Source organism: Falco biarmicus, chromosome 7, assembly GCF_023638135.1.
Source record: "Falco biarmicus isolate bFalBia1 chromosome 7, bFalBia1.pri, whole genome shotgun sequence".
Taxonomy (NCBI): Eukaryota; Metazoa; Chordata; class Aves; order Falconiformes; family Falconidae; genus Falco; species Falco biarmicus.
The window spans coordinates 51,768,696-52,345,411 of record NC_079294.1 but is presented as its reverse complement, the minus strand read 5'-3'; the positions used below and the strand labels follow the sequence as shown (position 1 = coordinate 52,345,411).

Genomic DNA, 576,716 nt, shown 5'->3' with positions numbered 1-576,716 from the left:
ACACTTCAGAAAGACTTTGAAAGCTTTTTATGCTGGACAGCCACCTATTATCCAGTGAGTGAGAATAATTCAATAGGAACTTAGGAACAGATCTACAGAGTGTTTTCAGAGATTTCCTGGTATGTCTGTATCAGTGACTATTCCATTATTTGTCTATTTACTTTTCTTTTCACAGGGAAGTTTCTTTTCAACCCTCAGTAAGAATAGCTGCCCAGAAAAGGCTCAGCCATTTCTTTTTACTTCCTTATTAACAGCTCATAGAGATGACAGCCAGAAATGGAGTCTAGCAGCCCTCAGTCTACTGCAGTCACTATTTCCAGTAGCTTACAGTCCATAAGCAAGCCGACAGAATTGGGAAGGAAAAACAGAATAGTAAAATTAAGCATGTGTTATATCATGGATGAACTAAATGTAATTTCCAACCAATTTTTTTTTGCCGCTTGTTTCGTAACACATGATAAATGAATCCTGACAGCACTATAGACTCAAGGAAGAGAGGGAACAGAGCAAACCTATGTTACAAGGCAGCTGAAAATCCTCATATAAAATCTTCAGCACTTTATAAACAGAGGATTCCAGCATGCTTGTTCTTTAGCTCTTGAACAGTGCGAGAGCAACATGCACTTCAGAAAACAAAGCAGGCTCCATACCCCACTTGAATTGCAAGATAGTCCTAAATTCTGTTTTGGCCTATGACTGGAACATAAATTAATCAATTTCTTTGGACATGTAACTATGAATATATACAAATAAATATAGATAATAATGTAGGCTAAAGAAATATAACATAAAATAAAACCCCCATGATTAGGAGATGATGCAGTTCAATTCCCTCTTGAAGGAATGACTTTGTGCTAAGCTACAGACAAGTGCATCTAAATATATTTAACAAACAACTTAATGTAGAACTGCAACTGCCCGGGGAAGCTCAGATCATGAGGGACAGTGATACAACACGTATGATATTCAAATGCTCAGAAGGGCAGGAGTCTCTGTGTCTGGTTTGGAACACTTGAATTCTTTAGTGAAGAAACCAGGAGTCAGATATTTTATTTTTTTTTAAGGTGGTAAAAAAGTGATCACACACCTAAATGGGGCTTTCAAAATGACTGTATAACTGGCAACTTTTGAAATCAAGACAGCATCCTTATTATTGTATGGCCAACTGGACTTCATATTACCCACCCACCCCCAGGGTTGCTCAAGAGTCTCCCCTGTGATAAATTGTAGGTGATGAGGTCTTCCTGTGGATGTTTGCTAACAGACCAGAGAGGGGTATGAGGCAGTTATGCTAAAATCCCATGGCATCATGACGATGCTTCTGGTATCCTCTCCTCCTCCACCAAAAGACCAGTATTTCTCAAGGAAATCAATCAGGGTTTTTTTTGCTAAAGAAACTTCAGTATGACATCCAAATATACACTGTAAACTATTTTAAGCATCCCTCTTTATTAAAAAAAAATAAATATGCCTGCTTTCCGCTCCAAATGCAAACTCACTTTTTGCTTGAGTCCAGTAAAGCAAAAGAGTAATAAGGATAGTCATTAGTTTTAAACATAGAACTCTTAATTGTGTAACGCCTTGCTACCTGGCTTAGCACTTTATTGAGGATCAAATCAGGCCTCTTCTCTCCCTAAAGCAGGTGATCTTCAGGATCTGACCCATTCATGCATAACTAAGATATGTATTCATTCATTCTGCTGCATCAGTTTGCTCTTTTCTCTCACATACTGGGCAGGCACAAAATAGGCATTTGGCAATTTCAAAATGCTTTTATTTTAAAGAAGAAACATTTGTTTAATTTGCTGCTGTTATTTCAAGCAAATGAAGATCCTCATTTCTTTGGCTTCTTGGCTTTGTATATTAACAATCACCTGGACTCAAGATTCATTTTAAGAGTGATGATGATTATTTACTATAGCTCTGTAGCTTGCTCTTCTTGCCAGAAGAGTTTACACAAACAATTTCAAAGCTTGACTGGAGAACCGGCCAGCATATCATTCTGGTCAATTGCTAGAAATGCATCAGGATAATGACACAGTAAGGGATTGTAAGGCAATATTGTTTCCCCAGAAGCCTTTGTCTAACAAGGTAATTTATGACCTGTTCTGGAATCCAGTCTTTACAAAACCATAAATTCACACTTGTAGTCAACTTCAAAGGGACCATTACCAGTAAAGGTGGCAGAAGGCATCAGACTGCTGCAAGCTAGATAAACGGATAAGTGAGACTTTCATGGTTTTCTCCTCTAGGACTGCTAACAGGACAAAGGCACCTAAAGGTGCAGCTGCTCCTCTGCATTTGGCCCTGTTATTTGCAAAGTTCACCACTGAATGTGCTACTTCCCTTTTACAAGGTGAGGAAAGCCTTACTCACTCAAGTGCAAAATCTCACAGCACTAGCAGAGCTTTGAAAGCTCTCTGAATAGCCTATTAACGCTTTCGTAGGGAGCCCATACTGTCCTATGAACACAATGACACGTAAAGCAAAACCCAAGGAGAAATAACAAAAAACCCAAAGAGTCAGTGCTTTGCATCCTGAAGAAAGATAAAATGAAAGCCCTGCAGAGAAGCCAGCTTGAACTGACATATGTGTCCACAACTGGAAAACTTCTCAGGGTTCTTGCAGCGCTGCCCTCTCCGTAGCACTGGATAAGCTGTGCATGTGTTTGCATCGGTGCTGCTAAGTTCAGCTGAAGCCCTTCCCTGAAGGTGGGAGATCAGGGGCCTCTGGGGGGAGTGCTGAATGAAAAAAAAAAAAAAAAAAAAAAAAGAACCCCCCCCCGCCAGATTTATACTCACTGCCTTTCAAACAAAAGCCTACCAATTTTGAGACAGTCATTCTTGTCACACTGGAAATTCACAGACCCATACATTTGAAAACAATACTCGAATAATCCCATTTTACTGGAGCAACAAAAGGGTGGTAGGGAAAGCAGGCAGCTGTCCCAGGTGATTAACTGTTCTGGATATCACCAATCTGCCCGATTAGCCACCCAGACAGCATGGGCTAGGTCAGTAGCTGTTGACAGAGAGCAGTGCCTTAGAAGTACTCCCATGCTGACAGTTCAAACTCCCACCTACCCTTCCATCTCTTCTGGAGAGATTAATTAATGTTTGCACAGTGTTACGAAGATCTAAAGAGCTGAGTGTGATCGTGGGTGCTGACCAGAATTGCTTCTGGTTACAGTATTGGAAGTGAACGTGGCATTGCTATGGGAAGGTGTGAGGGTACAGAACAAATGCCTTTTTTTCTGGCCCAACTATCTAGCAACAACAGTGCTCTAGTAGAGAAACAGAGATTCAGCACAGAGGCTGGACAGTGCAGGCTGCAGAGCAGCATAAAGGGAGAGATTCAGTTCAATAACGCCAAACCACAGAACATAAACTACTCTAACCCAGGCAGAGAACCACAGATTCTCTCCTGCTGAGGGCCATTAATCTACTGATATTTTTTTATTCCAGATTCACGCAGAACACTCCTTTCTGGGATGAGGCTGGAGGAGTTGTGCTTGCTTAAGTTCTCTGCACAGAGAAAAATTTAGGCCACTACGTTTGTATCCCTGGCAGACAAAAATGCCTAGCAAAAATATGATACGTGGTAAGATTATTGATGGATCCTGACTGAAGGGCTGGATGACAGGCTCAGTACAAGCAGCATCTGCTCAGCTCCATGGTCTGGAAACCAGCCCTTAACCCTATTATTGTCCATGCTATAACTTTGTCTTTTTAGTTGAAGTTATTAAGACATCAGTGGCAAAATTAGCTGGTGTCCTTTAGACATTTCTTTGGCCTGGGTAGTCAAAGAAGCTTGCGCTGTCTTCATTCATGGACAAGCTTTCTCCCTGGCACCAGAGGCACAGTAGAGACAATGTCCAAGTAACTTCGACGCCAATGAAAATTTTGCTGGGAACTTGACTTGCAGATTTAAATCTTTTGCTGATTGCCTTAATTTCTGCAGCTGCTTCTGACATGCTGAAGAAAAAGTACTATCACTTTTGCTTGAAACTCTAGTAAGGATTGCCTGTGTTTAACTGATAGTACTCTACCCTACCAGAAACGATGCTGGACTTCATGGAGAGGCACCTTGCCAGCTGCTGGGGAACTCCTGCTTGCCACAGCAACGTTGTTCCCCAAGATAAGATACTGCCTTTAAAGGGTCAGTTTTCTGCAAAAGCATGATGACTCTAATTTTTGATATTGAGGTTGAAAAAAAAAGCATTTGAAAAATGTGCACATGCTGCAAGTTGGCAGGACCTGGTATTTTAGTCACAACTCATCACCAGCCAGCTGTGTCTGCAACTACTCTCTCTCAGAACTCAGTCACAGATTTCCCACTTTGCAGTTTATTATTAAATAAAGAAAAAGTAGTTGTACTTTAAGTGAGCCCCAAAACCTCTGGCATTAGAAAAAATGCAAATGGTGGGCCGCTGCAAATGATGTCGAGTACAAGTATTCTGGTAACAATTACTAATTCTCTGCATCACAAATAACGACTAACTTCAGTTCCCCTCCATGACTTCTACCTGTCCTTAAACTACTCATCATTCAGGAGGTAATTGCTGCTGTTCTCAGCAGTATTCAAGAAGTTTTAATACTTGCTTGATAGCCAGTCTAAGCAAGACGTAGTGACTTGGCCCCTTAATCTTCAAATAGCAACAAGAACCCTCGATTCATTAATCAAGGAACTGTTACTTAACTGAGGGCAGGAAGAAAGGAAAAAAAAAAAAAGAAAAAAACCCACAAAACCAGACCTAGACCACGAACACAGCCACATCCTCAGGATAAGGAAAGTTTTCTGTCCCATCTCACTGTATGCCTCACAATGCTCTTTCTTGAAAGGCTGACTCCCCACGTGAGCCAACACTGATGCAGTAGGACACCCCTATGCTTGAAGCAGGGGAATGCTCACAGTAACTGTAACCGCTGCCCTCACTCTGCTTTGGCAACCCCACTGGAACCTTGCTCCTCCTTTTTTTCTCTGCTTTCTCTATCCCAAAACCCTAAGCAGCACAATAATCTTTATCACAGCCTGGGCAGGAGCAAACTACCTTGTTGTGTACTCTCAGTTCCTACTACAGCAACGCAGAACACAAACTGTAGCATCACAAAAATTAGGTTGTCAGACAAGTCTATTTCAAGCACAAACGGCTTAGTCCCAAGATAATATATATACATATGTATACATATATGTCTGCATGCTTCTGCTGGTTGTAGTGAATGCCCTTTAATTCATTCTATCCTGTCATCTTTACATTTTTTGTTTTACACCTTCCAAGTCTGAAAGTGTTCATTGCTATTTGCATTTACATTTTTCACACTGATATGAATACTGAATATTAAAGCTGGTCAAAAGAACAGAAGAATTGCATTTTTCTCCCAAAATTTTAAAATTAGGACATCATGCTATTTCATTGGGAAAAAACCCACACAAAAACCAAAAAACCCACCCACAAAAAAATCCCCAAACTTTACTATTTATCATTAATTTGCTAAAGTCTTACAGAATTAGTTTTTTCCCAGCTGGTACTGCAGTTTGGACTTCTTCACAATCTATTTTAGCCCTTAATTTAAGACAATAACTTGTCTCAGTTCAATACTAAACCGTGGAAGAGGTATTTCTGTATCTTATCCTATAGACTCATTTACAGCCACTATGTCCACTTTAGAAGAGGACACAAGCCTTCATTATCAGCCATCAAATGCTAAACCCAGTACTTTTATTGTTTCAACAATAAAAACTCCCACCTATCACATTGGGAATAAAATTGAAGCAAAATCTTGTACTGTAAGTTTCCTGTCCACCATAGTCTGCTACCATCCCTTGTCACAGATAATCAGATCATAACATTTTGTAGTTTAAAGATAGAATTTTTTTGAGTACATTGTTCCAAATGCCTTCCATAGTCCCCTCTTCTCCCCTGCTCACCCCACTCCCCAGAAGACTTGTAAACTACAAGTCTTGCTCCGCAGGTTCAGCCTGTTCCCCATGTTCTATTACATTACTTGTTTTTCCAGGGTTGTTTATTCCTTTTGTATGATAATAAAATCTGGCCTGGAATTTCATACATAAACTTAGGTCAGAATCACTGTGTCTTTAGCCTTCTAACTGAAAGGTATGGAATTTTTTTCCTGAAACAAGGGTAATATACCAAAAAATGTTGAAATAAAGGTTAAAAATATTAAAAGCAGCATATCCGTGAAAATGAAAAAGTAAACGACAGCTCACAAATCATTTCATGAAACACTGAATCAATATTTCTTTCTTTAAAACTGAAAGAGGGTAGACTTAGATTAGGAATAAATTCTTCACAATGAGGATGGCAAGGTCCTAGCGCAGGTTGCCCAAAGAAGTTGTGCATCCCCCATCCCTGGAAGCGTCCAGGACCAGGCTGGATGTGGCTTTGAGCAAACTGATCTATGGGAAGGTGCCCTGCCCATGGCAGAGGGGGGGGTGGAACTAGATGATCTTTAAGGTCCCTTCCAACCCCAACCATTCTGTGATTCTTAGAAACGTTATGTTTACAGACACTTCACAGACATTAGTTAAACCTCCCAACAGCCCAAAATAGTATGTACCAGCTGTTGTACCAGCTGGGGGACCAGAGGAACAGCAAGTGGCATGTCCTAAACTACAAAGCCAAACCATGTCAGAGGGAAAATGAAACCGCCAAAGAGCTTGACCTCTACAGCCCTGCACAAGCCACTGGAGCAGGTCCTGTCATACCTCCTAAAATTTTGTCCTGAGGAAATGGGAGCTGTACTGATTTTGTAATATTTCTGCCCAAGTTTTTTGAATATTGGATATATTGACAGATTTGTAAATGCTGACACTAGGAAGAACTTCTGTCAAGCTCCTCCCTGGCATCCTGCATAACAAAGGCCAGAGTACCCATCTTTTTTAAGATGTATAATTAGGAAAGGTTTCAACATAACCATATCTCCATCTCCAGCCACTGAATATCCATCAGTCTTACTCATCATCCCCAATTGTGATGGTATTGTGTCTTTCATAAAGCTACTACTCATGCTGAATTTTTCTGTGCAATGTCACTTTTTCACTCCATGGGTTAAAAAGAATGAAACTGAGACCTCCATCCTGTCTTCTCAATCTCCAAAGTCTTTAGGCAAAAAGAAACAGCAGTGTTAACACTAACAAAATGAATGAGCCCCGAAAATTGTGAAGTGACATAAACCTCATACATTCTGTTGATTTACTGTTTGTCATTTGCCAGTGGTGCAAGCTTATGATATTAATATAACTGATTTTTACTAGGCTTGCACTTCAAAATGAAACTCTTGAGGCAGGATATCCATTTTCAGTAGTGTTGCTGAGGAAAGGTGGGTAAGTACACTCACCCACAGACGAAAGACAGCCTGCTCCCAGCTTACTGCCTTCCGATGTTTTCTAGCAGGTTTATACACATGCTCCTTGCATGTCAAGTCTGACAATACAGCGGGAGAGGGAGTCCCTTTTAATTTATGATGTGATCTAGTGTAAAATCTTGGGTTTGTATATAGGTTCTATTGTAAAGATATGAGAATTTTCTATTTATGCAAGTAAACTAAAGACATTTCACATCAGCTGATACTTCCACTCTTAAACACACTTCTGTGCAATTCACTCTGAGCTGACGTACATATATACAGCACTGATATACAAATTGGGGACTCCAAATATTTTTTGGATTAAAAAGTATAAAAATCATATTAGTAGACATTAGCCCTTCCTAACTAGTATTTAGATATTAGGGTGACATCAAGTTGCTATATTTCTCAGTGAGGCAAAACTTCTTTCATAGCAGTCAGAACTTTGCTCGAGTAAAGCTCAAATGATTAAAAGTCTAAGAAGAAACAACACACACTGAAGGTTTGTAAGCAACATATCAGTCACTAATTGGCAGCTCGTAGGAACTTACAGTTGCCAGGGCAGGTTGGACTCTACTTGCCCACACAATAGGCCAACGTCAGCTGCTTTAAAGCAAGGAGCAAGAAAACTCACAATGAAGAGATAAGGAACAATCTACCCCTGCCTTTGAGGCCTCATCCCAACTCCTCTCAGACACCCATGCTGCTGTTGGAAAGCACTTTGGCTAAACCCTGCGTATTTAAGGTCATGCAAGTTGACACAAGTTGCCAGACCATCCAAGTGATCTAGTAGCGAAGGACAGGCTCCAGGCATGCACACAGTTTGCTTCCTTATGCTGTAACTCACTAATCTGAAAACTCTCCGTGAATGCCCAACCCCACAAACAGAAGACTCCAAAAAAGCCAGTACAGCCTCTCACCCTTATAACATGCTGCATTTAGAAAGAAATTCCATAAACTACGGTTTAGTCTACCCAGTGAGATCAGATGCCCTTGAATATCACTGGTCTCACAGCAAAAAATTATTTTATTAACCAGTGAAATGCTTTGCTTTTAGTAATACATCTGGTACAATCCTTTTCTAAGAGACTAAAACTTTAAACAAGCCAGCAAGTCCCAGAAAGTTCAATGGCAATTGAATTTGTGTGTCGTATCACAAGCTGTGTGGTCTTTGCTTTTCTTACAGAATCATTAGTTAACCTGTTTTCTTTTCCAGTTCAGTATACAGTTGTTTCTTTGAAATTGATATAGGTCCTCACCTTTACCTACACAAAACAAAATGCACCTAATACTATGCAGCAGTTTGCACTGCTTTACATCCAAAAGATTACCATTAAAAATTATTCTATTAAAAGACATTACCAGAGAAGTAAAAGGGGGAAAGCATGTCAAATAAAGCATGTAAAGCAAATAAAAAACCCAGGAAGCCTTACAAACTCCTAAACTGCAAGTTCTAAATGCAATCAGCCAGCATTCAAATGGCATTAGCAAGGAAAAAGAAAACAACCCTGAGCAGCACTGTTCTCCTGAAAGGAGTAGGGAAGTTAAGTCTGGTTTTCATGGTTAAAGGGAAAGAAGTTGGGCCTTCCCCTGGGAGCTGCTGGGATATGGTCACCACCAACAGATATAACACCAAGATCCACAGAAGTCCCGTTAACAAGCCAATGCGTCACTGCTTCCCACATCTTGTCTGTTAGCTTATCGAGCATAGGGGTTGCACTCTGTCTGAGTGCCACAAATCACTAGCTAAAATAGTTCTGCCTCTTCAAAGAGGAAGGAAGAAGATTGGGGAGTGGGGGGTGTGCAAGAGGGAGGAGACATGCTTAAAGTGATTTACGACCCCCCTTCGAGAACAAGCCAGAAGTGGGCAAGGTTTTTTTGCACCTGGACCATTATGAGGCAACAAGGATGATCTCTCAAGGAGCAGAAGACATTCAAATGTACAAGTCAAAGACTAGGATAATTCAATCTTCCCTAGGATCAGCTCAGCTTAAAGAAAAGAAAAATTCTGGGAAAAATATACATCTCCTCTCTCTTTCACAGAGTAAAAGGGAAAGGAGATTAGAAAACAAGAGGTCTTGTGTATTCAAAGTGCTAATTCAGAACTTCTTTCTCTAAGGCACTCATGAAACATTTTAATTGTCTGACTTTGCATTCAAAAACCTTGTTTGCAACTCTTAATTGCAGGCAGCTTTGAACAAATAATTGAAATGCATGGCTTGTGGGGCCTGCTTAAACAATTATAATGTGCTTTGCCAATAGGTGCTTTGTCCCATTCTTCTCCCTCCACCTTTTTCATAACGAAAACGAGCTAGCATGATATTTGGAGCAAAGTTAAAACCTTGCTAATTTGCAGCACTGAGATCTGGGACTGTGACAGTGGCCGTACCTGTACAACTGCTTGTATCAGCAAAAAATGCACTAATAGTTTAACTGAATGCAAAGAAGACCTTTTCATTTTCTGCTGAGAGCAACCCACTGGGATATTCTTTTCTAAATACAAATCCTTCATATGTCTGTTAGTTTTGCATTTCCTAAGATTTATGGAGCTATTTTCCTGAAAATTCCCTTTGTATCATTTAAGTAGAGGCTCTCACAAGTATATACAATCTTTCCAAGCAGAGTTTGAAAAATAATTTGAATAAAACTGTATCCTGTTCAGAAAACACAAATTATTTTGGCATGGTGTAGTCAAAACTGTTCTCGGCAACTTACTGTGCTCCTAAAGCTGTAATAATCTGCAAAAGAGTGTATTAATGATGAATTCACATTTATCCTTATCCAGAAAATACAAATCCGCTCATGCCCGTCTCTGAAGTTAAAAGTGCCTTTGTGAGAAAAGTGAAATTGGTTCAGGTCAGATTATTCAGTCATAACCTAAAATGGTCTCCTGTTATACTGCTCTGTTTTTACTCTATTGGAAAGCACCTTACCTGTTTATATCTGAATGTGGTATATGATTCTCATGTTGATGTCTAAACATGTGACATTTAATCCAGGTCTGGGAATGATTAAGCATAGTTAATACACCATTTTACCTCAGACACTTGTTGGTGCTGGGTGCAGACAGGACAGAGGCTCTGAATTGGTTCTTAGAATATTCTTTTCACTTAAATCTGTTGAATTGTTAATGTGCTGACATGCAGTGATGAGTAACATATTTAGCAACTGCGATTACTACATTTGCCAAAACCAGGACTGCATCATGTGTTTCAAAGAGAGAGGAGAGCAATTAATTAGGTGCTCACTCCCTTTTAATGCAGTTTCCCTACGACATTTAGACTCTTAGCTGGGCACAGGCAGCTTGGACACCTGATCACAGTCACTCAGCTTCCTTCACCTCCGAGCACAGGTCCTGGCCTTCAGCAAACAGAACTTAAATCCTTGAGTTTCCAGATAAAAACATCAAATCTAATTTAATGAAAAAAAACCCAAACTGTAACTGTAAATAAAATTTAATCAAAATCTAATCTAATCAAATCAGGCTACTAAGAGCTGTTCTAGCTGAACTCCAGAAGCTGGAAAAGCTGCAAGAATTTTAAACAGCACAGAGACATGTACCATTCAACCGTCTGCCAGTACAAGGTAAAGACCTTCTATTGCTATTGCTCCTAGCTAACATGCTAAAAAAACAGTAAAGAAGCTTTCTGTAGGCCCAGTTTTGTACTTCTTGCAGTAGAATCCACTGTGCAAAAAGCCCCTTATCTTGTTATCCCGCTGGTATTAAACAACATGAAAAGGATTCAGAACCTGACAGGATTAGACCATTAACATTTTCACAAGTAAACTTCACTGAGACTTTAGACATGTAAGCCAGTTTGGTTTTTATCTCCAGTGCCACCGTTTCAGTCTAAATAAATACCTTCTGAATATCTTGGCATAAAGAACCAACTCTATTTACAAGCATAGGTATAACTTCCTTCAGTTATAAGAAATTTGCACATATGCATTAACAAAATTTAAGCCTAAATTTATAAATCACCATGCAAGTTTATGGGGTCACATAACAGTTTTGTGATAATTATAATAAATGCAAGCTCTGGTAGGAGTTTAATAACTCATTCCGAAAATGCTTCCCATGTTCACTACCCATTTCATTGGTTACTCCCATTAATAACCCCACTAAGATAAAAACAAGGTCAGCCAAGCAACCAAAAGACTGAAAAAAGTGAAGATCAAATTCTTACAAGCACACCAGGGCCTGATAATTCAGTTTCAGAGTGCAGACAATAACAAAACCAGAAAATGGCCCAACTGGAACCCATTCTCCTAATAAAGTCAGCAACGGAACAAAACTAACCCACAGTTATTCACTCTGTGATTTTCATAGTGTGTCATGCAATATGGGTCTGTCAATGTGGCATTTCATTTGCAGTTTAATCAGCCAACCTGGGGCACACTATGAACAAAGTAGCAATCATCCCCCTCCCCCATAAGTACTGTAATGGCATCATTTCCATAACAAACTCATCCTTCACCAGCATGGGATCTGGATATTTGAATTCTCTCTCAAAACACAGCCAGTTCTCAGAGCCAACTATATGAACATGCAACTCTGCAGCAAGTCATGAGAAATACTTTCATAAAATTTTGCCATTAGTCACTAGGCAAAGGACTGTGACTATTAAATTCAGAGTTTCACTGTGATGCAGGTTGCATTGGTCAGTGAAAGCTATGACTCCGAAAAAGAAACTAAGATTTAACAAATGCTTTAGGAGAGAATCTGGGTGCGAGTTCCTGGGTGTTGTAAGTCTACTGAAATAAATACAGTTAATGCTAGCAGAGGTCTGGTCTCCACATGTTCATTAATGGCATCTTTCTGTATTTGCTATCTGTATTTTAATACATTGCATTTAGATTGTGTTTTCTCACAGACAAAATAAAATAGAAATTTCTCTGTCCCAAGACAGCAGGACAGCCACACATACTAATATATAGCTTAGAAAGTGCATTTCCACTGTAGGAGAAAACCTTGCCATAGTAAACTGGGCAAATAAGGGATTACGTTACAGAGCTGTGATAGAAAACTACTGTGTGGAGGTATTTTGTGAGAAGAAGCACGGCAATAACCTGTATTCTCAGATTCCCTTCCAAGGTCCATCCTTGATCCTGTGAATCAAGCCCACTGGAGGGAATTCCTGCTGAAACCTAGAGCTGTGCATTCAGAAAGCACAGGCTGTACAGTTGCGTGAACAGACAAGCATTTTTTTCACCTAATAAAAGCATTGTTTAAAAGTTAAGCTGGCTAAATATATTAGGTGAAAGCATAAAATATTTACCATATGAATTGCTTGGTACAGACCCAAATTTTGAAAATTGTTTAGTGGACAATTTCCCGTGAAATAACTGCAATTCCACACAGGTAATTTAGTCCCACAGTTACATCTGTGCATGCCATTTTGAGCATTTGGGCCTCCCATTTCCTTGTCAGTTCCTCCAAGCATTGAGAAAACACCTCACTGCCAAAGTTCAAGAGCATAACATGTGAAAGAGGGGACTACACCTGGCTAGACTTTGCTAGCTTCTTTTACGGAGGAAAAAAGGAGAAAACCTGAGGGGGGGTGGGGGTGGGTGGTGAGAAGAAGGAAAGGGACAGAATTCTATCCCTGCAGCTGCTTAGTGATGCAAAGTCCCTGGCTGAACTCAGGAGATGGGAGCAGCAGAGTTAAGCAAGCAGTTCTGGGAGCAGCAGAGCCAACAAACTCATCCAGAAATTCATCTGTCTTAAGAGTTGGGCATCCTCTGGATTCTTTGCTGATTTTTGGAGCTTACTCAAAGTTCTTGCAGTTTGGAGCTTACTGACTGGACCTTAGTGACACTGTTAATAGGGTTTGCTTCCTGTTTTCAAAAAGCTTACAGACCTTCAGTCTCTCAGCTCAGATTCGATGGGCATTGACCCACAGATCTGAATTTTACAAGGGAAGTACACTGATAGGCAAGGAGAGAATGACATATTCACAGCCGAAAAAAACACTTATTTCCTTAGAAAACCAGACTAAAAGAAGAAAGGATAGCAAATCAGAGGTTATGCTGAAAGACCTCTCTTCTCCAGTCAGCATGCCTCCTCTGCTCACATTCTGCAGCCTTGACTATTGGTGTAACTCAGTATCTCTGCACAAATCTCATTTGTGACAAATGCGACAACCCATCCGTTACTATCAGTAAAGCTTTTCTATCAGGTGATAGGTTGGGTCACCACTGCATGCAAAATATTTTTCTGTAGGATTAGCTTAGTTTAGGTTCAACATATGTAAATTAATTATTCCAATAGAATTTGTATTGCTAATAAAACAACCACTGCATTAGTTTCAGGACACCTGATCTCTAATTACAATATGACTCAAGACCCTTTCTTTTGATTTATAAGGTGCATATCAACTATACTTTTCTGTGCAAATATTTCACTCATCTTTTGTGCTTTATCTAGTATTCCAGCTACCTAGTAGCCAAAATAGTTCTGCTGAGAAATGTCTGAATCTTGCAAAAGCTTGTAATTACACATGAAAAAAATAAGTACTTTTATGGCACTGATGAAACATTTATCTAAAATAATTTGAAGCATTTGAAGATTTTTAGGCCACCTAATATCTTAGAACAGGAAATAATAAAAATATTTGCTTTATCAAAGAATTTAAACTAAGTTCTCTTCCAAGTGAAACTTTGCATGCCACACCGAAGAAATTTTAAAGCGTAGAAGGGAGGAAAAAAAAAAAAAAGGCATCTTTACATTAGAGCAAGATCACGTTTCAACTAGACATTTTCAGGAAGCAAAATGGGGTGAGCTCAGCCTGAGAATCATATTGCTGAAGAGTGAATTTCAGTAGAACCAACTGAATAAAATAAATCAATAATGTATCTCCAAACCACAAGAAAAATTAGTATCTTGATTTGGACTTGGGCATGTAGTGGGATACAATACATTCATGCCAAAGCAAATTTCTAAAACAATTTTATATATGCAGCTGATAAAAAGAAACCCACTGTACCTTGCAACATTACATTAACAGAGCAGAAAAGAAAAGCAGGGTGACAAGTGCAAGCAGAAAGCAAGCAATGGTCAGCTGACTGGCCTAATTGCCAGCTTTCAGTCCCATTCATGCATGCTGCAGTTGTTTCAAAATTGCATGAATTGACAGTGCTCTTTTAGATTTCTCAAAAAATAGGTTTGGAATGAAAATGCCAACAGTTATTACAGCTCAGGTGCCTGAAGCAACAGAATTATTGCTGAGGTGTTTAAGTGGCATGTGAGTTTCTGTTTTATTTTCATAGAGAAGTATGATTTTTGAAGTAACTGCTGCAATTGATGTGCAAATTTTGACACATTTTGTATGACAAGTGACTAGCCCAGTGGTACATCTGCAGATCAATAATAGTACATCTCAGTTACCTGACTAGTGGGTGTTTGGAAGGAGAAGGGAAAGGTTTGCAATCATGCCCAGCAGCTAAACGCTTCCCAGAGGCTTTTCCTCTCTACATTATTGAGCACCTGAACTGTTTTTATGGAACAAACTCAGATAGTATTGGCAATTCCCTGGTGTGAAAGGTTGAGGTGCATAAAAGCAGAAGTCAGAAATATATGGCTGCACTGATTTTAAAACATTCACAGATGACCTAATACTTTCCATATTCCAATGGGATATGATTTTCAATTCAATCTAATATGCAACCCCAAGTATTTCAGAAAAGTGGCTTTAGTTCCACCAAAATTCTCTGGAGATGTAAAGGCACCCACCTCAAACTGATTTTTCAGTTTTGGCTGCTTCAAAACAAAGGCATAGATACCCAAGCCCCCTTGTACTTATTAGGAAACAAAGTACTGAAAAAATATATCCTGAGCAAGAACAATAAGATACAGTCTTTGGACATGTAGTGCAAATGCCAAATTATTCCTCTTTCTAGAGAAGCCTTCTGGAATATTGGAAGCCCAAAGAATGCTTGATACTTTGCATTATAGAGTTTCTGCTTTCTTCCCCATGGGTATCTTCCCCTGAAAGGCCAGAAAGAATGTAGAAACTATCAAAAAACCTCTTTATCTCAAATATTATTATTTTTTTTCCCTGCAAAGGGAAGGAGGTAAAAATCTATGGAAATTGCAACAGGCTTCCTATGTAAAATGCTATGCAATTTTCTCTGCTAACATTTTTAAAACACAGAAATTTACTGAAATATCTTGGAACGCCTCTATGAAAAGCAGATATACACATGACCAATTCAAAGCAGTTAAAAAATAAGACCATACCTAGTCTGTTTTTCACAATGTTCCCAATTAAAAAAAAATTATAAAAATTGAAACATTTTAAATACATTCATCTCAACAATGTATTTTATGAAAGCAAATAATTATTATGTTACCAAAATGAGAAAGGTTATACCTGTCAAAATATCTTAGCAGAATAAAAGATTTATTTTTTTTACCTGATGATTTACTGCAATTTCATATCAGCCAGAAAAGGAAAAAAGGGGTTAATCAGGTCAGCTGGTGCAGAAGGTTTGAATACCAGTCTCTGATTTTATGGGAACTGCTGGCAAATGACTGGCTAAGTCATAAGAGACACAATTACCTGGTGCTATAGTCAGGGCTATGGCACAAGGGAAATAAAAGGATTCCACCTTCTTCTGACTTCAACAATGCAGTGTTCATTCACTTCAGAGGTTTATTCACTTCATTCAGATAATGAATACAAGCACAGCTGAATTAATCCTTTTTAATTTAGCACTATACCTGTGAAACAGCACAGGCAAGGACAGAGTTGAGCTGAAGGACAACAGTATGAACTTAAATGTAAAATGACACAATTTATTTGTCCCTAACTATAGTTCTAGTCTACCTAGAAGCAGCACAGTAAATTCTCTTACTTTCCACTCAATAAAGTGCTTTGTAGAAGGGTTTTATAACATCACCTTTGAAGCCTGTTCATCTTTGTTGCTTCTCACTCTTCAGCCTTTCTAGCCCAACCTTTCCATATAGTTTTATTAGGAAACAATTTATAGTATTATCATCAATAATTCTTTCTGTACCACTGGAAATATGCACAAAGATTTACAAAACTGATAAGGCAAGTTCCTGCTTCAAGGGCCTGTGTTAGTTGCTCAAGTCTTTATATGTATTACACTAATACACCTTATTGCAGGTTTTTAAAATGAATTATTAAGGAAGCTCAAAGTGAAACAGAGAAATTATCAAGAAACACCTACCTACAGATCCTAAATAAGAATAAAAGACCAGTTTGTTCTGACAATAGTGTCCAAAAATCCTTAGTTTTCAAGGAATATCTAAAACATTATTACCTTTAGCTCAGTTCTAATTTACTGATATCAAAGTTCGCAGCACCTGGAGCAAAATGTGCAGCGCAATACAACTAAAACAAAGAGTTTCAAACCATCCACACAAGAGAACTGGCATTCTGTCATCTCACAGTGAAAAGAAAGAAAAAGGGTTTCTCAAATTTACTGTTATGAATAAGCCCCTCTTTCCCCCCTGCAATTCTTCAGCTCCATGTGTACAGGCAGACCCTGGGCCAGCACATGAAAAACAGCAGGCTGGCACATCCTTCATGCTAGCCCCTTGTTCCTTTCAATTTACTATTTAATTTAAAAACAAAGTCATGACAGTTGATGTGACAGCCTTGAAAACTGAGCCAAGAGCAAAATACGGTAAGATCTGCCAGCATCTGGCAAAGCCTAACACAGGCTCTGAGAGGAGTGGCCTGTACAGACTTTTTCTAAGAGTGCTATCTATCAATGCCAACTTCATTAAATATTTTGTTGACCATGAAAACATAGAAGACAAAGAGGAAAATCCACATCAGAGAAAATTCCACAGGAGAGCTAAAGCAAATGCAATCATGCTGCGAACATGCAGTTAACCCACTCGACTGGTACATACATGAGTGGAGTTCATCTTGTGGGAGAAAAAAAAGAGGAGGAAGTCTTGGGATAGCATAGAGAGAACGAAACTGGGGTAAAAGGAGCTAAGGAGGTAGTGAAATGGGAGAGGAACAGACCAGGGAGGTCAGAAAGCAGGCAGTAATCCACAGGATGGGGACAAAAGAAACTACTGGAGTTCCCACCATTTCATAACCCTCACATGGAATCAAAGATTCCTCAAACATTACCACTTCTCTGCTTTAGGCTGCCTCTGGCAACAGTGCCTCTCACTCACCTGCTGCAGAGAGACAATTTACTACTGCCATCAGCTACGCAGCGTTAATGTAGTTAGCAGAGTCACATGCAATGGACATGACAAGCAGATTACAAATTAACCATGGGTGAAGTAGGCTTAAAGAATTTCTGTTCTCTCAGGATACCACTAGAGAAAAAGTAGAAAAATAAGAGATGACATGACATATCAGAAAGACACAACATACAAAAAACTGTGCTGGTGAAATCTTTCAGGCTTACAAAACCAGGCCTTCAGAGATTGTTTAGCACTGGGATAAAGCCTGCCCATAGAGAACCTATTTAATTTCTCCTATGCATATGCATTTGAATATGTTTTTTAACCATATGATCTGTATTTCTCTTCCTTAAAAATGTCTAGGTTGTGGTTTGAGAGTATTCTTGTCTACTAGATTATCTATAGAAGTTGCAACTTCATTTCTTGCTGAAGTTGGTAAACATTAAAAAAAAGGGTATTGGAAAAAAATTAAATGAGCAGTTATTAATGAATCTGAATTTGCTTTGGAAGACTGGATTCTATCCCCAACCACTACTTAGTTCCTCAGCAAAGTAAGATTAAATTAAACTTTTAAGAGATCCTTTTTCATAGCACATCATTCACATCTAGATTCATTATTTGAGATCTCAAAATCTCATTTGCTGATATCTTCACTTGTGCCCAAAATCAACGTGAGTTGTATCTGAATATAAACACGGTATTTAATGCTAAAGAGGATAAAAAATAAGGTCTTTGCTTCTTGAATTGTGCATGCAAATTTAGAGATTACTTTTTAACACACTATACCTCAACTAGTAATCTCTATAATGGGGCTAATCCTATTCATTCACTTCATAAAGGTGAGAGCAATTTCATTAATGTTTGAAAAAACTGCATAGCCCCCTGGGCAAATTAGTCATTCACTCTTCAAAGCAAAGTGTGAAAAGCATGTACTAAATAAATGTGTCATGTTTGAATAAGGAAAATAAGCTACTAAACCACAGACATCATATATTCTGGTCCCTGAAAATGGCCAGGACCTTATGGAAAAAATAAATACTATCATAATACTCACCCATATATAAAGCTAGCACTACCTGCCGTCAAGTTAAGGAAAGTCAGCATTCAGGGTTTGACTTGGCAAGCTTGGTCATGGGCTTTTGATGTAGCTTCCTCTGTGTAAGTAGATCCATATAGATTGAAAATCTACACCTTGCTAATCACAGTTCTGCCAGTTTTCCTTCTGCATTCTCAGAAGTAGTTTAGAAAAGAGAGCAATACCTTGTGAGACAGGAAAAGATCATCTGCTGTCACAAACCTCTTTCTTCTGTGTCTATTTAGTACAATTTCCTGTTTGGTCAGCATCCTTTAAACCCCCCCTCTGTTGTGTGTCCATAAAATGTTGTGGTACCTTAATGTCATTTAAACCAGCTACTTACTTGTCCTTGCCTCTTAGTTCCTAACCTAGCATTTGTTACTCTCTGTATTACACAGTTCTTCCTTTAATGCAATCCTTCACTTTAAACTTGAACTTCTATCCAAGATGAACACTACCTCACCCTTCCTCATACTTCATGGCTGTCAGCTCTAGCCAAAGCCCTGCCACTTAGCCAAAGGTTACTGGAAATCCTAATCCCCCCTCAAAAAAGAAAAAAACCCAAGCAACATGACAGGGTCAGTGCACACAAAGTAAGTTTTGCTTAGTTTTCTTTCTGAGATACAAGAGATACCTAAAGTAAACCAGAGAAAAATTTAAATTAGTAAGAGAATATTTCTGATTATTACCTCATCAAGCTTATGATATAGATGGCAGACTCCTTAACTTCAATTTGTCATACCAACAGGCACCGACATCAGCAACAGTCAGAGCACGCAAGCTGGGAATGCAGGAATGTAGGACCTGACCAATTTGGTAGGTCAGGAGGTAAGAACAATTTCCAAGTTATGTATTTGCATGACTACCACACAGAGACCTCCAAGCACACTAGTAGACAGACTCTCTCACTTCATCTCTTTGTAGTCTACAGGGAGGACAGAGAGAAGCCACAGTGCTACTGGTATACAAGGAGACCATGATGTTTTGTCCGTGCTAATGCCCAGAAGGGAACAGTGCAATGGCAGTAGGGCTCGTTGATGTCAAACATCTCCCCATTTACACCTGCACAGATAGGAAGAATGAGTTCCGTCTAGTGACTGTGGCAATGATGACCTAATGGACATCAGAGAAATACTAAATTCAGCTGCTAATGTTGAGATAAACATGAAAGGTCTTGTTGCAAGTGACTGTGAATCCTCCAGCAGATTTCAGCAAGCTTTGGATCAGGCCCTGTTAGAGCAACTCCAAGCTCTGATTTTGATGACCAGTTCCAAAGCTCGCTCCTGCCCTTCATTTTATCAGTTCATTTTTCTCCAGCTCATGACCTCACTAGCAAAAGCCAAGATGCCAATCCAAGACACTCTGCTTTCACAGGAACACAAGACATGACTAATTTAGTATGATAAGCAAGATACAAGACTCAAATTACAAGTCACACATACCACCATGTAAGCGATTTCATTTAAAAATGAGCATAAAACTAAGTGCAGACAAGAGTAACTTTCATATCAGAATACAAATATCACTGGTATAATAATAATGTAAAATTAAAATATTAGAATCAGCTAAACTTAGAAGATAGATAGTAAAATGAATAATATATGCAAGTACAATCCAGAGTTCTGTTTTATGCATACAAGGGGAATAATTAACTGATCTGGAAACATGTAAATGAGGGCTTAAAAGCATTTTCAAAACAGCACATCCAATTTCAGTTACACACGCAGAAGTTGCTACATTATAATAATTAGATTTTTTTTCACAAAAGATTTATTTATTTTGAATAGGAGTATTAAATATTATACTAATTACTAGTTATTTTACTTTGTACCCAGGGAAAAGGAATGAATATTCATTAATTCCTCAAGCTACCAAACCCCAACAGACCTGACAGATTCCAGCATAGCTACTGATAAGTATGGGAAATGTTTGGTACAAAGTCAGGCTCATTCCACAAATCATAGCTCTGTCTTTCTCACATGTTAAATGCACTACAAGAAGCAACAGAACAACAAATAAAATCAGAATACATCAGTGTTTTTCCTTTTCCTTTTAAGTGTTTTTTAGTATAATGCCCTTGAGAAAGCTTTTTATTAGTATTATTTTGGGAACGTTACATCCATTTTGCTGTGGTAGCAAAGGTAAAACTCAACATATTCTGGAGATAAATAATAATCATCAAAACATCTTCTGCTTATTCACCTCTTCATTATTATTTTATAATGGAAGAAGCTTTACTGGCTTCCTGTCATCATCATAGCAACTGCAGGAAAGACACTTGTTCATCAGATACAAACTAGCACAGAATAATCACCTACTTCTCAGTACCACGTAAGGATGACTGTCTAGCTTAAAGACAAGAAACCCATTCAGATTGCATAGTTTTTTTAATTTATTTGTTAAATTAAGACCAAAACTTTTCAGTGAGGAATGATCTGGGTATTCATAACTTTTGAAATGCTCAAGTGGAGATACCATATAGGTGCTTTATTTTTCAGAGACTGGAAACATTGCTATTTCCAAAACAGAGCCATTTCAGGGCATTTCCAAATGGCTGTCCAACTCAAACTCTGGAGGTTATTTTAAAGGTCACGGGTTACCAGCTTGGCAAATGGCTAAGACAAAGGGAATCAACCAGTCACCAGAATCAGAGGAACCATCAGGCTGAATCACTGCAGAGCTTGCTGCCTGCTGTCAGCCAGTGTTTGGACTCTCTCCACATGTGCGTGGATAACCCCTTCCAGGCTCCTCTGAAAACCAGCCACGCCTACCTAAACATCTTTAGAATGGTCAAAGACAGAGTGAAACCATCTGCCTGTAAGTTAATTTGATATTGATGTTGTAATTCCCATTTGTGTCATTTCATTCAAACCCAGAATAGTTGCAGACTGACTACATTTATTTCTCTAACTAGACCTAAAACTTACTGGAATTAGGTTGACTCTCTTGACAATGTCTCAACGGAAGGTATGAATTCTGCATGAGTTTGGATGCTTTCTGTTACTCTAACAGTAACTATTTCACTCTTCTTTTGAAATCGTCTTTATTGTACGGTTACATACAGTGCTAGATGAATTTTAACAAGCATAATTCAGAATGTATTAGGTCAGAATGACCTAATAGCAAATCCATTACTTTACATTATTGTAAAAACAAAACATTGCTGTTTATTGAAACAGTTTTTTTTAAAAAACCCTCAGAATTCACGAACTGCCTCCACATATCTCTAAAGAGGCCAAAATTTGAAAAGATGAAAAAATGCCTTAACAGAATTCTTACTTTAGCTGAAAGTTTTTCAACTTTGCACTTCACACTTTGAAATCAGTCTGCAATTTCACATTTAGATGCTCTCAAGAAAGCCTAAAATCTCTAATTTGGACACTCAAATTGATATAAACAGACATTAAAAAAGTCCCTCTGTTCCCTATACACAGGATCTACATCTGATCTAGTGATTTAGATGCAAGATTTACGTAGCTTTAAAGAGTGTTTAATAACATACCTAAATTTTGCAATAACCCAAATTGTGAACTCTCTTAAAGATACCTCACACTGCTCTCCCCTTGTAATTACAGAGTAAAATAGCTTTTCTTCTACTGACTGCACATTGCTTTCCTTGTGCACACACAAACCAATCTCTCCTGAGTTTAAAGAATGAACTCTGTATAATCTGTTGAGAAATTATTTCATGTAATTTTTTATATCTCCCTCAAAAAGTCCATTTAAAAAATTAATTATCATATTAGAAGAACATATGTGTGTACTAAAGCTAAAACTACATCAAGTCCCTTCAGAAACACCAACCTTCTCCGAACTGACTATACCTATTTTGAGTTCAGACCTGGACTAAGTCTTACCACAATGAGAAGAATGAGGGGGTATTTTTGTTGGTTTGTCTTGCCTGAACTAACAACTAGAAATAGAAACACATTAAAACCCTGGCATTAATTTCACATTTCAGATGCAGTTACCAATACATTTGAACCAACTCTATCTCAGAGCAAAGCACAGAAGCATACAATGTAGTGCCTAAAAATGTATTGGGGGCCGATTACAGGTAAGCACTGGAAGCGAACTGATGCCAAATTCTTTACATCTTGGCATTATGTCCCAAAGGCTAACACTCTAATTCAGGCCATATGCCCTATTCCTAAACATTTAAATGAATCCTAAAGTTCTTTCCTGAAAAAGAGGATACGTGAAGAATTTTATCATGGAGTTAGCCAATTATTTCAATTAGTTATTACTTTTTCTTTTTTAAATGTTGCTTGTTCTTTTATAGACATGAGGTCGATTTATGGCATGCCATGATTGGTAGGAAACAATACTATGACATAAAATGCATCATTAACATTTTGAAAACCCGTATGATAGATCTGTATAGATAAATAACATAAAAGAAACCAATTAAAAAAAGGACACTGAAGTATAAATAATATAAAAAATTATCATCCAGCAAGCTACTGAAATAAACTAGTAATTAAGGTACTTACCATCAGTCTAAAACAATGCAGTCAGGATTAGGTTAAGTGAGCTGTGTGCATACTGGGTGGGGATACATTGGTCAGAATTATCCTTTACTAATTTGAGATAGCACAATAAAACATGCACTGAAATAATTCAAAGAAAATGTTATTATATTAAATGTTACCTTTTCCTGCTACTTAAGTAATTAATTATTTAAACTGTTACGAGAGAGTCTAGATTCACACACTTGTAATGACTAGGAAGATATTTAAAATTCATTACAGTACATTAAACTTCCACTGATTAGTTAGCATCACTGCAAAATAAATAAATAGCCAGTTTGCTTTGATCAGCAGAAATTCTGATAAAATCAGCAAAACACCAATTAAGATGTGAAAAATGTCACCTACTGTCATTATTCTAATGGGACTAAGACATATAGAAGAAACTGATTCAATGTTTATTTTCATATCAGCTGTACCTTCAAACTGTAAATCACTACAGCTTTTACTTGCATCTCTTTCTTACAACCCCAGAATTAATTCTGTAGATGGATTTACTATGGACCACATTGTACTAGAACAGACCATCCTATCATAAACAGAATAATAAGGTCTTGCTGCACTTCTATGAACTCCTGTTGGGAGGGGCAGTGGGGAGTAGCAATTCACTTAGAAATATGTGAACAGAGATGGAACTTGACGTGTGGGATTTTTGCCTGAAACTTTGTTCTTTGGAAGCAGGTGGAAGGGAATGAAATGATTAAGTAGAGGTGCTATATTTACAGTTACACGCATTTCTTATTTATCAAGTTCCTCAGCTTTGAGGTCCCGAGCCTGCAAATAACCACATAGTTGCCTGTAAATTGGCTAGAACACTGAAGACATAGAAGGCAAAATCTCAGCAACTGGCTTGCAAATTTTAGCAACCCTAACTTTTATCAAATAAGGAGATTTCATACAAATGAACAATTCCTATACCTAAACAAGCTTCTGACATTGCCAGTGTTTCTAATTTTACATACATATTCTTCAGCTGGAGTGACTGCTTGGTATCCAATTAAGACAATCAGGGTAAAAAACTGAACATAAGCTGAACTTCTTGAGCATGGCTGTGCATTGGTTTGAACGACTGCATGTTTCCTATCACCTGAGAAGCCTTGACGGCTCTCAGAAAAGAGCGCCACACCATGTATCCTATGTACCAGCTGCCCATACTGGAGCATGGGTAACACCAAAGAAAAATCTGTGGCCTACTAGAGACAAAAGATGATTAGTATTTATTCCCTCTGAGGGAAATAACCTCTCTGGGAGGTTATTTTGGTCAGATGTCTTCTGGGTGAACCAGTCCCCACTGTGAGGTGTTTCTCTATGTACACACACCAGTTTCTTTGTTGTTTATTTGCCTTTTTTAACTTTGAATTGGGAAGTTTTCATAGTATCTGGAATGGAACCTGAGCAGAAGAGTTTAGTAGTCTATCCACTGTTACCGCTTGGCCCCTTACTGACACTGTCAGCAACAGCTGGCACTTGTTTAGAGATTAATCATAGACTTGCAACCACAGGAAGTTCTGGAATAAAATACCAGTTAACAGGCAATTAGAAAACTAAATTACAAACACATACTCCTCTTGGGCTGGAGCTCCTGTGAGAGGTTAATTATGAGTGCCCTTGCAAAACAGGATTCCTATACCAAATGGACTTCAACGAAAGGAAACCAATGAGCTGGCACACAAGAGAGAAAAAAACCCCACCAAACCCAAAACCCTAACAGGTATAAGGAAGTCAGCCCAAAGATAAGAGCAGCTGGTGTGGCAGCTGGAGAGACATGAAGAGAGAAAAGTCAGAGTTTATGGGCAAATGTGAAAGAAGGCAGAGTGCATTGCACCTTAAGGAAAAATATGAAAACTAACCTTGGAGTCCATGAAGGAATTCAACAGTAAAGACTTGTCAGTTATAGGATATAGCTCTTGAAACAACCTCACAAAGGAATTCCTCTTTTCCCAGCTCTCATTACCCTTCTTCCCATGTTGACAAAATTTGCTCAGATGGCACAGCAGCAAGGAAAAACCACCACATTGCTTCCTGAGGTGTGAACACAGACTTTGGCCCAAGACTTGCTTTCTCCCACCACCTGCAGCAATGTCAGGCAACAATGCGACCAAGCTAAACCGCTGGCTAAACAGAGTACAGATACATACTGCCCTGCCACAGTCAGTATCAGGTTGCCATGAGCCTCTTAAGTTTCTTAATTTTGGTCTTGTGGAAAACCAAAACCAGTTGGTTTAACAGCTGTAACAGTTCTTTAATTGGTATTTTGATTTTTACTGAATGATCATATTCTAAGAACAGATAGCCAGTATTCATGCTGTAGAACCCAGTTGCTAACCAGAATTATCAGGAATCAACTAGATACTTTTTGTTTCATTTTTTCTTTTTAAGTGGCAAGGGAAATAAGATTTATTTGCACAAACTACTATTATCCACCACATCGTAGTGTCTGAACTAGTTCTTCATGATGGCCCAGGTCTATCCGAACACAAAACAAGTGCACAAGAATGCAAAAAAACACCCAAGCAAACATTAATATATTCATCTGTTTCTCTAGCTGTCAGTCTTCATGCTCACTTTCAGGTCATCAGAAGGCAGGGAAAGTGCAGTCATGGGATACAGATCACGTACTCTAAAATGCACACCACATCATGGAGCCCTATCACCAGAATAAAAGGTAGCTTTGAGCCATACGCAGCTAATTATTAACAGGTTTTGGGAACAGCCAGGAAAAGGTGGGAAAGATTACATGTTTTCTGCTATGTGCTTTTTCTGTGTCCAGCATCTATAAGCCTCATGACATAAACAGGCATACAGTTTCTGTCACCAGCCCATGCCAGTATGAAATTTTGTAAATAATTATATTAAAAAACAAGGAAAGAACTCAGTGTTTAGTCTCAACAATGAGAAGAAATTCCTATTCTATGAGAAGACAAAATTTCGCACCAGATCCACAAAGCAGGTAACGAAAGTTTATGAAATATGAGGACCTGGCCTTACAGCTCTTATAATGCCTGCATATACGATGTGCGAAGGTGACATTAAAGCTAATGGTTCTGGGTAATCAAGAAATCCTCACAGTCTGTGGATCCCTGCTGCTCTGAGAAGGTGCCATTTTACGATAGTAGAAGAATGCAAGATGCAGCACAGATTCTCTGTTATCATACTTAATGTCCTTGGGTTTAAGTCAGCCCTTCAACACTATTTTCACACAAAACTTGTAATTTATTAATTCATGTTCTATGATGTTCATTGTTTATGAAACTCGCATCTTTCAAAACATTTTTCTCTACTATTGCAGTGTTTTCTAACAGGAAAAACAGGTACTCAAAATGTTACTCAAGTTCAGTAATTTGGATGGAAAGTTACAGATACACTGGTAATCGTAAATGGTCTGAGGTTTGAATGATTTTTCCACTCCAGTTAAATATATTGAGAAGTATATTCAAATAATTTAAAAGTGCTGGAAATAAGCAGTATTTGGAATTAATGGAAGCCATATATTCACCCTGTTGCATTCATTATTTTTAAATTATAGTTCTCACAGATTAAGAAATGCAGTGAAGTTAAAATGAAGCAATTTTGTTGCTAAATATTGTCATTTAGATTAAAATATATGCCTGTTGAATCCAAAAGCCAAACACTACTGCTGCTGCTGCTTTTATTATTTGTAATATCTAAAATAAACTGCCAACAAGCAATGAGCAACAACTGGGAAAACATTAAAAACTCCAGAAAATAAACCCCTCCTTATATACCTGCCTCCCTGGGCAACCATTTTCTTACACAGTATGGGTTGTCAATCATATGATATGTAATAAATAAAGTAATAAATAAGGGATCTGTACATTATAGATGCTGTAATATATGGTTGAGCATCCAAAAGGCTAAAAGGTTGCTCATAACCCTCTCTCATCCATCAGTTACAGGCTAACACTCCTTATTTCAAATGCGCAACCTTTACCATATTGGTAGCACAGTAAATAATTAAAACCCTTTTATAAGCCATTTTTAAAATGAACATCACTGATTGGAAGTAACAATTAAAGGAAGAATGGAAATTCTTGTCCTGCCAAGAATTTCACCGGAGGTGACTCATGCAAATGCACAGGTCTAGAAACCCAAATATTGTTCTTCCAAATCCTCAAATCCATCTGGATTTCTGATCATTTCAAACCAGACCCTTTTTCTGGGGAAAAGTTCATTTGGAGCAAACTACCAGGCAATTTTACAGGCATCCTTTAAGGGTGTTTGGCAAAATGTTGAATGCTAGCAACCTTTGCTGACCACGGAATAAAGGGTCTTCCACACCGGAGCGGGAAAAACCTCATTCTTGAATACAGTATCACCACCAATCAACATACAAATGAATGCTCATGACTGAATTTTTAATTACATTTAAAAATTGGTTTCCTATGAGGTGCATTTTCATCCCAAAAACTCAAGACAGATGGTAAAGTTTTATTGTGACCAATTATCCATTTCAAAAACTTCAGCATATTTTAAAGGCAAACATATGAAATGCATTTTAAATTTATTTTCCTTCACATTTGTATAGAATTTATATAAACCAACCAGGTCTTACCACATTTCTACGGTTCCATATAGACTTTATCAACTTCTTTTTTTCATTCCATTCAATGAGCTATTATATTTTATATCAAATTTAAGCAAATCATCCAAGGTAAATTCTTTCAAGGGGGTGAGGATGTATCTCCAAAACAATGTTGCCAAATAAGTCACCATTTTTAGCATTTTCCTATATTCTTTCCACGCTGTCTTACTTTGGCATAATCAGCAGCAGAAGGAACACAAAAATACTTTAAAATAAAACCTGTTTCTCCATTGCTTTGATGCAAAAAGTTAACATGAAATTCCAGGAAGTCCTTGAGAATGCCCATTCCAAGGACCTCAGCAGTGGCACAATATGAAATGACATCTGAAGACTTCATCTACGGGGAAACTGAGGTGCTTAACTGACTCAAGACTTCTGGGCTGAACAGTATCTGTGTATTTTCAATTATTTGCCATTCATTGTTCTCTTCACAGCAGCTTCAAAACCAATATGCTGTTAGTTAGCTAGAAAAGAAAAAAGAAAACAAAACTAAAATTAATTTAAAAGAAAGAGAATGAGAAAAATCATCTACGTTTCACAAGCGAGAAGAATTTGTTAACACATTTATAAAGAAGTCATTTTCAGTAAGTACATACTCAGAACACTATGAAATCTTTAAAGGGTGTATGACTAACAAGTCAAGGAAACAAGTTTTCTTTTTACGCTACTTGGTTATCCTGTTTATTTCCTAATAGTTCTACATCCATAAAAGGCCAAAGGACTCTGACCTTGGCAAGCTAACTAAGCAAGAAAAGGCAATCATGTGTGCAAGGTTGTCACCTACACTACAAATTATGATAAAATATATCTCAGTATTGGAAAAAACAGCTGTATGTCTTCAGTGACATCCACTGTAGTACACTTAAGGATTTGAATAGGACAGCAATTTATTTTGCACTAAAATGTTTTATGGTTATCATAAAGCATTATGTCTTCAGAGACTGAGAGGTGATGTTTTTATGGACTGTTGCTTCTTGTTGCATTATCTTCACAGATCAAAAATTATCTCTTTTTTTTTTTTCCTTTTTTTTTTTCCAGTGCCCCCCTATTGCCCCACTAATAAAAGATGTTGCACAATGGCTCAGCCTGATAAAAAGGAAACTGTGTTAAACAAATTGTACAAGGAACATATTTCTAACACATAAGAGTTTTACAATGAATGATTATCCAGCTAATTAGTGAAATAAATAATAATAATTGCCTGTCCCTCCTCATTAGACTCTTTAGAAAGAAAATGGAGCCCCAAAGCAGAGTTCTAGCTCTTGATTTGAAAAATTGGACCTGTTAATTTTGTTATCATTTTGCCAGAAAGCCAGTCCTCTTGCACAATGACAGCATGGAAAAAATGATAGGCAGACAGACTGACTGATGTGCAAGATGTCCCATTTTTAGCTTAATAGTTTTGAGGTAGTAATTGAGTAATCTGATGTGGTTAGTTTGCTCCTGATTTATCCCTTCTGAAGAGCCTGAACTACCAGTGAGGATTAGGTGGAACAAATATACCGTGTGTGCTTTTGACATGTTAATCTGATGGATTTCAGGCTTATCTAAGTCTATGTAAATTGTAGACAGTGTATAAATTGATTATGATTGAATATTATTAATATATCAAAGCCCCTTCCCCTTCATTACATGTTCTTCAGCCTCTGACCAATACCATGCTCCCACATGGCTGACACTGGTCCACGCTTCCATAACCTTTGGATTGTTTTCTTGTAGGCCACTTTTTTCCAGACGTTCCTTAAAATTCTACATTTTACACAGAAATAGAGTGCCTGCCAAAGCCAGCACATCTAAACACATTACTTGATGCTGAAAGAATTTCACTGGCTTCTAATGAGGCAGTGCATTAGCCTTAAGGGGTCTAGTTTCAATTTGATGCGTGCATTAAATGGAGCTACGCACGTCACGTAACTAATCAATTTATATAGGCATTAATATAGCTCTCATCACTGTGGTTTTCAAGCACTTCAAAACAAGCCCACAGAGGCCTTCAGAGGATTATCACAGAGAATGGGCCCACAAGAACCTTTTGTTTGCTGATATATTACACATTTTACCCTCTTACACCCCAAGTACTAGCAACACCTTGGAGGCTCTTGCACATTGTTGTTCAATACCAGTAAGACGGAAAAATCAAGATACCTTACCTAGGCCAGAAGAGATGAGACTAAAATATAGATAGGCTTTTAAGAACAAATATGGAATTTTGGTTTACTACCTTTAACACTCCCTGCCATAATCCCAGAGTGATTATACAAAATCTATAGAAAATATACAACCTGTCCAAAGATACATCCACAGAAGAAAACAGGAGTCTCCCAGTTTTCCACTGAACAGCACTTACATGGAGTCTCAAAATTCAAACCTCAGTGATTTAATCCATACATTCTTCTACCCACTTCACTGGCTCTTTCTGATACCTTCTCTTGTTTCCTTATCTTCATTCTGACTGCCAGCTCTAACTCCTCCCACTATGTTCCCCACTCCCTTGCAAGTCAGAGCTACAGCTTCTCTTTCCCTCTGCAAATCCCACATCAGCTTGGACGAACCTGGAGAGGCTTCATTTTTTACCAGCTGTCCTGAAAAGCCAGTTCATCGCTTTATATTTATTCCAACATATCCCTTTCAACAAAGTACAGTTACATTTAAGCTTTACACGAGGATTTTTTACCTGTTTGACATAAATAACTTCTTCAAATAATTTAATTAAAATAATGAGAACAGCTGGGTGGAATCCTAACAGTGGCTTCATTCAGCTCAGCATGCACCTGCTTTTCACTAGTGGGAGCAAAGCTGAAATACACTTGATATAAAACTCCACTCCCAATCCTTGACACTAATTTAGTTGCAGAATGTATTTTTAGTACAGTTTAAAGATCACTAATTTTCTACACTGCATATATGAAATCAAAGCCACAACCGCGACTTTCTCTTCACAGAAAGCAATGCACTGATATAATGGCTTTGTAACTTGTTTCAGACAGGGAAGGCAGTATCAGAACAACTGCTTTTTCACTTTACTTTTACCTACTGCCACAAAATTTGGGGCATCAGGACAAATAAATGCAATGGCCTGAATGTTAACACATTTACTTACCAAAAGTAAACTTAAGGTCAGTGTAGGGAAGTGGCCTTATGCCATGAACAAGACATGAACAAAACAAGAGTTTTTAAAGAGCCTCCTTCAGGCTGCCGCATTGTAACACTGAAGCACTTCCTAAACGACCCAACATTATTTCTTTGTATTGCTTTATAAATTTAGTCTTTCAGAAATTAAGCTTCAGTTTCCAATGTAAAAAGCAAAACCACCACCACCAAAACAGCAAAACCCCCAAGACAGTCTTCTAACTTTTCCATTCCTCACTAATTTTTAACTGAGATCATATAAAGCTGCATATTTTCACATGTACTAGACAAGGAAACTTGCTTGCTGAGTAAAATGGGTAAAAAATGGCTCTTTTTTACTAACATAGGGAAGCATCATTTTGGGTTATATTACCAGAGGAATATTTACACTTCTCTAACTCCTTTGTTTCTTTGGCTATGCTTCCCAGTAGAGTAAGCAGTCATCATTTTCTCATCTTTGTATTACACATAGCACAGGATTTCTTTTGTCATTATAAAACACTCCTGGAGCAGATTCCATTGACAAACACATAGAATGTCTAAATAACTTCCATTTCCCAATGTGTGATTCCCAAAAGCGTGATTCATAGCACATAAACAAGAGCTCCTCCCTAACTTCTACCTTATATATTCACATTAATAAATGCTTTTTCAAGTTTTTAACTACAGCATATTTTTCTAAGGTTTTTATTTAATTCCCGACTAACATATCCCACAGATGACATGTAATGTGCTAGACTGAACTGAGCAACAGCTAAGGTGGAAGTAAATACCCCTTCAACAAAACACAAACTCTGGAAGTTTTTCTCAAGGACTGTAGAATGAGTGGTGGAGAAAGGCGTGACCCAACTCTTGTTGCCTGTGTTCCGAGGAGGCAGGGCACAGCCATTCAGGCACTGCACGCTGCCCAGACAGGAGACCCTTTCTCCAGTGCTTGTGGTCAGGCTGCTGCTCCCCAACTGAAGTCGCTGCAGCTGGGAACATGGCTCTCCCAGAAGAGAGAGATGCATCCACACAGCCCAGGCTTGGGTCTGCTATAGCTGATGAGTTTGGGCTAACTTGTAGGATCAAAGGAAATTAACAACTGTTGCTGCAGAGTTTTTTTTGCCTTGATGTGTATGTTCAGAGATCAGTTCTCTTCTAATAAGTTCCAAACGTAGAGTTGTTAATGCGTCCACATAAAGAGCATGTCCTACATCTATTTTTATTCCATGTACTTCAAACAGTATCTGGATAAAACATCAATATCTCTCATTCTCATACCAGGAGAACTGGATTTGAATTGAGCAAATAACAGTTTTATATACCTAAAAGCTCAGATAAAACCCTGAAAGAAAACTCTAAGGTGTTCAGAAATGCATCTACATTCTCATTCCCAAGATGTTGAACTTGGGCTCATTTCTGATCCAAGCTTGTGGGTTCAAACTCAACTATACATTCCTATTTGTTATTTTAATAATCACGTTACTTTCATCTCCCTGTTCCAAGATAACTTAGTGCCAGCAGGATCAACCATATCATCACACCACAGTACCACAGAAAGCTAATATATGCTATTTCAATTTTTAGAAATTCTGATTCCTCTTTATGTAGAGCACACAATATGGCCCAGCACAGTTTATAAATCTCAAGTGAACCACTTTTCCAAATTATCTTGAGTCTGAGAGCTGTTCAGTTTTGCAGTCCTTCCTTTCCTTGATGCCATGTCATCTTCATTCAAAAGCTAATCCTTTGAAATATTCCTATCCTGACCGAAAGCGTATCTGGAGGGTCTTGGTGAATACGTAAGTATTTAATATGCTTTTATGTTTAATGAAGTTCTAAATCTTTCAAAGATCCCATCCCACGAAAGTTTTCTCCAAATTAATGCTTCTTACTGATCTAGCAGATTTAGGGACACTTAATTAAAAAAAACTAAACAACAAACCAAAAAAAAAAACCAAATAAAAAACCCCACACCCCATATTCCTCCCAGATATATAAACAAAACCCACAAGAGGGGCGGGGACAACGGACATGACACACACAAACCAGGACCCCCTCCCCCCAAAAAAGGGAAAAAAAAACCAAGCAAAGCCCCCTAAAAAGCTCCAACCCTGCAAAACCCCAGAATATAAAAGACTCAAACTGCTGCATTACATCCTACTGTGGAGAGGCATTTCAAGCTTAAGTCCTCAGTAAGTTCAGACACTTGTGAAGAACCAAGAGTGACAGTCAAGCTTCATGTGAGCAGTCCTGTGTGTCCCACGCAATTCACATGAGTAAGAGTGGGGAAAATATAAAACAAAATTAAAAAAGAAAATCAATACATTTCTCTATTCCTACCATCTTGCAACATCCACGTAAGTCTTCATTACCTTCAGTGGCAATATTATCGCTTTGTCATAATGGAAAAGAAGAGAAAGCTCCTCAAAAAGAGTGCAAAGGAGATGCTGGAAGAAACTGGAATTACAAAACAGAAAACAGAAGACTCTGAGGTTTAAGTGGCCAGTTTAGCCCAATCCAAGGGACACATCCCTGATTTAAACAGTTCAAAACCAGAGCTTGTTGCAGCCATCAGTGTGAGGTCCTTCCCATCCGCAAGAGCCTAGTTATGAAGGCAAGCCAGCTCAGTTGCTGAAGTCTTCAGATCACACTCTGTGAGTTACAAATGTGAATAACTGTCCTATGTTCCTCAGCTATCTGTTACAGAGTGATGGGTCTTTATTTATTGCACTGAGACACCACACTCTTTCTTTGACACCATTTACATATTGTTACTATGCCACATACTGCGAGATTGTGTCCACACATCTCTACACAAAGATAAAACTGTCAAAACAAAAACTTTTTGTAATGCTACTCATTAAAATCATTTTGTAAAGCTCATTAAAATCAATGGAAGTCTTTCCTCTTCACTGCAAGAGCAGAGAGACATATCCTTTCTAAATAATATATGAAAAACATACCACAAAAAGACAGGCAACTCAAGAAGAAAACACTCAAGGCAATCACAACCTATCCAAAAATGGACAAGCCAGGTTTGTCTTTAAGCATAGTTTTGAATGAAAGTCATATTGCACACAAGTGTCTATTATTAATCAATTGTAATCACAGCTCTAAAATGAAAAGTGAAAAAACCCTGCAACATGCATCATCCTGTTTAGTTTGGGAGAAGAGCAGCTATTTTGTCTCCGTCTTTAATGGAAGTGAAGCAGACCCCCCTCCCTGAAACATTAACCATTTCAAAAGATCTCATTAAAAGGTTTCTCTGTTTTCACTGGTTATTATGTAGCGACTACAAGAACACCTATAAATCTGATTGAATTAGGTTTTCAGGCCTTTATTCCAGATAATTTCTTCTCCCTGTGTGGACTTTCTCAGGAAATGAGATTTAATGAGTTATAGTCCTTACTGATAATCACAGGAGAGCTCATTAGCTTTCTGTCAGATTTGTACCCACTATCTGCCCTCAATATGCTTGTGACTTACTAGAGCTAAACATGATACTACAGAGAAAGCAGACATACTCAGGTGAAGCAATACAATAGATTTAAAATACTATAGAGATAAATATCTCTCCTTAATTTATTTTGAGAACTTAAAGGAGAAAAAAATCAACATGCCTTCTCTCCTTTTCTAACCTTCTTTCTCTATTATTATGGCATCATTGACAGCAAGACATACAGAATTAGAGAAAATTAAGAATGACATTTGAAGACTCCTTGCAGATACAGTAGCAGAGTAGTCTAAACAGTCCGTAATACAAGGCCCTGGGGACTGGAACACATGTCTGTTCTGGTGAACAAAATCGTGGCTTACCATGATCCTGAAAAGTATTTCAGATCAATGCATGAGGAAGTGCAGGTGAACCTGCTTTTTGACTGCCCCTCCCACATTTACAGTTCTCTACCTGTTTCAGGTATTTCTAATTGGGTTCTTTCCTCTCAGCCCATCATCTGCACAGCCTACTGCCTCCTGGTTCTGCCTGAAGGGCCTGGCTCTGAGCTGCTGTGCAAAGGAACTCTTAAGCCCCATGGCTGTAACGCTGGGAAAGATGCTTGTGCTCTCCTTACAATGCATTGTGGAACAGCAGTGATCATCTGATAGACTGAGATATGAATGGCCTTAGTCTTTTTGCACCTACAGTTCACATCTCCCGGAAGGGAAGGAAAAGTGAACATATGTTACAATGTTAACAAAGTTTATACAAATCATGGAAAAACTCTAAAGATGTGTTTTTTAAACATATTGAAAAGTCTGTTGAGGTAAGGAAATGACAGCAGCAAAGTAACACCATGTTGCTACATCTTTCTAGCGTGTTTATTTTAACACCATCAACAACACCCCAGATTAAGCCAAATTAAATTCCATCAGACAGAATGAAGATGAACCATAACAACCCATGACATTTTTTACTACATACTTCCCAAACTATTTTAACAACCTGCTTATTCTGTATAAAGAGGGCTGTTAAAAAGGCAGAAAGTTTCAGTGACTAACTGCATAAAGAAATACCAGAGGCCAGTGAGAAAAAGAGAAGAAATGTGATCAAATATTTGATCCCACTCCTTTTTAATTTAGAATTATCTGTTCGGATCTATCCTTTAATTTCACACTTGCACACTTCAGAACATATTTACTTTGTACCCCACAGCACTCACAAGAACACATCATCTTAATTTTCCATATGGGAAATAGGTGTGTGAGTGATTATTTTTGCTCTACCAGAAAGAAGATTCAAATACACATCACCAGCTACTGAGTCAGAAATTAGATCTTGTCTATGTTAGGCTTTCACACAGCTTCTATTCCAGTAATATATGAGCACTTCCATTACCATAATATTTGGTAGCTGTCTTCAAAACCTTCCCATAAGGTAGGAAATACGTTTATTTTCTTTCTTGCAGATGAAGAAGCAAGGCAGAGTAATCTTCCCCATGTTCACAAAGGAAGTTTGTAAACGAAAAGGAGACCCGAGTCTTTTGTGTCCAATGCTAGCGCACTTTATCATGAACCAACCCTTCAAAGCAATCAAATCATTTGAATGTAAATGCAACCAGCCAATTCTCCCATTAGGAACATGAGCGAAAGCTAAAAGCTGAAATAATCCAAATCTCGTGTGCCTTAGGATTCATACTGCTTTGCACTAAAACTCATTTCTGTCTAGCTTCAATAAACTTTTGATAAAAGTTTAAATGATAATGAGATATACATCCATCTTTGGCTTTTCAAAGGAAACTACCTTGGCCACAATGTAGATTGATGGTCAGAGCAACTGAGTGAGACCAGGAATTACAAATTCTGTCACTGCCTCAGGTCACAGCTCACAGCAAGCTAATTCACCTGTTTCATATTTTTCCTTACTATAAATGCAAAGGGAAAACAACTTGTAAGAGACTGAGATAATCCAGTGCAAACTTATGTTTAAACAAGTTGTAACAGCTCTACATTTAAGGGGGTAATTCAGCTATTTATTACCAGTTCACTAGGTTTCATGGAGAAGTAGTAGCTTTGCATGTCTCTCACCTAGTTTTGCACAGGATCTCTCATCTCCTCTGTGTTGAGATGACCTTTCTTCTCATAAAGAGCCTCTCCTGTGGGGGCCACTGAAGCTGCAAGTTCCCTACCACAGCACTTCCAGGTAACCACGGAGCAGAGGGTCAGCTGCACGTAGCAACAGGTTGTGTTGACATCAGATTTGCAGGAAGATCCTACATTATTTGTCTAACCAGACCAGCTGCACATTTATGTATTTTTTTAGCTGTCATTTTCATAGCAACAGAAATGAGCAGCTTTTTATGCCATTATATGAGCTCTTTTTCCCAGGAAGTTAATGGTTTTAAAGTTTGAGACATTGCAAATAAGGATTGCAGGTGTAATTCCATCTCAGGATGACTTCAGGGTTCTGGTGTCAGTCATTAATCACTTGAGCTGCACTTTCTGGGCTTGTGATTTTGACAAAATCCCTTCATTTGAATTATGGCCTTGTATTCAGCACTAGGGTATGTATTATTCTACATATAATTTTTAAACACAAAAGAAACAGCATGGAAAAATTAGAATCTATCACTTAAAAGTCTAGTCCTCTTATGGCATAGGCAAACAGAACGCTCTTGGCTTTAACCTATGGGTTCCACTTCATACGTGGTATATTTTTCATACGTCATGGGTTTTTATAAATTTGCAGTATAAAGCACCAGAGCTACGTTGCCAGCAAAATATGAGGAAAACAAATATGTCAGGGTAATGATGCCAGGACAATTCCTTATTGAAAAAAGCAGTTTATTAATACCTTACTGCTACAAGCTAGATCTTATTATCATCTTGGGTCATTTAGAATCTTATTAGGTATTCTGATGGTGGATGAATAATCCTGTGATAAATTCTTTGCCATGTCCTTCACAGTTGTCATAGCAGGATCATAAACAGCATTTATAACAATCTAGCCTGGAGGAAAAGGCTTACAATGGTCTGTTTAACATGCAGGAAATATTCAGATCGGCCGTGTCTGGTTAGATTTGAGACCCACAGGAGAGATACCAAAGTTAAATGTAGCATGGGTTTCTCTGAAGATTAGCTTTAGAAAAGGCTTTGGGTCAGGGACACGAGGACTAATGCCAATGATATGGCCACAAGCAGCCTTCTTTCAAGACAGCCGACTTGAATAAAAATGGTAGCTGCAAGTTGCTTTCTTACTGAAAAACCACGTAAGACTACTTGAGCTGCTACTTAAAGAAACATGGTTGAAATTATTTGCAATTGATTGGCTTGGAGTTCAGTCATCTACTTCAGTGATTATTATATGAAAAAATAGTATATGTACTCACATATTGAAAAATATGCAGATTTTTGCAGAGCTATAAGATAACTTGCCTACACTGTACAACTTCTTGAAATCTTGCAAGCTCAGAACTAAGTTCTTTAGAACTACTACAGAAGTACCATAGGTAAAGTAAATTCTAGGGGAAAAAATAAGTTTATATTGCTTTGAGTGGGTATTAAAAAAAAAAAAAATCACACAGTCTACAGATACAAACGCAAACACCTCCTTATCACTGAACAGAAATTACTTCTACCTGTTGTAATTCAGTGTCACTCGCTAAAGTAGGATACTAGTTACACAAGTCTAAATGCAGCAAGTGCATCTCAAACCACCAGAATAGAAGTTATTTTTAAAGGCTAATAGCAGTACAAATTAAAGCTCAGCTAAAACTAATTGTGCAGGACCCATTAGGCATATTTTCAGGAGAACGATAGTAGAAATGGGTGGCTTACTGAAAGGGACTGTGGTGACAGATTTGAGTACAGCCATGTGTATACACAAACACCGTCCATAGTAGGTGATGTTGCGCTCTTGGCACAAGCAACTGTGACTACAGAAAGTGAACAGGAAAATTTGCCTTTCTTAGAAAAAGATGAATTGCTTCTTCCACTTGAATTTTAATTACACTAAATGAACAAGTTCTACAGCTCTAGTCCTTAAAACAGAGCTTGACTGTTGGAAAGACAGCAAAAATGTCCACAGCTGAGAAGTGTAGAAATAGAGTTCTGGGACATTCACTGCTGCAATCATTTGGACACCTCCAATTAGAAAAACTCTGTCATATCCTGGAACTGGTTTGCAGCTTCAACTGCCACCTACAAGAACTGATCTTGCAGACATCTATGCGTGCACCCTATCTTACTACCAACATACAGCTACAGTCCTTCCAAGGATAGTATGTATGGCACTTAAGTTAAATGGGTGCAAGTCACAGTCACCACATGAAGAGCAAAGTACTGCCAATTGCTTAGAATTTGTTCCCAACTTTAAAAGGGAATTGTGAATATTTGTAAAGTTGAAAATGCATCTCAAAAAAAGAAACCTTAAGCTGATCAGGTGAACCCTGAGAGAGGAAAGGGGCAAAGCTCATCAAATATATTATTACTTAAAGCAAATAGTTCCCAAACAACTGCATTATTTTATCTCCTATATTATCCTGCTTTCCTCTAAGTTTTTGTTAGCTGACTGCAGATTCTCTGGGAGGTGCAGCTGTACCTTCATGGGTAGCTTTTATCACTTTGGACATGTACCAGCAGTAATAAATAGCAGCACTGTAATCACAGAGACAAAAGAAAGAGAGCTTTGAATTAAGCAGTTAAATGAACAGATAGGAGCCTGCAGGAAAATTTACAACGTAAGTTTAGCTAAAGTTGAGGCATGGTTTTTTTCCTTTTGTGACTAACATGAATTTTTCTGTTTTTTTCTGGTTTGTTCTGGTTTGTTTTTAGCGCAAATCTAATTGAGTGGAAGGAAAGCTCACTTGTAGCACTCAGGCTGCCAAAGTAGCACAACATACATATTTCAATCACACTATAATCACGATGATATCTCAGATTTTCACATCTAAACCAACAGCAGGTAGGATATGGAATTATACTTCTGACTAAACAGAACTTTCATGGCATTTTTTCAAAATAATAAAATTCAGCATTTACTCCTTCTTAAAAATTGTGCCTTCTATTGAGAAGTAAAGGTTTTAATATTACGTTATATTTTTTCTATGTGAGAATTCCATTGATAATCTTGCTTGCCGATCAAAAAGCATCTTAAGTACACTATCACTGTGCACAGAAATTTAAAAATTTACTTTCTTTGTAAAAAAACCCATCACCAAATCTTTCCATCTGTGTTTTGATAACTGTACAGCTGTAAAAAGAAGGGCCACATGTGAAGATGATTCGTATTTTGGATGTGCAGATCAACACTTAACCAGACGGAAAGAGCAGCCGTGTAAGATTAATACCTTTTAAGATTGCAAGTTAACTGAAAGCCTTTGGAGGTTTAAAATCGTATCATTCTATAAATGCACAAAATCCCTTCCAAGGCATCTCTTGATATAATCACCTAAGCATATTAATTTACAAAACTTACAAACAAAGCTCTGATATTAACACATTTCAAATTCTAGATCTTCATAGAAGTTAGTCTTGGACTAAAAACTGAACTGTGACAAGAGAAAATATCTGCTTCACAAGTTAAACTTCCCTTTTTCTTCAAACTTAAAAGAGGTTAAATATGCTTATTTTAAAATAAGATTGCCTCTCCACCTTCTGCGCATGTCTATACAGCTGTTTTGGATTGAAGCAAAATCTCCGAGGCATTATGCAGTCATTTTTCTTCCCCCTCACCTGCTCATGTACAATTTCTTTTTCTGCTGAAACCAAAGGGACTTCTGCCTCTGATCTGGCCTCATCTGAATCTTACCAACCAATTTCCTATGAACTCATATTGCTAGTGTTGCTAGTAAGAGCACGCGTGACCCAGCAAGAACATCTGTAGTTAATTTCATAGCATTTTTAGTGTGCTATGCGATATACGTTTCATATGCAATAGTTCAGTTTCTACATGTATTATCCCAAGTAGTGTTACTTGGCAAACCTTATAGGTAGGTCTTAAATTGACATAATCTAGCTCCACTGGGCTGCTTTTAACACTAGTCAGGTGAACTTATTTAAAAGAAAACGCACATTACTACACTCAAATTTTTTAGCCATTACTCAGCATTTTCATTCAGCTTGCCAAGCCCACCAATGGAACTGTTCAGAGAGCTTTCACAGTTTTCTACAAATCTGTCTGGGAAGATTAATTTCTGTTCAGCTGCTCACCCACAGCTTTTTACAAAAGTGCTAGTGGTAAAAGGTGCAGGTATAACCCATTGGCAAAGGCAAAATACAATTCAGTATGAGCCTACTCACACAGAACAGAGCTTGCTTTAGTTCACTGCCACAGATTCACAACTCTCTAAATCGAGTTACAGAAGCCTGTGCTCAGGTAAGGTGACAACTATGACACGAGCACCTTCCCTCTAGCTTGCTAATTCACCTTAAGCCTAGCTCACCAGAGCATCCAGCAATCTCCTATAAGGCTCATCACGAACCCCAAGAACTAATTTTTTTCATAATTAGGCACCACCAACTCCCAGCTCAGAGGTTAAATGCCCTATCATAATTTTGGAACTTTGGGAATTTATTTTTCAGTTGGCACCTGTGACAAAGCCTTTAACAGCAACACCACAAAAAGACATTAACATTCACCTTAATGCGAAGGATCCTCTTCTTTTGTATACAGAAGTAGCATGAATTCCTAATTACAAGCAAAGGAATCAAAATTTGCTTGCCAAGTGTGCTGGCTAAACTATGAACGCAGCAGCTAAGGGTTTCACTTCCTTCCCAGATGCTAATGAGAAGGAGGGTGGGTCAGTGGCTCAGGGAAGAGAAGCTGAGTCGGGCTGGCCCAGTTCTGGTGCAGACCACACCAGCCAAAAAGGGACTGGGCTCCCTACTGTGGCTGCAGGCCCGGTGCTACCTGCAGTTTGTGGAGTGAAGCTCAGTCAGCGGTGCCTGCCTTGCTGCAATCACAGCTTCAGATGCATTGAGGAGATGCAGCATTTTATGGATGTGAACCCAACACTGGCTCCTAAGCAACTGCAAGTCAGATTATACCTTCAGTGGCCAAAATGCCTTCGAATTGTCACTCAAATGTAAAAAACCTGTAGCACACCAGCAGGGGAAATGATGACTCAGTCAAATCAGCTCAGCTGTTCACCAATACAAGCACCAAGCAGCAAGAATACATGCAATGCATCTTTCTACAGTTGTACCTTGCTGCCAAGAGCCATTGTACTTCTGTTTGATTTTGTTATTGACCCAGAATGTATATGTGAAAGCAGCCTATAACAGTGCAGAATATTCTACACAGGCATTGTACTAGCCTCCCAGGTAACTGAAGTGACAGACTAACAGTGTGCAAGACCAGCTTCCAAATCACTTAGCGCAAAACACAGAAATACAGTAAAGACTACTGAAGGAAGAACAGGTTCCCTGTAATTCCAAAGAGAAGAGATTTGCAAAATTTCCCATCTTTTTCCTAAATACTTTGCATTTGGTTCTGTATCCTCTTCATAAGTCTCGATGATCCCCTCCCCACTCACTCTGCTGCAAACAGAAGTATTAGTTAACAGGTATCCTAGGACCTGGCTTGGCATTCTCAGTGAAACACCTCTTTAGCTTTCCTCACACACTGAGATTCATTTACAAAACTACTTCCATTGAGAACGTTCAATGTACACTATAAATCTAAATAAGTCCATATAAGATTTCGTACTGTAAACCAGCAAGATGCCCAAATGTTAGCCATGCTCTTTTGCACCTTACTGGCTATCTGTGAATGCCTAAACCAGTTGTCCTTTGGTATCAAAGCCACTCAGCTGTGAATAAGTAAATGCTTCTGGTGTACAAAGTGGATTAGATCAATCGCCTTTACAGTTCCTCATGAGTGAATGCTATATACATTCACAAACTGATTGTCTTAACTGTTGCCAATTAGAGCTTAAATGTCTAATTAACAAGAGATAGACAGAGTTCTCCACTGTTGACTTTGGACAACTGTGACCAATAGCTTTACCTGTACAACACAATGAGATGAAGAGAAGGAGAAAGTGGAAATGAGATGAGTTCAGAAATGTCTGGATAGCACTGATGTATATACATACATACGTGTATATGCATGTACATATATATAGCACAGGTTTACATTCTCCTGGCTTAGTTCTCAATACATAGTTTCTGCTAGAATATACCATCATTGTTTTCTATTGATTTCTCCTTGACTTCTATTGGCTTATCCTAGAAAATACAATCACTTTTGAGTATAAAGTAACTGTGAAATAAGAACCTACAACACTTCTATCCACAGTCATTTTTGCTACAATAACAATGGCACATATTCATGGTTCTGATATGCAAGTGTTTGGAAGCATCCTTGTAAGAAAATAATGTATGGACCATACTATATTTCTCCTTTAAAAATATTATATTAAGAATTATTGATTTTCCTCTTACAATAAATGAGATAGGGAAAAAGCAGAATAACAAACTCTACAATGCAAACTTGCTGGATTCGTTGCAAGTCTGAACAGTTCATCAATACAGATTATGAACTACTACCAAGATAGGCTTTAGAGCCAGTAGCTAAATATACTGGCAAATACCTTGATCATGAACAGCAACAGCATTATTCTTCACTGTTCAAAGCAATTTTCAAGAAGTGAAATTAGGATTAGAGTATACAACTGCCCAAAGCTATACAAATAAATGCAGTTTAGTGCTACGTAAAACAGAAATCTGTCGAGAAAACCATTTGAAACTGGCAATAGATGCAGGCACTGCAAATAATTTTTCTGCATAGATGGATGATGCACCAGAGACCAGCTTTTATCATAAAAACTACAGTAGCAGATGCCAGTGAAATAATATTTAGCAATGACATGGACATTCTACAAAAGTCAATGAGGAAAAAAAAAATCTTCTCAGGTACATGTGTATGCTGTTAATCATAATTAAGGCAAGTGTGACAGTTTCTTGGCAACAGACACTGAGTTCCCTTCCCTGATGAACAAATCCTGCAGGAATACAATCTCTTTCATTACACGAAGCCTGCAGTTCTTTACACTAATATCCTTCACTTGGAACATTCCAAGTCATAGGGAAACTTTTGTTTTGTCAATTGCTTTCTGCTGGATAACCACATGATGACCTCCACAAAAGAAAGGAGCAAGTTTCTCATTAGTAAAGTAAAAAGAGCTTTAAAAACTAGTAATATAAACAAGCACATATACTATTGTAGACAGCAGCAGGAGAGTAGGGACAAAAGAGATTCACAGCATCCAAGTTAGGGACTTAATGCTATCCGTACCCTCAAAGAAGATTCAGAGCACCAAGTGGAATAGCAAAGCATGATTACCATAAAAGCAGCAAGTGAATGATAGTCCTGAATATGTATTTTTACTTGCATAATACAGTATCTATAACACCTAACAATGAGCATCTGTATGTAAATATTTCCAAGAAAGTGATTTATAGATATACTTACTATTGACCTTTTAGTAATTAGGGGATTTCTGATTCTTCAACAACAAAAAAAAATATTGATGATTTGGAGGGAAGCAAGCATTTTCAGACAACATTTTTTTTTCCTTTAAAAAACCTTTTTGATTACAAGGTTTTGTCCAGCTGCAAGTTTTTCAATTCAAAACAAATCACATGATACCATGATTCATTAATTCTTTTCATAAAAGGAAAAAAAAGGTTGATTAAAAAATACTGAGCCATTTCAAGAATACACTATAAATGAATGTATTAGCTAAAAGGGTTGCAAAGAAACAGGGTTATGATTCTAAAAGAACGTGTAAATACCACAGAGAGAAAAGAAATCCCTTATAGTATGTATAATTACATTACTGATAATTATATCTCAGTAATGAGGAAATTACAGCAGAACACCAGCAAAGCCTCTCACAATAAATTGCACAAGTTTATGGAACAATCTCTTCAGGGAAGTGTGTGGAAACTCCCTACATCATGTGAAAGACATAAAACACAGGAGATGAAACATATTCACAATGTGCTGTGGGGACAATACTGAGCTGGAAGAGAGATGGACTGGTCTTTTCCATTTCTTAGCACTGTGCCATGAGCCTAGGAGTGTGGTTTAAAATCACCACGTCTGCTGTCTTCCAATTTTGTTGTCTGTTCCTGGCTGTATCTCACATTAGTGAGATCCCATAAGGTTTGGCAATTAGCATGAGGAAAGCAGTATGATAATCAGAAGAAATTAATGGTTTAAAAACATAATCTTACACCTCCCCTGAGACTTTTCCATGCAATTGGATTCTCAAAGAAAAGAGAGAAAAAAATAATAATAATAAAAAAACACAGGTAATTGATTCTTATTAAGAGAATGATCTGCCACAAAATGATATCTATCTGTGTGAAAAGGATGTTAATTTTAAAGTGCTCTCAGAGTCAGTGTGAACCTAGCCTCTGACTAGCTTTCTAAGGAAAAGAGGCTCAGATCCTCCAGTGCCACCCTTCTCTTCTGCACCTGCTTGGAACAGCCAAGCACAACATGGGTCTTCATGGGCTAACAACCAGAATCTGAAAAAGGAAGGAGGATGTGACAGTGAAATAGCAATTTCTAGATTTCTGGCAGTAATTTCAATAAGAAAAGTGGAGGAATGAGCACGCACTGGATGCTCCTCAGTCAGTCACACGGAGAAGCTAGGACAGCTCATGAGTCATGGATATTATCAAACTTCATAAGCTATATATTGTACTTAACTATGTCCAGTGCTGAATTTTTATATGCTGCTTGGAAAAGACTGAGTTACAGACTTTATTCCCATGGTTAACTACACTATTAAACATGTGTGTTATTTATTCTGGCTTAAGTTCCTCTTTCAATGAATTGATTACTAATGTAAAAAAGCAGTCACATATACCAGAACACCCTTCCCCTCCCCGCTTCCCCCCTTCCCCCCCCAGCAGGGGGTAGGAACTAAGTGGATCTCTTAAGGACTTTTCAAAAAAATGAAATAGATGGAAACACTCAACACTTCAGTCCAAAATGCTGCTTCATATACTCAGTAAGTGACCCAGCTCTTCATTAAAATAGAGGAAAAATTCAGGATCCCTGTTGTGCAAGGAAAAAAAATGTTTCATATATAGCATTTTGACAAGCTAGTACAGGTGCTTCAACTCCACATTTTCTTTATACAGTTTTATCTATACAATACAAGTGTATTTCTGCAGCAGTTTTCCTGTGAATTTGTTCATTAGTAGTGTTCGTTCACACAGAGTAGCCTTGCCTCAAACATTTGCTCAAGTCAAAGAATAAGGCTGCATGCAAAATTCTGTTGCTCAGTTTCAGAGACTTCGTAGCAAAAATTAACGATCTAGTGCATCTTCCCATAACTGGAAATCAGCTCGCACAGCAGTTCGGCGGTCTATGTCAAACAGCGCCACCTGGTGAGCTTTGTCCTAATGACAGCATGTCTTTGCATGGTGCTCAAGAAGTTCCATTTTTCTCTTTTCGTCCAACATTGTAAGACAAGAAGATGAAAAAAAGGTAGAGAACACCCCAAATCCTGAAAAGTTGAAGTTAAAAAATTAAGATTTATATAAAATGTAAAAAATTTACATTAATCTGGATCTCAAAATTCCAAAATATTGCATACAATCTTATAGAGGTAAGTAAATTAAATTCTGCATGTAACCGAGTTATTGTTAAGTCCTTAATTTTTCTGTTTTCCTCTTCGATTGAAGTTTTGAAGCAGTGAGGTTAGCCATCCAAGTGTACTAATTCTACAAAAAGAATGGATTGTTTCCATTCAGGTGTTTGAAAACATTCATTTATACCCCCTTTTGAACACAGCTGCATCCCTAGGAGTGGTGAAAAGCATGCCTTCCACCACTCTGAGAAGTTCTGCATCTGAACTCTACCCTCTGATTCTTTTCAGCCCCCTAGACATTTTGTCTTTCTCCAGACAAGATCTCTCCCTAACTTTACACATCTTCGTCTGTCAAAATACAACCTTCCACAATTTCTTCCATCAACCTAATCTTCCTTTCTACATCAAGTCATTGCCTCATGACCATTTTTCTCCAGGCAGCAAACCACATTCCTCTTGAACAACAATAGAAACAGAACATGTCACAAGCAAACAAATGTGGTCTTGTGGGTTTTGGTTTTGGAATTTTTTAGGGGGCGGTGGTGGTGGGTTTGGGTTTTTTGTGGGTTTGTGGATTTTTTTTTAAAGCACACCTTGTATTGTAGCATAGGCAAGACCTAGTCACTTGGAGAAGGCAGATCAGGAAGATAGGAGACTGACCTCAGGAAGAGACTCATCAAACCAAACTGAAATCAGCCATCATCAAGAGACCAGTTTATCACTAGTCACAAACCCACACTTTTCATAGCTGAGAGACAACACTGACCTCCCTGCAGGAGAGGTGGCTGTTGGTGCTTCCTCAGGAGGCTCACACTGCTGTTCCTTCTGCTGACTGGGACATGAGGCCATGAACACAACACTCGCATCAGACATGTATCCACTTTACCTGGGGAAGCTGAGCTGCAGAATATTATCTCAGACATCAGGAATCTCTACACTTCTAACAAACACAAATGATTTTTAAAACATATAGCTTATGTTCTTCACAGAACTGAAGCCCCCTTACAGTGACTGGCTTGCAGCATTATGCCCTTAACAGTTCCAAACAAAGCATCTTTTGTATCAGTCTGGCTGAAAAACAGCAAAAATACTGTATTCAGACAGATGTCAAAACAGTTCTTTTTCCCCAGGGAGAGCCTGCCTGACTGCCCTGCTGGTTTTGTCATTCTGAGAGCTCAACACAACTCTATTAGGATGAATTTTGTCATAAGATAAATTGCATGCTCAAAATGCCTCCTGAAGTTTCAAAATCCACAATTAACAATTTCATATTCATAATGGTAAACATCAATACATCTTCCTCATAGAGAAACTACCATCTGCATAAATTTAATGAGTACTTTAATACAGTAGTACTGTGGTAGCACACTCATGTCACTGTCTCTCTTGTGAAGTATGACAATATTTGCTAGAAAAATACTGATGGGATTGTGGTTTCTGAAATTATTTTTACAGGCTCCACAAAACAACTAGATATGTTCATGATTGCAGGAGAAACATACCTATCCCTCAGAGAGCAGTAATGTAGACATTGCTCTTTTAAATTTTATAAGGCTGGATATTCAAGGACCATGGAAGCTCACATCACTTTTCCCTCCAGAATCATGAATTGTGTTGATGTTTTTTTTTAATTTATACTCTGTTGTGGAGTATTAACCTGTAGAAAAGCTGCTAAAGGAGACAAAGATTTCCCTATAAAAATGTAATACCTTCTAAAATTAAATGTATTTGAAAGGAAAGCTGGATCCCAGGATGCAAATTTGTCAAATATCTTTCCCTGTTGCCTAGTGCCATCTTTTGCATTTTGGCAAAAAATATGAAATGGAAAAATATTTTCCTTGGTTTTGTTTAATTCTGCAGCACTGGATCCTTGTATTATCTGCTTGAACTGAGTTAAGTTACCAGAAAGTGAGCTTAGATTTCTTTCCCAAGCATTTGATGCCAAGTGTCACAATTAGCCCTTTGGCATTAGAAGTAGACTCCGTAACATATATAAAAGTATGTGGTTGATTATGTGCTTGGATGGAAATAAAGGAGAATGCTGTAGAGAACTCAGAGTTGGCAGAAGGTATGACTGATGCTCTCTTTGAGAAAATACAGTAACTCTTCATGAAAGATTGCAGTAAGCATTTTGAAAGAGGACGCACTGTGCAGGAAGAAAAAGAAAAATTCCACATGAGCTTTTTTGAAACTGGAGATAACCACTTAGACCACAGATGATACAGTGCAAATGGAGTAGCACAGCCAACAGTTTGATCCATTTTGTCCCAGACCATTATCATTATCTAATTACGCTCATAGCCCAAACTAAATACTCCTGATCTGTAGCACAGACACCTTTCCCCCTTATTTATAAAAACAATTTACAGCAGAGACATTCCAACAAGTCAAACTAACACTTATGTTATTAGAAACATTAATATTTGATATTTCCTTTTATAAGGAAGAAGTAACACAATATTAAAGAAGGAATGGCCATGAGCAGTTAAAATTAAAGTCTTTAATCGTCTGCCACATGACTTACCAGGCCTGACTCTGTAACACAATCTTTGATTCTATTAAACAATTCCATACTTTGCAGACTGAAAGGGTGTTCAGTACTTTTTGAAATACAAGTCACCTCAAAGTGTACAAAGCTGACCACAAACAAGAATCAGCAAAAACTGCTAGCCACATCAGAAAACATCAGAGAAAGCTTAATGTTTTTCTGAATTCCCAAGAAAAATGCTATGGCGAGAAGAGATTTGAGTATTTCAAAGCAGCTGATTCACTGGTAGAGGTAGGATTTTTGCACAGTGGAAAATGAAGTATAAAAGGAAATTTTCCCTAACTGTGTAAATGAACAGCATCCACCCTCTGAAAGGCAATATGCTGTTAGCTTCTGACACATTGATGCTGTATTATTACCAAGGGCTTCTCTAAATTCTGGCAACAGTAAGCAGCAGTTTTCAGAGTTCAAAATTACAGACAGGCTGTTAAACACCCACTGTTCTCCAGCATTCTTTTACTTACCATCTAGTTTGTATTTTTGTTATGAATACTGTGTTCAACTTGTAATTTTCTAATCAACTGAAACTACAAAATACTGATTAATCTAAATGATAAGATAATTATAATGAAATCAGATGCACCACTGATTGAAGACAGATGCCATTCTGAAGAGAGTCATTGGTGCTTTAAAAATGGCATTCTTGGAATAACAGCAGGAAACCTAAAAGGATTTTTAAGTCAAATGTTACATTTTATAAGTAAATGCTATGACATACAACTATTTAGAAAGATAGAGTGGAACAAGATTGAGGGGGAGTTTTTGGCACATAATCTCTTAATGCTTTGTCTAAGAAGTCTTGTGGATGAAGGAAAAAGAACTCAGTAAAGGATTTTCATTATTAAAATGTTTTGTCTACCTGACTTTCCAAATCACTCTAACCACATCTTCTATCAAGATCACTTGAAATTACTGGGTTGTTTTCTGACATGGTAAAGAAAAATCTAGTTTCTCCCAAAATACCCTTCGGTCCTACAGAAAAAGAAACACATGCATCTCAGGTAGCTTCAGACTGATCTGGAAATCATAAGGCTAAGTTAAAAACTGTGAAGAAGACTTTTTTATTTTTTTTTAATTAGTCCTGATTCAAGTTGGGCTTTCACAAGTCCCAGCATTTCTCCTCATTCCAGGTATCTAATGACTTTCTTCAATTATTTTTTAACAAATAGCGATGTACTGAAGTGATAATTTAAGAAGCGGTAGCATTCTTCAGGAAGAAGAAAAAAAAAAAGACAAAATAAACCAACCAAAAAACTAGGCTAGAATTATGTGGCAGTAAGTTCACTAAAACCAGCAACATTCTAGTGTAAACTTTCAAAGAAATCAACATTTTTGTAGTTCTGGGCCTTTGTAGGTCTAGATTCCATGTTTTATAAAATACCAGCAGCTACACTTTAAAACAAATATAACTAAAAATTTTAAGAGACCATGTTTAATCCAAACATAAGTCCTCTGTAAGCTAACATGGGCGAAAACCCACCAAACAACCTATCCATTAAATTGCTGTTTTGAATACCAGGGACTGAACACCCCAGCTACACAACACAAGCCTAAGATCACAAAGCACTGAGAAACGTGCATGTTGTGGCAGTTCCACCCCATGTCTTGCTGTCAAGCAACACTGATCATGTCACCCTCCCTTCATCATGCCCTAGGCTGTTTGATTCAGGCCATGGGCGTGCAAAACGAATCTCACTCTATGTTTGTTTACAGACATATTTTAATTGTACCAGAAAAATGTTTGTAATGCAGGTAGCGTATCGTAATGTCACAGAGTGAGCTCCCTGCCTCATTTATGTGTTTCCTCTTTCCTCAACTAATTCCAATGTAAGTAATTTAATTCCCACTGCCTAAATTCCCTTTTTGGTAGCTGAATACCATATTAGTGCCCACTACCTTACTCCGAAATGTAGAGTAAGTAACTATACTGTCACAGAGGTGAGAAAGGGACCCCAATTACAACTGTATGGGGACTTGGATGTTGCAACAGGCTTTTGATCCACCCTTTTATGTTGCTCGTTACTCAAATTCCATTAAGGCTTACCCCCTTTTTTTTGTTGTTGTTTTGGTTTTTACTTCAGCTTCCATGCAGGTTTTAAGTTTATGTAAGATCAGTTAGGTCTGATTCAAAGGTGTCTTATCTGAGAACATAAAAAAAAGACTGAAGCAATTTTACATCTAACTTCCCTTTAAGTCTCATTACAGAGGAGTCTATAAGAAGTACAGCTAGGTCATGTTTTCTAATATGATTGTTTCAAGTCAGCAAACTGAGCACAGTGATGATGCATTTTGAATTTGCTGCTCAAGCACATTTTATAGATACTTTCCAGTGCTGGAAGGACTTGAAAAAATTTGACTGATGAAGTAGAGCAAACCAACTATTGTTCACCTGCCAATATCATTCACCTCTATAACAAATAATTTTCAAGGTACAGATAACTTGGAAGCTATTGAATACTTATACCCAAACAGATTTCATTACAAGAAAGAAATACCTTGGGATTTCCTTTCTTCAGAATAATCACCGTAGCATTTGTTATCAGTAGCTGAAGTTCCACACCACACTTCCAGCCCACAGCCTTTTTCTTTTTAAAGACCCCGTTATCACTATTAAAGCAATCTGCAATCAAATACAAGCCGATCATTCTGACGCAAATGCATCATACTGAAGATTGCCTCCTGTGAAGCCCAAGTTTTCTGAACTTATCTTGTGTCTCCCATAACATGAAACAATTAAAGATGTGCTGCATTAAGTTTACTAATCTTTAATAGATAACTGGAATTAGGTCTCCAAAGGGAGGGTCTGAGTGTGTGTTTACCAAAAGAAGAATGCCCAGGACTGACCAGAAATAAACCCAGAATGTTTAGTCTGATTACTTTGTTGGTTATCTGAATATAACTCACATTTTATTTAAAATTGTTTGTCTAGAAAAACAAGATTGCCACTGGAAACAAGAAATCCCTTAGCTTTCTTCTTTCCACTGGCAATCTGCTAACAGCAGCAAATTACATTCAAATTGCACATCAACTAGTATTAGTATTAATTGTAAACTAACCTCAGTTCACTTAATTGTGGGCATAATGAAGTATTACAATTAGCCATAATATATTATTTGAATAAGAAATATCAATATTATTTAGAGCAGGTGCCAATTAAAGCAGGCAGTGAAATATGCCACCAAAAAGGATTTCAATTAGAAATTCAATTTCAGCAATGACAAAGGTCCCCGTCACTCTGGTAAAATGGCTAACAGTACTAAAGTGCATCACCTCCAGGTGGGGAGGGAGGATAACTTGGAGCTCACCTGCATTTTGCACCAAGGATTTGACAGGAATTCTGGAAAGGCATGTTACAGACACAGCTGCAGACTTCTGCAGTACAGGTTTATACAGCACTGTGCAGGAGAAAGAGATTACTACATAAAACCACTAGGTTCAAGATGCTGGTGCACTGTTATTTCATCTTAAGATTGCTTGGGTCAAAGTGCACATTTCATATCTGTATAGTCACTACTGTTTGAAATTATCTTTGCTTAAGAATATGATAAATACAAAACATAGTTTTTAATGGATTTGGATGCAAAAACTCTAGGGCAAATAATTACATGCCCCTTTTTCAGTATTTTAAAACTCAAGATTAATTTCTGTCTTCTCATCTCACTTCTCTGCAGTTCTGAGCAAAATACTAAAGGTTGAAGTTTAAATCCCCACCGACATAAATTTGGATTGAAGGTGCTTAACTCTCCTAAAAAAGAAAAAGTTACCTAGTTTAGTGTTTCTACCCCCAGTTCTCTATCAGGATAAGGACATTCACTCTAAATACTCATGTTAAACCTGCTGCCAGATAGCATAACCAATGTTTTTGCCAGAATACATTTGTCTTTCCAGTAAATACATTGCATCCAGAAGAACAGTATCTGCCAAAGTGGAAACAAGCTGCATCTATAAGCAACCTAGACTAATTTATACCAGTTAAACTAGTATAAGACAACTTATGCTAAAGCTGCCAAAATCTAAATTTCTTAGCTTTCATACATTCTCATTGCTTCATGTCTCAGTTTGCAAAATTATAAAGTAAATGTAGCAACTCGAGGTTAGCAAAACATGGAAAATCTCAGGAGAAAAAATCAAAATAACAAGTATGTTCTGTGCATTCTACGCTTACTAGAAATGCTCCTTGGTTACGTTGGACTGTAAAATTGGGGTTGTTGAATGTTGCCAACAAAACACAGCATCAGTGATTCTTTTAGTTTTCCAAGTATTCAAGAGCACTAGTCAGTTCCTGACATCATGTTGCAATAACAAAGTAAGGAAAAGATTTTGATTAGCTAGGAAAAGTTGAAGAGAAAAATTGCAAGCTGAAATATGCTGCAAGTATGCTCAAAGTTTCAGCCACAGGCCCATGGTGATAGAACTTTTCTTGCTGTACATTAAGATAATTTCAGTATACTACAATTATGTGCCTAATTAAAATTAAGAAATTAGAACACAGTTAAAAGGAATGATATTTTGCTCACAGCTAATTTCATTAAAGTATTAATGAACAGGACTCATTTTATGGCTAGAGGGCAACTACTTTCTGCAAAGTACTTCCATGCTAGCTAATTTATTCATGCATGAAAAACAATCCAATGAGAAATGAGTGAGCCGGGAACTGCTGGTCCTAATTAAAATATTTAAAACACCATGTCTATTCTGTTCCATCTAGCCAAAGACCTAAGCTAGGAGCCAGCACGATACCAATTAACATGGAACAAGCAAACACACAACACCCACAGATTCTGATTAAAGTGCATATTATTGCACCATACAATATATTGTTCTACGCATGTATGTAAATGTTTAATTAACCCATGTCTAAATTTCTGTAATGTTCAGAAATCGATACTTTAAATCCTAAACAAGAGACAATCAGACTGTATGATGTTCACATTTATCACAACACTTTCTTAGCAAACTCATTGGAGTCATCCTGCAATTCACACAGTGAAGTATTTCTTAAGGGAGGGAGGAGAGGCAGAAGCAGAGGAGGAAAAAGGAACAGGCAAAAGATTTTCTTCTCTGCATTTTAGACAGCAATGAGATTGCTGGTTGCCAAAGGCTTGGAAATGGAACGCAATGTTGGGTTAGCCTCAGGTAATACAGTATTTTTCATTAATAATTGAAGGAAGAGCCTGGGACTAAACCCATTTGTCAGTCTTGGATGGCAGCAACAAAAACAAAATAAAAATGCTTCCTTTATAAACCAAAGAGCTGTTTGTGGGGGAAGAACCCAAGGGATGGTTCCCACTAGAGAAGAACACTGCAAAGGCTCAGAGAGAAGTTGGAGACTTGCAAACTTAGTAGAAAGCAGGATCAGAAAAACAGAAAATGCTCTAAACTTCACACACAGATGAGAAAAATCTGAGTTCAAGGAGACTTGAAAAAACAGAAATTTGCCACAGTTTGCACCATCGTAGGTCTTCTTTTTTGGAAAGTTTCTAGGGTTCCCCCTCCCCCACAGTTAATCTTCAAGCATTTCATGAGATATCTGGCTCCCCACAGAGGGTTTTCTTCCCCTTTTCTATTCTGTTCCCCTACAACACTCATACACCAGTTATTTCACTAAATGCAGCAACTGAAAGAAACTAAGTAGCCTTCCTTGCTTTTTCTGGCTGACAGGGTAGCTAGTTCATCCCTAACAGATGAACAAGATTTGCAACCTGTTGATGGAAATGACAAACTAAAGAGAACACATGTTGCCAGAAATCCCACTACAGCAGCTCTCATGAAAAATTTCCTATTATCAAACCACGGAAATCTGTTAGCACAGCCAGTACTCATTCAAATTAATGTGTGCCCAGACTTCATGCACTGGCTGCAGAGTGGCGAGTTGGTAAGACAAGAGTGAGCTCACACACACTCTGACCCTTTTCATTGTCAGGTATTTTGTGCGCTGGACTTGGGTCCTCGCCCTTCTCTGATTCAAGGGAAGACACCGAAAGCTCTAATCCTCTGGACAGCACGAACACAGAGACAGCCAGCCAGAAGAGAAACAGTCATGAAGAGTCAGGGAGCTCCATAAGACTGAGGGTTTGGAAGGCAGATGAAGCTGAATGCAGAGGACAGTGAAACTGAAAGGCTGCAAGGAGCTTTTAAGGAAAATGTATAGGCCAAGAACAATAAAAGTTTCTGGCAGCAAAAGTGAAGAGAAGCATCTGTAGGGGAAAAGGCCAAACAGAAGATCTGAGAAACAGAGAAGAACAGAAAGACAGCAAAGAAGACACATGTGCAAATCCAGCAGAAGCAGACACCCTTATGCCCATGCTTAACAAGAGACATGAGCACATCTTCCCAGTCCAGGTGAACCAAGAGAATGGAAATACTAAAAAAAGAGCAGAATAATCACCCAGAGGGAAGTACTGAAACAAATTGTGCTTGCATTACAACAGTGGGATATAAGTCTGATAGTTCAAATGCAGCTTGTGGCTTTGCCATACAATGTTAGGTAGCACATATAAACTGCTCTATAAAAACACCACCTGTGCTTTGATAGTACTAGTTTGCAGTCAAGGAGTTACAATTGAAATCAGTAACAGCAGCCACCACTGCTGCTACCATTTACTGAAAGTGAGCCAGAGATGGTGGTGTCTAAGTTAGAGACTCTCTCACACAGTATTTTTCAAGTGCTTAGCTCAGTTACTCCTCATCAGTCAGCTTGAGTTGTCAAGGCTCTGCCGTAACACAAATAATATTGTGTGGAGTCATAATGGAACATCATGAATAAAACAGGTCATAATCTCTTGGAAATATTTCAATGCAGTTAAAAATCAGACTTTTCAGGACCAGCACAAAGTTCCTCTTCCCTTTGGAATATCCCACCAAGAGGAACCTAATGAACAAACTTTACAAAATGAGAGGTCTAGAGGATTTTTCTTTTCCTCCCAAGCAAGTTCATTCAGGTTTCAATCAGAATGGATTTTAAATTTAAATGCTAAGGCTTACAAGTATCAGAATATATCTTTTCCCTGAACACCAAAGGCAAGAGTTTGTGGAGAAAGAAGGAAGAAAGGAACAAAAGAAAAAGAGATGTTGAGGAACTCAAAAAAGGACAAGAAACTACAGAGCACTATTAAAATCTCTAGGTACTGCTACCTTTTGCAATCTTTCTTTAAAAATTACAGTTAAATTTAAAAAGGAATGATCCACATCATGCTTTCTATCTGTTTGTTTAGGACTTTGACAAAGAAGCATTAAAAAAAAAAAACAGTTTCTGTATAATGTTACAAAACTTTACAGCCATGTCAATTTCAGCTACAACTTTTTCATATGTGCTAGCACAAACAGGGTCAAACCCAGGCAGCGATAGAAGAGCAGATAATGTAGGATATGGTTTAGTAGTGATGGCAGTCCGGTGGCATTCCTCCCAGACTCAATACTGAACTATAAGCACACTTGCAGAGTGTGAAAAGGCAAGAATGTTACTTGAGAAAGAAAGAACGTGAGAAAGAGGAAAGAAAAGGGATGCCTGGTGATAAAGAACGTAAGGGGATGAAGGTGGAATCAGACACATAAAAAAAGGAGCAAAGAAAAGATGTTCATAAGGGAGAAATATGGGGATTTAGGAAAGAAAAAGGAGATGAGTTTTAGAAGACAAAAAGAACAGTCAACACAAATGAGAATAGTGGTTTAACAGCCATAGGGAGTGCATACGGAAGCCAGGACAGCAGGACCATCTTAAAAATGAAATAAAATAAATTTATTTTAACATCCCTAACCTTTGGATTTAAAGGCCAGTCTCTGTTCAATCTCATTTGCTATCAATACTACCTACAGTGCTGTTGATCAAATTAGACATTCCAGTTAAACAAGGGTAATTTTATTAGCTTTAGTGCACATTCCTTAAGACTGTTTAAGTGCTTTTCACTGTTTTGCAAACCTTTTTTTAGCCTGCAGTGTCTTCTGTGACAGAACAATACTATAGCCTCCTAAAACGTCTTCAGTCTCCACATATGTATTCTGGTCTATTCTACCAACTCCACCAGTGAGCTGCATTGCATGTCCCACTCCAGCCTCTACCCACTGCCATAACAGCACAAACAAGTCAGGTTCAGGGTCTGCTTGGCGTACCAGACAGAAAGATGACTTACGGCTACCTCAGTCCATCCTCACCTTCTGTTATTCTTGCGCTCAGCACAGTACCTAGCTGAGTTATTTGTCTCAGCACCAACGCATAATAATTTTCAGAATCATCGTTATTATAAATTTATCACCAGCTAATGTTCTTTCTTTTAGTAAGTTTTTAGTCCTGAACTGGTAAAACATATGAATAGGACCTGTAGTTCCATACTCTACAGCTTGGAAAAACACCTTTACAGCTGATAGAAGACTAAAAGTTGTTGTGGTTCCCCCCTCAGGACTCTCTGAAAACATTAGCTGCATATCACTATCACTGAGTGGTAATGCATCTGGGACCCTTGGAACTCTATACATTTAAGATAAAATCATATCTCATGCTAAATAATTCTGCTGCCTGTCCTGTTATGCTTCACAAGGGATCCACTTAAAAAGATCTTGTATCCCATGGTAACCACTGAGGGAATTTTGCACAAACTGCTCCACATGGAAACAAGACTGCTCGCTCAGCATGACTGGCAAGATCAGGACCAAAGAGAGCTCTAGCTTGTGGGTTTTTTTCTTATTTTCTGCTTCACCCCATATAAGCAGGAATACAATATGCAATTGGCTTCATCAGTGTCGAAGAGCCTCTCTGTTATTCAGGCATCCCATATACCAAGAGCCTTCACTGTGCCTCAAACTCTGGTTGAAGCAAAGAAAGTTCTTCTAAGAAGTCTGCAGACTTTTTATCAGTAAGGTATAGTTTCTTTGCAAAGATCTAATATTTTTCTTGAGATTTACAACAGAATTTGAATAGCCCCTGTATGCTGTATACAGGGATATCACCTCTCCAAATTACTGGTGACAGGCAAACCTCTAAAGAATATACCTCTACGGATTTCATTACATTATTAGGATTTTAAAGACATTGCAAAACCGGTGTTTATCCATGATGCCTGATTTTCTACATTCTCCATAAGGAGACTGTGCTTTTACTTGTGTTCTAAATTAAGCAACACAGGTTAATTCCAACATTCTCAAGCAGCAGGAGCAAAGAGCAAACTTCAAAGGAGACACCACATTTTTATGCATCTTTAGCCAGACAAACATTAGTCCTTTTCCCTAACTGAAGCAGCTATTCTAAAGAATGTTAACTTACTGTTTTCTAAATATGCAGATGTTCTGTTGTCATAGTTTCATAAAGTAATGAACAGCTTCTTAATATTTAATAAACCTTGCATGCTGTCCCCAGGCAGGGAGCATAGACTGTTGATAGCCAACTACTAAATGTCCATTAAAATACAGTATCTCCTTAAAATGTGCTTAACAAACAGGTTATATCACCTGCAATGAAATGTGAATTGTTTAGCCACAAAACTGAAATACTCTTGCCCTAAAAGAAACCTAGATAGGTAGCAGGGAAAGCTTGTACTTCCTGCACTCTGTTCTGACTCAGAGAAAAGCTTCACCCTGTGACAAATGCTGGTCACGAGTGCCATTTAACTCAGTCTTCTGTATGGAAAAATGACAGACCAAAGGACTGTATCTAGTCAAAGAAAGTTACAGAGAAGCTATTTATAAAGCTGCTTCTTGGGAATCTTGTTTATTGTCTCTTGTGTGCAATGCAAGTCATAATATATTGCAATAATGATCTTCACTAATTGGATACAGAAGTCATTAATACAGAACAATAATATTTGTACACTTTAGTACTCGCTTTTTATGTTCTGAAAGCAAAAAATAATGCTAATGAGATTTGATAGAAAAAAGGAAAAACATTAACACAGCTAGGACTAGATGTTGCCTGCCTTTCATGGTGTTGCCACACTAGGGGTCCACCGATGCATCAGATTCTGTGCTGGACTTTGCCAGATGGCCTTGCAAGACGGAAGACGTGTCAAAGTGCTATGTAAGAAAGTGCCGAGCAAAACACAGGGAATTCCTTACTACTCCTGCCTGATCAACATGAGAGTGCAAAGGTTGTATCAACAGAGCTGTTATGTATTTGCAGTTATTCAGTAAAATCATCTTTGTCACCTGACTCTGCTCACAAATACCAGTTTGAAATAAAAGAAAAAAAAAGATACATTAATACCTGTCCTGCTTTCAGCTGGTATAGAGTTAATTTTCTTCTCAGTAGCTGGTACAACACTGTGTTTTGGATTTAGTATGAAAATAATGTCGATAACACCCTATGGTTTCAGTCATTGCTAGGTAATGTTTATACTAAGTCAAGGACATTCCAGTTTCTCAGGCCCTGCCAGCAAGAGGGCTGGAGGGGCACAAGACACTGGGAGGGGGCACAGCCGGGGCAGCTGACCCGAACTGGCCAAAGGGCTGTTCCATACCATAGAACGTCACCTCAGTATATAAACTGGGGGGGTTGGCCGGGGGGCATCGGTCTGCACAGAGTGAGCAACTGCACTGTGTGTCACATGTTTGGGGTTTTCCCTTTTGGATTTTATTCCTCTCTCATTTTCATTACAGTTATTACTGTTATTATATTTTCTTTCAATTATTAAATTGTTCTTAACCCTGGAGTTTACATTTTCCCAATTCTCCTCCCCTTGCCCTGAAAGCAGGGGCAGGTGGAGTGGGGCAAGGGGCACAAGGGAAGCGAGTGAGTGGCTGCATGGTACTTCCTGTTGCCAGCTGGGGTTAAACCATGACAATATCAAAACACAAAAATGAAGTCCTCAGAAATAAATATGGAAGATAACTATCCCACCGAAGCCCAGTGTAGCCAGCAGAGAGTTTGGCTCTAGCTTTATAGGAAACATAGAAACAGGAAAAGGATAAACATGGTGCTTTTAATTGAAAAAATTAAAGAATATTTAAAATTGATCTCAGTTAGCTCTGTAAGAATTTTGTGGACTGAACTTTAGCTTTTTAGGCTGTGCTTCTTCATATCTAATTGGTTCAGTGCCTGAAGAGACGGAACAAACATGATTAGAGAAAAGCAAGCTGTCTTTTAAATTCAAGAACCTCTTTGAATCTTGAATATCCCTTAAAAGTGAATTGGATCCAGCCAGCTAGTCCAGTGCTTTTGAGTTACAGGATCCTAACTGGGCTATATTTACTAATTTAAAAAGGTTGCAATAATTATAGAGTCAATATTGCCTAGATAAATGCACCTGGAATAAAATAATAACACCCCCCCCCAACAACAACCAAAAAAACCACACCAAAAAAACACCTCACACATTCCCTGCAAGAATACAAACATAAAAAGAGAAAAGTTTGTACAAGACATTACAAATTTATTCTTCCACTGATCAATATTTATTGGTCCTTTCTGCAGCAGCATGCGATCATATGAACCTGGGGTCATACCAATATGCAAGCCCTACCTGATTCGGAAACAAATTGGAAGTAAAAATGTTTTAAAAGGCTTTTACTCTGACATACCCAAGAAACAAGAAGGCACCATGCATTGCAAATAAAGAACACCTGCTAAAGAAATCCAAAATAATAATAGAATTTTATATTTTGTATTTCTTATCAAAGTACCACCATCCCTTATTTTTCATTAAGATTTTAACACATCTATTTGTATAACAAAAAACCTAACTGTAACTGTTCATTCTGCAAACACTCCTACTCTAACAAACTATATTCAACCTGTGGAGCTTTAAGTTTCAAAAAGGTGTGCAACAGTAGCTTTCCTGTGATATTCTCAGCAGATATTCTGATTGAAATCAGGATGCCATCTTTGCTCCTGGTCTTTTTCTGATCAAGTGATTTAGAAATATAACAATTTGAGTTATTCATAGGCATTACATTGCATGAGTGAGAACAGCCATGGAGAGAGTTTGCACTTTCTTGGGAAAGAAGAAAAGCAAAGGTCTTTCATTCCCTTCCCATAAGGACACAGTTTTGCTGTATCTTTCAAGTGAGAGATCTACTTTCTGATTTTATAGAGTAGCTTGACTTGAATGAGCCAAAAGCCAGTGAACTTCAGATGCTGTGAGGAAATCATGGAATCAGGTTATGTTAATACTGAAAGCACAGAATTGCACTGTAGCCAGTAACTGTTTTCTCTAAATGCTTCAAAATTATTAAAAAGATGAAGAACTTTTTTAGGAACACTGAGATATATCTGCTGTGGTACTAGAGCCTTCAATGTCAGCAAGAAACTACAAAATATCAACACACTCAGATAACAATGTGATGCTAAAATGTCTATATAGAGACTGGCTTTTTCTTAACTTATTAAGGGAACCTTTGAGAATCAAACATCTCTTGAAGTAGATGAGACCTTGGTCCTTTCCTGCTACAAGACACAGTGACAGCAAATAACCATCACACTTGCTGAGTTCAGGCCTCACTTTCCCCCACCTGTGACCTTCTAGCAACCACTGGATGAAAATGACCAATCAGCCACATTTGTTAGGCTGAGGTGTGGTTCTCCGTGTGATGAACTGCTGGGATCAGTAGTTCTATCCTGTTATTGCCCGTGGGTAAGTCTGCTTATAAATAGATAGGCATGGATAGTACTGCCCCATGCTTAAAGCTGAGGTCTAAAACCAGAAGACATGGCTACAATCAGAAACAAGAATTAGAACACAAGCTAAAGTTCAGGAAAGGTATGCTCCTGCAAAAAAATAATAATAAAAAAAATATGCTGCAAGCAGTATTCAACCAAGCAGGAAGGATGGATGCTGCTGCTCTTGGCATCCCACTGCAGAGTGACTCCTCCAATGTTTACTACCATTTCATCAGGGAGAATGTAGATATAAACACAGTTACCAATTCTGAATAAATTAACTGGAGCCAGACTACAACATTGCTATACAGTAAAAAGGTTTTGTTTCTCAGACAATCCACTGGGCTCCTCAAAAGCTGCACCAAGCTCCTGACAAGAGATCACCTCCTGCGAGGCTGCTGTTGAACCGCTGACCAACAGCGGCACCCAGTTTCCAAAGGGAATTTCTACCATATAGTTAACTAGCCATACTTTTTATATACTAAGGTTGAGTGTGGTGTATTATGGAGGAAAGTAGTTTTAATCTTTTAACTTCAGAAAACAAATGCTTATCACACATCAAAATCCTTCCTTAGTAATACAGAGACCTTGACACCCCAAATCTTGAGCTTAAGACTCCCACTCTGAGTAGATACTGTGATTAAGATAAATAATTAAGAACTGGGTATTGAATAAAAGTTATAGTTTACAGTAGTAGGCAGATAAAACCCTGAAGACTAATATTAAAAGGTTGAGTGATGGACTAGCATCAAATTTCTGAATTTCTTCAGCTTAATAATGATCTGCAAGTTCTCCCAGACAAACTCATTTGAAAGTTCCTGGCACTAGGTACCTCTCTGTCCTATATTTAGAACTTTTTTCTAGCATAATACGGCTCAAAAAAACCCTGTTTACACAAAAAGGCTTGTACAGCAGGCTATGAAATTGCATGTCCTAATGTCTGATTTCCATGACACTACTTCCAGCTATCACAATATATATGGATACAGTTAGGCAACATCTGTGAAGAAGGGTCTTTAAAGCAAAGAAAATAAACCCTAAACAGCCTGAACTGAATAATGAATGAGAAGTTTTGAAGCTTCCAAGCAAATAGAATGGCTGACTGCCTGTGGAAAGCAGAATCTTGAACGAAGATGCTATTGGTGCATCAGTCAGAATCTATCATTTAAACACCTTACACAGCACTCATTACATACAAAAAGGTTATTGAAATTATATTGCTTAAGCCTACAGGAGTGTTCCTGGGTAAGGAATGCTAAATAGGGCCCTAGTGAGTCAGTGAGGTGTTATTAGTGAACATCAGCCCTACTGCTCCTCTAGTACAAAAACTCACCAAAAAAACCTATTCCTCTTGCCCTTGTAATGTGACTGAGTTTGATTTTAAGTAGTTTTACTGATACCTAAAAATTCACTCTTCTAGCTAGTAGTCAAAGACACTAGCCCATTAGATTTTACAAATCTTCACACAGACATCATTGGCATATTCATTATAGGTGGCTATGCTAACACTCTGCTACTTGTGCTGTGGCTGCAATCTTGAAAGATCAGTATTTGTATCCCACACAACTGCATGCAGCAACAGTTAAAGTAGGAGCACACATCTAAAAGAAAAGATCTAAATTTCTAAAAGCATTTTATCACCTGCCTGGTTGTGAATTTGTAGTTTTAAGAATTTTAGAAAAATATAAAACCTACTTTGTTTTATCCTTGAGCTTGAAGTTTCATGAGGATTAGGATCTGACCCTGCCAACACCCTTAAATGAAGAGCATCTTTCATTTTCATAAGAGTCCATATAGAGATAGTTTCATTCTCATTTCATTCTACCACAATGCTATACCTAATGAGCTCTTTCTTTTGAGAAATATTCTGGGGAATATCATCTTCCAAAGCAGAAAATGTCTCAAATTAAAGAATTGCAAGTGCTGATTGGTTGTTGATAATATTAGTTGTCAATTATTAATTTAACCAAGAAGGTATCTGATACTTTATTTAGAAAATAATTAATTATTCTTACAAACATTCATTAAAAAACATACACATGCTGCATAAACTGGAGATGCCCCGAGCAATGATCCAAACAGGAAGCCTATCAGAGGAACACATCAACAAGCCTGTCATCAAAATAGCTCACTCCAACAGCCACTGATGCTGCACTCTTATTATAACTTGGATTAACTTAAAAAAAATATATATAACCAGTACTAGAATTTTAAGTAGAAAATGGCCTTTTTTTAATTTTATTTTGATACCACAAAAACCATTACAGACAACCTTCTCCCTCTGAACAAAAGGACTTTACGTATGTACGGTAACTCTTTTCTCTGTGGGTTTGAAATTACACACAGTGGTGCCAAAGGTAAGTCATTTCTAGAGGTTTAATACATTTCTGAGGGTTTTTTTTCTTTTTCTCCCTCTTGTGAAATATATTTGTGGCCCACAGCAATCACTTTAGACTTTTTAGACACGTCCGGATAGAGATAGATGACACAAGTAATCTACTTATCTTCCTTTTCCATCACCAATAAAAGTGACAGCCTGCCTAATTAGGCCTAATAAAGCAGCAGCCAAGAGAGGGGCTCAGCAGCGATCTAAAGAGAAATGGCATTGACCCACAGATACAGGTGCCGCCTTGAGGCAGTACTGGTATTGCTTTATCTTCAACACATTACATCTAGCTCATACCATATTCAAATGCAAGTAGCATGTTTTTCTCCTCAATTCTTAGATCAAGAACAAAAAAAAAAATCTCATCTAATCAAAAAAGGCACTGACAATTTTTCTGCCTCACATTAAAAGCAAAGAGTCATTCAGAACAGTGCACTCCATATTCTATTTTATAATATCACTTTAAGCTATTTCTTTGAATCACAGACATTTCTTTGTTAAGAAGGAAAATCAAAAATTCATCAGAAGAAGTTCTCAGGTTTTTTTTTTTCTCTTTTTTTCCCCACCCCTTTTTTCCTCCCCCCTTTCCTTCCTTCAAACAGGCTATTGCACAGGGTTTTTAGCTGGAACCAACATTTATAGAAGTTAGGGATCCTTAAGCAATTATTAGCGATGAGAGTTTGACACGCCTGAGAGTTGTCAACAACTCACTTTAAATAAAGTAGAAGGAAAAGGAAATAAACGGTGCTCTCAGCAAAATTAATACATAGCCTTGCAAATTAAAGATGTAGTGTTTTTTAAACAAGGAAAAAAGTGAACTTTGCATGAAACAGCATTTTAAGTGTATCTTTGTAAAAATTATCAGATTGTCAAATGGCATGAAAGTAAATCAAGTCCGCAGCTACATGTGATATTTCTACATTTGCTCAAAACAATACCAAAAAGTGTCTTGGTTTTTTTGTCTAGAAGTATTCTTCACTCTTATTAGCTCAGATTGCCAAAGGCTGTTTTTGATCAACTAGTGCTAGAATACCACCACTTTCAGTACATTCCTTGCTAGTGAAGGGTTTGTACCAGGAAAGTTGAACACACAAAGGACTTTATTGCCAATTATTATTGAAGTTTCTCTCTTTTCTGAATGAAGCGTAAAGGCTACAGTTCTAAGGTCCAGAAAGGTTGTCAATGGTTTGCATAAGAACACCCTAAGTGCCCCTACCTCAAATGCCAGCTTGACTGTTATTAGTAAATAATGACAGTGATACCTGTTCCTGACAATATTTGGGTTTGATGTTCAAAATGGATGCATAGTATTGTGAGTGAAGCAATCTTATTTCATTAGAGAACTATTGCTTTGAAAATATGCAGTACTAGTCTCTGGAACAGACTGTCACAAGATAATCATCAAGACTCAGGCCACTGGAGGGGGAAGAGGGAAAAAAAAGAAAAAAGGAATTGAATGTAACAATAGCCAACTAACAAATTTTTATAAGGAAACAGACCTCCTAGTTCAGAGCATTAACTAGTCCTTGAGCACCAAGAATTATTGAAAAACACCCTTTTTGTGTGTATCTTAATAACAGACCATCTTATATGCATATTTGCATACTACAAACATTCTGGTTCAAATCCAAAAGACTTTAAATTTATCAGGAGATTTCAGCTTACCTTGATAGCCTTGATTCAGATCTTTAAAGATCACAGGAGAACAATGTTGCAGAAAATTAGAACACAGGAGAAGCTGACTGGTTGTGAATAAGAATAGAAAAATGCACAGTGATATTTTCTATCCTTTTTCCATCATATAAAAATGACCCTTCAGCATACAAGGCATTGGATAATGATACACACTAGTGGGTGCCAAAGAGCAGTTTTACTTTTAACTAATCAAGCTTAACTTGTTAAAACAGTCCTTCTAAGGAAAGGTTTAAATAATCCCTTACATTTAAATTCTAAACATAAAACTAGGCAAAATAATAAATGATGTCCATGCAATCAAAGCATGATGGAAACATGAAAGATATGAATAAGAAATCTATGAAAAGCTTCTTGGGAACATATGTAAAGCCATAGGTTCAGAGGCTGATATATCAACAGGCACAAATGGCAGAAGGACATACAGAAGAACTGGGATCCGTTATTCTGATTTGACCGATTCTGATGAAGCCCAGTGTTCTGCCTAAAGATACTAATATTCTACTTCTCATTCATCAGTATGATACCTTCTCAACAGCTGATATCTTCTTGTTATTGTTTGAAGCAGTTTTTTTTTTTTAAAAGGAAAAAGGCTTTGCTGGATCACTAAGACAAAGAATGACCAGAAATTCAGAACTTAGCCCTCACCAAAATGTTTACCTCAGGAGCTCCAGAAAAGGCAGAACCACCACTGCTATTTTTAACAGGTTTTTGTTCCCCCAATTCTGTTAGAAACAGAATGAATTTTTTAAAACATTTAGCCAGCTTTAATAAGCCAAACAACATGCAAGTTACGCTGAGCTGTAACATTTGTAATTGGAAACTAAACTTAAGTAAGGGACAACCATCTTTGCTGATGTGTTGTTTTTGTTGTTGTTGTTGTTTTTTGGTTTGTTTTTTTTACTAGCCAAGAACATACGCATATTAACAGAACCACTTACAAGTACTGGGAAAATAGCTCTGCCACCAAAAACATACTACCACCAACATGATGAACACAGAAAAAGCGTAAGGCCACGTGAATGACGAAACACATTTTACCTACTCATTAACAGTAAGAAATTGCTGCAAGTTAGTCAGTATGTTCAGCTTCAAAACCACTTGGGGTGGGAGGGTGGAATTGCTGTTACGATAGGCTTAGCCACCAGAATCACTCAAGCTAATGTTAATATCAGCTCTATTGCAATAAGTACTTGGAGGCCCCAGACTCCAGCCTCAAAATGTTCAGTAAAATTACCAAAAATGTGTACCTAGGCTGGGCAAAAGCCAAAGGATTTCCTTAAAGGCAGCAAAAACAAGAGCATCTTTTGTCTTCTTGTATATCCACCTTTTGTTTTTAGTGGCTGCCATCTTCTCTGTTTCCTATTTTAAAGCAGTCATTTCACACAGACACTCTGGAAGGTTATTTAAAGGGATCAAGTGGAGAGGTTGTAGTGGCTCAGCAGCATAAATTCAGATGACCTTAACAGACAGAAAAAATAATCCCTTACCTTTAGATTCAAACTACCTCAAGAGTCAACCTGTCACCCCGCAGCTAATCTCACTGGTTTAGGATTCTCAGCAAAAGAGGAGGATCAAGGAAAAAGAGGAGTTACCCCTAGATAATGTCTCTGCATAATCACAGGGAATAGGAATTAGCTTACTGTATTTATTGCTTCTGTCTTCTCCATGTTATGAAGGCAGAGAGTTATTCCTGCTCCTTTTACGCCGTACTGAATTTGTTACTAAAAGGAGCCAGGACTTCTCCATAAGGATGTGGAAACAGCCCAGAGCAGGCAAGCACAAACATCAACATCCGCAGTTCCATGGGGTCTGAAGAGCTGGGAAAGGTAAATGATCCAACAGCATTCAGAAGGCAAGGGTTTTGTATGAGGAGGGCATTATTTTGGGTCACTTACTCCAAGAATCATAAATTTGGGGCACAGAATCAGTTATGTTTCTTACTACCTGCATGCCAACTGTGCTTACTAATGGCGCTGGTTTACAACATAAACACCAAGCCCTTTCCCAAACCCTCATTTGAACAGATCCCCACAGCACTGAGGGCAATTGTGCTGAGAGCAGAGGAGAGATCCACCTCTGAACCAGCTCTTGATACTGTGGCATATGCTAGCTCAGCAGTGCTATCTCAGTCTGAACTGGTAATAGACTGACATAAACCCCTTAACCCTTAATGAAGTGAAATAATATAATTTGCTGAAAATGCTGGGCCTTCTTTTTATTATTTGAAAGGAAATAACAGATGTAGGTCAGCATATGAACATAACAGATGAACAGCATTTCACTGCCTCGCACTGGTCAAAGTTAAAATGCTCTGTTGGGACTCTTCTACCTGCAAGTTTGCAACATGCAACATCTTACTCATTTAAGACTATGGTTTCCACTTCAGTGCATTCATGATAGAAAGCTTGTCATTATATAAATTTATGGGCCAACCGGGCATTAAAAAGCGTGTACATTGTCTTAGCTGTTTTAAGACTGGGAAGTTTTAGATATCACTAACAAGCACAATTTAAATGAATCTGATATTATTAGCAGTTTCTTGCCGCAGTGATATCCTCTTGTGAATGAGGCCATAGCTCCAGAAGTACAGTGAAGATCACTGCCAGATCCTGCATTAAGGAATGGAATTTTTCTGCACTAGCTTTCCAAAGACACTACAAAGCTTCCTGACTTGACTGAAGCCTGATGAGGATCGCTCTCTTGAAGACTTAGCCCAAAAGACATCTCTTAGCAAATTTAAGACAAAGTTGCCATATTAAACTTACAGTTAAGAGTATTCATTTTTGCTGACACCTTCCAAAAAGACATAACTAATTTTAGTTGAAAATATCCAGGAAGCTGTTGCTTTCTCATTTTTTAGTCCAAGGTTATATTCACATTAAGAAAAATCTTGAAATTGAAGTTGTGATCTTTTCTAAGTAGGAAGGAAAAGAGAAAAGCTTTTCATCAACTCAGTCCATTGAATGAATCTTTTACCTGGGTCTCAGATTCACACTCCTTGATACCTAAGCAGCAAATTCTTTTGGCTCTGATTTCAGTAGGTCCTCCTACAAAATCCTGAAAGTACATGCTTATGCTTGTTACTAGTTCTGCTGCTAGCAAAGACTTGTCCAACTAAAGTTAAGCAAATGTACTTTGTTAGATTGGATTTCTTGTTCATGTATCATTATCAGGAGCAACTGATGAAGAAAGAGGTCTAGATGGAACTGATGAGTAAGTGTTTTTCTGCCAAGTGGTTTTCTGCATGTTCCTGTCTCACCTACATCTTCCCTAAGTCTGTATGTACATCACCTACCCTCAAGCTGAGGAAGTACATAGATTGCCAAAGATAAATTTTAAGATAAGCTATGGTAGAAAGTGTTCCAAAAAACTGTCCTGTATTTTGTATCAAACATATCAAAATCCCACTTCATGCCCACAGAAATATACATTCTTCAAATGCTCTGTATGCTTACTTGCACTTTATGACCCCACACCTCAGAGTTCAAGGGCATGAGCATAAGAAGATACAAAGTTATGTATTTATGAAATCATCATGTGTCAACTTTTTCTTTTCCCCCCTTCTCTCTTTTTGTGAGGGATTGGGCAGGTCTAGAGAGGCAGATATTTGTAACAATGCCCTAAGGGTTAAATAATGATGTTGAGGGGGGGAAAAGTTAGGTCAACCTACATAGTTTTATATGGCCTTACTGACCAGTATGGAGCTGATCACCACAGCTAATGATTACACAGCGAAAAAAATTCCCCCCAGTGCTCCGTAAGTAAATAGAAAATGCTAACCTTAGCATATTCAAAGGAGCATTTTAGCATGCAGTCATTAAGTTATCTCTTGGTTATTTATTTCTTCTGCTTGTTATTAGCTGTGTGAAGAATATTATTCTAATTATGTCAGCCCAATCAGCAGTATTGCATGTCCAGGCTCATTTCCATTAGTTTGAGCTTTGTCTTTCACACTGTGATACTAATTCAATGAGACATCAAACATTTAAATCGACCCAGGATTCCGAGGTCAGGCAGTTTTGCCCTTCCACTCTATTAGCACTCGAGTGTAATTGTGTTTGTCACTCCCCGCATGACTAATAGTATCAGGGTGACTATCAGAGCACAAATGAGCAATGCACTAATATATTATTTTGTTCTATAATATCAATATGTGTTTATTCAGTGGTTGTGTTAGCCAAGTTGAAATGTTCGCTTTAATATAGTAACCATAAACTGTTCACTTAAACAGGGGCACTCACTCATACAATTACTTTACAGCAATAGAATTTTTACTTTGCAGCAATAGAATTTTGCTTAAGTGAGAAAAATGAAAAAAACTCACTTTAAAAATAAGCTTTCAGAGATGCAGCTTTGCAACCTCCATTTGGCCTAAAAGCATCAGTAAAATTATGCATAGTTCATACGCAGAGCATATATAACAATTTGCAGTGTATAAATATAAATGTATTATGAGCTATATATAATCAGAGAGTGCATAAACCATTGAAGCAATTTAAAAGCAGTTCGCATCTTTAAGAACGATTGCTAAAAACTTTAAAGCACCAGCCCTTGAACTAGAATATTTAGATGCCCAAAGAAAGGGAAGCCAAGGGATTTCCTTTACATCACTGCTATGGCGCAACCCACTGTGGAATTTCAGCATGTGGCTGACGTGAAAGATGCAGGTAATCACCAGCTGATGCTGCTCATGTACTTAAAGCTACACATTTGCTTTAAATTCCTGAAAGGGAGACATGACTAATTACCTCAAAACTTACACAAACAGGGAAAAAGGAGGGGAAAGACCCGAAAACCATATAAAAGCCCCCTAATTATTAATTCAGCAGATAATTATAAAATCTGATAATTTCAGAAAAACCTAAATTCATTCTCCTCAGAACAATAAAGCCTCTGAGTATTTTAAATGCTGCATCATTTCTTTAACAGATGGTTTCAGAATATCTAAAACTATCAATGTGCTTATTCATTTCCTTTCCTTGCTTATGTTTCAAATCAAGGTAAAAATTATTCTTTATACTTTCTAGAGCAGAACTTATGCCACCTTCGGGGGAGGCTAGCTTTCACCTATAGCATCTGCACTTTTGCACTTTCATTCCCTAGTACTGAGACAAGAACGCCTTTTTGTGCCAGTTTTAAAAATGCCAGTCAGAAGTATTACCTCACACCAGCATTACAAAATTAGCTCATTCAAGATTTGAGGGGGGAGCTTTTTTTTAATTGAGCAAATACAACTTGCTTCTCAATAGTGTACAGTAGCTTTCAAGATTTTTAATGCACTACATAAAAGTTTGAATTATTTTCTATGAAGTTTATAATCTTAAATTCACATCCATTAAAAAAAAATCAAAACTACAAAACACACACAATTGGTCAATTCTAAGAGCCATCTGGCAAAATTTTGGGATGCTTTATTGGCTGTCATTATGTACGTGCACCCCTGCCTTTAGGCAGGGTTTCAACATAAGACTTGAATGTATGCTACAGTTTACACTTACATCTTGAAGTTTCACTGACTCCAAGCAAGTATGTGAAGATCTTGGTGACTCAAAATAATAATAATAATAAAAAAATGTTCTTTTGAAGATGCTAAAAGCTCCCAGATTTTAAGAGATTCTGAATATTAAGAGATGAATGACCTAATCATCAATGTCTGCCTCCTCCAGGAAAGCACACTGTGTTTACATGTACAGTTGCCTATTTCACACATACATCTTTAAGTGCAGATAAGGTTCTTCCCGTAGAAGTGCATTCCAGATCATATCGGGAATTGTTTTAGAAGGAATTGTTTGTCCTGTGATGTTAACTAGAACAAGTAACTTCTGAAATTTCAGACTGAATAAAACCCACTCAGCAATATTAACTTCAGCATGTTAAGTTAGTATAAACAAAGCAAACAAACCCAGCTGACCCAATCCTTTTCTTCCCAGCTGGTTTTGTACTTCTTACTTTTCTTCAGCAAGATTAACAAAAAAACTACACCACTGACTGGGGACCAGAGTACAGAGATTTAGAAATGGCTTCAAGTTACAGGAATGGTATCTCAGCTGAACTTCTAGATGTTTGCACATAACTGAGCATTAGCAATCTGTACCCTCTTCACAGTCTCAGCTTGTTGTGAATCTGCAGCAGACCAGATTTGGCATCATGCCCAATCTAACTTATATATCTTCTCCAAATCATAAACTTCCTAAACTAATGCTTCCCTGTGCAAAGATATCAGGAAGAGGATAAATCTTCAACTTTAGCAGGCTGTTTTAATTCATTGAACCTGTGTATTAATTGAAAAAACGGTCCTTATAAATACAGATCAGAGACAAGTACATTTTCAAAGTACTCAAGTACAAAGAGACAAGACCTTTCACTATCTCAGCATCCTCTCAAGAGAGCAAACACATCTAACTTCCTACCACATCACATTTTCTGTTTATTTCCATTTCCAAGGGAATTGGAAAGTGCATTTATTAACTCTCCTAATTTACACAGCACCCTTCCTGTTCATTTACATCTTAGACAAAAATGACATTTTTATTTAATCTCCATGAGTTGCTCAAACAAAAAACAATCCCAAACCAGACAACACCACCTTTTATGGGATACATAACAAACGGGACAACCACTTTCTAGCTTCCATAAGAGTAGAAGCCCAAAGCATTGTCCACCCTGACACTGATTCACAATAGTCTTGGATGAGTCACCAAAAAGTATCTTTGTATCTCACCGATTCCTGTGTGTTGATGATGTAGTATAAGCCGCCAAGTGAAATTCAAGAGATTTATTTGGCTAAAGTATGTTTATTTCTCTACCATACAGAGGCAGCAAATGTTTATGTTCTCTTCTATGCCCTTCCCAATTAGGGTATTATGTATTTCTAATGAGTAAAATTAGCTTTCATTGCTTTGAGTTTAACTTCAAAGATTTTTATCTTTCTCTGTGACAAGCAATTGCTATATATGGTAGAGCTGGTGCATGCTTTTCTATCAAAATATTTATTTTGATTAAAAAACAAGGAAAGTGTGGGTGGCAGGAAAAAATGCATTTTCTGCCCAACTCTAATTATATATGTATATATACACACATATGTGAAGAGTAAATGTACTGTTTTGCATACTTTGTTTTTGCCTACCCATTCATGGTAATTAAACCCATGTGTATTATATTTATTCCCAGCAGTTCAACCCTCCCTTTTGACAAATCAAATGTTTAAACATATTCTTTACTTCTAACAAGGCTCTATGCAATGCTAAACTGCTGCCACTTAGTTGCAGGAGCTTTGCTTTTTGTTATACACACATTGCTTTCTTAAAAACAACCAAATGTCCATCTCTTTTTTTTTTTTTTTTTTTTTTTTTTTTTTTTACTTTCCCCCTTTACTGATGCTCTGGTAAGCAGCAGCTCTAAACAGACAGCATTCTGCTTCCTACACAGAGCACATTACCCTTGTAACTTCTATGTGGCAACAAACGTCCAGCTGATGGCTTGTGAGGAAGTTGTACTAGCATTTTGAGGGTTACCCAGGCATCCCTAATTACACCCAGGGAAGGCTGAGAAGTAATTATCACATAGGTAGTAAAACCATAGCACAAAAGAAACCACTGCTTCCTAGAGAAGGCCTCTCCACAGATTGCATGCCACGGACAGCAGGCAGCATAGACAGCCTCAGAGGTTCCTGACTAAGTAGTACAAAGGAAGGTTAATGACAGAACTTCCTGTTCATGCCCAGTATGGTTTTGCTGATTTCAGTTCTATTTTCTATAAGATTTGATATGAATTCTTTAACTTTCTGACACAGGAATTATCTCCATCATCCATATGACTAGCTAGGTCAGATAGAATACTTGGATTCCAAGTCAGGCTGCTTTGTAAACAAACATATTCTGCAAATGAGTTACACAAGTACTGCATGTTTGGAAACAAAAGCTTTTCAAGAAAGCCTGCTATCACTCTAGACATAAACAAAAAAGTCTCAATAGCAATTTAAATGCCACTTCAAACTAAAACAATATGGCCCACTGGGATCAAGCTTATGAGCTGGTACTTGAGCTAACAATGCAGATACTGTGAACAAGGAATACAAATGCTAGGAGTGCTATGGTACAACGCTTTTGTCCACCAAACTAAATGAGGAAATGTTTGGTCCCATCACAGATAATCAAAGCTAACACTGAAAGAAAGCCTTGAGTTACTTTGAAATTTCTTTATAAAGACTACAGTGGTTACAACTTAAAGTAACAAAAAATCTGTATATTCTTCCCATTGATTTGTAAAACACTCTGTGTGTGTGTGTAGGAAGTTCACATACTTTAAACATTGTAAATTGGTGTGCTATTTTGCTAGCCAAAGAATGAAAACATAGCTTCAGGCATTCATCCTGGAAGACCTTTCTTTCCAAGAACAGAACAAATGAGGGGGGCAGGGGAATTTGGATAGAACAGACAATTTAAGCATTCAGGTTCACTGTACTCCCTACTTTTATTGGGAAGAAAAGTGTCCATGTTCTCTTTCTTATGCTTCTTCCCAGTTCCACACCATGTCAAGGCCTGCATATCTTTTATAACTTATTCATGACAAGTAAAAGATTGGCAGTTCAGTCGAACAAATAGTTCATAACGGTAGAGCAGCAGTACTAGCACTTGTCCAAGCCCAAGCAGAACTGTTGAGACTGCAACCCATCAGCATCCCATAATTCCACATGTTTTAGAGGAGGATTTTAGATTTGGTGAAGATTACAGTCCATGTGAAGGATAAACATAGGTAAATGTTAGAGGAAAGCCAATGCAATGCAGACAAATCATGGGTGTTTTTTAAAGTAGTAACATGGGAATTTAAAAGTCAGTAGTCTCAAATAATTTCCTTATTACAGTCTGTTGAAAATCTCCATATTTCAAATCCTTAACTAATAGTTGTCTCATTAGTTTCTAATGCAGATTAGATTGTATTACTATAAAATGCCACTTACTACAGCTTTGAAACTCAACATGCATAAATTTATATATATCTCTCTCTAAGAAAGCATTGATTTACCTCCTTGAAGTGAAACACACAGGTGTGACACTTCAAAAGGATTTGCCTTTATTTACCAGACAAAATTACAGACACATCACATTTGCAGTAGTGGCCCTGATTCCACTTTATGTGAGATATGTTGTCCCTTTGTTTGCTGCTGACAAGCGTAAAGAGCCACTTTCACTGCAGATAATAATGGTTAATTTATCACACAGAGCAGTGGCTGACCTCTGTGCGTCCCTGGCCCTCCATCACCTTCACACCTGCTCAAGCTAATTGTTAGAGCCAAGTGTAAATGAAAATCAACTGGGCTAATAATGAATGGAGGCCATTACTCGCAACAGCACGTTGCTTTACAGAGGTTTATCAAGCTACGATATAACTAGTCCCTTAGTCAAAGCTCCCTGTTTTTTAAATGAGGATAAGGCAAACTCTTCAAGCCAGGAAAGAAAACTAGACAGTAAGGCAAAACACCTACACTTGGCATTGTTTTTATAGATCCTTAGCACAGTAAATAATAGATTGACTTAGACAATGTGAGCCAGAAATCCCAGTTCGTAAAGCTAGAATAGTATTTTTAAAATTCTGGAGCGGTGGAAAGAATTTCCCCTTTACCCATTTAACATCATACTAGTCTCCCAAGATTCATGGGTACAAGTATACTAGTTAATGAACAGGCAAACATAGATGAAAACCTAATGCAGAAGTCCCTCATAAACCATACCAGAGACATTCCTTGTAAAAATCACAAGACAACCTAGCATTTAAACAACTAAAACTTAAGGAACATTACCTTGCGTGTACTCTTGCTCCAAATAGCTCAAAACTAAACCTAAAACTCCAAATAACTTGCTATCATTTAGCAAACCCAAGCTCCTACATTTATATCCATTTATCTTCAGATAATAAGAAAAGAAATTATGAAAGTATCCAACCACTTGCTCTCATAAAAAAAAAAAATTGTAAAATTTAGGGGGGAGGTTGTCCATAACTTCAAAACTGAGAATATAGAGTATATAAATAATCATGTAAGAGCTACTAAAACCTATTATAGGATCCCACGTCTGTAGTTGTTTTCTCATACAAAAAAAATCACCAGGCCATCAGTGGGTTTTATGTCTCTCCTCCAACCTCACCGAGAGAAAAAAAGACAATAGTTATATTCAGAATCACGCAACAGATAAACAGACAGCTTGATAAAGATTAAAAAAAACCCCAAACCAAAAAAAATTCCACTTCCAGTTTCTCATCCATGTTCAGACTTTTTCAAGCAAAAACTCGGGGCCTACAGAGTGTGAACACTGTGTAACAAGCTTTAAACACATCTAAGCCAGGTCCTGCTGCCTTCAGTGATTTACCAGAAGAAAAGCAAATATCTGTCTTTTTGTAAGACTCTCATTACTCCTCTGTACATAACACCACAATTTTGATTTTTACTCATCTAAAAGGAACAAAGAGTATGTATTAAAATTGTCCATAATCTGATAAAATAATTGTATTTACTTAACTGAATCATTTTTATTAAAAGCAAATGCATACTTGTTCCCAGTGTATCATAAAAGCAGAGCTACTGATCAATTCAAAAGCACTTTCCCCTAAGAAGTTAATAAAGAGAATGAAAACATGTATAATACTTTCCACCATGTACAGTGCATTAAGAATGTACTAGATGCTTTCAAATTAGTAAAATCAAGTGTTTTCTTGCATGAATCTGCAGGACAGAATCCAACATCAATACAAATAAATAGAGGAGCTGCAAAGAGTTACTGAACATCAGATTGCCTGTGGCAGGGCAAAGGCTAAAGAAAAATGGAAATAACTTGAAAGTGTGACATTTGGATTTTAGACAGTATTTTAAAAAAACCACCAAGGTCAGTAATACCGTTGAAATTGCATGCACACCATTCTGAGAGAAACCTCTCTGGATATATATGTATTTTACAGGTTCACACAAGCCATCCAGATTAATTTAGTAAATTTGCTTGACTTCCAGTTTTGCTACCTATTATATTTTCTCTTGGTTTTTTGTTCTCATCAACACAAAGCCAGCACAGAACTGTTATATGACTTTGGCTCCGTATTGCATTGCAAGACAAGGATAAAAGAGAAAATTCATCCAGGCTAACTTGTACACAGTCATAGCATATACAGTTTGAATAGAGTTCACAGGATCTCATCACACTTAACAACATCTCAATGACAAGCAAAACAAAAGCCCAAACTGATGTTCCATTTTCCTTAATGGGAAAATACTTTTCAATACGTGCCAAGAGTCTTGCGAAAGAAAATATAATTAATTTTGCACTCCACATGGTCAGACTTGTTTAATGACACTTACAACATTGTATACTCCACTAACTGGTGCTAGCTATTCCAGTGCTTAGGGTCCAAAAATCTTATTTGACATGAAGGTATGGCAGACAATAATTTAATGGAGCTGTACCCATTTACCCCAGAATGTGTGTGTTTATGAATAAGTAGTGAGCTATCTTCAGTTATTTCCAAAAGTAAAGTTAAAGACTAAAGAAATACAAGCACATGGAACTGTTGCTCATTTCCAGTGAAGGCTCTATGCCATTTCATGTTATTTTTAGATCACAGAGATTTGCAGAGCTGCTTATGTTTCCCATGTCACAGAAAAAGGTAACTACCTGTTAGAATAAGTGATAACAGATTGCTACCCAAGCTACTCTAACTATTCTTTAGCAACTGCTCTTTTCCAGACTACTTAGGTACCCCATTCCTTTCCCATATGCTGTCAGTTTGCACATGCTGTCACCGTAATAGCTAACATACTTTTTCTATAATTCAGTTTCAATTCAGTATTCTTTGTTCAGTTTTAGCTGCCAATTGAAAAAAAAAAGGCTATTAAAAATGTTGAACGAAGAAAAAAATTCTGCACAAAGTTGCCAAAGAACTTTACCCCAAGAAAGCTGTACGTTAATGCCCCATCATCGCTGTGACCAGGCTTGAGGATTCTCCCCATATGCAGAAAGCCCTGAATCAGGATGCAAAGGAAAGTCACTCATGTACAAGTAAAGGGCACACGTATTCTTTTCCAATATGTAGATCCCAAAACATTTTTTCAGAGTAAGAACAGATCCTTATAAAGAGGATACAAGCTTCCTCATGATAGACTTGATTCTCTTGGTTACCTTTTGAGCCTAACTAGAGGTAAAACCATAGACTCCAACAAGCCTATAAATCACATGCTGCAAAACAGGAACTTCAGTTCAACACCATTTTCTCTGTAACTGTTACGCTGACAACATATTTGTCTAGGAGATGGTGTACCTTCTTCCCATCCCCTCCTGCCCCACAAGATACATATACTGCTATCTGAAAGGGCATTGTGATTAAGAGTGCTTCGAGGCTATTTCAGCATCTACACCCCCTCTCACCTCCTCCCTAGCTCAGCTGAAAAACACTGTCTTTTCTCAGCATTCTCTACCTCCTCTGCTTATGCTCTGGCAGCAATGCTGAGCGTGGAGGAAAATTCTCAGTTCATCTATGGAAGCAATTTTTCAGACATTTTCCCAGGAAGACACCCAGGCCAGATGAGGATCTGTGAGTAGAACGGAAAACTGTCTTCTGCGCAGGTGCCCAGGGCTCTTCAAATACTACAGCAAGCATTCCAGCTGTCCATGATTTAAGTAAGGAAAATACATGTGCCAGGATGAAGAACTCTGATAAAGCAATTACTATGCTCATACTAGCACACATTTTGTATTATAGTCCAAAAGCAAGATCATTCTGAATATATAATCTAATTGTATTTTTAACTTTTATACCCATTAAAACTTCAAAGTATTTTATGAACAGAAAATCTATGCTACATGTCCCATGAATCTGTGCTAACCTTTTGGAGAACTAATGATCCTACTAAACAGAATTTTCCCTCTCAGTAATATTTAATACAGTAGAGGGCTTGATTGCGATAGCAAAAACAAGTTTTAGTTCCCTAGAAGAGGAAAAACACTCAAGAAGTCCAGGCTTGAACAACTGTTTTTATACACAGTTGAATTAAAAAGACAGGGAATAAAGCTTAAAGCAAAGTTCTATTTAGTGTTGCATACTTCCATATTAGTGAAAAAATGTATACTTGCAAGAGGGAAGCAAAACAGTCATTTAGATTATATAGCTTACAGAAGGAGTGCAATTCATTAATGGTAGGGGTATTCAGTACATCCAGTTAAGGGAAGCAGCCAAAAAGAGTTGATGTAATCAGAATATTCTATCCATCTATTAGGCATACAACATTTAAGAAAATTTACAAGCACCAACATTAACTAGTGTTCCCAGCCTTTACAATTTGTACAATGAACTCAGCCTTCAACAGACAGAATAATTATGCTAATAGAAGAAAAACTTTCCAAAAAAACCCCAGCCAAATCTAAGAGACCTGTCAATGCCAGTGTCATCAGTGGAGTGATAACTAGTAAAGAGCAGATATCAAAGGCTGTTTTTTTCTTCCCCTCCATGCTCTGTTCTGTTTGAGCCCATGGTGGTCACAGCTCCTTTAACAATATTTATAATGAAGGAACAACGTTGGAGATGTCAACCCTGATTATTCATAAAGGCTCCTCCTGCCCAGCTCTCCCCTTAGGCTAACTGTAAAAGTACCTGATTCCCAATTCTCAAACACAAAGGCGCACAAAGCTTGAAAGCTGAGCTGACTAATAAAGTTTGCATATCCCTAAGAACAAGAGCACACAATGAAGAAGAAAAGGAATGGCAAGATTAAACAAAAACAGTAAGCTTGGATGGGAAATAATAAAAATTTAAAGAGGCAAGAACTTAGATCCCCCCCCATACTCCTGTTCATTTACATTTCAGCATGTCCTAAGAAGCATCTGTTTTATCTCCTGACTGCTGCATCAAGGTATAATATACACCACAAAACTTAAATCACATTTTGGAGCTGGAATGATGAGAGGTTATGAGCCATATAACTTCTAGGTCATTGAACTTCAGCTCAAGAGGAATCTAGAACAAGGGGATAAGACTGACCTTGCAAACAGTTCTGGGTTACTGTTTCATTTTGGGCCTTTATTGGTACTGAAAATACATATAAATGTAGGACACACATTCAAACAGGGAACTGGGCTTACGATAGGACCTTGAGCTGGATTTGCCTGCAGTAGAGCTTCGATGCATCTGTGAGCACTTGACAAACAACAGGGGTTTGGAACTAGACTGTCTCAGATTTTTCTTAAACACACAGGGGACTAAAAGGAAACAAGGCTTTCTTTATCCCTCTGTTCTGCCTTGCTTACATTATGACTGACTGCTGGAAAGAGTAAGGGTCATCTGCCCAGGACAAGCAAGTGGGCAGGAAGGAAAATGAGATAAAGGGGTTCATGCTAGTCCAACCAGCCAGCTAGCTGCAGAAAGATAAGCCTCTTCGCTGGTTCCTTCTTGAGGCTGACTAACACTCAAGGCTTTGCCTCACACATTGAGAGGCCTGTCTAGTCAAAAGACATATAGGACTTTTATTACAAACTACTACTTCTTGAGAAGAGCCATGAAGCTGTTTGACTGCACACAGCAAGATGCTTAAGGTAGGAAGCAATAGTAACAAATACTGTATCTCACGAAAGCTACAGGGGCATTTTGAGGCAGGAATAATGAAGTACAGAATCATCCAATACAGAGTCTAAGCAAGACGCTGGGATGAACTTTCTAAATGGAGGAAATACACACGAGAGCCTCTCTCCAGAGTTCCCTTACAGGTATTTACTTCCATGACAGAATGGTTCCAGGGTTCAGAACTCATAAGCTGCCAACAGGCATGCATCAGAATGGCTGACAGACTCAGCTGGGTAGCAGAGCTACAAGTCATCAACACCTGAGATGACAGGTCCCTTGAAAGTGGGTCCAGTGGACTGCACTTGTTCAGTCTCTCTATCTGTAACCACTATGGGAAGCATACTTATAAGTAATGAACAGGAGCAAAATCTGTTTTATTCCATCTTGAATAAAAATGGACTTTCCATCACCTCACTTTCATAGACTGGAATAGTCATGGATACTGGGAACAAACTATTTTTATATTAGCAGGGTAACACTTTCAAGAGACCTCCAAAGCTGTATTTAAAGTGTGAACAAAATGGAAACAATGAAGCAGACGGAAAAATATATTAAGCAGTAACATTTTAAAAACAACTGTTACAGTGGCAAATCCACTACTCCACTAGCACGGTTTTTGGTTTGTTTCATTTTTACCACAAATGCACAAGACAACCACCTACAAAGCTGTGACAGACCTAGCATAGCTAGTTCAGCATACAAGGTAACCAAAATCTTACACAAAAGACAACAGGGACACAACTGATCCATGCAGTTCCCTCAGAGCATTGAAGACCTGTTGCTCCACTCAGTAAAGACAGGCTATACTTACAATCTAGAATAACTGATCTATGTCCAGACATGTCATCCCGGTGGGTGTGGCAGAAGATACAAGTCATCACCAATCAGTTTAATATACAGCTGAGAAAAGCACCTGAACTTTATAAATCTATAAACCAGGTAGCAGTGACAAATTTAGCAGAGTTAAAAATTGTAGCAATTATGTAGGCTCTCCATATAATTCTAGACAGACTGAAAAAACATTTTTCATTAATAAATTTACATTATCCATAACAACTTGTGTAGACTGGAACAGTCTCTCTGGAAAGGCTGAAATAGTCCTTAACAGTGACAACAAAGGACCCGCTTTCTTAGTGCAACTGCAGACACTTTCCTTTTTGTGCAAGACTCCTCTGCGCTATGAATGGAAATGGGCAAGGCCTATCTCAACTGATTTTACCAACACGTGTGTACCCTTGTGCGTCTTTTGCTGGAAGGAGAAAAGTTGCGTAAAATTTCAGAGTACCTCAGCCTAGATAGGTTTTCTGTCACCCTTTTAGCTCAAGCTATTCTGCCTCAGATGACAGGAAAGTCATAGTATTATCTCTGGGGCGCAGCAGTTTTGCCTTTACACCAGTGTTGCGCTGCTCTGATTTACCATACATTACACAAGGCAAAGGATGCTCCTGCGGGTAGTTTACCCACAGAGGGCATATTCTTTATTGGAGTATGTAAGCCAGCATTGCAGAAAGGTCAAACAGAACCTTCCTTTGAAATCTGCTTCACTTAATTCATAGTTTACAAGCGTGTCAGAAACAAACCAACTTTCCATCCAATATAGTCTTGAAAGATTTGTGCTTTTGAAATGTTACAGCTACCAAATTTCAGCCTTTCAAATTCTCCTTGTTGACTCCCCTACATACAGTGGGAGATAAAAACTAGCAATTCATTTTCAGTTAGATACTTTTTCTATCACAACCATACTAACCTGATCTAAACAAGAGATGACTGCAGGAACAATTTAAGCACTGAGAAGTCCATAGAGCTTAGAAACTGGTAAAGCATCTCAGTTATACATCTTTCAAGTGGAAATGTTTCTGTTCAAGGATCAAAATGACCCATTTCAAAATTACCCAGTTGTTGTATCTTTGCAACATTTTTTCTTGAATTACAAGGGTCTGACATACCTAGTTCCTGCAGGAGTTATGGACCTGTGTCTAGCTAGCTCAACAGCTATGTCATTACTCTGTGACGTGCATGTATTTACAATGTCACTGTCCTCCAGAAGAGTTACCTCTGCTCAACTTTATTTATGTATCTTTGTCATCTGGAAACATAATCGGACACATTCATCTCAATTGCCACCCTCATGACCTCAGTGTAATCCTACCAGGAACACGTTTAGCCCAGTACTTGTGATACATATCTCACATCTCTAGCAAAAGAGCAGTGCATGGAGTGATGAGGGAGATGAGGAACAATACCTGACTCAGCTCACTAGCCATGAGGGCATGGCCTTTTTACTAATTAGCATGATTTCAAAAATAATTGGCCTTCTTGACTATGCCACAGTGTATCAGATGAAGTTGAGCATGAGGAAAGAAGCACAGTAAACTCATTACTGTTTACTCATTCACTGCCAAATTGTTAAAAGAGGTCATTTAAAAGGTCAAGAATAATACTACACTACATGAGAGCTTTAATCTGAACATATAAGAATAGCAACCTAATTATGAAACCAGAATTAATAGGGAGATGGTACAGAAAAAGAAGATAAGCACAATACAGTCAGAGAAGAGTAATTAACCAAAATAGTCATATATCTTGGAACAAGCCAGCCTTACTTTTCTAGCCATTGTAGTACACTGCACATGAATTTTACAGTATACCTCACTAGTCCACTACCCATTCACCAGACTGCTGCCTGAACCTATTCACTATTTTAAGTCTCTGCAGCCCAGACAGAGATAAGAACACTAAAAAACCCTTCTTCTTATGTTCTGAGACACCCTACTGTGTGCAGTATGAGGTTGCAGGCCAGCTCTCCTGACCTGAGTCTTTAGGCTCCCCCCATAACTCACAATGGCCCTTCACAAAAACATCACTCATGAATTTTCAATAGACAAATGAGCTTTTCAGGAGATTCCTAGTAGATGCAAGCACCTCATCCTTTGCCAAGTTTTATACATAAGAAATAATAAGTCTTTAGAAAAAATAATTAGCCGGAAGTGACTCTTTACCCTAGGTTGCCTTTCCCTAGGAAGATCCACGAGCCCAACTTCCATTTATGAAATAAACTTACAAATCTCTTGCCCACTTACAGCTTTCCACTGATTTTACCAGAACGGCCCTTAATAAGGCACTATCCAGTGAAAGCAAGAACTGCCTTTGTTGAATAGGAGTCAGCTGCTTTTCCAGGTGGTTTGTATTTGAACAGATAGCCATTTCTATTTAATGGTTTTTCAGTGTTAAGAGTCACACCCATCCCAGCTGTTTAGTCTCTGTTCTATGTAAAGCTTGAAGACAGAAATGTCTATAACACTCAAAAGAGTTTGCGGCTCACTGAAGGCACGCATGGGAAGTTCATGCACCCTAGGAAGTTCTTCTGGGATCTTCAGTCTGTCTTTTCAGAGAAGTTCTAGAGCTTGTGAGCCAAGCTCATGTGCAATTTACAGCTTTATTTACATTTGATAACACATCTAGTAGGACAACAAATTTAAAGTAATACTATCACAATGACCTTGTACTGAAATATTTCCACAAACAAATCTTGTTCAGTCTCTCTCCTTGGTACACAGCTTTCCCTGTAAAAACACTATGCCTTAAAGAAACAGGGGATGGGGAAGGAAGGAAGAATCACGTAAGCAAATTTCCCCCACACCATCACCACAAAAAACATTTAACCTTTCTCCTCATGAGCTCCTTGCCTCAGCTGTCAGGAGTTATTACCTGCCTTTGATATTCCAGCAAAGCAGTCACATTTTTGCAAGAGTGCCCATGAATCATCACACTGGAATTTGCTATTTTACCAAGAAAGAAGCACTTATTTGCATCTGACTACCTAGAACCTTTAATCAAACTCTCACTAGAAGCTAAGGACAGCACAAGAAACTTACAGCAAGTTTCAGCAGGGAAATGAAGTAACTGTTTAAAAATAACTAATTTCCTGGCAAGTCACTGTTGGTAAACTTAGCTTTATAGCATCTGCAGAAAAACATGCAGACATATGTGACTGCAGGAGCCAGCTCTCCATTTACTAAACCACACATTTAATTTAGATTTAATAAGACAGTAATTGCACATTAAGTACTCATTGACTACCTAAAATATATTTATTAAGAAATAACAGCTATGTAACTCATCTCTGTTAGATACTCACATATCTATTAGAAAGCTGTTAAACAGCATCTAAAAAATTAGCATTCGGCTAACATAAAATACACATCCTATTTAATCGAAGTGAAATACATGTTGAAGACAATTAAAGTTCCTGCTGCTTGCCTCAATTTTTCTGAACCAAGCTGTTCTCCCTATGTTTGAGGTCTCAGCACCAAACCTTTGAATAGCCATCTTTTTCTTTAAAGATTCAAGAAATTTTAAAGGAATTTTCAAGAAGAAATCTCAAGCCTTTCAAGAAATCATTCTTAGGGCCTCATTTGCTTGGCAACAGCACATCACCCTTCACAGCTCTGCTGCTCCTGACTGGGCCACAGAGGAGGGCTCTTTCTACCATATACTCCATCCTTCAGCACAAACAGGCTCCCAGGCAATTGGTTTCCATAGGCAGCAGGACTGTGCTCCTGTTGCTGTTCTTGGGATTGCTTGATTTTATTATTTAATATAAGGATACTCTGAAACTCTAAGAAGGCGTCAGCAAGCAGAAAAGTGGCTGTGGAGTTGATAACAGCTGAACTGAGGTTCTCAAAACAGTAACTTTGGATATAAAAGGAATTTGTGTATTACATCCCTACTTATGCATCAGTGAGGAATGTACCTGCCTCTGCTGAACAGGTACACACCAAAGAGATGAGCAGAAAGGGAGGTGGCATTCAATGAAGTAAAGAAAATTGCAGTCCCTAGGGATAAATTTTATAGAACTAAAAATAACACTCCAGCCACATCTGGCCTGGATCAAAGACAACAGACTTCTGACAAAGAGTTGGCGGGAGTCTGGCAAAAGACACCAAAACAAGAGCCAAAAGGAAGAGGCTGTGAAAACAGGAGTGTACGGACCCTGGTGACAAGGTCTCTACACAAATAGGAAATACTGAACTAACACATATACGAAAAGGAAACTTCTCTCTGAACATTTTCTTTAAGCCCAGAGAATTGCTTTTTGGGTACAAAAGAGCTACTGGGATGAAATGAGGTACATTCTATCCGGTGGACACTCCCTGGAATCACATCTGAAGCACCTATGTAGGGCAGCATAATGAAACTTTATTTCTGCTGCTCACAATTCATCAATTTTCTGGGTAAGTCCAAAACTCCTACAGACTCACTGGCCTCCTGCTGCAGCAATTAATTCACTTTTCCTACTAAGCTATTAATTAATTTTAAAAAGCCCTTGTTGTTGAGCAATGCATATACGTCGTTAACATCAGAGAACTCTTTTATTGCATTATTGTTTATTAAAACACAAACTCAGAAAAAAGAAATTGGGAAGAGGGAAGGTTATAAAGCAAAAAATCAGAGATGGGTCTGGAACATAGGCATACTCAGTCATGGAAATTCTGTTTGAAGCTTCACTGTCTGTTTTATTATGGATTCCATAGGCAGCTTCTAATTTAGTGCAGCTGTTAACACTCCTGCTACATCAAAAATTCCCTCTGCTGAACTTTTGTAGAGGTTTTTGTGTTAGACAAGCACCAGTCCTTTCCAACTTCAGTTTCCTAATTATGGTATTGCAGTTCTTGTTTGTACTGTAAAACCTGATCAGATTTTTAAAAAAACAAACACACAACCACCGAGTAATTTACAACTGTTGATAGTACTGTTTTTACTAGGTATTGCATCTACCCAGTGATACATGAAAGGTGCGCAATAGCTGGTCAGTAACCAGATTAGCAAATTGTTCCTAGGTATATTGATGCGAAAAGTGTATTATAACACCTTCTGTGACAAAGCACCATGTAAAAGCTTTGATCTTGCTATTCAAAGCCTTAATACTAATTTATTTTAACTGCATATTTTCAGAAAATTAAGATAAACAAATACCTCAATTACCAACAAATGAAGGGTAAAAACCTACAAGAAAGATTAACCCACTAATTGAACATTTAAAGCTTTAAATAGCAAACGAACTCTAAATGACTAATAAAAGGCTGCCATTGATAAAACATCTCTGATAAACAAGATAGATTTGTTTTTCTTCTAAGATGTTTACTACAGCCACCTTTCCTTCCAACAACATCCACAGAAGTGTTTCCCTTTTCTTTAACCTATTGAGTTTATTGTAGACAACACAATTCATACCTTTTTCCAGTAACAGTTGTTCTGAAGCATTTGTTCTGCAAAGTGACATATTGTGACAAATCCAATGATAATGGGGAATGTGGGAAATCTGTCAGAAATACTTTACTCCTTGTTTCCACTAATGAGAATAAAACTGTAAGAGAGACACCTATCAAAAAATTGCAGTAAGCAATTTATTTGGTTGAAACACAAGCAGTGCTTTTTCTTTCCCTGCTCCCCTTTCTCTTACTTTGCTTAGAGCAGGCTTTTCATTTTTTTTCTTCATTTTGCTTTATATTGTCAACCAAGAACAGAGTTCCTGAGGAGACAAACAGGGGGTAAAGAAGACAAATCTGTCTCCTTTGTGTGAGAGCTGTAGGCCAGAGTTATCAACTCCTCTGCTATTCAAGACAGATTTGCATATCCAAGGCCACCCGAGGCAGAGAAGGCATTTGGAGTCTGATTTTTTTTTTCCACAAGAACACATCAGGGAGTGAAGCAAAATCAGGAAACTCTGAAAAAGATCCAAGTAACTACCCCTCAAAAAAAAAAAAAAAGAAAAAAAAAGAAAAAAAAAATCACCAAACTTTGTGGAGGGGAAAAAACTCCCATTCAAGAATTTCTTTCCTGAAAAAAAAAGGCATTTTATACATAATGAAATTTCCAAATATCCTTATTAAAGAAACTTCATGGACAGCAACTTGGCACAAGAACTTCAGATTGGCATCCATGCTGTTTCTGTATATGTCTTAATACAACACCACTACTCTGCACACAGGAATCAAGGATGATGGAGTAGCCAGCCTGCAAACCTGCAGGGTGAGTTACTTTCTCAGCTTTCTTGTACCTTAACTACAATTTGGTGATAGGAAAAATAAATAAATATCCTAAACCACAGATATAAAGCCACTGTGGTGGCTACGTACTACATTATGTATTGACTCTACCATTATTAATATACCTAATATTTGGAAATACCGGAGAAATGATACTGGTAGGGGGTAAGATTCCAATACAGTCAATCTCTAATCACAATGCATGCCTTTCTACAGATATAATACTGGAATTAATGGATCACATAATGTCAACACAGTGACACAGAAATTACTTTTAGAAATGCTCTCAGGAAAATCACAATTAATACAATTATATTTAAGTTAAAGTTAACCCTTTATTGAGAATATGTATGTGACATACGTGATGCTATGGAAACATTGTATACATTCAGTACTTCTATTGACTAACAAGAATTACCAGCTAATTAGCTGTTAATCTCTTCTCCTGCCATATAACCCATTTTTACACACACACTTGCCTTAATCTAATACAGAGCTACTTTTGGACTTGATTTTGCCATACTTCCTCACAAAAGCATTTTTTAATGCAAAAAGCTGTCACTGATAATGGTATAGGAGTACTCCGGTAAATCAAGGTGCTATTAAACCTGAATAAAGATAGCAGAATTTCATTCCATAATACACAGCTCAAAGACCCTAAGGTCCCAATTCTTGTCTAGTACCCATAATGAATAGCTCTTAGAAAAACAATCCTGACTGAATACTGAAGATAACGCGTACCATAATTGGTTCTTGACCTAATGAATAGTATCAACAACTACCTTAGCTAGACCTGAAACACTATTCAACTGCCCAGACAAAAAATCTCTCATAATGTACCATGAGACAGCATGCTACAGAACAGTACTTAGCAAAAAGTAATATACAAAGCCAAAATTTGTTTCAGCAATTAAAAATCAAAGTCCTGAGCCTAAAACTTTTAACCTGTCATTTGTTTGGTTTAAAAAGAGTGGTTGTGGATGTAACCAATTTTCCTGACGTGTCAGTAAGCATCCGAAATTAAACACTCCATAGAAACCACTAGACCTAACATAATCGTACCCATATTGTACGTTAGAGAGTTCATATTCCATGTATTTATTTATTTATTTATTTATTTATACATATTTTCCAAAGAAAGTGAGGAATTTAGATTTGCTGAAGTGGAATCTGAATTTATTATCTTTACCCATGCTGTCAACATTTCTCAAGGATTTAGAAATTCGGCAGTTCAAGTGCAGGTTTCATGAGTGTTGACCACTTCCTGACATCTAGAGCACATCTCCACTTGCACCATTTTGCTTTGTTCAGCTGCAAATACTGCATGCATAATGAAATCACAGTACTAGTCACACTGGCAACTGCTTCCTCATTTCAGCTAAATGGTACTAGACAGGTACAAAATCCATTTAAAAAAACTGTTTCAAATGGGTTGTTAATGCCTGTTGCTACACCGGAAGTAGAATACTGCAGTTTCAAAATACTTACACCGAGTTGGAAAAACAAGCTTCTAGAGGCCAAATACACTTTGTTTCCTAATATATACAAGACTTTTAAGTATAAAGAGTGTGCTAACATCTAGACAATAAGAACAGTTATGATTTTAGTTCTAGTCTATTGGTTCAACTCAATGAGCCAGTATGCCCTGATTTTTTCAGTTCTAGAGGGTATGCAAGCCGTTTTCCTTGGGCTTTCTCTGTACACAATTATTTTTCAGACGTAAATAGACATAAATAATGCACACAGAGAATCTGAAGCAATTATGCCCAGCTCTCGCCCCCTTCAGGAACTACCCCAAATTAAAAGTATCACACTAAACAGTCTGTGCATTTGATACACTAGATTTTACTTTAGTATGTAATTTACCATACATTGCTACCTCTCTGGAACATTCTAACAGAATATGAGCTTTATTTTAATATATAAACTTTGCACTCAGGTAGCGATCCCAAATTTTCAGCACTAGATTTTAACAACAACAAAATAAACAGATTCAAATTAAAGGCCATGGTATAACTGCAGCAAACTAGGATTAAATTATCAAATATGAAAACAGAGGTTACTGTGGTGAAAAAAAGATCTGTTGAAGAACAAGGCATGCACTAAAATTCAAAAGTTAGAGGAACAGAGTCATGCGACCCAACCCCCCAAACATTTTGATTTTTTTTTTAATTCACTTTTTAAAATACATTTGCTTCTTTTTCTCTGCATTTTGGATTTTGGGGTTTAATAATAGTATGAGGCCACATTTTTCAAGTATTTTTCTAAACAGGAGTTCTGAAGGAGTATATTAAAAATACCGCACACAGAGAACCAAACCAAACCCGTAAAAGCCTCTCAAAATCACTGATTCACACAGGACAGAAGTTGAAGAAAAGAAAGAAACCCACAACCAAATACTCAGAGATCCGTTGAAACAAAAGCCATAGGTATTCACGGTCTGGCACAACATTTTCATGCCTTCCTATATGCAGAGAAATCTTAGTACAGCCACAAATACTAATGACAACATAAAATGGGAATTTTGCTGTGTGATACATTGGCTGGTAGCAAGTAAAGCAGCAGAACTACCTTCTCTGACCTTTCCATCGCCTGCTGTCACAAAGAGTTAAAGGCTAGCAGATGCATATATGCGAGAGGATGAGAAACCCAGCAGAACAGTGTAGAAACTTTGACCAGCCCAAGCTTTTCTTATACACCAACAAATTTCTTCTCATAATGGCATTTCTCACATGGTACATTACCTATTAATACAGTACTGAAATTAATATGTTCTTTCTTAGAAGCTACACAGAATCCGTGTGGCTGAAGTGAGATTTCTCCCTGGGTGCCCAGACTGGATTCCCCTAATCTATTTCCTGTCTCCAGGTTAGCGGTTGCTAGAAATGTAGTACACAGCCTGTAGCTCCTATAACTAGTTGGAGGGCAAGGTAGAAATTCAAATCTAGCAAGGTCACTATTTTGCAATCCTACAATGCATTCAAGAGCAGCAAAACGAAAATTCATCTAATTATCATAACTGGTTTTTAAGCCTATGAAATTACTTCAAAGTATCTTCTAGGTCATCCAAGAAAGGTCTAAGATCTGTTCTTACTCCATCCATTTCAAAAGTATTATGACCCTCCAAGTATTAAAAGACTCATTTCAAATGGCAGACAAAAAAATTCAGCAGTGAATCTTAAACAAGAATACTCAAATCTCACATCAGGCTGTTCTGCAGGAAAAAGATAAGTAACATATAACATGTATATGTTGCTCCACAACTACTTAGCATTCCTTTAGGATAAAGAATAGATCATAGTGCCAAGATGGTAAAATTGCACAAGCGCCACAAGCTATACCCTTGAAAGTACACTGTCATGAAACAGATAATATTTACAGGCAATTCTGCTCAGTTGCAAGTAATACAAGCCAGAGTTTATAGGTGTAATAATGAGATTTCACTGGTTTTGTTTCCATTTGCTATGGTTAATTTTCAGAACAGCAGATTCTATAGCCCAGACTTTGAAGAGTGGACTGCTTCCTTTCCAAGAAACCTGGGACAGAGAAGAAGCTCCAGGAGAAGACAGGTCCTTAAAGACTGTGTACAGGCAATATCTGCCTTGGTTTTCTACAGGTGTCACTGTTTCAGCTTTTCCAGCCAGTCCTCCAAGGAAGAGAACAACAATTATTTCAGCCTTCTTGGCCAGGGGCAACCTGCAGTGATTAAGGCAATCAGTAGTTTAACAGCTACAGAAACTATGCAAAACAATTGCCATAAAATTTAACTCTTCTTTGAAAATGGGGCTGCTGAGAACCATTGTAGTCAGTTACGCTTCTTAGGGTATACCTTCAGAAATACTAATTCTTTTTTTCAAAGCCTTTATGAAAATGGAACTACAGCTTCTTAGACATTAAAGATCCTTTTGAAAAAGTTGATAGAAAGCTACACTTAACTACATTAGCTACAAAAGAGCATACACAATAGACAAGGTTAAGTCTTACAATAACTCTCTTTTCAGACTGATCTCAGTCAGTTCTTGCCCCTATGTTTGCAATACTGAATAGATTTCTTCCTGTACTGCTTGTAATTGCTAGGATTGGTCAATTCTCTTATACCTTTTAAATACCAGCTCCCAAACTAAATATCGGCCTCCTCAATGAAAGCAAGTCAAGTAATTGGTCACGCTGTTACACCATAAGGGACATTTTTTCAGCTAACATAAATCAATATGCTCTGTAGTCATATTTACAGATTTACACCCATCCTGGTTTAGTTATTATAATTTGTTTGCTATAATGCTCCTTTTTTTGTTAAGGGCTCTTAGCATTACCTCGCCTAGACCTGCAAGCAAGAAGATAGATAGAAAACTGACACGAGAACTGAAGGTTCTAAAATTCTGTCCAAAAATATCTTGTTAAAGAATTGGTAAAGTGACACCATTTCCACTTCCATATGCCCCTTTAGTATATAAAAATGCAAGAACTTTATCACTGTTTAATACAGTTTGAAAATATCATTTGAAGTATTATTTTTGAGTGAATGCAAATACACAGTCTCCCTGTTTATTACTGCCCCCAATATATTTTTACAAGGATTTGCTCAACAGCAGCTGAATGCAGGATTGGGAGAGCTTGAGGAGAATTTGAAGATACATGTAAAATCGAAGTAATTCAGTTGTAAAGTTACTTTAAATATTCAAACATTCAAAGACAGTAACAGCAGCAGAAAATTAACTTTTTAAAATTCATGTCTTTTCTAAGCTCAAATGGATTAGCAGCAGATTTGCGGTAATTAATTATAATTACAAGTTTCCTAGGGAAACATGGCATAATAGACTCATTAACTGTAATGGTACATTTGTTCTGTGTTTGATTCTCAGATTATTTTAACACAGTGCAACACTTGTTAAAAGTTTTTTGGGCCAGACACCTTTACCTACGCTGAATGTTTGCTGCCTCCATGAGTAGCCCCAACTGACTTCAAAGAAAACCTGCTTGGGCCCTTAATTAGACATTTTCAGCCTATGAAGGTAAAAGTCCTTCCTTCTTGGACAAATTCTGTGGTCTCTATTGAACATGCGTCAGTGGGACCATTTCTCTGGGAAGGACCATTGAATATGGCCTCACAGTTACTTCCTGGTATTCTCTTCACTCCTGAACAAAAGATACACCACCTAACCAAATATCTAACTAAATAGCACATGCTGTTTAAGAATGCACAGTTTAGAAGCACTCTTAATAAAGGTCTCAATTATATTTTTAATTTTCCAACTATCTTCTGTTTGATGCTATTGCTAAGCAAAGGAATATTTTACATCCTCATTTCATTATGGAGACATAAATGTCATTGAACTCCTTATGAACCAAATACACAGAAAACTCACTGCAGCCACTAATACACAGAGAACTCCACATAGCTATTAATAAAACTCCTCATACAAACCACGGCACTCACAATCTAGACAATGTCAGGAACACGAAAGCTGCCTCTTGGTGCATGCAGAAGATCCCCACTTTGATGCCCTTGTACTATTGTTCTCAGTTTGAAAATCAAGAGAAACCGATGATGCACTTGTCAAAGAAAGTAGCTGCAAAAATGAGGAACTGGTTAATTAAAAAATGAATGACTATTTATTTTATGGTCTTATGTGCACACAGGAAGTTCTGACGCAAAGAGAAATTAAACATCTTTTCATTTTGTCTCTATGCTTTGAGAACCATGCCCAGTAAGATTACAGATAGGAGAGTGATAGGTCCAGCAGGGATTTCTACCAATTAAGCTTCTACACTCTGGGGGGGGGTAGAGATGTTTTTTGAACCATGAGTTATTTTTGTACATATCATGGGTTGCAGTGTCTAGCCACAAAAGGGCTACATTAAGAGCAATGTTACAGGCTTCGCTCAGAGCTATCATGCTTTCCTGTAAGTCCAAACTCTAAGAAGATTTCAGTGAGAGAACTGAGAATGCTCAGTTCTGTAATACTATCAAAAGAATGATAGGAGTGCTTTTACCAACCTTTATATTTTCACAATCAAGGAGAAAAGAAAAAAAAAAAAATTACAAGTTTTAATTAACAACTGATACAGTTAGATGATGCCAGATTTTGTTCCACTGCCTACTTACATTATTTTCTCCTATGTGCCACCTAGCATCCCAAGAAGCTACAACTCAGTATGTTAATCTGTTAATGTCTATAGCTAAAACAGAGCTTTCAGATTACCACCTTTTTTTAAAATCAAAAGCACTGTTTATATCTGTTCTACATGCAAATAATGGTAGTATTCCTGGTACCTCTACCATACGGTGTCTTCAGAAAACATCAGTTCAGAAAACAATGGAGTAAACTACTTTTGAGTCTGTATCTCACAGTATTATGAATATCCCACTTTGTAGATGGACAATTCAAAGTCACACACATGCACACAGGATTCAACAAAGGTATTTTTCATTTGCTAGTTCTACAAGTCCATCAGACCACACCAAAGGTAACAATTTATGTATCCACAGACAGTATGATGTAAGTTATACAAGTGCGGCACCTATCTTGACTATTCCAGCTGATCTTTACAGGACTAGGATCAGGAGGCAATTAATGTATAACTTTACTTTTTTCCTTGTATAGAGTGAAGACCTGTATTTAGCATAGCAACATTTTGGCTTAAGTTTTAAGCATATTCTGAAGCTCAGGCTCTTTAGCAAAAAAGTAAACTTCATGATAATATAAAGGCATAGTATTATAAGCATGTGCTTACATGATTTTTTAGAATCTGGTGTTACAGGCAAGACTAACATACAGTGTCAGTTTTTCAGCTTGTCAAAATCGGAAAGACTAATAAAAGAAAAAAGCAAAGCTGCTTTGATGAAAAGCTATATAAGGTGAGAATATACTCTATTGAGAGACTAACTGAAGCAAAAATTTACTGAAGATCATGAGACAGATTCAGATAGTTGCCTTTATTTCAAATTTCTGTGAGTAAAGCAGGTATGGAATCAGACATTTGGAAAAAAAAAAAAAAAGAAAAAAGAAAAAAGAATGGATAAAGCCACCCTGCCTGAAAGTGTCACTTTTTTCTTTTTTAAAATCACAAAATACTGTTTCATAACACATGAAAGAATTTATGAATAAAACTTTGATTTTAACCATTCATGTACATTAGCCAGGTATAATCTCCACTTCTTGGAAATGCATCCAATTTAGAAATGGGGTGGGGAGAGAGACTTAAACTAGATGTGCCTTAGGTTCCATTTTTCACAAAATTTTCTACCTTTATTTTACTCTTTATTTAATGCTAACTGAAATCTTAAAAAAGTAATTTAATCTGTTGCTCAGCCTCAGAATAATTTTCCCAGGACCATTCATTTCCTATTTTCACTTATTTCGCCCAGGCTATCAAAATGTAGACACACCTTGTTTTGCTTTCCTTAAGGCCAGAAGTGGAACCTGCAAATCTGGGATTCATATTTGGCCTGTTGCCTGAAGAACACAAGCTACTTCATTCAGTCTCAGCACAGAGTTGTTTTACTAGGTTGATACATAAAACTAGGCTTTCCTCCAGTTAAACAACAATAATTTGTTTCAGTTTGATATGTCCTTCTAAATAATGGTGTCATCAGTAAACATCTGGCTTCTTCCTAGCAGATTAGGCCTCCAATGAGGAAAGTGTGTTTATAATTCTAATTTGAAACACAGCACATTAATATGCTGATTCTCATAATGTTTGCCTTAACCTGTTTGGAGAAATTATGACTACAAATATCTTGTACACAACACCTCTAAACTACCAGCTTGTACAAACAACACAAGAGCCGATGCAGTCTCATACAGATGATTAGAACCACTTCAGAGGCAATCATGATTAGCACTTTGGCTTGAAGCCATATTTTACACATAAACAAAGCATCTGTTTCTGAGTTCCTGTCCCAGGCTAATAGATCCACCTCCACTATTACTAATAAGCCCATTCAAGAGAGCCAGATGGCCTATCTGAAACAGCCCTGGCTTTTTCCTGAGCTAGGCAAACCAGAGCATGGAACCAGAGTTGGCTCCAAATCATATTTCCTTGGGCTCTAGGAGCCAGTAAAATGACACGTAAACTGGCTCCACAAAAGAAGAATACAAATGCTGGTACTATCCATTATTCAGAATTGGTGTGAAGCCAACATCTGCCCCACCAGATGATCCTTTCATGTAGGTACAATGAAGGAAGATGAAAAGTACAGTACACTTCTGCAGGAGTTGTGTATTGCAACGCAGACTCGCCATTCCTTGCGGGATTTTTTTGCAGACTTCGCAAAATCCGGCCTGTGGCCAAGCAGCACTGCTCAGCTGTCCTTGCAGTACATTGTATGTACTTGACAATTGGGTGGTTTTACATATTTAATAAAAGTGTCAGATTTAATTAGTAGAACTGGGCTCTAAAAAGGAGCTTGTGCTCCTTAGTAGCAACTGCAAGTGCTGAGAGCCAAACAGAGCAGCACTTGGCTGGCTCAGTTCTAAGATCGCTTTTCTTTCCTGTGACCCAAGTTCTCATTTAACCAGTTCAGTTTCTAAGTAGATTAGAATCAAAGATGCTCCACAAGCCAAGGAGTTAATGCTGCAGGTAAACCCATAATTGACCTGGCCTAGGAAGACTATTAGAGAGAAATGTCTTTATATTTTATTTAGAAGAAGATAGGTGGCAGTGACAGGGAGAGATGGCCATTTAGGTTGCTTGCCCCATCAGACCACGTGTATAAAGAGAACTTCATTTTCCCCCTTCCACTTTGATGCATAGGGTGCTTTGTTCTACTATGCTGACAACTGAATTTCAGCAGAGTGTATGTCTGCATGAACTATCAAAGACAATTCACTACACCAGGAGCAAATGAACTTCACTCTAAGAGCAGCAGCAGGTCACATCACCCCTGCAGAAGTAAGGAAGTTTTGCAGAGATAAAGTCCTTTCAGAACAGCACAGACACAGTGAGCATGCTTCTTGTGTGTTACTATCCTGAAGCTACAGACGAAAAATCCTTTACTTCTGTCTCACGGGGATACCAGCAGATTTGCAAAGATGTAAACGTCCCCAAACACAGCTATCTTCCCCCCACCTTGCCATCAGAGACAGAAAAATGAATCACTGTATGAGGGGAAAAAACCCTCATGGAAATGTGCTGAAACAATTGAGGCCTGTCACTCCTCTTCATTAAAGGCAGGTTCCACAGTAGTTACTGAAGCTCTCTGGGACCTCTTGGGATAAAAGCCAGAATAGAAATGTGTATTGTTCTTCATATATTTTCCCCATACTGCCAGTCTTGTGAGCTATGCACACAGGGCATTCTTTGATTTTAAAGGAAAGCCCAGAAGAACAGTCACGTTTTACAGCCCAGGTCAAATGTGATCCTGAATCTGTGTCACTGTCCACACTAGTAGCTGAGAGCTCAGCTAGACTTTCCTTCGGAGCATAAAGGATTTAGTGGAAGATGCATAACCAGTATCATCCTGCTACTGCAAGGATTTCAGCTGTTTTTCCATGAAGGGATTATCTCAGTGCAGGTAAGCAAAGTATAAGACCTGAATAAAAAAATCTCTTTCTACGTTCCTAGAAATGTAAGAATGCACTACCATATACATCTGGAAAGAATGACACGCATGTTCCAGGTTTTCTCACTTCATATTTTGAACTGCACAACACTAGGCATTTGGGGGGGAGGGGGAGAGGGAAGAGAGGAGGTTTTTGTTTTTCCCAATGAGGGACAGAAAGAAGGAGCCAAGTAGAAAAAGGAAGGGAGGAAATGTGATCAGAAGCAAAACTGAAGACCTTGCTTCCAGAGGAAAAGCAGGTTCATGGGTCTTGCAGACTTCATGTAATTAACAAAACAAAATGCATAGCACTGATACCAAGCAGTGCCCACACTAGGCATTACTGAGACCAGCATGTTCTTGCAGGCTTTACCAAATCAAGTTATTTGGAATAAATCTTCGGGATTAATTCTACCCTCTGAGAAAGTTGGTTTAATAGGACAATTGGGAATGAAGTCTTAATCCAACAAAACATTATGTGTCCTGAGCAGCCCCTTGGAAAAGACACTAATGGAATTACCAAATTTTTACAGTAACTCTCAGAAGCAAGCTGACTTCAATCTGCTGCTTACGAGGCAGGGGGAAGCCCTCTATCATCTCCTTAGAGTGTGAAGTTCTCTGTACCTCTGCTGGACAATTACACTGCAACAAGGGTGCTGCCCTCGTACTCCTCTGCCAGCGCATCCTACTTTACCAAAGAGAATTCCCTCATGGTGCCACTCAGTCTTCACTTTTCCTGAGACTGATCATGAGGTTTTATCAATTTCATCACAACATAGGGATTATCAATCTAATGAAAACCTCAATGCTTTGCCATTTTTCAGAGAAGCCTTCAAATGCTATTTCCACTATTAATCTATTTGAATAAGAGCACACTGGACATATTGTGAAACAGTGTGAAACATGCATTATCACTCCTTTTAAGCTGAGTTGAGATCTCTTTACTTATTACTGCCCACCAAATGTTAATGCACAATTTATTTAATGCCTAGGTTTTGTGTGCTGAATTAGCTCACAACACAGCTGAGTGTCCCTTGTGAGTGAGTGCTCCATTTGCACGTCAAGCATCCTAGTCTATTTAGTCCTATCCCAACTGCTTAATGTCTGAAACAGAAGCATCCACTACATTCTTCCTGATATAAACAGCTAATTTAATACCCTTGGACAAAAGGGGCCTGGTGTTTTGGTAAGCTCCCATGGGCCTAACTATTACAAAGAAGGGATTGTTGAATACACACATAAAAAAAGAGTAAGAGATAGGAGGCAGGCGATCTGATCTTTATGACCCACTGATTATTCTATCAGTAAGTAGAAGCATAAATCTAGCTCCTGACCTAACAAAATACTATTTTACTTCCCTTTACTCTATATTTTATCTTTTATAGCCAATAAAACATTAAACATTACAAAAGGTTATGTTCTCACCAATATTTTCACTAAATGACAATAAATTCCAAATTGAGCCAAGCAGAGGTTTCACAGCAGCTATCCTGACAGTTGTTTGACACTTTTCCTGCAATTCACTCTGAATACACTAGTGCCACTAATACCAAGAAAGCCCATCTGGAAAATCTGACACTGAATTTGAATCAGTCTAATGACCCTCTTAATGATTTAATGGCAAATCTATACACTAATACAAAGCTGAGCTCTTTTCCAGTGATTTGGTATAGTAGTATTTACTGTGGAAAGTAGAATTCCTTCCCTCTCCCTGCCTTTTTGAACATCCCCAAATACCAAAATCAGTATCAGCTTTCTTAGCTGATCTCCCTGAGCTTTAGATCAAGGCTCTAGATTTGTCCTGGGTTTGTATTCCACATGAGTTAACAGGGGAAAATTAAAAGAAGGGGGGTGGGGAGGGTGGGAAGAAGAGAGATGAAGGGACTTTAGAAGGATCAGGAAGGGAGCAGACTAAATCTTTAATCCCTCGCAAGGCTAAGTACTCCAGTTACTCAGACTACAGGTGAACGAAGGACAGGCAGAGTGGAAAATGGGTCTGAAAAACTATACACATTTTATGGGCCATCGATGTGGGAGACAATGGCAGAGCATGTAGTTGTTTTGAACTGGATACAGTAAAAAACCACTCAGAACCACTGATCAGCAGAGTCTCAAAAGACTGAAGACAGGACAAGAGCACTGGCAGGACAGACATTGCAGGACAGACAGAACAGTTCTCCTAACACAACACAAACTTTCCCTAAATGTTTCAGTCTAAAGGGTTCACTCAGTCAGCAGCTGTTCTGTTTATTCCATGAAGCATTTTATGTTGAACTGTGCATTCTCATCTCATATGCCTGGTCCCAAGTTTTCAGAGATTCACTATTGTCCCAGTACAATGTAAGACCAAGACCTGCACCTCAGACAACTGTGAAAGTACTTAACCACCTAAGAAAATAAGTTCAGATACATAGGCTATGAAAATTGGATCAAAGCTCGAAATCATATTTCCCAATCAGTGTTTGAGCTGTAACACAATCTTTAATGGTCATCAGTCCTGAAGAATGGAACTTGGGAACTGAAAATATGAATGAAAACAGCTCAATACCTGTTGTAGCAGGTTTGCTATTTCAGGAATTAAATAAGAATATATTTTTTTAATTTAAAAGAGGAAATTAATCTCTAATTTAAAAGGGAAACTGAGGCACAGATAAGCTAAATTACTTGGATGTCACACAATAAATGAAGAACAAGAAAGGAACTGCAATTGTATAGATAATTCTGTCCCACACAGTGCTTCTTTTTTTCCTTCTGTCAATGAGTCCAAACTGCTGTCAGCCCAATTAAGCAGAGAACAGTATACCTTAGTAAGACTGTTCTAAAACATGCAGTCATATGCAGTCATGATTGCACTGGGAAAACATAGAAAATATTAGCTAGTACCTTGTTTGGGGGAAGAAGAGGACAACTATACATATTAACTACTATATTAATTCTGAATCAAGAGCAGTTTCACAACACAATGTCTATTTATAATTGGTGATGACTCAAATGATCCTTTCAATTATGATTTTCTCTAAAACAATTAGATTTTCTAGTGGCATAAGAATACATGACGACAAAGATTAAGCTAAGAAACAAAGAAAATCTGGGATCAACCAGCCAGGACATTTGCAAACCCAATTATCTTCACTGTTTAAGAGAAACTGAACAAGGTCAATGGAGCACTGTCCTGGCTGAACTGGAACACTTCAAAATGTGGTAAATACCTGACATTAGGAGGCAGTCATACAAAATGAGACTCAGACACAGAAAGGTATGTAGACGCCTAATTCCCATTGCTAAAAATGACAGGTCTAGATCTTCAAAGACATTGCAGTGCCTAGTATTCTGCATTGAAGACTAGAAGAGACAGACCTGAATTTATAGATGACTCAAGACTCAGGCTGAGCATTTCACTTACTTGGACAGCTCAGGCAGGCTCTTACAGCTTAACAGACACATCACACCAGGGACCAAAGTATTACTTTCCTATCTCATGGGTTTTGTTTGATAAATTACGCACAACATTTTCTTCTTTTCTTTCTAATATTTAATCAGAGCAAATCAATCTGTATATGTGTATTATCTGACACTTACCCAAATTCATGTCCTTTTAAAATACATTTCTTACACACAACCAAGAGAGGCATCTCTGCAGCTTATCTAATGTCAAGCTGTTTTCAGAGCTATGACCTACACTAATCCAAAATATATGCAAAATAATTCATTACAACGAAAGAGACAAGTAGACTGCAGTTTCTCTTCCTAGGTCCTATGCTGCCAAGTCCGAGTTTGACTCATGCACACATGGTCAGCCTCTGAACATTCTGTCAGTTCATCAGTTACCTTACTAAAATCCATTATTTTGAGCCTTTTGGGGCCTACCTAGCTGCAATTACTTGTTTTAAAACACTGCATTAGCACCATCTCTGATTACAGATACAGCAGCTTATTTCTGAAGTAACTGCACTTCTGATTTCTCTCCACAATCCTGTCTTCTGTGTATGGCAATAAATGGTGGAGGGAGGAAAAAAATGAAAAAGTCAAATCCCACCTTGTAGGTTTTTTTTTTTTAATCTTCTTCTACATGACACACAAAACCTAATACAGCTCATATCCAGACAGGTTTTGAACTGACAGGCCAACCCCGTTATCTCCCAGTAAAATAAATCAGCTCAAGACAGAAGGGGAACAGAAAAAGGAGGAAAATTGTCCCATCTACCCACATCAAACATGTAGCGTGTGAGACCTGAATGTATTCACAAAATAAAAAGCAGTTGTTTTAGTAAGACTTTCTCCATTAAAAAAAGGAAAAACCCCAGTAGGCCACCGTCCCAGATGTCATTAAAACTTACATCAGGCTCTTCTCACCTTGATTTACTCCAAAGATTTACTAAATAAGATCCTTTATTATAAAAGTGTTTAAAAAAAACCGATTCAAACCTTGAAGTGTTCAATGCATTTGCAATACACACACATTTGTGAGACCAGAAAAAAAATCCTCCTGTCATCCATTATTTGCAAAAATAGCATTATGAGGTAGTCACAGTTCAGAACCACTACATAGTACAATGTTTTCTGCTTTCCTGCTTTACAGGGAAAAACCACCCTGCAATGACAAAGGGAATTCAGAACTAAGAGTTCACAGTAAAACGTAAAACACACCTAAAGAGCTCCTAACACAATTTTGTTTTTTTACTGGGGAGGAAAAAAACAGAAGTGGGAAAGAATCTCAATCCCTATTATTAACATATTTATTGTAAAATGCCAACTGTTGCTTTACTGATGTATTTAAGTACATAATTGTTAATACATTTGTAATAAGTTAATTGCTGTACCATCTCAGAAACAAAATTTAATCTACTATATAATCAGAGAAAGTCTACAAAGCAATACTCAATTTTTTTATTACAAAATCATTTAAAATATATTTTTCAAAAATACTCATCTTCCGTGCTTCATAAATCTAAAAGATTTCAGAAAGATTTTTTGTTGTTCTTGCATTTATTTTAAAATCAAATAGTACTAAAGCTACTTTAAATAAACCTTTCTCTTTCATGGAACATAAATTCAAAACATTTAATAAATTTAACATTTCATAAAACAGTTGTTTTGGATCAGATAATCCATCCCGACTTCTACACATAAATGATAAAATATATTTCATGAGTATTGTTTCAGTAATAACAATAAAAGCAGATTTTTTATGATTTCTACAAATAAGTGATAAAATAGTATTTAATGAGTATTCTTTCAATAACAACAATAAAAGCAGATTTTCAGCTAAGTTCTGTGTATGCCTAGAAATAGCCTCCACGAGTCTTAAAGCTTGTTTTCACCTTACAAGTAGTAAACCATTACCTGAAAATAAGCAGGTATAAACCAGCCGGATGATACTTAGCAGAGGAGAGAAGAATATTGGCCAAATTACTTAGCAGCTATTCAATCAGGAATTCACAAGCAATATATCTGTTCTACAGTTAACATACCTGCATAATTACCTTGCAATCAACCTCCTTAAAGAGCAAGGTGTGATTTTTTTTCTATTAAGCATTAAACAGGACCTTAAATAAGCCATACTAAAAAAGAAATTCAATTAATATCTTCTTTTTTTAAGACACTAAAAATGCATAACCTGAACAAAAACAAATTCACCTCACATAACTGAACAAATTCTTCCTGTATTAAAATTTTTAAAAAGATTCCCTATTAGGAACACATCGGTCAGAGTGAAAGGAAGAGAAGATTAAAATACATGAATAAATGGAAATGTCTCCTTTAGAAAAGCTGCCTTAATGGCATATGTATTTTATTATTAGTAAAGATAGTGAAAATGCAAGGAGTGTGCAATGGCTAGCAATTAAATCCTAAAGTGCTAATATGGATATAGCAAAAGATACAGTGATGTATTTAATTTTCTACAGAGAAAATAAGAATGAGTACCTGTTTTAAATCAGGAAGCAGAGGATAATTTCAAGAGCAAAACCACTTCCTGTTAAAGAAAGGGGAGAAAATTCCTTTACAGTTATTGTCATTATTAGTCCACTCTTTGAAAGGTTATTTATAGAAAACCTTTCCGTTTTGAAAATTCACAACATGATTATTATATAAGAAAACATTTGGGTTGCCTATGCCTAAAAGAGAGCAATTATAAAATTTGGTTAAGTATTCTAGAGAACATAGACAATTTCTAGATACAGGAAAAATCCTGGAAGATGAAAATGAATTTTTGACATGAGGGCTTAGAGTCAGGGAATGTAAATGTTTGGAGAGAGCAGAGTTCATAATATATAGGGAGATATACTAGGATTTTTTTTGTTTTGTGTTGTTTTGACTGGTGGAATATTTGACGCTTTCTCCGAGCTCCCTCTTGTGAGCAGTTGCTGACAGTGCACCAAAAGCATCACCAACAGGAGGACTCGAATATCCTAACGAGCTGCAATTTTGTATTGTTACTTGTTTGTTAACGCATCATGCCCTAACGGACCCTGCAAATAGAAACGTTTGGTTCCAGTTTTCCCTTCCTAGAAAGAGCAGAATATAAATAGAATAACACCGCACTCCCCAACCAAAACCCAAAATCTGCTTCTTGTCTGAATAGTCCTCCACCCCTTGCCACAGTGAGGAAAAAAATCACACTTGAACAATGTTTATGAACAGTCGTAGCGTTGTTCAGAGAGCAAACATTTCCCATTTCAGACACAAAATTATATATACCTTTTTAATATTAATTAAAAAGGTATTTTAAAAGCAAGCATTTAAAGAAAGTTTCTATCTTGCAAGGATCCTTTTATTTTACAAGGATGTAAACGTTAGCTTAAGTTTTGACTGAACTACAATTAATTTTAATTAAACCATTCTAAATCTGTTTCTCACTTGTAAAACATCTTGCATTACTCCTTACCAATGCACCTCTAATAATAAACTGCTTGTAATTATAAGATGTTCAGATGCTGTGCAAATAGAGTTATAAATTGCAGAAATAAGGATTTTTGCACCACTGAACTAGCACAGCCTGATACAGACCTGACAGCTGTTCCACACTTGCAAGCATTTAGTGACTTTATCTTACTCTGAATTAGACAGTTTAGACTCTCACTTAAATGGATTCCTCTGAAATCTGAGGAAGGAAATTCTGTATACAGAACAGTAAGTCACCCTTATCCATACGGCCGGAAACCACACTGAGGAAATCACCTACCGCCATAATAGAAACATATTACTTTCTTAGTAGGTGTTTAAGCTGATGCTTGCCCAAAGATACACTTTAACCCTATATTCCAATGTCTGCGTTACACAGCAGGTCTGATAAGCGACTAGTACAAATCCAATTAAATTCTGCTATTGCTATTTGTATAATTTGGGACAGACAAAGAATCTGTGGCGATGAAGTGTAAAATATCAAAGGAAAACTTTTTGTTGTTGCATGTATTACTGGAATGGGAACTCCACAGAGCAAACATGAAAAGCTAAATCAAGATCTGACCTGAAAAAGACTGAAACTGGAACCTTTCTTCACACATTCTTTGGACAGGAAAGATCTGGTGAGGCAAATTTTAAATATTTTTTTGCTTCTGAAGGTAAACAGTTCTTAAGATAGAGTAACAGTCTAAATTATATAATCAGCAACTAAAAGGTTGACTTTATTTTTTTTTTTAATTATGTGTTCAATTTGCCAGGTGGGGAATTTTTAGTGAAAGGTTGCAACACTGCCAAGCACCATTCTTCAAGGTATTCTTGACTTTCAAAGTCCCAGAGACTTGATTTTGCAGTACATCTGCATGGACAGGGGCCTACCTTGCATATTAGCAAGCCTGCAACCAAATGACAGGATCACCAGAGCTTGCACATTTGTTCCTACCTGAACATCAGCAAGCCAGTAATACAAAAAAAAGGAGAAAGTTTTTTTTAAAAAAATCAACACCACCAACAAAAAACTTCAGTTACGTTCTAGAAAGCTTCTAGATCTCACAGGAGACTAATTTGCTTTCTAGTCTGCAGTCAGCAAAAATGGTCCTGGCCATTGAAATCACGCTGGTTTGTTTAACATTGCCTTGCTCCAAAGAAAGACTGCCTGCAATTTTGAACATCCTGTAGCAGTGAGGCAGAGCATGCTAGCCATCAAATTCTAGTTGTTCATTCCACTGACTGGAAAAATGCCTGCCATTTGATTTCTTTTATAGGGCCACATTTGAGCAAGCAAAGTTTATAGAGATGACTTACCTAATTAGATTCAAAGACTGATTTGCTATCTCAGCGATAGTTTTTAAACGTTCAAATCTAGAGAGAGAAGCATTTTGTAAACAGGTGTGAATGACACTGCTCCATCAGGCATTAAATTGAAGCAGCTCCTGAAAAATAGTATCATTTATGCATTTAAGTTACCAATATTTCATCAACTGCTGTGTTTTTACACCAAATATCCCTTGTAGTGTACAGCCAATGATATTTCAGCAAGATTTCTCACCCTTTTAATAGCAGCATGGAACAGGCTACTGTGCTTCTCATGTCTTTTCTGACAGATTGATTTAAAAAGTCTCAAAATTACCTCTGAGAAGTGCATCAGCCTTTGAAACAGGGCTATAAACGAGGTAATGCCTGAGGGAAAACAGTTGATACTTGCAGGCAGTTCTGTATTTCCAAAGGAACAACAGCTGGGAAAGGAAAAAGCTATTTTCTCCTATGGTAATTATTTTATATTTATATTACAGTTGTACCCAAGGCCTCTGCACTAGGCAGCGTGTGGATACGCAAGCACCCAACGGACATGCAAACTTGGCCCTTGTGCCAAGATGGCTGCTCCCCTCAGCCTGCACATACAAGGGCCTCAATGTCACATGCCCAAGCTGGAGAGAAAGCATTGCCCTTAACTCATTTTTCCAGATGTCTGGATGTGACTTTCATACCATAGTAGGAGTTAACATTACCATAAGACAAGAAAAATGCGTTCTAGCAGGTAAGCTTACTTTGCCACGGCCACAACTGCAGACTGAAATACACGGAGGACACAGGAGTGCCGAGTGCCCTGCACCACTGCGGGGGCACAGTGAGCGCCTCAGCCCCTGTCAGCTTCGCTGTGTCGCCGACGGTGTCAAGTCGCCTCAGGGAGACACGAGCCCACCCAGTCTCCCCGAGGTGCGGAGGCGGCCAGGGCACCGCCGCCCCTGGGGACGGGCCGGGGAGGGGGGGGCAGCCCCCACCTCGCACCGAGCCCGCGCTGAGGCAGCCGGGAGGGCGGGAAGAAGAAAGGCGGGAAACTCCCCCCTCAGAGCCGCAGGCAACACGCGCTGCCTTCCCCTGCTTGTGCTTCCTGCGCTGCCCTCACGCAGCTCGGCACCCCAGCCCGGGCCTTGTGAAGGGAACACCTCTGTCACTGGCAGCTGTCTAAAATGCTTACGAGGGATTTAAAACTGTTTACCCCTTGCACACAGGCACAGGAAATGTTTAAATGTTTAAGAGGGAGTGAAAAGTGTTTGCCCCTCACACATGGGCGGAGAAAGTTGGGGCTCAGGGTTTAGTAGGAAAACCCCAAACCTAAGAGAATGGTTTTGCTTCTGCTGAGAAATTGAATCATTAAACACAGTAAGGGCTTTGAGTGAGGAAGCAGTGAACCCCAGGAGGAAAAAAAAACACCACAGAAAACAGACAGCAAAGGCTAAATACAGTTCATACAGTTTTCAAATTAAAGGTCTGAAAGAGACCCATTGTCTTAAAGTAAAACTTCAGTTTTATTTATGTTTTATTAGAAACATCGCACAGAGAGGCAGTCTTTCACAAGCATTTGTAACCTCGTTTATCTTTGGAAGGTTAGTTTCTCTGGCTATATGCTGTTAGGGCCTTTGGCAGAGCCAAGCAGAGCACTGCTGCCGAGAGAAGTGCACACAGCACCAGAAAGCATACTACATCAGTGGTCTCGCAGATACAAAGGCAAGTCAAGGTTAGCTAGGCAAGTCAATCTTTTCTAGGATTACAGTAAAATGAAGAGCAAGAGAGGCACATTTGGGTTTCTTCCATCACAGTGTTCAGTCCTCTCCACCACACAGGTTCAGCAGTGCCCTCTGGTAATCCCCTTTTGTGTCTTGCTGTAAAGCAAGGGAAGAAAAATACAAAATATGTATGAGGAAACAGTCACAAAATATGAAAGTATATGCATTCTAGTCTAAACCTGTGGGGCAGAATGTTTCACAGTTGAAGCCTTGTCAGTGTGGAGGAAACTAAACTAAGTTTTACTTATGTGTAAACTGAAATTATTTATCATTCTTGCAATACAAATGCAAGGCCAAGGAAGGAGAGGAATTTTGGTACAAAAGAGAGCAACACAACAAAGGAAAGCTGAAGGACTGACTTCTGTTCCTTCTCACTGATCACTGCAAAGAACATATATCAAGTTCACTATTTTGACAATTTGCTTATCTAAAATTGACATCTTTAGGAAAAGGCTCTGAACTTCATCTACACAAGGAAGAATGTATCATATGCTGTTGTGAGGGTGTGTAGAAGATCAGTTTTCAAATAGATGCACAAGCTCTTTACCTATGCCCCAAAAGTTAAATAAAACCTAGCACCTATAGCTCCTGTCTGATCACAGAAATGGACAAAAATCACTCTAGCTAAAATGCCTACTCCCTGGGCACTGAAATGAAAGGGAGCAACCATTTAGGTGCTCTATTTTCATTCAGCAATTACAGAGCAATTAGGTTTTTTCTTTTCTTTTGGTCTGAGGCTAGGGACAGGTGAACAGAATTGTCTTTCATAACACATCAGCTGATTGCACAAAGACAACATACAGCCAAGTGGCTGCCAGGAGTTGTACCAGCTGTAGACGCTAAAGTTAAAAGGTGGGTTTTTCAATAGGGCACAGACAATAACATAATGTTCTCACTGCAGCCTCTAAAACACCTCCCGTTAATTCTAATGGTACAATTAATCCAATGAAGACTGATGCAAAGGTCCATGCAACTGATATAAAAAGAAAGCTGAAAAACTTACCTGGATAAAATAATAGAGAGATTTCCCGTATTTCCGCTTGAACTCACTCTTAATTTTCAACATGTCAACTTCACAGCGGGAGACCATAATCCTGATCAGAACCTTGTCACGGGTTCCCTTGCCCTATAAGCAGATACACATTTAGAACTGTAATAGCTGAAATGCATAAAAGGCCACTGTACCTAATGGTAAAACTCCAGGCAACTGAGATGTAACAATAAAAGATTTCTGAGGTCATTATTATGATTCCGGAATTTGAGCACGAATGTACCTTTCTCATCATCAGTGTTTGACCAACTTCCAGTCACCAACCTAGCTGCTTTAGACTGTTAAGCAGCAGTTCTGGTTCACCAGGAAGTCTTCATGGAATTGTTTAGGTTGGAAAAGACCTTTAAGACCATCAAGTCCAACTATTAGTCTAGCACAACCAAGTCCACCACTAAACCATCTCCTTAAGTGCCACATCTAGACAGCTTTTAAATACTTTCAGGAATGGTCACTCAACCACTTCCCTGGGCAGCCTGTTCCAATGCTTGACAGCCCTTCCCATGAAGAAATTTCTCCTAATAGCCAACCTAAACCTTCCCTGGCACAACATGAGGCTGTTTCCTTTCGTCCTGTTGCTTGTTACTTGGGAGAAGACTGACACCCACCCCAACACAACAACTTTTCAGGTAGTTATTTGTGGAGAGCAATAAGGTCTCCCCTTAGCCTCCTTTTCTCCAGACTAAACAAACACCCCCAGTTCCCTCAGCCACTTCTCACAGGACTTGTTCTCTAGACCCTTCAGCAGCTTCACTGCTCTTCTTTGGACACACTTCAGCACCTCAACGTCTTTCTTGAAGTGAGGGGCCCAAAGCTGAACACAGTATTCACAGTTCCTGGTATTGCCTAATGCCTGTCACCAGGCATTTCTCTTTCATCCCTTTCCTTGAGAAAATGTTTTGACACAAATTTAGTATTTTATTTTGGCATGTCAATAAAAGCTTTTTCTGCTATCAGCTCTTTGTTACTTGCAAAAGATGTGTCTAAGTTTGCTAATTATAATCAGCTGGCCTAATACAGATCATTATTATATGATCCTTCCCTGTATTTCCTTATACCAGATGCAGCTGAAAAGATGGTCTAGGCTCATAACTATTGAAGAACGCATTTGAACAATGCAAAGTCATTGTGAATTTATTCACATGCTAGTCACACATCATATGAATAAAAGCACCTAAGCAATCAAAATTTGGTGAAAACAATGCCAAAAAAAAAAAAAAAGTAGAAGGAAAGAACAGTCTTCCTTACCTTCATGGAATCATACAGTCTGTCTGCAAAGTACAGCTGCTTGTTCTGAATGCACTGGACTGGAGAGAGAGATAAGAATATTTAAACATCCTGCCCATACATGGAACAGCAGAACACAGAACCTTGGAGCCATTTTTAAAGACATGATAAGTAGTCAAAAAAACGTTTTCAGCAAAATTTTCTCCAAAAGGGGACAGAGAAATTACTTTCACCCGAGTTGTTACTTAAAAGTTGTTTGGCTAAGCTTGTGGTTGAACCACAAATGCTTACAGTCTGAGGAAGTACTTCCCTCCCGTTGCTAGTATTGTTTCAGAATGCTAGCCCTCCTCCACAGAGACCAGAACTCATTCTTCTGCTTCTATAAGCAACCTCTTTTCTGAAAACACTCATTGTATGCTAATCCATGAGATGTCCCCCTTTCAAGGCTGGGCTCTGTTTATTCTCCATTTGCATTACAGAACTCTCAGTTCACCCTTAGCCTGAAATGGATTTTCCTCTTAAAGAATTCCCTCTTAAACTTGGCAACATCCTTATCCTTTTCCTGTCATGCCACAGTACCAGCCTCACACCCTGCCTCCCCATTTCAGAGATTCCAGTGCCAAATCGACTCTTTAATTACCCTCTGGCATCCTGCAGTGCTTGTCTTCTCTCACACACATGCTATTCTCTCTCCAGCCCATGTCTATATTGAATACTTACTCTGTTCAGCTACAGTTCCACTCTTTTGTTTTGTTTGGGGAAACAAACATTAAGACTCCTTACCAAACAGAAGTGGAACAAACAACAGATGAGAGAACACATCCATTTTTATTTTCAGCTGGAAATCAAGGTTTCTATTTTGAAGAGGGAAAAAATATGCTTCTTTTCAATACCTGTAATGTGCTAAAACATACTAGTGGATCCAATAATGCCAGCACGTCCAGTTTATTTCTCATCCAACAGCACAGAGGAAGATGGGCCCTATCCTTATCACGATTTACTGCAAAGAGCACTGAAAATATCCTATCTAATAGTCTTTACTTCAGAGTAACTCACCAAGATTAAGGAAGGCATTCTCCAAATCTCCCTTAACTTCCTTCTTGATGCTCTCCAACATATCATACGGGCTATAGCTCTTGTACCTGTCAAACACTATCACAAGAAAGAAAATAGGTGAAATCAAAACCAGATCAAGAACTGGTAAAAGTAACCACCTGAATCAAAACCACAGAGACAGCAATGCCGAAATACATGATTTAAAAATACCTGTCCAAGTCCTTCTGAGACTTTTATATTAAGTACAGCCTAAGTTCATCAGCTAATAGTGAAGTTCTATTGCTATTGCCTTTTAGTTTTCCTTGAGCATCTCCATAATCTGGTAAAATACCATCTTAACCCTGTACTAGTGTTTTTTGAAACAACAGTGATTTAGGCCCTGAAAGAAAAGCCTTCAAATGACTTTCCCATGTGCTTCTTACAGCAATATCAGAGCTGCTTTTGTGAGTCTTCACTGTCAGATTTAAACACATGATGTAGCTAAGCTACCCTAGAACAGAGGGAAGAACTAAATGGCTTCTCAAGGTCTCCTGCAACCATGTTTTCTAGATTTGTAACATTTTTGTTCTCAAGTGTACATGATGTATAATTGAGCATTGTTACACCTGTGTAAAAAAAGAGCTCTACACACACATTCACACTGTGAGATTAACACATCCACAGAAATAACTGTATTTTCTGAAAGAAATTAAAAGCTAGGACATGAATTAAGATTTATGAGACCTCCTATTTTTATGAGTGCTTTTCACACTCATTTCAATCATATCTGGGACAAAATAGTTACCACTTCAGTATCATTTTCTCTTCTAGGAAAAAAATAAATCTGTCTCTTGAATAATACCTTTCTGCAGGTGGGGGACACTTCTTTCAGTCATAATGTTGATCCACTTGGGGACATCCGTTCCCTTTCTCTTCACACCAGCATCATAGAGCTCCTGGGGTTAGAATGAAAAGCAAAATCATTAAAATCAGGAGTTACACAAGAAGCCATTGCAAATGTATACCATTTCCTTACTGTAAAACAAGCACTCCTGGAACTGTGTCAGTGGGAGAAACACAAACGGACACATGGTTAGGCAGACCACCAGGACAAGATCTATGGATCTAGTCCGAAACTAAGCCTCATTGTTTCATATTTGCCTCTGTCTATAAATTTACTCCATATTTAACTCTGTTTACCTCTAAGTGAAGAACTGCTCTTGACAGGTACAGATGTAATAAGACAGATATAGATGTAATAAACAAGCATCAGCAGCCACTAAGTTCAATGATACTTCTCTGAATCTTACACAATTACTTGGTTGCAACCAGTGTTCACAATGTATGCGTTTCCTTTTGTTACAGACTCTCTCTGTCAATATGCCTAAGGGAAATACCAGAGAGCTTCTGTGTAAGTACTAGTCGGTAGCAACCCATGAAAACTGATAAAACTGACAACTGAAGTTACCAGGATTGCAAGTGGCAAACACCTTGACAGCATGCAAACATTACTGTGCAAGAGAATCTGAAATATACTTTCACACCTACTTTCATAAATGCTTCTCACTCCCACAGTATTTGTACTTTCAATATCCCCAAAAGCTTGAGCAACTTAAGATATTTAATGGTATTACCAGCACTTACCCTAGCATCTTGGTCAATCAGCTCATAATCAATCACAGAGGTATCTTCACACCTTTTGCCCTTCGAACAAGGACAGCAGTATTTAGAAGATGTTTAATATACAGTTAGCAGTTTGCTATACACGTTCTTTTCTCTTTGATTTTTTTAACCTGAATTTGCTAAAGAGTAACAGTACGCTCCATCCCCATTTTGAAGATGCTGCTACAAATGCTGCATTTCCAAGACAGTGAAAATATAAGGAAATTGAAAAGTGAATCAGAAATCCAATTGTTTTACTGGCAGCCATCAGTCAGTTACCAAAGGGCGGTCACATTAGGAAAAGTGGAAAAATAAGAACAGACCTACCTTGGCCAGGGCAACCATTAGCTTGCGGAAGTCACCAGATGTGTCTGATATAATGTCCTTTTCCAGTTCTGTCTTGTACACTAGAAAAGAAGAAATTATTTGCAAGTGAATGGTATCCTACAAATACTCCTTTACTAGAAAAACAGCCGCTAATTACTGTGTTTTATGCACATAAACAGCTACAATCCAAGTCAGGTGTGGAAGACAATGTAAACAAAAGCATGCTTGCATACTGCAGCAACAACAGTGCTATCACCTAGTCAGGAGAGTTTCCATGCAATCAAAGTCTGTCATGGAAAGGTAACAGGAAAGCCTGAAACTACTAAAAGGATGGGAATACTGTTTTAAGCTCAGTATCTTGTTAGATCATTCTTAGCTACCAATTAATGTTTGTTTGGTTGATAAAAATAGTATTTAGGTCTTTTCTGTTCAGGGATTTGACCGGACAACTGCAAATACAAATTTAATGCAAAAGACAAAATTTGTTATGACGAATCAAAGGTATACTCTGTGCGATCCTGGTCTGATGTCTAAACTTTTCCATTGCTTTCCAAGTGACCACGCTCTATATTGCCAGAAAATCACATTCTTTCCTCTTTTCAACAGCAACCTAATCTACAGCAGCAACATACTCTTTGCTGATGTTTGTTTGGGTTTTTTTGTTTGTTTGTTTGGTTGGTTTTTTATATATATTGTCCATTAAGACTACATTAGTTTTGCTTGTCCTTTTTGACTTAGCTGGCACTTTACCACAATTGCTTGACAACTATCTAGCACTAGCACACAGCAGTTTTCTAATTTCAGTCTATTTGCAATGAAGCTGAACTCTGAAGCTCAGGCAAACCAACAGGCACTGGACAGCTGCACTGCTTAATTGCAATAAACATAACCAGAACGGCCAATATAAAAATAAAATTAGTAATTTTTGAGGATGGATCTTAGATCACTCATATATATATTTATAATTAATTAAGAATTATAGCTTCAATCAGATAACATGCTTTAGAGAAGCTGAAAAACAGAATATATGCTTTTATGAAGTTTTATTTCATGCCTTTTTTGGCCAGTCTACCAAATAAACTTACAAGCATGTTTCAGTAGATTTCACATTCACCTACTTATTACATAATTGATCCTAGAGTCCATAAATCTGACATCATCAATTCTGTTGCTATGTAAGCTACATGCGTTCTGTGAAAAAAACTCATCTAGACACAACTTCCATAAGTGGTAAATGTTCCCCAATTTGCTTGCTACCAAGCAACAAGATGAAACTATAAAACACAGACAAATATCCAGGACACCAGTACAAAATACTCTCTTATGTTCAACTGCCAGAAAATCAAAGCAGATGCTGTGTAACTAATAAAGTCACACCCAGGTGAACTTATCCAAGTAACTTAGTGTAAAAACACAGTGCATCGAAACTTTCAAAGTAAACTTACTTTCCTTGTAGACTCTGTTAATCTCACTAAGCTCCTGATTTGTTCGTGAGCAGATGATTTCAATGAGCGTGTCTTCATCAGTTCCCAGACCCTGTAACACATATATGATTCAATTAGGTGCTAGAAATGAACAGGCATACTTGAATGGTTTAAAAATATTTTACAGACATCTCCTTTCTCCCACTCTAACAATTTAACAACCATTCAGGGATATTTTTTGCTAACTGTGCCTCAGAAACCCCAGATGGAACATTTTTAGTGCCAAATACTACTCCGATACCTTTGAGATCCTATAGACATTATCTCTGGGCAACATGCCTTTGCTGTGAGCTTCTGTAACACTCAGTGGCCGCTCCACTAGCATAACTGGATGAGATCAACTTATCACGGCCCATGTATGATTGTTTTCTGTCCACTGAGAACACAGGAAGAAAATCTGATTTTTAGCATGCAAATGGGCAGCAATCAACTACTACTTCCCTGCTTTTCTTCCTTATCTCCCTCCATACACCTCCTCCACTGTAAATGCAAAGCCAAGGACGACACCAACATTAGCTTTGGCTCTGTCTCCAAGTCAGCAAAGATTTAAGCATGTTCTGAATTTCTAGCTTACAGACCCTCTTGAATTGTCCCTATCTTTCATGTACTTCACAATGCACAAATACAGATGAAACAACATTACTATTAGCTGTATTAAGAAATAAAAATTTATTTAGTACGACAAACTAAATATTCAGATTTTAATTTTTTTTGAAAAAGCTGAATGAATTGAGAGGTCTTATGTAATATTTCAAAGCCACTTTTGTGATCAAGGTCAATGAAAAATCAGTACTTTGAACTAAGCTGCATTACTACAGTTTAAAAAGTGATATGGGTATTAGCACTATTACAAAAATACAAACCACATCAACATGTATCAGCAATCAGTTAAACCTTCTAGTTGCTCCGATACTCCAAAATAATGTGGCTTGATCAATGTGCTCTAAACCTCGTTTAATTATTTTACACAGATAAACAGTCAAATTAAAAAAAAAAAATTAAAACTGCTTACACTGCAATATTCTTGCGCCTGGAGAAAGACAGGAAACCCTGAAGGACAGGCTCAGAACAGAAGACTAAGTTGGATGAGCTGAAGATGCTTCTCTCTCGCATGACCATTAAGGATGTCTGGGTTACTAGTTGGTACCGCTACCTAGCAGCCAGATGCCTCAATATTTTGAAATTTTTTACGAATAGGCTCCACTGGTGATTTTTAAATTGTTTTGTTTCTTACCTACCAGTGAACAATGCTCATGCTAATCTCATTACCCTCATCTTCCAGCATCACCAGGAGATGGAAAAAACACTCCTATGCCTCCTGTTAGGATGCTATTTGTTAAGCCCATCTGTAACAGAATGCTACTTTGTATGTGGCAAAAATGGGCATGGTTTCCACAGGACTCCATGAGGAGTCTGCTGGATAGCATCTTGGGAAAACTTCTCTGCAGTCTTTTGCATGTGGAAAATGGAGGTAATTACGTGGAAAAGTACCCTCCTGGAAAAAGTGTTGCTATTGAAGAAGGGGGAGGCGGGAGAGGAAGAGAGGACTAAACCCAAGCAGTTTTATAAAAATGGCTTACAGCTAAGAGAATTAGGAAAACTTTCCACAGAGTGGTTCTAATGGGTATTTGGGGAAGAAATGAAGGCTAACAAAATTAAAGACTTTCTAAAAATTTTTGAAGTATTTCATAAGAAAGTGTGCCAGAAAAAGAATTAACTCCTCAGAGATAACTTTGCTTTACTCAACTTTGATTCCCATGTCATAGTTTATGACGCTGTATGTATCAAGTCAAACTTAAGCTCAGGCATATTCAGAACATTAGACTAGGTGCCTGGGAGTGGGGAATAGCTGACCTACAGAGAGAATACAACATTCTACATTAGTGGCTACTCTGAGATAATGGCCTGGTCTGCGGGCTGTATATACAGCATAAAAGCTATGTAAGTATATGGTCATCCTAAATATATCACATGTAAGACGTTTAAAGAAACCCAAACGCAACAAACCGAACGATTTTGATTCACAGTAAATTACGGCTAGCCTCTACTTAAACCAGAAGAGGGCAGCATGTGGTTACTCAAATAATGGATTTGGCCCATAATTAGAGTTACCATCTTCATACTGGGTTGGTTTTTTGGGTTTGGGGGTTTGAGATGGGTTTTTTTTGGGGGGTGGTGGTGGGTGGTTTTGTTTGCTTGTTTGCTTTTTAACTGCTTTTATAGCGTGGAGAAATTAATTAATTGGGTTTTTGTCTTGTTCTGAATTTCAACAGACAATACTTGATTTTTAATTATTTAAAAAAATACAAACCTGATCAAGTCCATTCAAAATTTATGTGATGATGACAAATACAATCTCTCAAACCTTAGTTTGCTTAGAAAGATGGATACACCAGTATGAGCACCTCTCAAAAGTCTTGATTCAGTGGCCTGCAGCGTGGATATTTCTAAAGTAGCAATCTATTCCATGCTTGCCTGTGATTGTAGGGGACCGAACACGGTGACTCACTGCTGTGCTGTTTCTCCAACGACTGCTTTTGATGCCCCATCCTCCTTCTCACGTTCTACACAGAGGCAGGTTTGGTACAGGATGTTCTTTCAAGATCAGTGATATGAGCCAGTAACTGAAAACTACTGTTTAAGCCTATAAATGCTAACGGAGGATTTAATAGCTCCAGCTAACAGCTGCTCTCTTAGTGTCTTTTTGTACTATGAGCCTATATATTGTTTTTTAAGAGCAGTCAGCAAAGCAGCAACCAGCCAGGACAGCTTATCACTTATTCTTGACCTGATTAAAATTATTTCTTTCCTTAAAGAGAGGATTTAATTAAGAGTTTAAAAATCAGATGGTTCCAAAATTTCATTTTGGATGCCTTGCAACTGGATACTTAAACTGTAGTACTACAATAAAATAGTAATCAGTGGACAAGTTTGAAATCTGTGGCCTTGGACATGAAGTCCGTACTCATTCTTGAGACAGCGACATCAGACTAACATACCTGAATTTCAAAGCTCATTTACCTTCATGGCAGCTTTCAATTCAGAGGCATCATACTGTGCTGGTGTCTTCAGCAAGCCCAAGATCACTGCCTCCAAATGACCTGACAGAGCAGACTTGAGCGCTGCAGAAAGTTCCTGCGAAAAAGGAGGGATGATGGAAGAAAGAAATTAATGCTTACTTCTGATCTCCAGAGAATTTAGCCTGTAGTGCTTTAAGTCTCCAAGCCTACTGTTTCTTACACAACTGACAAGGAAACAGAACATAAAGAGCTTTTCTTTAGTGAAAGCATAAGAAAGAAATTAGGGCAAAGGAATTTTTTCTCATCCTTTGAAAATAAGAAGAAATCCACCAGTGGCTGACAAAGTGCTGGGAAGGATGGTGCAGACACATCTGAACAGCTCTGCTCCAGTCTTGAAGCGCTGACACTTTGCTGGAGCTAATAAGCACAGTGGATCTGCTTATTAGCGGATCCGAGTTTGACTCCCTGTGGTCAGTGCTTCACCAACATACTCCCATAGTTTTCCCAGTAGCACCGTTTTTCCTGTTTTCCCAGCCTTTTACTAGCTGAGACATCGGAAAATTGCCTGCACAGTTATTCCACTGTACAGGCCTAGTTCCTAACCAGCTAGTTGAAGAGAAAAAAATTGTCCCTAAGCACAGAAGAATTACCCCTGTCTTCAAGGAAACTATCAGAAGAGCACAGTCAAACTCTATTGTTAATTTTTAGTCAGTCCTAGAGAGAGAAACAGTCAGGTATGTTCACTTCACAGGATACATGCAAATGTGTAGAAAATAAAGTCAGAGGCATGCCCTCGTTCATGGGTTTCAGATGCAACTTGCATAATGCTAATTATCAGCTCCATTGTAGCGTACTTACAAAGCTGAAATCCATTCGATCAGCCTGGGCTTCACACAGATCAAAGTATTCCCTAAGCTAAAGTCTGCAGCATTGAGAAGGGAATTGCTGCATTTCAATTGCTGGTTTCTACACTAACAATCTGTGAGCTTGAGGAGCCAGGAAAAAGGGGGTAGAGAAAGTGACCTCAACAAAATTGCAGAGAAGTTTGTACCAGAGAGATAAAGAGCCAAGGCACCTAGTTCATTTCCAGAGTCATCTATTTAATCCAGGGTGCTAATATATGCTAATACTGTACGCGCTTACTGCATGAATTGGCCAAGACAGTGCATGGGGGTTTGGGGCATCTAGCTGCTTTAGTCTCAGAAACATTGTAGTAAAGTAACTCAATTTTGGATATAATGTTTCATCGTTTATTTGTGTGAAAACAGGTTCTTCAGCCATTGGCTGAAACAGCGAAGATACCACATCTCCCTATAATAAATTTTAGGGCAATGCCATGAATTCCAATCAGTTGAGTGAAGTTTTTGCCATTTTTGCACTTTGGTGTGAAGGCTGAAGGAAATAAATCACTGCAGTAGGATTTACCAAAGTAACTGCAACAAAACACCTCAAACTGAACCAAGCACCTGCCCTCACATTAGCAGGCTTCTGGAGAAGGTAAGGTCTTCTCCCCCCACCAGGACAGCAGGGTCTCCGCTCCACCATTCTCTGCCACAGCTAGCAGTGCTCTAAGAGAGAGGCGGGGAGCAGATAACAGACATGGTTATTTTATAAATAGCAAAGAGAAAAGGTTTTACTAAGTGTTCCAAATGAGCATCCAGATATTAGCAGTTCATTCCAAAGTTAGAGATTATTGGCTGCAGTTCGGACTGACCAGAAACACATGAAGACACCCATGCAAAATCCCAGTATTCACAGTTAGCTCCATTAACACTGGTGATGGGGAAAGATTGCATAGATCAAGCACCGTTCCTCAAGATTACCAATAGTTTCCATTAGACACAGCTCAACTCTAAGGAATGAAAACAGAGGTAGGTCTGACTTTTTAAAATTATAAAGATCTATTGAGAAATCCTGCAGCACACAAAACGAGCAGCCTAGTATAACACGACACATTGCCAGAGAAATATGAACAACCTGTTACCAAAGAAAACCATGAGGTACTGTCCCTAGAAGTTATACCTACATATCTTTTCATATCCCACTTCCTCCTCTCTTGCCATTCCCTTGTTTACTTCATTGAGTGGTTTTTACTGCAAATTTCCATTGTTTCTACAGACTGTTCTATTATATGGCACTTGCTAAACTTGATAAACTCAGTTTGCTCTTGGGTCACAGCAAGGAAAAAAGGTGAGAGAGAAACAGATGAAAAAAAGCTGCAGATTTTCTGGACTGTGCATTTTTGTGGTCATGCAGAACATTTACCAAAGCTTTAAGCAACACATTTCACCAAGGAGCCCCTTTACGCACGCTTCCCCTAGCGCACACAGGGCCTGACCGCCAGGGTGTAGATGTGTGCACACACGCATGCATCCAACTTGTGCCTGCTTCCGCATGTGGCTATAGCAGCCATGCATTAAAGTTAGTGAATTTCCAAAATTCAACTCTAGATTTACATTTGGTTTCAGATGAGCATTCTGGGCTGCTATGGGACGACTACCATTTGGGGTCTGGCAAACCTGAAAGAGATACATTCGTCATAATCCTAACTCTATACAAGTTTTCCTGGGTTTTGTGGGCATAACACTTCAATTACAGTAAGATTTTCTAAAGTTCACAGGTCAAGAGAACTGCTCTTGCCTTCCAGATAGCAAGACTCATCGAGCAGAATTCTCCACACATTTTACAGATTGCTCTCTGTGAGTAGATCAGTACCTAAGGTATTTCTGACAGAATAGTTTCTAGGGTAGTTCAACTCATTATATCACTTTGTTCCACATCTGCAGTGTTCATAGCACAACTGACTGTATTTTTTCTCACTTAAGCTAGAACTGTGAACAGAAACAGAATACTTGCCTTATGCTGAGTTGTTTAAACAACAGCAAGCATTTCCCTTTCATCTTTTCCTTCAAACTGAGGCATTTCAAGTCAATGGCTTTTCACTATTGTTTAGCATATTTCACCAAGGAATCCTGTGCCTGCCTGATGTGTCACCTGTTGAGATTTCTAGAGGTGCTAAGAAACCACCGTCTCCAACAGATGTCAGTTCCAGCTGTGCATACTCAACCAATTTGTAAGTCCCACCAGTTCTAAACTATGACAGTGTGGACAAAATGGATACATCTTTAATTTCAGTGAAAAGATAAAGCAAATAATACTTATTTCCAGTTTATACCCAGTTAACTGTGAAACTTGCAAGCCCTGAAAAAAAATCTAACTGTCCACAAGAAAAATATTCAATACTTGGTATTTCTTCATATTTTGCTACCTTTTTAGTTCTCCTCTGATAGGCAAAAGCAATATCCTGCCTCTGTTCATTGCTGCGGTTTGTCAGGATGTTGATGATGGTGACCTCATCCACACCTATAAAGACATAAGACAAAGAGTTAAAGAAGCTTTCTTGTTACTGTTCTCTTGGTATTTGTATGTCCTCTGACACTCAAAACATAGCATATGTGACATCTGGAGCAGAGCTCAACAGCTCTCATTAGTTAGTCTATGTCATGTCCTGGCCCTAGCAGAAAAGGCAACCAATTACAACCCAAATTTTTTATGTGATTCAGATCTTGGTGTACACAGGCATGTATACACCTCAAAAAAGTCTAGTTTGTGACCAGCTTTACTAATTCTGTTTCCTTTGTTTGTCTGTGCGCTTGTGTTTGGTCACTAAGTGTTCTGCACAAAGCTGTGCAAGAGCACAGGCTTTAAAATTGATGTGAACTTGTACTTACTAAAGCCTGCCCTGTCATTTTGATTGACTGTTTTCAAATAAGGCTTAAGAAAGCACCTGTATTTTCTATTTAACACATAGTCACTTAACTATGACTCTAAACATAAAAATGAGAAAAAACAGTGTATTTCATTATCTCAGCAGCTCAGAAGACAGATGGGGTTTTTGACACTGGAAGAACTACGTATGTGCTATTTTCTTTGAAATATTCACTCGAAGATCCATGCCGAGTTTTAACTAGCATGCCCAGAGGACTTGGATGCTCAAACTCCCAACCAATCTTTTAAGTGAACTATGTACCAGTAAAGGTTTAGTTTTAAGTGAAGTTTTCCGAATCCATGCACTTAAATGCAGCTACAGGCTGAATGCAAGGAGATCATTAAGATTTTTTGTAAGTTAAAAGCCAAAGCATCTAGGGTTCAATACTTTGGTTCTCAGTAGAACCTAATGCACACCACAGTTTTAGATCCTGTAGGGATCATCGATGCAGATCAATGCATATAGAGAAAAAGCTTTATGTTGTACAGGAAGCAGGATTTCCAGATGTTTTTTCCTAAATAGAGCTAATTGCTACTCTACGTTATTTCCAATGCAGGCAGCATCCTGTGACTTTTTCACTTGCTGCTGCTTACTGCTACTAACTTGCACTTCAGATTCCCCCTCGTTTTCCCCACTTCACTTGCTGCTTTCAAACTGGATTCTCCTGAACTTGCATTCCCTGGACTGGCACAGTTCTTCCTCTGATCACAATTCTCACCCGCAGCTTGGCCTTGGCAACTCAAAAGATATCCCAGAGCTTGGCTGTGCTGGAGGCTCTTGAGCTTCTTGAGATAAACGTGGAGCACCTGACTTAGCTCTGTAACATGTTACAGGGCTCTGACCCAAGGGACATACAATTACCACGGCCTGCAAACATCCATGTCTCTCAAAGCGCTCTCTGCAAGGACAGCTACCATTTGTTTGTTCACATCAACAGAAAAAAAGCCAAGCAAGCTGTATTTATATTCCCTTAACTAAGTATTAAAGTCATATTAAATAGTTTCCCTTACTATGAGAGCTTATAGAAACTACCCTTGCAAGAACTCAGTCTCTGTTACTCAAAGGAAAATGTTTAGAAATGCAAGTCCTCCTGCCACAAGGTAAAACAACAGAATTGTTAACAACAGACATGAAGCAGCTGGGGCAGGGGGTGAGGGAAAGAGCTGGACTAACAAATAAGAAGAAAAGGGTGGCACACTTTGACACTGGGTGTATCTCAACAGAACTGAAATGGTCAGTCCAGGTGTACTTAAATGGTAGGTGGCTGAGATTTCCAAAGGCCTGGATGAGGACACACTAGTTTGCTCAAACAGAATCTGATTTTGAACTGAATTTTCTTACTCAGTTTAAAATAGCAAACACCGCTACATTTTTGCAAGACAATTACAATCTTTTTCCTAGAATGCTTTGTAAAAAGGTACAAGTGAAAGAATTGGAGCCCCCTGCCCCAATTCTTCAATGCACATTTGTGTCTATATCGCTGAATTCAGCCCCTAGGTAAAATGTCCATTTGTATTTCATGTATATTATTGGTTAAACAAAGCTCTCTGGCCATGCCATGCAAACACAGGTGGTGAGTAACAGCATAGCTGGAAGTAATGTCCAGATAATAAAGTCTTCCAAACAGAAGAGTTAGCAGAGTTTATAAATGGATGGACAGAGGAGGCAGCTAGAATAGCTCTCGTCATTATGCTCAAATACCAAGCTAACCTATAGCTATGCTGCGTAACCATTTGTTTTGGGCTATTCTAGGCTAACTGGTGAAGCTTAGAAGAGGCAAAACTAATTCTCAGTATTATGCATCTAACACAGCGCATATTCTTCTGCAACAGGAAGATACTGTATATCTGGGGTTTTTAGTCTGATGAGTTGCGTGCCAGGTTTTGAAGCAAATAGATGAGTCTAATCTAGAGGTCAGAGCAAGCCCAGAGTTTCAACTCAAGTCTCTCCATTTACTACAAGTATTATGAATAGCTTCTTTCACATTTGCACACACATCAGTGTAAATGATGATTTTTTGATAAAACCCAGAAAGGACTGGATCAGCAGCTACTAGCAGGAGTCAAATCCCTGCCAGAATCCATCTACATTTATTTTCCTTATTACCCAAAGCAACCCCACAGCAACTGGAAGCAAAGGACTGCAACAGATATTATAAGATTAACCATACAAAGCACGAATGTTACAAAAGACCTTTTAGCCACTAGCTACAGAACCTAAAATGATGGGTCACATCCAAAATTCCCTTCTCCCTCTTCACCACATTTTTCACGATGAAATACTGTACTTGATAGCCTCACATCCTTAGCTCACGCTGAGGCAGACCTACATCAGTGCTCTTATCCACACAAGTTTGGCCTGCGAAAGCCAAAAGGCCCTGGAAAGCATCGTCTTAGTTGCAAATTTTCGTTTGAAAACATGCTGACTGCACATTTCAGCCATAATCTAATCCTGCACATTTTAAACTGCTCCCATTTTATGAAAGAAAACAAATTCTCCCAGCACAGAAACGGCCACACACAAACACACTGACACTGGGCCTTTCAGCTGTTGCAGGGCCAACAGCTAAGCCAATCTCTTGAGCTTTTTAATAAATCCTAAATTTAAACCATTCTTGGCATTCAAAAAAGGCAAATGACATTTTCAAGTTTTATCACAATTGTGATAGATTAGAAGCCCACAAACATTTGCATCCAAGTGTTTTATTCGTACACTTTGTGGATGGAAATATGAAGTTAAGTCATTGCTTTGGCATTTAATGGGAAATAAGTGCTTGTACTTCACGCTTGGGAATCGTACAGCACGGACAGGATGCTGACTCACATCTGCTGAGACGGGGTGGAGCAGGACAGCAGCTAAAATATTTTTCTTTGCTGTTCACTAAAATCTCTGGCAGTTTCAGGGTAATGAAACAGAGTTTTATTTCCAAATTTATTCTGGCTGGGCAGATTTTATCAGTGCATTTCTATCAATGGGCAACTGAAAATTAGATATTGTGGCTCATGATTTTTTTTTTTTAATAAGAAAATTCCTTGCAGATTGAAATGCAATTTGATAGGGGAGGAGGGGGCAGGAAGCAGATCTTAAAAAACCCCTCTCTGATCATTAACCACTTCTAAAAGAGGCAATCTATTGCTTTGGTCAGATTGCAATGTTATGGCTCAATCAGCAAAAGAAGAGGAAATTAACACAACCCAAATGATCAGTTAGAGTTTTAAATTTTTTTGTTTACAAGACATTGTACTTCAATTTCCATGGGCCAAAACAACAGCACCAGCATTGTTCTGAACCAAATGGATGGTACGGACTGCCACTTAACTTTCTAGGATGAGGTGAGAAGAGGCCTAACGAACTTTTATTTTTCAAGAACTAGCATGCATTCATCCAGTTTATTTACTAGAAGTCTGTCCTCTTAAATTTCTTTTTCAAGAACAGCATGGACAGAATACCAGAAGCTATTTCTGTCCTATCAATATCTAGGTACTACAGAGATAATCAATCTGCATGAATGAATTAAATGGGGTTGCAACTGGCCTCAAATTATTAGTGGGAGATTTACATCAGTAGCCCTTGTGAGACGCCAACACCATTTTGCATCTGGTACTAACACAGTCTTAGGACTATTTGACTGAGCTCGTGATCTGCAATGTCTTATTTTCCTTGGATAAAACCCTGGTCCCACTGGAGTCAAAGGGAAAAATTTAGATAAAATAAGACCACAATTGCAGCTCTGCTATTTTGCTTAGCAAGATTTCACCAAACCATGTTGCAACGAGATATTTCTTTACTGATACTATTAATACTCTGCATATGTGACTGATGCAGTTTGGCACATTTCAGGCACTGTCTTCCCCCACCAGCATGTCAGCATATTTCATTTAAACTTCTGCATTAAATATTCTCTTAAAAGGTATGGGCACGTTGGATGTATTATATAAACAATGAATTAATCTCACAGAAGACCCCTGTTGTGGTCTATGTTTAGGTCCCATGTTTACACCTCATCATTGTTTTACCAGTTTCTGAATACAATTAATTTATTATAGACGCATGTTCTAAGCACTTTCCTACAACAAATTTGTGTTTGAATTCTGCCAGTCATGGAACAAAAAAGTATACCCTGAGACCTCAATACAAGGTTGCAGTTTAGGTTGCAATTAATTAACTATTCACAACCCAGTCTGATAATAAAATTATTTAACAAACTATTTGAGAGACCCACAGACGGAAAAGGCACACTTCAGCAGTCGTCTTTCCTACAAAGAATTAAAAGGAAACCTAATATATGCTCTGTTAATACTGTTCTATTTAGCTGGTTTCTTCTATTTAGGCTCATATACTCGAGCTAATTAAACACAGGGCACAATGGAGCACTACAGAAATCAAATAGCCTCTTGTCCTATACAGCAAAAAGCCAACACTTATAAGCAACATGCTAAGGCACCAGATGAACTCACTACAGAAAAAACTAAGTAGCACAAAATGAAACTGGCACAGCAATGACATTTATTACAAGAGGAGCAAGCCAGAACTGTTAACAAGTTACTTGCATTACGCAAACTCTAGGATGAACTGTTGCTAGCTACAAACTGATTGTATATCGAATAGAGCTATTTTTCCACATCTCCCTTTCTAGGCTGTTGGATATGTATAACCCCCCTGCATTTAATCCAACTCCACTCAAAGCTCAGCAAAGGGCTGGGCAATATATTTGTGCAGGATTGTTTCTGCAGATAGATCTAAACCCTAATAAAAATATCACAGTACTTCCCACAGATCCCACAATAGATAAAGAGATGGCTAACCCCTGAGGAATTAATCTGAAGAGTGTGAATGAATGCTGGAATATGTAGATATTATACAGAGCAGTTCAGACACTACCCCAGCTCTTTGCCCTAAACCAAATACACTGTTCAGCCAGTAAAACAAGTTTTGTCCATTTTACGCACAATCACCAAAATGGAGATTCATGACGCTGACTCAGGGAGTCCACATTACTGCAAAACAGCTGGATAATTAATTAGATGGTAATTTTTCAAAACTGGCCCACTCTGACTGCAAATATTGTACTTGCATATTGTTTATATCAAAATGCAAGAGGTATAACCCAAATGGTTTTTCCCTTTCTCAGTGGCAGAAAAGTTGTAGAATTTGAAGTACTGATGAGTCAAGAGAAAAAAGTGAACACTTTCAGTGATAACCTCAGCAATTCTTGGCTACAAACTTCAAAAGTATATTCAAAGCATGCATTTAGAGAGTTCAAAATCTAACTTGGTCAAGATTTCATCAGTGAGGTCTGAGAAATCAAACACCTCCAAAAATAGGTATTGTAGAGTAAGGATATTAAAATGTTGGTCTTGAGACACAGGTGTGGTGGGGGTTTTTTTGGTGTTTTTTAATTTTGTCTTTCTTTCCTTTTTTGTTTTGTTTTTGTTTTGTTTTCTTTTCTTTTTCCACACCAGCATTCTAGCTTACAAGCAGAATCAAAACCACAGCGCATGTTCCTCACCTTTGGTCTTGATGGCCGTTTCCAGGGCAGCAGCATCCCGGTCAGCATCAAAATTTGAGTAGGCCTTAACGGTGGCATATGCACTTGGTGGGAGAGAATGCTAGAAGAAAAAGAAGAAAAACAACCTCAAAGTTAAACCATTTAATCCTGTCCTTGCTGCAGTTAGGAAAACGTGTGCCTCTTCGTCAACTAGTGTTTAGCCAAATTTTTAAATACAAGAACTGCCATAGGGTATCTGTGAAAATGGAATTCTGCTAAGAGCCACCAAACTCTGTTCTCCTGATATGTATTGTCCAGAAACCCACTCACAGCTATGCTTATTATAAAAAAAGAATATATACAAATAAATATCATATATTATTGCAGCAAAAACCTAACACATTCCAAGTTTACTCACTAAAACTCAGTCTTCTAAAATCTGGAGTTTTCTGGCTAGGTCTGAAGGAAACTGGCTACAGAAAGATAATTCACAGAAAGTTTAAGTCTGAAGTTTTTTAGATTTGAAGCCAATACCTTACTTTGGATTACAGGTTATAATTATATTTAAAAAAAGAAAAAAGAAAAAAAAAAGAGGAAGATGGAAGATTAACAGTAAGTCAGAACAAGTTTTATGCCCTATATCATGGAATTTAAAGGTAATAAACCCCCCCACTTTTTAAGCCTATAGTTGTAGAAAACAGAAGTTACTATCTCCTTTTGGAACTCTATGCCTGCTGATACTTGGTTTAAGCAGCACGAGGCTAAGAAAATCAAATGACATTTCAAACTACCTGTGCTGAGAATAAGAGGATTTGCGGGTAAGATCACTTAGTAAACAGTTGCAACATTTTATAAGTTACCAGATGTTATCAGCTGTTTATTATTGTCCTCTCCTGAGGATTACAGCTGGTAACAGGAGGTCACCAGAATAGAGACTCAGCTCTTCTCAGCTGTTAGCTTGTTTCACCCTCCACGGGCACGTTAAACTAAACCACAGATTTTCATATAAATAGCTGAGAAATATTTACAAACCCCACCCCACCCAGTTCAATTTAGAGACCTAACCCTCTAGCAGAAAGGTGTCGTGACTAACGGCTGAAATGGCCATAGCTGTTTCCTAAGTGGATCAACGACCAAGCTTTCTTGGTAAAGACCCCCAAACCCGTTCGTTTCAGCCCCTAACTCCAACAGAAGGCCAGGTTCATGAACAGGGCTAAGCTATCTTTGTATCCCTAGCAGATTTTCTTACATGCAAACTGTTACAAGGAGAACAAATATTAACTAAAATATTCCATGATTTTTTACTCTATCCTATAGAGGTCAACTGTCCTGAACAGATTCCTCTGGCAGCAGCCACTGCGCCTTCTTGAGACAATCTGTGTTATGCTGTGGAGACAGGAACTCAAAAAAGCACCAATAAACTGAACCATTCTTTTGTCTCTTACCATCAGCTCAGTTTAGCAAAGTGGCCCCCGTCTGGCCCGGAGCCACACCACAAAACACAGCCTTTCCTGTTAGCAGATCGAATTGCTAACAGAAACAGTACATGGAGATGTGCAGGGCAGCCTCAGGCAAATCTGTGTGCTGAAAGATTCCTAAACCAAACCAGTAACATACACAACCATGTGGCACCGCTATCTAATTAACCAGCACTCCAGATAATCTGAAGCAAGTCACTTGGCACTTAGCAGAGTTGGGCACCTCTCCTTCCACCCACCTCTAACACTGTCTGAGTCATTCGGGCAGAGTATTTTACTGTAAGGTGACATCATATATGAGAAAATACATCGCATATTTGCAATCTGGGAGCCATCTTTTCTGCTGCCCTTCCATCCAATGCATGCAAAAGTTGGATTCGGATCCCCTGACACTCGTCAAACGACCCAGGAAGTGCCATGTACGTATTTATACCCAGGAAAGACGGAAACCTTCTGTTGGCTGCTCTACCAGTCAATGGACCATCTTCAAATTCAGCACCCACCAAAATTATGCTTTAGCCTCTCAGGTGACTGCCTTGGCTACTTCAGTGGAGTAGACAAAGTCTTACCAGGGTGATTATTGTGCTTATGAAAAACAGCCATTTAAACTCCAGACTATATGGTCTCAAAGCACTCCGGTACACTACAGTATGGCAGTACTGGTACTTTATGTTTTCCAACTGACATTCCATTTAGTTCAATACAAAATTTTCCAGGATGGGGCAGTAAAAGTCCAGTTAGTACGTAACTGCACAAGCAGCCTGGACCAGACTAAAGCAGAGAAAGATTTTTATTTTCTCCCCGCATATCTAGTGTGCTTCAAAGGTCCTCCAACTGGTCTGCTTCCTGTGAGCTTGATGAATTCAGTCCTACTGGGAAGAGCAGAACGCGAGGGAGAAGCATATATCATTAACAGGAAAGTTGAGGAGGCTTAATTGCTTCTAAAAAAACCAGGACCTTTTCAAGATATCTTCATCTCAGTATTGCCTGTCCTCAAAAAGCTCATCAGTCGGGTTTGAAAATTGAGTAAGTTGACATCATCCAGCAAGTAACCTATAAATCGTTGACTAAAATATAGGCTTCCAATCCCGAGTGCAAACATGGAGCATATGATGAAGCATAACAATACGATCTTTGTTACAGAATCTTTCTATACTCTCTTGTGGAGGCTGCAAGCATAGGTTAACTGCAGCTCATCTCCCTGCCCTCCTTAAAGAAGAAGATAACACCACGCTGAAGCAAGCAGGCAGGTTTCTTCACCTTGAAACACATCAGTCACTATGTCGCTGATACCAAATGCACAGATGCACACGACAGGACTTGAGTTCAGCTGTTTCAATATTGAAATTATCAAAATATTGAAATATGAAATATGTCTCAATATTAAACATGTTTTATTGAGAAAAATGGCTGGCTGAATCAGTTAGTTGTAATATTGTAAATATTGTAAAATAATATTGTAAAATCAGTTAGTTTGCTGAATCATTACTTAGAGGAACTGGGCAAATCCTTTATGTAAATGAGCTACTCAGTAATTCCAGTTTCCAACTTAGGATCTACGGAACAAACCAGCTGCCTGGTATTTCATACACTCTATGGCAGGATTTCTGATGAAAATGCTGGCATGGAACAGTATTCAAATGTGACTTTTGCAACTACTCACAAGCATTACGGAAGAAACATTTCTGCCCTTGAGAACAGATTGCTCAAATATTATTCCAGAAGTAATCTTCTGCTGAAACAAACACAGCCAAGAAGTCTGAAGAGCCGACTGCTTTTGCAGTACAAAATCAGGTTTGCTACTTACCTATAGCGTGTTAGCCAGGTCTTTGCAACAGCCGTTTCACAAAGATCATATGGTATAATTTATTTTGCAAGAAGTAATAAAAATAGGCAATAAGTTTGTTTGCACTGATCTCAAATCTGGAGTTACTGACTATAGAATTTAAAAGTATAGCAAGTTTATAAGCAACATGATGAAATAATGCATGGATAGGATTCACTTCCTCTTCAGTGACAGTCACAGAACCACAAATTCCTGACACTACACTGGTAACCCTACCATCCAGTGTTGCAACATAAGAAATCACACAAAGAGGCTGTGGCTTTCTGGTGTTTCAATACAACTATCAAGCGAGTGCAGATGTGGTAGAAAATATGCAATCAAACCCAAGGTTCTTTACACTTTTCAAAACAGCAAATGAGAAAAGAAGTTTGAGAAAAATAATTTTTTGGAAGAGGTAGTTTGGTTTTGGTGACAACCAGTACAGGAATAAGATCCCCAATATTTTTATTCCAATTAAGTAATGTTCTCCATTTTTACTTGAGGGGGGGGGGAAGCGGGGAAAAGTAAAAGAAAAGAAAACTCAGGAGGTGTCAGCAAACCCAAACACACTTCCGTCTTCTCCTATCATGCTTAACTCACTTGTTCCTTGGGACCACAGATGCAAACCAGCCATGCTGTTTGTCCTGTGATCTCTTTCATGTGGCCCAGCATATGAATATTGCTCATGCTGCTGGCCAGTTGGAAGGACTGTCATTAAATCTGGTGACCTCATATAACTGTCCTATGGTTTACAACTGCTTTGTGGCTGAAAACTGATCGCTGCCGACTAGGTTCTTAGTCAGTGTAAGTTTGGGTAGAAGAGATGTGGGGAATCTTGTAAACTGTACAGGTCAGTACAATTGTTGGTAGAGAGCCCTGCGAAAGAAACAAGATGTGGCATTTAAGTAAAATAAACTTTTCTTGTTTAGATAGTAATACTTACATCTCCTTCAAGGCTGAGCTTGCTTAAAATTTCATGGACAGTAGACATCTTGAAAGAGTGCTGGAGGAAGAGGAAAAAACAAACCACAAGTAGACTTAAATATACTTACAATTACATCAGCAGATTTAAAGGGTTTTAAGCCACACCACCATTAGTAGTGCAACAGTGAGAGGTCTTCATTCTATTGTAAAATAAGAATTTATCTTATTATACCCATTTCTTCTGCATTTTAAATACTTAAACTAAGGAACTGGAGAATCTCTACCTTAGAAACAGAATCAATTAAGCCTGCAACTTGGTACCAGGAAAACTGTTAGCAACATTATAGTCCGGTCCAGCCCAAAGCCAAAAAGCAGCAACAAGCGGTAGCATTTAAATCAGACGCTGAATTCCTCAAGTACTCATGGAATACATTGAAACCATTTACATTCATGCAGTCATATTATAAAATCATAATGCTGTTCAATCTTTAATCCTGGACATAGGCCACAAATGCCTCTAGTATCATATGGTTTTGTAGTGGCTCCTCAGTAATAAGAATCACAGGACAAGCTACAAACACTAACATGCTTGTCAGATACTAGCTAACAAGGACTCTCCTAAAACGACAGCTCCAGAAGTAAGAGCCACTGAGGCAAGAAAATCAGTATCATTGCTCCATTGCCTGAACCTACATAACATCTTGCTAATGCGTTTAAAGAAAAACAGGGAAACCCCAGCCCTAAGACAGATGGCACACACTGCAGAAATGAACACGGATGTGATATGCCGGTGTTTCTATGCCCTGCCTTTCTTCAACTCTGGTTTGTGGCCAGGGAAGTTTGCTATTATTACTGCTTTACTGGAAGGGTCTCCCAACTAAGGAGGAAATTTTTTCCAAAGGTTAAAAACCAGAGGCACTATTGAAGAGGCTTGATGCATTCCCACAGCTCTACTCTCAAATTCCTCCACTTGAAGGGACAGACATTGCCACTCACATTACCTTCTCATCATCCAGGTTGGCACCTGCAGAAAACATTATTTTTCCTGTTGAAATTAAAGCTTGTTTCTCAGGAACTCTACAATCAAGCTGTAGAGAGCATTAGCAAATAAGGAAAAGAGTTGGCTTGATGAGAGGTAGGAGACAAAGGACGGGAACGCCTGAGTTAGTGACATTCCACTGACAGATAACTGATCCTGGAACCCAGGCTGAGCCTCGCAGGGTGCCACTCCCTTCACTCCCATACCGATCCCAGTTCCCCCAGCCCAGCTCCCAGGCACTGTGCCCTCCAAGCCAACTCCCAGCTATGGTGCAGCCAGGCCTGGGTATGTTCTTTCAAGTGGTTTTCAGATTCTTTTTTTATCCTCCATCAGTCACACCACTGATGGCATTGGGGCTTTCTCAGGCAAGCGGTACTAGCCACCCAGGCAAATCTCCCAGACAAACCACGCTCCACTCAATGATCAATCTGAAATCAAGAGCTCAGAAAACCAGCAAGGAGTTTGAAATAGTTTCTTAATATTGGAGATCTGAAACACATATTTGTATTTTGTTTTAGCTCCTGTAAATCTCCTGTGCACCAAGAGAAAAAGCAGAGAAATGCTGACTTTTAGCAGATATAGCAAGCATTATGAGACTGAAATGCAGAAACAGTTACACGGCTTTTGTGGCATAACTGCTGTAACCGGCCCTTTCCTCACCTAGAATACAGAAAGCAAGCCTTTCATCTTCTGAAGTAACCTAGGTGTAAGTAACAAAAGCAACTTTCCATCAAGGAAAAATTAAGATCCCAGGGGAGGAAAAATAAGAGAGAATGGAAATCACAGCCATGCATCAACTAATTTGAGAATAAATCCTTTTCAGAGCAAAAATTCAACCCAGCCCTTTAAGAACAGGCTGCAGAAGTGGTAATAAGCTGCTACCTGCTATTGGCACCATTAACCATGATGGTTAGAGGGACGATCTGTTACTGAGTTATGAAATTCTCAGTGTTTACTCTTAATAAAATGAAGTGCCTAGCAACGAGCCCTTTTGTACTCCACAAGCATTACAACCGATACCAAAGATGAGCAACTGAGGTCCTTCCGTCTTGCTTGACACAAAGAACTAAAAACCACCAGTGAAAGCTGAAGCAAAGCAACTGCAGTGTAATCTTTCACAAAACAATCACGGAACAGCTTTTTGCAAGACTGCCATTTCTAAATCAATTTAAAACCACACTGAATCAGGCTTGTTGGAACAAAAAACTTGAACAAAGTCCAGGAACAGAACTAACACACCCTCACGTAGAGCTGGAACTGGGAGGTTCCCATCATCAGCACACAATGCTATGGCAACTGACCGCCCAGCAGCAGCAAGCTGGCTAAAGAAAAAAATGGGAGTTTTTGCAAGAATTCTTCCAGAGAAATATCTTTACTCAGAGAACATACACATCTCTTGTCACACCCTGCTTTGAAAGACACTCATATTTGAGGACAGACTCACTGTTCTCTGATGGACTCATTTAATCTGATGTCGTTTTGACAAGTTCTGGTGAGTTTGAACATGTAAAGAGAAAATACTTGCACTAACTTGTTTTTACTTACACTGGAAAAGATTCAACTTCTACCTTCCAGCTGTAAACTAATACTTCAGTACCTTAAGGCGAGTTTCTACAACCGGTTTACCTCCTAAATCCACATTACCTAATCCTGAATCACAGTGTCTCAAAGAGATAGCATCTGTTTCCACCTGGACTCCCCCCCAGCAATCACTGGTTTGCCAGTCTGTTGCTGTACTGGGCCTAGTGTACACGCAGCTCCTTACTCCCAGAGCTGCCTGCTGGCAGGAGAGCCTGTTTAAAAGCAGCCCCGTATCTTGGTTCCCAGAGGCAGCTCACTTATATTACAGCAGGAAAGACCCGTGTGAGCCATGGAAAAAAAAAGTGTCAGGTATGCACAAACAACCACATTGCTCAATAAGCAGAGTTAGCATTTTAAGAAGCACTTATTATACTCTTGCAGACAGAGACTGAGCAAAGGGTGTTCCCAAAGATGGGAGCCCAGGAATCCCCAGAATGAGAGAATGGAAACTGTTTCACTTGGAGCACGTTTGGGTCAGGTCCAAAAACCTGCTCCGAAAACCAGGGCACCGCAACAGAGGAGATAAGGGAAAGCAAGGAAGATCCACAATATCTGCTGTAAATGAAATAAGGACAAAAAAATCATTAATTGATATACAATGCTAAGCACAGGTACAAATGAGCCAGGCTGCATCTCCCCAGATCACTCGATAAGGTTTAGCAGATCACTTAAAGCCACTACTTGGAGAAAAAAAAAACCTTTAAAGAAAAGGATTTCAACCCACTAAACTACACTACCACAAACATGCTTTAACCGTTGGCTTCCACAGACACTGCTAACAAGCCAGGAGATACTTTGTTCCAGGAAGGTACTGGGCACATCAAAAATTAAGGGCTTTTATTTCTAGAATTCAAGCTATTCTCACTTCTGAGACTTCACAGAAAAACACCTTTTTTTTTTTTTTTTAAATCAAGGCAAATAATTCCATACATTAGCTAATGGGAACTATACTCACTAGGGCTGCTCATGACAACTAGCTCCACCAACAGAAGCCACACGTCGGGAGGGATCGCTCAGGGCGTGGGGGTTCCAAAAGGTTTTTTCACCCTTGACCCGTGTGTCAGTGCCTACGCGCCCCTGAGCGGGTGCAGCGTGTGAACACGAGCGCAGAAACGGCTCACACCGAGCGGGGCCGGAGCTGTCGGTGCGAGAACACGGCTCACTGCTGCGTGGCCCTGCAATCATCACCCCTCTCCCAGGGAGGGGCATCCCCCTGCCCCGCCCGGCCCCTCGCTGCGGGGCCCAGCCGGCGCACAGTGCCGGTTGCGGGATCCTGACGGGCTGCGGGGTCCCGGCGGGGTGGCAGAGCCGTGCCCGTGGGGGGCCGCGCAGGGCCCGCTGCGCTCCCGGGGCCGGCCGGGCCGGGGGCTCCGGGCTGGGAGCGAACTTGCAGCGTTCCCGTTAGTCGGGCTGCGCCGCGGCGCACCTTAGCGAGGACGAGAGGAGCGCAACCGGGGCCGGCGGAGCTGGGGGCCGGTTCCCCTTCCTGCCGCCGCCGCCACACCCGCAGCGCCGGCGGGGAGCCCCGCCCGTGGGGCCGCCGCCCGGAGGGAGCCCGGCGGAGCAGCCGCGGGCGGGTACAGCCGCGGGCAGGGCAGGGGAGGCAGGCAGGGGAGGCAGGCAGGGGAGGCAGGCAGGGGAGGCAGGCAGGGGAGGCAGGCAGGGGAGGCAGGCAGGGGAGGCAGGCAGGGGAGGCAGGCAGGGGAGGCAGGCAGGGGAGGCAGGCAGGGGAGGCAGGCAGGGGAGGCAGGCAGGCAGTCGCGCCCAGCCACCGGCCCACTACTCCTCCCGCCCGGGGTGCGCCCCCCGCCCGCGCCCCCGGTGCTGCGCCTCCCGCTCCGGGCCGGGCCGCCCGGCGGGACTCACCTGGCCGGGGCGGGCTGGGCGGCTCCGGCGGCGGCTGCGGCGGCTGGGCCCCGCGGCGGCCCGGGCGGGGTTTTGTAGGGCCGGGCGGGCCCTCCCCTCCCCGGCGCCCCCCCGGCCCGGCGCTGACTCAGCCGGCCGCGCCCGCCTCCCGAGCAGGGAGGGGAGCGGGACGGGGTGGGCGAGGGCAGGGCCGCAGCAGATTCCCTCTCCGCATCCGCGTCCCGCAGGGCGCCGTCCCCGGGGGGCTCCGGGGCAGCGCCCGGGGGTGCGGGGCTCAGCCCTCGGCCCCAGCTCCGCCCGCCCGCCCCGCAGACGGGAGGCAGGCGACGGGGCCCCCGCACCCCTCGGGACCTTGCGCTGCCGCCGGGGCTCCCCGGAGCGGCCGGGCCGGCCCTGGGGCCAGGCACGCACCTCGCTCCCAGCCCCCCCCGGCCGGGCTGCCCCTCCCGCTCGGGCTCACCCCAGCCAGACCCTCCGCGGCGGCCGGCGCTCGGCAACGAGCTCCCCGCGGCAAGGAGCGGCGCCCGCCCCCGGCAGCGCCCGGCCCGGGAGCCCGGGACACCCCTGCGCCCCCGCCGCCAGCCCCGGAGCTGGGGGACCCCGCTGCTGCGCTCCCGGCCCCGGCGTCGAGCGAGCAAGACACGGTTAAAATGTACTTGCAAAGGAGCTGCAAGTGGATCGCTCCAGATGACTGTTTCACTGCAACAGTGTGGCTAAGTTACCGGGGGTCGGCCTCGACTAAAGCAAGCACTCCCCTTCCCGATCCGTGCCGTTATTCCTGTCATTTAACTGTGGGACTCTGTCCCCCGGAGGTGAACACATTGCAGTAGCCCTTTCAGCAGCATGTTGTCACCCAGTGGTTATTCTACAAAGAGGTATTTGCCTCTGCTATAACGGGTTTTGTAGGCACAGGCAGGGCTGTTGTGGCAGGCAAAGAGGGCAAAACACATTACCGGTTTGGCCAGGCACATAAAACCAGCGGTGGCAGGAGCAGGCAGCACAAGGGACACAGGAACGAGCCGAGACACAAAAGTAATTGCCAGGATGAAACAAGGTCAGAGATACAGAAAGGGAGAAATATTAAGAAATACTGCACTAGATTGGCACACAGAGGCAATGGAGCAGGCTGGTAAACCGATCATTGCAGAAGGTGAAAATAACATTAATAGGCCTTTTCTGAATAAATGATAGTGACACGAAGGGGACGGCCATAGGAAAAGGCCTATCACGGAACAGCCTTTCGTCAGAGAAGAAAACCGGTGCCAGTATTGCATTAGCTTGACATGTTACCTTTCTTTTTGGCAAGGCCACTGGGGTTATTTCTCTGGGTATTATAATGAACCTGTCTTTAAGAATTAATCCCTGGGTATCCCACCTCAACTAGTGTCTGTTGCAGATAATTTCCCCCTGCTTTTCAAGTTTCTTGGGAAAAAAAAATCACTAGTGACTTGGAACGGTGATTCACAGATCAAAAACACATTCCTAGAAGTCACAGCCATCCTGTACTGCAGTCTCGTTAAGGACTTTAGGGGTAAGCATGAGCAAAAGCCGGACACAGCCAATGTGCCTATCATGGATGCAGTTCCTCAGGGACAGTTCTTTTACCTCTCTCTCTTGTCAAACATTCTTAAAGCAAAAGCAGAAAAGCATAACCACAACAGCCTCAACTGAAAAAAAGAAGTATTTTCACATATGCAATGTATTGTTAACATGCAACATACATGTTGCATTCTTGTATAAGATCTGCTGAGCCACATATTAATTAATTCACAGATGAGCACATCACTCTCTTAACCGAAGGCCCATTTACCTTTCAGTCCTTCACTACAGCTTGTTTCAATGACGCTACTCTTCCCATTTTCTTAGAAAATTGTTCTCTTTTTAGTAACTCAATACTTAGAATTTGAAGTAGCTCATATATCGCCAACATTAATTTTGGTTACCTAGATCTTCATATAAACAGTCCACAAAAGCTCTGCTATCAAGCGGACTATTATCATTACAGCCACAGTAACTGCAGCATAAAAAGATTTCCCAGCAATTCCAACAGCTTCAGAAATGTTGTCTCCAATATCCAACTTAATAATCAATTATTCAACCTCAGAATCACACATTCACCTCGTTTAGAACAGACAGCAGCCTTTCTGAACTTACACAAGCTTCAGGGACTTTTGAAGAGATTTCAAAGGAAAAAAGACTGACAATAGGAAACAAAAGCAATCAGAGCCATGAAGACACAAACATCATATTCAAACATATTATGAATTCCCTCATTTGCTCTCCGCTTATGTAGGTCAACCGACATCAAAAGCACTTGCACCAGCTGGGGAATCCAAGTCGCATGAACCGCAGAAAACACATTAACACTTTTGGCAGAACAACCAACCATCCCCTCGTACCAAGGCCTGGTGACTCTGCCCATGGAAATATGATACATCCTTCATACCTTTAAGAAAAAACTGCAAAACCAGCCAGCTGAAGGCAGCAGTCAGACTGTACAAAAAGGAAAGACTTCACTTATCTGCCAAACAGGGAAAGGAAATTGATTCAGTGGAGGAACAGCAGCCAAATGCCTGAATCACTTTTTCAAATGAGATACAAGCTTGTAAGTCACATGGGTTATTCCTGAAGATCTACCCAAAGCTCGGAGGGTTGGTACAGCACCTATCACAAGGGGCTCCGGTCCATGACCACTGCTCCCGAGCACTACATTGAAGTAACTACTGTCAGCATTAGGCTGGATAAAAGGCTAGAACAAGGTCTGCACTTAGGGCAAGCCCAGTGCCTCACTGTGCCTGCCTCACACATGATGTACTGGAAGAAACACGCTACAACTAGCCTGCAAGTAAGGCCGTGCCAAGAAAGGTTCTCAGTTGTGTTCACACCGCTTACCACCCGCACCCCCTTAAAACATCTGCACAGAAGGTCATATTCCAAGTAACAGGCAACTCCTCCAGCTGCAGCTACGTGCTGGTGATCTCCGGTTCCCTGCATGCTGACCACAGCAATCAGAGTGCACTTTTGTTGACTGGAGCTCCCCAGAGTCCTGCTGATGGAAACCCAAACGTCACTGTGCTAACTGCTCATTCCTCCCTTCCGCCGGCTCACTGTGACTGTGGTTCATCCTATACCCTACGGACACGCTGTAGGTGCGTTTATTCCACCCTCTCAGACTCAGTGACATTACCACAGCTAACTCCCCCATTGTTTTGTTACTGTTTAATATAGTTTGATAATTTCCCCCCCCTCCCTCTTTCAATTCAATATACCATTGTCTGCCACCTCACCACCACCTTTAACTTTTCTTGTCATTATCTCCTTCTTATGTTACACTACTGGAGGTTTGACGTGCCTAACTTGAACATTCAATTTAAGTTCCCTCCTGACCCAGGCTTTACCTCTGGAATAACATTAGTGCATATGGGCTCACTCCGGCTCTCAATAGATTTTTCTCTCCCTTCTGTCTGATTGTTTGGCTCCTTCGTCTGCACAGATCTTACTCATACTCTTTCAGGATGCTGTCTATAAAGAATCAAAGAGTTACACAGGCCATAATTATATCAATATGTATTGCCTCTTTAAACTTTTTTCTTCAATATAAAAAAAAAAAAAAGAAAAAAGATCAGGACAAACGACTTTCTGGTTTAGGTGTGGCTGAGCCTCTACGTAATGTTGCCTCCCTGGAATGTGTTATGTTGCAAGAGGATAATATAAATTCCATTCTGATTAACATATTGATGGGGCAGACCTCTGGGTGTTATTTTTGCGCTTTGATTATCTGGTCTAATTTGGGAACCGCCATGATACAAATACATGCAATTTTTATTAAGAGTAATCACACATTATACAGAAAGCTAAGTCTAACTTTAAAGTTACGCAAGTTGGGTTCCCACGGTAACAACTTGGCAAGTTATGATGCCAATGGCTATACAAGAATGGAGGAAGGACTCCAGAGAGCACACCTAGGCTGCATTAGTAAAACTCTAAACACTGGAAGTGTTAAACTTGTTTTGGGTTTGGGTTTTTTTTGGAAGGGGGGTGGCAGGGGCAAATGCAACGCCTTTCATTAAAATCCATGATGATTTACTCTAAATCTTACAGAACTGTAATTCCAGTGTATGATTTTTTGAAAAATAGATTGAATACCAGAATACCAATGCCATCTTTCAACTAACACGGTACCAGAGGACCAGAATTCTTGTTAGGTAATACCTAACCACCAAAGCCCTCGGATCAATTCTGTTCTGCAAAATCTCTTTCCTACAATGCATGCACATTCCTGCACAAATGTTCCTCTCCACTCAGAATTTCATTTACTTGAAATAATCCCTTTTAAAGAGCTAGACTTATCTCTGGAATGATCTTGTGCGTTAGCCAGGTCTCTAATATTTTGTTACATGTGTATTTTACAAATGAAGCGTTATAATAGCTAAGGTAGGTGGCATGTGCTAGTTCAGTCTGGGTACAGAGAGGCAGTATGCTTCTGAATACGCAATCCAGGCTAGAAACTGGACACCTGGGCAGTATGGCTCCCAGCCCTGTGGTTTGCTGTGATGTTAGGTTGCTGCCTTCTCACTGATCAGGTCCTGGCTTTCGACTGTTAACTCTTCAGGGCAAAGACTAAGGATTGCATCCACTAAAGAAAATGTTAAACGACATAAATCACTCCATCAACATACAGGAATAAATCAGATTCGCCAAACTACTTCCAGTGTATTTTCCTCTGTTTCATCCAAAGTCTAAGTTACATGAAAGCTGATGTAACCTTGTTTAAGGGATCTATTTTAGCAATTGCTGCAACTGACGAAGACGTGACAGGCATTATGTTCTACAGTTACTTCCTATGCAGAATCTCTAAGCACTTGACACATTATGTTAGAACCTGACAGCAGATACTTTTCATGGCAAGTAAAACATCTACCTCCCTCTTCCACCAGATGGCTGCACCTTGCATGTCATTTACAAAAGTCTCCTCTTACATCCTGATACTGGCTTATCACTGGCTTTGTCTTCAGCTACTTCTTGACTCTATCTGCAAATCTCTGCTGTCAGTATCCCTCCTCTGCCACATTCATGCATGTCTGACCATAACCTTACTTTAAACTCTCTCTTTTCAAAGATATCCCTCATTACCAATGTAAATAACACCATCACCCTCTTCCTTTTATCTCACAATCTCAGTGGATCCTTTCACTCTAACCCCATGAGCACACAGAGCTTCCCTCCACAAAGAACCAGATGCCTGGGTGATTTGGGATCCAAATCAAGACAAGAGAGTAACGAAGCAAAATATTAGCTAAGACTAGTTACAGGACGCAGTCGGAAAGAAACTCGTTTAACTATGCACAAAAGCTAATAATAAGCAAGCTCTCTTAGGGCACATGTACAGCCTAATTAGTCACTACCAGTTGCCAAATCCCAAAAAGTTTGAGTCACCATGGTGGAAGTCCATTGCACTGGCTGTTGGCTGTTAACAGAGAACAACACGGAACCATCCAGGCTCTCTCCAGATACTCAGAAGGTAGCAAGATCCTTTGGTACACTCACCTAGCCAACACAGGTAACAACATGGGCCAGCAACTTCAAAGGTGCAGTAGGCTTGTTCCCCTCATGACTTAGCCCATGCTATTGCATCTTCTTTCCTCCTATGTGGCATACTAACTAGAGTAAGTCAGAGAGGTACACGCATTCAGGTGACACTGAGATTCAATGAGGTATATGCATCACGAACAAATGGTAAACCAGCAATTCAGACACGTGTACCAAAGAACAGAAAACTCCCTCCTCTGGCATACATTCACCATGAGCATTAGTAGCATCTGGGGTTCGATTTGATTTTTAAACTAAACTGTGAATCGCTAGCATTTTGGTTTTTCAGTGTGACCCACAAAAGTAATCATCCAGTGTGTGACTAAGAGACGTTGCCTGGATACACACATAAACAGAAATGAAACACACTTGCCAAATTCCTTGTACTGGTATTGGCGGCCTGAATACACTCTGCATCTTTACATTGAATGAAACAGTCACAGGATATACAAACAGTCAGTCACTATGTGTGTAACCATGTTTCAGTGAAATGCCTCAGTCCCTCAGGGGCTTCCCAATGCCCTGCTTGATAGCCAGCAGCTGCCTTTTTATCCTAGGATCATGCAATCTGAGGCAAAACAAGGCCTGTAAAGCATTGTCAGACATTAAAGGATGTGAATTTACTTTCTGTTTTCAGGTTATCATGAACACTTTCAAGCTCAGTTTAATCTACTCAGGATTGGAGAGTTTCAATTCCATCTGAATCTAGATACCATGCTGTCTTTGGTCCTATATACATGAACAGGTTAAAAAGACATTTCAAACCCATTATGATGATTTCAGCTTTCCAATAATATCAGCAAAGTGCTGCTAGCATAAACAGACTACCATTATATATTATAGCATTAAGAGAGATTTAGAACCCATTTAGATGGCACAGTGCTTAAAACGATCACAGCTGCCAGCTCTACAATAACGTTCCCCAGACTGCCACCACACAATGTAGGAAATATTAGCAATACATGTCAGAGCTCCTGACATCATCCAGAGCAGACCAGCATGAATAGTGACTAGTTTGGTTTGTCTTCCCAAAGGACAGAAACAGCTATAAAAGATGGAAGCTGGCAAAAGTCCTTAGGGAATTTTTCCGAGGAAGAGTGTTAAAAAGTTTCATGTAACGCAAAGTCTGTTCTGCTTCATTGTTTCCCATTATTATGTGCTTTTTCCACTTTAGTGACTCAGAACACAAACAGCCCCGTGGTTTGGATTAAGCTCCTGGCCTCTGCCAAAGCACAGGGGAGGCTGTCACACCTTAAATATATCCCCGAGAATCCTGGGGAATAACTCTGACAGTTTCAAGGAATCTAATTAAGCACCATCTAAACTTACTCTGAAAATTCTTAAACAGCAGGTTCCTACAGCAAATCTGCAGGCTGGTAACTGCATACTGCAAAAAGTATCCCCTTTTTACTTACCATCGTGCCACCTCCAAAATGGCCCATGAAAATGAGTTTAAAAATCACTTACAGAATACAGTTCGCTGACAGAAATCAGCATATTATTACTACAGCTGTAATATTTCAATTAAAATCAATGATTCTGTAAAATAGCAGGGAAGTTTATTTTAAAACATAGCAACCCATTTTAGTACAAAATAACACAAAAGACTTGTGATCTTGAGTTAAGTTCTTACATGACCTGAACTTCATTATCTAATCCAGCTCACCTGAGGTACTAGCTGGGGAACAAATGATGTCTTGCAACTCAAAGGAATGTCACAAATTCTTGATTAAATGTGACTGTCTATGCTGATGGTTTTTTGCTCTTTCATAGTAGTGGCATCTCATACCTTTAGACAAAAAATCAGGCAAAGTAACTTGACTTCAAAAAAGTTGTTGCTTGAGTGAAAAGCAAAGGCTGTTATGAAGAAATTGGTTTCTGCCAGGCAGGCTAAGACTCGCTTTTCCAGGTCTGAAGCACAGGTTTGAATTCTAAAACCAGAGATCGCTTCCTTGAACGACTCTGAGAAGTACATTAAAAGCCTATTGTTTTAGCATGAAGGCGCACATGTAATGCTTAATGTTTTCATAACGTTTGCTTTCAAATAAGCCTTCAGTAAACAGTTCTACTTGACCAAGATAACTTTCACTGCTGTGTCCTGCACGCTAGTAGCTATTGCTCACACAGGGAAGCAGTCTAACCTTTAAGCAGGTGAAACAGAAGACTGTAGTGTTAACACAACTACAGATAATTTTCAAACAGCTCCTCAACACTAAGGTTTATTTTCCTAACGCTACTATCACCCAGGAAGTCATTGATACAACAATGAGCAGCCACCACAGAGTGTATAGAATAACCCAGTTCAAAACAGCCGAGGGAAGGAGTGGAAGCCTAGCTGACTGATCAGCAAGAACAGACACGCAGAGACAGGTGGCTGTTGACCTTCCTGGGGAGACAGAAGCTGGACCAAAGAAAACCTTCAGGAGGGTTTTGCCAGTATAGAAAGCTAGAACCCAAAATTTAAGCCACAGCCCGACACAGATGTACACACACACCGAGTAGCATGAAACCATAGATACTTAAAACCAAAGAAATTTATACAATATTTTATCTTCTCAGTTTATCTCTTTGGTAGAAAACCTGTAAATGGAAAACAACACACACATTTGATAAATATGATGTTGTGTGCAGTATCTTCCCTGAAGAAGGCAGGAAACAAACTTATTTATGCATGCATCTGCATACAGATTTACTGCTTGTTGTTAAACAACAAAAAAAGCAGCAGCCTGTAGTGACAGGTCTGTTGACCCACAAGTTTATTTTTCTCCAGACAGAACGCCAGTGTCAGTACAATATTCTTTCCAGGTTTCTTAACACAATGTGCTTTTGGATTAAGTAAGATTAAATAAGTCTGTCTAATCAGTCTTACTGTGCATTCTGCTTAGGTTAGGCACAAAGAAGCCAAAGAATTTAACAAGTGCTCACATCAGAGTTTAACTTGGAAATGACTACAAAATCTGTTCAAAGCAGCACGTGCAGCTATGCAGTAATTATATTTCCTTTTTATTACTTTTGCTAATTAACAAAGAAGATCCAGTGAGTTGCACAAGACTGTCCTGTCAATCAAGGGAACAGTACTGCACAAACACAGCGCTGGAAGTGTTAAGTACAAGGTTCTGAAATAAACCGGGTTTGACTGTCGACGTCGCTTTTAACATGGCAATGCAACCTGCTCAGCAGAGGGGACAAGAAGCAATGGGGTTCTGACAGCTACCTCCTTCCCTTTTTTAACCTCAAATTTGACTAGACTATTAAAATATTTGTTGAAGTGCTCTGTCTGCCAGGCAGTAGAGCCCACACTAGACAGATTGACAAGTGACTTGTTTCAGTAGGAATTTTTCTGCATTCTTCCTGATTTTTTTAAATTTTATTTTGATTTGCTTGTGCAAAGATTTGGTAGGTGGAGCTTCTGAGCGTAGTGAAACAGAAGTTGCAGCAGGCCTGGCACAGGATGGCACTCATGCCGTTCACTCAAGTATGGGATAAACAATTTTAAAAGTCCACATTAAGGTAAGAGCCATGACAGACTTGAATTATTTTCAAAGTTGCATCATTACTCCAAATCTGATTTTCAGTGATGAAATGAAGTTCCAAATAAATATTCTCATTTTATTCATAAATGCTTTCTAAATAGTTTCTGAAAAATACACTACAACTCAAAGTTGTTTTCTGGCATTGAGAAGGAAATTGAATTTGTGATATATAATAGAGCAATGTATCTTTGAAAACATTTTAATGCAATAATTCTGGCATGGAGTAATGGAATTTGAATCTGCAAACAAAACTTAAAATTTTATTTTTCTGCAGAGATTCTTAACAGCACCGGAAAAAAAGCCAAGATACTTTTAGCAGAGAAATATATCAGTGGCAGTACTTCTGGGAAGGACTGTACCTGTGCTTGTAAGAAAAGCTGTATCTTCTTAAGAAAGGAGCTGCGACGTAACTTCTCAGAGAAGCATCTGAGAAAGTTATACGTTCCGTCAGACTTCGATGGGGGGGAGAGGCTGAAAATGCCCCAATTCCTTCTACTACTAGAGCTGAAAGCAGCTTAAATGGAGGTCAGCACCAAACATTCTGAAAGACCATGTCTGAACTGATTTTTAATGTTCTTTTGGTGACCAGCTGCTACTTAAAATACAGGGCAAGCAAATTAGAAGCAGAAGTAGTACCTCTTCAAATGGTTCAGTGTCTGCTACTGAACTTCACTGCATGGGGTTGGACAGGCACTTGCTGTTGGCAGCTCCCACCTGCCAGCACAGGAACGGATGTCTGGTCACTTGGTCCCAGCTCTCTGTGCTTCCAGCTGCTAGGCGACATCAGAAGACAGAGAAAAAGCCACAACAAATCTATTCCTAACATATTTTACAAGGGCAGTGTCTATTGTATCCCCAAGGGGTTCTGCAGTCAGAGGAGGTGAAGAGGTTTAGTCAGTCACATATGGGAACGAAAGCAGTTCGTCAGCGGTTCAACAGTGCAAATAAAATTTGAAAACACTTATTACTGCAGAAATAAAGAAAAATTAGATTTTACAACTAATAGCCCATTGCACTTATTCATGCTAATACAAAGAACTGAAAGTTCCATGGCTTTGCATATACGTCAACCAGTAACCTCCAATGCCAGGTAAGAATTCCCCCTCTAGTCCTCTAAAACTAACTTCCAACTGCCCGAACACGATGCAAAGCTATCTATACCTCCTAACACACACCAGGAAACAGGGAGAACTGGATTCAGTATCAGTGACCTTGTACAGCACGGAAAACCACATGTTCTCAGAGGGCTTCTTCCATTTTTAGTGGTTGGTGGCTCAAAGCTGAACTAGCAACAGAGTTGGTCATGAACAGAGCTGCTCAGGGGTTCGCAGTAGGTCCAGTACTCCTCAGTATCCTTATCAGTCACATGGATAATAAGATGGAATAATTTTTCACCAAGTTTGCAGATGACGCCAAATGGGGAGAAGAGGTAGGTAGAGTGGACAGATGAGCCAGTATTCAGAGAGACTTGGACAGCCTGCACAATGGGGCTGACGGGAACTGCGTGAGACTTTGCAAAGATAAAGTCCTGCACCCAGCATGAAATAATCCCAAGCAGCAGGACAGGCTGCTCCATCAGCGCTGGACTACAAACATCCGCACTGAAAAGCTGAGAGAACAGAGAGATCCCTGTGAAATCACTCTGACCAATTCTCCAGCACTTAAGAGCTCCCTGTTCTGAAAGACAGGACAGCACATGCTTCCCCCTTTACAGCCAGGTAAATCTGCATAAAGAAAATAAAAACTAACGAGGGAAAAATATAATCATAAGATTCTCAGACTGGGTAAGTTACGTCTGACCAGGCACTCCAAATACATGTGTAAAAGATATTCTTACAATACAGAGTGACAAAGTAGTAATTACATTTTAAAAAAGCCACATAAATTGCAATGTAAATGCACACAATCCATTCCAAACGCAGAGCTGAAGACTGAAATTACAGGACTGTGAAATCTGTGACATTTTCCCCCTAAACTCAGTGGATTAAGGCAATAAAAAAGACCAGCGTTCATTATCTGTAAAACAGCAGTTACCTGGAGAGCAAGATCCAGGCCCCTTCATTCTCCTCCAGCTGTAGTTTCCTGCTTTCACAGCTTTACAATCTGTGTTACATTTAGGAATTTACAATTTGGTGGCATCACAACAGTCGGGCTTCCCTGTATTCCTTCGTTCTCCACAGCTAACCCTCCCTTCAGGACCAGTCTATATAGAACCAGTCTATATAGAACCAGTGATCCAGCAACTAATATCAAGCTCATTTTTTGGCTTTACTGAAACCTTTTTTACCAAATTATTTTGTGTAGACATTATCTTTGTTTCAGATTTCAGACGTTACTGCCCAAAATAAACACGCTAACCTTTCTCCTTTATTCAAACTCCTTTAAATAGGATTTTATTTTAGATGCAAATATAAATGGTGTATACTTTGGTTCTCTCACCCCTACACAAGTGAACAAAACTGGAGTCTTTCAAACAACCAACTCATCTTAGAGCAAATTACTTCAGTGCCACTTAATGCAAAAGGGAACAGTCAAACAAAACGTAACAGTGAATTAAAAAGCCATCACAGATTCCCTACCTACTGAAACAGATAAGAAACTACAATTAGCATACTACTAGAATACTACTGTAGTGTAATAGTATACTATGAAGAGAAAGATGCAAGTCTTCTAGGCATAGAGAGATATGGGCAAATAGACCAAACATTTTTAACATATGAAACTGCATCAAGAAACTAAATTCCATACAAGTCTGGCAAAAGGTTTTGTGTATACAAACTGAAAGCTGCTTTGAATTCCCCCCACACGCTTAGTTATCTGGCAAAAAATGACTCATAGCTAAAATATGACTATTATGAGAGGTCACTAAGTGCATTTGGGATTTCGAATCAGAACTAGCTGTAATTCACAAACAGCTCTACAACAGTTCAACCTGTGATTAGTGTTATCACTGCAGCTATAAGGCAGTGGCCAAAAAAGGATTAAACCGAATAATACTATAAATAGCGCTAACAGTGTGTGTGAGAGGGAAATATCAGAAAATGCTTTGAATTTCACATAGAAAGGTTTTTAATATACCTCCATTGTTTAAGCCTGCTTTAAAAAAAACTGTCTTCAGGATTTTATAAACAGGTATGCTCCAGTTAACAATTTAAATAGTTTACTTATACTTTTATGACATTAGAATCTCTCATGTCAAGCCCATGAGCAGAAGAATGCTTGATCAGATGTGTGTACTTGGTATCTTTAGTCTGAACAAAAGACTTGGAAGAATATCTTTAAGGCCTTTGTTTTTTGTGTTAGCAGTTTAAGCACGCATACAAACAGCTCTCCAGAACATGTTCCAAACAAAAATTGGCTCAGATATTTTTAAATAGTTGTGTTGTTTGAAAGGAAAAAATGGGAAAGATTTTATTGGAGTAATTCTTGTAGCTTTCAAGAATTCATGCACTCTTCTAACAATATTCTTAATAAAGGAAAGTATAGGCAGAAATCCAGAAAATGCAAAACAAAAGCGATGATACAGAATGTAATTTTTGACTCTCAATTTCAAGGATTGTTTCTGCTGAAATTCTGTTTGATGAAACACTAAAAGCCTGTCCCATAAAACAGCTGTAATGCAAAGCAATCCTCCCTCACAAGCAGTCACGTTAGTTACCAAAACACCACAGAATACAATGCATTTACATACTAACATTCAAAACTGCCATTTTACCACACAACTGATATTCGCTAGGAAACTGCATGTCATCCCATTGCCTGGCCTTTTCATAGATGTAAGTATTCTCTTTTCCTAACTTCATCGTGTCAGTTGGGCTCTAAATCTCAAGCAAACTGCTGGTGTACAGCATAGTCTGGTTGGGTTTCTGGGATGATGACGAAGGCCCTGATCCTATCACTTGCTCCTCCAGGCAAACCTTAATACCTCAGGTAAGCACTAGTGCATATCAGTGTGCAATTTAATAGATTTAGGCTGTGGCCATTCAGTAATACAGTGAATAACTGCTACATTCATTTTTGAAGTAATGCCAGAATCCAAACAATTTCTGGAAATGGTTTTGGGGAAGCATAAAAATACATATTTTAACTATTTAGCTGTACTTGTAAATTTCCTAGTGCAAATTTATGGCTCTTACTATTCAAATAAACACACTTTTGTTCCCCAAACCTCATTCGTTACATCATCCTAAGAAGAAAATGTATTTTTGTAAGTAATTTAAGAACTGGCATATACTGTGCATTGAAACGATTCAGTAATTAAACCAAGTTGTTTCCCTTCCGCACATTACACAAAATAAAATACAATTTAAAAATATGTCAGAATAAAAATCTGTAGTGATTCTGGAAGAATTCAGAAAGCTGAAAAATTATTTTTCTTGTTGTTATGCGATACCAGATATTACCATCAACCACTGCTTCATTCTTCAAACTGTAGTTTTTCTACAAAAATGAGACCAACAGAAGATACTTCTGTCCCCTAACCTCAGCTGCAGGCACTCGCTTTTTCCCCCCTCTGATTGAATCTGAAATTTTCACTTGAAATATGCCCACTGAGGTAAGAAAGGGTTAAAGGTTTACGGAATGTTTCAGCTATGGAGCCATTTCCCCTGCCAGCTCGTTCCAGCTCCTTTGAAGCTGCAAGAAAGCCTCAGATTTTTTGTTAGTCTTGTCCTTCTCCAGGCCATACTTATCACAGCATGGTTCAGCTATTTCTACTTCAGCTGCATTTTGTTGTACTTCCTTTTCCAGTTTTTCTTCATCATTCTTTGTTTGCAGTAATTCTTCTTCAGCTTCTTTGTAGCCACACCTTCATTTCTAACAGGCTTAGCTGGATTGCCTTTTGTTTCCATAGCTACTGGATTCCCCTCGCTGGGTGTGTCAGACCGTCCCTTCGCCCCAGTCATCTACACACATATGGGGAGAGAATAAAAAAAAACAACAAACCCACAAGAAAACAAACAAACTAGAATTAACAATCTTAAATCTGCATTAAGCACAAACATAGACAATTACCTTCCAAGAACTGCCTTCTACTGCTTGCCATTCAGCCAGACTCAGAGGCCACATCTGGACTGGTGACAGGCACAGCTGCTCTTCCTGCCACCAGCAGGATCTGACCAGCCCTGCCTCTTTCTTGCCGATGTGCCTGAATTCCCTTCTGGCAGACACCAAAGTGCATGAGGTAATCTGGAACAGAACCACAACTATTTTGCCCTCATATGAAGTCAGGATGTGGCTAAAATATCTAACTAGGCCTGAAAAGCATCCCAGAGTTCACTCAGCCAGGCACAGTTCGCATGTGGCTTTTACAGAAGTAAATCAGGCTGAAGAAAAATTAAAAGTAAGAAAAATTTCTTACTTTTAAAGTGTTGTACGACCTGTTCAAAATGTTAGAGCTGAGACTGGATCTCTGAGAAATTTCTAAAGCACAATATGCATCACTTATTCACCAGCATAAATTACAAAGCAGGCTGGATTTCTAAGAAGCTTCCATAAAATTTCTATTAAAAGTTTCTTTAGATGAAGACAATTAGTTGTTCTTAAAATAAATTCTATTCTGTTTTAAAACCAGCAGCAACAAAACCCAAATGTTAGGCAGTATTAATTGCTACTTATCCTAATGATATCGGGAAGGAAGCTCACATTCAACATTTTATTTCTTTAGATTTAACTGCACTCTGAAAAAACTGCAGAGCAAATGCTGTGTAAGGTTGTTCACATTCAGTAAAAAGGAGTAAGCCATCCACACAAAATTTTGTATTTACGTCTGAGACACAGAAACTGTGTTTTCCTAAATTAAGGTACTTCATGCCTCTAGACAAAAAAGCATACTATTTTTATTTTTTAATTTTTTTTTTAGAAACAGTATTGCATATATATTGTCACAAATGTGTTGCTGTATAGAGAATGGCATACCAATGAGATTTAAGTTTCTGTATGCCTGGGAAGCCATCTGAATTGCGAGGGAAGTTTCCGCAAAGGTGAAGGAGTTCAGAGCAACCAGAGACAGAGATCAACAGCAATTTGTCGGCCAGAGCTAGCATACTTTAGAGGGCCAAAAGGAAACCTCATTTTTGCTGCAGAGAATCACTGTTATCCCTACATGAGCTTGTTTAAAGTTACAACCAACCAAGAATGGATCCAAGATGCTCCACCCTAGCTGCTGAAATTAATAAGTTAAGACACAAAAGATTTCAGAGTGGCATGAGGGGACTGAGGAGAGTATTTAAGCTTTCAGGAAAGGGTAACATCAGCTGGATTTCTGCACTGCCATATGATTATCCCACACCTAGTAACGTAGCTGATTTTGTGTGTGTGGCTGATTTGCATACAACCTCTCTTGTCTGCATGAGATTCGGGGTATCAAATATTAACAGTTGGGTGCTGACTGGCATCTCCACAGAGGAAGCATAATCTGGATCCCTCCCCAGCTACTTATTTTCAGTAGGCAGGTTAGAAGTTAATATCTTAGGCCTCCAAAAGATATCAGTTTCTGCTGAAATGGCCTGAAAAGTTCAAGATCTGTGGGAAAGACAGACAGACAAATTGAGACAAAGATGGGACTGAAAAACCAGGAAACCAGGTTAAAAAGTTCCTTCCTGAAATTGATTGAAGAAAAGAAGTACATCAACAAAAAGTGCCACCACAGAGGCAAAATCAGAAAATTCTTATAAATGCAAATATTTTATGTTTCAGCTGTAATGCAAGCCTCTAAATTACAAAGCATTTAATTAAGCCAAATGCTCCACACTTTTTGCTGTTGATAAGCATTAATAGCTCACATTAAAAATAAAAAAATTAATTTTGAAAGAATTTTGCCACAAACTGGGGGAGGAAGTGTATTATTATTATTATTTTTAATAAACCCAACACAATGTATCAGTGAATTGCAATAAACTGCAATAAAGGCTCAATGGAATAGACCTTGAAGGCAGAATTCACCTTACCTGATTTTACCTGTTTACAGTTGTGCTAATAATTTTTATTCCTGTAGTCATTTGAAAGAAAAACGACAACTCTATACCATGACTCCAACAATCTACTTAAGAGGCTCATCCTGTTGTGGAGATGCATCTTACAAAATATTCCATTTCTCTCTGTTAACAGCACAGTAAGCTTAAACATTGTTTTTCCATACTGTAATGTTTAAAGGGAGGTGAGATGAAGCTCATCCAAAATATTTTTCAGGGAAAAGGTATTCCCATTCTTGGTAGTGGATCCAGAACGCTAAAGGGTCTCTCTGACCCCCAAAGATGACAGATAAATATACTAGCTATATATCCAAGAGACTGAAACCCAAGATTATTTTAAAGCTGCTCATCTGCTTTTCTGTCAAGTGTAATACTGACCTTCTGTTTCCACATGGCTTCCTGAGGTGCAGGTGGAAAGGTGCATGGAACTCTTCCATGATTCATGTGATAGGGCAAAGGGAGGCTGGGATCTAGTGGCACCCATGGGACTGAAAGAGTGGCGGGTACAGTAGGCAGATCACAGTGAGCTTTATGTAAGTTATACGATGCTCTCGTTGTCTTGTCAAGAGAACTCTTGTAGATTGCGACTGATGAATCTCCTGCAGCATGAGTCAATAAATAAGAGCCCTCCTGCAAACTAAAGAAATAAAGTTCAAAATAAAACAAAGACATTAAAATAATATATTTTGTTTCCTTTGATCAGGATAGCTACTAAGTTTTGAACGCAAAAGCAAAACATCTTTAGATACTTACTTATCAGTCCCTGTTTTATAAAAAGACTAGAGACAAAGCATGAATTAAATTGTATTGATAAATACATACTAATTTATGCATTTATAATATATTCATAATGTACTAATTACCATCTGTGCACAGATTGTATGCATTCAACATAGCATTGAAGCATACACTGAAAACCATCCATATTTGGCAATTCTTTAACCAGCGCCTTACAAAGCATAATGCATATATGGACACAGACACAAAAAACAGACGAGCTTTAAATACATACAGGATTAAACAGTTTTTCAGGAAGATAAATATCAACTGAACTGCTCATATCAAAAATCTCAGCCACAAAACACAAAGCTATAGAAATTATGAAGGAAAAGTCTTCTGTAATTCAAATTAAGAGCCTTCACACACAGCGCAAGAAACTTGCTTCAGAAAAAAATTAAAAGATACTTGCAAACCAAAAGCCTTGAAGTAGCTAAAAAATACATGAAAGCAAGAGAAAGGTTGCGACATTGTACAGAAAAAGGCATATGCTCGTGTAAGTCAAGCTAAGCAGATCGGAACACAAACAGTATTAATTCTGCAAATTAAGCAAAAAGACTAACAAAACCCACATAAATTCTATATTACATACGTATAATATTACATAATGCTTTATATTACACATACATAAGATTACATAAAATAATACTACAACTCACTCCTGTGAACTGTTAATCATCTCAGATATGTTCAGCCTCCTCTCCTGAACAAGTGGTTCATAAAAATCAAGTCCTTATTCTTTTGCATAATTTATACAAAACCTGTAATCTCAAGCACATTTTTACACCGTACTGCATTATACTATGCTAGACCTAAAGGAACCTGTAAAATAGTTCATGTATCTAAAGTAATAAAGATCAAAGAGCAGACAAGCATACAGAAGAAATAGGATGAGCTGGGTCATGTTGCAAATACAATGAATCAGAACAGAACACTTACTCGGACACTTTCTTCAAAATGTGATGAAGTATATTTAATGAATTTGCAGGCCTACAAAAAAAGAAAAAAAAAATACAAAAGGAGTAACCTGCAAGGCTTGTTAGGGTTTCACATTCATTGCTAAAATACCCTACTAAAAATACTCACTTAATCATTCCAAGTTTTTCTCTTAAAATTTCTGGAGAAATCTTTTCTAGCATAATAAGTTTTGATGTAAAAGCATCAATACGTCCTGAAAAATATTAATTTGATTAATACACAAAAAATAAAACAAATGCAAAAGCCTAATTTGCAAACTTAGTGGATTTTAAAAGGAATAAGTTTTGCTCTTTTACAGTGTAGAACAGTGAAAAGTATTTATCAATTTTGCACAACGTAAAATATCTAGCTGCTTCAGTACAGACATCTGTATTTGGGCTGACTTTCTAAGTCAAGGAGATGCCCATGACTCCAGCAAATCTTACGTCTTGCACGATGTCTGAGATCTACAACCTCATTTTGCCATTATCTCATCAGTTAGTTTGTATCTTCTCAAGTTCTTTTGATCCTTACCACTACGCCTCCTTACTGGACCCATCACGAATGTTCATCTTTTACAACAAGTTTACTTTTGAGACCAATATATTTGATATTCTGATATGTTAGACAATTGTATTATTTGATTTTCTGGGAATTCTGTACCTTTGTCTCTTGAATTCCCCCCCCCCCCCCCCCCCCAAAAAAAAAACAACCCCAAAAAACAAAACCAAAAAAACCCCACCAACAAACCAACCCCAAACAAAACCCCAAACCCAAAACCATTTACGGTTCAGGCCTCGTTCATGGCAAATCATTAAAGACTACTTGTCTTTGACATATCTAGGAGCAACGGTTCAAAGCTCTCTCCATTACATTTTTAAAATAAAAGCTAACAAGAACAGTGTAGCCCACTTTTTCACTTGATAAGCAATAAAGATCATGAGCACATCTTGTACGCTGATGTTGTGACCACGTGTTACCTTCAGGTTCTCTCTCATGCTAAGGTTTTCTCAGAAATCTGTTCTACTCCAGCTCCCACAGGGAGGATGAAGAAAAGGCAGCATAATAAAATACGACCTACTCAGTGGAATTTACTGCCTTACTACAGTAAATGCCTCAATTGTACAGTTAAAACTGCTAAACCAAAGCACTTCACATTCCAAGCTAAACATTACTAGCAATTTGTTATGTGATGCGTAAGAACACCAAGTAAGAACTCTCATTTTAATAAATAAATAAAAAAAAAGCACCAGGACAACTCATTTCTTTTAAACACTGTACATTTGTTACTTTTCTTGTTACTGGTATTTTGTGCAAGACTAAGCATCTAGATTTAATATTCTGCATTGCTGACTAGAGGAAAAGGAACTCTGTCAAACCACCAACCCACAACACAAAATTGTTTGTGTTCTCTATTCCTTATAACCTGTCCTCAGATCAGAAATTTCTCCATTTCTAAACTCATTGACAGCATAGCTGGGGGGGGGGGGGGAGGAGATCTATGAACTACTTATACCTGGTTTATATTACTATATCTTGTATTTGAGAAGTGACTGAAACACTTGACATTCAGTAAGTCACCCATACAGTAAGTACTTCTTTCCAACCCATTTTTTCAAATAATTTTCAAATAATCGTAATTTAAAGGCCAATATTATCCTAGCCAAGTGAAGGTTAACTACTTTTTGCAGTAAGTTTTGCATAGGCGCTTAATGCAAATAAGTGAATAATGGTCAGGATAAAGTGTTCCCATTAACTAGCAAATCTTATCACTACTTTATTTACTGCTTAGATCAAATACAATATCTTATTTGGGAAACACGTCACAGAGATTGCTCCCTTTGCTGATGCAGGATTTCCTATCTGAGTAGCAAGGAGACTTTAAATCAACAACTGAGCAAGGCGCGCTCTACTAGCGAGAGGAGGACAGCACTCTTCTGTTTGATGATAATACCTCTGCTTTTGTGCAAGCCCTGCCTTCTTTGAGAACACACAGAATAACAAATTCAAGTAAATATCACTCCTTGCAACTTCCGCAGGAGGCTGTAGTTACACCTGCTTTTCTCCTCATTTCCTGAGTCGGCAGCACTGCTGAGTCACTGTGCTGAGCTGGGAGATTTCTCCCTCAGCCACAGAGGGATACAACACTGAAGAACAACGCCAGACAATTACCGGGCACAGACCAAGGTCCATCCATATGTATTTGGCAATACAAAAGATCGTTGAGACAGTGAATCAAGTTTTTTCAAGACCCAGGAACTCCTAAGCTAATTTAATACTGAGAGGTCTGCCACACGCTCAAAACTTTAGAGTCTTCACTTAAGATCTCTGTAGTCTCAAAACTGAGACTTGTAGGTACTGTGTTAGTAGTGGTAAGATCACAGTTTTCAAACAGTTACTCCATACTTTCATGTCATACTGTGGGGTAAATTTTAAAAAGCAGTAAGTCTGCGGCTCTACTATGGCTGATTTAAAAATTCCTTTATTACAGTACATGATCTTTCACGTAAATTATAGTATGATCTGAGAGCTCAATTCTGTCTTTCTGCTTACACCAAATACATGATAGCAGTAGTCTTACTTTCAGGTATCAGGCTAATGAAAAATGAGATATTCACCCTATTTTAAGTTGTCCACAATACAGGTTTATTATCAGGGGCCATTCTTTTAGGGTGGAGTTTCAGGACAAAGCTTTCCGTTGCCAAGAGCACTCTGCATCAGTTGTGACATTGTATTTTTCACAGCTCCTCATAAATACAAACTGAAAGGCAGAAATTCACAGCTACCTTGCAATGTTTCTCAAAGAATCCCCAAGCAGAACATTATAACAGTTCCCTATTAAAAGCTGGGGTAGATGCTCTCTCGTAGAACAGATCAGTTACTTCCATGTACATCTTTTTACCTACCTCTATTACCGAAAACCTGCAGTCTTCAATTTGCCTAGCTAAATAAATCACATATTCTGTCAGTATCAAAACTTGGTGACTGCTGAGTCCAATTCTGTATTTGCAGCAGAATATTTTTTTTAATTGTAAATTGTAGTGGGAAGGGGTCATGCTGGGAATTCTAATTTACTGTGCAGGACAGTGACAACCCACAGTAATCCTGTGTTCCTTCAGAGCACGCAAAAGGAAAACCCCTGTGGACGCCAGGGTTTGCTGTTGGAAGCAGCACATCCAAGAGCTGACAAAGAAACATCACTGGAATAAATGTGTTTCTTAATCCCAATGACTTTTTATCCCAAGCACACAAGAGTGTTTCGGAGGGCAGGCCACTGAATCCTTCCAGCCTAGGGCTCTGTGCCCCTTTCACGGCTAGCAGTTATCTACAAAGGATACACTGGAACCTCTGTATCAGAAAGGGATGGCCATTTATGCCAGAACAAATCCTGCAGCACGTAGCCTGCTTTCTTCTACTCTCCTCAGAGCCTCTGTAAAAAGGGGTGTTGGCTGTCTGCAAACTTCTGCACGTAAGCAGTATGTTAAGTATCCTGTAACTGATGGGAGATCAGATAAAACACAAATTCTTTCAGTTTGTGTACTTCCTAAACAGATTAGCCTTCTTCCTACAGTTTCATATTTCCTCATGCAGCTTGTGAATCTGGAAATAATAAATTTTGATAAAATTTTCTACAGTGGAATTACAGTGCAATTCAGTATACTGTTCTGCTTGTTAAAAAAAAAAAGCAAGAAATGCTTCAGTACTGTACATTAAGATATAATTAGAAATGGAGAACTACCTGTGTTATTTCTCTTTCTGTGAGGGATTTTTTTAGAGAAGGAAAACCCACAGCAAATAGCTTTTTCATATTTTATTCTAAAAATTTAATTTTAAAAACCATTATTTTCATTAAATATGGACAGCAGACAAAGATGCAGTTGGCAAAACTATTACTGCAAAATATATCAGATTCCACAGAAAACTTACAATTCTATAAGAGGATGCAAAGCTTCTATGCAAAAATCAGAAAAGAGAACTCAGGATTTCAAAAACAGTATTCTGATGTGAGCCACCAACAGCAAAAGTGTAATTCAGTGCACAAGTGGAAAGGGTAGACAACCACAGGCCACAACTGCTGCCTTAGCAACCATAAAAACCAGAATTTTTTCTACAACAGGAAAGCAAGGCAGTCCCCACTGACAGAACATTCATTCACTGTACAAATGGGATTGCCCGCACTCCGTAGCAAGTGCCAAACATATTCTAAAAAGCATTTTGACTAACCACCTCATGGCAGATTTTCCCTTTTAAAATCTTATTAATTACAGGAGAATTGCTATCAGAGAGCTTTCCATATGTTGAAAAAGTTGTTAAAATAATCTGGCCATATTCTTTATATGCATAATTTTAATTTCTTTACAGAACATATGTATCCTAATAGACATCAGAACTTTTCTGATGCTTAAAATGTCATTGTACAAACATGAATATAGCATTTTCTACAGGACATTTGTTAGTGAAACTTTCCTTATAACATTGCATTCCTAGCGTGCTTGGTTTATGGATTTTGGATAAGTGGCCTTTACAAGTAAGATACCTTTCTGCTAATATTTCCATGCTTTTTATCCCTGTTTTATTGTAAGTTTATTTTCTGTACTCTGTATTAAAGGTGTCGTCTTTTGTACACAAGATTTGTCATTTCCTGCTTCATTCTCACTGAATGTATGTTACTTCTCATTCACAGATTCTACATTATCTCCTGTTTCCATCTGCTGCATGATACAGCACAAGGAATAACATGACAGGGATGTTTCAAGTTATATCACATATTAGGAAATTAAATTTCATGGATCAGTTAGATGCGGATGACAGAAAACCTGGAAAATGTGTGTAAGCAAGATCATTCAGTGATCAAAAATCCTGTGGAATATCATAGCTATGGAAAGAGGCTTTCAATAAACTTAAACTATGCATTATTCTTCTTCCTGTTAGGATTTCGGTTCTGTAAAGCCAGAAAATTGTTTCCAGTGCCTTAGATACGAGGCACATGTATACTGTTTTCAAAGGACGTAATTTCTCTTATAGCTGAATGACAGAACTTGGTTTAGCCCTAATCTTGCTTGGTTTTCCTCACTCTTGTATCTTTTCTGTCTCCACACTATCAGTGTAGAAATACAAACATTATTGCCTGTTTTCAAAGAAAAATAAATAACATTTGACCTTTCCCCATACTACAAGGCCAAGGAATCTGTATCCTCTGAGCCATACATCTGATCCTCTGTTTGTCTTCTATTTTGGTATGTAATAACAAAAGTATTTAAATTGATAAGATATACCTATCTATCTATCTCACATTTAATCAAGAAATATTTTTACCACTCATGCAATAATTCATATTGTATATAATTCATTAAAATAACACCAAAAAATTCCGTCCCAAAACCAAAGATGCACTAAGTCATGAAGATTACTGACCTCACAGAACTAAATTCACACTTACATTTGTCTTTGAAAAGCAAATAAATGCTGTTCTTGAAAACGAAGATTACTGGACGCTATTCATCTAAAACCAAAACTGACATATCTTCATCTACCACCCAACAGAAATTTTTAAAAAAGAGCATAAGATAAATGTGAAAAACAGAATTAGAAACTTAAAATAAATAAGGAGATATGGAATATACCTTTAATATAAATATTTTTCTCTTCTGTTATTCTATGAATATTCAGACATACATGTTTCTTAAGCAAAAATCAACACATAAACTTACCAATATAAAATAAGCATTCAGAATGCAACATACTCTCTGTCCACAACTGACATACTTCACTTTCTGTAAGAGCTTCAACACCATAATAGGCTTGGTATTCTAGTTTTGGCAACAGGAACATTGGAGTAATCTATAAAGTGAAGATATATGAAAAATCAGCGCCCACCATCCACAAAACACCCACAATTGAACTACATTTTGTAGTTGATAATCATCATAGTCTTCCACTAAATCTGAAGCAACAAAGACATTTCACAGATTGTGTGTGATGGTTCACATTCCACGAAACCCACAGTACAAACTTCAAACTACAGAGAATTTATACAGAAGAAGGTGAAAAGAAAAAAGCAGCCTAGGCAATCTTTTACAAGCAATAAAATTTTGCCACTAAGTAACTTTTCCAGGCAACTTAATTAATCTGTTCACACTTCGGTGCTCTACTGCCCTCTGCAGGAATTTAAGAAAAAAATACGTTGTTACATTTCTTTGTTAGTGGAATCCTGCCACTTACTCCTCGTCTGTCTCACTTGAAATTAGAACCTAATACTTGGCCTCTCATTTGAAATCAGAGGCTAACCTTCGTGCAGTAACACTAACAGAAAATATAAGCTTCTTCTCACTCACAAATCACAATTTAAACTTCAGCAGGAATTTTAAAAAATAAAGTGTGCAGTTTCTCATAAAATAAGCAGCTATTCATAGGCATTTTAAGTAGTGGATCAATAGGAAAGAGATGGCATTTTTTCAAAATAGGATTCTGAGCATGGAATCTCAGCAAATAATCAGAGTAACAAAGATCTATTTCCATTTCAAGAAAGCATAAAGACCTCACAAAATGCTTGCCTACCATAATTATGGTATCCTATTCTGGAGAGGAAGATAACCGTATCATTTTTGTTGAATGATTCAGAGGACAAAATAATGTTACTGAGAGTTACAGAATAAGCTTTCCTTCTCCTGATGTTACAAGAATATTTGGATTACACTTGCATTTAAAACATTTTATTCCATAAGACAAATGATTTGCTAAGACATATACCATAGTCTTTTCAAGCAGAATGAATATGAGCCCCTTTTATATTAAAATTTGTGCTCTGTTGTTCATTCTATCTCCTATTTCTCTGCTTAACTAGGCATAAAAGCAAGGCTGAATCCTGTTAAAAGTATTTATGATCATGTACATCCTCAAAGCCTTGGGCCAAAAACCTGATTACTGCATTAACTTCTAAAGAATAGTTCAAACTGACATTAGTTTACATAATTACAGATGTATGTTACTGTAATGCAGTTATAGTCAAAAAATGCAGAATCATACTTGCTTATCTTCTAATCAAGTAGGTTTAAAGAAATCACAAGCTATTCTTCTCTCTCTTCCTACAGCAAATATTTACTTTAAAGGAGACACACACTGTAGAATTATATCTGAACGTACTAATTGTCTGAGTGAGAACACAAATGCTCTGAAGGACTGGGAATCCCAGAGATGCCAGTCAAGCACAACTGTTTTAAAAAAAACAAAACAAAAAGCTAACAGCAAAATCTGTACCTTCTGAGTTTTTTTCTTTTTATGGTACCGTGGCAATGACTTCACTTTTTGCACACTGCAACGCACAAGTAACGACAGATCATTCAAACTGAATAGCTTATACACAAGGTTGCCATCCTGAGGTGCTTTATACTCTGAGGGGTCTTCTTCAAGCATCTGAAGTTCATTTGGCAGCTTTCCTACAGAAAAATAAATAAACCAGAAAACAACAGGCTTATACATTCTTTACCATGAAGCTAATTAACTTTCTTCTCTTGCAGTAGGGTTTGTGGAGTTTTAAAATTATTTTGGTTTTTTTTAATAGGAGTTTCTGAAGTAAGATTATGGGGTGAAAACCATCTCATCAGGCACAAGAAGTCACCTACGTATTACAAAAAAAATAAAAAATTGGAAAACGTCCACTGTTACTTCTAAAGAGTGTATTTTCAAACATTCACACATATTTTATCCTAATCGTTAGATTTCTTATACAAACAGAGCTGAGAGACTCCATTCCTGTACAAATGGAGTTCAAAAGCTGATTTTATAGCCAGTGACTCAGCACGAAGGAGACAAAGCTGCTGTTTACAGCGAACGCCTCCTGAGAGCCGCCACCCCTTTAGCAGTTACTGAAGTCACTCAAGCCTCAGGTTTGGGTGGTAGCATAAGCCTCTGCTGCAAACTGAGTTCGCTTCAATTGCAATACTCGCATATTCAAAAGAAATGTTAGATCTCCAAGTGCAGCTCTGAGGTAGTTTCACAAAGATCCCTGTATCCCGTAGAGATATTTTAACAAAATGCTTAAACAAGGATAAATCCCAACTTAAGATTTATTGAAAATTTAGCCAGTTCTGGTTTTTGTCCTGCAGATATGTGGAAATACGTGTCAAAACTACAACTACAAATAGACATTGCTGTAGTGCTACGAATAAATACATTCAACATTAAATTTAGAGTTTATTGTGCATCTTTGAATTAACGTATACTGTGTGAGATATTATCATCCAACTGACCAGAAAGAATTTATTAAGAAAACATTTAACTTAGTTCTGGCTTTCTGCAAAAGAGACATGCATAGGTGTTTATCAGATTGCTATGGAACTTTTAATTTGTAGCAGTATGCTTTCTATTCTTTCATAGTCACATTGCAGCATCTTAGCAATACAAGTTTCACTACCTACCTTTCTTGAAAAAAAACCCCAACCTAACAAACTCTATTATCAAGCACCTGAATTTCATACTCTGGCTTTTTAAGAAAAGGAGAAATTGAAAGAATATCATGCTGCTCAATTCTTCAAACTGAGGGAGGAGAAGTGCTCTTGTAGTGACTAGTAAAATTCAGTGAAACTGATAAAAATGTAGGAAGTGATTACACAATTTCAGCTAAAACAGATTTAGTTGTGTTAACTGTTTCCATTACAGATAAAGTAATTAAGATTCATTCCTATGTGATCAAGTGTACAGCTAGTCAGAAAACAACAGTGAAACATGTTTTCCCACCAAAATGCATCCATGCACTGGAATTAAGTATTTTGAGAAAAATATTACCTGTCTTGATGCAACCTGCCTGCTTTCCTGTCAATTTACCTAACACAGCAGTGTTGCTAAATTCGGTTGTACAGTGCAGAAGCAACTCAGGCACGTGAGAAAAACCTCAAAGTTCATGGTCTCCATGATCCGCAAGATTTCTAGATCTTGGCTGAGGTCTGGGTGTAGAATAGGTTCAATTTCCAGCTAAACGCCTGAAAACTTGGAGGTGGCTTGTAGCGAGTCCTCATTAGTCTTCTGGAACAGATTGCTAGGAGCTAAGATAGAAAGCAACTGAACTAGGAGGCTCAGAACTTAGACACTGAAATTGCAAGTTTTCTTTCAAGTTTTAATTGCATAATTTGAATAAATTTTTCTTCTATAAGAAATGCAAAATAATTCCATTTTTGATTGGCAAGAAACTATCTTTGTAGACCAGACTACTCAAATATTTGAATTTCTGAAGAAACTCAGAAAGTAACTCTTCTCACTACTAAGTTATTTCTTTTCCTTGCCTAAAAATCTTGTGTATAACAACTATGTTTCTCTAAATAAAACAGTATTTCACATGCACTCCATGGACAAACAGCTTCTTTCTGTGGGTAAGACAGAGAAGCGTATTGTTAAATACCTCCCCCTGCCCCCAACCAAACCCAACTTTAAATCACATATCCAAATAAATGTAACAGAGGTACTATTGGGATGCTCTTCAGATGAAGGAGTTAGAATTTCGGTAAAATTTTACAGAAAAACATTTTAAAATTTTACTCCTTACACAATGCACTCAATTACTTACTCTTTGACATGCCCTGAAAAAGCGAAGTCCATGTATTTCTGGACGAGCTGCTGGGATTTGAGGCAGCGGCTGGCACAGTTTCTGTGCTGGAGGTCACCAATAGTTTTGGAGACTGATGCACATGGGCTGGCGTAGCACTAGAACCATCACAGCTCACCACTGGTTGCTCATGAGCTTTATGGGAAGGTGACTTGAGAAGTTCAGTTTGCATTTTCAAAATCTGTCCGACAGGATCAAATTCTTTGGACAACTTTCTGGTAGGCTTTCTGGAGGCATTGTTTCCCTGATCCACGGTATCTGTGCAATCTGTCATGCTTGCTAATGGAATGTGGGTGGGGGAAAGTGATCTGGCAGTCTCTGCTGAGGTATGAGAAACAGTATTTGGTACAGTTCTTTTGCAACAATCGGTGTTTTTACATTCTGTATCAATTATCAAACGCTCTTCATCCGTGTCACTACTGCATAAAGAAGCGTAAGTCTCATTTTTCTGAGTAGCATCAGACTCTCTCTTGTAACTAACAGCATTAGATAGCATACTTAGCTTTGTTTCATTGTCCAATACTTCTTTGGTCATGACATGCTGTGCTTCGTTCAGTCCTACCTCCTCCGAATTAAGGCTTTTATGAGATGAATTTTCTTCAGAGCTGAAGCACAGAATGCCATCTAATGATGGAAGCTGCATGCTGGCACATGCTGAATCACCAGAAATGGTGTTTTTTCCTTCTTCATCTCCACCACTTATGGTGGATGTATTTTTTTTCCCCATTTTTAGGTCTTGTGATAAAACTTTAGCAGTGTTACTAACTGTAGGAAAAGTACTTTCCATTTTAGAAGTTTTTGAGAGTTTGACAGTTGCTCCAAAAGTTTCCAGTTCTGTAACATCATCATCAAAGTCCATCCCTGTGTCATTTGGAGGAGGAATCTTCCTGCACTGGTAAGTATCAGAAGACATCTTAACACAGGGAGGAAAAAATAATAGTATTAAAAAAACAAAACTAAACCAAACCAAAAATTAGAATGTGTTAATCACAAATGAGACACTGTCACATTGAAAACATGAAAAATGTTCTGCTATCCATATTTTGGTATGTTGGCTGAGAAGGGTAGTATTTGAAAAAAAAGCAAAACGAACTCCTGTGTTGAACATAGAGTATCTTAACTCCTAGGAGTTGAAAGGGCTTTCAAAAGAGAAATAAAGGTCATAGAACTTTTCCCACTTAAATGAACTGATCAAAATGCATTTTAACTAAGTAAACTAAAGCTGAAATGCCAATGTATTAGAAGCATTTAAAGGAACTAGACAGACATTTTAAAACATAGGGTCTGTAATTCTGCAGTAGAAAAACTACCAACAGGAAACCTAAATTTTCCTTCATTATCACAGAACAAGTAACTCTGCAATTATAACATAGGCTTTTGGTTTTGTTTGTTTGTAAGAAGAGGTGAAGCTACATACATCCCACTGAAATAGACTGTCCTCAGCTGGTTTGTCCATCAACACATTCGAAATCAAAACATAAGATGCTTTGGTTGCTAGGAAGTCCATTGGAATGTCATGGAAGATTTGGTTCCTCTCTCTTACTGTCATTTCCTTTCTCAGCAGAGGTGAATCAACATAAACCACCTTAGCTGGTTTGCTACCTTTTCAAGAACAGGTAGAGATTGAATACAAATTAAATTAAAGAAAAAAAAAAGACTGTAGTATAATTTAAATAATAGATCTTTTGACTTCCAATTCCAGTCAAATCCATTCCATTTTCATACTAGGAAAAATGAAAAACTATCCTCTCATTCATTAACAACAGAAAATAGAAATATGTCCAGATACAGTGTGAATTATTAAGAACCCGCAGCAGCGATACACACCACATTAACAGTCGATCATATTTTAAATGCAGTTCTAAATAAAGAATTTGTAAAATAAGAATTTGGGATTCATCATTCCTTATACAGCATTATATCATCAAATGTGTTCTGTTTTCCAAAAAGATCTTTCGCCTTCCTTTGATGAACCTCCAAAAAAAAAAATAATATTTTTTTTAAAAGTCTCATTGGCCAAAAGTGATGGCTGCAGTTTATTTTTCTTCTAATCAATAGCTATGTCTGGGCTCTGCTGCCCCACTCTTTTGTTTACACCTTAAACCACATATGAATCATCTATAGATTCATTCAAAAGTAACAGCAGTACCAATATTATAAAGAAAGCAAAGGCACGTCGTGAACATAGTATCACTGTCTTAAAAAAAAAAATCTGTGGATGAAAACCCCCCATAATTAATGCAAGAGGGAAGGTGCAAAAGGAAGGAGAACCCCTTTCAAGAAACACTATATATATATCTAACATATTCTGAATGCCCTTTAGGTGTTATCTTTTAGCCTAAAAATTAAAGACTGTAAAATTGATACATAAAATGAGTCAGGCATATCTTTACAGATAAGTAGTTTAATTGCATGTAGAAAAGTGCAAAATTTCTAAGATTTACCGATATTTGACAGCTTATTTACTACTATCCAAAAGTCTGCTATACAGATTTGTGTGAAATGCACACAACGTGGACATTCTAAGACAACAATCATGATAAACACTCATCATGAAAAAAATACCTCGTGTACTTAAAATTAAAAAAAAGAACAAGAGAGGAAATCTGTATTTAGATTACTAGTGGAGTACTTGACAGCTCAAGTATAGCATTCAGATGAGTAAATCAGTTTACTCAAAACAATTTTTGTTGCAGTTGGGAAGAGCAATCTCCATGGACATTCATTATTTATTCATTATTCTATAATGTAAATAGGTCCATTTAATTCCAGAAAATGCTTGCTCTCTGTTTTTTCATAAAAGTTCAGGATTTCTCTTTTTTAGCTTACTGAAATCAGTTCATATGATAGTTTTAACAGCTTCAGTTTCCTTTCCAAGGAGCAGAGCTTACAGTTTTGAAAAGCAGAAGGGCATTTAACTGATTTTTTTTCCAAGTAGAAAATAGCTGTATGTCCGAATTCAATGTTAATGATGATACCTCTAGAGGTTGTTACTATTCTCAGTAACAAGGTGGAACAAGGTATAGAAAACTATGAAATGACCTTGCTGTCAGCTTCCCTCCTTGCAAAACAGAGGACAAACTATAGCAATGGATTTTTTTAAAGTTCATTTCTTACAATAACTTCAACTAAATTAAACATTTTTCTTTACAACACAGAGGTGTCTGACTCCTTACCAGATGACAGCTGAAAACCACAAACTTCAGATTTTTGCCCTTTAAGCTGTGTGAATTAAAGTCAGTCAAATTTTATTACTTACTTTGGTTTCTTAAATTAAAAACATGGAATTACTTCAGAGAAACTATTTTCTTACAGCTGCATTCTAGACTGCTGCTTCTCCAGAAAAGGTAAAAATCTGAGTTTACAGTTTTCATTAATCTTAGCTGCTTTCTTTTTTAAAACAAAACCCAAATTAAACTATTCTATTATTCTGTGAACTAAATCAGACTACCTTCCACTTTCCCACAGTTGGTTTTACTGGATTTTCTAATTTCCTGTCCTTCAGTCTGCTCAAAAAGGATTATGAGAATATATAAAGATCTTCATAGACAAAACCATAATTTTTGTAACAAAACCATACTATACCTGCAACAGGCATCATTTTAATGCAGACTGGAATTTCCCATTGTTCCTTGTAGTTTAGTCCATGATTATTCAGTAAAGTAAATAACGATTGGTTACTTAAAACAACTTGAGGACAGTATTTCAAAGCAAGTTTTTCTGCATTTGAATCTGAACTAATATCCTAAACAAAAAAAAAACACCGTCAAAAAATGAACTTTTTTTAAAGAAATACACACAAAAATTTCAACTAATAAGAAAACGCCCAAACAAACATGGATTAAACCCTGCCTCCCCCAAAAAATCACTGCAGTGCCAGGCTTCAGAGTCAAATGAAAAAGCAAAAGATTCCCTGAAAGTTTTTGGCTGAATCTTATGCATCCACCTTGCAGCATGACAAAATATACTTTAACTTGTACCTTTCAGTTCATTCCTATTAAATCAATTTACACGGTTGAATAGGAATTTGGGTGATCATGAACTATGGAATGTATTGCAGAACGGCCCCCCCCCCCCAACCAACCAACCTATTAACTCACATATATTAGAGATGGTCTTAGGAGTTAAGTAATAGCACAATAAACACATATAACATTAAAGTATGGTTAAAACTGCACAGTTGTTTGAATACAGATAAAGAATCTTAAAACAAATACAAAACCATGAAGAATACAAATTCAGAATTTAAATTATGTAATTGTTAAACATTATGACTACAGGTTTCCATGAAGAAAGGAAGCTAGGAATGCTCATGAGGTGGGAGGAGAGATAACAGAAACCCAGGAGAATGAGGACCATGAGAGAGAAATAAGAAAAATCTAGCTGTGTTCTTTTTTCTGCCACCTGAGACATGATCATAAATGTTCTCTGTTTATAGCTATAACATCTCTTGAGGCATATATTATTCTCCTGTGTCATCTCTGCTACTTTCTTAAGCAAAAGTGTCTTTGCAATCACAGTGCCTCTGTTGAAAGTGTGGGTTTTGGTATGTGAACAAAGTCCTTAAAATAGTGGCTAACAAATTATCTGGAATAAACAGTCACAAAACCCGAGTTCTACAGAATGAAAAACTCATTGATTTTCTCTGCAGAAGAACACAAAAAGAAACACTGGATATTTAATGGTAAGGTGGAATGGACTCTAAAAATTGTTGAACTCTGAAATGGAGCTTATGCTGTTTAGCAAAAGAAATTCCCAGGGTAAGCTAACCTGATCGACTTTTCAGAGAACTAGACAGTTTGAAGTATTTCTTCTTACCCTCAGGACTTCTTTCTTCAATCAGAAGCCGTTACACCTACATGCATTCATATGTGTGTTTACACATTCATACAGGCCAGCTTAGAAATTGCAAAGCAAAATTTAAAAGCAACAACACTGTGATAAAAAATTTGTCTAGATTTCACTCAGTGTGTGCCAATTTAAGGACCCCTCTACTGTTTCATTGAGGGAACAGAGGTTCCCTTCCTTCAAAAGGCACTAGGTCTAAAAGATAATAACCCAACATTTGAAGAGGGCAGTGTGATTGCTATAAATGAAATACTAGACAAATTAGTAATACAGTGTATGTTCCTATGGTACAAGATGTGCAAGATTGCGCGGGGGAGGGGGGAGCACGGAGAAGAAACTTAATGCTGCCACATAAAAAGAACCAAATTGCTCTTCTCTACAAAATATGCCTTAAAAATTACAATAAAAAATTACTTACATTGTGCATAATAGAAGCCTTTTCTTCTGGAGTTATAATAGATGTAACTGTTTTATAATCTGTGGGCAGCTGAACAGGCATAGTAGGGAAAGCTGTTTTACCACGTCTCGCTGTACCCTTGAAGAAATCAAGCCGTATCAGAAAATAGCTTTAACTGAAATCATGCTGACCCAATATTGCAATTCTTATACTGAAAAATACTAAGAATTTATGCAAGTACATTACGAAGTTAGCATTATATTAAAAAAACCTACTATTATTTTAACCTTTTTACTGCTAACATACAATAAAAGGGTGTTAACAGCCTTTACTACCAAAATAATTTACTTAAAATTTTCATTAACAATTATAAATTATAATTCCCAACCCAAGAATTGAGTAGTACTTGTAAAAACCCCTGAATCCTGGCATAACACAATCCAGACATAATTCTAGTTATTTGAAAGTAACACCAAAACAATACGTATGATATTACCATTACAAGAAGATTTTTTTCCAGCCTAAAGGTCAACTGTGTATGAAACTTTCCTCCCATGATACTTGTGATCTCCTGGAGAGTGTAGAACTCAGGATATTTTTGCACATGTCCAATACAAGCACGTAATAATTCCTAACATACAAAGAAAAAGTAGTTTATACATTTTATCTTTCATAAGGTTTTAATTTTCAAAAGCTTTTTTCTGCAGTTGCAAGTTGCATTTGCACACACCTTCTGAAGAGAATACAGATACATCTAGCAAATTACTGCCAACAGGCTTATTCAACTTTTCCAGTTAAAGACAGTATTTAAAAACTTAGAGATACCAGTACAACTCTATAGTAAACTTATAATCACTGGTATCAGAACTGAAACATCCTAAATGCTCCTCAACTCTTCATATGAGGAGCTAACAACCTATGTACCGTCTCAGACCAATCATAAAAAAAAAAGAGTTTAGTGTCGAACTGTGCTAAATCAGGTAATTCTTTTCAGTTAAACTTATTTACCTTGGCTTTTAGAGGGACCAGTATTTTTTTATGTTACTAACTAATTTACACCAGGCCTAGGTAAAAGTCACAAAGGGAAAGACACAGGAAGATTCTGTATGTGTTGAAACTTGCCTTCATGTCAAATGAGTTATTTCTGCAAGTATTTACATATTGGTCTCCACTTCATTTTTAACTCCAGATACCAACTTAACTATAAACAGGACTTGGAGACACATTTTGTGACCTGACGACAAGCCAACTCTAAAAAATAGGCAGAAATGTAAGATATAAAATTACTAAGCCAATCTCAATTTTTAGAAAAAAAAAGATAAATTTGTGTCCTCACATGTGCCCAAACCATGTGTTAATTGCAGAACAAATTTACCTTGTACATGAAAAAACACATAAGTTTATGGTGGAATAGAAACAATCCTTCTGAATTTAACTTAATGCTCTACTCTCTGGTAAACGCATTTATTATTATGTTTTATTCCGCAAAAAAAGTGATGCAGCACTTACTAGAAAAGACTAAAAATTTAACAAAAAGTATGAAGGTAGGGCACTTCAATTAAGACAAGACACTATGAGAAAAAACAAGCAAGAGCAAATCAACCCACTGATGGGAAAGTTTAATGAACCTGTATTCTGGAATTCTTTTCCTGAAATGTACTATTAAACCAAGAATGATATATAAAGTTGCATTCATGTTTAATTTTAGAATCAGAGTGAGTATTTAACACAGCATGAACTTGCAGATAATGATGATTAAAGCCTGAGTAACCTCTGATTAAAGTCACTTTGTAACACGCTACTATGGAGGAAAGCTTAACATTCTGTCCAACAGCGTATACTTAGGAGCAGCTTGTAAACGTAAATGCACACTTAAAATGCAATTTCTCCCTTCCAAATAAAAATATGTCATTTACTTAATTAACGACTAAAACTTTGTTGAGTGTTGCATTCAGTGAACACACATGATATCAAAAGATATCGTATCTTAACGGCTACAATAAACTGTGGGCCAGACCATGCTGCACAGACTAAGGGAAATGGCAACTTCTCACGTCTCATCCCAACATAGAATCAGCAGAAGTTCAGGAATTATCAGATTCCATGAGCAGCTCCTCTGTATCTTTAATCATGAATCTAATAAGATTATTTAAGAAAAGGAATTAAACACAGTATTGGTAATTACCTCAGTATAACGCAGTGCATCTTCAGAGATGGCATCATAATCTTGAGCACAGCTTTTTGCAGCGTTTTGGGCAAATTTCATAAATTCTGCAGTTTCGTTGTTTACTACTTCTTTCATTTGCTGGAGGGAAGGGGGAAAAAATAATCCAGTTTTTTAGGACAGAATGGAATCCTATAGGGTAGGTATGCAACCAGCAAAATTTCTAGAGAGGCTGTACAGGTGATGGTATGAAATAAGGCAGACTCTACCTGCTGCTCAATTTGGCAAGTCTTTGCATATGTTGAGTTTCACTGAAGTAAAAAAATTTTTTGCAAGGCCCATCTCCTTAAAATAGAGTAAATCCCAAACCAATGAAACACCATGCCCCAACAAACAGCAAGCTTCTCTTGATCATACACTGGTGGTTTATAAAAAGAAATGTTACAAGACATTGTTGGGGCAAGTTTACATGACAGAATCAAAAAGATACCTGAGCTCTGACTTCATAAGCAATTACATTATATAATAACAACATCGTAGGTACTAATTTGCCTGGGAATGACATTCCCATTGCTACAGCATAAAATAAAGGAATTAGCACTAACAAGGAAGCATGGGAAACCAAATGCAATGGCTCAAAAACTCTTCCCAATTAATTACACTATATAGGACTCAACTGAAATGGTAATTCCAACCAACATGAGACAGCCTTCTGCTATTTAAACAGCATTGCTGAGACTAAGCAGCAAGTGTGAACTTGTGACTTTCTACTCCCATAAGCACTGATGTGGCAAGCACAGAAGGTCAACGCACAGGCCCCCTCACACGCTAATGAAGAAAGTTCTCATTACAGGGTGCTGTCAAAGATCATATAAAAACGTATCCATCTCCTAACACTATACATGACTGCTACATGCCATTATGAAATGCTACAACCACAGTAAGGTAACTAAACTACCTTTTCATTAAAAAGTGGGGGTGTGTTTGACCAACTATCAAAGATCTACACTTAACACCAGTTGTTTAGACTACTACTAAAACACAGAATATCCACACAAAAAAATCCCACCCACCTTCAATGAAATAACCAAACACACTTTCAATTTACATTAAAAAAACGTTATCCTGAACACTTACACTTTAAACCTTTATTACCATTCATAATACTATGTTAAAAGGAAATCACAATGAATTGAATTTAAAAATGTTTTTGTTACCTTTTTCTTGACTCTTTTTAATAAAAAAGTTGTATGACTCTGATGTTCGTATGTACATATATGCAGACTTACCAGATATGTGAATAATTCTCTTTGACTTGCTGCGTTAACTTGAAAATGGTTTCTTTTTTTTGAGTACTTAGTCATCAGATATAAGTATGTTTTCTGCTCCTTCTCAGTCAGACAAGAGGTAAATGGATAGGGAACTCTAGGTTCTGGAAAAGGATCATCATCAGTTGTGCTTTTAGCCTCCACCTCAACTGGATCCACAGCCTGCATACTACAAGTCTGTTTGTTTTCTGAAGTGTCTGCCAATGCCTCCACATTTTTCTTTGCCTCTCTGAAAGAAAAGTAATAAATTAAACTTTTCACATAAATATTAATAATTGTCAGAATTAATAAAGGCAGTCATGCAAGCCTAAACTTCAAATCCAGCAAAATGCACTGTGAGATACTGTACAATGTGAATTCCTAGTCTATGTCTTAGGAATTTTCTTATTCTAAAACCTTACCTGGACAATCTAACTGACCCTTAGTACCAACTGCAGGTTTGCCACTGGTTAAAAAAAAAAAAAAAAAAGAAGTTTGTTTTAAACAAAATGGTGTATATATTAGTCTTTATACTCAATATTTAAGTGACAAGCTAAATAACAAATTTCTGGGAAAACACATTATTAATAAAAAGACAGAGTTGCCACATTTTGTCATTCACTGATGGCTGGTGTTCAGAAAGAGTTTGCACTCAGAAGGGTCTAACTTATGAGTCAAAATTGTGATAGTAATGCACAAAGACTTACCTAGAAAAAGCCTTTCTTTCATTGTAAAATAAGTAAATTAAAACTACTTAATTGTAACAATAGAAATTCCTCACAAAAAAAAGGTACACAATTCAAGAGTTTCCTTTTCTACTCTAAACTGGAAATCAGTTGCCAAAAATAATATTGGGCTAATAAGGGGCGTAGCTGCCCTAAAAACAACGAGGAAGTAACATTATATAGCTAGTTCTTAAAACAACTCCAGTATATGAAGGCCATCTTAGCCCTGCTCTATTTAAAATAACTGTTCTTAAGAGAGAAAATATTTAAGGTTAACAAAATGAACATTAACTGCTGATCTTGGAAATAGCATATTTTTAAGATACGATTTCAGCAGTAGAAAACATCTCAAGTGTCATTCAAACCCAGCAGTATCACGTCCACAGTTCTTAATAATACTTCACAGCTGTCTCTCTGAATATGAGAATGTGTCCATCCTCACGGCACAAACTGGCAAATTTAATTAAGCTGCAGCAGCGACAAGATGCTGACTCAGATATGCCAATGTAGGAACATAAAGAAATTCTAGCAGCTTAAATTGGCTATATTCAGCACGGAATGGAATGGCAGCACATCAAGATCATTTCAGTATGCAGTACTGTCATAGTCTTCATCAGGGTGCAAACCAAAATAATCTGACAGAGCTTTTCTGTCCATATTTACAGCATTATACTTTATTTGAGCTGATAGTTTAAAATTTTTCCTCTTCATTTTATCAGCAACCTGCCTTCACAGCTTCTACAGTAAGATATTTAGTGAAGTGTGTGTTCTCTATCAGAAACCCCAATATAAAAATCGACAATTTCCTCCAGTTTTTACTTTCACATTTGTCCCAACAGGTTCCTTTCTCTTGACTATGGCGACACAACCTGGTTCTACCAATTTACAAATTTTTCTGGTTGCAGCCTCTCTTCTTGCTATAAACCCATGTCTACCCTACACAACTGAACACAATCCCACTCTTGAGTGCAGTCACGTCTACTCCAGAAACACTTTTTCTACATCATCTAAAGGAATAATCCTACAGTAATACCCAGTGTACCCAGTAGCAAGCTGTGAGGGCTGTGCTCATCCAACAGATGAACAAGAAAAGCCTTCTTTAGCTGAAGACATGAGATAGAGAGACTCACGTGACATAGGCAGGTACTCCCTTCTAATGTGCATTCCCAGTGTCAGTTCATAAAAATATATCATCTCCTCCAGAACAAATTGTTTCTCCACATGCTGGACTCCTCACTTAGAGCACAGTAGCTACTTTGGTCTCCCATCCACATTCTTTGGGGTGTGAAGGTTCATCCACTTGTCACTTGTACCTCCCTACCAGCTTAACAACTTCTTAAAAAACCCCAATACCCTAAATACAGTCCTCCAACTTTTGAAACCCAGCAGCATGAGCCATGTTTTTCACTATGTGAAACAAATGTTGATTCTACTGCCTCAACTTAAGAAAATAAAGATGTCAAAACTGCACAAACAATGCTATCTGTACCACGGGTATTCACATAATTTCATTTCCCATTTTTCAGATAATACTCTACAGTTTCTTCATTACTCAAGGAATTAATTGCATCTCCACTGCACCCGAGATGCTGTTGGATCTGTGTAAACAGTGTTAGCTACTTCCAAAAGATACAAGTAAAAAGGCTTTCAGTGTACACTATTGTCAGCCTTCTACAAAGTGAGAAGACACAGACAGACAGCAAGACATCAGTTTCTAAAAAGAATTAGGTCTGGTTCATGGGTTACAGGATCCTTACCGTGACCAGTCAAAAAGTGTGGCTCAAACTTCATCCCTCATTGGTATGTAAATGGAAGCAAAAAACAACTAGCGCCACCCCCAAAAAATAACCCAAGCTCCATCCCACCCCCCAAAAGACACAAAAGACCAGTGGTCCCAACCTAACCTAAATTCTTCCTGCTTTCAGAGGTTTCCAATAGGTAAAGCACAGACCAACTGCTGGAGCAAGGCATCAGTAACAAATCCTTGCACGCTGGATAATAAGCAGCTTTCCCCCAAAACAGTAAGGATATTTATCAACAGGATGATGACAGACAGCAGAAAATTATAAAATAGCAGAATATACCTGTTTGATAAACGCCACAGTTCAGAGAGGCTTGGAGCCAATGAATATTTTTCATAAATTTCATGTGAGAAAAATACTTCAATGCCATTTTTTGGTGAAATATCCCTGATAATAAAAAATAAAAAACAAAACATGAACATTGCAATACACAGAAAATTAAAGGCCACATCTGCCCGAGAACCAGAGCACAGAATTATTTTTTTTAAAAAAAAAGGGCTATCTACAGTGTTCATTTTCCCTTTTTATGGAAGTTACATATATACTGTTTAATTCCTACTGTCTTTCAACAGTAAAATACATGTGTTCTTCACAGTCCAAAAAAGCGCAATTTCATTAATATAGAATATAAATTGTAGATACGGTGAAATTCTGATGGAGTTACATGCTTTCAGATGTTCATTAATCAAAACCAATCACTGAGTTGAACTTGCTGGAATTTTGAGAAAAATATAGAAATCTTGGTTTTAATTTTTCAGAAAAGAGATATTTTGTCTTCTACGCAGAACTTACCTTCTAACCTCTCTTGTTTATTCACTTATTTAATATAGCCCTTCCAGTGCACGGGGCTTACACAACGCCAATCTTCCCAAACTATTCTGAAAGGCATGAGGAGAAATATATTTCCGCCTTTCTCACGAATGAACTAATTCAAACCCAACTCACCTCTCTAGACTTAAAAAGCCGAATTACCTCATTGTAGGGCTTTTCGTATAAGAACAAGCACAACGCCCCGGCCCTAACCCCGCACCGTGGCCGTGCATTACTGAGCCGTCCCTCACGGTGAGGGCCCATGAACCCAGGCACGGCTCGGCCCTCCCCCGGGCGGACGCCCTCCCCCTCCCGCCTCTCGCTTCCCGCCGCGGCGGGGCGGGGCCGCAGGCCCGGCCCGCTGCCGCCGTGCGCCTCCTTCCCTTGGCGGAGCAGGCGGAACGCGGGGACATCTCCCGCCCCGCAGACTCGCCTGCTGGCTGAGGGGGAGCGGGGGAGCGCACTCACCAGGTCAGCAGCTGCCCTCTGCCCGCCATCTTGACAGGCCGCTCAGGGAAGCGTATTCGCCCGGTCCTCCTCTCTCCGCCGCGCGGGAGCCTGCCTCACGGCATTAGCCAATCAGCGTAGCAGGGCGCCCGGTGGGCGGGATCAAGTGTAAGCCAGCCAATGGCAGCGTGGGGTTGAGCAGCGGCTAGAGGGCTGCGGCGGCCATCTTGTGGCAGGCGGCACCGCTGCGGGGCGGGGTGAGGGTGCGGCCCGCCGCGCCTCGCCTCACCGGGAGATGGCGCGTGCCTCTGGCCTCCCCGCGCCGCGGGCTGTGCTCCGCCTCCACGTTCGTCGCTGAGGTTCATCCCTGATCAGGTGCGGTGCCTCGAGTGGCAGTGGCCGCCCGGGGTGCGCAGGGGTGGCAGGCCCGGGCGGGGCAGGGCTCCAGCGGGCGGCTCCTCCCTGAGAGGGCCGGGGCTGTGGTGCCCCGTGAAAGTTGCTGCATTTATGACCTTTCCTCCTCTCCCAGGCTTCCCATTTCCCTGGCTCACTTCCCACTTGTTAACATGCGGACAGAGCCACAAAACCTTTCTTTCTGGTGATCAGGCTTCCCAGTGTGGTAAAATGTGGAATTAAATAGTCAGTACCTGTAGGTCTAGGTGAGGGAAACTCATTTGCTTGTGGTGTTACAGGGAAAGGTGATCCCCTTCACAGTGCTACAGATAAGAGAAATGAAGAGGGAAGTGAGGATTGTGGCACGAAGCAAAATACCCACCTAGTCCTGTAACTAAAACTCTGGTCACTATATACAAATACATAAAAATACTGAGATAATTCAGAACGATGTCTAAACCCACCAACAAAGGAGTGTCTTTAGCTTGCTGGCAGATCAGTTTTAAGGACATTATTTGATTTTAATTCTGCCCTTTTTTGGCTTGTGTATCTCAGAGAAATGGAAAGCTTTCTGTCTCCCTACTGGATCCACCCAGAGCCCAGTCCTGGAGGTAGCTTTGCAAGGAGTAATCTTTAAAACCCAGGTATGACAACAGTTACATAGCTGAATGTTTAGTAGAACTATCTGAGATTGTAAATGTGGTGGGTTAAATCCTACTTCAGTCTGCATCTCTTGTAAAATCTGCAGTGCCCATTTTTGGGTTTTGTTTTAAACCATGCTACTTCCTATGCTCCTATGTGATCTTTTTACTTCTGTGGCACAAAGATGAACATTAGGAAGCTTTTTCACTGTGAGGGTCACTGTGCGCTGGCACAGGTCACCCAGGGAGGTTGTGTTGTCTTCATCCTTGGAGATACTCAAAAGCTGATTGAACAGGCTCTAGGTGGCCCTACTTGTGAGCTCTGGAGGTCCCTGTGAAACGAAACCGTTCTGTGAATTGGTCAGGGGTCAAAACCACTGCCTCCTAACCTACAGTTTAGCTTTCCTTATGGGTGGGCATGGCAGTCCTCTGTTCGCCTCTTGCTTCAGAAAAATTCCTGCGTTTTACGTTGAACTTACGTAGTTGTTTATATAGTTGCTGTCTAACTTGTCACCTTGGTGGTTAGGAACTCTCCTGTGAGTGGAAAGATGGGGCAGGAATCATGTCCTGAAGATGAGAAACTTAAATCTGGATTTTCAGTGTCTCAAAGACTGGTTTAATCATGGAGCTGCTGTAGAACAAATGGCACTACTCAGTGCTACAGTTCTAAAGCAAGTGATCACTTGCACTACTATTTTTTGTAGACATGATCTGTAGGTGGAGGCTGCTTCCAGATACAGTGCTTCAAAGATGAATGCTAATACCTATTTCTGGATTATGGTCAGACATATAAATACTGAGCTGTTAAAGCTCTGTCAAGATAGGAATTTCTGGGTAGGTGCAGAAGTAGAATTTTATGTGCCTGCAATCTAAAGACCAAGCATGCTGCTGACACTCAGGTGCTCCCAAAGTTAGCACAGCAGGGTGGAGTTACAACTTTGAATTTTGATGCCTAAATTGTATTAAAATGTCAGTTTTGATACCCAAACACTCATTTAGATCTAGCCCAAAGTGGTATTTCCAAAGCCACTGGGAAGGCCTTAAGCCAGGTTTCCTGTATCTCTCACTTGATCCAGTGAACTGTGATTTCAAGCAAGACCTTCAAGGAAAGGGAAGCTAGATTAATGCATATTCATTCTGAGGAGGTTTAAAGTTGGCCACAAAGGGGAGCTTAAAAGGTGCTCAGAGTTGTCTTGTTTCCCTACTCCCAAACATTACATGATGTATGTGCTAAACAGCTCTGACAAATGTGCTTGAAAGCACAGCCTAATTTTCCAATTGGGCAACAGTGCATTCTTAAGGAGCAAACCTAATAGAGCACAATACAGAAAAACAAATTAGATGCTACTGACAAAAAATTAAGACAGATTTTTCCATTAGAAGCTGAAGTTTTATTACAGGATAACAGTACATAAAGCACATCTAAAATCGATGTGTTCAATGCACTTAATAAAGGTAATGTAATATTAAAGGTACAGTTTCTAAGTACAATATAACAACATTCATATTAGAATGAAAATTGGAGTATTTAAAAGACAACATTAAATCTCTTATTTTTACAGTCATATTTACAAAATGAATCAAAATACTTTTTTTCGGGACTGAGTAAAATAACAAACTTGAATATAAGCAGGCTATCGTAAGAGTGAGTTGGAAAGGTCCATGAAAGTGAAAAGTGATTGGGTAAAGATCATTAGCAAAGGTTTAGTACAATACTACTTTAGTATTCCTCTTGATGGCTTACGTTTTATTGTGGCTAGAAAAGGAATTTATACATACTGTACACATAACAGACAGCATATATTTACATGTACAGTATAATTGCATTTAAACTTGTGTGTATTTACAGAAATTTGAGCGTATCACTCAACGAGGTTTTTTGAAGTCTTATGTGCTTAATCTTCAAACTGATGTTTATTTGTAATCAGCATTTATTCTGGTCTTGTTACGTTGAACATTTAGTAAACAGGGAGAATATACGTTAACCAAATGATTTTACATAAATATATCAAACTATTAAAACAACAGGGAGAACGTGTTCCTGGTATTATGTTGGTACATACAAATTTAAGAGCGAGTCCTTTTCTCTTTGAAAATATCAAAAGGTGACTTAAATCAACAAGGGAAAATAAAATTGTCATGGCTTATATTTAAATAAGATTGTAGCTTCAAGAGGTTTTTATAATTGTCCTGATAGTGTTTGCAGTTAAAACATTCCACTTATGAAAATATACCCACGGTGCAGTAAAGTTTGTATTTATTTTTAGGACAACAGTATGTTTGCTGTTTAAAAAAAATTATTTATATATATATATTCCTTGGATTGAGGGTATAAAAGCAGTGCATGGAAGCCAAGAACCATGGCTTTAAAATTCACTACCTTCTATTATCAAAAAGTGCAGTAAACAGAAACATTGTATTTAATAAATTGCTCAAAAATCTTTGCTAAAGATCTTATAAATTCAGTAATATTACAGAAAAATTCTAATAAATATTTAAAAGGTTAATTACCTCCTTAGTTAGATATTTGATATCCATCAGTTTTTAAGAATTAACATGAAAACAATTATCTAGAATGAAGGAACAGGGGATAGGAAAACTTTCAAGGGTACATGACTACGTAAATTAAGGTATACATGAAAAATAAAAACAAAACCCCCAGACCTGACAAAACATTGCAAATTCCACTTCTTAATTAACTTTAGTCGCTAATGGCTGTCCTTGGATATGTATGCATGATTTATAAAGCATATCCAAGGGCTGAATTTAGCCATCAATCAATCATGGAAAATTTACAGAAAATTCGTATTTACAGTAACTGGAGTTAAGTGTGTAGGCGTGGCCTAGTAACATCCGCAGTTTGAGTGTGTACAGATCCTATTTAAAGTGAAGAGGGAGGAAGGCACCCAGCAGAATAACATCTATAAATATCAGATGCAATGACAGGATAGAACTCTCCCAACAAGCCAAATAGCTACCTCCCTTTCAGACAGACAGCATATTGTAATTACTTTATACTGGCAGATTAGATGTTTTTCTTTTTTCTGATACAATACAGGCAGACTGTTTTAGTAACCAAAAGGATAACAAGCTGGACAGAACATTTTTAATAACGTTAATAATTAATAATGTTAATAATGTAGAAAAAAATTCTACATTTGATATCAAGTATCTGTACCGGTGAAGTAATTTTCTCCTTATTAAATATACTATAGAATAATTTATATAATGACACTATGCATTTAAAGAGAAAACCATGTCCCAAATCTTGTACTCTGATACAGGTACTTGTTGGGCATATGTTGGTGTATATATATATATACACAAATATATATATATTTATATATAGTTATACTCAGTGAAATTAACAAGACCCAAAGGTGGTATTGTCTAGGAATAAAAGGGGTTTGTTTGCTTTTGTTCACAAAAGTAACTTATCTAGCACCACACATCAGAAAAACACAAAAATAGCACACTCTAGTTCTAAACAGCTATGTCTAAAATAGATTATATAGTAAAACAGATATTATACAGCATAATGTGGTATTTGATAAACAGATAAATATTTGCACTGTGTAGGCTGTTTATAGTATAAGTTTATCTATACAGAATGAAAGCAAAAAGTTAACTGTATAGAGGTGAGCAGAACAACATTAAATATTATGACTCCAAAGCAGAGACAAAGTTAGAGTTGAAAGAATAGAGCAAGATAAAATGTTTACAGGCCATTACAAGTCCTTAAATTAGTAGTAAAATAAGGAATCAGTTGCTCAAGTTTAAGAAAGCGGTAAACAAGAGATTGCATTTACATGCAGATGTCTAAAACTTGTATTTCTTTTAAATCTATGCACAAAAAGTCATTTGTTTTTATTGCTTGACATTCAGTTATGGCTAGAGTATTTTTAACCTTTTTTTTTGTACTTTGGAAACAAGAATATTGTTAAAGGTGCCATAAAAATGGACAACATTGAAAACAGTTTGCAAATAAACCACCTAACACTGCAGTTCTTTATACATTTTAAAAAGCCTTGTCTGGGGTTTGTCGTATGTTAAATATATTTAATCTGGGAAAATACATTGTAGCTTGAAGCCTCCCATTGGCCCAAACATCCAATACAAAAACACATCTCCAGAAAAGGAGCAGGCAGACAGTACAGTTACATATATAGAAGCAGCCAGTTAATGTCCTAATAGTTCAATTATTCACCACTGTTCTGTAACTTGTTTCTAAATCAATGTAGAAATGAGGAACTTTTGGATTTAGAAAGGTGTACAGTACGTATGCCTTTTTGTGAAATAAAATTCACTGTATTGCTTATGAATTCTCTGCATTAGATATAGATAGCGTTACAGATTGCAAGTTCCTGTAAAGTTTGTGCATCTACATTAAGACTTTGTGGGGTAATTTAGGGTAGTGTTTCTCAAACTGAAAGTCACAAACATTTGAAAGATGCCAAAGTGTTTAGATTCCTATCAAAATGCTGTACCAAGCAAATGTAGCTTGGTTCTCTAGTACAGAGCGAGTGCTTGTGCAGGCTGTAGACGAGCACACCGGCCAGGAAACTCGTCCCACTTAGTGGTTGCAGCTCAGCCCCCACAGTGTGGAGGAGCTGGAAGAGCTGGCTGTTGGCTGCAAGCATTTGCGCTCGCCATGGAGTTCCCAAGTACCAGCAGCAGCCCAGTTCCTTCAGTTACCGAATGCCGCCAGTAATTACAGCTGGTTTGCACTCCCTGCCCCAGAAAAAGTAAGGTCATTCCAACACATGGAGCCCTACAAAGAAATATAGCCAAGAGAGATTGTGCTTTCAGAAACCTTGAGAAACACTGACTTACAGGAAAACAAGTATACAAAGGACATATGAACACCAAAAACATGCAGATGTTAAGAAAAAGGTGTGATGTCACACAAGCTGAACAACTTGATTGTGAAGTTCAGCTTGAAGAAATGATGAGATTATGAGGGAAGACGTACAAGTGAATATTGTGGCAGAAGAAATGAACCTGTGAGTATTGATCTGAAGCCTTTATCATGTTTTGCTTCTTATTTGGATAGCCTACTTATTGCTATAAAGTTATTGCTATATTCTACCAATGATAAAGGCAAAAAAAAAATATAAAAAAGCAACATTACATATGGAAAAGGTAGAATACAGCTTTATTTTGATGTTCAAATTCTATTTAGTACCTGAATAAAGTTCCAAAGATAGACTGTATATTGTCCTAAACATTACATATTTTCCCCTCAAGTCCAGTGACTTAGCATTATTTAGTGAGCTATTATCACAGTACTAGGATTAAAGCACATACTGCAATGATTTTTTAAATAAATACTCATTTAAATTTTAAAACTTTTCTTTTTGTTGTTTTATTTGGTATCTGTATGCATTTGCCCTCATTTCCACCAAATGATTTACTGGAAGGAATATTTAAGCATAAAGAAAATAGGACACTAATATTCAAATATATTCATGGATGAAACTTTTAAAGTAATAAATATTAGCATTAGTAATTAAAAAATAATTCTAATAGTTATATTTCTCCAGCTAAGGAAAATAAAGGTGTTCTGTGCAATCTGAAACAGCTAGCACATATAGAATTTCACATACTGAATACTCAAAGAGAAAATTCTTATTATTTTTGGATATTGGATAGTAAATGCTGTTTCTGACTTTTATATTAAGAAGTTTATCTACATTAGGGAGTTTAGGAATGTGTAGAGAAAAAGAATACACGTCGTTTACACAGCTTACACTGTGCAACCTCTTTTGTTCATCAAGTACAGACTGGGGAACGTATGCCAATCCAAAAAAAGATACTGTAATATTTGGATCACCACACTACATAGTTGAAACATCTTACAGATTGTACATATTAACAGTATGTTTAATTGTTAGGCAAGTGTGTAAAGAATATGTTCTATTGTGAATCAGCAATAGGAATTTTCTTCTACTGAAGATGCCAGAACATCAACTGATCAAGAGGTCGTACTTGCTAAGCAGTTGCCTGCCTTGGAAGGCCATTCCAAGCTAAACTGGACTGTCAGCTTGTAAAACTGTAAGAAAGCTTTCCCTATTTATTAAGCAACCTGAAGTAAACAACTGGAAGCCATGTACCCAGTGAAAAACCCCTCAATAACTTAAAATATTGGAGAATTGATGCTTTTTGCAAGCAGACATGTTTGGTGGAGAAATTCACTCTTTTCCCAGTCTACCCAAAGTCTCGAAATCTTGCTCATTTTGTTTGTACTTTTCTACCTGCTTTTTCAGGTAAAATATTGGATCAGGCTTCTAGAATTCTACAGTTTGGCACTTGGACACTTTCTAGACATTGCTGTGTTTTGGTGCTATTGTCATCACTTGGAATTGCTGTATTTGATGTACTAGATGTGACAATGTCTTCAACCTCAGTGTTTCTTTCCAGTCAGGTTTTTTTGCTTTACCATGAAGCAAACGCAACAATGACAGACAATGTCTGAAACGTTGTTCTTGTATTCCTGCGGATCTATGTTCTTTTCTATGTGACTTCATTGCCAAAACCTAATCATTACCTTTCCATGCTTACTGTACTACCATAACCTGATTTGTTCCCTTTGACAATAATTTAAATACTGTAAACCCATTTTCTATTGCAAAACACTGAAATTCAGCTGGAAAAATAGTCCTATCATTATAAAAGTGTCCAGAGGGTATTGAAAGTACTTTAAATAATTTATTTAATGAGTCAGCATGAATTTATTTTCTAAAACACAATTGCAAAACCTTTGCACTGTTCGGAGTACTTTTGTTTTGAACAAAATAAAGACCAAAGAGCAGCTATACTGCAAAAACTGAGTACAAGAATGAGGCACACCTAGAGCACTTAGGTAAAAATAATATCCAGTTCTCTTGTGCCTTGGGGGGAGGGGGAAGGGAAGAAATACTAGCATATTTTTTTAAAAGTAATTTGTTCCACCAGTAGTACTGGCCACCCTGTTGAGTTTTAGAAGATCCCTGAGCACATTAGTTTCTGACTCTTAACCCCAGCTCCAAAATGATAGGGCTTCTGTTGTTGGCAACGAGATGGATTGTCATTCACAGTTAAGTCAATCATAAGGTGCTTATCTATTTACCCTTTTTTTCACCAATCAGCACAATGAACTGTCAGAAAATAACTTTTATTTTTTGTTTTTAAATAATAAAAGGGCACAAAATTTAAACAATCAATGTTTTGTGACAGTGGTTTAGGATTATTATCTGGCTGCCCCTCAACAACAGACAAGTGATTCAATCGACATTCCTTAGCAAAAAAAAAAAAAAAAAAAAGAGAAAAAAAAAAGAAAAAGAAAGAAAAAAAGAAAAATCCTGTACAAATATGTATTTTTCCCTGAGGGATCAAGGTTACACCCGCAAGTGCTCTATGTACATATTGCACTGTAGAGGAATGAAGAACATGTGCAAAAAAAGCAACAATGATTGAAGCTTACTAATCAAACCTTTTAATCATGACTGCTATGTCATCTTGCATTTTGGAATGTCGGAACACAGCTATTCCTTTAATCTAAAAATGTAAAAAAAAAAAAAAAAAAAAGGAAAGAAAAAGGAAAACACACCTCTACTATGGCACATTCAATGAAATAAAAAGTTTTCCAAAGACAAATAGACAAATTCCATCAAGAAAATAATACAAAGTTCGTTCGTTTGTTTTTTTTTTGTTTTTTAGAAAAATTACATTACTTTCTTTCATTGTTTCACATTACAAAATCTTTTTTTTTTTAATGTTTACACAAATCACATTTTATTGCAGGAATATTTCAAGTGCCATCAAACATTTATAGAAGGGTTAAAAAAATAGAAGTCTCTCTAAAGTGGTCCAGACAAGGCTTTGTATAGAATAAATTCTTTTTTCCACCTTCTATTTTTGACTTAAGTATTTTGAATACATTTTCTTTATTCCATTGACACTTAACAGCCTAGAAGCAGCCACTCACACGTACCCACGCATATATTCATGTGCGCACACAAATGTACTCTCTCTCACACACACACAGGTGCACATACACGCACAGATATCTTGGTATCCATACTAAGATAGGTAAGCTTTAATAAAGAACAACCAAACTTAAAACCAGCCTCCCTTTCCACCTAATCCCATAGTTTTGCTGGCTATGTCGAAGTATATTAGGGTGTTCAAAGGACAGCATAGTATAGTATCTTTTTCATAGAAAGCCTGAAAACATCTTTGTGGATAGATAGAACACCCAGTGACAATCTCTTTGCAGACTTTAAGGAACAGATCATTTGAAATGGATATATTACCACCTATCCTCATGTTTTTGTTTGTAGTGAACAGGGCAGATTATGAAAATACTTATGTGAATATCCATTGACCCCCACCCAGTATGTTTTTTAACTGAATATTCAGTTGATCATCTGATACCAGGCCATAGTCCCAGAGGTTCTGCAGAGTGCATTTCCTCTGCTGCGCTGGGTTCTTACATGCGTATGGCCGTTGCCCTCAGCCGCCACTGACATTATTCTGTGTCTCCTTTCATAAAAGCCTCCTTGGCAACAGAAGTCTTATCAGCACATCTGCCATGCTGTACCCCTTTTTTCCCCTCTCCATGAAGAGCAACACAAAAACAATACTCTACTGCCAAGCAGCTGTTAACTGTAATCGGGAAAGCTGAGTTACCTGGGGTATGTACGCAGAGCCTGATTTAACAAGGTGTGAGTACACAGGACAAAAAAGATAGCACTTTCTGGCCTGGATGTTCACGTCACAAGCTGTCTTCAGATGCAAAGGGCTTTCAGCTAAGGCTCTATAGGGAACCTTTTTATTGTTCTGTATTTTATTAGTAAATGCTCCAAAGTCCGTGTTGTCAATGACTTATGGGTGTAAATATGCTGAACTAGATACCAAACAAAACCATCAGCACCTAGATGCCTGGTAAAGTACTAATATTCATCAGGAAAAGGTAAGAAAAGGATGTGACTGAAAATTAATCCCCAAATATTTTGCTTGGTAGTCTGCTTATTGTCAGAAGTAGGAGTTGTACCTCACTCTCTAAAAAAGTACAGGTCTTACTTCATTATTCATTAGTTGACACTGAAATTAAGTTTAGTTGGTCTTTACAGGACTAGCACCTAAGGCTGGTCACATTCGGAAAACATTTGTTAGTTAAAAGGGTTGCTTTAAAAATAGAAACACACGTTAGAATGAAAGTACCATATCATGCCAGTTACTCCAATAAAGTAAACAATGATTCTAGGAAGAGTGTTTCAGTAGGACTAAAGAGAGCATGTGCTGGGCTGCGAGCCACCACTTCGGGAGCAGGCAGGATGGAGCAGTAAAAAGATGGCTCTGTGGGCTTTTTCCAAAAGCCCCCTCATGCCTCCATCCCAGTGCTCACAGAGGTGCAGGTGCTCTCCTCCCGTACTCCAGGGGCTTACTGCTTTGAAGGTGAAACATATGATGCTCATCTACCCCTCCTTTCAAACCACAGAGATCAGTGATAGCTATAACTTCCCTGATGGGGAAGACTACAGAATTTTTAATAGGTGTCATAGCTAAATGTCTCAATTTGACCTCAGAGGAAACATACTTAAATCACAGAATAAACCTCTGTTTTGCTTATAATAACCCACTGACCTAATTTTCCTTTTTAAAATAGTTAGGCTTTGGTGTGCTTCTCTTCAATTCTGTTACTTCTCAGCGACTCTAATATATGTAAGAGATTGTTTATCCTTGGAAATTAAAGCAGTGGAGCACATTCCATCTCATTCCTTTTTCTTTTTTAAAGTTTCTGGCTTTTTCTTATGTACTTCATCAGAAACTTCATTTGTGTAGGCTTACATAGCATTCGGTTATACATGTTCATCTCATTCAGACCAATTATGCACCTCTGGCTCAGCCAGCCAGAGTTTATTTTGTGATATTGTTTATCGTGAATCTGCTTCCTTCAGAACTAGGTTTACTTGCTAAATGTGCTCTGAGACAGTGTTCTTCCTAAAGGGAATGGTAATTAATAATAACAAAGACTGTGAGATTCAGCTTATTGGTTAGTTATGCAAAATGGGAATCACAATTTCAGAATTACAGAATGCAGATTTATCGTATTAATGATTTCCAGGCATTATACAGAGTACAGAAGAATGCTTTCTAGCAACAGCGTGTCTTTACTTCGTTACTCTGTCCTCATCAACTTTAAAGTGCATCTTTTTAAATAAGGAGAGCAATGGACTTCTCTGTTCAGCTACCTGAAATTGAACTGCCGGATGCTGGAAGAACATGGGTCGGTGTCTCATAGGCTAGAGTTTGGAATTTGAAGGCATTGTTTACGATATGGAGTACAAAAGTATGTAATATTATGTATAAAAATTACTTTTCAACATACATGTCATACACACATACTTTTACTGCAGATATAGACTTGAGTAAATATCTTCAAACCTGGATTTACAGTGGGCAGAAAGACATGTTATTTAATAGCCTGATTTTCAAGGACGCTGTGTTACTCATTTGTAAACGATCTGTAATTGCTTAGTTTAACTTTGACCACGGAAACTCAGCACCTTTGAAAATGAGGCTTTTGACTTGTGCACCTAAATTTGAATTTAGGCATGTAATTTTAAACATCCAGGTTTGAAAGATTTGAAAATAAAAAGTACCCTTGCATTTAACAGCTGAAAAGCTGATTTTAATTTAGAAAATTGTCATAATTTTCAACTCTTTAAAAAAAAACAAACCACTGTAACCATTTCAGGATATGACCAGCCTCTCTTTAAAAGTAACATGGAAAACAGCAGCATAAATACCTCCCAATGTACCAGTACCTGCCAAACCTTTTTCAGTTAAACTTGAATTTCTGGTGCACATGCAACACAACAATGAACACGCTAGCATTTAATTTAAAGAAAAAGGTGCAAAATGAAAGTGCCTTATCAATTCAACAAGAAAAGCTATACCAGTAACTACATTTTATATTAATTAAAACAATATATAAACAATATCTCTTTTGCTATATATAGTCTTCATGCCCATTTACCCTGTAATATATTATAATGCTATTGTTGCTATTGCTATGGACCCTTTTCATGCCGTTCTGTCTACTGGCAAACAGTGGTAGGTGAAAAAAATCGTCCTTCATGAAACAATGAGCAAGTTGTGCAAACTGATGCTGAAATCTCTGCAATGCACACCAGTCGCTGATTACTAGGTGGACTCTCTGTTCTGATCAACAAATTGATTGTTCTGTCAAAAGTCTGGGCAGTGAACTACAAGAGAAGACAACCTTCTGACATTAGTACCCTCAGTCTGTGTAAACAGAGGTCAAGGATTGAGAAGTTGAGACAGAAAAAGGGTCCATATTTGTAGGCATAATGGAAATCATATGCATGAGAAAAACAAGTTCAACTTTGTTTCATTGTTTCCCATCCTTCGCCTGACCCCGACCACCAAGAGATGTGCAGTGTGTTGGCTCCCTAGGTCTGTGCAGGGCCATATAAAGTGTCTTGGTTTTCTTTCTTTTTTTTTTTTTTTTTTTTCCTTTCTTTTGTTTTAATGTTTGTACTTCGGACATTCTAGAAGTGCTTAGGTGATACGTTTACCCATCAATTTGCATCGCTGGCTCAAATTCTGAAGTGAACAACTCCTTGTAAAGTGGAGGAAAATGAAGTCGTACAATGTCTGGGTATATTGCTTTAAATGCCATAAGCTTTTCTGTATGTCGTCCACACAGTGCTCTTAAAGTAGACACTTTGCATATTAACTGTAAAAAAAACGAACAGAAGTCATACGGTCATATATGGAACAAAGCTTCCCGATCTTGCTCTTGGGATTAAAGCTCTCCCAAACACTTAAGAGTTCATTTCAACTGTGTACCTTAACAATGACATTTCAGATGTGCAGTCATGGATGTTTGTTATGTTAGATTTTTTAAAAGAAAGAAAAAAAAAAGACAAAGCCACTAAAAAGCTACTCAAGTTGTGAAATAAATCTTTTAAGTTCCTAGGAAAATGTATCATTAGGTTGCCTCACTTGCCTACCAAGCACTGGACTGATACAGAAATATTTCCTGGCTGGGTGTTCGTTCATGCAGTTTAGTCATTCTCTTGGAAGAAGGCAGTCCTGACTGCTTTTAAACCCACTGTCACTATTATGGAGGGAACTGGCAATGCAATAGATTAGGCTTTTCTAGTTTATGCCAAATAAGGTGAAAAGGAACAGACCAGAAAAATCTGTACTTCAGGTGTATCACTACAGTACTCCCTGAATTTACTGAGTGAATTATTTGTATCAAAGCACATACAAGAAACTTTCTTCCAGTAAAGGTATCCAAAGTATACACTGGGAAAAGAATTACATGAGCTAGGATTTGAAACAAGGACAATCTGCAAAGCCTGGGCTGGACCATCCTGCTTCTGTTGCAAGCAATGGTGTGAAACGAAGCATAAGCTTTCCGGCTGTGTAGAGTTCTAAAAGGAGCTACCTCTGTAAGGAAGTGCCTATCCTTCCCCAGTTCTTCAGGTTTATTTTTTTTTTTTTAACATCACACCACTTTTCCATTTTTGAAAAATTACACAAAGATACTTCAGATTAGCGTAATAGTATGTAGGATCTTTTTTCTTTTCCCTAGGCGCCAGTATTTGGAAGAACTGCTGAGAAAAAGGCTGGGTGGGGAACTTCTCATGGAAGACTGAAAAACAAAGTTAGTTTGGGTGTTGCATGTTGTAACAACTTAATTGTCAGGCAGGCAGAGATTTCACAAGGATTAAGGCATCCAGGTTGTAGAACTGAAACAGTATTCCATGTGGCAGAAATATTGTGTACGCGAAACAGGATAAAAACTTCCCATTGGTTTTTATGAAGTTCAACATTGTAACACTTCTTTTCAGACCATTATCAACCTTGCTCCCTAGCACAGTGTCATTTTGCCTCTCCTAGTTTTTAGTAAATAGTTTCAGCTAAGCGCCTTGATTTTGAACAAAGAATTCTGGATTTAACAAACTAACTGCAGAAAAGCTTTTACACCACAATTAGGATACCATTCATGAGAAAGCACGCTTTCAGAGTCATATGACATGTCACAGCATGATTCTTACCTTTGTTAGAATTCCATCTTCTCGGTGGTTCTTCTGTAGGACATGCTGAAGTGCTAGCTGGATCTTCTGTTGGAGTTTTTCAATTTTTACTTTCTCCTGAAGCCATGAGCGATCTAAATATAAATGGAGTTAACACCTCTAGTACTGCTCACGTCAATCACAGTGCACCAGGAAGTACTAAGCCTCCTACAGATTCATCTTTCTTGTTTGCAACCTTCCTTCCACTTTTATACTATCATATAGAAAATGAGTTTCAAAATGAATAGGGTTTGGAGGGTATTTATTATGTGCATTTAAAATTACTTCTATAAAGCCTTTAATTAGAAGAATGCAGCATATCTGTGTAAGATTTATTAATCATTTGCTAACAAAGTTTGTAAAATGCAGGGTATTTACAAAATGAAGCTAGCAGCTTTTTAGTGGGAAATGAATAGATCGCATAATGAACAACCAGTGGGAGTGGATCTTCTTGCTAAGCTCTACAGTGACATACAGAAAAATCAGAGCCAAATATTCAGCTAAAAAAACCCAAACAAACCACATAAACTTCCTAGCAGAAAAGCTGTATCAGCTGCTACATCCTCTGTGGCAGAACTGTGGGATTCTGCAGCTTACATTCTAAGACACAGGGCTAACACACTTCCAGTCTGGCAAACAACATGAGAACGTATTTATGATAGTCTCAATAAACCCACTGCTGCTAACAGACTCTTCCACCACCACTCCTGAGTACGCTGTGCTGCAGTCTGAAAACAGCGTTCATTTCCTTGGGGGTTCTGCCAGACACAAACTGATGTTATGCCAGACACAAACGGAGGTTCTGCGCTGGCACCTTGTTTCACCCAACCCAATAAGCCTTCCCAGAACCTGGAGTACTGTGCGTATCTACTTGAAATTATTAAGTTATTTTAGTCACAAGTATGGTAGACACAAGCTGACTCCTGGGGTGACTTGTATATCCGGCACCATCATTTTCAGGGTACCCAGTTTCGTGATGGGTTTAGATACCTAAACTACCTCGGTACCTTTGTACCAGTACACACTAAAATGGTAACCCCACTTAACAGACCTGAGGGGACACTGGAAGTGTCCTGTCACGTGCTTGAGATAATTCTGCTACAGCTGCAAGCTCACGTACATTGAAAGTTGACTGTATCTATTCAGTGGCTACCTTCTGCCTGTCTCACCTAGATTGACCCAGTGGTCTCACTCACATGCATTTAAAGTTTTGCAAAGAAGCTGAGTCCTCAATGAGGTGAAAATTTGGAAAACTAGGGCTTAGTTATCACTTCCAATTTAACAAATTTATTCCTGAATTCATAGTTTTAATGTGTTTGCTGAAATAAAAATTTTGGTCAAGGAGACACTGAAAAAGATGATGACATTTCACACTGTCTGATAGTCTTAACATTATCATTAAAAAGACTTTAAAATAAAAACAACCTCTAACAAATAAACCTGGAGCAAACCTTTATCTCTTACCTGCTGACATTAAAACAAATGCAGAAAACAAAGCTATCTCATCTTCCGTCAGGTGCATAGAACATAAACTTTTTCCAAATTCAAACACAAAACTAATGAAGTCTTCACAACCTGCCAAAAAGAAGGTACAGCTCATACCACGTTGTTTAAAACTACTTCAGAGCTACAGAGTTGTTGATTTATTCTGACGGAGGTGAAAAATGGATGTAAAATACTTCATAGGTGAATGGTCATCTTAAGGACTGTGGAGTGATGGGAGTGAGATCTCACTCACGCTTGAGCTTACTACCCCATTCCCACGAGTCCCCAGCTCCTGCACCTTGGCAGCCAGTACTTTGAAGGTTTTGCACACTGTATCTTTTCCACATTTGGTTCTTCTGGGGTAAAAACGGATAAAAGCCAAGCCATTTTCAAGCTCAGAATTGGTTTAGCTTTGTTTCTGTTCTAAATGGAACTTTCCCATGTCACTGTGGACTGGAGGTTTGAATTGTGTACTTGAAAAGTGCTGATCTTAAGACTACTGAGCACATGGAAGGTGGGGAAGAGAGGCATACAAGGTACATGCAAAAGCGAAGGGCGAAGCCAAGGTCTGAAAGCTTTTCATGCAGAAAAGGAACTCTTGTCTCCTTTCATCCATTCTCTTGCTCACACAGGTGTAAGTCAGGTTACTGCTGCTGTTACACATGCTGTTACGCAGTTCACGACAGTGGAGCCCTGCTTTGAAGGGGATTGCAACCTGATGGAAGAGGGCTCTCCTCTGCAGACCTCAGCCCCAACCCAGCCTAAATTTCTGGATGTAGTTGGTAACAGATGAAAGTTATGTTTCACTGAAACGCACATCTGATACTGCATTCTCTGAATTGTTTGCACGCTGACCTCGCACCTCGAAGTGATTTAGAAAGGCAGAGAATACTTCAGTAATTGACAGCATTCTCTGCTGCCGTATTTTCACTGCCCTCCGAAACAGCTTACATCCCAAATCTATACCGAGTGAAAATCATCCTTTTAAATCAGCAAAAATATACAGAAAAAAAATCGAAATGATAAACTGTGGTTTAATAAAAACATTGATTTGCAGTATTTTACCTGCAAGTAACTGGACTTTTTGTATTACAAAACACTATTAACATCTTCAAAGCAGTAGTGTCAGTATATCCAAAATTAGCTTATAATCCGCTGTCTTTTCCAACAGAATATATATGACTAGATATGAAATCTGGGCTTCTGTTCTCAACAAGTGTGTCCAAACCACTCTACCCTGATCTAAGTGTTGAATTTCAACACCAACAGTACTTTGCTGCATAAAGTTAAGCTGTTTTAACTCCTGAAATCAGCTTGACCTCAAACAGAGCCAGCATGACCGCTTACAAAATAAGCAGTTTGAGCTTTGGAACTCTTTTATTTGGATACTATAGCCTGAATTTTTCAAAGCAGATGTCCCCTCGCTTTTCCACCTTTTTTTTATTCTGTGGTTTGGTTGTTTGTTTTTTTTTTAAGATACAACACTTGACATTTCCTTACCTAAGGACTTGAAAACCTCTGGGCTAGCATACTTGCCATCAAAGTAGACTGTGTTGTTCTGGGAGTCAAAGGCACGGCACATTCTGATGAACACAACCTCTAAAGACCCTAAAACAGAAACAACGTATGTTTGACTATTTAAGTAGAGACTTCAGTTGCAAAGAGCAAGTGAGGATTTAAAAATTTCCTACGCTCTGCATTCAGTATCAATTGCGTAGGGTAGTAGGTTTCTGCAGTGTAACAGGGCAGAGGTTGATTTGCTAGTAGTATTAAAAGAATTCCCATAAACCCCTTTAGAAGTTTTTGCTAAAGCAACTTAGTTAATGCTAATAAACTCTTAATATTTTTTATTAGAGTAATGAAGTCTCTGAGGTCAAAGCAGCTCATTTAGATTTACATTCACAAAGCTTTGACGACTTTGTCCAGTATTCGTAAACTGCATTACTTCTACAACATGTTGCAATGAACAATCTGGATTTTTACCTTGAAATGTGTTATTCACTACTAGCAAGCCAAAATAAAAAATTTGAATCCAACTTTTCCATCTTTACACATTCAATGCTCCCCTTCTTCATAATGAAAGTTTCCTATGTAGACTTGAACTCATTCTAGCCAGAGTAACTAAGAAAGTATATTACTTCAAACAGACACAATTTGCAAGGTTTTCCCCTTGCATTATTTTAAATGATCATTGTCCAACACACATATATGTGTATACAATCACTATATACAGGTAACACCTTCCTCAGTCAAAACTAATAGAAGCAGACCTTAAAACTGACCCACATACCTGCTTTTAAAAGCACAATTTGATCGTTTTGACACAGTTCCATAAAGCCATCAATGCGTTTGGCAAATTCCACTACATACTGTATAGCTTCTGTTATTTTGACTGCGCATAACTGCCACATTACCTCCCTTTGCTGTTTGAGAGAGAAGAAAAATTGAAAAATTACTAATCAAGGTTTGGAAAGCCCATTTTCATAACGTAAAACTGAGCTGAAAAAACAGGTGGAGTGAATTCCCTCCAGCACTCCTGGCTACACTCTGCTTGCAAGACAAGGGGAGTTAACCTCAAAGCCAAAGCCTGGTGTGGATGAGTGACAATGCAAACACGTAAGACTTCTTCAGGGATGTCAGAAGAGATCCAGGGTGGAGTATTTCTATTTCAGAAGTCAGAAATGTCAAAGTATAATGATTCTGGTCATTTCAGTGGGAATTTTATTTGCTGCATCAAAAGAAAATGCCAATTTACACTAGCAGTGCATAATCACATTTTTCCCATCAATAACTGTGTTTTGTACTGAATGTAAATTTCCTAACTAGTTTGTCTTCATAAGGATGCATATAAAGATATACATATATATGAAGATCACCTTGTTAACGACACAAAGAAGGCATGCAAGGAGTGATTTTTTCATATGTTGATAATATTTCGGAATGAAATTACCTAATGAGTGGAAAAAATTATATTCTGGAAGGTTAAATATTTTTTTGTTAAGATGGAATACATGTTCAAAGAACAGTGTGCTTCAACAGTGCTTCCCAAGACAGTTTTCTAAAAGTAGCCATTTAATAGTATTTTGCGGGTAGGAGGCATGCTGGAAATAGAAACATCGATTGAATCTTACAATTCCCACTGGTGGTACAGCAGCGCTGGGCTGCTGTTGTACAGGTAAAACTGAAACCTGCACAGCAATTGTAGAATGAATCGGGATTGCAACCAGGCGCTGAAGGCTGGCAGTCTAGCAGAGTTCTGTGTTTGTAAGCTCAAAGAAACCCACACTAAAATTACAAAATTTTGTAAAATTACAAAACTTAGTGGTATCAGCTTTTGTTGTTGCTGACCCAGGAGATTACAAATTAAGAAATGAAAATAAAATTCTGTTTAGGACTGAACAAATTTCTCTGGTTTCTTATCCCTCTTTATCACAGAGAGGTAGATTTTAGGAATATGGCTTTGCCTTTTCCTGTACCTGTAGAAATCGCAGACGCAAAGGATACGCTAATCATCTCGCTGCTTTTGATTCTGGCATATTATTTTTTTTGAAAACACACAAAAATACACATTCCCGATAGTAAACAGAAGGCTGTGAACAAGTGAATTTTGCAGTGTGTTATGGGAACGCCATGCTTTAACCAAAGCATGCCCCAGCTTGGGGTGCTTTTGTACCTTGTTCTGGTAGTTCTCTATTTCCTCCTGCAGAAAGGTCTGCCATGTGATCTGCTGCAACTCCTCCCGCAGGTACTGGCAAGTTTCCATGTGCGACTTGGAAATGTTCTGTGCCAGGTGTTCTGCAAGGAAGAGCAGAGCGCGCCGCGCGTCAGGCGTGCGGGCCGCCCCCCGGGGGTGGGTGCGGGGGGCGCGGGGGGCCGCCCGCTGCCGCGCCTCCTGCCGGTGCCCCCGGCTGCCCGCCGGGCGCGGCCGGGGGGGCGGCGGAGCCCCCGCTAGAGGGCGCCCCGTGCCCGCTGCGGTGCGGCCAGGCGGGGCCGGCCGGGGCTGCGGCAGGAGAGCGGCTGCCGGGCCGGGCCGCAGCCGGGGGCCCGCAGGTGACACAGCCCGCGGGACAGCGGGCGGCTCGGCCGGCCCCGGCGCCACCCCGCACAGCCACCGCCCCCGGGCAGTGCGCGGGAGGGCGATGGCCCCTCCAGCCAGGGCCCCAGGGCCCCGCCGCCGTGTCACCCACGGGGCGCGCAGCCGGCCAACCCGCCCAGCTGCCCCAGCTCAGCTCCCGCGGCCCACGGCACACGCGTTCTAACAAACACCGGCAGTTCCCACCTGCCCGCTGCTCCGTCAGCAGGACACTGCCACGTGAGGCTGCCTGGGTGGGAAAATTTCTTTTCTACTCTCCGATCAGAAAGAAAAATACTAGATGACACTTACTAGAGAATCCTGATAATTAATGTAACACACTAAAAGTTTTTTTCTTCAGCTTTAGAGTACTCGCTTAGTTAACTGCACACTATTTAAAATTTCCTTAGAACATTTCAATTCCAAATAAACTGTTTTCTGCTGCTATACTTGGTTAAAAACCACCTGTAAGGCAGATTTTCATTGTATTAATAAACTAGATGCCAGAAACCTTTAGGGACACCTTCAAAAACATGAACAGCACACTGAGACACCCAAATCCCACTTCTGCTTTGTCTTTCTCTTTCCCCCTCGACTCCTCACATGTGTCTGTTGTCCCATTTCAGCACTTTGGCTGTCATCATAGCTTTCATGTATTTCAGAGCAATTTTTTTTTATTTCTTACAAGTGTGTACTTAAAACATTTGCTCTCGCTAGTAGCACCTGACAGCATTATACCTGTGCCCTTGCAGGATACAGAAGGTGAAATATTACTGTGTTAGTCACAAACCTCGGCCTCAGCTCTGGACTGTATTTCAGCACACACCTAAATACTTTCATTGAACCAACCACACCTTTCTAAATTGAAACCTTAGTCTGGAAGACAAACATTCTTCAAAAGTTGTTTGGTAATGCCAATGCTGGGCACCCAAATCATGCTCTGTAGGGTTAAATGCAAGCACTATGTAAATAAAGGTAAGCAACGTGACAAACTTATTTTTGGCCAGTGTTCCAAACTCAACACCTGGCTTAGAAAGGAAAAGCCCCTTCTGTTTTCTGTGGGCTTATTGCAAGTCTTTTAATAACCCCTGTGAGAATATTAACAACCAGTTGATTGAGACAAAGCTCACAGCAGAGCCTTTATCCTAATTTTTTCTTCTCATTTTTACCTATCTGTAGCTGAAGTTATTTGAACTCAAGCCAAATGCAATATTTTGGCTGTCACAATGAATTATATTGCAGAGTACTGCATTCTGCAACCTAAGGACATTAAAAAGTAAGTATCTTCATCCCTTCCTCTCTGCAAAATTTCCTAAAAGAACATAAACTGAACTAAAAAAAGCAAAATTCGTATCACATACTTGTCCCTAATTAAAAAACGTTAGCAAAAAGAGAAAAATTTAACTTGGGACACCTGACTTTTCAAACTATGTTTAGATTTTCATAATGGAGTAATTAGCAAAAATGTTGCCTAAGCAAGCAAAATCAGTTTTAAATGCCTGACTGTTTATGTAAGTAACAGAATCTTAAAGCTACTTCTAGTGTCCTGTTCCTGTTCGCTTATAAGCAGTTCACACAGCATGCTCTAACTCGGCTCTCAGATGCTGACAAGTCACAGTTGCGGAATTCAGCCCTAGTGTAATCATTTGGGGAAAAGTTTAAAGTAAAACATGCTAACTAATGTGGTCATTATAAGGCTCTTAGGGAAATTATCAAAACTTGCTACATTCAGAAATTTTCTTGAAGTATCTGGGGCCAGATTCTCTTCAACCAGTGGCAAAGAGAACCACCCTCAGATTAGACTGGTGCTTCAGTTTCATATTTCCCAGGTAATGGGTGAAGAGCAGAAATAAAATCAGCCTCATCACTTTTTGTTAGAAAATAATAATAAAAAAAGCGTATAGAGGTAATGCAAAAGAACATAAAATGTTCAAAAACAGCCTGCAAAAAAAGAAATACTGTCTGTTTGCTCAACACTAAAAATAAGCTTGTTAAACAGTATTCAAAGGGTCCTATTACAAGAACTACTAGAGCTGATACCCCAAGCTCCTGGTTTTTTTAGTCCAGTCCCATAAAGTGTTCACCGAGTACCCTGAGCAGGGTGTCGTGCACTTCACAGAAGAATGCCCATCCAGGCTAACGGCTGTACTGAAGCAGCATTCTTGCTGTCACCTGGCTAAACGTGTCACTTTAATCCAAAGGGTACTATTAAGACAATTACAATGGAAGCTTTTCTCTCTCATTACCTAATTCTGCCATGGACACAGTTGGAGAGGTCTCCCCATTTGTAAAAGAACAATAAGGGAAGAAGCCCGATGCTGGTGTGTAGTCACATATTGGTTCTGGTTTGATTCCATTAATATCAAGACCCGACTGATCTGGAGAAGGCTGTATGTCTAAGTAGAAGCTGCTAACTGCAGAGTCTGCTTTGCTACCTTCAGGGGTATGCCCATCAATGTAATTACTGAGGTCATCATGTAGCTCTGTTAACCCATTGGTGGTGATATTGTATGTTGGTGTTAGTGGTTCTGCCTCTCCTGGTTGCTGCTGATGATCTCGCTGCTGCTGCTGCATTCGATGTTTCTGCACCTCCGCGTACAGGCTGTCCCTCTGCTTTTTTGACATTCGACCAAACTTTACAGCTGAAATACAGACACACAACATGTTACATCTCAACAAATCCACTGCTGCATTTTCATTGTCTTGGGTCTTTAAATGCTACGTGGAAGGACACGGTGTAAAAGGCACATCAGTGGGATGGGCAGAGCCAAGAATCACTGCTGTCAGTTACAGGTACAGAGCTGCAGCATCTGCTCTTTAAAAGACCGTTCTAACACGCTACTTAAACAGACCATTAGAAGTCATTGTTTTAGCTTAATTCATTAACTTTCCACTTCTATATTGAAAAAAATTTTATATGTCCACCAAAGTTGACAGATGCATCTCTTCAGCATTCAGATCCTACCTAGAAAAGCAGAAGATGAAACAGAATATGCTGTCCTGAGATAACGGTCCAGTTCCTACTAGTGTATGTTCATACCACAGAGTAAACTTGGAGTTAGGTATAACCGTGTGCAGTCTATCTCACGGAGTACCTAAAGCAAGCGCTGGTGTTAGGACTGAAGCACACAGGAAGAACCTGCTTTCCATGCAGCTTACTGTGATAAGCAAGAATGATTATCTGGTGAATTACTGTTAAAAATATATGCGTGTCCGTGTGCACGTGCACATGTGTGCGTGTATCTCTCCATAAAATTATTACTACTTTGAGAAGTATTAATGTGAAGCATAAGCCAGAAGCAAATGGTTTGCAACATCCAGGGGATTCCTAGGGGCCTAGTATGTGATTTCGAGGACCTGTATTTGCTGTAAAACCTCATTGCTGAGGAAGGTGACTACCAGCTTGTACTTTTCTACAGAAAAGCAAACATGTTGGAGGGAACAGTGATGACTTGATCACCCATTTCAGGTTTTCACTATCATGTCCGATAAAAATATTAAGGCAATGTAATTCAAGAAGTAAATGCAATCTGAAAACAATCTCCTTCATCGGGCCTCACGTACACAGAACAATGAACGTGTGTTTGTAGAACTTGCAGCGTTGCAATCACTACGGCAGGGGAAAAGACTGAGTCAGATGTTCAAACTGGGTAAGCGATGGCGGCTTGGTTCCATCTGCGGGGGCGGCACCAAGTGTCAGCTGCGGATCCAGTTCTAACCCAGTTATGTAAGCTTCCATTTTACAGAGGTGGGTTTTCGTCATTATACTAGGTGCAATTTTGAGCTTAATATTAACAGCACTGGAATGCACTTTCTTTGTGAAACACATTCCTATCTTTGAAAAATCACTGCGCTATTTTCTCTTTGTGTTTTTTTCCATTATTCATTATATACATTTAAGCTTCCGTATTGTGAAACGGTTCTGATCTGTACCAGTACGGCAATCAATGTTACTTGCAACTATAGTATGTCACTTAAACTGGAATGAACACATACAGAAAATATTAACTGCATCTTCAAGAAGTGACCAGAGGCAAAACTCTTAACCCGGGAACTGCAATACTCGAGTAGGAAAAAAAAAATATCCAAGAACTTCGTACATGCCTCGATTTATATATATATATTTATGTGGATACATAGCAACATAAAAAAACCACTTGATGGTCTCAACTATCATCCCGATGCACAATTAACTTTTAAATTCTGTGTTGTTTTATTTGAACACACAGTATACTAAACATTATTTTACTTTTTGCGATTAAGCTACGTGCTAGCAGAGCTTACCATCTCGAGACATCCCCACAGCAAGGCATTTCTGTAATCGACAGTGTTGGCAGCGGTTTCTACTGGTTCGGTCAATCAAACAGTTCTTCTGGCGAGGACAGGAGTACGTAGCATTGCTTTGCTGACTCCTTCTGAAAAAGCCCTGTAATAGAGTTGCAAAATACAAGTCAAGAAGCTGTTAACTGATGGAGCAAATAAAGACTCTGAAAGGTAGCATGCCTAACAGAAAATAAAGTTCAAGTGTACTAAAGTCAACTAAAGGAAGTTAAGAGGTTGTGGGTCTTTTTTTCTCTTTTCTAGAAACAAATGAAAGCCCAGTAACTAGCTGGGAACAGTTCATTAAAAAAGTGCTATGCCACATAAAGGAATTATACGCTTTTTCACTGATTTTACACATCCCATATTACATATGGTACACCAGTTCTTTCCAAATGAGATAAAACTAATCCTAGACCTAGGTTTCCTTGTTTCCCTGTCTTTCCTGGGTCAGCACCGATCTCCAAAACAGGGAGGATTCAACAGCTGCTACCCTGTTCTGTTCTTTGGAGCTGACAACGGCAGGCTCTGATGTTCAGCCTCACCAACATACGTATGTGTTTAAAATGCAGAACGTGATGCTGAGCAGTTCCTTCTAGAAAGAACCATTTTTAAAAATTATTTTTCTTGGTTTGATGCTAACTAATGAGGTTTTATTCAACTTGGTGCAGGATTTAGATTTTTAAAGATGGGGCAAGCTAAAACAGATTTTCTGTATTATCTCTTTTCTGAGTCAACTGCAATGGGTAGACCCATCTCCAAAGGCAGTCAGGGCTGGAAGGTTACGCAGGAGTTACAACTTAGTCCTCGCCATCAGAATGGTGCATGTTATTAACCACTATGCCAGTTGTTTGCTTTGAAGTTCATTTCATCTTTTTGCCACAGACTGTCCAAACATATGCTTGTGCATGTGTAATACCTACTTCACAAGGATTCTGCAAAGATGTAGTCATTCTAAAGAGGCATTTGAGATCAGTGAGCACAGTATTTTAGTTTTATGGTGCCACATAATGGATTAATTAACAGCGCTGCAAAGGAAATACTTCCTCAGAAAGGCTGGGCACCTTTTAATTAAAGCTGGACTTTAACCAAATTTTATTTATTTGAAGGCCACATTCTGGAGTTCCTCGGCACATGCACACTCTGTCCAGACACCTGGTGAAATAAACAACAGGAAGGACTTCGCCGTGACAAGTAAGAGACTTCCCAGCAAACTTTCCGCTGACAGGAACATGGCAACACACGGAGATAAAGCCCCCCATTCCACCTTACAAGGAGGGCACCAGTCTTTGTCCATTACGCCCCTTTTATTAAAGCTTTAATGGGGAAGCACAGAGTATAAGAAAAAGAGGAACATGAAGATGCCTGTCTTTAATCCTGTTCGCCTGTACATTATTTCTCACTCATTTATCCTGGTCTTTGCTTCTATATGATTGAACTTTCAACTGCTTTTTAATATTGGCCAATAGTGAGGTGATCATCACTGAGACTGAAAGTATTGCACATATTGAGCTCTGAGTTGCATCTCATCCTAAAGAAATCCTAAAATACCGTGGAAATTTCTACCATTCCAACACCATGACTGATCCCTCTGGAGGACCAACTCTGAGATAAGCAGACGGCTCAATTTCCAGTTCTGTTACCACCCTTAGCGGACCCTTTCTTTCACTCCAGTGCAAATACATCTGCAAGTGCAGTGCGACTCACTAGAAAAACAGGATTGGGATCGGCCTGATCAGTGACTTACTGATCAAGGTCCTGCATCTCTGCATTACCAGTCCCTTAAAATTTCAGTTCTCCAAACACTTTTAACAGTTGCACTGAGTGACATGCTCACATATGAACTGTATGAAGAAGTCTCTGCCACCACTGAGATCCTGAAAGTCAGGTTAATCAATGGGTAAAACAAACCTGGGCCAATAACCCCAAAGATCTAGACATTTTCCTCTAGCCGAGATGTACACTGAGTCTGTACTGCCAGTTTGGCATATTTCTCTTTATTAAAAATAGTCTTGTCAAGCTGAGGATTATTTTTAGTATCATAATAGAGAAAATACTGGGCTTTTCGCTTTTCCAGATTTTCCCTAGAGACACAGCTGCTTAATACATTTTAGTGGACCATATATCAGCTAAGTTACAGCTTGAAGCAAAATTTTCAATAGAGCAGAGTTGCCTGGAACTGGGGCCTTTAAAAGCACTTGCACTTTACAAACCAGAGATGTAGTAGAGTGCTTTTAAGAACAAACCCTGCAATGCTACGTGGGCTTGCTGAAAACATCAGCAGTAGCTAAAGGAAAAAAAACCCCTTGCCTCAAACTTCAGAAATGAATCTAAACTTGTCCAGAGCTCAGAAATACACGCATCTGGGATGTGGGATTGAACTGACAATGAAGTCAAACGGAGGGTTTTTTACTCTCAAAGTTCTTCTACACTGTTGTCATATACTTGGGAGTGTTCAAACCTCTTGGTGGTCCTTGGACCCCCCACAGCCTTACAAGACACATGGGGAAGCCCCTATTACAGGAGCCTTCTCTAAGTAAATACAGTTTCTTCCCAGGTTGTTTCTTCACCCCTTTTATTAGAAGAAGAGAAGGTGAGACTCTATATTCTGTTGTTCTATTTCCTCGCTTTTGCCAGAGGCACAGAGCTAGCTGTAATTTTTCCACCAGGAAGGAGGAGGTGGATGCATGCATGGTACACGTGTATACGTTCTGGCATTATGCAAACCAGCCCAGGCCACATGCTTTTAATTGCATACATGTTCGCAACCCTTATTTCACATTCAGACGATTGCCTAATGGGCCACAGGCAGAGCGGACCCCTCCTGATCAAACACACGAACCCAACCACTGCTGCACTTGAGAGGTCACTGCGACGGCCGGCAGGGTCCCAACCCGTCTCTGGTAGCGAGTGCCCAGAGCCCTGCCTCCTGCTGATGTCGCTGTAAAGATCCAGCTGGTTTTGATGAGGCATCATTGAGCTTTGCATGTCTCCCTTTTTATGTAGATGTGTTACCACAGTGCCAGAAGAAGAGCGGAGCAGATTACAAGCCATAGCTTCATCTCTGCATTTCAGACTCCTATTTATACACAAAACAATATATGGGTTTTCAAAAGCTGCCAAGAAATCAAGTTTGGGGAAAAAAAGGGCACAAGAACTTTTCATCTGCAAGTCAGTTTGAATAACAACTTGTTAAAAAGAACTTTGAAATGTAAATAGCGAAGTCTATTAATAGTTTCAGTAACTTCCCTGCTCGGTGGCTCAGTGTTACCGATGTTTGTGCCTCAGCTGGCTCCTGAGCTGGGGAAGAGGCCGTTGTGCTGCCCTGGTGTCCCAAACGGCACCGCACAGACGCCCTCCCCGCTGCGGCGCAGGCTGAAATGCTGATCTCATGTTTGGTCTTTCGACAAATTTTCATTTAATGAATTGATTCCTACAGTTCATTAACATACCCACTTCCACTTCTGTATACACATATGTCTTAATTAGCTGCTCATTGGCTGTTTAATTACAAGAAAACAGCTGACAGCTGCCTTGCTGCATCCTAGTGGCAGACGTTTTGGAATGACTGTATGCAAGCCTGTGACAACAAAGGCTTATTCATAATCCCATGATTTATGGCTAATACTTAAAGACTTCCACGTATCATTAAGTTTTGCAATATTCTAAGCAATTAACAATTAATTGCGGGGGTCATTCTTTTACTGTTTTGTAAAGCAAACTAACACAAATTTTCCTCAAAGAAACATCAGAAAAATACGCTGCCATATGAAAGGCAGGTGAACATTAAAATTGGACTTTTAACTCTTTTATGACAGTGAGTACATATTTTAGTTGTAAAGGGAGGAGAGTGCTGCGACAATATTGTTTAATAGACTTTGTTAATGAAGTATTGATAAAAAAGTTACAGGATGACTGAAAAGAGAGGAAAGATGTTCAGGTTTACATCTGTAATAAAGGCAGGCGTGAGACTGTTCCTCTGGTTATACAAGGCCCCTGACCAGCCCTTTCTGCAACATGGCTCGTCTCTTTTCTAACATGTTTTGCTTGAAATGGGCTAGGCAAAAAACTAAAATACAGAAAAACTTCGAAAGCATGAATTCAAGGTAAATGTTTGCTACACCAATATAACACTCCACATTTAACAGAGTAATGAGAAACCAGCTAGTGAAGAAAGCGAAGTAACAAACATGGACATTCCTTGTAGTTACAATGACCAAGACCACCTCCGGTCTTGAAAGACACGAGACAAAAGCCAGCACCTATAAACCTCTGAAAATGTGTGAGCCGCCCTGCACGGGTGGTCTAATGAGACCGGCTGCGTACCGCCAAGTAGGGAGGGATCACCCTCATGCGTTTGTGGGTTAGCTGGGCATGAACTGACATTATTGATGGCAAAAGCCAGTAACTGCATCTGCAAATTAAAAGACATAGTTCATTAATAAAAACTTAATGTCAAACTAAATGCTTTGCTATGTCCTTTTGAAGCATTCATGTGTTTTCTGACAATGCTGAACTGATTCAGCTGTCAGCCATGAGAAAAGAATACGGGTGTGTACAAACCAGCCTCCTTTCTCAGCATGGTCCCCCAGAGCAAAAGGCTGTTTTCAGGCTCCTGCGGCTAACGGCTGAGGAAGGGCTCCATACAGGTACTAGTTTTTTTCAGTAGTGCTACTACGACAGTATTATTTCCAGTCTTACACAGGAGAATAAACTTTCATTCCCGAGTCATGGTACAGTCTTGTGTCATTCTTCACCCGTGCTTCTGAGTAAAAGTCTGATATGATTAATCGCATCTTCCCTTTTCTCCCATTATATGTTGTATACTGGATATCAGCAATGAGTGGATAGAAAAAAACACCTCTCTTAAAATTTATTTTATTTATAATAAGCCACCAGAGCTCTCCTACATGAATTATAAAGCAGAGCCTGGTTCAAAACTTAATTTTTCACTGGGGAGAAAAAGAGGTCAGGGTGTTAAACTTAATTTTTTAAAGGCAGATTCAAATTCAGCTAAATAAGTTGATGGGTTGGGAGTACTCGGCGATGTCTGTGCAAAAACACAGCCACCAACCTCATAAAAACAGCGAGTAACATTGTATCAAGGCAGGAAATGAAAACTTCTCAAGAAACACTAACTGGCTTAATTACAAATCTTCAGTGCTAGTTATGTGAAACACAATACAACAGCAAAAGCTAGCTGGAGAACTTTCAGCTGGGTGGAATGCAAGGGTCACAAACCTGCAGAAGAGCACCAGGACCAGCAAAAGTCACTTTGACAAAAGCTTGCCAATGATTTTGTATGTGACACAGATTAGGATAGCAAAATAGCTCTTGGCAACTAAAATGTCACTTTAGGTTTTAAATCAATTCTATTTCTGGTGGTTAGTTTTATTTACATGGTAGCACTTAATATTACTATTAAGTAACATTAAAGCTCACACCAAACTGGAGCGAAAAACGGTGAGAGCTGAAAACATCCCACTTTGCTGCTGCGGCTGCCGCTGTTGCTGCCTGTAGATCATTCTTGACAGGCCAGGCTTGAGAGGGCAGCAGCACATCTGTGCGCTTCTGATGACTAAGGGCCTGATCCTGCCACCTGATGCACATGGATGGGTTTGCAGCACCTGTGCAGAACCTCACGGATTTCTCTGGGACTGTCTGTGTGCAGGACATCAGCTCCAGGAATCAGAGCACAGGACTGGGAAACCAGGGCTTCAGAGCAAGGTACTTTTTACAAGGGAAGGTTCAGCATAACATGAAGAGCAATGTAAGCATGCTCAAACCTGCCGAGATCACAGCCACAGAAAAGCTGGGAAAAAAACATACCCATACACACCTGGCTCATTTGGCAGAAGCCAAGCTATGCCAACCGCTTCGCCAGCCAAAATAGTTCTGTTGGGTGAGACTTTGTTGACATTACCGCGGAAGAGCTCAGCACAAACAAAATCCATCTGCTACAGTAGGACATTTTAACTGCTGCCTAGGCCATGATCATTTAAACTCTTCCTGTGACCTGTGCCCACTAGCACTCCCCCGTCTATCACTACCTGCAGGTCACCTGGGCCCTGGCATGAGAGAAGAGTGTCAGAGCTAGTTCCCTTCAGAAAGGGAGATAACTTACTTAACTCAGTGGATACTCACCGGCTTTAAAATTCTGCCTGAAATTGTATGGCTGGAAAAATTTATTCTGCTACTCCAAGGAAAGGAGAAAATGCCTAACTTCATTCTCTGGGCCACAGTCTTACTCATGCACGCTCTGCTTTCAAGGTGCCAACGGGTTCCAGTGTGCTGAGCATACTTGCCTGCTTGCCTTCCCTTCTGCTGTCTCCCTCCTCCTGGCCGTTCTGGTGGGATTCTCAGAAGCAAACCGAGGACTGCACAGAGCACCCGGAGAACTCCATTTATACAGAATTTGAAGGAAGATAATTTGTTCTAAAACATACGGAACTGCACACGCATTCCTCACTATCAGGCTAGCATCTGTTGTCCTGACTGCTGGAAGTACACAAAGGACTTTTCTCCTAATAACTCGCATTTGCATTTATTCCCAGGAAAGCACAGTCACTCTGATGGAGGATGCGGATACGTCTGTGTCTTGCCCGCAGTGCTAAGTGCCTACCAGCTACATACTAACAGCTGTGACTGCGAGTATGCACTCTGTTGCTTCCTTCTGCATGCAGCCGTGCTGCTGCTTTTGGTGGGGGCTCTTCTTGCGTACAGGGCTTAGGAGAAGGCAAGGCCAAAGAACTGTGTGAAGGTGAAGCAGAAAATAATACGGCTGGCAACTTTTCTTTTCTTTGGCAGCCTGCTCCTGTTCTGCAACCAGCCCAGTTGAGAAAGGCCCGTTTTCTGCGCATACGAGCACCAGCACTACACTAACCTCAGTCTGCTGACAATGATGTTCATCACAGATCTTGAGGCAGTCTCTCAGGTATAGTGGTCCCAGACCATTTAAGGATTAAAGAGGTCTCAGACCTTGAAGGTAACTTGATGCTCTTTGACAAGACAGGCATACAGCAGAATTCTCACTGCAGATGTCTGCTGCTTCACGCAGTTGAAATTTGACAAATGCTGCTCAACTACAGAAAGCTGAAACCACTTTATTATCAACGCAGTTTTAGTGCATTTCTTGCATTTTCCACAGCAACAGCAGTTACAAAGAGCAGAAGGTGCTGTCCTGTACCATTCTACCATTCTCAGATTTATTTTTTTACCTTCCTTCTTACCAATGCTTCTATGAGACTGAGAGAATGTGTTAATGAACCACATAATAATAATAATATATAATATTATATATATATATGATATATAATTATAATATATTATATAACCAGCACAAACGCAGAAGAAATCTCTGTAATGGGAAAGCAAGGGAGTTACTTTTGGAAGATGCGTGGTAGCACCAAGCGTGTCAGGAGAGCAGACTAAAAACTGTCATAAATATAAATTCTTCACACCTAAAGTGTAGATTAAGGGTAGAAAACCTATCAGCATGGGATTGCAACATGTACGTACATGAGGAAAGCAACAAGCTAGAGCACAGCTGTGCACAGTCTCATCCCAAGCTAGCACTGTAATTCTGTACTGCTGATAAAATGAGTGATTAGCTTCACAGCACTCTGGCCTAGTGTTAGCGTTGTCAGATTTAATTCTTGGTTGTGAGAGACAAACTAAACAAAACAGAAATGCTTCTAGCGTAATCCTTGTTCACCCGAGTAACTGAAGGTACAAATCCAGGAAAAAAATCTAAGCCGAAACCTTACACAGCAATGGCTGCACTGCAAGGAGTAAGCACTGCTTCCAGCAAGACCTGAGTATTCCTAAATGACCTGAACACTAGTAGCATGTGCTGTTTGCACAACATGATGGTCCATGCCAAACAGAAGGGATCTGTAACATGTAGCAGATTACAAAAGAAAACTGAAAAGTTGGAGAGTTCTTACATATTTCAACACAGCTTCTTAGCAAGTTACAAAGCAAAAATGGAGAGGGAGATTCAAGAAAGCCACAAACTCCCTCTCAAGTGAATCCACGGAACAGATTCTTTGTGGTATGCTAGAAGCAGATCATCTTTCTGTAGACAGTTTATAGCTCACACAGCAGAACTGCATCATTTCTGAAACGTGTCCCAAAATTTGGGGCAGGCTCTGTGTGTGTGTGTGTGTGTGTGTGTGTCAGAAAAATGCTCTATTTAAAACCCAAATAAAACTCGAGATTCCCCAATTGCTTCCATATTCTTTGAAATAGAATCCACCAATCCAACTTCAATGCAATGCTTGCTCTTTAGAAGAGGAAGGAAAATAATCGCTATCAAAAGGCTAAATGCTGTTTTAAGACTTAATATTTTAGAAACTTACCTTGCAGCCTTCACATGTAATGACACCATAATGGATTCCTGATGATTTGTCTCCACAGATCTTGCATGGAATAATTTCAATTTGAGCTGCAACAGAAGCACGCAGCCAGTTAATTACATTTTCTTTTAAACACCTTATAAAAGCATTCCCTGATCAGCATTTGTACAGTGAAAACTAATAACCTGCTAAACATTATACTGCATTAACTATTCATTGCTGAACTGCAAGGGTCCCCTAGAGCTTTGGACTAAATTATGGCTGCTCATTATATAATAGCTTTTGGGTTATTAAAATGGGTCATTTGAGAAGGTGTTTAAGAGCCCACAAGAAGGCTAGAATCAGCATTTCAAAGCCAAAAAGAATAGGAGAGTTCACATTTTGGCCAAAGAGCTAAGATGACACGAGAAAGGTTTCTTCCAGTCTTATTCATGCGAGATTGTAAAAGGTAAGTTTAAAGTTTGCCCTGCCTGAAAATGACTGCAGCGCCTATACCGGAGGCTCACCAGCACGCCACCCGTGCACCGGGCTGGCCAATCCTGAAGAGAAGTAACAAGGCAAACAGCAACCATGTTTTACATGAGAAACCCAAAATTCACGTATCTGAATTATCAGGACATGTTTGTGTATAAGCTACCGCAAAACGAACAAGGGAGGAAAAGGCAGCAGCATTCCAGTCCAAAAAACAAAGGAGTTGGTGCAGTCTGGAAAACGCCAGAGGGATATATGACATGAAAGCCCTGATTTTTTAAACTGCACTTCATACACAGAAAGCATACCTACTCCATTTGGGTCAGTATGTGGAAGAACCCGCACCTATCTCTAAATCACAGCACCTTCCCACACGGATACGCGGATTTAAGAAGGGAGCCCTGCATGCTCAGGAATACCTCATCAACTGCCTCTGGAGTATATGGCTGCAGTCATTTCGCTAGCGAGTCTTTTTGGATAGGACCGGTCTGAGGCAGTGCCACAGACCAGCAGCCCATGTTTTACTTTTGCTTGCCTGTGCTCACACAAAGCACAGGCTCTACACATGAGGCAGGTGATCACAATATCCCAAGAAAGCCTTTTGCTGCAGTTGGGTCAGCGTCAGGCTGTCAGTTCTCCTGAACCGGCTTAGCCCCAACAGGAGCACAAACGCAACTCTTGCTGTGTCTCTAACTGTGACATATTAACCATCAGAAGTGCTGCTAATCTCCTGCGAGGAACTGAAATCTGTTCACAAGGTGCCCGATTGTCTCTGAGAACTTTTATTTCACCCAAGTCTATGGCTACCCAGGCTGTGACAACCCACAAAATAGCGTCTAATACTGTTTTACAATGCATTAGCTTAACTTCAGTTGTACTCCTAAGGCTGCTTTCAAGAAGTCATGTCCACTCTTAGCAACACTGCATTTTACAGGCCATTAAACCTCTAACTGACTGCTTATTATTGAACAAGAATCATCTACCAATGCTGCTGCGTGCTCCACTTCATTGCAGCCCTACATCACAGTTCAGCATCAGGCCAAACCTAGAAGATAACTGTGAACTAGAAGACCAGAAGACTTTTAGCATAGCACTGACCGTGCTAAAATATTTCTTCACAATATTCTCTAGATGACATCAAATGCAACAGTGTGAGCAGCCGAGTAAGCAACCGAATAGCATCCATGTGCTCCCAGGAACCCATCAGCAGCTCAGATGCTCTGCAGAGGAAAGCAGAGCCCAGCAGCTACGGGGCAACCCTGCTTTTTCCCTGGCAGTTCCGTATCAGCAGCTTTCAAAACAGTTTCATACAGCAGGACACCACTTGCATCTGCTTCCATCACAAGGATCTTTGCATTCTCAACCTTTAATCCCCCACCTTCCCTGCAGCAACAGAACGATAGGCTGAAATTAAAAGGTCTGTTTGGGACACTTAAGGAAGGAAATACTTCTTCCCTGCAGTCCTCCAAAAACTGTTTTAATTTCACTTTGCTCTCAGCTAACACATTAAACACAATGGAGCAGGAAGTGAACTAATAAAAGGGAAAAATAAAGTGTATGCTATTTTATTAATGTGTTACATTAATTATTACTAGAGCATCATATGTTTACGAATAAAGCTGCGAGCAGAAAGGGTAGCATAACCCCACTTTACATCAACAAATTGGACAACAGAGTGAAATTCTCAGAAACTCAAAATTCGTACAATGAGCAGCTCGGATTCAGAGAGCAATCCTGCGGGCAAGTTCTGGAACAAACCTACCAACTCCCAGTCGCGCCTTTTCAATATATGATTGCTTTTCTACTCTGCTACAGTGAATCAGCAGCCTTCTCCAACGCCTTTGACAGGGTCGTGACAAGGCTTATCTCAACAGCTACATGGCAATGTATTCTTTACATTTCACTCTTACATAGGATAATTACTGCCTTATTTTGAACAGGTATGATATAATTGGATCTTGTTTATCTACAATCTCCAGCAGGTTAGTTAAATCACCCATGAAGCCTGTCTATACAACCCCTATTTCTTAAGCAACAGGACATTTGCAGAGTGTTTCTGAAGGAACGTAACGTGCCTTCAAAGTGATGGCCTAAAGCTAGGTTACTAATAGTCTAAAAGGTGCTGTAATTAGTCCCAAACGCATTTTCCAGGGTGCTTTACTGTTAGAACAGAATCTCCACAGATTCACAGGCTCCAGCTGTGCCCGCGTTTGCTGATCGACCACTATGTGTGTGAGCAGCCACACCAAATTTGGTATAGCTTTAGAATTCCAGATTTCCTCCAATTTACTACATCTTCAAGGTACTTCCTTCCAATTAAGCAGGCAGCACTTAAAACTTCAGCTTATCATTTCACTCTGAGATACAGGACACTGGGATGAAAGTCAGAAGCATAAACCGCCTGGCACTGCCACCACCAATGGTATTACAAATTAATGCACGGAAAGACATCAGATCAATTACTGCTCCACGTGGTTGCCCTTGCGAATCAACTCATTGAAATGGAATCCCTGTCACAAGTTCATACACTTTCCATATAGCATGAAAGGACTTAGATACTTTAAACTTACTAAATGCAAATTGCCTGTGCCAAGATTATGCATTTTTCTTACGAGGGTGAAAATATTTTCCCCACTTTTAACTTTGACATGCAAATATGTACTTGCTAAAACCTTGTTCTTATGCAAACAAGGCAGGTGGGAAATATTTTTATATGTCAAGAATATGTTCCAACTTGGTTTCTCACATTCCCAGAGTTACTTAAAGCTTCCTACTGTGCTCACATTAATTGTACCTGTTCTGTGCTTACACATTATTTGTATGGTATATTTTCCAAGATTATATAAAATACTCTAATTCATGCTTTAGACTAGAATTAGCCTAAATTACAGTTTACAATTTCTGTCTCCTGGGGTGGTGCTCAGGCTGATTCTGGTTCATGCATGAGCAAATTATTTCCCAAATATGAATTGCAGAAAAAAATAAACTCTTGTGGTTGCTTAGAAACCGCTACAGATACCCAGGTGACAGATGTAGTTTGTATTCCCAGATTAAAGGCCTAAGAATCTTTCACACCCTGAAATAACAGTGCTTCGGAATACTACCGAGGATGCCCTGTGCCAAAGGAGCAATGAATAGGAATAAAAGCCCAAACAAACCACCAAGAGCAACAAATGCAAGCTCAAGCACAGAGACCCACCGTAAGCATCGAACAAGTTGCTACAGAAATGGCTCCCCAGAGAGAGAGGTGACCACTGAGAGCCGGGGGTGGTCATCGCTACGAACAGATGTCAAACACAAGGCAAACCCATCTCCAGAGGAGAGGGCATCTGACATCGACTAAGATCTCTCAGTGTATATGACTTTAACATGTCGCTATTCCTATCACTGGAATGTCTGGCAATCTTCCTACTGCTGGAACATCATATGATCTTCATTTCACAGCAGGAAAACTGAGCGCGGACTCCCGTTTACTCAAAATCAGACAGAATAAGAATGTGAGCCCACGTATTACATGGAAAAAAAGCCTGTGTTTTCCCCCTGAACTTTTCTTCCTCCTCCATCCACTGTATCTTCACTTGGCAATTGCCTGAAGCAGCTCTGGTATGCTTAAATTACACGATGGCCTCCACCTAATTCCTAGTGAACGTGCCTACCAGACAACCAAAGCAAGCACCGAACGACGTCTTTTGCTGGCATCCAGAACAGAAGAATACATCTTATTGCCTCCTACTCCCGGCTTCACTTCTTTCCCCAAATCTGGAACAGTTTCACTGGGCTGGCCTGCCCTTCTCAGCCTCCCTCCCGCAGCCAGCCGCTCCAGACAGCCTCTCCCTTTTCATTAATTCCCACATCATGAAACGCTGCTTTATTCCTTGTCCGGTTTGAGCAGTAGAGGAGGAAAGGAATCTAACTCTGTGCTTGTAAGGAAATGCTCTGCACAAGCTCATCACAATCTTTAGTATCTTCTAACTCCTTGGGCAGTCTCAAATCAGGCCAAGAGCCCGTACAGCCAAGTAAAGCACAGGGCATCTTCCCCCCACTTCTGCCACTTAAGTAGAAACTGAGCCTCAACACAGGAAAGCATATTACCAGCCCACCCCAAAGAAAAGGTTTTTCAAAAGAAAAAAAATTATTTTCCAAAGACAGAGGTTTTTTCCTCCCCAGTAGTGTGTCCAAATGTTTGTCTCTAGTGAATTAACTGTCTTGGGGTAGAAAAAGGATTTTCCCATTCCTCCACCTGCTTTCACAGTGTTATTTTGCAGTCATACACTCACACAGATCACATTATTTTTTCCAATTCGCAACAGGCATGAAACTTCAGATTTGGCACCCTGGGAAGGGCTCTTCAATGGAAGCAAAACTCGGTCCCCTTTCCTGCCTTTTAGGTGAGATTCACCTTGCTGACCTGAGCTATCTTGAAAGTTGGGTAATTAGCTACAGTTAATTGCCTTGTCTGCTTCTAGAGTGATGAGGAAGGAAGGGAAAGAGAAAAAGAAAGGGAGGGGGGAAGAGAAAGCAAGAAGGAAAAAGGGAGAAGGGTCATGACTCATCTTATTCGAGACAAGTGAGATGAACCCCTGAGTGGAGATACCTCCTCTTCACTCACCAGAGAAGGAATTTAATGATACCTTAATTACAAGCCTAACTTTTAGAAGGTGAAAGTCAGGTGAATCCTACTGCCTCTTACTATTTCCGAATTGAAAAATCAGAATTTTCTGGAAAGGAAACCCTGAGTACACCTGTCCCCTCCCGTGGTACAGATGGTCCCAATCACTGTGTACGCTGGCACCATCGAGGCGAGAGCATTTCTATGGAGCTGCCATCACAGCTCCCACCCGGCAGCTCTCAAGGCAGCAACATCAAGAAATCCCAGGTACACACGTTCCTTTTTTGCTCAGCAAAGACAGACTCCAGCACACACTGGTTAGTCTGCCAGGTCAGTCTCTGTTCCTTAAACCCCCTACGTGCGCTGAGCATCCTTCTCCAATCCACTGGCTTTCTGAGGAAAGCACCTGACCAAAATTGCTAGCTGAACCGAGGGCTGTGGTGAGGCTGGGTGTGCCGAACGCACAACAGCCAGGACTGCAGCTGGCATCTCCTGGGTCTTGGCATAAAGCTTAAGAAGTCATCCCTTCTCTGACTGCAAGGACGGTTTAAATTCCTTTCCCTGAACGCGGCTCGCCTGTCCCCCCAGCTTCACGGGGTATGTACAATTTTGCAGCTAATTCAGAAGGGCTTTGAAATGAATACGATACATCTACAAATTGGGCTAACCTGCTTCTAAAGGGATGCACTTTGTGCCAGACATCACTGCTAGTGCTGTTTGTAAGTATATTGATTAAATTAGGAGGCATACATATTCACTGACATATTCATACATATTCATCGACTCAAACAAGGGTGCTGCATGTAATGTGGTATTTAAAGCAACATGATATCTGATCACAAACTGAATTAACAAGGAATGATTTTACTATATAATATTCTAATCTTCCTGCATTTTCAGCTTCATTACCTAAATAATTTGCTCTGTCATGTATCCTAAGTAATTTGAGCTGGCTGCAAATTACTTGCCTCGGAACACCTGCAGCTTACCAACCCTGCAGTTCTACTGAGCTGAAAGCCAGTGGCAGCACAGCTCTGCCCATTCCATCAGTACACCACATTAAGTGACCATCTGTCCACTCATATATATTAAAATACTTAAACGCCATGTACTTCTAAGGATGAGTGCTGGTTGGTAGATGTCTGAGGCATTTTTAGAGCACACAGTGTTTTGATCAAGAGCCGATGGAATTTACCTGCCCACTCCCTGTGTGAAAGGTCTGTTTAATCCATATACAATCCCCACCGTAATGGCACTCTGGCCATGAGCACGCCCCGCTGGAGCCTGCAATGATACAGCCGGTAACACGGAACACCCGAGAAGAACTAACAAAGCCCGATATCCAAGAGATGTGTGTCTCACAACTGGCATTTCTGGGGTGCAGTAAGGTTGAAATTCCAGCAGAAGCCTTCCCAGCACGTGGGCCACCCCCGGCGCCTTCCTCTCCCTTACAGATTCCCCTATCCATAGCTGAGCTGGGGCTGTGCGGTGCTGCTCAGTGCGGTACTAGCCGGGCATCTTTCTGGGCATGCTTTTCCATTTGCATGGAACGTGTAGGAACACATCTTGGGGGCTGCTGATGCTCTCAAGCCTGGCTGAAATGGGTTTGGAAATAAGGAGCATCAGGGTGATGGGCAGAAAACCAGACAAACACAAACAACCTCTCCAAGCCTCGTTTCCTTAGGAAATCACACTAGTAATAAAATAAAATAAATACTGAGGTTATGCTGGTACAAATCCTTTGAAGTCTGTGGGTGTGATGGGTGGAGTAGAAACGAACATGGCCACCAAAGTATTAATTAAAAGTAAAGTATGAGCAACACCTCAAACACACAGGGCAGAAATGCTGCAATGCCAAGATAGATCTTTGGGGCTGAACACAGCTGGATCCCTCTTAGTAGGTCACTTGATACTGTGCAGCGCTCCCTAATGCTAAAAACATTTGGCTTCAAAGAGTATTAAAGGAGATACACGGTAAACAGTATGGAACAGCCTGAGCACTTTTTGGGGCTTGTAAGACTTCTAAGAATAAATCTGAATTCTTTCAGCCTGTGTTACTGATGTGGACACATCGAAGGGAACAGTGCAGTACGAGCTCATTCTCATGCCAGGATCACTGACATTTATGTTTATTGTTTTTCTTCAAGCCAAGAAATTTTATTTACATGACTTTTAATTTAAAGAACTAAAGCTTTGATATTACATGAGGCACTGGCTTCGACAAAGACACCTTGAGTGCCTAATGAAAGAAGCTATATGGAAAATTGGTTGAATTCTCTAATAGACAAAACTGCTTCTGTGAAGTTGTTGTGGTGAGGTGTCCTTGTATATTTTTAATGTTATACTCAAATAGAAAATTGCTGAAAACACTTAACAGACCATCATAATATTCTTAACTATTATAAAGAAAAAAATAAAACAAAGAGAAATCCCAAACAACCAACCTAAGACTTCTGCAAGTGTTTAGGAGTACCAACAAGCTAAAAACCACTTTCAGGTTTTCAGAGGAACTCTGAGAGATGATGTTTGCTCCCTCTCAGTCATGTGTGCAACACAAAGTGATTTTTATTTTCCTTTTGTGTAACAGCTGTATTTCTCTCCGCTGCCTTGGCTTTCTCCTTCCAGAAACAGTCACACTCTTTTTTGACCCAGCAATGCAGCTTGGTATCTCCACATTTGTATCACTGAGCAGCTGAAGGCGTATTTTTCCTTGTACTTTTGAGGCAAGAAGTCTGGCCATCTAGTTTGCAGCTGAAAGCCAGATGATTTGATTTCCCTTGTTGAAGGAGTGACAGAGACAACTCTAGCTTGGGACTCTGGTCACATCATGAAACCAAACCACAGACCAAACTATAATATCAGACCACTGAACTACAAGCCTAGGCTCAAAAGAATCAAGACTACTGCATCCAGTGTGTTCAGCTGTGCAGGAGCCCAGAGAAGTGGTTCTTTGGAATCAGTCTCTTGTTACTTCCCAGGGCACAGCTAGCATCTCCCCAGTTTGGGAAGGCTAGGGACTTCTGAAAGCTCCAGCTTTGTTACTACTTTCATGAACTTAGATCAAACACAAATTAGAAGGTGGCTGAAATATACATGAAGAGACGTACACTGTAGCAAGATAGAGAATAAGGATACTCTTTTGAGAGGATAAAATGAAGGCAAAACCACAGCACCAACTCTGAATACAAATTCTGTCCTTTCACAGTGGAGGAGAAGATTCATTCACTAGAGACACCACCAGGCACAGTAACAAGCAACAGTAACCAAACTTTGTGGCAAAGAACACGGGAAGAAGGACGAGAGAGGAGTTGCTATGCAATCTCCTACGCATTTCAAAACCAAACCATTTGAAAGCCACTTTGATTATTTCAATATGATCAGAAGAGACTTTCAAATTTGATAAACACCAGGTTTTGTCCCGTAATATTTTTGACTTCTCATTTTCTTTCTCGGTGACTCAGGTGCTTATGAACAAAGATTTAACCATTCCCCCATTCCACCACCACCACCCCCCCCCAGCTTAAAATTAACAGTAGTTATACTGGTTGTGATGAACACAGTTTGGAGTATGATTAATGTGAAGACTAGGCTAAATGCAGTTCTTGTTAAATAAAGCAATTCAGAAAAACAGTTTTTCACCAGAAAAGAAAACACACTGACACGGCAATCAAGTGACTCTCTTCAGTGAAAGATAATACAGTTTTAATCAAAGCCCTGAACTGCATGTCAAGAAATAGATACTATAATCTTCATTCTAGTGCTGAGCTGCTGTGTGAGTGGGGACGCTAGTTGGTGTCTCATTTGCTCTGTCTACGTAATGAGGATAATCATTCTTTATGTCTACCTCTATCCACAGCTATCTTTGGTGACTGCTTACTTACTGCCAAATCTTGGGTCTTGGTCTTACGACCCAAGCAGCTAGCGTGCAGACCTCCAAACACATCTCCAGTGTTTTGCACTGCTTAGAAGCTGCCAGGAAACTATACAACGGGACTGCTCCTCGGCTGAGCCTTCTTAGTTTCCTTTTTCAGCTTTTAAAACCAAAGCTTACAGGTTTAACAACACAGCTACAAAACACTGCTCTTGACAGAATTACACAAAACAGAAGTTTTAGAAGTTTTCTGTGTGAGCTATTACCACAGTAACTGCCAGCACTGACTTCTTCCACTCGGATTTGCTACTGCACTTAGTAAGCAGCAAGCCAGCGCCTGCATCAGTCCTCGCTGTATGCTTCTACAGGCTTCTAGAGTTCACTCAGGTTTTGACATCCCCAGTTTCTTCCTACAGACAACCAATAACCTGGGGTGTTTGTGAAGGGGAACACCTGCAGTGGGGGCACAGGCACAGTTCTGCTATGATACAATCTATATCGTGCTGGTATAACATACCAATGCATATTGTCTTGTCAAACAAAAAAAAACAAAACAAAAAAAAAAAAAAAAAAAAAAAGAAGAAAAAAAGAAGTGACCTGGTAGGCCAAGACACATGTGCACCTTGAGGCAGGGAAAGTGCCCTTACACACCCTATCACACTGAGGCTTCTCATAGCCCTTGTGATTTATTTTTCTCTTAGGAAAAGCACATCTACTGATTTCTCCTTCCTGATGTCTGTATGTTGGTCTTTCATTTCAGAGTATTAATGGAGAGGAAAACAGATGTTGAAATCTGCAGGAGAACATAATTCAGAGTACATTTATTTGCTGTAGCTAGCTGGACAATACTAAATGCATTCTCCCTCCTCCCACCAAAAAGGAACCTGTACCAAAAAGCTTAAATATATTTGTACTGCTGTCCAATTTCCCAATTCTCTGGAAGAAACTATTAAAACTTGATAGTAATAAAGTCTTTTAATAACGTAGCATTTCAGAGTGAAAAATCTGTATTACCTCTGACACTTGCTCTACAGATTAATGCACAGAGCCCCCATTTTATATGAAATTTCCTACTCTCAAGTGTTGGACCTGCCCTTCTCAAGAAGCTTTCTGGAATTCGTTGACTCCAGCACTGCCCTCTCAGCTTCTTTTCTTGATTAAGTATACTGGCTTAAGGGAACATCTCAACATCTCTGTTTACCTGCTTGCAGTAGGAAAACCAAGAAGAACTTCCCAACCACTTGTCAATTTTAAGCCTCACTTCAGCAAGTCAGCCACAAGTATCACAGCACAACAACCTTTACTTGAATTATTTTTCATAGATTGCAAGCAGTCTTAAATGATCAACACTTCGAAGGTAATCATTTTAGTCCCTACTACAAAAAAGCATAGTTACTGTATGCAGGATCATGAGAGTAACTTAGTTGCTAGCTAAATTACACTAGCATTCATTAAGGAAAGATCTTCTACTAGTTTTTTAGGACAGTGGTAAAAGGGTACTTAGAGAGTCTTAGATGTCTTTTTATACAACATGAAACCCCCGTCATTCCATTCTGCTAAGAGGCTATGAACATTTGTGCTACCCAATTGCAAAATTACATGTCAGTTCAATGGTCTCATTAGGCTATCTACCAGCACAAATCAAATGACACCTACAGTTACTAGATGAAGAAAAACACACCTGGGAAAGGCTAACCGCTTGCAACATAGTGTCAAAATTATTAACAATTTCAACTAAATTCATTAATAAGGTGACAGGCTCCTGAATCCTTAAAGGGACATTAGGTCAGTGAGACTACAGCACCTCAGCTAACTGTGGATAATGCTGCAATTTCATTCCTTCAACTCATATGCACGTAGCTTTCAGATCAAGCATTAATACTTCCCGATACTACTACTTACAAAGTTGTCTCTGATTAGCAACCCATCACTACCACATGTTCTCTGTCACCATACTCACACTTTCCTTTATGCTTACTCATCGGCCAAATCAAGTTCCACTTCAACAGCTCCCCAGAGACAGCAACAGTCAGGTTGGAAGAAGGAATGTGGAATGAACTCAGAAGAGGTAACAGAGCAGGGGGGAACCCAGTAAGGTAAGCGTCCCTCTAAACAAGGTGTCTGTCATGATTCGGCTTTGTCCTGCCATTTTTCCAGGCTGCACAAATTTTATTGAGGGTCTGCCCTCTGCAGAAATTTCAGGATGAATCACTGTGTGTACTGAGAAAAGGGACTTTGCACGATGAAGTTACAGCCAGGCAAACATGGCTGGTGCAGAAGCCACTTCCTCACAAGAGGGCTGCACTTTGACGAAAAAACACCCAAAACCTCAAGTTACTTCTAGAAGAAAACGTTGCAGGGGAAAAAAAACCCAGACTAGAAACTCCATCATTCTGAAGTGACTGCATCTGCATTTTTAAGATATTTTCTTTTTCTTTTTGGCTGTACATGAATTTGATGTCATTAAAAAGGCTTCCTTTGATGCTATATGCCAAGTAGAATCATTAGTTTCTCACAAAGGTGCGCTTTAAATGTCTAGTTTAAATTTTCATTTTCAGATGATTCATCTAAGAGATGAACAATAACAACCAAAACCAACTTCAGAACTCTAAACAGTAAAAAGCCTTTTAGCTGCACTCACTCCTTTATTAACTCCCTCCAACACCTCCTTTCTGGATTCGCATGGCAGCCAACGCCAAGCATGAATTCTGCAACTCCTCCTGCGATACACAGCTATGGGAACAAAACCACAACCAGAGTCCCTCAAACCCCACACAAGAGGTGCATCTGAAGTCTGTATCCTGCGTCCTTCTAGCTGGCACAGGGTCGCTTTTTTCTATCCAAGGATGCTTTCCGTTGCCACTGCTGCTACCGTGTATGTGGTGTTTTGTCACAGCTCCTCTCCACCAGTCCTCTTCAGAGGCCATCAGAGGATTAGTGAAACTGAGGGGTGCTCCAGGGGAAGCCACAGCCTCAGCCAATGTAGCTCCAGCTACTCCCCTAGGTTTTGAAAGGGGGAGCACAAAATAGATCAATTATACCTGTGCTTCCTCCACCTAAAAGAAAAATGTCACTGAAATCCAAGAACAATGATTTACATCCCGTATGTGTTTCTTGGTACATATTAAGACACTAGAAAGTACAGACACTACACAGACTTACAGCCTGTTTTGTGATGCAGGGTCAAACCTCTGCTGACCAACCAACCATGTTTTTTCCTCTCCAAGAAACATGCTCCTTTCAGCCCGGTCCCATCCCAGAGGGAGCAGTGTTAGCAGTGTTAGCTCCCGCCGGGGAAGGGGACGAGAGGAAGGGTGCAGCACTTAACTGCCTACAGGAGACAGCCCAGGTAGTGAACAACGCGTAGAGTACAGTTTTGCTGTCGCTCTTTCCTAACACCTGTACAACTCTGAACACCCAATTACACCGCTTTGAGGAGACCTACACGCTCCCCCCGCCAACCACTTGCCCACGACAACCTGGGTATGTGGCAGGCCCGCTCGCCAGACCCTGCTAGCACTCAGGGCTACAGGAATGGACGCCCACACACCCCGCGCTAGGTACGGCCACACGTGCCTCTGGCTAATGACAATTCTTACCCACCTGCAGCTTTTGCACCAGAGTCTCCCACCACCTCGAACGGGCTTTACAAGGCATTTCTGCCATACTGCAAACTGACACCCTTCCCCTTCCCTCAACCACTGACTGCATCACTTGGGTTTCATGGTGATAGAACTTTTTTTTTCTTTATAATCTTAGTGGGACTTTATTGACTTGCATGAAGTTACACGACAGTCCTTCACATCCATGAGGTGGGCCGGGGCCGCCTGGCCGGCCAGGGACTGGAGAGAAGTGGCAGGAGGGTGGCCAGCTCTGCCTCTGCAGTCACGCAAGCATTGTTCTCCTCCCTCAGATGTTCTCTTGTAGAAGGGCACAGGAGGAAAACGCTATGACCTGTCCAGAGATGGAAAATTTATAGGCTCTGGCTTACAACAAAATAAACCCAGCATCAGTCCATCGAACAGTCTCAGAAACATTCCTGCCAGAGAAAGGTTTTTTTCCCCAACATGTCCTTCAAACCATGTACTGCAGTGCTGTCCCCCACCAGCCATGCTCACACCATCTCCCTGGACTCCACTCTGTTTCTGTGCTTCTTTAGATCCTCATGATCTCTGTCTACACTACACTCAGTGTTTGAAAACCACCTTCATTTTGTGACAAGGATCATGAAAGAAAAAAAAAAAAAAAGTAGTTGTCCACAAAAATGTTTCAGAAAATTACAAGCCTGTGAAAAAAAAGGGTCTAGCAAAAGCTCTTCTGTTGCCACAATTAGATTTGGTGTTACAACCTTCATTAAAGGCCTTTCTTTTGCCTACTCATTTCATAGCATGTAATTTCCTGCCTCTCGGTGATTAAACCAACTGAAAGGTAGTAGATAAAGCAAGTTTGCTTGCTGTTTCAAACAGATATAGTAATGCTTTACACTTAAAAAGCTTTCAGAGCATCTTCAGACGCTGATTAACAAACATTGTACATAAAGCCATGTCTGAGGTCAGGCCGTGGCAGCAGATATGTGACTGAAACTTACTCCAACAGCTCTATTGCAATGCTGCATGCACAGGATACCTCCATTGCATACATTAAGGCAGCTTATAGTTAAGCTTCACATATTTAAACACTAACGAAGTCTACTTAATGGCAGTCTTCAAAATAACAGTGGCCTCCTAATCTGCTGGAGATAAAGAAGTGCCAAGATTAATGATTACATAAGTGCATCACAGAGCCCAGAAACAATAATCAGCTCTTCTGTTGTTATTTGTGTACAAAGGCTATTAGAGTCATCTGACATTCCAAAATCCAATTTAAAGTTGTTAAACTCCTTTCACGTACTTATTTGAGGTTGGAAAACTGAGAAGCTTGAAAAGGGAAAGGAAGGGTTTGATTTCCTAATTCTTTTCCCCCTTACTGAATTTGCTCTAGGCCAAATCTCTCTCTAACAAATGCAAAAAAATAAGCTTTTAACAATGTGTGGAGTAACCAGTATTGCTGTTGAAGGAATTATACCAATAAACCCCTAACATGCTTAGATAGCAAATTTCAAAAACAATGACTATGAGCAAATGAAGTAACTGTTCCACAGGAAAAGACCCTATTGAGTTGAGGGTGTCACTGCTCTCAGCTGCTCAACTGACAGCAGCGGCTGTCTTCAGCAAACCAGCAGGGCGAGCGACCAAAGGTGTCCGGGCACCAGCGCTCACCTCCACCTAGTAATGGACTCGGGCGGAATTTGCTCTCTGGATTCACACAGGTACAGTATGGTTTGCAAGAGACCAGGCCGCCCTTTGCAAAGTAAGGCAAACAACATGTCAGACTGCGGCCTCTCTAAATATCGTAAAATCAATTATTTTTCCATAAAAAATCCTTTAAAATGCAAAACCACCCTCTTCGTTTCTGACAGAAGATTGAAAAGCAAGTTTAGAGACAAAATGAGCAAAATGGTCTTCTCCTGGTTCCTGCGTTGCTCCTTCGCATCCAGAGATGGCGCAGAGAAGGGGGCATGCTGACAGACAGCTCCGTCCCTGCCTTTCCCCTGGCCCTGCCGTGTGCCCCCCAGCCCGCAGGGTGCCCCCCAGCCCTGTGGTACCCCCCGGCCCTCGGTGTGCCCCCCGGCTGGCTGCACAGGTGGAGGAGAGGCACGCGGGTCGATGGGCACGCTGCACATGGCGCTGGCCTGCCAGGGCCGCCCGCACTCATGATCCCACCTGCAGCACAAGTCGCGGCAGCCCTGAGGGCAGAACATTCTGCCCACCGCTGGGCCTCGTGCCAAGGTGGCATCTACTGCAGCCGCTCCTGGCGGGGGCAAGGGCCGGTCCCAGAGCCACCGGCCTCTGGAGGCCGCGGGGCCCACTCCCTGAGCTTGGTGGAGGTTTCTCTCCTTGTATCAGGAGAGTGGCGAGGTGACAGCTGTGACTGCAGCTAACGAGGGTAACCACGAGGATACACGTAAAGGCAGGACCGCCACAACCCAGCTTGCGCAGCAGCAGACCCAAGGCAGGCCTCCTCCTTCCCCGCTGTGACATCGGTCGCAAAACAGCCTCAGTTTCTCGTACGGCGGAACAGAACCATTGCGGACTACGTGCAGAAGTTTTTTTCCTTTATGTTTGTGAATTGATTTTTGTAGTGTTCCCCAAGGTAAAGTCAATTAAGTGATAACTGCATCTGTGCAGAGTATTCAAAATGCTAATAACCCCCACCCAGATAAGTCTTCAACTTTGCCTGCTTATTTATCTCCAGCTCTTAGAAATTATTGCCATGAATGCTCCAGTGCCTTCACCCATTATCATGGCAATCCTGCTTCTTCCTAACAAAGAGGCTAAAAGTGCCACACGTAGAGATGTACAGCTCTGACCACACTGGGGAGTAAAATGATGCAAGTGAAGAAGCATCAACAGACATACTGCAGTGTAGCTATTGGTGTATTTTGCTGCTCTCAAAGTTCATTCAGCTTTTCATCTAACCTATAGAGGTAAGAAAATCTGCTATGCTGTCAGAGGCTCACATACTCTAAAAAGTAACAGCAGTTTGCGTCATCAACTATCTAACATGATTTACCACTCCAGGAAAAGAAAAGCTATCACATTTAGTGTGGTGCCATTTGGCCATCAGACTCTAAAACTTTAATGTTTGTTATCTTTGCAGTGGAGATAACGCAATGCTGCTCACAGGCACTCGGCTCTGCGATGGCTTCGTTACCTCAACACGGGACGACACACACTACGGAGCTCTCTGGCCACATGCATTCAATGTGTCCCCATGTTTTTAAGTTAAAAAAACCCCACACCAAAGCTGAAAAACCCAGTACTGAAAACAAAGGAACTCGGTGATGTGCTGACTTACCATCAACATCTATATGAATGCCTTAATGCTTAATTACTTTTGTTTGTAGAAACCACAAGATCGCAAAATGGCCACCAGAAAAACCCAAACAGAGAACGCCTACACCTTCTTCAAACTAGTCTGACAGCACAATAAGAAGACAATCCTGTGTCCCACAGAACCAGGCAGAGTACACACATTGGGTAGAATACGAGTACAAACAGATTACAGAATAAAATGATTGAGTCAACTATTGCTAAAGTGTTTGACAGATTAAAAGGAAAACCCCAACTTGCCTCACATGGTTAACACTAGGTTCCAAAGGCCAAACCATCCAAAACGGTGGAAGCTGGCAAGCAGTGAACATATTGGATTTGTGTTTCCTCAAATAAAGGAGGCTTGATAAAAGTCAGAAGAAAATAATAGAAACAGCACCTGTATTGTTGCAATCCAAAAACAATCTAAACCATTTAATGAGCTAAGCTTCATCACTTTGTCAAGACAAGCAAACAACCTTGTAACCAGAGCTAAATGAAGCCATACAATAACTTATGAGAATGACGAAGGTAACCTCTCAACCCTTTTAAGACAGCCTTTACCTATCATTCGTGCTGACGGCTCTTTCTACACTTGTGTTCCACCTGCATCAGAAAACAGACAGGAACGAGCACCAGGCAACTCCCAATCTGTACAGTTTTAACACTGTACTATTTTAAAAGACTCACACACAGAGGCAGTTACTATACTGTCCTTGACGAAGACCCAGGACTTTTAACTAGCACTCTCCCATTCCTACTCTCTGAAGAATACTTGCAGCATAACTTTGATTATCCAAAGCTCCCAGGGGACAACTGGAAGCAGAGGTAAGTGGGGGAGCAGCCAGAGGTCTTCTGAGAATAACGGAAGCGAAAGGAGAGGAAACAAACTCCACAAAGAACTGTTGGCTCAGCTCAGCCCTAAAGTTTCCCTATTCCTGAATGGAGCATTCATTAAGCAAAATAAGCTTCTCTAAGCAAGCATTCCAAATGATTGTAAAAACCATTTGACAAAGTGAAGAATTATCGTTCGTTTTGGTACTCGACTCTCGAGAGAGAGTGACAGCTGTTGTTCTTACTGTAGCAATTTATTAACCAGTGGTACAGCTGTAACAACGCTCCTGGTAGTGTCTCAATGGTTAACAAACACCCAGATTCTTTCCAAATCTGTGTTTCCCAAAGTATTATTTGGAAAACATTGCTGGAAAAGGTTCCAAACTGAATAAAAAAATACAAACGGATACATCACAAGCCTTAACATCGGGGCAGAACATCCACGTATAGGAAATCTGTTTGGGGATCTGTGGGTGCTTTACACAGAAAGTACAAGTTTTTATTTATATTATTGCAGCACAAGTTAATGCCAATTAAGTAGGAGAGTCACTTTGGATTTAGCACAGAACCTGGCCCAGGGCACTGGCACACAGAACAGAAATAAATACTAATCATGCTTGCTCACACTGAGAGGATTAGATAACTACAGACGTAGGAAATTAAAACCACAACAAGATGACCCCATGCTCATGATTTCCCTGTTGTACCAGGTCAGTCAATATGAATAATCGACAACATAAATTGAAATCCTCAGATAAAAATAATGGTTTTACTGCTTTATTTCTCTTCACTTGCACATAAATTGAGTTGGCTATCTCTGACAATGCCATGGTTTAATATTCTAAACACACTATCTCCTTTAACAATGACTGGAATAGAAACAAGCTGCTGAGCCAGATCCTCAAGGAGTGAAAATCAACATTGCTACACAGACTTCAGTGGAAGCACATTGATCTCCACCAGCTAAAGCTTTGGGCCCTAGTGGGCAATTAGGTTTCTATTATATGCTAATTTAAATAATGTACCACAGAACATTTGCTGTACAATAAAGCAAGCCTACATTCTTCTGTGGAGAAGGACAAGCATTTGCTGTGCCACGATGAGAGTTATGGATTCTGGTTTCAAACAGCAGGATGAAGTTTCGGTATGAACTACTACTCATAATAACATTTTAAAACCTGCAATTACTCATACTATACTACTTTAGGAAGCCTGTAATTATTTGGTAAGTTCTTACCAATGTCTAGTCTAGATCGTAATTGCTAACACTGCCTCCTTCACAAAGGAACTAGTGACTATGTTAAAATCTGGGTTTTGTTAGGTTCCTACTACACACAGTGGCTGTGCTGTAATGTTACGATCTGTATTCAGTGGAGGAGGAAAACCAAACTGATTTACGTACCAACCCTGAGCCTTTGAGCAAGGCATAACCAAAGAAAACAACAATCCCACACATGTTTCTTTTGAGGCTTCTGAGATGGCCGTGTCGGAACAGGGACTGTGGCCGCAGCTGACACAGGCCAGAGATTTTTCTCAACAGAAGCTGGTGGTGCTGAGGACCACCTGCAGCACCCTCACACTCTCATGCTCCAGCCCGAAGACAAAAAAAGCAGAAAGTGGGGGGACAGGGTTCAGCCACAAAGATGGCAAAAAAGATTTTTCCAGGTGGTCATAGGGCAGTTCAGGTGAAAAAACACCATCCCCACGTAAAAAACGTTAACGGCAGTCCTTAAAAAAATGTTTTGTTCTTTTCTGCAGCAATTTCTTAAGTACAAGAACTCCTTCTCGCAGTCTGCTTTTAAATACCATTGGCGCCCTTCTTCCTGTCTTAGTCATCAACAGCCACGCTGCTAGCACGCCAAGGTCCCTGCTTAAAAGTTTTTTTGACTTCTGATGCAGTCAGGATGAGGGCACCATTCCACACTTGCAGGTTCTCCTGCGCTGCAGTCCTTCAAGCAGAACGGCAGGATTCAGTACACAGGCCATTCTGAAAGCTCCCGCAGCACAGCCAGGCGGCAGCTCTCCAAACGCCACTTCTGAGCGCGGGATCCACAAAACAGCGGGATCTCCCCACGTGTGAACCTCGCATGTGAAAGTCACAGCAGATGGCTCCTGGAGGTAATACTCCAGCTAACGACTAAAAACACGCATGCAATTCCAGTTTGTCTTCTTTTCTCAAGGCAAAAAGGTGATCAATGCGGGCTCACAAAGGCTGGTGTGGTGCAAGGTGAGATGTGCCATTAAGCTGTAACACTGGAATTAGGCGATTCCTTTTATAAACGGACTTACCCTGGTAACAGTGCTCTTCTCCGGTTGCATTTGTAACCCCTCAGAAATAGTTTAATTTCAAACAGAAGAAGTTTATATAGAGTCAAGCGTTTTTAATGATAGGCACACAAGGAAAACTCAACATGCAAGGAAGGTCTAAACCACCACCACTGTAAGAGCTCATCCAAAGCTGCCCCTGCACTCGACTTCTCGGCTGCCCCGCCACCGTGCTCTGGGTAGGCTCTACAGACACGGGGGAAAGTCAAAGCACGTGATCTGCACTTGAAAGAAAGAAGAAACTAGAACTGACTTTGGTTAAAGTTTTGGTGAACTCGACCCCACCAACTCCACCAGCATTTTTTGCCCGCAGCAACCTCCAGCCACCGAACAGCACTGGCCTCCCCTCCCTCTGCCCCTTCTCCTGCTGCCCCTACAGCTGCACTGCCGGCGCCAAATGAGGAAGCGACTCAGGTTGGAACCGTTCCTGGGGGATTAACTTTAACCTGAATCAGTTCCCTGAGTTAATTCCTCACGTGACTGCCGAGATGCTGCTTGTGCTCACATGAGAGAGGGGTGCACTCGTCTGGCAATGCCAGCTTATGGGAGGCCAAAGACTTGCAGCACTGAACCGTTGGTTTGCTAAATCGGTAAAAGGAGATCTGGGGTAGCAGGCAGGAGGACAAGGAACACAGGGCTGGTTTTCCAAGAAACAGAATAGTTTATGAATAAGTCATTGGTTTCTATGTGCAGTCTTGCTGTGAAACTTTAAGCAAGTCACTTATTTGATGTGTCAATTCCTCAGCTGTGAAACGAGGACAACACTTTCTTACATCACCAAAGTGTCGTAAGTTGAAAATTAATGACTGAGGTACTTGGACACTCTGGTGCTGAGGGCCAACTTAGTACGTAGCTCCAAGAGCTCAGTGATTAGTGACAGGGAGGGGCTAAGGAATCAACGTATTATTTTTGGTGGACTATTTCCTTAGAGGATAAATGAGAGTAACTGCTACTTACTTGATTGCAATGAATTGAAAGAGCTCTCTGTAGCTCCCTCGTGGGTGGACACCTGAACAATTAAATAGCTATGACCTAATTTTAGTCAGAAACCTTATGTCACAAGGAATTTACAGGGAGGTGTCTTCTGTATGTGCAAAATAATTGCACTGTGGAAGCATAATTGACCAATGTGTTAATTTAGCTGCACAACATTTAAAGATAGACTGTATCCCATTCTCCTTCCTCATATTCCCAATTCCAAAACTTCTGACCGTAAGAGATATATCTGCACGATGCAAAATACCATAGCATTAGGACCGAAAGAAATGTGAACACATTGCTTCCAGCGTCAGAATGCTGGGGTCAGGTTAAAGAAAACTTTCCAGAAACAGAAAGATAAGGCTGGCAGGTAATGTTACAACCAAATCTCACTTTCTGTGTGACAGAAATGACGGAGTACCACCCAGCAGGTTTCGTATGATGCCCGTACACACCAGTGACACTGGAAGGCACTTCTTTTTAAAGTGTCATTATTATGCACGTAGAGCCATCAAGCGATAGAAAATGCAACCCAATTTTACAAGAAGTTGCTCCAACAGGTTGTTTTCCTTACAGCTAAAACCTGTCCTTTCCTTCTAGCCTGAATTTTCCTGCCTTCTTTCAGAGGAATATGGGAAACATTTCTTCCTCTCAGGCTAATGCAGGATTGCTACTAAGGGATTGAGAAAGTTGGACTCCAAGTCCCTGTGCAGTCACAAGGATTGTGTGTGGGAGCCAGGGCCAGCCACGTAACCATCACAGAGTTATGCAGGCACTGAGCTTCTGTAGGATGTGTAGGTCTCACTGCAAACACCAGGAGTTAAATGATTAAATAGCTTAATGGAGCTGGGCACGTGTGTTTCTGTAATTCAGTTCATATCTGTAGAACATTAGGATTCTGGAGGCTCCTATCTGTGAAGATCCACAACACCATGTTGTGTTTCGATACATCAGTAGGAATAAAAGCCAAGTAAATACTAAAATAGCTAAATAGCGTTTCAAGTCTTATTGAGCTTATGAAGTCTCAAGAGCTTATTATGTCCTTGCTAGATTAAATAGTACATATTAAAAAAATAATAAGGAAAATAAGAATTTGCCAAAGAAAGCTTGAAAGTTAAAATACCAAACTCAGGATTTTAGCTTCTGCCTATAATTTTGAGACATCGGGCTGACAATGCTAAAAATCCCCAGAAAGGGCTAAGACTGAAATTCCCTTTCCTCGGTCCTCTGGCCAGGGGATCAACCTTAAATAATCACGATTACAAAGTTGTATCAGTGGGTTTAAAAAAAAAACAAAAACCCAAAAAAAACCCAAAGTGGCAGGAGAAAGTGAAAATCCTGTACTATCTGGATTTGCACTGCAGCCCACCGATACAAGGCAGGCTGGAATCTCTGCAGCCAGTCTGGCAGATTGCAGTTAACTGCTAGGAATGCACAAGCATTACTGGCTTTCCAAATCAGATCCTTCCAGTTTTATGGGCAGACAGTTAAGCACCCTGTAAATTGTACCCAAGACTCAAATCCTCAGTGTTGCATCTGCTTTTGTTCAACTTTTTATTTTCTGAAGTCTTGTGGTTAGGCAATGAAATGTGGATCTGCTGATTCCTGGCTATGACACAGGCTTCTTGTGTGGCCCAAGCCAAGTCTCTTAAGCTATACTTCAGTCCCCTGCTTGTGAAACAGGTAAAACACATCCTTCAGTGATGTTTTATGCATAAATTAACTTGTGGAAGCCGGTTTTTCAAAGAGTTCACTAATTAACATTATAGACAACCCTATAGATATAGAGATTGTCAGAGGGCTCTGTCTGGCAACCCTAGCCCAGGGAAAGAGCACATTCCAGAACTGATGATAGAATCTGCATACAATTCCAGAAAACCAAGTTTACTGAATTTCACAAAGTTATTTTTTAAGAATGTGTACTTCTTGGTAACATACCTTAAAGATTTCATACAGTGTAGGGCATCTCCTACACTTAGTCTTATTTGGAATGAAATGCCACCATCAGTTTTCAGCACCACTTATACGTGTTATCTCGACAAAATGTTACTGGAGAAATTCTGAAACATTTAGTGACTTTGGAACAAAGACTTTATCATTGGACACCCTGTTCTCCAAAAATATACACTTACATGTTGCTGGAGAATGCAAAGACAGTTCTACAAAACCCATGTTCGTTGGCATGTATTTTCAGATGTAATCACAACAGGGTAGATAATAGGTTTTTCTTGTGTTTATACAGGGCCTAGTATTTGGCTTGTGCTTAGAATGCAGACAAAATTCCACAAACAATTTCATTTTCTAGTTTTCATAAACCAGTATAATATCTAAGCACAAAACAAATTAAATAAAGCGCAGTTCGCATACTAGGATGCCCAGAGATTAACTAGAAAGAGGCCCGACATTACTAATCCTTGTTCTGCCTACACTGACAAAAGAGGCTAAAACAAGCAGAGACTAGAACACAAAGCTTTTTTAATTTTTTTTTTACCCTCTTTTCTTTAAAAGGTATAGGATACAACTTGATAGATCTATAGTCTTCACTATCACATAATTTACTTAACCTGAAAGTATCAAACCTTTTAACCTCACCTCATTCTCAAACTTGTATCAATTCAATATTGAAAGACACAAACAAAATGATGTTTTTACTAGGTCTACAATTACAGTTTTCAGGAGCCACTGAAAAGTGACTGTAGAAGCAGAATCTGAAAATATGCTTTCAAACAAAAGCTGAACTTCTGTTTCTAGTTTTCTTTCAAATGTAGCAGCTTACCGATTACAGGAACTAAATAATAATTTCTGCCTTTGATTTTAAGACCATAATCCAGTGCTGGAAAATGGATTTGCCATTGGTGCACAGCGCCAGTGAATTCACTTGCTTCATTTCAAAAGTAACAACCTTACCATCTCACTACAAGGCAAATATTTGAACAGTAAGACCAGCTGATGTCAATCCTCAGAACACAGGTAACAAACTATAATTTTTGAGTTTCTCAGTCAAAGCTCAGGTGAACTTCATCTTTATTTGTCTTGTGTTTGCTCACAGGTGATGTAATTAATCCATCAAAAGCTCTGTTGCAACATTAATGACATTCAGAATCATCATGCACAAAAATTGTTATTAAGTTTATTTAAAAAGTAAGTTGCCTATGATTTCATGACCAACTAATCAGCACCATTACTTTTCTAAAACATATATTCAACTCCACGTCGCGCGGAGTGTTACATAAGGGAGGAGGGCCTGTCGCTCCCTCCCAGAGCAGGCAATATGGAGCTAAAACGTGACCAGGGCTTCCCTCGTGCCTCCACGCAGTCCTGCAGCTGGGCCTTTGCCACCACTGTGCTTCTGTGGAGTTCCAGCCTGCCTACCTCTTGGTGCCATCAAGCGTACTTCATCATCTTCAAGCAGAAAAGCACGTGTGATTCTAGAGGGAATACAACCATTGCAACCCCTGCAACTTTTAAGTATTTGGAACGCCTTTTCTGTGCCGGGGTGAGGAGAAGCACTCCTAGCCGTCAGAAACCAGACACGCTACTGCTGAATTATAGACTGTCCATTTCTGGAGTACACACTGCTGGTGCACTAAAGCAGTGTTCTGCTAGTGACGGTGCTGCTCCAAATTCTCCCAGTAAGACAACAATACTAACCTTTCAAACCGTTCTGCTACTCTGCGCTTGTCTCAATGAGCTTAACAGGGAATTTTTTGACCAATATACTTTTACCTTGCAAGTGGAGGCAGCAGCAAAGAGCCAAATACCTATTCCAGGCAGAACCTACAGTGACAATCCAGAATAACAGGGCAGACAGATCTCTTACATGTGACTGCCTGAGCGAGATGAGTTGGAAAACAAGCATTACCAAACTGGGCTGTAATTTTAATCTTTGCCCTTAAAATTTAAAGTCTTCCCAAAACCGAAGAGAGCAGTTTAATGGAGCCTATGCAAACAAAGGATTACTAGCCCCTTATCTGATGGCACTGATCCTCCGAAATTAGGTGTTACCCAGGAAGAGCAGTGGGAAGGTACAGGGCTTGCCACTCCTAGGTGGTACCCATCTTAAATACATTCCCACGGTTTTTCACATTGCCAGAGAGGAAAAATAAACTGAGCAAGGCCAGCAGTGGTTCTCTGAGAAAGCTGTGAAAAAGCAGTTGCCGCTCCTACTATGGGGTGCAGTGGGGACACGACCCTCCCCTTCCCACCAGCCTCCACCCAGCCCTAATACCCGAGCAAGCCGTGGTGGCTCTGCAGTAGGAGGGTGCCAGGCTGGGAGGGGGAAGGCTGACGGCAGCTCTCCCGAAGAGGTAGGAACGATCAAGGAATAAGCAATGACTCACACTATATGATTTATTGCTGGGCACGGTTCCCAAATGTGTTAATAAAGTTGCAGCCAAACAAATGCACATCCCTTAGGTCTTGTCTTTGTTCCAGCACAGCCAAGACAATTGAGTATTATTTTCAAGTAAAACAAGGATGAGATTCTAGACAATATTCCTACCACAATTAATATTTATGTTTCACCGTTCTACTTCACAACATTGCCAACCCTTGAGTATTTAATAATAATTAAAAGTACAAAACAAGAAAGAAGAAAGCATACATACAGACACAGAAAACTAAGATTTTTAACAAATAAGTCAGAGCCACTCTATCTGGGTTTTAGCTTATCTTTGGTAATTTCAGGTGGTGTAAAAGAGAACAAAGAAGCGCTCCATAATCACCACATTCAAGTGAAGCAGGGTGCCAACAGAAAACCAATTAACTGTCAGGTGGTAAATGGCTTCAGTAGTTCATGGCAAAGCTCTTCTTGGAGGTCTTCTGGAAATGGAGAGAGGCCAAAGAATTGTTTGCATTGAAATGTTTACTTGATTAGCAGCAAAGCTCTAGGGAAGTAGTGATGAAGCATAAAGACCTGTGACAGGTTTCTGTAAGCAGCCCGCTCAGGTTTCACGTACCAGCTAGTGACAAAGAAACACATTTCCATATAGTGTGATCACTGTGCAAGCAGATGCTCCTTTTAGCTTTAATTAGCATTGAAAGAAAAGCTATATTCACACTTTGACTTCTGATACAGCTTTGAATCATGAGAGACATGATAGCAAAATACGAACTGCCTGATTGAATATGCATTTCGCAGGGCAGTTCTGTGAGGAAGAGAACTGATGAAGCTGTTAGAAGGCCAAGGATGTACACCGGAGCGATGCAATTTATAGGATATCCTTTCCCTAGGATCACCCATTGGTAGTTTCTGAATCAAGTCTGGAGATCCCTTTGCTTCAGAAACTAGATAAGCCATGAGTTAGATGCACGGAATCACAAAATATTTCCAAGCTATATCCATGAGTAAAACCAGCAGGAATATTTCTAAATGATAGCTGAGAACCAGCTATATCCATCTGTTTCCAAAAGCCAGAGCTGGACAAAGGGAGAGGGGAGAGCAGGAGATGGAAGCTATAAAGTGCACAATTTACAAAAAAAAGCATTTTTCAGTATGAATTATGCTTTGCATGGATGAATGGAAAATACATGGGATCACATGTCAGCAGCCTGTCAAAAAACTGCAAGAAATTCATGAAAATTGGAAATGTCTTTCAAAACTGTTCAAGTCATTCACGATCAATTGATTTATCTGGTAGATTTTATTCTATGAAGTGACTTTATTGCCCACTACCCACCCATGGGGACTCACCCACCACAACTTCCATTCACCCTTACAGGAAGAGTTAGGTAGTGACTATAAAGGTACACCTTACTACGTACAGTCCAGGTCACCCATGCTCCTAGCACATGGAGCTCAAAAATTATTCTCTCACTCTTTTTGAATTCCTATTTTTGTGTTCTATAATGTACATAATATTACTACAGTCGCACATGTATGTAACACAATAAGTATACCTATATTGGGGGTGAATGCTCAAATTTATCTGTATTTTGGTCATGGGCTGTGCGATCAAAAAAGTTTGGACACTACTGTTCTAAGCAACCCAATATGCAAGAAACAATGAGGCTACCTGTGTTAACGAGTGTACACCAGCATTAGGTTCTCCTCTTGAAAATAAAGTTAGCAGTTTGGAAACCCACTTAAATAAAAGGGAAGGACAGATAGCTTGTTCATCGCTGTTACTACAGTAGAGCTGAAGAAGCATAGCTCCACACAGGATGAGAACCTCACACACACACAAAACAGTATGTATAAATGCAGATAAAAAGATGGTCCCTGTTTCAAGGATCTTTAATGGAAATACAAAATTGTATGTTCTTTTGTGTTTTCCTTGCTCCCTACTATTCAGTTCCAAAACTCGCTGACCAGTTCACTTCACTGTCATTCTGGTTTTGTATACCTTATATGTCATCTAGGTGACAACTGCTGTGTTTTGTAAAACAGCTTGTTGAAGAGTGATTGCATACAGCTTTCTTGCTTCATGCTAGTTTATTTTAATAGACTCAAATTTACTAGGTAATCTACGAGCAAGGCAGAGGTTTCATTGACACCCCCCTAAAATCTAGCCTGTGGTTGATTTGTTATTAATCACACCGGTAACCAGAACCACTTGTGTATGTTTAGGAAGCTCATGATATTAAATCAAATGTTTTAGATAGTGCAGCAGCTTGGCACAGCAATTCCACATCTCTTTCCTCCAGCCCTGTGAACCTGAGAGCAGCAGTTTCTGTCCAAGTAAAACAAGAAACAAATCAAGTTTCCCGAGTGTGCCAACAGTGTCTGCTGGTGTCCCTGGCACAGACTGCCAAAAGGTGGTAATAAAACTCCAAAATGTTTTGGGGGTGGGCGACATGGCTTTAGAGACCAGACATGAATCTCGGTAGATGGAAAGACAATTAAAGTTGGCCTGGAGAGGTGGTTTCTTCCAGTTGTCACGACCCTCTGGCACGCTTGGAACTATTCCAGAAGGCTACTAAAGGAACAAAGATCTCTTGAAGAACTGAGTGTGCAGTGTTAGAAAGGTAAAGCACAGAGGTGTCCTAGAGGGCCCTGTCTTTCATTCTTTCATGATGATCTGAAACAGCTGGCTATAAAGGGCCTAAAATGTACAGTTGTGTTGTTACGCCTCACTACACTGATAAAGAGATTAAATAAGGCACTGGCAGTTTGCTTTCAAAACAGGGTGAAAGAAGAACACAAGAAAGTGAATTAGAGATGAAGAATGTTAACATGAAGGAGCAGAAATGAAAGCAATGAAATGAAAGAAATGAGAAACTAGACAGCAAAGGAAAGAGGATCAGGCAATTACACAGCACTTCAGCAAGATGACAGTTCTGCATGCAGCCTATGCGATCCAAGGGTGACGTGAATTCCAAGCAGGAAAATTCTTACATCCAACTAAATGGAAGAGCCAAAATGGAAGGATAAAAGATGGAAATGGCATAAGTACCATGCTCCAATCTAAAAATACATACACTACTTATTTCCCAAACTGTCTTTGGGAAACTGCAATCACTAATACTTAGTTTTATTATTTTCTCTCTCAAACTCCTGAAAAGAACAAACCGGAATCCTATTAATAAAGTGTATGTAATGAGCAAGCTCACAAAAATGGCATTAAAATCCACTGTGTTCTCATTGCATCTAGATTTTAGTTTCAGTGATCAGTCAGCACTTTATCATAAGCTTCACACAATATATTTAAGAAGTCAAAGCTGTAACATATCTTTCTTACATTAAGTTGTTTGAATGTAGCAAACCAATTATTCAATTGAACATACTTCAGAAGAAATTCACGTTGAAAATTTACCAATCTGACAAGAGTTAATGGATTTACTATCAAAAAACAAGGGAGTCTTTTTCTGCACAAACTAGTAGGCTCACTGCATAGCCAGATCTTATTGCAAAGCCAAAGACCTTAACATGATAAAAGCAAAAAGCATCAAGTGTATTAATGCCTGTTCAAAATGAATTGTCTTTTCAGTATAGCAACGCATTATCTAGTTTCTGTTCACACTAATTAAAAAAACCCTACAACTACCAACCCAAAAAACTACTCACTCTTCATAGCTTAAGAGGCCCCAAAAGCTATTCACAAAACAATTCTGTTGTCACTTTTATATAGGGTTAGTTGATGCCTCTCCCCCTCTTTTTTCCAATGAGCTAAATATAATTAATGACTTGAAAATGGAATTAGTTCAACGGTATTTGGCTGAAAGCATTTATTTATATGAATCCAGTTATAAATCATAACTCAAAGGCATATTGTAAAGAAATTTACTTCACTGAAAATTTAAATAGCAGCCTTCTATATAAAAGTGGTATTAGAGCTTAGACATTAGTACAGTCAACATAAATTCTGATTTTAACAAGCTTAGATAAACATATAAATTTTAGCTTAGTGAGTCTGCTTCGGCTGTCAATACTCTGAAATAGACACAAGCTTTAACAAACCTTTAATTCAAAAGCCCATTATTGTACCAACTGAAATAGAAAGATTCGAGTATCAAAGAGGAGTTCTTCCCCGCTGTCACGGCATTACTCTTCTAAGACACCAACTGATCTACAGCCCTTGAAAGAAAACAACTCGCTTCCCTCTCCTGGATAAAAGTCAGCGCAGTTTTTTTTCATCCATCACAGTGTAACAGCATCAAAATACACCCTCTGCATCAGCTTAAAACAAAGAATAAAACCTGCAAACCACAAAGCCATTATGTGACACATCAATTTACTTTGACAGATTCACTACAGAAAAAAAAAAATGTTTTCATTAAAAAAAATCTAAATGAAGATTTGTTTAAAGCGGTCGGTAAGAAACGTGAGGAAAACAAAGCGAGAATTCATACAGATTTACCTCTCGCTACCGTTATTCTGAGGTGCTCTTCAGCTTCATCAAGACAAGATGGATAGCTTCCCTAATCCAGCAAGCGAGACACCACATCCCCCCCCCCCCCCCCAGGCGCCAAGCCCCCTGCCCCAGCACAGGCACCGCGGTCCCCGGCAGTGCCAGCGGGACGGTGCTCCAGCGCTGCCCTGCACCGGGAAGCGGCGGCTCGGGCACAGCCTGCCCAGAGGCAGGGAAAGCCCAGGACCGAGCAGAGGGCTGCCACCGGTTTAACTTTTGACAGATTTAAGCCCTTTGCCAGCTTAGTATCAGATGGTTTGGAAAGGACGCGAGAGGCGTGCTGTGACTGTCACGGGCTGTTCAGGAGCCTGAAGGGTGCCCGGTGAGACGCCCCGTGCCCGCTGCCTTGGGGTGGGTTCCAGCCCGCTCTGCTCCTTTTAACTCCTGCCACGAAGCCTGCTCCTGCCGGCTGCGTCACGGGCAGGGCTTCCCCAAGACATCCACAGTGCACGGCCGCCTGGCATGGCTCCGTGTCAGGTGGCAGCAGGAGATCCGTCCAGAGCATCAGAATGGAGACTCAGCTTCTAAACTGCAGGTTGTTTTTCTCATCTAAGACTGTTTATGCAATGTCCTGAGATTTAATAAATTGCCAGAGTAACTGCTGGTTACTTCAAAACTAACAATATTCACAACATTTAGCAGCATCTGCTAAATTGTGTAACAAAATTAATTTACCCTCTCTGACATTAAAACCATTTACTGTTAATAAACAATGCCTTCAAATATTTAGGTGGGTTCTTTAATTCAACCAAACAATGTACTTGGAACTACTGTGATGGCATCAGCAGACAGGCAAACAAATACATGCTTATTTTCATTCCTTCAGTGCTACAGGTATTCTCACTTGAAGAATACAGTCCCTCGTGTGTTCTATTGCTATACACTGAATGCCACCACAGCGTTCACACTCAACTTTCTTGTGGGTGGAAATGCCTTTTGTTCTTCCAGGCCACGACTAAATTCTCTTTGATTAGGTTGTCCCAATACCTGATGTCACTATGAAAAAGAGTATCATTCTCAGGAGTAGTAATAAGCACGGCTTCGCTAAGACCTTATTTCCTTACTGGCTCATATTAAAGGAGGGAACAGTTCTCCTGCAAGGTTATCAGAGAGAGAAAGCAGCTCAGCCTGCCTGCGCCTGCTTACAGGCACCGCTTGCACATGTGATGCACACAAGCAACTCGGCTAACATGAAGAGAAATACCAACAGGCTCCACTGCACCAACCTTACGGCCACTTGCTATGAACCAGGCTACAGGACAGCTTCCTCCTTCAGATGGTCTCTGCGACAACAAACAAGTTTTAAGAAGAAATGTAAAAGCCTAACAGTGGGTTTGGAATCGTTTCTCAATTTCTACTAATATGATTTATGAGCATTCAGACTGCTTGGGACACGACATTGTTTTCACAAGGAAAAAATGGCTAGGTACTTAAAACTAAATGAATCTCATGACTACTTTCTACTGACATTGTTTACGATGGGCTTAATTATTTACGGGAAGAAACTATCCCATTGTACATCTGCCTGAATTTTTGAGAAACAAGTAAAGGGAATAATAATTAAAATCTTGTTTGCAAAGCATTGGATTAGCAGTAAGCAATCTGGGTTTTGTCTCCTTGGATAAATCTCTTAGATAGCTGGATCAAAGTAGTCCTTTGTGAAACAGACACTTTACTGAGATGTTTGGAGACTTGGAACATTTTCCAAAGTGATAACAATTTTGGTATCCAGCTTAATACAACTTCGAAAGCATTTTCTGAAAACTGGGATTAATTACAATTAAATGTAATTCTTCTCCCACATTATATTTGGTGATTACATTTGAAATCATGCTATGTAATTTCAATTATTAAGGTGCTTTTACACTAGTAGTAGATAAAGAGTCTTCAAAAACTGTAAAACTTCCAGCAATGAAAGTATGTTTGCCTAACAAAAACTCACTTGGATTTAGAAATAATGCCTTAGCCAGTGCACAGCAGTGCTTCTCATGTGAGATACATAGCTTTATGCCAGCTTTGGACATGCTCCTAGAACTTTAACTTCAGGCTCCAAGGAGACAAGCTGGACATCTGTGCGTGTTGCCCATTCAGAACATTCATTCACATGTAAAGAGATCCCACCACTTCACATAGTTACCAAATTGCTAATAACGCAGGAACAATCCACAAAAAGCAGTTAAACTACACAACCCCACATTATTTTTTGTTGGCACCTCCTTAAGAAAACTTTCAATTCAATTCGGGGGGGGGGGGGGGGGGGAGTGTTGAAGGATTTTGATTTTACGAGTTGCTGGCAATGCTCCTTGTGCACGCGCATACACACACTCTACAATAACAAGCCATTAACTTGACAGTTCAGGTATTTTAAAGGTGGGAAAAACAGTCTCTAAAGAGTTAGTTGTTTGGGTTTTTAATTCAAAAGTAAACTCTTTCAAAAGTTCCTTCAATTTAGCATATAAATTGAATTCATTTGATTAGTCTTTCTAAAATATAAAGCTCATCTCTTCCAAACACACTCTATGCCAGCTAGCAGGCCAGGACTTGACATACTCGAGTAAGGAAACCTCCACCTTCTTGTAACAGCATAGTACAAACATGCCTGCTGTTAATTCCTCATAGCAAGGTACGCACGCAGCCATTACATTTACTTGAGAGCAGTGATCACTATTTACATTCAATTATTATAATTTCCTGAGAAAAGGCTTGATTTCAGCATGTTGAGCATCCTCAACTCTCCGCAGTGCCCTTGTGTGCAGAAGTGAGCAGTGCTGTTAGGACTCAAGCATGTTGCAAGATCCAGGTAAAGCCACTTGCCTGGTAAAGCTCTTCAAGCACAGCTCGTTTCTCCCCATCAACAGGGTGAGGGAACAGATACAGCAATAGGCCTCCATAAAAACAGCTGTTTTTCTCTAAACAGAAAAAATATGAACCTATTTTCCCTGTAATGTCTTCTTCAAATCACCAAGAATCAATGTCTCTGAAATGCCAGAAGCTCATGGTAACAGCTCCTTCTTCCTCCGTGGCCACAGGGACACATCACAGTACACGTACCGTCCCAGAATGAAATGCTGCAATGGGGCAGCAGCAAAGGATTCCATACCGGCTTTAAACTTCTTTCCAGAAGAGTAGCTTCTTCATGTATCATCATGTCCACCCTGACCTCCACACACACAACTACTGCATCTCTTTACCATAATGTTATAGAGGACCCTGACATGTCCAAAGAGGTAATTTACAGACTACTTGCTGTCAGTTATTTCTAGGTGTCAAAGCAAACAAGACAAACACTGGCAAAAATCAGCTATCCATTTCATATCTCAAGCAACAACATAATTATTAGAACAAATGTATGCAAAGCACAGTTTTAACAAAAGGAGTATTTTAACAATACTTAACCTGACACTGTTTAAAAAATATAAGAATACCATCTAGGGAACTCACAGAACATCAACGTGAGGGTAGTACAGAACATCGCGATCAGTGAGATCAAAGGTGTCCACAGCTGTTGCACTGCAAAAGGAAGCGCCAAGCACAGGCCTGAGCCTCTGCAGCTCCCTCAGCCCGGCCTCCTGGAGAGCCTCTTGTCCTTCCACCAAATGCAAATGCTGGTCTCTCCTGAGGTGCCCAACACGTTACTTTCAAGCCTTGATGTCTTTACATAATTCCCAGCAGTTCGTCTTAGGCTTTTACATTCTGACTTCTGTTTACTGATGCAATATTTCTCTAAGTGTGGTAGCACATCAATTAATTATACAGTAGTATGCCTAATCAGGTTTCCCAAGGGTTTTTAACAGAAACCCTTTGTATTTCTTAATGATTCCATGAGATCCTAACTATTTTCAGCCCTGCAATAAAAAAAAAAAAAAAGGTCTGCTGACGATACTATCTTCATAAAAGGTGAAACCGGTATTAAACTATTGATCCAAGCACACTTGGAACTTTGAAGAATTCAGACTTTATCTGGATTTTATGATTAACATTTTTATACACCACATAACCAGTCTGCACTTACAGAAAAGAAATACAAATGAAGAAGAAATACTGGAACTGAAGAACTGATGTGACCTACTTTGCATTTTAATATTAAAACAGATACATCCAAATTAATAGCAAAGTCTCCACTGCCTTCAATACAATGCTACCACCAATTTGTCAACAGCAGCCCAACAATTTTCTGTGATCAATTCTCACATCCTGCCTTGTTCTGAAAGAGGACATGTGCTCTAGATACCCAAGATTACTCTTCTTTAGTTCTAAGGCAGACATCCAGAAACTTCCTCATTGATTTCAGGGAGAATTCAGGATTAAAAGCAAAACCAAAACCACACCGAACTACTAAAAGCCCCAACTGGCAAAAATACATCCAGCTTCCACACTACAAAAGCTCAGAAAAAGCAGTAAAACCCCCAGTTTGGTTGACTCTCACTGTGCTGGAGCTGGTCACATTTTTGGCTGAACTGCAGCTTTTATGAGGAAGGGTCATAATTAAGTAAGTGTTATTCTCATAGAATCATGGAAGAGTTGATGTTGGAAGGCACCGCTGGAGACTGCCTGGTGCAGCCCCTGCTCAAAGCAGGGTCAGCTAAGCTCAGGGTTGTGGCCAGTCAAGGTCTGAGATCTCCAAGAATGGCAACTCCACAACCTCTTTGGGCAACACGATACAGCGTTTGACCACAGGCACAATAATACGTACAAAAAAATTAATCCCAAAGTAGACATTTAACTTACATATTTTATACAACTTTTGCCCATCCTCCCCCACGCAGTGCAACAGCAGCGTTGCACACATACCTCCTACCTGTCACCTATGTTTATACACTTGAGTCACACCGCAACAGAGACGGCACTGCTGACATCACGTAAGCTCAGACGCTCTTACCTAGTTATATTGGCAAGACCTGATTCGGAGACACTGCTTTTAATTCTTAATCTTACCTACTCCCCAAATCAGAAATGAAGATATGCCAGAGATAATTTCCACATTATGAAAGCAGCTTTCTCTAGTATTCCACGGGGACCTGTCTGCAAGGCTGAACTGTATCTCTATACAGCTCCTTTTGTCCTGTATTTGTTCTTTGATGTACAAATATGCCACAGACTAAGCGGTGATCTCTTTGATGTTGAACTTTTATACTTTATTGCAACTAGCATGCTTACAAGAGGAGCTGCCAGTCATTTTCTCTTCTAAACATTCAAATTTCATGAGGCACTTGCTTTATGAGTCAGATTTCTTACTTGTTTTCAGAATTTCTACAAGAACTGTGCTACCCTTCTGGAATGATAACTTGATTAAACCCCAAGATCTGATCAGGTTTTTCAAGTATTACAAATTGATACAAGTATTAGCTAATATATCTGAATGTATTTAACATAAAGTATAATTACCTAGTCAAGGTATGCATTTCCTCAGTTTCTTTTTGATAATTTGGGCTCATGCCTGGACTCTGGCAGTGACCAGGAGCAGCTGCATTAGGAACAGAATAAAGCCAAGGCAAGCATGTGGTGGTGCCTCTGCCTCCTTTGCCAGCCTCCCTCCAGCCTTTACAGTTCAGGGGCTTCCCAAGGCAGAGGTAGCCTCTGCAGTACATTTTTTTCCATAGTGCAGACTGTATACCTAAAATTTTAGACTGACAAAACCAAAGCAGATTAAGTTACAAAGTTAGTTACTTCTGTGACAAAACACTAATCAATGCTGGCAGGAATAACGTGTTATAAAGTGCAAATTCACCACCAGCGCATGCCAGAGCTGCCAGTGCGATATACAGAAGAGCTTCCATTCCAAAGCACTTTTGGGGGGCTTTTACATCAATTCTAAGGGCAGAAATTCTTTGGGGTGAGATTTTGCTATTCAAAAGGTCTCTGTTTAGAGTGACCTTTACGTCTGGCTATTTTTCCCTTCTGCAAGTATAAACACTGTGGTTGAGAGGGAAAACATCAGAAGAAAATCAGAGTATTTTGGAACAGTGACAGCAAGGAGGGAACATTTCCCCATAATGAGCTCTAGGTTTCCACAACAAAATCAGTGCTGCTACTGGTGGCCCTCTCCAAGGCAGCTAGTTTAAAGACACATTGTCAGTGTACTGGCCAGAGAAACGTGCTGCTTTGAACATTTTAATTCCAAGTTAAAATCTGAAAGCGAGGAACCTGTACTATAGTTAGTTTTGTTTAGTACGACAGAAAAAAGAATCTAAAATTAAACAAATTGGTTACAGATACTGATTTCTCTTCTAAAAACCATCTAGCAGCTGAGTAACGCGAAGCACATGTTAAGAGCTGGATGTACTCAGAGGAGCAAGCACTCCAGCACCAGCCAAGCCAGGCAGCCAGGTGCTGCACTCCTTTCTGGCTGGGAACTGCAAAGTTATTCCCAGAGATACGGGTAGACTTTTAAGAAAACTGGTTAAACAGAGCCAGCCGTAGCAACAGCGCAGACATCGCTGTTTCAGGGTCCTTTCAGGTCCAGGCAAAAGTTCGTTCTCAGCACTCACACAGATTCTATCACGTGCAGCAAAATAACCCGCCAAGAAAAACGCAAAGGTGACAAATCGCCTGTGTTACTGAGAGGTTTCACATAGAGCTTCTATCGAAGCAACCCATGCAGGACGCTGGAGAGAGAATTTTGATCCTCCTTGAAGAGAACAATAGGAAAATCAATTCCTTTCTTTAGCTGCCTCCGCTGGCCCTGCTCCAGCCCCCACGCCTGCGCCAGCCCCATGCCTTTCCACACTGCTGGCTGCCACAGGTGCTGCCAACCACTGCTGCTCCTCCTGCTATCGCTGGGGCGCATCTGGGGAGGCAGGAATGCTCTCAGCCTGTTTTCCTCGGCCATTTAGAAGGCGCCTATGCATATGAGGTTTCTCAAATGAAACATCTCTGGCTCTTTAATTAACCTGTCTGGTTTTTTTATTATCTGTTGATACAAGAACCTATCCAGCAGTTATAAACATCTTTGTGTACTCATATTTTAAGCAAATACTTCTTTTAATTCAATAATGTACTCACGGTACAAGAAAAACTCTACCCAAAGCTTAATACAATACATCTCTGTCAATCTAACAATTGCAGGGAGCGTCCCTTTGAAGGAAAAACAACGCTTAGCGTAAGCTCAGCTGCTCCAGACGATCCCCAACAATCTGACCCTGTCTGTGTGGCAGAGCGCGACCCGGCAGCAATAGTTGCAAACATACCTCTGAAACCCCGGAGTGCTCCAGCTGCATGTTACGAGCCTTAGTACCAAACCATAGTTTCACTTACATTTATATTCCCCAAAATTCATTAGTAATACAACATCCAGAACGTAAACATTTCTACGGCAAACTAGACGGAGCTAGTCTGAGGAGGGGCAAAACCAGGGGCAATCTACAACAAGCGGTTTTCTGCAGTGCAGAAAATGGGTTTATTAATTCCCAAATTGAGCTTCAAGCAATCACTATACATTTCCCAGAAAATGTGTGTTTTCCCCACAATAACTACTCTGCCAAATCAAACAGAGACAAAGATGAGCTAATTAATTTAGCTGAATGGACAAATGCACCCATTATGAGCAACATTACAGTTGATACAGGAACAGTAGCTGCTCCTGTCAAGTAGCAAAGCAATTTATACCGTTCAAATATAAGTCAGAATTAAAGCATGCAAATGCCCGTGTATGGAAAGGAAGCTCCAAATATTTTGGTGACCAGGGATCATTTTTTACTGGCTTTCTACACTCTACCTAGACTAAGGGCTTCAGGGCAAAGAGCACCTGGAGCTTAGAGATAATTTAACCTTCTTCTGGGGTGAGAAGATAAATGACACTTCCAATCATGTCCCACTAGGCATAGGGCCAAGCAGAGGTGGCTGGACAAGACAGCACTTCTCTCTTCAGAATTAAGAGTCAGGTAAACATCAGCTCATGGAAGTTTTAGGCACGTTTAACCCATGGTGCTGCATCAACTTCTAAGACCCCTGGCAGTCTCACAAGAGGTGCAAATTAAGTGCCACATGCAATGAGAACTTGATTTCTAATTGGATCGGGTTAATTGTACTGGGTCTTAAACAGCAAATGATACTTAGATGAAGGGAGAAAATTGCTGAGCCAATCCTGGCTTCCGGGGTGTTTTGGAAAAAGAGGTAGAAATTCAGTACCACAAACACATGTCCGAGTACAGCCTTGTCCCCTTTCAAACTGCGGAGACTGAAAACCCAAGGCCCTGCATACTGTCCTATTCCCACTGTTCCAGTTCATCTATTCTGAAATTACTATTTAAAACTAAGACAGTTCTGTCCAAAATAAGCAAGCTGAAACAAACATGGCTTTCAACTGCCTTCCACATGCACGCCACCTAGCCTTTTAAGATTATTTAACTACAGCAGTTCAAAATACCACCCTACCTCCCCTGTGTAACTTGGTATATAGAAAACCTCAGTGCCCCTGCTGCCACCCCCTTTGCCTCTGGGGCAGAGAGGTCAACACATCAGCTCCTGCCATCAGGGAGAGAGGCAGCAGGAGCCACGGCCATACTGCACCCTTCCCCAGGCTTCCGTTTTGTGCAGTTAATAAAATAACAGTAGGAACAACAAAGCCTTTAGGACTTGGAGAACACTAAACAAACAGCACACTGCAGAAGACAGCGTGTGCAAATGGCAACACGACCTTTTCCTTATTTTCAGTTGACAGTGCCAAGAGTATTCTCAACAGCCCAGGTGTGAGCAGAGGTGGCAGGCGGGTGCCCGCAGCGCCTCTGACGAGCACCACCTACAGCCAGTGAAAAGCAACCCTGGCACGCAGGAACACAGCCCGTGGTACCCTGCCAACCAGACAAAACTCCGGCTTGTGGTCACTTCGGTTTGAAAGAACCCTCTGACAAACCCTTTGTCACAGCGCATCTCTCTATGTAAAGATTTAATGTCACTTTTTGGCCCCCTCGTTTGCGAATGATGAACTTCGTCTAAAGTGCATAAATAAAGAGTCATGCAGTTGGTTTTATGAAGCACCTTGTCCCAGGATTCAATGGCAATAAATAGCCCAGTATTTCAAAGAACACAAACATTACACAATAATTACATGGCTGATACCCTATAAGTATGCTGACTATTCTATTTGCATTGTTCAGAAGTGAAGAGGTTAGACTTATTTACATCCAAGTAGCTTTAATTAAGCTTTGAGATAAATGCTCTTAAAATGAAAGCTGGGATGATTATAGCTCGCTCGACATTGATTTTAGCCTAGATGGCTACGCATGTAGCATGACAAAAGGCCCAAAGGCTGGAATCGCACAAACAGAAGAGCCACAAGCTATGGGTCCTGCATCGCTCTACCATGTAGGAAAGAAAACACAAAATGCAGTGCAGTGGTGACCTTGCTGTGGTCAATGGCTTAACTGCAATGGAGCCAGGCTGAACGCTAAAGGGTGGCAGCACCCACTGCTGCTGACCATGGCAAGTTCACATGAAGATGAACTGCACCCAGCTGCATTCCCTGGCAGCAATGGGCTATGTCTGGTGGTGAGGGCAGCAGGCTGCCCCCCCTCAGCAGTGCTGTGGAACCCCTAGGCTTCTCGGCGGGGGACAACGACACAACACTTGCACTTGCGAGAGCTTTATATGTCACAGATGCACATTAGGTTGCACCCACAGAGCGCAAGGAGCATTAGCCACCTCAGAGACTGCCACTGCGTGGCTAACAACAGCTCTGGCTTTGCACCTTGGAGCAGACAGTACACGCACTAAGCAAGCGGCGGCAGGCTGTGAGGGAGATACCCGACCATTCACAACACTGCACTTGGATTTTCCTGGATACCCATTTGCTTCCATCAGCGTGAAGGCTTCACTTTTCCTGACAGCAAAAAGGAAACGGGCAGCAAATGCTAATTAAATTGCATTTTTTCCAAAAAAACGGGAATCTGCCTGTGAACCTGTGCAGGCAGGCAGTCTCCCTGTAGAGCGGTGGTACTGCGAGGGGCTCTCTCCAGCTCACTGCCTTTCCCAAGCCTGTCAGCAAGCTGCCTGCTGCAGCTAACCCCCACTCAGAAGAGGGGAACAGCACGACACCCCGTGAGTCACTGCCGCCCTGAGTCACTCCCTGGTGTTCTCAACATAAGGTGCAGGCAACTGGGAGGCCGCCTGAAACTGCACCGAGCTTGCCAACCCGTATTTTGCAGAACTTCTTAGCCTAAACGCCTCTAGCAAGAAAAGAGAAAAAACCCTGGGCAAACTGAAGACTTTGTTAACCACAGGCAAGGCTCCCTTTAAAACAGTAAGAAGCACAAGAAGAAAGTCCATCTGCCAAATTCCCTAACAAGGCCTTCTGCTTCAACTTTTCAGTCTGTTTTGGTGTTCTTTTGCTGTGGGTTTTTTTTTGTTTTTGTTTTATTTGGTTGGGATTTTTTCATCCAACAAGCAGAGGTCTGCACTGTACACAGTCACCTTTTTTTTTTATAACACAACTGTTCTTGGAGGCCAGAATCCTCCCCTCCCCTGTTAATGTTTATTGCAAAAAATGAGCGAAAAAAACCCACCAAAACAATCTTCAAAAAGGAAGGAGAGGTTTAGAAGACAGGTTTCTGCACCATTAGTTATACGCATATCCTTTAGATATCAGTCCTCAAGGAAAAGAGGAATCACAAAAGAACTACTGCTTGCTTGATCTCAGGAGTTATCAGCTATAATTGCAAATTACAGCTCACAGATAATACAAGAAAGGTGAATATTTATGTTTTCTTGTCTCATTGCAAATGAAAGAAACTCACAGAATAACATTCTAAAATTTATCAAGTCTGACTAATAACTCAGTCTTGTCACACACAGTTATTTTGCACACTACAAAAACTTATCTCATGGGAATACGAAGGGAAAAAGACCAAAAGAATATGCTGCATCTCAACTTCCTCTAATACTAGACAGAGAATTGCAAAGTCAGGTGAAGCTGCATGTGTAACTCAGGAGAGACATAAAGATTTGCCAGTTTTGAGTTAGTACTTGTAGTTTAGAAACAAATACACCAATTTAGGATTCTGCTGTGTAGTGAAGATGAAATACTAACAACACTGTCAGTAATTAGTACACGATAGCGATCATTTCTATACTGTACCACAGGTAAGAGAAGCAAGAAAGATTTAAAACCCCTTAAGGTTAAAATTGAGCGCTATATCATTGGGGGGGGGGAGGGCGGGGGGGCAGGGGAGCCAAACATATAAGGCTCTCTATAATGGAACAAGTAAAGAAATCAGTCTTTTTCATACACACGGGGGAAGTACTCGATATAAAGAGGACTCAGTTCTTGACAGAGGTCTCTAGACACTATTCACTGAACTTATAAATGCCAATACAAACACTCACCTCCCTGCTGCAAAGCCAAGCTTCAAAGCAGCAGGCCATTAGCCTGCATCACACCCCGAACCAGCAGCATCTCCCCCCCCCAGCCCCACATCAGCTCGCTGGATAAAACCTGACGGTGTTTCCTATGAGTGCAGAGCCCACACCCAAACACCAGCAACGCTTAACTACCCACTTCTACCGCATCGTCCCTTCATGGATTTTTTTTAAAGGGTACAGAAGTCCTTGCGTGGTGTCCACAGACCACTCCAGTTTTGCCCCGTTTCCAGAACTGTTCTAGAATTATTATTTTTAACATTGTATTGCCAGCCAGTTGGAACAGGCTTGCCGTTTTAGATAGGCAAGGGCTGTACATAAGTTGCAAGAAGAGTTTGATCTAGTGAGATGTTCAGCACCCACGGTTTTAGCTGACTCAAACAGGACGTACAGATTCTCCTTACTTGAAAGGAGCGTCCCCAACCGAGACTTGTACAGAGCATGCGACTGCCTTTGATTATCACTGAGTGAGACATAAAGGCAGATTTCCTCTTTTTTTACTTTCAAATCTTGAGAGTCTTTCAAAGGACCTGAAAAGTACATTTCAGCTATACACCTGAAACCAATCTTATCCTGTGGATGTGATGCAACAAATACCATAGGTACAAGTAAGTCATTCACATCAGTCATATGAAATTAAAGCAGCGAGAAAACAGCCTCTCAGCTAGCAATTCCAAAGGCCAGATTCTGTTAATATTTAGTCAACAGCAGTTCTGTACCAGGGTATTTGCTAAATTGGATTTGACTTTCAATAGTGCCACAATGAAGGCAAATTTAAACATACTTCATTTCGTAAAGCATTTTTTTCTTTTTTTAAAATCCATGGCAAGGTGTTTTTTCATAGGCAGCTGTTTACTGGTGAAAAACAGAGTAATTACCAACACGCTGGCAGGTTGCTGCCAAGATACATGACGAAAAACACGTCAAAACCACGTCAGGCTTGACAGACTTAGCAAAGCTCACCCACAGTAAGCAGCACTGCACAAATCCCCGACAGGCAGCCTCCGAGCAGCCCGGCTCTGCGAGTCCGGAGCGCTGAGGTCACCTCAAGTGAGGCACGCTCCCTTTAGCGAGGCAGCAAGGGGAATCCTGCCTATCTGGGTAGGCAGAAAAAATACAGTAAGATCCAAAAATTATGTGCACTAATAAGGAAACCAGAGCCTACTTCCTTAAACAGGTATTTGTATATGATTGAATTTTCATTCAGAGACAGTCTCAGTTATAAAGCTAGTTACAGTTCCAATGACCCAACCACAGCGCCCCCAAAGTGAAGCAATTTTTCTTACAACCAGGTAACAACCGAGCCTGCTCATCATCTGGACTATCCTCCACAAAAGGGCAACAGTTTCAACTTCATCAAGGGCCACATGGTCAAAGTCAGGATTAGTAGTGCAAACTCCGCCTCAATGGTAAATGTACCTGTGTAGAAAAAGCTTAGAAAATTTACATCTGCTTTCCCACCAATCTCTATTTAGAAATGTCCGTACAAAGTGTAGCAAAACTGTTGCCAGGTTCATCTCCATGCTTTCTAAACCCACCAGTGGGCTGAACCCTTCTGTCCAGGCCTGAGGACAGCACCGGTACTCAGCTCTTGTGGGCACCAGGTCTGGTTCACCCCTGCCTCTTTACTAAAAACCCAAAAGTTAAACACTACCCTCGTGAGTCCTAGCCCCCTCCGTCCTGGGCTTGCCTCCAGTTATGTACTGGCATGACAACCAGACCCATGTTTCTGCCCCAGCGCAGGTGTTTGCTCACCAATTCACAGCACCTGGTACTATTCTCCTTGAAGTCAACCTTGAAGCTTCTACCAGTGAAGATTCTCCCAGGAATAAAATTAGTACCAATGAACATGCTGGTGAAACTACCCGATTCTTTGCAAACTTGTACTGGCAAACACGTGAAGTCACACCCTCCCTTAACGCTATGAGCCGGCGACCTGGCCTGCACATACTGTAAACTGGGAATGTGAGCAGGATGGATCCTCCACAGACTCACAACAGTTGATAAATAATTTTTTAAAACCCATCAAATCTAGAAAATACTTAGTCATTATGAACTTCGATGCTTCGCCACTGCCTATTTTCTTAGAAACAGAAAAAAACTCTCCTTCCTCTCTGCTTGAAACCAGAATGTTATGTTTCTTACCACACAGCCTGTTTTAAGGACACATCCAGCCCCTCCATCGGGCTGCTCTGTTCTCCAGCTCTGAGCATACTGGTGCGGCTATCAGCGTGTGACAGCGGGCCAAAACCTTCACTCATTCAAACCAGCATATAGTCTGGCAGTCCGAGAACTTTTCAAAATAACTGCAAGCATGTTTGTCAGAACATTATGCTGCTCTTTTTTTGTTTTGTTTTTTTTTTAAAAAAGTGCCACAAATTAATTTCACATGGTATTAATTTGGGCTACCTGAACAGCAATAGGAATGAAATTAATATTATTTTTTTTCACTCACAAAAATCCAATATGGAAATCTGTAACATCCCATATTCTCCTGCAGACCATGATTTTCTGCACTTCAGAACTGTAAAAGATCATAAGCACCAGAAGATGCCATTACAGCACCAAGAACAAATAAAATATGCAATTCACCTACATGTTTTACATTTTTTCCTTGTACCTTTAAGCTTATATAAAACTACATTCCCTATGCTACTGGTCTGCTTATCTTAAATCACAATATTGGATTGCAGATCTATTATTTCATGGCACTCTCAGACAAACGACAACACATTTCCTCCAGCTGAACCCCGTCCAGCAAATTAGAGGAAGGACAGGAAACCAAAAAAAGTTTTTCTGTACACTAGAAAACTAAATGGTATTAAACATGAATTAAATATACTATGTAAGTATTCTGTGAAAACTACAGAGACCTAAGCATTTTCATAGTAAAGCCATTAAGAATTATACTTTAAAACCCAGAAGCTGGGCTCCACCAAGATTTTACATCGGTGTGGGAACAGGTTTAAATGAAACTCCCAAGAGAGTAAAAAAAATATTTCAAAGTTGAGTTGCTGAAAATCATCTGCCTGCTCTTTTATAACACACCTTAAGTCTCTGTCCAGAAGCATACAAGGCAATTACACCCTCCGATTTTTTTTTGTGTACTTTCCTCCCTTTTTTTTTTTTGTTTATTTGATTTCATGGTTCTATCAGGCTTATGAGGGATATGTTGAAAAAATCTTATCAGAAAATGTAGAATTCTAAGGGACTGCTAAAATACCCATATAGTTTGCACTTGAAAAAATGCATTTCCTTTTGTTATAGATGCGCGTATTTGAATCGACCCAATTACATTTTCTTGCCAAATACATTCAGCATGGCTAATGATTAATGAATATAGTGCTTTTCTCTTTATTCACATAGGCTTCTCTCCAAGAAGAAAAGGAAGCCCAGTAATTGAAAATTACCATGCCTCAAACACTGTGCTGCTGCTGGTGTGCATTACCTACTGCTTTTGCAAAGGGGGGGGGGGGGGGGAACACAATATCTAGCTAAAGCAGGATTCAATTTCCCCCCCCCCCCCCAAGTAATTATTTTTTTTTAAAAATGCGAAACTTTACCTACACAATCCAGGAAAGTATTTTAGAGGGTAGAGATTTAGTATTTTAGCAAGGGCATCAAAAATAAATGTTGACAGTAACACTCCTGAGATCACTATGAAAGAATATCATATTTAAGAAAAGCCAGTTCCCGGTTTTAGTTGTTTTGGGTTTTTTTTGTTTGTTTGTTTGGTTTTTTTAAAAAACAAATAAAACCAAACCAACTGTGACTTTAAAAACGCTGCAATGCAAAGTTCTGCTGCGGTCCTCACTTTACGAGGAAACAGGGCAGACCGAAAACACACCTCGAAACTTTTCATTTCTCATCACAAACTTCGCCCGCCGCTCCTCAGCCGCAGGCTGCCCCTCTCAGGGCTCGGGTCGGCAGGCAGGGAAGGCTTCAGGTGTAAAACACCGCGCTCACTCGGGAGCTCCGATTTCTCCTTTCATTCCAAAGCCTTTTACGAACGAGCAGCCCTTTCTTCGGACGGCGTTTCAGCCCCGCCGGCCGCCTGCGGGCTCCTGCGCGTCCGCTTCCCCTGCGCTGGGGCGGATCTTGCGGCGCGCTGTGCTGCGGGGCCCCGGGTGAAGCTCAGCCGGCTCGGCCCCGCGCCCCCCCGCCGAGCCGTGCGGCAGGGAGGCGATCTCTTACCCTCCAGCTCGCCGGGGACGGTGCAAAGTGCAGCGGCTCCGCGGCCGCCCGCACCCAAGCGGCGCGGGAGCGCGGCGGCGGCTGCCCCGACCGCTGCCCGGCATCACGGCCCTGGCCCCCGCGGGCTCCCGAGCACCTGCCCCACTCCCGGGGCCGCTCCCCGGCCCGGGCTCCCACAGGCCGCCCCGCAGCGGCGGGACGCCGAGCGCTGGCACCGGCGCACGGAGAGGGGAAGCCACGGAGCGCCGCAACTCCAGCCGGCCCCGCCGCTCCCGGGCCGGGCTCCCCCCGCTTCCCCGCGGCACGGCACGGCTCGGCACGGCGGCTCCCGCGGGCTGCGCCTACCTTTCATCGCGGCGAGCACAAAACACATCATTTGTCAGGGGCGAAGCGGCGGGGAGCGGAGCGCGGCGGGCAGGGAGGCGGGAGCGGAGGCGGGACGGGACGGGCCCTGGGCGAGAAGCGCCGCCGCCGCCTCAGCAGCAGCCGCCGCCGCCTGCCAGCGGAGAGCCGCGCCGCGCCGCCATCCCCCGGCCCATATGAGGCTCCATGTGACCCGCTGACATCAAGCCAGCCCCGGCCCCCCGCCTTGTTTACACCGCTCGCTCCGTCCCTCCCCTGCCGGCGCCGAGGGGCGGCGCGGGCGCCCGGTCACGGGGCGAGCCCGGCCCGGCAGCACCGCCCCCGCCCGCCCGGCAGCGGGGCGGCCCCGGGCCCGGCCGCACGGCGCGGCGGGGCTGGGCTGCGGGGCTGTCCCGGCCGCCGCACGCTGCTGAGACCGGCCGGCAGCAGCGGCAGCAGCGGCGGCACCGGCTCGCTGCCCGCGGCCTTTCCCCGTCCGCCGTCCCAGTTCACCCCCCCTCGAAAGATCTGTAAGTGTTATTTTAAGTAAAAAAATCCCAAAAAACAAACCCACACTGTATCGAAGCCACATCTGGGCATAACACGGCTATACACTTAATAGTCGTTGACTTGATGATTAAGCAGAACAGCATTTACATTTTAAATCCGTCTGGTGACGGGTTTCATGCTCTCCTAGGATTTACGGGGAACGCGGGAAGCATTATAGCACTGCTGGAGTTATTTCCATGTACGCGGTAGCATCAGCTGTCACCACACTGTCAGTTTGGGAGGTGAAGTTTTGCATCATTAATACGCACACATCCGCCCTACAAGAGGGGCAGCGCAAGGCTGAACACAGAAAAAAATTCTAACCTATGAAAAAATAAAACCACTTTGGTGAAAATTGCATTAACAAACCCAGTAGCTTTTCCAATCCCTATCCTAGCCGCTGGAAGAGAGTGTCACAACACATAAAACTGAAGAAAAGCATTGATGCATTACAAGCTATTTAACAGGGGACAGAATATAACATTTCATAATAATTTAATCAGAAGTATAAGCATTTAATGAAAATAAGACAAGGGAAACCAGATAAACAGAAGCCAGAGGAAGCATCTTGGTATCTGAAACAAAACCCTGTATTTAGAAAGAGCCTTTATGAGACAAGGACACTGAAACAATCCGTTATTAAACGGCCCCTAATGACTAATTCTCACCTATTTCCTTAATGAGTTCTTGATACAGCATGATATTATTTAAACATGATAAGACGCTATCCAGGTGTACTTACCATTTATCAGTCTAGTCATTCAAATCCCATTAATGCAAAATATTGTTTAAATATTTTATTTAAAAAATAATAATCCAAGAGCTAATCTGGTGCAGTAGTGTAAATTTAGCTAACATCTTCAGCATAAAGTTTTTGATCTGGGTTTGTCATCCTTACTTACATTAAGCCGTTCCTACCAGTAGCACTACAAGTACTGTGAGGTACTGCTCAGACAAGTTACAGTGGCAGATCTGGTCCCAGGTGGGTTTGTGTTCATGGAGTTTTATCTGCAGCACATGTTTTAAAGTTGCGACGCACTGCATAGAAAGCTTACAGGTCACCCTGGACTGAATCAAACACCACTGACAGTGCTGTTCTGATCTCTTCAGAACCTGGAAAATGCTGCTTTTACGTGTGGGCCAGCTGCTGCTGTGGAATTTAGATGCAGTCAGACGACTTGCAGCAAGCACGAGAGAAAAGAATGTCGTCTTAATATATTGTAACGTGGAGTTAGATCGTTGTAAACATTTCACTCTGACACAGCAAGTAATGTCAGACCTATGGCTTGAAAAATGTCACAGTCCATTAGCGCTAGTTGTCTTGTCAGACATTTAACCTTAAGGTACACAGCATTACATTATTACTGATCTGTATTTGTTTCCAGTCCAACTGAAATGCAACTGGTAATCTGGAATGACATCTGATGTGCTAAACAGCTTCAATAATAAGCAGGCAACACAGATTTTGCATTCTTACAGATGCCTTGCAACGGTTGCTTCATAAAATTATAGAAGATTGGTCATCAGATATTTTAAGTGAGAAGAGCACATTTAAAATACTTTATTGTTGTCAATATCCCATCTAAAGCCATCTGCTAACTGACTTCTGTATGTATAAACATCCATTCACACTTCAGTTTTCTGGCTTGGTTTGACCTCATTATGAAAATGCAATTTAAAATCCGTTTCCTCCCAATTTACCAAACTATTGCAACACTGAAAGTCTCACTCAAGTTCAGACACCATATCAATGACAACACAAAGACAATGTGACAGTCAAATAATACTTAGCTCAGTATTGCAGTTTACTCGTCATGCAACTGCTCTCACCGATTTGTACAGCGGGGTTTCATTTGACATCTATGAATGCTCCTTATTTTCCAGAAGCTTGTACTTGATTGTGCTTGTTACTCAAGCATTTGATAAATACCGACAAAACACGGCAGGATTCATACCCCTACTGTTCACAGGAGCAAGAAACCACACCTCAGCCTACACACAATTCTTTCCTGGATTTCTGCATCCAAAGTCCTCCTGAAGGCATCAAATCTATGTATTAATGGTTCAGACTAAGTAGCGGCCTGCAGAGCAGACCCTGACCACATCATGCGTTCATCCTTTGCGCCACCTTTTCTTCAGAAAAGGCAGCAGCTGGTCCCAGGAGACAGCCAGGCCTGTTACCCAACAGCCAAGGCACCTTCTGTGCACACTTGGCAGGGCACACAAGCATCTCCTGCTCGGGTACGTGCCCCCAAATGTGGGGTGGTTCCAAACCTGTGCTGCAGCTTCTCTGTGGTGCCAGAATGTGGCCATTTTGGCAAAATGGAAATTCACGTTTCAGTTGCGACATTGGTTGGGAGCAGGCTGCCTGGACCTACCTGGGGCTGGCCTGCTGCCCTGACCCGACCATGGCCAGCACAGGGTGCAGAGCCTGGGCACAGGGCACAGGTTACAGGGCACAGAGCCCCGGCGCAGGGTGCAGGGCACAGTGCGGAGAGCCCCACCGCAGGGTGCAGAGCCCTGGCGCACAGTGCAGGGCACAGGGTGCTGAGCCCAGGCACAGGGCCTTGGCACACAGTGCAGGGCACAGGGCGCAGAGCCCTGGTGCAAGACACAGGGCGCAGATTCCCGACACACTGCGCAGGGCACAGGGCGCAGAGTACAGAGCCATGACACAGGGCACAGGGCCCCGGTGCAGGGCACAGAGCACAGGGCGCAGAGCCCCAGCCCCGGTGCCTGGCATGCTCCTCGCGCAGCCTGCTGGTGAGCAGCTCCGGGGGGCCGGGGGTGCGCGGTGGGCTCCTGCCCTGCTGCCCAGCTGAGCCACGGCAGTTGCACTCTCGCCCGCCCCAGCCCCAAGGCCCACCGTGGCCGGGGGGAAGCTGTGAGTGCTCAGGGCCCGCTGCAGGGGAAACTTAAATTCTAACCACGCTCGAATATCCAGGAACTACAAATGTGAGATTGCCAGTTTAAAGGTCTCCACGTGTTGTGTAACCTTATCACGTATTGCTCTGGGTTGTGTCGATATAAAGGGTGTTCAACTTGTTAGCCTAACCACAAGCTGCTGCAGCAATCAGAGGGAAACAACTGTTTCTAGCAACCTTTTCAACCTCTGCTAGGGGAAAAAAAAAAATCTAAAAAAATTAATGTTGAATTGCTAACAGAGAAAGGGAAAATACCCATGACAGCTATTTGCACTAGTAATCAGGGAACTAGTATTTGAGTAGTCTAAGCACAGGACAGAAAATATTGAAAAGCCCTCCTCCTCCACCTCTTTTTAAACCTACTGAGCAAAGTAATACATTCAGCTTCCAAGATGAACCAGTAACCACTCCTAACTACTTGTTCAAAGACATCCCCAAACAGAAGTAGTTTAAATGCAACTAATTAAAGAAGGATGTTTATGTTGTCCTGACTTGGAACACCAGCGGAGGGCATTTCTGCGGACTGTCAGGTCATGTCCATTCTTGCCTAAGTGAAGCTGCATGGTTATGCTTCATTCAGAAAGAATTCTGAGACCTCCTTATCGCTGAAATGTAAGATTTGACTAGTAAATGCAGGATGTAACCACTACACTCCTTCTGTATACAGCAGTGGGGAAAAAATGCTCTTAAAAGAAGAAAATGTGTCACATAATAACCCCGTCTGAAGGAGGTATAACCGCACAGGATTGTTATGAAGCTGAAGTTGTCAAACAACTACAAGGTACAGCATTTACCCACTGCTCTATCACCATCACATACACAACTGCATACAAATCCTCTGGCAAAGAAATAACTGCATGCTGCGTTCTCCCATGAAGATGAAAACTTGACTTACTGGAAAAGAAATGTGATATAAAACCATTTCAATAAAATCATCCAGGGCCTCCATATTTTCAGTTTTTGCAGAGACAGCTTCTTCCCTTTGTTAAAATGACCTAGAGCTAAGTTTTCCACATATGTTTTTGCTTAACAAAAGAGCTTAGACTGTCAGTATAAATTTACACGATCATGCATATTTTTAATTGTTTTTCTGAAGTTTTCATGGGCTTTTAATGAAGTAAGTTCTTTAAAAGTTCCAGGAAATCTTGTATTGATTCAAATAGATAGTGGTAACATTTGGAAAGGCTCAAGTATTTTTCAGTGCTTCAAACACCTATAGAAAATTCCTTTCTTATCAACATTTAAATATCTCCTCTGAGGAATTAAACGCTGGCCAGAGAAGGTGACAGTAGCTTCCTGGTAAACAGGAAAAAGCAGGTGATACTGAAAGTGAAGCCTCCCCCAACTGCAACCTAATCCTAATGTCAGGTGAAGTGTTCAGCTCCCAGGTCATTACAGGGATGCAGCGCTAGATGCAACAAGAGTTTGAAATGCACAACAAGTTCTAAGCATTGTGCTGTTGCCTTTTTGGCTTCTTACACAACAATAATTATATGTGAAACCACGCAGGTGCAGCAGTTGCAGCAGCCTTGTTTACCAAATACATCCAAAACAAAGTGCAGGAAAACTGCAGCCCTAAATAATCTTCAAAATGCAAGTCACAATTCTGTCCACCCTACCGACAATCACGTTTTAAGGAGTTTCTAATTGATATACGCAACACTGACAAAAAGAAAATTGTTGTTCCTAAACACATTTCCCTTCTCTAGATTCAGTGGTATTTTAATCTTCATTTATTTCTAGCCCTCCAAGTAGCACACTGTCGAAGATGAATCTGAGGTTGTCCTCATTAAGTTGCCTCTTTTTCATCTATTTAAAACTGCTGCTATGCTGACCCTGCAATCATACCATTTTGCTTCAGACAAAATACCTTCCCAAATTCTTGCTGAGGAGGTGTGCTTTTGTGCAGCATGGGCCTCAGCTATATGTCTTAATCAAGCCATTTTATACACTACCCCACAACTTCCAATTAAGTACATTGCTATCCACAACTTTTGAACTGGTTGCTGTGCTTTGCCCAACAGCTGCTACAGTTCTGCACCTGCTGAAATGAAGTATGACTTGACAAAACGTTTTGGGGTTCATCTGGATGAAAGGCAAGTCCAGAGTCATTATCATCAGCTAGGTATGCTGTCGGCAGTACAAGATGTTAAAGATCTAATCAATTGGATTGTCACCCAGTTTCCACTGGCCTTGAAATCCCTTGAAAGGATGTAACATTTGCCGCTTTTCAAAATATAGGGTAACAGCAGTACACTTTCGAATTAAAGTGATTAGAAAGATGAGGCTATGGCCAATTAATCACCTGCCACCAACTGCAAGTGGGTCCATGGAAAGATTACAAGGTTATCAAGAAATCAATCCAACTGCACTTAGTAGTCTCTGCCTTCTCTCCACACCTAAAACATGGTTATGAAGTGACGGGTATTGGAGTACTGATCGTGCTGCCACTGCCGAGTCCCTGTTGGATCTCAGAGAGATTCTCATCTATAGGCTTTAAAAGTTGGTCTTAGATCACACTGTCAAACCTTCTTACAATGTCCTAACATTAATGCTGCCAAAAAGCAGGAATTATTTGAAAGCTGTTAGAGCTCTCAGTTTCATGCATAATCTTACCTGCCTATTTTTGGCCGGTGTTGCTTGCCAAAAACTGCAGCTGTGTATTGTTCAGCATATCCCTTTTGGCGGGGAAAAGTCAATGGATGGTGTAAAACCTACTGCTGAGATAACTGTCAATAGCACAAAGCAAAGCAAGATACTGGTTATCCTCAAAGAAGCAACTGTTAGACTCTTGTTTAAGGATCATCATCATAGAGTCATTCTTTGGCATAAACAGGCTCTCCAAAGAACCACCTTTCCCTGTAAACCTGCTCAAGAGAATTGTGTTGGTTGTGGTGAAACATCTTCAACATATTTTGGAATCTTCAAAAGTCCTTTTGCTCCTTTTCAGCTTGACGTTCGAGCTTCAGCAGCACAGAAACAGCCCTTGGGAAGCTGCTCAGTTAACTGACCATACTGCTGGTGACAAACGAAAACAAATGCCCAGATGCAGAGATACTGGATGTCAGCCGTACAGGCGATAGTGCCTTTGGAGGCTTGCTGAAAGCAGACAGAACTGTGTAAGCGCTTTGGTCCCTTTCTGAAAAATATCTTAGTAGTATTGGAAAAGTTCTTACTTGTCTAAAAAGCCTTCGGCCTGCAGCCTTTTCAGTCAGTTTTATGGGCAACAACTGAGTTTCACGAAGTATTGGGTCCAGTTCCCCAAACTTAGCGCATACAAGTCATTTGCAGAAGAATCGCAATGCTCACAGGGCAGCCCGGTTTTCATGCATTCCCACAGGAAAGGAAAGTGAAAACTATTAAGAATGTTCCAAGCCTGCCTACTTCTCCCAGCAAATTTATGACCGACCTGACCACTGGCTTCAGGTCTTTAGCCAGTTACGTATCAGGGTAAGTAACAGTTGGGTTTTTTTTCCCTGAGGCACATTGATCAAATGGTGGTGTTTTGTTTCTTTAATCCTTGGGTTTCTCTTTCTGCCCTCTTCTGAATCATCAGGGATGGCCAAGGCAGGGAGAAAAGGCAGTGGTGAGCAGTGTGTGAGATGAAGTGAGATTATTTCTTTCTCAGAATCCCCCTCACACACGTGTCTGGCCAGATGCAGCCCCAGGAAGGAACCCAGTGGGTTTCTGGCCTTCTCCTGAGGCATGGTTCAGCAGTCAAGATGAAATGGGCATAACCCAGCGGATCCTTTGCCACTCCGTGTGCCTAGGGCATTAATAGCATTTTAGTCTATTTCCTCTCTGCTTACAGCACAGGCTCTAATCTGTTGACAAACAGAATACTTCAACTACGCTTAAGAATAACCAGAGAAATGTAATAGTCTGCAGCCTGTGGACTGCAGCCAAACAAAATTGTCTCTTCTGCCTCCAAACTCTGGAAACTATGCCTATGTCACAGCTGCCAGAGAAGAACCGAAGCAGTCTCATGTACGGAGCAGAGGGGTGAGGGTGAGGAGCCTTCATGTGCTGAATTTGCCCTGCACCCACTTCCAGATTGATCTAAATTAACCTAAAAGAAACTGTAAGTATGCCAACATCTAAATTGTTTCAGGTCATGTCCAGCGTCAAAACTCCCTCTTATGCTACATGAGATCAGTAAACAAATTTTCCCTCTTTTCAAGAATGTAATTAAGAATGTGAGATTTAGTGGGACAAATAAGCTGTGCTGGGCATTCAGAGAACCAATGTGGAAATTATTTTTCTTTCATGGAAAACAGAAGCATCTGTCCAGTCAAGCAAACCAAGCAATGATTCTGCGTTATGAAATACTCTTTTTATAACTATTGACATTTCAGTCAGCTGTGCCACATGTCAATAGTGGTTTTATTGCTCACATTTAAACTACAGCTTTCAGGACAGGATTCATCTAACTTGACATTGTCTGATCAGCAGCATATTTCCTGCTCCTGTGAGCATATACATTATTTATACAGCTTTGCACTGGAGAGTATTTGGGCTATTATGAGAAAAAATTTAAGATCTGGCATGCTTTTATGCCTCAATGCAAACTACAAGCTTAGAACCACACATGCTTTCTAAGACAATTAAAGTTTCATATTAGGCCTCTCTCCAGAATTAGTCTTCAAGTCACAGCTTATCACAGCCTTCTAAGCCTGACTCCCTTCTTTCCAGCACAGCACTTAACAGACAGGTCTCAAATGCTGTGCGTGTCACATTTTCTCCAGTTCCTCCTCAAATTAATACTGAGCTCCAGAACAGAAATACTGGAAAGCCTAACATACCTTCTGATCACATACCAGCAGATCACTGTTAATTTCTCCCATTTCTCACTTCTTGGTATTCTGATGGTAGCTGGCAAACTGGTTTTTTTAAGAGATCAAATGTTATTGTTCTAATTAAACTCCAGCAGCTTTCACTCCAGATGTCCTCCCCCACAGCACCATTACATTCTTAAAATCATGGAAGAAAATTCATTACTTCTGATGTGTTAGTGAAAAATACATGGCAGCTGATTATGGCTTTCAAGGCTTCAACCTTAAGGATAAAATAAACTTTACTGATCTATTTTCAAAATTCAATACAGCCTCAACCACTCTATTTCAAAGAAACAAAACACTGCATACCTACTTAGAGTGCTAAATAAACGATGATACAGTTCCTGGGCGTGAAATCCATACAGATAATTCCTTTGCGTAGCACTGATTAATAGACATGATAAAGTGACACTGTTGAAGGATATTAGACTTTAGCAGAAGCAAAATAAGAAGATGATTCACTCACAAAGGTAATTATTTGAGAGCATTGTTTTACTAATAATCACCTAGTTCAGAGGAGAACACCTGCACAGTACCTTCTTTTACTTCAAAAGGGGGGTGGGGAGAGCAATATTCTAAGCTGATGAATTTGATTACAAAGCAGAGCATATAGGGCAGACCACCTATAGAGAATGATCCATTGTTTTATATAAACCCTGGTTTTTATAACCTGCATTTGTATTAATTTAGCTCGAGACAGCATTTTTTTAATCCTGTTTAGAAAGCAAAACAGGTAAAGGATTTAGAAACCTTCTCATTTTCTATCTTAGTAATTTAATCTGAGCTACTACCACTTGCTTGATAAGAATAATCTTGAACTCATAATTTAAAACTCATTAGCATACACCCATCTTACAGAAAAGAATCCGCCAAGCATTTTTCACATAGGCACATCAATTCTGATTACTTCAATTCAATTTTAAAGGATCTTTGACAGGGCTACTGAAAGGCTTGTCAAAGAACAAGGAAACATTATGACATTCTTTCCCCATATCCCTTTCCAGAGCATGAAATATGAGGGGCATTTCTAATAGAATCAAGGCTAATTTAAGATACCGTTAATCTTTACTTTAAGGCTGCTGTGGCTGGGGAGGTTACCTCTAGCACACGGCAGCTGTTCTTCAGCGCACATCTGTAGTCCGGTTCCAATGCATACCCAAGTTATTAAATAACAAACTTCTTGACATAATTCAAAGCAAACATATTGCAAGCATGTATTTTACAAGCTACAATGAGAAGACATACTTAAATTTCAATAGAGGTTGTTTGGTTGTTTTTTTTTAATTTAAAAAGGTATCTGCTGCTTTTACTCATTCTGTTCATTTTTAGCTGAAGGACAAAGAGTATGTTTTTTCTTTTTACTGACTGGAAACTGCTTCCCCAAAATACTAATTTTGCTATTTTAAAATGAGTCATTTATCTGCTTTCTAGCATGAACAACTGAAATGGCTTTGTATTTTCAGTTACAGTGCATCATCAGAGCTGTTATGCTTTACATCTGTTCAACAAGCCTGTTACAATTATACAATCCACAAAAAGCCGCACGGTAGCGACAGGTAAGATACACCGCATATAGCGGGCCAGACCTTGCTTCCTGCACACACCCCAGCAGCCCCGCTGAGACCAGTGTGGTCGCCCACGCTCTGGGGGCAGACGGCACCGACCAATCCAGCACGCTGGAACACGGCTTTTCTGCAGACCGCATATAAAAAGAGCCAGGTGTTCTGCAATACCTGGGACAGATGAGTAATTTTCAAGTGAAACAGAGGTGCGTGAGCTGGGCTATGAAGCAACGAAAAAGGAGATACGTGCCAAAGAATCAAAAAAAAAAAAGAGAAAATAATTACTCGAAGACATAGGATGTATATCAATAAAAAGTAAAAGACAAAGAAGACTGTAAAAGATCAAGGTATGTTTCTCTATGCCATCACCAGAATGATAGCAGCGAGAAGAACCCCTACAATTCACTGATCAAAGACAAAGTGACAGACTGCCCACTGCTGAGGTAAAGCCTGTGAGGGACGGAGACAAGCTCTTGTGCAGGTGACTAAATGGCTGCAAGGTGCTGAATGAACAGATGACACCATTTTTTAACAAATCTGAGATGAATGGAAGCTGGATCACTTCTAACAGAAGAACTGAAGAAAACTTCAAAAGGAGGTGAAGAAGACCTGAAGTTCAGAGATATTGATGCAATCTGCACCAAACTGCTGAGGAAGGAAGCTTCTGAAGCACCACTAAAGATAGTTAATGCAACATGGAATGAACACAAATTGTATCAAATAGGAGAAGAACTACCAATGTGAAACTGCTAAGGTAGGGCAACCTACCTCTATGTGAAAAAAGGGAGAGGACTCATGCTACTTGTAACCAGAAAATCATGATCATTTTTCCTTCACAGCCTTCTGCTTAGTAACTTTGAAAAATCATACAGAAGAGATGTATGTTAAAAATCAAAGGGTATCCTGGTAGAAGCAATTACTTAAAAGATTACATTCTCTTGTAGCATGTTTCTGAAAAATATAAAACACTAGACAACTCTGAGCCTCAGTTTTAAGAGAATGAGAAAATACAGCATTCTCCGTGACAGCATCTTAGCTCTCCTCAGTGTCTATGATACAAATCCTGTATTTTCTTCCAGTATTGAAGTGAAAAGGAGACAAGTGGCAAATGGGAGCTGGTGCTAACAGAACCTTTAAAGCTCTGTGCCCAAAATCAAGCATACTACCGGAACGTGCAGCGATGCGCCGGACAGAAGAGCCTCTGTTGCTCTCAAATTTAGGAATGTATCAGTGCCTGTGGTAAAGACAGTCTGCTAATATTCTGCATTATGCTGTAGATCCAATAGCAAGGGTCCCCAAACCTTGTTGTTAGGGCCAGCCCATTCAGTGACGGTAACTATATTTGATTTTGGAACTGGGCATTTTTCTGCAAGACAAAGGAAAACCAGGTAATTTTGGGTCCTCAGTAGTTTGCATGCTTATATAGTTGGGGTCTTGAAGTCCCCTAGGAAAAGGAAAGAAATTACACATATGAACTAGTCTCTAGAAGCTCCTAAAGATCTCTGAGAATAGCTAAGAGAAGGGAGGAGCAACTGCTGCTGGGGATTGAGTGCCTTGTGTTCCTCAGGGCTGCGAGCCACTTTGTTCAGAAGGCATGGTATCTCCTTGAAAGAGCGTCGGAGGGGAGCCCCATGGACCCTCCCAGCCCACAGCAAGCTTTCAGGTGTGCACTGACCTGTTACAGGAAAGATACACCATTCCAAAGCTCTAGACTTTTTACTTCTTTCTTCCTAATCTTGTCTTTTCTTCTGTTTCATCTATATAGATGTTAGCCTTACCACACAGCATTCAAAGCCACACAAAAGCATTTATTCTGTGTCAGACTTCTTTTCCATTTAAGGCTGGTACTCTGCAAAAAGCAATATGCACAGTTTCATAAGGGGAAACTAGTGCATTATTTTTGCCTTCACAAACTCTAGCCCTTCCTCTTTAGTTGTCTAGTGATCCCAAACTGAAAACATGCCAAGACATTGCAATATAAATGCGTCATTGGTTTTATCAACCAAATAAGAAAACAAATGTTTTCAAGTAATCGTTATGTTAAAATTAAGCCTACAAAACATTTAACAGTATTAAGGAGGAAGAAATACGCTGAATTTTTGTATGATGAAATCGAAAGGAAAAATTTATAAAGCCTATAAAAGCAGACCCAGACTTCCTGACACAAGAACTAAATCTCATATCTGGCCCCCAAAATCCATGCATGATCAGTGGTCTACCTGTATGAAAGTGGCAGCAGCTGGGGTTCACACTGGGGTTTCAGCTGGCATAGTAACAGTAGGCAGGGCTGTCATTTTCCTAAGTGAAAAAGATGCTATCTTTGTCAGGAGAAAATTGGAATGTGTTTCATAGTGCTATACCAAATCTTCAGGTCCAATACAGCTTGAGAGGTGTATCACAAATACTCTGTGAGCACTGATGACCGTACAGCAAGGGCAAAAATCACTACATTTGTAGAGGTCTTATATCAGGTAAAAACTTTCAGTACAGATATTCCTCCTTCTTTGTTATCTGAAGTACATGTTGTCACTACTTGCAGTGCTGATTCAAGTTGTTTCACACCCAGCCATCTAGCTCGTTTTTGCTTTCATTTTCTCATGAAAATAGAAGGGCAACCTAAGGCAGCACCAGCCTGGCATTAGTTGGTCCTACCAATTCATGGGAATGTCTCAAGTGGTAATTATTTAATGTACCATGACGCTGAGCAGGATACAATCATCCCAAATTGTGAGATCATGTTCTGCCACATTTCAAGTGCTTGTTGCTGGAGATGTGACAGATTACTGATGCGATCCAAAATCCAGCAAAGACATAAAAACAAACTTAAAAGACACAGGTAGCATGAGCAGCTGAATGCCTGTACGCTTCCCACTCCGCTAAGTAAGGTGAAAAATCTCACTAGAGATAGGCCTAATTGTCTTCCGAACTGATGAAGACTAAGAAATAAATAGGAAAGGACTGGCAAAGGCAACACAATAATACTGATGGTGTACAGAGGGTTTACAAGAGTTAGGATTAGGGGATACAGCAACACTGCAGTATCTTGGTGTTCACACTACTATTATAAAAAATCAAGCCAAATGCAACTAGGTCACATTAGAAAGCATTACCTTACCTCTTTAAAGGATTATCATTTTACCAGGTTATTGTTTTTTCCCTTATCACTAAGACCCATCAATATCAGGCTGGATATTGTTATGCCTTCATGGCAATTCTGATTTTTGCTAAAGGGGACTAGCGGGAGTGGTGTGTTGTAGCTCCTCCCATTAGTACTAGGCAATGTTGTGCATATGTGCTGCAGGACATGCCACCGTACTGTCTGCACTGCACTTCCTACTCCTACACCCCTCCGAGAGTATTTGTAGCCGTGGGGTTGCAGGGAAGTGATGTTCAAGATCACCACTCAAAAGGCAGATGCACAAATGAGGGACAGGCTTGTCACTGACAATGCCTTATTTCTTCAGGTCTCCCACTAACTGAGTTGCCATTTCTGAACTGGGATTCCTGGGTTAGGGGAGTTTTCCTCCGTATCTGTGAAACCCATCCCATGCTGTCTGTCTAATGGTCCAAGTTGGGGTTAGACAGGAACGAAGGTCTCCCTGAATCACTGTGGTGCACACATCTTCTCCTCTTTAATTCTGATAACAAACGTGGTGGTATCTCAACAAAACAGGAAGCTTTTCAAAATTAAAAGAGGCAATGCAGAGAAAACAAAAGCTTCACATCACATTATTTGAGGAAAGTTTGGAAAACACTGGCTTTTTTGAACAGAAATATTTCCTGATCCTTTCTCCCAGTTTCTAGACTGGGTGGCTAAACACGGACCCTCATTTGCTGTCTCAGTTAGCATATTTTGTTCAAATATAAGTATGATAAAATGGTTTGAGGACTAAGACTTGAGATCAGAAACTCAGCAATAGAACTTGTAATGTGTTTCACGAGGTGTCAAGATGGCCTGTAATGGAACGTTTAGAGTAGAATTCAAATAGACATGAGGTTGTAAGAGTTATTCAACAGTGAGTTAATGAGAGCACTCCTTTATAAAATGAAGGACTACCGAGTGCTTTTATTGAACCATAGCTTTTTTGAAAAGCATTTACTATGGAAACCAAGTTCTGTGAAAAGATCCAGAATACAAGGGAAACCACAGGTATGGTGTCTGAACCAGCTTTCTGACCAGGGAAACAAGAATTTTAAAGCCTGGTGACAGGGGGTGATTGGATAGGAAGATAAAAGTCCCTGTTCAACAAAAGCAATGTCTGGTATCCTATATTGAAGACTGCAGTTTTTAGTGATAAAGAGCAAGCTTTACACTCCTCCCCTATATGCATTTCCCTGGCTTGAGAATATTTCATTAAAGTGGATTTTAAAAAAGACTTAGCCATTTAGAGTGGGTTTTCACTCATCATAGGCAATTGTAAGCTCTACTGATCATTTGCCTAGCTGCCCTCCCTATAGAGAAGTGTGGGAAACAACTTTATAGAGACTAAAAATATTAGGTCCATCTAGGAATGTCTGCACCAGCCACTGGACACAGAAAGTAGAAATTCTGCTGTGAAGTGGTACAGACCTGGTGCAAGCTCAGGAAATGATCACAAACCAAGAAGCCTTTCACCTCTGAGAACCCAAAATTTGCAGATTAAACTCTTGTGTTCTATCTAATCTTTCAAATCCTGCTGCATCGGAATATGGGTACGTGGGCTCTCACAAACTAAGCCCCACACTCCCCAGCTAAAACCACTGTTTATATATCTGAAATGCAATGCCACGCACATACCTGGAAGGTGTTAATTTCCTTTTTTCTCTGTATCTGCAAAACCAGCTTCATGCCAAAGGTTCAATAGTTATCAAAAGTTCAATACTTACGAAGATGGACTACCCATGAGTACAGTGCTAAAATAAGCCTATCACGAAGAAGAAGGGGAAAAAAAGGCAAAGCCCATATAAGAAAAACAATCTATTGGGTTTGTTTACCAGAACTAGAAGGAAAGCAAAAGAAAATCTATGCTGCTTTGCAACTTCTTGTCAGCAAGGTGAATTGAAAATGTGCTGAGCTACACATTTCAATATTATATGCCCACACCCAAAGGATGCACAGGGAGTGGAGATGAACAGAACTACATGTTCCTTCTTTGAATTGTACCTATTATCTAATATACCAGTAGAAACATTTCCCACCATAATCATATGCATATGCCTCAAAAGCTGTTTATCTGGCAACCTTCATTAAAGTATTAACTGGCATATCACCCTCCTAGCTTACTGCAATGATTTAGGGGGAAAAAACCAACCCAAACAAACAGAGCCACCTTTTGTCCACATTGTAAGCGTAGCAAAAAAGAAGCACAAACTGGCATTTTCTTGATGAATTTATGCAGCTTTAGAACCACAGACTGTTTACATGAGTGACACAGACTAAAGTGTTTGTCCTGCATTATAATACTGTTAAGTGAAGACAGCTGGATTCTATTCTATCAAGAACATGAATCAATAGAGTTGCCAACTAAATTCAAATGAAGAAACCAGTTACCGTTGAAACCAGCAAATAAAGAAAGGCAGAACTGGCTGCAACTAGATCACAGATCATGTTTAAAAAGTGAAAAAAATAATCAGGATGACTTTCAAATTGAATCAAATACATGTGGAAACTAGGAAAACAAAAACATTGCACTTTGAGTTGTCAGAATAATGGTTCCTTCAGTAACGTTAGTAATTCTTTCCCACCTTAGCTAGGCCAGGAGAAAGTACATGGTACCTTTTGGATGGCTGTTTTGTACCTGGTATTACTGCAGACCAAGCCTGCAAGCTGCCCATGTGGTTCAGAAACCACTTCCTCTTGCATGTGATTTGCAGAAGACTTCATCATGCACTCAGAAGCAGTTATTTCAGATTACATCTAAAACAAGCCACACCACAAGCCTAACACTTTGGGTGTTCAGTTCGTCACCTGGATATTCTGGAGGCGGGCTCTCAAATGCATTTGGCAAGCAGGACTGATAGTTACGTGCTAGTTTCACTACCCTAACGAAGAACTGCCCAAAACACTTAGGGGCAAAATGTTTTGAAAAAAGCCATGCTGTGGGAGCATGTAAAGGGTTATGTTAAAAATACTCCACTTAGCTTGCAGTTTAAGCAGGGAGTGCACCAAAACACTAAATGCTTCTACACCAAAAAAGCAGCCAGTAGGAACCTTCATCTATTTATCTCTTGTGGCTTGTCTTAGGGTCAGAAATGACCATGGTGCCAAAAGCACAGCATAGCAATTATCACCCAGTCCTATTAATAATTCCTATATGCCAAAAAACTATGACAGAAGGCTCACCATAAACTCCATCATTTTCCATTTATAAATAATACACAGTTTATAGATGATTCCACAAATAGTAGGACCGCACATCTGCAGTAACGCAGGAAAATAGGCAAATCTGCATTATTGGCAGGTTTTTAAAACACCTATGGGCAAAAGTTTGTAGTTTGTCTATGGCTACATTTAGTGCAACTGACATGATCCAATCTGTGCATATTCACTGGGTATAATGTTACTATATTTACATTATAGTGTATCTAAATATATTTTTGGGAGGGTAAAAAAACTGAGGGAGTGGTGACTGAGTCAGGATCCCACATATTAGATTTCCATTTGGAATAGGATTCCCAAGGTATCTAATTTCACTTGCAGCACTGTATGTCTGGGATTTCTCAACTTCTAATTGATGGAAAATATTATGTCTGTGTTTTAATCCAATTTCTAAAAGGCATTCCCTTTATATGGTTATAAGTACTTTCAGTTGGGTATGCCAGCAGATTTTTTGGTATTGCCATACCGAAGAAATCATACTAGATTTTCCATAACGGGCATAAATTCCTGTGGCTGCTGGGTCTTGGCTTTTTTAACTATCAACAATATGTCCAAGAATGTATACTCTTAGGAGTCACAAAATACTTGGAGCATCAAATATTTGAAATTAATTTCCTAAAGGTCTATATGGATCAAAAGAAATCCTTGAGTTAAGACTGCGTCCTGCAGGAATGAGGAAAAAGAAAAACAAAATACCAGGAAACCTATTGCTAACTTTGACATGATAAGAAGAATGAGAAATACCTAAAAAGAAGCCTCATTTGTTAGCACGGGGTCCATGTGTTGGGTAAGTATATTGGGAAGCAGCATTTTGCTAGTATAAGAAACAGCAGAAGGTATTTTTAATTTAAGTTGATGAGGATCACATTCTCTCCTGATTTATCTCCATTATAATTGCATTTTACAGTAGGAGTTACCTTGCCTCTGAACCATCAGATCAGAATCAGATCAACAGGCATATGATTAGAAGCCCAAGGATGGGCACCTGCTTTGTTATCATCTTCTTTCCAACTAAGACCAGCAGAATGGACACAGGGGAGATAAATTACTGTGCAAAAATAGAATACAGCTGTCACTCCTCTGCTATACAAAATGGATCACTTGATCACGAAAAGGATCACTGAGAAAAATTGTTGATGAATTTAAAGAAAGGGGAAAAACAATAACCAATAAAAGATGTGACCAGAAAAAGAAATGGATGGATTCATATCACCAGTTTCATTTGCAATTACAAACCCATCTCTTTGGGGTGCACTTGGCTCCAGCCTACTGGCAGGAGCTCAGAAGGAGCTGTGAAGTTTAGACCCTCAGCAAGCTATACAGCAGCTCAGTGATCCATCCAGACCTGCTGTTCTGCTCAAGGCCTGTCACTGCTAAAAGAAATGAAACCACATTTCAGCCACGGTGTTCCAATTGCTGTTCAATTCCTGAGTGGCAACAAACAGCTTACTCAAAAATTACAGCTCCAAAACCCAACAAATGTATTGCATAAGTGGAAAAAAACCCAAAACTACATATATGATTTCTGAAAACAAAATTACTGCTATATTCACATTGCACCAGGAATGTAAAATTTTAAAGCTAAGACTGTTACAAGCTTGTGCCTTATGTTAAAATAAAAATGGTTTATGTACATTATTTGTAAGTTAACAATTCAGATATACTTATTTGTAAGCTAAGTATAGTAGTAATCACACAAAGACAAGGGTGTAAGATCCTAGCATCACTATGCATAGCTCCTATGAACTGTGCACATAATGGCAGAACAGATTCTCCCTATTTTCAGTACTTACCATGTTGAAAGCTCTGAAGAATTACTGTCCAGGGAAACTCAGAATTCATTAACAAACTGAGAGTCCAAAAATCTGTTCTCCAGGAAGGAAGAACTATATGAAGGTGCCATCTCCCACTTACAGCACAGTATAGACAACATTCAGTTAAACCCATGTAAACAAAGTTGCAGACACAAGAACAAAAATGATGATGCTTTGCCACAGAAAGAACAGCTCTTTTTGGAAAAGATTAAATCAATTAAATTAACTTAACCTTTACATTCCAGAGGACTGCCAAATCACCTCACTTTGGCAAGGACACTCATGTAAATAATCATCAATTAAATTAAAAATCTGGGAGAGAAATCTAGTTGAATTCCTTCTGGGAATGACTCTTGCAGATATAAATCAAACACCAATGGAGGGGAAGAACATAATAACAGTTCCTATAAATCCAAGGGATATAATTCTTCAGACACCTCCACCAATTAAAAGTCCATGCAGACCTTAAAAGCCACTATCAAGTACAAATATCCAGGCAAGCTCTAAACATGCTTATGCATACAATACAAATAGCACCTCTAGTCCACTTATCAGCAAGGTTTCAGCTGGAACACCAAGAAAACAGTCAAAATTGCTGTGACACACCGAGTCTGAGAAGCCTCCGATTGCCACACTAAGAAGGTGACTTGTCCGTTTCATTGACAGACAAAACAGGTCAGATACATACAGGTGTGCTTGCATGCCAGTAACCACATCCAGCTAAGTGTCAGCGAACAATAGGTGAAAATGAGAACTTTGCAAACCCTCTGAGTGGCCCAAAGCACATGTGATTACATCTGAATACAGCTATACTACGCAAAACCGGCCATACAGCTATTTTTAGACAGTGCTGAATAGCGTCATTTAGATATACCAGGTAATTTCAACTTACTGAGTAGTTTCAGCTGACTGGGAGGCTGGAAGATCAGAAGAGAGCATTCTGCTCTGCTACATCTACTGTTCCACATTCCGCTCATCAAAACTTTAGTCTTATCACAGTTGATGGAAGTCTTTTCAGAGATTTAAGTATGCTGCAAATGAAAAAAACATCCCTGACCTGAAGAGTTTCCCCTTTAAGCTGTTAATGACTTAGTCATTCACCAAGAAAACTAACAAGCCATATAGTAGGGAGAGTAAGCGAATGACAAGGTTGCTTCTGCATGAAGTTGGGTAGTTCTATATTTTAATCTTTCCAATCTCTACATTTACATCTTTCTAAACATAATTCTTCTAAAGAACCAGTCACTATGATCTGAAGGTTTTATGAGAAAGTCTCCTTTCCTACCTCTCCTGTCAGCCATAGGACATAAGGCAGTGAAGCTGGCAAAAAGCATCTTCTGGTGTATCAAGAATAGAAAAAAAGCTCTTCCAGCTGCTGCAGTATTGCTGTAATTGGTCTGATGGACAGTATTCTTTTAGGCTGCCTGTCAGCTTTCCAGAAACATTTGCCGTGTTAAGGGTGCATAACCAAAACTTGTGCTTTGTCCCTTGTGCAGCTGTCAGACTGCAGGAGATAATGGTTTCTTCATAGAGAAAAGGCAACAGCCATTCTCTCCTCTTGCTCTAGCAGCAGCCTTGGGAGTGCACTCAGGCAAGGTGGAGAAGCTCCGGCAATTTCAGAGACCTACAGCTGGCAAAGAACTCCAGGCATCTATTAACTTCCAAGTTAGCCAGGTAGCTTGGGCCTGGATAACACACTGCACAGGCTCTGCACGAGACCGGGAATACTGTAACAAGGCCTTCAGCAGATCAGCACTGCATACTGCATTGTGATTTTTAGAGAGTAGTTCCATGTCCTGCAACATCTAATCTGGCAATGCTGACTCCTGGTGGAGATTTGCCAGAGTTGAAACACAGGTTCTAAAGGTCATCTTAAAATATATGGGCAGAAGGCTTGGGAAGGAAGGGGGTTAGAGCTGAGAAGCAGGAGAGCAAGTTTTCCCCATTCACAGAGTTCTCAAACACCACCTCATTTTGACTCCCTGCCTTCATGGGTCAAGGTCCAGTAGATCCCAAGTCAGGAGAGCAGCAGGAGAGAGGCATACTTTTCCAAGATGCTTAACTAACATTCCAATTCCATCAACTGCCGAGGGCAAAAGGATGCTATGCAAGTAAAAAAGGCTTCGAGTTTTGGATGAACAAGGGCCAAGAGCATGGTGGAGGTGCACCCTGTGACAGGTACACTGTGTTTTGAGGGTTTGGGTAGGACAGCATTTCTCCACGTCTCCCTGGACTATTACAGAAAAGATAGCACTTTGTGTTAAGTTTTTCTCCTCCAAACATACTCCGAATGGAACGTACAGAGCTGTGTTTCCTCATTGGCCTATCAGACACGTGGCAAGCTCTTGGCACACACAACCAGCCCGTATACTCAAGAAAAATATACACCCGCCTATGCAAATACAGCCCATGGCAGGTTTCTTCAACTATCATGTCTCGGTCTCTCACTGTAAACCTGTAAGAAATCACATTTTATTCCGTCACTGTTTTTTTGATACCTCCATTTTATAGCTAGTGGACATGAGACAACTGGAATTTAGATATGCCCTTGCCCAAGTCAGAGGAAAGTTTATGGCCAAATATGTTCTCATTAGCTTTCTGGCAGAGATACTGGAAATATTGCTGGCCTGTACGTGCCTGTATTAGTAAATGGCGTGCATAATGTTCCTACCACATCTCTAGCTGGAAGCTGTTCTGGCTATGACTTCTGCCATTTTGAGTATTAAGCATGCCTTTGAAAGATTAAGGTGGAAATTTTCAAAAGAGTCTAAGGAAGACAGGCACTCAGATCACAATGAAAGTCAGCGGAGTTTATCTTCTGAAATTCTGCGTTGATTCATTTTGGTTCTGGTTCAAACAGGACATTATAAAAAGTCAAGTCATGGTTGGAGTATCAGAAGCCACGTTATTAACTTAAATTTTGCAATTTCTAAGTGATTAATACTTTGGTTAACAAGCCAGAAACCTTCAAACCCCATTTCCTTTCTGTCAGCCAGGTTCACAAAACACAGAACAGAAAGAATGTACTGCCTGACCCTCTGTTCATCTTCAATAGTGTCTGTCACCAAGCCATTTGCCTCTACTACTATGACTTTACACAACACCAATCTCATAATGACCTAGCTGGCTTAAAAAACCCACAGATGTACTACATCTCTGAAACTGCAGTTGTGGAGAGGCTGTCAAGCAAAGGAAATACTTAAGTTATACACTGACATTCTTCAGTTGGATAGCAGTGTTACTTACCTTTTTTGTGTGTGTACTGGCCATTAAACTTCATTGTGACAGATTCACATTACTGAGGTACGCAGTAAAACCTGGCTGGAAAATGCAACTGTTCAATACAGATGGCAAGACCAGCACCGGCAGGGCTAGGACAGTTGCTTTCTCTCTCAGTGCTAACACCATACAAACTGCTATATCAAGACTCATTCCTGTCTTCACCTCCAAAGGTTAGATTTGGTACAGTTTTGTTAAGGAAGGGATGTCTTGCAGAAAGTTATAGAACTGGGAACAGCTAAGCAACGATTATTCTGCCAGTGGAATCGGCCTCTGGGAAGGTGCACTATAGCACATAGGAAAATAAATACATTTAAAATGGGTCTGGGAGAGAAGAAGGATCCTCTTCTCTTTGAATCTCTTTCTGCTGAGGAAACCTCTCTTCCCTTTGTAACCGTATTCCTCTTGCCACTTAACAAGTAGCAAAACTGATTGAGGAACAACAGTAACAATGCAGGAGCTATCTGAAGAGGAGGTGAGGGTGGTATTTAGGCAAACCACAAGTTCTCATGCTCATTATCTCCTCACCAAATGAAGTCTTCTTACCCACCTGTGCATCGTTCTCATCCAGCTGCCCTACTTCTGTTTATTATGTAGCATTCATTAACTGGTGCTAGGGATAGCAATTGAGAGTGAGTAATTATCTCTCTAGCAGTAAGAATAAGGGTCAGATTCTTAAAGGTGACTGCTGAAGGTTTAAAAAATAGAAATGAAAAAACAATCATGCCTATTTTGCCACTTCGCACTGCATAAAGAAAGCCTGGATTTAAAGAAAGAGATACAGTTTATTTATACTCCAAAATTTTTTTCATTTCCAAAGCAGATTTTGATGGGATGCCCAGATTTCAGAGGCTCTATACTGTCAGCTCTCTCTTCCAGACAAAGACAGTATGGCCACTCTGGGTGTTCTTTATTCAGAAGGTCAATTCAGTTATCAGTGGTAAACCAGTGTCTCCAAGCCTGTCTCCTAAAGCTTTATCATGCTAAATTTCCTAAAATTATATAATGCTATATTTCCTAAAACGTGTTATTATGCATCCAGGTAACATGATTTAATATAGTAAAGATATGGTAGTACAGTATTTACCTATGCACTTCGATCACCGGTAAGGCCACTGCAGGGTTATTAGTCTGGTAGCTGAAACATACTAAGCTGGTACTGTTGTGAGGTTGCTGCTATTGTTACCCATGCTAGCTGCTTTTTATTATAATACAAACAAATAAAACAAGCCCATGATACAATATTGGCTGAGAATACTGCAATCATTAAACTATATTTTAGTATTCCTCAAGTAGTTTCCTCATTAGTACTTACAGAATGTCAAATGTCACTTGTTGCAGTGGTGAATCGGAATGGCCCACCGTAGCCTACCACTAGGGAAAGTGGTGGGACAAGGGTAAGCAAAGGTGGAGCAGTCTTAAGATAAAGGACATATATCACTAGCACGAGAGTTCAGGGGGCAAGTTTCACAAAGTGATAAGCAATCCCAGTTCAGAAATCTTGACCAAGAACAAAAAAACCCAACCTGACAAAAGTCTCCTTTGCAACAGTAAATGTTTTGGATACTTGATTTTTTTCTTCATTATGAAGCATGGTCTTACCTTCACCCCAAACTCCTTTCTAAATACCAAAGAGTGTTTCTTTTGCCACTAGCAGGGCCTGGCCTTCTGCATGGAAAACATTTTTCTTAATAATAATTATAAATCCTACTATGCTTTTCTATAGAAATAATATGTAAAAGGCTTTCAAATGAGGAAGAAAGGGAAGAGAGGCTTTCCAGATTAGTTTTCATGTCTCATGAAACAGCTGTTACTAAGGCCAAGCCTGGATTTCATGAGGAGGACAGACAGAGGGGAATGGATCACATTCAATAAATATCTGATTAAATTCTATCGCAAGCGAGACAGAAATGAATTTGCAAAATATGAGCAATGCAGTAGAAAAATATTTTCTGATCGGAAATTATTAGCATTAACACACCAAAAAATGTTAAGCAGAATCATCAATCAATATTATTTGTTCCCACTTGAAGTCTGAATTAAAGCTCCACCTAAAAGCAACACATTCGTTAGAGCCTGGATATCTACATGATACAAACTCGCTAATAGAAAGCAAAGGAGTTAGACTGACATGGCAGGGGGCTTGGAACTAGATGATCTTTAAGGTCCCTTCCAACACAAGCCATTCTAGGATTCTATAATATGATCAAAGTGTCAGCAGGGGCTATGTCGTCCCACAGAAATTTCAGTTAGCTGATAGCACCAAAAGTTTCCCCTATTTACTGATGTTACCAGCAGCAAAAATGAAAAATAAGGAGCATACTTGGGAAATAAGTAGCACCCAGTTGGCCTATGTAAAAACTGGGAAGTCACCTCTGAGAGGGGGGATCCAGAGCATAGAGGGCACCGGGAGAGAGGGGAAGTTCTGAACACACGGCGCTGGCTGAAACTGGGGTATCAGTTGGACCACTGAGCAGCTCTAGACCAGTAGTTTCAAGAAAGAGGAAAACTGCTTCCAGCAGTAGCTGACGGAGTTCGCTTGGCCCTGTCAGCTTAACTGCGTAGGAAGAAAAGCTCACACGCCCGTCGGCCCGTGGGACAGCCAGTGCCACAGCAGCAGATATGGATTAGCTCTGAGGCCACCCATTGATGTTTACGCTCAGATTAACAACACACAGCAGTAACACAACCCTCAGTTTGTTTGTAGGACAGCTTCTGAAGCAGTTTAAGTAACCACTCCCTAAATCTACAAAAAAAAAATTAAGCAGCCAGAATTGGTGACCAGGGCTAACTGGGCTGATTTTGCTGGAAGGGGGCTAGGGTACATTCACACACCAACACAACTGGGAGCTGGAAAAGGATTTGTATCACTTGTTTCTGCATATCTTGTTTCTCCTAGAGATGAGAGTGCTCCTCTGCCTTGTTCAGATTCTGAGATAGTAAAATTTGTGAAGTACTTTGCTCTAATGGGAATGAGGACAACCCTAGATATGATTACACTGATGGACAGATTCTGCTCAAAATTTGACATTTTTCAGATGAACTTGGGCAATCAACGTGCTCCCAAAAGACAGACTGGCTCCTACTAGCAGGTATGTCCCCTTTGAGACACTGTGGTTTACGGTCTAGGGTTTTCTTGGGGTTTGGTTTTTCTTTTATGCAATTTGTTTCTGTCTGGTGAGAAATGTCATGAAACATGAAAGGTCATGTTTAGAAAACCCCATCATCAGATACCCAGCTTAGCTACAGAAAACAACAGCTAAGCTGATGCCAAAACTGATCAAGTTACTAAAAAGTATCTTTTCATTTATACTTAATTTGACTACTTTTTTTGCCCCCCCCCCCCGATAGTCAGTATTGAGTCTTTTACATTAATCTTTTCAATTGCTAATGTGAAGTATAAGTTGTAAAGTCCCCACACTAAGTGTGACCTGCATGAACCTCCTTCTCAATGAATACTCAGCTAAGCTATGGGTCCCGTATGGGAAGACCACCAGATCAGTCTTGAAATGGGCTAAACACCGTGTGCTGATCAGGAATGAAATGAAATGTTAATGAAAATTTCAGAACACTGAAAAAAGTCTTGGCAATAACTTGGATGATTAGTACCCCAGAGATTTGCAGTATGTCTTGATTATTTTTCTGTTTGCCTATAATTCAATTTTTATCCTTATTTTTTAGAGATTTAATTTGAGAATGACAGTCTTGGAATTGGCAATCATCCAGTAAAGAGCTGAAAAGCACACAAGTCAGACCCTTGTGGGTCTTGCCTCTTTGTAATGCCTCTGCTTTTTCACCCTTGTACTGGGAGTAGAGCACTTTTCTAGCAATCCTTTCACCGATGGATGAAAAACACTTGCATACATGTGCCAGCACTGCTAAGTAATTATTAGAAGCAGTCACGGTAATGTTCCTCCTCAGAGTGAAAACAGGTTTTATGTAGCATGGGTTTCATGAAAGCATTTTTCAGGGGAAAAAAATTTTCTACGTTCATTGTGGAAATCATACTTGTTTCCAATTAGCAGAACTACAGATTTGCACTGTCATTCAGAAAGACTTTTAGAGATCTGAGCTGACAGATCCAGGTTCAGAGTAGTGGTTTATAATACTTATTAGTAAGCAAACCAAACTGTGTTTGGTAAGCAAAGCCAGGATTCTTTGCCCCAGAAGTAAATACATTTGCAGCAGGTAATTGTTAATGTCATTCAAGTTCTTTTGGAATCATTAAAACTCTACAACCAAAAAAGGCCCATTGCCCAAGCGTTACTCAGCCTGCTGGCTAGGGATTGTGGTAAGGCATAGGACAGTGGCCTACGAAAACATCACCAAAAAAAGTACTAACAGTAAAAGGAACATAAATATAAATTTCATAGAAACATGGGTATGCGTCATACCAAAGCACAGTTGGGAACTGATTCGCAATCACTGGCAGTGGCTTAAAAAGGAATTTTTTGTGGCTAGCATTTTTAATTTAAATCTTTGTAATTATAACAATAAGATTTTGCAGTGCAGCTGTTTATGTAAATGCTTTAAACTTTATTTACTATCTCCCCCTTTCAACCACCAAGTTATACTGAAATACAAAGGAATTCTGGATTATTTTTTTTTCCTGAGGATTACGCGGTAGCTGGCTAAAAGAGATTCAGAAACGCTGCACTAAGGAGTTAAAAACCCTAATAACATAATGGTTAAAATTCTGTTAGATGAAAAATCTTGCTATATCTGGTGGACTTGAGTCAAGAAAGGATGGGCCATCTGTACAGGGGACAATAGGAGAATTCCCTGGCTTATAGCCAGCTCATAATTCATAGAGTAGCATTATCAGCCAAAGTTAATTTTTTTTTTGATTAATCATCTGCCAGAGCTTGAGAGTTTGTGGCTAATTGTTCCATTCTTGACTGCAAAATGAATTAGGGAACAATGTGCATTCTTAAGCCAGGGAAGGAAAACATAAAGCAAACCCATGAGCACATAATGAATAGTCCAGGTTAGTTAGGTACTTTGCTCTTCTGTTCCTAAAGATGTGGTGAAAATCCACTGCTCCAAGGAACAGCAAGCATCAGCGATAGATGTTACAATCCTGCACCATGCGCTCACAGGTGACTGGACTCACGCTGGACAGCTTGGTTTGTGGAATAATAGGTTTGGGCGAGGAAGAAAGGAGAGCAGGATCACATTAAAAGGTTAACTCAGATTTAAGAAGTAACTGACTGAGGCAGCAGGTGTCTGAGGAATGATGAATAAGCAGCAATATAAAACAGACACCTTTCATTATAGGTGGATGAAAAGTACTGTTTAAAAGGATATTACAGAGCTGTTCTTGTGGCTATATCTCTATGCTAGCAATGTAAATTAAAGGTGTGCCAGTACTGTCTTGTGTAAGTAAAGGACTGAAACCCAAAATTCTCTGTTGCACCAACCATCACTGCTAGTGCCTTCCCAGCCAAATCATCACATTTCCACTGTGAGGGTTTTTTTAATTTTTGAATTCTTTAAAATACATTTTTAAAGAAAAAAAGAAATTAAGCATTAAAAATGCAAAGGTAAAGAGACCAAAACACAGACTAACACGTTTACACATGAGCCACAACAGGGTCATTGTGTCCATGACTCCTTCTCATCCACATTAATGACAACATGTCTACCAAAGCCCATGGAAAACCAAGATGAAAGCTAGATAAATATAATACATTGAAATTCTGAGGAAAAAATGATGCATTCTCTGCTTGGATTTCCCCTTTCCATTGAGAATGAAGGCTTAGAGGAAAAGGAAGCACCAGTGCCAATAAACAGAACTATTAAAGTAATGACAGAAAAGGACAGCAATGTTTAGATTAAACCTTCAAAAGAAATGCTAAAATTACCATGACCTAAACATAAATAACAAATGCCTAATACTATTAGATACTTTTGGGGTGAAGAAACAAAGTTGACTGACTGTAGAGAATGAACTGGCACTGACGCAGAAAAAACCCCCAGTGACTTGGAGGAAGACATGTCCTCCCAGAACCTGAGGAGTCTCTGGAGCCCCATTTCTGTATAACGCTATGAAAAAGAAAGGGTAGGAACATGTTTTTTTAGCTCACCACAAACATGCAAATGGGTGTGCTCAGCACTACAGACTGCTGAGATTTTCAAAGTACCAAAGAGACAATGGTGAGGAACTACTGATACACTTACGCAGAGCTTGGCAGCAAATGACAATCCATATAGTCAAATATGAAAGGAAATGTTACCTTGTAGGAGCCAATTATCGCAGTCTTTTTACAAGCTACTCAGCCAAGCAACACACTGTCAGCACTGTAACAAATCACACCTAGTTAGTATTTACTAGGGCTAATTTTGAGTGAGTAAGCGATAGCAGTGAAAACTTTACCACAGTACATTAAACTGCCAAAAAAATACTCAGAATCGTAGACTATAAGCGCATAGATAATGACAAGAAAAAGGTTGTACCTGTACACCTGCAAAAGAATTGGGTGCTGTGTGGAAAGCTTTTCTTTATAGAACACCTCCTTGTTTTCCTCTTTTCTTCATGGATCTCCATTGCTATGAGCAATGGAAGAAACATATGCCATAATGAGCAACGTAGCTTTTGAGTTGGAAATCAATACGAAAATAACACAGAACATGAACAGCTGCATATCAGCGATCATTTTCATGATGCACAGGGGACACAACAGCCTCTTTTCTCTCTACCCCAATAAATGTTTTCCATGTATATGGTAACATTACCAATATTGAATGCCAGCACTTCCCTACATACAGACACAAAAAGAGCATTCTCCAACCATCACTTAAATTTGAACAGAAGCAACACTAAAAGATTAATATAATTAACTTTCAGCAGTTATGCGTAATGAAGGAACAGTCCATATTTACAGAAAACCATATCTTTTCACAAACCCATTCACTTACAATGATCTGTGCATACGGGTGGATGCCAGAGAAGTGGCAGGGTCATCTGTCCCCATGATGTGACTGAAATGGGCAGCAGTCATGGGGACCACTGCAGAGAGAACTGAGGAAAGCAAGACTCGCCACAGGCAGTTTAGCAGAGTCGGTACTGCAAACACTACTTTGCTAGGAAATTTCTAGTCCCATTCAGAAATTGCACTTGCAGCTTTTTAGTGTGTCTCTCCAACAGCATTTCAGTTCAGATCAGGAGTGTGCTTTTGAAGTAGCTCTCCCCATTGCATCACTATGTTTTCACTATTACATGATATCACTATTACATCATTGAATGGCCTCGGAGCACATGAACAGGGTTCCGTCCCAGTGAAAGTAAACTGAAAGGTGCACTCCAGCTGCAACAGGCTTCACGAGACCAGGCTAGATCTAGTCTAGAGTCAACAAACAGACCAACCCTGAAACAGGTGCGGAGGTCAGATCCTTTGCGTCAAGTGCTCTGTCACATAGATCTGCTCCCCTTCGTCTGCACGACTTTGGTAAAGCAGACATGCCTCTGGTGTTCCAGACTGGAGTCTTTATGCTCAGTCTATCCCAAGTTCAGCTATGAATAAATTATAAACAAGTACCGAGAAGTTTGCACAGAGCGTATCAACATTAATAAAACCAGGTATTGATACATCTCCAATAAATCTTCCTCTGGCTTGTGGATAAGGCTAAGAATTTATAATTTCTTTCTGTTACATTGTTAACGTAGGAGATAGCAATAAGAGAAAAAACTATTCTGGGGAAAAATTGGAAAACTATTCTGCTACTATGTGGTGAAAATCACAGTACAAATACAGAGTATAAGTAGTACAAAGTTTATGACCTCATGGCTTAGCACCACTTACACAGTTTTCACCCTTCCTTTAAAATTTAATGACAGCATCATAGCACCACATCTGTATTCTGATATGTGGTACAATACCTATGTCAGTTACACACGTAGGTCAACACAAAAAAAATATTGGCAATTGCAGCAGTGCAGCAGAATGATAGCCAGTCTCCATATTCACTGTCTGTTGCAGTAAGATGAAGTGAAAAATGGCTGTTATGCAGATGTCTATAAACAGTCACTACCTCTTTCAGACAATCAAGCACCCATTTCAGTCACCTAAATCTGAAAGTGATAAATTTACTATCTGCTTTGTGTTTGTGTGTAACAATAAATAACCAGCATGTGCCCTGAGGGCTGGGATTTCACGAAACATTAAACTTGTCACCAGGTGGATGTCTGTCATTAACTACAGTTTGAGCTGCTAGGAGAGACGCGTAAGGACAGAACTGAGGAAGTTATGTTTAAATGATGCTTGTGAAAGAATCAAGCTTTGCAGTTTGATCTATGAAGGGAAGAACCATGCTCTTACACAGATATCCCAGCAGCCAGGGGGCTGGCGAGGAAACAAGAGTTTTCTCACAGCTCCCCATGAGATGCCACATAGGCACAAGTGGGGACAAATAACCCTCAGAGAGAGTTTGAAAGATTAGCAGGTGCTAGGCAAACTCTGTAGAAGGGACTATAGAGCATACATACTGCTTTAAGTGCCACAACTTTTTCCATCAATGAGAAATTGTCTTTGGTTTTGCTGCACAGAAGAGACAATCACAGAATGAAGTAAAAAAGATACTGAAAGACATTTCCTGTGTGATGTGAAAACTGGATTTAAATCCCATCCATTAGGGTTCATACCAAACTATTTAGTTAATTCTAATAAGAAACTTAAAATTTGTTGTAGATAAATGTATTAAAGGCTTTTCTGCAATCACAAGAAGAGGAAATATAGTTGAAATGTGCATGTAACATATATGCACATTTACCCTATAGAGATAATAAACTAAATAACTATTTTTTTCCTAGTTATTTGCATAATGTGATAGGGCAATATATACAACAGCACTCATACCTGCAAATTACTCCTGAAAATTTTTGCATGTGAAGAATGAGCCATTTCTAAGTAGAGCCATATTCAATTAAACCGTATGATCAACATCAGTTTATGCTATAAAATACAGTGCATCATGATAGAAGCAAAATTGATTTTATGGCTTTTTAACCCATATATACTGGAAATGTCAAGATCAGTAGGGTGATAGTGTTGCATTTGGATTTTTTTAAAGTGTAAGAACAACAGGGGTGGGAGGGCTAAAAGGGCTTTTCTCGTACAAGTACTTTGTATCTTAGTGATTATCAAATTCTCTTTACTATGACCTTTATGTTTCTTTGTTCCATACACATCACAATCTTTTCTTCAACAGTCTGAGGCCCACCCCACCTGCCAGCAGAGCAATGACAGACTTCAATGTGAATGCAGTTTCCACGTAACAAGGATCACTCCCTGATAAACTACAGTTCATTGGACGTGCCCTGCCTTACTGACACGGGACTTTTCTACTGTAAGCTTACCCACTAGGCTCTGCTGAAAGTAATTTTTCAGCCTGTTACAATGTGACCCATGAACCTGCAGTTACAATTCCCAAATGGTCAGGCAATACCAAAACCCTTGCTATAGTCCTTAAGATCTGTCAGCTCCAGTAGCGCAGGATGTGTAGAGTCACGTGGAGCCATTTCTCCCAGCTTCCTCTCTTTTTAAAGCGATTTCTGCAATGCATGAGCTGAGCTATGAAGTTAAATGTGCAAAGACATTTCAAGCTCCACCAGCAACCTGATATTTATAGTCAGCCCTTAGTAAGCACAAATGACTCTGACTTCGACACTGACGCCACCTCTTTATCAGCTTAAATATTCGAGGATACTCAGAGTAAGAAGTTTCTATTATCTTAATACAAGCTTCGAACAAACATGCCTAAATTACCACCACCTGCTAATTGACAAGAGCCTAATTTCTCCTCCTCCGTGTGCGAGACTTCAGACCTTTTCATGTCTGAACATTGACAATCTGACAGTTTTAAGCTTACATCGTCGAAGACTGACACAGTGAATGTGCCAACTTCAAGTTGACTGCCACGAAAACATAAACTGTCTGACATTTAATAAGCTTGTGTTTTCATAGAAATACAATGTGTTATAGATGGTTTGTTTCCATGAAAACACATGGTTAGAAATGAAATGGAAATACTTTTCTCAACACAAAGCACAAAAATAAATAATAATCTGTGAAACAAACCAAAAATCAGGAAGTCTAGGATTTACATTTATATTAAATAACCAATAAAGGCTCAAATTTAAAAGCTAATAAAAGTATTTTTACCTCTGTTAAAATTTTGAATAAAGATGCTTTTGGAAATTCATTTAAAAGCACCAAAGGACATGAGTGCTGCATTTGATAACACAAAGTAAAGAGAGTTAACGCACATGGATGGGATGGTTTGAGAGAACTGCATTACCCTATTGGCAAACAGCCTGAGAAGATCCTAGCTTCTTTCCTTACTGAAGTTAATACCTGTAGAATAGAGGGAAAACAATAGAATACAGCACGCTGTACCACTGCAGGCATAAAAGGAGAAGCTATACCATTTTGCAATGAATAGGATCTTTTAGCTCTGAAAACAAGGGCAGTTTTGCTACTGATTCCAAAAGGTACACAACTTTCTTCTTTTCTTTATGTCACTGGACCTGTCTTTGATCATCATCATCTCTAGTGGGAAAAGTCTCATGAAGAAAATCAAGAGCACAACAATTAAAGAAGTGAAGGCTTCATGTAGAAAGTGAAGCCTTAAAGAAAAAGGATGTCTTTATGAATATGATACATTTGGAGCATGGACAGCATCAGGTTTAAATTAGTAGCTGCTGTCACATGCAGATACCTACAGGAAGGATCCTAGAAGTGCTTTTTAGAAAGAAGCTAAGCACTTTTGCTCTAATCTTGTAATCTGGGCATGCTTAGCTTGATGCATGTAGGTAGTGGTGTGATGAGTTATGATCTCACTGGAAGGAAACAGAAGTTCAAGACCTTTAATGGATCAAATACAAAATTTGCCAACACTTAGTTCCTGTTGCCATTCCTTTACACAAAATTTGGCCACCTACTCTGGCTGAAGCTTGTTTCTCCTCTTACCTACTAGGTGCAAATATATTAAATCAGCACACAACTATTAGGTAAAGAGTAACTACATTTTCTACGTACCTTTGCTCTTTCTTTTTGTTTCTCCTTTCCTTTTCCTTCTGTCTCTCTAAAGCTCTAAGAATAACAACAATCATAGTAGATATATAACCTCAAAACTATTTGGAAACAAATGTGTAGCAAGCACATAAAACCCATCCAAGGGGCTGTCCATTTAACTCTGTTCAGTAATTGTAAACAGAAACAATAGAAGCTAAAAGAAGTAAAGACTCACTTGAGCTAAAACTACTTAAATAGTCAATTAAAAGTTTTTCTGGATTTATTATCCAGCAATGAACTAACCTAATAAAGAGAATGGTTATTTTTGGATATGTCACTCAGAACTAGCTGACTGAATTAATTTTTTTTTTTTTTTGGCTTTGGGCAAATTATATTTGCACTTTGGTAATTTATCTATTTAGAAATAGAGCCACTTTTTAATGACAAATGCCTAGGAGAAAGATTTTGTGTGGGGATTAGCAAAGGGACAGGAAAGGGAAGAGGGAGAATGGAATTACACAGGTACTACTAACTTTTGGAGTGGATATTAAAGTCTCAGCAATTGTGCAAATCCCACCAGCAGGAGGGATCCATGTCAAACTATCACTTACTCATTCAATTTATAACTTCTGAATAGACCTTTTTGCTTTCAAAAGAGAGCACTATCAAGCTTGATTCGGAGAGAAGCATCATGGAAGCTTACGATGCCAGTGCCAGTAAGTGATTTTTGTATATGCAAGCCAAATCTGACACAGCTGAACATCTAAGATTTACCAGACAACATATAACAATCCACAATACATGAGCAATAGATATGCAGACGGTCTTTCATTGCTTATCCAGAACATATCATAAAATGTCAATCACATTCATATACTCAAGCTTTTTGATTTCAAGACCAGGAACTCAATACCTTGAGTCAAGAAAATAAGCAGCTAGACATAAGCCTTCCCAGTTTTGCACTTAGCAGAATACAATACCATTTCCGAGGCTGGATCTGTAATCCAACTGCAGGTTTAACCCTGGAGTGAGGAAAGCTGTCTATGTGCAAAACAAGTGATAGGTTCCCACCTGGAGTGGGTATCATACAACCTTCCATCCAGTGCCAGTGAAGAGTAGCAAATTAACATGCAGTAAGGGGAATTTCCTTGATGAACTGCGATTGCCAGGTGTTAGTTTTGAAGAATATTAATAAAATTAGCAAACTATTTGTCGCCAAGTCAAGGTTCTCTGCCTCTCTTCTCTAAGGTTCCCTGTTAGAAAGGCCTGGGATTTTTTGGTGACAACATTGTTTGCTTGTACAAGATGAAATATTCCAGAGGAATATACATTACTGCTTCATCAAAGATAGGATTTCATGCTAAAAATCTACTCTCAAAACCGTTTAAAATAAGGTGGTGAAGTCCTGTTAACGGGACATGGGAATTTAGTGTTGAAGTACCTGAACTGCCTTGTTTCTAGGCCAGCTCCTAAAAATGACGTCACCTCCCCCCCCCCCCCCCCCCCCCCCGTGAAGGACTACTCACCCTGCTCTGAGTTAACAAGGGGTTTCTTACCCTCCTCCTGAAAACTGCAGGAAAAAACTGAGACTTTCATCAAATGTTTCATTGAAACATTTTTGGAAATATCAAAAGCTGTGTTTAACAGGAAAAATATTTTCAGCCAGCCTTTAGTACCTTTATGTCCTCAAACAGCATGTAAAACCATCTTTTTAGATGACCCCTTTACTTCTACTTTTACTTCAAGGATCACAACTCTGGAGTAAGCTGGCAATATAGGGAGGGAAAAGGAAAAACAGGTCAGAATGAATGAAAAATGTTAAGAGTTTAAACAGGAAACTTGCCTCATCTGTAAAAGTTGTCTTTGCAGCCAGCAAGTATCACACCTACATATCAGTTAGGCAACAGTAACAAAGATAAGGAAACACTTCTTCAGACAAACATTGGTGGGAAGGATGGTTATCAACTGATGACTATATCTAAAAGAAAATCACTAAATGGCTTTGGTCATAAACTGGCTTTCTGAAACCAGAGGTTTCCCTACCCCTGTTGCATAGAGATTAACTAAAACCTAATTTGAATTTCCAGAAAACTGCAAGAACACCACCACTGTTGTGAACTGGGTTTTGAAGTCAGTGATAAACACCTAAAGAAAAAAAAAGAAAAAAAAAAAGAGGAAATTGCTTTGAAGGTGTGTCTAGTCTGTTGTAGAGCAAGTCACTCTGCTACAACCCCCAACTGATAGTTTAAACAAGAATTTATACGCACAAGGGAAGAAGCTAAGCCAGATAGCAAAAAGGTCTCACAACAGTTTCTGCAGCAAAATCACCATCCCCTTATTGAAGGCTTCCTGCTTAATTTACTGCTTATATTTTTTACAATAACTCATTGAAGGTACAGTTCTATTTCCATTCATGTCAAGGATATTACCATTACTGGCAGTAAGCTTCCTGAAGTCCCAGTTGCAATCCCTTAAAACTGTAACTTCTGTTTAGTTGAGATCTATTCCTTCAACAAAGTTAACACAAAACTAGACAACACAGCAATTTAAGGCAAAGTGACCACTTTGGGGTTAAAGACCAAACCTAGCTTCTACAAGTCTTACAACAGCAAGAAATATAGTAGTAAAGGATATTCACACTGCAATTCAAAGGTACTCAGACTAGAGAATATCATTTTGGTGCTTACTAATACTGACTCTTTCCCTCTCTGTCTGTCTTTCTTTTTCTGTGTATATAACATAGTCAAAAAAAAATTATTTGAATGTGTGCTAATTAGCACATCTGTATATGCCAAATCATGCATATTTTAGCTATGCTTTTATAGCACACATACAGTTAATTGAAAGGAAACCGTTATGGCATTACAGAAAGATTGTAGTGTTTTGTCGTACAATGAATTCTTCTCATATTTTAAACTGAAATACAACTATTAAAATTTAACAGGTAATTCAACTACTCCCCTATACTAAAATTAAACCAGGCACCGTGGTTGAGTCTTTCAGTTTAATGAAAAATTTTGCATAGGCAATTTGTATGTGAGCATAGTTTAGGGAAGCTGATGACCATCTTCCCACCCCTCATGCAAATTACAAATGCAAATGAAGATGGCATTTGTGTACTCAGAAACTCAAACCAAAGTATCTGTCCTTACCTTTTGATCCAGATAAAACCCAAGAATCACCTGTACTCCTACTTAACTATAACTTGTACCTGGCAAGATTTCTGAAAAAAACGTCTGAACGGTTCTCCCTGCCTGCTCCCCACCCCTCCAAATTACCCAATATACACAAAAACGTAGCGTTTTGCCAATATACTTCAAAACTATTCAACTGTTAGGAAGAAAGAAAGTTTAATTTAAAAAGTCAGTATCCCAAATTCCACTGGGATTCTATGTAATTTTGGGCTAATCTGTTTCTAATTCTACTTTTCAACTGCAAATTTCAGTTGTTCAGACTGACCCACACTGCACTTTGAGGCTTTATGTCCATTTTAGGTGAGCATTAATTACTTACTTCATCATGTTAAGAGACGTGGAGGGAGAAAAACTCTGACCAGCAAAACTGTTCTTAAAACAAATACCATCATCATTTGGTCATAAGATTAAGAAACAAGCTATTCAGTATGAGTTAGAGGGACTACTTGATCTGCCGTTAAGGAGCTGCCTTATATTTTGTCTGCATGAAACTGTATTCCCAGCTGGGGTCAACATTCAAGTAATTCCAAGTTGATGTTCTCAGAGGAAGATTGCAAAAAGTTCCAATATTTTTACAGTCCTAATAAGGTTAGCCATCAACATACATTAAAAAGCCCTTTTCAGGTTCAATAGTTGTTAAAGAATGGCAAATGCACAAGTCTAGCAATGCACTGTCAAATAAATGAGTCTATTAGAAATGATGGAATCAGTCCCTGGTTTCAAAATTCAGATAATAAAATGTGCTTTTTTTGGTTCAGATACCAATCTTTGAGAAGTCCATATGACTGAGCCTGCTTTAGAATCATTAGAATTCAGCCTTACTACAACAAAAACTCAATATTGTGTTATAAGAAACAACGTCATAAAGTGAAATGAACATGAGCAGAAAGGTCTAAGGACAGATTCTTCTCAGTGTGTGAAGAGAAAGTAGCAGTGGTACATCCATGGGAATAAACGATCTACTTTGGGAAAACACTTTGATTTTTCATCTTTGAACAAATGGGCAACAAGGCCTAAAGATCATGTTTTAATCCTAAATCAATCCAAACACTTTGCTGTATTCAGTAGCAATCCTTTCACAAAGACTTACCTTTCTGTAAAGACTGAGGTGACTTTATGGAATTGTTCAAATCCAACTGACAGAATCTTGCACACTTGTTTAGTAAGTACAATTACCTCTTTGAAACCTATTGCAAAGGATGTAGTCAGGCTTCCAGCGCATTTCTCTCTACGCATAGTTTGAGCTGCCTAGCCTCAGACTACTCAAAACCAAAATATGCAACACACTTATCAAAGAAGAAAGTCATAAGCAGTAACACGTCCTGTTGGTTTTCATATTGTTTGCATTGAAAAGTATCCAGGATACAAAAGCAGATTTGGAGCAGCCTCATCTGTCAGTTTTCTGGTGCTTAAGTCACTCAAAAACAGCAAAAAACCTTAACTTCATGATTTTGCCAAGAGTAACTTCTACTGCTCTCAAAGCTGGATTAAAGTCTTAAGAATGTGGAGAGTAGCACATATTTTAGAGTTGTCAATTCAGCCCATAACACAGTTCTCTGTAACCAATGACCATACCAAAATTGTGGATGGCTGTTCTTACCAAGCTGGAAACATTCACTTCATGTAACAGCTGTAAGAGTTCTAAAGACAGGAGACTTTAAGAACAACAACAAAAAAGAGCATATGTTTTTAGGGCTAATCAAAGCCAGGTTCAGCCAATAGAAACCCTTACAGCAGCTGCAATAGGTTTCAGATCAGTCCCACCCTTTCTCTGTTGGGGTGTTCATGACAATTCAGTATTTCTAACATCAGAGAAATGGCCTTAGGAATTAAGAGATTGAAAAGAGAAGGGTACTAGAAGTGTAAGAACAACTTTCTAGGGAATTATAAGGCAAGACTTGGGTATGAGAGAACACTGCAGACATTCCCAAGGTAATTTATGTCCATAAACAGTTTAAATTTGGTTTTGAGTCACATCCACAATCGCTTCATACCCATCAACCACACTGACAGAATTCAGGTGTCTAATATCAGAAACCTCCTAATGTTCTCCCAACACTTCATCATTCCTTAAAACATGGGCCTCCAAATAATTTTTTTAAACATGGAAGAGAATGTCTCTGTCTATCCTGTATGCTTCCACACAACAGACCAGAAAAAGAAGTGAAGTGTGACCAGAATTGGAATGTATTGATTTGTAACCTCTACTAGCATATATTAGAGGTATGAAAAGGGTCAGGACTTACCTCCAGAAAAAGACCTGCAAAATTTAAGACCTTTCTTCTGCCTCGTCTAATTGAATTTGCTAGGTAGCTGTAATTCAGAAGTATTTCAACTATAATCCACACACACACACATACATTTTGATACTGGAGGATTAAAACTTTGCAAATGCTTATCAGTCTTTATTTGCCAAAATTAATTTTTACCTGTTCGCAGTTTTGTACCTTGCTGTAGTTTGCATCCTGCTTTGCTACAGAGGCACAGAAAAACCTACCTTAAGGTATTTACCAGAAAACTCACAGTAAAATAAGTCCATAATTAATGGTTACAGCCAAAAAATCCCATGCAGACAGAAGCTGCTCCATATACTCAGAACAGAACCAGAGAAGAGACGTGACATTAGCTTCAAGTGCAGCTAATAGAGAGAGTTCCCCATGGGACTTCCAGGGCAGTGCATTTAATTGCCTGTTCTATCAGCCTTAGAGAAAATGAAATGTTCCTTCCAACTGTGCCAAAGAGTTGGGGCCCAGGCAGAAGCCAAGCTTTTGGGTAGCTAATAGAAGACTAGAGGCACCAGATTTGTCTCACCTCTGACCAGTTACTCTGTGAGGGCACAGAACATGCTTTAATAAAAGGTTCTGCTGACACTTCACCCACAGCTGCTTCCACATGGGCAAAGGGCCAGTCTCGCTCACGAATAACAGAACTTTCAAAGAGAAAATATTTCACTGCTACAGACCTACCATGAAGAACCAGAGCATCCACAGATTTCCACCTATATCCATGTCATGAAACTCACACATTCACACGCAGCATTGTGACTTTGCGTACTCTTTCTTCCAAGCCAGCCAAAAACATTTCATGATTTAAAAAATATTCCCTCCTCTTCTCATTATTTGACAGTGCCTTCATCTTTGCCATGTACTCAGTAACTTGGCCATCACAACAAGAAGGCCACATTCATTCTCTCTCGGGTAAAACAAGTCACTAACATAGTGTGGGAGGGAATAAAACTGATCGATTGATAATGCTGGCACCAAAACCAAAGTTTTTACAGGGATGGCTTTGAAGCGGAATTAAAGGTACAATATCTAGCTGCTGATGAAGAGGTTTGCTTTGGCTCACAGGAAAAAAAGGAAAAAAAAAATTTCAAGTGTAGCAGTAGTTCAGTAAAAGTTTTGAACAAGAGAAAAGCCCTAGATAGTTGTCTTCAGATTCTTCACCAGGGCAAACAGTGCTTCAAGGACAAGCAGGAAAGTAGCTGCTATTTGAGGCAACTTCATTATAAAATCATTTTTAATAAGCAATCTGAACAAAGAGAGGGAGTGCTCTTGCAGAGAAGCCCCCAAGGGATCTTAAGGCTGCCCAGTAAAGTTATTAGGAGGTTACACACAGGGGACCAAACAGCTATTTTATTTGCCTCAGGGGACAGGGTTTAGTTTTCACCTGTTCTCTTTAGGCCTTGGTGCTAACAGCAGAGCCTGTTAACCATCAGTTTTCTGCAGGCTCCTAGTTTGTGAAGGAAAAGTATCCTTTACTTACTTTAGCCAGCACACAAAATGCATGAGATGAAGTAAACAGTACAATGCACAGTAGACATACTAAGTAATTATAAACCAGATCAGGAAAAAAACCCCAAACCAACAGTTGTTTTTCCCTTTAATGCAATTAAACAAAATCACTAACAAACTTTGAGAAATCTTTAGCAGTAGCTATAAATATAATGTGCAAAGTAAAATCAGAGAAAAAGAGAAATCCAGGTCTTGAATTCAATTAAGCTGCAAAACTTAATATGCTTGTAGAACGTTGGCAAATAATAGTTCTAGGATATTTGGACATCTGAGAAGCTGAAGAGCTGTCTTCTGTCCCAAACCAGCTCCAGTTTCTAACAAGCAATGTGCAACTGCTCAGAGCCAAAGATATGAAGGACATGATTTAGGAATGGATCTCTGCTCCAGATAGTACCAAAAGTGTGCCTATGCCCAAAGAACAAGACACTCACTTTTTTGGCTAGTCGTGCTGCAGCAGCAGCAATGAAGGTACAGCGCTCCAGGCTCCAGTTAAAGGCTTAGGGCTTGTCAGGATAATGGATATCTACTGAGACACTCCAACTTCTGAGGACTTGTTATATATAGTAGGAAGTATACAGCCAAGTTGACCTTCCCACGGTGTAATCAAACCTTCCAATTGCAGTGTAAACTCAAAACATGAATTGACCACTTAGCCTGAGCGTAAATCTCACTGAAGTACACAGAGTCAAGGTACTGCTCTAGACCAACACCTACTATAAGATTCGTGTAGTAATAGTCCCAGAGCTTGATGCGGGAGTGCGGGAAGGGGTTGGGATAGGTGCTTGGTATGGCATCTCAGATAGCAGAAGGGATTGGTCTGCTTCTACCCTCTGCCAACAAAGCTGCCAGCTCTTCATGCAAATGCTTTTATTTAGTGATAAAAAATAAAAGCACACAAGCCTCACTTAATTTGCCAGCAGAAGCTCATGTCATTAAAATCAGTGCCTACCTTTGGAAACATTTCTTATCTGCCAGAAATTAACTGAAAGGATAATTTCAGTGTCAGTAAGGGATATTCCAACTAAAGTCAAGGAATTCATACAGAGATGCCTGCTGATATAACTGTTTATGAAAAATCACTCTAGAATAACTATTTTGGCAAATGGCAAAAAGCAGAGAAGTCCCAAGTCTGAAATAAGGGGCAAATATCTTAAAGTTACAAAGGTTTCTCAATCTACAGAGGGTTTTCATATAAGTATTTTCTGTTAAATCTGGATGGATATATCTTGGCTTATGAAAATATAAAATACAGTACCAGATATGATACACAAGTACATCTATTTGCATTATAAGCAAACAGAGATAATAAAGGATGAACAAAATCAACCCACGGATCACTAACAGTGGCTTTTTCACTGTTGCACCTACCACAATGCAATCCACAAAGCACAACTGCCAGACATCACTTCTGCCAGTATCATGCTACCAGGCAGCGACACAGAATAAAGAAGCAAGTGTCAAAATCTGCGGTAGCTCAGGGAGCAGGTAACAAGGAGTGGTGACATACTGAAATGTGACAGTTCACACCAAACCTGTCCAGGTACGGAGAAGGTATAGCTGCCCTAGCCTAATTCTACCTCAGGAAGCAATGTGAAGTATTCTATATACATATGTTTAAGTTGAGAGTGAGGTATACATTCTGAACACCATTTTGCAGCAGCCTTTATGGAGTCAGAGATTTAGGAGAGAATAGTGGTAAAGTAGCACAACTAAAAAGTTCCATTATCAATAAGGGAAATCCTTATCATAAAGGCATGAGAGAACAGACTGGACAGGTCAGACAATCTTAAATTTCCCTGAAAAGTGAGCTCGTCCAGGTATAGGAACCAAGTCTGGCTGTCCGTCACTGGGACTGCCCAGAGAAACATGCACTTTCTCGCCAAACGGTGATAATTTAGTCAATTTAGATAATTTAGATAACTGTATGAAGTAGGCAGTTGTCAAACAGTTTTGGACTCGGCTCACAAAGGGCCATCACCCACGCTGCGTGTTGACAGTGATCTGTAGGTGCACTGCCACTGGAAAGTTAAACCCAATGATGGAAGTAGCACGAGTCCAGGCAGGAGCACCCCCCAGGCCCCTGCCTCTGCACTGACAAGCAAGTGTCACTAGGAGCTAGGGCTCCTGACTCTTTTTGTGCTGCAGAACAACGTACCGAGGATGGCAGGAGCTCTTGCATGACTTGCTGGAGACACAGACAGAAAACTGCGTGAAAAGAAGGCTTGGAAAATCTCTGTCTTTTTTCAGGTAATGTCAGGTAAGCAAACAACTGAAGGTACCTGGCCGTCTATGCAGATATGGACTCCAGCTATGTAATCAAACTCCTTTAAAGCTTCTAACTGAGGCCCATGACAATTTAAATGGCAAGAGAAAGAAGGTGCCGTTACATCGTGGATTCATTGCAGTATTAGCCTTCCGGGTGCGTCCACAGGAAAACACCCCTTACTTTGATAGGCAGTCAAGTCAAAACCTTTTAAGAAAGTCAGCGCCAGGATAGAAAAATGATCTGGAGAAAAATAAGGCGATTTATCTGTGTGATAGTTCTGAGTCACAAGTGTTCTGGGAGAGGCATCAAACTCATTACATGAAGTGTGGCAGGATTTAGATTTAAGATGGGAGAAATAAAATACTACACACTTCAGGACTGAGCATAAACCCAAGTCAGTAGGTATAAATGCCAGGTCCTTTGCAGCCTTCTGTTTGCCAGAATTTCAGATCTTTATTATCACTGATACAATGATGCCTGCCTGAATTTGCAGAAAGGCTGAAGCTGTGCATCAGTCATCACTCACTTTGAGTACTTTTCTATTAAGAGCATGAAATACGAGAGGAAGAGGGTTGCGTCACAAATATTAATGCAAATTAAATGATCAGAAAAGAATCTAAGTGTCAGTCATACCTTTCTTGAGTCAAAAAAAGAACTGAAACACCAGAAGTCCCACTTTGTATGGAACATGAGATAGGACTTGACCTCTACCATCTGGCTTAGCTAGAGTAAAGGTTGTATGAGGTGATGGTTAACCTAACAAATCGCCATGTGAGGCCAAGAGAGAATAGTTCTTCAAATAGACAGAGGACATGAGTTTTCACTTCAAAAGCCTGCTTAATCTACTGAGGGAGAAACTGCATTTTGAGGTGGACAAAACTTACTCTTTATAGTGCTGCCTGGAAGACTAATACAGTCCCCGTTTAAAAATGGCAGGTTTTGTAACGCTCAAACTCTGGCAAAGAGAGGATGTGGAGAAGCAGCTAATGAAACAGAATACTGGGATAAAATTGGCTGAATCAAGAAGACTGAAAATCTCTGAGGTTTTATTTAGCTAGTTACATTATGATAGAACTATACTTCTTCAGCACTATATTGCATGTGTATGAATCCTGAACTACTGTTTGATTCAGAAATGACCTGAGCACCTGTCATCAGCACAGCAGTTCAATTTCAGCTGACAGAACATTTTTGTGGCAGACTATGCCAAGAAGGGGGTAAAATATACCCAAAATATCAAACAATAAACCCAGGAAGAACTAAGTGGTGGGGACTGACCACCACCAATTCCAAAACCTGCACAATTGAAATGGCTGTAAGGATGAAGTCTGAAAAGGATTAATCTGAAGTTTCAAATGCATAACGTCTCAAACTTTGTGGTGTCATACTTCACGAATGAAGCCAAAAAGTCATTAGAAGTAAGTGCTAGTTTATAGTCAGTCAACACCCTCATAAGCCATACATTGTAAACCTGGAATAAGATGACTGCATCCATCTTTCTTAAGCGGTAGTGCAGACAACGTATATACACTTCACAAGGTGTTTGTGAGAATGTTTTTTGAAATTCCTTTGCAGAGATCCTACTCTATGTAACTTAATTTGGATATGTTACACTGAGAAAGTGATAGGCAAACTCTAGATTGAGTTGATAAACAAAAATTCCTTGTCATTTGTTGTTGTTAACAACTCATATTTGAGTTGCAATTTTTGCCTTTAAGTGTTTCTATCAATTTATTTTTTCCCCAAGTCATTCCAAACCTGTGAATTTTGATGTCTACTTCTTCTATTCAATAATAACAAAAATTCTAAGCAATAAGGAAAAAAAAAATGCTTATTGTGCATGGTGCCGAAATGCCAAAGATGCACAATTTACATTAATTCCTGCTCTATGAAAATTTGTCATAACAGGAATGAATTCTAAAAGAACTTCAACCAAAACTGAATGAAACCTCATACATATTTGCTAGCAAACGTACCCAGCATTTTCATCATGCCAATTACAGCATATTGCGCCTTCTATTTTAATCCTTTCTTAATGGGCAAGCTTATCTTCCTATTATTCAGGGAACTTTTTTGTTCATGCTTCAGCAATTGCATGACAACTGATTAAAAAATCAGGGAGCTACTCTTTGACAGTTCTCTTAGAATAGCACAAACAGAGTTCTCAGCACAGAAGATGCTGGGACCCTAATTTCTGTCTTAACTAGATTAAAGGCCATATATGGTGAACAGTAGCTAATCATCTAATACATTTGATGAATACATCTTTTTTTCATCGTAAGCCTCAAACATAGCATCCACTGAGATATACACGATGACAACACTTTATCAGTCGGGTATGGCTTAAGAGCGTGTATTTCCTACACTCTTTAGGTCTGTGGTTACTATTTAATCTTCCCTACAAAAATTATGGAATACTGGAACTGGAGATGTGACCCTTCTAGCAGGTCAGTACATGGCACTGCTGCACACAAAATATATAGGGAGATTTCTGCTGACTCCCAGGTGGAGCATTACAAACCACCATGTGCAGTCATTAGCCTCTATACAAGAGAGGCCCAAGACTGAGCTAGCAAAAACACCGAATTACTTACCACCTCTAGAGAGGGTGGTCGCTCCAGGCCAGGGTTGAGCTCATGGGCAAGGCTGTGCAAGGAAGCTGTCTGTACAATGCCTGGCCTGCGGATATACAGAGGACTTCAGTCTCCTGTACTGTCAATCTCAGTCAGCATGAGCTCAAATATTCACCAAAAACGTAAGGGTCGAATTCTGCCCTCAGAAGCCTACCTGTAGCTTGCATTACGTTCAACGGAAACCACATACGCATTTCAGCCAAAGAGGATGTGACACTAAGAATGCGTTAAGTAGCAAGCCCACCTAGGCACAGGAGGACCATCATGCTTCTAAAATTTTGTGACATTTAACATTTGCTTCAAAACTCATACAAGTCAGTTTCTCATTTGAAATTCTTAAATCAAGCAACTGTATTCTGTAACTCTACGGTGAGAATTCATAATCTCAAGTAAGATTTTTCATTACATGAATATTTTTAAACCAGGAATGAAGTAAGAATGAAATTAACATAAGACACTTCAAGACACCACTTTAACCCTAGAAGCTGCGGTGAACATACTTCAAATGCATAACCCTGCTAAAATACATATATCTTTGTCAATTTTGTGCAGCCTACCACCTGTTTTGGTAGAAGGTTTTCATGAGACTAATAGCCTCAGCTTTAGCCTACTCCTTTCAGATCTTGGGCAAATAAAATTCCTGCACTACCAGATTTCCAAACCTCCACAGTATCCAAAGAAACTCAGTGTATCTCCTTCAGCTACAAATTGTACCATTTTCTTGGAATTGTGTTTTTAACTCACTGCAGAGTAGATGAGAGTTGATCCCCAATAATGATGTCTTTGAAGAAGATTCAGAATAAATGTATACCTAAGTAAATGCACACATCCACATCCATTTCCAAGGTTGCCATTTATGAGGACTGTTTATGTGGTTGAGAGCAAAACAGCAACCTCCTTGTTTTCATCAAGAGCTCCTTAAGCACAAGCACAGAACAATTTACCTTTCAGATTAATGCATAGGACGGGACAGAAGACGTTAAATTAAATAATTTATTTTTCTTTGAATCATACTGTATATATAACAGACATAAAAATATAGCCATTCTCCTCACCTGTATTTCCTGGATAGGTTAATTATCAGCTAGCTGTAAGGTACACACATTAGAATAAGGAATTCTGTCTTTCTTCAAATAAACCAAGAATAAAGAATTCTCTCTTTTCCTGCTCTCTGACTTAACACATATGCAAATGCACACGCACATATACAAACACACACATGCATTGTACATTCATTTAGACGACATTTCAGGCGAGGACTGGAACTGCTCTAAAGCAGAAAACCCACTAGAATTTGCAAAACAGAGCCTTCTCAGACCAGACCGACACCTAATAATCTTAGCGCCACAGCACAGCCTAACACAAATTCCATTTGCAAAAGAAGGCCAAATCAAAAGATATTACTTACATGTATGAGTCTTCTTTGTTACAGAAATACCTGCAGGGAAGAAATGATACCAACATTAGCAAAGTGACCACCGAGTAAATTCTTTTGACACGTATTTCATCATTGAACTATTTTATATCAGACACACAGCAGCCACTATAAAAAAGGAATGAAAATTGCAATGATTTGTATGTTAGAGGTGGGAGGATCTCTCTTCTTTGCATGCAGACTTCAAGAGTGTATTCTTTCCTTACACCTCATCAATAAATGTTCAAACATGTATTGCTGTATTGCTTAAATTTTGTTGCTGGAATGTGTATCAAAACGCTGGTGTTTTAAAACTGAAGCTGATGCAAACAAGACACCGACAACACTATAGAAGGCCCCTTTTTTCCCACACTCATATTAACTAGTGCACATCAAACTACCCAGACAGAATGGATTTGAGCAGTACAACAATTTATTTGCTATGTTATTAAATTCAAGTAGTTCCCTAACTGCAAGCTGTAGCTTATGCTCATTAAAACCAAATGAACAGCTCTCTCAATATGAGTATTACTTGCCATAATTCCGAGTCAGATGCAAATATCTGCAAACTGTTAAATATATACTTTCTGAAGTAATAAAGATGTTTTTTATGCGAGGCAGGCATGTGGCGGCAATCACCAACAACGGTCCAGTGCCAGTGAAATTTGAGAGGCATTTTAAAGAAAGCAACAGAGTGAACAGAATGAGGCAAAATTCATAATACCAAATAAAGATAAAATTAACTCTGTTAAATGTCATCGGAATTCATGCTTGAATACAAACAATATTGTCTCCACTTTGGTAGATAAATGGTGCTGCACTCAGACCCCTCAGCATTTAAGCTTTACTCTCCTTGGGGGGAATTTTATGAGAAGGGAAAGAGGTTACTGGAAGCGGTACAAGTATTTGAAACATTTCATTTGTGATTAAGGCCTGTAATGAAATTTTGGAATTGGAATTGTTTGGCTTACTGTTCATGAAAGACGGAGAGACCTGAATCTCCTTTGCTACCCTCCTATTCCTTTAACCACCTCTTCCAAAACCAAATTACTATGGAAAAGAAAAGGCTTTTATTTCAGGCTTCATTGTTGTGAAACATCCCAGGGAGGCAGTAGGTTACAATAATTCAGAAAAATATAGCTATCTTATTTGTAAATTTAGAACTAACTTCCAAAGCTAACAGTTTCCAGATTATTAAAGGTTTTTGTAAATACACAAATCCACAATGCCAACTCCAAATATGTAGCTATCAATTTTAACATAAACGTTATGACGATTTTTTTTTTAATTGCACTTGTGTTACTATTGGTCTTTTGATTTTGAACCACCAAGTTCTACAAGTGTGAGCACTGGAACATTTCTTTTCCCTGAAAAGAAAAGCTGGGAGGTTCCAGCCTCTAGGAAGAGCACTTCTGAGCAGTTCCTTTGAGTAATTTTAAAGTGTGACACACTGGTAAGCAATTTACAAATACCAGAATACCAGAACTTGATTACGTATGTGTACCAACTTAAACTGAAAGGTCCTGGCCAAACCTTCATATTCCTTGTGTTAGGAATTAGGGTTGTAACCTCCAACCTAGATGCAGGGTAAGCAATAAGAACAAAAGGAAAACAAGCCTAACAAAAATGGGGGCCATGGAGATGGTCAGAGGGCTGGAGCACCTCTCCTGCGGGGACAGGCTGAGGAAAGATGCTGGGGTTGGTCAGCCTGGAGAAGAGGAGGCTCCAGGGAGACCTGACAGCACCTTCCAGTGCCTAAAGGGCCCAACAAGGAAGCTTTTACAAGGGCCTGTAGTGACAGGACAAGGGGTGATGGCTTTAAACTGCAAGAGGGAAGATTCAGATTGGGTATTGGGAAGAAATTCTTTACTGCGAGGACGGCAAGGCACTGAAACAGGCATGTTCCATCAGAGCCGCTGTGGGTGCCCCATCCCTGGCAGTGCTCAAGGCCAGGCTGGATGGGGCTTGGAGCAACCTGGGCTGGTGGGGGGTGTCCCTGACCATGGCGGGGCATTGGGACTAGATGACTTTCAAAGTCCCTTCCAACCTACACCATTCTATGATTCTATGAAAATAAAACCTTTTAGTTACATAAGTAGCCACTACAGGGGGCAAATTCATCTTTTAAATTCATATTTTGTAAGAGCCAGCTTTCTGGGATTTTCATTCCAGACCAATCATTACTGGCTGACTCACAGGACAGGACAGCTGCATGTGTCAAGGAGGTGAGTGCTATTATCGGAACGATAGCTTAGGGCAAGAAGAGGGACAGAGTGAGAAGAAGCAGAGAGATCTGAAGTATCTATGTCAAAATGCACGAACGGTACCTTATGCCCTCTTTGGTAAGAGAGCAAAACCGCCCCTCTCTCTAGGTTTTTTCTAAAGGTCTGCCTTACCCTTTGAATTTGACATTACAGTGGTCGTTAGAACATTTGTTATTTCACCAAGGAAGAACATTTTGCTGCTGTTTGACTTTCTGAGTGACCACTGAACAACACGTACAGCTCCTGACACAGTCTTCATCATCACGGCCTGTCCTAGCGTTCCCTTGGCCAAAGTCCCTGCCCCACCCTTGCCTTAACTGGCCAGCTCCCACAATTTTAAGAGTGTTTTACGGAATGGGAAATGCAGGGAGAAAGGTCTTAAATATGAACACCATTTGCAAAAACTTCTCTCCCAACACTAGTGCTAATAAATGGATACATCAGTGCTCTTTCAGCATTATGGGAGCCATATGTGTACTTCTCTCAGAAAATAATGCTTTCTGTAAAATCACTTTGAACAGAAAGTGCTTATGCTGTCACTTCTGATTACTCACAGCCTCTTCACAATGGGATTTGCCACAGCACAAAACAGACTTAGCTGTATTCGCTGACTGAGGGCCTACTTTCCCCTGATACATGAAACAGTGATGGAAATACTAGTGCTTATATTTTTCTACCTGATTTTTTTTTTTTTGAGATGAGTTGTGGGTTTTTCCAATCACATGTTTCCATAATAATTAACAATTACCATCTAGTAAGGCCTTTTAGCTGTTTTATGCAGATATTTTTAGATAACCTTTTAAAACAACAGAGGTATGCTTTTTTTGCATCTTCTTCATAATTACACTGGTAGTTGCAGTGAAAAAGAAGTATTTTGCTTTGAACTGTGGCTTCACAGTGGCTAACTGCAATCTGGTGGAACAAGGATAAGTGTTGCCAGTGAGTTCAACAGGATTAGACTTAAATTAATCAGGAATCTTTACTTGCATTAAAATGAGTTGTGAATTTTTAAGAGGCCTTCCTTCTCACACCAGTAACTCTAAGTGACTAGAAAAACCAAGCAAAATAGGTATCAGCATATCCAAACTGTTACTTAGGTTAGATAGGTTATGACTAGTGCTTTAAATGTAAGTATTAAGTATGCAACACATTTCTACATCACTGCAATCAGTTTGTTTTAATGCAGGAAGCCAATGACTCCGCTATTCAGAACATTCGAGAAGTACAATAAGCTCCTAGAAATGAGTGTATTATGGAACAAAAAAATCAGTCTGAAAACTGCTCAATGTAAAAAGGGGGAGTTACAAGATCTTTGACTTTCTTTGGACTAGTGCTAACTCCCACTTGCATATATGTTTGAATGCCTTTCCTCTGAGCTGTATCCTAGAAGACGTACACAGACAACTCATCATTCTTTCGAAATCAACAGGATCTCTTGAGAAACTAATTCTGCAAGTCCAACATACATCAGTAATGTTATTCACAAGATTAGGCATGATTAACTGGGATTGCTCTCATTTGTAAATATTTCTGGGACTAGACCATCAGTTTACATAGATATGCACAGCCACTATTATAATAAAACCTAAACCTAATACACCACTGAAAGACAAAGATTTATTTATATTTAATGAGTGGAGCACAAAGAACCTACTGATTCCCTTCAAAATGTTACTTAATGTAAAAATCCCATTTTTAATGGGCTTCATTTCAAAATGTGATAGACTAATGTGTGACCACTTGCCACTGTTAGCACTATCCTAAACAGCCAGCTTTCCATACTTAATTAACAAATAAAAAAAAATAAAAATGAGAGGAAGATACAATCCTAACTTCAGTGTTGCTAATACAGAAAGACTTCCTGACTTAACCAACTAGACTTCAAAGTAAAGCAAAGGAAATGTCATGAAAATACCACAATATATCACTGCCATGGTTATCAGTGAGTGAAAGTTTCAGTATTACAGTTATCACAGAACTTATCACTTCAGCAGTGCAATTTGACATTCCTGATCAACACCAAATCTTAAACAAATTAACTTCTTAGACTTTTCATTGTTGCTATGCAATGCTCTTTGCAACAAGCAGCGTTTTTTTAAAAATGAAAAGAATGCATCCACCATTCCCTTTCCCCCTCCCACTAACAATATGTAATTTACCATGATGGGTGGTATTTACAAAAATAGCTTTCTGGATGCAATGAACTTTGAAAAGAGTATCTACCAATAGCGACAGGATATTCTTTTGCAAGTGGTTAGCCTGACTGACCTTCACTAGCCAACTTCAAATAGAGATAACAATGTCTTCAAGTACAAAAAAAGACTCAGATATTTTATACATCATAAGCTATTTCTCACAGTTGCCCATCCAAATAAAGAAGCATAATGAAACTCTGTGAACCCAGATCCCTGCTGCTGTTGTACAGTTGTCAACTTCCCATATTTCAAGGGGAAAGCATACTTTGATGTACAGAAAGATAAGGGAAAAGTTCCCTGTCTGGCAGAATACATTACTCTGCAAAAAATCAAAGGAGGATATTCTTGACTGCAATTTTCTTAAATCTTAAAGAAAACTCTTCCTTAGGAGTTCCTATGGATAAACACATGCATCACTAGCAAAGCTCGTAACTGATCACCAGGATTTCTGTTAAGCACCATTGTGTTTTCTTTGCTTTGCCTTTTGTGCCAAAATCAGGTGATTCACGTCGGTCTGATGACACTATATCTATGTAGATGGTATACGTATATGATGCTTTGCTCATGTGGGTGTGTATAACTATCTATCTATTTATTTTACTTCATTATACTCTCCCCTCAAGCCAGCATTTAGGCTCTAGCATGTTTTCAAACTGTCCTCCTTTTGGCTGGGGCAGAGTAAATTTTCTTCTTCTAGCTGGTGCAGTGCTGTGTTTTGGATTTAGTAAGAATAATGTTGATAAGACACAGATGGTTTTGGTTGTTGCTAGGTAATGTTTATACGAAGTCAAGGACATTTCAGCTTCTCAGACTCTGCCAGTGAGAGGGCTGGAGGGGCACAAGACACTGGGAGGGGGCACAGCCAGGGCAGCTGACCCGAACTGGCCAAAGGGCTGTTCCATACCATAGAACGTCACCTCAGTATATAAACTGGGGGGGGCTGGCTGGGGGCTGCCAATCGCTGCTGGGGGACCGGCTGGGCATCAGTCAGCGCAGGGTAAGCAACTGCACTGTGCGTCACTTGGCTGTTTGTTTTTTTTCCCTTTGGGTTTTATTCCTCTCTGTTTCTCTCTCCTTTTCAATACAACTGTTACAACAATAACAACAACAACATTTTATTTCATTTATTAAATTGTTCCTATCTCAACCCATGAGTTTTACCTTTTTCCCAATTCTCCTCCCCATCCTGCTGGCGGTGGCAGGGGTGAGTTAACGAGTGGTTGCGTGGTACTTAGTTGCTAGCTGGGGTTAAACCATGACAGGAACTTAGTCATTTTATGATAGATTGGAAATCTTGGGGAAAAAACCAGTTAAAATTTTAAACTCTAAGCCTCCTGCCTGACGTATTGTGTAAAATCAGAAAGAAAATGTATTAAAAGCTTGGATCTCACTGTGTTTCATCCTGTCACTCCATTTCTTTTTTTACTCTGTCACTACACAAAGCTAGCAATTAAGGTGGAAGATTATATGTAACACTAGGGCACTTGCAGAGAACCTACCAAAGCAGAATAATAGATCTGAGTGTATTCAGAAAGGAGTTCATTCTTTTAAAAACTTTAATAATGGTTTATATTAAACTCTCTAAGGATCTCTGAGTTGACAGAATTTTGTGATCTTTGTAGGCCATTGTTTACGGTGACCAAGATAAAAATACCAGCCATTCAAGTACTGTAAACACAACTTAAGTGAATTTAACTAAACAAAATGATGTTGCAAAACAGTATCCTTGTCATTGACAGAAGAGCTGCTAATGATGATCAGCACACATTACTGAAAGTCCTCTAAGTAATTTTAGTATTTTCTTTCAAAAGTTTGAATGGACAGCAATGCTTATAGTCCACTCAAAAGAGAAATAAATTATGAGCTAGAGTAGCAAGGATCAAGGACAACATCCACTAGGCATGTAAGAACAAGGAAGCTTTTCATAATTATGAAAAAAAAAAACCCAACCACCGCCCAAACCAAAAAAACCCAAACTTTTTTTTATTAAAAAACAACTTCAAACATGATGATCATAATTTTTTTTAATATAATATTCCAGTTTTTCCCAGACTCGTTCACAACTTTTACTAAAAAGGAAAGAGCTCACGATGCAAACCAAGGGGCTTTCAGCAGGTCTGGATCACTCTTGTTCTCAAGTTCATAGGCATATACCAAAGTCCCAAGAATCATGACTGTCCTAAATGCTTAAGTACTGAAAAAAACCAGCCTTGCTCTCCCCTAAGATTCACAGCTCTTATACCTAAACTCTATCAGAGAATTATTGAGAGCTTTATTTTTTAGGTGTTGCTTTAGTCTTACTCCTAGAATAATATGGTTATATCAGAACTAGCTACATAAAATCTTCCAAACCAGATTTTTTTTACTTTCTACTCAAATACAGATGCAGGATACAGGAGACAAACAGATCCAAACCCCAAGGATTTTTAAAAAGTGTTCTGACCTTATTTTACTGAGATAGATGATCTTTTTAGCCCTTGCAAGGCAGACTGGCTTCCTGATTCCGAGAGTAACTTGCTGTACCATCTAGGCATTTTATGATTCCATTTTTCAGTAGCTGACAGCCTCCCCTGCCCAATATCTCTTAAAATGATAGTAGTGCCTGTGAAAAAGTGCATACAGATGACTATTTCTTTCAAAATTACACCGTATTCATGAGAGAAAACACCAGTATCATGAGTTATGTCATCCGTACAATTCTCAGTGAAAAGAATTCCCTGGTCTTTCTAGAATTTTCCCAACTCAAAAATTCTTCACAGACCCAAACTGATTTCAAACCTTTGATACCAAAACTTTTTCAAAAGAAACAAGAATTTAAAACCCAAATCCAAGATCCCAGTGTCTGTGTTTAAGGCTGAGATTCTGATACTATTGCTAATATAGATGCACTTACGTTAGCCCAAAATTAAAATACTAACTTCTCATTAGTGATTAATATTGAGCAAAGCTTTTGCCCCTAATATCATTCTGGACAACTCATCACATGCAACTCCTTGTTTCATCTCCTGCCGTAAACAATTTGTTCCTAGCTGTAGGTAAACCTTAGATTAATACTCATTTGATGCTGAAGAGTCTCATCTTTTTATGTGTGGATCTCACACACACAAATAGTTACTAGGTAATGTGAATGCTGGCACAGAGTGCCGACTTTTTTTCTCTGATGTCAGATTAAATACTGTAATTTTCCCAGATTCATTCAAACAGAACTCTTCATTATAAAAGATAAAGAGCTTTAACCACTACTTCATTCTTTTACAACCTCACTGAAGGTCCCTCTGAGCTTTAATGTTTCTTTTGTCCTCACAAATAAACAGTGTCTTAGATCAGGAGAAACAAAATGAAGAATCTTCATTAAATAGCCATTATGTTCTTATGTGATAAATGTTGCCACAGAACATACAGCCAGAAAGCAGGCTAAACACCCATCCCACGTCTGTACTGTATTTCACACAGTAAATGTCAAAGATAGCTCCGAACTATATATGAGTATACTTCCAGCAGGAGCCTTTATAGGAAAACCATGAATTAGCTTTGTTTTAATGACTATTAGTTACGCAACTGACTGAACAGATCACAAAGTAAGGATTTCAAAATAGTCTTGCAGAGCAACACATATACATTGACAGCATCCAGCTGAATGTTCAAAGTCGCATAAATCCAAGCAAGCCCCTACAGTTCTTTTTCAGACTACAAAGTATAAGGAGACCCAACATTTCTTAAAAACTGTCACAGACTTTCTTTGAATTGTATGTTTACTTAAACTGTGGGCCTTATTGCAAGTCACCGTTTCACATAGTTTTAACAGTGACAAGAGAACATTGCCACGAGTACGGCAGACACACCACTGCAAGCACTGTAGTACTTACTGTAAGCACTATACTGCTTCTTCCCTGTGTCATTCAAAGACCAGAGCATCCTACCAGCACACTAATGGGAACAATTCATTTAACTTGCACTAGATACACGGGCAACAAGCTCTGTAACGTTTGTAGATCCCTGAGGGGAATTGATCCTCACAGCTGGCCCTCCCTACCATTTGATCCACTGACTACAGTTCTACTTTCTACTTGGTGTCATCTTAGACAAAGAAAATACCCCAGCAGATGTGAGCCATCAAATAAGTAGCACCAATTTTGCAAAATCCCTGCGTGTTGATGTTAGGAGTTGTCAAACAGCACCATTTGTAAAAGCAGCAAGTTTGGCGTGCACACACGCACACATTTACATGTGCTGGACACCCCACAGCCCATACTATCGTACAGGTAGCAATATGGCTTTCATCCCCCATTTTGAAGCATAAAACTACATTCTACATGGCTGCACTCCCAGACCTACCACACCAGGCACCTCTTCCCAAGAATACTTTTGAGGTAGCGTCAAAGCAACATCTTAAACATTGCACCCTCCATTCTTACACAAGCCTTTCAGACTGCCTTGTTCAAAACTACTGACAACATTTAAAAGCACAGGTGGGCCTCAAAGAGTTTGTGGTATTTTCATAAAATCCAGAAAATTATCAAACTGCAACCAAAAATTGAGGGTAGGAGTTATCTTCCCGTGCGTTAACTCAGGCCAACCACTTTCAGTCATTTCTCCAGGTGCATGGAAATCTAACTGTCCTTAGAGCAAAACTGAAATTCTCACAGAGGCGCCCAGGAGCCGAGATACTGGCTGAGATAGCAACCACAAGGCTGCAGTGGTCCTGATGATACCAGTTCTCACCTAGAGGCAGTCCTTCAAGATGAGAGATAGAAGAAGCCTCAATGCCCCAGTTCTTGCCTTCAGGTAACTAGAACTACTATGTGAACACATTCACACAGGCTGCCAAAGCTCTTTTACTTCAGTAAACCAAACCAAAATGAAACAAACCCAAACAATTATTAAATGTGTAGCTGTAGTTCTTGTTACTTACGTTTTGTGCAACAGGAATTCATTATTTAAGAATACTGCGCAGTTAAACACACTGGATTATGATTTAAAGTGATCTGATAAACATTCTTACATCAGGGAAGGGAAAATAATGTGTTTCTATTTAGAATACATTTTAAGATACAAATGTAGATTTTTTTCCCTTATTCTACCCTATAATATCTTTCAATAAAAAAAAATATCTGTTTTATTTAAGAATATATCCCTTTATCTTCTACACTTTCACTGATGCTCCAGGAGACAACCGACAACATCCTCTCAATATTTCTGTGACCAGAAAGGAAGTGTTCATGAATTGTCCATAAGCAGAACATGATTATAAAACTCTGGAAGCTGTATGTATTCATAAACCACAACAATTACAACAAAGCTACTTGCTTTTACATACAGTGTTTACACCTACAAAATTCATCATTTCAGATTTAGGCCTCCAGCGTTCAGTAATACAAGTAACACATATTTACCGATCACAGAACTGTTGAGCAGTAAGCCATCTGTAGCATATCGTACCATACCCCCTTTGATATGGCAGAATCTACCTGAAATAGCATTAATATGCCACATAAAGATACTTCAAAATTTACATCTGGGAAACAGTCTCCTGCACTAGCTACACACTTCTCACCCAGCTGCCCTTTCTGTAGCTTATGTTCCAGCTTAATTAAAACTATTAAAAGTCATCACTCTCAGATGTCTGTACACAGCCTGGAAGTATCTTTGTCCAGTTCTGTCTCATACAGTTATGTAGCATTTCTTTGTATTTCTTTTTGCAGAAGTATCAGCAGTTGCAACATCACTTCTTTCCATCATTCAGATTTCCACTTAGCGTAACAATTGCATTAACACTAAATATCACATTACTAGAGATGGGAAGGACTTGTCAGCATCAGGTAGGCTCTGTGTGTCATTCTGACACCAAACCTCAAGCATTCTTCAGGTGAAAGGAAACAAATGCTTCATGTTCTGAAGTACACTTTCACAGGAGTACAGTTTTAAATGTTGCATATATATTACTTTTTCTTTAAAACTAACCCAGAATCAAAATGTAAGTGAAAAGGACTGAACTGTTTTGGAACAGTTCTTCACAAGCTTCAAATCTACATCTATGCATCTACTCTCTTTTTCACAAGAGCTTAAATAAAATATGGCATCCAAAATACTTGGTTATTAGGTATGCTGCAACATGCCCTGCTGGTAAGTAACGTCCAAGTATTCTCCCTCCTTTTGGTCTTAGTCAAATATGTTCACTTCTCTTGAAATAGAGAGATCATCAAAGACTGCTGTCATTTCAAAAATTCAAAAACTCATTACCAATTCAAATATCAGACTTAACTGCCTGGTTCTCAGTAATAACCATGAAAAGGAGAGAGGGTTCACAGATTAATTCCTTCAAATAAGCAAAATTTACCTAATTAAAAATATATCTAACATTTCTTCTAACACCTTTCTATGAGGCATTTAATTTGTACACTCATCAGTAAAAGAGATAACACCCTATGATTTATTCATGTATTCAGAGTAATTCTTTTGCATAGCCAAATAAAACTGCTACTTGTTTTTGCCCCTTGAAGCCAGTGGCAATTGTATATGGCAGGCAACTTCTGGCAAATAGAAGTCCTCGCTGAAACCCAGTATTACAGCATTAAGTATGCTCTTAATCCACGTCGAAACAAAATTTCAACTTCATAAAGTTTTAACTGCTGGGTAAAGCGAGGAGAACGGACAAAGATTACTGTTAGTATCACAAAGATGCCAATGCAAAAAGCACCTTCCTACTAAGCTTTGCCTGTACCACGATCCAGTGCCTTTAAGCATTTCCTACTGTCCTCCTAAAATATTGCTTGGCCAACTCTGTGATGACAGCCATTTCTAATACAGAACAGATACATCCACGGACTATTCAAATGTACATGTCTGATGGCAATGGAAAGAAGCTGGTCAGGTTGTAAAGTTGGGATGAAAAGAGATATGGGAAAGTTACAAAATAATTGGAACTTGCTATATATTTTATCTGAAAGATAACATTTTGACTAGCACAATCCCCACTGATACAACACAGATATGGCTTCTCTGCTGAGCTGGAAGAAATGGCGCAGGGGAAGGACACTATCAAGTGATTTATCAACCCCATTTGCTCTGACATACAAGTCGCTCTGGGAGATCTCCAACCCAAATATAGCCACAATAAAGCCCAGGTTAACTTTTGAGAACAGGCAGAAATATCATACAAGGTGATATACTTGCAAGCTACAAGCACTTCTTTTTTGGTCAATTCCTTCTCTTAACTTAGAACCAACCTGAGTAATTGCACTTTACCGAGTAACTTCTGTGACTGACTATAGGTAGAGTTGTAATGTTTGCAAAGATATGAGGACTTTAGTCAAAAAAATGACAAGTACATTCAGGCAAACATCAAAATGCTAAGATTTATCCCACACCAAAAACCAGGCAACTCTACCATTGGTTCTTTTTGCATTTCCCTTGGTGTTACTGGGTTGGCCTTTTTGCAGTACTTCATATGATCAAGTTAGTGCTCATATATCCTCAAAACCAAGCACTATCTGCAGTTTACAGACAAAAAACCAGAAACTAAGTTGTTATGTAACTATAAGTCATGTATTTATAAACCAGGTTGCCTGGCTCATAGCAGCAATCTTAACTCAAAGACTCTCCAAGCATGGATTTTCTTACTGCATCTTTCACAATCAGTTCATGACTTTACCATGATAAGCTGCACAATGTGTCTGAGGACCAGAATTTTAATGCTGCATCTCATACTGTAACCCACATATATTTTAGAAATGCATTTTGGGCCTCCATGCTAAAAGTAGTTCAGACCATAACACACTACGGTTACATTATTATATGTATATGTGCTAAGATTTCATCGTGAATACATAGAAAATGTATGTTTCCTAAAGGTTTTTCAAATCGTCCTGTAGTATTGAATAGATAAGTCCACACCAATTACAGAGAATTCAGTGTTGTTCTGTAGATTTCTACAGGATTTTAAATGACAGCTGTCTCATAAGGTAGTTATATCTCTGAGATGCAAGCCCTTTCAAAATCACTAAGGAAATTTTTAGGCTGACTGAATTTATTGGTTCACCCCAATGACTTTCATCTACTTAACACCTTGGATGAGTTCAGCCCATTGTGCATTAAATGAAGCCGACTTTGGATAACAGGTTCTTAATATAACTGGAGGATTATTTTAAGTTTAATTGAAAGGCCATCAATATTTGTAACAAGGACCATTTTTTTTTTTTGCTCAGTTGTTCTGCAAAGCATTTATACAGTAACACTTTTGATCCAGAAAAAACGATTCCTTACACATTACTTCATCTATCCCAACTGAATACTTTAGCTACAATGTGCTTGAACATTTGTCTTTCAGTATTCTTCTGAGACTGACTGTTGCAAAAATAATACTTTTTTCAAGCAGTCTCCTATCAGGGTAACCTTTTCTTTTTTTTTTATTTCAAAACATACTGAGGTTGAATCTCAACTTTTCATTGCTTTGCTCTCCCGAGGAAAAGAAGTAAGATTCTATTATGTTGTCTTCATCAGTTTCAATGAATGAGGGGAAAATAGGGAGAGGGAAGGATTTGTGCTAGAAGTTCATGCAAAATTTGAGACTTGAATATAGCACAAGTAGCACTTCAACACTTCAGACTCCTTCAGTGCCAAGACCCCTGGAGAGTTGAGTTTAAATCACTAAACTTATTTCAGGAAAGGGGAGAACACTCTGGAGAAAAGTCTGTCAACTCCAGCAAAATTAATAAACTGGTTGCTCCTGATGTGAACTACATTTCTTGACAGGAGTTTGACAAATTTCTAATTCCCTCTTAGCTAGCTTGTGAATACTGCACTTGTTGCCCCTTTTTAACAGTTATTTAATACTACAGCACAATAGAAGTGATAAAAAAATCTGTTTCATTCACCTTGCTCTTTCAGTGCCAGTTATAAACAATAAAGGAAAACTATGACCTTCCTCAAGGTCTGTCAAAAAGGGCAGCCTACCCTTTCCTCATTTAAAACGTTTATGTACAGAAAAAAATGTTGAATCCCTATCAGGTAATTTTTGTTTAAAGAAATCAGAATTAATACATTTAATCAGATCTCAGTTAAAAAAATCCATAACATTATGTGTTTTGTACTGAAGACGGGGCCTGATTGTCTTGTCTCGTATGTGCTACAAATCTAAATTAGTGAAATTTATTTTTCATCTCACTGCATTCATCTAGCACAATTACACCCCAAATTTGGTTGGACACTCACTTTTCAAGGTTTTTATTTCCTGCTTCATATTAAAGACCATGTTTCTGCTTTCACTGTTTCGGATGACAGCTCTTTTGTAGCGCTCACTGCACAGCTGTGATGGTTGGTGATGCACACTAGTCAAAATCGCAGCAGATCCCCGTACTCAGGGACTGGTGGAAAAGCTAAAATTCTTTAAAGAGGTGATTATGTTCCAGAATTCAAATGCAGCTCATAATATATTTGTATGTTTTAAGAAATAGAATAAGGTGTTAATATCCCCTTGACCTAAAGTATATTTTAGATTTTCTATTTAGTGTCATTGAGGTATCTCATAAGTGTTTTTATTATAAAGACAGAAAACAGAATGGAGTCCACTTGTTTTTTAGAACATATATTAAAAAGTGGTATTTACCATCTTAGGAAAATAAGTAAAAAAGGACATGCTGAATCAATGCCCCAAAAGTGACAAAGTTTCTTTGTAGCACAAAGGCCTTTTTATTATTGTCAGATAAGGTTTTGTTTGCTTTCAGTATTCAATTATAGAGCACAGATATCCCCCAATGTATTTTTCACTTACATTAAGGCATCTGGCATGCCTGTCATTGTATGGCAAGGTTAATATGTTTTTCATGATCTTGGGCCTCAGTACACTTTTCCATTAAGTAGGAAAGATCTTCCACTAGGAGATCAAAAGAGTGTCCCCTTAAAAGCTCAGTTCCAAAGTAGGAAAATACCTGCTGGGATAAAGAAGGGCAGGAGAGATCATGTCATGTTAAGAAGTGTCCTAAGATACCGCGTAGATATGTGTACTGTACACAAAGCCAGTGATCACACCACAGCTATAATCACCTGAAAAGTACAGTTGGGACTCTGCACTTGTTACTCCCGTCTTCTGGCAGCTCTGTTAGTAGTTAGTAGGCAAACGGGTGTTCATGTTTACAGCGTACAACAGTAAATCTGTGTGGTGCATGCACCATTCCAAAACCTCCTACTGCAATGCACATGGGCTTCACCCGGATTCATGCAACATGATTTGCAAATCAGCCTACTGCCTACCAACTCTCAGATCATCCCAGCTGGGTTAGTCTTGTCCATTTGTTCTTTCAGATCTGAAAGTTTTCTTGTTTATTGTACATTAAACTTGAAATGCAGCAGAATACTTCAAACAAGTGTTTACCACTTTCAATATGTACATCAACTTGGCACAGAAAAAAAAAGTTAATTTTAGATATAAGCCCCAAGCAAAAATCCTGCTTCCAACTCATTTCAGGCTGACTTTATCCCTTTTTTCTCCTCTGTGCACTGAACTCAGGGAAGCTATCAGTGTCATGTATCTCGTTTCTTATATGTAAGCCTGTGGAAAGAGCCCTGTTTCTACGACTTCAGTGAGCTGGTGTGATTGACACAGCATGGTTGAACCTGCCAGGCTGAAGTTGTGTGGTTAAGATCTCAACAGTATGCACTTAGACTTGAGGAACCTGTACTTGTGTTCTGGTTTTGCCATCAATTCCTCCAATGACTGTGCAAAATTCACATAATTTCTATGTATTACAATATCCTACCAACAAAATAGGTAAATTCAGCCTGTTTCTTCCTCTCTTTGCCTAGTCAGTTCACTTGATAATTTTTTTAAGATGGATCCTGATTCCCAATATAAGTTTGGATCAACTTTATTCATTGGTGCTAACTACTAAAAATATTCTCTGGAGATTAAAAATAACTGAGCATCACCACAACGAAAAAATTTTATTTTTGGAAAACAGAAATTTGGTTAAAACAAATGATTTTTCAGTCTGTTCTGTACATTATATCACCATCCACAACACCTACCAGAAACTGCAACTATCTCTAAACGTGTTCAAAATTCTTTCCTTAAACTTTCTGCTCCCTAAAGACAATGGTTCCCTCAAGAATACAGCAAGAGCTTTTACAAACACTTGGAAGCAATATGGAGCTGTGCAGCAGGGGGGGGGGGGAAGCGGGGGGGGGGGGGGGGGGGGAGCATGGAATATAAAGGTATGAAAATATCCAAATAATCCCACATTAGTTATTCTCAGGGCTCCAGGGAAATTAAACAAGGGTGGGAAAAAGGCATAACCTGGCTCCTTTACATACACAGCTCAAATATACAGCATTAGCAATTGAAGCTCAAGACAAGAAAATTGAGCACTGGTCTGTAAATTCATTCTAATGACATCACTGCCAGGATTATCCTTTTGGGGATGGCTTGTGTAGGGGGTTGGGAGGAGAAGGCAAAGGATTGAGGAAGGGAGATTTGATTATGTTTGAGCTATTTCGATTTGAGGATGCTCTTAACTAGCAAAATAGAAAGCATCTTATCTGAGAAAGGATTTTGCTCAGCTGCTTTAAAAATCCTCCATACATACTGAAAGTCAGCACATTCCCTGGAGGATCAGTTGGCTTGACAAACTCTAGACATCCTCTATACCATCTTAAAAAAAAAAAAAAAAAGAAAAAAGTATTTCCATATAAAAAACTTTCTTCAGGCAAAAGCATGACATGCAAGGGTTTGTCCCGGGGCAATTAAAAAAATAATTTTTTATAAGTAAATTTAGTGCTCGCAAAAGCTGCTGCATTGACAACACTCGATACCAAAGGGTTCTCTTTAATCCAACAAGCTGCAGCCGGGCAAATGTCTCCTCTGCCACTACTCTTTCTGTCACAGGAGGATGAACCAGATCTAAAGGGGGGGTGGGGGGGCTCGTGTGTGAGAGGGAGCTTAGCTCTTCAGGCTCATTCATCAAGAAAACTTTTAACACACAAGCTGTCTCACCTATTTGAAGAAAACTCCCATCCAAATATTTGAAGTGCTTAAATGACTTCCTACATTTTAAGCAGTGAAGTATTGGTCTCTGCTGAAAGGGCGAAGGCGGCTGCCAACTACAGTCAACAAAAGCTGTGAATGGAGCTATTTGGTATACAAGTGAAAAACCGGTAAGAAAATGACATCTGCCTCAGAAGATTTCTCAGATGCCCTGCAGTAAAACACTGAGTTTATCTAAGATATTGCCTAACAGCAGTTAATTTCAACAAAGCTGCTCCTCTTGAATATGATACAGAATAATATTTGTCAACTTTTTGTCTAAGATTATGCTTTTTGCATTGAATTTATTACTAAATTTGCACACCACACATCTACATAATTATCCCTAGACAGCAGTAATACCCACAGAATTATTCCTTAAAAAGAATAAAGAATGAATGTCATCTAAGAACAAAGCTTTCCATTTTAAAAATCTGAAATTACAGATGATCGTCTTTACAGGTGGTTTTACGATCCTTTGCAGAATACAGACAATTTAGCAACTAAATCACAAAAGTCAGATCGGCTGAAATGTGATCCTTAGCTGGAGATCATGGGAAGGACTGAGAAATCACAGCCAGATACTCAAGCAGGAGGATCCCCTAGGAGCTCTCGCTGGGTCATCAGCTGAGGTAGCTGAGCACTGCCAATTCCCAGACTGGATCTGATCTCCACAGCATGGAAATCAGCCATGCTCATCTGCATCAACTAATCCAGAGCTGCTACAGCACTGCCTTGGCACATAAAGAAGGGAATTGTAACTTATTTTAACTTTAGGCATCTAATTAAAGGTGCCTAGAGTTCCTATAATTTGATATTTAGGGAATACAGTTCCATGCAGATAGAAAGTATGAATGCTCTGTACTGATTGATAATAGTTAAAGATTCACTTTCTGTTTTGTTTGCTTTTGAGAAAATTTAAGTTGCCACTACTGTGCATACTTTCTACAACTAGTCTAGCATTCCTCCCTCTTTTAAACTTGTCTGCTGTCAGATTTGGCACCAACTAATGAAACAGGTGGGGGTTTTTTGTTTGTTGTTGTGGTGGGTTTTGGCTTTTTTTTTTTTTTTTTTTTTTATTGCTTTCAAAGAGGACTTTACAGTCGAGGCATTCCATGGTTCTATGGGGTCACCACACACTCCACGTGCAAACAAAACTCCCATTAACTTCAACATGACCAGTATGGGATGGAATACCATACACTGACCTGCTGGGCAAGAACTATGTAATGTGGCTTGTGCCTTAAGCCAGACAGCATGGGTTATGCTCACTTTTGAGATAATACAGCCTGCCTGTAACCAACACCTGTGGGTAAATGTCTCTACTAGTTAATACACATAATAAATGTGTACTAAAACCTAGAAAACTATGAAGAAACATTACTCATGCTCATTAGAGTTATATGAAGATTATTGTATGCATTAAAAAATGATGGGATATCTCCAAACACGTTATGTGTTCTACAGTCTAAAACATGAGTTTGTTACCTTAGAATTGACTTTTAAAGAGACATGAATACAGTGAGCTCTCACCACAATGCTGAAAACTAGACAGTTTAGCATTCTCTTGTGATCCAAATACTTATGCCAAACCAAGTATCCCCACGAAGATGTGCACTCAGTTTTCCATCAGTCCTTAAACGACTAATACATTTTTGTTTTCTTCTTTCTCCAAACCACATACTTTAAGGAATGAGAAACCTAGGAAAACTACTGCCTAAGACACTTCACATAAAAATAATACATTACTTTGTAACATCAGTAGCACTGCATAAATGCAACCAAGAGCAATATTTGAATCAAAAGTTAAGAAAAGGACACAGGAGGACAACAAAAGGAAGAAAAAAAGGAATTTGGTGGAATCTTGAAAGAATCCACTAACAACTAATTAAAAACACAGGAGAAATTCTCCAAGCATCTTCTATGTTTCCATAAAGGAATTCAATGCTTCAGTGCCCACTTCCATTTGTGCACACAGGAAATATGCATATGCACCTAAATGTGTATGTGTAAATAGCTGGACATGTATTTTTCCATACAGATGGGAAATATTGTCACCACATCTAAGGCAAGGATTTTGAATGTGTCCTTGAGCCAGGCATTCAATCTCTGTTCCCCATCAGTGTTACAGGGATAATATTGCCTCACAGGGATCCTATGGGTGAGGATAAGTAGGATTAAGCTTGAAGGGTGCTAATACATCCCAGAAAGCTCATACAAATATATCCTGATAGGTTCCTAACTAATATCATCACAGCACAACATCACGTGTTATCTGACAGTTATTCAGCAATAATATCATCCATTTGGTTTAAATTAGGAATTGCTATCCACTGTTGTTGATTTTTTTTTACTTTTCCATTTTCTACTCAAAGTCCTGGCAAATATGACGAAAAACGATATAGCAAAGCAGAGTTCAGAAAAAAACCCACAACCCTTCATAACCTAACAAGATTTAAATTTACCTTTTCTTAACCTGAATTGCCATGCTCAGCAGGGGTCAGACAAGGAATTTGTTAATTTGTGGAAAGAGCCTCTTTTGGATGCACTGAAAATGAGCAGTATTCATTACTAAAAATCATACATAAGTTGTATAAATATTTACTGAGCTGAAAGAACATGTTGGCCAATGTTTTCCACAAATCAGTAAAAGGGACTCTCTAATTAATGAAACCAAAGCTGTAGGGTTTTATTAGGCACTTAAGACCGGTTCTGGAAGCTAAACGCAAATGCCATAGTTCAAACACTAGAGTCTATTAGTCCTAGCGCACTCTTGCTCTCGGCTGACTGCTTGCAAACTGTGAAGAACATTAAGGTGGATGGGATCACTGCCAACTTGAAGCTGTTAAATGACTGCATTACAAAAAAAGCTCCATAACTCACTGTTGAATACTTTTCATACAAAATTCTCAGCCACTGGAAAGAAGCAGGGAGGGGAAAAGGTTACTTTTTTTTTTTTAAGTTAAAGTGCATTTACTACACTGACAGCAGCAGTTTCATAACCACCTGACCCACTGAATACAATTAATAACTGGAAAAAAAACCAATAATTAATGACCAAGTCTATGTGCATTCCATTAAGTACAAACAGCTGTCATAAACATCTTAATTTAAAGAGCTGCTGGATAGGGAATTATAGCACTGTAAAAAGCTTCTTCCTTCTACTGCTCCACAGAACCGGAACATATCAAGGTTTTAAATTTTTAAACATGGCTTTCATGCTCTTTGGTGCACAACCCCCCAAAAAAAACCCAACAACCAAAAACCTCTGAAAAATCAGCTTGTTAAGAGATTCCATCTAGCAAAAAAAATAAGAGATTCCTACCTTTCTTTCAGACTGGAATGTTTCCATACACCAAAAAGAGACCATTCTGCTTATCAAGGCTTTTAATAATTTCTAAAAAAACTGTTTAAACAGTACAGAACTTAGTCTCTTTCAGGGGGGTGCTATTCCTCATCATATCCAGAATATAAGCAAATCTTCTTGCTAAAATGTCACATCTTCTGTTAAATTGGGAAGACCTCAAGATTTGCCCAACTTTTTCTTGTGGATAACAATGTTACCATAATTAAAGTCTAGAGTATTTGAAAGCCACAAAGAAAGATCACTTCTCATACCCAGGGTGTAGCCAGAGCAAATTCAGGGGACAGCAACTCTACAGATACAGTAATAACAAATTATTACCAAAGGAATAGAAGAATTTTGTCCATGCCAAAACCTTCTCAAAATGGCTGTCCACTGCTGTCTGCTCATTGTATACAACATTTTCGAGATGAACAGATCCTAGCATTACTGCCTCTTCTATTAAGAAAAGTCACTTTATTTGCCACACCATATTTGAACATGTGGGGTTTTTTATTGCCTCCTCTTGCCAGTAAAGAATGACTAATAACTGTAATTTGTAATTTCCCAGCTTTTGTGGTTTCTGTTTTAAGCAGCGTTCCTTATCTTTTCTGAGTTTCAATTTGGGGAAAATTGTCTTTTATACAATATTTTTTCCCATTTCGTGTCAAGTTAACACCTTCCTGGTCCTAACTATAGTGTAAGTGACAAGTACACCGACAAACAGAGCGATTATGACTTTTTTTTGGTTGTTTTGATAAGGCTGCAAACAGCCCAGGTATCAGAAACATTATCTGCGCGTGTTGGTCAAGCAAAGCGTGCTGGAATCGGACTATCTTTCAGATTCTGAGACTGAACCATGAAGACAGGTACCAACAACAGGAAATACCACTTCCCCCCCGAGAAAGTTTTTTCTTTTCAAAAGCACGCTCTGCAGTGTCCCTGCCAAAAGGGACACTTGGTACTCATTTTCAGTCCTGGCATACGTTAAATCCTTCCTTTTACATGCACAACAAGCAGCTGACTTCAGCCTTTTGAAACCTTGATCCTCATCTCCCTTCCAAGCTGTAACTTAGCTCCTCTGCTGCAGAACCCCTGGAAAATCGGCAGTGACAGTACAGGCCACAAGGAAACTCTGGGCCTAGCCTGCCCTCTGCACAGATTACTGAAGATAAGACATGGGGAGGGACTTGTTTTCCTGTGAAATGTTGATCTTCCTTTTGAACTATGTCTTCAAAGACAAACGACTATGTATGTGTTCCTTCCCAATACTCCTCAAGCCTCGTAAAGCTCCGCTGCATGTTGTTTATTTAATAACAAACTAGAAAGCAAGAAAAATGTTTGGGTTATACCAGCACATTAGGAAAGGAGTTAAAAGTACAGATTTTAAGGAATATAGGCCAATCACCATTGCATTTTCACAACTCTCTTCAAGTCCAGATCACAGGGTTTTAAATGTTTCAAGTGAAAGAGAAACCCCCCACAGACAGACATAGAAAACCCCACAAACCAAACCAAATCCCACAGACTCAAAAAACTAAACCAAACCTCCAAACTTGTCAAAATGGTTTAATTAATTTTGTTTGTGAGCATTTTCTCAAAGAACAGCAACAGGCTAACCTCTTACTGAATTGGGGGCTGGCAAGACATCAGCTGACTCAGAGGGTATCAGGCCTTAGAACACAGTGCAGAAAGGCAGAATCAGCTTGCAGCACTGCCTCAGCAGACAGCTCAATGTATTGTCAAGTTAGCCCCTCAATCACCCACACTACCAAACACTCCTGTTCAGTCTTGATTCAGTTATCTCGCTTGCTAAACCCAAAAATTCAGCCACAGAACACGACCAGTTGGAACGTAGCCCCCCACTCTCATCCCTTTTCCAGGCATTGTGGATGTAATCCACGTGGCAGACTTAAACCCACAGTCAGCCTTGGCTAACAAAGACAGCATATGCATAGTCTAGACCTAACCTTTAATTCTGTCAGATTTGCATGATAACATGTAGCTGTATTTGAAACCAAAAAAAGCCTCTATCTATTCACAATCCTGCAAGAAAATAAAACCTAGGGTTCTGGTTAACAGAGAATAAAAAGAAAGTCTTTAACGGATAGAAATATCCACTGTTTTCCCTGTTTGTTCCACTAAAAATGCAGAATTTAAGTAATGCTTTTGTTTCCATATTTCCTTTTTCTTGCTCTTTTGCTGTAGGTGTTTTTTTGTAAGTTGGAAAAACAGAAATTGGCCATCACTTATTTTGGAATCAAGGAGAGAATCCAATAAAGCAAGGCAAGGGCATCCCAGTCCCAAGAAACACAAGCTGTGAGCTCTGCACACACAGCTGTTTCATCTTGAAAGCAAGTTGCCGGTGTATTCCAGGAACAACACACATTTTGTTCCTTTTCCTTCTTTCAGTTTCAAAAACATAATGCCAACCAACCAAACGTACCACATCATTTTGAGACCGAGCCAGGGAGAGAATAGGAAGAGCGATGGAACTAAACTTGGACTGTAGGTAAACAGCAATCCAGAATTTTGTAGTTCAACCATCTCTAACTGTGAAGTGCCAACAGAGGTTTTATAGTCTACCAGTGCCATTGCCAAGCTACTACTTTTCAGCACTTCCCAGATCTCTGCTGAAATGTAGCACTGGAAAACTTCCCAGCAGCTTTCCTACCTAGGCTTCCAGGTTTGACAGCCTGAAAAACTGGTCTTTTCATTCTAAAACACTTCAAAATGAGTAGACACACCCAAGTATGTTTTAAGGGTGGCATCCAATGACTTACACCAAATGTGTTTTGTCATTCTTAGAGCAATGAGATAGATATTCTATCAGCATAAAAGCTTGGGGGGAGTACGGGACGGGACCAATTTCTTTCTCAAAAAAATATATCAAATCTCAAATAAACAGTAACATGCACCTATTCTCATTCGAAAGAGTATTAATTTTAATTTCTGACATCCTCCCTAAAATATCATCTGTATCTTTTTCCACACAGAAAAATAACTGTGTGCCATTCCTATCTTTGGCTAGGATAGCTTTCTTCAGAACCATTCAACACTAACATCTCACCTAATACTACCTTTGTAAAGAAAAATTTTAAGAGCTGTTTGTTGCTGGTTGGTTTTCTTCAGATGAGCTTATATGAGCTCCTTCACACTTGTTAGTATATGAACACCTTGACACAGAATAGGGAGCGACAATACATTCTTGCATCTAATGCTCTGAACAGACAAAACAACCCCTGATTTTTAACAGGATTTTGATTTCTCCTCTTCTGGCCCCACCATTATGTCTATAATACATGGTTTTGCTAGTATCGGCTCGATATTTTTCTCTACCAGCAACTGAAAGCATACAGACATCATCATCACTGAAAAACACGGAACACAACAGTAACCCTACTTCAGAAAACAAAGAGTCACTTCCCACTTTCATCACATAGCTCAGCTCCAGGTATCCATGATGTGCTGCACTCTCAATTCCATGCCAACATTCATACTTGCTTTGTTAAAGCAAGCACTGCAGAAGACGATAAAGTGATCAAACATCTTTACTGTTACTTAACTGTGTGTTCACATTTAACTCCTTTTGAGTCTCACTTTTGAAAATGACAAGGGGTAAGGGAATTGTTGACCAATGTTTCACTTGAACTAATGCAGAGTATAAAACTCTCACTAAAAGTTCTATATGATTCACTATATTCTCTACCAATGCTAATGAATCTGTTTTAACACCACCATATTAGCACCACTGTGCTAAAATGCCACCTGTGTGACCATTTAACTGAATCTGTTTGGCAAAACACCTGCATACATACACAACAGAAACTGCCTTTATACAAAGACTGCATCAAAATGTTTCAGTGAAAGTCTTAATATAGTCTCTGTTGTGAAGACAGTCTAAATATTTCATTTGTTTACAAAACTCTCATCAGCTGTAATACCCCACTTGGAATGCCTTGAGAACTAGTGCAATTCAGTTCACTTGCACTACCAGCAGAGCGAAAAACAATGACCTTTCCATAAGCATTAAAATGCTAATCATCCTATAGAGAAAACTTTATGATATTAAGTGGTATCTTTTTAGCCCTGCAAAGAGACAGAAGTGAAAGATATGCACACGATGCTTTTGTTCAACAGATCAGAGAGAGGAAGGGGTAGTGTCTGCAAAGATGGGAACCCTGACTGGCCCAATTCAACAAGTCTCATGCAAACCCCAAGTGCAGACAAGTAATTACCAATATTATTGGAGTTTACTGTTACAAACAGGGTAAGTTCTAAACAGAGCACATTGTGCTTTCCTTGTTTATGTGTTCAGGTTTGCACAGTAAGGTTATGACCAGTTATCGGCTAAGTAAAAAGCAGACTTTGCTCTTCCTGCATGCTCGAAATGTGAGTTTATTCAAACCTGGAAAAACAGACAGTGGGCAGTACCTTAAACAACATCTCAAAATACCACAGCTCTAGCCTAAAACTCATGCCTGAAATCGACAAGGATTTATAAACAGAGATGGATGTCTCTTTGCTTGACTTTAGTAAAGGACATTAAATTAAAACAAACAAGAAGGTGTACTTAGTTAAATTAGCAGCCTGCACTCTGTGTTTTGAGGTGCCCTCACACATTGGTTTTATACTAGAAGCTGAAGAATATTAACAGAAAGGCATCTCAGGAAGTTAAAAATGTCTGACTGCCTAGGTGCAAACAAAGTTCCTTCCCAACAGCGTGAACTTGAAAAAAAAATTAGCCCTAAGAGAAACATACAAAATAGCTATGTTTGTTGAGCAGCAAAATACAATGTATTAGTTCATTTGGAGGTAAAATAAAAAGGAAACAGTCCTTGTTTTTCATGGGATCCAAAACAGACTTAAGTCTTAGGCCTTGCTGTCCTCTTATGGATTCCCAAGAAGTGAGTAACTGAATCCCACATACTGCCTGGGAAAAAATCTCAGCCCATTGCTCTTAAAGATGGTAATAATAATAACAACAACAACAACAACAACAGAATATCCTCAAAATCATACTAAAGGATAACTGACAATAGTGTTTTATATTAAACCGTAATGCTCATAGTTAGACCACCGAAGCAGCCTTGGAAACATCAGAGATCTATTAGATCTTATCTTGCCAAGCTGTATAATACACTCCAAGGAAGTTCTCTCTTCTCTTTCTGCTCATTCTCATGCAGATCGGTTCCTGACAGATCCTTAGAGACTGCTTCAGGACAGGCAAAAAGCTGCATTACATAAAAACTCCAGGGATGCCAGAGTCCCTCTGTGGTTAGTGAAGCTCCCACAGAAAAGAATATTTTAACGCTTGGTAAGCAAGAGGTTAATAGCCTATATATATAAAAAAAAAACACCTCTAACAAAAATGTTATTTCAATTGTATTACATTTAGGAGCCCTGAGGGTCATGGGGTAGATAATCAAAAAGGACAAGGAGGAAATTAAAAAAGGGAAGAAGGCAATCAAAAAGGGCATTTAGAAGGACCCATAATCCTCCATAGGAAGAATACTAATTATACTACTGCATCATCTTATAATTAACCCTGATCTAAATTTTTTTTTTTATTTTAGCTGTAATAACTTTCACATGTACAATGATTTGATTGCTAATTCTTGCCAGTCTTTCTTGAACAGCTATTTTAGTTTTGGTAGCTACTTTTTACATAGCAGTTTAGCATTCATTTATGAAGAAATAAGACAAAATATTTAGGTATTTTAATTATTTTGTCATCAGTCATTCTGGTTTCCTTTTATTCTGACAGTGCTGGGTAGTACACTTTTTCTTAGCCCAAAAGTCTCTTCTATTTAGGAGGGAAATTAACCTCTGATAAAATCACTGTGTTGCATCCACTTCAGCAGTCAATCCTAGCCATACATCTTTGTGATGACTTCCATCTGTATTTCATATTTCATTTAATAAATGTGGGATATTATTGTAGCCAGGAAACTAAATTCTCAACATACCTTCATTCCATAGCAGACCCCTGCTTGGGCTCACCTACATTCTTGGGCAACTGGGCACACATTGCTGTGATATTTCTAATGACTTACAAACAGGTCGGAGTTTTTGCTAATGCAGAAAATAAGCAAGCCCCCCAAAAAGGAACTTTCCCTTGGACGATGACTACCCATTTATGTACAAAGCCAAAATTTATTCCTGAACTAACCTGAGTTGTTGATACATGCAAAGATCTCACAAGAATATCTGGCAGCAAGAATGTATAAAAGGCAAACTCTACAACCGATCTGGAGGAATAAAAACATCCAGAAATAAGCTTGTCTGAAACCTGCCCTCAAAGGCAGGCATCTAGAGATATCACTTATTTTTCTCATTGATCTTTTGGATAATTCTAATCATACATACTCTGCAGATATAAAAGCAGACATGCTCCCCTCTTAGACTAAGATATATGAAGCAGCATACATAACAGAAATTACTTCTAACTGAATTTTTGTAGCCTGATATGAAGTTATCCTCCTATTTTCTATACTTCCTTCGTGTATCTGTAAGGCACTTTGCTAATTAGTTCTTAATGGTCACTAGATTCTCAGATAATTAACATTTGGAGGGCATTATTCCCAAGTCAGGGCCAATCTAAGGACGGTAGTCTCCAAGGCTTCCTCCATAGCATGTGTCGTGGGAGGCAGCATGGTTTTTAATATTTTAACAATCACTTTACTTCAGAAAGATAGGGCCTGAGGGTTTTGGCTTACACTGTATGGGAAACATCAGCTTCACAGAGCTCTGGACACTATGCTGTGTGGTCAGCAGCATGTACTCTCCGGACAAACACATTACTCCTCTGGAGAAAACAGAAGAACAGAAAAAAACAAAAGGCAATCTATGTGATTAACACCAATTTCATTCTGATTAACCACATAAAGTATTCTTTCCAAAGCAAGACGTTAACCCTGACTAAAAGGCAAACCCTAAACTACTTTGTAAATTATAGACTTTAGACCTGCATCAAGAAATTTTGTCTAGGCATAGTAACAGCTTGCAGAGGGCAAATCATGTCAGGATTTCTTCCCATGTCAGTTAAGACATCTGCATAAGAATTTGGGAACGAGGAATGCTAGCTCCCTGGAAAACAAGTCAGAATAGAACATCCCAAAATGGGAGTAGACCTGTCTGAAAAATCCAATACTTTTTTTGCTTCTTTTGAAACTCTATCTTAACCTAAATGTACAATCTCAATCAATATTTAATCATCCAAAAGCCACATCACCCTGAGGCATTCAATATTCTCCTATTCCTATTATTTCCAATATGATAATATTTAATATAGCCACTGATTCATAGGCATCGATAGCTGCATTCCTCTCAAATAATACTAAAAGCTGAACTTGAAGCCAGTTTAAGCTTCTATTGCAGCCTGGTCCATTAGGCAGTTGAAACTGGAGGTCTGAAATTAAAGAGTAATTATTATTTAAAGTATCTCCTCCTCTATCTTATTCAGAAATACCAACTGCAGCTGTAGTGATTTTGTCATAGGGAATTGCCACACTTGTTAGTGGTTTTTCTTTTTGCTGGTTTATCTTAAAAGGTAGTAACACAGACAGCAGTGAAATGGAGCACAGAATGTCTCATTAATGACCTGTCATTCCTAACGCCTTCCTCTTTTCATAATTGAACAAATAATTAAGAACAAACATAGTAAACAGCTAACCCTTGGAAACATCAGAAAATAGTGCAAACTGCCATCTTGTAAATGAACTTTAGGTCAGCTTTGAATGTTGAGCAAGCATGCTCTGTTACACCCACCCAAGCTGTGCACTCACAGCATGCAACTAACCATGTTAAAAGTTTTCCTTATTAAAAGTTGAGCAGTTACATTACCACTTTGCAGCACACTTCTGCCCTGGATAACTCAAGGCGGTGCCTGCTTAAGCAGCTGCATACTCTGCAGTCAGACTAAGTATCAAGAATTTTCTGCCTCTATGGCTAAATAGAGCCCCCTCATACCACCAGAAACCTGACGCTGATATATTTACATAGTTCTGTCAGTCACAGCAAAAGATTATTTCACCTGCTTTCAGCTATTGCTTTTGTGAATGTAACAAGAATACCTAGAAAGGGCAATAGTCACCAACAGACACTACCTGCTATTGATTTTTTCTATTTATTTTTTAATCACATCTTCAAAAAAAGTACCTCCATCATAATGAAGAGGTATCAATTTCCATTAGAGAATTTGAAAAATACAAAATGTTTTATAATTAGAAAATAACAATGTTAGAACACCAATTTGCATAAGAAACAAAAGTGAAAGGAGTTATCAGATAATTTTTTGTGTATGTATGTATAAATAAATGCTTGCTTAATTAAACCACTACCCTTTAAGAAAAAAAATATGCTAACTCCACTGTACAAGTAAGTTGCACCATCTGGAGATGGCCCGGCTGATGTGGAAAAAGTATTCCTTACAGGAAATGTTTTTTAAACGTGCCCTGCCACACACACCCCAACCAGCTTGCACCTCTTGAGGTTACTGCTCCTGGGCTGCCCTGCAATGCTGTAAGAGCCCAACATACCTCCTGCCAGGGCCCATTTATTTCCAAATCTTGTCCTTCCTCAGCTTCCAAAGGTGTACAACAGTAACTCGTGGTTCAAGGCAGAAGAAATTTTTATGATATGGCTCGTGGACTCAGCGATTGTCTGAGAAATAAGCCTAAAGTACTAGTCAGCTAAATATAGGCTAAGTTTACGCTAAGGGTATGAAGGAATCACAAGAATAAAAAAGGTTAGCCTAAAAATCAGAGGTGGGAGATTTGTAGGTATTTTAACTTTGTGCTTTTCTCTTCCTCTTTCAGACAATATAAGGAACCCCTGTACTGTTTCTTCCCCAAGAACCACACATGGTGGGAGTCACACTACAGCAGCTCCCTGGTGTTTCTTCTGCAACCTTCAGCATGTACTGAACGTTGATGACAGCTAGAACCCAGTTCCTCCCTCACTCATTTGTAAAATAAGCAGGGTTCCAATCCCTTCTTGACAGCACAAAATAAAAAAGGGAGTCAATGATTTTAATACTTTAACTCAAATAAAACTGAACAGAATACAGATTAAATATTTCTTTAGATGTGTTCTCCCTGCTGAATTCCAAAAGGCATTATGCAAACAATGGAGGTGTTATTCTAAGGGGGGAAAAAGAAGCCTGCAAAAATCTAATTTAAAATGTTAGGCAACCTAAGCATAGGCCCACTACAGCTGCCTTTGCTTCATTTTTGGCTACCTAAAGCTAAGCAAGCCTGCTACTTGCATCATAGGTTCATAATGGAGTTACCCTGGTATAAAGCTGCTTTGCAATCAAATTTAACTTCTATGGGTTTGTGGAGTTTTTTTAACCACTGAACTACAGTTCACCTACTTTTTGCCCAGCAAACAAACTTACATTTCTCAGAATTTCAGTTTACTGAAGTTGTCCTGTAGTTGTTCAAGGGACAAAAAACCCAAAGAAACCACATAAGATACTCTTTCCAGCTCAGTGCACGACTATCAAAGCTCAGAGGACTTATAAATTTTCTTGAGACAATTCTGCTTCTGTCTTTTCCCAGCATACTGCTATGCTCACATGAAGACAGAATGAGACCCATAAAGAAGCCTCTTCTTTCACCCGAGGATCCCCAGCCGTACGCATGAACTCGTAAATACTGCCTTGGGTAGCGTGCACTCAAATTGTGGGCTTGTGAAATTGTAAACTTTGTTACTATAGCTGAAATATTTTTCCCTGTTTAGCAAAAGTTCTGAACTCGTACAAACAACAATGCAAGACAGAGTAGGCTATGGAAATTTACATTTCATTGGCAATCCTGTGACATAACTACTTGAATATTGAAAAGGGAGAAAGGTAGAAAGACAGAAAGATACTAATTGGTGAATGTTCCAAAGAAAGTTAAATGAGATTAGCAACAAGTAACTGACACTGTGCTTTCTAACTGTGTTTCTCTGTCTAAAAGATACCCAAAGGAGACAAGGGCAGTTGGAAAACTAATAAAAATACTCACACATACTGTATCTCCATGGGCTATAAACAGGCAAGCTACAGGCAGCCTAAGCCTATGATGCAGTTGCCTTGAGAGCAACTGAGCACCCTTAAACACATTTTTTTCCCAGCATGCTACCTGCAGATGACTAAACTGTTTTCATACATTTCCAGTTTCAGCTGATTTTCTTCTGATCCTGCCGTAACTGGCTCGGTTGCTTTTGGAGTTGCTTTCCAAGCTGACTTCAGCTTCAGTTACTTCTAAGTAGCGTTGCTAGATGTGAAGAAAAGAATATCACATCCTCAGGTGTGCTCTTCAGCCACTCTGTTTATGGCAGCAAATCAGTGTAAACTATAAACAACTGAGACTCATCAAAATCTCTCAGGACAGAAGAAAAAGAATTTTAGCCACAGACTCCGTAATATGCAAAGTAGACCTAAGTGAACTATTCATTGAGAATAATCTTCGTGGCAAATTCTCCCTTTTTCCTAGTTATGAATAGGCTTTGGCTTTCTTGAATCACTTGTGATTTAAAAGAATTTGACCTTTTCAGAAGAAAAAGTAAATTAGCAAACCATTGCCATTACACAATCAGGATCCAGTCTCACAGATCAGAGCCACATACTTGGTTATTTCATCATAAGGGACCAGTCCCACTCCCTGATTGGTTACACAAACATTTATAATTAAAAAAGAACACTGAAGGATAGAGCTAACAGCTGAGGATCCTTGGTTCTTTTAGGGATAAATGTAGTACTGAGTTAACAATGATATTTACCATCTGCATTAGAGACTTCTAAAAGATGACTGAAATTTAACCATTGGAAAAGGCTGAGCCCATTGTAATACACACCAGAGCCAGTTTTGAAGTGAGTATAGGGGGTGCATGATACCCTATATTCAGGGCACAGCCAACATCCTCAGGTGTAACCATTTACCTAGCCAAATTCTGGCTTTGGGTGTGCTGCTTGTCTCACCTAGAGATTATTTAACTATTTGGGAGTGAGGATCAAGCCTGCTTAGGCTGCTTATAAAACACACTCCATATTCTCTACCCTTAATGTTAATAGCAAACAGGAAACCCACTATAGCTAAGTCTGGGACCAAGGCCTGTTAATTGTGTCTTGTAACTTCCTCTTCACCAGCTTCTCAATCACTTCTCTAATACAGATGAGAGTATTAAAAAGCAAAAGCATTTCAGGGATTTGTTAGAAAAAGTATTGACAAAAAGTATTAAACTTCCTAGCCAAATAATTTCAGAAGTCTAATGTATTTTCAAAATACGACAGGAAGTAATTTCATTTGAAAAGTCTATTTCATTGTTCCTCTCTTGCACTGTCTCATGGTTTCGAGACAAGCCCAATTATTCCTTGTTTCTCAAAGCTTTTACAGTAAGTGAAAGATTAATACAAGCTATCAGGAACACAGCCCCCCCAACAGGCAAAATGACAGACGAAGATAAACACCTCTGCCCCTTGAGCTTCGACATAAACACAGGACATCAAGATTTGGCCTATTTCTCCCACACAGGCCTCATTTGACAGACTGCATACCAAACCACCCTGCAGGACTTGTACTAATCTACCTGGCATTGTACATGCTTAGATATTCAAGAGAAATCCCATGGTGATGTAATTCTTCACTTGCATAGCCTCTGTCGTCTCTTTGGTTGTCTAATCTCAAGTCATCCTCTGCTCACCATCTATTTTGTTAAAAGTTAGCCACAAGGCTGTACCTGCAATGACTATAATCTACAAGAGTATTTTGCCATGCCCTTTGTAGCTTTAAAGCACTTATTTCAAAATAATTTCCACAAAAGGGTATACCTATAAGCAATTAACGGCATGTTCTGTTGAGCAGTTTATGAGATTTTCACATATTTGGGTGAGGAGAAACCAGTTGTCCTATTTTCAAGCCCATGATCTCCACGTAACAGCCGCCTTTCAGTATTTTTGCCTTCAGTTACACTGACATTAGGTACGTTTTCCCTCAGGTAGGTGTAATTTATTCCTGAGTATTCACTGATCATCCAGTCAAAACATAGATCTGAAAGTGAAACTCCGCTTGAGAAGAAAGGTTAAGGTGGAAAAAGAAGAAAAAAAGGAAAAAGATATAATCAATTACTGTCATCACAGGCTTTTTTGGGTAGGAGAACACCTGAGATTGTGTAAGTGCTCCATTCTGTAGGGTCCATTTTATAATATACCATCAATCAAGGGTCACAATCTCAAACACTCTCAATAATGCTAAAGGCTTAACTTCCCAGTGGAGGTGGAAACTACAACACAAACTATAAATTCAGAAGCGAAGTAATCTTACTCAAAAAGTAGACTAATAAAATAAAATAGCTTCAGGGGCATGTAAAATAAAAACTGATCTTGTGCAAGAACTTTGACTGCCATTTAAAATGCAAAACTCTCATTCTGTCAAGGCTCACAGTTTTGTCTAGAAAAGCCATTCATATTCCTTGATGTGAACCGGAGCCTGAGAAATCATTAAAGGCAGCAGTAACAATACTGTTAGGCTTTGTCAAATGTGGCACAGCCTCTGCGAAATGGTTCTCTTTGAGTGAACAGAGGTAAATAACAGTAATTGCTTTGTTAGACTGCATACCAGAAATAAAGCCTTTTATACTTATGCAGAGTAAAAGTCAAAACCAGGGCAGGAAGACTCAATTTCAGCAAACAGACTGTAATGAAATAATGCTGGTGGTTCTGCTAGCCAGAAGCTTACTCGGGCCTTTGAAATGGTAATGTTCTTCACTGTGTAGCGGAAACCTAGCAAATGAAGAATCTTGTTGCACAGAAATTGATATTCTTTGAACAGATACATCTATTTTCCCTAACAGGTCTATTTTCAAATTAGCTCCACCACATTCCCTCAGCCTCCCCTGCTCCTATTTCGAAGGCTACCCACAAGGTAGCAACATTTGCTAATCCTATTTGGACTTGACAAGATACCAACTCACAAGGAAGCTTTTCCTTTGTCCATCAAGCACATCTGTTTTCCACATCTTGCTCAAATGTCATGTTCTTGCACATGCAAAGAAAGCCTTGAGTCATTTGTGTACCTATGGTAACAGTCATCTGTCGTCTTCTCCTTGCCATGCTCTGCCTCTTCCAGAAAGCTCGTTTCGTTCAAATCTAACAGCAGGTGTTTGCAAAGGTCAGTTCCCAGTTAAATGTTCTAAAAAGTACCGTTCTTCCATCACCAATTCATTTCTAAATTAAACTAGGCCACAATTAGGCAGTAACAATTCTTTGGCCATTAAATTGGACAGCATCCTAGACAATAACATTTATAACTCTTTACCTATGCACCCCCGACACATTACGCTGCTTAATGCAAGAGAAAATCTTTCTATTCTAATACACGCTTGGCTCTTAAAAATGCCAATAAAATCTCATGTAACCTCTAAGCACATGTGCATTCTTTTTTCTGTGCACTATCTGCCATACTCCCAATCCTAATAAAAAAAAATTAAAAATCAAACGAAGCAAAAAGAGGAATATAAGGTCAAGTGACTCCAAAATGTTAGACTCTGCCATAATCACTTGGCAAGGTAAATGGTGTTCAGTTAGCTCTAATGAAGAGGTCAGAAGTAGAAAGGCTTGGACTCCAGCCCCAGACCCCAATGCTGCTCTTAAACCTCTGAGAAACTCCACAAGTTTTCAGGGCCTTCATTTTCAATGGGCTGGGGCTGGTGGGGATGATTGTCTGAGGACCAAAAAACCAAGTAAAGCCGTAGAGTCGTTCACATAATGCTACGGTATTAATATCAGGAATAAAAGAAAAGGCATCACACTCAGATGTAGGTTCCATCATGCCTTCAAACATATTGTTGTGTTTTGTAAGTCTCCCACTTCCATTTACTTTTCCAGAGGAAATTAATCTAAGGAGGTCAAGCACGCTGCAGAGAACATCTGCATTCACTCATTTTGAGGCCAACCTGGAACGCAGATTGCATTGCATTTACACAACATGAACTTTTGTTACATCTAAACCAAAAGGAGAAAACCACCAAAGTGGGGTTCCAAGTCTGTACACTTTGTACACACAAAGCTCCCTGTAGAAGGTCCCCAAACGCTGCCTGAGCGGTTCACACTGGATGGTTCTGCTATAGGCTGCAAAAGGAAAACTTTATACACAACTGAGTATCAGTAGCAGAAAGAAAACCTATAAATGTCAAACTCAACTGCAAGGAAAAATGCTTTCCTTCCTCTGATCTCCACTTGAATGAAAGATGTGGAGGTTACATTTCAGATGAAGGAGCTAACTGCACTCAGAAAAGATTTAATGAAACATCTGCCAGTAAGCTCCTGATAGTGGCATTAATCAAAGAGAGAGGAGTATAGGCCCATATGCCTATTTACTCACATTTATGAATTTGTTTACTGAGAAGTACGACCACTGGGATACAGAATGTTAGCGTGAGATCTCATATTCAATTCATACAAATGCAGATAAACATACGAAGAACAAGATCAAACAATGCTGGGTTTTGGGGTTTTTTTCTACCAACTTTCACTAGAAAATCCAGCACTTTGCAGCTTTCCTCCCAGAACAGAAACTCATGAATAGTATTAGTAGACTGCAGTGAGTAAAAGGCTCCAACTCTTTGCTGCAATGTCTTCAACAGCCCGCAAAGAGACAACTGGCACAAGTGAGTATTGGTAACACTGAATCTCCCGAGTGTTCCAGCTCAGGCCCTGACCAACTGCCTATTCCACTGACTCCCTTTCACTATCCAGAATGTTCCCTTCTGTTATTTCTGTCTGTTCCCAATCTTGTGATGTGATTAGAGTAGATGATTACGCTTACATAATAGTATCAAATTAATTTGCAGCAGAGCACAACAGCAGAGGAAATTGTTTCGAGTTCTGAAAGCTCCCCCTCCCCAGTTTATTTCAGTGACATCAGGGGATTAAGGCAAAATGGGTCAGTAGAACACTGCTGGGAAAACAACCAAAACATCAGTCCTGACCTTGTAAACGAGAGTGAGAGAGACTGCAAACAAAGCAAGCCGTTTATAGCATGTTCTATAAAGAGAGCCATCAAGGTGAATCAGCTTCCTAGGCACCTATCGCCACCTGAAAGCTGACAGAGGATGGCAGATAAAACCACACTGCACACAGACTTTCAGTAGAAACAGGCAATTTGGGAATATTTTTCCAAATATGTGGAGCACGGACTTATTTGGAGTTTTTACTTCTGTTAAGAGGATGCCTTAATGCCAACAGTAATACAACTAGTAAGCCCCTGCTACTTTAAATCAAGGTGGGGGCACCGAATAACCCCACCTATGTACAGCCCAGGGGCCTGATATTACGCATCTCAGCTCTCTGGCATTCAGTAACTCTGGATGGTTCCCCTCTCACCTCCTGTGCAAACAATTCCCTGTTGCTGGGATGCTGAGATGGGGATCACATTATAGGGTTATACCCACATCATTTTTTAGCACTTTAAGACAGTCTTCTGACAGACATACAAAGACAGTGCCTGTAACTGGCAGATTTATATGGATTGTTGATAGTTGGCTTGATGCAGGAAAGCAACCATTAATCAGGCTTACCACACTGCACAGCTGGCACAGCTCGTTGGTGATCGCTGCTAACCCTTAATGTACAAGACATCCACAAAATATTTACCTGTCCTTTGGAAAAATAAATGCTTCTTCAACAGCTACCCCTTAAAGCTGGATGGGTAAAAAAAATTGGACCTGAGTCCAACTTCTCTCAAATACCCAAATGATGCCTTCTTGCTATCTGTTTCTTTTCATCCTTCCAATGCAGACACCTACTTTCCATCCCAAATATTTTAATGGGAGTAAATTAACAAATTAACATAACTTCTTCTGGGTTAACTACAGCTTCAGTTTACACCTTGACATGCCATAGCAGCATCCTTTGTGCTTTGCCAGCTTCATAAGCTGAGGTAAGCACAATAACTAGGAGTGGTGTGCATTTACATGCCACTGTTGCAGGCTGTACTAAGACACTTTCTGCACTTTGAAAAAGGCAGTATTTTAATAAGGTATCCGCTTTCAAACATTCAAATTTTATCATGACAAGCAAATCGAGGCCTAACGCCATTAGTTACTTAATATCTTTCTCGTGCTTGATTAACAACTCCATCATATATTTATGCTTTCTATTAGGTTTACAATGTTAAACATGTAGATTTCTAACGTCCCTAAATTCAGCATCCTCCAATGTAGGTACGATCATACATACATTCAGCTCTCAAAATAACCCTGCATGGCTGGAAGTTGTCTGGTATGCCACCTACTTACTATATTTGTTCAAGTGTGCAATGTCACAAGATGTTGATGCATTTAGTCTCTTTTTTTCACCAAGGCAAAAAGACAGTCTTTTTCTTGTTTCTAGAGCATATGAAATGACAGAAACTCTCCATATAAAATTTTTATCAGTGATCATAGTGAAAAATGATGACAATGACACAAAGGCAAGGGCTACGCAGTTCTTTCCTGAAGCGTTGTAAACACAACATAAGGTAGTCATGCTGGAAGTAAAATCTAAACCTACTTTTCCTGCTCCTTCTTGTTTGTTTTTCTTCTCTATCAACATCATAATGCTTTAATGAAATGCAAGTACAAATGCACAGACATACTGTAATTTGTTTGCTTTTCCTTTCCCCATGTCTGTAATTTCTACATAACTAAGACAACTAGTTAGCATTAATCTGATTTACACATAATAAGAAACATAATACTTTTTTTCCTTTAACTCTATAATCATGAAACTTGCCCATCGTGTTACTGGATTACAGAAGTCTAACCTGTGGTCACCTTTATTAGATGTTCAGTCTGCTCACAGATTTTTATATTGCATATGTTAAGAGAAAACATTAAACATTAGAAAGTTTGTATATCCTAATGTTGACTCCAACACCGCACACACTATTCTATGCTGCTCTCGCTATGCAAGATATATTAAAAAACCCAACAGCAGCACAGCACAAAGCACAACATGGAAAAGAAAAAAGGAGACATACTTTAGGTTTCCTCTGTTCTGACTGCTTGGTATTTTCCTATCTTTAACACTGCCCTAAAGACATGCCTCTTACACAATTTCTCCGTATAAAATGAAATGGACTTTTATGGGGGGGGAGAGTAGAGAAGGGATTGTAGTATTCATAAATTGTCTAAGTCAATGAAGTCTTCAGTACTGTCAAAGTTATCCACATCCGAAACACAACCAAGATGCTACCTAGACTGATCTGTCACCAAGGTTTTCTTAACAGAACACATTATTTTTTCATGCTTGTATTGCTGGATATCTAAGCAGTGCCAAATAATTAATAGTTCAGAAAGACAGACACTTAAAATTCCATAAATTTACTCTCTGCCCCTGCTTGGACACCCTATAATCAATGTACCAAAGACTACTAGTCAGGCTGAAGAATCCTCTACAAAATTATTACGTTTCTTGATACAGAACAATGTCATCTGCAGAACTTAATGAATTTCTCCATCTTCACCTTCAACAGTGCACCCAGTTCCTCCCATATGCTGATGAAACACTTTTTCAACATCAAGACATTACACTGCAGTCTTTTGATCATCACATTACTACTACCAATGCTACTAGCAAAAGCCCTTGCCCCAAGTCTACTCTAAAGTCAAGCCTAATGCTACTTCCAGCAACTAACACAATGCTAGAGGAGGGAGTGCCCCTTCCTCCCCAGATCTGTAGTAGTTGCTACTAGTATGGATATGTCGTGAATGCTTTCAGCAGCATTAAATACCACTTAAGGTCACAGACTAAACTTAGTAATTGCCTTGAAATCCTAAATCAAACCCCCATTTTTTTCAGGGCTCTGACAGGCTCAGGAGCAGATTCAAACAGGATATCTGCATGTTACTGTCCCATTCTTCCTGTGAAGATCACGGAAACCTAGGCAGGGATACCTAATCGAGTTACAAACCCGTTCCCAAACTGCCATACTCCTTGGCTTAGTACAGTACTATAAACTGAAAACTAGACCCTATCTTCTTTGGTAGGCTGGGCTGCAAAGAGTAGCAGTGGATCAGACACCACCAGTTCTGGTTTGTGACTCGTGTCTGGAGAGTGGAAATATCTTGAACAATTCCGGTTAAACTGCTAAAGTTAATCTGCCAGAGCTCTCAATTCCAAACCTCTCCTGGGCCAAGTAGTCATGAATTTTAAAACTTGCAGTTCACACTACTGGCTACAGCTGGCTGATAATAACACAGTCAAGTCACAAGAAGCTTTCACAACTCATTTCATTGCATGTAAAGCCAGAATATACAGGCTAATCTATGACAATAGCCATGAAACCTACAACAAAAAGCTGCTGAGGATAAACCGCAAGAAATCAGGCAGAGAGGCCATTTTTGGATGGCTATCTATATTGCTTTATCGTAGGCTGAAAAGATAATTCTAGTAACTGTGAAAACAATTTTAAAAACAAAGATCTACCAGTCCAGAGCACTACCACTTCTGTCACAAACTTTAAACCTTTCTATTGTTTCATACCCCAAAGGCAAGTAGAGATCATGCCTTCAGGGGGTTTTTTTGGTTGTTTTTTTGTGTGGTGGTTTTTTTTTGTTGTTTTTTTTTGTTTTGTTTTGTTTGGTTTGTTTTTTTTTTTTTTTTGTGAGGGGGCAGGAGGGAGAGTAGAGGAAAGGGTTGAAGAAATTTCAACAAGGTACTTAAAGCAATATTTTCATTAGGCTTGCATTGAATACCAATACTTTACAGACACTCCAGCCTGCATTTAGTGATCAACTCCTTCATAGTAACCACTGCACCACTGTGTATTTATTCTTTCTGATTTATAAGCACAAGACAATACTGAGTTCTAGCTTTACTTGTTTTGAATTTCTGCATAGGAGAAACTCCAGCCTCAGACTCCTATGTATTGAAGACGGATGAGAGTACTTTAAGGTGACAGCTGAGGGCACTGTGCTGTAATACGCAATTCATGTGCCTAATGTTTTCTTAGGTCATCAGAAGCTAATGCAGAAATCATAAAATATATACCAGTACTTCCACCATTTGGAAGCATTTTATCAAGTATCGCAGACAGCGCCAAAAGTAACATGAGATTGGCATGATTTGGACACCTGAAAAGAAGAGGCAGAGCTTTTATAAACCAACTATTCACATGACTGAATTTTCATACTAAAACTTCTTTTGACTACAGTAGGGCTAAGGATCATGCACAATAAAAAACATCCAAAAAGAGAGTGTCATATTATTAGATTTGTGATTTTAGGAATATTTTTAATAGAAACAAAGCAGAATTATGTTATGAACTAGCTGCTCAGCAACTTGCCCATTCATGGGATTTGCCCCCATACACTGAAGACACCCAAGACAAATCCCTATTGACTTACATCGGGGTTTGCCTGAGCAGACAGGCAACACTGATCCTTTAATGTGTACATGTACTTGCCAGTGCAAGGAACCATGTATTTATTTCCTCAGACAGCAGGAGCCAAATGAATCTAATGAATGTCATTTTATCTGATGCTTCTGCTGTTTATAATAATAAACCTACTTCATTCCTTAGTCTCTGCAATTTCTGTAGCAGCTGACTCAAGATTATGTCTCCAAAAAAGAAAACACTGAAGTGTTATAAACCATGGCTGTATCTTCTCTTTCTGCTAATGAGTTCAGAAAATTACATTCAAGATGCTGTTTTGCTGATTAGAATTGTCACTACCTGATTTTTGAAGGACAGAGCCATGCCTAACTGTATGTGCAGACATTTTATTAAGTTGTGGTCTCTGCTTCTTGTGTTTCAAGTATTTAAACCTTCAAAGAGTCAAAGAATGGTTTAGAAAAATACACCCTATAACCCACATTCACGGAGGTGACAGCAGCCATTTTGACGCATCTGATTTTGAGCAAAACCGGTTTTATCTGAGTTTCCACACCACAGAATCTGAAAAGTGGTTCTCTCCCGAATTTACCCAATTTTTTCAACCTATGTATGTAACACTGGACAACTAACCTAGAAATCCAAAATTGTTAGGACCAATCACAGAGTCTGAAGATTGAGGACACAGGTTCAGAAATATCTGCAGAGGCACGGGGAAACAGAAGTGAAAGGTAATCTTCTAGGGCACAGTCTGCATCTGTACTGATCCAGCTTACTCTTTCCTTCAAAGGCCTAATGCAGTCATTTTTCTACCAAAACAGAGAAATGCAGAAACCAGAAAACTAGTAAAAACAGACAGAAAACTAGAGCTATCTTACCATGCAGAGGAGTGAGACCTTTGATTAAATAGCCATGAGACTTCCTGCCAGCTGATGCCAGCAGATGTTTCATCAGGAGGACCAACAGAACATGAAGCCTATTCCTGCTACTATACAAGCAGAAGTACTTTGTCCTCTGTGTTTTTTTGCTGTAATTCAGCAGAACATCAGGGTTACCTTAGCAATGTCCAAAGCTCATTGGAGTTCAACATACAAGCCTAAATATTAATATTATGGTTGTGGCTATGAGATTTTCACTCTACTGCTTGTCTGGTTTTGGAGAAGTGGAAAGGAGAAAGTATAGGAACCAACCATCGGTATTCTTACCTGGCTGCTATGTAAAACTTAACCCTTAAGAGTTCAATTTAAGAATTTATCCAGGATAGTAAGGAAGCAGAAATACTATGGGAGTCTCATAGAAGCAGAGATGATGCTCACATTCTTCCAGCACTTCATATTTGACAAATACAGCAGTATCACACATAAACCTCTGGAACTGGGCTACAGAACCCAGAACCATCCTAGTTTTGTTAAGGAAATAAAACACTTAATATTGTGAACAGGTAATAAAAATAAACAGGCATTCAGAAAAAATGACTCTGTGTCCTAAACGATTGCAAATTCTTCTTGAGCAGCAGCAGTACTGTTGTTGTAATGTTACAGCAGCATAAGTTTGCACTGACTTCGCCCTTCCAGCCAGGCTGAGTCACTCTTGCTCATCAGACAGAAATGACTTTACACCCTGTAACATTAGAGCCCTGATCTCCACCTGTGGTTCCTTTCTCTTAAGCCTATTTTTTGCTTCCTACCTGCTGCTGATGGTGGTACTGCTCTCCCAGCAGGCTTTGTATGCCGCTCCCAATGTGACTGGCATGTTATTAATGAAGAGGTGGCTGGTGTCTCTCATTACACTTCCACTGAGTGAAAGCACCTCAGAATTAATTTAGCTTTCACTCACAGGGGAAGACACAGTACTCCACCAAGAAGTTCACTATTCTGCTGCCTTTAGCAATAAATTCCCCTTCTTTTTTTGTTTTAACATTAATAAGGTAAGAGAATAGAGTATTTCCAAAAGAAATTAAGAAATGCAGAAGATAGATGCAAGTGCAGAGGCTCCCTGTGAGTAACCACCAAGCCCAATTCAAAGAGATAACACGCATACTGGAACAGATGTACAGGGTGGAGAAGAACTCCACAGGCAAACAAGTGGTAATAAAGCCCGAGCCTAGCGCACAGAGTTAAGCAGGTCTCTCAACCACTTAAAATTTCTTCCCTGTTTGTGAGAGTTCTCTGTGGCAACAAATGCAAAACTCCTGTGAAATTAAGAGGCATGGAAATAATTTTTCTCCCCAGGCTGAGAAGGTCAAATAGATTCAAAAAGTACTTCATATCCATCACTGTAAGAATAGAAACCTAATTAGACACCAGACATCACTGTCTAAAAGAGATCAAACTCACTTAAAGCTATCATCTGGAACATATTTTAAAAAGACTTTCCCTTGATTATTAATTCATTTACTTATACTGCATACAGGGAGAGTCATTCACTTGACACAGCTCTGCAGCCATTCATTCTCTGAAATGAACGCCTTGACTTCCAATCACTTTGTATTTGCCAGCATTACTGTTTGCTACACTTTCTCCTTTTCCTATTTCTATTTTATCTCCTACTTTTCTATCTGCCACTCTTTAAACCAGGATATTTTACATTTTATATTCTTACAGTTCAATTTAACAATTTACATTTTATGCTTACAATTTTATATTTTACTAATGGAGTAGCGGTAATACAGTGAACTACCAGAACCACAAGATGACAGCTTGTATTGTACTCATGATATCAATAGGTTACAAGGAAAGGTACTGACAGGGTCTCCTCTTCATAGGATCAAAGCTATCAAGAAAGCGGATCAAGAAAGACTTCTCTTGCCACACGTATTTAAAGATTTTCCAGCTATACGCCAATTAAATGATGTAGTGTAATTGTCAGTTAATCATTACATAGATGGATTTGGATCCATGTCAGACCTCATTTAAGGACCAACACGTTTGCCTTAAATATAAGAAAAACACCTTACTGAATTTAATAGGCATTTTCTTATTCCTTCATATTTGAATAAATGTAATGCTCAGGAAAGAGTACAAAAGAATAATAATTAATTTGGGCAGGCATGCTTTAAACTTTCTGCACCACTGATGAAGCAAAAGAGGTGAATGTTTCTTAATGGGCAAGAATAGAATGAGGATGAAATTAAATGTACTTTACCTTTCACTTTACCCCTAGTTTGAACAACTGTAAGACTAAGCTTAGAAGCCCAAATATTTTGCAGTGCTATTTGGTTAGTTTTTACCTTAGGCTCATGCATTCTCTATTTCTTACTTTACTAAGTGTTAAAGGTAATAAAATCAAAGAGAATTAGATCACTATTCCTCATGCTAGTTACAGATGCTGGGTAGGCAATCCAAGCTTAATTTTTTTTCTACCCCAAAATTACCTGCATCCAGAAAAATGAATCAAACTTCCTTTGAAAGAAAAAAACAACCAAAACCCAACAAAAATAAAGCAAAAGAAAAAGTTGAATTGGAGAGCAGTTACACAATCAGATTTTTTTTGCCTTTTAAAAATGTTGTTGTAGTTTTATCATTGTTACCACCGATGAGTATATCAATTACTCTTTCTATTACGCAGTTGCTGCTACAGAGTATTAATATTATAGAAACTACTATGGAGGTTTTGGCTAGGCTATTTACTCGTGACATTGAAGTCCAAAATTTAATCCTAAATTAGCTAGCTTTGTCCTGATCAGCTCAGCATCTGTAGATGTACGTACATATATATATACCCACATAAACAAACCCCAAACCACAGATATTAGAACTTTGAATGCAAGCCACACTGAGATGTCTCACTATAATTTCAAAAGGCTTCCTACTGTCATCCTGAAATGCCCAGATCGGTAGACTGCTGTGAAATATGTAGGAGATGCCTGCTGACTGGTTTTCAGATGATGAGGAGCATTTGAAAGCATCAAAGATTCCTGTGTGGATGTGTGTACATTAATCCCTCCCTTTGTGATATCTAGACTTGACTATGGTAACACGTTGTTTAATAGATTGCAAGACTCTGCTCCTCACAGACTGAACCCTATTCAGAAATGTCAGTGCTCCCACCAGGCTTCTTACTGATTTCAGGTGTTCTAAACTTAACATGGTAGTTGTCGAAAGATCGTGTTGTTTGAAGGCTGAGTTTACATCTCCCTATTTGTTGTCTTTGTTTCACTATTGGCAGGACTAGAACTGAAGTGCAAAATGCTCCTCAGGTAGGAAACGTGTAATGAAGAAAGGGTAGGGCTTTGGATACAGTGCTTCATCATCAAAGCTTCCTGAAAATGCAGTTCAAGTTATGCTTGCTTTAATAAGAAGTGATAATCTGCTGTTAAAAATTTGTGTCCCCACACTGCTCTAGACAAGAAAGATGCTGGAGTAGTTGTTTTGGTTGTGGTCAAATATATAGTAGAAAAGCTGATATACGATGGTGAAGAACGACACTAAGCACACACACTTCCAGTAACAGTTTTTCAAAGCAGTAAAGTTGTCATTATTCTGTTCCACTTCACATTTTCAGCTTCATTCTTCATTATGGCATTTCAACAAGTGGCATAAAATCAATTATGTGCTTATCCACCGCACTGACCTTGCTGCTTTCAGTTCGCAAGAGAGGACATTTGTACACAGAGCAGAGGAGTACAGAGGGAATAGCCACAGAAAACCTGAACTGTGCTTCATTGTGAATGGCGAGTAGTTCCCAGTTCTGATGCTGTGCTGCATACTTCTGCAGCATCTTTCTGAAACAAAAGGTTGTCTGAAACAACGGGTTCACATCTCATCTAATATGTAGAAATGAGGTCTGTGACATCTGGAAAGCCAGCACTTTGACACTATATACAGTGCTGTGCTAGTTCAACATATAGCCTCCCACAGTACTCAGGAGGGTCACACTGAAGAACGTATCTTTAATATATCAACTAAACTAAAAAAACCAAGCACAATGTAATTGAATAAGCATTCAAAGTTACTAAGTATTTTTATGGGTAATGATAACTCAAGACTGACAACAGACCTTGGCTGAAAAAGAGTATGTGATTTCATGAGGGACTGCCTCTCTCCTCTCAAAGCAAGCACAAAAGGGAGGGACAGTTTGCAAAGGGCCCATAGCCCTTGCCTGCACTGTTCTGGGCTCATTCGTAAGTTGCTAACAAACATACACAGATTCTATGTATATTTTCATATCTTCTTCAGGACTTCCAGTGCAGTTCTCATAAAGATCAGTCACTGCCCTCTTTATTTGAGAATGACTTCTAGCTCTTCTTTAAATCCCTTCTGGTCCTTCCATACAGTCAGAGTAATAATTTTCTACTGACAGGTCTTGCCAAGCTTCCCCTATATCTATTTCCATTTCCCTTCATTTTTCTTGCTCCTTTCATTTTTTTCCTGTGTATGCTGATTCCCTAGTTCCTCTTCTACTAAATTATGCTCTATTATTTCCACAGCCTGAAGAACTCACAGCTGAAGCATTATTTCTAACCTTATTTTGTATTCCTAGCACGTCCTATAATCTGTTTTGAGTGTTATTTGCAGCCAAGATGCTGACACAGCATCAATTTTGTTTTCATGGTTTGACTGGGTAGAAGTATGCCTTACTACAGGCACTGGGATAAAAACAGTCAGCTATCTAACACCAACACAAACACATTTAGAAGGAACCTTATTTTTTCCAGGTTGCATGTTATTGTTTCTAAGTGGTAACTACAAAGCCTCAGCCTATCTTGCAAAGAAAGAGGGGAAAAAACAGTAAATTGAAATGGTATTTTTGTTGCATATGCTCTTTCCTCCTTTCCCCATTTTAGTATGTCAGTTCTTTCCCAGAGACTAAACATTCATACCCGACCCAGACCAAAAACCACTGTAGAGCACCAGGTTGAGAGCGTCCTCAAAAGCTTTTCCGACATGTAAAAAAAAGAAATCTGCTTTCTTTTTCTCAGAGATCGCTAATACCTGAACTGACTCATTTATACTAGAGTTCATTGTTCACGTCCTTAAATATCCAAGGTATTCACATTTCTGTCTTTAACCCACACGGTTTTCCTCTCTTCATGTGAAACTATGCTTTATGAATACACAAATGTAAAATCCCATATCCAACACTTTCAGAAGCTTTAGGGGAGGTCTGGAATGTGAACCACAATCCCATTTTCTAAAAAGGCCCTTTAACAGCCAAACCAACCTCTTTAACACTTTGAAGAAAGCCAGTAAGGACAGTGACATATTAACCTCCTTAGCTCTGGCAATCTAAACTCTCCATTTATTATGAAAGTCTGAGGGAGTAATCAAGAAAGTCTAACTTTTATACTTCACTTTGACACTGTTTTGTAAGTTAGTAATAAAAACAATTGCAAAATCATCATGCTTATTTTATTTGATGTATAGATTGCAAAAATAAAGTCATTGCCAATCATATAAATTCAATGCATTAGAAAAACAGACATGCAGAAAGGTATTCTTACTCTAGCTTGTAAATAAGCATCATGTAAACTGGCATTAACATTTATAATTAAGAAAAAAATTACAGAGGAGGCAACCTCCTGAGTAACTATAGGGTTTAACACACAACAACATAGCCTATGTCCAAAAATGTATCACTTTCAAAACAATTAACTAATAATGGTATTGGAAAGCCAAGCTTACCTCAGAATAATGAGATAACTGTGGGATGCACATCACCCCACCTCAAAGGAAAAGTTTTTTTCTATCTTTTTTTTTTTTTTTTTAAACTCCCCTCTTTTTAAACCAGAAAGAATGTTAGATGAAAATACTAAAGAGGAATAAAGTCAGGATTTCTAGCTCCCTGAATTTTTTAGCCTAGCATCCTGAAGGAGAGGTCACTAAATGACCCTGAAGGAGAGGTCACTAAATGACAAAGAAGTGCTAATGGTCTCTCTGAGCAATTCAGCTGTTCTGCATCTAGTGCAAATGTGTTACAAACTCAGGACAAGTAACTCAGCAAGGCTGGTTGGAAAAAAGGCTGATATCTGACAGGTGAAGTTCAAGGCCTTAGAATTTCAAATCTGAGACCAGCCACTTGTTCCTGTGATTGCTGTTAGCTTCCTGTTTTGGGCACAGCCTTTGTACATTGACAGTGCTTCCTTTTATTAACTCCCAGAATTTCTTTGTAATAAGTTATATAATTTTCTTAAGAGGCAAAAAGGCAAGCTTCACTATCAGCTCATCACCGAGAGCCATATGCAAAGGCTTTTGCTGCCTTTTTTGTTTAGGTGAAAAACCTGCTACAAATAATTCCCTCACTTGGAAATGCCCAGGTCTCAGCATATGAACTTCCCCCTCAGTCAAGAGCTGGCAGCTCTCTGGATGATCCTTGCGCACTGCAGAGCCTGCTGACCTAACTGGTCTTCAGCCTAACAGTCAACAGCAAAAAGAGCTGCACAAACACATTGCCTTTCACACATACAAAAGACATCCCCCAGATGTATACACGCAGTCTCCCCAGACACCAGGCACCTACCTAACCAAGGTACTTGCACTGAAACATTTCCTTAGCTCCCTGCGTAGCACACTGGAGAGACACAGGCACTGCCCCCCTACAGGGTGCTGGGTGCTTCAGACCTGCATCAGGCAGCCTGAGCTGCCTCTGCGAGCTGTGAAGAGGTACGGGGACCTCCAGAGAGTGATTCTGACCTTGTGTACACCAGAGGCTGAATCCTGATGTACAGTATGCACTGTTTGTGACTCCTTCTTACATAACAGGTGGGAAAATTCAGAAAACTTGGAAAAAATAGCATGAAAGATAGCTTTACCAAACTACAGCTGTTAGGGATTTCAGGCTCTGAACTTCACATTTGGCTATATGGAACAGCACAAAACCCAGTTATAATTAAGAAGGATCTTGGATCCATACAATTTTCTGTGGTTTTGTTGTTCGTTTGTTTTTTGGTAGCAGAATAACATTTTTCAAACTTCAGTTGCTTCAGTTCTTTGACATCTATGTAGCGCCCAAACCAAGAAAGGATAGGTAGGCATAAACTGACAAACCTTACTGTACTTGAAACCCTTCTTCTCCAGCACATATCTTAGTGCAATTCAATTTGAGTTTTAACCAGAAGGTACAAAGGTCCAGATTTAAAACTGAAACATACTCTTACCTGCACTTTTGAAAAGAGGAGTTAGAAAGACAGGCTAAGACTTGGTTTGGGAGTATTCAGTTCAGTTCACCCAGACTGAATTCTCAATGTTATGCCTAATTATCTTGGTCTTTAATATTGTTTGTTTTTTTTTTTATATGACCCACTTTAGATACGCTAATTTGAGTTCTAACAGAAATGTTTACTGATGTTGATGGGCTTGTGGTATTTTTTTCAATTTTCATTAAACTACCCAGGAGGTCCTCTACTACTAACCACAGCCAGGAAGCCCCATTAACTTGACCGAACTATGCTTTCTATAGCTTGACGCACCCTCCTTTTCATGTGGCTTTTGTTTTCTGTTGGCTCTGCCTTCTTCTCTGACTCATTACTGGCTACAGTGTCATTTAATCCCACACACCCATTTGCTGCAGCACGAGCCTATATGACCATGCTGTATCCCTGTAATATCCATTTTTTACCTTAGCAAAATACTGATTTCTATCTGACCCTCCCATGCAGGATACCACACCTGCTCTTCAGCATGAGCAACTTCCAGATGATACTTATAATGCCCCCTCCAACCCCCCAACCCTTATGCATGACTGCTCTGTCACTTCATTCCTCTCTTCTTTGGATTAATTGTTTTATTCTCACTACAAAATTTATATTCCAAAACCAATCTTTTCTCTCTCTCCTTCTGCTACACTCAGACAATTTTTTCACCCTGAAGAATTAGAGCAATCATTTCTGTATCCCTGAAATTATACGTTCATCTTTCACCTATATCCTCTGCTGAACTAAAATATCCCGTCTTTGGAACCCCTATACCTATTACCCTGTTCTGCACAACTATTTGTAGCTTCTTGCTGAAACATCTGAATGCTTTCTCCTTTCTACCCTTTCTCAGGAACTTCATCAACTGGTCAGAAAGACCAGTTACCCTTTTCCTGTAATCCTCTGCCCAGCTGAACAGAAACAGGCAATGACTTGGTAACACAGCTATGCATTACTGTTGTGTTAAAAGAGGGAGAAGGGAACTGGGAAGCTTTTGAAAAACTGCAACTTAGATTTACTCTCTGCCTTTGTCTGACATTTAGCTTCATTTAGTACAGCTATTATTTTCATGTCTCTGTTCAGGGTGCTGCATAATAAAAGATACTGCTTTTGCCTGGGAATGTTTGGGTGCTATTGAAACATGTGTGTTAAACGATACATCAGATAACACTGCCTTGTTTACTTCTTTTTCCCTTCCCCCCAACACCTGTGTATCAAGCACACTTGCACAATTCTAGCAGAGATATCGGAGAAAAAAAACCCAGGATTTTTTCCCCTCAGGGTAGTGCATTGTTTGCTATTTATTTTATTATACTTTATAACTAATTTGCTAGTTATGGTATATGGTAGATACAAATATGATCAGCACAAAATCATTTTCTACTGGTTATCCTCTCATCTTTCACAGAAAGAAAACAAAAAACTAAACAACCCCCTAATATTTATGTCAATGCAAGAATAGATCAATGGATCAAAGCCAAAACAGTCCCAAGAGGACAGCAATAGTCTCTTTCCCTGTTAATGAACAGCCTGTTGTTGCAAATTCACGTAGGCTTTAATTTAATAAACACAAATGGATGAATGTGCTTACAGGATGTCATCCCCTTTAGGCTTGAAATCACTGACATGGAAGAATTGTCACACTTCAGTGAATTGAGCGCTACTCCCTACCCTTTCAAACCTTATTCACTGTGGCAACACAGACATAAAAAATGAAATTTTATAACTAACTCTTCTGCCTTTGCTGAGTTCAGTTCTTTTGAATTGGAATGTAGATTTAAAAAGTTATGTCCTGTTTTACCTGAATTAAAGATAAATTGGTTCAATTTGACTAAAAAATAAAAATATAGCAGCTTAGATTGGACAGACTTCTAAAAATCAAAAAAAACCCCCCACAACAAATTACATTTGCAGTTCATTTGACCTCATGCAGCTGTACTCATTTTCTGAGACCACTAATATCAATAAGCTTCAGCCCCACATAAAGCTTATTGCAAGCCAGACATATTTATTAAATAAATACTCAGTTTCAGCTAGAGGCTAAAATGTGCAATATACAGCGAGCATTACACACAGTAGTGTTCTTAATCCACTCTGGAAAACAAGCAGAGATCATCAAAATCCAAACCTCCCATGCAGTAAAATGTGCATAAAACTGAAACTCAACAACTGTTTGTTCGTCCATTGCATTACTCAAGCTGGTGAAGGTTAACAGCCCTTTTGTAAACATTACTTTCTTTTGCTGAGCAGACAGACACTTCCCTAGAAACAAAGGGAAAACAAGCGGGGTGCAAATTCCGGAGGCTTATCTATCAGTGTATTGTTTTAAAATAGTTTGGAGGAGCAGAACTCAAACTGCTATCTCACGTGCACAAAAAACACAAATGTACCACAAATCTCCATCTGTCAGCACTTACATTCTATTAAAATGTCTTTAAAAATATTAAACCAGGAACAGTTTAACACAACCTAACAAACGCACACCTGGAGTACCACATCACTCTTACACACTCTTGAATTTTAGCTCAGAAATAGGAAATGACTTAAAATTAATCCAAGAGTCAATACAAGCTTCTGTTGTGTAGACCCTTATTGACACAGAGCTCAAGTACAGCCTCCAGCAAGGGGTGCCTAACACATGCATGCTATACCGCAAGGCTATATTGATGGGTATCACAGGAGTTTGTTCCTTCAGTACAGAACAATTACCAAGGAGTGCATTTTGTGGGAACAGATGTAATCCAGAGATCAATTCAGATTTCTCAAGGATTTTTTTTTTAATCTACTTTACAGCTTGACTAATACTGGCTTGTTAACTTAGGCAATGTCTCAAAGTTTCTCTAACAGACAGGATTATGCTCCATGGGTGGTTTTGGTTTTGTTTTGGGGAGGGTTTGTTTGTTTTTTCTTCCAGGAAAGCCTTTTCAAAATGCAACCAGAAAAGCTATGCTTTCCAAAACAGAGTCACTCCGTCTCTTTGTCCTTCATTAGTCGTAAAGTATATAACTGGATATAATAAACTTTATTCAAACTGTGCTTCTTTTAATCTTCATTGACAAATCTGTCCAAGTACTAATTCAAAAACAGATCTGACTTCACAAAACCAGACCTAACTTAGCAAAGCTGATAGTACATAGTCATCTAGCTACTGACCTGCATTTGCATCTTGCTGTTTTCTAGAACTGATAACAGAATTAGCTAGCAGAGGTGGAACGTTAAAACAAACAAAAAAAAGCTGCTTCTGACAAGCATTGTACATAACTTCCAAAATTTGCTACCCCTAGAGTTACAGGGAGGCAAAAGAAGCTGAAAGAATGTTAAGACACCAGACAGTTCCACAGAATATGCAGGCTACAACCTTCATACCATGTCAGTTTCATTAATTTAAAAGCCATCTTCAACATTTCAATGGAGTAACTACCTGTCACGCCAACCACATCAGTCATGTCATCCAGTAACATAGTATATTTCAGCTTAATTCATTATAAATGTCTTGCTTCAAAGTGAGAAAAGGGGATCAAAAGCTCACCTGATAGGGTATATAAACTTCAAAAATGTCAAAACCCATTTCTTGTCTAGAAAACAGCTCATAAGCCAAGCTTTATGCTTGTCTTTAGCTCTTGTGGGAAACAAATGGTAAATTTTGCTGTTTACCACAAATGGTGGCAATAAAAAGGACCACTGACAGACACTAAAAAACCTCAACCAAACAACAAGCAAAAAACCCCAAACAAACAGGCTAGGAAATTATGAAACTTACTGGATACAGTTAACCCATAAACTTTTCAGAAGACTGAAGCAGGAAATTCATGTGGGGGAAAGTGACAACAGATTTCTTCCAAAATGGATAAAAGGAAACCTCAGCTGCCCTTGAAATGATGGCATATATTTCCTAAATAAGGTGACGCCACTCAAAGTACATCATCAACTTGTTAGCAAGCTTATCCTACCTATTAAACTCTTTAAATCCTCAATACCGATCAGCCTATCTAATGCTTTGATAACAAGATATAAGAATGGACTCAACTGGAGCATGGTGCAGAAAAAACCTTCACAGCGTCCTCTTGCCTGGACATTCTGATCGCACAGAAGCCTGCAGAAATACTAGCTCAGTCACAGAAATAGTTGCAGCCAGACTGATAATCTGTTCCTGAGGTCATCCAGTTAGCTAGTTTGTAGTGTCATGCTGATGAAAATACATAGCTTCTTGTTCTAGGCAGTCTAATGTACAGTCGCGGCGGCTAGTTTATGGATCTCTGCACCAAACTCTGCCACACAGTTTGAATGTGCCATGCCTCAGGTAAATCCTTTATTTCACTTGAGCAAACCAAGGTCTGTTTTTCCTCTTTGTTTTCATCTTTAAAGAAATCTCCTCACTCCTAGATTAGCATTGCAGAACACCACGGTTCTGAGATCTATACAGACCCAGTACAGTTACTGACATATACGTCATTGTTTTGGGACTGCTAAAAGCGATGTGTTCTCACAGCTGGAAATCCTCTGAAAAAATACAGAAATGACTACAAATTTGCACTAATGAAAAATAGGTTGGATTCTTTCCACAAAAAATCTAAAATGTATCTTCAGCTGAGAATAACAACTAACCAAAAAAAAGCCAGAGCCTTATTACTGGAACCAGACTCCTCATGCTGCCTGTCTTTGCATCTCTGGAATTTGATCATGCTTCAAGCTGGAGAACAAAAGGCAGACATTCTAAAGCTTGTTTACAACATCTTAGTGTCAATCAAAGAAGGTGGTACTGGAAATCTGATGATAAAGCTTGTGCTTTTAAGTTCTAGAGCTTTGGCTGACAGATCCAATCTCAAGTCAGCATCCAAACACTTTGGGGCTTATCCTAATCAACACCCTATTTTCAGAATCTGTACCTTACCTGGCAACTTCTGGTGCCACCTTGGTGTTCTGAGAAGCCTTATCTCCAGGTGAAATTAAAAGGACAACAGGACAGTTTTCAGCTTGCAACATTAAGGCCCCATCAGATCACTCACCGCTTGTTAAGGCAGAATTCGAGCGTATGTTTCCCAATGTTTTGAATCATTAATGATTTCTGCTAAGTAAACCAGCTCCAACTAAACAAACACTAGGACATGCCGAGCCCGTATCTACTCATCGGGGATATGAAAGACTGAAATTCTAGTTCTGTTCTAATTCTCGCTTAGTAGCAGGAGCTAGCACATAGGGGTCTGGCTCTAAAGTTGAGTGGAAATCATCCCTCCGCACAGAGTGGTACATCTGAGTACACAAAAAGCTTTGGCTTTAGCCAAATTCCCTAAGCCATCAATCACTACAAAACTCACCTTGTCTGATTTTGCACTGTTCTGTATCTAGCACAGTACTTCTATACATGTGAACTAAACAATTAATAAAAAGTGTTAGGTAATGAATGTGTAAGGAGTATTTGTGATGGACAACAACAATTCTTCTGGATTTCATTTAGCAAATGTTTACAGAAAACAGTAAAGAAAACTACACAAAAGAATGTTAATCTAATCTAGTACCAGAATTTTCACATGCAATTGCTGGATACAGAAATGATTACTTACGCTAATACTGAGACATAAATTCACATACGTATTTGGTTTTGCACTGCTGTCAAGTGCTTTTACTTAGCCCATCTCTAATTTCAATAAATATATGACAAAGGAGCGGGGAGCTGCATTACAATGAACAAAGCCTCTAGTTTTGCTCTCCCCACTTACTGTATTTAGCACTGTATGACTTCTGGAGACATTTAGGCAGGAAGTGCCCTCTTCATGGCAATGGATTAGAGAACTTTCAGAGACAGACATGTGGTACTTTTATTTTTTTATAAATGTGGCCCTTTTGGGGTCCACTGGTCTGTGCCCACCTGAAATGATTTGATGTGACCATTTCCATGTGGACCACAGAGCTAGTTAGTTCTGGCTGCTCATGGTGACTGACACTTTCTGCACGGGCAAGGATGTGAGCAAGCTACGCAGGCTATGTTTATTAGGTGCCCAAGTGAATAGCGGAGGAGCTGAGCCACTCACTCCTGGAAATGATCTGCAGTTAGCTGAACCCTGGCTAGTGCAAACTTCATGGTCTCTTCTGAACTTCCTGTGACCCTCTGGGTTAAGACTGACAGTTAACGGAGCAAGAAGCTATTGAAACACAGACCTACTTTACCTTTCCCGTATCTGCTGATTTTTTCTTTTAAGCAGTTTTTCCTGTAAACGGAAGCGTTTTCTGTTTAGACAGGCTTGATAAAGTTGATGAGGCCTAATATTTAGTTAACTTATTTCTAAAAAGGCAGGTTTTACATATTTTACTACAAATATGTACAGAAAAAGAAGTTGTAATGTTCTAGAGAGGCGACACAAGGTAAATTAAGGTTTTTTTCTAGGGATACCTACCAAAATTAGCATGAACCTTATACCAGCCACAGCCCTTAATTTCAAAATAAGCACTGCAAATATTAACAAATACTAAATACTCAGCAAATATCTACAAAAATATACCGTTATTAACATTTATTTCAGATTTATCCATACACATGTGCCACTATCTTGCCTGTAAAAATCACTTCCATTTAGAGCAATTCAGTTGAATGAGATTGGAAGAAACAACTTTGAGTTTAAGGTTTAAGGCTTTGGAAGAACAAGTAAAACAAAACAAAAACTCAGTCTGCAATCCAATCACTGTGTGGCCACATGCTGTTGACTATTTCACTGTTGGAAGAGGCTGCTGCTTCCATGAGGTGAATACTGAGTACAGTAACTCCAAGTTAATGTGGCAAGGCCTAAATGCAGTTTGACACAACAGAGCTATTAATTTTACTGATCAGGTTCTGTACTCTTCTCAGCACGTTTACCAATACTCGGATGGCATGAAGTCAGTAGCCAACAGCGTAGTGCATTAAATACAGCTGCTCTGTAACACTAAGTCATCCATTTATCCTCTAAGTGTGCTCCTTCATGCAGTTTGCACCACTGCCAAGGGGACTAAGGAGAATTCACACTTGCTACAGTCCAGCAAGCTGAACTCCAGAGCTACTGGTAACTTGGCTGCAGTGTCAAGTCACAGTTATATAACCCTGGGAGCTGGGAGGCAAGCGCACAAAGGCAGAAAGAAGCAGGAACCCACATTTCAAAGGCGTTATGGTTCCGAGTGTTACAAAACCAGACTTTCTAATCTTCTAATGGACTGTAAATTTTGTAGAAGTTTGTTTCTCTTGCTCTGCCAGGGTAGAACGTTGCATAGTTTGAATCTACGCAATTAGAGAAAGCTGTGAATTGACCTCAGCCACTTGCATACACACTTTCAGCTGTAGTTTAAAGACAGAGATACTGAGCACTATCATCTGCATTCCTCAACTACACTTAATGAGCAGCTGCATATGAATTAAAGGGTTCTTGCCAGACCAAGGCACTGACATCTATCTCACTGATGGAAGCCTTGAATGGTAAAAAGGAAGTCTTTCAGTTAGAGCCTGTAACATGATTGAATAAATTAAATTAAATGATAGCTTTATTTCTATCAGGATGGTAGTTTTTTGTTACAGTACACCGATCACTTCAAGAAGGACAGCAACACATACAGATGATTAAAAATCTCTCAGATGACCCCATCAAACATTATTTTGTCTAGACACACCCTCAAATTCTGTTATGGGACAAATTCAGGTCCTGAGCTAGTACAAGCTAACTGCTGTGAACAGAATCCCATCAATTTACTCCAGTTTGAGATCTGGTCTTATGCATCCTTGACACCAAAACAGTTTAAAAATAACAAAAATGAGAATTACATTAAGCCACCCCCCACCCCCTTCCCAAAACTCTCTCGGGTGTTAGGGATTTTGGTAGTGCCACCTAAATGCTAATTTAAGATTAGTAATTTACTTCATACCGCAGATAGTTTGCAACATAACAAAATTCTGTCACTACTAATCTGGGTTGCTATTTAAGTAACTCCAAGAAAAGAAGGGGTGGACAAGGGGAAGAAAAATCAGTACCTCAAAAGTCTGACATCTCACAATCTGTTTCTTGTACCCAAATTACTTCAGGCTTCACAAAGTAAGGGCAAGATTTGAGATTCTTCTATTAAATCAAAATTATGAAGGCAGCTAAAAATTAAAATATTTCTCTGGAGACAGGAGCTTTATAAATAGCTTTGCAAAACACTGGTGACAGCTTGGTCGACTATACTGATTTCTATTGTTTTAGTAGCTACAAAAATAAATAGGCATGGATACTGTTAGGTGACTAGATGAAAAAAATATAGTAACTAATTTAATTAGAGGAGATATTTTTTCCTGCCAATTAAGGGGTGCTCAAACTTTGAATATCATATAAATATAAATAAATTTAAAAATGTTTTTATTTAACAGCCATCTTAGTTGCAAATCCCACAAATCACTGTAGGAGCTATCTTAATTTTAAGTTAAAACCCCTCAAATTGTAACCTCAGTCTATCATTAAATCTGACCTTTAAAAGCTGGAGTAGAAGAGGTAACTTATTTTACTTTGCATCTCTCTTGACCAAAGCCAGAAACAGGTACTGTGAAGAACATGGGAAGTTACCTTCTTATGGGAGGGTGGGGGGGTAGTTGGTTGGGGGGTTTTTTGGGGGGTGGGGGTGGAGTGGGGGGTGTGTGTGGATTTGTTTGTTTGGATAACTTGATTTTTTGTTTTGTCTAATTCTAGATAAAAAGGAGTCTGGAAAATCAGTAAGAGACTGATTCTCAATAGAGAATTTCAGTCCAAAAAAGATGAGCTTCTGTATTTTTGGATATCTTTTCAAAATTCCAAACTAACTGAGGCCCTAGTAACTCATAACTTGTGCCAGTTAGAAGTCTGGACAGCTGTATGAAAAGGAACAAATATGCAAAAAACAGTATACTTGAAAATTGGGCCTGGGGCATTACAGTAGTAAAAGTCAGCAAATATAGATTACTGTAGATGAAGGGGGCTAATTTTTATCTGCCATTAATGAAAAATTGAAAGCAAAAGTCGTCACCCAGTAGCTTTAAGGATATAGGTTTAGTCTCTTGGGTTAGATGACAAAAACAGTTCTGAACAACTGGATGTCTTCCTAGATGCACTGAGGACCCTGTACAGGACAGAATGAATCATAAAGGAAACAGTACTAAGTAAAATGCAGCTTTAAAAAGAACTGAGTACCTCTCTATGTCATGAAAAACAGAACGGAGCAACTTGATAGGATCCAGAATTTAAATCACTGCAGATTAGTATGCAGATGTTGTTAATTCTACAGATTACTTAATTCATGGTTAGGATGGTAATTAATACTGTTCTTATACTTCTGCGTATCTGAGAGCATGGAGGAATGTCAGAGAGCATACCTGAAATTCTGAACCAGTAGTAAACTCTCAGCTGCATGCATGTAAGAAGCTAACAGCAATGTGCATCTCTCTAAAGGATCTAATAGATGCGCTACACTACATGATGACATTTGAAGGGGAGAGGACAATGGCATGGGTTTTGAAATCAATACAGTCTTTCAGCTTCCTGAGTATTTCTCTTCTATATTCAACTCTGTTGAAAATAGGAAGGGAATTTCTTTCAAGTGGTAAATACTTTAAATAAATAAATGGAGTGGAGATTCGGATTTTATCTGAAAATCACTAAGGCATAAAGAAGCCAAAGCAGTGCATGCAAATACTGAGACAGCCTTCTATCATCCTTTCCTTCTCACAAACACACCTAGATGTAACAGGCATGTATAGCAAAAGAAGCATCCTGAGACCTTCTATTGGGAGGTTTCTGTAGTAACATTCAGAGGATGCCTCAGTCACCTTCACAAATCTTTTGAGACTGAGCCAAAAAGCTTAAATTCTTCAATTCTACCTGGAAATTCCAGTTAGTGTCAAGCAAATTACGCAGTTAATAGGGGATATCATTTTGTGCATCCATTTAAGTACTGACCACCCTCTGCTCCTTTTAATAGTTCTATGAACAGCCGCTGAGGTCCTGCTGTCTGTTCCTAATATTTTGTCTCCCCTGTCCGTGCTGTTCAGAAATACTCAGAAGCAGTATAGCAGGACTCTCAATGACTAGTATTATGTAAAGCAAAAGCACGAGGAGCTCCTCCTAAAAACACTCAGAAATAGTATTCACTCATCTTACCTGCTGCAGACAACCACAATGATAACGTGGCGTTACACTATACTGTAATGAGTTTGCAAGCCCCAGGAAAGCAATTTGCAATATGACAGGGCCAAGAGGTAAACAGTACTACCAACCTGCAGGAATACCTGGACATCAGAGCAGCATAAGACAAATGAACTAATAACTGGAAAACAAAAGGCGTGTTCTTTTAAAGGAGCACAAACCTACATAGTACTGTCAAAAGCAAAGTAGAAGGAAGTAAAGGCAGTAAAAGATAAACAGATATAGTGCGCAAAATGGATCACCTTGATTACAGATAAACATCAGATTTATGGAAATACTATTTATCAGAGTACTTCGAGGACAAAGTCCTAGGTAAAAACAATGTTAGACTCCTAGGCTTACCAAGAGAGGTTATTTAAGAGGGAGGTTGCTAGGAAGTAAAACTGAGGTTGTTCAGCAGTATTCTAGGGCTCACAGGATACAAGCAGGCAGAAAAGCATGCTCCGAGCTCTCACTGCCCAGCAACATCCTCAAGCATATCCCAGCCCCCAAGGCCAGCTGGCCCTTTTGGAAACCTTTTCAACAACCCAGGTGATCTTCTGTTCTGCCTCTAAAGAGTCCTTTAAACTCAATTACCTAAGCATCCAGAGACACCTGAAATTCTGGGTGTTGGCTCCTATGAATATGAACAACACAGCCTGAAGTCTTCATTCATATGTTAATGAGTGTTGTGCTCAGAAAAACATAAATAGTTGTGAGTTTCACTGGCTAAAACCATTAGACTCACTCCATCTTGCCTAGGCAGTAATGCTAGGGAAGTTGGATACCAGTCTCTGAAACTCACCTAACCACAGCATCTAAAGTAAAGCAGCATGTTTGGTTGCATCCAACACAGCTTTTCATGTCAACACTCTAACGTATCTGATTCTCTTCATAAAATGACTCATCTGCACAAACAGAGAATAAGGAATATGAAAACAGGGTCCACATTCATACAACAGAAGTGAGCCAATATTTATGGAATAGTTTAAGTAATAAAAGATACCATTGTTAGTGCTTTTTCATTTTAATTACAGAAAACAGCAATGTACTACACCAGCGCTGCAAGGCAATCTGCCAAGAGAACTAACTAAATGTATGAAAATACTTTTACTGAAATAACTTATGCTGAATTAAATGTTTTGCCGCTTTATTTGATTTGGCTTACTGATCATTTAACTGTCACCAAATTCTGAACTTCAGAAGTGGCAATGTTTAATGACAATAAGACACTGTAGATCATGTGTTAATGCTGATTAATGCACTTCCCAAGCGTGCTCGAAGCATTTGGCTTGCCTTGTACCTTACACTGTGCACCCAAGGCATGCATTCATCAGCACTACTGCTCAGTCTGTCATGTCTTATTGCTGAAGTAGCGCACCATTCTCAGTATGTTTGCTTTGAGCCTGCCTCAGTCAATTTACATTACACTGCCCACCCATACCCACGTTTTTGAGGTTCACCCAGCTCTTGATGATCAGGGGCCTGTGTGTTTAATAACATTTTGCTCTGCCAGTCTAATTAACTCCGGCACTATATCTGCAGTCAGATAAAATGCTCATTTCACACCACATTAATTTTTATCAGCTGAACATTAAGCAACACAAAGCTATCTATGCTTGGTTTAATTTACATACTGACAGAGCTACAAAGCATTACTGCAGTGACTGCAAAGCAAATAAGTAGAACTGGCATCAAACATGGCTCCTTCAAAATGAAATATTGATTTGCGAGACTGGCATCCCAGGGTGAAAAAGAGGAAAAGAAAAAGAGAATGTAAAATTACTTTCCCCTGTCAGAACTAGAAAAAAAAAATACACATTTTGTAACCAGTACTTCCTTAAATGTTATAGCTTGAGAGGGGTATTAAAATTTAAACTTATTCTTTGATTGGCCAAGAGAAGTTAGAGGTGATGGTAATGTTTCTCATGACTTAGAAAGGAAAGGAAAAAGAGGACAGGGGGCAGGGTTGGGGGAGAGGGCACATGACAACTGTGTTAGAGAAGACATCTTAAAAGATTTTCCTGCTCTCTTCACTGGATTAAATTTAGCCAAGCAGTTCTCTTTTTGTGGACTATGGCCATAAGTCAAATTTGGAGGTAAGATGCATGAAAGACCCTGGGATTCTAATATAAAAATAAAAGTTCAGAAGAAAATTTCTGGAAATTCTGAGAGCCTGAGATTTTATTCAGAGTCTAGCAGTGACCTGTCAGTGCTATTTAAAAGCAGCTGTGACCCCCTCAGTGCCCAGAACAATAAGTGTTCGTCTGAATTAATCTGAACACATAAAAGCTGGCCACATAGATCAATCATGCCCAGCTTTTCCAGCATGTTGCACCACAATACTCAGGCAAAGCCCTTAGCTCCAAAAATAAAAATATCCTGCCTTCCGCTCAACTGGCCAAAGTGAAATCTTCACTAAGTCTAATTATGAATTGCACACCATGTAAGTGCTACAGTATAACTCCTCCTTTGGGCTTTATCTGGTCTTCTGTTCGAAGTTAAAAAATTAGGCAAGTCCAGCTGGGTTGCATTGCAAAAATCTCACAAAGCTTTAGCAAATGAGCAAAATTAATAAACTAGTGCTCTTCCACTTCTGCCTCTATGTTAAGGCAATCATTTAAATCTTTTACCTAGCGCCAGTGAGTATAAGTGATCTTTTAATGCTTCTTTCCCAGTTCCTCAGCCATTCTAAACACTAAGCAATAATTCTACTGTACTAAAAAGGTTTCCACTCACAAAAGCACATGATGTCATCAGCACAAACAGCTCTCATGTACGCTGGCAAGGAAGAAAACTCATAGGTCCTAGAGGAGGACTGAATAGCTAATGTTCAGTGTTTATTTTCGTGAAGGAAAAATCCTGGAAAAGACTTTGTAAAACTTCAAGAGCTTTCTTGAGTGATTTGCTGAAGGGCTAGGATTTCAGCCCCATTAAGCTGCATGGTTTTCTGGCCACCCTATCCTGTAAACCTGCTAGTGGCATTGATACAGTTAAAACATCTCTATGATGTTTGAAATTTTCCCTGTTCCTGTCTCAGTGGCCTCCTGTGCTTCCCTGCCCCAACCTTCAAGTCAGTAGAAGAGTAAAGCTACACTGGACTGGGCAATGATGGAATTGTTCCCTGAGGAAATTGGCTACCACTGTGAAATCTTTCTTTGCTGTTGAAGTCACCTTTATGAGGAGCTCTTTTCTCTTCAAAGAGCAAATATAGTTAATAACCTCCTACCTAGAAGCACTAATATTCAGCTTGACTAGTGAGTGAAAAATAATTTCAAAACAGGACATGGTATTACAGCCATTTCTTTTGACTGCAATGCAGTTTATTATTGTATTCCAGTTAAATGTCATATTAATTATTTACAAAATACTGATATAAATGAAATGAAGATTTGACTGAAATAATAGTTCAGTGCCTAACTCTGCCTTCTTAATGCATGTAACAGGGAACTGCTGAATAATCTTATGCTTACTCTACCACAATCTTTCCTTCTCCTCCTTTCCTGCAAAATAGACCATCAAAAAAACCCTCAGGCTCAGACATCTCTGAATCTTGGAGGGGTCAAAAATCATAATCAAATCTAGATTCTGTCTTCAGATAATGCTGAGGAACTGTTTGGTTTATCTTTTTATAACATTCCTTCGACATATGTTACAGTTAATGTCTCAGGGCACGCTCACTTTATTTTCAGCTGTGCTTTGAAATATGAGAAGTAAAATAGCCCCAGAATACCATCCTAACTAAAATCAGTCATTGTTTCGGAGTAACTACAATACAAAGAGTATTGGCCCTTTCTGACTTCCTTGTCAGATTAGTAGCAGGCAGTTTTCTAAAACATTAAGTCAGTCGGAGCCCAAAGGATAACATGACTTCTAATTCAAGGTAACTGGAATAAAGAAAAGAGAAGAGAGGCTGATTAATTAGATCTGTACAGTGAACTAATTTGCATCCCTATTCTCACTGGTTTTCTAAAAAGAGAATCAATGTGTGTTTGTGCCTTACATCTTCTTGTTCTTCCCCACATTAAAAACGACAGGTTTTGCAGGTGAAAAAAACAATTTTCCTATAAAAAGGTACTATTTCCTATTGGGACACAAATTATTTTTACTGAAGTAAAATTTCCTTCATCACTAGCGCATTTGGGATAAGAAGCATGGAAATTTGTTCTTGGAGTTCTTCCAAGAACTTGCAGGACTTCCAACACTGCTGTTATAGAAAATTTGAGAGGTTAATCTAAATTATTTCATGAGTCTTGCCACCCACATCATCTGTCATTTCACCATTTCTGCCCAGCAGACAGAACAGTATAACCCTTCCTTGCAGCTTAAGCCTCACCTTGTGTCTAAAATGGGTATGCGGCAGTACAAAAAACATTCATCCCTGCAGCATCCCACCAATCCTGCCTCTCTTTTCAAGCCACAAACGGGATAGCCATAACAACTCTCCCTAGAGAATAGTAGGGCAAGTAAGGGAATAGATCAAGGACTCTTTGCCTTGTTTCTATCTTCCTAGCACATGAAGATGCAAAAAACAGTGAGTCATCACACTGCATTTTCCATTCAGGACTGCTGACTGAAATGACAGGTCTTACATCTGTACAGTAACACCATGTACTATGTTGGAGGAGATCCTCCCCAATCCATTCACATTTCTGTTTTAAATCATGTTTTTAGGGCAGTGAAATTTTACTAGTCATCCCAGCTGCTTTGCTGAAGTATTTTGGAGGTCCGAAGATCCTCATGAATTTCTCTTAGCATCTAAGGCTGCACTAACTGATTTCAACTGAAGTGACTCTGATACTCTGAAATAAACCATGCTTTATAGCTTGGAAAGATCTGGGCAAGTATTAGCCAGTTCATTCTCCTTTGACTTCCTGCCTCAAAAAGTGGTATGAGACCTTGCCAAGGCTATCAAACTGAACTTTAACTCTGCTTCAAATCAGCCTGAAATGCAGAGATGGGGAGACATTGTGTTATGGTCCATATTGCACTGTCTCTGAAGAAACTAATCAAATTTCTTTTCATATTTTTTTTTGGTTTCACTAGCCAAAAAGCCATTTTTCAAACTAAGACTAGATGTGCCATGAATTGTTGGCTTGTATCCTAGGCACATTTTCTAGAGCTTTCCCCCATTTTGTATAATATAGTTTTTATATAACATTATTTTCTGTGTTTCCTAGGATGGGGGAACCTAACTTACCGACCCGTAATTATTTAATCTCAAAATGAACAGATTCCTTTTCAATACCCCATTCCATCCAGCTTTCTTTCCCTAGACTCTGCTTTTGCCAGCACTTTGTGTAGACTATGTCTTTTGATAACTCAAGTAGTTTATTGCTATGCAGGCTTCAGGAGTGAAACGTCACTGGCTGAGAGGGAGCAAGTATTGGTCTTGACAGTTTGGATGCTGCTTCCTTTCTCAAAGATGACTTTTTTGACAGCACCAGAAAGCTTTGTCTGTTTTCAAACTCTAAGATATGACAGGGACTCAGAATGCAGGATAAGACAGACCATGCCAGGTCAGTGTTTTTGTCTACACAAGCTTACGGTCTCTTTGAATTTATAAAATCGAAGAGAAAAAGATGCCGGGGAAGAGGAGGGGGAAGAGTATCTCAAATTCTTGCAATAGGTATGCTTTCCACAGCCAAACCCTGATGTATTCAAGAGGAACCACACAGCCTTTGTTACACTATACACCCCATGCTTAATTGAGAAATGATTCTTAATAAGTCCTGGAGAGCTACAGGTCTTTCTATCTCTCAAATGGGAAACAATCATATCTCACAGCAACTCATTACGTATTCTTTTTGTACCACGAGTTGTTTTAAAACCGTGAAATTAGTTCTGGCAGAGTGTACAGAGAAACACCCATGAGATGAGACTGAACGAGTTATGTAAGGTTTCCACACATTCCTCATGAATGTTAACTCTTCATGGCTAGAAGTCAGCCTACTTAGATGAAGAAATATTCACATAGTATATAAAGGAAACTTGGCTTTTTTTCTTCTCTCTGACATTTCGTGTATACATCGTCTCCATATTTATGTTTGGCAAAGAAACCTCCTTTCGCCATTGTTTATTTTGATGTTTAGATGAAATATGACTGTTACCAATTAAAGAAGTTTACAGTATCTATAAATTAGTGGAGCTGGAGTTGCCTGTGCTGAGAAGTAAACTGACCCTACACTGAAAAATTTTCAAAATATATCAGATCTATTAATATAAGTAATGTCATATGAGAATACAACTGCCAGAAAATAAGATCAATGTGATGATCTGCCTGATGGCTTGGACTCTAGCCTGGATACCTCGGACTCTCCAGCAAGGATCACAAGTTTTTCCACACACAGACTGTAGCCACTGCAACTATCAGTGGGCTTTTAGCCTCTCTAGGAAGAATATTAGCCTTTGAATGTTAGTGCACACACTTTTTCTGTAGATGCTAGGGTTAGTGAATTGAAGGCCTTTAAAACTGCAATTCTTCTGTTGTCCTGCTCACCCTAGAGAGGTACAATGACAACTGGGGTCAGGTTAATGGTATAGCTCAAAAAAAATGCACATTTGGAGCTGGGAAGAGATTCCTTGCGCTCTCCTGCAAGTAGTATAGAGGGTCAGAAAACTAAGCTAAAATTTTTGTTCAGCTTTGAGAGCTATGAATGGGGTCAGGGTGGCAGTGCAGCTCAATGTACATTAAGATGGGACCTTTTATCATTCCCCTTTTACAGTAAGGCTCCAAGTAGTCAGCCCATTGCTGACTAAACCAACAAGCCCGCCCGTGATACACACAGTGTTCAAAGAGACAGGGAAGAATTAATGAGACAGTGTCAGGACACAGTAGGGTCTGTATAAAAGCATGTATATTGTAAACTCAACCTTCCTGAATTGCAGGTACACTCAATTGCTCGGAGTACGAAAAGGAAAAAAAAAAATCACATTAAACTTTCAGTGAAATCTTTAATTTGTTGAATTCATATTGAAAAGGTTTTGTGTGAAAACCTCACAGCTTGCTGGGCCTTTACGAATGTAATCTAATGAATGAACTGCCTTTGCAGAGTTGCTGGAAAACAGGCTAGTTCTTTAGAAATTCAGCTCCTTTTACGTTTTGCATTTTAACAAAAAAAAAAATTAAATCAAATTCTTTGACAAAAACATAGTGGAATAAATGACAAACCCCCCCACCAGAACAGAAGCAATATATTAGCTAGATTCTGTAGCTTAGATAAATAGAAGAAATAATTTTCCATTATATAGCATAAGGTGACCATCACTTTTGGAAAAAACCTTCACATGTTACATACATCTCAACTTCGGCAATTTCTTAAGTTCTTAGGATAGAAATGGTCTCATTTAAGGCCATGTGAAGTTAATGAAAGAAAACCAGAAGATGTGCTTTTTAATTTCTAACAATCTTCTGTTGATGTACTCTGCTACATACATAATGAATATCAAAAGTCAGAGGCTCCTTGTTAACTGATGGGTGTTGAAGTTCTGAATGTTATACAAATTGCAAGAAGAAAAAAAAGTCTCATTGGCTTGTTCTAAAACTGAATTAGGCCATTATAAGAGGAAACAATTTTAGCTGCTTAAATATTTCTCAAAGCAAATGGGACCCTGGAGTTCAGCAAAACTGTAGTACTGTTTCCAAACGCCTTATTTTCCTCTCTTTAAATGTTCTGGAAAATTGCTCTGAATATGATGCCAAAATGTAAAACTGAAAAACACAAAGGATATTAGGACTGTCTGAATTACAGATGTCTCTAAAGACTAATGGCATAAAGATGTGAAACAGTCTGACCTTAAATGTCCTTATTCTCAACCTGTTTAAGGTCTTGTGTTTATTTCTTATAGTTCACTTTTATACTTGGGCTGACTAGGAATTGTGATAGGCATTCACAGAAATCTTATAAAAAGAATCTGAAATTGCTCCTTCATGGAGCTGAGCCCACTGCACATGTTACAAATAGGTAAGATTTCTAAAATCCTTGCCAACTTTTCTCTACAACCTACAGCATTTAAGAGGAACAGGTGACAAACAGGCACATACAAATCAATACCCCCAGCGGAATACCTGAGCTTGTTGCAACATGTCAGCGTCTTCCCCCAGCCTTTAAAATTTAAAGAGCCATTCACTGGCAGCTGATAAAAAAAGAAACAAAAACCCACCCCTACTACAACAAACACTTCTGTTGACAAAAAAAGAAAGAGACAGAAAATCTTTCAGGATGTCCTTCCTTGTTTACTACTGCAGACACTTGCCATATGAGAGGGCATAAGGAGCAAAGACAGATAAAGACTTCCAGTGATGTAATTCAGCTTTAAAGTTACAAAAGAACAGAACAGCCCATAGCTCTTGGAGCTATTGCATGCTAACTTTATAAAACTCCTGGTGTTCCATCACCTGTTGCCCTGAACAATGTTGGTTGTTTTTTTGTTTTGTTTTGTTTAATGGAACAGATTCACTGAGGTAAGTAGAAAACCAAGGGAATTGGTTCTTATTGTTTTGATAGCTGCAAAGTAAAAAAAAGTCTTTACCATTACATCATTTAATCATTCTCTCTTTCTTTGTCCATTCCAGAGGAAACCGATGCAATTTACTTCTGAATGCAGTGATGTGCATTGCTGGACAAATTTATTACGTTTTTGCTTCAACTGATACCTAATGTTACAAAGGTATCCCTGACTTGATGCTTCAAAATACCTTTCTGCATGCCCACAAAACTATGCAAGGACAGAAATTCAGCCTCTGCCCCCTGAACCTGTAGGAGTACAAAGGAAGCTATATACCACTACAGCCTGACTCACTTCAGTTAAGATGTTTTTGGTGATTTGATACTTTTTTCCAACTGACAGTGAACTGAGACTGAATGTATGACTGAATGCATGGCACAGAGTTTATCTCAAACTGAAAAAGGATGACATAGAATATGACCCTCCTAAAAGGTGGTCTGAGCCACTAGGAATGTGTTCAGCAGCTCTGGAACACCCCTGGCTCTGTTTGTTCTTAGTAATGGCTAGCCACAGGATGCCTTGTGCTTTCCTCACTCCTGCTTTCACATTGGTAAAACGTCAGGTGAGACTGAAGAGTCAAATCTTCCAACACTTTAGGATAACGTAAGGTTTAAACTAATCTCTAATTGCAAAAAGTAATAAAACTGACCAGCAATCCTCTTCTCCCCCTGCCATTTAAGGTTCTGAGTTTTTGTCTTGTATGTATTTTGGGGACAGGTGGGAGCAGGAAGAGACTACTTGCAGTCAACTAAATGGTTTTGGCAGAAAATACATTTTGCCTGGCTGTGAAAATCAAGACATGGCTCAAACTGTGATTTCAGCCAAACTATGATTATTTAAACATAATCGACAGCATAACATGCAAGTAAGGCTGTCCAGCTCACAGGATTCAGACCTACTGATTTATCCTAGCATAGCTGAACTCTACCCCCGATAGCCAAGGAACACCCGCCACACGAATTAGTCCATTGCTCAGAGTTACACTGACGACGACTCAAAAGATACCTCACTCCCAAAGAAAGCAACAGGATCTTCCGGTTGTAAACATCCAGCTATTTGTTAACCCAATCTAACATCCAGAATTACAGCTTATGAAAGTAAATGCAGACTCTTCCTTGTCAAAAAAAATAATCTACAAAACAACCGAACACATACATCCCCCCACCCCAACTGTATAATACTGAAGTAGAAGGGCAAGTAACTTGTGAAGTAGAAGACAAAATAATTCTGTATTCCATATAATTTCTAGCTTTTTATGGTAGAAGGCCAAAATAAACCATAGCACCTTCTAGTACTGAGAATGAAAAGCAGCATAATTCATTTACCTTCACTTGCACAACTATTTCAGCTATGGGTTTTGTGGCTCATCTCTAAACAGCCTGGGGTACAGCCAATGCATCTTTAATATGCATTTTGGTTGGTGAAATACTGCTTGGAATACTTCCCTTTTTCTTAGAAAAGTCAAGTCAAAGCTGTCAGAAGTATGAATTCTCTGTTCTTTCTTTCTCTATTTTTAAGGCATTTAAGAAAAAGAAACACCCATCAAGTTGAAAATAGTTCCTAACTCATTATATAGTTCAGTAACTTCATCTTCCCTAACCAAAATAATGCAAGTGACCAGAAGCAAACACACAAGACTTTCCATGTTAAACAGGATATTTTCAGCAGGCATTTTCAAGTAAAGAAAAATTAAGAAATGTGAAAAAAAAATTGTCTAACCCCCATCCAGTTTTACAAACAATTTAGCTACATTGTTACAGTGATGGCAAAAGGTCAACCACTGTACCAACTTTGCAGACCTTAGTACTCAAGAGTTTTCAAAGAAATTATGAATAGAATTTCTGAATAGGGCAAAATCATTCTTCTATGTTTAGTTCCAAAGTTACATCTTAACAAAGAGCTCAAGAGTTTTGACTGAAGTTAAAAAATTAAAGCAAGAAAAAAAATGGAAAAAACCCTTCATTTGTACTGATTTCAGTGAAGTCAGAAGTAACCAAGTTCACTACTTCTCAAATGGAAAATGCCAACTGACTAGTGATGAAACTTTATCTGCAAAACACTAACCTGAGCTACAAACCAAGCAATGCTTTTACTGCCCAGTAGCCTCTGAAGAGTGATACTACCACGGCAAGTGAGAATATTAGAACTTCATTGTTATTTTATGTAGCCCTATTTCTTGACAAACCAAATGAGTCAATTTTTAAAGATAAATATATCACTAAAAATTAGTAAAAGCAATTTCTTCTGTATTTCTATATAAAAAAGCTCAACATATTAAACCTAGTGGCCAAGAACTTTGGTTATCTTTAAATATATAAAGCAGGAAGCATGAATTCAGCTAATTTTAGCTCTCATATTTAACATTCCCTTTCCTGCCATTGCATTTATCTAATACTAGGAGAGCTGTCTTCCCTTTATCGTTGTGTCTCAATGCTGCATTTTAGAAAATGCAAGTGTATGAATTAAAAGCCAATAAAGAAAAAAACGCACTTAAGTCACTATTGACTAAACCTACCTTTCTAACATAAAAAAGGTCACATTTCAATATTATTTTTGAAAGCAGTTATAGTATTTAAATGAAAAATTATTTGTTAATATACCCATTTTTATAGCTGTATGAAGCGTTCACTGGAATTACTTAAGCAATATGTAATAACTACAATACCAGCTGCATGCCTGTGTTAAATTCAATATGCAAACAGTCTGAAAGTAAGAAAATGGATTAGATATTAGAGTTAAATAATGGTTATGCAGTCTTCCCCCTCTTTACATCCATTCCTCCTGCATTCTACTTATGGTTCCATGGTTTAATCTGGACAGGAGTAGTTGTCTGCTCCGTATTTCTAGATAGCATGCAGAAATGCAGGCAGAGTGAGAACTGTTAAAACTTCCCATTTCCTTCTAGATGCTATATTGTGGTTAAGGCACTGATCTGACTTACATTGCTACACCTGCAAGTCTCTTACGATCATTACTTATTGTCACTGCTTTGACAGAGCCCCTAACATTGTGAATAAAAGTATCCAGAAGAAAGGCTGCTGCAGTTGAGACAGTACAATGTTGAGTACAGTCTGACCTTTTTCTCTTTGAGCTTCTGTATATATTTAATATTTTCATTACACCCTCTCCTAATCTTTATTCAAGATACTCATGACACCTATTAAAGGGCAGTGAACACTGCAGTCTTCACGATAGCTAAATTCTGCTGTGTCGATCATTATATCTAAGTATATTAGTGGTTTCACACTTCATTTTTCTTCCTCTAGAATTTCCCCTTGCCTGGGGGCATAAGATTCTTTCTTTCTTTCTCCTCACTTTTTAAAGATTCTCCAGCATATAGTTGTATGTTGTATAATTGCATAGCTGTCTTACAGTTCTCCATCTCTATGAAACATGCCCCTAAGTTATGCTTTCACTTATGGTTCTCTAAAGAAACAGTTTCCCAGCTGTGAGAATATCAGAGATTTAGTTAACTAATAAATACTTCAGGAATTTACTTTGGATATTGATGATGCTTTCATTAAACTGGAATACAGACAGACAGCATTCCTCCTTATGATAAAACATACTCTGGACATGTTTCCCCTAGAGACTTAGTACACAAAAATCTTACCCTTCAGTTACGAAGTTATTTATAAGCAATGTATTCTGACACAAAGAAGTTCCTGAGACTTGTTCGGAAAACTACTTTTCTCTTCTCAGAAGAAGCCTGATAGCAATCTAATCAAAACATGCAAATGAGGTCAACTTTCTTGAAGGGTTGTAGGATTTCTCCAGAGAAATTTAGAGAATGTCCTGGCACAGAGGTATTTTCTTAAGTCACTGACTTTGTCTTCTGTGGTTCTATACCATTCTATAAGGCCTCCTTGTCAGTTTGTACTCTCTGCTGGGTACAGATGCCCCAGCTGGGGAGACACTTCATTTTTAATTTAATTCTGAACACCTCAAAGGATGGTGAGCTTCAGGAAGCAATGGAATTAAAGAATTTTACATTTAGACTTCCAAAGTAATAATAATAATCTGATAAATAATAATTTATTCAACACTCAAACTTCAGTCACTTGACTTTGACACTGAACTTAAAGCTGAAGTCAAAGCAACTGTTTTCTTCCACTGCTGATCACAGTCTATTACAGTTCACACAGAAACTGACTTTGCATGCAGACTGAGATAAGAATAATAAAAAAAAAAAAAGTCTTTTCCTGTCTCTATTCCTTCTCTTAGCTGTCTGTACCATCCCTTTCCATGGCATTTGGCGAGAGACTGATGAGCTGAAGAAGCTGTTAAGATCCAAGTGTGTGCAATCAGCATTAAACCATTTTTATAGAAGCCAGATTAACTTGGCTGAGAATTAGAATGAGCATTTGGGAAACCCCACCTAACAACCAAAGGAGGGGGTTCTGTTAATACAAGCAAACACCACCAGCATCCTGCCTTTGCAATAGTTTACACCAGTGATATGTTAACGTCAAAGATGAAAAATATGTGAGGTTCTCTTCAGCCCTATAAAAGCACACACTTCCACGGATTATACAGAAAAGCTTGCATGTAATATCAAATGACTAGTTTGGTTTCCCAGTTTGACAAAATACATTAACATATTGCAGTCTTCCTGCAGCTTGAATATATGGTAAAATATCTGATGAACTTGTAATTTTCTCATATTATATACAGCTTCCTGCTTATCGTGTTACTACTGAAATTGCAATGAAGAACTCTGGCACCCAGCAAGTTGTACAAAACCACACATAAGCATGTCTCTACAAACAGACCATACTGCACTTAACAGTACCACAGAGCCTGGTGTCTCTGATTAAGAAAAGCGCTAAAGGGACTTCAGCATAAACAGAACAACACTATTCCAGCCTCCTAATGTATGGGGGATGAGATTTTCAGAGAGGCATGTAAGACAAGCACTGCAATTTCTGTGAAATGGTAACTGATTAAATACACAAACCGAAACATGCCCATTTGAAAAACAGACTGAACGCTCAAGGCACAGGATTCAAGACTGGCATATAAAAGGACCTACTCCAGTGACAAATTATGTACACAAAGTGGAAGAGCTGCACTGAGGCAGCCTGAGAGGGCTCTAATGCAGAACAGCCAGTTGCCTGTTGGCCTATAGCTCCCCCGACTGCTAAAATAAGCAGTTCTAATCCCATGGGAGATGGGCTAGGCCTTGAACCTAAATGGCTTTGGCAACCAGATAATGAACTCATGTAAAGAAATTCATTCCACATCCAGTGAATTGCAGATTTGTGTACGTTACTCACAGGTTAACAGGGTCAGAACTATCAATTCACACTAAAAGGGCTGGAGAGCTTCAAAGAGGGACAAACCCATTCTTTTCTTGTATTTAAGATGTGACAGTCAGGTGTCAAGGCACTGTCCATAACTGGTGTCATGTCCAGGAAGACAAGGCTCTTCCTACAAACTTTGGTGCATGTTTCTTCGCACATATAAATTGCACATAACACTGTTATGTTAAAAACTAACTAGTCTATATCTCCCACACACACCAAAGCAGGATCAAAGCAAAGCCCATGTAACTGTACATACTAAAAATGTTACTGGTTACTCTACTCCCATATTAATGTGCATAAAACATCAAACTCACACATATCACTACCTGTAAAAAAAACCAACAAACTTTTACAGTCATAGCTGTAAAAACATATCTCAGTAGCTATCATCTAACAAAGACATTGTTACAATTATTATTATATCAGATATGATCATAGCTGCATTACTGAAATACAAATAAGTAGTAAGGAAATGTAATGGCACCAATCCTACTTGATTATTTTGTAGAAAAATAACAAATAGTGATTCTGTTGATTTTTTAAAACTTCTGTTCACTAAACAATTTAGCAAATGAGTAATTTTTTTCCTGAAATTGCCTAAATACTACATTTATCCCGTTATTTTCTTCTTACTTTGTATTCCTTACTTACTCTTAAAGGTGTTCCTATAATTTCTACAGAAAGTATAAACTTCTCCCTGCACCTCAATTCACACACAAAGAGACAGAATTCATCTCCATAAACAAATCTGTAATGATGCCGATGCCTAAAACTTACAAAGCAGATGCTCAACTTTCCAAATTGCCCAACTCAAATAGTGCCTGGCAAGTAGAAATAACAGCAGAATAATGATCGTGACATCAGGACTACCTGGAGATTTGTTTAATTCCTCCCTGCCCTGACACACCACCACCATCACCACCCCCACAAGCTCTCAAGAGAAAATCTAGCAAAGGAATTCTCTCTAGACTTGTATTAGGAGGCTAAGTAGTGCAAACTCCCAGATACAGTGGTGCAAATTACAACCCAGATTAGTGAGGGTTCTGGTTCATTAAGTCTAACAGTTCTGACCTGGACACGATCAGCATGCAGATTTTCTAAACCCTGAACCAGCTACATGTTCCAAATCAGGGTTTTTTTTTAGTTGTGTTACATTGAAAGGAAAAAAATTGGCTTCTACTTTAACAAGTCTTGATACTAAACCTTATTTGACATAAATGTCAAAGGGAGAGTTAACATGGAGTAGGATTATTCTCTTTCCTTTACTCCTGCTCCCCATTGAGAAGGGTGTAATTTATTGAAAACTGGCTGATACTTTTCTGGCTCAGAGATGATACCTTTTTTAAAAAAAATAGTACCAACTTTTCTTCACATTACACTACAAGCATAGGCACTCCTCTTCACTTAAATTCAAGTCATTTAACCCTTATGATGCTTTTGATCCACAGATCAAACAGCATTTATTACAGATTAATTCATTACACCCTGCAATTCTCTCAGGTTTTACTGTATCTTCATCCTTGCTTTATAATGGAAAAGCAGTTAAGAGACTCCCCAGTATCAGATAACATGTCAGTGACTTAGCAAGTACCAACACCCATGAATTTGGAAGTACAGGCTCTCTCTGTAACCATCATCCCACTCTCTCAAACAATGGGCCACAGTCCCTGGCCTCATAAAACCAGAATAAGTTAACGCATCTCTATGGAGTCAGACTCACATCATGTAAGTACAATCAGAATCAGACGCAAAATATTTAATTAGATTTTGGATGTGAATTTTTCAGCCCACAGTGATTTAGTACAACTGAGTCATTCATCCATTATATAAAGTATAATACTGACTTCTTATTAATAGCACAGATTAGAGGTAGTTGAGATGAAAGCTGGGGGGGTTAAGGAGGGAAGGTTTGTTTGATTCCTATACAAATCTGCTTTTTTCACTTGAGTCACACCAGTATGAATGCAAGCAGAACCAAGCCCAGGCTAGAAAACCCAAAGCCTGGGGGTTCATAGATACAAGATCTGGGCTACCTGGCCTCAACCATTAAAGCATTTGTGCAAAACAATTATAAACAGCCCCACTGAATCCAAGGAACTAGTCATGCACTCAGTTTTAAGAGCTGAAGATGGAATGGCACTTATTGCTTAATTGACCTTAAAAGCCATCTCATAATCCTCAATTTATAATATAAAACCACAACTGAACTAAAAAAAAAAAAACACCAAACCAAAACAACCAACAACAAAGCTGTGCAGAGGCTACAACTGCAATAGCCTTTCTGCATTTCCAGATGCCGACTAATAAATTTCAGTTAACTGAAGTAAATAGCTACAAAAGAAAAGCACATTTGATCCTGGATACATTGAGTTAGGAATTTCAATTGTAGTAACAAATCAAGTTCAATCAATTATCCCACTGGAAGAGTAACTTTTCTAGGTGTCAAACTGCATTAAGATTACAGATTACTTCTAAGAAGCCTGGTTAAAGAAACAGTAACTAAAAAAACCCATGTAGGTCAAATTCAAGAATCTATCATTGTCTGAAAAGTCTGGAATGTATCTTTGAGTTTATGGAAGAGCTCTGAATTTATATTAATACCTTGAGAATGAAGCCCAGGCTTTCAAACACACAGAGCTGAATCCTGCAGTTACTACTTAAACTAATAAGTTATTAAGTAGATTTGGAGCCAAAATGCTTAAGAACAAGGAGGATGGAAAGAAAGTGCAAGTATCTTCCCTCATTCTCAGTATGTGCTGGATAGTGTACAGAAAGAGCGTGGCTGGAAGCGTATTGCCTAGGGCTGGATCTGAGAGTTGATATGACGCTAGGTTGCTTTAGAATTTTAGGGACTTTTCGATAGCTTAATGAACAAACAGGTCAAAGAAATCCTTGTTCGCTTCCGCAATCTACTTACCCCAGTGGAACCAGTCACAAATTTTCATCAGAAGTTCTGAGTAAGCAACAAGACTTCTCCACAGATTTAGAAAAGCTGTCCAAGACATAGGCATAAAGCCAACCATAGGATAGAAAGTGAGCATATTTTATTCTTGCTAGATGGCAGAGTTGCCACTGCAACATGTTCTCCCTGTCAGCAGCCCACAGTTCTGGCAGGGTTAACCATGACAGACTCCCTCTTCAGAGTGGGCTACTGTACAGCATCAAGACAGACATTTTAGAAGGTACTTTACTGTACTGAATTAAAAGCAGGTTGTCTTTCCTCCCTTTTAGACACTTTTAAAAATGTGTGATATTGTTCCATTTTTAAATTGTTTCCAACTGATTGGTATTTGTATCCATAGTGCCAGGCAGTGAACAAACATAAAATAAAACATGCAATCCATCATCTAAAATGAAACTGTAGAATGCAAGACTGCTTACTTCAGAGAAGTATCCAATCTGTGCAGTAAGTATAATTAAAAACAATTCTTAAAGGGGGGGGGGGGGGGGGGGGGGGGAAGGGAGAGAGAAAGGTGTTTTTAAGTTTACATTTATCTTGTTACTAAATCCGAAGAGAAATATCTGAATGGTACCATCCAATTCAAACTCTCCCCCCTCCCATAAAACCCTGAACCCACCCAATTAGAACCTGCAACAGTGCCAAAATTCAAAGAAAGCCAAAGGATCAATACACCAAAAAAATAGGGGGGGGGGGGGGAGGGGGGAAGAAGCTTACCAAATGTGAGGTGATTCATTACTGATCTTAGTCTTTGCAAATGCTGAAAGCAAAAATTGCTAATTTGTGCATCTCTATGGCACTGCAAAGCCCATTTCCAGCTTTGACGGAGTTTACTCATTTCTCCACCCTACACAGGTATTTGAGTTTGCTTCCTACTGCTGTATTATAGTACTAAAAGAAACTTAACAACCTACGGCTGGTGTTTCTGTGTTTGAAAAGGAGTCCAGGATCGCAAGCCAAAACTATGAAGACAGAGAGAGAAAGACACAAAACGTACCCGCTCCCATGTATGTGACCTGCATAATCAAAAATAGCCACCAGCTTTTATGGTTTTGCTTCTACCTTAAATGCAGAATAGACTTTAAGAGCTACTAGCAGTTTAAAGAACACCAGGAGACAGGTGAAATGCATTTATGTTTCCTCTCTGGCAGGGAGAGACAGAGGAAAAACTCATCAATCCCCATACTACCTTTACATATTTGTTGCCAAGCTATGAGGAAGGTTGGTGTTAGTTTCAGTTGGGAAGAACAGGTATGGTTTATGACTGCTAATGAAATTTTCATGCTATCCTAGCATATAGTAAGTTTCATCTTCTTACCTTGTTACATAAAAATATCTGGAAATGTAAACCTAAAGCTCCAAAACACAAAACATGTTAGAAATCCTAATTTCTTAAATACAGGGGTGTTTAAGTTTCAGTCTTTCCTGTTGCCCTTAAAAAGTTTTCTGAGATTATACATCAAAATTGAGAGTCATCAACAATTTTCAGAGGGATCAAAGGCTGAGAAAAACAGGTAGTTGAGACGACACTCCATACAAGGTGATCTTTGAGCATTTGGGCAGATCATCCTCACAATTAAAAACGTTTCTAGCCAGACTAGTGTGAACCCTGAATTTATGGTCTATGTCGTTTTATTCACCCTTTAACAACAGATGCCAGTCACAGGTTTGTAATGCTGCCATCTTTGAAAAGAAACGCTAACTTTCATTTTTCCACTGTGACAGAGAAAAATATGTCCCAGTAAAATAAGAATTGACAGAAACATTTAATTCAGCTCTACAAATAAACTTAAAAAACAAATAAAGACTTTCAAAATTAAAATAGGATGGCCCTCTCATTCATTTTCAGATGTCTATCTGCTTCCTCATTTGTTTGCTATCAAGAAATATTGGAAAAATCATAGGACAAATTACTTCCAGTGAAACCGCATGATTATCTGCTGATCAGAACATTTGAGAATTGTTGCATCTTTTGGTTTTTACACAAAAACCAGAAGTGTACAACTGAGTTAGTTGTAACTGTTTTTAACTGGAAACAAGTTGCCAAAATTCTGCTACACCAAATTTGACACTAAAAGTGGAACTACATAACACTAATGGCATATAAATCACAGCTCATCAACATTTTTTCTTGTGTTGTGGGCTTACTATGATTTGCTAAGATACACATCTGTTCAAGAAACAGACAGCTTCTTTTAACACTACCATCTTCATAAACAAACCCAAAGAGTCAAGTACCATATCCAAAAAGGATGGGAAACTTTTACTAACATTTGAATTACCATTATTACAAGAAGTGTAGGGTCAACTGATGCAAATGCATCAAAAATGCATCAAAAAACCCAAAAAAAGCCCAAAACACAAAAACAAAACCCCAAACCAAAAAACCACCCAACCTAAAAAAACCCAAACTCCAAATCCACCACCTGGAAGATTGGTTTTCCCCATATGTGCATAAATCAGACATTCAATACACATTAAATCAACTTTAAAACAGGTTATAATTTAGGGAGTATGGATGGGATAGTTATTTTTCATGTATGATTCAATAGGTAAAATATATGAACATGACTACAATCACAGAGATATCACCACCCAGTAAATACTAGTCACCATATAACTGTAAGGGTTTTTTCCTGTTACTTCCCTATCCTCACGTTGGGACAAAATTACTGTCTTTTCCAAGCTGCCTAGTAAATTCAATAGTGATTTCTATAAAACAGGAGCTCCATTTTTTTGTATGTTTGCAGCACTTACCACACTAGAACCTTGGTCCTGATATATAAATAATAAAAGCAGAACACATTAGATGGAAGCAAATAACAAGAAACAAACTGCTTTTGTGAAACTTGGTATTTTCTGAGAAAATTTCTAAGGTACAGTAAGCAATCCAACTACTGTTGATTTCCTTTACTGCTCAAGGAAGAATGTAGGTGAATTTCTGCAAGACTGAACAGTTTGGAGTGGGGGAGGGGGTAGAGGGGGGAAGGCAAAGGTAGAGTGTGTTTGGAAAGCTGGAGTGCTTAAATCTTACTTTTCTGCTGACTGTGTGTGGGAGGAGGCAAATTATTAACGGAGACTGTTTTGTTTTCTTCAAATGTTAAATCATGACTTCACAAAACCTCTTGGTGGTATTGTAAGCGTTAACCGGAGTCCCAAGAGTATTCTGAAAATGAGCAAACCGACATTGCACTTACCTTCAGTAACACAGCTTCAACGTCTTTTAGGCAGGGCTAGTCTGATGGGACTATCAGAATGTTTCTTCAGACTGTTAGAGTCACAATTACATATAACTGAGAGGATTATTTGGATCTGGGGAAAAACAGTATCATTTCTGTTTCCTATACAAGCCTTCCAAAATTTCTGAACTTCTGCATGTTGTGATAATTTAATCTCCATTAATTTAGCAACTGGTGATTAGAATGTCAGCATCATTTCCAGTATGTAAAACTGCACTGAAGACAAAATGAGTTTAGATTTACACTTTCCTACACTTCCACTGAAATGCCAAAACATGCAACAGACACAAGCACAAGGTACTTCCAATTCTAACAAGTCATATTACTAAACCAAAGGATAGGCATTCCTTTGATATAACCAGCCAAAATACTTAAAAATTAGTTTAAAATGTTTATTGTGCAAGTTAATTGTAAGGGATGGTAACTTCTAGTTTCTTCACTGCTGGTTTTTTTCTTTTTTTTTTTTTTTTTTTTTTTTTTGGGGGGGGGGGCAGGGGAGCGGGGTTGGCCTTTGAGGAAATTTCTAAGTGTGACAACAGATTTTGCAGCTACTGAATCTGAATACAGGAAAAAATGCAAAGCTCCTTTACTTGCTTTTTGGTATGAGGCCCTAAAACCACAAACCAAATGTCATAATGGAACTGATAACAATATGGTCAGGTAAACCATTTTTTGAGAAACGTCTTTGTGAAAGCTTTGCTGTTTCTACCAGATTTCTAGCACAATGATATTGGTGTCAGATAGCTGACAAGTAGTGGGGAAAAAAGAAGGGGTCCAGGACTGTACAACTGATCACAGGACTCTGCAACACTGATAAGATCAAAGCAAGCACCCTAAATAACTCATTTTAAACTAAGTTTTAAACGTTTTATTTATTTGACATGTGAAAATAAGATTGTTCAAATCTTGCATCTGCTGCAGTTGAAATCCCCATGTAGCTATGATTGACAGCTTTTAGAGAAAGCACAATTGTCTCTCATTAAGTATACATTAGTATACTGAACATACCATAAACTTAGTATTTCATTGAACTCTCTGTGGCTGAAAAGCTGACCAGATAGCATTTGAGTGTAATTGCAGAAACCAGGCAGGCTCAGAAAACAGCAAAACACCATTTGTACTATAGTCATGTATGGGCAGTGAGAACTCAGCTGAAACAGACCAGAAGAAATTTTTAGTTAAATAGTTCAGTAACATTTTGTCAATATAGAAGTACCACTTTAGATCAGTATTTGCTTTCCAACCTAAATGTCTTTAAATTCTTAGCTTCAAGTAAAAGGCCAATTTTTGGAAGCAAGCATTTTAATGTGATCTACTAAAGTATTACTGAAAATATAACTAAGATTATGTGTGTGCAACCTCCTGGCTGCTAAACACTTCAGAAGATACAGATGGGGTCTTTTCTTTATCAGTATATCTCTGTCTGAGCTGGGGTCTTTTTGTGAGTCAGTTTGCAGTGATAACAGAATAGATGAAGGGAGAAAAAGATATTAATCAATTATGATGGTCTTGAAACATTCATCACTTCCAGTAGTTCTCTTCCCACAACCACAAAACAAAACTCCATAGATACAACTGTTACAGGGCTCAATCACAAGAACTGCCACCCACAGCTTTCCTGAACTATGCAGGTTCAAAGTAATATTGGAAGGGTCATTAGCGCTCTGTGGATAGCATGTACCAGTACAAACATTCTGGGATTACACAGTTCATGTGCAACCCTCTCATTTCCTTTTAAAGACAGCAGGAGAAGACATACTTAAACTGGAAAAGGCTTGCAAGAGGGCTGAAGAAATCATAGCTGTATGTGTATAGATTAGTTTGGAAATGAGGAAAAGGATTTATGTTTTGATTTGACCAAAGCTCTCTGTGTGTATGATGTAAAATTACCATAAGCTGTTCCAGCTAGATTTAGAACATGAGTAGTGGAAATACATCTAGTTACTTTCACATTATTCAATTTAGGCTGAAAGAGCTGAAGAATGACTAATACTATGAGATTTCTATTACACCTATTCCCGAATGAGTCCTGGCTTACTTGAGAAACTTTTGCCCATCTAGCACTGTTGGTTAGAGGTGTGATTTTTTTCCCTTTTTATTTTGTAACAGTACTATACCAGCAGAAACAGTAGCACAGAGGCAGTTACACCACCGTGTTTATAATTCTGCAGCTTACTGTATTCAGGGAACTGACAGAAGCTGCACCATCAAAAGCACTTTTTTTATGGTGTCAATGGGGTTTATCCCAGATGGGTTTGGTGGCAAAGCTATGGCAGCAAACAATCCATAGCACAGATTGGCAATCTCTCTTTGCCATAGGCGTTTGTAGTGTGCCTGTACCACAACTCTAAGGGAGATTCTAGTTTTGCTACAGAACGTAGTTCTAGCATTTTGCAAAACTGTTTGGCAGAAGTAAACCAGACAAAATAGGGTTTCAAATTTCAATGCTTTCACTTCTTAAGTAAAAAAGTCTTCAAGGCTTCAAGTGATCTAGCTCCAGTAAACATGGAGCGTTCTAGAATACGATATACTGACTTACCTGAAATGTCTACCAATGCAGTAAATTAATTATGGTCTAGAAGTGCCTACCTGTTTCTGCTGACTACAAAGAAAATCTAAGTAGTTCAAATGTAAATGTTTTCAATGCTGACATCTAAAGGCCCATAAGATGAATCCCCCCCACTGCCTGCTCCATACTTTTACAGCTCTCACATCAGCCTTGATTCTGTCATGAGAGAGATTCACAGGTTACAGTACAGGTGCATTATAAGAGGCATTTTGTTCACTTACTCCTCCTCAAGCACCACAAGCCTTCAAAAAGCTAGTTGCAGAATCACAATCTGCTACATGAACACTAGAATCAGCTGCTCAGCTGATTCTGCCATTTGGCTGAAGAAATTGATAGACTGGAAGAAACACTGAACTGTAGAAAAAAATGCTAAGTCAGTGTTTGCCAGCATTTCCAAAGTTCTTGTTTTTAGGAAAGTTTTCAGATTCTCCTGTGATGCAATAAACTGTTATGAACATCTAGGATAAAGCTGTCATTAAAAATTAGTAGTTAGCCAGGTAAAAGAGAAGCAAGGACACAAGACAGCATGTGCCTATCTAGCAGCACAAATATGGCTCTCACCACGAGATGAGATTTGACCATTCTTTCATCAGAAAGATAAAGATACTACATGTCTGGTTAGCTATGTTTCTATGAGCAATTTAAAAAAAAATAGATTTAATTTGAAAATATTAGGTTATCTACGCTACTGTAAAATGACAGGATACCCCAAGTCTGGTGTCCTGTCTTACAGAGGTTTGCATTAAATACCTCAGAAGAAAATTAACTTCTTTCCTCCAACCACACTACACATGGTCAGATTTGCAATTCTGTCATATCAAATCTGGCTTTTTTACAGATGTGGTCATTGTTTATTCCTTAAAGCATGAAAAAGTATTTTTCACCTAGTCATTCCTTTTCTTACTTCATTTATTTATCTATAAGCATTAAACTAATCACCAAAACAAATCCAGTCTAGATTTTCAGGGGTTTTTCCCTTGGGGGGCGGGTGGGGGGTGGGAGAAGGAGCAGGGAGTTGTGTCAAAGTGACAAGGGTTGATGAGCACTGGATAATCTGTGGGTTTAAAAATTCAAAGTACAACAAAATGCAGAAAACAATAGAGAAGGCTAAAACCTCAAAAAAGACAAAAGCAAATTATAATCAGAATAGACAACATAGCTGGTATTAAAATCAATTTGCCCTTCACTTGAGCTCACATCTGAGAAAAGGTGTAAAAGTCACACAACAATTGGGGCTCATTTGTTATAGTAACTGCTGACAATTAAGCCAAGTATTTATTTCCATATCTCTGCAACAAGGGCAGACACAAAAGTCTGAAACTATCTTGGCAGCAAGCTCATTTATAACATCCATGCTCTCAGACATTTTTGCATTACTAACTCAGTAACTGAAGTTGGGAGTGAAAGTGATTCCCAAAATATACTCTTACCATTTAAAAACCCCCTCAAATTCAGACCAAAAAACATGGCAAAGAATAAAAAGCCCAAATCACGTTACCCAGAATGAGCAACTGTGACTCAAAAGGTCACTATACGACAACCTTGGCCGTTAGCTTCAGCTCTAAAGGTCAGGTACTTTCAGCCACACTTAGAATTTACTGCTGCTCTGGCACCTAAAGTAGTCTAGGCATATTCAATGTAAAATCAATAATCTTAAGATGTGGCACAACTCCAACTTTTTCCCTTAGGTTTCTTTGATTTCCATAAAACAAAGTCACACGATATAAAACGAGACATTTCTACACTCTACAGAAGACTGCAAAACTAATCAGATGACTTGCAACCAGCTACAATAATTTCTCAGTAAAGTTTACACCAGGTGCTCAGTAACAATGAAAAAAATAGAATTCTAATCATGTTTGAAGTAACTAGCAGAAGAAAAGGGAATCTGGTAAGACATTTTAGGCCACTAACCATTCATTTCCTTGACTGTTAGTGTTGAGCTGGTGTCTTGGTGGCAGTGTGCTATGATACGAAGTTGCCTCTGCAGTATTTCAGTTTCAGGAGACGAACACGTGTTTTTCAGTGTGAATAAATCTGTCAGACATGGGCTTTTTATGTATGGTAAGCTTCAAAGCTCCCCCTCCTATGAAACCCTAATCAGAATCAAGCACACCATGTCCAGGATAAAGTTGTGTTACAATTATAGAAAGGCAATTAATTTAAATGAACTCAAAACTGGAATTTAGTGATACCCTACGGCATCTGTAACTATAGTGCTTTTCTTGCTTGTACGCATCATCATAAAGCTGCAACCACAGATATTCCCAACCTGAATGAACTAGAGTTGAACTTTTCATGATTTTGAGCTGATTTACAGAAATCATGCAAAGCTTTGAGTTTTGCATGAACAAAACTATGGCTGTCTCAAGGTATGTTAATGTTTTGGAGTTAGATTCTAAGTCCCAAATAAAGAAATGAACCCATGGAAAACTAAGCTTTGCTGCAATTTCCACACTGCCCAGAGAACCAGAAAGCAGTGGGTTTTGCTGAGTGCAGCTATCAGACTCCGAAAGCAGACAGATTTTTAACTGTCACACACCCCCACATTTCAGCTTTGCATGCATGACATCCATATGCAATAGATGTAAGTAATCTCAGTAGTAATCTTGACCTCACACATGGAAGCACCCACATACTTCTCACACCCACAAACACTTTCTTCCAAAAGTAATTAATGGAACATATAAGAATACTAATAAATAAATGTTTAATCATTAAACGCATAACCCAAAATTAGTGATGTGGGGAGCAGTAACTTTTGAAGTGCAACATCAGACTAACCAGAAGTGCAGTCCAGTAACCTTTGAATAACCAAACCAAAAATATATTATGTTTTGAGAAAGATTGACATAATCAAATACTGAGAATAGATATACAGGATTCTGACAGTAGTGATTTGTTGTTTATTCTGTTGCATGTGGCAGCATGTTATTGAACAGCATGTTGCTGGATAGTGGTGTTTTACATAGTAATTGGACATGATACAATTTTTTCTAAGTGTGGCAGTTCCTTACAGCTTTTAAGTGTGTACTTATACCCCCTTCAGTAAAAGGCATGCATAAGGACAAATGGGGAACTACTGTGGCATCAGGTCTGACTGGAAGTGTGAAATAGATCCCTCCTCAGCAGCAGGCTGACAATAAGCAGTTTGCTCTGCTCCAAACTACAGCCCTCAAGGGACCACACTGTTTCATTGGAAGAGAAATGCTCAGAGTAGGCTCCATGCTCTGTGACTTACAATATCCACAGGGGTTGTGTACATGATTCATTTTTACATACTCGTTGGCCAAGATAAAGATTGTACCTGTGCTGAAAGAACATTCTTGTGAGTTCCTAATGCATTCCATACTTGTAGTAAAAACACAACACACACAAGAACAATTGTACTATGTATTACTCAGTTTGGACTGGAGATAAAAATTTTGGTCTCGTATTCAATGAATAAAATAGATGTTTTGAATCCAAACCAGGACTCAAAACACTTATTTTACTGATGGGCTGGCAATGAACTGACATTTCTGCTACCGATTTATTTCCAGTTACCTTTTTCCCCCTGTAGCGTATGTGGATTGTATGCTTCATATAGAATCAATTTACTCATAATAAAAGTATTGAAGGAACTCTATTTAAGGAACTCTAAGGTCCATATAGAAAGCAATTCCCAGAAAAAACCGCTATTTTTTCAAAGGAGCACATCCTCTTTTCCTCTACTCCTATTCCCTTTATGTCATGCATTAAAAACCTGTAGAAGACTTTACTTCTACAAAATGCAGCTTTATAATCAAGCTGCTATCACAATAGTTTCCTCAATATATTACACCTATTATTCTTCCCTCATTAAGAGTAGGTTACACATATAACAAACTATTAAAAGGCTACACAGGACTAGAATATTTAACCCTTCCAATGCAAGAAGAAAAGAAGTATTTCTAAACATCGTCTCATACTATGACATTCAGACTCATTCTGCACAGGATATTGTGTTATTCAGTGTAATGGTCTTTCTGAGCTAGATCAGAGTCGAACAGAGTTAAGCTTTATGGATATATGGAACTCATCTGTTGAGCCAAAAGAACAGAATGAGAATGTCTGGTGAAATCTGTGAGACACCTGTTTTTCACATTCCTCTCTGCTCCCTGGAGCAAGTTGTATCCAAGGGAAATGACAATGCTTTATGAACTCTTCTTTCTCCTTTCACATTGTGTGAGGAGATAAAGAGCAGCTCCCCAAAGCTAACGGTTCTTGCACAGGCACAGTAACTGTATTTAACACATGCATACATATTTGTATCACAAAACAGCTGCAAATGAAAATTCAGAAAATTCAGCTTACATGCAGAGTATTACTAGAAAACTTCACAACAGTGTCATAGGAAAATAAAACCAAAAAGCTTAATTTTTACACTTTTTTCCCCCGATAGAAAATATGAATTCATACAAAATTTTTCAGCTATTCAAACCATTCAACTCCAATAATCTGAGCACTGAAATATATGCATAGCTATACATTTTAGATAAATCTATGTCATATATGAACATCTTACCAAGATACATATATGAAGTAGAATGTGGCAATTCTCAAAGGTCACTCTATTTTAATGAGTCTTTACGTGACTTTCCATTAAGTTACTGTATCGGGAAACAGAACTGGTTACCAAATGCATCATGTGCACAGGCAGTATGCTTTTATATTTTTTCCAAGCTGATATGTGATAGGAAGAACAGTTGGGGAAAACATCGACTATCAAGCTAAAAGCATTTTCATACTCAAGCAGACTGTATCAATCTACTTAAAGAAATTTACTATAATGATGATTTAATAAAGGGACAAGGTTTTGCCTTCATTACCTGATTACCTAACTATTCAGTTTAATTTTGTAAACTGTCAGAGTCACTGTGGTTCCTCTCATCCTTAGAGTGTCTGAACTATGTTTACGCTCACCACAGCAGCCCACTTGAACTAGTACACTAAGTCAGGTTGCCTTGCTTCCCAGCTTGCAGAAATTGATAGCACTTCTCACAAGGGTTGAGTGATTTATACTCAGGGTACAGGTACAAGGACAGTCCCTGGTGGCAATTCTGCTTTCGCTCACTGCATATGTCCAATAGAGTAGCAACCAATCCCATTATTGAAAAAGTCCTTTGTTAGAATAGTGTCTAGCTTTTTCACAGAGAAAAGAAATGCTACAATTGAAATCAACTATTACAGTTCTGTTGGCATGCCCTTCTATACTGATGACTGGCTGCAGCCTAACTTGAAGCCATTTCAAACAGCCTTCATCCACATGTCCCAACACACTTCCACACAGTCACTCAACAGGAACAATTTTCATGAAAGAATTTGCAAAGCTTCTAAGCAATCTATTCTATTCAACAACAACCTGGGTTCCCTCACAGTTTATCCATGTAGTACACTTGCCTTGTAAACTCAACATGCCTCTTATTCCTTAATGAGAGTCCTCTGGAATATTTTCATCACACACAAAATAACACTGCCTGAAATGAGTGGTGATAACATTATGTTCAGATTGTTCATAGCATTACAAGAAATGCACAGCATGATTTGGCTTTCATCCAGATGCATTTAACTGTGGAATCCTCAACTAGCTTCCATTTCTATCCCGTCTTTCACCCATTCAGGGGAATGAATGAAGATCTCCACACCAATAAAATTATGGATGGTATTTAATTAGTTTGCACTTTGACTGGGAACTGAGGGTTCTGGCACACAGGCACATCAGCTTAGCTGTAATAAATGTCCTCTGTGTGCTCACAACCTCTTGCAAATATGTTTAAGAGATTTTTAATACAAAAGACTAAAGCAAATCTGATTTTTCTTCCAGCTGAGGTGTATACCTATAAAGCATTTGTTGAAGGCCACATAACTTCTGGTCAACTTATGCCTGTAGCTGGTTTCTCCACTAAAAATACTGATAGGATACTTTGCCCATACTGCAGCCTTAATCCCTCATAGCATTCCTTCTAAATCTTGCACACATGGTAGCTTAATGTTGAAGGAAAATCATGTCTATTCAGCAAGACAGGTGCCCGGGTAAAACCTTGGACCTTTACTAGAATTGTGTTCCTGTGTCAGCTTGCATCCGTTATCACAAGTTGGTGAACAGTCTGCTACAGTGTTTTCAAAGACAAGGAAATAAGCATGACTTTCAATTCTGACAAGTACTTTACGAGGTCTCAGTATCGACATGTAGTATTGTATTTGATTAGCACTATTGCTGTTTATTTCTAACGGAAACAGTGGCATCATTTCAGCATGAAAATACACAGCAGTTCAGCCAAACAGAAAATAGAGATTGCCCTCTGAATACAGCTTGGGAAACAGAAAACAAGTGGCCCAGTCCAACGAGCAATTTTGTGCAGTATAACAAACTGAAATGTGCTGACACTTACAGTAGAACTAACTTGCACTTAAAAGCAGAACTAGGACGGATACCACTTAGAAATAAGTTGACAGTAAAGTAATTTCAAAAGGAATCACTCTCGTCCATATGAGGACAGGTTTGAAAAAATATACTGTAACAAACAACAAGGTCCTGGCAATAACTAACCATTGAGATATCTTCTTCATTTCCTACCAATGGAAAGAAACAAAAACTTTATTTTGTTTTCCGCACTTCTTACAGTTCTATAATTCACCACATCGTGATAACTTGCTTCAGTGCTATTAGTTTCCCTTCAGAATTGTCTGAAATTTATTAAAACATGAACTTTTGTGTTTGCCTATGTAAGGGATGTTGTGTGAAGAAATGATGCTCCATACAAACCAGGAAGTGAGAAATTCAAAGGGCCTTGATGTAAGGGTCCTGGAAAAAGTCATCATCTTTTGCATCAATTTGCTTTTACTGCAGCTCTTTCTAATGATTTACAAAGAACTAAATAAAACCTGTACTAAACAAACTGGTGGCTCTGGTAACACTGGTAGCACAGCTTCTTAAAGTGCCCTTAATCCAAACATGTTGCAAAACACACATGTTTCCTGTACCTCTCTGCCACATTCCTGAGTGTACACAGTTGTTATGCCTTCACAGCATTGAGGCAAACTCCCAAGAAACAGAACACAAGTCCTCCAGCGGCTTAAAGCACATCCTATATCAGAGCTCCAAACTCAGTGAATTTTAGATTAATGGTTGAACTTGTCAGGGACAAGAGACAGCTGAAGCTAACACAGACACTGTGTTAGGGTCCTACAAAACCAGATTTTACCTTGATCACAACAGAAGTCTATTATCCTAAACCCCCCTTATATTATTCACTTTTACAAGTGGGTGAATACCTTGTAGTACCACGTAAAGAAAAACCCCAAACTTGTTTAATGACATGCCACATTTCCTTAATAACAGCAGCTTAACTACTTTTTGTGGCTAAAATAAAAATTGCTATCAAAAAAACCCAAACCCAACCATTGCATTTTCTGCTCTGAGTAGGAAAAAAAAAAAATCAGAAAAAAGAACTACAGATGAAAGATGAGAGCAGGAAGAGACAGAAAATATCTCTAGATTCCTTAAAACAATGGAAAATATTTATATGCTTCTAAAATGCTGTAAATGCTTTTTTTTCTGTACAGGAGCTCAAACTGCTTAGTTTGTAGACATTATCCATTCCAAGGTACATTCCCATTTTGCTGAACACTGCAGTACATTCTAGTGATCAGCTCAGCGTCACATCTCATTCTTTCAGGCTTTGCTCTCCTATACTTTGTTTTGGTTGTTATTGCCTCTCACCAGGGAAGGAGAGATTATCTGTAAAGGGTTACTGTCAGCATGTATTTAGTAGTTATAATTGTCATACCTGAAGTACAGCAGTTTACTTATGAACTTAGTAGCCCACCAGTGGCGCCAATGTATTTCCTCTTAACTCAGACATACTATACCGGATATAAAGCAAGCTATTCCATTACACGACCTTAACCTGCACAGTAAGAATTCAGAATTTTCTTCTCTGTGCCAATTTCTGTCCATTTCTGGTATTAAGAATTACACATTTGTGTAGCAGTAAGACTGGAAAAGTAATATACTCAGAGCTACAGCAACTGGCTCTGTTAAAAACAGCCACAGTAAACAATGGAGGAATATCCTTGACATGAAGGGCTGTACCACTATCACAGGAGCCATCAGCTTTTTGCAAAAGCCTCTTCAAGAAAGTCTTTAGCAGGTGAATTATGCACAAGATTGCAACTATGTCCAAAATACAGACATATAAATGATTGACAGTCTGCCTGTTAGAGTCCATTAAGAAAAACATAATATATAGTAGGACAAAAAATCTCCCCAGTTGCTGTCAACATATTTATACAGTAGATCCTCACAGAACAGTCTTTTCACCTCACCATGTGGGAATACAAATCCCTTTAATTTAATGATGCTTTTGGTTCGCATTGTCAGGGGACACACATGAATAAATAGCGTATGAGAGTCATGTTCAAATTCTAGGAATTGCAGGTATACACTTTGCTTGCATTTGTTATGAACCAGTTTTAAGCAACACCACAGAAAACTCAATCTATTAGTACTGTGCTCATGAGGTAGAAAATTGGGATAAAGACAAACTTACCTCTTAATCACTAGGCTGGCACTCACAATCACAGTAATTTTTTTTAAGTGTTGTGGTCCACTCTAAGGAACATTCAGACTTTCAGCGTTCACATTTCAGATTTGTGTACACTGACCATTCACTAAAGCATAACAGGCTGAATTCAGACTTCTATTTTTGTTTTCACATCGGATTTCATGGCTTTGGACAGCTTTAGCTCAATCCAGAACATTTTCTTTCCTTTTTTTTTTTTTTTCTTTTTTCTTTTCATTATGAGAAATGTCTTTAAGATGATAACAAAGCAGAGAAAATTACTGTCTGAGCTCCTGAAAGTGACTGTTGAAGCAAAACATTTACTCTATTACAAATTAATAACACAATTAATCTATAATCTATTATTGAGCACTTGAAGAATAGTTTGTACTCAAGTGGACAGAAATTCTCTCTAGAACCAGTTTGTTGCAGAAGATAAATTTAAGAGTGGTGTCACATTTTGAATAATGTTATTTTATTGGCTGTAATTTTTCATGGTACCTGTGGGGACTGGATGACAGCTCAACACTGCAATTGTCCTTCATGTTGATATCCTTTTTTCAGTTGAGACTGTCCTGGGAATATACTAAAAGTGATTTATTTGTCCCTGGACCTGTAAAAGGTTTCAGGAAGGTGGAAATGGATGTACAGCTAGTTGAGAAGAAATAAGAAATGAGCCCAGCATACTTATTTAGCCAGGAAACTAACAACCAGCAGGGAATATTTAATCACTTCATGTTATAACTGAGTAAGACTTCTGATGGCTCATCTTCTCCTTACTGCCTGCAGTGAAAAAGCCAGCCAGCCCAGAATCAGCAGCCCACTGCTTCACAATAATGAGATGTCCTTTGGCATCTACTTTACATTGTCATCCTCAGGAACCAAACAGATTAACAGTATGCTGCATGTGCTGCTGTGACTAAATTTCCAAATGAAATAATCCTCCCAAGTTAAATTTTACTTAACAAGTAAGTAGTATCCAGTGTTCTCTATCAATAGCCTTCAAAAATCCTGTTTTAACAAAGTCAGCTAATTTTAAGATAGATACTTGAACATGTTACCATCCATATGACAAACCTATGTTCTGTTACTGTATTAAACCTGCTGACTATTGGGTCAACCAGCACAACAGTTGGTATTCCCTCAGCCATAGCAGGTAAGATAATAAAAACTAAAGAAAGGCTAAAGTCATATTTGAGTTTTGTAACTCATCATCATTTTATACTCATCATCCATCCTCCTGAAAGCAGGTGTTTGCTTAAAGAAAAAAAAAGGAGATATGCCTTTAATTTAAGTAGGCCAAGTTTTATTACTATTTAATGAAATTCAGACTTTTGGAATAGGACATTTTAAAAGCACCACAACTACGCACTGCTGTTTGTCTCAGGCAGAAGACTGGGGGGGGCTCAGAAGGACTGGGGCAGTCTAACTAGACACAACCAAATGCAGCATCAGAACTTTGCTCTACAAATGACAATAGCAGCAAACTCTCATTTGTTTTGACTTTCAGCAGGTAACACACTAACAACAATAATTACAATCAACTGTTAGTGAAAACACAAAAAATAGAACAAGTTTCCGTTTGCTTTTGGGCTGCTCAATTTATTGCACCATATGTACATAAAGAAATTATGTATTATACAAGCCTCACGCATAATCTTTCCTTCTCTCAAGACCAGTTATTACTACCTGGATTATTCAAGCAAAGCATCCCCAAAGGCATTGTCATTTAATTATTTTAAAGATGAGTTATGCAGACCCACCCTAGAAACAGGCAGGTTTAGCAAGAACGCGTTCAGATCAGCAATGCTTGTAGCATGATTTAAACTGAAATAACAAAAAAGTATTATTGAAACAAGGATAGTCTTTGTCTGAAAAGTCTAACTGCATACATGCAAATTTCAGCTACCAGGCTCCACCCCATAGTGGTGCACTGTGTAGCATTTCTCTAATGTACACAAATGAAATTAAAAAGATACTGTAACACATAGCTAATCAATATATTTTTAAAGATCTGTGGCTGAAGTTGGCCATATTGTATGCCTTGATGAAAGGACTCCAGATATGTAAACAAAGACTTTTTCAACAAGTCAGAAAAATTCCACCTGGAATACCATATAACATCATACTACAAACCAGGAACCCCTTCCCCGAGTCACGGCACACGTGTCCCTTTTATGAACAGGTATTTTGCGTATTTATACCATGTCAAGCATGGCACCCATTACAACACACAAATTACAGGAGTAAGACATCAGAATTTATGCATGCTGTAAATTATATTCTTGCACAACTGTAATAAAATTACACTTCATTTACAATATGTGATCCTCCAAACTTGCTATTTTGCCTAATTGCTCAAGAACATCTTCCAGACTCATCTTAAAATTACATTTCAAATGTTCAGTGAATCTCTACTTATTCCTTGTTTTGGTTAACCTTTTCAAGTAGTTGAATTATTTTTATTTGTGCAGGGAGAAATACACATTTTTATTCTGAGACACCATGAATCTACCTTTCTTATAAAAATCTACACAGATGCAGCCTTCAGCCCTCAGAAACGATAAAGTATACTAAAACACTAGGACAGAACATTCATTGTAACACCAAATCCAGGTAATGTATTTGTTGTTACTATTTAAAGTACATGAATTCTATGATCCTGATGAAGCACGTTTGAATATTATTAGGTTTTGTTTGTGTTTTCTTGGGTTTTGTTCCTAGTTTTCAGGGATACCATCACAAATAGGCAGGCACAGCTATGTGACCAGGATGCTGAACAGGAACACAACATTTCTGTGAATACTTTTAATTTAGTAGCTTTACTAACCAAACTTTATTGCTGCTAAATAATTTTACATTATAAAAATCAAGTGCAGTCATACAGATCCATGAGCAAACACCATGTATTTTAGTTTTTCAAATCAAAGCGCTGTCCTCAGAACTAGTGTTACACACTCTGAAATTTCCTTTTCTCCCACTACACTTGGCCACCTTCAAAATTAGACCAAGGTAATTACGTGATTAGACAAGGGAAATTATAAGCATGTAGACACTCATTTCAATCTGGAAACTATAATAAAAAAAAATACAAGACTAGACATTTCCTGTCAAATTAACTCTGCAGAAGCAGTCATTTCCTGCAATTCAAGTTATATTAACAAAAGCAAAGCTAGAATGACTGGGACACTGCCATAATCTGATACTTCAAAATAAAACAAATGGAGAAAGAACTAGGGGGCAGTTCCAGACCTTTAATGTTCCTTGGGTAGAATTTATAATAATTTACCTACAGAGGTAACTATTGCTGCGTAGCTGTATGTTTTGAATGACTTTTTCAGAAAAACATCATATACAATACTTCAGCTGTTGGAATACTGACTAAACTTCTAACGATGCTCCCAGGAGCAGTAACTCATAGGGGTGGAACAATTGGGGATGTCTGGCAATTCCGTAAGTATCTTGACAATTTTGGCTTCATTCTATTTTCAGAAGCATAGAACTTTTGTAGGGTAAAAAAGTTTTTTGAAACTAAGAGCTCCGAGTTTTGATTCAATATTGTTCAAGGCCACTCAAGCAGATTTCAGGAAGTCTGCTGCTAAGCTTTTGAGTTCAGCTCTCAAGTGCAATGTGCTCTAAATACATGACCTGCATTGAACTGCTGCCCTAGCAAGCTGTAGCTATTATTCACTTCACAATACGAAGTCCATAGTACTTGAAGGCTGGATCTACATGATATATTAAATGCTTTATGAACACTACTTTCTTTAAGAGAGCGCAGCCATCCAAACTATGCACAATACCATTTATCAACTACACTTCACAAAGACATTTTTAATGCCTTCCACCTTTTTTTCACCTAGATACAATTCTTAGGCAGAACAAGGTAATAAAAAAATGGGGGGTGGGGGTGGAGAAGAAAATGTTGTGCAAGATACAAACCTACAGTGTTTTCTGTCGTTGAAGATTTTCCCCTTAACTCCCCTTACTTCCCCAACAGGGCCCAATTACAACCTCTGTCCAATATTATCAGCCTTTCTAGTCCATAAACGTAATTAATAGTTTATGGACTAACTCAATGAACTAGAAAGTAATTACTCATAAAATGAGAAATGTTCTCTAAACAAACATAACATTACAGTTTGTTTCCAGTGCTTTTGCCTTGACCCCATGTAACTACCTCTACGAAATGAACTAATTGTCAGTTCCATTAGAGATTAAGGTTAAATTTTGTCATTTCCAATAGAAGGTATGAATAGCATAATTAGCTAATCATATGTCTCCTTTTATTCTTTTAATTCACAAGACATTGACACTTATTCATTTTACATCTGATGACTAGATATTTGAGCCCCTCTCAAAACATAAAGGAAGTTAAATATTTATTCTTAAATGGATGAAAAAAGATGCTTTCTTGACACATGGGTATCCTACATTTGTTCTGTCCAAAGAATAAACACCTGAGCCTCCAACAATGAGTTTACAGAAGCATATAGATACATATAGAAGGGAGTATTAGATGAAAGCAGGCATTTTAAAAGTTCATCATTCTGACTTGATAGGTAGTCATTGTAAAGACAGAAAAAGTTGATTTCTCTTTCTTGCTTTGCTGTAGTCAGGGTAAGGAAATTTCTAAACGAGTTGGGCAAAGGAAAGAACACCAAGACTAACAACGAAATTGGTCTGATCAGTTTTGAAAACAGGGCTAAAGGAATCCTTTGCAAGATTTATTCTCAATTCTGTCTAATTCTTACACATTTTGATGCATCAACTGATGTACAAAGTAACATCCAGCCAGTAGTCTCAATATTGGAAAATGTGATATGAACTAAACAGCCATTTGAAAGGAACCTTCACTTATTTATTCATCTGTCCCTCCCGGAGAACTTCTTTTGTATCAAGCACTAAGAACAATACAAGTCTTCCCCCCATAACAGTGAGGAGTGTAATGATGCAGATGTCTAAACAAGTTTTGAGACTAAAGTTAGGCCATCCCGTATATCTGCATTTTTGTCTAATAATCTCCGATAGCTCTCATTTCCAGGCAAAGGCATCTCTTCCAATATGAGAAATAATTTCCTAATACAAGATCACAATAATTTGACATTTAAGGAAGTTAATCAGAGAAATGTCTCTGTTCCATCTAAGCAATGCATAAACTAAGAATACGCCCAGCATTTTGCTAAAAGAAAATAATAAAAGGTTTTAGATTTAAAATACACAGTGAAAAGCTGTAACTGAGGAGATGAAAGATAAAGAGTAGATCGGTAGATTAAATAGAAGATGGCATGATAGGGAGAAAATCAGGCAATCTGAAAAGACCTACAACAGGGAAGACCTCTGTGAGCTGAGCTGTGCCACAAAGCATTCTCAACACAGCAGACCAGCGGGAGCTGACTGAAGCAAGAGACAGAAAGGGATCAAAAGTAAACAGGGTGCAAATTCCTTGAAATCAAGACTCACATGGCCCCTCCAGTCAGTTCTTCACTGCCACTCATATAAACAACTTTTGTATGTGGCCACATACGTCAATACGAGTAAAGAATTTGAACTTGGACATTTTTACATAGACAGTCATTTGATCTAGGTGTACACAAAGCATGTAGCATGACCTCAGTGAAAGGTCAATCTTTCAGTCGATCTTACGCATATGTGAATGAAAACCTAGAAGAAATTTGCTGTCACATTCATGTTTTCAAATGTGTATTTACCCACTGAACAGAACATTTGCAGAGTCTCATCTTTATTTGCTACTCTCAGATTGCACATTCATGAATACATCTGGAGTTTTGATACTAAGTACTGCTTAGAAAAAAAATAATACAGATTTTGCATCGCAGACAGCAGGGAAATATTTGAGAACTTTAACATTCCACTACTGTCCCTGAACCTAATCGAATTAGCTGTCAATAGACTTGAAACTGTAACATCGGTCAGACAACTAAATCTCAAGTCCACCCACAATGCTCTTCGGTTTTCTTCAAAATAATAGTGAAAGTAGGCTTAATCAAATCTATTAAACAGAAAATACTGGCTATTTTCCCCACAGTGTTTAAAGGTGGTCTATGAAATGAATCTCTAATTAAGGTTAGAACACTATAAAATTATACAGATATTTATACCCTCTAACTTTGAGGAATTTATTCCTTTTTATTTATTTATAGCGGAGATAGGGGGTAAAGAAGTATGACTCCTTCATTTACTGCTATTTAGTTCTTCATTTTCAGTCTGATCATCTTTTCTTACATCATGAGATACATCAGAATTGTTTTAACATAAATATCAAGGTGATGGACACACGCAAAATTTTTCAATAGATGTAGAAGTTCTTCACTCCTTTCCTGAACACAATTAATCAAGAGTACTTGATGTGGCAAACACAAGTTGGTGCTTTTGTTTGTTTCTTCCCATGATAAAAAGACCATTCTAACTAAAAATACCATGGGAACACATGGAAAATTATAGACACATTGTACTGTGGGAAATGTTAAAAGGTATATCAGTACATTTTTAGGCTTCACATATTACTAAAATCAGTATATAGTAGTAATGACAATAAGAAGTAATACTTTGATAGATATTAAGACAGTTAAACTTGGATCTGCTAGTGTATAATATTCAAGAAGTAACTGACCAGAAGTTTGCTTTGAATTGATTGTGTACTAGAAATGTTATCAGAATCCACAAGACTTGCATTGTTTCTCACTATCATGCTGTGAGCACCTGTGACTTGGTGACAACCCACTTATTTGTAGTGTGGGAGACCCCTAAGTTCAAACCTAACTTTGCATCACAACTCTCTCAGGATATATACTTTCATGAATAACAAGCGTAAGAAGGAGCAAGCCCTTAATTAACTGCACTTGTTAATAGCCTGGTGAACACCACAAACACCAAAAGCAAAAGCACTAAGAAAAAAGACATGGAAAAGAAGCTTTGTGCATTGAAGTAAAATTAATGTCGTTCAAGTTCAAGAAACCACAGATCAAAAGTTATTTTTCTCATCCAGTTCTTTATACAGTTCAGGATCAAACGGCTGACCGTAATCAGGCACTAGAGAAGCCCAGCACTGGCAGAGAAGGAGGGAGCAGACAGCTGTAAACCCATGGGAGCCGACTCTCACGACCAGAAGGTAAGGCAAGGCTATACACATCTCCCTCAACTCCTGAGAATCACTTCCATTACTCTCAGAAGGACGAACAGGTAATGCAGACCAACCTTTGGAATCAGGAAGCCAAGCTGCATTCTCAGAACAGTACTATACAGTGAAATAATTTACAGTTAGACCCTTATGGTCTCAGTAAACATTTGGCACATCTATGAAGAATTTTTATCTCATACACAGAAGGAAAAATAATTTAAAATGTCCAATTGCAACTCTGAAAGCTAGGTTCTTGCAAACTTTGGCTAAGCATAAAGATAGTATGAAAGCAAAATATCTGTGGCTGTTCGTTATGGGTGGCTGGACTATCAAGCAACAACTGTTAAACCACTCAAGAAACGCCTCTGTGCAGTAATAAACGTCTCTTCTAATTTGGCTTTTGTTATTGAAAAGAATCTGTTATAATGGCACAGAGGTGGCAAGACTGACTTTCAGAACCACTGTACTACAGATTTATAATGAAACAACTACACACAGCATCAAGAGCTCTGAACATCAAGTATTTGAGGTTATTGTAAAACAATAAAGCACCCATCATAAACAAAAACTAGCATAGATTTGATGAATATCCCAGTGTCCTGTGTTAGTGTAGCAAAATGTATCTAAGGGGTAGAATCAAGAATACAGGAATCAAGCAATTAGACTAGTTAGACTCCAAAACTACTGAGAGTCCCATAATTTGGAGCAACATGGAGCAAAATCATATTCCATTGTTTCTTTGCAAGGATTCTGTGAGTAGCAGAGTCAATGCTCATGATCATCAATTACAGCTCTCAGTTACATGCATTCCCCACTAGTCCATCTTGACCATGTAAGGAATTGATATATTGCAGTTCTGATAGTGCAGCCAGCTCACTGGCATCCTCTACATAGTATGGCTTCTGCAAACAGAGCTATATGTCAGACATTTTTTCCTCATAAATTTCCACAAATTTTCCCCTATCTAAAAATAAAATTTCACATTTTATCAATATAACTAGACAAAGGTAGGCTGCAGCATCCTCTTCACCTCTTCCCTCCTTAAGATATTAGACAACCATATGTGACTTTGGGGTAAAATTAAAACAAAGGGGTCAAAATTAATTAGCATCACTGGAGGTTACCATGGCTAAGTTGCAGTCTACTACATTATTCACACCACAGCTTATTTTACAGAAACAGCTGGTAACACATCTGCAGCTCTTCTTACATTTCATCCTAATTCTTGTCAAGTGGAGCTGAGAGACAGTATAGTCCATACCTTGTGGAATCAGGGCCCTGCTTTATTCCTAAAATGACAGGTTTCGTCCAGTAGGGACAGGCTATGTATTTCTTCTCATCTACATTCAGCAGTTGCTTTTTTTAAAGTGGTAAATACAGAAGGCACAGCTAACAGGAAGCTCTTACCACCTGTCTGTATGAAGTTCATGTGAAGTAAGCACATGGTGTTCTAGCTCTTTCCCACTAAATCCACTCATGGGCACTTTAACAGGCCTTTCTGTGAGCCCTATTTGCCTAAAGAAAGCACTAATTGCTTTCTTCCTTTTAAAAGCAAGTATGTCTCGAAAGAAAAATAAAGCCTACTTCTCCCCTTCCCCTCAACATTATTAACTTCCTCCTAAGACTCAGAAAATCGTACCTGAAGATCCTAAAATGCCAGTTTTTCATCATAGTTACTTTTTCACTTTTTACTCAGAAGCAGGTATTTGCATATTTGTGTTCCAGCTCCACCACAGTGATTTCCCATACTAGCTCAGGAACAGCTTTTTTTCCAGAACATTTCCAGAACTGCCAGAAGTGAGAAATACCTGGTATTTTACCAGAAGCTCGTTTCCTCAAGAGATTTCTAGACAACTTTATTAGAACGAGCTCTGCAAGCTGTTTCTTGTAAGATTTGTTACTCTAAGTAACAGAAACTACTATTTCTCCAAAAGCAGTCAGGGCAGAATAAAAATAATGGTATCAAAGGGTAGAATAGTTAATTTCTCGGTTCTTTGGCCTTAGATCAGTATGTCAGGAAGGCTTTATTACTGAAATCATCCTTTATTATAAATAAGTTACCATATTTTGTTGCAAATTTAACTCCATTCTTTGCCAAAAGAAACAGAACTGTTTGTTCTGCAGAACTGAAATTCAAACAGCACAGTACTTGTTACAGTGATCATCTGTTGAGTCACTGAGAAATTCAAGTTGTGAGTGAGATTTGGGCTATTTAATGGCAGTCATTCTGAATTGCCCCAAACTGGGTATTTTTTTCTTAAATTTTAGAGAAACCTAACTATAGAGAGGCGTGCACTATTACAGCAATAATTGTACTATGCTCCAGAATACAAACATTACCTTATTGTGTTTGATAGAAGGTAGCGTGATTTGCTACTGAAACGGTTTGGATAGTCTGTGCAGCAAGCACAAACTGTTGATTTACACCAAGTACATTCATTAGAATTAAGGAGAATACTTAAAAACAAATAGCTGGAATAAGTTACAGAGGTTTAGAGGCCAAACTTGCCTTTGAAACATAGTTTTCGTATCACTCCAGTAGGCTCTATAATTTTTGGTTTTGTTCAGAGGAGAAGGAATAAATTTACTATATTAACACTGGTTAACAGCACACTTGTTTTCTGAAGCAAAGCCAACAGATCAATTAAATACAGTGTCAACTACACAGACAGTTCCTCTAAATCAGGAACAACACAGTTTGGCAGGACAATGATGGGAAATCACGTGAACGTGATGCAAGATCTTTTTAGCTAAACAGTGTGAGAACTTTTTATTAGGCCCAGACAGTACTGGTAATCCAGCACTATTTTCCCAGATTATTCTGTAAATTCAGCACATGTGCAATACCACAGAACCTATAAGATAAGAACTGGGAAGAAAGAGCTAAGCTGTTTCTGTGGATTCTCAGTACTATCTTTGATTTTGAAAAGGAAGTATAGATGGATATTCGAGTTCCTCATAAAAAAGGAACAAGCAAAACAAAGGCGTTTCAAGAGAGCTGGTTTGCTCCCCTTAACTAGCATAACCACTGTAAAACCAGGACTTTCTGGTTAGCTGTGAAAACTACTAGAAAATAGATTGAAATCTAATAGCAGGCATTACTCTGAACATAGGGAAAATGTCTTCATGCTTAGAAAGGGCAAAAAAAATTACATAGTCCACTGTAAAGAGAAGGCAGGATCCATTTCCACAAACTGCTGAGCAGGCCGCATAACACACTAAATGAAATCCAGACTCTAAGTACCCTGTGGGCTAGAAAGAGAACTGGAGATCCAGGAAAATCCAAATCTTCCTGCTTTTTCATAGTAAACAATTCTGACTGGCTTTTCTTCCTCATTCCTGTATGTACATGAACTTCATTAACAAACATGCATCAAAAAGGTGCTTGAGGACAAATCAGTAATTACTCTTTTGTAACAAATCAGAAGTTGCTGAGAAAATCTTCTACAAAGACTGTCAAAACAAGTCCTTTAAGGATTAGCAAAAGCTAAATCCTCTGTCAGAGATTTTTCTCAACAGCAGTAAGAGTTTTAGTATCAGAACATCTTAGAAAATATACTTTCCTTCATCTCAGAAGGGTTATCTGAATAGTGCTGCCTTCTTCAGAAACACAGATTCTATTTCTTCCCTTTTGTTTTTATGCATTTGCTGTACCTTTCACAGCAAATACAGCATTTAGCAACTCTTAAAGTGACAACACTGATTCCTTTCTCATTTCACTAGTATTATTATTGGCTAGGACAGTACCCTTAGAAAAGTTCAACTAGCATGAATGAAAGGCAATTAACAAGCTTTGAGTTAGCTATGTATTTTCAAATAATAGCCCACCTTATGTCTGGGGAATACACTAGAGATAGGTTTAATTATTTTTTTAAAATACAGACAGACTACAGGGTCTTATTTGCTTGTCATACAAGTCAACATTTGCTCTTTCAGTCTATAAGAAATTTTTGTGGAAGATTGGTTTTAAATAGTCAGAATCTTGACACATGTCAAAGCCTTTCAAACTCACATTTTGAAAAATTAATATTTAACATGCTGTCAATGAGGAGCCATCATGTTTATTGTCTTAAAGTAATTTGGACAAGTCTTTTATTTTGACTTGTCACTTGAGTTTACATCACTAACAGAAGGCAGCATCTGTCTCACTCTGAGCTACTGTGAAGTAAATAACTGCGATTGATAAGCATTAGAAACAATAGAGGATTTGCTACATACACAGAGAATGGACCAGTGGTATGTGCCAGCATGATTACACTTCACATTCACCTCCTGGACTGGAACAATAAGCATGCCTTCCCCAAATGCCTTTCTGATTGAAATTTAGAAGGCTTCTCTGGATTGTATGCCCTTAGCACTAATCAATAGCAAGACAGAAAAATCACTTACATGTTTATCTTATGAATGGACCCCCCTTATTTGCCAATAGTTTATGTTTTTCAAATACTGTCCAAACAGTTTCTGGCACTCAGTTTTCTAACTTCAGCATAGCAATTCCTTTCCAGAACTGAATATATAAAAGCTTTAGGTCAGCAAATTATGTACCATCACAAGTATTAATGAACAGTTGATGTAGCCTACAAGCTAACAACAGTTTTGTTTCTACGTCACAAGCGGGTCAATAAGGGGGGGAGGGAAGGTGATTGTTCACTGAATTGGAGCCTTTTTCATTATCACAGAATTGGCAGTATTTCCTATATAGAAAGGGAAATCTCATCTTGAAACGGTGTAAGACTAGCTATTGTACATGGAAAGGCTCCATCCACTGCAGGCAGCCAGCCTACCAGTGCATCATTGCACTGTTATCACTTACTTGTACAGCAGCCTACTGCATAAAGTTGGTATACATATATATATATATGCAACTACTTGTGGTGGTTGTTTTTCTTGGTACCAATCTTCAGCTACTTGTAAAAAACAAACTTGTAGATGCTATCCATACCCTGATTCAGCAAATTAAGCAAACACACGAGTAAGATTTAGCTAACTGAATTCATGATCTGAATGTTAAGTTTATGCTGGATTTTTGCCCTAAACAGCTCATGCAATCTACTTTCATCATTAACATCTCAGAATTCTCAAAAGAGTACAAACTGCAATGCAGAACCTTTCAAATGTAGAGTTCAATATAGAATAAAAAATAACATATAACCAATTTAAAAGAAGTACTTTCTTGCTGTTTCTTTCTGTTACTAAAAAGAAAATCTATGGGTTGATCATGAACAGGTCACCAGGTTCCATGTTCAACACTGGTGATTAGTTGCCTCACTTAGCAATTCTGGAACAGAGGAATCATGTAAAAGACAGTCTTCAATCACATGCAAGTACTTCTGGTGCAAATACTAATGCATACAATACCAACTTCTGGTTAATAGGAAGAACTGAATTCAAAACTTTAGACCTTGTGGCTTCTGGTTTTTAACAGCTTATATGAATGTGTAATATACACACTCTCTCTTGAAACAAAACTTGCTTCTGGAGATCTTGGGAAGACAAGCTCAAGCAGCCACTGACTGACGAGAGACTGTCAGCAATATGTGTCCCCAAGTGGTCAATGTCACTGTTACATAGGTATGATAGAATCAGAAACATGTACCACATAAGCCTATTCATTCTGTCTGACAGACTATACACATGAAAATCTACATATTTTCTAATCTAACGCAGATACCAGAAGCACTGGCATTTGCAATATTTTTATGGTATCTCTAAAATAGGAACAGACATTTCTTTAGGATCTTGGCTGCTCCAGCAACCCATACGCTTGAACACCTACTGGAAAAGAAAGATTAGAAATCTGAAGAATTTGCACAAGTTACTGCCTTAACGTGCATATTTTAAAGAACTATTTGTACTACTGTTTAAGCATTTATTCTAATACAAATTGTAAAGATTTTTTCATGAGCTGTTCCATTTACATATCAACTTTTATAAAATATTTTAGATACATTCATTAATACATCAATTGAACTTTTTAAAAAGTTATAATCAATATATACTGTTACAGCCCAGTTCTTTTTGCAGCCTAAATTCTACAGGTGTAATCCTTAAACTTCCTGAGAATTTTCCAATAGATGCAACAATATGAACTAACAAATTCTAAGGTGATGAGTTATAAGCATTCTTCTCGATTCAAGAGTAATCAACAGGAATGCAAAACTGTCAACGATAACATTATAGTTTTGTTCTAATTGTAAAGCTGAATGCCAGGCCTCAAAGGGACCCCCACTAGAAGCAATGCACATCCCTAGCTACTTCCATTCATATTATACAGTTGAAGTGTAACATGCTACTCCATACTGAGATGTGGTTTTCTTCAGGCTTCCCTAAGGGAAATCAACTTAAAATATTTACATTACTGGTTAAAGATGCAGCACACCTTTCAGCCAGATAGAACTTACAAGTTCCAACTGTTCAGACATTTTCTCTTTAAAATCTCTGCTAATAAAATACTGCATTGAAGAACCATATCAGTTGCCTAACTTCAGCTTCAGAAGTTGAGTTCTTCAGAAACGCATGTTTCCTTGAGATGATACCTCAAAATACCACATATTTAAAAACCTCATCATGCACACTTACCAAGACAACACACAACCCTAAAGGCAACTGACTGGTTGACTTATCTGAACTGCAGAAGACTTACTAGCATTCCTTAAAACAGTGAAAATTCCTTGGTTATTCTAAAACTACCTTAAAAACATGAAGCCAAGAGAGAATTCTTCTTTGTGTAAGGACATAAACTAATTTTAAGTCTGCAGAATAAATCAGGAACTTCAGCTATTTTTCTGATTCATCACTAAGTTAACATACATTTCTGAGCATCTGATAATTTTCTGAAGCATTAATAATTATGTCTTCCTAACACAGACTTTAAACAGAGAAAACCCAGTGTCCCAGTTTTTAAATGAAACATCTTGTAATACATAGTGAATTACAGTCAAGCTTTAAATGTGTATAACCCTGTTTTCATCAGTAGGCAGCTATTCAATTTCCAGCCTCTCTAAAGCATACTTTCGTTATAGACTTAGCTCAGGTGATGAGCATCTCTCCCTAAGCACAGAGCTATCTTGGATTAAGCACAGCAGTCACCTCGGAACACTCCCTCAGGTTCCTGTGTCTCCCTTTCTACAGGAGCTGCCAAGCCTTTTGTCATGCTATGACTTCCAGGAGTACCTCTCACAGCATTGCAGTAAAATGAGACCATTCTGACTCTCACTAGCTTAGACAATGTGCTTGTATGACATAGGCTGCACACTCTTTGAAAAGTGGTCTAGTTACTTGTCAGAATAAAGATGGCATTTCTTTTCTAACTCAACAAAACCAAAAGCAATCAGCAAAGAGAATCATGTGCACAGAAAGAACAGGGATTAGAAGAGAACCCAAATAAGAATGCAGACAAATTCAAAGTTTCTTATGATATGGCTTCACTAAGAACTTCAAATAATTTCAAGAAATTCAACAGATGAGACTTATCTTCATCTCTTTTATATGGAAAAGAATTCTCAATAAAATCCTTGAATATATCCAAATCATTACTGAGTTCTGAAACAATAAGGTTATATACTGAGCAAGAACTCTGGAGTACATTTATAAAGCTTCTCAGCTGGGAAAAGCATTACTCAAAATATGTCAAGGCTATGAACCTAGTCATGCCAACCTTCACACCACAGATATTATGCTAAAGCAGTAACAGATGACTGGTATTTGTCAGTGTCCTTAACTTGTTCGCCTGCTTTTGAAAACACAGTAGAAAACCAAGATAGGTGTCACAGAGACAGCCAGAAAAAATTAACCAGTAGAAGAACAAATACAGAGTAACACTGTTGATCTAAACAAGGAACAAATGGGGAGCATGAAAAGTATCAGTACTGTAGAAACAACGTATGGCCAGGTATTAGTTACTCCTTCTGTGACAGTTAACATGTATTTTGCTATTTTTAAAGCTGTTTATCAGAGCTCTGTCAGATAGTAACCTTCAGATTATACCAATTTGCAAAGTGAATAAAGAATGTCAGTTGCTTGCTGTTTATAGTTTTCCAGCATGAAAAGAAGTGATTCATGGTTTTGGCACAGTACACAGTACAGAATTGTCAAGGAACGTAAGTATTTCTGTCAGACAAGCCATCCCATTCCACAGGAGGCTGGACAGAATCAGTCCTCTGATACACACCAACTGGAAATGCTCTGATGTATCATTGTTTCTGTTTCTGTTTTCATTTACTAGGTTCCCTGTTCATATTTAAACTATAATTTTATTATCACAGTTTACTAAATTTCAAAACAGATCAAGTAACTTTCTTGCTTCCTATTAAGAAGAAACTAAGTCAAATAAGAAGAAAATTATTTTTATTAATAGGATTGCTGATGCACTAAATTTACAGAAATAACTACTAGACCACGCTGAATACATCTGGAAGGGGAAAGTGCTGCATCAGTGGGAAATACGTTTTATGTCCTTGGCTTACTTTGGGATTATTAAACCATGGATGTTTTGTACAGTTATTTACACAGTCCTATGATGTAAGAAGCTTTCTATTAAATCTGTACGGATAAAGTTTTGGGATAACAAGTAAATGTAACATACCCCCAGGTACTAGAATATTAACTTTGTGGAGGGGGAACTCTGTGCTACCGGTTTGAAAGATTAATGAAGACTGAACAGAGTGTTAAAAAACCTTCTTCAGATGACAATCACACAAAATCTTGTAGTCTTAAACAAGTAACTTAGATTTCTCAGGGGGACTTTTCCTGATTTCAGGAGCACTAATAGCAAAGTCTTTCAGTTTGAGCAAATGTGACTGTTGTGGTTTAAACCCAGCTGGCAACCAAGCACCATGCAGCCGCTTGCTTACTGCCCCTCACCTGAGGAGATGAGGAGGAGAATCAGAATGTAAAACTCAGGGGTTGGGATAAGAACAATTTAATAGGTAAAGCAAAAACCGTGCAGGCAAGCAACACAAAACAAGGAATACATTCACAAATTTCCACCAGCAGGCAGGTGTTCAGCCACCCCCAGGAAAGCAGGGCTCCATCACACCTAACGGTTACTTGGGAAGACAAATGCCATAATGCCATATGTCCCCCCCCTTTCTTGCTCTTCCCCCAGTTTATATACTCAGCAAGACATCCCTTGGTATGGAATACCTCTTGGGCTGGTTTAGGTCACCTGTCCTGGCTGTGTCGCCTTCCAGTTTCCCACACCCCTCCAGCCCTCTCGCTGGCAGGGCCCAAGGAACCGAAAAGTCCTTGACTTAATATAAACATCACCCAGCAACAACTATCAACATCAGTGTGCTATTGACAGTGTTCTCACATCAGAGACAAAACACAGCACTGTGCTAGCTACTAAGAAGAAAATTAACTGTATCCCAGCTGAAACCAGGACAGACTAAAAGCATGTGTCCTAAAAACATATTAAATGAACCAAGATATGTTTGCACAGAAAAACACATCACACCAGCAGATATCTGAATTAACAGTTATTTTTGGACAAAAAATTCAAAACAAACTAACAAGTGATGAAAAAATCCCAGCCTCTTCCAGATTAAAACCCCATTAATCAACTACCTTTCCTCCATATCTCTTAATAGCTTTGAGTATAGCTCAGGTAATCCAACAAGTTCTCTGCAATAAAACTGACTGTCTGAAAACATTTTTCTGATAGCTTAAATAATGTAAATAATTATGCAATTTTTTTTTAAACTGGAAACTACCAAAATTCAATCCTCAACCTTATTGAGAGTTTAAGCACCTAATCAGCTAAAAAAACCTGGCTTATTGTTGAATTATCTTCATTCACTGCAACCAAAATTACCACAAATTCTCACAGCAGCTTTCTGAGATGTGCCGGTTACCAAACAACAGTCATGAGAAACTGCTCTACTAGTAAGTTCCCAGTCAGCACCTTCTGAAAGATGGATTCTTTAGAGATGACACAAAGAAGAGAACAAGGAGAACTTGAGAATGGAAAGCTTTTCATTATAATTATTCATGCTCATAAACACTGCATGCTAGCCAGAGTTCCTATGCAGTTTGGAATATACCCAATTATCATGTTTATTCACACCTTAAAGGACATTTGTTTAAAACATATTTCCAGCATGAATCTCTGAAGACTTCCTACTGGTTTGCACAGTATTTAATTGAATGGCAGACAGAAAAAGACATAGTGGACCTTGCTATGAGAAAAGCAGAAGACAGACAACAAACAAGAAAAAAAACCCACCTGAATAATTTTTAGGCTAAGAAATCCTGTGTTTCTTTAACATTGATATATGTTTGCATATAGCACGATTCACATCTGCTTGAAACAAAAAGTGCATAAGTAATTGATACACCGACTCAAAGGAATGTCTGTCATGCTCTGGATTAGGACAAGCAAGACCACCATTTCCAAAGATCAGTCTAGGGCCCACTACTCATCTGTGGGGATACTGTAACCCTGTTACTACTAGTTTTTGTCTGCCACTACTACTGACTAACAAATGAGGCTGTTGGAAATAAATTATTGTGAATTGAAGCCATGCATTTGGAGTTTTAATTACATGTAAACAAGGTAACTTTTAATTAGAACTACTTGCTTCTATAAACACATAACCTTCAGAAGAGAGGATGCTAGATAAGGAAGAGATTCTTCAAGAAACATGGAAGACAAACAAGAACAAAGAGTTAAGATTGTAAATCTCTTTAAGAGAATTTTCCCTCTCATGTAGGTGACTACCTAATTTATTTAGGGGTAGACCAAAGAAACCAAAAATCAAGGCATGAAAATTAATTTAAAGTCAATTGGAAAAAGCTTATTTTTTTGCAAGTAGTGTGGCTTAGGGTGAAAAGCGACAAACATTTTATTCTCAATTACACATTTGTCTGTGGTGGTTCTTGCCGATGAAAACAACAGTTGCCAGGACCTTTGCATGAAGATTCAATTACCACTGGGAGAGCAGGAAGTTTTAAGCTTCGATAAAAACACTATAGGTTCCTGAGTGACATGGTCTTTCCCTTAGTCAGGTTACTATATATTCTGAGATTAAAAAAAAATGAAGTAAACCCGAAACAAGTGTATCAAAGAGACGGATTAAGTCTTCTCACACATGGATTTCAAAACCAGGCCCCGTCAGAGAACCGAACCCTCCTTTAGCACATCGCGATGGCAGGGCTGCACCGCCTGCGGGGGCGCAGGGCCGGCCGGGCCGAGGTGCCGCCACCTGCTGGGCGTGCGGGGCAGCGCCCTCCGCGCCGGCCGGCCCCGGCCGCACGTCCCCGCCAGCCCTCCTCCTCCTCCGCACCTTCGCCACCGAGACGCAGAAGCCATTTTCGGCACTTTGTTCCTGCGTGACTACAAAACGGACCCCGCCGCCCCTGGAGCAGAACGCCACGTATCACCGGTTTAGTATTTGCCAAGGTTGCACCTCAGCTGTCGTGATAAAGGAGGGCTACCAGCAGCGCCAGCCCTCCGCCAGCCCCCTGCACGGCCTGCTTCCACAGCCGGGCTGACTTTGGAGCACTGCAGTTCTCGACAGGCTAGGCTTTCAAACGGCCCGCTGTTGCCGTTGCGGTGTTTTAGGTGTGCCTCTCCTCCCCGCTGTGTCAGGTTAGAGATTAAGTGCAAGTGAGAAAGACTGACGTTATTCCTATCTTATCTGTAAGGAAGAATTACAGTATGGGTGTTTTGAAAGGGGATTCTGACACAGTGAACAATCTGGTTTGTGATGTATATGACTTTCAGACTGTTTTTTCCCTTCCTCAAATAAAAACTAATGAAAGGAAAAGGTTGTACCTGTATATAATCTCTCCAGCTCTTTTCTCCATCAACTTTTTTTGCTGCAAATGGACAAAATGCTCTTTGATAAAAAACCAAAAGCAATCTTTCTCTAACACGCTCAGTTATGATCACTAAATAAAAAGTGAATCAAACAAGCAGTGTCCCACAGGCAGTTAGCAGGCACCCAGGTGAACAAACACAGCAGCTAGCAGTGACCAAGCAAATGATCCAACACAACATAAATGTCCGTTAAAAACAAACCCCAAGTCAGATTTATTTTTTTTCCCATAAGAAAGTATCAGGAAAGAAACAATCTATTATTTGAAAATCTAAACCAAACATCATGAACTGCCCCCCCCCCCCCACTTTCTCCCCACATAACTAGCCAGCTTGGTTGGCCACTTCAAAAATCTCATATTACTGCTAGTTAACCAACCATGTAATTCTAATTTGTTATCACAGAGCAGGTACTGTACATGCTTATTTAGGCCATCCACATGACAAGGTAATTTGTAGTTATATAATTTCATGGTAATTATAGTTGGAATTACTATGTACAAACTGGGCATTTCCAATGTAATTACCAAAAACTAGAGGTTCAGTATTGACATGATTAGTAGAACCCTTGCAAAACAAAGTATTATGTAAGACTGACTTGGAGATTGTTTTTCCCTCCTCCTTTAGCTTTGTAATCGACAAAGAACAAAAGCACGGAAAGCTGGAGACTGAAGCCAACATTTTTTGGTGTGGGTGGCACTTACCTCCCATGAGCTGACTACAGGTGCTGATTCTGCCCGCTCCTATTTGTTATCAAGGATGACACAATTTTTCAAACATTACCCCTCCACTGAAGAATTTTGGTGTATAATATTCTTTTATTATTATTTTAAACTTTAGTTGTTCAATCTGAAGACAGACACCAGTGCTACTACCCTTCTTTCTGGTGTATTCATTACCACACACTACATGGTTTCTACTTGTGTCACAGACGCAACAACACAGCTGTAGCTGCGTAAGCCTGTAGAAAAAAGCTTCAATATTTGAGATCATGAACATGTGGCTTGCTGTATCTGCCTCATTTATTTATAAGTAGTCCAGGAATTAAAGGCCTGCTAGACTACATAAATTCTGTAAACTATTTTTCCTGAATTATCTTCAGTTCACAGTTCATGGTCTCATTTGAGAGAATTAATTCAGGGAAGCCTACTCACATGGTTACAGTATTTGAAGCCCAAGAGATGGTGCTGTCTTCGCATGCTGTGATGGTTAAGCCTTTGTATGAACATCTGGAAATGAAGCAATGGGCACATGCAAATATGCAGAGTATCAATTCAAATGTCCCAATAATATGATCAATAAATATAAAAAATAAAAATGGGAAAAAGTCAGCAAAAGACAACAAGAAAACTCATGATAAACAACAAAAAGGTATTTTCAGATCATGCCTGTTAGGGACAGAGACAAGATACCACATGTGACCTTTCAGTCCCACCAACAGCGAAGAAAAAAGTTGGCATAAAGAACTTGACCACAATGTTAAACTAGAATTGTTCCACTACAGCATCTCATCACATACAGATACTGTACCATACTCACCATGACATGCTGCAAATGTATACCAATGGTGTTGCAGCCAGCGAGCCAAAATTTCTTAAGTGTACTTAGTCAAAATCCTGGAAAAGCAAGAGCCAGGGAAGACTGAAGGAGTGATGAGGAAGCAGCAGTGGCTCCTCAATGCTATTCCAGTCAAAGCGCCTCATTCATGGATCTGTTTCTTCTGCTATCAATGTGGCCCACGTTACTACAAGCAGGTTTTAATAAAAAATTAAGTGCAAAAGATCATCTGTCAGTGAATACTATGAAAAATATTGTAATGCTCAATTTGTTTGGTACTGTAAAAAAATTAATCACATACCCTTGTAACTGAAAAAGAAAGACAGCTGGCTGGGAAGAAAATGCTACAGGAAGGACACAATTACAAAATGACAAAACAAAAGAGATCTTGCTAAGCACCCATCTCAGTCAAAGGATGGAGATGGGGGAAGCAGGATGCTGTGCTGGAGGTGGTTCTGCCCTGGTCCAGTAGAACTGGATGCTGGTTACAGCTGGTTTCAAAACAGTTGAAAGTTGCCGCAGCAAACTTATTTCCCTACTATATTTCTACTTCTTGGCTCCCAGAAGTAGCTGCTAATATTTTGGCAATACGGTCTAGGGTGTGAAGGACAGAAAAAGGCCTATAGACAACACTCACATTTAACAAACAGTACAAACAACTCAAACTCACATTTAAGTTACTGCATAAAAGAACAAGAAAAGAGGGAGGGTGAGCAAAAAGGTGGGCAGGATGCTTTCCAGCACTGGACAGATCCTTGAGCAAACAGTTCACCAGGCCTCCAGAATACATTTCAGTTCAGGTCAGAACATAAAACCATTATTCAGTCTTTAAACATTGAACCTATCCAGTGTGGAACTACTGCTCTAGAAGGTGGCAAACCCAAGCAAACTGGTATGTGCAGGTTTTCCCTCAGGGTCTCCCCTTGCTGTGGGGTGGGGGAAGGACCCTGGTAACTGATCAACGGATAATCTGAAACCCTCTTGGTCCAGGTGCTGTGCCAGCTACCAAGTCCTTATTAGCAGCACTACATTTCCTAACTGGGGAGGAATTAGGCACGGAAATATAACTGTCAGAGATTGCTGCCACTTATCGTTGGGCTGGGCTGCCATTCGAAACACAGCAATAGGTATTTCGGGTCTGATTCTCCCTCACTTTTAACGACCCTATTCCCTGGATCAAACAACAACAGACTTAGTTCACCTTTGTTATGTTTACAGACCTATTTGTATTGGTTTTACATTAACCTGAACCGAAAGAAAGCAAAACCCTACAGGGAAATGAAACAACAGTACCCGTTACTAGGCAGACCTGTAGATAGGAATTAACCGCTCCGAGAGGCACCGCCACTTCCCAGCCACGCTGCTGCCGGCTGGGGGAAACCGAAGAGGCGCCATGCAGGGCAGGGGCAGGGGCAGGGGCAGGGGCAGGGGCAGGGGCAAGCCCCTCACGCTGGGAGGCGGAGCAGGGCCGAGCCGCGCCGCCCCCTGGCCAGCAGCGCCCGCCGACACCAGCTGCTCCCTCAGGGCCTCACCTCAACACCCCTCCGGGCGGGCGGGGCGGTGCCGCCGCTGATTGGCTGGCCGCGCCCGAGGGCGGGAAGGGCGGCGGGCAGCGGGCGCGAACAGCAGGTAGCTCGGCCGCCGCCCGCCGCCATTTCCCGCCGGCGGGCCGGGCTAGGGCAGCACGGGGGGTGGGCACGGCCCCCCTGCTTTTAGTCTCTTTCCATTGTATGCAGGTGAAAATTCCCTGGGAGATAAGAGAGCAGCGCTCTAAATATAGAGTATTCCCACTGCCTCCCCACTCACGCTTCTACTACGCTGCATTAACCCATTAACATTAGGCATAAACGAGAAAGAGGAAAGCAAAAGTGAGGGAGGCAATGCTGGACGCTGCGCTGGGCAGCGGCACTGAGCATTGCACGGCCTCTGAGGGAAGAACAGGAGGACCAGCTAGGTCAGGCCTGGGGGCTGTGGGCCTCTGCAGCCGGCCATTGCCTCTCCATGCCAGCTTGCCAGCCAGGGCTGCCAGCGAGCCGCTCCCCCTGCCCGCCAGAGCTACCACAAACCCCGCCAGTGCCTGCAAAGTGGTCACTGCTCTGCAAATGGCACTGCCTGCAGCCTGTGCGCCCAGTACAGCAGGTGAAACATAAACTATGGAGACTGCTAGAGGGGTCCCAGTCCCAAAGGCCGTACTCGTTCAGGGATGCGACCAGCCTTCCAGGAAGCAGCAGCGGCACACGCAGGAACCGTGTGTCACCCACCAGGAGTCTGGCAGAGTGCGGTGCCTTCACCCCAGGCAGGAGAGGCTGCCTCTATACCCAGGAAACCCCTAAAGGGGGACATAGAGGAGCTGCGCCTGGGCTTCACTTGGAAGGCTGGAAAGCTGTCAGAAGAGGAATCCATTTCCATGGTCAGTGTTACCTAATTAAATTCTGTCCCTGCAGAACTACTTGCTCAGTCTCTAGCTATGGGAAAAGTAAAGCTTTATTTCACACCTGAAAAAAGACACACACCAAAGCCACAAAGTTCAGAAGCTTGATTGTGCCTACAAAGCTGATTAAGCAGCTATGTCAGAGAAAACCTTGGATCTCCTGACACCCAGCCCAACTATTCCCTCTTCCACACCATTACTACCTAGGGACCTGTCACTCACTGACTAATTTGAGAAACTTCCAAGCTTGCCACTACAGAAGGACCTGGCTCCTTTGGGAGAGAGGAGCCAAGGCAGCAAGTGCATGAGTAATGCTGCTCACACTGCCATAGAAACATGAGGATTTCAGATGGCTTTCTCCAGCAAGGAGCTGAATGGTCATGCTCCTTTATTGGCCAGGCTTTGCAGGTACTCCCATCTTAAAATATGCATGATAAATACTCACATGAGTCTGTTTACTTAATTTCCTTTTAGGAGATAGCTTGCTAGAACAATTTCAGATTTTAAACAGCTCAGCATCAAAACTACAATTCGCCATAGAAGCAAGCTCTTCTGCCTCAGTATTTATCTGCTGAAGAAGATTTTGTTCTTCCTTTTATCATCCCCCACCATGCCCTTCAGCTACATTTCCTGTGGACACCTCTTGCATAACAAGTGTAGACAGCCACCCGCTCAGATCCTGCACCTCTCCCTTTCCTGTTTACACTACTTCTCAGAGAAAATGCCCGCCCATATCACCACAATAGGGTGTTTGGTCAAAAGACCTAACCTTTAGGTGGCAGAAAGCTCGGATCCACAAAGGTTCCCCAAATGAGGGCTTCTCTGAATTAGGCCTATATTGCCCAGAAAGAATAGCATTTTGTGTTGGTATAGAAATGTTACACGTACTCAGTGTCACATCAGCGTCCTTCCTTTTTGTCCACTATTATGTCAGAATCTCACTCTGGGCAACAGGGTACTAGGAAAAAGCAGGGAAGACTGCTGGTTGGGGAAGTGAGGGATGGTCAAGTCCAGAAAGACAGGCAAGATGCTTGCCTTCATATGGGATTTGATAATCCTACGCTTCAGCAATGTGCAGAGCAGCACAGGCATAAGAATTAAAGATGAAAGCATGAGACAAACATACACACTCCTGCTGGGACATCCAGGAGGGCTGAAATGAATGCTGCTGAGAGGACTGAGAGCACTTTCTACAATTCTGGATGGGTATCTCAGAGCAGCTAGTTCTTTTCAGTGAAGAGTACACACATGCATATATTACTTTACCTTTTTCTTCCCCTTTTTTGTTCTTTAGTTTGAGTTCCAGCCTACTGGAAAAGTATTGTACAATACCCCTGCTGCGCTACAAGTCTCCTTTTCGGTTCAATTAATGAGCCATAAATAACACGATGAAGGTGTCAACAAAGAGTGTAATTTATCATAACTTGTCAGAGGGCCGATTCTTAGGAGGAGAATGCTCATTCGCAGTCTGGCGTAACACACAAAGATTTATTCCTCACCTAGTACCTCCCTCTACTCCCTCGGCCTGCCAAAATTTATCTTGTGCTGGAACCCTCACAGGTGCACCACTTTGACAAATATGCTGTGAAGTCTGGTATTCATCACAGGCAAGCCTTTGTTGGGAAGGAGGCAGCAAGATATAAATTTGTTTTAGAAAGAAGGTGCTTGTGATTCAGTGTGCTCAGGGGTATGGGGAGAGGCAGACAGGCTCATTATTTTTAACCTCCCTGTGTCTGCAAGAGAAGAAATTGAGGTAATGTAGTTGATGTGACATTACAGTCCCTGACTTCATTACTTGCTGCCTGGTTAAACAAGCACCTAGGTAATTACCACTACTGCAGTCTTACTTAGCTTTATTTTCGCCTCACACTTGCCTCCAATAGGTAGGGCAACTGATAGCTGCTAGCACATTTTACGTAGAAAATTTTTCTCATGGCCAAGTCCTTTAAGTAAATTAAGATTCACCAGCTCAAAGGCTGTTCTTACAAAGCTGAACTGGATACATGGCTACTAAAAACATTTTTGGATGCATGAAGCAGCCTTGTAAGACAGTATACTGAGTAAGGGGAGGTTCTCTAGAACAGTAAGATTCAGAAAACAGATAGAGGCTATGGTGGCGTAAAAAGCTAAAACAATTACATTCCTCCAGATTCACACCACAACAACATTATACATCAAAAGCATAACCACAGATTAGTGTCTTTCTTGACAAACACAATGTGCAACACTTACAGGCCTGAAACAGAGACTCACAGATTCAAACTGGAAATTTTCAGCATGCAAAAGCAAGGGCAGATTCAGCCTGCACCTGGACTTGATGCCTGTAAGAGGGAACACTGTGTATAATGGTCTGAACGATTCACAAGGGTTCATTGTTGCCAACAACTATAGTTTGACATTCTGAATGCAAACTGGCCCAGTTTTACCAACGCTGGGACTGAGGGTAGTTTCCATTTTACAGTACCAATACAAAAATCCTCAAACTGTCATATTGGAGTGATACAAACCTGCCAGTTTTCTAAGTGAGATACAGAAGGAGCAGCAGAAAGCTCAACAGCAGAAACAAACCAAAAGTTACTCTGATATATAAGAATTATTGGCTGAAAAGAGGTAACAAACCCCCAAAAATTTACCTCTTAGTCTGACAAAATAATCTTTTTCCAAGGACAGAGAAGCTATTTAAGATGGCCTTGACAGTCATTATATTTCTTCAGATTATTTCTGAGGACAGAGCTAATTATCTGGTCTCTAGAAACTGAATTGCTAAAATGGATCACACAGATTTTAGCAATTTCTCTGAATAACGTACTTCCCTACATGTTAAAAGTGAGTTAGAAGTTACAGTTTCTGTGTCCACAGGATGGTGACTATTCATAACTAGTAAACAAGCCTGTTATACCAAGTCTGTTATATACATACACAAGTATCATCCTGCTCCAGGAATAGATAGACTTCTGCTTTTATGGCAAACTACAATTGGTAACTCCCACAGTCCTGAAAGCCATGATAATACCAGGAATCAGTTTAGGACTTCATCAACCTAACCAGGTTTGAAAAGTCAGTGGGCTCCACCATCCCCCCGTTCTTCCACCTCTCTGAAGCGTCCCTTTAGAGCACGTAGCTTGCAAGCAGAGGCCCTTCCTCATCAAAACTATCAATTTCTTTCAAGCATTGAAAACCTTATTATTTAATACAGTTCTGTTAGTTTTGTGCTTTTGAGGGTGACCTAGTGCTACCACAGCATTTTTCATAAAAGAAGAAAACGAGCTTTGTAGTGGCTGTAAAAGCCAAGTGCAGGGAAAGACACAGGCAGCCTAGAATTGCACACTTTCAAGAAACTTTCATCTGCCTTTTTTTATTATTATTATGAAAAAGAAGTTGTGAAACTTCTAGCTGACAGTTTTTGGTTCAAGAAATACCTAATTAGCATAACAGCAGCAACATGCTAAACAAATTAACTGCTCTAGGGTCACAGTGGCCTCCCACTGACATAGATCCAGGCAAGCACTTGTTTTGTTTTGCTTTGTTCTAAAGGTTGCCCTAGTCTGTTCTAGTCTCCGCTCCGTCAGATCATTTACTACCAGTTTCCTACAAGGCAGATCCTGCAGGAGATGTTTCACATCAGAAAAACTTTTAAAAGTAATTAAATCTAAGATGTTTTGGATGTAGCTCATGTTTCCTACCTAATACATTTTAAAAATCACTTGGCAGAGTTTGAGGAAAAACTGCTTTCCAGTGACAGAAGGGCATCAGCTGCTTATACACCCCTGATAATTCAGTGCTAGGCTGTTTTCACCTCAGTCCATGCAATACTTGCTCATGGCAAATACACTCCATGTTAGCATATGAGAACATGAATGTAAGATCCTGAGCAAAGAGCTCTAGAGAAAGAAGAAAAAAAAAATTTCCATCAGCTGAAAGACTCAATCTCTGCAAATATATCTGGATTTGCATGATACATATTATGTATATACACATATGAAGGATATGCACAAATAATGCCTTTAAGTGGGGAAAAAATATTATCAGTGTTCTAAGAAAACCTTTTCCATCAAAACATGGTATCTCTCAGCTCCCTGTCAAACGTAATTAAGGGGAGCACATGCACAACACATGCAGGGCTTACGTTCAGCGTGCTTGACACAGCTCTGGAGTGGGTGGCAGAACTAGCTTTAGGCCACTGCTCTGTTTCCCCCAATCATGGTGCTGACTGGAGTCCAAACTGACTCTTGCCAGAAGTTGCAGTTGTGGCTGGCACAAAAAAAAGAGCTGTATTTCATGAAGAGCTGGAAAATACTTTGCATTCTGTACTGGAAGAAAGATGAAAGCCCTGAGAATTTTGCAAAAGTGCTACCTTAGAACAGTTAGCAGTCTAGTAGCTTAAGCAGTTACCCAAGACAAGGGTACCAAATCAGATTCCCATTATTAGGCAATGGATGCAGCATTTTATTATGGTAAGAGCTGCACCTCAGGCTCCAAACATAACTTTTGAAGTGGGCTTTCTTGCACCTGTAATTTTCTCAAGTGTACTATGAAAGCTAAGATGTATTAAGCTAAATGGTATTTACCGACAGAGACCTTTTTATCAGACCACAAGTTAAGATGTGAAGTCAGTGCCTGGCAATCAATATTGTCTGTTGTCTTAGAATAACATTCTAGGTACACTGACCTGTGAAAAATAAAATCACATTTGCAAGAAAAAAGTTATGTACATTTATACACAGTCATTTTTTAAAAAATACACACAACAGGTAATTTTGTAAAAGCTGGAACTAGCTGCTGTACACATAACTGTTGTCTTCGCTTTGAGCTCTGTATACCTGAACTCATCTTCTGACTTCAACACAGCAGGGGCAAATACACTTACTTGTAAAACAAAGCCAGACCTGCTTGGAGGTGGACACAATGATCAATCCACGTGCCACAGAGGCAGTAAGCGTTCATTTACCATTATATGACCTGTAGCAATACATACTATGTCTTTTGCCAGCAGGAGCCTTGCCGGCTGCAGTACACCACAACTTTTTCAGCAATCAGTCACAACCATCTTTTGCAACCTTTTGTTTGTTGTTCATTGAGGTGAATTTATAACAGCAGGATGGAAGATTTTCTGGAGACCATCCTTCAGTTCTAAGTGATAAGGTTGATGCTGCTTCAAGTCAGCATTTACCATGAAATTGCCCTATAGATTTTATCTTTTGCATTTCCACTCCTAGTTCAACTTTGGCAGCCTGAAGAAGGCAGAAGTTTCCTTCCTTTCCTTCAAGCAGGAAGCAAACCCTGTCTGTTCTTAGAGCCTGCATTTTGTACAGCTGTCATATCCAAAAAGGCCTCAAGAGAACACTAAACTCGTTTGTAGTACTGTAAGGGAGCTTACTAAATTGAGTAAGGGAAGTTACTAAATTGAGACTGAGATGATATATATGCAGGAGATCACAAATTAATCCTTACAGTACTGGGGGCCTGATTCCCCATACATGATGCTAGCAGAGCTGGCAGATACTTCTACAAATTTTAATAACTATTTAACAACTTAATTCCCATCTAATTACTAATAGAATTACATTAGAACATGTAATTTTTTCTTTGTAATACTATTAACGCCATACAAAGGTTGACAACAGACAGGATCCATTAATCATGCCATCAATATCCACACATCTGTGGTCAGTAACCTATATACAGCTGTGGGAAATCCTATCAGCTGCCACGCTAATTACTTCTGGAATGCAGGAACTGTCAGCTGCAAGTTTCAAATATGTCTTTTTTTTTTTCCTAAATGTATCATCCACCTTCAGAGAAACAATGGATGTATGTTTCTGTACAATTAAAAGCTGCCAGTCACCAAGTAAGCTGCCCTGTGCCCTACTATCAAAGACTATTTACAAGTGACAGAAAGGCCAGGGAGTTGGACTAGATACTTGGTGTGGTTTTGTAACAATCTGGATATATGCTATATACTAAGTATATACAGAACACTGTATACTCTACCTTGCTTTACCTGGGCCTCTTTCAATCACCAGGAAGACAAAAGAAGACAGCAAGACAGGCGAAAAGCACTGATTTGGGCTATGCTGCATCACAATGTTTGCTTCTGAAGGCTTATTACAATAATACAGTTGAGGACTGTGTCCATTCTCATATTCAGAAGCCTCATGTATAAATTAGAACTACATAGAAAACCGTGCCGTAATTCCAACAAGTCACTTATTAATTGTAACTGCTCATTTACTACAATATGAAAAAACCCCTGTAAGAAGGTCTGGAATCTACAGAGTTTTGCTACAACTAAAGCACTCAAGCAAATGACTACTACTTTAAAGGTTCTAAAAAAACACTAAATATTGAAAAACCAATCCATCTTAAGCCACTGATAAAACCTTGGCATTACTACCTTCTTGACTGTATTTACATTTTTAATGATTTGAAGACTTCACCAGATTTTCTTTTTTTCTTTTAAGCAATTTATAGCATTATTTTAAAATTAAATTAAATTTATGAGGAGTGTTTTCAATTATTTTATGTCTCATTTAACATCTCTACACATGCTTTTCCCAGATAACAACTGTGTCTAATCTCATCTCAGTCATGAAGTCATTTTAATTTGTTTTTACTTTTAAGAGTGTCTAAATGAATACGTCAGCTCAAGGTTTCGGAGGTTTTGGTTAGTTGGTTGGGTTTGGGTTTGTTTTTCCTTTTTCCCCTCCTTTCTCTCCCAGCTGATGATAATCAAAGACCAATGTCAGGTTTTCTTACTCACAAGCCCATCTCCTTCATGAAGCACAGAAACAGATCACGGTAACTTGCTTTCTTCTAGCCACCTCATCAGTGCAACATTAATTGAAGACACCTAAAATCTTCTCTTTTCCTACTCTCAGTGATGCCTTGTAGAAAGCTGGGGAAATACCTGGTCTTTAGCACTCTTTGTTTTGTCTAAAGCTTATTGCAGTCTTAGCAAGAAAGAACTCTGTGCGGGCAGGGAGCAATGCTTGTGGTGGTAAAGGAGCACACTCTAGATTTTTCCCCTGGCATTATCAAGAAAAGACAATTGCTTAGAAAATAGAAAGTATGAAGACTCACATTAATTTAGTAACATGGCATTTACAAGTGTAATTGTTACACAATAGAAGCGTACATACAAACACATAGTAAAAGTGTGGTATTAAAGCTCATTTGATTTTTCTCACCTTTGTGTTTTACAGTTAAGGAGCCCATCTCAATTCTCACTGAGGTCAAGAGCCTAATTCCCCAAAAGGAGTGCTTCGAACTAGCATACATCATGTATTTTTCAGTTCTTCTAATTCATGGATGATGATGATGCCAATATTAAGACTAAATGCTAAATTCTTAATGAGTAAACATCTGTGAAATATTCCTCCGCTCAAACGATGTAATTGAAAGTGGTTTCCTAAAGATAATTTCCCTGGACTGTCAAGGAAGGGAGAAGTTGTATTTTCCCCTATATGACATCTATGGTACCAAGCTGGAGAAAAAAAGGGAGCAGAAAAACATCTAAGTTATGAGTCTTGAGAAGCAACGCACAAGTATATTTACCCTAAGGACTACTGGCAATGTAACAAGGGCAGTGATAGGTGGGAGAAGTATAGGTCAGGGCTCCCAGAGCTGAAGACTGAGTAGTCCCTTGAGAGTGGGCAAAAATGGGCTGACAGGCCTTATTTTAACTTGAGGAGGCTCTCTGAGGCCAAATGACTTTATCTAGCTTAGCCCTGGACAGATTTATACAACTGATCAAACCTAGCATTATCAATAGAAAAAAAGTAAAGATACACCAAACCCAGACATATAGTTCCTTGCACGTGAATTATGTGTCAGTTCTGTCCTGGCTTAAAAGCTTAGTTAGGCAAATAAGGGCCTTCACCAGTTCAAGTTAGACCACTAACAAACGTATAAAACTAAACCTATGGAAAGGTCAGAAGGATCAGGATTCCAGCTATCTAAGCCTGAACATATAAGGGGGGGCAACAATTCTCCTTAGAAGAAAGAAATGTTGGCACGCTAGCAGCCTGTGTTTTTGCCAGCTGGACCAAGGTCATCTATTGGTATTATTTCAGGAAACAGCCACTTACTAGCAGTATTTAGTAGCATGTATTTCACAAAAGGAAACTACTTTGTCTGCAAACCATCTAAAGGTGGGAGGGGGTCCCAAGCAGTGTGAATGAAGATGAGAATTCAAGTGGTCTGGAACTGGAGAGTGATACAAAACAAATGGTAATTCAGCAAGGATGAAGGCAAAATACTCAGCTTGGGTGGTGTAAACAACGGCACAAAACATGGGAAAAGGACTGGGTAGGAACTCTTCGGGGAGGATCTGATGCTTCTAAGCATCTGAAAGGAAGATGCTGCTCAGCTGGAAAAAGCTCAGAAAAAAAAGAAGCAAGCAATATGGACATAAGGAACCACTGAAAAAAACTATTTGATTTATGGTCTAGATACTAGAAGACTGAACAGATAGTACAGGAGTCTCCAAATAACTGAAAGGTTGCCAAAGAGAGGAGTCATCACATTTTTCTCCCTGACTTCTACAGACAGCACTGAAAGTATGGAGCTTAAACTGCAACAAAGCAGATTTAGATCAGATGTCACAAACACCTGCCATGGATTACCTGAGCACTTACAGTGTGTCCCTCTTTGGAGTGAAGGTGGGCGCACATCTGTCAGTCAGGAATGCTTCCCAGATAAAGCTCCTACCTTCAGGCAGAGGAATGGCTAGGATGACCTCTCAAGGTACCTCCCAAGCCTGTTCACTATTACCTTCTGTGTTTGCCATAGAAAACAACACTAGAGAGAGCAATAACTCACAAATAATCCTCAATTCGCTGCACTCAGATACATGGCTTATTAGAACAGAAATGACTTTGATAAGTATCTTGGGGATCAAAACAAACAACCCAGAAGGTGTTCTGTCAACCACTGACTATTAAAACTAAACAAAGAAAGCAGATGCTCTATATCTTGGAAAGAAATTAGTAATTAACAGCATGGCCTTCCAGCCATATGCAGGACCAATTATTCAATTATCCATGGCCAACTGTTAGCTAACTGTATTTCCTGTCTTATTACACACAGTGCCACAAACTTCATTTGCTGTGATGCTTACTTCTTCGTTGCTTCCTCCTTAATCTATCATGCAGCAGTTGTAGCTCTGTAAACTTCTACTCCAGCGTAATTCACCACAAAGACTATTATAAACACCAAAATAACTGCTAATGATAACACAACAGTGAGAAGAGTTTCCATACACCTACAACCATGCAAATATAAAACAGACAGCACATCTGTATGGTAGGTACAGAATTCAATTTTCAGCTGAGATCTCCATCCATGGTGTAAATACACAAATCAGGATCCAGCAAATCTTTACAAGTACAACAAGTGAAAATGTTGTACCAAGGCTCTCCTACATTATTTCTTCCAGCAACGTGATTATGTTATGCGTATGAGAATAACTTCCTTTGACATATGGGGGCTACAGCTTTTGGAGCTGAATTCCAAGCCAGTGGCATCATCAGCTTCTGAGTGACCATCATGTGTCCCATAACAATGAGAAAGAAAATCTTAGGAGCGGATTTGTTAAATTCTGCTTGACTGTCAAAGGGGCTATGAAAGCTAAATATGGTATTTTTGAAGGATTTTTTAAGCCAAGGACAAGAGCAATCAACATTTTCAAACACACCCTTATCATTTTTGCAAATACTTTTTTTAAGAGCTCGAGTTCCACGGAAAATCAATGGGACTTGGTGCTTGTCTGCGTAGCCTCATTCAAGTCAAGCTAAATCAAATTAAACTAAAGTGAAAATTACTATGTATTAAAGATCATTAAATTCTTTGAAAGACTCCTCATTCAGAAGCAAAGTGGCTTTAGTTAGTTCTCATTTTAATTCCTTTTGGAAATGCTCTAGTGTGCATTTTGGCAAAACATCAACCTTCAGACTATTTGTCCCAAAAGCACAAAGACTCAGATTAGAACCAAAAGAAATCAGAATAGATGTTCACAAAGCTTTTAGAAAAAGCTAACAAATATTGAAAACAGTGATTTAATCCAAGACGACATGGCAGTTACTAGCAAGATTGTTTTCCCTGGCTGATATCACCCACCTCCACCCCCAATAATTATTTCACCTGCTCTTGGTTTGGAATAAAAGCAAAAAACCCAGAAACAAAACCCCACCGATTTTCCCCTCTGTTTATGTCCTGGATACAAATTCTGCCAAATGCAATGACACTTATTACTGCACAACCAGATCTTGAAGTCTTGAATGTATGACAAAGTTTTTGCTCTGAGAACTCCAAGTGGCACCCAAAGGCAGGCAAGGTGGTGATGGTAGGATGGGCTGGGGTGATGGCATAAGTGATGTCTGAGTAATGGTTAAGTATCAGTAAAGTGTAGTCTCTCAATTACCAAATGAGCTGCTGCTGTAGTAACTTGCATTGCAGGGGTGTTTTAGTCTTGTAAGGATGGCAACCCCACTTCTCTGGGCAACAATAACAAGCAGAAAAATCAACATCCCTGTCCCAAGGGGCCAACAGCCTCCCAGGGATGGAGGGGGTGGTAAAGAAAAGCTGGGGGGGGGGGGGGGGGGGGGGGGAGGCAAAAGCCTTTACTTGCTGGTGTACAATCAGACAAATAGGACTGGAAGGGATTTCAAGATGTTATGTAACCTGCATCCAGCCCCACGCTGGGATCCACAGCATCTTTGTCCTTGAGAGACTGCCCTGCCTTTATCAGCTTCTAACAATGAATCCAGAGCCCCTCCAAGCAATCTATTCCTATACTTCTTACAAGTACAGGAATCAGAAAGATCCTACATGTCTTGCTTAATGCTCCCTTGCTGCACTTGCGTGATCCACCTCTTAGTGGTGGCCTACAGGAACCCAACAACTGGCTTTCAAGACAGTTTTCTTTACGTTCCTCTTCAGAGGGAAACAGCAATAAACACAAAATTACAATTCCAAGGATTCAAAGAAAAACATTTTATTTCTAACTTTCTTAGAAAACTATAGTTGGGTGGGACCAGTTGATTGACTGAGCAGTGTGTTGAAAGGAAACACTGGGTAATACTATATCCTATGTTAGATACCATTTTTACTGCACCAAACAATATGAAAATACACGGTAGGAAAATGTGGCCCACCAACTGTGGGTCACAATGCTAACAGCACTTTAACTGTTGACACTTTTAAAGCCAAGGTAAATTAAACAGCAGGTATTATTTCATGAAAGCGAGAAATGTTTTCTCATATCTCTCCAATTGCACAGAAAGAAACAGAAAAGAAATTTCATTTGCACCCTGAACCTGTACGTCTTGGTAGTGGTGCAATGCAAATTGTCCAACCAGTAGCCAGTACAGTAAAACCAACCAGGTCCCAGGGCTCTGTTTTGCCAACAGCACAGAAGCTTTCCTTTTGTAATGGGGTTGTCATCACATCGCAGTCTCAGACTCCTGAGAATTCAGAAGAAGCTAAGATCAGCCCACTTTGTTAGTGCATAACCTATTATAAATTATTTTGCCTTGCACCAAAGCTGCCTGAGTTAAAACACATCATATTAATGATGCTGACAAAAATAATGACCTTATTTTACTTAAAGATTGCAACTAAACCGAGTAACTTGAAATAACAGATTTCTCAAATATGACCTCTCTGTCTACACATGGAATCTGCAGCAGATTTAGATGCCAAAATCCTGAGGCTCAAATACTTACTGCACATGGGAAAATGCATAAGTCATTTGACAACTACTTGACTATTACTTTGAAAAACAAATCATCACAAAAACAATCAGTATTAATTCCACATTCATGTAATTTAAGTTTCATGTCTATCTGATGGCTAGCTGTTACACTGCCTTGCTGCTTTATTTTCTCTAGATGTGTCACACTGAGGCATCTATTTTGCTATTTTATTCCATCAAACCTGAGCCATTTCACTTAGTGGGTATGAAGAAAACTCAATCCACTATTTAAGCAAAAAAAACCCAACCCCAAACCCAAAATCCAGGAGCCTCAAAGCTAAATTTCAAGGCACGTCTTTCTTCAAGGCACATCTTTTTTTCCTCCCTAGAAGGAAAGAGGAAGCAGAAATATCCAGTGAAATACACGCGACAGAATAGAATGCAGAAAAATCCCCCAAAGCTAACATCAATAAAGGAGCAGAGATGTGGAAAAAGGAAAAAATCCAAACTAAAACAACGTTTAAAATATATGGAATGGTGGCTTATTTTGCCAATGATTAAGTCAAAAGGATGTTTTCGTTCCTGTTGTCCTACCTCTGGTTATTTGCCTGGGCCTTTGTTTAAGTAGAAAAACATGGCAGTATTTTTAGCTGACCCACCCTGAGGGAGAAGAGAGACTGACTTCTGCAAAGTGGTCCATTCTCATTTTTTTTTTCTTTCCCAGCAATTCTGTTATCCATTCATTATATACCACAGCAACAGGATCTTTCTTAGGCATCAGCAGATTTTCTAAAAATTTGTTTTTGATTTTTGCTTCTTTGCTGAAGATTCTGAATGGGAAATTGCAGCTTTGAGAGAAGATTTGCATGCAGCACTAAAAAATGTAGCACTTCCTTATGTCTGCAAGGACGGCCTTACAATAAAGTAGGAAAGAATATTACTAAGTAAGCAAGCACAGGACATTCAGATGTGATTCAATGCTAAAAAGGAGTAAGATACTCTAGGTTTTCCTATTTAAAAAAGTCCTTGAAAACATGACATCTATCAAGGTAAAAGCAAAGACAGAGTAAGTCACAACATTTAAAACCCTTCTGTATTTGTTACCAGTTCAGCAGGACTCCAAAGACAGAGATCGGTGCAGTTCAGAATAATACGAGTGATCACAGATTTGATGGCATAACAAGGCCTAAATTATGTAGCAGCAGAAATAAGCATGATACTTTTACAGTGCATCAACCGCAAGTTACTAATTTATGCTTTTTCCAGTTGTACACTGTGTGTTCCAGCCTGTTTTTAAAAAAGAATCACTTCTGTTCAGTTATGACTTTTTTCCTTCCTCTGTTTATATTTGGAGGCCATTATATAGTTATTTATTTTTGGTAATAAAGTCTGCAGGCATCAGTGTTCAAATTAATAAAATCCCAATACCCCCACCACAAATGCATAAGACTAGCACTCTCTTCGTTGACTAGGGAATGAGCTGGCAAAGCTAAAAGCTTAAGCCAAGCTTTTAAGATTTTTCTGATTCCTCTCTCTCATCCTGCCCCCCCCCCCTCGCCCCGTTAAATCTTGGAGTAAAAGAAGATTAGTGCAGATGGATGAAAATATTTTTTCCACTTCAGCATTTGCTGTCACTATTCAGTGCTAAGCGGGTTCTCATATGGTGTCACTGGAAAGATGGAAATTCCTACGCTTCTCTTAAATATAATCACCTTGCCACAAGGAAGGAAAAAAAGAGTAAAACTGGCTGTTTATTTTGCCTGGGTTTCCTGTGACTTACCCAGCAGGAGAACCTGTAAACATAGTAACATCTCAAATTGATGCCTTGCCTTTTATGAAAGTTCAGCTGGCTGCCTTCTTCTGCACCACACCACGCCGATCTGTTTCTGGCTCACTGTGCCTAGCCAGTAAATTGACCTGGACCCAGGAAAGATGAAAATATGCAGACTTAAAGTAATCCCCCTTGCTGAGCATGCAGGCACGTGGCTGGATTAACCGGGGAGGAGAGCGCGGGGGGCGGTGGGGGGAACTGTAGCAATGGGGAGGCCTTCGGGAGCCGATGGCCACCTCTCCTGCTGCAGTGGCCGGTGGGCTGGCTGGGACCCGCGCTCCTGCAGCGCTGGCAGGAGGGGGTAGGGGGCCAGGCCCCATCAGCCCCCAGCCACTCAGAGCTACACACCCGCATCTTCCTTAAGTAAGTGCATATGATCCGATACACTGTCGTGGGAACCAGAGTCCTGTATTCCCATAGTTGAATCTGGCCATTTACCATGAGTAACCAAAGGGGGAGAATGGAAAAAAAAAAAAATTAGTGTGATGCTTTTACTCATTGCAAATGTTGTAACATGAAATATAAACCTAGTTACAAACATACACTTTCATCCCCAAGTGTCAGGAAAGAATCAGCTTGCTAATGACTTAATATTCCTAACAAATATTCACATTACAAGTGGATTTACTCATGATTCACTCGCCCATGGTTTCATAAATAAGAGAAGCGGTCACACTACAGATTTCAATGTAAAAGCATTTGAAGCCTTGAAACCACCTTCGTCTCCAGCAGGGGAAACACAGGTGGCTGCTCAGGCAGTCACAGGAGGATAGATTACTGTTGCCATAAACAGCCAATGCTAAAGCTGTACCTTGGCTATTTCCTGCTATTTGAAAATAATATCTTATTTAATAAGTACTGCATAATTATTAAGTCTGATTAGTAACCATGTTTCCTTTCAACTGGAAAAGAACATTTCAATTACCAATAGTTCTGCATAAAGAGAGAGAAATCCATTTCAGAAATCTCTGCATTTGATCTAAACTAGCTTTGTCATTCATAATGAGGATATTTTCAGTTCTGTAGCCCATGGATTATCTGAAAAAACAAAATGAAAAAGCCCATGATATTCAGCAGCTCTGCTGGCCACCGACACGTGTGGATACTATGATGCTGTGTATCTTCCCTTCCACTGCTCTTCCTCTTGTGACAGGGATCCCCACGATTCCTTACAGCCCACCCCTACTAGCTCTGTAGCCACTCAGGCTGCTCTGGTGTGTTCCATGGGCTGAGAATCGTGGGACTTTTTTTGTTGTTGTTGTTTAATGGATGCAGATTATTATCAAGGCAGGGGTTACATGCCCCTTTTTTTCACCTGTATGAAATCTATGCAGCTTGTATTCTTTTTATAGTATAGAAACTTCATGGGGACCCCCCCAGTGTCAGCCGTTGATATAAATCAGGCTTAGATTTGCTAAAACACTCTGACTGTTAGAAACAGCGTAAGAGATTCTTCCCATTTCCTTCACTCCCTCTTATCAAGGCCAAAACTGATTTTTAAAGGCATCCTGCTCAATCATCTAAACCCAGGTTCAATTCAAATAAATTTTGAACCACTCTGTACCTCAAAAATCAGTCTTGAACTGCAGAGAAGGACAGGAGTCTCATCTGTTCTTCCACAACAGGATCTGCAATGGCAGATCAGGGTTGAAGTGCACAGTTACTCCAAACTACAGGCAAGATCCACCTTCTACTCGGAATGGCATCATGAAAGATACTTGGAAACAGTGCATGAGAAGTGCGTGTAAAGGTATTGTTAAGAAACCATTAACACAAACTTCTTTGGAAATAGAGGGGTCCCTTAGCCCTCAGCCTCAAGGAACAGGCTCTCCTGATCCTCGTTTCTTATCATCTACTAAAAATGTTGATGTTAAAAGCAACCTAAGCAAAAAGAACACCTATAGACCGGCGCGTGTATCCATCTTGGCAACACAGCCTGAGAACAGAAGCTGCTCCTGCAATACCTTAATGCCAGCTTATGAAGAACTATGTATTTACACAGCACTGGATTCTGGATCTGAACAAGCTGAAGCTCTTCTAACAGCCCAGCTAATTACAAGTAGCCAAATGTTTTGGGATTGACTGAAATTCAGTGTTTTTCACATGGAAATATTCCCTAATCCTGACAATCAGAACTCAACTATGGTAAAATAGTTCCCCTGTAAGTTAAACACACAAAGAAGATCAGAGATCATAACCCATAGGGTAGGAAGTATCTGGAGCAAATTTTACAAGCACTTGGCTGGATACTTTATGTTCCTCTCAGAACAGTTTTCACATACTTAAAAATCACAGAACGTATTTAAAAACTCTTCCAAATTATAATGGGAGAATCAGAGAAACCTCGTATTTTTGCATTTGGAGTTGCTTGCTTACTATATTGAATGCATCAAGTTATAAAACACTTTTTCAACTTAGGTTGAAGAGAAGTCATACAGAACTCTTTTTTTGGTTACATTTCTAAAACTGGTCATTTAGAAATGTCTCCCTTGAATTTACTGGACTATAAAGTATCACTGCTTTCCAAGATCTGAAAGATAACAGAATAGCTGGTTTCTGGAAGCTCAAATACAAGCTTTATTTGAATGTCAAGCCATTTAACTATATTTTAGCTACTTCAAGATTTAGTGTATTTAAATGACTATGGGACTACTGTATTGTCTATGTTTTTGAAAGGAAAAGAAAGCCAGGCTGTGCTGGTTGAACACCCAAGAGTATTGCCATTAGGAGTATTTTTATAAATGCACATTATTCATTACACTGCAAAATGATCTTTATTTTCATGGCTCATGACAACCCAAACCCACAACACCTGTAGAATTAAAGGCCAGCTACGTATCTGAGTGTCTTTGAAACTCAGGTTCTGTGTGACACTGCTAAATAAAACTTTGCTGCTCAGTTTGGCTAAAATCAATAAACAAAACAACTGGTTGTTTACCTATTCATCACACATTGCCTCTGCACCTCCTTCCTCCTCACACTCTTCCCCTGCTCCGGCGTGGGGCGCTCCCCGGGCTGGGGGGGATCTGCTCCCCCGTTACCCCCCGGGCTGGGGGCACAGCCTGCCTCACCATGGCCTTCACCGCGGGCTGCCGGGGCATCCCCGCTCTGTGCCTGGAGCACCGCCTGCCCCTGCTGCGCTGGCCCGGGGGCTGCAGGGCTGCTGCTCTCACCCCGTCTCACCCCTCTCCTCTCCGGCTGCAGTTGCACAGGTTGTGGTCCCCCCACCCTGCCCCCCTGCCTAACTCCGTTATCCCAGCAGCGCTACCGCCATCGCTGCTGGGCTGGGCCTTGGCCAGCGGCGGGTCCGGCTGGGAGCCGGATGGAATCGGCTCTGTCAGACACAGGGGAGGCTTCTGGCAGCTTCTCACAGAAGCCACTTCCACAGCCCCCCACTACCAAACCCTTGCCACCCAAACACAATACATGAGCAAGTAACACTTAAATAACCTTCAAAAAAGACTTCCCAGCAAATGCCATCAAGGATTTAAAGTTCCCCTTCTGCCACTGTTCCAGCTGACATCCTGACCATGGAACAGTGGGATTACACAGAGCTGCATGTTGTTTGGCAGAACCGATTTTCTGCAAGAGAAGGGGGAGAAAAATATTCACTACACTTACTTTCTCCCTTAAATGTTAATTTCCCAGGCATTTGGTGAAAGCTTGTGCTTGAACAATCTACGTGCTGGGATGCTGACATGAGCAACTCAACAGCATATCTCCACTACACAAATTATTTTTAATATCAGAAGAAAAAGGAAAAGCTTTTTCCCAGAGAATGCTACATTCTCAAAGGCAGTTCAAGGTCACTTTTCTTATATTGTGTTTACTGTCACATAGTTTGATATCATTTAATGTAACATTTCAGTATCTATTTAAGATACAACATCCTCAAAGGCTCTGAGAACTCCTTTATCCTGCGAGGTAGGAAAGGGTAAATAATCCTATTTACAGCTAGAGTTCCAAAAGTCTTGAGCCTATTCCTGCGTCAGATGACTAGACTATAGTGCTTCAAGTTCTTCCCCCAGAGTTTACATGTTTAAGAAAATAGAAAAACCTGTTACATCAAGCAAACTCTTTCAGCCTGTAATCAAACAGCCTTTTTCTTTCCAGGGGACTTTAGGTGACACTATAAATAGAAGCAGATTTCATGCTTTCTTTGTGCATAAAAGACTGTAGGTGCTACTAAAAGCAGATACATTAGAAATAATTCCTTTGATTTGACAGTTCTTAGTTTGGGCAAGAGCTAATTTTTACAGGTCTTTGCAGTATAGTTTGTGTTACTCTAATGTAACTTTCATTATATCCGTTTCCTATTAAATAAAGTAATTTCTCATAATGATGAGAACCCTGTACATCCCAACACAGAGGAAAAAAGTGGAAGAAGAAACTGGACTCCACCATTCCAGCAAACGGGGCTTGAATTTCAGGGACCCGTGTATGGCGCTGAGCAATGTGGCAAGCCTGGCCGGGGCGACTGCAGCTGCTACAGTTTCAGCCACCTGGGCAGTGCAGATATCCCACAAGAAAGTCCCAATACAACTTTACTACGCTGGTGCCACCACATCTCAAGTAATCAAAATAATATGAGCAAAATGGGTGTTATTGGCCACCTTAGAGTCACAGCTTTCCTGGCGAGCAGGGATTTGGCCTGAAGCAGCTCTCCACCCCAGCATGCATACATCTTGTTACATGCCCTGCATTTTGGTTCTGCTCTGCAAGAGCCCACTGACCCTCAGTTCCAAGCTACACGCACACAACTAGAAAAGGCATTTGAGAAAGGCACTATGTCCTGTTGAACAGCAGTTAATACAAGGGTTACGCTTCTGTCGTCTGTATTCGGAGGTCTATGCACAGCCATCACACATTTGTGGCAATTATGTTTTTAATCTAGCAGTCCCTCATAAAGTCAGCTTGAACAGAGGCTATTACATTATTAAGCGTCTGGAAATGAGTCAATTGCTAAGGAGTTCCCAGAGTTCTGTTTCCATGACATTTTGCTCTTTACCATGTGTGTGTATCGCTTATACATAGCATTTGCCTGCACTACTGGCTGCACAGACTTGTGCCGTGTTTCCATATCACTAATGTTTTAAATCTTTTTAATCTCTGTCATTCCTGAATCTTAAATTGCACTGATTTCCTTCACCAGAAATCATAACAGGGACAAGCACAAAATCAAACATTACTGTGAACAGACTGAAATTGATTTTTCAAAGGGATTTAGACAATTCCCCCAGAACCTAGTACAAATCCTTGCCAATAATTAGGGCTGTAATAAGAACAGGGTGTTCTCTTCCAGGCACTATCAAAAAAGCAAAATGCTTGCCCTCAAGAGGCTGCACCCAAGCCCGGCTGTGCGGGTCCCTTTGCCAGCACCTGGCAGAAGTACGTTCCATTTGCCCGGTCCCACTCCCTGCCCCAGCAGGATCCCAAAGGGAAGCGAAGGAGGGGGTGCCCAGCAGATGCCCCCTGCAAATGCTGCTGCCAAGGTCTTCCCTTCAACAGACACTCCAGATGCACGTGTTCTCCCACATGCATTCCACACCATTGTCCATTTACATTGTAAGTCAACTTTAATTTACTTATGTGATACAACAGGTCCCTTTATTGCATTACTGGTGTTACAATATAGAACCATAGAGCCCTTTGGGTTGGAAAGGACCTTAAAGGTCATTTAGTTCCAACCCTTCTGCCATGGGCAGGGAAAGGGGAACCCGACCCTGGGTGGGCTTGAAGCACAACCCTTCAGTTAACAGCTAACGTGTGCCACCATTTCTGTTAGCAATGGCTTTCAAGCCATACTGTATTCACTGTATGTTCTGGCTGGCTAATAACTTAATCACTAACAGCCTGTAAGCGAGTGATTTTCCAGAGGTGCAACAAGTTCTAGCAACAGGTTATAAAAGTAGCAAAGAAACTGAAACATAGATTAGACTGCCAAGTATATACTTAAGAGTGAGAATAACTCCAGAATGAGATCCTTATTAATACTCATTCAGAAAATCAGCAGCTTTCAGGATCACCTTAATTACAATAAAAGGTTGTTTAAAATAATCTGTCAAAGAAGAATTTCACTTTACTGAAGAAATATTTTTTTTCTCTTTAAATGTAAGCATTCATTACCAATTTTGTGTAGAATCATTCAATTTTTACTGTAAATAAGAAAGGTCCAAGAAGGATCATCTCGTTAAGTACTTAACCACAGAAAAACAAAATAATAAAAAAATCCCATTACTTAACAGAGATCTTTACTAGAAAACTGTTGGCTGTTGAGTACATCCAACAATACTGAGCTGTATTCCACAACTTTTAAGTCATTTGGGTTGAAACATTATGATTTTCAGGACTTTTCTCACTAAAACAATCACCTGGGAGCCATCCCTCTACATACCTACTACTGATTTAGCACATCTGTAACAATGCAATTGTTTATCACCTAACAGACACAGTCAGTGTGTATGTACATCTTAAAGTTACCTAATTTTTTATTTTTATGTTTTAACAATGGCACATTTCATTTGTGCTTGGTCTAAGTTTATCTTCATAAATTATAAAAGGTTTACCTACAAGAGTTTGAGACGAGGAAACCAAAACAGCCACTAGGAACTGTAAAAGAAAAGCGTTAGGTGCTTTCTAGGACAGGAGAGTGGCATTTGAAGTACATCAGTGCTGCTGAAGCGCAACTGCCATGGAAATGAAATGAGAAGCAGCACAACAGAATCTCCTGCTACTGTTCCTCTAGTTAGATTTGCATTACCAATAAATCTGGAGCTCTGGGCATCTATGTTTACAGTGCTTTCCACATGGAGAAAATTCTGTTATCAACTGCATAGCACACCTTTCTAAAGGCCATTTGACGTGATGTCAGAACTGGGGCTTGACTGTATGACAATGACATCTGAGTTGTACCTGTAACTATGTGCAGCATAAATCCTCCATGGCAAATGCTCAGAAGCAAATCCATTCACGTGCTTAGGAGACTCATTTAGTTTAGTAGTTTTGTTTTAGCAACTCTTCCAGCTGTACAGCTGCTGTCTCTAAACACAACCAGTATGATCACTCTGTCAGTTCTACCACTACCTCACTCACCAGCTATTACAGCATAGGAAATGTTGCTGCTTTAAAGCAGGACAACAGCTCTTTCCAAAAAGAGCTGTTAGAAATTTCCAAGTACAGCTACAGAGACAAGTAGGAACTTTCCATTCTACCATCAAACACTGAACAGTTAGTTCCCAATTTTGGAGCAACTGATGCAAACTGGGGAGGGGGGCACTCACACCTCTTTCATTGTCAGAAACTGAACAAATCTTGTCTAGAAGTGGAGGGGGTTTTGTCTGTTACGAACAGAAGCAATAAACTTTTTTTTCCTTACGTATATTTTTCATTTGACTTCTCCCCTGAAAAGGGTTTCTGCAGCAATGCAGTGGCTTTTGTCTTATCACTGAGGCACAGATACACAAGTTTACCGGAGAGGGGAAAAGGAGAAAAAGCACAACTTGGAAAATGTCTTCAACCCAAGCAGCAGCCCAGTCCACCCTACTTATCTGGGGGCTGCACACAGTGATACAGTTTTTGCATTTAAAATTCTTCCTTGAGAAGTGATTATTGATACTACAAACACAGACATGTTCTGTGGTTTGCTCCACAGTGACCTTATGGACAACAAACGTGACTGGTTTTCCCATGGTTGAAACAAGCCAAATAGCATCACTAAAAAAACATTTAAGTCATCAATGGACATTCCAGGTCTTAAAGAGTATTCACAGGTGAGAATATTCAGCAATCCACGAAGAGATAAGTTAAACCCTAACAAACTACTAGGGAGATGAAAAAGCAATGTACTCCTAACTGTAGCAACACTAAAGGAATTACATCTCCTAAATGCTATCTAGCATAAAATAATTAATGTTCCTGTTATTGATTAACTCTTGTGACTGCTACTTGCTGATCCCTGGAAAATGAGCTGAAGAAGAGACTCGGCATATTCTAAGCTTTAGATAACGCCCAGAAGCATTTGGTCTGGGGCCCGGAACATTTCTGTAGTATTCCTGGATTTACCACCAACCTGCATGGTGACCTGGGACAAATCACCTAACCTGGAAATGTCTTTGGGAATACCTGTACCCATCACGAAGTGACATGCGAACACCTACAACTGTCCACCTGGTAGTTACCACACTGGACACTCAGCCCTTCAGTGACAAAAGCGCTCCTCTGGTGCAAGCCAGGAGCCAGCTGCCACTGATCCCAGACCTGGGAGACAACCAGTGCTTGGCAAGGGAAGGTGTCCGACCGCAGCGGCAGTGCTGGTGCTTATTGGTATTACTGCCACGCAGCACAAGCAGGGGTTCATTGACATTCCAGGTAGAATTTTTCCTTGTGGAAGCCCTGACAGAAATCCTTGTGTGGGAAAAAGAGAGCTAGGAGCTCAGGAGACTTAAAACTCAAACAGCACCACCCCAACAGGGAGCGATTTATCAGCCATTTTACCTCATTTCCCCCTCCAACTCCACCAGAGAACTCGCTCTGGTGCTGTAAGGATATTCGACTTTAACAAGGGCAGATACTCCAGTGGGACTCAGAGTATGTAAGAATTAGGTGATTTCAGCTTTTATCAGTAGTTATTATAACAAGATACTGTCAGGACAGAACATCTACCTGCAGGAAAAGTGACTGGAAAAAGTCCAAGATTTCAAGGTAACAAAGGAAAGGAGAGTTATAAACATAGTTGAAGGGGGAAAAAAATAGTTTTAAAAAAAGGACAAGAAGAGGGGGGAAGAAACACACAAGACTAATGACTCCAAAACTTTTTCTGGGTCTGTAGTTCCCTCTTCAGAGAGACACAGCTGAGACAATGCAGCTGGCTCTGTGACAAATGTGAAAAAATAAGCCAATTTGAGCTGGTTGTTAGCAGTTGGAGCACAGCGTCTCAGATAAATGAGCGTCTGCCTCAGGTATGGCAGCAGATCTTCCTGAACCATTCCTGAGAGACTTGCCAGGATTGCAGCAGCCCTTAGCCATCAAAAGCAGCGAGAAAGTTCTCTTCAATCTCCCATCCCTGTGGTAAAAGGTGACCTTGGAGCGGGATTTTCTTCTTCATGCCCTCTGCTCCTCATACCAACTCCATCCTTCCTCCTGTCTTACAGCTAGACGTGTTGTCTTATTTAACAGTAGATAAAACCAACACTTTCCCCAGCACAGTTGCTCAAACTGATCCATGTGGGTTGTCACACCTCTGACTGTATCACTGTCTCTAACTCAAAGTGGTATTTTCAGCCTGATCTGATGTTTGCCAGGAGTCCCAGTTTGGCTCGGAAGCTCTCGTCTGTCTCTCCCGGTTTGGGCTAAGGGCCTCTTGCTGGGAGGAGGCCGTGCAGTGCCCTGCGCCTGCTCCCCCTTGCGCTCATCCCCTCTATTCAGGCTGTTTTCTCCCTCAAAGAAGTATCGCACCTGCTGATGTTGCTGCACCTACTACTTCACCTCGCCCCCCAAACAGGAAGAAAAACAAACATGCAAAATCCACAAAGAAAAGGAAAAACACCAGCCACACCCCCTCGCCTTCAAAGCCTCACACAAACAAAGAACAATGCCTTTGGCTCCTTCCCTAATTCCGTGGTAGAAGAAGCCAGATAGAGCAATCCTTGTGAAGGGCTGAGGAAGAAGGCTTGAAAGAGAGAAGAAAAACATAGGATTAATGAACAAGGACCGAGGGGGGGGGGGGGGCGGGGGGGGGAAGAGTAAAGCTCTTTGAATCCTGAGAGGAAGGAAAGGACCTGACCTTCCCTCTCCAAGCAGAAACAGAGCTATGGGCCTGTTGGCCACTTCTGCCTGACCACATCGGGCCAAGGGAGTTTCTTTCAAGGGCCAAAACATCACCAAAGGATGGAAGTAGCTGCACATACAGGTCTTTTCGGCCAGTCAGCAGGCAGGCATCCCAGCTCCAAGATCTCTTGTGAAACATTCCCTATTCAAAACTTCCTTCTGTTCCGAGGGCGCACTGTGGCTTCCTATGTAAATGCTCATCTCATCACAGCCCACGTAACCGAGTATGCTATTTTCAAGCAATAAACCAGTATGATTTCCATGGCAATAGCAAGGAATTTGGCAAGGCTGTTTGATAGACTTGGTCTGGTGAGAAAGTTTTTGAGACAAATAAAAAACAATTGAACCTCTCAGCACTAAGATACTCTAAAATTCTCTGTATTACCTATACAGTTTACCAGCAGGCTCAGAAGCCTCTTCTTATCTGGAGATCTGCACCAGAAAAAATTATCTTGCTTCATTAATGGGAACATGCCAATGCTACACTTGAGCTCGTCACTGTACCAGTGTATGGTGGATGAATGTCTGCCTTGAAGAATTTACAATACTTTACAGACATTTAATACATTTAGTATTTCAAATGGAATCCAGGCTCCTTTGAGGATGCCATATAACAAATTTCTATGCGTTGCTGCAATTTATCAGGCATTTGTGATTTTAACCTTACACTCCAAATCACCATAGCACAAGCCAGCTTGTAACTACCTCTCCCAACAAGCCGTCTTCACATAATCAGATGACAAAAATATTACCCCCATTACATGTGGGGACTGAGACAAATGGAGGCAAGATGATTCCCCCATGGCCACCCTGCAGATCAGTGACCACGTCAGCAACAGACCCTGGTGTTCTGACTCTGCACACTCTTCTCTCAGCAGCACTGAACCTGTTGAGAAGAGAACAGAACCTTACAGGAGGATTTGAATCATTTGGATGTGGTGTGCAAATAATTCACGCTTAAACAAAAATGACTCTTGCAGAGATCTGCTTTTATAAATATACAGGCTTTCATTTTCTTTCAGCTTCTGAGAAGACTTCAGCTACCTCAGCCTTATGGGACAGGGATTGGCTGGTGGCCACAGATTTCAGGCCTCAGTTGCAAAGACTGTTGTGAGCAGATGAGCTGCAGATGCATTTCTGGGAAGGGCAAGAGAGGTAAGAATTAAAAAGAAAAAAAAAAATCCATCTAACATTTAGAAACACTTAAGAGACTGGAAAAGTGACTTCCTGTATCGCATTTAATGTTTCAAACGGTTTAGCAGCTGGAATAGCAACCTTCTAGTGTTAACATTTAATAGTTTGTGCCACTCAACTATTACGATGGAGAATCATAAAATGTATTTAACCTGTAGAGGTCTTTTACAGGAAAGAAAAATAACTTTCCAGAAGTAGTGTTTTGGTGTGGTGTGGTGGTTTTTTTTAGTATGTTTTATAAAAATAAAGCCTGAGAGAATGGTAATGACATTAGCTACACATTCATTTCCAAACGTTAAATAAACTCTCATCTAAGAGCAAGCATCAGCAGTAACTCAGCAGTTTCATTTCATAGGGGCTTATGCAATCATCTCGGGGTTTGATCCACACAGGCCCATGCCTCACAAGCATTTATTGAAGTGCCAAAGCCCCGTGTCTCAGAGTTAAGTTACCAACCAAACAACAGTTTAAATTCATCAAAAGCAGGCATTAAATTTAATGGGATTTCAATTAGTGATGGACCAAAATCCAAGCCCCGCAATCCCCTCTCTAAAATGCAAACAAGTCTACAAACCCACAAGCCTGCCTGTCTTGTTTTGAGATCAGAACCAAGTAAAACAAACAGCAAAATTCAATCTTGCATTTTTCCAGGTCTGGACAAGCCCCAAGGCTAAAAATCTTTGCAGTTCTTACAGGCACGTCACAGAAAAGAGCAGAAAAAAAGAACAAGCATGTGTGAAATTAAATTAAGCAACAACCAAGTATAATGCTCCACGGTGACACTCACTTGGTAGAGATCCTGCAGTCACTGATGGATATCGTCCTACGACCTCAGGGCTCTGGTGCTTGAATTAACAGGAGACTACACAAACACTTTGTTTGTAGGTAGCTTTTGCATTTGGCCACAAAAGGAGACATACACACACAAACTAAAAACCATGAGAGACTTTATGAATAATGAGCATTATGGGCAGAGAAGTAACAGATGGTAGAACAAAACAATCTAATTTAAAAAAAAAGACAAAACTTCCTTATGATATGATGGAACTGCAGTGGTGTAAAAAAGAACATAAAAATATAGATGCTGAGCAAGTAGGGATGGCAGGGGTTGGTACGGCCCCAAGGTACGGCCCAGCCCTTCCCAGAACCCATCTGTATTGTCACATGAGAGTGAATCGTCTCACCGAGGCAGCAGCCGAAGCCGTAAGCCTTCACAAGTATTTGGGTTTAGCCCCAGCTAAGACAGCACACGTAATCCCAGTCATGGAAGCACCTTGAGAACCTTTAAACATACAGAGGGAAAGAAACCAAGCCACACAGAAATTAATTTACCGTACTAGAGATTAAATTATTGGCTTCTATGTCACAGGCACATTGTTTTTATGACTGATTATGTGCCCAAAGTTTTTATGAAAAGTATTTAACATGTCTGACAGATGTATACTCTCTGCCATTTAAGATATAACTGTAGTACAGACACTAGTTATTAGGTGGAAATTATGGGATCTCAGTGGTATTTCTGCCACATGGCAGGCTTTATTTTGTTTAATTTAACAATAAACCCATTATATTAACTGAATTCAATAGAAGCAGCAGGGGGAATCCTGTTAATTTAATCTTGAACATCAGAGAGCCTCTGAATGTGCTAAAAGAACCAACACAGAAGGAATTAGAGGAATGGTTTCATAAAGAGGAAGGAAGTTTCCATTTCCTCAGAATATTCCTCCTGAATTTAAAATGACTACTTCTGATTTGATATTAAAAGGTTTAGACATATGGTTACTGTTTGAGACAGGATACTGGGCTTGATCTGACCTAGTATACCCCTTGTTACGTTTTTTTAGTATGGAGAAATCCTATATAGTGGTTCCCATTAAAAGACACCACTTCCACCCCTGTTAGCACATGGGTCATATCGGCATTGCCATTCTTCCTCCTTCTCCTCCTCCTCTTGAAATCAAGAACAGTCTCACACACATCACAGCTCAGACAGTAGCTATTAGTTAGCAGTGAGTGATCATCACACCAGACTCCTCAGGTGGCAAACCTTTGTTACCAGTGACAAAGTCTTTGGGTTGAAACTCAAAAGACTATTCTTAAATTGATTCACAAGGATTACAGCAAGCTCCACAGGTTTCTCCACTGTATTAATTTGTGCCTTTCTTGACTTTTGTATTGGAAGAGAACCCTGGAGCATCTGACAAACCCTCCTCTTCTTTTTGTTTTATTCACCTATTCAAGAAACCTGCCGCTCCCTGAAAGTAGCCGTAGCAGCACAGGTAACAGGCATACCTTGATGCATTCCAGTGCTTTCTATAAGCAGAGCCAAGAAGAGACACTTGGAAACGGAGAGGAAACATCTATATTAATTACTTACTTAGGTACTTCCTCTGCTTCATACGGGTGTAACTGTTGACCCCTGAATACTTGTGGGAATCCAAAACTTGGGCTTGCACTCCCAGACCAGAAACAGAGAGCAGCGCGAAGGGTGGCGTGTGCCCAGGTTTGTGCTTTGGGATGGGAAGTGACATTCAGCAACAAAGGGAAGGGTTAGAAAAAAGGCACATTTCCTCCTGCACACACATTGCCCTGACAGGAGCAGAGGTCAATGCCACGCATCATGCTGTTCTCAGCCATGGCCCCAACAGCATCCACCTGCCTGCTGTACTGCTGCCAGGATAGAACCCAGCCACCCATAGCCACAACCTCCAGAGGTAACACAGGGGACCCAAACATGCATTTGTAGAGCAATGAGGATCGCAAGCTCTGGCAGGATTCTGACAACCAACAGATCTGCCCAAATTGACATTCTCAAAACGGGAAAGCCAATTAACTGTTGAAATTACATTTATCTCACCTGCACACACACATCTGCAATAAACTAACAACAGTACAAGGGGTTCCATGTAAGTTGGTGATCTAATCTGTTGTCCTTTCAGGATGCAGGTAGTACCAGATAGAAGAAAAGAGACTAGACCTCTGCTAGATCCTGGATTAACTATTAAGCTTCTGAAATACACAGACATCATAATATAAGCAGTTTGATTAATCTTTTACAATATTCGATGTCAGAAATTCAGCTGTGAGTTTTCATAAATTTGCAACCTGAAGAAAACACTTGGCAGCAGCCAGTGCAGACCGTTCTCAGAAGGGCGAGCTTATGGGCTTCTGGCATTGCTAAGCACATCACCGCAATTAACTCCGAAAAACACAGCATTTTTTTTCCCCACACTTTGTAGGCATCTACTAATTAAGCCTCAATACAGCTATAGAAGCCATGGTAAGAAAAGCATTATTTACATGTTTTCCAGTAGCAGAAGAGACACAGAGACAGGTTGTAAGCCTTTCACAAAGTCATGTAACAACCTGGTCACAGAGCTATTAACAGATGCCTGGATTTCTGTGTCCTTCATCCCCTGCTCCCTTGGCATGTAACACCGCTCTTCTTAGCTTCTAATTTTGAGCAGAAGACATTTTTGAGAAGATGTTGTCAAGTACAAAAGAAGAGACATGGGTAAGCAGGATTTTTCCCAGCACTAGAGGAGACAAGCCTGACCCACCCCAGCCTCCAGGTACAGCCCACCTTGTTCCCTAAGTCCAGGCACCTTAGGAAAGGCTGAGCAGAATGACATGGCCCTGGCATTCATACACAGTGTGGTTGGAGGGGGGCAGGACAAGCAAGGTAGGAGGAGGAGAGGAGGGAGGAAGAACACTTACCTAGGAGAGAAGCGAAACCAGAGGCAAAACCCCAGTCTCTAGCAGAACAAGTTTGGTATACTGTGCTTTTTTTACATTTTGGTGTTAACTAGAAAGCCCCCAGAGTATCATGATACCACTTTTAAGGAACATATTCCCTCACTCAAGGTTTGTCACTCAGGAAAAGAGGTTACAAAGGGTTGTTTCTGCTTGCAGCAGGAAAAAAATCCCAAATTCTTAAAGGTTGTATTATGAAACTGCACTGTAGGAAACCTCACATATGCTTAAGAAATCTGGGCACCTTAATTCTGAAAATTAATTATCAGATAGGACAGAAATACATATAAAACAGTGGCAGTTTCTGAAAGGTACAGAATATACGCCTGCTTATCCTTTCACATGAGAAAGGACACAAAAAGATCCAGCCAGACATACACAACAGCTGGCAGAACACATTGCCACAGGTTATCACAAAGGCCAAGAACTCAGGAGAAACTCCTGGACTTTGTCTAGGTAATTAATGCAGCCCCGCCAGCGGGGCGAGATGAACTGTTCTGCTGTGTAGGGCCTCTGTATCTGAAATGGTGCTGTTGGAGACCAACGGATGGGACCAGGGACCTGATCTGACGCATCCTCCTAACATCACACTAACTCAAACTCACCTGTGATATTGCATCATAGTCTGCTTTTGGGGAGTTTGTGCCGTGTTCTATGATGCGGGCCACGAAGTCTGTATGCTTCCTTTTCTCAATAGACGCGCATCACAGAATGCTTTGTGTATGGCCATGTCCCAAGACTCTGTACAACCCCTGGCCTGCAGGATCCTGCTTTGCAGATGCCACAGGACACAACACAGAAATTTTTCAGCCCTTCTGAATGTCTCACAGACACTCACCTCATAAAATACAAGAAAACAACCTTTTTTTCTTCTCTATTTCTGAGACTTTCTTCCATTATGTAAATTACATGTTATACTCAAGCTCCTATTGACAGTGTTTCTTGACAGAGAAAAGATTAATTTGCTTATGTTGAGCATAGAAGATACAACACCCGTTAACAAAGAAAACATGAAGGCAAAGAAAAATTTCTATTTTTTTTCTTGTTTTTGTAGAGTAAGCTTGTGACCTTTTCTCCTCCTCAAGGCTACTTACACTTCTGCATAATCCTGGATTCTGCAAATGCCTCAACAAGCATCAGTCAGGACATTTGTTTGGAAAAGGCCTCAAGGCCAATGCAAGGTGCAAGGATCAAGCAGGAGTTCTTTCAAGCCAGCTCCAAAGTGATCTTAATAAAACTGAAGCATACATCAAAAACGTGGGCAAAAAGGACAAGTCCATTATCCACGGTGCTAAAAGCCTCATACTGCTGAGTTCTGAGCAACGCTAAACGCAGTTGGTGCAGCTTCTTAATCCATGGCTTCCTGAGGAGCTCTGTGAAAGTACAACCTTATCACCAGTCTGCTACTACAGTAAACATACTTCAATGCATGACTGCAGCGCGATAAATTAATTGATGGCTAAGCCCATGCCCTTTGCCACAGTTTCTGTCTTTTTTCAGGTAACAGGATAAAATTACATTAAAGTGATTACAAGGCCTTTTTCAAAGCTCAAAGCCTATATAAGACTAAATACGGAACACCAAGACACAATGAACGGAGGGAAGATTTCAAAGATCCAACGCAGCCATCTCTGTCTCGATTCCCTTAGCGTTCTGCCAGGGCAGAACCTGGTCACAAGTCCTCTTCATTAAACAAGAGAAACGTAACAGTAGAAATGTGTTTTGTGCAGCTGAGGTGTGTAATTGATAATGAAAACCAAAGTCCCTTCACAGTCAGCATAAGGGGACATGTACCGTTCCTATGTGTACAGTCAGGACTCCTGGAAGCCAACCCACCAACAAACTTTGCCAGCATGACTTTGCATTTTAATATAGTTGCTGATATGCTTTGAAAGATACAGCTGTACCAGTCCAGACCACGATGAAGTTTACTACTTTATTAATTTGCACAACTGAATGGAAAAGAAATAAAAGCAGGCAGATTAATCAACACATTAACTGCAAACACTGTTAGCTCATCTCCCTTGGAACTTTTTACTAAGGATGTCTCCATACACAGCTGCTGCGTGCTAGGACCCAAGCAGCGTCCTGAGGCTTCACCTGAGTGACCAACAGATGCAGTAAACTGACAGCACTCTCATTGCCTGAGCTCTGTTTTGTAAGTTATTTCCTTTCAACGTTAAATTTTGGAACGCAAATCTACACAGCTAAACACAGAGCAAATTTTGAGCATTAGACAGCCAGAAGTAAAAGACAGCGATGTGAAACCTCCCTGTTTCAATTGACTTCTAAAATACTGCCTGACTTATAATGGGCAGGCTGCCAAGTATTTTACAAGTTCCCAGCTTAGCCCGCTTCTATCATTTCAGAGCATAAATTTAAGAGCAAAGCACTGTAGAGATTTCTCTGACTTCCCATTAGAGCTATACTATAAGCACTGCCTTGCAGTCCCCTCCTCAGACACATCTATCAGCAGCTCGGAGACCCGCATGCTAGATGGATTGAGTGAATACACTACACATTCCATTTTTCAGCCAGAATTAAGTGCACATCAGTCTGCATTAGAGACAGTATGCTAAAGATTCCCGAACACCTAGCTGACAAGCCGTATGTTAATTGCCCAAGGGTCAGAGTGACTATTTGAGAAAATCATAGTTCTCTGTTCAATGAGTAACAGCCAAGCAATATGATTACAGAATAACGGCATCAGTTCTAAACAATCTATATATTGTGCACAAAATGATACAAAAATTTATGAGATCTTGCGCATAATTTCTCCCAATTCCAAAATACTGCCTTTTAAAAGAAGAAGTTAATAGTAATTCTTAAAACATGCACTAAAAGAACATATGCCACCATATTTCCAACATTTGGGAGCACATGTGCTACAACAACAACATTCCTTTGCTGTTAAACACCAAAGGCTGTTTAGTGATAAGTCCAAATAAAACCCACTAATTGCAGTAGGAACAGTGGTTTACATTCACAAAGAGGCACCTGACACTGAAAAATGTTACGTGTCATTTATAATAATTGTAATAAGAAAACCATATTTCATTATAGGCCAGTAAAGACTGGGCTGAATTCCAAGCTAGCTCCGGCTGCTCAGGGCCACAGCCAGTTGGGTTTGAAGGTCTCAAGGGATGGAGATCCAGCACCCTCCCTGGGAGACCTGCTCCAGCACCTGACTGCTTGCACAGCCCGTGGGAATCCCCCTTGCGGCGAGCGGAGCGGAGGCTGCCGCCCGTTGTGCTTTTTTGTACGCACAGCTGAGAACAGTTTGCCTCTTTCCCTACAGCCCTCCCTAAGACAGCTGAAAAATGCAGGAAGATCCCAGCCCGTACCCTAATCTTGTCCCTTCCTCCTGAGCGGGCTGCATGCCCCCAGCTCCCTCGGCCCCTCCTCGCCGGCCAGTGCCGCAGCCCCTGACCATCTGAACAGCCACAGAGGCCTCCACGGCCGAGGCTGGAAAGGTTCTCTCCTCTCCTGTGTGTTCTGTCTTTCCACAGAAAGACTTTAAAAGACCTTCATTTTGTCCACTGTACAAGGGGCGACTATTTTGAAGTCTTCAGGCAGCTTCTGGGAATCGCCCCACCACCCCCCCCCCCAACTTCTGGGGTTCACTACTCATTCTTAAATCCCCCACCAAAGAACAGAAAAAGGCAATAGAACTATCAACTCATACATGCCACCTGCCTGAGTCTGCTGACAGTCTAAAACAACATTTGCATAACACGAAGGGTCTAATTGATTTCAGGGGGTTGCTAAAATTGATCTTTAAGGACAACAATTTAAATGGAAGTGTAACTATTTACAACTGATATCAAGAGCTATAGCCAATTCGTGCTAATTAACAGTCCAAAACCACTCTCCAGGTGACAAAACCACGACTTTGTATTCATCAGGACCGAAAACAAGAAACCTGAAAGCCACTCATTTCCTTCATGACAAATCTCACAGCGCAGTTAAGCTTTAGTAGTACAAAGAATGGAGAGAAGCACAATCAAAATAAATTCTAATCGTCAATTATACATAGAGCATTCTGAGCTGAGTTCAAGCCTCTCATTTTAGTAGCACTTCCTTACTATGGGAGTTTCTTTTCCTTTTCCCCTCTCCTTTTTGTGCTTAATCTGGAAGATTTTCATTAGTAACACATTAATTTTTTATGCTCTATTTTCTGCATTCTTCTGTTATGTTTTAGTTTCTCATCATTTAAGACAAGAGCAGGATCTACAATCCCCCTCCAGCTTTTTCAACCCTCATAGAATAGGTTATAAGCAACACATTCATTATCATCATCCAGATAATTAGAATGTCTGTCTGTAAATATAAAAGCAGAAATGTTACCTCAGAAGAGCACTCTCCAAGGAGGGGACACTTCAGAGTTCATGGTTTTTGAAACTAAGCTCATATTTTACTAAGTAGATATGAAAATCATTTTCAGAACTTATTTTTACAGAATTCATATGGTGTAGAATGCACTTACAGAGAAGCTGCTCTGAAAGCCTTTTGTCTGAAAAGGGCCCCTATGGAAAAAGCTCTTTGATTGCCTTGGACAAGATGATGTTATAAAAAAACCTGTAAATGTCAGGAAGCACAAAGTTAATATAGAATTAAATTACTTAAACACAATGCAGTTTTGTTTTTTTTTTTTCAGGAGCAAACTCAACTGCTTTCAGGCAAGTTTTCCCACAGCCACAAAAGAAGATTAGAGATCCAGGCGCTGAGTCAAGACCCCCAACTCTGGGCTGTCCTAAACTTCTAAAGGCAGAGCAGGTATTGCGTACCTCATCGTGTGCTACATTGGCTTCAGAGTAACTGAAGCGTAGTGCAGAGGAGTGAGCGGGAAGGAACCAAAGTTCTAAATGGGCCAAAATCCTTGCCTTGACTTCAGTTTCTCGGAAATATTTACCTCGCTGCAAATCTTTACTCACACGTGCTCACTGAGATGTAAACATTTACGTCATTGACAATCCACAGTCCTTTCGTCTGCATTATCGTGATTATTAACGTGAAGTGTATTTGACTTTTTAAGGCACTGTATATACAGAATCACCCTCGGTTTTGCTATGCTGGCAAACCCGGCAATCCTCCCCCAGCAGTTACCCCAACAGCATAGCAGTTAACCCCGCCTTAGCAGCCGCAGCTGGCGAAGGCGCAGACTGCTGGCAGGCGCAGCGTGTGCTGGCTCAGCCGATGGCACATGGCTACACAAACAGCACGGCAGTCTGTAGCTGCTCAGCGGAATGCACTTGCGCTCAGTCTGCAGAGGATGCAGACTAAAGAAACTAGTGGTACAAGGTTGAAGAGGTTGCATGACTTAGAATCCCTTCCCATGCATCCGGGATACTGCAAAGGGGCAGATCCGTTCTGTTCCTGACCTGACGGGGGAACACATGCTTCTAAGGCATCTGACCAAGACGATGGAAAAACTCCAGTTAACTTCAATATTGCAAAATCAAATCCTTAATTCATCAGCTTGCCAACCTGCCAAACCTCAACTGCCTGTGATGTCTACACAGATGAAAGCAGTCAGATAAGTAAATGCAAAGAAGTAAAATTATTTGCCTGCAGATGAGAGATTGTAGCAGATTTTATTCATCCTTCTTGATTTTTCCTATTACTTAACTGCTGAGACATAAATTAACATTTGACTCTGCTGGTTTGTGCAGCTCATCTGTAGCACAAAAGTCAAACTCCAAGTTTCCACCTCGGAGAATCAAATCTGAAGTCTGTCTAAAAAGAAAATGCCTCTGTCTGATCTTTACTAGCCTAAGCACCAGCTGACTCCAAGCTCTTTTCATGCTTTTTTAAGAAAGTCTGGAAAGGTTTTGACATCATCATAATCATGAAATGAGAAATGTCAATCCCCTAAGCACAAAAAAAACCCTCCCCCCCCCCCCAAAAAAAAAACACCCCAAACACACCAAAAAAACCCCCAGACTGCGCTTTGCTGAGTAAAACATAGACACTTCTGTTGGCGTATTCTTTAAATTGATGATTCAAGATGTAAATCTGTATGTCTTGGACTGAATGCTTGGTGTAGGCGTTAACCCACAGAGATTCTTTGCCCTGCGAGGTATCTCACTTTGTCTCTCTTGCTGACTTCCTGCCATTTGGGGATTCCTTTTTGGATCTGAAATCAGTGAAAGACCGAACACCCTAGTATGCTTCCACAGGAAAACACCAAAAAGACCTCAGGATTTTCCACCATTGACCATGAGCGGTACTTTTGAAAGCAAACTGGTAAACCATCTTTTACGTGCCAGAACTAAAATCCAACAACCTCAGACCTTCCCAGGGATCTGCTTTTAGCTACCATTTAAATTCCGAGCAGGACCCAGTTGAAGTTCCAGGCCCACCTGGGCCCCCTTCCTGACTGACAATGAGACCTATAGCAGGCTGCATGTGCCCCAGCTTTGGGGTGAGTTTTGGTGGGTACTGGAATGCACTGTCAGTCTTGCACATGTACGTTCTCGTTAAAGCAGTTCTAATTTCTAAGCTCCTCTTGCTCGCTTGTTTATGGGAAATATCCCAACAAACTTATGACACTAAAAAAGAAATCCAGATTTCTCAAGACTGCTTGAGAAAGCAGACTGTATGCACCCATTTATTTTTTTTTTTTGTATGCTTATTCCTATAGACCCCAGGTATTTTGCATGCTTATTCACAATATTGACTGTCAATGGCACTTGGTTGAAATGATTATTGCACACAGCATGGCTACCTTTTAAATGTAAATTATATGCAAATACATGCAATGCCATCTTTAATGCAGATGTAGCAAAAAGTATTAAGATGTGTAAGGCCTAATTAGGTCCTACATCAAAAACTATATATAAAAACTTGACTCCAAAGTCTCAGCAAAATAAATTTGAGCTAGAAATCCCAGTGTACGCTCCTAGGGAAGCAAATGAGTAACTCCTTCCCTATGACTTCTGAAAGCTGAAGAACGTGATGAACGCCAACGAATATTTTGTCCGTTCTTCTTTCAGCCGAAGCGCATACCTTTTAAGCAAGATGCAGATATAATGGCACAGCTGTTTCATTCTTTTCTATCTCTTAATATTTAAAATGATGAAAGAAAGCCTTCATTTTTTATCTGGACTGCATCTGAAAGTCAGGAGTAGGGACACAAAAATTCCTGGGTGTAAGGCTCAGCCAAAATAAAGGGGGCAGGGGGGAAAGCATGGCTTATCTTCTCTAAGCCAGGGGCTGCTTGGCACTGGCCCTGCCAGTGGGCCTTTGATTACTGAATTCATTGGAATAGAAAAGCACTTGCACTTAGCAGACTCCAGAGACAATAATCAGCCTTAGGGACTTGCATTATTAATATACTGAAATAAATGAGGCAGTTGACAGCCCACAGTCACAGATCAGGTATACAGCACGGAATGGCATCTCCCCCACATACACACACATTCTTTGCTTTTAAAAACCTTTTGTTTCTGAAAACAAAACAACAACAACAAAAAGGCTACATTTTAGGGTGGAGTGGTGAATTCCATGGAGGGCAAGGACTGCGTACAGCCTGTATACGCAGATTTCGCATAGCAAGGCAATCTGCATTGTGCCATGTTAACATGCAAGCCAAGGCAGACAGACATATACCAAAAAGCATACCAGTCCGAGCACTGGCTGCAGCTGAAGGCAGGTCTAGCATCTGCCAGGCCAGAGAAAAACCTGACTGCATCCCCTTGTGGGAAAGGGAGCAAGTTTAAACTCTAGTTGCTCACAAGCAGCTATGGAGAAGCACTAAGATCCTCCCCACGCTCCAGAGGCACTTGGAGAGGACACACGACCCTCCAGTAACCGCATGCCCCCTTTGCGGGGAGGGCTAACACCTTCCCTTTCTGCCCCAGCATGCACAAGCCTAGAGGTGTTCTTCCAGCTACAAGCCACGAGTTTTCTCATCCCTTTTCTCCAGCCTGCTGTGTGCCCTTCTCTAGCACACACCTGGAATCCTCCTAGTAGCTGGGCTGCTTGGAGGCACCCCCCAAGCCCACCGCAGAGCTGCCCACAACCATGCCTTTACCCAAGTCTCGGAATGGGGCTGCAATGAGTTGGATCTTCAAGCGGACGATAAATCTGCCAAAAATTTGATGTGGCTTGCTTCCTATCTCTAGCGGCAGCCTGATTTCTTTGGGGAAAGATGCTGCAAATTATTCACCATGAAATACAAAGCTTGCTTTTCATTTTAATTTTGTTCCATTTCTATCTCTGTATTTCCCTTATATCTATTTTTCCAGCATTATGAGAAAAAAGTCTGAGGCACCACGTCAGCCCAGTCCAAGCCAGACATAACATCCTGCATACGCTGCCCGGAGTATTATAAAAAATGCCTTTCATTTCTCTCCCCCCAGCCCTCGTCACCAGGCCCGTTCCCCTCTGCTGCCCACGAGCCAGCAGCGCTTTCCAGCAGGCTGCACGCTGGAATTCCAGCTCTCGCATTCCTACGGACGCAAATGTAGTTTACTGCTCTCAGAGTAGGATGGACTCAGCGAGCGTATTCTTTCCATCTTCCAAAAAAACGGGATGGGGGTTAATACTGGCCACAGTTCAGTTTTTTCCAGCTTTAAAAGACACCAAGAAACCCTCTTCAAATCCTGTCTAGGCATTGCATCACCAGCAATGAAGTCAAGCAGCTCGCCACTACGTACCATGCCACCAGATAGAGGGTATCTGGGAAGGCTGGAATTATGAGATCCCCAGAAACAACGCTGAGGATATGAAGAAAAGCAAAGCTGACAAAATGTTCATTTTATTAGTGCACAGGACGGACAGAGGAAAGAAGCAAGCAGGGTAGCTTCGGAGAGGGGACCTTTAGGATATCGGCACCTTTCAGCACAGGCATCGCCACCGCACGGGCTCTGCTGCCTTTGTGCAGACGATTTGCCATTCCTGCATTCTTGCCGGCACTGCAGCACCATTCTGAGCCTCGTATTTGAATTAACCAGGCCCAGAGGATAAAACTTTCAAATTAAACACATTCCTACAGGATTTCAGGCTCATTGTGTATGCACCAAGGAAACATAACAGCCTAAAAATAATACGTATACAGAAAGAAAGCACATTTTGCAGGCATATTAAAGTGGAATATGAATTATAAGCAAGCTCATGGGAGAAGACGTCAGATTCCATGCATAAAGGAGCTTTTGTAAATAACATCATTCTTTGTAAGCTATCACAATTATCATCAGCCATTTAATTTTGCTCACCAACGCCTCTATCATTGTTGAAATTGTCCACTTCTTCCCCCTACTGAATTGTAAAGCCCCAGATTTTACACAGTTCAAGCTAACAGCTGTACAGATTGCTAATCATGAGCTAGAATTCAATTTATATTCATTTCAGTAGATACTATTTCAATTTGCTGTTCAGATATGTATCTCACCACGTTGCCATCATTACAGTACAATATTCAGAAAATGTTAAAGCTTTGGTAACATGTAATTGGTGTCAACGCTCCAAGTTTGTGTGTACCGAATTACACTGAAATCTTAACACTGAAGAACTCATCACATTAAAAATATTCAAATACTATACGATTGCTCAATAGTGTTTCAGAGATTTTCAATAAAGGCAACATCTGTTTAGTTTAGACTATTAAAGCAAAAACTTCAGCATTATTTTTGTGGGGTTTAGCCTTTTAGACATAGATTCACAGGGTCCCAGTATTTCAGATTACTAAATATGACAGAATATTTAAGGGCTTTGCACATTAAGCCCAATGAAAAATTCAAAATCCCTCACTGGAATTAGTAATTTAGCCCCAAGCTAATCAGAGATGTTATTCCTGTAGAACCAAAGTCTTCCAAGTTGGCCCTCAGCTTAATTTCACTGATTAAAAAATATTAATACAAGTCAGTTTGCTTTGCTACAGTCCCTTTACAAGCTAGCTGAAGCTGGTACAGAGGAGCTACAATAAAAAAAAAAAATGAATAGCATCTCAGATGCACTTATTCCTCGTATCTCTTACATTAACTTATGACTGACTGGCTTTATACGCAACTTTGAAATTAACCTGAAGATGCTGAATGGGAGGCTCTCAGTTGTTAGAGCCCTCATTAGAAGAGCTTCTACTCCCAGCTCCATCAAGAGAAACTTTCTCTTGCAATTTACCCTTCCAGGAAGAGTAAGTCAGGAGTTCAAGCTTAGGCACTTACACCAGTGGTCTAATTTTCAGAAGCACGAGACAACTCAGGATACATAATCAAATCCTCAAAAGCTAATAAGAGTGAAATTCAGATCACTTTTGGTGCTTCAGTTGTTTCTTCCTACATTTTGAAGGTATTAAAATGCATCATTATGTACAAGAAACATCCATATGCTAAGAAAAATAACAGATACTGAGTAAAATAAGTAAAATATTATAACGGCAATAGGTGAAAAATGGCATAATTCCATGCCCATCAAATGCAGCCAGCCTTTTCCAAATGTCACCGTTTCATTCAATCTGTGTTTAAAGGCCTTTCTGAGGAGTGCCTGCAGCGAGCCTCCGCTCCTCCGTCAGGCTGTGTCCCTCAGTGCTAACAGCCACCTCTGCCAGGGACTTCACGGGTGATGCCTAAAATAAACCCGAGTTACATGTTCCAGCCAGCAGAAGGATGAGACACATTATCTCACATTGACACTATACTGGGGGAAAAAAAACAAACAACCCACATATTAGAGACACCCACTAAAAAAAAAACAGGGGTGGGGGTGGGGGGGAAGAAGATGTCGAGTGGGGTCATTCACAGGCAGAACTTCATTTCTGAACATATTGTACTTTTAGCCCCAGCTAGTCAGTGGGAACAGACCCAGAGTGAAAAACACATGCAAATCCTTAACAGAGATCCAAAATTTACACTAGGCTGTATGCAGTTAAGTATCATCTATTCACACTGGAGCTGTATGTGTGTGAATAAAGTCTCTCTAACCACAGTTAACGATCAACATTTTTGTCTTTCTCTCAAGAATTATAAATATTTTTTCCAGATGTTTGAACACGGGTATTGGGTTGATTTGACTGTTTTTAAGCTTTGGCCAGAAGAACTGCTTCTCCATTGACACAGAGCTACAGGAAGAGAATTATTATCCAACTAGCTGCTTCCAAATTTTTCTCTCTACCTTACACAGTGGGGTTTGTTTTTTGTTTGTTTTTTGTTGTTTTTTTTTTTAACCCAGAAAGATATATAAAATGGGCTGTTTCAGGTATCACACGGGTTCTCAGACTCCAACTATCTCATATCCAAGAAGAATCACGAATTAAAGAGGTAATTAGGGAAACTCATTCTAACTGTAGAATCCAGACTGCAAATCTCCACATTGCTTCATATCTTGCCAGTTGTGCATAACCCTCTATAAACCAGCAAAAATAAGAAACTGAAGAGACTAAAGCAAATACTACAGCAACACCCAGAGTCAAATATGATGGCAAACACTTTTAGCTATTCTGTATCTAGAGCTTGGCAATACTGCACCTGTGAATGGGCAATGGAAGCATTTAATACGCTCTGCATCTCATAAACCTTGGACTAACAATACCGCATTCTCTCAGAGAACTTGATGCCCTTGAAATCAAGGCAAAACACCCTTTAGGAAATTGCTACCTATCATGGCACTGGCTGCAATGAGCACCCAGCAACAAAATGCCTCCCCATTTCCCCTCTTCAGAGTTTAAAAAACTCCAAAATTCAAGCAGCGACGTTGCCTAACAAGATACCTTTTCTACAAGCAGCTGTACTTGACTGTGGGACAAGACAAGGATACAGTATAATATACAAGCCAAATGGATGGACGCTTCCTGAGCCCTACAAGTGAGTTTGTGTACAACTCATCATACACAACTAAATTCAAGCCATAGTCTGTGTGATGTAAGCCCACAAACCAAGCCTTGCAATTAGTCCATTTTGATCTAAGTCCTGAACACACCCAGCATACATTAAAAAATGTAAAACTCTCAGGCAAGAGGTGCTTGGTCTTTGCAGTCAGATGTTACAGCTGTCTGATCTGAGCTCCTGCACACTGACGGACTGGTGTACAACGGGGACACACCTGACACAGGGCAGGTTTCTGCAAACCAAGTCAGATGGGCTGATTTTCAGGCATCACACCACAGTGTCTTTCACCTAGAAATGAGGGCTTTCTCTAACACAATACATTGCACTACTGCTCTATCTTTGAGGCAGGCTATTACATTTATTTTTCTAAGCAATACATTGTTTTGACACTGATAACCCTATCCTTATTGTATGCTAAATGCAGCAGTTTTAAAAATATTTTTGCTGAAAGAGACTTGTGTATGTGTAAGTGTGTGTGCGCATGTACATGCTTATGCGCAAACCTAGAGGAGACACAAGGATTTAGAGGGTGGGGCAGCAGAGAGACGCAGAATTTGAATTGCAAAGTGTTACACAACCCTATTGCTAATGTTTGGTTTTGCTTTTTAACTCAAGGATCAAGAATTAGCACACACCAGGTAACACCTATAACTTACAGCTACCTTAAGGACACGTAAGGAAACATGAACACTAACAGCAATCACACGGGTGAGCTCAAATATACACAGATCACTGAAGGAAGATCCTGAATGATGATTCGCTTCTCTTTCTTAAAAGCAGATCTTTAATTCTTGCGGCTTGAGTAAATAACTGGAGCAATAATAAAGCTGGAAAGCTCTAATTCTGTCTATAATTTAAGGCAGATTTTGCACCGATGTCCTGATGAGACCGCAGGACAGCCCTGCAACCATAAGCCAGAGCTCTCCTAGCGACCTGCTGAAGAAGCAGCACACTCCTCGATACATCCCATACAAAACGTACAGCTCCCAGGGTCCCTCTCGGGGTCTTGTTTTGAGCAGTGTCTGTCTTCCTAATCACGCAAAACTATGAACATAAAAACCCAACGAAAAAAACTCAAAACAAACAAACAAAAAACCATGCTAAAGCATTTATTTGGCATTTGCCTTTCCTGGCAAGGAAAAAATTCAAGTAAGCCAAAAGGACCATCCGGATTTGTCAGTATTGCACAAGAACGTATGAAAACACCAATGCAGAAGAGTACAATGCCTAGATTACTAAAGGAAAACGATTTTTTATGGGGTACAATAGCACGGAAAGATTTTATATTTCTTTATTCCCCAGTGCTTAGGAAGTGCTGGCAGCTTCCCCCCCTTCCCCCTCAGTCTATCCTAGTAAGCTTGCCTGCATACTTATTGCATCTGCTTCTCATTTAATGACCATTGTTTTGATCTGTCAGAAGAACTACGACAAGTATCCAAATCTGCAAGATTAGGCAAATATTTTGACAATGTTGTGTGTCTCATTTTCTTGGAGAGAAAGAATAAAGAGGATTTTCACTTTTCACATAACTTCACTGAAGCTCTTAATCAAAATGCTACAGAGAATCAAATAGCAGATTGAACATACTTCTAGTGACAAAATAAAGCATGCCATTTTGTTTCCGAGAGCTTGCCAATTCTCTGCACATTGCTATCACAAGAACTCAAACACAGGACTTTAAAATATCATTCACATCGCATGGCAGCTGTTTCTAAGCTGAGAAGCCAACAAACCCAGGGAGAAGTAAATGACAACTGAATGGCAACGTGGGCTATCAGGAGGCTTGGGGCGGGCAGAAAGCACGGTCCCAACCCGAGGTTTTTACTCTGAAAGTGCTGGTTGGCCTCTCCATTGAGACTTTTGTTTGACTCACTGCAACAGCAAATATTCATAAAATGTAAATTCATATCCAAACGCTAAACCTCAAGACTCATGTCAAAGCTAAGATTCAAACTAGGACTCAGCATACGTTTTAAAGGGAAATGCAACCAGCCCCAACTCAAACCACTATGTGCTGTGAATCAGTGCTGCAGTCAAGCAGAGCTACACCAATTTGTATATTACAAGAGGACCTAGACTCTAGAAAGCATATCGAGAAGCCAGCAGTAGCGATTGTTTGGCAGTGAAGGAGGAGAGCTCACTTAACATTCACTTCTAAGCAGGAAAGTGAATGCTCTGAACGGTGACGAAAACCAGGGCTACAAGTTTTATGAGGACTCGGTGTCTCACAAATCTTACTCACATTTCTTTCAGCTTTTCGAGGGCTTCTTTACTCATATGTCACTCTGAGGCCTACTTCTTTTGTAGCTCTGAATTCAGGCCAGCTGCAATGCAGTCAACAAGTTAAGCATCCAAAATGGCAGATAAAGTGAATTCCTCTCTGTTGTTGCCTGAGGTAGGCTACTTGCTATGCGGTCAGGGAAAAGAAACCACTTAGACAAGGTAATCTAGTGGCCTATGTAAGAAACATCCCATTAAAGGCCCAAACACAAGACTAAATTTCTTAAGCCACAAGTTTGCTTCTACTTTCACAGTCCAAAGAGCTCAGCTGGGGAATTAAAAGACAAGCAGAAGAGGTCTTTTTCAAATTTTTCACAATTTCAGAATCACTTCTGTTCAGCTTGTAAATCCCCCAGCTCCTCTCCTGGTGGGGAAAGGACAGTTTACTGTAAGGAGACTGTTTAGTTTGCTACTTCCCACATTTTCTGAATCAGCTGACAGATATTTTAGACATATGTGAAAAAACGTCTTTGTTACGAACACTTTGTATCAATTAGCATGTGGCCAGCCATACAAGAGGAACACACAACTTCCTTCTGCGCTTCTTTTACACATTTCCATCTTCATTGCAACAGAATTTTCATTAATTAAAAGCCAAGCTTGGCCAAACTTACCTACACACGAAAAGCAAATACGAATTTAGAAAAAAAAATAAAATATGTATTTTTCACCTTCGATTGTTGGTAACATCTCAACAACAGCCCAGGAAGCACACACTGACCACAACACCTGACAGCCACAACCGCTTGCCCCAGCGAGTGCCCCAGCATAATCCCAGTGAGGATTATCAGCATCATCAACCACCACTAGCCAGTCGGCCATTGTCTCCAGCAGCCACCCTTACACCACACCTCCTCTGTGCAACAGTCAGGTTGAGGAAGACTCTTTTGACATTTAGAAAAAATTTCTACGCCAAGTCTCTTGCTATACCACGCTTTGGGGAGACGCTGGAATTCACATTAGTGCCTATGCGTATCGCAGACAGAAATTGGGATAAAGCTGCAGCAGCTCTTCACACCTACAAACAGAAAACTGATTTCTGACCAACTGTCATAACCTTAAAACTTCAGAAGTTATCTATGTAGGAGCCAGGACTGCTAGGGCAGCTGGAAAGGTTTAACCATTCACAGCAACCCTCATCTCCCTCATGCTGTGTGTCCAACACAGCTACAGCGACCTCTCCACCACAGATAACCTAGAGTTTCCATTTAGAAGCTAGGATTTTTGTTGTTGGGCTTTTTGTTTCATGGTTGGGGTTTTGTGTGCGTGGTTGGTTGTGTTTTGTTTTTTTAAAAAGAGATGAACAAATTTGCACCTTCCTCTCACACGCAATGATAATTTTGCCATGGTGACAGGTCAAATGAGTAGAGGATGTAGCAGCACTATAAGTCTTTTCTGATCCCAGACCTCGCTTTTCTATATTTCCTCAACTTTTACTGACATCACTGAGTCACTGCATTGCAAGACCAGAAAAGTCAGATGATTCAGTCTCAGATCTGGCTCACCCTCTCTTTCACACCATGCCCTTCTGCTACTATAACACAGACAGAATGATAAAACTGAAGTTGACCTCTTCCAGTATAAACACTCCCTCTGTTTGGCTAGCTTCCCTGCAAAACAACTCTCTGATTTCACTGAATCCTGCATCACCATCATGGTTGTCTTTCAACTTCATTTGACTCTTATCTGCCTATCTCCATTGTTTTGCTGCACAGGATTTTAATGACTTCTTCAAAGAACACTGGGAAGCGTCAAAATCTCCCTTCTTTTCAGTTTGACACATCCGTAATGTCACCCTCTTTTTCTACCAAAGATAAATGACATGTTAAACTGTTTCTCTTCCTCCAATATACCCATTTTCCCCATGGCAATACTTGATCACTTTATCTTTCTAGCGCCCGCTATCTTTCCTTCGTGCCTGCTTCTGCTCCTCCGTCTCATCTTCTCTTCTGTCTCTGTTCCAAGACAAGTCAAGCCTTAATCTTTTCCACAGCAGAAATACCGACCTCACTCATGACCATCACCTTAGTGTCCTCTCTGAGCTCACATGTGTTTTACTGACAAGAACTCTTGCCACATGCAGTACGGGAACTGCAAAACGAGTTCTCTCCCTCCATGGACCAGGTCTAGTAGCAGCACAGACTCGCCCATAATTCAGGACCAAAACTGCGCAGTTAGTCTCCTCAACCTGTCAACCATCTCCAGCGTAGCCATGTGCACTCCTTTTCTTTCAATAACACCCTTCCTTGAGATCCCAGGTTTGGGTTTTTTATTCATGCTTCTTCGACGCTCATTTACATCCTTTTGAAAATCTCCCATCTTTCCACGGGTTTACACAGGACTTGTCATTTCATTCACAACATAAATTTAGCCACCAGCTCTACCGATTTCACAACACTGTCTCTATCCATCCTACTCTCTCTCTGCTTATGGGTACATTGCCACAAATTTGTATCTCATCACCTCCCCTTCCTAGCTGTTCCTGTTGTCTCCTTACATAGTTCACTACAAACACCACGCTCATATCCCACATTGCAAATGGTAACATGGCAACGTGACATCTGATTTCCCACACCTGGGATATTAGAAAGTTAAAAAGGTCTGTGTCTATGGCCACCTCTATTTACATAAGCAGCGCTCACAATCAGAAAGAAGATAAGCCAGTGTGTGCACGCACTGAGGTTGCTGGAATAGCTCGAAAGACATATTTGGTCTTTATAAACCAATAAAATCACTGAAGGTGTCTCTTAATAGTGACCAAGTGTTTTTCACAAGTCGGAGACCAGAAACCCCGTCAGCTCAGCGCCTGCATCCAGAATGCACTGTACCAGCATTGTCCCCACACCTGCTCAGAATCTGTTACATCAGGAAAAAAAAAGCTAAAAAATTCTAAACAATTAGGCCTAAAGAAGTTCCTAAACAGGTGGTAAGTCACTAACATTGAGGGAACCTCTAAACCATAAGAAATTAAGTGAAATTCCAGCCACATCAAACCAACAAGCATGTTATCAATAGCTTTCCCAGGCCTCAAGTTCCACTTTTTGATTCTACATCTTATCTAGCATTTTGGCGTGTACCTGAGAGTCTGCCTTGTCCAAAATAGACATTCTTACTTCCCTAACAAGAAGCTGCTGATTTTTGCTTACCCCATAATTACTTTTATGGGTTTGGTTACATACTTCTCCTGGAAGCCTTCAAACACAGAGGTCTTCCTCCCAGTTTAAATACTGGTAAGAACTGGGAGAGGGAAGGAAGAGAGGAAGGGCTGTGCGTTAGGTTGCTTTTCACCAAACCGACTTTAACATTGGGACATCTCACAGGTCATTCCCAGCTTTTCCTCAAGTAATTGTTACTTTGTATTTTCCCCTTATACTATTTTAAAAACACACACCATTTCCCTCTCTCCAATTAATCTCATAAATTTCACCTTCACTTTTCTCATTTCATTTATGCTCAGGACTTGTGTTTACTAGGTTTTTTTTAAAATATCCTATATTTATGAATGCACTTTTTCAGAGCAAGTCTTCAAACATTTTAGAGATGGGAAAGCATTATTATCCTCATGCTACAAGCAATGTAACTGCAACACACAGACTTAAAACCGCCAACACAAGATTGAGCAAAACCAGAAGTCGTTCCTCATTTCTCTGGTTTTTAATTGATTAAGCAAAACCAGAAGTTGTTCCTGATTTCTCTGGTATTTAATTGATTAACTAAAATGCAGAAATCCCTACTGACTTACTGTGCATATACAAGTAAATTAACAATGTTTGAAGTGGACTACATCAAATGCAGGTTCTTAAATAATGATCCAACTTCTACACTGTAACACTGTTGTCATCAAGAGCATTCCTGCCACTCTGAACTAGTGTTACAGTATGAAACCAACCTACAGTATAACAAAAAAAATTCTGAAATGTTTCTGAGTGTTCCTTTGTTTTTAGGCTTCTGGGTAGAGTTGACTATTTCCAGATTGTTTCTGACAAAAATCATGTGCTACAGACAACAAGAAGCTTCAAAACTTTGCTATGGTTTGTAAAAGGGGAAAAAAGATGTTGGCAGCAGTCTCAAAACATCTATTACTTGGAAACTGTTTTTCTGACAGAAAAATGCGTGGACTTGGTCAGCCACAGGTTATGAATGTGTACCTCCCAGGGGCTGGGAAGGCACAGTGATAGCTCCATAACGGGTGCTGGACACACATACCAGAGCTCTGGCTGCAGCTTTTCCTCCCACGCCTGTCCTGCTGTAGGTTGTCCTTCCATGGCCAGCGTACAGAATCTCTCATGAAGGAACTTCTCTTTTCGGTGCCCCAGGGTCTTGCTGCTTAAAGGGGATTTTTGCCCAAATGGCAAGGTTTTAGAGACGCCCTACAGAAGACCACATGGACATACTCATGTTTGCTTGTTTAGTTTTGGGACCACCAGCATTAAGGAAGTTTGTCTTTATTTATGTTGATATCTAGGACACTAAGTGTCCACTGATGCTCCTCCAATGTTTGGCCATTTTATTTTGTTTGGTTTTGAGGGAATTCTCTCTTATCATTGTGTGGTCTGATCCCACACTTTTCTCACGAGACAGAATAGGAAGCAAACAACTAACAAAATCCAAGCATAAGATATGCATTTAGTAAAACCTAAGATCTTTTAGAGATACAAATGTAATTACCAGCTGAAGTTTGTAGAGTGCAAGCTAGAACAGTGTTTCTGGTGTCAACAACCATGTGCTGACCTTTTGCATCAACCTCTATTTTAATTCCAACATGAATGTAATTTGCACCTGTCTAAAAGGGCTAACCACGGCCCCAGGGCCCCCGCTGACGAGCGGCAGAGCAGCTTCACTGCTGTGAGCACACCCCATAACCCAGCTGGCACAGCACAGGTCCCAGGCACGGCATGAGGGGTCCCAACATCTGGTTGAGGAACAAAGCAAAAAGAGCAGCACACCCAAAGCAGAAGGGTTGTCAAAGCACTATATTTTCTGCTAGTCCTTCTCATCTCCCTAGCAGGGGAAAACTGATGCCAGCACGTCTAAGCTGATTTTCCAGAACAAACCTCCAGTTACAAGTCCACAACACTCCACACAAACACACAGTATTTTTCAGCTCAGAAAACTGCATGAAGACATCTCTGAAAATCAAAATTCCAAGTTGTCCTGCAGGTCCAGAAGTGCAAATGACTTGTCTTCCCGGGTGCTCTGACAGGCAGCAAATCGGTGGATATTCAAGGTACTTTCCTTAATTAAGAGAGGCAATGTGCGCAGTGTTTACCTCATATTTACTTTCACAGAGATAGCTAAGCTTCAGGTTCTGTTTGTCATATGCCATGATGTTAACCTATGGTATCACCCAATCAAACCATAACCAGTTCAGATCCTGCTGGTTTTGCTCAAACCCGGTACTTTTATAGGGACTGCACAACACCATCAAGATTCTGGCCGGCCAAGATACGGTAGTGACATGCACACAAAACGAATTAAAAAGTAAAGGTAAAATCTACCACTCTGAGCTACGGGACTTAAGAAGTCCTCACTCACTCAGCTGTTGAAAACTTTACAAAAGTAGAATCTGGAAGGATGCAGGGAGGTGATTGCCGTGACAGCTAGTTGGTGCCCTTCCCATCTGAATCAGATTTAGCTGAACTTAAACCTCAAGGAACTCAGGGAAGTCAAAGCAAGAACAACCGAATTCAGCACAGGTACCAACACTGAATTTATGAAGTTGCTTGTGTGAGCAATTCTGCATCCCAAGTGAGAACAATTCCTGGCACCACCCATGCAAATTTTTCACTCTTAAGAACTCCTCATAGCTGGGTTTTGCTATGTGCTACACAGGAATTTTTAATGCTAGAAGCAGGAGCAGATGGTGTACCTAAACCTGACCTCTCCACTGCAAGAAGGAAAAGAAGAAAGCTTGCCCTCAGCGTTGTCCTTGCCTCCTCCATGCTGCACCCATGGAAGAGAGGATGTCTGGCTGGCTTGGTGTTGCCTGTCGTCTCCACATCACATTCACTGTCAAGATGAAATCAGCATTTCTAAACCAAACGCTTCTCTTTCCAGCAGGATTAATGCTAAGAGGGTTTAACTTTCAGCTGTCTAGTAAGGTCTAGAAAATACATTCTCCTGAGTCTGTTTCTTAACTTCTCATTTCAAGAACACTTTGGAACAAGTGTCTCCAGGACTGTAACTCTTTCTATTTTTTAATGCACATGCAAGGAAAAAATAACCTGAAGATTTCATCTACATTTCCCCACTGACCTGTGGCATGGTTTGGGCTAAGTTGCTTTGTGTAGCTAATCAAAAGGGGAAACAATGCGAAGAAATACAAGGCACATCAACAGAGAGGACTGGTACAGATCAACATAGTTAGATGCACGTACTCACCAGCACACACAGAAGTACATATCTAGAAATAAAATCAGGCCAGAAGGGATAAGGAGGAGGCAAATGGGCAGATCACAGAAAGAAAACCATCTCTTTCAAGACATGTCAAAAAAAACCCAAACCCAAACAACATCGACAAGGGGCATGCACAGGGAAGAGCTATGCTTTCCAGTAAGGACACTTTTATTTTCACACAATGATTTTAGAAAAGCTCCTTTTCTGCTGCAAAAGTCTCTAGTGCATCACAGCCAGGGAGCCAAACCTGCTTGTGATTATTTTGCCCAAAAGGAAGGAACTACTTGTCTGCACAGCTTCAGAATTTCTCCAGTCCCAGGCTGTGGGCGAACCTTGACGTCAGTCCCAGTGTGAGCCACAAAAACCCCCTTCAACAACTCTCTCCTGTGTGGGAAGCCTATAGCATTATTTTAAGCAAGGATCCAAGATTATCCTGGTGTTTTCTTGAAATATCTATCATAGAGGCAGAGATGGGACTGAACCCAGAGAAAATGCAAACGTGTCCATCTAAAATACTTCCACATGATCTCCATGTGCAGAATGGTACATTCTAAGGGGATGTACACGTTAGGCTCCCTAAACCTATTCTAGCGTCACCACTGTTGTCCACTGTCTCAGCACAAATGTTCCTGTTACAATGCAGAAGATTTTTCTTCACAGTGGAAATAAATCTGTTATTTCTGCAATATTCTGACAATGGGAGACCCTTGGGGAAAAAAAAATATCTTCATTTTCTATTACAGACAAACATCCCCAATGTTTAATTCACAGTTCTGAGGCGTATTTTACCAGACTACTCTGATTTTCTTGGAGTATTTTGATGGGGATCCTGGTGACCAGAATGGGTTTCCAGCTACATCAATAGCAATAATAATAATACAACCAGACACTCTCATAGCATCTGTCCTTAGAAATGCAAATAAAATAAAGCCACGCTTTATTTTCAAACGGCAACAATCTTTTAAACAGCTGTTACTGTACTTGAAAACACCTAATTGCAGCAGCTAAGTATGAATGCAACCCACACACCACATCATTAAGCAGGTAAAAATTGTTCTTTTAAATCATAAACCCTTATTGTAAATTCAAACTCATATTCCACTCTTAAGACAATCCCTACCACTCCAATTAAAATCACTGCTGACAAATCAGCATGCCTGAAAACTCACGTTGGTTTAGAGAAGTGAATTGGCACATCACAGTTCAATGAGTTTACTTTAAAAATAGACACTTATCAATTGCTGAGAACCTTCTGAGTCCTCAGGACTAAGGACATTCTAATTGAAAAAGACTCTAACCAAACCTGACTTAGATCCATCTACCTCTCTCATACAGTCCATCCTACACTTTGACTTCTATAAATGAGAATCAATACAGAAACCTTCATATACCTTTTCAATGGAGTTCCCCCAACCAGTTTCACAAATAAATACTCAGAGAAGTCCCAGCCCAACAATACACTGAACTGATACTGGAGTTTAAGCACAAGCTTTGTATCACTATTCTACATTTCCCCAGTGAAAACACTTAAGCATGTGCTTAAACCATAAGCACCTACTATAAAGTGTTTTACTTGAATTTGGGATTATATACTGGATTTCCTGGAATAAATTCCAAAAGGCTGGAACAGACCTTCACAGAAGCTCGGTAACTCAACAGCAAGATTAAAGTACGAGTCTGGTAAAACAACATTTCAAGAAGCTTTGGAAAAATAATTTCAATTTTTTTTTTCCCCCAAGTAAGCAAAATCTTCAGGCTTTTGCCTGTTTGGCCTTAGCAGGCCAGATGTCTCAGGACAAGTCCGACTTGCACAAGGCTGAGCACACACCTGCCTGCCTTCTGCCTGAGCCCAGGGAGCAAGTGTTAGGTGTGCTACAAAGACCAGGGCATCGTGTCTTTTAGACAGGAATTATTTCAAACTATAATCAAAACCTCAGTTGTTACAAATGTGGTTTAACCTGGGTAGTACACCAGGGTGGCTATGCCACCTAGTGATGCTTGTCATGTACTGTTCTCAGCCCAGAGCAGGAGGAAGGAAAAGGAAAAGGAAGAGGAAGGAAAGCCAGAACTGAGGGGCCTCAGCAAAACTCAGTGCCTTGACCTGCTACGCAGCTGTGCATGTAATTCACTAGACAGCAAGCAGCAAAAAGCTAAAAAGAGTAGGTGGCATCCCCCCTTCTCTGGCCTTTGCAGCCACAGAAACAGCCTTTGAGCATCGCAGAAATTGGTGAGGGGACAGGGAAGCACAGGGGGAGTGTCAAGTCAGGCAAACACGGCAGACAGTGGTCAAACAAGAAGGCGGCAGGATCAAGCTAATATCAGCAGGGTACTGTCACCAAGTACTTCAGAAGGTGGGTATTGTCCCATCAACTATTTATGACTTTGTTTATCCTCCTTTTATGCCACAAAGTTTCTTTTACACAAGAGATAGCTACTCTGTGTGAAGAAAAAAAATAATCCTCAGAGCTGGAGGATAGAGCCCATCAAACCCATCATCTTTGCTAAGAAAAACACCAGCATATTCAGTAATTCCTTTTTTCCAAAAGGATTCTAAATGAGCCAACAAGAAAATGTAGAACAATGATTTTTTACATGCATTCCTGACAGGGTTAACACACAAAATCTGACAAAATCTGTAACTGTACAACTAAACTACAGATCGCTCCGGCTGTGGCAGGAAGGCAGCAGCCATTCAGCACAGGACACACCGTGCCATGGCCATAGAACCCGAGTGCTGCCCAAACCACTCTTCTCTGTAGTTTAAGCAAGAGGTGAAAGTTTCTAGGGAAGGAGACTAAGGTCACAAAAGTCTGAAGAAATAGAGCTGGTGACCACTTTAGATCTAATTAACAGAAAGAAAACTATTCAGTGGTATTGCACCTGCTAGCTAAGCCCCCCTCTGTGGCTGCCCACCTGTTTCCCAACCAACATTTTTAATTCATTAGTTCCCCAGCTTCTCCCAGCAGCATTGAAGTTCCCTTGTGCAAGCTTTGACCTACCACCTTAAGCAAACACCCGGCAAAATGACAGGATAGAGCGATCTCTGACATCAGAACAATGGGGAAAGAAAAAGAAACAAACCAAGAACATTCCTGGCTAGTATGCATCACACACTTCTTGCTTTCCAGTTGCTCAGGATTGCTCTTTGTCTTCTTTTTCCTCTTGGTTTGCCCCAAAAGCTTCCTGCAGCTCCTGGCAGCACCAGGCTGATGGGACCGCATCCCTCCCTCTACGAGCAGCTCCCCCATCCCGCTCCCCACCTTTCCCTTTGTACAACGACCCCCTCAGTTTACATCGGTACCATTAGCGTTAAGACTGATAAAAACCAGCTATTACCACATATGCCACTATAAAAGTGACAGATTGAACTGTGACTTGGAACGATTAGAACCTGTCAGAGTTTACTACCCTTCAGCCAAACAGTAAAACAGCAACGAGCCGCTGTGAAGCACATTTTAATGCACCCTTACTAAACCTACATCCAATTATTAGAAGTGGCAAGAAAAGGATTTTTCAATGGCCTCATTATCACTTGGTGTACACAGCAACCGGTACAGTTTGAACAGTGAGATGAACTCCTTTGTTGAATTACTTCAAACTCTTGACTAGGTGAGTTTAAAACAGCGCTCAGGAGTATGTCCAGTACCTCTCCTGTATTTGCTGGTAAGTGAAGACAGAAATCGGGCAGCTGAATGGAGCAGCAAGCCCTTGCTCCAGAGCCGTCAGTAGTCTCTAACTGCTTAACAGGGACGTTACCAAAACCAGAGACGTCCTGGAACACACCGAGTTTAGCCACGTAACCCACAGACATTGCTTAAAAATGCCCAGTGCTCGGGAAGCTGAGCTGCACGTCAGGTGTGCCTGGGGCACACAGGTCCCCACGTCACCACTCCGCCAGGGAGCTGGCGACTCCGAAGGCGCTGCAGCAAGTGGAACTTTGGAGCCTGAGCTGCTCTGCTGTTTACAGCTTTCTGCCACACAGCCTTTTCACTGCAGCTCAGTAGCAATCCAATTTTTAATTTCAGTTCTGCCTCAATTACAGCCCTTCTTGAAGCTGACCATGACTTCCTAATTGTTTTTTCTGCCCTCAGCTTTCACACACCAATTAGATATGAAGTGCTCTCCAGCTGCACCTTCAGTTCACACGCAATTAGGGGATGCACAGAGAAGCAGAGCTGCCTGGTGACAGAGACATTTCCTGTGTTAAAACAGTAGGAAATGTGGCACGTCCTTTAAGAACACAGCTTGACGAAGCATGTAATCCCAGCCTCTGCTATGCCACAAACAGGAGTGAGTGACCTGACTGCTCGCTTCGAAAAAGGGGGAGTGTGTTAGGAAAAGGAGGGGGGAAGGTTGCCTTCTTTTTTAAGTGTCCTCACCGAGTCTGAGGATTTAATTGTACTGACAGAAAACAGAAAATTTAATTACTGGCTTGGCAATTGTTTAAACAAAAAACAAACCCCCAACCAACAAACTACAAACTATTTTAAAACACAGCCTCCATCTCCTATTCCTTCAGCATTTGTCTAGTTCACAATCTTTCAAATGCACTCTTTGTGGTATGACTGATGGACAAGTATTGTTCTCCAGTTTGAAAAATGTTTTAGAAAAACCCATTTCTTTTTTAAAATGTTTGAAATCCAGTACATTTAGCCTTCACCAGTGAAATTTATTGCATCAACAAAGAAATTAAACCCTCTGTTCACTGCAAACATACAGCAGTGCTTCAAAACACAAGTTTTGAAAGGGAGGGGAAGAACCAAGAAAAATCAGTGTTTCAAAAATAGTTTAGCCAGGTATTTGCAATCACTCTACAAATCATTCCAGAAATCTGAACAGATATTCATAATTATCCTTACCCTTACAAAATCTCCCACAAAAGATTTGTATAGAAGTGTTTCTCTCCCTTTAGGATTTCCTTTGATAAGACTGAACACAGACCAAATCAGCGCTATTTAAAGTCTCTATAGCAGTTCCCAATCTTCTTTTTTCATAGGGAGTGGAGGGTGAAACATTCCCGCGTGGAGCGGTTATGCATCCACAAGTACAGATATCGGGTGCTTGTGTAGCTGCAGTGGAAACTTCGAAACCGCCCCTTCTCTCATCCTTCTAAAACCATTCGAGGTGCATCCTTGAAAAGGCATTGACTTTAATCGTATAAAATTCAACAAGACTTGGAATTAACCTTTTAGTGAATCTTTCACATTCAATGTGAAATAACAGAGCAGGTTGTGATGTGACATTTTTGTAGGTGAAAACATCAAAGGCAGCCCTGCCGCAGACTGATCTACCTTTGAACACCCAAGGGTATCTGAGACTGCCAAGTCTCTGTAGACTAGACAGAGAGAAAGAAAAACGGAAGAGAAAGAGATCTAAGATATTCCACTATTTAAGGTGAAGTCATTCTAACTAGGATTTAATTCAATCTTTTACACTTTGTTACTGCTGGTGTTTTTTTAATACACAGTCAAAAGAGAAAATCAGGATGAAAGGAAAAGAATATTATTTCTGACTGTCAGGCCATAATAAGGCATAAATACATGAAAATTTAACTGGCAGCACTTATTCTTTCCTTCCTTTTTAGCATTCATGCCTTAGGAATTCCTTTCTATTGGAGTTATACAACAAACAAACAAACAAAAAAAGAGCAGCATCAGCCTTTGAAAAGCCTGCACAAAAAGGTAAGTACCTAACAACCCAGAAACATCTGGATTAATGGACACCAACTACTCCTGCCCTTCTTCCCAAGCACACACGCTGACAGCTCTCCTTGTGTTCTGGTTGGGGTCTTGCTGGAGCAATAGAGTCTCTGTTGAAAGCACTCCTAAAAAGATCGACTCCTGGCCTTCACTCTGGGCATAACAAGAAACACCAGCCCAGTTTCTGGCTGGCAGCTCCCCCTGTGCTAACAGGACACCCGCAGTGTATCTGGCCACACCAAGCCCCTGATCCGGGGAGCTGTGACCAGTGCACTAGCAAAAAATTGAAATGGACTGTCATCAAAATGGTGCACTACTGGATCCCACAAGGTCACAAAGCACATAAAGCAATAGGAAAATAAACACACTTCATTTGGAGGGTTCTCCTTCCTGCTGAATTCCTCTAATAACTTCTTTTTACTCATAACAACCATAAGTAAACGTGCTTTATCTTCTCTTGGATAATGCTGCTAAAGGTTTGATTTACTCCCTTTTCAAATGCTTTCAATATCATCTTCAAAAAACATCAGTGAATGTCAGCGTGAGGATACAAACGCTCAGTGTGATAGAGCAAGATGTTATTGAATCCAGCCATGCACCCCAGTCCACCCTGTACAAGCCATTCTGTTTTGGGTGCTGGAGCTGGTGTCAGTCCCTCTGCTTTGGGGCAAGGCTCACGGGCAGGCAGCTAAGAGGGACCCTGAGCTGGTGCTCCTGGCTCCACTTGAGAGCTACGGTAATCTGGGGCCACCTGCATCATCTTTTGGCAATAAGCAATGAAGAAAATTGTACTTTTGAGACGGAAAGAGGTTGAATTGGCAGGTATGGCACCAGTCTGGGAGGTTAGTACCTCCTTCTGCTAACAACTCAAGTGCTTTATTTAAGGAAATGACAAAAGGCTAGACTGGGCCAGGGAAAGAAACAAAGAAAACCAAAAATCACAGCCAGAACAAGTTAAAGAGAAGCTCAGAATATCCACAGCAGACTGTACAGGCAAGTGGGAGAGTAGGAGATGTGACACCCTACTTCTGAGGTTGAAATGACCACATCAAGTTTATAAAACCCTACCCTCCGACAGCAGCATGTTCCCTAAGGAACGACTTTGTGTCAGAGCGGTCAACAACAAAACAGGGAGCAGCCCCAAATTCTGTCCCGGGGTTTGGGTCACAGACTCTGACTTTCTGAACAGTGGAGGTCTGCGCGTGGGCACCGAGGAAACAACAGGTCACACTGGTCACACTTGACCCAGGAACCCTGCAGGCAGACCGACTGACAACAGAGAGGTCTTACTTCAGCCAGGAACAAGACCAGGACATAAAAGACAAACCACCACGTCCCAGTATACAAACCAGCCTCCAAAGACAGTGGATTCTCTACCTTACAAATACCAATGGCATTTTTATGGCTTTCAAAAGATACGAAAGAACATGCCAGAAAGTGGAGGTGGGAGGGGAGAGAAAAGAAGGGAGGAGAAAACTTGACACTGCCTTCATGTTACGTACAACTTCTTCACACGGCATAATCCTGGCTCGACCATGCCTGAACTTCCTTCACGGAACAACGTGTCTCACAGCCTGCCAGGAGCCTTCCTCCACCTGAAGCCATCTCTCACCTCCTTCCAGAGCATGTGAAATTAAGTGAACCACTTGAAAAAGTAAAGAATTCTTAAATGGCCTCCTTTCTGAATCAGCTTGAATCTATTTGAACTTATCTTCAAAAAGATCCTGAGATCTCACATAATGGGGGAAATTATATATATGATACAATTTCTCATGGCGCTCTCGCAGTCACTAAGAGACAGAGGAAGACAGACAACTTGGAAGCGAGCTGAGATATAAAGCCTTAGATGAAGTTGCTAATTCTCACCCAGCTTCCTCCCACACATTGTGGTATCTTGACCTTGATTTCATCTCTATCAGTGATAACTTCAGTGCAGCAAAGATTTTTCTGATGATCATTTTTCTCAGAGTCTGTGGTGCCACAGTAGGCACCGGGTATGGTTTCATGCATTACAAATCTGAACTGTTAAGTGTAACATCAAAACTGTCAGTCTTTATTCTACTTCAACACAGGATTCTGGTATTCCTGAAAAAAGTTTTAATTTTAAATGTTCACTGATGCACTTGTGAAGCTCTCAAAATCACCGTGTTTTAACAGCACCGGCTAGGTACTAAGTGGGCTGAAGCAAACCCACCACAGTCCCAGCAGCAGAGCCCAGGTTCCTGTTCTCACCGTACCTCCCGAATCACACACTGCAACGCCAGCCCAGGTTCTCACCTTCCACATAAGACCTTCCACTTTTCATTGCACAACTGGAATTGCAGCTTATTCTATCTGCTCCTCAGAACTGCTTTTTAAGCTTTCCTTTTTGGAGGAGTACTACAAGAAAGAAAAAATACCCCAAACCCCCACCCCAAAACATAGCAAGCAACAGAATATAGGAGTTTGACTCAAACTGCATTTCATGTGAGTCAAAAATTCAGCAGCACAGCACACCGCAATGTCAACAACTTACCAGCACAGGATGATACAATCAAGGATGGAAATTTTCTTAATGTTCTGTTATCTCTTCTTATCGCTCTTTGAGGAAGGCTGTTAAGTTGTTATATATAACTGCATTGTTAAATTCTAAGAGAAAGGGAAACACAAAGCCTGCTGATGCACCCCAGACCTGAGCTTAAAAGGAGCCCGGGGCCCTTGGGCAGGGGTGCAGCTGGGGCCCCGGTGAGGCTGGTCAGGACAGTTGGTGCACTCAGGGCTCTAACAGGGTCTAATAAGCATCAGCTGACACCAAACTGCTGGAGGAGACAGAAATACCAGGAATCTGCTTCTGAAGACAGAGCAATGCTTAAGCAGAAACTTCTGCCACATGACATTAAATGTATGCAAGTTGCTTGGTGTACTTTTTCCTTAAAGCAAAAACAAAAGACCGAAATAAGGCTTGAGAAAGCAGAAAACAGCTTTCTTAATTCATATAAGGTCCCTTTCTAACTTATTGTGAAATAGTAACATTGCACAGGTGTTGAAAATAATCTTAAGACATGAGGATCATATTAGTGTGTTGCTCCCCACAGCCTCTGGGAAGGGAAGGAACGGACATGAAGCTTCCTCGCTGCTGCACGTGGCTATCAGGAATGTGCGCGCGTGCTGAGGCAGTGCCATGCTGTCCTGCCTCACTCCTGCACTCCTGACAGCTGAAGACACACAAACGAGTGCACACCAGCAAGTGTAGTATCGGTACCTTCTACCCCATTACTTCTGTGACAGCCCCCGGGGCCCCTGCTCAGAACCAGACTGACATACAAAGACACACAGGAAAACACAGACCGTCAGAAACATCTTACAGGCTCGGCCCAGATCCCAGAGAAACTAATGACGGGCAGGTATTGATGGAGGGTGTTGCTGCTCTCCTCAGAGCCACACTTCCATCAGCAACTTAACAGGAGAGACATGCGGCAAGGAAAACTACTCTCCCTGCCTACAGATTAAAAATTTATCTCTAGTAATTTGGGATGTAATAGCTCTGCCTAAATTGCTGAAGTAACCGGTGATTTGGGATTACAAAAGACTAACTTGGAAATGGACTGATTATTAGAAACTTTTTCAGAAGTCTTTCTCCTTCCTGAAAATTGTATTATTGGAGGAGCTTCTTGAAGGCATCTGGGCTTAGATGACCAAGTAAGTTAGTGGGAAGGGATGGACAAAGCAATGAAAATGGATAATGCAGGGATACTCCACTGTAGGAAGAGGAGAAGGTTGTTTGTTCTGGTTTTTGTTTTTTTGGGTTTTTTTAATATATGCTTATAGCAGGTACACTCAGAGCAGGTTCTACTGACCAATCTGCTTCTTCTATTGCAGGCCAGAGATTGCAACACAAAACACTCAAAGAGTTAATTTAGCTTTCTGATTTTTTACAGCTAGTGACACTAACCTGACAAAGCACAACACTTAGCAACATACTGTAGTCTAAGATGCATTTCCTTCTGCAAGTGTGCCTGGAGAAACAACAAAATGACTAATAGCCAGTAAATTGTTTTAATTCCAGTAGGGTAACAATAAACATTTCAAAAAAAAGGGAATTTACTAGATGCTCAAATTTCTGAGTAGGGCATCTCCTGCACTCTGTTCTTTCTTTGACATGCACTGGACCGAAGCCACTGCACTTTAGATCCACGAGTGTGAACAGCATCAGCAGACTTGAGCAGAGGCAGCATCAGGCAGCCTAGCTGCAGCTAGTGCTTCAGATGTCTAGTCCTGCAAATCCTAGGCAGCAACCAAATTCCTCCTTTTCTACTTGCACAGAATTTTCAGCAGGAGACAAGAGACATACTGGGAAAATCTGGACTTCTGACAGCTCTAAGACTGTATGAATTCAACCACATCAACAGCATGGACAGGCTTTCCACACCATACTGGTTGTGTACATTCCCTCTACCTTTCTAAGAACCTAGTCGCTTCCATGGTTCAGCGTAACAAAAGAGAACAAGGGATACAAAGAAAGATTTGTCAAAGACTGTACAACAGAAACTCTCTACAGGTTGTTTGAAGAATGATGAAAAGAACATTACGAATGAATAGCATACATGTCTTCAATACATTCAGTGTCTGCCTAGCATAAAGAGACATTGTAATTTAATTTCTGAACTACTATAAGCATTAACTTTCTCTTTTCTCTCCTCAACCCTGTGTAGACATTTTTAAACTAATAACTAGTTATGGGCTGGTACAGCAGAGAAAGACAAAATCCCAGATTACCTGAAATATCATTTGGATTAAATGCAAGATCCACTTTACCACTGGGCTATACCTCAAGTCACATGCACAAGTAGCAAATGCATTTAAATGTTTGCTTAAGATCCAACAGCTGTCTACCTTTACCTTTGAAAAAACTGCTCTTCAGTAATAAAACAGAAAAAAGACAGCTCCAGTCCTTTGATAGGGTCTGGGTTTTTTCACAGTTTCCAGAAATTATGGAATGTAGAATCCTGACAGTTCTCAGTTGATGAAAGTATTTCAATACTGGTTTAAACTGCTAGTCAGAATCCAAAATCTCTGGGGCATGAAAAAATGATGGAAAAAGCTAGAAAAAACATAAAAAGTTTTATCCTGCTGTACAAATGGAGCCTCTGAGGCACAGAGAAGCAAAGTGGCTTGCTGCTAGTCACACAAGAGACCTGCACAGATCTAGGTACTGAATTTATGGCTCCCAAGTCCCCTTCCCCACAAGCAAACCACCCAACCTCCCAGTGCCCACTGCCAGCATAAAGTCTGTGGGATGGGATATTCTTATGGAATACCCTGGTAATAAAAAAAATCAAACAGGACATCAAGACTTTCTCTGAAAACCACAGCACACAAATTTTCGATTTTCTCAGTCATCAACATACTTCTAAGAAAGATACAGTGGTGCTGTTTTCCTATTACATTTTCAATATGTATTTTTACTTTTCTAAATGGACCATATGTAGCAGTCTGAGAAACTCATCTGTAGGTAAAGCATTAGCAACAGTATGTGGAAAGTATGTTATCAGTCATTCCATTACATGCATCTCTAATACAACAGATAACGACTTATGATGGCTCAACACACACGGGGGCTTTCTGCTATTTCAAAAAGTCAGCAGAGCTAACTGCTGTCTGAAACCAGCAGATTCTGGAATTTTTTACATGTCAGTTTTAGATCAGAATACTCTGCCATCGGAGGAGTCACACAAACAAGAGGGAGCATACATCCTTTGAGATTTGTCCAAACTCATAATGGGAAAATGACACTAAAACCAGAAAACCACCAGTGCTGTAGTTACTGCTAAAAAAGCAGCCACGAGCCGATTGCAAGAGGTACCGTGACCAAAGGCTCTCACAACATAGCCAGGCACCCTCATCGGTGGGTTTGGCCTACTCATTCAAACGCCCTAGTTGTGGACTGTGCGTAGGTGTTCGCGTACGCGGGTTTTAACAGAATAGCCGGTTGGGCCACACTGCAGTTCCTTGCTGCAAGTACCCTGAAGCTCAGCCAGCATGAAAAAGGCTGTGGAAAATGAACACGCGTTGTCTTACATTGCATCTACCTCCTTCTTTATTGCCACGAATCAGGAATGGCACTGACGCTGCATTAAAAACCCCAGATGCAGGTGGCATGACATATTCAGGGCTTACCTAGGCTCATCGTATGATGGGGCAAAAAATGGGGAAGTAAGAGAAAAATAACTTTAAAAATTAATTCTAGAAGTATAAGTAGAATAGGCAATTTATGAGCCACTTCCTTCTGGGGAGTTATTTCTACCAGCCATTAAGGTCTCAGTGCTCAGCACAGAAGTGCCACCAGCCTTACCAAGCTGAGCTGTCAGCTTGGGTGAAGCACAAGGCAGGGGAGCGTGTCCCACGGTATGTCTCTGCGCAAAGTCCCCCCAGTTTGTCCCTGTCCTCCGTTATCTTCATTTCTTTGTCAGTTTTTTTGAGAGAAGAAGTGGTTTCTCACAAAAAAATGTAGAAGTATTTTCAAACTTATCAAATTATCTAAAAATTGCACCTTCACGCAACATCTAAATATGCTTCAAGCAAGTTCGTATCTGTAAACCAAATCAGGCACAAAGTGATAAAAACAGGCATCAAAAAGCCACACCTAAAATCGTACATTTTGAAAGCATGCTGGGAAGAAGCAAAACCAAAGCAGAGACAAATGACAGAAACCGAGATCACAAATTTGTTTTACAAAGTCACAATAAGAAAGGGAGACGAGAGAGGGAAAAGGCTGGTGCATCCAGGGAGGGAAGAAGGGGTGAGTGGAAACAGCTGGAATTGTTCAGCTGTGTCAACATTCGGCTGTTTCGCAGATTGACTAGCAAAGTGTCATCTGAAACCAATTACATTCCCAAAACCCCATGGACCTAGTTCATAACATTGATTAATCCACATTGTGAAAACATCCCCAAGCAAAACTAGAACAGCTGTCAGCCCTTGGAGCTCAGAAATAGCATTTGATTTTTTTTTTTTTTTTTTTTTTTAAAAAAAAGCCATGCACATTCTTTAATAGCATCTTTGTAATTTACAGAAGATCATAATACCTGTTTCTGATTAAGAGCAAAGACGATCTCCACTGTTTCTTATCCCCATTGCTTTTCCTACATTACCACGGCTAGCGATAGAAAAAGTTGTCAGCATTAGATGCAGGACAGCACTAATTACCCACAGACAAAGCACCTGCCCGAGAACCGATACACTCCCAAAGATGCCTTTTCCTTTCCTTTGCAGCCCCTCCGGGGCCACAATTTACTTTTGGAAGGATGGAAACCTCCTGTCCCCACTCCAAGGGCCCTGAAATCCTCTCCAGGCAGGTCAGTTATGCAGAAATCATCAACTGTAGTTCTGAGCCTCCCGTGGCCACCTGGCTGTCCACCCGCTGCCCACCCAAGCAAGGCGTGGGCCAGCTCTAGCCACCTCCCCACACCACCACCTTCCTCACAGCTCTTCCTCCTGCCTTCCAGCACTGCTGAACCACCTGCTACAGAAAGATCTGGAACTTGAGGTGCTTCACTGCTGCCAACCCCATGGGCTCAAGGACCTCGCTGGCTACGAGGCACTTAACATCACAACAACGTCCTGGTCAAATCCCCAGCTCTGTCCATCTGAGCAGCACCAACCTGAACCAGTGCGCTTCCGTTCAGGGCTCCTTATTGGCTAGAAGACATAATTTCTCTGTCACATTTCCCAAGAGAGTATCAGACAGATGTATTATGACAGTCTATAAAATATTTCCAAGCTAACCAAAGTCACTGCAAGAATACTGTAACAAACAGGAGTGCAAGCGTGCATAAATGAAATCAAAAGAAATGAAGAGGGAATGGGAAGATGTTCAGTTTTCACAACTGTCAATTAAAGGCTGTAGGAAAAGAAGCTATTTGTTTCCCTGTTAATCAAGTCACTTTAATAAAGAAGGTATTTTTATGTGGAGCTCAATGTATTTAATTTTCAGATGTATCATTTTATCAGCTATTCTAAAATGAAAGTTTAGAGACGCAGGAAGGCTCCACCAGCTAGTGTCAAAGATCAAGAGACCCCGCGCTTCAACCTGTAGTATTTTTCCTGCAATTCTATCAGCAAACTTTTCTGTCACTGGGTAACAGCAAGAGAAATTCTGTGCTGCATTTATATTTTTATATTCCAACTTCAGAGCAAGGAATTGTCAGACTGACAAGGGAAGTATCAGAGCTTAAGTCCACAGAAACAAAAGTGTTCAAATCATATTGCTATTGTACGATTCCAAGACATTAGTGAAGTGACAATTCCATTTTCAATAAATACTTGGTATGTGTAACTCATTCACCACGCATCTTTTGAAAGAGTTCAGGGATTCAAATACAGATAAATGACAAAACTTTAGCATTACTGCAAAGCCTGTATCAGAATTTAAACAAATAAAGTCAAGATTGCTGGACTTAACACACCCCTTATTCTGTACTATAGAGAAATAATTCCTGGCTTTAAAGAAGCTGTTTGGGAGAGCAAAGTATGATGTTATCAGTTAGAGTATCTTTCAGCTTATCCCTTCCTTCACTCAGTCCCTCTTACTTTTAAACTTCAGTATTTCATTTCAGTTTCACAATCAAATGCATAAGATACAAACCAAAATGCAGCACAGATGATCAACTGTATCAATTCATCACTCAGAAAATAAGTTATGCCAGAATGGTTATTTATTTGGGGACAATGGCATGCTGTTGAAAGAATTTATAACCAGAAAGGTAAATACATTTCCGAATTCAAGAGAGCGAATGTCCCTTGACTTTTTACAAAACACTCCAGCAGTATGAGCCAGTTTCCGCCATGGATACAGTGCAAAAGCTATCACCATTTCGTGTGTGTTTCTAAGCCCCAACCACGATCAGCACCCAGTATCACGGGTGCTGTATAAACAGGGGGACATCTAATAAACAAGTTCCTTATTTTGCAGGGTACCAGGATGTATCAACTCAATGAAGCACTATTCAAGTCTGTAAATTGGTGTAGTATTTACATGTGTGCTTAGTGTTAGGTATATGCCAGTAATAAGTTACACTGCATTAAAAAAACCACAAAAGAAAAATACTACTTCACACATACAGAATTCTGTTAAGACACCCACAAGCTGTTCTTGTTTCCCATAAATGTTAAAAATAAAAAATAGTAACTGGATCTAATATTTCATATTCTTCAACAGAAAAGAAATAGGAAGTGGCCTTAAATACAAACCAGAAAATTGTGATACCACAGCAAACCCGAGTTCAGACGGATGGTCCACATGCAGTAGCCAGGCTTTTTAGAGTGGCCAGTATCTGACCTTCAAAGAACAGAAGAATTCAAGAGCTACTAAGTACTGGATTCTGTGCTGTTGAACATGCAGGCACTAGGTTATATTTTCTGAGCACTGAAACTTACCATAATTTTCTCATGAAAAAGTTGCATGACTCACAACATTGGTCTTCAGGAATGCAGAGTTAAAAGTTGAAATTACTTCCACCTTATCAAAATCCTGCATGAGAAAGTGAAATTATTTCCCAAGCAATTCTTACACCACCAATGGCTGGATTCATACGGGTTGCTAATAGTAGCTAACAGACTGAGAGAATAACACGTAAGGTATTCTTAAGATTATAATGAGAAAAATTTTTACAAAGACTTGTAGAATTAGGGCAAAGTACAAAGACTTATTCAAGCTGTATCACTAGCAGACATCCATCAATTCATAGAATTTAAAGTCAAAAAAAGATGAGTGGGATGATCTATTCTTGCATATCCTAAGACGTGTATATCATAGGTCATTGCATTTTACATCATTAACCGCTGCACTGAGGCACATAAATAGTGTTTGATTAAAACTTTTCTTACAGAAAAACATCCAAGCTGAATCTGAAGACTTCAGGAAATGGTGCAGCCGCTGTTCCTCCTCGTAATCCATTGCAACATTTAACCACATTCAGTGTTGAGCATTTTTACCTACTCTCCAGTTTGAGTTCACCCCTCCAGCGTTTCAGCCACTGGTTCCCAGTTTGCCTCTCTCTGTTAGTTTAAAAAGAATCCTTTAGTACCCCATATTTTCTTTCTCTGAAGACTCTTCAACACTGTTACCCTACAGCCGCCCAGTTTTCCCATGACAAATTTAAGAGATGATGCTCCAGGTGGTTGAAGACTGACCACCTTCTGCTAGTCCAAATATTTCGTGGTGACTTGCTGAACTTTACTCAATACTTCAATGTCCCTCCTAAAACATGGATCTTAAGAATGACAGGAATTATTCTAGCATTGTCTTGCCAACATACAGAGGCACATAAGCAGGCAACACTTCTCTCCCATCTCTCATTCCCATTTATACGAAGAAGTATTGCGTTGCGGTTCTTTTCCACTAGAAGCCTGTGGCCAGCTTTTACCTGAGAGGACCATCTCGGTTCTGCATGACAGTGTCTTCCCTCACTAAAGCATTTCTTTGTCTCAAGCAAGCTGATTCACACAGGCCCTCTGCTTAAACAGGCAAAACAATTCAGACCTCTCTGTGTAAAGTGTCTGCTGCTTTTTTATCTCATATTCTGCCACTCTTTGCGCTACCTGGAAATAAAGCATCAGTGATCCAGATAGGCTCTTCCCAGTAATTGACAGAAATATTGAACAGGGTTGAAACTAGTCCTGATCCTTGTCAAATGCCTGTACCAGCTCACGCTGATTCTCCACGAACATGTGTCTGAGATGAGGCAGTGAGCCGAAGCTGCCTTTGGTGCACAGACTGCTGCAGCTACAGAAGAACTCGCAGGAAGAAGCAAGCAGGAACTCTAGGTTAAATCCTGGTGAGCAATGTGCATTGAACACCCCCCACCCCCCCCCGTGACTACATGAAGAGCTCTGTCATAAACAGGAGCTGCAAATGGGTAAAGTTCAGAAGTTCTCAAACCCGGGAATCGCATCTGTAACGTAAAGGTGAAGTTGCGCTGATGTAAAGCAGGAGTTAAGACAATCAGGATTTCCTAGCACTGCCACTGCAAGTCTTTTTGGTTCCAAGTTTTCTGGAGAAAATATGGATCATCACCACAGATTGGTTATCTTAAAGGGTCAAGTGTTGAAGAGGAGGTATGAAATGGGTGACTAAAATAAGTGAAGGAGAACAACAGAAGGAATGTCTTCCCAAAGAGAGTAATGACCATATATAGCATGCCTTTTTTTATATATAGTTGACGCGTTTGATGTCTGAGGACCTTTCATCAACTCTGTCATCAAGTGGTATTTCCCAAATGGAGGACTGGTATTCTGTGAGTGCCAGCAGTTAGTTATTTAAGCTTTTGAAAGCATGACTGCTCTATTTATCCTTACAGGGACCATTACACCCAAAAGCATTTTGTAAAATTTGCTATTGACAGCGGGAAAGCAGGCCAGTGACACGGACACTCACAGGACAATCCTGTTACACCTCTGGAGGTGCTTGGAACAGCCAGTGCTACCCATGCAGCTCACCCACCCAGAACCGGGGAGCTCGCGACAGCCCCCTGAGCTGAGAGATTGGTGAGGTGCCCCAGGCACAACAGTCGCCGGGCTGGGTTAGTATGTTCAAACACCTTTGTAAAAATAAGTATGGATCAAGACCTGTGTGTTCACAATACATACCTTTAAAAACGGGCCTGCAGGCTTGATCTTTAATGTCTTTCAGGGTAGTACCTGGAAAGACCTGCAACTCTAACTATGTAACCAACAACATAACATAGAAACAATAATCCTGAAAAGCCAAACTATTGGATGACATGACAGTTCTTCAGGTGGCCTCATCAACAGCCAAGCCTTGGACAGAAATACAGCAGAGGTTATAATACCTAGATATAAATAATTTTTTTAAAAAATCATCTTTTGATGCAGTGAAAGTATGAGATACAAGGGAAGAGTGAATCTGAATAAACGTCCTTACTTTCTCATTCTAGAAAATCATCTTCTGCTTCCTTTTACTACATGCTGAGTTAAAAAAAAAAATAAATCACACACAAAACCCACAACCACACAGAGGCATATAGTATAAGATGTTAGGGAATACGGCTTTTTATTTTTAATCATCCCCTAAGAACAAAAGTAGAGGCACATGGATAATTACTATCACGAATGCTTACACTAGGAAACCTCCTGAAGTAACGTGATGCACTTGTTCCCAGCCCAGGGGTATCTGTCTCCTTCTTCCACACCTCAGCCGCTGGATTCACTCAGCCCCAGGGATTCTCGGAAGGGACAGCGAAGGAACAGCTCTCTCAAGCTGAACCCCCACTGTGGTTAAACTGATCTGATTTTATGCCTCCTCAGCCTCTGCACCGGGACACAGTGGACTAGATTAGAGCAAAGGCAAACATGGCAATAAAGCTTCCCTCTCTCCAAATTTATGCTTAGTCACTGCTAAATTTGGCGCTGAAATCATCTAAAAGCCAAAATGGTGTGCAAACAGCAAACTGATATTATTTTTTAAAAAATATTCTACAAAAGGGTCTAGAGACTAGCAATTTGCAAACAGAAAACTGCTAAGAAAAAGCCACCATCACCTTCAATTACCTTTTTTTAATATTTCCTTTCAACGTCTAGGAACAAGTATGTAGTAATTTGATACAAGATTCAGATGTAGAAGCTATCTAGGATTTAGTTTAGTCAGTTTGGATTTAACACTGCAAGAACTTTCTTTTCTTTTCTCTGCACAAAGCTATGGCTGCCCTGTCTGCATCTTGTCCAGCCTCTAGAAGCATCCACAAGCACGCCGATACAAACCTGGGTGCAGCAACAGCACAGAGCAAAATGCGCTCTCGGTTCAATGACCCGGCATACACGCCGCACAGACTAATGCTAGAGGGAGACTATTGCTCCCTCAGCTTCTGTAGTACTACATGTAATTGCATAAATAGGGGTTGGAATTTTGGAGGGAGGACCTTTGGATCCAAGATGCCTCACTCCCCATGCCTTCTTCTAGCACTGGCCCTGATAGTTTCAAGTGACCTATTGCTATTTTGTTCCCAGACACATGCTTTTTCTAGGTGCCTTTGCTACTGTTTCATCTTTTCAAGTCACTGATTTTATGAACACTCAACCGACCCCAAAGTGCTAAATATCAAACCATCTATTTCAGTGGAGCAGGATCTGTCTGTTTGCTGAGCTCTCCATCCAGGCCAGCTTCCCAGGTTCCATTGCAGTATGAACTAGCCCTGGTACAGAGGTTTCCCAGCATACACGCTAATAAAATGACAAAAACCAGAATCCACTTGACAACTTGCTCCAGATTACACAATGAGTAGAAAAATACCTACCGTGTGAGCTTACTGTTTTAACAGCACAACAAAGCAACCACACCATCGATTTATCTTTTTCCCCCCAGATACCATTTTACAGATTGCCATTGTTTATTAACACTTTAATACCTCTAAAAATACATCTTTAAGATAAACTTGGACAAAAAAAGCCGATGTGAAAGAGTCTGTCTGCATTTGTATGTTGCTGAAATGCATCATCATACACACCAAAGACTTTGTCCCACAACATAAGCCTCTGCAAGAGGGAAATGTTTTCTAGAAAATGGAAATATTACCCTGAAGGTTTCTAGAAGCTATTGAAGCTATATAGATAAAATTGAATTGTAGTGCTTAATCCTAGAACTGTGGAAAGGGAGGTTTTATTTAAAAGAAAATACTTTGGTGACAGCATGATCTGAAAGGTCAGCATATAACTGAAGTTATGTTCCAGTCTTTTACAAAAAAATTATACCTACTATGCTCCTACTGTTGTAAAAAGAGTACTTTCCACAGAACTTGTACATTTTATTTTAAAACCTTGAAGCCTGTTAGTAAGTTCCTGAAGAAGACATGATTGTCTTGTTATTGTCAACACGCCCACCCACCCAATCAACCTTCAAAACATCAAAATTCACTTTACTCCCACTATCCCCTTGATGTAAATTATTCTCCTATTAATAATTCTCTTTTGTTATAGTCATCCTTTCCTGTCTTGCATGAATTGCTCTCATCCTAATATGACCAAGTTTGATCTTACTTCTTGGGGGGGGGGGGGGACAGGGACGACACCTCATTGAAAAAAATATAAATATTTGGGGCAAAAATCCCTGCCTCCCCTTCAAATCACTGAAAAAACTCTCACTGTTTATGGTGAATGTCATCCTTTCATCTGCATGACCTAAAAGCATCCCTGTAATACAACTGGCTATATGACACTGGAGAAACTGGCCATTGCTAACAAGTACATGCCAACTCACCTCATATTCGTGCATTCTGTCTGGATGTGATTAAAGATTTGCTTTGCTCCAGATCACGTCTCCCTCCCCAGGGCACGACAATCGCAGGCATCCCCAAGGGTGTCATTCCTTGGAACAGCCTGATGAGTCATATTACAAAAAAATAAATATACACTGTATGCCTTCCTGGCGAACTGGACTGAGACAGTCACCAATATTTGTTCACTAATCCCACATAATGTCACCAAGGCAAAGCAAATTTGTTCCATCTCTGAATTATTCTTTTCACCCTTGTTTAAATGGGTAGTTTTATGCTGTTAAGCTGTTATGCCACTAAAGGAACAGTAAAGGCATCATGGAGAGCTAGCCTGTACATATTACAAATGTGATGTTCAACACACAAAGAATGGGCTTGTTGGCAGAAAAATCAAGGATGCTTCTAAAGCCAGATCCCTACAGCAGAAGGCATGAGTTCTGCAGTAGGATATAGGCTTCCTAGTTTAGCAGTGAATTGCTCCGATTGCGCTCGATCAGTGGTTTCCCAGTTTCATGAAAATATTGCTATAACAACCCATCATTCGAAAACTTAGGCTATCTGTTCAGCTTCTGGTATTATGGGGGTCAGAGGTACTGCTACAGCAATAGTTTCAACTCCACCAAATCCCATTTAAACACCAAAGGTGGAGAGAATAGTCTATGGGCTTGATACAGCGCAGAAGTTTCCAGCAGGTGTTGAGCTCAAGTCAGATTAGAGAATTATAAAGGTCCCCTCCAGTCCTTTCTAAAATCTACTAGAGATGCAAGTGATGCAAAATACAGCCTTTCGTATCTGCATGGTTTGTTTTCTGCCATCAGTTTTAACAATCTGTTTACAGGACGGGGTTTAGTTGGTTGTGCTTGAGTTTTGGGGGTTGGTTTTTTTCTGTGGTTGGTGGGGTTTTGTTTTGGGTTTTTTTGTTGTTTTTTTTTTCTTCCTGACTAGCTGAATTCTCCCCAGGCATCTCTGAATTTGCAGCAGCAATTCCCAGAGATTGCTCTGACATGATAATAATGGTGGGACTGCAGCTCTCTAGCTGCGAAATCCAGCTAGTGATTCTCTGGGGCTTCTTCATAGTTTGAGGTATTGGGTTTGTTTGTTTGTTTTTTCCCTGTTCTTTTCCTTTTATAATTAAAGATTTTTTTAAAAAAATCTCCCTTTGTTATTGTTGAAGACACTTTGTTACCCAGGGAGTTCATTCAAGTTGTCAAGCAGAAAAGGATTCTAAAAGGTTGAGGCAGCAAATGAATTGTCCCTTTCCCTGCGTTCTCTGTCTTCCTACATGCTTTTAGCACAGATTTTTTTCATCAGACATATATACCGATGTATAATAGGTGCCAGAACCAAATCTCTCTTGTCCCCAGCAGGCACTGGATTATAGAAACTGTCCCTGTAGCAGTTGGTGAGTTGGGCAAAGTGGTTTTTCGTATCATCACTGCAATATACTGTGCTGACTTCCCTGATAACAACAACAGGGATTTTAGCTATTCTACTGCACCTGATTTCTATGAGGTAACAGCGATAGCTAACACACACACTGGTAAACTTGTGTTGTACGTGAAAATCCAAAAGACACAGGCAAATTAACAAGCACTGGTGGGGAGATACACTACTGTCTTTTGGCAACGAACACTGAAAGATGAGTATTTTAGCTTGGTTTTGAAAAACAGCACAGGTCAAACAATAGAACCAAGTGACGAAGAGCTGCAAGCACATACAATAGCAAGGAGTCATTTTTAGCTGAAATTGAAAAATGTTTCCTACAAACTCTGTCCAGCATGACAGAAGAACGATTTTTTAATTTTATTTCTTTTTTTTTTTTTGAGGTGGTGGGTGGGGGTGGTGCTGGTGAAATTTATATGCTGTTCAGCAACCTTTTCATATTATACAGATAAGACTTAAAATATGGTATTTTCCTCCTCCACACCAAAGTCTTTAATTTAAAAAATACAAGTATGTAAATTCTGATAATACTTGTACAATGTTAAGCGATGCTGTCAGAAACGAAGTAGCATTGTACTTCAGCCAGTTCTTCACACCTAAAGCAACTCCTTGTTGCTGTAAACATGTACGTACTCTTCAGAACCCCCCCACCTGCAGATTTCCTTATGTTGTTATATTGAGGAATATTAGCAAGGCTTTGATTCACATGCTTAAAACTGGGTTCTGTATTGCTTATTAATGCTTTCACACTTAATATTTTTGTTTTCTTTCTTTTATAATATGCTTAGAAACAAGGACAAGAAAATATCCCTGCCTTAGAAGAATGCCATGTAGATTACCCAAGAGAAAAACCACAAAACTTAGAAAGTTCTCCTAGAGAAGGGCTGTGTGCCCCGTTCTCATAAAAAAATTTTAAATCTCTCGAAAGCATTTAAGGAAACGACCCACACAGGTAGATATTCTCTTACTGGTGGAGTTAACTCAGGGGTACGTTGGTTAAAGAACAAAGCAATGCGTTAGCTATTTATACACTTACGCAATCAATACTGAAATAAACACGTGAATAATTATATAATTATCACATTAGGAAGTCCATAATGAATGATTTAATCAAGTAAAAAAAGAATATTATAAATATGGCCAAATGATAATGGAACTGCACTACATGAATAAATCTTACTGAGAAAAGGCAAGTAACCAGCAGATACTGGTAAGGGAAAACTAGTTTACACATCAAGAAGTATCACAACAAAGTTATTTAAGAATCCTAGGGGCATTCCTGTACTTCAGAGAATGAAAACAAATAAAACCCAAACCCATTTACACCAAAACTTGAAACAAGTAATGTTTACACATAGATTAATGTTGTTAGAGATTAGATCCATAAAGATCACTGTCTGCTCCTAAAGATAGATGCATGATAAGAAAGATGCCAGATTTTTGAGAGAGATATGTTCTGCTCTGAGGATTCATTTCACGATTCTATATTTGGCAACTGTTCCATTAGATTTGTTTGCTTGGGCCTGGTTACCATCATCCTCAAGATTTTCAAACTGTCTACGCAGCTCAAAAATGAATAATTTATTAAGTCCCCTGTATATGCATCTGGAGACTTTTCTTAGGGCTATGTGGAGCTGGCGTTCCAAAGGCTGAACAAGGCAGGCTTGCCTAAGGTGCCGAGCAGGCCATGAACGGCTGCAGTACGCTAGGGTGCAGGCAGGGACAGAGGCCGCCACTGTCACAAGGAGTCGTGCAAAACAGGGCAAATGTCATTCTGACCACAGAAGCCACTGAGGCCCTAGCTTGGCAAATACCTGATGACTACACAACTGGGTGGATGCAGCCCAGCTCACTAAGCACCCCGAAGTTACACCAGAAAAGCGGATCGCAGGCTCCAAAGGGGAACTGCAACTCGGGAGGCTCCAGCACTGTTGCAGTAATAATTGCACAGACCTGGTAGCTGGGGGTGACTATGGAAACAACCACTGCAGGGCTGAGAGCAGGAAGAGATGGCCAGAGGAGTAAAAGCAAGAGGAATAGTTTAAGATGAATAAAAAGAGAGAGCCCAGCCAGGCAAAAAGGCCTCCCCCTCCCTTCCTGCAGCACCTTGTGCTCTATTAGCACTTGTGAAGCTCTCTCTCCGGCGCTGCCTCTGCTCCTAATTGCTATGCCAGCCATTGGAATTGTGTCCCAGTCCACAGTGGTAACCAGCAGTAGCGTATTTATTAATAGAGCAATAACTGTACCAAGCCTTCTTTGCCTGACATAATGGTTGCTACAAACACATTTCCATTATTCTGTAATTTCAGCCAGGAGAAGCAAAGAATTGGATGGGAGAAAAGGACACGCTAGGGAGTGGCAAGAAACAGTCTCTGGAGAGCTCAGACCAACAAAAATGCATAGTCTCGAATGTGGAAAAAAATATGGCTTAATAAATCATGATCTGAAGTTGCCATGGTAATAGTAAATGTCTAGTTCCCTATACTGTTTAACTCCATACATCCACTCCTGTGGGAGAGGAACACCACCAATTTCTTCACCATGCCAAATGACACTGGAGCTTCTTATTTAAAGATGAGGACAGAGTGTGCAGCTCAGTGTAGTCAGGCTCACGACCTGCAGGGTACTTGAGGTGAAGGAACACTTTCTTTATGCAAGTCAGCTCCACGCCACACACTCGCTGTACTTTTTGCAGAACTCGCTTCCTGGTGTGGTTGCCTCCAAAACGCAGCTTGCCAGATAACCAGCAAAGCAGCATTTGCTTTCTAAAACTAGGAAACACTTTGCAATTGACTGAAGATTGCAGTCCCATGTGGAATACCGTATAATAAATTACCATAGCTGCAGGTAAATATAGATACATAGATAGAATCTGAAATATCTTTTTTATGTACCAATGACTTCTTTGGAGGGGAGGGGCTTGAGTAAGTAAAAAGAATCTGACAAGAAAAAGGATGGTGCGTGGGTCTCTCACAGAATAAGGTCAGCTCCCACAGACTTCCTCAAGCAAGTTTCTTAATGTTCCCGTATCTCGATTCCCCCATCTGTACAACAGTGTTAACATGTACTCTGCTTATCTAAGCTTATTAGCATGTAGAAAGTGATTTGTAACCTGAAAGTTCAGAGCCTATGAAAAAAAGAAAACTTTTGTTTCAAAACTTCACTGCCTCCAAGAGTATGAAAAAAAATAGCCTGGCTGGCAATCCCTGTGCTAAAAAGTACTGTCAGTGTTTATAAAGCAAAGACAAAACATTTCCACATCACATAAAGAACCAAATTGTCTAGTCATATTTAAAGCACTATAATAAGATAGATGGGTAAAAAGAAATAAACTAAAGCGACAGCAGCACTAGAAGCAATTACTTATTGGAGAAGTGCAGCTCAAAGGCAAGAGGAGAGAGAAAGTCACATTCGAAGTCACATAGCAAAGGAGCATGCCAAGAAGATTTTGGTATCCTGAAAACCAGTCAGCTTTTTCCAACTATTCCTTTAAAATACTCTCTGTACCATCTCAGAACATAATCATGCCTACAGCATGTGATACGAGGCTACCTTAGGTCAGGTAAAATGCCTTTCCTCGTTTCTTGACAGCGAGGTCCCTTAGACCACATACAGACCATGAAATCTTATTGCCAAAACCCAAACCACACTCTAGGAAACATAACCTGGGAAAAAAGAACACTTATTTTTATTAAAACAGGTCTCAGAATGCAGTGCCAGAGCACTAATCCTAAGTGCATGCAATTCAACTACACCTTCCTCGCTACAGTCTCTTAAGCCTTTGTTGCTGTGATTTCACATTACCTAAGATATATGACATTAACCTACAACACAGCCCTTGCACAATCAGGAGTTCCTAAGAGGTGCTACCAGGTCTCTTCCTACTGACCGTTCTAGGACAGTGTCAGCCACCAGTATTTTTCTCTCAGTCGTTACAGAAAGCTCTTTATCAGGCTACGTATGTATGTGATGTATATTTGAAGTACAGTTCCTGGCTTAGACCAATTTACCACAACTCCACGTTCTCTTCCTTAAAGAAATATGCTATCTGAAAAAAGGGGTAGGATTTTTAACTAAAATAAAACTTACTGTAAATCTGCATCCTTTCTAAAATAAGCTCTTTTTCTAACTTGTTAAAGGTGAACTACATAAATCACATAAACTACATAAATTTTGTAGGTGAACTACAAAATAACAGATTTCTCAAAAGAACAATAACATTTTGCACATGGTAATCGGGAAAAAATCATTCATCACAGACTACATCTCATATGCACAGGAACACATGCATCTGTTTTAAAGAAGTGCAGCAGCTGAATGATTTCAGAGTAGTTTACACATTTTACTTTCTCGATAGAACATTTCAATATTTCAAACACCCTTTCCCTCCTCTTTCTGCATGTAATTTGTATTCCTGAGACACAGAAGGCATGTCAAAACCTGAAAGAACAGAGAAATCCACAGTTGTGAAAGCTCCTTGGTATCAACAGGTGTGCATCAAATACCATGAGCTGGGACTACATGGTTTCATGGCGCCTCCACTTTGACCATGTACCTACAGGACTCCTGCCTGCCTGAACTGCAGAGAGCCTTCACAGGCTCACACGGCTAATCCAAGCTGCAGGTAGAAATATAAATTCATAGAATCACAGAATCACTTAGGTTGGAAAAAACCTTTGAGACCATCAAGTCCAACCCATGACTGCCAAGTCCATCACTGAACCACATCCCTAAGCAAAATATTCATAACAGGTTTGGGGCAGATACCCAACATACCAAGGTTATGTCACAGTGGATGCAATTTGCAACTTCAATGGAAAGACAGTGAAAGGAATCAAAGTGATCCTTTGAGGAAAGTGTGATTTACTAGCTAACGCAAGACCAGTATTTTGTATCATGAGCACAAAGACATCCGTAACTTGGCATTAAATATGTAAAAGATTTGAGCTAGGGCAATTTCCTTGGAAGCCAGCAATACTATCTTCCTGCAAACCCTTTGCTTTCTCTCCGAAAGAGGCCAACATATCAAAATATTGCCAAATTGTGGAACACACAGGTCAGATGATATCTCACTAAACTAAAAAAGAAAAAGAGGGCATCCTTCCTCACCTGAGGAAACATTATGCCAACAATGGACAGGAAACATGGCTTCTAATGACATAACAGAAGAGGCAAAAATAGTGTAAACCCATAATGAATGATGGAGTTAAAATTCAAGAAAAATTTGACCCCTAATACTCTCTCTTCTCCCCTCCCAAGGGACACAGGACCCTCAGGAAGCCTGCTGGGCACTTTCTGCATAACCTCAGACAAAGCAGACAGTATCAGAAGACTTGGCTGCTAAGCAGGCTTGGAGAAAAAGCTACGGAAAATTATTTCGTCTTGTCTGAACAAGGACCCTGCCAGTGTCTTCAAACTCAGAACCACAAGCTTATTTTTATGTAGTCACATTTACCTTAAATGTAAGAGATTTCTAAAACATACATTATTTTTAAGATGATAAATATTTCTCAGCACATTAATAATCTGGCTGCTCTGCACGTAACTTAGTCTCTCTGGAGCTAATGATTAAAGTAGGCACCGCAGCACAAAGCAGTTACGGTTTTCTCTTTCTCTTAGCCATTCTGTGGACAAAGGAGCGGAGGAAAAAAAAAGAGTACAAACATTCTAGCTACTGCAGGGTAATACTAAAGAGCCAGGCATTTGGCATATTAAGCGGCACAGAGGGGGACCTCCCCAGAAGGGGCAGCGCTAGCATCCCCACACCAGCCTGGAACTCCCTGTGCTAGCTCTCACCCATTTCCACCCTTCACATGCCATCTTATACGTTACCTGACGTACACAACTGGTACAGTATCAGGGCTGCCGCAGCACTCCTCTTTGCTGTATGCTACGGCCAGCACTGCTCAAGCTGCCCAGGTACCAGGGCCAGCCTGCCAAAGGACAAGAAGTCACAATGGCATTCTGGACAGAAAGTGCAGAAGAGGTTAACAGAGAAAAAATTGTATTAATAAAACATGAAGTTATTTAAAATAGTTCAAGTATAGCAGAACTCACTTTCAGTTATGCCAGACTGGATGATGAAGTTTGTGTGATTAATTCCATTCTCTTCTTTTCATCTCAGAAAACTGTCAGCTCTGTTGTACCAACAACATACTGTTACAGTGGCATCGTGAATAGCTCTTGGATAGCAAACAAAAAATATTAAGTGAGCTTTGCCAATTACCTACCACCCGTTTTGCTCACAAGCTGCCTTATTCCCTTAAAATTCTATTGTTGGAATATCTAACCTTTTAAAAATAATAGGTACCACTTAAAAGCAATTGTTATTTTAATTGTGAATTGGGATTGTAAATCCATTCTTTAAGAAGCAATTGTACGTTCTGCTGAATTCTTTTGAATGTGCCTCCTTTAATTCCCTTGCAGGCAACTTCTGCTATAATGAAATTTTTCATTTGCAAATTAGATTTGCTTGTAGCTAGAAACAAAAAGCCATCATCAGAGAGCCAGTAAAAGGGATGCATCCTTACCTAGTAGGAACAATTAGTTGCACTGGCTGCAGTTGTAAAAGCTGCCTCTTTTCTTCTTTCTCCTCCAGCTCTATGATCTGAAGCAGGACTCAGAAACAAGGGCACAATAGGAAATTGTGTGTGTTTATAACAGTAAAATAAAATCTGCAGAGCCATGTCTTGTTACAGCATCTTAAAAGCTGGAATATAGCGTGTAGGATCCGTTCGGTAGATGTCATTTCTACATATATGTACATATACTATGCATACATATTCATGTTACAATAGAGAAAGGAGTATTTAATTATTAATGTAGAACTACCACTCAGCAAGGGCCTTAAGCATAGGTTCACATAATAAATAATCTGTTTAAAGGCAACAGTAATCAGCTTGATGAATGTCAAACTCCACAGTCTACTCAACTTGTTTTTTCTACGTCTTATTGACACTGAGAACTCGAAATAACACAGCAATCAACCCACCTATAACCCACTTTCTCAGGCAGAAAAGCATGGTTATTCCCATTTCACTTTCAAAAAACCTGCTGACAGAAAACAAGCATGAAAAGATTAAGCAACTAATCCCAAGCTATTCAAGAAGTCTGTTGAAGAGTTAAGTATTGAAAAGGGACCTTGCAAGTTCTGTCCTCATACCTTCACACACAGCAACCCTGCTCGCCCCAGAACGCTGGGTACAGTTTAGACTTGAAACCACGTTTCCCCCAATATACATTTTGTTTAAACTTGCAAGACTTCATATTTTCTGGAGACCAAAATAATCCTGGCACTGTACGATCCAGTTATTTCAACAACTAAACTCTGTGTGAGAGAACCAAGTATTGTATTTTTAGGTTCCATGCAAGAAGCACTGTTCATTTTTATCCTTTCAGTGGGTGATCTTTATCTCTGGCAGCCTTTGGGATATTTTCTTCCTGTTCGAACACCAAGGACATTCTTATTATGCTTCACACTAATGAATCCTGTAGTCTTCAGAGTGGGCCACAACTCATTTGGCGAAATTAGTGAAAGGGAATAGCTACCAGATGACAATGGGGAGACCTGAGAATGATCCCATTTTCAGGCATAAAAAGGAAGTAGCTGGAAACATACCTGCCATTAGGCGCAGCAGGAGCTGGAGCTTTGAAAGTAACATTGCATAAAGAGAAAGTTCTGCTTTTGGAAAAGTGAAGATTTTATCTGGATACGTAAATCTGTCAATCGCCACATGCCTTATTTCTCTTTGCAGCAGAGAGGTTTGTGAGGCCTTGCTCTCTTTTTTTTCCTGTCATCCATTTCAAATACAAAAATCTGTTCTTTTTTTCCAGCCAGCCCTGCACATCAAGCTCGGGAACACTTGCTGAAAAAGTTCTTCCGGCCTTTTATCCTGAGCCCTGCAGAAACCAATTTGAGCCATAACCAGGTTACGTGCAAAATGTTGATGAAACCATCACTTGTAGCTTTGCTTTGCAATGTTTTGCAAAAATTAAAGATCCAGAATTCTCGACCTCTCTTCCCATTTCTGGAAGAAGGTATCCTGCTGTAGTAGGGTAGGATTTGCTCACAGACCACAGGAACAGGGCAGTCAGCAGGAAGAGAAAGCATAACCAGAATCTGCCAGCCTGTATTGAACCACTGTCCCACAAACTCTGTAAACTGCCTTGAGCCATATGCAGTGCCTGGTGAGTGAGAGAAATACATCCTGGTTTTCTGAGACTCCATGACAGGCATGCCGTGTTTTATACTAGAGCACCAGGGAAACGAGGCCAAGAGTATCTGAACTCCCATCTATCTCCACCACTTGGTGACCAATGTATACTTTACACCTGTGAATGAGATCATGTTCCCTCAACCCCAGTATATTTCAACTCCTGACGTTTCTGGACCGCGCTTACGATACTTATGCATTTGAGCATCACCACAAACCAGCACTTTCTGATGATTGCTCAAGACAACATACTGCATCTGGTTAAAAGAAACAGGCAGGGGTAGTGGTTCAAACCTGGAATAAAGGACATGTTGACAGTCATAACTTGGCAAACAAAGGCCGATCCTTAGCAAACGTGCTGACCATGCTGACACACAGCAGTCAGTTTAGAAGCAGGACTCAAATGCTTTTAGTGAACAGTTGTCCAAATATTGCACTTAGGCTTTTTCTCATATCTGATAGATATGAGAATTTCAAGATAAAATAGATTGGCTTAAACTAAGAGGATGAGATTGGAACATACGATAAGTGCAGAAGTATGCAGACAAGCTTTCTTGCTAAATAAAAGCATTTTATTTCTATGTCAGCAGGAAATCTGGCACAACAGAAAACCAAATCTGTAAAATACAAATATCCTTGACTGCTGACAAACTATTTTTGGTGAAGCCCACTGTTGTTCCAAAGCTCCTGGAAAGACAAAGCCTTGTGTCTCAGGCTGAACCACCTGCCCATTACCAGCTTCGACACTGAAAAAAATCTTGCTGTCAATTCCAATAACAACCTGGCACGGGCTTCAGACCTCTTACACAGCCTTCCATCCAGGATGGAGCACACTCCCGAACCCTGGCTAACCATGAAGCCAAAGCAAGCCATAGCAACCCCGTGTAAACGGCACAAAAGCCAAGAACATCTATTTTGCACTTCTCAAATTGAGGGGCCTCAATTGTCCTCCTCAAAAAGAAAGTCAGCCCTGCCTCAAGCTGTGCACTGTGCATTCCACTCTTCTCTAACACCAAGGCTGTTCCACAGCCCTGGCTGCCCAGATCTCATCTTCTGTTTTCCTCTTTATCTTCACAACCATTGGTCCTGTGCAATAAATGCTAATGTCCCCCATATAATTACTGTCGTTTGCTATTTCTTTCTGCCTTACCACACACACTTCTCTCCATGTGGTGGTATAACACACATAGATGCAGTTCTTGTGGAAACTAGGTAGCACCAAAAGGAGAAAAAAGAAAGGGGGGGGGGGGGGGGAAGGAAGAAACAGGTGTAGGCAGAGCGAAGTGCCTGACAATATAAGCAGTGAGAACAGAAGATGGCCTGACATGCTGCCAAAGGTAACAGGGATAGAATCAGGCACACATTTTGGACCAAGCAGGCAGCTACGTTTATAGTTCAAACTGCATCTGCGATCCCATTTCAGCAGCACAGATCTCTGCTGCTGAAAAAAAAAGGAGGTGGGGTTAAGGATGACCCTCAGGTAAGGGATACAGACAGTGTGATGGAAGATCACACAAATCGACCAAAATTTTAAGTACCTCAAAGCCAGAAAAAGAAGCTAACACGTTATGTGCCTTTACAGTTCTAGCATCACCCCTAGCACTGAACAGGTCCAGTCTCCAGAACCTGATGTAGCACCATCTTAAAACTAAAGAAAATTGACCTCCTCCCTCTGCTCTTAAAAGTACTGTACTCCACTGGCACAGCAGAAGTGAGAACAAGGAGGTTACTCTTCTCGCCCTCTCACAGCTCGTACCCTTGTACCCTGGAGGAGCAGAAGGAAGCCCCATAGTTATTTAAGTGTAAAGGGTAAAGAAGAGAGGTTCTAGAAACAGCGCCAGGCTGGAGGGATGTCCTGACTGCAGAAATGGTCCAAGGTAGAAGCAGACAGACTGGAAAGAATGCTCTTTCTCTTGCATGTAACAGGAGAACAACTCTGGATTTTCAGAAAATCTGGTAAACCAATGCTTCTGCTACCAAAAGGCAACTCACTGTGTTTCCTCCTCCTGCTGTTGCTGATGCCCAGGCAGCAGAAGCCTCCTGAAGTTCCTCTGTAATGCAGGCAGCAGGCAGCAGCACCACAGCCCCAAACCCTGCTAGTGGCCTAAGCATAAGGCAGCACAAGTCTACAAAAGCCATTCTGTCAGCTGCTTGTGTGTTCTTGAAAATAGGTAAGTCCATGGTTTTTCTGGATTTGAACAGAACAGAATAAGATCAGACACAGTATTTAAAAATAACTATGATCATGCAAGAAACAGTACCTTAACATGAATGCAAAGGTGCAGAGGTGACCTACTCTAACACTTCTAACTTTAACGTGCAGCATTTCACAAACTTTAACTTACATCAGAATATATCTGAGAGACAACACCTTCCATGGAGATTGTACCTCACCACGGTGTGACAATTGTTTTCTATTCCATTGATCCCCAAAACTGTGGTACCTGAAATGGTAAAGGCCAGCTGGTTTTCTCGGTCTGGACAGCAGAAAAGAAAGGGGCCAGACAAACTGTAACCCAGCCCTGGCTTATTTGCAGATCAGACACAGGCAACAAGGTACTCCTGCTGTTACAGGGGGCAGAAAAGCCCCACCCAAATACAAAACCCAAATCACACCAAAAAAAGTAAAAATCAAAAATCACTCTGGCACACGTTATGATAAAGAAGTTTATGACATTTGATAGCTCAAAATGATTTAGATCCAAATAAACGACAAAGCAAGCAACGTGTTTTCTTTGCAGCGTGCCTGGCATGTGCGCTCAGAGGCAGCAAACCTCTGGGACCATTACAGAGGTAACTCCAAATGAGCACTGAAAAACCCCTCCGCACTGGCCTTCCATTTCAGACACAACCATACTAAGCCCCCTCTATTCTTCCACTACCTCCTTAAATAGTATTCAAATATTTTTTTTCATTTCCCCTCCTTACTTCAAGCTAATGACTTCTCTGTATTTTATTTTATTTATTTTTAAAAAGTCTTTCATAGCAATTAGCTTCCCTAACAATTTCTTATTCCTGGCATGAAACATCTTTAGATTTCTCCCTGGAGGGCATCTATCCTGCCTCCGTAACCGATTTCTTGAAATACAGGAGTTCCATAATTAATCTGAGAGATACTTTCTGTAAGGGATGTATGACATTTAGAGTTAGAGTAACACTGCCTTTGGTTATGCTTTGGCTTTGTTTTAATCTTTAATACTGAACTTTACTTCAATCTAAGAAGAACTATGTGAAGTGACTGTTAAACGTCCTTTATTTTCCTCTATCCTGAAGAGATTTGTTGACACTCTAAACAACCTGCGCACTTCCTAAAAATCGCCTTGGCTGATTCTGCACAAGCACAAACTAATAGGTACAGGATATTAAGCAACACATTCCAATTCCTACCACATTCATTGACTCTTGGCTCCAGACACATCAGAAACCTGTGTCCCAGAAAGCTGGGATACAAAGAAAGAGATCTATAAACAGTGCAACTCTAGATCATTTGCATGCGGGAAGGGATGAAATCCTTTTCCCTCAAACATGCTGAATTTGCCTTGCAACCACCCTAAAATGCCACTTTGCAAATGCGGTGTGTTTCATTCATCTAGAAAAGAAGCCACATCAAGCTGCCTTAGAAGGGAGTTATTTTTCTGGGGTTTCCCCTCCCGTTAAACAATATGCTACTCCTTTTCCTTTTCTTTTTATTAACTCAAAAATTAACCCATCTCCAGCTACATTTTAAAGCTCATTCCTGCCTAGCAATACTAAGGGAACACATACATATTAAATCACACCTTTGAATGAAAGCTCAGGCTTTCTATCTGCCCTGTTCATCTCTCATTTCAAAACCCCAACTTCTCATGACCCATGAAGCAAAAAAAGCCTCTTGTTCCCCCGGTCAGATTGAAGCTTGTCAGGCTCTACAGATCCCTTATCCAGGCAACCAGGAAAATGAGCAAAATCACACAAGTTTGTCTTTTTCATGGGTTTGGGATTTTTTGTTTTGTTTTTTGCTAAGTCTCAGAGTCAGTAAGTTCTATCAATTTCCATTGAACATACATTCTAACAAGCATTGAACTTTGGCTATTACTTTAACATCCCTAATTTTCCCAAATATCTTACTTTATAATGAAGGCATCCCCCTCCACCTCCAAAGCTTTCCCTAAACCAAAATGCTAATTTCAGAAGAGGCAAACGACTTTACCTGATCTGAGGGGATACCTGAAGACTGATAGCTCTTTTCTCCTTTCTTACTATTTTTCTCTCCAAAGAAACATCTGACCACTTCTGCAGCTAGAAAAGGGGGCAAGAGCCAAGACATTAACCCAGGAAATGTATTTCTCATATATGCCTAATCAGCATGTCCTTCCAGTCTGGGTACAGGGGCAGCACATTGCTGCCGTACCCGCGGCTGTCATTGCATCCCAACATGAGCCACAGATTCAAACGTGAAGGTGCAGGAAACCTGAACGGCTTTGAGCTCTGACAGGGGCTGCATCCCCGTGAGGGAAAACAGTTTATTCTCCTCCTCTGGGCCAAAGCCTGCAGGATTCAATAAAAAAAAAGGCATGGCTACTCTAAGCATGAGTTACAATATGGCTTTGCCTTCACCAAATACAACTGGATTTTACCTCACTATTTAACCCAAAACATTTTACTTAATGAAAACAAGGCCAGTGTTCACAATAATCAGTGTCTGTATGCTTGTATTTTCTGTCTTCAGAGATATTCACATAAAAACTAAACACTAAATAAGCCCAAAAATAGGTAAGCTTTAAAAATAAACCACAGACAGGTGCTGAATTATTTCTCCATAAAAATTAGATCTTAAAAATCCAGAGTACAAGTGAGGACTTTCTCAGTTTAAGAAAAAGGAATGTTATTTTTGTGACACGCACAGGGGTCCCGATGCTGCGAGGTGTGTGCTAGGCATTTTGCTTGATTTTAGGACCTAGGTGCATTGTATGCTGGAGGATTTCACTGCTACCAAATGAAGGATCTGATTTCGACTCTACATCTTCAATATTTCACCATTATAAGAATGGGGGGGAAAAAAAAGAAAAAAAGACATGAGCATGGTTTTCAGTACACCTGCTCTGGTGTTTATCCTCACTTGCCTAAGTAGCCTAATGTGGTATTGTGATTAAATTGTTAACAAAAGAAAAGAGACATGTCCAAAATCCACTGGTGATACTATATTTTTTGTTGTTGGTGGTTTTGTTTTTGTTTTTTTTTTTTTATTATCCTTCCTCCTATTTCCTATCTCAAAATTTAAACTCTGGATATTTGACAAAGGACATCATGAATATTTTTTCCCTAGCTTATGATTTGTAATTTATGCAGGCTATCATAATGTGAATAATGAAATGATGCTTTCCATAGTTTTATTCCTATGGGTTATAAAAAGGAAGAGCATTGGCACTGTCCTGTCATTGCAAATGGTCCTGGATTTCTGACGTCTCTCTTCAATTGATGTTAATGAGAAAAAGAATACTCAGGCAAAATCTGCTGTTGGCACAGCATACAAGAAAAAAGCCTCACAGAATCCCAAAAGGGGGAGGGTGAAAGCAGGCAAATCTCTAATGCATGAAGTAATAGAGTTTCAAAAGATCTTTACAAGCTGTTAAATAGCAGCTGGTGAAGATACAAAATAAAGATTACCTAAATGGCCTCACAAGATTTGGGCAGGGCCCATACCTCAATTCAGATTCCCCCCCTCAAAATTTGTGTATGCCTGCACTAGGCATTTTAGCTGAACGAATTTACAAAAAAAAAAAAAAAAAAAGGCCAAAAATAAAGCTTGTCTCACTCCATTTGAAACTGTTCGAGAGGTCTGACAGCTTCTTTGGGTAATAAAACTTAAGGTATTAATTTCAACAATTTTGGCCTAGAAAATGGTGAACTTTACCCAAAGAAAATGGCAAACCTTCTGAGGCTCAGCCATCATGGCTAATAAGTACTGCAATGAATCAAATTGATTAACCGGATTCCCTACAGACTTCCAAAACATTTCCTTGTAATTCACAGGCAAATATACGTATGTGCCATGAGCTTGTTAGATAGATGACAAATGAGGAGAAGAGCCTCAGTGTACATACAGCTGTTCCAAGTTGGAAATCCCTGATTTAGAATGTGAAGTCTCGGGAGCTCCTCTGGCACCATCTCACCCTTGAACACTTTGGTGAGAACGCTGAATTTCTAGACGAACACTGCTCATTTGCAAGTGGTTTCCCTCCATCCTGCTGGTCTCAACACATCAGTAAACTCATTATGTATCCAATAATTACTTCCAAAATTACCAGTAGCTTTTTTGTGAAAATTCAAGTGTTACCAGTTAGACTGAAAAACAGAGGTCAAAGAAGAAGGATCAAAATCCCTCCAAAAAAAATCAAGGAATTCAAGGAATGTAAGAGGAACTGTGGGACCCCTCACTGTTTCTGTGAACCCACCAAGTCCTAATAACTCTCAGCTTCTACAAAAGCACCTGATACGCAGGAGAATGCCAGGCCCAGGGTGGGCAGGTTACCCAGCTGGGACCCATTTCTGAAACTTGTAAAGGACTAATGAGCGGTTGTGCTGTTTTCCAGGGGGCTGGGGGAGATACCTGTGTGGTACAGGGAGAAATCGAGCACAGCTCTAAACATTACAAGTTGTTCTAAACCATCCCTGGCTACACCGAGGAAGGAGCTGAGATACCCGAGAACAATATCACAGAGTCGATCACGGCAACTGTACCTCTTTTACCAGAAACAGGATGTCTATAGAGAAGAGGGTTTGCTCATTACAAATCAATAAGGCACTCATTAAGACTTAAGGAAATCATTCTCTCAGAGACACATTTCAATATGCACAGTGAAGCTAATATACATTTTCTAGAAATATATGCATTAAATATAACTCAGAGGAATTCACATTTCTACAATGCATTGAGAAATAATGTATTGTTTTAAACACCTAGCAGTTATCTGTTTCTTACTGTCAGGCTAAAGGACTCAAGGGAAAACTGATTAGGGCTCTATTTTTAGTTAAAGACGCTTAAATGATAAGCAAAGCGAGGTGGCTAATACACCTTTTCTCAGTTATTAGAAATTATTTTATATTCTAAAAAAGTCCTGCTGAATTGCTGCTTCTTCAGAGAAAGAAAAATACATACACATATCCTTGAAGGTTGTTATTGGCACCTGACAAAAACTTGCCAGTTTTTGCACGTTGAAAAATTTATTTCAAGAAGTTAAACAAGCGGGTTGCACAAAGAGTCTATTCCGCCTCAAAATACGAATCCTCTCCCTCCCCCTCTGATTTCTGCCTGCCTCAGAAATTCCCACTGCGCATGCAGAGTGCACGGGGCGTAAGCATTCCATCCTTCCATCCGAGTGCTGAAAACTGCCACATACACAAAGTTGTACTTCACTGCAATGAAATGGCTATTAACGGACAGGGATCCAGTCACACATCTTCCTTCAGATTCTCCTTATGCCCTGTGATGAAGCCACCGATGTGGAAGGCTACTGCCTAAGTTCTGCTCATGAAATATATAGGAGCCCAGGACTGCGTGTGTGCACATTTCAGGGATGCAGTCTTTTTCGAGCAGTAACACTGCCCTTGAAACCATAGCAACTCATCACCCAGTCTGATGTCAAAGTATTTCAGCTTCAAAGACTAATGCATTCCTTGGGACACCATTAAAAAGAAAAAGACAGTTTACTGTACCATTTGTTGAAGGACTAAGTAAACCTGTGTCTTATAATGCAATATTGGCTAAATATCACTTCTTAAAGGCCTTGTAATTCATTAAAACAAAACCCAACCCCCCCAAACCTTCATGTGAACATGTCAAACCAAGGGAAAATCCTGCATGACGGTTCCTGCTGAAATTGAGGAGTTTGTTGGTATATTACCCTAACGATGTCATAAACGGGGTAAGTTGAGAAGTCTTCTCATAAAACCTGCCAATTTGGCAAATGGCAGAGGGTTCAGATGACACCGCATCAACTAAGCTCAGAAAGCCTCTGGAAAAGAAACTGCTTTCAAGGTACCCAAGTAAGTTGGTAGTAGCTGGGCAAGTTCCAGACAGAGTGAATGAAGGGGTTAGAACGAAGCACAGATTTTCCTTTTCCTCAGCCGTCCCTGGCTGTCTCTCCCACTCAGCTGTCAAGCAGTTTGCAAAGAGAGGAAACAAGAGCGATGTATCATTTTGTTCCCAGGCTCCTGCATACCTCAGAGATTTCAGATCACAGTAACTGTTGACTGAGCCTTCGTTTACCTAGGGAAATTCCTGATCTTATTGATGAGTCCATAAAACCAGTCTCTAGCTGGTGATAACTCAGAACAGCCTCCTCTCAGGCCTTCTTGCCTTGCAGAAACTGTTCCCATTCAATTACTGCTGCAGCTGGAGACCCTCCCTTCTCCGGCTTTTGTCTTTCTGGCAGTGCAGATATTAGATAATAATGCCAATACATCTCCATCTGTAGGACAATTAAGGGCTTCCTCTTTTAGACCCATGGGAGAGCTGGTGTGCTTCACCACAATTTTTCCCCCACATCCCACAACTTGTATGTCTTTCTGTTCCGAAATTCATGAAAATAGATTTCTGTTTAACTCTTTGGCCAGGTTACAAGCAGAGATTCACCCCTCCTTTCCCTCTCCTCCCGTACACTCCCTTGCATACAATCAGTCAGGTCTTTTCTGAAGTCAGGGACAGGAAAACGACAAGCATCACTTTGTGAAAGATATTACATGACAAGGAATTTATTTCTTCTAATAATAGTTGATTAGAAGGCAAAAAAGCTCTTAAACCAATTAACCAGCAGTTTCCAGCTGGAAAACTGGAACCTGACTTCATACAAAACAGTACCACATTTCGAAAGAGCCGGTGCTCCTGCCCAGCTCTGAGGCGAGGGTACCGACTGTCCTGCTCCCAGTGGTTTCTTTCCACCTAGAGCTGGGGGACACAGGAAGGACTCACACTTGTGTTCAAGCAGCTACACAGAGCTGCCTCAAGGCACAGTCAGAGCAGACAGCTGCCAAGAACAGCTGCCAGCAGCTACTCCAACCACAACAGCTTCTCTCCTCCTCCTATGTAGGTGAGTAGGCTGGGTTTCCCCCTCCCCCGCCCCAAAACCAAGAGAATGCTTTCCCCATGGATGCACCTTCTTGCTTCCCATCCATGCTCCATGTAGTGTTTCCCTCTGATACAGGGCGGTGCATTTTCTCTCTCTTTTTGCAGCTGCCCAGCAGCCAGAGGGAAGGGAAAAGAGGTGGCTAGGAGGAGAGGTGCTCGTGGGGTGGGGATACAGGTGCCAGGACAGGAGCAGAGAAGGAAGAAAGTGTGCCAGGAGTAAGAGAGAGGGGATGAAAGGGTGACTGTCACCCCCTTCATCACCCTCTTGAAATATTCTGCATCCTCCAAGTTCCTCCCAGAGTAATGCTCACTCAATCTTCTTCCCCTTTTGTGTTGCACATTTCAGCCCCTTTTCAAAATGGGACTTTGCCTGTATGACTGAGAGCCTCGGGCTGTGCCTCTCTCAGCTGACCGTCCTCACCTGAACACACACCTTTAATCTAGCAACGATATTCCTCCACTCCAGACTACAGAGCAAAGGTAGTACGACATGGGCACCTTTCTTGGATCTCTTCTCTCCAGTGGCAGTTTTAACTGTTTCTTTTTAAAACTCAGCAGAAAATATTTCAATGTATTTAGCAATGAAGGGGCTCTGATTCTTATTTTTCCCTCATTAAAGACAACTCCTTTGTCACAAACCTGTCAGAGCATGACCAGATTGTGTCTGCGCTGAAGGTCAACTGAAAAAAAATTCATTGGTCCTTCTCATATGGCACGCTCATCTGCTTTTGTACATACTCTGATGGAACCGACTCATGAATTTCTTCTGCATGTGAGAAAAACCTCTTCTCTTTTCTCTTTCCTAACGGAAGACTTTTCTTCTTAAAAAAGATATTCTTCCTACTCAAAACAAGATGGGATATAAAAGGACAGAATATGTCTTATTCCTGGTGGGTGTGAAAAGATGTCTTTTATTAGGATACACATCATCACTCATATATGAAACAATTTTCCTCTCTTGGCGAGAGCGCTGTTTGCTCAATTTCCATTAATGACTCTCACCAAGGTTTTAACCTCTTTTTACTTTCCTACTGATCTCTTGAGGCATGCTGAGGGTTTCTCATATTTGGAGAATAATTCTGTACTTTGCCATTTCCGTTTTATTTAGTAAGCCAGGCAACTGGAATCCTGGATGAAAACTCAGCTGATTCATTTCTACTCTTTAAATATTTCAGAGAAAACCCCTCTACCATTTGCAAGTCAGAGACTTGTCCCACTATAATTCCTCCTATTTTCCCTGTGAATTCCCACTCCATAAAAAAACCTATATGCTCCCCCCCTGATTTTAATTAGCAGGCAAATGTTTTAGGTATATTTGAATTTCAGTTTCAGCTCAGTGCAATGGGGGGGGGGGGGGGGGGGGGGGGGCGGGAAGTACTGAAAGCAGTCCGCCAGGAAAAACAACTTACCTTAACACAAAAATGTGACATTCTAAAACTGCCTGTAGTTCAGTGACAGCTATGAGAGGAATTGCAGTGGTGTCTGGGGGCTGAGATACTGATATATCACCTCTTTGGGCATTAAAATAAGGAACAACTGGAGGACAATACTAAAAGAAGAATGCAACTAGTATGGAATATCAAGATCAAGCAGGGAGATATCCTTTGGCACCAGGAGGTTTACAGTTCATTTCCTTGGAATGTATCAACTGGAAATATCAAAGTGATATTGCAGGAGGAAAAATTTTAATGCTTAAAATCACTGACAAAAATATTGAGATTTTGCAAGTACCAAGAATAAACCAAAGCATCCTCCAAATACTCATGTGACTGAGAAATCCCATACAGGAACCAGGACTTCATCTGGCACTCCCGTGGAGAACAGCCCCAGCACAGTGCTGTGTGTGAACACCAGCTTCTGGCCATCTCGGTTCATCAGCCTGGTTTCTGATGGCCAACTGGAAAGATACTTGCAAGCCCACACCTCCCCAGCAGAGCCTGAAATTGCCACATATTGCGTGTTTATGTATGTTAGGAAGACAGCAGATGCTGTGAGGACTATAATATATTTGGGTAATGAGAATTCCCTTTACCTAGGATGTTACAGAAGCACCTGGCCTAAAAACAGATCCTTGAAGGAGGAGCTGGTGGGGTTTTTTTTCTCTGAACTGAAAATGCTGGAATTAACAAAATTGTGATATTATGACAGGAACAAACCATTATGGTAATTTAGTCTAATCTCCAAGAAATCTGCAAGATAAAGTACATTAGAACCTTCATATATTAAAGTTATTTGCTTTTTTTTACTCTTACTTTTATCTCTTATGCTTATATTTTTATCATGTTTAGTATGGTTGTGCCAGGGACCAACTCGAGATGGTTGTTATCACATGAATAAATATTAGAAGACAGCGAAAGAATGGAAATCCAGATACACAAGATAATTGGTGCTGCAGCTTTTTAAAAGGTTTTGAGATGCATATAGCTAACGAGAATATCCTGTATTATGTTGCACAGAATTCAGTAACAGTGGAAGGGATAGAAATCCAAATGCTTCACAGCAGAAGCCAGTCTTCAGCCGAGATGGAAAAAATATCACATGCAGCCACATGACTCCCTAATTGGGTGTTGTAGGTTTTCTTACACTTTCCTTCACAGCAGCCAACACAGGACATTGTCAGATAAAAGAGACACTAAATAGGGCAGAGCTCTGATTCAATTACGTAATTTTCATCTGGATGGAGACAGCCTAAATTTTGGGGATATCCACCTTTAATGCAGCAACTGTTTTAAACACATAAGTAAAAAAAATCCAGTTCAAAGCAGTGCACATTACTGCCTGTATTTCATGCTGAATCATCATAATGTCTTTCTAAAAAGAAAAAGGAGGATTTTATGTTCCAATGTACCTTCAGTTCATCTCGTTCCCTTTTTCAAGCCCTTGTATTGCAGTAGGAGCACAGAATGATGAAGTCACACTGCTGACCTGCCCTTTAACGGGACCTTAACTTTTACACTCCTCTGCGTTCAACCAAGCTAGAGAGATGAATAGCTACTGTAATTTCTGTCATCTTTAAGTCTGAAAGCCAGAGTTTATCTTGGTTCCACTTCATATTTTTCCTAACCTTCCCTTGTTCTCTATTCCCATCTTTCATCTCCTCTCCATTTCTATTTTCACCAACCACTTTTCTTTTATGTTACCTATACCTTTGTAAAGTCATCTCCTGCTCACACAATAATTTATACCTCACTTACAATCCCTTCCTTGATATAGTCAAGTAATTATTTTATGAGGATCTTAATAGTCCTTTTTCCAGCTTGTTTATGTAAAAAAACATTCTGAAAATTGCTCTTCCTGCACTGCTATCCATAATCCGCACCAGACGGCAGTGTTAAACATAGCTGTTGCTAGGACAGTTTCAGCATGAGCTATTTATCAAGACAACAGTTGTTGACTAACTTGTGAAAGGTAGCTGGGGAGGCTGGCTACCTTCCTTCTTTCTGTCTCTGCCTCTCAACACTCAAATAGCTCTGTTTCATTTACCACAATTGATTCCTCTGCCCTATATATGTGATGATGATATTTAACCCCTCTTTAATTGCTTCCATTTATTGCCTGCATTCTAGATACGTTACATAGCAAGGAGGAGACATTTGTGCATGGCACTACTGTATTGACACCATCCACCAATAAAGGGAGACATTGGGTCACTATTGAGATCCAGTAAATATACACGTAAAGCACCCACTCAGGGGGCAAGAAAAAAGAAAGAGGATAGTCCCTGAACAGCAATAAATTTTAATCTACAAGCTAGTTTCACAGCTACTGCAATTCTCCAGTCTCAAACCTGTGTTCAGCAGTGCCTGTAATACAGCTCTGTGCAGAAAGAAGCAGCTCTGAATCTCGTGACTGAGTAGATTTAATATCACTATTATCCAAAAACTTCTGAAGATGTCAAAGAAAGATTATTAAAACTTTCTTTATTATTAAATTATAAAATTATTAAATCACTCAAATTATCAAATGAGTGAAAGCAAGTGCACGCTAATGATGAGACAGAGAAAGGCTAAAGATTACAAGGGATAGGATTTGTCCAATGTGAAGAAAAATGATACAAATAAAGACAACTCCACATGATGCATTGTAGTACCCCATAATAACCAAGAATATTATCAGTGTTATCTTCAATATTCAAAGAACACAGTAACACAAAAATGCTTGTTAGCAGCGTTACAGCAAAAACACTTAAATTATACAAAAACCACCCTAAACCATAATTAATCCCATACAGTTATATTTATTCCCCTGTAGTTTAGAGTTTAATAAAGTGAAGGAGCAATACTCCTAGGAGTGTTGTTTTTACACATGTTCGTGTAACAATGCTGACAAACTTGCGCTTGTTGCAATAAGCTTGTTGCCAGCACTCAACCCACAACCAAGTGTCCACACCTCTGCAGTGCTATCAGAGGGCCTTCGGGAGCACACCACTGACAACTGAGGCACCGAGCGACCCGGACGTGACTGCTTCACAAGCCTGTGACACAGCTGGGAGCAGCTTCAACGTACCTGTCATAACCACAGATCAATACTTCTCATCATTCAGTAGAGCTCCATAAAGCTGAGGGGAGCATCTGTGTGCCCGTGCTGGTTTGACTGGGACAGTTATTCCCTGCGCAGCCAGGGGCGGGGGGGGAGGGGGGGGGGGGGGGGGGGGTGTCTGTGCCGAGCAGCTCACCCCGAGCCACAGCCTGGCCGCTGCTCACCTCACCCCACCGTGGGCAGGCTGGGGGGCAGAAGCAGTGGGGAGGGGGCACGGCAGCCCCAGGGGGTGCCCCGTACCATGCCATGCCGTACCATGCCGTACAAGCCGGGGGCAGGAGGAGGGGGGGGAGGTTCGGAGTGACAGCGCTGGCCTTCCCAAGTAGCGATGGAGCCCTGCAGCCCTGGCCACGGCCGAACCCTGCCCGCGCGCGGGGCGGTGAGTGAATCCCTTGGGCTGCTTTGTCCCTGCACCGCTTCTGCTTTACCTGTTAAACCATCTTTGTTCCAACCCACCAGCTTTCCCACCTTCTCTCTTCCCACCCCCTGCCCATCTTCACTCTTAGCATCCCCTCTCCACCCCACCACGGGGGAGTGAGCTACCAGCCCTGTGGGGCTGAGCTGCCAGCCGGGGTAACCCACGACAGTACCCCACCAATTCACTTCCCCCTCCTTCCTCTCAAAGTCGAGAGAATCTCCAGAGACATGTTCATCGAATCTTATGACAGGGTTGTGCAGGCGCATACACATGCATCCATTTGCAAATACCCTGGCACAATACATCTTTCCACACTCTATCAAACAGGTCATTTGTATAAAAACAACTGGAAAAGCACAATGCAGAACAGCTACTAAAAAAACCCAAACCCAAACCCTCCACTGTGTGCCTTAGACAACCAGTAAGTTTAAACAGGGTTTCATTTAATGATACACATGAAAACATGTCCACACATGAACAATAACAAAACAGACGACGTACATGGAAGGGGGTGTCATATAAAGGCGATGTAACTTGATTCCACGAGTACGCAACCTGTGTGTAACACAGAGCATGATAATAGCTCTCATGGAAAAGTGGTTTCATACAGATTTTAAAATAGACCTTTAGAAGCAGTTTGGGTTTTTTTTGTTTTTTTTTAATATATCACCAAGCTTCATAATTTAAAACAAATTACAAAAAATAGTAATAGGAGGATTCACATTTCAGAAACTAAACTTTTCAGCGGGGCTAAAAATCAAAACACACATTTGGCATTTTCACAAGCCATCAAGGAGATAACATGGGTCTAATCTTTATTTTGTTTCCTGCTTCTGAGCTACTTCTCTTAATGCAAAGAAGCTCTTTCAGAAAAATACAGTAAAATAAAGTAATCGCTTACCTCTTTGGGGCAGTGCTGCAGATCAAATAACAACTCTTAAGATACAAAAGGTAATCCAGTTCGGTTGCAGTGACTGAAATTTGTGTTTCATGGAATATCAAATGTGAATGTAGTAACAAGAAGGACCTCCGTGTGCATAATGACTACTAAGTAACACCAATAAAGCTTCTAACACATGCCAGGTATTTGAACAGAAGATAGATGTCTAAATATCTTCAATAACATTGCCCTCTGTGGGACTTTCATGCCAGGTTTTTCTGTATGAACCACAGTTTTCACTCTAAAAATCCTACAATCCTTGACTGATCCCTGCCACAGAGCACAGTATTTCTCATATTCCCTCTAAATACTCCCAGGAATAAATTTCACCTCCACACAGAACGGCTCTCAAAACACAATTAAAAATTTCCCTACATCAAAGAAGGCTGGTAAAGTCCAAAATGTCTTATGAAGCTGCTTTACACTTCAGGGGCAGGGATAAATTTCACCCCCTAAAATACAGTAATACATTACTTTTCCATGAACAAAGCCCAGGGGCTTTGTTTTGTTGATGCTTCGTGTCAATGAGCCTCTCTGTTTCCAAGTTCAACAAAATAGCGATACTGATGGCAAAATGGAGAATCTTGCCTACAAGGGAATAAGCTATACAGTATTATCTCATCTTGCTAATACTTCTCATTTTATATTTTCTGATTTGTGTAGCTGAAAGTTGGGCACAATTATGTTTTCCACTGAAAAGTGGAAAATCCATGAAATTTATCTACTATAACAACATTTCTAAGATGATACAAGTATTATTTCAGAAAAGTGGGCTTTGTCATTGCTGGTGTGGTATTTGGCCAGCAAAACATAATGAAAAACATCATGTTCATGAAAATGTTGTATAACCTTGTAGTGAAACACTATGTCATTGGGAACAAGACAAATATGAAGGAGCAATGGTCATATTCACAAATAAAATTATTTAAGATGGGGCTCATTTGAGGAGTATCTCAAGACTCCAGTGAAAAAAATTTGTTCTTAAGTAAATTTCAGGACATTAAAGTAAAAAATGACTGCTTTTATTATCCTTTCAACAACTCCAGCTGAAATTACACTAGAAATGCAATAAAGCGTTTTGCCAGCTTCCAAACCAAAACTAGAAACCAGGCCATTTCCACTTTTTGTGTGTTTGGCTTCTCACCCTGCAAATCAGATCCATAAATACCGTGGCGGGGCAGGACGCAGTAGCTCAGTGCTCTCGTATTATTAGAAGGGACTGTGGCAAAGGACTTCATCCAAGCCTGACTAATAGCCACAGATGATTTCTAATGACAACACTGACATAAGAGGAATAGATGCCATAAAGGAGGAAAAGCATCACACATTTAAAGAGAAAGAAAATGGAAACTTCTACTGTTGCTACAACATCTGAGAAAATGAAGCACAGGGGAAAAAAAGAAGAATTCTATAAGCCTGGCAAGTATTTCTTCAGACTTGCGCAGTTTCTTTAAAGAGAACGGTTGTCACAACAGTTCACACCACTTATTTGTCAAACGCTGTTTCCCAGCAGAGGGCAAAATGCTACTTCTGTATCTGCTGCTTAAGCTGCTTTAAAGGACACCAAAAAGGATGAACAGCTGATGGTCCTGAAAGTAACAGCTCCCAGAAGGCGAGAGGGGCTGGGACACGGCCCAGCCCCTGCCCACAGCGCGGGGACACGCAAGCAGCAGCCATGTCCCTCGTGTCCCCAGCACAGGGACACCCATGCAGCAGTCATGTCCCTCGTGTCCCCAGCCTCTGCCCACAGCGCGGGAACACCCATGCAGCAGCCATGTCCCCAGCCCCTGCCCACCAATGCAGCAGGCAAAGAGGAAACCTCCTACCTTCCTCCTGGGGATGGCACAAGGCGGCATCCGCCCCCATCGTGTCCATCTCTGCTCTACCTCGGTTTGTGAAAAATACTATGTCCCTATGCTGCTCCATCATCTGCACAGTATTGACAGCTTCTCATAAAATGATGTTCTGTAGTAAATTAGTTAGTGATTCTACTCTGCCGAAAAAAAAAAAAAAAAATCTTTACAGCTCCAGAGAGTAAACAGTGTCAGTAATTAAATCATATCACAACAAGGAAATTAAAAGAAAAAGAGAGAAAAATATTTGTATATAACAAACAACACATTCAATATTAACAATTCTAAAACAGATGAGCACATGGAATATGCTGTAAATAATTTAGGAACCAGTGCCCTCATTAATGATTTGATACTGTCAGAATGTTCCTTATTCCATTTCCCTCCCCCCCCCCCCCCCCCCCCCCCCCCCCCCCATCTTCCACTCCCCAAGGTGGTTTTATATTTATGTAAGGTAAAAATACATATTTTGTACTTGCCTTATGATAAAACATTGCCTGAGGGGCATAAATACCCCTGTGGAAATAGCCCTTACAATCCCTGGATTCGTTGATTTCAGGACAACAGGATACAACACCTTATCACGGATGCAATCCACTAGACAACATGAACAGAGATCGCTATATCCAATTAGAGAGTATCAAAGATAATAGAGTTAGATTTGCAGAAAATTTTCAAAGATGTCATATCTTTGAACAAAACTTATTAGGGCTCCATCAGTCGTTTGAACAGTTTTAATGAAGTTGAAGCTCAGCTAAGTATGGAGTTATTTTACTTCATGATTAACTTTGAAGAATTTCATTTTTGAAGCTTTAACATCCTGTAATTAAAAAGAATCCTTAACACATTGCAGTAATTCAGTATTCAGTAATTTATGTTACAAGTTTTACTTCCAGAAACGGTCTTGATATATAGCCAAATGCTGTTAACCAATGAGTGCACTCTCATTTATTGCTGCTGGCTTCTTTAATATTTTCAGTCTCTCAGAGAAACCATATTCTCAGCTTCTCATTCAACACTACAGTGATACATTTGAAAAATGCTCTTCTTTTGGCAGCCAGCTCATCTGCTCGCAGTGTTTGCTGCTTGTTAACATTTACCTAGAGGAACGCAAGTCAATACAAATGCCAAGGTGCAGGCCCTGTCCAACCAAGATATTTCCATGAAAAGATGAAGCAGTTGCAATCACTGATGCTTACAGCTACATTTGGACATCATCTAAATTCCACACTCTCGTTCTGTTTGGGTGGGTCTAAAATTACTCAAAATGTATACTAAAGCTGGTAGCTAGCAACCTACTGCTACTTTATCTGTAAGATTTTTTTTTTTTAAGTCCCCAGAACACTAAAGAAAAACAGTAATGCCACTGCTATTTTACCAGCACTCTCCAAGAACAAAACTAAAACAATCACACAGATCACACCAAAGTACGATACAAAACAATGGATTTCAAATACAAAGCACAACAAATAACTCAGCTAGATTTTACAAACCTTGTTTAAATTCGCACCATTTGGAAGGATTTAGTATCTCAGGACTGAAATGACCTTTTAACAGCACATGCTGTTAGCATGCAACCTTTCATCATAGCATGAAATGACTTAGTACTACAAAGTGTACAGTATTTAAAAAACAGAATATCTCGCACCCCACTTCGAAGCCAGCTCTCTTGCCTTCTTGGTTTTCTTCAGCTTCAGTACTATACATTTTACTAAAAAGAACAAGAAACGGAAAAATCACCTATAATAACAGAAATAAGGAGCACTATGTAAGTAATTATCTACAAGCAAGAACGTAAGAATTCTTATCCTTAACACCACAAACTATTTGCAAAGTATGTTTTCGAAGGTTATACAGGCACTATACAGGGTCCTCAAGATTTATTTCTTTCATAACAAAACTTAGAAATTTCAACTGGGACAAGGATATATTGTATTCAGACCATAAAGATACAGCAAAAAAAGCAGAGAGTCACTTCTCAAATCTGTTAAAAGAGAGCAGGGATTTCTCACTGAAAGCACCAACTGAAGCTTTTGAGATGTCCCAGTAGCAACATGTGCAAAGACGCCTACCAGCCTGGAACTGCAGCCTGAAACAGTTCTCAATAAAAATGATTGCTTTCCTATTTTTGGAATGGAAGTAACGCACAAAACCACTGTCATCAACCAAAGAGTTAAGTATGAAAGACATCTGTATATTATTTTGCTTTGCAAAAAAAACCTCTTCAGTAACATTCCTTGGCATTAATCCATATCCAAAAGTCACTCAGCCTACTCCTACAATATCACAGTAGCAATTTAATGAAAGACTAGTGGTCCTTTCTTCCGTGACTCTGGGGTACCTGTATACCTTTTCTTTCCCAAAGGGAAGCAATGAACAAAGAAAAACCTTTGTGTCAGGCTTGGGCTAGTTTTGTGGTGGCAGCCATGCAGGGAACTGAGAGGCACGCATCCATCTTAGACCTCCCATCACCCTGACTTAGCATCACACCACAGAGCTTTGCGGGGGTCCAGCCTGCTTAGAGAACAGTGGAAGCTGTCCTCCATCACTTGTTCCTTGCCAGTAGGACACCTGCAGGGGTCTGACCGAAGGGAAAGCAACACAGCTCTGTCTCCCTGGCAGCTCTATGACGGAACAGGAAATAAAGTAAGACAAAAAAGCTGCTGGAAAGAAGCAAGCAATAAGTAAGGAGGAACAAAAACATTTCAGAGATGTTTGTTGTTTCCCTCTTCTCCCTCTCTCTCACACACACAACTCCCTCCCCCCCTCTTACATTCCCTATTATTATTATTATTGTTTTCAGTTCTCCTAACCTGTGGGGAGATATTTTGGGTAAAATGAGACAAGTCTACATGAAATGCAGGCTTCTGATGTAGACAAGAAATCTTCTTTTTTCCCCCCAGAATATTTGGCTTGACACTTCAAAGGCTTATTTCTCACATTCACAGTGATTCTTCTATAAATATATCCATCTATATGCACATAGTGACTGCAACAAATCCACGGTCACATAGGACTTCACAGCCATTACACGCACACCAAACTGCAGCCCTACAGACCTCACCGCAAACCACGGGGAAGGAACTATAGACCTTCTACAAACACCCCCGTTTGCGTTAATGGGCTAGAGAAAAATATTAACTGCAGTTTTCCTAGATACTGCTCCATGTTGCAATCGTTACCAGACAATGGGGGCAGATGTACTCCTCTCACTAGAAGACAGGGGTCTTAGTTCACACCATACCGTACACAGGCATAAGGTGCACAGAAACTCATCCTTCTGACTGCTAAATCAGGCATTTAAATAGGGGGTTACAGGCGAGAGTTTATAGCATGTAACACCGTGGCTCTTTTTTCAATAGGGGAATTATTTTTTAAAAAGCAAAGATGCATTCGTACTGTTTTCTGCTCTGTCCCTGATAGCTCTGTGGATCCCTTATTTTTGCAGGGGTTATACTCTACTGGTGTCTGGTGCCAGCCCATGCCCAAACTGTACTATTAAGTCTTCCAAAATGAATAATAGATGAAAGGAGGTGCTGCTGAAAACAGTGACAAGCAACTCATCAAGAAAAGCTGTTTTTTCCACAGTAAGAAACCTCCTGCTCAAAAGCACTAAGCCATACCTACCATCATACAGAGCATATTCTATTTACAGTATACCTATCTGGTTTTAATCACATCAGAGGAGTGTAAATCCTAGGAGTGAATCCTTTTATCTTTAAAGCCAAGAGATGTATCAAAAGTTAAAAACACAATATCAAAATATTTTCATCACATTTTGAGATTCATCACAAAGATGTATTTATAGCATCAACGAGGGGGTGTTGTGCAGACTTTCTGAACCAACTTTTATAGAAGTGCCATACCCATGCAGTATTATCATGTGAAGTACATTCTTCATTGTTTGAAAAAGCTCTGTGAGCTCTCCTTTTTAAAAGACACCACTCAGGAATTTAGCTCTCACTCTAGGTTTTGAAAAACAAGTTATCTGTAAAAGGATGGGATGCTTCACTAAATGCAGTATGACATGTTCCTGTTATTCTTTTTATTATAGCCCAATGAGCTTTTAAGATACTGGAAATGACAAAAAAGAGTTTTGTGCAATCTCCACTGAAAAACCTCAGCACAACAGCTACCTGCACACTCCAGATAAATATACCCCTTAAGTAAGGGGATATATTTAATAAGGAATATAGTTCATATTTGAATATAATCAAAATGCTGTATTTCATCTATTGATGTTGTTTTCTTATTGATATATACTTTAACAATATAGGTTCCATTCTGTATCTAGCGGTTCCATGGCCACATTATCAGAGCCACCTGAGTACTTTGCAAACCCCAGTGCATGCATTCCTTCCTACATTACCACGGAGTGTTCTTCCCTCTTCACAGAGAAGAACTAAAACAACCACACAGATCACACCAATCTATCTGCTTTCCCAAAGTCTCTGGCAAAGCAGAGAGCTGGACTTGGATCAACCACCCTTTGACCCTGAGTTTATTCCTACTCTGCCCAGGTACAGAAATGTGTTCCCAAGTGAGTCACTGCAGGCTAAAGGTCTTTAACACCGCAGGCCAAAGATTCTCAAGTCTCTGCAAGTGCCGAAGCGTGGACACTGCTAAGGTCAGAAAGAATCGACACAAGCACAGTAGTATTTTACCGTTTACTTTTGAATCTAAACATGAATAAAATTCCAAATCCCAGTTATCACAGCATTCATTCCCCTATAGCAACTTCTCATGAAGAGGACAAGGCGGACACTGCAAGTGAGAGTCAACAGAGATGACGGCAGAGAACAAACCCCTCCATTCCTGCTCACTTGAGACATTTGATGTCTACGAGTTTTACTATTTTTTCCCTGAGGCAAAGACTGGGACTGCATTTTTCCAATCCTCCTTCAGCTCATCCAGCCACATTCATCATCTCTCCTGGCATCTCTTAGCTCCTTGGTGATATCCGCTAGCTCTTCCATCTTCATCTTTCAGCTCAACCAGACATATCTGTTAGCTTTGTTATGATTGATCTAATTTTGACAATTAATAAACATGACACACTTAATGTCTTGTTACTTTAACACTGCAAATTCCTGGGAAGGCACTGTTTTTAAACAAGGTTTTCATGACTGAAAATTTAATCAGAAACTAAACCAATCCTACATACAGGTACAATAATATAATTTACTATCTCCAGCTAAATTGTCACATCTCCACATTTCTAACATCACAGCAATACGCACTCCAGAAAGTTTTCAAATGACAGGGAATAGCCAATTCAGACATATGTAACTACACTGGTGAACTGGACTGCGTTCTGATAGCTGTCTCCAACTAACATGGTCACAATACATGAAACTGTATGCATACTTTATATTGAGCTCTGTAGCACAGCTGTGGATTTTATGACGTTAACTCCTGCAACACATGGTGTAATGACTCCATAACTGTAGTGCACAGTCTGTCAAAAGAGAGGTGAAGGTTGCAAAACCTTTCTCCATCAAGCTACCTGTCAGGACTAGGGGACAAGAGTGAGTACCAGAGAAGAAGGAGAAAGAAAAGTTCCTTGCCTCCATTCCCTGGAGGCAACCTTGGCCTCTGGTATTAGGATGCGATCTGTCCAGCCAACAGAAGTTAGTCACTTCAACAAACCAAACTCAAGCCTCTACAAGAAATAAAACCAATAGAAATAAAGAACTGAATTATTTGTGCCAGCATTCCAGTAAGGGTGAAACAACAGTGTCCTCAGGACAACTGTGCTATAGATAGTCTGAGCATCTATGATCATCTGCAAAATCAATATTATAGGGAAATTCTGTATCCCCATGTGCTGGGCATTTGGAAGGGGTCCAACTCTGCACACCTCTGTGGAAGGTACACAGAAGCTGACATGATAGCACAATAATAGTATGGCAAAAAAATCCACCGTTAGTGTGACAGATCCTCCTCTGCTTCACAGTGATAACCTCTGGGAAGGCCCCAGATCCTACTGGAAGTTTGAGACCATAGATGTAGTTAATACAAAAGAATGATAATGCTTCCATGAGCTTCAATGACTTTTAAAATGCATCCACAACCTTTTCTTTGACTCTTGCACACGTACCCACCATTTACATAAGATGCAAGCCTTCCTTCTTTCTGTGCAATATGCTTCAGAGCAGTGGATAAGTCACAGTTGCCTGAATCACAGAAGAGTATTCTCCTTCCAGCTGAGCACGACCGAAAATGCAGCGGGTGAAAATGGAGCAGTACAGTTTGTGCTGTTATTACCACATGGTCCCCTACACACACCATTTGTACAGCTGTAATTGAAAGGGGTGAATTTTACACACACACCGTGAGTGATGAGCTCTCCTCTCCCCTGCTCTTGAAGTTGAGGATTGGTAAAACCATAGAGGCATAGTCTCATTTGATCGTTAAGTCACCAGAAAGAAAACATACTGCTAAAAACGCTAGAGATTAACAGATTTTCCTGGAGATTTTTTTCCCAGTGTCTAGATGACAGAATAAATTGCTAGGGCTTCACTGTCAGTTTATCTTGTCATCCAGACCCTCCAATTGAGATTACTTCTGTTCTTCACTACAGACCATCTGTTTCTCTATATAGAAAGGATGTGTGCACACTGGTTCATTAGTGTACATCAGGAATGCCCTCTTCTTGCACAATAGCACCAATTAATTGCTGTTACTTTAAGCTTTGAGAGAGCAAAGTGGAGCCTAACACCACACATACACACAGTGACAAAAAACCAACCCACTTTCATCTATAATTTAGGAAAGTGGATGCAGCTCAGCAACAGTTAAAGACTAATCTCTTATGCTTTTTATGCATTTACATAATTGATTTGCTAGATAATGCACTCTGCTTCCTTATTTAATAAACATGTTAATGATTTCAGACAATTACTCAAAACTGCCTACAAGTGTCTGCCTAAGAAACACACAAAAAAACCCTTAAAATGAAAATACACACCAAAAGGCACATCCTTCATATCACATAACACAAGATATTAAGTCAATATGTCACCCTGTCAACAGTCACTTGCTACCTGCTGTTATACATTTATTCAAACTCTCGTGTATTAGCCGGGGCTAAGGCACTGACTAGACACCCATGTGGGCTAAAAAGAGAGCTCCGGAATAAAACTGGTGTGCTGTCAAAATCTGCCTGTATGCGTACGGGGAGGGGAGCTGCGAGACAGAAGGAAAGGAGGAGGGAAATAAAATAATGCAGGCTAGGAAGAGAAGATTAGAGAAGACATCTAGTAGTCTCCTTTGGGCTATGAGAGGAAAATTATGGAAAAACTAAGCTTGTTCTATTTTCCCCTCCGCAGCTTGAAGAAGGCCCAGCAGACAAATGTATCACTTTGAATCTTGTAAGTCAGCACACATTCTAGCTGCTCTCTGGTTCGGTTTCAAGGCACTAGAGAAACTGCCGACTGTGGGGCCGGGGTTGGGGCTCACCCCCCCGGCCCCTGCTGTTCCAGCCTGCAGTGAAGGCCCCAGCACAGGGTGCTGCTGCGGAGGAGGCAGAGGGCACGCACCACTCGCTCCACCTGCACAGGGCAAGCTCCGCAGGGGGGGTACTCTCGGGGGGCGGCGAGATGCTCAGGGCTCCCCTTGCTTGCCCTGCCACTAGAAGCTGCAGTGAGGATTTCTACAGACACATTCACAGGGAGCTCTAGCTGAATCAAAAAAAGCAGGAGGGGGAACAGAGGAAACACCAACTAGTGTAATAGCTGGTATCACTGCTTCAACAGAAACTCTAATCCCGCGCTTAGAGGAAATCCCAGCCCAAGCAGCTGCAGGTCTGATCTCCCACTTGACATAAAACACTACACAGCGAAGGGCAATTTGCTTTTGGAAAACTGGCTAACACAAGGCACTGCACAAAGCCTCCACAAAGCAATGTTCATGGCTTGCACCGGAACGAGATCCAAAAGGGTGCTACTGACCCACCCTCCCAGCTGGAGGTTAAATTGCTCCAATAACAGCCGACAACCAAGAGAGCAGAATAAGAGAAAAATTGTCAGTGTCTTATCTACAGTTTTTAATCATAACAGCTGTTTTAAAAATAGCTATTCACTCCTCTCTATGTTGGCTTAGCAATTCAGGGAGGAAAAGGAGGGAATCAATAAAAAAAATATTATGCTACACCACTGTTATCGTCATCCAAGCAAGGTTAATGGAAAAGTATCCGCAAGATGTTTCGCTAACTTCACGTTAAAAACAAAAATATAGGTATGGCTGTGCAATAAAATAAAACCAGCATATTATGAAGAGAAAATGAGAAGTGGAATGGTTTTATTGTGGCACAGTCAAGAACTTGACTACAGTACAGTGGCAATAGCAATACTTTGTATTTCTGAATTCACTACTTTTTAATAATGCATAATATTTTGCTTGTGTAAAAAAAGCCTGCACACAATACCAATCTTATAGAACTGTCTGCTTACAAGGTGGGTATTAGAACTGTCTAACTCATCTTTCCTAATAACACTGAAGAAAACGGGCATAGAGACTTTTTACACTTCAGACCATGTCATACAAATCCCACAATTCCACAGGATACATTTGTAAGCTACCAGTTCAGCACTGTTTTTAAGGAAACACACTCACTGGTTATACTTAAGTTTCTATCGGTTTGAAACATATTAGGAGTTGTACCAGAATGCTGTATTTGACATCAGTAACTCCTCTTGGACTGGCAAACTTTTCCATGCACTGGAAATACTTTACAATCATCACTGATGGCACACAGACTGAAAGGCAAAGTTTTTCATAACTCCACTGTCTGTAAAGTTTCCATAACCAGGCTGTAGGTTGTTAATAAATTCTGACGATATTTATGAGACCAGTTGAATGGTAATGACATTACTGCTCTAGAAATAATTGCCACAAACTAAAAAGCTCCAATTCTCTCTCTCTGGGTTTCCATTTGCTTTCCATTTCCGATGGATACAGAATAGGTCAGAAACACCCTAAACTCACATCCACTCAGAGCAGCAAGAGCTTGTCCCACCATTGCCCACAGGTGACCATCTGAAAAGTAACAGACTTCCCTCGATTTCCATCATGTCCCTGTTATCTGCTACTGGTGCTCGGGTTGATTGCCAAGATTTCAGTTTGCAAGAACACTGTTCTCATTCTCCCCAACCTGAAGAGAAACACACAATCACAATCACTGGCAGACACAAGCCAAATACTTCCAGCTGGTAAGAACTTTGCCTACTGGACACCTAGGAAACCAACCCAGTGGAGGGGGGCCAGGGAATCTCCTAACTGAGCTATGCAGCTTCAGAGCATGATCAACCTATTCAGAATAGAACAGCAGTGTAATAAAAACAACTACTATTACAAACCTCTTAGATTTTTACTCACAGTTAACTAATGTAAAATCACAATGTATTTGATTACGTGAAGTGGGCATATAAACCAGCCAGAGTACCACTTGGAATTTTCCATACATCCAGTCACCTTCTAACCTGCAGGTTTTTTTACATTTAAGAGAAAAATATCTATGGAAATGATGGATTTTAAAAAAGAAATCACACTCCAGTTTACCACACTGCACCAGAAATTTGGTTATGCTTCTTCTTCCACAGCTATCATACCTAGAGCTACAGTAGCATCTCCTAGAGTGCACTGTGGACAGGATGTTAGACAGAACAGATAAAATCACAACAAATGATAAATGATTTACATCTGTGAAGTTGGTTTACACTTTCTTTGTCATATCATGATTCAAGATTTCCAGACAATATCTAATTTGGGAGAGGACTGCAAATTCAAACCTGGAATTAACTCTCCATGTTTGTGTGTGCAGCTTTAAAACACAGCACACATTGTCAAATCTAACCAGTAAAAGTTTTAGTTTACCCTCTTGCCCCAGGAAGGCTAAGTGCTTAAATTCAAACACAAGGCAGTGGCTAGCACTACAAAACCAGAAATGTAATCATAGTTTTCATGTAGGCCTAGCCCTATAAAACTCTGTTTTACAAAGAGAAGTTACAACTTTTGCAGGTACTTTGTCATATATGAGATATATATACACAGTATACATAAATGGAAGCAATGCCTTTCTTCTTTTTTTTTTTGGTTGGGGCTCTTTTGGGGTTGTTTTTTGTCGACAATGAATGTGGTGCGACACTGGAACAGGTTGCCCAGAGAAGTTGTTAGATGCCCCATCCCTGGAAGTGTTCAAGGACAGGTTTGACAGGGCTTTTAGCAATCTGATCTAGTGAGAGGTGTCCCTGCCCACGGCAGGGGGGCTGGACTAGATGATCTGTGAAGGTCACTTCCAACCCAAACCATTCTGTGATTCTATAATGGCTATAATTAAGTTTTACTTAATTTTGTTATGTATGTGTATATGCATATTTCTTTCCACACATATTTAACAAGAGAAAGAGAAGGGTCAAAATTACAAACTGAGACATAACTACTACTTCTAGTTCTATACAAATTCACTACTTACTGCTTTTCCATTAAGTCCATTTGAAAACTGAGTGAGAACAAGGAGATCAGGACTTATCCTAGCCAAACCTATTACATTCGTTAGTATTTGGCCACCTAAACCCCTTCTGCAGATCCACCAGTTCTGCTCAGCCTTCAATTCCTAATTGTTCTTTCTTCCTCAAGGTACCACGTCCATTTTCCTGCACTACTGCTGGTATTCCAACAAGAGCAGATTCAGGATGATGACAAGTAAACCCAGTATCAGCTCCATTAGTGAAATACCAAAGCCAAAACTGCCTTGTAGTCAAAATAAAAGACAGCATATGAATGCTTATAGATTATGGCTAATAAATATCCCAGCAAGTCGCAGTTTAACACCTAGTGACTCCCAGATTTATTTATATTTTTATTTCAAAGACTCTGATGAGCAAACAACAAAAAAAGCAAACCTTTTGCAGAATGAAAAAAATCCCAAACACAGAAAGCATAGTACGCCCATTTAATTGCAAGTGCACCAAGCTAAATCAATTTTGTTGTTTTGGGGTATTTTTTACTCTGTGCTCAGAAACCTTAGCATCCCATTTTTGCAGTCCCTGTCAAACACCTACATGTCAGAAGGCAGGGAAGAAGCAATGTGAATAGCCCTTGTTCTGTTTCTTCAAGAGGGCCAGCACAGTAAGTCGCTTCTGTTGTGCATGATACGCCAAAGCACTCAGGAGCAAAGGTGCAATTCAGACTGCAAGGCAAAAGGCTTAACGTAGGTAAAAAAATGCCCTTTTCCCCTCTAGGTCTATTGCTTTCTCCTAACTGCTCCCACTGGGTTATATCCTCAGCTGGAATGAATCAAAATCAATGAAGCAAAGCTTATTGACACTAGTTGTTCACCTATTCTAAAACCCCTTTGCAAACAGCATATTCATGCACTCCTAATGTCTCAGAGCCTTTCTTCTCCTTACGCGCAAAAGAACACCCTTCTCTTCTACAAAACTCATCAAGACCGGTGAGTCTGTTCAGTGAGTTCTGCTCCAAAACATTATCTGATTCCAATTATAATGACAGTGAACAATATTCTTTCTAAAAATAAGAAGCCAACACAAGGATATAAAACCAGGACCTGCTCTCCTGAGATTTATGCCCACCTCCCTTCCCCCTACCCAGTGCTTCCCTCCTTTGCGTTTCTCTCTTCTTTGATCCTTTCTTCCTGGTTATCTATTTAATTTAGACTATAAGCTCTTCAAGGCAAGAGCTAGTATTCTCAGGGGTTTGAAAAGCATCATTGCAAACTTAGGGCATTCTATTAAAAAGCTATTTATAAATAAGACTCTGTTGCAGGATGAAAGTGATTTATCAGTCATGACACTGACATCAATGCAACATATACCTTGTACAGTGGTTCAGCTCACTGTCCTAGGAAGGGCGCAATCTTTTAGGATTCAACGTCTGTAAGTCATGATACATGTTCACTTCATTTAAGAAACTGCATTTTTCGGTTAAAAATAGTTGGAAAAAAAATCCACTTCTGTAAGTAGAAGAGTTCCAGTTGTGAAATTCAAATGTTATGTTTATTTCACACATTAAATTATATATAAGGTGCCATGTTAAATTATACATATAGGAAGAGCTCATGTAAGTGAGGTGAAGTCTCTCCAGATTTCTCTGCTTCTTTCAAAAAAAAAAAAAAAGAAAAAAAGTAAAAAAACCCTGCCACTTCCTTCTCCTTTTTATTTTGTCACCAGAAGGCGAGAACTGTGTTAAATTCTGATCGCAGGCACATGCCACAAGCCTTTAAGGGACATTTAGCTTCATTATACCCATCTGAACCCAAGGCATTTTCTGGCATTTGAAACACCTCAGTGACGTCTACATTTCTAAGACAAGAAGGCATCTATTTTCTCCTCTGTATATAAGTACCCGTTAAGAGGCTGCTGTATCCTGTCATTCTTACAATCAATACACTGGGGTTTTCCAGGCAACACCACCTGAAATGACACGTCTGTCAGTAATATAGCAGACTCAGGAAAAGGTGGCCTTACTTGGGAAGTAACCTGGGGGATCACTTGCAGTCAGTTGCAGAATTATTCCAATCTCATCATCACTACTACTCCCAATACTGGACAAATATATTCAATTTGGATAATAATGTCCATCCCTTGATGAGATCACTCAAAATGGGAAGGAAGTCAAGTACAGTAACAGGCACAACATGTGGACACCACTCAAAAATTCATTACCAGGTCTACTGAAAGCCAAAACTGTGGCAATTACAAGGTTTGGAAGCAATTTATTTAGAGTACATAAAGTACTTTTCTTTCAACTGCTCATTATTGCTACTACCCAGAAGAATCATTAACAAGTACCACAGTGATGAACTGTTTCAGTGCTCACTTTGTTTCCTCTCCTGTTGCTGGGCCACCATCCTCTTCAGATTCTGAGCAGCTGCACAGGTGACCTGAAGCCCTGTTCCCAAATAAACAAGGTCTCTAAGACATAAAACTGTGCATGGAGTTTAGCAATTTTTCATTGCATTTTGGAGAGAGACAGCAATTGCTTTCCTTATCGTTTTCCTGAAACACTTCTCCTTCTCTAGCACCTCCAAAAGCCTTTGTCTGTTATTTCAACTCTAAGTGCTAAGAGCTCTTACCATTCTACTATCTTAGCATGATCAATTTCACAGCTCAGTCTCCAATGCTTCTCCTCTGTCCACCTAAGCTTCAACTTGGAGGTGCCAATAACTAGGTTCATCACAACTCTTGTTATACAAAAAGAGCTACTGAGACAAATGAGCCTACTGGCATCTTATCAAGATGAGGAGGCAGCACCACATGAAGAAAACCAGGGCAATGGATCTTTGTCACTGTACGTAGCAGAGCTCCAGCAAACCAGCTGGAATGTTTATCCATGCCTGCCTTCTCCTCCAAAGCATGGTTACTAGTGGTAGACATGGGAGTCTTTGAGAACAAAGGTATACTCAAAGAGTAAGAGCTTTCACCTGATAGGTACAGTATGACACCTATGCCCAGGTAGGTACTCAAGATGCAGGCATAACAAGATTCAAATTGCATACCAGCACCACGATAGAGAAAGACAAATGCTTGCAAGGGAGTAAGAAGTTATCTTTTCAAAGTGCACTCCTTCTCCCACATCACCTCACTCTGTCTTGGCTTAAAACTTGCCTAACAGAGTTTTGCCTTGCTGAAGTACTGGGGGAAGGAGAAGGGGAAGATGATAGCATCTGCATTGCTCACTACAAATGTCTAGAAGTGTCTTCCAGCTGGAATGAAACAAAATTCACAACCTTTTCTTCTGCATCAAAAATTATCACATAAGAATAAACATGTTGTGAACGCTGGGGATGTATTTGAAATTAGCTATGAGCTGATCAATCTGGGACACCAAACCAACCAGCACAAAGGAAAAGCATGAGAGAGAACAGCCATCATGCAGATGGCAGAAAACAGATCAGCTCCATGAATGTTTCTGTTCTCTCTTCCCAGGCTCTCAGCTAAATGCTATAAGTCATCTGAAGAACAGACTCCCTACAAGTCTCACCAGATTCATAACCCTTTTGTTCTTCTTTTTCTAGCAACTGTTAATTTTTCCTACCTCCGTGCATACCCCTTGCACCGTCCTTAATCCTCCTACTTCCACCAAATGGAGAGATGCAATCGGTTACTTCCCTTTTTTAGCCTTTGAAAAGAGACTTTCCACATAATTCTGAAGCTATAACTTCAGCCTGTCTCTATGCATACTACTTCCACTTTATTTATTATTATTATTCACCGTTTTCCCCATATTCCCTATAGCAACAAAGTCTGTGGGAATAAGGTTTTAACACTTTTAAGTATTACTCTAAATTCTGCCTTTTTTTTTCCTAATAGAAAACACCTTCAGAAATGCTCTTTCTGCATGCTAATTTCACTGCAAATACCTGATCTAAATTCTGAATAATTAGCAAATGAGGTGACCTGTGACAGAAGCTGGTCTGCTTTAACATATGTATGAAAGCTTACCAGAGAGGGTCTTTTCAGATCAAGAACCTCTATTGCCTGAAAAGCTTATGGGATGTTCAGGAATACTGCAGAGAGTTATTTATTTACATTAATAAAACATTACTTCGGTATCAACTTGGAGAAACTGCAAGAGACTATGTAATATACCTGATTCTGAGTGAAAAGCTCACCTCATGCCTACATGATGCACATTAATTTGCACTTCCACATTTTAAAAAACCCCAAAAAACCAAAACAAAACAGATCAAACTTCTCTGCTAGACCAGAATTACATTTTCTTATACCAAGACACTAAAGATAAAGGTATTTCCCACCCAACGTCATCAGTGCTCCTGCTTAAATTATAATCACTGAAAAGGAATGTCTGTAGCATAGGAGAAAACAACCATTTGTTGGAGAAATAGATGTTTCATCCAATGAGTAATTATCCTTCAGAAAAATAAATTGCCAGTTTTAATTTTTTACTGCATTTTTTTGCCACAAACCAACACATACAAAATATTTAAATTTGGAAGTATTAAATAAGCGATCCAAGCATAGTAACTGAGCAGTCTGTTCAGTTATGGCCCACAACCCATTTTGAAGGCTAAAAACATGTGCCAGTATATATTTATATAGGCATATACATTCTCACTTACACCGCAGGAAAAGACAAATGTGTTCTTAGATGTTATATAAAGTTTAGGGTTCATGGGGATTGTTTTTCATTTAAAAAACAAATCATCGTGTCTGCAGAACGAATTCTAACATGTAGAAGCCTATGTTCAAAACTTCCCCAAAACTCTGAAATACTATGTTTTTCACATTCATAGCCATATATTAAAACATGAAAAATTTAAAAGCAAATGCTTAAAGCTGCTGTATATATGACAGAATCACTCTGTATGCTCAGAAAGTGTCTTCTAGAAAAGCTATATGATCTCTTTCAGTGAAGGTTAAGATAACTAAAGTTAAGAACTCAGGCCAAAAAAACCCAATCACTGGAATATCTTTTAAATTAACAAATTAACTTGCTTCATAGCAAGCTAATGCCCATCTATCTTAAATTATACCAGCCTGAAATGTTCATCCTGTTGTCTTCAGGGAAAGGAGGGAACTGTTTGCAAAGGGCCAGGGCATGAAGCCTCAGCCCACCAAAATGAGCTGTTCAGTAAGAAGCTACTTGGAACTCACCACCACGCAGGGGGCCGTGCCTGCTATCATCATCACCTGGGCACGGGGGGCTGCTTCCTTGGATGGCTGGTCCTGGGGGAGAAGAAGCGCTGTAGTTCCAGCCAGGCTCTAACCTGCTGCTCTACAGTCCCTGAAGCTGGTGAAGTGTCAAACGTTCAGATTCCCGGCACTGCGCAATTAAGAAATCACAGCACCCACAGTGCACACACAGATGTTACCCTGAAAATGCTGAGCGACTGGTGTCAAATGACAGAACCTCCTCCCATTTCATTCAGTTACCTTCAGAGATTCCATTATCACCCAAGAATACAACACAATAATGCAGGAGCATCTTCCCACTGTATTCTTTCACACGAAAATTTAAGTTTACTGCAGAAAAAGCAGGTTTCCAAGATGATACTTAGAAAAAATCAGCTATCTTTTGAGCTTAGGTTGACATAGGTGAGGAGGCAGTATATACTGTAAATCATGCATTCTAGAAGACAGATGGGTTTGGCAGGATTGGTAAGAGGTAAAAATGATACTAGAGAAACCAAGTAGGCAGGTGGGAGAGGTGGATGAAAGCTCTGCTCCAGCCAGATTGTATCACTCATACAAACACTGCAAAACTGGTTCTAGGATGTGCTCAAAGAGCCTCTATCTAAAGCAGAAAAAAAATCATTGCCAAACTAAACACAGACATGCACACCGCTGTTACTGCGCAGCCTGCAGCATTTGTTGGTAACGGCCCCGAGACAGATCCTTCCTCCTTTACCTCACACGGTACTCCAGATACCCACACAGACCACTCCCTTAGTACTATGGCACACTGCAATTGTTCGCATTCTCTTCTCCATATCTCTATTGTTAGGGAGTGTTTGGGGGAAAAAAAAATAGTATCTTCTTCCACTGGGAGCAGAGCTTGAATGGCCAGCACAGAGCCTTCCTCTGCTTCCCAGCCTCTATCTCTCCTCCACAGTTCACCAGTGCCTCCTTTCTTTGCTTTTTCTCAGTTGTAGGAGACTGCAAAACACTGCCCATTCAGCAAGTGGTAGCAGAAGTGTCTTTTACCCCACTTAAACCGTTCCTTTAGTCATCCCCTCCACACCGTGGGAAACTGGCAACTTGAAAAGAGGTCATCACAGTTTGTATTCCATGAAGACAAAGTGTTCATGGAAAATAGGTGTGATGTCCAAACGTCTCGGTCGGACAGGACCAGCACACACAAACAGCAGCATGGTTGTTCTAACGCAATACTACACTGCAGAACAGCTGGGACTCCAGCGTCCAGTAATGTATGTCCTGATGTCAGGCAGACACAAGAACTTAACTACATTATTTATACCTTTTACATAATAGATGGAGGGAAGGAGGAGTTATAGAATGGACTTCAATCTTATCCTAGATGTCTCTGCCTATATGGATAGCTTTAGGTAGTAAAATAGACTTTCACAATGTTTTGACTTGAAAAGATTTCTAAAATCTAGATGACAAATCAGCCAAAAGCCTCAACACATGCAAAAGCTTTTTAAGAGCTTGCCTGCAAAATGGAAAATGAAGCAGTCCCTTAAGTGCTAAATACCACATGCTTTAAAAAAACTAAGCATAAAAACGCCACTGAAAAGTAACTGCAGGTTCAAATTGGGAAAGAGAGAGAGAGAGAGAGAGAGAGAGAAAGAGAGAAAGAGAAAGAGAGAAAGAGAGAAAGAAGAAAGAGAGAAAGAGAGAAAGAGAGAAAGAGAGAAAGAGAGAAAGAGAGAAAGAGAGAAAGAGAGAAAGAGAGAAAGAGAGAAAGAGAGAAAGAAGAGAAAGAGAGAAAGAGAGAAAGAAGAGAAAGAGAGAAAGAGAGAAAGAAAGAGAGAAAGAAAGAAAGAGAGAAAAAAAGAAAGAAAGAAAGAGAGAAAGAAAGAGAGAAAGAAAGAAAGAAAGAAAGAGAAAGAAAAGAAAGAAAGAGAGAAAGAAAGAAAGAAAGAAAGAAAGAAGGAAAAGTCCTACACAAGGGAAAAAACTTTTTAAAGTCTACACAAATCTGAATGTTACTCCATACTGATTAAAAACCTAGGAGATTTCGTTTTGATTTATATAATTCACAGGCTGGTTGGGGTTGGAAGGGGGCTCTGGAGACCATCTAGCCCAACGCCCTGCTACAGCAGGGTCACCCAGAGCCGGCTGCACAGGGTCATGTCCAGGTGGGGTTTGAATGTCTCCAGAGAAGGAGACACCACGACCTCTCCAGGCAGCCTGTGCCAGGGCTCTGTCACCCTCAGAGTAAAGAATTTCTTCCTCACGTTCAGATGAGCTGCCTGTGTCCCAGTTTGTGCCCGCTGCCCCCTGCCCTGTCGCTGGGCACCACAGCCAAGAGCCTGGCCCCGTCCCCCCTGACACCCCCTGTCAGGTGTTTGTGTGCGTGGAGAAGATCCCTCTCAGCCTTCTCCTCACCAGGCCGGGCAGCCCGGCTCTCCCAGCCTTTTGTCATCATGGAGACGCTTTCAGTCCCCTCATCATCTCTGTAGCCCCTCACTGGACCCTCTCCCATAGTTCCTTGTCTGGAACTGGGGAGCCCAGCACTGGGCACGGCTCCAGCTGGGCCTCACCAGGGCAGAGCAGAGGGGAGGGTCACCTCCCCCCACCTGCCGGCCACGCTCCTCCTCGTGCACCCCAGGGCACCGCTGGCCCTTGGCCACCGGGGCACACTGCTATATGTGTCTTCACCCCCTAGACTGAACGTGTCAGAATTTGAGAGTGATGAATAAATTCCAGTTCTACTCTAAATGAATTGCACAAATGAGGAAGTAAAAAAATGAAAGATCAGCCCGCTGACATAACACAGTCACTGGCCAAAACTATTAGTGGGCAGTGTGACCATTTTTAAAGACATCACTGTTTTCCTAAAACTTCTATAGTGTCATAGATTTCTACCTGGAATTGAATGAAGTATCTTTACCTTAATGTAGAGCCTTTCAGAAAGGACAAAAGTGGCTCTATCCAAGGTCCTCTGAAATAACTTTTGCGGTCAGGCATGGTGCCCTGCAACCAATTTATGTCTTAAATAAATAAATAAATAAGAGAGAGAGCGAGCACACAAAATAAGAAGGAAGTTCTCTAACACATTCTGGATCTCATCAATACGATTACAGCACTGCTGTGAGGTATTTATATATAAACCTGACTGAAAGAAGCATGAACATATTAGCATACCACGGCAAACTGCAAATTAGGATTTTAAGCTTTACACAAGAGACCATTTAGCCTCTGTAGGATCTTGTAAGAACAATACATACCGCAGACATTTGAATATTTTTCCCCCAGAAAAAAAAGAAAGATATGAGCAAAAAACCTATAATTGTAAGCACACGTTACTCCAAATTTCTGACAGTGAAACTGGGTATTAAGCATTTGGGTCTTAAGACAGACATCCTTTCCCTGGGTATCTGCACACTCTAAACAACAGGTGTGTTACAGGATGGTAAAAACTATAGGAATCAATATACCTGGAAGGTATTTTTTTACTTCCTAGCTGCAGCAACAAATTCTTGTACACTTTTGTAAAGTATCTGGAAGTGCCACTTTGGTGCATTTGGAGCATTTCTGAAAACAATTCTGTGTAAAAGAATGGTAAGAAGACATTTGGCAAGACTTTCAGCAACACATCCAGAGCATAAGGAATGGAACATAAATATAGTTACCCTTTTCCCAGCACCCTTTCTCAGCATCTCGTCATCAGTGGGTGCAAGACTTCCCCAGCCAGACAATACACTTGGACTACCAGTTTTCAGTCAAGGAAGTAACATGAGTAACATGAGATACCACTAGATTTAGGTTCAATTTTTATTCATTATTAGGAGATCTATTCTGAACACCTGAAAAGTAGTTTAAGATAAAAATTACTACGCAGGATTTATATGCAGGCTTTATATTGTTCATACATGCACCACACATTACCTAGTATCTTTTTGTCTTGTTCTTACTGTTGCAATAACTAATGTACAAACAATTCTGTACATTTGTCATTAATGATAACTAGTAGATATCACACTGAAATACCTGTAATTAGACTGACTCTGTTTTCCATAACCACCACAGTGTTGCTTTTAAGTAGCTTCTCTTCTGAAATTTCTCTCTTTTCAAATAGAGCTGTATACCTGCCAGCCTTATCCACGTCCTGTTCATCATAAAGATAAACATGCTGGAACTTGTTCTGTTTGCAGATGTACATTACATAAAATCTTCATCAGCACCAAAACAGGCTATCCACAGATTATTTCCATACTACATTGATATGAAGCACTTCTGGGAATAAAACAAAAGTCATAAATCCTTATTTGACTAACAGACTGTGCTAGCATTTACACACCTGGGTTCCGACAAACCCAATGGTGGATCAGCATTGCAACTACCAAACCCCATCAGTTAAATTACACTTTTTGCATCTGTATAGCCATGTAGAGCATTACCTAAATATCACAGAGAAACTGAGAGATTGTCCAGATTATAAAATACAGGGGAAATTTCCAGTGCTAACACCTTTCAATGGAAAACTCAAAGGAAATGCGGGAACTTTTTGGCAAGTACAAACCCCCACAGCTTTCAAGTGATCTTCTCAATTTCTGTATCATCAAAAGCATAACACATCATGACCTCCAACTTCAAATAAACTAGTTATATCCAACATGTATTCATAATTTTCAATAAATGAGGTATTTTATCTATAAAGTGTATGGCATGAACCCAACACAGAAGAGATGATCCCCCAGCAACACAGAAGAGATGATCCCCCAGGTAAAGACTGTATAGCCCTCCCATCTTGATTTATAACTGTTATTTTTCTTCATGCACAACTTGTTCAGGCAATACAGACAGCACTATATATTTATATCATCAAGAGTAACAGAACCAAGAACTATTTTATTTTTTGATGAATGAATGTTAAAACTAAGCAAAAGCTGAGAGGGATTCTTGTAGATAATGGATGTACACAGGAACTGAAGTCTATAGTGTTATTTCATTAGAGACTGAACAGTCAAAAATATGAGTTGGATACAAAATGGTATTCATCTTCCAAACATTGTAATTCAACGTAAGTTTAAATGGCATATAAGCTCAGCATTCAACAATGCTCTAAAGACACCCAAACCCAGTGAAATAGATCACACCTTTGAGCAAGTAAGCTTCTAAACAGGCATACTTAGAGGAGGCTAGGCTCTAAATTATTATTTTTCCTAACTTCCAAACTAAAGCTACAACAATAACAAAACCAATATTCTAAAATATCCCTTGTATGCCAAATTAGAGCATTAAGTAGTATTTCAATTTTCTTTTCCATTTCAGCTTCCAACTCACTCAAACATCCTCATTGGTTTTTTACATTCCTTTTCAACAACTCTCTGTGTAAAAAAAGATGCACTGTGCTGCTATAGAGAAAACACTTCTCTTTTCCCTTTTTCCCCAAGCACATTTAGTAGCAAAGGGGTTTGAACCTGCGCAAGGCGTTGCTCAAGGCAGCCCACGTCACCACCTGTGTACCAAGGATGCAGGGAACTGCGGTCACCCATAGCAGCAGGGAGAGGTAAGCTGCAAGAATCTGCGTACTACAGTGCAGCAATCTGGATCTGATCCTGCATTTTGGTTTGACATATATCAGTTTGTTTTTGTGTAGAGACTATATTTTTAGAGAACTTTCCAAAGTCTGTACTATCAAGTGCTGCCGTTCCCGTTCCTGATTACTAACCACAAACAAGCATTGCATTATCATCTCTCAGCAGTCCCATTTAAGAAAACAGCTGTAGAAATACTTCCAGGGTTCCGACTGCCTTATATCAGTCTCCAAGAATTAGAGCAATACATAGCACTGTGTTCCTTGTGCCCCCAGGAATTTAACTATGTGGTAAAACTCGGAGTTCCTTTTTTTGTGGAGTACATCAAGGTATTTACGAAGCTGCACTCATGTCATACTTCCCTTAAAAAGAACTTGCACAAATACTGGGAAAGAGACAAAAACCCCAAGCAAGCAGCCATCCACGTCCTAGATTCTGACTGAAAAGTAGCACTTCTAAATGAAAATGATTGTATCAAAATGTGGTTTGTAGAGGAAATAACCTTGGAATAAAGCATCTCGACAGTAGCAGAAAGGATACGACAGTTCAATACCCTGAAACAAAGCCTTCTCATTACAAGAATAACTCTGCAAAAGTCAAATCCAACAATAGCTTTGTTTTCAGCAGTACCTGTGCCTTACCAAAGTCGGATTTCTCATTCCTGTAATCTACATAACCAGGCTTCCTTGGGTGCTGCCTAAATGCCCAGCTCATTTTGTCGCCCATAGTTCCTTCGATGCTCTCTCCTAATCCTCCAGCACAATCACCCCAAGACAGCTCTCCCACACTGCTGATCACTGGCAGCATTTTCCTGCCTTCCTCTGCTACATGGTGATTTGCAGCATAGCAGTAATTTAATAACCCAACATCTGTTTTTCCTCCAACAGCACACTATTGTGGATTACACCTTTTAAAAAAAAACACCCCCACCCCCACCACCACCAACAAAACACCACTTTAAAAAAAAGTCTTTAAGCTAACAAACTATTTGCATTTTTGCCTGGAAAACATGGATTTGATTACAAAGATTCACTTGGTGGGAAAGACAGCCCCAGCTTAACTATTACTGTGAAGACACTGTTGTTCTAAAAGAAAAAATGCAGACCTGTTACTACCAAAAATCACTTCACAAAGAGAGACACGGGGCGGGGGGTGGGGGAGGATTGGCCAGGGGCACAACAGCAGCAGATACAGAGGGAAGAGCAAATCTCGGAAGAAAGGAGGCTCAGGTCTTGCAGATCCTACATTGCGCATCACCTCTGACTTCACAAATAAGTAACTGAAAACAACTCAGTGCAACAGAGCTGGAGAGCAACACACTGCTGCTCAGCTGTGTTCTTATTCTTGACATCCAGACAAAAATTGAAGGAGATGGCAGTAGTTGAAAGCTTTTTCAGTAATGAGGGAACTGAAGTTACCAGTTATAATTCCGGCCAACCTTCCCCCTTTTTCATGCTGGGGGGGGAGGAGACTACTACATTTTCTGAGACTATGAGGCTGCCAACCTGGCTGTTCTGCTGGAAAGGATTAAAGTGTAATGTCAAGGAGAACTGTTGGAAGAATGGGACTAGGAAAAGTATATAGCTGAGAGTTAGGGACTCTTCCTTGGATTTTAGTATTTCTCCAAGACCTGTGGAGCAAGGGGCTGCTCTTCAGTAATTTAATACCAACACTTCTAAATTTACTTGGCAACAAGACCGGGAGGCAAATTCTTCTCTGTAGTTTCACTGGTATAATTCCAAAGCAGTGACAGTGGAGTCAGTGGCACTGCAGATTTACACCATCATAAAAGAGTTGGACTCGCTTCACCTCCTTTACCATCTCCACAATGAACAGGATAAGGAACTTGAAAAAGCAACAATTCCATATATATTTGACAATCTATTCCTCCTGCTAACACAGACATTACTATGGTTAAACAGAAGCATTCCTTCCCTTTCTAGCACCTGATGCATGAAGCATTCCTTCCTTTTCTAGCACCTGAAGCACATTAATTGCTGCAGCTCCATCGCCATGGCTGCCAAGCCATGTAAGCACTGACAGGCAACTCAAGAAAACATTCAAGTGTGTGCATGAGTACTAGCCCACCACGTCACACACAAAGTTACGAAAGCCTCAGTCTTGTAAGGCACTCAGGCTTGCGGGTGCTCTTACCACTGCCATCCTTCTTCACCTCCAATCCAACATTTGCCACCCCCTCCAGCTTCATTTAACTTGCATAACTAGTTCTGCCAGAGAATCCACCTTTGTCAGTAAAGCAAACATCCACAGCCATAACAAATTAATAGTAATAAATGAGTAGTGTCTTATAGTGACAGTAAACTGGTGGGTGTGATGAAGAAAAGATGCTCATTTGCTTGATACATTGTGGGATATTAAAATCAATGTTTGGTATTTCCAGCTATGAATCGACTCAGTTGTTTTATTAAGCTTGAAGCCTCTCCTCTCCTAAAGCACTGAAATATAACTTAGCCTAAAAAATAGTCCCAATTACATGGAGGCACAATCAGAAAGTTGAGGAAAATGGCAGTAAGGGGTCAGATACTTTTTTGCGAGGTCAGAAAATCCCAAAGGACTTGCTGTTTGCAATTTGTTTTCTTTACATATTCACATTAATGTTTTTTATTAATTTTCTTTGATAGAAATTCTCGGGACAACTTCATATTCAACCACATTCCTTGCTGTAACTGACCATTCCAAATGAAGCGTATATGAAAGACGGTGTCGAGAAAGAACTGCAGCTGCCTGAGCAGCAGCTAAGGTGTGTAAAGAGCAGTGCACAGGTGTCAGACAGAACATTCTTGTTTATGATGACCTGTTCATGAATAAACACAGATACCATGACATCCCAGATCACCAGGGCCACCAAGGCTCACATCCTTGACTTGAACAGAAATGCATCAGTGGAAAGGGTCTCGAAGCTAGAGTGTGCAAGCAAATAGTGTTTCTAAAGCCAAAGAGAGGGGGTGAGAGTAGAAGGCAGAACTACTTTTATGTAATGCAGCCCAGCTTACACTACAACATTTTGCTGGCACAGTTATGTCAGTACTGAGAAGAAAAAAACCCCAAATATGCCCACAAGTGGCATCACAACGCCAACAAAGCCTCCCATAGAGATTAAACTTTTCAGCAAGGTTGTCATTTGGTCAGCACAGTTTCTGTCATTTAATCTGGTGATTTTAGAACAACCAAAAGTCAGCCCTTTGACAGTATTTCATTGTCTACTGACCTACGCTACCTACACATCCTGCTTTTTGCAGGCGTTAAGGGCATCTTCCCTCTCTGTGCAGGGCAAAGCCTCACAACTTGGACTACCCCTTAGATGCAGTGCTCAACCTCGTCTCGCTCCCGTCATGGCACTGAAACGAGACACACCACAGCCCTCCCAACTTACTGTCTCAGAGGCTACAAAAGAAGATCCTACCTAGAGTATCTACAGCCTGCTAATCTGCTGCCTTTGAAATACCGAGGCACTTTGTCCAATTAGAAGTGTGGAGAAATATTCATCCTGTCCCTGACTAAGATGAAGCACTTCTTTCAAAAGCTGCAGTGGCATGGCGCCAGCACTAGGGAGTCCAAATGTTCTGTGTGGAGCCAAGAGTTATTAATTAGTTTTATTAGTGGCAGGTCCTTAATGTGAAGTGACAGGGAAAGAGAGAATATCCCATCACTACTGAAATATAAATTGTCCAGATTTCAGTTTTGTTGTTCCACAACACACACAGGCGACCAGCCAGGGAAGAGTGAGGAAGAGTGAACACAGCCAAATGCCTGTATTCAGTGTTCCTGTATATTAATGGCGTACTGAAAAGACTGTTACCTCAGGTGGCTCTCTGGGGAACGGCTCATGAATTTTAATTATGAGGGAGGGAGCATTTTGAAAAATAATGCTGCCTGCATGTTAGCATTAAGCATGGCCTAAGCTAGAGCAGTCACTTCCCATGAAAATAAAACAGGCAAGATGAGGGGGACAAAGCCTACTCACTTTCACTTCAGGAGGACTGCTACTCTGAGGAGAAGAGGATTTGGCCTCAATGATGGATTCAACATTCAAAGATCAGCCTCAAAAATGTTATGAGCACAAGCCATATCAATTATTGGACAGACTAATACAGGCATGTAGGCAATTGGATCACATACTTCAGAAAACATATGTTTGGAAACAACAGTCCCATCTCAAAGATCTCAAACACAAGATCATTACTGAACGGGTTAGAAACAAGCCTCAAGCACGCTCGCACCCAGTGATGCCTTCAGGCCTGCAGCTCATTCCCAGTGCCCCCTGCCCCCTGCCTTAGCGAAGACTGCCCAGCTGCCCCGTCGGGCACTGCCATACCGCCTTGCCACTCAGCAGCTGTCTGCCAACTTGGTCTGTAGGCTGACATGTTCAAGTAAGTATATCTCGTCTATATCAGAGGTTTTAAAGCATTTAGCTAAAAACCAACAACCTGAAGTCTAAATTAGATGCACTGGTAGAAAGCAAAGAGAAAAACTTGTCTGTGCTGAAAGAATAAAGTACATTCAACAAATGCATAATACCAGTTTCACTGCTACCTATTAGTTGCACCAGCGCAGTACTGAGGTCAGAACAGCTATCGAGGATCATGCTAGGCTTCGCAGAATCCCATGGGAAGACAATAGTCATAAGGAACGTCAGATATAGGATGGAAAGTGCAAATATGAGAAGGGAGGTGAAGTCACCTACATAAGGTCACACCACAACTTGTTTTAGAGCACAAAATTTACACGCTGCTCTAACCCTCTATCCTATAACTGTAGATTATATGATATAAGACATTAAGGTTGCTTCCAGCATCCACTACAGTATGGCTCCTCCACAATACAATACAAAGAATAGGAAGTATAAATAAAAGCCTGCAGACCAGACCTCCAGCTAAGCAAGTCGTCAATGGCATTGCTTAAAACAGCTAGTGAGAAACAGAGGATAGCCACACAACTTCTCTAGAAGTCCCCCCCTTCCCCTGGCAAGTAAAGCCAAAAAAACCTTGGAGCATAAAATAAGTACTTCCAACAGTCCATACAGCAAAAGGCAACTTTTTCACTTGGAAGGAAAAAATAAGGGGAGGGGGGCAGAATGTTGGGGTGAGGAGGGAAGAGGGAAAAGAAAGGAAAAGAGAAAAGGGGTATATAACCAGCCATCCAAAACAAATGATCGTGTCTGTTTCACCATCAACCCCTCCAATGAGAGTACTGCTCTGCAGCAAATGCCACAGATCTGAGCAATCAGAGTTATCTCTAAGTAACAGTGTACCTGCAAGAAAAAACCTGGAAAAACATTAATCTGATAGAAAGCTTTAAAGCAGCTGCATTAAACAAAGCCAGCCAAGGCTACTCTCGCAAGTTCTGAAGTAAATAATTTCCCAGTGGAAAAGGAGCCCCATGGACTAAACTAATAAAGAGAACTGTATGATCTAATGGTAATATTTTTAATTAAGTTAGCTTTATCAGATTGGCAGGAATGAAGTGATACCCTAAAGAAAACTAACCTTCAAACAGGGGAAAAAAAAAAAGGGGGGGGGGGGGGGGGGGGAGGGAATAATTTGCATTCAGACACCCATGAAATTCCAGGAAACCTTCAGAACACCAGTGACAGAGCTTGTTCTATTAAAATCTTCTACGAATGTTGTTGCAGCTGAAAGACAAGCATCATCATGTTGTATCTTTCTTAAGGAAGAGGTGAAAATAGTTACCTTGTTTAAAGAAAAAAGTCACCACCAGCAGCAAAACAAACCCAAAAAACCTCTCACTGCTTTGCTTGTCCAGGCCATTAGGGGAAAAAAGCTCCCAGCAAACAAAACCAAAAAAAACCCCACACAAACAAACCACAATAACATCATGACACTGCGCTCAAACCAGAGCTTCTGGCACATAGAATACAAATCCCACTGACAAACTTGTCCTAATGACAATTTTTTTTTAAGAAAAAAAGATTTAAGGGAAGGAAAAGGTTTCAAAAAGCCAAAGAGGAGCTAGGTATCAAAGGCAATGACCATTTCCACTTAGCAGTACTGCTCAGAAGACAAAGTCACAGACTGGAGCTGCTGATGTATAAAGATTGATACAAAATATGTCTGAAAACAGTGCTGTCTTTATTAACAGTGTCATTTAACACTCAAAGAGGTCAAGGCCAGGCCCTTCCCCTTGCCCCATTTTGTTGTTTGTGGGTTTGGTGGTTGGTTTTTTTTGAAAGCAAAAACATAACACACCAACTCTACAGTTATTAATGCTTTAAAAGCTCGAGTTTGGACTCCAAAACCACGACTCTACTATCTCTGATTTCATTTTGAAAAGGAAGTGACTCACATTAGCACATCCATTTCTGCTTTTTAAGAACTTGGAATTAACTATACAGAGATGAAGCTATTAAACACAGTTATTTACCACAGCCAGAGATTTTTCTAGCATGTTCAAGAGACAGGAATTGTTTTTCCTTGTCATAATTTTTCACTGTCACACTCTCTTGAGTCTTCTCATCCTGAAAGTAGTAACCAAAATGGCTCTTCATATAACAGTGTCCAAGAAATGGAACACAAATTATGAAACATGGGAGAGCTGAATAGAAAGAAAAAAAAAAAAACAACTCAAAACCCACAAGTGTTTTATATCTCCTCATTCTAATTGGGATGAACAGTACATGTGTTCATTGAAAAGAGAAAATAAGCCCATTAGCTCTCCAAAAAAAGAGACAAATATCAGGGAACACTAACAAACAGAGCTCTGTCTGTCCAAAATGAAAAATACAAAACAAAAATTTTAATCCATTATGCTGGGTTTTCAGATCATCCTGCAGCAAAAGAGCCAGCCCCATCTCTGAACACTCAAATATCAGCTGACTATTGCTCCTTATTAGCTCCTGTAAGCTTTGCTTGAGGCAGAAAAACAAATGATTTTGCTCCTGGGACACCTATTAAAGCACTGATTTCTGACACTGCAGACTGCAGCACTGATTTGGCTTAATAAAATTATTTTTATATTTTTCTGAATTCTTGACCAAGTAGTAAAAGCTGTAAATTTATGGAGTGATGTGTGAGAGATCAAAGGGAATGTATCCATGCAAATAATTTCAGAGTACTAATTTCAAGGCCAGCATGCACCTATTTAACTAATCACAACAGTTCTGTGCATAAAAATTAGCAGGAAGACTACAATTAAGAAAACCCAAATAAAATATATGGCTAAGAACAGCATGTAAATTGTATATAACAATAGTGAGATACTGCTCTAAACATTCAAACATGCATTTGAGTCCTGTGCTGCAACTTTTTTTTTTCTTTTTTTTTTTTTTTAAAAAAAAATTGGTATCTCTGACTACCAGTGACATCCAACAACATTTCTGAACGCACTGCAGATGAGTGTGAAGGGCTGAACACTACTCGGCAACTTCCTCTACTGGCAACACCCTGGGAGGTTTATGGTAGCCTTCATTCTTTCAACAACTTCGTTTCATGCTTTCCTTTAACAAACTCCAAAGGCTTCTCCTCAACGCCCAAACGCAAGCCCTTAATGATTACAGCACGGTTTGATGACAGTTATCCCCTCTGGTACTACTGCTGCAATTGTGCCCTGGGCCCCCCTGGCTGTGCTCAGGTCCCCTGTGCAGGCTGCAGCTCCCCTTACCAAGTTCGCCCAACAGTGCACTGTGCAACGGAGCATGAGAGATTTCAGTGGCACCTTGCCAGGCTCCGCTGCAGACCGCAGGCATTGTGCCAGCAAAAAGATAAAACCCCCTCCAGGGATCATCTGGGGTACCAACACCCAACCTTCGGGCTCTTCACGCAGCCCAGAGGGTATTTGTTTCTATTTTCCAAGTGGCAAGCACGATGCTAGCATAGAATGGTGCTAATCTATTAGTGCTCCAGAGGTCTCAAAAAAAAAAAAAAAAAAAGATGAGGATGAGGGAGAAGCACAGGGGCTCGACAACGATGTGGGGAAGTTTCAAGGAAATACTCAGCCTGGGACAAACTGTCTCCCGACTCCAACTCCAAGCCCTTGCAAGAATCCAAATCTTCAACATCCCCTGCCTTCCTCCCCCCTGCCTTTCCTCACCTCCCAGGAGAGTTCATATTTTGATTAAACACATGAGAAGTTGGAGAAATGTCTTTATTATTTAACAAAGCTCTGCAAACACTCCCATGGGGAACTGAATGCCTGCATTCAGAAAGGGAACTCAACGGTGCATTTGGGCATGCTCTCAGCAGGGCTCAGAAGCTGAGCCATAACACATTAACGATATGATACATGATAGATGATCTGACCACTGTGGACTAGTGAGCATGCAGAGGTAATTGCTTTACACTAGCACAAGGATCCTCCTCCAAGTACTGCTGGGAAGAGCTGCTGGGGAACTGGGCTGAGAGCAGTTTCAGAACAGTACATGAAAGCTGAGAAGTGTTTAATCATCATAGTGCCTTACAACATGCTATTATCTAAACGCGACAGTGGTGTATACGTGTTACTTATAAAAACAACCATCTTCTCAACCATCTTCAGAACTTAAAAGTTGTGCAACAAACAACATTACCTGTCAACACATCAGTTAAAGCACTAAATAAGCCAACGGATGGCCAAACATCCAAGTCAGAGAATAGTTTCAGCAACGTAGGAAAGCAAATTAAAAAGCTCTTTATCCTCCTGCCTATGTAACGTACCAAAACCAGCCAGCTTTTTCATGGCCTGCTTTATCACTGTGTTTGGATTAGTGCAATGTGAAACGCAGCAACTGCTGTTATGTAACTAAACCCTGAGTATACAGTTGTCATTCTGGGTAAATTTAACTCTGCAGGTTTAGGACAGAGGTCTATCGCCAGGCAGACCATGGGAAATAACAGAAATTTAAAGACACAGGGCCCTTTTTTTTTCCTCCTTGCACAGAAATGACAAGACAGGTCACTCCCATGTGAAGGGCCAAGTCTGCCTGTTACAGAAACCTGGTGGTAGCAGCCGCTGTAGCAGCGAGCTCAAGAACAACAAAACCTGAGGGAAGCACGGCTGCTCAGTGACGGAGCTGGCTCCCTTCTCTTCCACATGCATTCAGACAGCAGGCATCAGCAACACAGTTCCAGGTTTTAATGCAGTAAGGAGCCAAAGTGCACGTGCTTGTACCCTGATGAAATCATAACAAGGTGCCTTATAATGAGAATAGAGTGTATTATTAGCCCTGTTATGAAACTGGTTTAGCAATTGCAATTAGTGCTTCCCTATGGCTATCAGTTAACATTAATCTGTGAATCTCTTTTCCTTCTTTTATCATTTATCAACAAGCAAGCCACTGAGTTACCTTTAGCTGAAACTGGGGAATAAGCACTGACATCAGAACAGTGTCTGGTAATGATAATGTAGCTCAAACAACTAACATCTCCAAATAAATACAAAAAGGATATTATAATACATACATCAACAGCTCAGAACGAACGTATTTTGTATTTATAGAAAAACTTCCTTGAGCCTGATAACAGTCTTGTTTTAGGGCCTTTACATACACTATTCTAATAGATTTTAAATATCATAAATTTGTAAGGTTTTTTTTTTTCTTTGCATTTGCTTAAGGGCTTTGTTTAGGTGAAGAGACACTTCTAGCAACACCAACAACTCCTCCATTCTACTGTCATAGCTATGCCACCTCCTAACCAGGCCAGAGCCCAGAGGTCACTCTGACTTCGGTCCACAAAATACCTTCAGGTTTTGCTAGGAAATGCTTGCACTTACTTGGAAGTAAAACCCAACTTCTGTCATTGCTAGAATGACAGTTTTCACTTTTCTGAACAGAAGCATGTATTCAAACTTAAATGAATGAGGACATTGCAGAGGGAATGAAGATCACATCATTGACTTCCACTGAATTACCTCCCGATAACAATTTATCCTCCAGTTCACAGGTTAGGGATAGAATGTGTCAAAGCTTTTTGTAGATTATTCTATTCCAAAGGAAAAGCATTTAAAGCAAATATGCTGAAGCCCTGCAAGCTAAAAATCTGACTGTGACATGGCAAAAGCATGTACTAAAGCGACATCCACAGATGTTTTCATATATTAAAAGACAAGCATATTAGAATGTCTCTTGAAACTCATCAAAGTACTTCTGTTTATAAGTGAAGTACAGCATACTGAAATAGGATGAGAACTGAAAAAAGAAGGGGGATGATGAAGAAAAATCAATAGTTCTATAAAATTAAACGGAAGAGCTAGCATGTGCTCATTTATTAACAGGCATGCACCATTTGGGTTATGCAAGAGATGCGTTCACTTTCTTCCAACTGCAAATCTTGTTGGGGCTGAAAAGCAGGATTTACAAAACTGACCAGGGATTTTTAGACATTCTGCAAGCCAACCAAGAAAGTAGCTCTGACTGCATTGCCGAACAGCCTGACATGCAAAGGGATCCACCTCAGCATGCCCAGATCACCTATCCTGTGTGTGGCCAGCCAAATATAATCCCTTCCACGCCAGCAGATTCACTGCTTAGGCACTGCACAACAAATAGGATTTTTTTTTTCCCTTATTTTTAAAGAAACTCCAGAAAGACATTTGAGAGCCTCATCGATTCCCCAAGGGCATAACTTCTATAACAAAAATGTAATAAACTCGCATAAGAATCAGACTGATGAGTGACTAAAGATCTGGGCGCTATAACGTTCTAGATCCGCAGATCTCTTCCCTAGGGATAAAAGCAGCAGGCCAAAGTGCTTTTCAGCAGTTAGTGGATGGCACAGCTTTAGCCAAACCAATCCCACAGGTTCAAAATTTGCCTGACACAGACCTGGCTATACAGTACTGCAGAGTACTAAGAAAATTCAAAGATTAAGACTGACAATGAATGGTATAATGCTTTCTTTATTTTCTCTTTCTCTGTTTTCCCCCTTCAAAAATACGTGTCTACAAAGAAAAAGTGACTCTTCCATGATAACAACAGAGGAAAGAGCTCAGAGTTAGGTTTGACCAAGTACTCTTTAATTTCTTCAGCCCATTAGTTATATTCGCATGAAGATACATGTGAATCTCTGCCACCAGCATCTGTTAGAAGAATGATATACCTTTATTTTCAGAACCATTCCTTTGCAGCACTACATGAAAGTAGCTGTGCCAGATAAATCCGCTGGCTTTAAGTACTTATGCCCCGGTTGTATTATTAATCAACAGTTTCTCCCATTAACAAGTAAACTAAAAAAACGATCTTTCAACCAGAAACACACACACAAAAAGTGATAGCAGCTAGCTATTAGCCTTTGTATACAAGCCTGGCACCAGAAGCCCCGCCCAGCTACAGGACCCTATCAGCCCAGACACTCCCCGTACATTCAATGCCTGTTGATTACACCCACAAGCCACACCTATCTTCCCAATTACTCTTGGCTTCATCATTCCCTTTTCCCTCTAGGCTTGTAGACAGTTCTGTATCTTGTTTCCTAATAGACATAACAAGGCCTTTGATGTTCTCATCACTTCTCTTTAACTTCCATTATAGTCAGCATTTTCATTGAGACTGAAATTAGAGCTTAATGCTCCTAGTTTAAAAAGACTTTCAAGTAAGTTCATGAAAGTGTACCAAGTAACATGTATGTTTTTTTAAATGCAAAACCCCTACACAACCCATTGGACTGGGCTTTTTTACTTGAGACCACAATGTTCCTTTCAGAATCAAGCTGAAATGCCAGGCAAATAACAGAAGTCCTGAAAATGTTCAGCCCAATGAGGGAGCAAGAAATGTTAAATATATGCCTCCTTAGTGCTGAACTGTTACATTTATTTCATGTGAGCTTGGTGCTGTGCACTCCTCTATGACTTACAACAGCAGGAGAAACAGGGCAATAGATAATTATAGGAGGGACGATTGGAAGCAGTTGCTCAGGAAGCTCAATGAAGCTGGCAAGGAGGATGTGCCCAAAGCAGCACACTAACTTCCGATTCCTGGGTTCACACCTAAGTAATAAGATAGAAGTTTCATAGGTAGGACTTGAAAACTTCACATTTTGAACACATTTGAGGTATGAAAATTAAAGCACCCAGTCAGCCAACCAACAGAAGCTGCAAGTCAAAATCTACTCATGTATTGATAAAATGCTTCTTGGGGCATGATTACAGTAACATACTCAGAGTAATAGAGGACCCTCTCTTTGCAGTAGACACTGAGATTCAAACCTGGTTCTCACAAGGGACTTTTTGCTCACTTCATAATTATTTAAAATCGCAAAGGTTTGTTAACAATTCTAATCATCTTAAACTATGGAAAGTTATGAGTCTTGCACAAGTCCATGTTTGAGGGCACACCAAAAAGTATAATAAAAGCTGTGTGGTTTGATAGGAGCAGTTATCTGCTTTTTCACGAGATAAGCACTACTCTTCCCCTGCCCTGTCCCACTCCTCTTCTTGAATTGGGAAATTTCTAGCGTAAGGGGAAGGTAGATTTTTTTTCCTCCCTTTTGCAATTAAAAATCTATTAAAGTCTTAATAAGTTTTTATTCAGGCATTCTGCATGTCAAAGTGCACAAGCAGGTACCCGCTATCTAAGCCTTCTCCACAGGCACCCCAGCTTTTTGCTTTTTTCCTTCAGTGTCTTTTGTTCTTATTCCACAGTCACATCCAGGTTTTTAAGATGCTTGCAACTCATTTTTGGGTTAGCAGCAGACAAGTGTCTTCTGCTTCACCCATGAGAATATTTTGTCTACTTTCACAAGTTTCAATTCCAATTTACCTTGGACGAAGCCTGGTGCTGGGAAGACGCCATCCAAATGGCAGTGTAACATCAGCAGGACCTTCTCGTTACCCCACAAAGTTCATGAAACCTGGTAATTCATGAGGAAACCAAAGTTGTAGGGACTGAACAGAGGGAACAGAAGGGCAGGGTCTTGCCTGCTCACCAGATCAGCACCGGTAAGAGCTACTTAATTTCTTCTTGGGGGACAAGAGAAGGTGAAGAGCACACTATAGATTTTAGCTATGAGCATCACATATGGATTTCTAAATTGCCAGGAAAAACACATATTAATATATTTGCAAACAGCTGAAGTCTCAGAGCAAAGGACAGTTAGTTTGGGGACTGCCTGACAGCTCCATCATAATAGCTCATTATTTTCATGCTTTCGTAGCCTAAGGACTTTGGGCACATTAACAACAAATAAACTTCTGAGGATAATTAAAACATAACAAGAATTCCTTACTCTAAATGAATACAAGACTGAAAGCAAGGAACAGTTCCCAACATGCCGCATGTGACAAAAAGTAAAATCAATGAAGAAAGATAACAAAAACCTGGGAGTTGTTTTATTTTTAGGCAACTCCCAACCTTTTTTTCTACTTGCCAGTGTGCCTTTCTGGCTGGCTTAACTAGTTACTCAAAGCACCTGACAGTTTCAGCTGACTCAAGGAACACATTTAAGCTTTATCTGTGCAGCAGAGTTATTTGCATCAACTCAGAGTCTGTTCTTTTGACAGTTGTCTCATTTAATTGAGTAAAAAAAGCTGTCAGTCTAAAGAAACTGAGCCCAAGGTAAACTCACTTTGAACTAACCATCTGCCAGAGCATCTCTCAGGACAGCCAATACTTAAGGATACATTGAATCCAGTTCTTCTGGATGCCTAATTAGATCATTCCTGAATTAAACTGTCACCGGCCCTAAAAATTCAATGCGTACCTTGCAACTACAGAGATAAATCTCTTTTCCCTAAAGATAGGCATGAGGGAAAGCCCACAAAATGTCTTTGATAACAATGCAGTAGAACAAAAACATTTTCACAACAGATTAAATCCATACAGCAAGCCCCCAAACATATCAATTTCTACAGATATGCTGATCTAAATGCAGGGTTCCATGTTCTATCACAGCATAAATACAAAAAGCAGCAATATCCCGGAAGAGGAGAAAGCAGATAATATTGCCCTGGGGAAGATTTTCTCACAGTTCCCAACAGAACTGTGGGTCAGGCCTGGTCAGGTAATTTACTAATTAGAGTGCATATACAGGACTCCTGGTTGTTGCAGGTCTGCAGCCTTTGTAGCTGCAGTAGTAAAAGAATTAACTACTTTACATTAGTAAGCCAGCAGATGAAGAACAAGATTTGCCACTAACGTAACTAATGTTACTGAGCCTCCATCATAAATGGAGCCTGACACATAGGTAGCAAGGAGCCTGGCACTATTAAAATAAGATTTCACAGGGGTCTGATGCTCATTATCCATTACATACTCCACTGGCATTTTTTTCTGCAGAGGAATCGTTTTTAAATTCACTCCTCTACATGGATTCTCTAGTGTCTAATAATAAGTACTTTCCTTTAATTGCATGCAATTAAGCCTCTTCTGCATGCCTGTACTCACAAAACTTGCGGATATGTCATTATCTTTGAAACATCTGTCCTTCTGTCAAACATGACCAAAACTGATGGATTAAAAAGTAGTGGTGGGAGGGGAAACATATCTAAAATTGAAATCCCCATGAAAGAACAAGAATGAAAGGGAATATGAAGATGACAACCTTGAGTAAGACAGTAAAGAAAGGAAAAGGAATGAAAGCATCCTATGATTAGTCTATTGACAAGAAACAAACACAATTTGGAATTCTATCTGTGTTCATACTGTTAACTAACCTGTCACTTCAAACCTTCCATCCTTTTTAAACCTTACCATTTTCATGTACAAGCTGGTGAAGCAACATAGCACTGGAATACAATTATTAGAGACCTTCAAAAGCTACTTGGATCTAGTCAGGCTTTTCTAAAAAGTCTAGACAGACCATTTCAGGGGCTGTAGCTGAGTGCTGGAGAGTTAAAAATTAATTTAGCACTCTTAGCAGACACAAATTAGCCCTATTTATCTTCATTTGAGGTTAGAGCTGTTAGTGTCCAGTCTTGCACAGAAAAAAGCTCTGAAATCAGGAAAATGTGACTGGAAAGGGAAAATAATAAGGCACCTACTTCTGTGCAACTCCATTTACAACAGAAGGTAGGAAGGCAGGAAAAACAAAAACTTAATGTACAGCACTCCTCCTCAGGCTTTTTCACTGTCTTTCTTTCATCCTCAGCATCCTGGCTTATCTAAGAAAACTATTTGTCAGCTCGCTGAATTCTCAAGTCACTGAAAATTAATTCCACATTTGTAGTTTCTTCAGTGTATTCTCAACCCTTTGAAATACACGAGGAATTAATCCATTCAAAGAGGTCTGTTGTTCAAAGCTACCCCTTCTCTCATTTTTTTGAGGAAGGATTCAAGCAAATATAAGAGCCTGGGTTTTACAACATGCATTTTGTACCTGGCCATGACCTGCTAATCTTCAAAGTCTATTGATCCACGAATGATTCTGGAATAAAGTCTGATTCTTTGGAGAGTCAGAAAGAAGAAGCTAAAATGAGGATGTCTGGGGGGATCTGTGCAAATAAAAAGTGAAATTTCAAATTACTGTAATTAAATATTTTTTTTCAGCTATTAAAATATAGTATGTATTATGACAATTTCATGAGGATTCCTGGGTTTGGGGCTTTTTGGGTTGTGGGTGTCTTTGGGGTTTTTTTGGGGGGTTGGTTGGTTTTGGTTTTTTTAAAGAATATAGTGGTATAAAGGGTCAAATTCTACCCTCAGTTATGCAATGTGTAGATTCTGACAGTGGCTTCATAAGTGCACATGAAAGCACATTTAGGCCCTAGAGTCAGCCATAATAATTTAAATGATATTACATACATTAAGATGGGAGTGTATTTCCACTTCATTCAATCTGAAATATTTCCCAATCGGTGGTAGATGTAAATTACTTGAAGATGAAGAGTATTACATAGTGCTTGAATAAAAGGAAATTAAAAAGGTCTCAGTTTATAACAATAATTGCATTAGATCTGAAACAAACTAACTGCAGTGGGCCACCTATTCTCAACACAGTTTTGACTCTTTTTTGCTCATAATGAATTATGAGTATGACTCTTTTGACTGCTGTATTAAACCTGTAAAGAAGCAACAGTCATAAAAAAGGAAGGATTCTTCCTGCATTAACAAGTATACAGGCCTGCACCTCTCTCGGTAAAATCCTGTTCAGCTTCGCTGGGTTGACAGCCACGCTCAGCAATTTGAAAATTATGCCATTTAAATATACAAGGATCCAATACTCAACCTCACAACAATTAATTTTTTAAACCTTGGCTAGAAGGAAAAAGTAAGTAGAGAGAGATCATTTGGTCTCAATTTGCCTTTGCCCTAGAATTAAGTGGGGGAAGTACACCCTAAATAAACTTACTCCCCTCTAATTTTTACCTCTGTAAACCATGCTAGTGAGATGGATTCCTTTCCCACTCCTAGCTTTAAGCACCCATGGTGTCGATATGTGAATCTGCTGTAGTCTAATACACTGGGCTTGCTGTACAGAATTTTTATGGTTTAGAGGAGTGAAACGGGTACGCTCAGGGTGATTCCCTGACTTGATCTGGGCATCAGTCTTCAGAAAAATTACTCTCCTATATTACCCCCTAAAAATGCCCACCTCTTCTTTAGACAACAAGGAGCATTTTGAAGAACTTAGATATACATATCTACTGTGCACACATCTATGTACTGTTAGATGAAATCTATGTGAGATGACTGCTCCATGTTCTGTAATGCGAATGAGTAAGAGCTATCAATATTGCATACCTGAAGACAAGTAGGATTAGAACACCCTACAGCAGCTATCACTGTGGAAAGTGAAACACAATAGCACTTCTTATCAATCTTGGAGACCTGCCCCTTCCCTTCTAATGCTTTTCAGACAATTAAGAAAGGGAAACCAGATGAAAACAGGTAACACAGGCCTTAGTCGCCTGTTTGCAAAGAAAATGGCTGGAGCTTCATGGCCCCTACAAAATAACTGAGGATCAGAACAGCTGCAAAGTTAAGACTTTGTGAGCAAACTAGGTAATCATCTTCCACCACAGCGCTTTAAGTTCTTGGACTTATGACACAAAATAATGCAGTTGAGAGTCAGCATGTATATTATTACACCATGCCTTAAAGTAACTATTATCAATGTTAAATACTTGAAGCAATCTCAAAACCTGCAGAGTACATTACTCACTCCTCTGGTTTCCAGGCATCAGAAGCCTCTCAGAACAGGTTTCTCCCATCTTCTGCTCTTTCCCAGTCTGTATTACACATTTTCTTAATGTGCCCATTAATCAGCCATCACAGACAATATTTTCATACTCCTTTCCTCGGCCCAAGCAGCAGCTTCCACTCGCTCTTCAGGATTTATGCTTCCAGGGGCAAGATCTACTCAGGATACCACTGGGATTTTTCCACATTTCTGCCAGAACTCTTTAGTGTCATTGACACACACATAACCTCCACATCAGGATCAAGGGAAAATCTGATGTAGGCATCAGAATATACCCTCTCTTACTTGTCAGATCTAAATTGAAGAGCACTAATCACTCTTGGAGAGTAACTCTTTATACTTCAGGTCAGAAACTGGCAGCCTGATCTGCCATGGAAGGTACAAGTTCCTCAGGATTCTGTGCATTAGCCTGTCTGGGGAAGAAACTGAGCCTACAATCGACTTTTTTTTTTTTTTTTTTTTTTTTTAAGTTATAGCTCTTACTGTATCATTTAAAGCAAGTGAATAAATAACGGCCAAAGCACTTCCCCTCCAAAAATTCCTTTTATGTACAATGCCACAGTTTTGATAGTGTGATTGTATGTATATCAACAACAACAGCAGCAACGCTGTTCTTTCCGCAACTACATTTAGGAATATTGTTCTATTTGCCTTTAGGAGCCCACAAATTTGATTCTACTTGTTTGGTAAGACTGTTATTTGCATTGCATGACTATTTCATACCACACTGTACATATCCAGCATCACTGAGCCAAAAGCAAACAAAAAACCTGGCACTCCTTTCACTTTTTTACAAACTCTAAATAAATTGATTTAAAAGTATACGGTTATGTAGGGAACACTCTGAGAGCCATTTAAACCTCTGCATATGTTTATTGCCACTTCCAGTGAGCCAAGGGCATACATGTAGACTACACCTGCAGGGCTCCGTGGTCTGCTCTCAGCTAACCTAAGCAATTAAGTTGCAGACTATTTAAAAAAAAAGTTCCTCTCCCTCAGGCTGAGTCTTATAAAGAGAAGAAAAACAAAATAAAACCATTAGTAATCAGCTTCACGGGGGAAGAAAAAAAAAAAAAAAAGTTGGTCATGTACCTCTGAAAGCAAAGCTGGGCCAGCAGCTCCCATTGCCACAGTACTAGCTGTCACAGGGTCTCTTTTCCCAGCAAATACTAGATCTGCCTCTTCAATATTCAGAATTGGTAGAGACTACTGCCAGCCCATAATCTTAGTTTATTTTCAGCAATCAGCTAAAGTTACTTGTCAAATCTGTACACAAAAGTGTCTTCAAAGAGACTGAAGCTTAATTTTGTCTAGCCAGAAGGAAGGTTGTTAGGACAGCATGAGCAAAGCTAAATTTCATTAAGCTATCACAAAGTTTACTCACCATGAAAAACACTTGGCTACAAATAAGAAATAAGATATATAAGGGATAAATAAGTGAGATATACCTACAGGCGAGAGACTGAGAAGGCTGGAGCACAAGCAGCACAGAGGAGAAAAAGCAAGATAGTAAAACTGAGTTACTCCAACGCAAGGCACAAGTGAAACACAGCTTATTAATTCGCAGTGGAGGGAGACCTCAATCCCATTACACTTTCAACAGACAAAGCATGCAAGTCAGTAAAATAATAATCTACTGGAACATTATTTTTATTAGTTTGATTGTCAGTACTTATCTTACTAAGACAAAAATCAACACGTTCTCTAACTCTTTCCCAGCTGTTTATCTTTCAGAAGCAGTACTTCAGTGCATCAATTTAGCAATTTATGAGCATACCTGCATCTGCTCTGGTTGTTCACCACATCAATTTTCTGAAACAAAATAATCTCCTTGTTTCCATTAATTGGTCATTACAACATGTTGATCCCAGCAGTTCATCATTTGTTATAATTTTGTCAATTTAAAAAAAAAAAAAAATCAAATCAGCCTGGGAGATGATCTCTGCTAATGGGACGCCACATCCCCTGAATTTGCTGTTATCTAAAACCTTCCTTTGCTATTTTAGAATCACTTGATAAAGCTTCTTGTTAAATGCTTTGAACGAAACCTTCACAAATCCAGGATGTTTTACTCACTGGTTAATTACACCATAATTCTAGCTTGGCACCTCCATTTTCCTAACTGGCACTCAATCTCAAATTTAGAAAAAACTTACTGATCCCATTTATAAAAAAGCTTATATTCAAAGGGGTGAGAGTTTCAGAATCACACAGACCCAGAAAGGAAGAAGAATTTTCACAACTGTTCACTGAAAGCAAATACAGTACATGTGTCACTATCAATTACGCAGATGTTAATTTTTTTCTCTGAAGATCCACCTTTCCTCTAGGAATATAAATATTTTACTTAAATTTTAATAACCAGCAGCTCCTACCATCTTCATGTTGGAAAGAGAGATCTTTAGAAACCTGTGTAACTTGTAAATCAAAGCTTAAACAAGCTGCTAGTTTAAATAAATGTAAGAGCATTTTTAGAAATAATTCTTATGTTAGAAAAATGACTCCCATGCCCACTTGGGTGTGATAAATGCTGAGAGTAAAACCTCTTCTGCTCCCTTCCACCATACAGAAAAGAATGAAAGAAATCAATGTTGTTTCACTGCAGATTTAACACATAATATCTTGGTAACACTTGCATTATCAAGATTCAAAGAGAAAGAAGAGCAGAAGCTTCCCTGGTCTCTTGGGAAGTGGTACAATCTACTTCAAAAGGACAACACGTATATATTGAGGAGGTAAGGAAACAGAATTTCAAGAGATATTTGTACTGCTAAAATGGGAATTTAAATCCAGGATTCAGTGAAGATGCAAAATTTAAGGAGTCAACAGAAACCTAAACTAGTTTTTAATAGCTGAATTAAAAAGGGCTTTCAATATACCTGACAACATCGTGATGAATCAAGTAGCTGAAAATCAATTGACATAACAGTGATGGGAATTAACAGAGAGACACTACCTCATTAGAAGGATTTGAGTGACGCCACAGTGTAAGGTCTTCATACCATGATAAATTTTTTGTTGCTGTTATTTGGGCTGGTTTCTGGAAGAAAAGCTCTAATTCAAACCTACTGCTGCATTTGATCTGTGTTTGAAATGTGTGGTGCACCATGTGCAGTGCAATACTCGGTTGTGTTAATTGCTGCTTTGGGGTTTTATACAAGAAAAGTCCATGGCCTACTGCTGGCTGGGATTGCAGCTCTTCTCCAGCTTACGAAGGGTACCAACCTCCTGTCCTCTCAAGGCAGACAGCTGGCATTATCGCCATGCCAAATCTGTGTATCTAAGCTAAGTTCAGAACCAGGAAAGAGGCGGCAGAAACCTGCACAGTTTTGTTTTCATATTTTTACCAGTTTTCTTATACTCCGAGGGGAGACTTCTAGCTTGGATCTCCCAGAAGAATCTCAGTATTAGGTCTCTGACAGGGAATTCATCTGCACTAATTGCTGCAAGCAAATCTGCCCCTTTTTTGTTAGAGGATACATTCTCCCTTCTCACCAAACACGTACAGGTGGTGCTGCATCCAGAATAGACCATTCCAAATGTACTGCTAATATGTTTGTCAGACTTCCCCAAAAAACAAGTAGCTCCATAAAAGGCCAATCATTTCTTCTTTGGCTCTCTCTTCCCTGTGCTAGCATGTTTCTGAATTTTACTAGTTACTTCTTTTGTCAGATCACTGTAACTGGTTGTAGTCAAACTCCTTTTTACGGTGATCTGTCAAAGCCAGGTTTCTCCAGTGCTCCTTGAGCATGTGAACCAAAAAAGCAGGTGTCAGGCTTGTTTCCCTGGCTAAAACCAATGGCTACCTCCCCTTTGCTGGAAAATTTCACTGTAATACAGCTTCAGACATTAACTACCAACCAGCCAGCCTTACCAATGTTAACAATTACCTGCCTCAGCGAGATAGTGTTTCTAATAAAAAGCTGACAGGATGACTAACAATATTTTGGGTATCTCCAGTTCCTGAAAGTGCCTTTGGATAAAACTTGCTCTTAATCCTTCTCTCCAACACAACCGTGTATTAGCAACCTAAAGTTACATAACACACTGTATTTCAATTCTTCTCACATCCTGGATCTGAAACTCCAGTTCACATTAAACAGCCTTTGATGGTTGATATCATCAACCTACGTGGAGTGAACACTTGCATTTTAAGCTCAGAACCTGCAGCACTGTTTGATGCGGCCATCAAACCAGCGCCCTCCCAGCACCCTTTCGTCCCCTAGCGCTACCGAGCCACGACATACTCACCCCTGCTGATACCTGCTCCTGGCTAGGATGTGTCAAGCAGTGTCACACAGGGACTGCTGTCACCTCACACGTACTACAGCTGACCTGGGCGAAAGGGGTGTGGAAGGAAAATAGGTGGTTTTCCCCGTGTCCAAAGGAGAAGGTCATTTTGGAGAAAGGAAGTTTTAAAGGCTGGTCATTCCTTTCAATGTCTAAGCACAGATTTGATCAGGTAGACTGAACTACATGAAACACCACTACCAAGGAATTCAAACAGTTTGCACTGGTTGCTTTTATGCTCTCCTGCAAGACTTTTCCCCCCTGATACATCAACGGCCACAGTAAGAACTCTTACCTGAGACAACAAACTGATTAACTTCTGACAGTAAAAAATACACAGTATGAATGATTTGGAACCCTATGCCACTTGACCATAGTAGCAGTGTGGACACCTGTATACAGATGAACAAGTGTGATATTCAGGAAACCACATTACAACTGCACTACATCCAGTTTCACCATGTGAAGTTTTAAACAAATTTAAACGAACAGACACCTTCCCATTTGGAAAATTTATGAGCAAATTTCACCAGTGATAGAAAACAAATTTATAACCACATCTGTGTCCTTAAGGAAAATGTGAAAAGGCTACTTATTATGGCAGTGCTTTGAATAATGTGTTTTTATGTTGTATTAGAAACCTCTCCACAGTGCTAGAAGCCTACCTGGTTCTGCAGAACTGAATGATTGCCATATTACTATTAACTGCACATTAAAAAGACAAATTACAAATAAAAGTGTAACCTCTAGAAGGAGGCGAATAGACTACTTAGTCCTTATTAAAGGCTGCTGGAAGTCATGCAGAACAGCTTCATGATATGATTTAAATCTAAAGTATGTTTTAAATTTAAATTACCTTATTTAAAGGTATTAAAAAATTCAAATGTCTTAATTTTAAGATAGCTTAATTATTCCCTAAATCTTTTTGGTTTATGTCTATAGCTTTTTTCTCAATAATGTCCAGCAGTTACAGGCCTCTCTGCTTAAAACAAAATATATTAGAAAAGTATGAAAAAGCAATGCAAGTCAAAAGCAATGTGTTTACAGAGAAAACATTAAATTGGAAAACGCTAATGTAGAAATACTTTTCTGGAGAAATATCACATAGATATGTCAGCATTACACAAAAAACTTCAGCTGCTAACATATATACTTAAATGTGGTTGCAACAGTGCATGAGATGGACTAAAACCAAGTTTCTCTGTGCTGGTCTGGCCAAGATATGCTGAAAAAATGCTTACAACAGATCAGAATGTATACCAAAAGAAAGAATACTGCTTCCTCTTCTGCCCCCACCCCCATTTAGCTATTTCTTATAAAGTTTTAATATGTAACATACTGCAAAATCTTTTTGTAGAGCACCACAGACCTGTAGCATGCAGGTAGCAGGGAGAGCTGGAGTCTTTCATATAAATCAAACCATGTAACTCCACTGACCAGTAGTGGTATAGTTGTCACTTGATAAGGGCTAACCAGAGAGAGATCACTACAGCATCCCAAAGATGGTGAAGCGCTGCCTGTACAGCACAGCCTCTGCGAGTACAGCTATGCCAAAACTGTTGCCCTCGTCCCCAGCACTCACTGTCTCCAGCACGACAAGCTGTAGCTTGACAGAGGAAAAATTTTAAGGAAAAAAAAAGTAAAATGCTGGTGTTGCTACACTCTTCCCTCAAACACATGATAAACTGATAAATGCTCCCTTCTGCTGGCGTAGCTGCATCCACACCAGCAGTTCAGCCTGCAGTATCACAGTATCAGTGACAGAGTGTGAATTTTGCATTTCCTGTGCCAGCCAACCACCCAGGTATCCCAGGGACACGGCTGCACGGAGCCAGCCTTACAAAAGGACACCTAGAGCAGATGCTGGAGAAGAGGGAGGAAAACTGTTCAGGCACAGCTACTGCTTCCTCCTCCGACACTGACAGAGGGAAAAATGCCAGATTTCTGCCTACCCCTTCCTTGTGTAGGAAGTTAACACCTAAAAAGTCAACCCTTGAAGCAACTTCCATGCCACTTCAGTGGCCTGGTGCTGCTCACTTACTCCTCAGGCAGGGAATTAACAGGTCAACTCTCCTGCATGTCCTGCTGCCTTCTGTCCTCGCGATTTGAAGCTCACTGCCTCTCTGCCTAAACCTCCATGCAGTACGGTCCGCAAGCACTTCCATGACTTCTCAACCTGATCGTGATCTGAGGAGGCCCCAGGGGGCAACACTACTGATGTACCAACACACAATCTTGTTTCTGATTTCCATGTAGGGAAATGAAAGCTACAGAAACACGAACAGAGTCCAGAAGAAGTACAGTGCTTGCTCTGACATCATACCATTACTCTGACCCCTCCCAAATACATATTATAATAACATGTGATGTCTTAATTAAGCTATTGCTCATACACAGTGAGATAGTCTTTTTGTCTTATGCACGTGTCATATCTGCAATAATTTCATTATAGCTTTAGACTTTTTACATTACAAATACCATAAATGTAGAAGAGTAGTTACCATACAAATTGTCTTGGAACATTATGACAGTAAGATTAGAGTAAGTGGTTAGAAATAACATACTGTTGTAACTAAAATATGCTCAACCTGTAAGGGAGGAGGGACTGATAAACAAGACAGGAATTCATGAGACAGAGTAACATGAATCCAGGATTTAATATGTACCTCTGCAAAGTCACCACTTGACTACTTTTTAAAGCAATTTCTCTTACAAACAAAAAAATAGCTGGTAGTAGTCTCTAATACGACATTTAGTGCTTTTCAGAACAGCCCAAAATCTGTCCCAAGACTATCTACCAGGAAATAAATGTAGCCCTTCAGTCACTGACAAGGTTTTGAAGAAGGAACTGCACAGCTGCCTAAGAAGTTAATTTCAGAGAACAACAACAAAAGATATCTTAGTGGAAACTACCAATCCCAAACTCTTCCCCTTGATTTAAGGCACCAGGGAAAACAACATAAACCTTTTCAAGGGAAGCTTGGAACTTATCTCACCATTTATGTTACAAAATGCATTTGCTTCATAAAGCCTCCTCACAGCACCCCACCATTATATCACAATTTTTTATTTTTTTTTTTTAATATTTGCACTGTTCCTGGACCATAAAAACAGGCTTTCATTTTAATCTCCTTAACACACTGTGGGAAAGGGCTTCTAATTTCACAGCACTGAGATAAGACAAATAATTCATATAACACATTAGCACAACATCTATGGCGAAAGCATTTAGTCAGAGCTCATTGGAAACAATAGGGTGCTGAAGCAGATCCATGAGACGCAACTGTCTTGAGACCACACCATGCACTAAAATATATTTCATCACATTCTATAGTAAAGACAAGATCACAGAATATTAATATATGAATTGTCCAGAGGCAGTAAGGCAGTGAATTCCCCTCCCCTCAGTAGATACTGTAGCTTCCCCCACTACTCCAGTCCTTTTCTAAATGCTTTATTTTTTCAGGCTGTTCTCTAAATCAGTCTTTTTTTTTTTTTTTTTTTTCTTGTGCCCTTTCATTACACTTCTTAAGTGCTACATCTTTCTTTTACCGTTCGTTACCCAAAACTACCCTGCTCCCCCTTTGGCTTCATTACTTCCTTTCTGGGTTTGTTTTTACATTTTCTATTGCTGCCTTTCCAGAGCCGAGTTTGCTTCCAGTGTGCATTCTGCTTGTGCAGAGAAAAGCAGTGCAACAAAATATTTTCAGTATATTGGCACAAGTCCCCATCTCACCACTTGTGATCATTTGCTCTCAAATCCCTGAAGACTTTCTGCTTTGAACCTCTGCTGTGGAAAAGCAAAGAAAGGATGCATGGAAGAAATTCAGAGGAGACTTGCCAATTGCAGAGATCTGTGACAAGCCATTTCTACAGTCTCTGAACAGGGCTGAAAACAACAGGAAGGTGGACTTGGGAATGCCAGTCAGCCATCTCAGCACATGGCTGGAGCAGAGAAGCCCAATGCCAGGACTAAATGCAGCCTGCTTAATGGAAGCTTGTGGCTGTCTGTAAACCTAGCTGCTCTGTTGATCCCAGCTTCATCCAGAATCTTTTGTCCTTGTCCCCTCTAAGGTGAACGTTGTATGGGGGCGCATTCTTTGGAGAACTGAAACCAAGTGTTTTAGTGACGGAACCCCTTGAGCCTGTTTCTAAGAGATACAAGCACTTCTGTGGAAAGTAAATTACTTGCTAGAATTTTGGAAGGATTTTGCTTCCCTTTAAAATTAAAAAAAAATAAATCTTTCCTTGTTCTTTTGCATAGCCTTGGATATTACACTGCTAGTCACACTAGGGCATCTCAGGGACACTGCTGACCCGGCATAGCAATTTCAGTGGAGTATTATTATAGTCAAAAAAATAAGCAACTGCAACTTCTCATGAACTAGAACCAGGAATGTCTAAAAAGAGGCAAAGTGGTATAGTTTAATTTACCCAGAAAACAAAAAAGGGAAGATAATTCAGTTATGGTCAAACCTTGTTAGAAGCAGCCAAGACAACATAAAAGGATTTTGCCAACTAGCCAAAATCTAGAGAGATAAATACCAATAAGCCAGGTCACAAGAGCCAGCTTTCTAGATTTTCTGCATGTAAGTTCCTATGATTTGTTCCCTTTTCCCTCCCTTCTTCTCTCCATCAGGAAACGAAAAAGACTTCTTGATTGTTATATGAATAAAGCTAGGATTTCAGCAATTACAAAATAAAATTAATCTTAGCAAACACATTCCATATACAGTGACAGACAAGTGCAACTCAGGTTCTGTACATGGAAGAAATTATTGCTCATCTCCCAACAGCTGTTCTTAAGTAATGATACAGATTCTTCTCCAGCAACAGAACCACAGTATGATCCTGCAAGAAAAATTATAGTAGTGTAACAATATATCTGCCAAAGTGACTACAACCACTCAACCAGCCCTACCTACCCTGAAAACAACCGTTAATTCACCTTTTTTCCAAAGCCATTTTCATTGGTATTAAGTTTCATCTTTTTTCTTAAACAATTTCACAGTGCAGTTCTTCACCACTAGCAGTCCTCCCTTGATCTTCACTAAACCTACCCCCCTAGCTCTGTACAGTGAAGTAGTATCACTGAAATCAGCAGAATCATTCATGACACTTAGTATTAAACACACATATAAACTGTCACAGGACCAAGCCTTGTACCAGAAGAGCAGAACTCTTCAATAGCCAAGGGTAGCTTTCACGCCACTAACGTATGACAGGCCTTAATCTCATCTCTTGCAGATTCATGTTCATGAAAATCAAATTACTTCAGTTTTTAAAAACACACCTGATTTTAGCAGAAAATAATACACCATTACAAATGTCAAGAGTATTGAACGGTAATGAAATCTGTAGAAATTACTTACCAGCTTGTTTTTTAAAGACTCTCAAAGTGTAAAGACTGGCTGGCCATTGTCAGATGGGCAGAAATGCTTAGGGACTGAAAGCACAGCACCAATACACATTGCTTCATCCATTACTCCTCCAAGCACCAGCCCTGGAAACAGTTGCTTTTCTGCTTTTGCTAACAGACTTACTTTTACATTTATTATCTCAGAAATACTATGACTCAACGTCAGATGTTAACAGTTCAGAGTATATTTCATTAGAATTTTTAAAAGGCCTCTCTGTAACAACTCAGGCAGTAAAGGACCCTTCCTAACTTCTATAGTGACAACACAAATGACTAACAAAACTTCTCTTGAAGATTACACAAATGAAGTATGACGCAGAGAAAGAAGAGGGTTTTGAAATGCCCTAGTTTCCTTTAAGATTGGTTTCATTTTATTTTATTTTTTAATATACATAGGATTTAGAAGACGCTTTATGCTGACAGTTTTTGACTTCAAGTAAAGTATTAACAAAAGCTGTATTTTAGCCTGTCTTATCAAATTTCAAGACTTCTTTCAAAGGAATTGTTTAAACCTTACCTTTCCGCCCTTAGTTAACAGATGTAATGCAGCACAGCCCTCTAACTGATTTACATTTGGTACAGACTTCGGCAAAGTCATCTATCAGTTCATAAAAAAGACATTTTTTCCCACCTCCACCGTTGAAGAGAAACTATGAGGGGAAATCCTACTTTAAAGTATTCTCACACTTCCATGACAGGAAGAAAATAAAACCTACCATCTGTATTTCACAAGCCTTGGCTTTATCCTTGACTGTATCTAACAGACCTTGCTTCAGTGCCAAAATAGTCAAGTCAAGCTCTACTAATACATTATTTAAGTCTTGGTGTCTACAGTTTTGCATATATATGTATTTCAAAAGTGTATGGCATACACTTTTACATAACTATGGAAAAAGTTCCTCTCTCACGTGTGAGGAGCTGGCAATGCTATTAGATGCATACCTGATAGCACTTATGCCAAATGGTCTACACCACTGGGTTTCGGGGATTTTTTTTCCTTTTTTTTTTTTTTTTTTTTTTAATTCTTTCAGCCATCATTTCAAAACCAGCTGCAGACTTCTTGGCCATATATTCGCCATTCGTCATGCAAACAGCCTCTTTGGACAGCATGCTCTTTCTAAGGATTTTTATGCAAGCAATAAAATAAAAGTGTGAGGGGCTCTGCTCAACCTCTTCGTAGGACGAGTTGAGGAGTTTTAATTTCCATTGCTTCTGTATATTAAACACTTTCAATCCATTTGAACAGTTGCAGAACTAAAGCACACAGACATATTGTCGATTAATGCTGTAAATATCCCACGGTCTATACAAAATGAAACATTTAAAAAGAACAGCAGCACCACAGTTTTTCACTCCGTGATCACTAGACCTGCCTCATTAATCTCATGTACCCATGTGAGGTAAATACATAGTACGACTACAAACCAAAAATCAATAAAACCTTTAAAAAGGTTTAATTTGATTCTACAAGGGAGGTTATCATAATCCGACTCTGCTTTCTTACATTCTGCTAGCAATTTCTCTCAGCTCAGTTTCAACTGCTAACTTTCTTCTCCATCTCGCTATCTATCATGCTGTTATAATGCCAGCTCAAATGCTGTTTGTAACAGCACAGCAATTTCTCATAAGTTGCCAGCTTCATAGTGTGTTCCTTTAGAAGTGCATGGAAATTATTAGATTAAATTACAAATGAAAGACTCCACAGTTGGTCATGACTACTGGAACATTTATGTACATTCAGTTGATCATGAATTTTAACTTTTATTCCTTTGCATCTTTTACGGGTCTTCTGTTTATATTCTGTTTTGCCAGATTATATGGGAAGTGCAATTGAAGACAACTTGAAAAGAGCTATACATTTTCCCCATACTCCCCAAGATCCTCAAAAGAAAAGACTGTGACACCCACCTCCTCCATTCCCTACTGGCTCAGTGCCAACAGATGCCCTACAACCATTTTTAAAACCTCTGCTAATATGAGCACATCTCATACATGGCAGTGCAACTCACGATTTAAAAAACACAGCTGTACAGGAATCTGCTCTACAAAGCAAGACCTACAACCACCCAGTTGCTCCCCCCTGGTTTGCAAGATTTCACATACCAGCATGGGACCAAACAATTAATACATCTAAAATTACCTGAAGAAAACATTGATCATACCGCAACTGGTGATCACAATAGGGTAAGCAGCAGGATCTTCGATTATCTCACTGCTGGGGGTATCATTTTCAGGAAGGTATTTCAAACCAATTTCTTGACCATACACTGCCACTGAAAATATCTAGTAATTTTCTAAAGGAATAGAGCTGTTTGACCCAATTCCGATGCAGATAATTATATTATCTGTACCTAAAATCCCTCTGAGTGTTTCAATCAGGTATGGTATTCTTCACTTTCTGTTCTGATCTGCTTAGCATGGCTGAGCGCCATTAAACAGCTGTCAGATTCCACACAAGAAGTGGCTGGATTTCAGTAATAAGCAAAATGGTTCCTGATAGTGTTTAAAACACCTGGGGATCCTTCCAAATGAACAGTGCAATGAGGCTAAACTATAAGATTAAACTGCTGTAAAATAAGCCCCACAATTTCTTCATAAAAGTACACGCCCTAATACATTTAGTCTCTGAAAAGCTCAGCTGTTGCCAAGAATGAAACATACCTCGATGAAGCTTCAGATATGAGCATGAAGAATAATTCACAAACTTTACGTTCAAGAAAATTAGAAAATTCACTCCTCGTGACATACAGCCCAAGCTATTCTCCTGTTTCTATCAGCACAGACCATCTACAACAGATATGGTCAAGTGCTAAAGCATGAGTCAGAGGACAGAGATCAGCATGTGCGTTCAGCTATCACAGAACACAATGCCAGCCTCTTCATTTGCAGTCCAAGGAGATTTTATAACCAGCATTTAAAGAAGAAAGCAAACTAACTGATCATGAAGACGGTTAGGTAGGAGTGAGAGGAGGCTTTCAAACCATCAGAACAGCAAGGCTGTAGAAGAGCCTCCCACCAGAACACCGGGGCCAAAAATCCTAACAACCCTTAAAAGTTTGTTCCGTTTATGAGATTAATTGTGTATCATGGATCTAGTGATGGCAGAGGATTTAGACTCTGCTCTGCAGTGCCCTCCTATACCTATATACAAGAATCTGTGCTGGTAAGGAGGTGTGAATTGTCTGCCAGCTGTGGATATATATAACCTTAATACCAGGGGTCCTCAAACTTTTTAACCAGGGGGCCGGCGCACAGATGAAGTGGCAGGCAGTCATCTGCAGCTGCTTGGTTTCCCCCCACAACCCGCGGGGGGGGGGGGGGGGGGGGGGGCGGGGGGGGGGCGGCGGGTTCTGTAAATACCTGGGGGGCGGAGATTGAGGACCCTGGACCTGTATGCGGCCTGCGGGCTGTAGTTTGAGGACCCCTGCTTAATACCAACAGCTTGGTAAAAAACATTTCCAGAAGAGATTTTCAGGGCTACAAAGACTGTCTTCAGCAGTAGGTGGAACACAAGATACTTGAAAAAAGAAATGAGAGGAAGAGAAAACAAGACAGCAGAAATCTGCCCATGAAATGTGGAACCTTCCATACATCCAAAAGTTTCTCTGACACCTTACCTGTAGGAACTTCCTCTTCTACCAAAGCCATGGAAGTTCAGAAAACTACAGAATGTCCATAGTGAGCTCAGGTCCAGGTGTAAGTTTACCGTGACAGAGAAAAAAAATCAGCTCCACTTGAGAAGCTGCCACTGCATCTCCATCACAACATCCTGCCCCCAGGACCTGAGATGGCAGGAACTCTTTGATGGTACAGGTGCCTGTATCTAAAAGGTTTAGGGTGGACGGACAGCTGAGGAGGTGAAACTGCCATGCAGTACAGGAATGGAAGGCCCTAAGCCAAGTGTATTGCTCCATTCTGACAGCTCCCTGTAAACTGCCTGGTTCTGGTATTCCCCTTTCCCCTTCCCCTGCCTCCCACAGCGGTACTGCTGCCCCCAGCTGCAGCCCCCCTGCTTCACGTTAAGAAGCACAGAGCCTGTAAACAAGCCTTACCCTACGCAGGACCCAGAATTGCCAGTGCATTTAGATATAACCCCCAATTTCAATTTTATTTATTTTTTTTACACTTGCTCCTACAACTGTGTGTCACTGAAAACATGCTCTTAAAAATATTTAAGTAGAGAATAGATCACTTGTTCATAAATTAATTTCAAGAGTGATACAGATATCACAGTAATTTAGAACTAGGTTGGGGGTTTTTTCCCCTCTTTTTTTTCACTGGGATGCTCTCATATTAAATCCACTGACATAAATCACTGACGTTCCAGATCTCTCCCAGCACACATTTTTGTAGCTTAAAAAACAAATACCAGAACGGGTAAGGGGGAGAGAAAAAAAAAAAAAAAATCAGACAACTTCCCAAAGCTGAATTTGCCCTTTCTATTCAAATGCAGTCCTATACCCAAAACTGAAATTGTCACACAGCCCATTAATCTCCATTACAAAACATGTTCTTTATTTAATAAAATTACAGCATTTGGTTGAATGATAACAGTATTTACATACTGGTTTATGAGCTCCTGAGATGTTTCTCAAGCAAATAAAATAAGAGAATAGGTTACGGTTTACTGAAATAAAAGAAGTGCATTGTTCCTAAGAGAACAACATACTGCTGCTATTATTGCTCCTATGCTACAAACATTTAAAACAATGTTGTCCTTTAAAGGATTCATAGCACATATCATTTACCAAAATAGGACTAAATCAGTGGTGCATACAGAATAGCCCTCAATTATGACAAAGGCAATCCAAAGAATCTACAGAAAACATCCAAATTTACAAAATTCCAAGTCCTCCTGAAAATAACACAGAAAATTTTGTACCACAACTATGCTCTGTGGAATAGTCTAAATCCAGAAATAGAAAAAATCTAGCGATAAAGAATTTTTTTGGAAAGAAAAGAACACTACAAACCTACTGATGTCACTATTTATGATGTCACATCCGTATTTGTGGAACATCACCCAAATTGAAACAAAACACAAAAAGCAAGCCCCCTCCCAATCTACCCGTAGAGAAAAGATCAGGCTGAATAGATGACACGGTAATAAATTCCAAAGGCATTCTGGAAAATAGCAGATACTCTCAGTACTTCAACAGCAAGAAAACAAAAACAAGTACCTACATAGCTGCAGCTTTCTATTATTAAATACAAAGCATCATAAAAATATCTACACACAGCATCTTCCAATGGCGTAGGGGCTGCCTTTAAATTTTTTTTGCCAAGACATTCTTTCGATTGACTTATCACTGAGGCATCAGTTCCAAAAAAACTGAGCAATTTTTTTATCAGATTAAAAAGCTTTTAATATACTTTTCATTTCTAATGAGACAATAGTTCTCTATTAAAATACAGTTTGTACATTTATGACTATTTCTAAGGGGAGTAGTAGAACATTAAGCCTTAGACTGCAGCATGGGGGAACTCCATGGATGTCAAAGCCTGCAAAGTGAAATGAATGGCATTTAACAGCCACAGTCCAGGGCCAGAGCTGGTGAGTGAAGCATTCCGTCTACTAACCATGGCAAACCACAAACCCTTGTTGCAGAACACACACAGACTGAAATTCAACCTGCTGGACAGTGAATGCTCTTAGGAAAATCTTAAAAATTAGTGTCAGCAGTAAAAATATCTTTTCGAGGGAAAAACTGGGGGGGGGGGGGGGGGGGGTGTCCATTTCCTGCTTTTTGCATGTAAGGTGTCAATTTTCTAATGATCAGTTGTGATATCAGACCACAGGTAACTTTCCAAAACATGCAGGTATGCATGCATGCTCCAATATACTAAATAAGCCAGGTAAAAATTCTCCATTTGAAAGCTGCTTTTGTTAAGTCCTGAATTTATGTTTTCAGTTAAGTGTTCTACAGAGCAACACAAACAGCATAATCTTAGCAAAATAAAAATCAAGTTATGTAAGGATCTGGTGCTCCAAACATGTTTGTATACCAAGGAATAGGGCATTTTAAAATGCTAGCGTTATAATAACTGGAGCCTCACTTGAAGATTTATTCCACAGCAAACTTTCCCCACTTCTTCATCAACAGCCCTTTCTTCATTTTTGTTTTCTTCATTCCCTACGTAAACTGGTTATTACAAACTGTGAAGTACTGAAGCAACTTTGCAGCAGGTGCAGCTATGAAAATAAAGGATATGAAGCATATTTCTAGTGTTTTGAAAGGTTTGCTACTTAAAACAATAAGAATTTTTACAGTTAGAGGGGTGTGTGCACACGTACGTAGCCCTAAGTATCTATGTATCTGTATCACCCCTCTGCATAGACTGCACGAGAGTCCAGGTCTGCCAGCTTACAACACGCTGCAGAATCATGACCCAAACAGGTAAATTCTCGAACCAAATATACCACTGACCATATGAGCTTACAAGGTAACTGTTTTAAAAATAATTTCACCTATACTGGTCACCCATTAAGGTCACTCTGTTGCCGTAAGAAATAAAGGACCATATAAAAAAAAAAAAAAAAAAAAAAAAGAGCAAGAAGTCAAATTCTATTTCAATAGCTCTAAAAAATAGAAAAGAAAAAAGAAAATGAAAATAAGCTACAAGTCTGCTGGGACACTGAACACCTAATCCATCAAGTCCCGATTTCAAGGAGGCCAAAATGTTAGTATCGTCATGTTTTCCTGCACGGTTCTGTATCTTCAGGTTTTAACTACTGGAAAGGCGTGATCTGCTGGTGCGTAGTGTGTAGGTCAATTTATTTCCAATACGCTAATTTATGCAACATTAGCACAGAATGCCAGCTCCAGTTCTCTTACTGCTCGCACTCTAGGAGCAGACTTGTATTTTCTGCCAACTCCATTACATCATCCGAAAACCCAAACATTTCTCTTTTTTTTCCGGATCCCCGCCACTCTCCCCTCGCCGCCCCCCTCCCCAGCCCGGGGGCGCGCGGCACAGGGCGCCTCCATCCCTGCCCTTGGCGCGCGCGCTCCGCCTGTTACATAACCCAGCGCCCGCTGCCGCGCGGCGACCGCCAGCCCGGGCGAGCGGCAGCGCGTGCCTGCGAGCGCCCGACCCCCGCTCCTGCCGGATTGAATCCGGGGGGGGGGGGGGGGGGGGGGGGGGGGAGGGACATGTGGGTCAGCGGGTTAGCAGTGCCACAGCCGAAACATTTCGGGACCGCCGAGCGCGCACCCTCACCGCCGGGGCCGCCCCCCCAGCTCCTTTCGCATCCATACAGAAACGGCATCCCAGCGTTACATAACCGATGGGACCCCAAAGTCCATCCCCCGCCCCCCCCGGAGCCGGTGCCTGCTCCCTGCTGCCGGCCCCGCTGCCCGGCGGCACCATCTGCCCGAGCCGGCGGAGCCCTCGGCCGGGAGGGGGGGCGGGGGGCGTTGTGTAACACCCGCCAACTACGGCCGCTCCGCCAACGGCCAGAAAACTCCCCGACAAATTAAGGAAATTTTCTCCAGTGTTTCTGATTAACCTCGTTACATAAGGCGCTTGCATTCCAAATCCACTCTCGCAAGCGCTAAATATACCCCGCGCAGCGCAGCGCAGCGCTGTCCGCCTGCCTCGGCCCGGCCCGGCCCGGCCCGCCGCCGCCCGCTCGCAAATCGCCTCTAATTAAACGTTGCGGCGTGTGTCAGCTCGATGGCTTTTACTGTACGCGGATTCCCTGAGTGGGAAGCTGCCTGGGAAGGGGGGGGTGTGGCCAAAAGGGGAAAAATACTGTAAAACACAAGCCAACACATGATCAGCCATATTCCAACCTACAACCAAAAACCCCTCCGTCCGAGGAGCGCCGCTCTCCCCACCGCCGCGGCCGGGCATCGCCGCCCCGGGCCCGGCCGCCGCGGGGGGCTGGCTCCCGCCGGGCACGGACTTTTCTCCGCCCGTCATTTCTTCCAACAGCCGTGTGTATTATTACATAGCGTTATTTAATTAATTTTTACCCATCACCGAGTGATTTTACCGAGCGAAGCCTCTCTAGCGCGCTCCCCCTCTAGTCGGAGCAACGCTTCATAAATTATTTACATGTAATTAAAGCGGCAGCCTCCTCCCTCTCGCACGTCTCGGCAAACTCCGGCGGTGTTTGAAGCCGGCGCCCCTCACCGCTCCTGCGGCGGGAGCAGCGGCGAGAGCGCCCTGCCCGCTGCGCTGCGCCGCGCTCCGCCGGCGTTCAGCCCTCCCGCCGCCGGGGCTCGCCGGGGCTCGCCGCCCGCCCGGCCCGGGCACTGCCGAGCTGCCGCCAAACTTCGGCCGCGCCGAGCACCTTCCGCGCTGTCCCGCCCGGCGGAGGGACGCGACCTGCGGCGGCAGCGGGCGCGGCGGCCAGCGGCGGGGAAGGGGCTCGGTGGCTGGTTTGCGGCGTTTCGCTCGGGGGCCGAGGGGGAGCGAGGGAGAATCCACGGGGTCAGAGAGCCCCCTCTGCAAAGTTGCGCACCTTCAAGAAACAACGGCAGCTACGAGATCATCCGCTCCGCGAGGAAATAATTTTTAAGACACACTTAAATGAATTAAGTGAAAACAGCGCGCAAGAGAGTGAGTAAGACACCCGCAGACCGCAAATCTCCTGTTTAATCACGGATCCCCCATTCACAACAAGCCACAGCACACCAGTTGAGAAACTGTCAAAAGGAGACAGACGAGGGGGAGAAAAAAAAAGGGGGGGGGGAGGAAGGACACTGCAGCTTTAAAAGTTTGTTCCCTCGAATCCAAATACTCCCGCTGTTGCTTTATATATTTATAAAATTATGTAATTTCGGGGGCACAGTACCCATCCGGATGCCACAGGCAATAAACGAGAGAGATAGGCAAGCGCCCAGCACCGCTCGATATTTTCAATGCATTCGTCCCTCCTCCTGCAGCAATTAAAAGAAGCTATAAAAGTTTGCAAGGTTTTGCAGGGGGTAGAAGCGTGGCTTGTTTGCGTGCGCGGCTTCAACAAGCACAAACGATAAACCAGGGGATTAAATTGCTGCATTTCCCCCTTCTCTCTTACCCCCCTCTTCCTATTCCCACCCACCCCCCGATCCCACTCCCCCGGCCCCCTCCCCCTTCCCCAAGTCTCCCTACCTCTGCTGCTGCTGCTGGAGTAGCTCTGCCTGCGGACGGGAGCCGGCGCATCGCTTTTCCGGGCAGGCTCCAGGTTCACCGGGGTGTCCCTGGCGCCGGCGGCCGCCTCGGAGACGCTGCTGCCCGGCTCACTGGCTGCTGGATCGGGGGCTGCCGGAGCGGACTCCATGTTTTTCCCAATGTAGATCGCTTGGAGATGGCGAGCTCCTACACTCCCTCTATCTTCTGTTTCCAGCGCAACTCTATGGTAGGGAAGCAGAAGGGAGAGAGCGAGCGTGATCCAGATGGGATGTGAGCTTGCCTGGCTGTGACCACAAGCAGCGCTAGCGAGAGCTGCACACCCCCCCGCCCCCGCACCCCCCGCGCTCCGCCGCCCGCACCGCACCCCGCGCCCGCACCGCCGCCCTCCGGCGCGGCCCCGGGGCGCGGGACGGCGGCGGGCCCGGGCGGCGTGCGGGGCGCCCCCCGCCGCGCAGCGCAGGGGCCGGGCCGAGGCCGGGGCCGGAGGGGGCTGCGGACAGGCCGGCCTCCCGCCCGGGTGCGCGCCACGGCCCGGCGCTTTGGGGGCCGCGCAGCAAGGTCGGGGGCCCGCAGGCGCCCTGTCGCCGGGCCCCGGCCGCCGGGAAGCGCGGCCGAGCGCGCTGCCTTCCCCCCGCGACGCCGCCGGCTGAGGCGGCACCGGGAGATGCCAGCCGTATCACGCGTCTCCAGACCCGCATGTCTAGCAGCCGCGCAGCCAGAGACGGCAACCTTGCAGACAATACCTCTCGCAGGGAAGTATGCTTTGACACAGGACAAAAGGTGACTAGCAAGGTGCCGGAACCCCTCCGGCTCTGCTCCGAGCTCTGCCAGCGCTCTGGCGCTGTTCGTGGTCTCGGTAGCGGTCAGCTCCTTGGCCATTACCCGATTTTAAAATAAAGTAACAGCTGCCACGACCAGTGTGCTGAGGAACACATCCCTCTTGTATAACAGAGGCCATGTTACATGCAGCCCTGCTGCCTCCTGCACAGAAGCTGCTAAAGCTGGCTGCTCTGGCTGGAAGCGTGGCCTCAGTAGACCAAATCACGGTGTTTGTACTGATCGCAGCACAAGCTTTTTCCAAACGGCACTGGAAAGCAGTTGGTATGCCACTTTCTGCCAGCCGGGATGCTGCTATGGCTGTGGACACTGCTGGGGCCAGCACCTGATGAAACTCGCAGGTAAACCTTGGACAAATCCACACGCCGCTGTCTAATCACCACTAACTGTACTGCTCCACCACAAACGGTGGCTGCTCACAACCAGCTGTGAAACGTACCATGAGTCCTGTGTGCCCAGGAGCTTGTCCGCAAACTGGATTATGTCTTGCGCTGCTGACAGTCCCCTTAGCAGGAGGGTAGTCTTGGGTCAGTCAATTTGGAGGTCCTGAAGTTACGACTATCCGTGTCTGAAAAAAAGCCACGAGAGTTCTGATTATTTCTTGGCTGCCTACATCTGAGAGGAACAGGCAGAGACTGGGGAAGACAGGGTAGCACTAAGAAGGATTCTGCATTTATTTTCAGAGCCCAAATAAATTTGAGGAGGTCAGAGCTGGACTTGCAGACCTTGCCCACTGAGTACACCAGTGCCTCTTCTCGACGATTGCGCATTCGGTGGCGGCAGCCCTGGAAGCCCTGGGGTGTGGACACGAAAGGCCATCCTGTTTCTCACCGGTGACATGTGAAACCACCTCAAGCCTGACAGAAGCTGTTCCTAGACAGCAGGCTTGGAGGGGTGGTGAGGGAAAGTGGGAGAGGGAGGCAGGAGCACAGTTTGCTCCCAGTGCCTTATCTTGAGGCTGGGGGGAACATCCCATTACTGCACGGTACCGCATGCCAGCACAGACAGGTTCACAATCTTTTGGCGTGGTCTCGCCGGAATCTGCAGAAGGCAACAAGGTGGTCCTTGCCCAATGCAAGTTTGGTGGATTAAAGCTGCAATATCCTGCAAACTCTCTCCCTTTACTTTTCACTAATTGGCAGCCTCCAAATAGAAGCGAGAATTATGTGAGCTGTGGAAACTGAACTGCCTGTTATCCTGAAAGAAAGCTTATCCCTCCCTCTTCAGATCAGGGTTTAAGCAGGCTGACCAGGCAATGTGCGTTGGGAAACTTGCCCGGCTAATAAAAAAGGACTTCATTCCTCAAAGCTGCCAAACCACTGCCTTTCACCAGCACTGGGAACAATTGGACTACTTGCCACAGTAAGGATTATTCACGTGAGTGTTTTGCAGGACTGTTTTTAGTATTGCAGATACTTCAGATTATCAGTGTGGGGTGTTTGTTGTTGTGGTTTTTTTTTTTTTTCTCCTTTTATCTGTTAAAGGCTGCTGAGATTTAGCATACCTACCATAGCTATACAATTGTCATTTGGTGTATATTTCCCCTCATTTTCTAAAACCAAACAATTTATTTTCTTAGAAGAGAAAGAAGGGAAAGAAACACTGAAGGCTACAATAGGACAACATACAGTAGAACTTTGGTTTCCAGAAGAAATTAGGGGGGGATTTACTCTTCTGTGATTTCCCAAGTGCCTAGAACATCTGATGCAATGGAGAAAAATTAATTTTATGTTGTTAAACAACATCTCTCTCATAAGTCACCAGCAATGAGAACCAGCTAATGCAGGACAGACTTGTAGCATGTTTGTAGAGGCAACAACCTAAGAGTTTTTGTAGCACCTACATAAGGGAAGATATAAAGGAGCTTCACTCTTCTGCAGAAAGAGAGGGTGCTCAAAAAACCTGAAAGCACCATGAGAAAAAAAAACAAAACCAGGGTAACAGTGCACTTGAGCTTTATGTAGCGGAGTAAACCCAACATGACTTCTGTCAAGCTCCCTATATGAATCTGCTCTGCTGAGACATTTCCCAGGCACAGAAAAGGTCTTCCTCGTTCTTTCGTCTTTTATTTCCAGCTTCCAACCCATACCAAAATGGTTCATTAACTTTGATCACTTAGCTTGTTTAAACAAGTGAGATGGCATTAACAGCAGACAGGTATGCTGAGAAACTTGAGGAGATATGTTTGGTTAGATTAAAAAGGGCTTTAGAATTTGCTGCAGACATTACCTGGAACGGATCCCACCAAAAGTAACAGTAATGGAAAAAAAAGGTAAAAAGGTAAGAGTATCACCAAACATTTCCAGTTGATTTTGTTGATTTCATGTAGATACAAATAATAATAATATTTTTTAAAATTTTAATTGGAAAAAAATTATCACACAAATCTGTGATTCTGGAGTAGACAAGACATTGAGGATCATATGGACACTTTTTCAGAGCACCAACACAGCGACAGAATAAGCGGCAGAAAAGCTATAATGCACACAACCGTCAATGACAGAAAGCACACTCTCATGAGGGACAGGCACAAGCTACACAGAACACATACACACACACACAAGAAAATCACAGTTCACAAGGGAACAGTACACCACCACATTGCTGTAGGGTTCATGGTCCGTTAATATGTAAGGGGTTTTTGAATTTGAGGTGGTCCGTAATGGTCTTCTATATACACAGCTAATACAGCTGTTGAAATACCCCACTTTAAAAAGAATGCCAAAGTACATTCCTGACCCAGAAAGTATATAGAATCACAGAGTATCTTGAGTTGGAAGGGACCCATAGGGATCATTAATTCCAACTCCCTGCTCCTTGCAGGACTACCTAGAACTAAATCATGTGACTAAAAGCATCATCCAGGCTCTCTTATACAATAGCCCACATTCCTGCCTGTGGATCCAGGCTCCAGTGACCTCTGGCCACACCCTGCACACATCAAAGGGAACTGTCAAACGTTCCTAGGAAGCTTTGTTAGCTCCAGTCTAGCAGTTGTAGAGAATGTACTGCTGCAGAGCTGAATAATGACGAGGGCAAAGCTTGGATAACATAGCACAAAAAAGAACTAGCGAGGTATTTTGGTGCTGGTGGCATTTCCTGTCTTAGGTGTTCCCTTGTGACATTCCCCCAAGTTCTTCCAGTTACAGCTCCTCCTCCTGTACAACAAGGTGCCAGGGTTAAGGCGCATTTGCTTCCACTGGACATATTCCCTTGTCTGTGGTTTTGATGTCTTTGCAGGAAAAGAAAAAGTAAAAGGTCATAGGTTGAGGACATTCAGAAGAGCAGGTTTCAGAGCCGTGCAAGTAGTAGGACATCCACTAGGTCTTCAGTGGAGTCAGGTTGCACAATTCTGATTTATAGACCGATCTTGAAAGGAGAATTTAAATTGTATGCATCTATTCTTTGTAACCATATTCTGTGGTGTATCTTTTTAATGGTTTACAAAGCTTTAGTTAATTGAATTTTACAGTAGGACAAGAAGCTGCTTCCAGTTGAAACATACAGCCTATAATACCTGAGATCAACCTTAAAGTTATGCACCCCATTAAGCTTCAGCAAAAACAGGCAGACTAGTAAACTACATGTATAGAACCTGAATTAGTAACTGAACCTGTATATATTTGGCAGTAACTAAACTAAATACTACTTTGACAGCATTCTGTCTTATTCTAGACGAGAACAAAGCAAGAAATAACAGGACAGAAATAATATAACAGTACTGGAGGCACTGTGGCTGGATGCAGTTTCAGCAGACCCTTTCCCACAGCCTTTATCTCTAAGCAAAGTGGGAAACTCATCAAACAGTTCATCTAGAAGTTATACTCACAGATACAATTTTGTTTGTTTTAAAGACTGGGGAGCATTTGTTAACTGGCTAGCACAGCACAGATTCAGTGGAATCTCCTTCCTGCTGCAAACTCACAGCGTAAACTATGAGCTGCTTTTCATTGTTTGTTAAGCCTCTATTTCCACTCTCCTCTCCTGCCATTTGGATTCATTCCTTAATGGATTTTCTATTTCCAAAAGAAACTGAAGTGGGGAAGCACACAACATATGAAGTAATGGCTCCTTTGTGCTTATCTTTACAGCACAATGTCCACAATCAGCGTCCCCTGATATAAAGAGTAAGCACCAATAGCACAGGCCAGTTCTTAAAAATTTAATACTTTTTGTGACTGAATTAAGGCAAAAGGCCCAGAGATACCTGTCTTTCTCAGCATGCTATCTTCAATGCTGTTTTCTTGCAGATGGTTAAAACCTTACTGAACCTTTCCCTTTAGCAAGATGAACACCTTTCTCACATTCCATACACTGCAGACAACCTCTTCCTCCCACAAAGGTAAGCTAATTGAATTAGAGGAACAATTCAGCCTGCCCATATTCTCTGGAGAGTGAAGGGAAACAGGGAAGAGAAAAATCCGATCCAAAGGTACATTTTTCCTCTCAAGAAAAAGGAAGCTTTTTTAGTGAAGATTGGTAAATGAGACACCATTTCTGAAATGTTGGATCACTCCCAGTCCAAAGTAGGGTTGATTGTTTTTCAATTAACTCATGCTCCAGCACCTTCTTCTAAACTGTGTTTTCACTCAATAGCTGCTCACTCAAATACCACAATTATATCACACCACATTTATATCAGACTGATAACTCACAGGTTTTGTTCAAACTATATGTTTCTCCAGAAGTAGTAGTAGGTTAAAAGCAGGTTAAAGCAAGGAGAAAAAATAGCTTATCCTAAAGAAAAAAATGTTACTATTGTCTAGATGATGGTTGTGCATATGTCTTCATACATCTTTGTTGTTCCCCTGGTGGATTCCATCAGTAACGCCTTTCAAAATACCTTACCTGAAAGAACCATTCTAAGTTATTTGGCTCACTGGCAAAATCCTAAACTAATTATCAGAGAGTTCAAATGCACTTGGAAAGCTCACTTTCACTCAAAACCATTAAGGAAGTTTGCACTAGCCAAGCAAAAGCCTATCAGACTAAGCAGTTTGTAGTTCCAAATCACCCTGAATAGGAAAGCTGCAAGTTACCTGGTATCACTGTGCATTAACATGTAATTAATAAGATACTTTCTAGAAACTGTTTAATGCATGCACAGGAGGGCATAATCAAGCTGAAACACAAAGTTGCATTATTTGCAGCAATCTGAAACATGGCCAAGTAATATTCTTCCTGATTAAGTTTCCCTAAGTATCTGGGAGGTACACAGCCCGCACGTCCGTATCTGAGGCCTGTGAACAGCATACCCACACTTACACTTCAGCACAGTGAAGTGCTCACACAAACCTTATACCACTGCCACTCCTCCCTTTTGACAGTCACAATGCTAACTAGGAGCGTGCTTCACCACACTGAATTCACAACTTGTTTCCAGCATAGGACCTTCAGAAATGTGAGGAAGTTATGATAGAAACTATCTGCCTTTTCCTATTCCATTACAACCTGGGCATCCCAGAAAATGTCCTGGACATGTGGTGGGAGGCTTTCTCAGGAGGAGCCATGCCTACACACCTTCTGCTATCCCTCCTTTTTCTCCAGGTTACAGAACCTGATCTTCTAGCTAACTTAGAAATACAAGAATTGCCTTCATTGAACATGTACCAAAAATTACACTAACCATCAGTTTATTCAAGCAGCCCAGATACACAGTAGAGACATTACAGCTTAGATGAACATTAAACATTATGCCAGAAAGGCAGAAGGAAAAGTTGTAATTTAATTTAAAATAATTAGTCAGGTTTTACATAATTTGAAGCCTCATTTGATTTATTTAAACCCTGTATCTAGTAAAATATTTTTATTTCAAGGAAAAATGGAAAGCCATCTACTGCATGTAAATGCCAACCAGCATGCCCAGCGTTACAGAAAACATATATTCTCCTGCCTGCTTTAACTCTCTGAGAACTTAACATTCCACAATAGAACACAACGGCCTCTGTCTTTTATAATAGCAAGTCCAAAATTTTATGTATTTTATACAGACTGGAAGGATGAATATGAAGCTTCAAGTATTACGCTGAAGAAAGATTCCTTTGGAAGAGGAATTTCATAGTTAATATATTCCAATGCATGAATGGAACAAAGGTACAGTAACAAGGAAATGATCCATTTTTCCTTGTGTTTGGAGATGAGAGGGAAGAGGGCAGAACTATTGAACTTTCACAACTGACAGTTCTAATAGCGTAAAAAAAAATGAATCTAGTTGTTGTTACAGCTGTCTTCATGTTCTATAAAGCACCAAAACCCAAAATAAGCTTTGCAATTTTTTTCAGCTTTTTTCCCAAAATGAAAAATAAAGTGAGAAAAGTACCTTTTAATCAAACAAAATATTTACTTAGACCTGAAGTTAAAAGATGTATTTAGCACCCTTATTTTTTAATTTGTTTAAACCTGAAATTTAGATATGCTTCAAAGTAAAATGATATTTTCCTTTAAAAAAAAACAAACAAAACCCCCAAACTAACCAACCCCCCAAAAAAACAAAAAACCCAACCCCCAAACTTGTTTAAAAAGGAACATCAAGGTCTTGCATATTTTCCAATTTCTTCTTCAACAGAATAAATCAATCACAAAATTGGGTTCACTAAATTGACCCAACTATAGTTTTTTTTAGCAAAAAAATGCCACTCCATTTTGGATATGGGAAAGCTACTGATAGCTCTTTAGTAGCCTTTGTACAATCAACATGGCAATTCTTACACAATTTCAAATACAGAAGTACACAGCATCAAGGCAGACTCTTGGTATGTCTTACGAGGAGACTCAACTATCCTCAGAGTCATTTACATATCAACATGAAAAAAATGACGTCTTACTGTAACGTTAAAAATGGCTTTCATACCCAGGTTTGTGACTCCAGTACGAGCATTGTGAGGCCTATGTCTATGTTAAGCCATGAGAAGCTTTTCCAAGACAAGGACTTAGACCACTGGCAAGCTGTTTTCACATGTCATTTTGGCTGAACATCCTTCTTGTTCCATGGCTATAGATGCACTCCCCTCACAGGATGAATCTCAACAACCAACAGCTGCTTATGGCCATGCCCATAGCCATATTACCAAAGGAAAAAAAAAAAAGAAAAAAAAGGCAACTTATGTCTCTTAAGCCACCAATCTAACCAATCTACATAAAAAAAAAAAAAGTCTATTACAGAAAAAATATTTTTTTTTTTTCAATTAAAAATCAAAGATAAGGTGGGAGGGAAGAAACACAAATTGGCACACTCACTCCCTCTCCATAAAATCAATAGAAAAAAGATGAGATAGGCATTCAGTCCAAATAAAAATGATTTCAAGGGTGCATTTTTTGGATACTTTGCTTATTTGCAACCATCTTGAATTTAAATAAATTGGACAGGGTTGTTAGCCAAACAGCTACTACCTTTAACTCTTTTGCCAAAGGTTTTGATTTACATCTTGAATTATGCAAATTATATATCAAAACATCAGGGTTTTTTCCTTCTCAATCAAAGGAGCACAGAAAAATAGCAACTTTCACCTTAAGTAAGGTCAGCAGTGCAAGATCCTAGCTAGCCCTCTATTTCTGAATCTTTCCAAGCCTATGAATACAGTATCACCTGAGATACTTAAGGCATTTCTCCGCTTTTTCTTCTTGAAAGATTCTTCGCTTTTCTTTAAAAGAAAGCTATTATTTAAAAGCAAAAAGAGGCTATGTAAAATATCCTCACAACTTAATTTAGACATGCTATATTCTCTCATTTAGAAAAATAATTGCCTTAAAGGTTTCATAGTCAAAATAGGAAACCCTTTGCTATACAGAGTTTGTTTTAGTTGATGTTTTAACCCTGTGACTAGGAGAATTCATGATAACCCACATGGTTATTCTGAAGTTTAAAGCAAAAATAAAACCTGCCATACTCCATAGATTCTTGGAGTACTCTTCCATTTGAGCTTGTCACTTACCGAAAGAAACATAACATAAAATTTGCTATCTTTACTGTCTTCCATAATGCATGGGATTCTTTCATAAATCACCTTGGCAATCCTTGTTGGTATTGTAGAAGTTTAACCACCATTTGAACATAACATAAAGCAGGTACTCAGGCAAAACTGAAGATTTTTTTAGAGTAATAAAAATCTATGAAGGTAAAATCCTTGTGGGTGAATAACTAACATGGAAATCTATTTACTTATATAAAACATGGGAAAAATATATTTTTTCCCCACATCCTTCATGAATACATTACCCTATGGACACATTAATGAAGAGCCCACAGGACTTTTCCCAGTTTCTTTCTGCAACTTCCACCATGTTTCACCTCTGCAGGCCTGCCACTAGTCACTCAAAGTAATCAACAGAAATGTCACTGGCAACAGTATGCTTTGTCTCACCTTAACATGATGGCAGTCATTTGCCTCTAATTTAAATAGATCAAGCAAATAATTTAATATTTACAGCACTAGCTTTAAACTAATACAATTTTACTCTTTTTCAAATTATCTATAATCTTTATAATACACTGATATTTTTCTGGTACATATGCCAATGAAAATTACTGCCGTGCCTCCCCTCCACTGAGACTAACAGTTTTATAAGACCTTTATGGTAATGTCCAATTACCGTAAGGAACAGCAAGATCAGTGAACAATTTTCAAAGGAACAAAAAATGGCTCACTTTAAAGTTCCTTACTAATGTTTGTGACTTTTTATAAATCGATACGAACATGCAAAAACAACATAGCAGCTCTACTTAAGAATTTTTGATTGTCTGAACATAAAGCTGAACTCATAACAGATACTAGTTTTAAATTCTCTTATCTTTTTTCCCTAGCATTGCAAAAATTGTCTGAAGGAAAAATGTTTGAAATCTATGAGTTCAGATTTTAAGAGCCAAAAGATTTATATTTCTCACAAAAAATATCTAAAAAACATTTTTATTTACTGTTAACCATTGTTTTCAGCTGTGAAATTTTAAGTCTTTCCCTACTTTCTATCCATACATCAAAAATGCCCAAATCTAACAAAATTAGGAGAAAAATGCTTAAAGAATAAGAAACAATTGGCTTTTATCACAAGGGCTTCATGCCTTTCTGCTTCAGGTAGACAAGTGGGAAGAAGCAGCATATAATGATCTTCCAAAATGGATGGTATTAGTTATTCTGTCATTTTGGATTCACAAGCAAATCCAGAAGAGTAACTTCTTACTTCAGAGTAAAAAGCCCTTAATACTTTTCCACCTCAGAATCTTCCAGTTACACTCAGGGACCTTGTGTTCTTTCATTTGGCATGCTGGGCCCCTGTCTGGTCAACTGTGAGCTTATGTTCCAACACCAAAAAAATATTTTTTTTAGGCATGCTCTTTGCATTGGTGCTCAAAGTACAAGCTTCATGGGATATAAAGTTTATGTTGCTTCTAATCTGATCTCATAACTCTATTCCATGGGGACATCTTTATCAAGGAATAGATTCTTGGCCTAGGATGCTGGAATTAAAAATTCCTTACTAATTAATTTTTAGCTGGCACAAATCATAGTCTTTTTAAGTTCAGTAGAAACTGTAAGTCTATTCTCCTTGTTTAACCACTTATAATTAAAGATAAATAAATAGCTCAGCTCTGTTTTTCCCCCAGATGAATGTACTGATTACCACAGTAGGTTTTTTTGAAGAACTTTGGTCTGTGGATGAGAATTAGTATTCTTTATTTTTTTTTAAGAGTTACTCTCCAAGTGATTTCCCCCAACAGAAACGGGATTGTGGGGCAGGTGGGGGGGCGGTGGGGTTGCAGGGTGGATAGTTCTGACATAGATCATAAAAAGTTTCCAGAAATATTTTTTAAAAGCCCACAATTATGTTTAATGCTTAAAGATGGAATATTTTTTTTAAATGACTGTGCTTGCTTACGCTTCTACAACCCTTTTCTAAGCAAAATTGTGTACACTCCGGACTGCGTACAGAGACATAGGACAACCATGCATTGGCCTAATATCTTCTGTATCTGCAATGACATCTGTGTGCCTCTTTTGGCCATGCACAATTAATATAATTTATACCTCAGACTTCATGGGCAAACAAAACATCTGTGAAGCAATAAACTCAGTTTCAATGGACTTATACTTACACTACTAGAAGTTTTTTTGAGAAGTAATACTTGGGAAAGCATACAACTAACAAAGAGTTAAACTAATCACATGCTTAAATGCTTTGCTAAACTAAGACCTCATAAATGCCAGGAATATGGTCTTTAACATTCTGAGTTTGAAGATCAGCTATTAAACCACAATTTTTTTAAATGATTGAAGCTTCCTTCTGAGAAAAACAAAAGCCTAAAATAAAATACAAGGTCTGCTTTTTTTTTTTTTTTCCTTCTTTTTAAATACCCACTATTTTGAAAATTTTGATTCAAACTCAAGGAACTCAGTGGTACCAAGAGAGTCAGAAAGGTGCACTATATTTCACATTATCTTTTTCCCAAAAAATAATATTTTGCATTAGAACTATTTCACTGCTGGAAAACAGAGCTGCCTTTTTTGACTGGCCACATGATACCACTTCTGTTCCCCCATCAGCATCTACGGAATTACCAAGAGGAGAGCTAGAAGAAGCCATGACAAAAACAATCCTGTATGATTGTTGTGTTCATTGTGTAATATGCTATATATCCATACACATAGGTATAGATACACTGTGTAATCAGACTGCTCACTGTATGTACTTGGTGACTGGACTATCAGGGAAAAAGCGCAGTTGTTCAAAACAAGCCACTTGCTGGAAATGTATTTAATGTTTTCAGTATTAGCTGTGAAGAAGCTTAAGCCAAGTTACAGTACTTGTTTTGCCAGTACAGGGAAGCAAGAGATCAAAAGGACCGCAAATAGTTAAATAAAATCCCTCCGTTCTTGTCAGGCAGACTGACACAGACGCAGCAACTTGCTTGAGCTTCTGAAAAAGTTAGACAAGGGAAGTGGCAAGCCTCAGGGATGACAGACCTGTTCGACACAGCCCTTCCACTGCATCTTCTTTCCCACTCCTCTCTCCCTTTTGCTTTGCTCCATTTCTGCTGTTAAAAAACAATATCCTAGTTTGAAAGAGCTGCCTAGTCACCTGAGCCACAAAATCCCAATGGGAACAGCTCCAGCTATTCAAATATCCATGCTCAGGGTTTCAAAAAGTAGAACCTGTCCTACAGCTAGGAGAATTTCAGGAACCACCTCAGAACTGACAAAGTCCAGCAGCTGTAGCAGTGTATTGAGAGAAGCCAGTCATATCAGGAGCCATTTAACCATGATAGCAGTCAGCTTTTTCAGAATCCTGATTCTTTCCCAGATGTGTCAAGGTGATGTGTGATACTATAAATGTATGTATTTAAGCTTTTATCCAGATGCTCCTTGGTTTGTGACTGTCTTGAATTCACGCTGTGCTCACCTTCTAAAGTGCTTAAATGGTGGCAGAAAGCCATTAAAGGCAAAAAGAAAAATGAATGAGGATGTGCATGGTTGAAGTGAATTTATTTTTATGTTTAAGTGAATACACACATAAACTTGTCTGTGGTATTCAGTGACCTGCACTTTCTGGAGCATTGTTCTCCACAAATACAGAAATTCAATAATTAGCTTTCAAGCTATTCATTAAATTTGTGGGGTAGATAAATAATGAATAAGAGCCAGCTATTCATTAGTATGCAATACCTGAAAACTATCTGTTATCCCTTTTGATGAATCTGACCCAAGGTTTCCTGGCTGTTGGAGGGAACTAAAACTGTAGCTGACAGAATAGCGTGCTTTACCCATCAGAAAGAACAAAATGCAAGTTGTTTTACCCCAAACTTGTAAAAACTATGGGAAAAAGTCTTTTTAGGAAAAGAGTTTAAAGTGTGCTATTGTTGGTCTAACAGACACAAAGAGCGTGCAAGCCTTCTAAGATGCAGGATAGGTGTCAGCTGTTCATGACTTAGCAACAAGTTGCCTGCCTAACCCCTTAGGTGTGTTGCCTATGAACCCTTCCTGATAACAGGGAAAGGGAAAGAAGCCCGAAACCCTCCCATCATTTCAAGACCAGTCCTGACTCATCCCTGCCACAGACTTGCTTTTTGTTACAGAGAAATTGTTTTGTTTGATTTTAATTTCATTCTGAATTGGAGCAGCATTATTATTCCCTGTAAGTAGGATAGGTTAGTGCGCAGCTATTTTATATTTAAGCAAGATTGTGCTTAATGCTTTCAATTTTAGTGCCACTGCCTCTGGAGAATCTATGATAATTCAGTGCTTGGTCACTGCTACTGTCTTTATCCCAGCAGGTTCCCAACACAAGCAGTTCATGTATTGCCATGCCAGCTCAGCCAAGCAAGACTAGGAGTTTTGTGTTTGTACTGCCTATGTCTAACTAGAGTAGCAGCTATTGACGCACATTCTGAAAAACAAAATCTCTAAATGCTCAAGAAAATAGTTAAAGCAATTGGCTCTCCAAAAAGAAGAAAAGATCAGATTGCAGTGCAGTTCAGAAAGTGCTATGAAACTCATTAATAGCAATATGTTCTCCACACATTGAAAAGATGAAGCTAATTAGTAAATTTCTGCAGTTCCCTCCAAGAAACCTTGTAGATTACTAAATGGGTCCACAATACTACTGGCATCATTCAAACATGTGCATTTACATTTGATCATTTACCAGAGTGTTTCTCACAGCTCTTCTAATTATGGACTGGGAGATGCACTTCTAGACTTCTAAACAAAAAGAGTAAAAGAAAAATCTGGAAATTCTGCATTATCTCCCTTCCTGTTTTAACTCCAGAAAGAGCAATTTTTGGATGGACTAACTTGTGCACACCTCTGTCTCTTCATTAGGAAGAAAATTATTGCTCCCCTATCACCTTCAGGCTTGCTTATGAAAGAGGCAATTCCACAGCCTTGTGCTGCAAAGCAGGACTTTGCCAGTTTTTACTTAGAAAAGACCTAATCAGGAACAAGCTAGGAACCACACCACTCCAAATCACGTCAGACTGTTGTTTTTTCCCCCTACATTCTCAGAAATAGAGGGTTATTGCATTCCCAGCATCAGCATACCTTTGGAACAGATTTTTTCCCCATCTTCTCCCTGCCTTGCAGATTAAGTAAGATGGGGGGTGGCGGGGGGGAATTCTTCTGGAATCAGGAACATGCAAGCCTTAAACGTGCAGGCTTTCCCCAATCCGTGGAACACGGGCCCTCACACAAGTCCCTGGGTAGCTGGGAGAGACCTTCTATCCACTACAGCTCTGATGATAGGTAGTATACTGAGTAAAGCCAAAATTAGTTTGGCCAATTAATTGCAGGCCACTTGCTCCTGAGAGAGGCAATTCCAAAGTATGCTGTTCTATGACCATACTTTGCAAATTCCAGCTGTAGACAGTGTTCTGCCTGGTCAGTCAAAATGCTGAGAGGTATCCATTAAACAGGAAGGATCCTGATACTCATTAACAAACAGCAAAATTCATGCCTGAAAAACAGTAGTCAGACACAACATAATGCAAACCCAGCAGTGAGCACGTTAAGTCATCCCAGCAATCTTTCCAGTCACTGCAATTTTACAGTTGTTTTCAAACACAGAAATAAAAATTGAGATTTGCATTACATCCTGAATGTTCCCTAAACCTGGTACACTTGCGATCATGTGAAAATGGACAAAAAGAGTAGGAAATTCAGAGGCGGGTTCATCTTGAAGAGACTCCTCAGCCACCAGGCTTTTCACACGTGAAGACACAGTTTCAATCTGGATACCTACACTTACAGAGCAAGTCAAAGAAGCAAATCTAGTAAATTGTGAACAGCAGGACCTTATTGGAGGCTGACTGGTGTCAGGCCCGCAGACCAGTGTCTTTTGCATTAAGCAGAGGAGATGCTTTCATATCTGAATAACAGCCCAGCTTGAATTACTTTTCTCCTATATATGGATTTATCAAGCTGAAATTGTTGAGGAGCTAGAAATTGTGAATTGCAGCTTGCCCAGCTGAAGTTGCACTAGAGTTGCACTGGGGACTTGTACTAAGATGTTGGGTTGTGTCCAAGTTGCTATTTGTCAAGCTTTCTGCTTCTGAAGTGCTCAGAGGGACAAAGCAAAATTGCTGAGCTGGGACACTAGCCCACTGGTGTGCTAAACCACCTCCTACATTTCAGAAACACCTTTTATACACTTAGAAGGATGTTCCAGCTGCAGACTTTCAAGGGTAATTTTGAATCACACTCGGACTTTAAGAGGTTCTAAGAAAGTATAAGGCTACAGGCATATAGATTGATGAATACTTCAATACTTAGTATAAAGCCTTCTATGTTATTTGAGTCTATATTTATGCTTTAACTCATTAATGGGTTTAATTATGCTGCACAAGCTAAAAATACAGCTTTCTGCAGTTATTTTTCCATATAAGGGATTCAGATGCCTCTCCTCTTCTCTAGTGGAGGTCTTTTATATGATGTGATAAAACAAATAAATGCAAACTAGAATAACAGCCATATATTAGTCTGTTGAGCATTCCCAGAAAGGAAAAAATCATCTGTTTGAAGTTTTGGTGGACCGTTAAAGAAGCCAGAAGAGGCAGATGGAACTGCATTCTGTACTGGAACCTTAGGAAGATCTCTATGGGGAGAAATAGTGGGGTTTAGTCTTCATAAAGGGAGAAAGCAATTTACTCGAAGATAGATAAATACAAATCTAAATGCTACTTTCTGGATTCTGGTAATCATAATAAACCACTCATTTTGCTACTTCTTCCAGTTTTTACTTTTATCACTTTTCATAGATAAAAGTATCTGTAAACATCTTGTTTGCATCCATCTCAGCTATACGAAGATGACTTAGGAAAATGTACTCCAGTGAATGACCTTATATCAACTAAACATGGGCTACTTTATGATTCTAGAAAGCCATACCTTAAAGAGTAGTATGGTGAAGTTTGGATAAAGATACAAATGAGGTTTGTTACTCTCAGTCAGGTTTTGAATCAAGGAGAGCTACACATCTTTATAAATACCACCCAGGTTTATGCAAGTCTAGAAAAAACAACAGATGTCTTGAAATTCTTGTTTCTGAAGGGAATGTTCTGAGCATTGAGTTTTCTGACAAATTTCAAGTATGTCTCATTTATTCAGACTAGAGGTTTTTCTACTGGCTTATATGGATTTTTCTTAAAGGCATTGGTACAATGTATGAAATGGGAAGATGAGAATAAAGACTATGCAGAGGTCATATCAAGA

The 576,716-nt window shown here is 39.9% G+C and overlaps 3 protein-coding genes and 1 long non-coding RNA gene across 12 annotated transcripts; 1 reads left to right on the top strand and 3 right to left on the bottom strand.

The window, feature by feature from the left end:
* Positions 1–105,998: 105,998 nt before the first annotated feature.
* Positions 105,999–134,205, bottom strand: ANXA2 (annexin A2). Its single transcript, XM_056346976.1, has 13 exons — positions 134,054–134,205; positions 129,587–129,646; positions 125,362–125,461; positions 119,352–119,446; positions 116,085–116,198; positions 113,025–113,115; positions 111,580–111,659; positions 111,235–111,294; positions 110,453–110,546; positions 109,612–109,707; positions 108,577–108,635; positions 107,284–107,406; positions 105,999–106,376 (listed from the first exon to the last, which is right to left on the bottom strand). The coding sequence occupies exons 2-13, from the start codon at positions 129,632–129,634 to the stop codon at positions 106,317–106,319; spliced, it is 1,020 nt and encodes a 339-aa protein (XP_056202951.1). The 5' UTR covers positions 129,635–129,646; positions 134,054–134,205; the 3' UTR covers positions 105,999–106,316.
* A 12,021-nt stretch (positions 134,206–146,226) lies between these two features.
* Positions 146,227–174,112, bottom strand: ICE2 (interactor of little elongation complex ELL subunit 2). Of its 6 annotated transcripts, XM_056347864.1 has the most exons (17): positions 173,514–173,625; positions 173,004–173,108; positions 170,617–170,660; positions 170,177–170,444; positions 168,909–169,028; positions 167,220–167,354; positions 166,745–166,861; positions 165,064–165,223; positions 162,896–163,080; positions 161,440–162,391; positions 159,138–159,316; positions 157,592–157,721; positions 152,010–152,094; positions 151,863–151,913; positions 150,525–150,783; positions 148,189–148,362; positions 146,227–148,079 (listed from the first exon to the last, which is right to left on the bottom strand). In XM_056347864.1, the coding sequence occupies exons 4-17, from the start codon at positions 170,381–170,383 to the stop codon at positions 147,888–147,890; spliced, it is 2,946 nt and encodes a 981-aa protein (XP_056203839.1). In that variant the 5' UTR covers positions 170,384–170,444; positions 170,617–170,660; positions 173,004–173,108; positions 173,514–173,625; the 3' UTR covers positions 146,227–147,887. The 6 variants fall into 6 exon arrangements, with proteins under 6 accessions (XP_056203839.1, XP_056203835.1, XP_056203838.1 ...); XM_056347860.1 differs by lacking the exons at positions 170,617–170,660; positions 173,514–173,625 and adding an exon at positions 174,000–174,112; XM_056347863.1 differs by lacking the exons at positions 170,617–170,660; positions 173,514–173,625 and adding an exon at positions 173,667–173,799.
* LOC130153288 (uncharacterized) lies at positions 173,876–202,856 on the top strand. The gene is made up of 3 exons (XR_008823300.1): positions 173,876–174,002; positions 174,927–175,015; positions 199,096–202,856. It is a non-coding gene; the product is annotated as an uncharacterized LOC130153288 (long non-coding RNA).
* Positions 176,381–560,931, bottom strand: RORA (RAR related orphan receptor A). Of its 4 annotated transcripts, none has more exons than XM_056347866.1 (11): positions 560,665–560,931; positions 296,708–296,737; positions 206,347–206,432; positions 197,951–198,092; positions 195,913–196,308; positions 193,268–193,389; positions 191,885–192,017; positions 191,095–191,202; positions 189,574–189,684; positions 188,092–188,204; positions 176,381–186,758 (listed from the first exon to the last, which is right to left on the bottom strand). In XM_056347866.1, the coding sequence occupies exons 1-11, from the start codon at positions 560,831–560,833 to the stop codon at positions 186,594–186,596; spliced, it is 1,575 nt and encodes a 524-aa protein (XP_056203841.1). In that variant the 5' UTR covers positions 560,834–560,931; the 3' UTR covers positions 176,381–186,593. The 4 variants fall into 4 exon arrangements, with proteins under 4 accessions (XP_056203841.1, XP_056203844.1, XP_056203842.1 ...); XM_056347869.1 differs by having other exon boundaries at positions 196,102–196,308; XM_056347867.1 differs by lacking the exons at positions 296,708–296,737; positions 560,665–560,931 and adding an exon at positions 251,083–251,330.
* Positions 560,932–576,716: the final 15,785 nt, after the last annotated feature.

Coding starts and splice junctions, on each gene's coding strand:
- ANXA2 (XM_056346976.1), bottom strand. CDS start 129,634: ATGTCTACTGTCCATGAAATTTTAAGCAAGCTCAGCCTTGAAGGAGAT. Junction 116,199..119,351: donor ATCAGAGGAGAACTAAAAAG/GTAGCAAAATAT, acceptor CCTTTTTCGCAG/GAACTTTCTGCAGCGCTCAA. Junction 106,377..107,283: donor CTCTCTATTATTTTATCCAG/GTAAGTTTTTCA, acceptor CTTGCTTTACAG/CAAGACACAAAAGGGGATTA.
- ICE2 (XM_056347860.1), bottom strand. CDS start 174,028: ATGGCGGGCAGAGGGCAGCTGCTGACCTG. Junction 173,109..173,999: donor AGAGGGCAGCTGCTGACCTG/GTGAGTGCGCTC, acceptor TTTTATTATCAG/GGATATTTCACCAAAAAATG. Junction 166,862..167,219: donor AAAAAAATCTTCTTGTAATG/GTAATATCATAC, acceptor GATTTCTTCAAG/GGTACAGCGAGACGTGGTAA.
- RORA (XM_056347866.1), bottom strand. CDS start 560,833: ATGGAGTCCGCTCCGGCAGCCCCCGATCCAGCAGCCAGTGAGCCGGGC. Junction 189,685..191,094: donor AGAGGTTTTCAAGTCCTTAG/GTAAGGAAATGT, acceptor TCTTTTTGGCAG/GTTGTGAAGACTTCATTAGT. Junction 188,205..189,573: donor ATTTGTTTTAATGTCAGCAG/GTAAGAGATAAA, acceptor ATTTATATTTAG/ATCGCTCATGGCTTCAGGAG.